At 35.9% G+C, this 515,324-nt stretch overlaps 22 protein-coding genes across 35 annotated transcripts; 14 read left to right on the forward strand and 8 right to left on the reverse strand.

The window, feature by feature from the left end:
* The first annotated feature begins 93,364 nt into the window (after positions 1 to 93,364).
* LOC130668796 (hemicentin-2) lies at positions 93,365 to 221,084 on the forward strand. Of its 2 annotated transcripts, none has more exons than XM_057471264.1 (7): positions 93,365 to 94,605; positions 215,766 to 217,230; positions 217,329 to 218,557; positions 218,650 to 218,815; positions 220,087 to 220,271; positions 220,543 to 220,818; positions 220,924 to 221,084. In XM_057471264.1, the coding sequence occupies exons 1-7, from the start codon at positions 94,542 to 94,544 to the stop codon at positions 221,082 to 221,084; spliced, it is 3,546 nt and encodes a 1,181-aa protein (XP_057327247.1). In that variant the 5' UTR covers positions 93,365 to 94,541. The 2 variants fall into 2 exon arrangements, with proteins under 2 accessions (XP_057327247.1, XP_057327246.1); XM_057471263.1 differs by lacking the exon at positions 93,365 to 94,605 and adding an exon at positions 206,250 to 207,091.
* Positions 221,085 to 228,236: 7,152 nt separating this feature from the next.
* Positions 228,237 to 237,561, forward strand: LOC130668797 (protein diaphanous homolog 1-like). 2 transcript variants are annotated; one of them, XM_057471266.1, is made up of 7 exons: positions 228,237 to 229,625; positions 230,275 to 230,875; positions 231,474 to 231,623; positions 234,065 to 234,228; positions 234,307 to 235,699; positions 235,781 to 235,902; positions 235,968 to 237,560. In XM_057471266.1, exons 1-7 carry the CDS (start codon positions 229,197 to 229,199, stop codon positions 237,204 to 237,206), a joined length of 4,098 nt encoding a protein of 1,365 aa, XP_057327249.1. In that variant the 5' UTR covers positions 228,237 to 229,196; the 3' UTR covers positions 237,207 to 237,560. The 2 variants fall into 2 exon arrangements, with proteins under 2 accessions (XP_057327249.1, XP_057327250.1); XM_057471267.1 differs by lacking the exon at positions 231,474 to 231,623 and having other exon boundaries at positions 235,968 to 237,561.
* Positions 237,562 to 239,932: 2,371 nt separating this feature from the next.
* LOC130668805 (mediator of RNA polymerase II transcription subunit 4) lies at positions 239,933 to 241,586 on the forward strand. Its single transcript, XM_057471278.1, has 4 exons — positions 239,933 to 240,154; positions 240,221 to 240,627; positions 240,691 to 240,825; positions 241,300 to 241,586. Exons 1-4 carry the CDS (start codon positions 240,087 to 240,089, stop codon positions 241,479 to 241,481), a joined length of 792 nt encoding a protein of 263 aa, XP_057327261.1. The 5' UTR covers positions 239,933 to 240,086; the 3' UTR covers positions 241,482 to 241,586.
* Positions 241,587 to 241,626: 40 nt separating this feature from the next.
* Positions 241,627 to 243,701, reverse strand: LOC130668803 (SAC3 domain-containing protein 1). The gene is made up of 6 exons (XM_057471276.1): positions 243,098 to 243,701; positions 242,737 to 242,931; positions 242,502 to 242,663; positions 242,180 to 242,437; positions 241,973 to 242,113; positions 241,627 to 241,905 (listed from the first exon to the last, which is right to left on the reverse strand). Exons 1-6 carry the CDS (start codon positions 243,163 to 243,165, stop codon positions 241,656 to 241,658), a joined length of 1,074 nt encoding a protein of 357 aa, XP_057327259.1. The 5' UTR covers positions 243,166 to 243,701; the 3' UTR covers positions 241,627 to 241,655.
* Positions 243,702 to 243,998: 297 nt separating this feature from the next.
* Positions 243,999 to 249,039, forward strand: LOC130668798 (uncharacterized). Its single transcript, XM_057471268.1, has 5 exons — positions 243,999 to 244,186; positions 244,303 to 244,451; positions 244,519 to 244,635; positions 244,701 to 244,801; positions 244,870 to 249,039. The coding sequence occupies exons 1-5, from the start codon at positions 243,999 to 244,001 to the stop codon at positions 249,037 to 249,039; spliced, it is 4,725 nt and encodes a 1,574-aa protein (XP_057327251.1).
* A 244-nt stretch (positions 249,040 to 249,283) lies between these two features.
* Positions 249,284 to 250,514, reverse strand: LOC130668806 (ERI1 exoribonuclease 3). Its single transcript, XM_057471279.1, has 2 exons — positions 250,274 to 250,514; positions 249,284 to 250,202 (listed from the first exon to the last, which is right to left on the reverse strand). The coding sequence occupies exon 2, from the start codon at positions 250,017 to 250,019 to the stop codon at positions 249,309 to 249,311; it is 711 nt and encodes a 236-aa protein (XP_057327262.1). The 5' UTR covers positions 250,020 to 250,202; positions 250,274 to 250,514; the 3' UTR covers positions 249,284 to 249,308.
* A 199-nt stretch (positions 250,515 to 250,713) lies between these two features.
* LOC130668804 (replication factor C subunit 5) lies at positions 250,714 to 254,431 on the forward strand. Its single transcript, XM_057471277.1, has 8 exons — positions 250,714 to 250,975; positions 251,093 to 251,157; positions 252,032 to 252,159; positions 252,285 to 252,447; positions 253,252 to 253,411; positions 253,507 to 253,718; positions 253,839 to 253,916; positions 253,991 to 254,431. The coding sequence occupies exons 1-8, from the start codon at positions 250,944 to 250,946 to the stop codon at positions 254,134 to 254,136; spliced, it is 984 nt and encodes a 327-aa protein (XP_057327260.1). The 5' UTR covers positions 250,714 to 250,943; the 3' UTR covers positions 254,137 to 254,431.
* A 1,345-nt stretch (positions 254,432 to 255,776) lies between these two features.
* Positions 255,777 to 263,766, forward strand: LOC130668799 (uncharacterized). The gene is made up of 8 exons (XM_057471269.1): positions 255,777 to 256,034; positions 257,668 to 258,033; positions 258,247 to 258,383; positions 258,535 to 258,735; positions 259,515 to 259,858; positions 260,048 to 260,615; positions 260,703 to 262,351; positions 262,443 to 263,766. The coding sequence occupies exons 2-8, from the start codon at positions 257,679 to 257,681 to the stop codon at positions 262,873 to 262,875; spliced, it is 3,687 nt and encodes a 1,228-aa protein (XP_057327252.1). The 5' UTR covers positions 255,777 to 256,034; positions 257,668 to 257,678; the 3' UTR covers positions 262,876 to 263,766.
* Positions 263,767 to 265,606: 1,840 nt separating this feature from the next.
* LOC130668802 (uncharacterized) lies at positions 265,607 to 266,913 on the forward strand. Its single transcript, XM_057471275.1, has 4 exons — positions 265,607 to 265,856; positions 265,936 to 266,016; positions 266,079 to 266,360; positions 266,438 to 266,913. The coding sequence occupies exons 1-4, from the start codon at positions 265,607 to 265,609 to the stop codon at positions 266,911 to 266,913; spliced, it is 1,089 nt and encodes a 362-aa protein (XP_057327258.1).
* On the reverse strand, positions 266,887 to 272,275 carry LOC130668801 (protein singed wings 2). Of its 2 annotated transcripts, none has more exons than XM_057471272.1 (8): positions 271,739 to 272,275; positions 269,532 to 269,722; positions 269,186 to 269,348; positions 268,768 to 269,091; positions 268,469 to 268,675; positions 267,983 to 268,141; positions 267,791 to 267,901; positions 266,887 to 267,719 (listed from the first exon to the last, which is right to left on the reverse strand). In XM_057471272.1, exons 2-8 carry the CDS (start codon positions 269,684 to 269,686, stop codon positions 267,420 to 267,422), a joined length of 1,419 nt encoding a protein of 472 aa, XP_057327255.1. In that variant the 5' UTR covers positions 269,687 to 269,722; positions 271,739 to 272,275; the 3' UTR covers positions 266,887 to 267,419. The 2 variants fall into 2 exon arrangements, with proteins under 2 accessions (XP_057327255.1, XP_057327254.1); XM_057471271.1 differs by lacking the exon at positions 271,739 to 272,275 and adding an exon at positions 270,336 to 270,632.
* Positions 271,064 to 281,770, forward strand: LOC130668807 (MAL-like protein). The gene is made up of 4 exons (XM_057471280.1): positions 271,064 to 271,501; positions 280,010 to 280,177; positions 280,264 to 280,386; positions 280,483 to 281,770. Exons 1-4 carry the CDS (start codon positions 271,328 to 271,330, stop codon positions 280,564 to 280,566), a joined length of 549 nt encoding a protein of 182 aa, XP_057327263.1. The 5' UTR covers positions 271,064 to 271,327; the 3' UTR covers positions 280,567 to 281,770.
* On the forward strand, positions 275,852 to 280,003 carry LOC130668800 (dynein axonemal intermediate chain 3-like). Its single transcript, XM_057471270.1, has 2 exons — positions 275,852 to 276,297; positions 276,437 to 280,003. The coding sequence occupies exon 2, from the start codon at positions 276,655 to 276,657 to the stop codon at positions 279,706 to 279,708; it is 3,054 nt and encodes a 1,017-aa protein (XP_057327253.1). The 5' UTR covers positions 275,852 to 276,297; positions 276,437 to 276,654; the 3' UTR covers positions 279,709 to 280,003.
* Positions 281,771 to 282,949: 1,179 nt separating the features above from the next.
* Positions 282,950 to 286,594, forward strand: LOC130668809 (uncharacterized). The gene is made up of 5 exons (XM_057471283.1): positions 282,950 to 283,105; positions 283,907 to 284,042; positions 284,121 to 284,300; positions 284,420 to 284,539; positions 285,373 to 286,594. Exons 2-5 carry the CDS (start codon positions 283,929 to 283,931, stop codon positions 285,445 to 285,447), a joined length of 489 nt encoding a protein of 162 aa, XP_057327266.1. The 5' UTR covers positions 282,950 to 283,105; positions 283,907 to 283,928; the 3' UTR covers positions 285,448 to 286,594.
* Positions 286,595 to 286,749: 155 nt separating this feature from the next.
* LOC130668808 (protein singles bar) lies at positions 286,750 to 288,063 on the forward strand. Its single transcript, XM_057471281.1, has 4 exons — positions 286,750 to 287,270; positions 287,345 to 287,527; positions 287,616 to 287,756; positions 287,824 to 288,063. Exons 1-4 carry the CDS (start codon positions 287,121 to 287,123, stop codon positions 287,899 to 287,901), a joined length of 552 nt encoding a protein of 183 aa, XP_057327264.1. The 5' UTR covers positions 286,750 to 287,120; the 3' UTR covers positions 287,902 to 288,063.
* Positions 288,064 to 289,301: 1,238 nt separating this feature from the next.
* Positions 289,302 to 292,393, forward strand: LOC130668453 (uncharacterized). The gene is made up of 3 exons (XM_057470750.1): positions 289,302 to 289,612; positions 290,670 to 290,814; positions 291,594 to 292,393. The coding sequence occupies exons 1-3, from the start codon at positions 289,576 to 289,578 to the stop codon at positions 291,748 to 291,750; spliced, it is 339 nt and encodes a 112-aa protein (XP_057326733.1). The 5' UTR covers positions 289,302 to 289,575; the 3' UTR covers positions 291,751 to 292,393.
* Positions 292,394 to 292,582: 189 nt separating this feature from the next.
* On the reverse strand, positions 292,583 to 306,193 carry LOC130668450 (CAD protein). The gene is made up of 9 exons (XM_057470748.1): positions 306,007 to 306,193; positions 304,166 to 304,304; positions 300,343 to 304,093; positions 300,162 to 300,266; positions 295,854 to 296,102; positions 295,022 to 295,772; positions 294,835 to 294,950; positions 293,059 to 294,369; positions 292,583 to 292,978 (listed from the first exon to the last, which is right to left on the reverse strand). Exons 1-9 carry the CDS (start codon positions 306,128 to 306,130, stop codon positions 292,781 to 292,783), a joined length of 6,744 nt encoding a protein of 2,247 aa, XP_057326731.1. The 5' UTR covers positions 306,131 to 306,193; the 3' UTR covers positions 292,583 to 292,780.
* Positions 296,535 to 300,263, forward strand: LOC130668452 (uncharacterized). The gene is made up of 4 exons (XM_057470749.1): positions 296,535 to 297,150; positions 297,276 to 297,574; positions 297,696 to 299,338; positions 299,412 to 300,263. Exons 1-4 carry the CDS (start codon positions 296,912 to 296,914, stop codon positions 300,036 to 300,038), a joined length of 2,808 nt encoding a protein of 935 aa, XP_057326732.1. The 5' UTR covers positions 296,535 to 296,911; the 3' UTR covers positions 300,039 to 300,263.
* A 592-nt stretch (positions 306,194 to 306,785) lies between the features above and the next one.
* LOC130667855 (pyridoxine/pyridoxamine 5'-phosphate oxidase-like) lies at positions 306,786 to 308,131 on the reverse strand. Its single transcript, XM_057469726.1, has 6 exons — positions 307,973 to 308,131; positions 307,740 to 307,873; positions 307,581 to 307,680; positions 307,437 to 307,511; positions 307,143 to 307,345; positions 306,786 to 307,071 (listed from the first exon to the last, which is right to left on the reverse strand). The coding sequence occupies exons 1-6, from the start codon at positions 307,982 to 307,984 to the stop codon at positions 306,945 to 306,947; spliced, it is 651 nt and encodes a 216-aa protein (XP_057325709.1). The 5' UTR covers positions 307,985 to 308,131; the 3' UTR covers positions 306,786 to 306,944.
* Positions 308,132 to 308,936: 805 nt separating this feature from the next.
* Positions 308,937 to 318,079, reverse strand: LOC130668316 (atrial natriuretic peptide-converting enzyme). Its single transcript, XM_057470546.1, has 11 exons — positions 317,954 to 318,079; positions 316,361 to 317,211; positions 313,054 to 313,237; positions 311,720 to 311,933; positions 311,148 to 311,519; positions 310,852 to 311,084; positions 310,569 to 310,775; positions 310,136 to 310,495; positions 309,622 to 310,044; positions 309,439 to 309,557; positions 308,937 to 309,373 (listed from the first exon to the last, which is right to left on the reverse strand). Exons 2-11 carry the CDS (start codon positions 316,406 to 316,408, stop codon positions 309,200 to 309,202), a joined length of 2,334 nt encoding a protein of 777 aa, XP_057326529.1. The 5' UTR covers positions 316,409 to 317,211; positions 317,954 to 318,079; the 3' UTR covers positions 308,937 to 309,199.
* Positions 318,080 to 320,133: 2,054 nt separating this feature from the next.
* Positions 320,134 to 329,262, reverse strand: LOC130667649 (armadillo segment polarity protein). 4 transcript variants are annotated; one of them, XR_008989868.1, is made up of 11 exons: positions 328,979 to 329,261; positions 327,994 to 328,040; positions 327,669 to 327,899; positions 326,792 to 327,586; positions 326,447 to 326,715; positions 326,016 to 326,357; positions 325,789 to 325,953; positions 325,149 to 325,451; positions 324,369 to 324,465; positions 323,129 to 323,190; positions 320,430 to 320,568 (listed from the first exon to the last, which is right to left on the reverse strand). XR_008989868.1 is itself a non-coding variant. In XM_057469393.1 (10 exons), exons 2-10 carry the CDS (start codon positions 328,016 to 328,018, stop codon positions 320,384 to 320,386), a joined length of 2,412 nt encoding a protein of 803 aa, XP_057325376.1. In that variant the 5' UTR covers positions 328,019 to 328,040; positions 328,979 to 329,253; the 3' UTR covers positions 320,134 to 320,383. The 4 variants fall into 4 exon arrangements, 3 of the variants coding, with proteins under 3 accessions (XP_057325376.1, XP_057325377.1, XP_057325379.1); XM_057469393.1 differs by lacking the exon at positions 323,129 to 323,190 and having other exon boundaries at positions 320,134 to 320,568; positions 328,979 to 329,253; XM_057469394.1 differs by lacking the exons at positions 323,129 to 323,190; positions 328,979 to 329,261 and adding an exon at positions 328,103 to 328,255 and having other exon boundaries at positions 320,134 to 320,568.
* Positions 329,263 to 381,067: 51,805 nt separating this feature from the next.
* LOC130668347 (zinc finger protein 616-like) lies at positions 381,068 to 402,408 on the reverse strand. 4 transcript variants are annotated; one of them, XM_057470587.1, is made up of 9 exons: positions 402,124 to 402,396; positions 391,400 to 392,311; positions 390,766 to 391,107; positions 390,335 to 390,664; positions 389,645 to 390,237; positions 388,612 to 389,100; positions 382,882 to 383,079; positions 382,650 to 382,812; positions 381,068 to 381,475 (listed from the first exon to the last, which is right to left on the reverse strand). In XM_057470587.1, exons 2-9 carry the CDS (start codon positions 392,270 to 392,272, stop codon positions 381,245 to 381,247), a joined length of 3,219 nt encoding a protein of 1,072 aa, XP_057326570.1. In that variant the 5' UTR covers positions 392,273 to 392,311; positions 402,124 to 402,396; the 3' UTR covers positions 381,068 to 381,244. The 4 variants fall into 4 exon arrangements, with proteins under 4 accessions (XP_057326570.1, XP_057326571.1, XP_057326572.1 ...); XM_057470588.1 differs by having other exon boundaries at positions 390,766 to 391,104; positions 402,124 to 402,395; XM_057470589.1 differs by lacking the exon at positions 382,650 to 382,812 and having other exon boundaries at positions 381,338 to 381,475; positions 402,124 to 402,407.
* Positions 402,409 to 403,072: 664 nt separating this feature from the next.
* On the forward strand, positions 403,073 to 475,764 carry LOC130667651 (protein tiptop). 5 transcript variants are annotated; one of them, XM_057469400.1, is made up of 4 exons: positions 403,075 to 404,256; positions 446,791 to 446,920; positions 467,271 to 467,514; positions 468,851 to 475,764. In XM_057469400.1, the coding sequence occupies exons 2-4, from the start codon at positions 446,854 to 446,856 to the stop codon at positions 472,509 to 472,511; spliced, it is 3,972 nt and encodes a 1,323-aa protein (XP_057325383.1). In that variant the 5' UTR covers positions 403,075 to 404,256; positions 446,791 to 446,853; the 3' UTR covers positions 472,512 to 475,764. The 5 variants fall into 5 exon arrangements, with proteins under 5 accessions (XP_057325384.1, XP_057325383.1, XP_057325385.1 ...); XM_057469399.1 differs by lacking the exon at positions 403,075 to 404,256 and adding an exon at positions 430,718 to 431,449; XM_057469401.1 differs by lacking the exon at positions 446,791 to 446,920 and having other exon boundaries at positions 403,073 to 404,256.
* Positions 475,765 to 515,324: the final 39,560 nt, after the last annotated feature.

Below are 515,324 nucleotides of genomic sequence, written 5' to 3' on the forward strand. Positions count from 1 at the left end.
TGGTGGCAAAAGTTAGAAATTTAATAAGTTGACGGTAAATTGCCTCGCATTTTCTCAAGAAACCTGCATTCCAGTTGCGGCTCCATACTGACGTCAACTTTCTCAGAAAGTGGTGGTAACTTGAAGCCAAAAGTTGCAAATGCTACAGTTGTCGACAGCTTGTCGTCAAGTTGATCGCAAACTAATGAATACCAACTTTTGTACGAGAAACCCTGGTTATCAGGGTATAATTGAAGAATTTCAGAGTATTCTAGCTTACCTACGGTCTTTATTTTTGCCGTGAGACATCCTCCCTGACAACAAGACTTTATGGTCAGAAAGTTGGTGTCGATTAGTTACGATTAAGTTGATGACAAATAGGCGTCAACTTGGTGACAATCTACTTCCGCAATCTGTGGACAACTTTTTGAGAAACTTGTCGACAAGTTGCGGTCAACTTGGCTATCAAGGTTGAGCTCCTCCGGTTACTGGATCTGTAATAGGTAAAAATACAATTACCATCTGTAGGTACTACAATGTGCGGTGTTTTACTTTAAAACACCAGGTCGAGCTTCAATAGTTGTTTCAAAAATCGACCATCTTCATTATTAATTCCATTTTGTGTTAAAAAAACATAATCAGTCGAACTTTATGCACATACAATCGGGGACATTAATTTGAGTCGGTTTTAGTTGGTTTTTACGTTAGAATCTATTTAGAAATCGACTCAAATTAATGTCCCCGATTGTACATCTAAACAATTAATGAAAGCAGAACTATGTTTATTTGTTTTTGAATAATTTTGATCAAAGTTCTATATTTTGCTACTTCCTTGTTAGGAATTAACGAAGTGCATATGAAATTTGATCCTAAAGATTTCAGAAGCTATATCCATAGAATATTTTATTTTATAATGCTCTTATTTAATTGAAACTTCTGGTTCAAACTCTATTTTCGTGTTAAATAAACACCCGTTCTCAATTTTTCAAAATACGATACAATAATTTTAATATTTAATTTCCGAGCTATTTAAAGAAAACAATATGGAGGCTGATATCTCATGAATACCTGATGCATTCGAAATAACTGTTAAAAGGTGTCAGGTTTCTTATTAATTAAAATTCATCTAAGCGACATCGATTAGCGTCCGAATATTGAAAAAATTATTTCAGTTCTGCATTATGTATACGGCTGACCTGCAACTGGTCTATGCATACACAAACTGGTTCTTTGTCCATTCTGAATAAAATATCGGCAAATTAATTAAACTTGTATAGCTAAAATTTTTTTTTATTAACCTCCAGTTTATTCTACCAAGAACTCAAATAATTTTTTTAATTATTTCTCAAATTTAAAACAGTAGAGAATTTTCTATACCAATTGATTTTAAAATTTTTTATCGGTCAGATCTTCTATAATTTATATGTCCGATGTTATTATCAAGTACTAATTATTTATTACCTCACGAAAAAATATGAAATAAAATATGTGGACCTTATTATTTATATTATCAGTAGATAATAATTTTCAATAATAATGGGACAGTATAATTTCGGGTAAAAAGTGGGCACGTGGTTTGAAATTATATAACTGACGATTCTTACTACCTTGAAATACTACTAACAATATAGTAGTGTAGTGCATAGTTTACATAAGATTCACCAGTCGAGTATCTTTCAAGAGCAGATGGTGGTCGTGATTGCAGCTGCCCCATCACGAAAACACCTGCCGCTACTTTTTCCTTCACTATACATATACCGATACCGCGAATCACTGTTAAATTATCTCTCACCTTTTTTACCGCTTAAAACTGATGCCGATACATTTCAGTACTTTGCCAGATTATGTGCGCGAAGAAACAAAATCAACAAGCTTGTCATAAATCCAGATGTTTTTCTGCCTTCACAAACTTTGTTTATCAAACATTTTTTTTTAATCTATCATCTAGATGTCGGCTGATAAAACGCACACTGTAGGCCAAAAAACATCCATAGCCATTTAAATATATGTATATATTGTTTATATAAAAATCTTGATACGATATATTAAATAAGTATATATTTAAATGACAGTAAAACACAAATTTGTTACTTTGTTAGTGCAGCGAAACGTAAAAAAATCCAAAGTGATTGACGGGTGTCTCGCACGAATTGCTACCAAAACCGCAAGCCTCATTGACAGATGGTAGTTATAAATCGACATTTTACAATTGCATCAAATTAAATTAATTAACGAGCTATCGGATATCTCCAATGTTAATTTTTTAAAAATTAAATTCCGCTATTATCGTATACGGAAAAAAAATTAATTTTTTTAGGTCATGTATTAATTTCTAAACGAATTTTACTAGTCATAGGTTAATAAATTCAGGTCTAGACAATGTCAAATGTATGATGAGTATAACCCACTTTTGAGATTTATATATCTAATTGTTTAAATAATTAATAAAGAGCTAATGAGTAACGATTTTTTTGAATATGAAACAAAGAAAGTTATTTGATAATTTGATTTTAATTGTAAAAAATTGAATACAATGAATCGAAAATACTTGATAGTCTTTGCGTATTACGGTATAATGGTTAAAAAAAAGCTCTTGGGTTTATTGGTGAAGAAGGGAGGTAAAAAAATAGGTCGTAAAGAAAAGAAAATTAACGATAGACTATGACGTTGGGCTGGAGTATCGCGAAGTGAACAATGGACTTTGCGAATGAATAACGAAGAATTTAATGCCATAGCTTTAGGGCGTATTTAATCATTTAATCAGAAATCTAACGTCTACTTTTTTTAAAATTAAACCGTCAGCTTCTCACCTCGTCGAGAGTCTCTTATAAAGTTCTCGAGAGGATCGACTATTATTTAAAATTTAAACTTTAAATTCAACGATTATAATGATACTTATTCTTTTTTTTTCTTTACAAAAAAACATATATTATAAAGTCTTGTGCAATTAATAATAATCTTCTTAAGGAATAATATCTCAGGGTTTTATTAAAATAAATTTTTTTAAAGTCTATCATTTTTTTACTTCTGCTCTGCTTCCGTAGATTTGAAAATGAGAAACTTTAATTAAGATGTAAATTTTTAAAAATAATAAAAAACGTTACATTTTTTTAATGTACTGTTATTTATTTTTATTGAAATCTATATCGTTATTTACAACTTGAAATACTAGTATTATATGACTTTATAGTATATACTGAACATTACTTTCTATAATTTTTCGTTCGTTTACTTTTTTTTGTTCATTCGTTAAATATCGCTGTTGAGAAATCAAGTAGATATATTTTTTTTCATTATTTTCAATTCATTCACAATGAAGGTTGCATGCATGCTATGAAATTCAACAATGCTGGAATCAAATGCCTCGAAACGAACACGAGTCCCAAGGCAATTCGAGTGTACGTCAAATACTTCAAGTTGCAAATCGATTCTTTGCTCGCACATAATGAAAAACTACGATGAATTGTAAGCGTAATCTTGCTACGTTTATTTTGTTATCGACTAAATATCGAAAAAAAAATAAAAGTTACAATTAAAATTGAAATTCGTAGCACAAGAGTAGTATTTGATGATACGTTTTTTTTTTTTTAACCATGAAAGCAATTATTATTATTACACTGTCAAAAGAGCGGTGTTAAAAATGGACTCATTTTAACTCCGCCCGGTGTTAAATTAAAATTACACCGGTGTTAAAAATACCGGTGTTAAATCGGGGTAACCGGTGTAAAAGTGGAGTGAAATCAGTGTAAAAGCAGGGTAAACTGCGTCCGCTTGGAGTATTAACTTTAAATATTATAATAAACCAAAAAATGTCAGTTCTTTATGATAATCAATAAAAAATATCATTTATTAACAAGTATAGTAATCGAGTAAGTAAAAATATTCACAAAGTTAAATATTTTAACACCGGTAAAGAATATCTACACCGGCGGTGGCGTTATTTTAACACCGGTATGAAATATTCACACCGGCAGCGGTGTTATTTTAACACCGGTATAGAATATTTACACCGGCGGTGGCGTTATTTTTACACCGCTTTCGGTGTTGAAATTTAACACCGCCGATTTTAACACCTACACCGCTTGAACTTACGCCGGTGATTTTTTACAGTGTATGAACAAGCATTCGAAATGTTATAAATTTTTTGAATAATAAATTAATAATCAAATATCATTGAGGGAAAATGCTGATGCACAAAAGATCTTAATGATATGAGCAAGTAAGTTTTAAGATGAGCTCAAGTCTTGTGAGGTAGTAAATGATTTAGCGAGGCGGAAGTCAAGCATTAGCTAAACAACGGAAAAGGGCCACAGGTGATGCTGACTCGACTCAAGTGCTTCTTTCAACCTACTTCGTCTTACTATTTCTTCTTGTGCTTATCACTTAACTTTACACTGCGCGTCACCTATAATACAATCATACTTAATATGCACTACATTGGTTATTTAAAAGGTTTGGGTACAATGGGCATCTTAAAAATTTATTCCTTGTTTTCCGCGCAATTAGTTATCATTTATTTTCAATGACTTTACAATCACTTTTCAATCGTTTCAACTAAAAAATTTTTTTTTATTTTGTCAAATTTGTTGAGTGCCCGATTTTATCTGAGGTATTTTATATGACTACTGCAAAATTTATATCATGATGATTAAAAAAAAAGTGTTTGTTTTTACTAAATTTTTCAGGTGCTCTGTCGTTTCCCAAATATTTCGTCGTGTCTTAGTTTTTTTTATTTTGGAGTAATTATAGAAAGTTTTCTCATAAATTTATCATCAATTTGATACTCAAATCCGGAAATTTTTCGTTCTTATAAATTGTAGAGCTAAAATGTAATTATTTTCAGATGTAAATTTGGCGCCTTCAATTATTAAATTGGTGGTCGGTTCAATGTTCGTTTATTACTTAGCAATTATATTTTAGTGATAATCCTCGAAAAAGGGTCGAGATCTTCTCGCTTCGAAAGATCAAGTACAGGAAATATTAATGACTAGTAACCTGAAAATTGGGTTTTGATAAAATTATTATTAGATACAATTATTTATTCAAAATGTTGATTTGATTATTCATAGAATTCAAACGTGATAATTTAATTTTAACGTAGCAGTAAAAATTTTTAACTTTTAATTAAAAAATTTTCCAAATTTCATTCGCATTTCTCTTACTTAAAATTTTACTCAGCACTACTGAGAATTTAACACTGCTACAGTTAATTAATACTCAGTAGATTATCTAATAAAATTTTTAACGTTTTTTTTAAAATCATTTATTTTAGATAAATCATTTTTTCCGACAGCTATTGACGTTAATGAATATCTGATACCAATAAATGAATTTATCACTTAATTGATTAATAAAATTCAATACATCGATTAATTATAAAAGAGCAAAGATTTGTCGCGACACGTTCTTATGAATAATAAATATATAACATTTTATTAAAATCGAAGTTTATATTTAAATTTCTGATGACACAGATAAGAATGTCTGCAGAACAAAATATAATAAAAAGGTTTATTTACAAGAATAAGTCGTTGAATTCGAGTTCGAGGATAAGGATAAGGGCAAGGTAACGGTTTTCCAGTGCACAAGACCGTGTCGTAAACGGTCAAACGGATATGTACGTACCAAAAAGTCTTGTGACCGTTGGCAGGTGCTTCGACACATCCTTTTACTTAATTTTATATTTAACTTATTTACAGCAACGTCGCTATGTACTGTATGAACGTCGTAAGTTTATATCGTAGTGTGTTTAGAATATCGTGTAACCCCTTATTCACAGGAGCATGACGAAGGCAGTAGTACAGTGACTTCCTACTTCGCACAGGTGAATCACTGTGATCATACACTGTCATCACACTCTATAGAAAGGATTATCTTTCAAATTCTATGCCTTTGACGTTTTACGCTGCTATTATAACTCTGTGTAATTAATTCACTCTAATAGACCCACATACACGAAAGCTATTAGACTGATTACTTCAGGACGTCTATCATTAACGAAATCAACTGAGATTGTTTAAGGAAAATGTTATCAGAAATTGTCGGAAGTCACTCAGTGACCGTAGAGATGAGATTTTTTCATAAAATAATAGAATAAAGATAGTTTTCTTAAATATTTCCTCAAGTAAGTATATAAATATATGAATATAAATACTTTTCTGGATTCTGAAAGGGAAGTTTTTTTATTCTTTTTTTGTTGTAATGATAACAGATAGAAAAAAAAATTTTGACAAAAGCTGGAGAATAGAAAAAGAAGAGTTGCGACTTTGAAACCCTTTTTATGAACAACAGAGACACGGCACACGCACTCTGCACAAATAACCGCACAAAGGCTACTTTTCTACCGTGGACATAGCATATATATATATTTATGTGTGTAGAAACCCGTGTTAGTATTAATGGAAGGGCTTAGTTTATATAAAAGAGAACTTTACTCTTTTACATCAAAATTTATTTTTATATGAAAAGAATTTTTTATACCATAAATTCGCGGATGTCAATGACCTTTATTATGCAAACAAAACAGAATTTTATGTCTTATATGTACATATATATCTACTTTTCAATACGACGGTAAGAAAGATTGATTGCAATTTTTTATAAAATAATTTTCTTTAAATTCTGATTTTAATATATAATTTAATTTTAATTTTTAATTCGAAAAAGTAATAACGGGCATCTTAATTTTTTCCCCACACAATAAATAAAAATAATCTCGCATTACTAATGCCTGAGAAAATTTATTTATTAGAGCGTCATTAAAAATAATAATAAAGATTAAAAAATAGAGTGTCGGGTAAATAGTATATGTATATATATATATATATATACACTATTATTTTTTTTTGAGGCGGTTCCTTTTCATCATATTTCATTTAAATAGCTCCGGTACAAGTTTATCGCTCTTAATGCCTTTTCTCAGAAAGTCTATTGTCGTCATTGGAAATTATAATATAAATCTCGTGGTGTAGGGCTGCTCTATGTCATACGCGGCAAATCTTTTCTCTAAGGCCCATTGCTTAGCAATTGCTCTAACTTATTATTTTTTTTCATTATATTTCTTTCTTTTCTGCTCCCGTATACATTCTGCTGTCCAATCCAATTCATTTAATTCGAAACGGAAAAGTGGGTATTATAGATGTATATACATAAGTATATAGATATTATATGAGAGAGCTTTGTTCAAAAGTCGAAAAGTGTGTTTTATAACCCTCGGGCCGATATCCGCAGTGCATTCCAACTTTAACGTTGAGAATCCTGACGTTCAGACTGAAATAGAAAATGGAATAGGAGAATTGAGAGTGGGATTGTTAAAGGAGAATAATGAGGTTGGTAGAAACGAGAATAGAAGGAAGAAAGTGGGCCATGAGTCTCGCGGTTTATTGAAATGTCGCTGTACTTTTTCAAAATCTCTATTCTTCCTTTTTATTATTATCTTTTTTCTTTTTTATTATCTTCTATTTTTCCTTCTCCTCCGACCTGCGCTTCTCCATCATCCTCTTCTGTCCTTTTTTCAATTACGTAATTTAACTTTTTTTAAATAACTTTTTTAATAAAATTTCATTGGAATTTTTTTTCGGTACCGGAGACGAGACTACTGAGAATGATTAATATATTTCAGTATTAAACATATTTCACATAATATGAATTGATAAAAAAGTTAATGAAGAACGGCTCGATGTAATTAATTTGCAGTACGAGTTGCTGGATATAATTCAGCAGCGTTTCAATGAAATAACGTTAAATTAAATGGTTTTCGGTGGTAATGTGCGTGTATGTGTGTACGTGTGAGGGTGTATACCATGGAATTTAATTCATCATTTACAATTCCATTGTGTAACTTTTACTGTTAAAGTTTTGTTAAGGAATTATTGTGTTATTATTATTTTATATTCATATTCTCCCAGTGGTTTGTAATATATTTTGTTTTAAATTATTTCATACAGCGTTACGCACATGAATTTCAGTTTTATTTGTAATAAATTAACTTATATATGAATACCTGAGAGCAAAGTTGGATTAATAATTTTATTTAAACAAACTAAATGCAGACCATTTGAATTTTATTTTCCCATAGGATTAAAAATAAATAATTTAGTTTGACCAAAAATCGGACGATATAAAACTGAAACGACGTGTACAAAAAGCTTATGAGTTATAAAGTAGAAAACAAACAGACATTAAGCCGTCATTGAGATGAAATGAAGCTTATTTGGAACCGTCCTCCCGTAAGGAATCGCATCCCTCGTCATAAGCAAGTATACTCCCCTAACTGACGTACTGATCAGTGATTTGGAAACCCTAATCCCTTTGTCTTGATAAGTGAAACAAAGTTATCTTACTATTGAGAAATAAATAAAACCTGATGTCGTTGGCAGTGATGAGAATTTAATTTCATTTTCTCAACTGCGACGAATTCGTCATTCGAAATTAAATCAAATAGTATATTACACTACAAGGGAAGAAAGTTGAAATTCCTGCCCTGTGTGATATGATGCCCGAGGCGAAGCCGAGGGCATCATGACACACAGGGCAGGGCTTTTAACTATCTTCCCGTGTGGTGTATACGATTTTTCTTTATACCTGGTCGAAAGTACGTTTATTAATTACATTTTTGAATACTATAAACAACACAACCACGTTCTGCCTTCAGCTGACAGGTCGGCCATGTTTTTTTTATTTGCTCCCTATTGACGCGCCTCTTTCGGACATACATAAAACTTTAATTTTTTTCCGTCTCCCTTTTTTTTTTGTTGCGTTTTTGATGCCTGCCCCGCGACATTTGAAAGCACGAGCGAAGCGAGTGCGTCTGGTCGGCGGGGGCAGGCATCAAAAACAAAACAAAAAAAAAGACATAATTATACTTATAAAAAATAAAAATAAAAAATAATTATTTTTTTTCGAAAGAAATAAATTTATGCCTATGAACAAGATTTTTTTCCTGCCAATAAATAATATATAAATGAATACATAATCTTTCAATAATTAACCTCGCCTCTGCATCAAAATCTTTTATCACCTCATCCTCGTCCATAGAGTCATCAGATGATACTTTTTCAGTCATTTTATTATTGCAAGTACACTGTTTACTTAAAATATCACAAACAACGAGACACGAAAACACTGACGTACATATAAATAAAGCAACGATCTATGATGTTATCGTCAAAAATTTTATTGATAAAGTGGTAGACGTTCAGTAGATGGCAGCAGCCGGCTGTTTCCGTAGGCACGAAAAAATTTTTTGCTCCCGGCGATGTAAGTGGGGCGCGTGTAACTCCACTAGGAGAGGGAAATGAGACTTTAGGCCTTAAAATTAGGGAGGGAAGTGCGTACTTTCGACTAAGGGATAAAGAAAAAATTATTTCTCACGATTGATCACTAATCGTTTCACTTTATTTAGTGATCAATTAAAAGAAATTTGTGATCCCTAAAAAGTCCATTTTCATTCTTTTATTGTATTTAGTTTAAATTTTTTTCGTTTTTGCCGGGAAAAAAACAATCCATAAGTTTTTCAGGGTACGGTTGAACGCTTGCAGCAGTGTCGCCAGCAGAAGTCACTGAATTGCTCGGGACTATTTGTGCATAGCATATATAGAAAGACTGGAGAAGTAAAATACGTAATACTCTCTATGTCTATGTATACATTTATATATACGTATGTGTGTGTTTGTCTATAGACGTATACGTAAAACAAAAAGTTGAAATAAAAATATTGAATGTCAAACGGGGTCAGGGGAAGAATATGCTTGCGTCACGTGTTCGTATTTGCTACAGTAGACTATTCACTCTTTTTCTCTTCTCACGTGTCCACTAATCCGATTATCTACGATTTATTTAGATTCATTATTGTCTGTTGGTTATTCATGAATTTAAATTAAAAACGACCAGCAAAAACCGAACAAATGGCGTAGATTAAAAACTACGCGATTTATTTTAATTTACGGTCCTCAAAAACTAGAACAAGTTTACGATTATCCACAAAAAATTTATACTCTTGCTTTAATAAAGTGTACTGGCCAATTAAACGTCTGCTCGCACACTATAAACAAACTACTGATGTCTATATATATATACGCCTGCCCACATTTTAGTAAACCTTGATAAATAGAGCAAGTTTGGTGCAACGTGTTGCTCCCCAGTGATGCTACCGGTTACGTTATACGTGGTGCCTAAGTGCCGGAAACTTTGGCCAAAATCCACCGACATTGGCCTGCGGGTATTCAACGACTATCGTCCAAGTCATTGGCTAGATGTAGTACCAAACATTGCTGTAATGCTGCTAGTGGTGCCGTTGCTTCTGTCTTGTTGTCGTTGTTGTTGTTGTTGTTGTTGTTGTTTTGTTGTGCTTCCATTGTTTGGATGATGCACAAAGTGCTGGAACCAGAACAAATGTAAATAAACTGTCCATATAATTCAGCAACTACTCACCAGATATTATTTACTTTTATTGTTTGATCATCAATGGCATTAATTATAAAATACTCGGTACAATAACTCGTAAAAAATATTTTTAATTAGTAAATGTACGAAATAAGTCCGAGGTCAAAAATACGTTATCGAAAGAGAGAAGTGAAAAAAAAATCAATTATCAATTTCGATTGCGAGTAATTCAATTTTTTTTTTTTTAATAAAGAAAAAATACTGCAGACTTTTATTTGTTGTAAGAGTCATTAACGTTCTGTTAGATAGAATATCCGGGAGTTTGAAATGCCGGTAGTCAGAAGGAACAAGCAATAAAGTGGCGTACAAAGGCCTCGAGTTTGAGAGCTGATGTATATGTAGAGTACACGAGTACATAGCGTGGGGTAGAGTAGAGAGTGCGGGTGAAAAGGAGGGAAAAAAGATGAATCGGAGCAACCCGCCTCTGGTATTTCCTTCACTCCCATTGTATATGTATCTATATCTATATGTATATATTGATAGGCAGTTGGTTGGTGTGTAAGGTTATTCTCGTGCGAAATTACGCACTGAGCTGAGCTGGTGTTGCAGAGCAGGAACAGGAGTATAAGCAGAAACAGGCTCTCCTCTCAGTACAGAGCTTCATTGTGCTCCCTTGAGAGATGAAACGCCGGTAGTATAACAACGTTTCTAACTCAATTGCGAGTGCGATCTTTTGAACCCTTGCTGTCTTGGTCTTTTTCTGCGCAATGCTTTTCTGTATGTTCTATCGCTCTCATTTGCCAGGCTGCTATACTCCGACAAATCGGGGTGCAATTGTACGAGGGGTTTTATCGCGTTGCGTGTCTACTAGTGAAGTTAAAACGTTGAAACTTGGCGATTGACGTTGAGCTATTTGAATTATTATTTAACCGTTAAGATCGAGGGCTTTGTAGATTTATAAATATAGACATAGATATATTGATGTAGATGTAGATGGAATTCCTGACAAGATTTAACAACTCAAGAGTCATTTCTCGATTGAAATATGTTTCATAAAAGCGGGTGATAAAATGGATTTAAATTTATCAACTTTTTTTATAGTCGATTAAATTCAATTATGAGGAAAATAATAATTGGAATAAAATATTACTGAGGATTTATGCTCGAGTTTAACGAATGAATGTGACAATATCCTCTTGCTATGAGTGATGATGCGTCTTAATGGATATATAGAGCACTTATTTGAAGATATCAATTACGAAAAATAATAATAGACATTGAGATAAAAAATTACTTTTTTTATGAAAAATGATTTTTTGCTTTCATAAAAAGTATTCAATAGAAAAATAATAATTAAAATAACTTTTTAATATTTATTAGATATGACCGAGGGTTAGTTGACAGTTGGAATATTTTTTGTTCTAATTCTTTGTATATTTATATTTATTATCTTCACCTGCGACTCGCCACTTAACGCCAGGTTATAACCATCGGAGCGTATTATCGTTCAAAATTCACCTGTCGTTTTTTAAAACGCCTCCGTGTAATCCCTGCAAACACGCCAATGTGTGTAAACTACACCCTGCGTTTTAGAACCTCTAATTTAAAGTTTTTTTCTTAGATAAATGGTTTTACTTTTATTTTTTTTTATTTTTTTGTGTTTATTTGAATTTAGTCTTTTTCTGTACACGCTGGAGTATATGGAGTATAAAGTGCACCGATAGTGCAGCTGCGAATAACGGGATCGTGGATACAGAATCTGGATTTGGTGCGGAAGCTTGGTTAACCAACGTCCGGTGGTCTTTTCAATCAATATGCACACGTGCCTACGCATCGTGATATTCCGGCGTGTGTGTAAGAGAATGAGAATGAAATAAAATAAAGATGAAACTGAAACAATATATGCGACTGTTTGACCGCGTGAATAAAAAAAGAGAAAAAAAAAAATACAATACAATACAACTGAACAAGTGGACAGAATTTCACTACTAGTGTGTTATTCATGACTAGAAACATCTCCTCGGGATTGCTCATCCCTACGGTCCATTGCCTAGGGCAGCTATTTCTTGTGTACGAGAGTTGAATGTATTGATATCGTGTTTCAATCGATAGCTTTTATATTAATTGACTTTTTTTTTATTTATAATTGCATCAAAATTGTATCCTTCATTATTTTAATTATTTGTTGGTTTTTTTATCAAATGAAATTTTTATTCAGACAATGAAATTTAATTGCGGAAATAGATATTTTACTGTTGATTATTATTATGAATAGAATATTTATTATGAGTATTTTTCTTTAGATGATTTTTTTTTTCATTATATCAAAGCTATTGAATAATTTTATTTCCAATCAGAACATTTTCAAATGCTCTGAAATTATTTCTGTTTTTATTTCTTTCAAAATTATTTTTTGATTTTTTTTTTTTTAACTCTGTCTCAGCTAATATTGAAAATTGTTCTTCATTTTATTTTGAACATTCCACGTTACCCAAAAATGAAAAAAATTTTTTTAACGGCAATTAAAATTATTTTTGAACTATAAATGAAAAGTAAAAACTTGAGGATCAAAGGCGACTTTTTTCTGTATGATTTCAATTAAAATAATTTTTCCACAAGAAAAATCTAGCAAATAAATTTTCAATTACATTAAACATTAATGAAAAACTGAATATTTACATCGTAAACACTGAATGGAGACTTTTTAAATTAAAATATCGTAATGTCCAAGTATTTATCATACCGTAAAACTAAATATAATAGACTTTCGAAAATATATATCTATATAGATGTATAAATGAAATTATTCTTCAGAGAGTTTAATTTTTTTCTACATTAAAACATTAAAACTCTTCTTAAAAGTAATTATGCACCCAGATTCCCTGGAGAATATTCGTGAGTTCTTTGCACTGCAATAATGCATAATGCAAAGATGATGCGCACATGTGTGTCTCAAAAGTAAATACATGTAACAGGGACTGTAAAGTCGTTACCTTTGCACATGCACGAGAAATACAGAGTTTATACACACAGTGGGCAACACGTAATGAAGCCCATGGTTGTGAGTAGGACCGAGGATGTTCACTAGAGCTCCACTAGCGAACCACCAAGTTTCTTGCGGTCATGGACGTGCCTGAGGTATGTTGCAGTTGTCATCCCTCTTACTCTTCAACTCTTACTTGTAACATACCGTCTTGTAGTCTCTAGGTCTCATATCCTCCATCCTCTGTCTTATTCACAGACCTCTCTTTGTCCGTTCCATCGTGACCTCAGTTTTGCCAGCGGGCTGTTGACGTAGCAAAACATATCCTAGTGTTGCCTAGTCCTTCTTACAAAACACATTACGCCAAGTATAAATACGACCGCTGTGTTCATATATATATCTATATATGTACTTATTGTGTACACACATATACGCGACATCCAACCAGAGAAAGATAGCAAAGGCATTGCAGAATTTAATGAAAAAACTCGTTGCGATGTTTGCGTTTGACCGCGGTTGAAAGGTCATGACTCGGTGATCACTACTAGTGGTAATGCTGGACGGTAGTACGGTAGTCTGTGGGAGAAAATCTTTTCCTGCGTAAAAAATTTAATAGCAAAAAAAAATAAATATAAAATGAATGATTTTTTTAGTAGGTTTCATTTTTTTTTTAACTAGGACGTAACATGCGATTCTTTTGAAATATATATTTGGTGAAATATGTAAAAATAATTTATATTTTTCAGGTAGATGGTTAAACAAAGGATACTTTAAACAATTCGTGTATTAAAGCATTGTAAAAAATTTTTATAGCTATGTTTTATGTGTTCACTATTGTGACAAAGTACTCTCGTTACTTTTTCTTTCACTTTATGAACTTTTTTTGCTTTTTACTTTGTTCTTCCATTGAAAGTGGTTGGACACATTGGTACGTTGGTCGGAGGAAAAGAAGAAGAAGAACAAGCAGGAGGAAAGGAGACAGGAAAGGGGGGGAGAGTAATACAGTATGGTCTCTATCCAGCGTTATCTATGTTCTGGAAAAAAAAAGTAAGAGTCTGGGAAAAAAAATCTCATGAGAGATGAAAGGAGAGGAACGAAGTGCACGCGAAACTCATTAGATCCATTGCTACTCATACGTAAGTTCGTTGAACTTTGGTCCATAGACTCCTGAGGCGACGCATCCGCTTTTCTGCTGCCGCTTGTTTCTTCGTCATTGTCCTGTGCTGTTCCTCTGGAAAGAATGTCTACATACATGTGTTATGTGTTTGTGTTATAACACATTAGTTTGTGTCTCCACCTATCTGCCGCCTCCACACTGAGTCTACTCCCTTGCTCCTTTTTTTTGCCTGTTTTTCAAATATCACAAGGGATAATAATACAGTAAATGTGCGCGCGTCTTTTCGTCGCTTCAGTCTTCTAATGAAAGCACTTTGAAGTTAATGACAAATTCGTATCATTATAAGCATATACTTTTTTAATGACAAACATTTTTCTTGTGATGGCTAATTTTTTAGTTTGCGGAATTCTCGGCTGGTTTCCCAAGAAATTTTATTTATTTTCTTGCCCACTCTTTACTTAATTAAAGTTAATGCAAAAAGTATTATGTGCAAAAGTTCGTTAAATAAAAACCTTTCTCTAATGAGCATTTGCCAGCAATTTTGTGTAATTTGGAAAATGATTGTTTTTAATTCCACGGATATATTATTAGAAACGACAAAGCTTTTTAAACGCGTGCTTATGCTACACTATTAAATACTACTGTTACACCTGGTGCATTTTCTAGTAAATCCTTTCTATATATATGTATATACATATATATACCCTCTCTTTTTTAAGAAATAGGTTCTTAAAGTGGAGTATAGCTGAGTGGAGCTACGGTAATGTCAGTTTTCCGGACTAGCAAAAAAAAAAACAAGTGGTTCCTTATACTCTTACTTTGTAGGAGGTAAGAGTGTCGAAACCTTTTATAAAGCAACACATATATTGCTTTGTTGCAAGGTGTTAGCAAAGCTTCTAAGTGGATATGAAAATCTCAAGTTTTTCATTTTAAAAAATTCATTTTTTTCTCTTAATAATTTTACCGGAAAATTTTTTATCATCCATAATTTTAAAAAAGTATATTTTATAATTCACTGATGTTGATCTGGTAAATTCAAACAAATTAAACTACTGGTTTTTTCAATTGAATAGGCAATAGTTTTATTTAACTGAGCGAAAAACAAATTTTGACTTGGACTTTGTTGTTTAATTCGATAAAAAATCAATGGATTTTTTTTCCCTCAACCGATTTATATATATATATATATATAACACACCGGTATTACTATATTTCGAAGTCGCTTCGTATCCCACGTATTCGATATTCATACTCGCTTCACATATTATCGCATGAACAGGATTATGTAGTCTGCTCACGTTCCCATGACCCCGAGCGAGATTAGCTGTGGACATACCTCCGAGGTATATCCGAAACTGGCTCGCAAAATTAGTAATATCATCTCAGTACGACACTTCATACCGCCATCACCAACACTGCTTCCACTTCCATTACCGCAGTGCACGAGATCACATTTAATCGAATAATTATTTGTCGCCTTAATTTTTTACCCTATCAGAAAATCTCATCCCCTTTTTCTCGTCTCTCTAATTAAATATAACCCGTCTTATTATAATAACAACAGCAAAAAATAAGTAAAGTACTCTGATAATACTTGAATAATAATTAAAATTAATCAACTCTATCACGAGGAGTTATTATAAATAATTAACCGGTCGAGTCTGCGAGTTTAATTCCACAGAGAGAAATCAATGAGATTCATCCGTACAGTCTGAAGTGCTACACGTCGTCTAGTCTACTCTTGACGTTAAGTGGCTCTTGGTTTCGCAAGGTGAATCGTTGAATATTAATTGGATAAAAGCAAGATGTGTCGCGGTGAATAGTATTTCATTGTACACACAAATATAGATATATATATATTGAATCGAATAATTTAAAAAGTTGGTATTCCTTTATTTATCGTCCCCCACATATACCAACAGTATAGATATCTACATAAAACGCAAACTCTTGTTAACGTTTCATTTTTATTCATTGGTCCTGCAGCAAAGTGAAAAATGTTAGTATACGTAACCGCAGGGATTACCGGTAGCTGAGAGTAACTGGCTATAAATATCCATACGAAGCTGGAATATCAATTGGGTTGAGACTAGATCCCATCGGAAAAGCCCGGGAGTCACGGCGGGCCGCGTGAGGAGGCAATAAATGGCAGCTAGGGAACAGCCACTGAACTACTCCATGCTCCACACTACCCTTTCGGCTTCTCTCTCTCTCTCTTTCTCTTCTTTGCTACTACACTGGAGCCAACTCTGGCTGTATCAAAGGCAATGGCTGGTACATGTATACAGCGCCAGTGAAAAGAAAAAGAAGCCCAGCGAAATAATAAAGATAGTAACAGTAACTTTTGCGTCATGTATATATCTTTTAACTGGCAAATCCTCCGGAAATCCATAGAAGCGATACGACATTATGTGTGGCCAACTGCGGGTCTATATCACGGAGCTTCCAAGTCTGTTCATCCAGGTCGAAGCACCAGATCCGGCCGTGCGTTTGCGGCCCAGTAGATCCCCAGTGTCCAGTTTGTGGCTCTTTCGTTCATCTCAATATACGTGTCGTCATACCAACGCTATCCTGGCGACAATCCAAAAAATCTCGAGTCTAGTCCGTGTCGGTGAAAATGTTAAGCTTCCAACGTCGACTACTGACTCTGCAGCACTTGGTGGATCTTCAACTCTTGCTGGTAACGTCTGATGCTCAGTGTGTGTCACAAGACAATCCAAAAAAGACAATCCGAGCTACGTCCACTGGGAAACGCCGGGTACACCGACAAGTCTGCCGGCGGATTAGTTAGCCATGAGTGACTCTATCAGTGATGCAGAGCCATATGCGGACCGTCGCCTTTAGGCTTCGTTGAATTTCGTGTTCATAACTTTTCAAGTCACTGACTATTTTATTTTCATCGGCCTGTTTTCATAGCCAGCAGATGAAAAAAGAATCACGCAGAGAATATTACGCACGAACAAGCAATATTCGCCGCATTTGAGCTGCTTACGGTCAATTGCCGATGAGATTGCTTCTTCTCCAGCTTTATTTACTATTTTCTTCAGCTACCTCGTTCACATATATATATATTATTTGTATTTTTATTTGGTTTTCTCTACTTGTAACATTTTTCCGGGCACATACCGCATGTGTATTTCTTTTTGCCGCAAAGCCCGAAGCAGTGCTTTTCTTTCTCTCGTCGTCGTGGTCGTCGTTGGACCGAGAGTCTAGCTGGCCAGTATGTCCAAGGGGATTGCGACCCCCTGGACACAACATGCCGGATGAAATGAGATTATAGGTTGAAACACGGTCCTTTTATCGGAACCCAACGACCCTCTGTAAGTCTCTAACGTTCGGTACGAATCATCGATAATGAGCTTTCGACGCCCGCTTTCTTTTTCCACTCGCTTTTCCCGGTTACTTTTTGATACAGTGATGGCTCTGAACAAGGGGACTACCCGGCCGCCTTACATCTCACTCCTACATTATTCGATCCCCTCGGCATCGATACTGTTGGAAGCCGCGTGAAAGATGCGTCAAAGCGGTTCCGAGTCGTTAGCAGATAACGCAGACACTAGGCCTCTTGTCGGCGATCCATCAAATTGGGATCACACATCCGATACGGGCTGTCGTCGATTCTTCTTCCGTCTGTCAATAGCAACCAACACATGGGAATAAATTACACGAGCCATACATTTGGCATCAAAAATAGCTTTGTTATCAAACTCAAACCCTACCTACATACTTATATTCAAATATTTTCGTATTGTGTACGACTTTGGCTTTCGGAAAAATAATATTTGTATGTGAGAAGCCTTAAACTAGTCATATGCTACTCGTTCTAACCGGGTATAGCACAATAGAGCTGTATGATGTCGTAGGAAAACAGAAAATCGGCTAGTGGCCGGGGATGCCAGCTGGTGGTTGTCTTTATTTAATAGTAGTTGTATGTAATAGCGGAACTGTGAAGCATGTAGAGGTGAGGCAAACTTTTCTATCGGACTTTGCGGCTTGGCATTGTCTCGGTACACTATCGAAATACTCGTTTGCATAGAAAACTCCCTATCCCTCTATACTTATATTTGTGTACATGTATATAACCATAGCCCATACCACATCACCGGATAACGCGGAGGATATAGAGAGAAAGCTTCCACCCACATTCTCAATCCTCTTCTCCTCCCATTCTCATCCCCATTCTCACCGCACTATATATATGTATGTATTTGTGTGTGTGTATATATATAGTTGTATCATTCGTTTAATAACCATCGCTAATCCCGCTTTGTTTTCCATGATTGTGGTTTCACTCCGCTCCGTTATCATCACCGTAAAGGTTCTTAATCCTCTCTGCAGACAATGTGTCCTTGGTAATTGTTTTTCAAGCCGCTTCAGTGTACTGCGATTTGCCTTTCATAATGAAAAAAAGTTTTATAAAAACAAAAAAAAAATAAACCGACGAGAATTCATACGATATTAAAACTGAAAAAAAATATTTCTATATTTAATTAGAGAAGATTTTTATTTTTTTCATTGTTGTTCTTGCTGCTGTTGGTAGTCGTGTTGTTATATGTTTATAAAGACAAAAAATATCGAGTTAATGAGGTTCAAGAGAAAGATACACATGAGATGGCAAAGAGAATCCATTGCACCGTAGTATCCCCGTCACCGCAGACAGCCGAACGGGTTGCAGCTGCTCAAGCTTTGGCTCTGGCTCTAGCTCGGGTTCTGATGCTGCTGCGGTTGAGGATAGGATGGATTCACGCGAACAAGACCTCTTGACTATTTCTAGTTGATGTGTGCCCAGACCACTGTTGCGCGTTCCTCTTGACATGAGCAAGTCGAATTCATGGCATGCTTGGATTTTTTCGGGCTAATTTAAATTATAACGAACCACTTTTGACAATGAGCTCATTTTGCTGATGCTTTATCAACTTAAATAGTACACATGTGGTTATTTTGTTCTGCTTAAGCTACTGCTTAACAAAAAAAGTATCCGTTAGATTTTTTTTCGTCTCATTCGTGCATCTGCAGATAAATTAAAAAAACTATTAGAGTTACAATTTTAAAAAAACTGTAATTAATAAAACCGTTTAGACTTTTTAACCTTCACATCATTAAAAACAAATTATAAAAAATTTTATGAGAATCTGTCAATCATAAGCTTTTATTTGATACCCATGTCTATGATTTTAGTTGAAAAAATTTTTTACTCAAAATACTTCCTGTTATAAATTAGAAAAATTTTCTTCTCATAAAAGTTGGGATTCCCAAAGGCTTTAAAAAAATTTATTATACTTCAATAATTTTTATTACAAACGAGAGACACATATTCGAATGATCTCATAAGTGTTTTATTGCATACCTACTAAAAATAATAAATATAGTAATTTTATTTTTACCAAAGAGAGATGGAGTGAAACTCTAGCGAAAGTTATTACTTTGCATGTTTTCTAATTATAGTAGGATGTAAAATATTTACTTGATCTAAAATTACAATACTTGAGATAGTTATTAAATAATAATGAAATTCATATATTGGTTTAATATTTGTCAAAGTGTAATAACACTTAATTTTACATAAATGATGTATGTAAAACGGTAGAAAGATCTGATGTTGCATCGTAGTGTGGTGGTGGTTACGCGACACTGTAGTGCCACAAAGTGCCTCAGAATTTACGGCATTTCTACTGCAGTACGTATTCATAGCTGTAGTATAGTTGCGTGTGTGTATGTGTGTGAGAAGGTAATCGCGCGTGAGGTGGAAAAGCTATATCTGAAGCACGAACGAAAAGCCTACCCTTGAATATTACGCTATTTTGCTTTTAATAGCGTATAATCCTTATAATCATTTTTATCGCTGCTGCAGTAATAAAAATTAATCACTATCGTTATAGAGAACAGTTTTACGTTATACATATGTCTACTTAGATATACTTAAATATACCTATTAAATATTTAACTTTTTGCTAACTTTCATTATCGATTTAATAAAAATAATGCGTTTGTGTGAATCCGTCCGAGGCGATAGTCTGTGACAGTCCTTATTTTTCATCTGATTCACCAGCAGGAAACTCATCGCGGTGAAACGTATGTCCGCATTGTTTCCCGGGTATTCATAGCTCCGTTGACTCTGTACACGACTAAGGCACTTGGGATTTATGACTCGTGTTTTTATTTATTTTCGACTCGAACGGTCTACATTTTTTAGAAATGAAGACGTGTATTATTCACTCTACTGTACTCTGATGTGCCCTCTTGGGTTTTAGATGTACGTACAATAGATCAAAAAGACGTTGAGGCTTTGAATTTTTTTCTGATCTGGCATTAAAACAAAAATTTTTGGTTACTTTATTATTAAACTATAATTGACAGGCTACTTTTTAAGATAGTGAATTTACTAAAATAAAAACAAGTAGAGCTTTTTCTTTTATTACTCTCCCATAAAAAAAATTGTATACTTTTAATAGTGAGAGCTAAAGTTCTTAACCTTTTTCATTTTTATGTATTTATTTTTATTCATCAAAAGGCCTTTTCTGTGCTTTTAGGACTTACGAATCACTTTTCTCTCAAGAGGCAAGTTTAAACTACAGCACGGATAGACTCAATGGCGCCTGAAATGTAACCCTCCTAGGAATGCAATCGTTTCTACCCTTTTTCCCTTTAGCGCAACTTCTTTCCATTAAGATTAGAAGGTTAATGGCGCCGCGACGGCTACTGCATACCCACAAGAACTCGACGAACAAGAAAGAGACTGAAAAAAAACGTATATTTAAGTATAAGAAAAGGAAGATCGAAAAAGAATTAAAGATGAGAGCAGCCAGGGTAAGTCTCTTTTAAACTTTTTCACTGACAAAGTCACCGGCTTTGTGATACTACCATTAACCTGTCATTTTAATGGCCCCAAGTTTATTAATTCCCAGTAAAAAAATTATCGACCATCAGTTCAACAACCCTGTAGCACAAAATTATTGTCTGCAAAACAATTACTAGTGTTTCCGTTACCACTGCATGTTCAATTTTCTGTAGGTATTTTTTATTCCATTTTTTTATTCCATCTAGTTTTGTTTTTTTTATTTTTTTATTATCAATGCGCACACATTTAAATGTCCATTGTGGCTACCAGCCCCATCACGTGATTTTACCAGGGGAAAGAGTTGAAAAATAGTTTATACGAGAAGAAAAATCGATAGCCAATCTCTCGCTGGATTCAATGACTCCCGTAACCGCAACCGCTGCCAATTTTCGGTCGTGTCCTATCGAATAGGATAGCAGAGTGCTATGTATGTATGTATATGTCTGCATGCAACTGCATTCTCGATATGTTGAAAAGTCTCTTGCCACTCTGTGAGCTCGTTGAACGGTCGTTAAGGGCCATGTCACTCACACACGGTCATCTAAATACGTATAAACCATTTATAGCAAATAGTAGTCAGTATTTACTTGATACAATTTTCCTAATCAAGTGTAAACATAATTCAGTGTTTGCATGTACTTGCATCTGAAGTTATCATAATGGACAATTTCAATTTTGCTGTCGTGTTTCTATACGGGCTGCTGTTTTGTGACGTTAAAATTGAATAAGTTTGTGTTATTGTAAATTACATGGTCATAATATTATCCGCTGTGTTTAATGCGATTGGATGTAATTCAGTGATTTAATCCACTCTATTTAATAATTAAATACCATCGAGTGTGTAGAATCTGCGGAACTGGACTTCACAGTCGGGATTTGATAGTTTAATAATTTCGTTCTCCTCATTAGATCACACAATATTTTATTCAGTAATACGAACAGTACCGAAGTAATCAGCTTAACTATTGTATGATAATCTGCGCTTATGCATTCATTTATCATTCTGATTTAACATTCATTTTTAGTACCATTTACCAAATTTTTAGTCCATTTATATTTTTATAACAGAATGTTCATCTTTGAAAATCAATCATATATAGAATTTGATTTAATTAAATTAAATTAAATACACAAAACAGAAAATATTGAATTAATCGCATATATGTAGGGAATGGTTGGGCAAAACGGGACTGGATGAACAAAATGGACCACCCCATAAATTTGGTAAAGAATTATTTCGTTTCAAAATTGTTTTTCATCATCATTTACGGCTCTTATCATAATTTTTTACAGTTTTAAGTCTCCTCATATATTTTTTCTTGACATAAGTAAACGATTTAAATACAGTCATTTTTTTAAGATAAAAGAAAAAATGTTTTTAATTTTTTTGGGAGTCGCGCGATTTGCGCGCCGGAGAAATTTTTTTTTCTATGGCGATTAAAAATTTGATTAAATTATTACACATGGAAGTCAAAAAAAGAAAATTCACTGTATTTAAATATACAAATATCCATTATTTCTTTCGTATAGTCCCATTTGGCCCGCTCTTACCCTATATTAGAAAATGAATGAGAAACTTGAGATATGTTTTTTTATTATGAATTCTGGAGGCATTAATTTTCTTGAGTCAAATAGAAATCTATTTTCGAAAAGTAAAAAAAAAAAAATTTAAATAACACGTTCAATTTACTGGACTGTCAGTTTCATGAAACGACGTTTATTTTTTTTTTTGTAATACAGCTATTCAGCTATACTTTAAAGTTCAATAAAAATTGTAAAAAAAATTAAATGTAAAAGAAGGATAAAGAAAAAAGGTTAAAAAACGAAAAGTTAGAAAAATACTAGGGATAAAAAATAGTAATCTCAAAAAATCACGATCGGTATTGCGATGAAATAGGTCACATTTTTTCATCAGGGCAGTAACACACCCACGTCTCTCAGCGTCAATGTTGATGTCTGCTTCGCTTTTATCACACATGCAATTCGCGCTTCAAAATTGTTCGTCTATCAGCACTTCATTTTTCTCGACAACTCGTTCACATTTTATATTGCTCTTTTATTTTAATTTTTTTTTTTTTATATATTTTTTTTTTATTAACTCTATCACGCTACACTGTACTCTAAATTGTTTGTTTATGAATGTCAATAACATTTAATTAATAATTTCGTTTCGTCAAACAAAATTTTTGAAATTGGTACTTTTGTAGTGCAAATTTCGTTTTATTTATTATTATTCTTTATCTACATCATCAGCGTAATAATTGAGTTATCGTAACACTGAAACTCAAAAATTGATTTTTTTGATACAGTTAGTCAGTAGTTTTTAATGAAATTGCAGTAGAATATTCAAATTTTCTGAAATCATTTAAAAAGAATCAAAATTCGTAAAAATCTGAAACTTCTCTTTTAAGATTTAATTTTTTAGAAAAATTTGATTAGGCTTTTTGATGAAGTTTCAGATACTCGTATATATATATATATATATAATACAAATTCCAGTTCACTTTCGGATAATTTAACATAAGAAAAAAGCTAGTACGCACAAATTATTAAAAATCCGAAACTCATAAAAATGAAATCCTTTAGTCGTCTCATATCTTAAAAATCATAGAATCATTTATTAAATAAAATGGATAATCGTCAGTTTGAATGACCTTAATCAAGCTGTGAAATAACAATACGGAGGTTATATTGTCGATGTATTATGTGTAATAAAAAAGGAAAAAAAAAAGAAATAGAAGCTAACGAGCGATTCGAGATTGGCAATTCCATGGTATGTGAAATGTCTCAAGTACATAACCAGTGTAAAAGCAGTAAATGAGGTCGTAGCTAGGTTGCTCGAATGGATATAACCGGGCGCTCCTGGACGCGTTAGAGTAGACGTGTGTAACAAGTTCTCTCTGGAATCCTCTGGCTTCAAGTCCTTTTCTTAATGTCTCAGAAGTAAGGATGTTACGGTATAGTAGGGAAGTGTGTGAGGGTTGCACATCTTATGGCACTAGAGCTACTAGAAGATAACGTGTGGCTGGAAACGAGTGCACGGACCTTGGGCGAGCTCTCTCATGAGTTGAGTCGTTTCGTATCACAACGTTATTACGAGACGCTACGTCAACGATATATGTATATAATACCTGTACTGTATATCAGATGGGGTTACATTTTACTCAGTACGGGTGTTCATTGTGAAAATACGTATATGAATCACGCGCCCGGTGTGACCAAGTAGACTAGAGCAGAGCAAACCAGAGATGAGAGTTCGCTACAGAGCACATTGGCCTGGGGATTACGAACCTCCTCGTACTTTTCCACCTGCCATCTACCCACACATACACACACACACACACACACACAGTTGCCTATTATATTCTCTGTGCTCATACTGTATGTTTATGTCATCATACACTTTGAAATACTTCGAAAATGTGGTTTGTACACAAACAAGTAATGCTATACACATTTTCCGAGAATATTTCACATTATGATGCATGCGCACAGGATTAAAATTATGGCTGACTGACATCGTGGAAAATTTCCTAAAGGTAAACGTTAAACTTTTAGTTTATTACCAGATTTTCGTATTTATTTTCAATGAAATAATAGAAAATAATAATAATTATTATAATTATTATCATTTTTTTTATCATAAGCTCGAATAACGCAAATATTTTTTGTAATTTTTTAAAATAAAAATTATCGCGTTGTTTGAAATTTTCCAAGCATGAATAAAATTTTTTTTTTATTGTATTTATTTAATTTTTTCCTGTTTAATTATAGTTTGTTAAAGTTTTCTCTGTTTGAATTCATACAAGTAAATTGTCAGTGTAAATTCCACCGTGAGTTTATGAATTTTTTTGCCCCACAAGCGAAAACTGTAACGTTACAGCGTAGTAAATATGGAGTAGCGAAAGTACTATAAAAGACAAAGAGAAACCGAGTCGATAAAAACATATATATCTAAACTGAAATAACAACGAGCTCGTTTTTATCTGACGAAATGAGTGAGGGACATCAGTGCATTGTTTGAAAAGGATTGAGGTGAATTTAAACTTTGACTCATACTCTATGCCAGAGTTCTAACGCTCTGTAACTGAAACAAAAATGATGAAAATTATTGAAATACGGACATATAATTTTTTTCATCTGTTTCTGATACGTTGAATTAAAAACTGCTCGAAACTTTGAAATACTGAAATCACAGATTGAAATATAAACCGCAGTGATCAATTCGGGTGTGTTTTAAAATATAAAAAAATATATAAACCAAGAATTCCAATCTACAGTATCTAAATAATTACGGCATAAAAAGGAAGTAAAAAATTTTTCATTGCTCGTCGAATTAAAAACGTGATATAATTAAATTTAAATACTAATTATAACTGAACGTACAGGATATTTTACGCGATAAGCCATTTTAACAATTAAAAACATCGACACAGCAGTAATCTAGCAAGGGAGTAGAGAATATAACTGCGATTTCATCATTCTTGCAATTATATATATCCGTCCGTTTCGTGTATACCCATCACTGAGTTTAGTTGGTAGAATCACTCGCGGAAATTAATTAGTGATAAGATTAATTAGCTTTACTACAGACTACTGAGAGTAGTGCAGTCCAGTCTTGATATAGATATCAAACATTTATATAGATATATGAATTTAGCGTATGGTTCTAACTGAATGTCAGTGATTCTATTGGCTTAGAGTTGAGTGTTATGCCTAGGATTAAATCTCTTTAGTGATTGACTATATACCGTTTACCTGATTAAGTAATCACACAATCTGCATCTCTCTATATATATAAGCAAGTATATGTACTGTATTGATGAAAGTCTGTTTGTAATATCCAATCAAATGTAATGTCAATTTAACATATGAGTGGGCGTATAAACAAATATTACCCATTGAACATTGGAGCTTAGAGTTATGAGTTTTATGGTTAATCAGGAGTAATCAATATTTTTTGTCCAATGAACTTTTGATACTGATAAATTTTTCGTATAAATATTGACGTACTTGTACGATAATATATAGTAGGTTCTTTGACAATATTTTTGCAACAATTTTACATGAGGTTTATTATTTTTAATAATTTTTCGTTTACTTTGAGCGGTTCAGTACTCAGTGGATATCAAAAAGTTATCGAATAAATTACAACTCAAATAAAATCATTGGGGCGTATGGTTTTTATATTTATTTGGGCATCAAACGAAAACAATTTTTTCATTATATATGTAATTTGCTTAAAAGAGAGTAGTTTTATTTCAGTTTGCATGAGTTTATTTAATAAAAATGAAAATATTTATGTTCATTTTTCAAAAATAAAGTTTTAAAATTAATATGCCCTTTTCAAAGCTCTTCAAAGACGCACTCTGATGGCCACTGGAAAACAGTTATTTGTGGCAGGAGTACCTCTGTAAGCAGCTTACTGACGAATCCTTCTCTTACGACAAGAGAATCTCTAAATAGACACGATTCAATACGATTTGTGGTCCTCCGTGGTACTCAAAGTATCACGGGCATTCATCGAGACCAACGGCATCAAATCTGTAAATCTCACGAGAAAACTGAACAGCATTATACGCATATAGATTGAGGGTACATGATATTGCCATTACTTGTTAATGAGGATGTACTAGCAGTAATTTCCAATATGGCGTTCTCACTACAGCTCGTGAACTGTATGAAAGGGAGATCATTTCAGCCGTAAACTCTGCAGGGGTAGTTGAAGAATTTATAGTATACACCGTTAGTACAGGTCACCGACTCTTCATTAGCTTGTTCGATTTATTATATTAAACAAATACGACCCTCAGGTATACACTCCAGGTAATATATATGTATACATATATTAGTCTACTTTGCTGTAAACAATATTGAATATATTGACATATATAACATTAACGGACGAAATTCAAATTTCATGGCAAATGTTTACTCACTGTTTTAAATTTGATACTTCAGTTTCAAAATAACAACTCTGAAGTTACGTTTTTTGAATGAAGAGCTAATTTTTTTTGTACCCGGAAATTATACTTATAGATTTTCTTTATTTTGCAGAATATGCAATTAATATAAGAGAACATTTTTTACATAAGAGAGACCTAGACAAAAGTACTTATGAGTTTTGAAAAAAAAAATTATTCTTAAATAATTATTAATAAGTATCAATACTTTTCGGAATTTTTTCTATCAAATTATATTTAAAATTATATTCCTCACCTCAACTCAATGAAAAAAAATTTTTTAGCGTCTCGTTTTCTTCAATTTCCATCCCAAAATAATCCCGAAATAAAAATAAAAATATTAACTTTAAAAATAAAATAAAACGTTGTATTTATAAAAGGTGTTTAAATATAGTCATTGAATGAAATAGCATTTTTTCTATCTCTGTAGAAGCGATCAATTGCTGGAAAATGATAAAAAAAATATAAATTATCTATATAGATGTGTATTAACAACTCGCTAAGTAGGTCAACATCTTTCCAGCTTATGTATATATTAACACAAGCGTGTCTCTTTTTGAAAAATTGCGAGAAATTAGTGATATGATCTTTACAACCCACACAACATGACACGAAGTGAATGATTAGATTTGCACTAACGAATTGTTCTCGGTGCGTTTAGAAAATTTAAAGGCTTTTTCTCGTGATTTTTTAGATAAAAGATCGTCATTGCTGATCGCGATCACCAACACCCATATAGCTCTCCAAGCTATACCGCAGTAATAAGTTTGACGTGTAAAAAAATGACTATAAAGTAACACGCACATTTACATATGCTTTTTCCTATACTCGATACTAATGAACATTAATGGTTTCTTGATTACTCTGGACTATTTTTTATTTATTCAAACAGCTATAGATTTTCTTTATTTTTTTCATCAATTTCATTCTCTCGGTCGAGATTTTAACAAGCCGATAAACTCGTGCAATAGATTTTCTCATATATATTGTGTATAAATACAAATACAGTAGATGTATGTATAGAACCTGTACTTCGGAGCTTTGCTATAAGCTTTGTGTTTATAGAGGAGTGACTGCTTCAGGGTGTTTACTTCTTGTCTATCTTTATTTTCTTGCTGTCTTTTGTATTTAGTAAATACTTGAAGTAAATTACATTGTTGACACATTGTCCCTGCGTTTTCTCGTTTACTCCTTTTACTTTTTTTATACTTTATTGAGTTTCTAACTCTACTTTAATTAAAACTGACACTTGCCAATGATAGATGTTAACTTGTATAATAGATCCCAACCACATTATTTCTGTACTCGTACAAATTTAACTAAAGTTGTAATTTTACTGATATGATGAATATTTTATCACCAAACGGTTCAACACCAACTTCCGCTCTATTTTGACGAAAATCCTCGATCGCTAAAATTTGTGACAGTCACTATCGTATGACTTTTATACTCGAAGAAATTTCAATTAATATTGCAGAGTGATCTAGGTTTTCCAACCAGTTTTTATTAATAGACAGTCGTCAAGAGTTCACTTCCGCTCAATTCGGTTATACTTGTACTGATTCGTAATTATGTTAGATTTGGATTTTATCATTTTATAAATTCAAGAGATAGAAATATTGAATCATTATTATTATTATTATTATTATTATTATTATTATTATTATTATTATTATTATTATTATTATTTATCTCTTATTAGATTATTATCTATCATTAGTATATAATAATAATAATAAAAATCTTTCAATAAGTAGACAATTATATGTTTGGACGATTGCCACTTCAAGTATTCAATCTCTACTTATAACTCAATAAATCTAATAATGTAATAATATACATAACTAATAGCTCATTAACTGAGTTCAGGATCTTGTTGAAGAATTGAGTCCCCATAATAAGTAGTAGAGAAGAAAAAACATAGAAAACCTTCAATCATAATATTTTTTATTTATTGAACTAAAAAATAAAAGTCCGTTACGATGAAAAATTTATCTCTGCAAATTAAGAAAATCCAGTCGGATAAAATGAAGTAATATATCTTTTATTTAACTTTATTTTTTTTATCGCCTTTTTTCCCTCATTTTCTCTACTACAGCAGTTGTTACTCCAATGGGACTACTGCCCTCTCAACTTACAATACCAAGCAATTGAAGGCGCTTTCCTCTCTCCACAAGAAGATCGGTGGATTAGCCGATGATATCGGGTTTCTCGGTGTCTATACAGCACCATTTACCATCTAGCAAAATTTGCCTCAAACTTCTTCCTTCATTTTCACATGGAGGTGTAAGATCCCTCTATTTACGTTCCTCGGGGATGTCGGGTAATATTCTTATCGCTTTCTCAAGATATTCTTTCGCTTTACGTTTTTTTTTTCATTCTCATTCCTCCACGTTGACCTTGATATAAAAATTTATACCCTATCATCCAATATCAGGATTACTGTTATAAAAAATTTTCGGTGCAACCTAAAGTATGATAGAACTGCTGATTCGTGATCGCGATCACCAAAAAAATTACTAGGAGAATTTTAATTGATATTAAAAATTAAACAGATACTCTAACTAATTAATGGCGGAAATTCTTCTCGCTTTCGATAAGCGCCGAAAAAAAAAATATAGACGAATGAAAATTAAAAAAACATCTCCCTTATAATGAGTTTATATGGACTAACGAACAAACTTTTTTATTACTCTTATAAAACATTTATTTTTATAAATCTTTTTATATACGAAGAGTAGCACGACTCGTTATATCTTTACCAAGTTTCTTATTTGTCCGTGCGGAAGAGCATCACTGCTGACTACTGACTTTTTTCCTATTCCTACTTCTTGTATATATATAGTCCACCATAAACTCAAACAAAAACAACTCCGTATTTAAAAAGTTGCGTCTTTTTTATTTACTTTTATGTACATATTTTTATTTTGAACTTCATACTTTATTAAATTACTTGTATATTAAATATTACTTTTCTTCTTGGTCATAATTCAATTTTATAAAATTAATTAATGGAGAATACATTTATTGAAACTTCAATATTTTCGCGGGAACTTAATTTTAAAAAAATCAACGAGTATTTAAATCTGAATGGTCCAATGCTGACGTGATATAAAATTTATCAAATAAAGGATTGACTTTAATCGGGAATTAAAACTTATTGAATACGCCGAGTACTGAGTCATACAGCTGATTTTTTCATAAAAACTTCCAATAGAGGTTTTGCTCGGCTATTAACCAAAATAAACTCTGGTTAATCAGATTTATTCCATATCCGGTTTGTAAATTTAAACTAGAACTCTCCAAAGAGGTTTATCATGATAATTAAATATTAATTAACATAAATAAATATTTCATCACAATGGAGTCGAAATGAAAAAGTAAATTATTGAAAATTCGATAAATATTTTATAAATACCCATTTCTATGTAAAATAACGAAATTACCAATGGGTATTTATCTCTTCGAATCGGTGAATTAAATCAAATACGATACCAATTCCATCTCAAATGAGGAGAATAATTTTTCTGCCACAAATTTAATTACTTAATCCATTGATTTTTCAAGTGTGCAAATAAATTACCTCACAAATTATTCGCGTGTAAAATTAAATGAATATAAAAAAAAAAAATTGTAAATTTCAACATGGCAAAAGTTATCAAATTTTGAATACTGACGAATTGGTTCCATGCGTTTTGAGCACCTGACAAAATATTCCCGACAAAATATCTCTGGACAAAATATCCCCAGTTTTGTGTCAGTTTTTTTGGCTTTTTTCACTATTTTTGCTTTCTTTTCATGGGGATATTTTGTCCGGAGATATTTTGTCGGGGATATTTTGTCAGGTGCTCAAAACGCCTGATACCTGACGAATTGCCTGATATTAAAATACAGTAGAACCTCTACAACTCGAACTCCAAGGGAGAGGCAAAAAATTCGAGTTATAGGGTTTTCGAGTTATAGATGATTTCGAGTTAGCCAGCAGGAGCTGTCGAAATTGATGTGTATTGCAGTGAATCTCAACTAAGTCTAAAGTTATGATAATTTTACAATCGCCAACAGAAAACCTGACGTCAGCTATAAATTCCATTACCATTTCGTAGAACTGGTAATCCTAATAAAATAATTGCATACGGTAATAATTTTAAATTCGAGATAAAGAAGTCCAAGTGTGTGTATTCGAGTTATGGAGGGTTAAAAATGTACAGAAATAGCTTGTAGGGACTCACTAATTATTTCGACTTACAGAGGGTAAAAATTTCGAGCAACGGAGGTTTTAGGGCTTGGAGAGGGATGAAACATTTCTTCGAGTTTAGGAGGTTTTCGACTTATCGAGGTTCAACTTACAGAGTTTCTACTGTACTTTAAAGTTTCATAAAAAAATTAAAAGTTCTAAATTATTGAACTTTTAAAATTATCCGGGTCGAGCCTTATTAACAAAATTGTAATTAATTAGTGACAGTAGACTTTTAATCGACATTTTATTGTTATTATTATTTTTGTCGGAAGCCATACGATCGAAATGACACCGAACCCCTTCCTTCCGCGTAGGCAGAGCGTGTAGTTGAGTTACAATATACGAACGTAAACGATAATTACAACGAATCGGCTGGTGATAATGCGAAATTATGTGTAAGCCGAGTTAAAACACGAGCAAAGTCCTGGACATCAGGGTGATTTGTGGTCCACAAGGCACGCCTGCACGCCGGGTTGTCGCAATAATTTATCGGTATAAAATACCGTCCCGCGAGTAGACGCGGATTCTGCTGCTGTTGCTACTGCTCGTTCCACTTGTTGGAGAGACCGACGCGCCGAGCAATATCCTCCGTCGCGTGTTCGCTCCACGGCATAAAAAACTCTATTCCGACACCGACATCTACGTAAAGTAAATCGATCAATCAGAAATAAAAGTTTATTAGGTATTTATTTTGGATTATTAACTGGGACCGCGAGTGAGCAATAAATCAATAATAATAAGCTTTTTAGCTGAGGCTACATATTATGCAGAAACTGACAAAGATACGGCGTGGGGGAAGAGCGGTTTCGTCAAATGCAATTTCAGATGTAAGCAGGGGGTGAGCGGGGATAGTTAGTACAGAAGATAGTCGAAGGCTCTAACTCATTGATATGGAAACGAGCGAGCAAGAAATTACAACGGGGACACGGTCACGGATAGCTGCAAGACCTGTCTGAATAATGGATTCACCCCGACTCTTCGAATAACAATGATCTTTCCATGTGACCCAATTGTGTCTTTGAAAATAAATCGATAGACCGCAGCAGCACTAACGGCAGTAGTAGTAGTAGTAGGAGTCGTAGTAGTAGTAGTAGAAGAAGCAATCCTACGTCTTGTGTCTTCTCTCACCTTCCTTGGAGAACCACCACACCAACCCGTAGGGTATCGGTAATTTTCTTTGAATAGTCTCTTGAGCTTTCCGGTTTCTCTATCTCTTTTTCACTCGACAAGAGAAACCAAGATCTCCATTAATCACTCAGCCCGATAACAACTGATGCAACAATTTTGCCTCCATTTAAAATTAGCCTCCAATGTTCGTCTTGTCATCATTACGATTGTTGTTATTTGGATCTCTTATGGATTCTGGTCACGTAAAAAAAAAAAAAAATTAATGTAATGGGTGAATTAGCTGAAGAGTGCAGTGTGCCGACGAACTGCTCATGTGTCTCGTTAGCCCACGTGCCTGATTGCCGATCAAATTACTTTATTAATCGGGAGTGCGGACATCCGAACAGCCGCTTATTTAGATCATTAGTTGGAACACGATATTCCGGACGAACGTCGACTTTATTCACGAGTGGTGAATTCATTGGAGTGTAAGCACCAACTGCTGTTGAGTAGTCGGGTGGTGATGTACAAGCAAGAACGAGAGTGTCAAGGGTGTCGGAGGCGGGGGGATGAATTTCCTGTCGCCGGATGAATTTCCGGGCGACGACATCGTTCTCCTCGTTGTTGTGTCGTTGTCGTCTTGGCTTATTATTTCAAAGAGATAAAACTCCCTAGTGAATCACACTGTTCTCTTTTAATTAAAAACATGATTATCACGTTAAAATAAACTTACCTATATTTTTTCAAGATTAAACTTTTCAATTTTAATATTTTTTTAAAATCACACGAATTTTTATCTTCATTTTTTTTTGTTAATTACATTTTGTCATTCATACGCCACTATATAATTAGTTTATATATGCATTAATGTGTAATTATATACACTCCCACATATATATATATATATTTTTATAAAGTGGTGTTAGTATTTAGTGTGAATTTGGGAGTGAGGTAGTATATTTATACAGAGAAAATTTCCCCTTCTGGCCATTAGTGCCACAGCCGAAACAAGAAAATATATCACACTTATCCGCAAATTATCACTTGCTATTATGAGCAGCGTGGGGGTACCTCTGCTAAGCGGGGAAGTTGGACTGGATGGGATATATAGTATGCTTGTAAATATGCCGTTACGTTCATTTCATATAATTATCAGAACAGCTCGCGGATAATAAACAGCCATCGGGCTATTGCATACAGATATACATCCACATCCATACGTAGCTCTGCTGGCAGAGGGTGGAGCGGTGGCGAAGTAATATAATAGTACAGTAGTGTTATATAGACTAGCGTGTAGGTGTAGAGGCTCGTAAGTTATATTACCAAACGATAACGGCATATTAACGGTACGCAGCAATATAACGGACGGAGAGACTGAGAGATTTAATGAGAGAGCGAGCGAGAGAATGATGTGGGTGCGTGTGGGCCAACAGAGACCCCGGGGGTTTTGTCGGTACTGCTCCAATACGAGTGTCAGAGTAGAGGGTGCCGTGTGTCTGCAGCAGCGGTAGTAGTTTTACCCTCCACGAATCTCAGAGGCGTTTGGCATTTTTGTTTTTCTTTGTTCCTCCATGTACGCCAGGATTCAGAGCCCAGAGCCCAGAGCCTAGAGCCCAGAGAGCTTTGCACGAGTTACTTAATTTATATATAGATATATGTATGTTTATACTTTTCCCCTCATTTATATCCCTCGGAAGTAGCACCAAATATATTTCTCTTTATTTTCGAGTCTACTCCATGAAGTACGGCCTGTCTCACTTGAAAGTAATAAGATTCTTATAATAAATTTTTTCCTCAAGTGTTTAAATATATGAGATTGTTTTGTGGTAAAAATAAAAAAATACATGTATATCAGACACTACTTTATATTTCAATGTCAGTAATAACATATTTCTAGATATGTGTATATATTTTAAGAACAGGAGGAAAACCATGAACCGCAAAACGAGATTTTAGTAATACAATATGTAATCGTCGGTGTGTGGATCCGAGGATTCTGGAGATATTGTCAACGTTTGTGTATGTAGGTATCTACAAGTATGTATGTACGTATGCACAAGTTTGTTTACGGAGCTTGAGCTTACGTGATTTCACGACAATACGAAACATTAATGGGATAGTCCACCATCCGTTCCAAGCAGTTCTTAATGAGATCTGTTGAGATCTTGTGGAAATACAAACCTCGTGTGGTTTTGACGTTATTATTTATTGCACATTATGCGGCTCCGCAGATTTTAAATGTTTAATAAACTACTTTACGATAGTCACGGTTTAGTTTTAGTAAAGTATACAAAAGAATTCGAGTACTCAGAAACTTACAAGTGATTTCTGATATGACAGTTTTGCTGGGAGGCATGTCTCGATTTTTGAATATATGTATATATATATGGAGATATATATATATTTTTTTTAGATTGAATATTGTTGCAAACGTTCAATTAAAATTTCGTGTTTTGATTAATTAATTTTTTTTCTGTGGATGTAAAATATAAAGGCTTGAATAATATTTTTTTTCATTTTATTTTTAATATTATTTCTATGCAGTCAATCAAAATATTATGCTTTTGTTTAATTGGTTTGTTATTATTATTGTAGTCAGAATTGGCTCATGCACTTCGAATGATTCCTCTGTAACAAATCACACTTAAATTTTCACGAGAAACTTCAATTTTCAAGATTGATATCGAATGTGAAAATTCAATCAAATGACTGAAACCAGTATTGTGTTCAAAGTTGTCGATACTTTTTTTTGTTCATTTGATAACTTCACTGCTAATTAACTTCAAATTTAAAGTTTTCAGTAATAAAATCCAAGAATAACTTTTATTCACGTCTGATATCGGTCTCGATTAAACTTTCATTGACGAGTAGGAAGTAACCAAAGAAATTTATGGTTTCAACATTTGATATTCTATATACAGCTAGAAGAGTTTCTGAAAATACTCTCAGTTTATCTGGAAAATATCAATTACAATAAACTCATGAAAATTTATTTTTAATTTTTGTTTCATTTTTCGATTTTCGCTGTCTAGTATTTCAGCGTGTCTCATTTTACCCATGAAATACATATTTGAATTGTGCACAGTAACAAATAAAAATTACATATATGAACATAAAAAAAAAACAATTTTAAATAAATCGAAAGAAATAACGATTTGCTTTAATCGGGAATTTATTTTTAATCGTTTTCCTATCTCTGAATATCTGAATACCTCGAAATCTGTAATCGCTTTTGGTATTACTGTTTTTCCATTATACTTATAAATTTATTTACGTTATCTTTATATCTTCTTTCCAATCAGCTTTGGTATTCATTTAAAATTATTTATAATTCAATCTCTTTCAATTTAATATTTGAATCTCATGTAAACATTTTTATTTATATCACTTATATTTCACGAATGTCAGACTGCAAGTCTCGGTTTGTTAATTTAAATAAATTTTTCACGATACTCTGAAATAAAAAAAAATAGTATCCACTTTTATGAAAACTGCTGATTAATTTATAAAATTTCTATAGTATAAAGTTATCATTTTGTTTAAACTTTTTAAAAATTCAGTAGTAAATTTATCCGATACTGTATGACAGACATAAATTTATAGTTACTTGCGAGAGCTCAATCTCACGGTGAAATAACAATGCAAAACTGACTGGCCCTCAGGGGAAGAACTGGCTCATCGATCAAGGGGTAAATCAGCTTTTGCTATTCCGAGTGTACTCTGGTCGAGAAAACAGGAGCAGTTTATACAGACAGTGAAGCAGCAGTGAGCTACTGGACTTGAACGATATCGAAATTAAGCAGGGGAACACCCCTTTTAAAAGCAATAGCAGCTCGTTTACTTCCACCAGCAGAGTCACTACGTGGATACTGTTACTTTAATTGCCGAGCCACCGCAGTTACTAATGCCTTTTATGCTAATGATAAAAGATTTATAGCCAAAAAACAGAAAAGCCAAAGAATAAAATTAAAAAAAAATGACTTTTAAAGAGTAGTTTACCTCGATTAACGTTATCAACTCTTTTTAATGTCAAACCAGGCTTTCTCTTCGTCCTCTTTGAACTTTAAATCTCACTGGTAAATCTATTAAGCTCTATATATCTTTTCTTCACTCTCCAAAGTCATGAATAAATTTACATTAACCTTACTACTCCCATTCTCAATCATGTCTTTTAAATATTAATACACTATTTCAAATTAACTTCCTTTGGAATTTTATCTATTTATTTATTTATCACTTACAGAAACTTTTAAAACGAAATCCAAGAATAATCTCATTTTGTATTACGTAACTATTTCAATCGCTTTGCGAGCTTTCTATTCAATCTATTTTTCAAAGTGTCTGTAATAGGACACGGATTTCGATGTCATATTTTTAATGCAAAGTTAATATCTTTTTAAATACTTTATAAATTTTACGGGAATCAGCACAGAAATAGAATCAATTATTTAAAATTTATATTGAGAACGATTTTGAATAAAAAACAAATTCTATGTTTCATATCATATAAAAATATGAAACCCAGATTACTGTAAAATTTCTTATCATGAACTTTTTAACTAAAAAATTTCATGACGTGTCTGTATTTTTAGCGGGAATTATTTATGGAGATTTTAGTTTTCATTTTGAAAAGTATTAATGTGTTGGTCAATTCAAAAATTAGAAGGTTGTAAAAAAGTCAATTCAAAAGTATCACCTCACATTCAATGTCGTTTAATTTGATTAAAAATATTTAACGCTCTTCTTAAATAATTAATCTAAAATAGTAGTTTATCTATCGAGTGCGATCGTGTTTAAAACGCGAGTGTGAAGATTGGTGCCCAAGCCGAAGGCGAGTTTTTGTGGCAGATATTTGAAATTTACTACATTTAGTGCCTATAAATGGCAGGTTATAAATCCGCGTTTATTTATTTGGTCAGATTGTTTTGAGTATTTGTTGAAAATTAGAGAGAAGTTGGTAAGTGGACGAATTAAAATGATGATAAATTTTGTCACAAGATGGCTCGTTAAGTTACTTCGATATTTTTTGGTCGTTTGCTATCGCACATGTAACCAAAAAATGTTTTTTGATCCGACGATGACGTCACTATTATAACGATTAGGTATCTTTTTTACCAGCTGTGTCTTATCTAATATTTTTAGCTGCCGGCTATAGGCGCTAAATGTCGTAGATTTCAAGTGTCTGCCACAAAAAATACATTAGTAATGTATTTAATTAATATTTAAAAATATATATAATTAAAAGATAAAACAAAGTATTTCATTGTTGTTTTCAATAGCTATTGTATTACTGCACGTATCCAACACACGTTCGATCCGTGCTAATGGGTATTGGTAATTCCAATAGCATTCTCCGTGCAAAAGGTCTTTCGATAAAATTCCTATTTCCTCGAATAGCAGCAAACAGAAAATACTTCAAAGTTTAATTCAAACTTGTTTGTTGTATACACTGTGCACTATTTATACTATTGCAAATATTCATTTTATTTTTTTGTTTCTTCATCGTCTATTTAGTTATACGAAGAATTGAATTGGAAATCATCCTTTGATCTTTTTTATAAATTTATAAATAATTAATCAACAAAAGTTTTATTAATCAATTCGCCTTTTTTGCATTTTTTTATCGAGTAAATTGTTTTATATCCAACTAGAATTTGACCTGTATATATATGCTTCCAAAGTAATTAAACATCCGATACCTAAATTTCAAAAGTTAATTAAACATTGAACTCTTCTATGTTTGTTTGTTTATATTTATATACTTCCATATAAATAGACTTGAAGATCATAGTGGATAAAGTGTATGGTAAACAGTGTATGAAATCTAAATATTTATTCAGTCGTTGTGCACATGACGTTGAATTCCTGCAGAGCCGAGAAAATGTCTCCATATATGTGATATATTTTACGCGTGATTTAAAAATAAAATAATAAAAATATAGTTTTCTAGCGTCTACACTTCAGATACAACTATTCGAATAGGATTTACATAACTTTGAATTTTACATCTCTTATCTTAGCTATTATTTTTTTATTCTCACATTTTCTCGCGTAGATACTCAACAGGATCAACGGAAAATCGAAGTATGCCCTTTTGTCGGTTCATTTTACTCGATCTTCGGGTTGCTCATACCTCTAGTTCTTTAGCTTCTTATTCTCAATCTCAGGATACTTTTCACGATGGACCGCTTGGACAGACAGTACGTTGGATTACCAGAGATTTGCGAAAGCCAGACGACTGTTACGATCCACAATATACTGCTCACTGTAGGAAAGTCTCGACAAAAGCCACTAAGGGGATAGGAACGAGTCTATAGAGATATAAAACACAAGCTTTTATCAATGGCATTCCAATATTTGAATACTTTGAATTTCATATCCATTCGTAATACTCCAGTTTGAAATAAATGCCTAAAGAGAAAACATTATTGCTCTAAAAATTACTGAAACTTAATTTAAAGTGGCAAAAAAAAATAAACAAACATTTAAAAATCATCCCATCTTGCCCCAGTCTTTTAGATTCTTTTATTTTTAGCCCGTTAGTTGGAGCAATGACCTCATGCCCATTTTCCAGACACGCCGCGAGATATTTACACTGGACCATTCATTACATCGAGACTATATCTTATGCGGCTTCCAGCAAGTTTACTTGCCCGTCTTATTCACTACTAATTCAAAACTACATATTTAATTCTCAGTAAACACCGTGTTACCCAGAGTAACAAGCAACACAAAGAGCCCAGCGCCACAAGGGAGATCCAGAAAGAGAATGTTGGGTTCTGGAACTAAGAAAACGAGTGTGTGCATATGTGTTGTGTTGGTTGCTCGTGATGAAGTGAAAAGACGAAAAATGAGACACTTTGTTCCCGCATAAAATGAATCTCTTTCTTACTGCGAATCCACGTGATATCAGACCAGACAAAATGAAAGCGTATAAAAAATAGTCTGATATATTTTCCGTGATAGTTTCCATGTTTGTTCCCGAGTCTTCGCCTTAAGTTGGTTAATTTATTTTTACTTTTCGGGATCTGTTTGGTCTTGACAGTGTATTACGTATTCAAAGTTTGTTTTGCGAGAGAGAGTAAACGCTGCATTTTCTTATTTAAACTTTCATTATCTTGACTATAACGACTGACAGAATTCTTAAGTGATTGATGAATGCTCATTAGTTTGTTGTTGCTTGTACCCGTTTACTTCTGATACACCCGTTATCTATACATATGCCCATACACACATATATCCATGTATATATATATATTATTTTGGATATTTACAGTTTAAGAGAAGTTAAACTACGTCAGTATTATACCAGTACTTTGCCGTACAACTAAGACGCTCTTTACTCTTATGCGGTCTAAGAACAATAGCTGAGATGTTTGCTTACGCCCGAGCTTACTTTGACTGACAAACTTCCGTATGTTGATTATAGATCAAACTGACACATGATATCAATATTAGTCATTCAAATTAATCCCTTTGGTATATATAATCTTCAGTGAATTAGCATTAAATAATTGCACGAAATCCAAAGATTATTTTACAATTTAACAGTCTGTTTAATTAAAAACATTTTAGTATCGATTTAATATTTTCACCTGCATGTACCCGCCTCGAAAAATAAATCAGTGATACTCGTTAATAAGAGCAAGTATAGTGGAAATGTTTGGCTTCAGTGTATAGAGCAGAGTAGCATCGGTTTTTACGGTTCGTCGCGATTCAAAGAGATTTTTCAATGTATACATATGACGTTTGCACGCATTGTACACCCAGTCTGATATGCGGAATGTTTACTAACTTTACTCGTTTTTTTATTTTTTTTAATCTCTGCTGGTGCACAAAAACCCACAAAATGACGCCGAGTATCCGATACTACGAGTATTGCGCCACTAAAGCTAACGGTACGCTTTAAAACAGTATACAATATTTATATACATATACATTTATATGTTTATTAAAAGTTATACACTAGATTCTACAGAAATATTTTTTAATAGAAAATATTCAAATAGACGGTAATCTATTGTCATTAAATTTTGTAACTCACCAACGCAACTCCTGCCTTCTATTGGGTACAGTATTTGTGGGCAATAATCTCTGACGGTCTATGATATCACAGGGAATCATCAACTAATAGACCAACAGTAAGTCAACGTAGTACTCAGATTTTGTTAATTTATTAATTGATTAATTAGTTAATTAATTAATGGAGCCTTCAACATTGTCTGATGGACGTACTTTGAGGGATCGTAATCATGAGATAGTTTCTATGACATCGCAAGTCACAAGTCCGTCAAACAAAACGCAACTTCAATGCTACTGACACTCAGTGTTTACAAGACTGCTGAGTGCTGATTCAAATTGACGTCAGTAAGCAGCTTGAATAGAGAGCTGGCATTACACACAATCTGAGCAGCTATTATTGGTATAATGTAGATATAGCGAAGCAATGAGGGTAAGATGCACATCAGTATACAGGAGTGGAGCAGACGAATAGACAAATAGACGAACAGCAGTAGGTTAGGCGCATGGAAACAGTTCAAGAGATTAGTCGGACATTATAAATGGTCAGGTCACGTCGATTCCCCTGAATCTTCCGAGGATTAGAAAGGATTACTAGTTGGATTAGACGTTCGATCCCGGCGATTCTCTGTACCGATCAAGATTTAACGGTTGTCCAGTGTGTCTTCTCCGTTTCCCTAGTGAATTGTTTCTCGCAAGAACCAGCCGTTATACTGCCGGTACTGGTGCTATATACTCCGAACCATAGTTCGACTTTCTATGTGCGTCAGCTTTTTATCTCGATCACCTAGTTCTTTTTTGTCAACCTCAAACTCTGTTTTCCCTCTTTGGTTCAAAGCTTTTTTTGTTTTACATGTACGATCCCTTTTCGTGTTTTTTCTGATGCCTTCTCATCTGTTCTCTTCATTAGCTAGTCTTTTGTAACTGCCACGTCCATTATCCTCTTTAAGTTAAGCTTTTTTCCCTCCTTTCTATTTTATTCACGTTTTTTTTATTTTCATTTACTTTCTTTTTCATTTTTTGTTCTCTCTGCAAATTAAATTTATCGCGATTCTGTTCAGATAATAAAAATTTAAGTCACTGTAAATAAATAAATTAACGATTGCATTTATCTTCAGCTCAAATTGCCAAGTCCATTAATCAATTCTCACGGCATAACGTCAACACAGTACGACAATATCACCAAAAGATCATACCCACTCCTCTGTATTAAATTTCGCCCGATATTGGAATCTCGCATGCCGTGAAATAGAGCCGTTGTTTTTTTTTTCTTTTTTATTTTACCATCAATTGACCCGCAGTTTGCGTGAGAAGCTTTCGTTTGCGCATGGATTTTTCAAATGTATTTTTCGAGCATCAATAACGAACGTCAATGAATAAACCAAATGTGTAACGTTCTCTGGTATTAAGTACATGTATACGATAATTTTATTCCTCAACGAGAAATAATATCATCAAGACGAATCTCCATGTCGTGTTTGATAGTCGTCTAGGTAAATAAAATTTTTCTTGCTTGTATTTCTCTATTTTTTTTTTTATTTATTTTAAGGGAGCTAAAAAAAGTAAAGTATTTATTTACTCGTCAGCAGCGAAGTACGATCCCCTGAATAGGGGTAATCATCAAGGCCTGGGGGGAAATTTTTCCTCACCCCCTATGCAACTAATCCCAAACCCATCTGTACATATATATATATATATATTTTTAGAAAGAAGATAGAGACTAGAATATGTAGTATAGATAACCGTCTGGTATGTAGTACTAGGGCGGAAAATTTACGGTACGTAAAAACGTATAATGTGCAGACGAAGACTCTACTCCCTTGTATTTTATTTTTAGTTTTTTTTTCTAGTCGTATCTTTAGTCAGATAATGATGTCTGCGGGTCGTTAATGATGAATAATTTTTGTCGGTACTATTTTTACTATAAAAATATATATTCCCTTTTTTATGTTTCACTATTTCCATTTTCATTACTATTTTTAGCAAAGTACTTTATCGCGTAGATTGTTGATGTGTCATTCAAATTGAGACTATTTTTTTTATATATATTAGGTTTAAACATAAAACTCTTGTGTCATGGGTTCTATATAATCTGAGGAGATCTTATTTTTTGATATCCCGGGCGTCTTTATACGACATTTTTATGTCAATGGCTTACGGTCCTTTTTACTGGTATGGAATTATTACTAGCTTGTTAAATGTAAAAAAGACACTGAAATAATGTTATTATTACTATTACTTTTTAAGACGACGGATTATATGTTTTTGATAGATGATTTTATGAATTTTTATATTATTTCGCGTCCTCAAAGAAACGTCTCTTTATGCTAATTCTTTTTAGGAACAATAATACTTGATGTGCTGACGTGTCATACAAAAAATGACGCCAAGATTTTTTCACTCGGTCGCATTGCCCTCGGACGCTGACGACAGCTAACGACGGGTCATTAATTATTTATGTTGTCTTTCCTTCTTCAAAGTGAAACGAGTAAAAAGGGAATTTATTTAATTATCCTTTTATTAAGTATTAATGATTTTTCTCGAGAGCTTCAGTACAAGTAGAAGTACTTAATAAATTTATGTATCCAATATATATAGAGTAGATGGGGTAAAACAGACAGCTAAAAAAATTCATAACAATTTTTTTTTTCGAAATTTTATGCATTTTTTTTTTCTCGGATATATATCATATATTTTTTACGACACACTTCTTTTTTAATGGCATACGTTATTATAATTTTAGTTGGGATAATATAATTTTTATTTATCATAAAAGTCATAATAAGAATGACAAAATATTAAAAATTAAATTCTAACTCATTTTTCATGTTTCTATAATTATAAAACTTGTACAATTCTACAGTAAAAATAATTATATTAATTATTTTTTTAAAAATTACATAAACATTAATTTGTAGACAACTTTAAACAGAAAAAAAATTTATTAAAAGTAAAATTTGTTTGAATTAAAGTTTATCTCTTGAATAAAATTAAAACTTTTTTCTCAGCCACTTTTTTAGATATTTAAAATTTAATTTCACCTCTTACTTTACTTTAAATAGTTTATCGTCAAGTAAAAAAACAAAATAACTTATTCACAGTAAATGATTATAAATTATAAATGTGTCAAAAAAAAAAAAAAAATAAACTGCTAAAATAATTAATAAAAATAGTTTCGATGCTTGAAACATGTTTGAGATGGCCCTAAAATTCTTGGTAGTGAGTGACGATGGAAATTCAAAACTTGCGCACACTCGGGTCCTCAGACATCAGTAAAACACATCGACTGTTAATCGATAGTTTACTAAACAACTCGGATAATGTTATCGAGAAGTTGCATGTACGTGAGGGTGGAAAGACAAGACGATGAGGGTCAAATGGGTCGCGTGTCCACGCCATGTAATTCGCTCATGACTTTCTTACTGGTTAGAAGGTAAACTTCCGTTCCGAGTTCCTCGGGTTTCCCATTGGTAAGAGAAAAGAAAATGAAAGTGGGGTTGATTGCGTACAACTCGTTGACTTTGCTAACATTACTTTATTATCAATCTATCTTATCTTACCTCTCACCCAGCCCGTCATTCTCTCTTTCTTTTTCTCTCTTTTTCTCATCCCCTAATGTCTTGATATTTTAGTGCGCGTAAAATAAGACATACAATGATCTCTTGACATCTTTGTACATTTACACGTACATCGTGTGTTATCCTTAGTATCAACAAAATGACTTTTGTTACATCATATATACGGTAGTTAATACATTTTTTCGTGTTCGTACTTTTATTTATAAATCACGACTCATTTATCTTTTTTTATTTGTCATTAAATAATAGAGTTGAAAAAAAAATCACTACTACCCGGAAAATATCTTAAATCATAACAGTAAAGTGATACCTCAATTGTAAAAAAAACTAGTTTTGTTGTTTGTACACGGAAAAAAATGAACTATATAAATTGAGAACGACAAGCAATATAATGATGAAGTGATCAGTAAATACTGTCATTCTAAATAGTAATTTTTTTTCATTTTTGATTAAAACGTGAATAATTACAGGATAAGTATGAAAATTTATTGTCTATGTATGAAAAATTACTATTTGAACTTTAAAAATCTTAACTGATACTTAGAAAATTGACGACACGTATTATAAAATTTATTATTTGGAATGTTCAAATTCCCCATATTGACACCCGGGTTCTTGGTTATAATTTCAAACACTAATTTTTAAAGTTTATTTTTTTCCGTGTAGTTAATTATTTTATGTGTATTTAATTTAGAGAATTTTTAGTCTGTTGCTTCGTAATTAATTTTCAGATATTTTCTAAATAAAATCATTAATTGATTGAAAGCTAATATTTATTCACTTGAGGCAGATGTTGAGATGGCAGCTTGCGAGGGTTAGAATTGTAAACGGAATGAAATAATACATTTTAATAAATTAGACTTTATTTTCTTCTGAAATTAGACTTAGTCGAAATTTGTATATTCTAATTTTCTCCCTAAGTGCGTAATTTCCTATTTATTGAGTCTTACATCGATATCATCGATTTCGTTACAACCCATACAGTTCTAAAACACTACTTAGATATTTTGATGTTCATTTTCAATATATTTCATTATTCACATCAATGCCGTTCATTTATAATTTTACTTATTGCAATAAATGAATAATTATAAAATTTATTTTTTTGCCATCATCGCATAGTCATAAATATTTAAGCGTTTAAACATCAATTTGTAATGAATTATACATTGAAAGTTTAAATGTGTTTAACAATCTGTAAAATTGAAAATTTTCATAATAACGATTTATAAATTTAAATTAAACATTTTATTGTTACACGCGTGTTTCAATTTTGGTTTCGCCAGAACATTTTATACTCTCGACAGCTGACCACTCAGTTTAAACTCTCATATAATACGTAAAATTACATTATATCGTTAATCAGTGAAATAAAAAAAAATAATAATAAAAATTTTTGATAATTATCCATAATATCTATATCTATATTCAGAACTAATTTTATTCCGTTTTCGAATATCGCGATAAAATGTATAGCCAATTACCATCACATTCATTTTTATCATATTTTAAACTTCATATACTATTTATTTAATACATATGTACATAATTTTATACATTCTATTGTTATTGAAAAACATGCTCCCGCGCTATTTAAATATTGTACTCATGTATTTCTCTCAACTCATTTAATTTTACAAATATTGTCGAGTTTCATTTAGGGGAAAAATATAAAAATGCCTCAGGGATATCACACACAACAATTATATAATACAATGTATATCACACATATATATATATATACGTATAGATATGCAATATTTTGAAACAGCAAACCCCTTTTCAATCTACTGTTCCATAACGATCATCATTATCATTCTCATCTTCATCATCACCGTCACCATCACCATTACTATCACCGCGATAATCATCAGACCAAAAGAGAGCATAACAAGCTTTATTATTTCAAGCAACGCCCCCAGGGTGTGGCGGTTCCTCGTTTAAATAATTGGCAAGTCTATATAAGATTGTATCTTCGGACGTAATTACAACAAGTCCCGCAGACTTAACTGTATATATCCACATCAACATACACATATTTATATTCTGAAACGGGTGCAATCGGATATACCTCGTACTCTATAACGTTAAATCCTTCGGGCAATAATATAAGAAGAGAAACAAGGTCGGTGGGGAAATATGGTCTGGCAGCAATAGCCTAGGGTGCTCTTGTCGACGACGCCTCAATACTATTTACCAAAGTATATGCACTCTTGTATAAAAAATAAAAAATAAAGCAAGACCCAGTTGAAGAAGTGGGTGGTATAGGGGGAGGGTGCGATCGTGAATAAAGAGCAGAGGGTAACAGAGGAGTGTAATGTTACACACAGAACAGTGAGCCGAAAGCTTTATGCCAGTGAATCGGGAACACGCAAACTTGGGGTGGCGATTTTCGCATAATGTTTTGCCGTGAATAGTGTACTGACGCCTGGAGGCAACGTCAGGAGAAATTCTCCACCCTGCTGACATTCGGCGGCTTTAGAACCCTCAAATGATGAGGGGACTATGGACTTGTTATTCACTACAACAGACTCGTTAAAATCCCGTGTACACAAGTACACAAACTCTATACCTTGATGATAATATTAAACGATCTTATATGCCATCGTCTATTGCTAATCCGTCTATTAAACTTTTCACTACACTTTAAATCTTCTTTATATTTTATTTATCTACTTAGTATGCATTTCAATTCTACTTGCTTTCTTAAAACTCCATTCATTATTTATTTAAATTTTTTTTCGCTGAAAATAATTTAGTAATTTTTTATTCATAAAAAAAATTCTATCAGAATATTATAAATTATGAAATTAAAACATGACTTACAATTCTACATAATTAATATTTTTAATTAAACCTTTGTTAAGTTAATTAAATATGAAACGCTTGTAGGTAATTTTGATTACAATTAATTATTTAAAATTGTCCATCAATCAATTATTACGTAAAGCTGATTAATTTCTGATGAAATTTATCTGGTTCGGGAAAAAACTTGACGTTAATAATTAAAAATCACTCACTCAGTAGCATAATAATAAAATTAAATTACACGGATAAATGATATATTTTTGTGATAGTAAATTATTAATATAAAGAGTAAGTTATCCCTTTATCAGTATAAAATATGATGATTTAGTATGAATGACTTTATGGTCATGAATTGGTCCAGGGAATCATGAGAAGTGAGGGTGTAGAGGGATTAAATTCCAACGGGGGTTAAATCTTATATTATATACTGAGCTCCTGGTGGTGGCCTAATATCCGCGAGTTAGTTAATCTTCCGGTTGAGGCGTGGACTGGCGTATAAATTATTAAGTGAAGCTTCCCAGAGAATCCGGGAATGAGAAGTGACAGATAAATCCTTCGTAACTCGATATCAAATTATTAAATCAGCTGACAAGATATATATATTTTTAATTGTTATTTCAAATTTAATTTTACTGTCTAATTTATTTGTCATTCGCAATTATTCTCTTTAGTATGTGATATTATAAATTATAATATTATGACTACTTATTGTCAAGATGAGTTTGTGTGAAGTGCCCCCGAGAAATGGAAAATTAAAATTTTTTCTCCGTCGTCTGTCGCTCTTCAATGCTTTAGCATTTATCAGACAGATTAGAATAATACTCTTGTCAATGTCTAAGAGCTAACGTCAAACTAAAATATATATCTTGTCAAATTAAAATTTTTTAATTAAAAATACAGAGGAGGCGAAATAAAAATGCTAAAAAAAATTCAATTTAATTTTCCTGATTATACTAAATCATTTAATCCTTCTTTGGATTCAAAAAGGTATCAGACAAATTTTTAAATTCCATGGGTATCCTTAAAAAAATGGAAATTAATCCGTTCATATTTTTAATTAAAACTATTAAAATCAACTGTACACTAAAAATTTAAAGAATAAATGTTGAATAAAATTCGCGGGTAAAGTTATTGAAAAAAAAAATTCTCCAGATATTTAATTAATAACTTTTCTACCACTTTTCAATTCAATGAATTAAATATTGATTTTTCTGTGGCAAAATTTCTCAATGTCGAAACTTTTGAACAATAAAATTCACAATAAAAATATCAGAAAGACGTAATAAATTACGAATAAAAATTAAATTATAAAAGTTCCTCGCATCTATCAGAGCATTTAATTTATTTATTTAATGCAAATAAACTTTAAAAGTAAACCGGTTACTGTTAAATAAATAACTCGATACATCCATCCATCAATCCATTAAATGAATAAAAATTTATCTTGTGGCATTTAGTCTCCAGAACACTTTTCAATCACTCAAGCACTTAATCAATAATTTTAAAAAAATTTAATAAAAAAATCACAAGCCCAACAAAACTTTTATGTTTCTCATAAATTAAACAAGGGTTTAAAGAGAAAAAAAATGTTAAGTAATCTAGCAAATAAATCGCAAGTGCACAAGTACGATAACCAAAAAAAAATCTATAAGCTATATCTATCCCCAACACAATATTATCGATATTTTATTCGTATTTACAGTAGGTCTATTCCTGTATATATTTATATGTGTGTATCATTATTATTATTATTATTATTTTTTTTTTCTAACCCTCGGTTATAGCAGCACGATCTGCAGTTCCTTCTCAGGACTTACGAGACTGTCGCGTACATTCATTCATACATAATGTACATGAATGTGCACACGCGGATACGAGTAACTCAAGTCTGCAGTGGAGATGATGCGAGTTGTGCTGGGTGTCTAGGGTGTAACACACACCAAACACGATTCACTGGCTTTTGTGGGGTTACTTTGATAGATGTCTATACTTTTTTTCTTCCTTCCTTCCTTTTGCTTTCTGCTCCTTAAACTTTCACGACACTAAAAAACTTTCGTGTCACTACGCAATGAAATTTTTATTTATCTACTTTACGGTACGTCTTCACGGTTCACATGTCAACAGATAACTTTTTATAAATCATTATTCTAAATAAGATTAAAATAATGTCATAAATAAATGCTGCATTAATTAAATTAAATGAGGGGAGTAAAATTCTTTAAATTAGTAAACATCACGAGACTGAGACAAGAGCAAAAGGAAAAAATCGAGTGCCGCGTGTCCATTATGTTGCTTATACACACGATAATCCAAAGCGAGCGAACGTTCTTCATATTTGTTTACACCGAGCCGAGGGTTCCATAATGACTAGATAGAGGGTCAGTGGGCCGTACAGATAGATCCGCTCAAACAGACTCAAAAGTCCCTTTATATTACTTGCATTATCGTTACTACTGGCGTATGTGGTAAACGCACTTGCAATAATCCCCAGCCAATTCATATCAACGTTTGCTTGCTTTGCTACTCTACTCGATATTTGTACCCTATTCTTCTGCGCATTGCGGCTTTGAGTATGCAGGGTAAATGTTTACTATTCAAAGTAAATATATATTGCCAAATTTTTTTTTTACTTTCGTTTATTTTTTTACAGTCAGAAATATTTTTTTTAAACATAACATAAATCAAAATATTGAGATTGTTTTGGTTTTGCCTTGACATTCAGTTTATTCAACTGATTGGGTGGTCACGTTATTTTATTTGGAAAATATTTTTTCACAACTACCGTTAACGTAAAATTTAAAAAAATAATGACAATTTTACATAAAAAAACAGCATTTTTTTAAGTGTGGGTAAATTTTTTCAATCTATCAATTGAAAGGATGGTAAAAATTGTTCTTTTCGAAACCCACATCTGGTAATTTTAAATATCTAGTGTAAAATATGTACCGACGTACATAAAATCCATTGTCTTGTTTGGATCTCGTCAAGCACATTTGCATGAGTAAGATTTCATGGAACTCGTGTGCATGCAAATTTCGATGGTCCTATAGTGTATTTGGTATATAGCATAGTAACAAAATACATACTGTTGATGCGAATACACACGACTGGCTCTGTGTTCTCTTCTACTTCAACTTCAACTGCTTCCGTAGCGTCTGCAGCCCTCAAGGCAAGAAGATCGAGAGCCCTCGTCTGCCTGCCGTCAGGATTTTTTTTCATCACGTCATCGCATTGACATCTGAAAGAAAAATATTATCATTTTTCCGTCAATTTACAATCAGCTATCATGTTATCAATATCCTGTTATCAACCACTCGAGATTCTTCTATCGATACTACATCATCATCATTATAATTATTTTATTCTAAAGCTCCATTATTTCGTTATCTTATACATTGCTCTATTAAATTTGAAACCCGGGAAATCTCTTCAGATTCTCATGGCAGTTCAATAAACCAAAGAGTCTACGTCATTATTTTTCTCTCTTCCGAGTCAAGTTTTCAATGAAATTGTCATTTAATTGCACTGTTTTTTATTGTTTACTTTAATTAATTTTATTTATTTTTTATCCACAATAAATATAAAAAATAAATTACAGCGAATTTAATGATGATTGCTTGAGATATAGTGAAGATAGAGAAGGACATGGTGTGTGCAGTGAAGTAGATATAGAGAGAGAGAGAGAGAGAGTGGAAGATGGTTTTCTCAGAAGTATAAAACGTTGATGGTATGATCAAGGTACGAAATGGTGTGGGAGAATGAGGAATAAGGCGAGTGTGTCGGTATGAGACGAGGATTGAGGAGTGTAAAGGAGCGGAGGGAAAGGTGAATAAGAAGGTAAGGCGAGTCCCGGGAAATTCTCGTGTGGAAGAATCAACGGAAGTGCTATTCGACGCGGTAGCAACCGATGCGGCGTACATCCGACGTGCACCATTTTGCCTATTACCCACGGCACATAAAGTCTAAGATACTACTTTTGTTGCTGCTCCTTCTCCTGTTTCTGCTCCTACTGCCACTATTACTACTACGACTACTACTACTACTACTATTATTCTTGCAGCTACTACTACTTGTACTTTTCCTGATGCTGGTACTGATGCTGATGATAGTATAGGTGTAAGAATCAACGAGCCAAAGCGAGTAATGAAAAAGTTAAAACCAAAACTTGAGTTTAACCAATTCGCAATGAAATCACGATTATTGTCAATTATTTTATTTTTTTATTTATTCCATCTTTGCAATTACTATTTTTTTTATTTTTACGTCTTTAATTGGGGGTAAAAAATTAAATGCAAGCAGTACATGGTGTGCTGAAGATAGAAATATTATGTTGATTTATGTTATGATGATGATTATCGTTTATTTTTTATGGTCAATAAAATATACATATATATCTACTGGATGGAATACGAAATTGATATAGAATGGGGTGAATAAATTAAATTAATGATATAATTGTTTGGTAGTAATTACTCTGGCAATAAAATGCAGGAAAATATTACCCGAGTTTGAAATAAAATTAATAGGGTATTTGATAGTTTGGAAATAATATTTCTGGGTGTTTAAGAGGAAATCCATATGTTTATGGGTAATACGTAAGACGACAAATATAATGGTATAGTATATGATAGGATGAGAGGGGAGGGAATGGGATAGGATAGGATAGGATAGTAGAAAAGTTGAGAGCGAAATTATGAGCAATAACATAGCCATCCGAGTTATTTCTTTTCCGGATTTTCTTCTACATCGTTCCCGCGAGTGCGGTAAATCGAGAATCTCTACCACCGGAAAGCTCGTACATTTTTCCACTGTTTTCACAGACTCAGCAGAACCACCCGAGTAGCTAGTATATGCATCCTCTTCATTATATAAATATACCTTTGTACGCGATAAAAAGTTTTAAATTACAATCTCGTTATAATTTCAATTATCTCATTTATTATTGTGTACTGAGCTATAAAAAAATACGTGACAGCGATTGCGCTCAATTTGTTGGAAATCATAATTATTTTAATAAAATTTACATTTTTTGTTTCACGGTCCGTTATCGACGTTGTCATTCAATCTGTGAAATTCGTATAATTTGATAAGTAACCCAGAATCCTTTTTAAAAATAATTTTAATGTAAATTTCATATTTCCTGTTCGAGGAAACATCTCAATGATTCAGAAAGCGCTTAATTAAATTTTTGTTAAGTTTATTATTCAAAATGAATTGTCAGGAATTTTAAATTATCCTTCTAGTTAAATAATTAATTTGAACACGATGGAACTCTTTTCTAGATTAAATGATTATCAATAAGTCAGCTTGCCCTAATTTTGTTTTAAGTTCTTTAAGTAAATTTTTTATCTGAACATTTTAAGTAAATTTTAGAATGCAATGAAAATTTCAGCTTTATTGAATATTAAAATATGTAGTATCCAATCGATTTATCGAGTTAAAAAACTAAGTACTCCGGAGCAAAAGGATATTTAAAAAAAAAAAATAATATATTCATGATACTCTAACTCGCAAGTGGAAAAAGGCCGCATAAAATACCTGAATATTTTTTTTTCTAATATTCATTTTCATTTTTTCGGAGCTGCGAGAAATAAAATTCTTATGCCTCGTAATCAAAACCATTATTTAATTAATGAATTACTAAAATTGTTGTTTAGTTTTTCGCAGTCTGATCACCAAAAACTCCAATATAAATATTAACAAAATTTTGTTCTTTCACTTTCTCTTGTCTTAGTTTCATACATTCAATTGCTGTTTTGACGCACACTTACATGTACGAATTACTCATCGGCTCGTGGATAATTTGCATTATTCTCCCGTTGGCGGTGTCGGTGGCGTCACACTATACAACACAACCACTACCACTACTATGATCACTAGTAGTAAAGGTAGTAGTAGTAGTAGTAGTAGTAGTAGTAATAGCGTAGGGAAGGACCTCTCGCGCGCGATTTCATTTGCCTACCCCATTAACTCACTCCCTCGATTTTCCACGTTGCCTTGGGCGTCATAATAATGGCACTCGGCGTTGTCGCGGCCCACTGCCTACGTGACTCGTAATAATTCACGGAGCGACACTCGTCGACATTCCCAATATCATTGTGGTTACTGTTATCACTGTAATGGTATAACCAACTTGATACACACACTGTCGTGTACCTCTTTATAATGCATGTTGTTCAATGGATACGCTCATATAAATATATATATAGATACAACTATCATCACCATAAACCTTGAGAAACTTACAGCTACATTGTCATCTCCTTCGGCAACAACCCAAGGGTCACAGTCACCACAGTCATAGTCATAGTCATAGTCATAGTCGTTGTCATTGTCGTATGTCATATTATTGTACGAGCCTGCAAGCTCAATTGCCATTTTCAACGAATTCTCAAACGTAATTTAACCGGACAAAACAAGACTGCTCTCTGGTATGCCACAGTAAGCAACAGAGCATCATCTCTACGGAGAGTCACGTCATGTCCCCGGCGAATCACTGTAACTTTCAAATAGTAATAGCAATTCTACACTTCTCTATTCGCACAATTCTCATTTTCTGCTTTTCAAACATACTGTGTATGTCAATTTAAATCCCCAAGATAATACGTGACTTTCTCAGCATATATTAAAACTCCAGATACTTTTTTATTTAAAAAAAAAATTTTTTCATGCGCTAAATATTTCTTTACTTTTTTTTTCACTATTCTATTTAACAACAAAACATTAAGCTTGATGATATATAAGAGAGTGGGACACGACAGAGTATCAAGGGGAGTAATTAATTTTTTTTTTCTGGATCAAGACCGAGTATCATGGAAAAATTTTTTGATATCTTGAATTCTCTGTGCCCTGTTTGATCTCAAATACTCGTAGTGAACTCAAAATTGCACCAAATTTCGAAAGTACTCCATAGTTTACTACCCAGTCATAATTATTGATTTTAATTAGTCTTTATCGAACTATGACTTTGAATAATTACCAAATTATTAATGAATTTGAAACTAGTTTAATTTAATTTATTAAAACCCACAGTTCATAGTCGAGAAAACTTTCTACAATATATAACTGAAATGCTTTAAAATTTATATTATTAATATTAATAGATTTTATGTCATGGAAAATCGTTGCCCGAAATGGAAGTTGAATATTCATTTTCAATAAATAAACCAATTAATTTAAAATACAAAAGATTGCTTGGGTAAACGATTGCACTTTATAAAAAAAATTTATTGTGCTTTAATAATGATTTCACATTCAATCGTTTGAATTATTTTCACATTAATATAATTAAAATTATAATAATGAAATGGATTTCCTTTTAAAATATGTAGTAAAGTCAAATCAACTTTCATATATAATTAAATTCCATTTGAAAATTTTCAATTTATATAAAATGAACTATTCAGAGAACTATATTTAAAATTAATTTGTTTTTATTTTACACTGAGTATGGGGAAATGAAGCACAGAAAACTCCCCGGGGCACGATTAATCCACTCAAAAATTTGGCAAAAACCAAAAAACTATAATCGATAATATGGCATCTTTACAGCATTTATCACTAAAGGGGGGGGGGGGCTGTCTCGGTGTTCTCTATATAAATATATTTAAATGATGTCGTGTATTTTGCGGTGAAATTTATTGCTGGAAGTTGTTTTATTTTCAGCAGTACTCGTGCGATTTTATTTTGTTCAAAAATATACCGAGCCGGAAGCGTAAGTGGTGATAGTATACCAAACTAGTGTGTGCACAGTAAATAAATAAGTGGTGGGTAAACGAGGAACAATTTTCTGGGTACTGGGCAATCTATGGTAATTGTTGGCGGACATATTTGTGTGTACTTTGTTAGATAGAATCTATACCATGAAAGTGTTTGTTTCTTTAAAGTGAAATTGCCTTAGGGTTGTTTTGTTCTTTCACCACCGAAAGGTGCTGAGTATCCTGACTCGATCGTCTTCTTACACTTGCTCGAAGCACCGTTCGAAAGTTGTATAAGTAACGATAACTTCGTTTCCTACAATTGCTACCTATTTCAATTTAGTTTTTTTTTTATCGACACAATGGTATTTTTATTTTGCTGTTTCTTCTATTTTTTTTCTGGTGTATTGAATTATCTATTTACAAAATTTTAATTATTTAATTATATGATCCTTGAGGAGAAACTGATATTTTTATTGTTTTCAACCAGGAATTTTTTTGTTGATTTTCTTGGATTAAAAATTTTGGATCCAGGTGACAGTTAAAATTTCTTTTCTCCTGTAATGTACTATTTTACTTCTCACTACCAGTGTGTTAATAATATATCAAAACAAACAGGAATTCTTCAACGGTATGCAAAAATACCTCTTTAAGCTTTTAGTACATCGATCAATATCTATCTAAATAGGCATATTTTTTTCGTTGATTCAAAAAAGAATCGCAAAAACAATGAAACCCTCGTGTCTTTGAACGACATCGTGCCTTCTTTTCAGCAACTCTTATAGCACGGAATCATGATGAAAGATTGATGAGATCACCTGATATCGCGAATCTAATAAATCATGTCTTTTTGTGTGTTATCTATATACTTTACAGCTTACATTCGACTGTTACTCAAAGTAATAAAAGTCTGAAAAACATCCAAGTGGCTTTTTGTTCCTCTGTAAAAAGGACTACACAATCATTTCTTTATTTTACATTATACAAAAAAATCTATATGTATATCTTTATAATGAAAAAAAAATTTTAAATCTATAGAAAGAATATTCAACAACATTGTCTTGTTTCTCACAGTAATGGATCTAAAAATATAACAGAATTATAAAATACATTTGTTTTATGATATATGTCTATAGTATATTTACAAAATTATTCAAATATAATTTTCTCTACTATTTAATTTGTTTAAAAAATATCAATCAATACATTGCTTCTTTCTCTCTCTCTCTATATATGTACACACATATATATATGACGATTATTTTTATTACAAGCAAAAGTCTCTTGAATTTTCATTTTAAAATATAAATTTAAACTTCAATTTTTATAAAATATTGTATCAGTAGTATCTAAAATAAGCTTCTGTACCTAGTATATGTATATATTTATATATTGAAGATACATATATATGATATATACTTTTACTCTCGCGCAGGTTACCTCATCACAAACCAATCTCGAGTATATCGTCGAGGGTGTTAAACCCACTGACCTGATTACCACGTCGCTTGATCTTCAACATTTAATCGTAGCTTCTATTAGGCGCTCGCAAATATGGGCTCGGGTGTATATCAATATACATATACATCTATCCCATTTTAATCAAATAACTGTCGATGTTTATGCATTAGTTTAATTACGACCTTCATATTAGATTACAGCGTTCAATAATCATTTTTAAATTAAATTCAATTTACATTTAGGCCCTCTATTTATAATTAATTATTGGCATTAATATTAAATACCATCATACCCAAATTTAATAACTGTTCAGCCACATGTCACTTACACTCAAGTCAAATAGAACTATTAATTAAATTAACGACCGTCATAATGAAAATTTTTTTTTACATTTATCAAATCAAAAATTTTTGTTTCTCCAACTCGTTAATAATGACTCAAAAAAATAAAATAATTCAAAATTTAAATGTTATTGCAAGCAATAGAAACAAAGCATAAATAAATAAATGAAAAGTTATTTTGGTTAATAAAAGTTTGAGTACTTTTACTGTATGTTCCATAAAGTATGTACGAGTAAATAAAAAATGTTAATTAAAATTATGATACAACTCTGTGACTGAAAATTTCAAGAGCTGAGTATATTTTTTAGTTACCGTGGCAATTAATTTTATATATGCAAACGATATATGTCATTTGTTAAAATATATACTGTCGCATTAGAAGAGTATATGTAAAATTAAGCTGAACATATATACACATATATATATGCTGGTATTTCGTAGTAAACGTGTGTATTATTTACGTTAGTTATGCCTCGTACTCAAGAGACGCATTTGCACTCAAGTCCATTATTACTTTTGTCCATGGATTATTCTGACAGCTTAACACTCGCCAGTTAAGTAAATCCTGTCCCGCGAGTATTCTCTTCTCTTCTCTTCTCTTCTGTATATGTGTATATATATTATCATTACATACATATACACTTATTATATATATATGCATAGGAAGACTTGAGAGATTCTCCTGTCTCAACGTCCGTGCTGCTGAATGAGCTGGTGCTTCTACGTACTCTTCTTGCAGTCTGCAGTAGTACAACCAGCACCAGCGCCAGCATTAGTAGCAACACAATACCAACATGTCTACTCAAAACTGACAAAGGACCGTAAGCTAATTATTCAGCCTGTCGTAAAATTTTATCAGCAAAACAACTTTTGGTTCTCTCTAAAAATGAATTAGTGAAATTCTCGCGAATCAGTGGATAGTCACTATTTCTACAGCTATAAGTATACCACTAATTCAACCAGTGGTATACTTATAGCTGGTTCCCAGTGAATATTCACTAATTTGAAGTGAATTTCACTGATTCATTTTTAGAGAGTTCATTTATGATTTTTAGTTGCCTTCATAATTATACTCCGTCCATTAGTTGATTTCTCAATTAGAAAAAGAGAGTCTTTGGTATTTTTTTATTTATTTACTGTCCCAGTTTAAATAAGTAATGAGACTGGACATAAAAAAAGGTAATGTATGCTGTGAAAAATCTTACGAAACAATTCTCACGGAGATTTTAAGTAGAACTAGAGCACACAGGCTTACAGTATACCCAAGTGGATAGTTTTGTTGTGCTCTTGGGATTATGCTTTCTATCCCACAAGGTTCACAGATGTTTACTAAAGGGTATTGGCTCTTCTATATTCCCTTGCAAATATATAGATATATGTATATTTATTTATAGAGATATATGGATATGAGGGAAAAGCGATAAATGAATTAAGTAACCCTCTCGTTGATATTAGACAAACTATCGTTATTATTTGTGGATATCAAAGTTACGTTTGATCTGAATCAGATTGATTCAATGAAAATAAATAGGGGACATCAGGGCACGGGTTATTTGAGCGAGTAATTTTTTTATTGATTTTAATTACCGTGCGTAGTTAGTTTTTATGTTTTGAGAAAACTCATTATTATTTTTCAATAACTTCAGTATTACAATTTTTTTTCAAAGCATATCGAAGTTTTCAAAGCGTGACTGAGATTTTTTTTTTGCCCCGAAATTCATAGCAAATTCGAAATTAGTGAAGAATTCTTCATAAAATTTTTTAGTAACTGAAATTATTAAATGCCTTGTAGTCCTCCACGTACTTCGTATCGCTTTGACATTTTCGGTAAATGAAAAATTAATGAAAATTTTTCACCCAATCGCTTCTAAATTTATTGATGTTTCAATTAAAAATCGTAAAGGGTAAATTTGAATAAAAAAAATTTAATTAACAAGCTTTGAAAAAATATGTCATTTGTTGCAAAAATATAAAATTCCACTGATACATTTTTGTTTGAATTGATTGACATGCTGTTAATAAAAGTAAGCACCTATTGCTCATACTCAAAGTACTTGTGCTGTACTCAATTTCGATAGCCAGTGAAATATCATAAAATGTGATCATTGTTTATAGTTGACATTTAATAAAAATTGTTTGAGTACTCAGTGAATAAAACGAAGAGAAAAAAATAATATAAAATACACACTGTGATCAATGATATATATTTTCATTTCTGCTGGAATGAGAGTTCGCAATGAATATTGTACCAGAGGGAATCCGGAATGTTTGTGTATCTCACGTATGTTTGAGTGGGTTATACGCAAAACCACATTTTTGAAGGCAGCATTATACCATAACCTTGCATTTCGTGGGTGATATTTTTGATAAGCGAGCAAGCCATACATAATTTAGTAAACACTGGCAATTAATCAAGAGCGCAAATACTTCATGTTCAATATACATATATCATGTTTGTGTACTTACTGACTGATATTAATAACGACATGGATTTTCATTTGTATGAAAGAAAAAAAAATGTACGTATTCTATCGGATAATTGGGATAAATAATATGGTCAGAAACATACTCGATACTTTTTTCTGTTTCCTCTCGAAACGAGAGTGCAGTTAAACAGTTTGAAGAAAAAACGCAATTGAGTTTTGACCGCAGTAGCTTGGAAACATTGAGACAAAAGTAAAAAGTTGTACAGACTAAGAAAAATAAAAATATACTGTATGTTATATATATATATATATCGTCTACATTGGTGTCGTTATCGTTCTCACTATTATTTGCTTTTAACTTCCCCGTCTCTTATTTTACTCCGTCTTCTCTCTCGTTCTCAGTTTGTTTGAATGTACCAACAAAAAAATGAAATAAGGAACAAAAAGAAAAAAAAGTTAAAGAATAAGTAAAGAAAAAGCGGATCTGAAGAAACAGGAAGGCGGTGAAGAAAAGTGAGAAAAAATAGGGAAAATAAACAAAAGAAAAATGAAAGAAAATAACAAAAAAAAGATGAAAACACGGAGATAGAGGAACCAAGTTTTCCTTACAAGGTGGGAGACAATCTTTCGAGTTAATCAGAGACCACCAGCACGGCAACTACTGCAGAGTAGAGCGTCTTCACCAGTTTCAACAGAGTTTAAACCAGCGAACAAAGACGGGTCAATGTTTGAGGACCGAGTTTAACAGAAAACGAGAGTCGTCCGTAAATGAGATCTACACGCAAAGAATAATATAAAAACTAAAAAAGGATTTGAACTAAGAAAATTTTATATCCTTACAAAAGTAGATCACGTGCGAAAACTTGTGATTTATCAAAGAATAAAGATAAAATAAAAGTTCGCTCGTTTTTTTTACTATTTTCCATCGGCGTAATTACATTTCATAGCTTAATTTGATTGACTATTTAATCACTTAATGCAATTCCAATAGCCGCGTGGAAAAACGCTGGGTTCGCGGTTAAATTAAATTTTCATCGGAATCTTTTAATAAATTTAAACTTTACCCAAACTATTACCTCTGATAATAATTTTAATTAACCATAATGTCTGCAGTTTATTTTATTATAACTTTTTCATCACAGTCTTCAACTAATCCGCGAAACTCTGCCGTAAGCACGATTTACTTGCCCAGAAAAGGGCATTATAGATATAAAATAAACTCTTACATTAAAGGTTCGCCGCATAGAGTTTGGATCTTGTCTCGCTGACGGTATAAGAGTGGTCTTATACCGTAGTAGCAGCAGTAGCATTAACAATTTATTCCATTCAACTCACGTACCATTTTCCGCTCTCTACGTACGCAATGTCCCTTCATGGTAATTTACTTATCCTCCACCTAGTTCTCCTTCTCTTGATCATATAATAGTCATTACATTTACGTTAATGAGAGTATGATGATGACATTAGTTTATACATGTACACTAATGATCTGAGTCACTTTAAATTTATCGTCGTTGCCATTTACAAGATAAGAGGGGACGTAGGAGAAGAAAAAGGAGGCAAGAAATAAATAAATTTAAACACCGACTTTACGAGGTTAATTTTTTTTTTCATTAGTCATTTAAGCAAGTGTATCAACATGAATTTAGTGCACGTATATATATGTAGGTATATATATATGAGTTGAGTTGAGTTAGATTTAGGGGCCTGTGGGGTTGAAAATGTATAAGCAACCCCGGTTGTCGTCACAATTTCAATTGACCCCCTGCCAACACGCCAGATGCGACCGCGGCGCGTGCCGCGTCGAGATGAAAGATGAAACGAGTCTGACGAAATTCATTCTCCCCTAGGGTATAGAATGAATAAAAAATAAAAAAGTCAGTTGAAGGATAAAGGATGGAGGGCTTGTAGGTCCTTTATAAAATAAAATAAAAAAAATATCGGAGAAAGGGATGTTGTCCTGTTTATTTAGTTTCTTCTTTTATTTTATCACGAGCGTGGTCTATATAATGTAGTTTATTTTTATTGTCTGAGTAGCACAGGTTCACAGGGAACAGGTTCTCAGGGATGGCAAAAGGACCGCTCGCTTATTTCAATAGCATTGTCTTTTTTCGGGGGATGGATACAATGTATGCTCAATATATATTGTGGTGGATGTATTGACGAGAAAAGCCATAAAAAAGCCACTTGACTGTATGTACGTGCGCTCTAGATCCGAGTCATGTGTAGCTTTAAAAAGGTCACTTGTCTGTCTGAAATTGATTGGCCAATCAATGTCAATTTATTATACAATGTCTTTATTAAATGTAAGATGCTTCATTGTCAATTAATAATAATTAAACATTCATAGTTATTAAATTCATATTTAAATTGATATCCATTTTTTAGTGGCTCGACAGACATTTGCTATTTAAATTTTAATCTAATAATTAAATTTGAAATTTAACGATAAAAAGTTGGTAAAACATTTTTAAATCATGTCTAATTAATTAAATTTAAAATGAAGTAAGATCACAGGTACACGGTTAACATAATTAATGTCACTTAATTATTAATCGTTTATAATAATTTACGAACAAGACCACTGATTATGGCTCACTTTCATCAATCTTAATAATTAATTTAATGGAACACTAAAATAAAATTTCAAATATTCACGGGAATTAATTTTTAATGAGACAATAAATTTTAATTACTTATACATTTCATTATTTCCATTAATAATTATAGATATTTCTGAGTAACTTAAATCTTTTACTTTTCACTGATACTTAAAAAAAAGATCACAAATTTTCATTTAATTTCTTTTTATTTTCATTTAAAGTCAAAGATAAAAAAAAAATTCTCAAAAAATAATCTCCGGGCAAATTTAATTATTTAAAATTAATAAATTACAATCAGAAACAATTTTGAAAAAATAAAATTATTTTACCAAAATTTTTGAGTATCCCATTTTATCTCGCTCTCTCTCTCTGATATGAAATCCAATTAAAGGCCCAGAAAACTTTTACATACAAGTAAATACATATCAATTCAAATATAATATATATTGCGACAATCGGCTAGAGAATGAAGGAGTAGAGGATTAATTCTGTAGGTGCGAAAGCATTTGGATATTGCGTTAATGTCGGTGTAGGGTAACATGCTCTCCTTTATAGACTGTCATATATATCCATATATATATATATATAAATAGAGAGAGAGCTAAAGTACTCACTTGGCGTGTGAGCTCTCGATCGTTGCAACAGGAACAAGGGTAATGTGTAATGTGGATGCATAATGTATGTTTCATTATAGTAGTGTTTGATGTCGAGTTATTTTCTACCTGCAATCGGTTAGAGTAGATGAAAGCTCGCGTGATACTTGAAACCTCTTTCGCTCCCTCTTTCTCTTTCTCGTTCTCACGTATCGTATGACAATTTTTTGTCCATTGAACTTTTCATGTCGATCGGATCTCACTGAAAAAGCTGCGGGAATATGTTATTATTGTTATTATTATTATTATTATTGTTATTATTTGTTTAAAATTATACTTTTTGTCGGAACGGTTAAATAGAGATTTAATTGATTGTACGAAAAAAGTGAGCGATAAACCTGAACCAGTAGCTCGAGGATGTAAATAACGTGAATTTTTATATATTAGAAATTCATGGCGACGGTTATCTTTATAAGTTGCGAGTTTTATGTTCGTCAAGGCGTTTATGTGGGGGTGGGACTTTCACTACGGCTGTCACGAGGGCTGTGTGGTTGTGGCGGTGACGGTCGCAGCGAGAGGTATAATCGAGATTTAACTGAGCGTGTCTCGTGCTATTACCATATACGTGACAAGAAATAAGCCAACAATATAGACCTAAGACTCGCAATTAGTCCCGATTTATCAATGTCTAGTTTCACTGAGTTTATTGAATGTTGTACACTTATCATCACGCGAGCTTGAAATCACTGATCTTCAAATATTATTTTTACAAAACTTGTTGTTTCTCCGTTAATTTTTAATTAATTTTTTTTTATGCCAAGTATCCACGGAATGATAAAAAATGATTTACATTTTCAGGAAAGGTCAATTATTTTTTACTTTTAATTATTAAAAAGGTTTTTGTTAACTTTGCTAATCCCAATTACATCGAAGTTTTAAAAATTCAATACTCTTTTGCATTGTTCATTTTTAGGTACAAGAATTTATAAACTAGTTCAATAAAATTAAACTTTTTTTTTATTTTAATTGACTTCTACTATAAATACAAAAACTCATTTCTCATTTATTGTTAAATTAGGTCACATTGATGCTCAAACATTTCGATTTGGAAAATTAAATTACAACCGAACTCGGTATAAATTTATATCAAGCGACGTGAACTTTTCAAAATGAAGTTATACTTTTAAAAAAATAAAAAGTCGGTTGATCGTACTTTAAGTGAAATCATTCCATTGTATTGCTCTTAATACCATGAGCTATTTTTACATCTATCAATTAATTAACGACTTGAAGCTAAAAAAAATTTCCAGATAATACATGTTGGAAAAAACTGAGCGAAGTGATTTTGATTGAACATTTAAGTTTTTTATATCATTTCAAAGTGTAATTTAATGAATGGGTTATTTTTATGCTATTTGGAGGATCTGGAAACTATTCTTGTAAAATTAAATTTTTTTCCTTTGCATTTTTACTCTCTCAGCACGTTTTGAAATTTATTGATAAATATAAAATAGATATTCCTCAACGTCCCTATTTTGCCCGCGTTTCGTAAATAAAAAATTAGGAGTATAGATTTACGCAGGCGAGGGTTGAAGAAAATTGAGCACTGCAAGCAAAATTGGCTACCCAAAAATTTTTGTAGACAGAATTATTTTTGAATTTCCCAATCACCTTTCAAAAATTTCATATACTTGCTATTTAAGTCTCAAATTCAATTAAACAATTTTTTAACAATCCCATTTTACTCAAAATTGAACGAAAAACAAAATTTTTAATTTTTTTCCTTATATATTGCTTACATACACTAACAATAAGTAAATAAAATAAACCAAAGTAATCAACATAACTGTAACTTGTAAATTCAATGAAATATCTGCAAATATTCTCTTGGACGAACAATTTCTCGAGTAATTAACTCTACTCTCAAACAACAAATTTACTTCAACCATTCTATTCTCTTTGATAAAGACAGCGCTCGTGTCCATACACTCATATATATCCTCTCTTTCATATCCAAGAACTCTAGTGACAATAACTGCTCGCAACAAAATTAAATGCAAATAAATCTCTCTATAATTAAATACAAATAGTCATAATGTTCCCGAGTAATTCAAAAGTGAAAGTAAAAAAAATCACTTAAGTCAGCGTCGACAATAGTGACTCACGTGCTTTTTATTGCAAGACATTTGGACCATTAGCACACACGAGTAAGTCTGCGAAATTAGTCGATATATATTTTAAGTGGAGAAGTGTATTTTATTCAAGTGCTCACGCACGCGACTACCCCACGTACACTTTCGGGTGGGTTGAGTATCTCTCCCTTATATTCACTCTTATTCGACTCTCCTGACACTTAAGCCAAAGCTTACCGAAGCTCAGCCCCCATCAGTCTTCATCACTCAATAATACTACTGTGCCGCTACTATCAAGTATTAGGCACACTACACACTTTGCATTAGAGCATTCAATGTCCATTAGCGCCGGATCCGTTTCACCGACGTTCATCGTACGTTTATACACACACTTGAGCCGGTTGAATCTTTTTTCATGTGTATATTACCCTCCAGGAAAGCCGGTTAAAAAACATCTACAAAGATTCAGACCCAGACGGTTTAAAAAAATATTTATCTCCTCGTCTTTCTCGCAAAACAGCAATTTATTAAAAGATTATGCAGACAAACTGCACAAAGAACAATTAATCTTTGCAAGTGCACTTCACTCTTCGGCGATTAAAAAAATAAATTGCAAAAATTAATTTGGATTATTGAAATAGTATGGAGACGAAATGAAAAACAAGACGCGACATATTTTTTTATATTCGAGTTTAAATAATGTGGGTAATAAATATTGTGTTTTACACCCTCTTCGAATGTGAAAAATGTGTGTCGTGATGTCATACTTTTCCGTATGATCAACGGGGACGTCACTTTTTCATAGGGCGTCACATGAATCAAAACCAACGACGCGTCAATAGATTCACCCTCAAGTCGGCTCTTATTTACAAAAAGACATTTATATATTTTTAAATTTGCGCTACATATTCTTACACTTGTAGTTATTTATGCGTAAAGCCGCCATTTTCATGTTTACATTATAGTCGGCTAACCTTTTTATATTTTTTTTTATTTTTAGCTTACATATTTTTTATATTTATAAAGTGTTATTGTCCGAACAACGGGATTATTGATATCAGACATCTTTTTATTTTTATTTTACGTTTTTATAGCCGATGAATTTTTTTAAAAATCGCAGAATGTTAAATTGTAACGGGGAGTGAGGATCGTTGAACAAATATAAAAGTAACAAATTTACGCATGGGCACGAAGGTGATTTCATATCCATCAAAACGCTTTTAAATTTACCATTTTCAGTTACCTTTGATACAGAGGTTCTGGACATGTTATCTCCGTATCGCGTTATCTCTACAGGAATATTATATTTTGCAATAAAATTTTACCTTTTGTCTCACTAGATCTCTGTAAACGACGCGATACACGTATTTCCATGAGTACATTGACATCCATTTGGTCAATATATAAAAATATCCCATAGCAGGAAGGAAAATGCGGAGGAAAAAAATTTTCTATTGTTATATTTTCGACATAACAATTCAAACTTGACGAGCCGCATGTCCGTAATCGATTTCGGTGGATTTATAGCGGGAAATTTCGATTTTTACACGATCAATCGTTATGGTTAAAAAAAACGGTTTTACTGGAGTCTACACAGAAAAAAAAGTTGAGTCAAGAAAATATTTTGGAAGATAAACGTTTTCGGGAACCGAGTTAAGATTTTCTTGAGCCAAGAGAATTTGTCGGTTAAAAAAAATTCGTCTTGGTCGGAGAAGATTTCTACTTTATCTGAGAAAATTTAGGTTTCCAAAAAAATTTTCTTGAATCAAGAATATTTACCTTCAGTCGAGAGTTTTTTTTTCTGTGTTCATTTTAAAAAATCGCGAGTGAACTCGAAGTGATTACGGATTTTTTTAAGTCCATGTTCACTCCGACTCGGAGTTTTAATATCAAAATAAACTCACTTTTGGAGTAAATTTGACTACAAAGGGATTAAACAAATACACAGTAATCCGCTCGGCATTCACTTCGAATTCAATTCGCGTTCGCCCCGAAACTTTTTTACAGTGAATAGGTATTTTTTTTTTGACTTTTTCATTTCTATAAAAATATTTAATTACCTTGTTATTTTAGAAAATATGTATACGTAGATGTATGTATGCTTTTTTTCGTTATGATTACAATAAACCTCACGTATAATTGATTGGTTTCCCAAAGTACTTGCCGCAAAAAGCAATCAAGGGAAATATATTTATTTTACTGGTTAAAAATAACTATTTTATTGTTTCCTCCGATTATTTTATAACAATTTATTTAAAGACAATCCACGTCCATGTATCGTGTTGCTTAATTAGAGTATGGGATAAATTATTCTGTCGATACGAGTACAATAAAAACAATACCAAGGAGATCGATAATTATAGATTGCCAGTCAATCGATATTGTATCATTAAGAATTTAATTTATATTCGAGTAATCGCTGTATTCATCTTTTTTCTTCATTCCCTTTTTATTTCTCATCAACTTTTTTCTTGTTATTTATTTTTCTGATCTTTTTATTCCTTTCTGCACTCAATATTGCTCTATTAATTTTTAAAACACAATGACAAAACAATAAATAAATTTAATGATAAAAAACAATGCGCACAATTCCAATTAAAATTTTTATTTAACGATAGAAAAAAAATCACTTATTATTTAACACAGTAACTTTGACAATCAAATTCAAGTACCGACATGTATTTTAATTTTTTTTCTATCCAGCAAAGTTTGAATATTAAAATATTTTTTTTAGTTTTTGTCAAGACAAGATAACAATAGTATATTAAATCTATTGTTTTTAAGTACGAGCCAGGTTTGTTTGAAAGAATGAGTAGTTTTGCAGGACTGAATAAAATAGAGAGCAGGGAGATAATTAAATTTTTTCTCATTTCAAATCAAAGGTAAAATGTGATTTAATTTGAAAAACATGTGCTTGTAAAACCTCGCGCTGACGCACGAGTCTTTGTTCGTATGAAAGAGCAGTAAAATAAATGAAATGAAATAAAACTTAAGTATAATAATGAAAAAATTAAATCGAACAGATGTAATTGAATATTCAGGATCAGTGAGTTGTCGCTAGCAGGTTAATTGGAATCCAATCAGTGAGATTAATCGCTTAACATGAGTACTCATATATATGCATGCATATATATGGGCTTTGAAAGGGACACACATCTCATACTGTTTGGCTATTTAACGACCATCTCTATGTCTGTGTACGTATGGGTGTAAACCTCGTGCTAATATTTTATGTTTGGTCGTTTACTTCAATATCCTGCCGTTTGCAGATAATCAACTAATTATATCCTTACTCTACAATCTTTGAAGAGTTTTAATTTACTGGCTATCGAACGACGATAAAATCAAATTTAGAATGTAAAGTCATTTGAAAAATTTTAATTTCAATTTACATTTAAAAAAAACATATATATATAGGGGGAGGGAGGGCAAAAGGGGGTAGGGTAGGCAAAACGGGATACCCCCAAAATTTGATAAAAAAAAATTTTATATTTTAAATGGTTTTTAAACATCCCAAAATCACTTCTGTAAATATAATTAAGCGTTACTTTGAATTTTTTTTGATAAACTTTTTCGAAAATCAATTGTCAGTTAAAAAATAATAATGACGTTTGTTTTATGATAAAAACTATTAAAAATTTTTTTTCTTCTTTTGTATCCAATAAACATGTAAAATATAATTTTTCTTCATGTAAATTACTTACAAAAAAATTCAACTTAATCAAATTCGTTTAAAATCCAGAAATTTTTTTTTTACCTTTTTTAGGGGGTACCCCACTTTGCCCGCAGAAATGAAAATTTTTTTTTCAATGATAACTGAAAATTTCTTCTATTTACTTTGAATAATTAAAAAAAAAAGGTTTTGCGTATTTGAGTCCTCGAAAACTTGGTATTTTCTTAAGTACCCCCTTTTGCCTCCCCTCCCCTATATATGCTATAGAAATTGAATTATAGCAAGACCACTTTTCATGTTATATATTTGTAATTTTCAATAATTTTATATAGAGAATAATGAAAAATTTAGAGATCCCGAGAGCTTAAACTTGGATTTTCTCACGGGAAATTTGTGATATAAATTTTTTTTTTTATTCTCTTCACTATTTTTAAAAGTTTTAACTTTACTTTTATAGTCAGTGTTTATTATCGTCGACTTATTTCCATTTGTTAAAAATAAAATTTCAATCAGTCATGAATATTGAAAATACAACCTGTCTTTAAACTTTGAAACATCATTGGACTTTTAAATATTTAAGTATCCATTAGTGTATTTTAAAATATCTTATTAATAGAAAAATTCATGGTAAGCTTTAATGCATGTAGAATAAATTGCTAATTTTGCGACACACATTGTCTTTTAAATAAGTTCATAATATATTAAAATATGCTGATAATCGATGTTCTTATGAAATAATTTATTAAATTAAAGTACGAAATAATCCGACACAGTACGAAAAAGTTTTATGCATTGAAACAGCTTACGACGTTAGTTCAATAACTAGGTTATCTGGTTGAAGTGTGCGATGAATTTCAAAATTCGTGTGGGCAAAAACTAGTTTCTCTAACGTGATAGGACACATACCAAAAAAATTTTTTTTTGTTTTAGAATTCTGTCGAGGTTCAGAAAAAAACCTTTCAATCAAAACTTTTGAAAAATAATAAGAAAATAGATGGAAATTAATTTTGTACAGCAATGAAAATCTAGCAGAGTCAATTACTTGCGCAAGTGCCCCACCGCACTCGCGCATATCCGCCAGTTTAGTTTTTTTTTTTAACTGAATAGACACACATCCAGTTTCTACTGAATATCAACACATTAACTCATAGTAGCGACGATATTTACCATCAAAAACACCCCCCCACCCCCAACCCTCTTACCATGTACATATTTAATGATACGTATAAGCAAACTAAAATTGACAGTCGGATCCCCCGAGCTTGCGTACCAAAACCGCTTTCATCTAATGAGATAGCGATCTCATTGAGTTTCTTCTCTCGGCTGGGCCATTGCTGTACTATTAATTAAATTTACTCGAGGCAGGCCACAGGGGACTATACAACAGTTATGATTATAATTTAAATTGAATTTCGCGATCTCCGACGTGAATTGCGAGTCGTAACAGTAGGATGAGAAAATGCGAGAAGGTGAAAAGAGGAAACTCTTTGGGACGAGGACTATATTCTTTAAACTTGTCCCACCGTCTTATTCGTCTTCTATTCCTACTACTACTGCAGTGCCTATGGGACGCAAACTTACTATAGCTACGAACTAACTAACCAGCCAACCAACTTTTACACTCGGTGAAATCTCGCATAATCTTTAGTGGCGCAAGTAAAAATTTCTTCTTCTTCTTCTTCATCTTTATCTTCTTTTTTTCTTCTTCTTCTTATTCCATAAATCGGATAAAATCAGTCTTCCTGAAAGTAAGATGAGAATAATGAAACTCATTCACCATTTTATATATTAATATATATTAAATATAATATATATTCAATTAAAAGGATTAAACAAACGTTTTTGCGAGTGTAATGGCTGTACTTTTTATGTTACACACGGAAAAAAATAAACTTTCAAAATTAGTGTTTGAAATTATAACTCGGAACCCGGGTGTCAATATGAAGAATTTTAACATTCAAATAATAAATTTTATAATACGTGTCATCAGTTTTCTAAGTATCAGTCACGATTTTTAAAGTTCAAATAGTAATTTTTCTTGCATAGACAATAAATTTTCATATTTATCTTGTAATTATTAAGGTTTTAATAATAAACGAAAAAATTACTATTTAGAATGATAGTATTTACTAATCACTTTATCATTACGTTACTTGTCGTTCTCAATTTATATAGTTCATTTTTTTCCGTGTACACACTGAAAAATTCACAATAAATTTTACTATGGGTGCATAGTAACACCGGACTATAAGCCGGACTACAAGTGTCCCATAGTAAACGTATGCGCAGACTACACGATTGTGGCCTATGCGCATATGTTTACTATGGGACACTTGTAAATTTTGTACCAATTTTCTTATAGTCCGGTGTTACTATGCACCCATAGTAAAATTTGTTGGGAATTTTTCGAAGTGAATTTTACAAAATTTTGTGATTACAAAAATGACTATTATTAATTATTACTTTATATAAAACAATATATTTATTCTCATTTAACCACCAGATCAGGTCACTGGTTTTCTATTACATTTATATACGGCAATCTACTATTTTCGACAAATTTATTTATCATAATGACAGTACTGTCAATTAATGAGATTGACAAAAAAAAAACTTTGCAAAATTAAATTCAATTAGACTAGAGTACAGATCAAAAGATAAAATTAAATAAACCATATAAATAATGCAATGTATAAATGCATACATATGACAGCTTAAAACGTTATTTATACTGAAATGAATCATTATTTGACAAATATCATTGTTTGATAAATACACCGCTTGCAAATATATATATATCTGCATACATATAAATGACAACGAAACTTTATATTGTTTAAATGACCATACATGACAGCAGATTGTTTACTTTTTGTAAATCAAATTCCACTGAGTTCAAAAACTCACACCGATATATAAGTACACTATATTAAGCACAAACATAACCACAACTATAACAGCAGTACATTACAAAATGTCATTATAAGATTAAACAAAAAAAAAGTAAATTGAAGTCAAAAGCACTTAGGAATAAATTTAAAACATAAAACGATTTAGTTAAAGTCAATTAAAGAAGAACCGGAACGTGATTTTCTAGCTGGAATTTCTCTTACGCGAGTAACCTTTTAGTCTAATTCATTGCATAAAACGACAATTAAAAGTAGTACAAAAGCACTACGGCACTATGGCAGTTGGTTACATTTCGAGACTCAAGATTATGACATCCAGCATTTTCTTGCCAGACCGTTTACTCTTTCTCTGGATACTTTAAGGCCTTATATTATCCAAAGTAATAAAATTATTCAGTTATGATGAATATCGTCCGCGTTAATATTTTTTTCTTAACCATACTTAACAAGCTCATTTTCACAAATAAAAAATTCCCTGTTGAATTGAATACTGTTCCATAAAAGCTCATATATTTTTTGCATAACTTTAAGTTCCATTTTCTATGCCGCGGGAAATAATTCTGATTTTCATTTCAAAAACGCAGAAAGTTATGATCCGGTAAAATAAAATAAGAAAATATATATCCATAAAATATTTATATAAGGTAGCGAATTTCGAACTTTTATCTTCCATATTTATAACATTTCATCGCGTTAATCAATTAATTCAATCTAAAGTTATCAACAAGCCAATTTGACGTTATTTAATATTCAGACAGTTAAAAACTGATTCCATTTATAATAGAGACTCCGGATTCCGGAATTGAAATTTTAAATAAATCATTATTCTGCTTGAAATTATTCATAACTCCACATATATATTTATATTCGGGCGCCTTTATTTAAAACACCGAAACGGGTTGACGTTCAAAAAATTTTGCTAATAAAAGACCGAGATAAACTGCAAGAAATATCTGTGATGTGCTATAATAAAATTTCCAATTCTATCCTGCGTATCGTTATCCAGGTCAGCTGCTGGGCAATCAATTTAAAGTCACATCTGAAAATAAAAATATAAAAGTATAAAAAAGTGTGAAAGCTTTGTTGCGCTTCATTTATTATCAACGGAAAAGAAAGAATGTTAATTTTTTTTTCGTTGGACTGTAGATGAGAGCGAAAGATGCGAGCCCATCCGACCGAGTACAGCCAGTTTGCTTGCTACCTCTGGAGTGCACCAATGCGTGGACAATGAATTTTCCTTGCTCAGAACTAGAGTATCACTGCCTTACTACTTTTACTACCTATAAAGCATTCATGAATTATAAAATATTTTTAATATTGCTTTATATACATCATTCTGCCTGATTTTTTTATCACGTTTATTCTATTATTGTCTCCAACCTTTTCAGGATTGATAATAAATTTTTATCTTACTCTTACTTACTCTTTATATAAATGACATAAATTTTTTGACATTCACGTCGGTTTGAAAATAAATACCGTAGCGTCGAGCTAACAATTAATTAATTATTTTTAATTCTTAAGATGAAATTTGGAACACGTCAAGTGATAGCAGAATATCAATTTTCATAAACTATGCATCCAATTATATATCATTTTACTGTTTATTTTAATTAACTTGTGTCAATTCAAGTGCTAATTTAAATCAGTTCTCTTCCATTTATATTATTTTATTTTCTGATGATAACAATGCTAAAATTTATCCTTGACAAAGATGTATACGTACACTACTTTCTTATTCATTTCGATACTGTACCTCGCCCCAGGATTTACGGAATAACGATAACGAGAAAGAGAAAACTAAAATGTATTCGAAAGAGAGACAGAACAATACTGAGATACAGAAACTTCGTTAGTGAAAGATGCAAATCCGATCGTCGAGACCTAACTTGCAATTAGAGTTGTGCCAATTAAATTTTGGGGTAAAAACAATTAGTACGATCAAACTTTATGTTTAATTTAAATATTTTTTTTTTATATTCCATTGAAATTATGTCTGACTTTATAAATTTATTGTACGGTTGATTAATTAGGAAAAAAGTAAGGAAGAGTAAAAAGGCGTCACTCAAATTTCTTATGAATTAGATTCGCGAGGGGCAAAATGGGCCTATAGAAAAATTTTTCAATACTGGGCATTTAGGCGACACAAAAATCATGAGGCAATTTAGGCCGGCTGAATTTTCTTGCCATTAATTTTTGAATTATTTTTATCATGGAAAAAAGTATAAATTTAACCCTAAGAAGAAATTTAAAAAGTTTGAGTTTTTTAAGCGAGGCTCATTTTGCTTGATGACTATACTAAAAAAAATTAGGTAAAACAATTAAACTTTTTAAATTTTTTTAAGCGGGTCTATTTTGCCTCACATTAAATTTTTTTTATGACTCGATTATATCGATGCCGAATAATCATTTGTGGACTAGAAAAAAGTAGAGTCAGAGAAAAAACTCACACTATTTTCCTCATATGAAGTCCGTTTTATCTCCCTTCCACTAATTAAATTAAAATTAAAATTAAAATTATTACAACCATTATTTCAATCCGACGTACGGACGTTATTTTTTTTTCAAACGATATTTCATTTTATGTTAAAGATAATTTTTACGACCATCTGAAGTTTTTCAGAAGGTCACAAAATTTCATGAGACATTTAAACAAACGTCATTTCCGAACGCACAACTCAAATAATATACAGTTGCTTATAATTACATAATTAATAATCATGATAAGATTTGAAAATAACCGTCACTTAAATCAGTTCTTTTGTTGAATTTTATATAACAATATTATTATTGTTTCTTTGATTAATTTTCATTGTCGTTTACTCGGTATCATCTCTTATTCTCGGTGGTGTGTCTGACGAGTGCGTGTACAGGTCGTGTGACCGGACGTCTTCGTCACGGTTGGGCAATCTGGTGTTTAAAATGTATACCACAGCAGATACGACTGAGACAATACACGTTCATATATTGTAAATATTCCTCCATTTCACTTCATCCGACACGAAACTCTCTCTTTCTTTAATCGTTCCTCTTCCATGACTACGCTAATAACCTCTAGTTGCACTGCTTTAAATAATCCTCGGCTTACCTGCGCTCATGATATTGCCTATCAACTCAATCAACAACAAAATAAAAACAATAATAATAATAATAATAATAATAATAATAATAATAATAATAATAAATTTATTTCAACGTCTATTGACGTCGCTCTAACGTGTCGACAATTAAAAAAATAATCCACCAAAATTGGTGTAAAAAAAAATTTTTCACCGATTTAAAAAATATGAAAAAATAAAAATACAAAAAACTAGACAAATAAATTGGGCAAAAAAATAATTTCCAATGCTTTGATCAATTAAATAAAAAATATTCGAGTGTATTCTTCAAACTCAATCAATAATTTTTATTTTTATAATAAAATATATATGCATATATATATTTTTTTCGCCCTTTTGTAAACTCGCAAATTAATTGACTAAAGAAAATTTCAGATAAATCGTTTTTTAATTTAAAATAGTTGACGTATCGAATGTTCATTATTTGAAATTAATTAATTAATAATGTAATTACGTATCCTCATTACATGATGATGATAATAGCGGCAATTAGCAGGATATAGGTAACAAGGTACTTGAAACTATTTTCGATAAATCGGATGACTGTCATTGAGACGTATTATCCAAATAATCCTCTTTGATGTTGAGAGAGTGATATTGCAATTACGCGAAACTCAGTATTAGCAATCCAAACTAATTAGTATACAGAGTGATGTTCTAAGTAATAAGAGAATCGTTTGAAATTAACACGAAAGATCATTTGCTGTGGAGATTATTATACACCGAAATAACGTCATATTTCAAATTAAATTCACGAGTTGTTTATATTGCTGCGGATAAAGTTGCTTGCTTAATATCTGCACTATCATATATATTTAATAAATATATTATGATATCCATAAGTCATAATAATAAATATAAAGTTTAAATTTTATGCACATGCGGAACTCTATTAAATCTATTGAAGATATTAAGTGGACAGTAATGTATAGATCCTCCTTGGATGGCTATGAATTTTCGGTTAAATTTGGCTGTAGTACAAGAAACCCTGGGGAAAGGAAAGCTAATAGAGTAAGGGATTACATTGAGGAAAAGCATAAGAGAGGCGTAGCTTGAGTCACAAATTTTGATGGTACTTGGCTTGCTTATTAACTTTAAGTGCCTCTTCAATGCCAGACCCTCTATCTATATATGTATATATTTTCGCTACCGCTAAATCTATTCCAAGTTGCCTTATTGCAAATGATACCTCTACGCTTTTCGTAAAGAAGACTACATCCGACTACTTTTACCTTTGACTTTTTCAGTTGGTAATTAAAAAAAAATTCAATATTTTTTTAGTACGGTTCAGTAAAATGTGAAACGTAACACGTGGTGATTTGGTCTATGCTATGAACGTATAACGGATTTATTGAGTATAATAATAGGTGTGAAGAGCATATGCACATGGCTGTTTAGTACGTGGCTGTGCATTATCACGATTAATTTACAAGGGCAAGGCCAGTGGCAACGGTCGAGGCACACATGCTCTCATACCCCGAGAACCCTTAGCTGATCGATTAGTCTCTGCACAATCACAATAATGCGGCACAAATGTCATTTTTGTACAAAAGCTTTGGATTTTATTTTATTTTAGTTTCTTGGCTACAGGGAATTTATTCATTTTACTCGCAGACGTTATAAATAAAATAAATTATTAAATTCATGTGTGTACATATATAGATATGTATGTGGATAGATGATGAAAAATAAGAAAAATTTGAAATCGATTTGATATAAATGCAAATAGAAAGTGCAAAGCAATTTAACATCAAGATGAAATGTCATCGTCTGGATCCAATATTCGACATCTGACGTGTCATGACTATGTCCATGTATAAATTTATTTGCGATCAAATTGAGATTAACATCTTCGATCACTCACCGTGAGCATGTATATCTGCATATCTATATGTGTATAAACGTATATACGGCTTGATGCAGTTTGTCAGCAAATAGAACAGGAGCGAGATGTCGTCAGCATAATAGATCTTGGCTGGGTACCGATTGCGATGGAGATGGCCAGAGAATAAGCAACGGCAGCACCACCAGCAGAAACAGCTCCAGTGGTCAGACAATGGATCTTAATGTTGTGCTTCATGGTTCCAGGGTCTAAGGGTATAGATTTACTCCTTGTCAAATGCTTTATTCTCAGCTTACTTCTCTACTACAACTGCTATTCTCTCCCTCTATTACTTATTTCTGTTGACAAGCTTGTGATAGATTACGTAGTTTGCTCTGTACTAGTAAGATAAACATTTATCTTTACTCAAAATATTTATGTGCACTATAATTATGTCAATACAATTGCCGATTTTTTATATTCTTGACGATCATTTTTTCCCATCAATTCAAAAAATTTTTTTAATTAATTTCTAGTCATCAGATTTCAGGTGTCGGTAAAATAAAAACTTCCAATAAAAGTGCGCATATATTTGATGAAATTAAATTTGAAGAAATGATCACTTCATATATTTAATTAAATTAGTGTTTTTATTTAACTATGAGATTAGATTGAGTCATTGGCTGCCGAACTATCTTCTAATCTCCCATAAAAAAATACAAGTAAAGATGGAAAAATTTTTTATAGTTTTTCTTAGTACATAGAAAGCTGATGCAAAGTAATTTAAAGTTACTGAGAATTTTAATTTATCATGTCTGCAAGATAGCCAGACGACTATGAATCCTCAATGACAGACAACTCGGTCTAAGAACTCGACGTAGACGTAGACGCAGACGAGGACGAGGACGTTGAGTGGATAAAGGATGAGAAATGTCGTGGGCCCAATGCATTTTGTCTCTCCCTCCTTCATCGGCGTCTATACTGTTGATTGAGTATGCAGGCATCGTTGAAACTTTTCCAATCGGGTAGAAACTTTGTTCCGGTAATTAAAGCTGCATGAATACCCAACGGGCTCATCTATGCTTACCGCTCTCGGTGGTCGATGGCTTTTCGTTTAACTTTCGCCCGGGATTCTCTGATTTTTGATGATTTTCTAAAATGCAAATACTTGGACGCAGAAAGGCGACCGCTTCAGCCCATGTTCCATCGCTAATAAACTTTTCTCCCGCTAATTTATTCACTGCCACCCCTCTCACCGAACAACTTTGTTTTATTTTCCACGAGCAAATATCCCATGTGATTATTATTGTATTGCCTGTCGGAGTATATAGATAAAATAATAGTGAAATATACACCCACGTTAATTATCAACTACTTTCAATTCAAATATTTTCATTATAATTATCAGTATAGAGGATGTAAATATGTAAATATATATTAATTAGTCAAATTTGTCATTGGTTTATGCCGATTTCAATCGAGTACTGTAAAATGAAACCAGATTATTGTGCTCCATAACTTTATTATTGTTGTTTTGGTTTGATGGATTATATTGCCATTAAAATATTTATACAGGATGGACATTAATATTCTACTAAAATTTAAATGAATAAAACACAAGAAAAAAAGAAGCGCTTGAACAAATTTTTGCCGGGTGTATTTAAGTAGTGACTTGAAAATCATAATAAATTCAGCTAGATCTTTGTGAACGTGGAAATCATGAAGCGTTCAAGTTAAATATTTATTTCACGACCTATATTTAAAAATATTCGATTTTGTCATTAAAATCTCATGGACATTTAACTAAACGTTAATATTTGAATACTGTAATGCAATTAAATTTTGAAAAATGTCAAACAAAGTAGATACCAATAAATGTCAGTTCAATTGAATTAATAATAAGCCGCGAGAGCAAAGTTGAAAATAAATCATAATGTCAGATTTGACAATTGCTCTGGTATTTAAATTATATTGATAACTTTGAGTCCTTGTTCTCTCAATTAAAAATCATTTTTATATCATCTCATATATTTGTATAAAAAAATTTATTTTGACATTTTTAATTCTGAATTTTTCTATTTTTAATTTTTTAAAATTGATTTCTGATAGCAAATATTTTGATTACAAAGTTTGTAACCCGGTAAAGAAAAATTTATGAAATTATTTAGTGTCAGAAAGTTTATCGTAAATGTGAAGATCCAGGGCGGAAAGACTGTTTTTTATAAAACAATTATTTTTATTAATAGATCGAGAAATTGAGAGAACGAGAAAATTTGGAATGAACACGAAATAAACCAACGTTTGGTAAAATTTTAATTATAGTTTCCATTAGGATCTACGTGGTGAGTTTTGTAAATATGTGATGGCTGGGTTTTGGTTCCACGGCTAAATGATTCGTTAAATCGTAAACTGTTAAGTGCAACACACCTGACAATTTCATGAGAAAAATACTAACGAGAAAAGCTTCATTTTACCGATGCTCGTTAGCTTAATCGTATCGAACTCTCGGTCGCTATCCGCGGAATATTTAAATGGCCAAAATAATTAAAATTTTAATTTACAAATACTATTTAATATTCACAGAAGTTTTAGCATTCGACCTAGTAAATTCTTTTGTAATATAAAATCAAAAATAAAATATCTCTTGATTGGTTTTGTGCTTTGACTCTCGGAATAAAATAAATTTATAGTTTATTCTATAAACGTTTTGTAAGATAAACGTGCAAGGAAACCGGTAAGCAAACTCTCGAGATCCGCTTAGAGGAAGTAGAAAAACACTCGATAGAATTTAAAAAAAAAAAGTTTAAAATAAAATCAAAAAGAGTCAAGAATATTCCGCCATTTAAAATTATTCCCATCACTTGACATAAAACCTGTTTCCTCGACAATTCTTCATTGCTGTATTTAATGTAATGAGTATTATGCATTTAACTTTTCTATGAAACTCAGTTTTTTTATTTTTCTCTATAATTATCACATAAACACTATGTTCTGTTCTTATTATTATTTCCATTAAATAACAGAGGTCAAACATAGAAATGACATTCTCAAGCTGTTTTAATTATATTTTTAATTCGACATGTCATACCTTCAATAATTTACAAATATCATGCTATTCGCGTCCTTTAACTCAGACGAATAATCCCATTTACTAAAATATCAAGATTCATATTTGGTTGGCTATAAATATCGAAAACTTCACTCCTTGTTCAATTTGTTATATTTTAATATTCAACATTTTGACAGAGAAGATGATATTCGTAATTCAGTGAAATATTTAATAATTTAAACTTACATAATGTCTAAAATTAATAATTTATTACTTTTCAAGAAGTAGAGCAAAATGGAATATCGAAAAATTTCGGTAAAAAATTTTTTTTATCTAAAAATGATTTCAACTTACGATTTATTATTTTTAAATAATTTGACAAACACGAAAATTATTTTTTCATAAATTTATTTTTCGAAATTTGTACTTCTTAATTGTACTGAATTTTTTTTTATTCTCCATTTGCTTGAAAATGAAAAAAAATTGAATTTATAGATGAATCGTTAATATTTTTTCCGAGCATTCCTATTGCGCCTGCTCTGCTCCCACTTTTTTGTTACAAAAATATTTACAAGAATTTTCTATCAGTCTTTAAAAAAGTTACAATAACTCGCGCTAATGCACTAGTGGGATCGATTTGTGTTTTTATATTTTTTTTTTTATTTTCCATACAGAAAGTTATGGTTATTATATATTTTTTGTTGCCGTAAAAGCTTTAAAATAATTGAGCACATGGAATTTAAAAACTGCTCACGTTGTCAGAGTGTTCATACGCGCGTGACGAAAAGCTTTACACCCGTACAACGCGGCTTGACCAGTACCGTTTACGCGAATAGCTGTACGTGTATCATGCATTTATGACATTTCGAGGATCCAAGTCTCAAAAAAAAAAAAAACTTACCTTAGTCTTTTTATCGTTTAGTCGTAAAATATTGCCATTTAATAAATTAATAAATTTAAAAATTTAAAACCGAGGCATAATAAAAATATAAAATAAAATAAAAAGTTTATAGTAAGTAAAAATATACTTGAATAAATTATAAAGAAGCGATGTATTATCAATTGCAAAGTTATCATTTGAACATTGGCATGATCGAGTAATATCCCCGACCGGAAACCCGCCGTCACCATATACATTTCTTGTACAACAAACATATGATCAGTCGTCCGCTTAAAAATAAAACTGCGATTCCAGTTTCACAGGAAGGGAAACGTGTTTTTTTAAACCATTAGCGTAGATTCAGCATCAATCACACATCGCATAATTTACTTACTATTAAATTAAACATTAGTTCAGAGGAAAAATAGTAGAATAAATTACTGGACAAAGTAAAAGAAGGAAATAAAATGAACCAGAGTATTTCCAATTATCGTTGAGGCGGCAACAACAATTGTCATCCCATCAAGCGAGCAGTCTTTGTGTCGGAGCCAAAAAGGAAGGAACATTCTCTGTAACAGACAGGACACGGAGAATTATACGGGGCTGAATAACATGTAAATTCAAGGCTCCTTAGTTCCAGAGAGCAGAGAGAACTGTTTCAAAGACAACACGGCTTCAAAGACGTCGTCTGGTAGGGACAAAGTAAAGGGGTTTTCGTAGCTAAGCTCGCCAGAAGATCCAAAGCTAGCCTCTACGATAGTAAGAACGTACGTCTAAGGTCTCGCTAATTCGTGACTTGTATTCACAGAGTTGATTATTGTGGTTGGAGACTAGAACAGCCAGAGAGTAGAATTATTGTGATCTGGATGTTCAAAGTATCAAAGACTACTCAGTGTGATGGAAAGATGTACATATATATTAGGGTGTGTCATTTTAAAGCTATAAATTTTTTTTTCCTGCTATACCAGAAAATCTGATAGTATATAGAAAATAAAAAATTATGCCGCTGGGCTAAAGAGTTTAAGTCCAATAGCAGCTTAGCTCATCGAAAAATTCAATTTCCCATTTAAATAACGCGGTAAATTTTTTTTTTTCAACTTTAAGTGTTTCTAACTCGTGAAAAAATCAATAGATCGAATTGACTAATACATATTTTTGTAGGAAATTGAACGCTCTACAAAAAAAGGCTCTCGTATCATTTTCCGATCAATCCATCTGTTCTAAAGTTATTAGAGCTCGAAGTCAAATTATAGTAAATTTCGAGACCTTTTTACTTTTCCGGCAAAACTATGAGACTTATCAAAAAATGTTATGGGGTCTTTTTTGTTGACAATTTAATTCTCTACAAATTATTATTAGTAAATTTTTTTCAAATTCCGCAATGTTTTCTAGTTATTTTCATTGGAATGTCGAGCTCTTGAAATCGATTAGAACACTACTTTTTTAAGAGCTTGAAATTAAAATGAAAATAACAGATTTTCTGGTATAGCAATAAAAAAAACATAGTCTTAAAATGACACACCCTAATATATATAACAAATTTTATTACTTTAATAACTAAATGAATATTTATAAATAATAGAAACCCAACTCATTATCCTGGAGATAAATTAAATTTTTGAGGTTTGATAAAATATTGGGTGCGTCGTAATGACGATAACTCAATAATCTGTAGAATAAGACATGGAATAAAATCAAAGTAGAGGTACCAAGTCATGTAGAGAAATCAATCGTCACAAAGAACATAGTTAAGCTTATAAATCAGGAAATCGAGTCGTAGTTGTGTGTCGCGCGGAATGAGGGTGCCTGGAAGTCGGTCCTGTTGTTCAGCGGTCAATAATTAAATTCCACGGACGTCTCGTATCTTATCGGGCGAGTATGCCGGGCATTGCACTTCGCAGCGAGCATGTGATGTGGTATAGCCAAAAGGAGGTGAGAATTTAATGGAGAGGGATGAGAGAATGCCACGTGTATGTGTCTGGATTACACTAAATTCTGTGCCACGTAGCACTCGGCGTTAGCAATTTTACGAATTAACGAGTAAATAAAGTTCGCGATTTATTTTACTTCTACTGACATTTTATAAATTGTTGTAATTTGAATATATATATATTAGGGTGCTCCGTTTGAAACGAAGATTTTTTTTTTTTCGTTCCCCATCAAAAATCTTGTTCTACATGTAAAAATAAAAATTCAGTGAAATTTTGAGCTCTTAATAACAATTTTAAGAACTTGAACAACGTCGTTGAAGTTTTCCCATGCTAAAAGCATGTAAATTTTGATTCTTTTCTTTTTATCGAATAAAACTCAGCCCCATATTCACGTATCTTATCGGTTCAAAGTTTTCTTGGAAGAGAACTGTATGCTCTTTGAAAAAGCCTGTATGTGATTAGCAGTACCTTCAACTACAGCCCTCGTGGCAGCCTTGAAAGTCTTATTTCCTACGATATTAGTGGTTTTTTGTTGTTAACTTGGAAACGGTTGACTTTTGGGAAAAAAAGTACATGACATTTTTTGTAGGAAATTCAGTCTTCTACAAAAAAGTTCTCATAAGTCAAATCTCTAAAATCAATATTTAAAAAGATATATGAACTTTAACTAAGTAAAATTCGAAATTTTAGCTAAATGTCAATGTTCAATACTATACAATATATTCAGTTATTAACTTATGGTAAGTATCAATTAATATATATTTATATAAAATATAAAATGCCCGTAATTATTCATCGAAACTGTTCTTAAGTACCAACCTCATTTGCAATTCTTTTGAAAAATTGAATGATTAAATTAGTAAATTAGGTCTTTGGGACCTAACAGATGGATTATGTTCAAAAAAACATGGTTTATGTAATGGTTTTGAATTATAAAACCGTTAATCTTGACATTTAGCTAAAATTTCGAATTTTACTTAGTTAAAGTTCATATATCTTTTTAAATATTGATTTTAGAGATTTGACTTATGAAAACTTTTTTGTAGAAGACTAAATTTCCTACAAAAATTTTCATGTACTTTTTTTCCCAAAAGTCAACCGTTTCCAAGTTAATAACAAAAAACCACTAATTTCGTAGGAAATACGAATTTCAAGGCTTCCACGAGGGCTGTAGTTGAAGGTACTGCTAATCACATACAGGCTTTTTCAAAGAGCATACAGTTCTCTTCCAAGAAAACTTTGAACCGATAAGATACGTGAATATGGGGCTGAGTTTTATTCGATAAAAAGAAAAGAATCAAAATTTACATGCTTTTAGCATGGGAAAACTTCAACGACGTTGTTCCAGTTCTTAAAATTCTTATTAAGAGCTCAAAATTTCACTGAATTTTTATTTTTACATGTAGAACAAGATTTTTGATGGGGAACGAAAAAAAAAAAATCTTCGTTTCAAACGGAGCACCCTAATATATATGCATGTATCCTCTATATAAATATAAATATATGTGGTACTATTGTTTACTTTTTTTTCTTTTTGCATTTGTGAGAGTGCGTTTAATAAACCTGGCAGCTATTGTATTAACTGTCGTATTAATTAAATAGAATGTCATTTGCTATAATTATTCAAATGAAGCTTGCAACAAATAATGACATTTAATATTATTCAATTGATTTTATAATTTAAATTGGATCTCATTATAATTATACTTTTTACTATAATAGAAAATTAATGATAGTGTTAATTACATACTTAATACATAATTTAAAAAATTTTAATTTAAATTATATTTTATTTATAATTTTTACCACTAAAAATTTTTAAGATCCCCCACAATTTACGCAGTGATCGTAACTGCTTCCAAGTGAATGTTATTTTCACTTTAATAACACCTGATTATTGGATTTAACATAAATTCCAAATTACTTTTTATTAATTCAAATTATTGCACAATTTATTACACATGTACGAAATTGTGTAACGCAGCTGCGAGTGTAGTATTTCATATATATAACGTGTTATAAATTAATATAGATGGCTACATCATCAATATCGCGGCTTCTCTCACCTAATGTATGCATAACGCATAAGTGATTACTCCTTTGATAATTATCGCGCAATGTATATCCTTTGGCAGCTCAATTGTACGCTAATTGATTAGAAAAAAAATTTATTTTAGTTTTCTATGACTGAAATAATTGCGAAGCCGTTCGTTATAAATTGAGTCTATTAATAATAAATAAGTAAAAAAAATTTATAATGATAATAATAACAATAATAATGCGTTTAAACAAACAAATAATAATAATAATAATGATAATAATATTTTTATAATAATAATAAAAGGACAACAGGTGAATAGTTAAGTTTGCGTGTCGGTAAGTTGGTAAAAATTAAACCCAATTTAGCAGATGCAGCTGCTGCACCTCCAGCCTCCTCGGTATTAAGATAATATTCTCTCGTGCGGTGAGATATATGTCCTTTTCGAACATAAAAAGAAAAAATATATATATAAGTATATGTATATTCGTGCTGCCCAAAAGACAACACCTGCTTTTCTTGTGGCCTTTGTTAGACCTTTTATTTGTATCCTCTTGTATTTTAATATCATCGAAGAGGCTGCGTGCACATGATACATTCTTCTTGTGATATTTATCCAAAGGCAGACTTTCTCTTTCAATAGATTTTTATTTTTTGCTTTTCATTTTTTAAACTGATATTTTTTGCCCTGATAATAATAATAGGAATTTTTAATCACAAAAAAATTAAATAAAGTCGTAAGAATAAAATTGGCTCTATAAAATTTTCAACGATCCTGAATCTTGAAAACATGAAATGAAACTACTGATAAAGATCGATTTATCATAACCTCTATCTTCGTATATATGATAGAAAATTTTTCTCTTCTTTAATTTAAACCTCTCAGCAGCATTTCTTATTTTTATTCTTCTCTGCTCTTTTTTTTTCTATACATTTACTAGTTTTACCCGGGGGACTTCTTTCTGCTGTATATTCATCTCAAAAGAGAGATCAGACATTGCATCAGAGTAACGAGTTTGCCGATCACATTCTATCCATCGACGATAGTGCACCAGTTCAACATCATTGACTTATACTCTGTCGCTTCAAGCTACATTTTCTTGCTGCGCCTTCACTTTTCTCGCTTTTCCTCCGCTTTGTTATCTATATACATTTTCCCTCATTTTTATTCTTTATTTCAATTTTTCCGTAGTCTCTTATATCTCCATAAAATCCAGCGAGACTTATCCTGCGTGAATACATCCCTCCTGGTACTCCTATCCCATCTCAGTAATAAAAAACTTGATAATGTAACAAATAGATGTAACCTACATATTCTTTGCTCTCGTCACAATTTTTTTCCAAGCGATGACGATAATAACAAACAAGAAAAAAAATAATAATACTGTTTCAATTTAAAAATAATCTAAATAAATTTACTGCTGGTTTTCCAATCGACCGTAAAAAAGTCGTCTAGCAATTGACCTACAAATGAACATATCTCAGTTATTTCCATGTCTTAGTTATTTTATTTTTCTATCAATAAAACAATACGACACCGTACAAGGGTATAGGCTGCGTCCCCAAGGAATAAAACTGTACACAGAAAACTTTTGAACCCTCAAGCACGTAAGAAATAAGCAAAAGTTGGCGAGGGTTAAATGGGATTTGAAATTTTTTTCGGCCACCGAACATTCATAAGACACTGAGAGATGGACGTTTTCGTGAGTGTACAAGCTATTCGCCGTTTAAACAAGCTGCGGCCACGTGTCTTTCAATAAACTCCGAGGGTCGAAAGCTCTCTCAGACTCGGGTATCCCGGCAACCCTTGGTTACTTATATTCTTACAAAGAACTCCACAGCAACGACCTGAAGGAGACATCAATATATTGCTGGTGTTATCCAAGACTGCCAGGATTCTCTGCAACTCCGTCTAACCCCTGAGCAGTGACTCCTATTTCTCCGTCAGATACTTTACAACTACAGAACCTCAAACGTATCACAATATTTTTTTATCATCCCATTCAAAGTCTTACATTTATTTGAATTACGAATTTTCCCTCCCAAGATTTTTCGAGTGCCGAACTGGGCTAATTTTTTTTTATCCACTATTTGAATAAAAATTTTCAAAAATAAGCAGCTAAATACATCAAGTCAGAAGTTTGTATTTATTTTGATGGACAAAATGAATTAGTCAGATCCACAGTCGGCAAAATGTATATCTTTTGTTGATTATATATACCGCTTGGAATTTCCCTGCAACGTGGAATGCAAATTTTGAAAATTAGGACTACTTGGCAATTCAACTGGGCAACGGTCAACAATTGAACGTCGTCGTAGTCGTACTCGTTGGCGGTGTCGTAGTCGTTGTCGTGGTTGGTATACATCAGAACAGAAGGTAACTGCAGAGCAGATGAGAACAGAGATCCGTGAGCAGAGAAACAAGATGTGTGTCCGTGTGTGTGCCGGAGAGTGCGGATTTATGTTTGCGAAGGAATAAGAGAGAGTAGAACGAAGGCATATACATTCGCTTGGTACTCCCACTTTGTGAAATTGGACAGTGATGTGATGAAGGTGAAACCACGAGAAAATACCTGGCCGTCGAAACTCGATCCCAAGTTCTCGGCTGGATATCATTAGAGAGTGACCACCACGGCAGGCTAAGAGTTGTGTGCGGCTGGAACGATTGCCGGGACGAGATAGGGTCCACCGCGGCCAGCTGTGTAATGAACCCAACGAAATAAAATAAAAATCTAAATATAAGGAGTAGAGTGGAATCTCAATAGATGCGAGCGAGATACCGAAGGAATAGCAACGCTGCAGGAAAAGCTTCGGGTGCGGTTTTGCGGATCGGGATTTGAATTTCTTCGGGGACTATAAGCAGCATAGAAACTCGATAATTCTCCTTTTTTATTCTACTCTTTCTCCTTCGTGTCTCTCTTTTTCTTATTTTTTTATCCTTATTCTCGTTTCTTCCCCTCACTGTCACGATAAATCGAGCGACGCTGATATCGCTCAGCGATATTTTCCATCGGCTTTTTATCCCGTCTCGTTTCTTGTTCCTCCGGGACGGATCATTATCCGGCGTTTTACTCGCGTCTTATCCTCTCTATTCTACTCGCTCGATATCCGACAATCCCGTTGGCTTCTTCCAATCATTGTAAAATTTACCAACAATCATCTCTTTTTCTTTGAACCATAATTCTAAAAAAAAATCAATTAAAGTTATCTTCAATCTCTGATTAAACAAAACGTCAGTTATTTCTTAATTCCTCTATTTGCAGCTTCATATTTTATGGAGAGTCAATTAGCCAATTTTCTCAAACCCAAATATAAAATAAATCATCACAAGAAACTTTCAACGGCAATTATAAGATGGACAATTTTGATGAAGTGTTATGAATTTCGAATGATCAATTTATTTAAATCACTATATTTTTGTAACCGCGCGGAAATAGTATAAACATTAAATTATGTATAGCCATTAAAATTCTATCCGCTGACATTGTTTATTTTCAGAGGACGAAACCCAATTTTACCGTTTGTCCATCTACATTATAATCCTTTACGTTTCCACCGTTTATAAATAAATATAATCGTATCCAATACTCTCATTCTATTTTCATTCGTCAATACAATTAAAGATTCAATTAAGCTCTTGAAGCGGACGGTGCTATTAATTTAAATACATCATATATATTTTCAGCTCTGTAACAATAAAAATTTTACGGTTGCGCTTACGAAAATAATCTTTGGTCCTTAAAAAGCCATGAGCAATTAATAATTTTATTTTTACTAGATTATAAAGACTAGGGTGATCCAAAAAATAACAAATTTTTTTTTTTTTCTCGCAAACAGGTTCAAAAGTTTCATTTAGATAAAAAAAGACGCCTGTGAAAATTAGAGCTCTTAAGATTAACATTAAGAGGTTTCTCATCGCACTTTTCTATTTTCCATAAGAATAACATGGAAAAATTTTTTTTTACATCTTCTGATTTTTATAAGTAGCTAACGATGCGTCATAGGAATAATTGGCAGGCACATTTTTGTAGGGAATTGAATGCTCTACAAAAAAAGATTCTTATCATTTTTCGAGGAATCTATTTGTTCAAAAGTTATTTGAGGTTGAAGTCGAATTCATATTAAATTTTGAGATTTTCTTACTTTTCCGGCGAAACTATCAGACCTATTACAAAATATTATTGGACCTTTTTTGTAGACAATTTTATTTCCTAGAATTTATTTTGAATAAAGTTTTTTCGAATTCCGCATTGTTTTCTAGTTAATTTTATTTTAATGTCAAGCTCTTAAAATTTTAATTCTTTTTTTTTCTTCTTATATTTTACTTCTTATATTTAGTGAATCTATAGCGATTTCTAAAAATTTTTAGTAAAAAAAAAAACCCTGAGTTCTTCGTATTGCTCTGAAACTTGAGTTTAACGTAAATTTTATAAAAATGGCGATGAAAACATTTTTTGTCACCAAATTTTACGGGCATCCTGTCGTGACTAGGTCTCCCCTACTTGAAACTATTTATTGAAATTCTGTCCCTACAAAAACAAAATTTATACCGGAGTAAAAAACAAAGACTACGCAAAAGAAACTTTGCGCATAACTTTAAAATTAAAAAATACTTTGAACTCAATAGAGAAGAAAAATAAATTTAACGTCATATTCAAATAAAAAATTTTTTTATATACTTTACAATCCCCTGATCTGCAGCCCTACTGGCTCCCTAACGCACATTACTCTGATAATCTTAAGCTCTGAGAAAGACCGTTATAAAAAATTTTACGTTGTTCATTCAACCGTAGGGCTATTTGCCGCACTCGAAACTACGGCTGGGGTCGCGGCGTCGATCTGCGAGAAATTTCATAACCGTCACAAAAGCTGTCCTATCGTCCTTGCTCGCACATGGGGGACCGAATAACAAAAGGATGAAAGCATCGAGCTTATCAGGTGCAACATAAACACCCTGGGCACTGCGCAGCCCCACGTATGTTTTGCTAAAGAAAAAATTAACAACAAAAGTTCACCATATGCATACCTACAGTGCATAAAATTTTACATTTTTTTTTATAAAAAAAATTTATATCCACTATCTATGTATGCAATACCTTTGCGTGAATATCATAGTGGCCTGAATAGTATCAACCCCCGCGACAGAATAGTTGTATTGGGCTCATTTAAACACAATAGCTGAGCATTGTGTCATTGCAATACAATGGGGGCCCGATGGACAATTTCCAGCTCGATGAAAATAAAAGTGTACTGAAATTTACAGTTAAACTGTCAACACACATGTACACACTGCATCTGTCTCGTAAATGTACGAATAAAATAAAAATAACAAAAAAAAAAAAAAAAATGGGTGAGTGAAATAAAAAAAATAATGAAAAATAGTACTCTGTATTTAAAAGTATGTTCATCATCACCCGAGAATTAGTATATAAATATGGGATATGCAGTCCAGTCTAGTGGTACGGTTTTACTACTGGGATCTGTGGATCCAAAGAGGGACAGAGATAGAGACAGAAACGGAGATGGAGAGAGAGTTAACAGTGACAATTGCCAGCAGCGAGCATGGCAGTATGTGAACATTTACATAACATCCAGACACCTAGGATGGCAGTAGTGCATTGCTGTGCACTGGTACTCCATGCCCATATATAACGCATCCACTTGACGTTATGCTATCTTGTTTCAATGTACACACTTGAACCAGAGTAGCCCACTTAAAACCAGCCACTTTGAACCTATCAACGTAGAACAATTGCACAGAATCATGCGTTTAAAAAAATAAAAAAAATCACTGATGTGAGGACAGGAGAAAATATAAGAGGAAAATGGTTAAATAAAATCGCTAGAATTAACAATTTGCTAAATAAAAGACTGTTTTAATACCACGTATAAATTAGACTAGAGAGAATATATATCAAATTTATACGGAAAAGTCAGTTTATGCATGATCGAGAGTGACGTGCAGAGGAAATGCTATAAATTTAATGTAAATTCGAACCGGTTGATTTGCAAACACAATGCCGCCGTTGAATTCAATGCTCTGTATGGTCTAGTGGCGGTGTGGGCGTACGCCGATGCTTGACTTGCCCCTTATTCCCGTCGTCATCCTAGTCAGTTCTCGTTCCCGTTCCCGTTCTTCTTCGGGTAGTTGTAGTGGTGGTTGGATCCCTGGCGTCGTGTCTGGATGACGGTTGAACCCCTTCTCGACGCGTCGCATCTTTCCCTCGCACGAATGCCTTCCTTTGCAGATCCGACCTCAGTCTTCGCCCTTACCCTTGTGTCCTGACTCTTGTTCTCGACGTGTCATTTCAAAGAGTCTCCGACGTGACATTCGGAACGTGTCGAGAGCTACAAAGAGTCGACTCGGGGCTTTCCCTTTCTGCATCAAGCCGGAGGTTTTTCTCCTCGCGGCTCCAGCCTAAAGGGGTCGTTTATACACTCATGTACGTACATATATGTATATATTTGATGCAAACTATGATAGGCCGCCAACATCGAATAAAACAAGTCACGCAAGCTAGATTCAACACTACAGATTACTGTGAGAAAATAAAATTTATTACCGGCGCACAACAGTCAATTGATAGAAAACAACTCTTTACTGTTTGCTTTTCCCTCAGCTCATTGAATTTTAAAAAATATTATTCAAAATCATATCGCGATTAAACACCTGCAGTCATTAAAAAATACGGAGCTCTATCTATAATAAAATAAAAAATAATTCATAGTTAAAAATGAATTTCTAATTAGCAAATTATTAATTTAAAATAATTCTTATCGTCTCGTGTGCACTTTAATTGCATATCTCACGCATTCAAATCTCATGTACACATATGTAGTCATACATGAATATGTGCAACGCTCGGGTAAAGGAGCAAGAGCTCCAGTTGATGGTCGTCACGATGGAATGCGCGGTAATATTTCACGTCGTTCACTGCCACGTAACCGACGCCCGTCGGTAGGCATATTAATGGGCGTCGCGCGACGTAGAAACGCTGACACCCACTACGTTAAGAAACCCATTAGATACTGCCCGGCAGTCTAAGGTCGACCATTGTTTCCACGGGTGAAATATATCGTCCTCTCCGACTGTGAAGTCCATCGGCAAGTGCCATAGCGTGACCTGACCTCCGGCTACTCCACCTCAATTCCACTACACACTAGTGCATACACATACACAAATCCAGTTAACCACAAGTCCGACTATCGTCCTTGCAGTCGTAGTCATCCCAGTCGTCGGTGTTCCTCGTCTACGATTAGTCGATCAATCCTCAGCTGCATCGTCACTTTGGTATCGATCGTTCGAGTTACCAATCACTACTCACTGCTCACTCCTAGTTGCTCTCTACTAGTACAGATAAGTAGAGGACCAAGTTAAGCACGACAGAGCCAATTGAACAAGAGCTTCTGATCTTATACAATTGACTATTCTATAATAGCTACATCAGTACTTTGACATTCATATCAATCGTCTTGTGCGCCAAGTGATGCTAAATTGTCATCTTTTCGGTCAGTTAGATCACGATAACTTTATTAACAACTACCCATCAATTGACATCAAAATTTTCTTCCCAATTTTTAATAGAATCATTATTTGGACGATATCAAGTTAGCGGTTAATTTTTCGATGATCAATTGACGTCAATCGTCTGACAATTGATTGTCTCAAATCAGCACTTAGACGATAAAAGAATGAAAGTCTTTACACACTTTTTTACGCATACATTGTACGCATTAAAGTGGAAATCCATTACTATCATTATTATTATTATTATTACTATTATTATTATTATTGATCAATACATAGAGCAAGTACAGCAATAACTTGAAAACTTTTATATTTATCCTCAAGTTTATCTGTCAGGACTGACTACTTTTATGTATTGGATAATAGCAGAAGGTAAACAGAAAAAAAAATAGTTGCATAACTTTAAGAAACCATCGAAGCATCAATTTGTACCCTACCCTATGTGTGAATATACGGTGCGAATAAGTATTTATCCAATGTACAGACAATATAAGCAACAAAACACCTCGAGCGGTAGCAGTAGCAGTAGCTATAAGTACTACGAGAGTGTGTATAGCGTTAAAAAGAGGATCGATACACAACACCCCTCTCGTACATCGTATCCCCGGAGTATTAGAGGGCATTGAAATTCTCGTTGCACCGAGAAATAGTGGGTACTTGAAGCAATAAAGTACACGTTATACTTGGTTGCTTTCCTTTCGAGCTGGCTCTCAGTGCGCTCCTCTAAGGGGCCAATCAGCCTATAAAGAAATACTATATTTTCCTTTCCTACCTACACTGCACACTATCTACGAGCTCCCTACCCAACATTACTCTGTACTCAATGTATTTGGATACAGGTATTATCTGAAATTATTAGCCGCTAGAGCGACGATTAATCTCGATAGTGCAGAGTCATATATTTTTCTGCGTTTCACCGATTGATGGTTATGTGATGCCCATCACTAATTATTGACGTTTAATAAATCCGTCAAAATTATTTACGCGCGTATGTGTGTAGTAGGGGTGATTGAAAAATGTATCACAGGATGACCTACTCTGGTTATGTATGTGCGTTGATGTTACATGGTTTTAGATTACGGAACTTAAATGGCTTGTAGGTCAAGCACTACAAGTCACCCGTTTAATTAACCAATAACATTAACGCCTGCATGATAACATCTCAAATATCTATTAATTAATATATATTTATATTAATTAATTGGTAGATAGAAAATAAATTTGGTTACAACTTGATAGTAATTTTGTGTAGATTTTATTCAAAATTTTTGCATCACTCGGCGAGGCAGTAGACCAATCGCAAGAAGGCTCGAAGGGTCAAAGAGATGGATCAATTAGACGAGGGTAAAGTTTGAGGTTGAGGTTGAGGTTATTGAACAGTAACTCATCGTCCGGCTGAAAAGTTACATCGCGTAATTATTATTAAGAATTCTTGATAAATTAAAATTTCATACTTTTTCAAAATTTTATTAAAAAAAAAAATTTTTTGGGAATTTCAAATTTGTCTGGCTTCTGTTGGGTGTAAATTAAAATGAATTTAAAAAAATTTTAATCAAAAATAAACAATTGACATAGCGAATGATGAATTAAAACAGAAAACAACAATATATCATGGAAACTTAATCGGTTTAAATTGGACAAGCATCGTAATTAAATAACATCGCAACCACAGCTGGTTTACTAAACAACTCTGTTGTATTTTTTTTTTTTTAAATAAAAATAATAAATAACCCGAGTCAACAATGAGTCGGAGCATTGTTGATATAAATATCAACAAGACAAGTGTGTCAGAGTCTCAAGTGAGTAACCCACGTGGTGGTGATGCCACAATAAATAAACCCGCGAAACTCAACGAGTCTCGTTGTCGTTTATATACATACTACATATACACATTAAACTGAGACAGAGACTCAGAGCAGCTCGCGAATGACAAGGACCCAGAGAGCGGCGTTTTGCGCACGTTTAAAAGCCTGGCGAAAGCTACTACTCCTCGAGTAGCGTAAATGTTCCTTCGCATGCGCAACTTGCCGCTTTTGTGATATACATATATACAAGGACGGTTGTTGTCTCTCTCGTGATTGCGGTATCGAATTCGTTGCTCTGTTTTCCACAGTACGCGCTTGCTATCGTGTCTAAAAGCTCTCTTGTCTGGTGCTCTCACTTGACCGCCAACAATCAAGGTGGCAGCTTTAAACTTCCCCGTATTCATCATACAACCACAATAATAGTAAATACATGTATATGTATACCTACCAAAGCTCGAGCATAATGAGCTTTTGTCATTGCCAATGTCGTTGTTGTTACTTTTGTCCGAGGGATCCCATTTAGATGACAAATCTTGAGACACTTTTCTTCAGTCTTCTGTTTGTCTGTCGTTTTGTCTAAATGACTGTAAGGATTATTAGTAAATTGTGTTATTACAAGAACAATAATAGTTATCATTATTAATTTTTGAGTGATGAATTGAGCAAATGAGTGCTGTGTTGGATTTTTAAAATTATAAGTAAATAATAGTGTCCATTATTGAGAAAATGGAGAAATAATTTATCAGAAAATGGGAGAAAGAGAAAAAATAAAATGACACTGTGATTATTATTATTGCTGTTGGGTATTAAGATTTATAATAGTCCGTAATTTAATTACGTCCGCATGCGGCCATTGGCTCACTGAATAAGCGAAACTTTGTTTATAATTATTTAGCAGCATGTGTTTTTATAAACAGCGGGAATTAATTGCAACATAGACTTTACCAGTAACGGTAAATACAAGTTTATTACAAATTTATATAGTTATAAAGTAATTAGCTGCGGTTTATGTACTTGAATGGTTGATGTGTTTGTAAATGAATTTTATTTTGTTCTTTATTTTGTTTTTTCCAAGAGCTGAACTGGGGTAAATTGAAAATGTGGAAACTTTTGTCGGGTAAACTTTTATACGTGTGTTAAATTTATTGATACTCTTTAGTGACTTTTCGGATTCCGAGTTTTAATTATGTATATATTTTTTATTTTATTTCTGATGTGTTTTTAGTGTGCAGATGAAACATTAATGCGGATTTAAAGTGAAGTTTTGGTTTTTAAAAATATACGAGCTTTTACAGAGGATTATATTGTGATTTATTGATGAATTTTTATTGACAGAGCGAGTGGACAAATGAGTTTTGAAATAAAAATTTATGTCTGAATTTTTATTGGACGTTAAGGGATTTTAAAAGTTGCCATTAGTTGTTAACTAAACACCGCGAGTGATATATTTGTGTGCAAATAACTAGACCGTGTATTAAAAAAAAAAAAAAAAAAAATAAGCAAAGACGAAAATAAAATAAAGATGGCGATTACCCAGTGCACGTGGAGAATTTGGAGCTTTAGCTCGCTTCTAAGGATTGTCCTAGGTAAGCTTTTTTCCCTCTTTTTCCGACAGAGAAAAACGAATTTCATTTAATTTACAGTAACGCGAATATCAAACATTTTTTTCACTTTATTGTTTACTCGTAACGTTTATTTTGTTTACTTTTAAATACAAAATATTTTTGTTTACTTTTTTTTCATGCGTAACATTTAAAAATTTCAACTCTATTTGCACTTTTTATTATTCCTTTGCATACAAGTGCATTTATACCCACTAAAAAATATATCTATTTGCGAATATTATAAATTCAGAGGATAATTTTACGCTTGGCGTCATATCTATCATGATAACAATATCAAAGGTAATTATTATTAATATTTATATTTATATGAAATATTTTTAAATCTGTGTATAATAAATTTCATGTTATGAGTAAATTCATCCGGCTTTATAAACATTCATATATATTCAATCAAATATACGCACTAAATAAATTCGCGATTTAAATAACTATTGCGGATGTACATTTTATAATTTATATATGCATAGAAATACAATATTTCATGTATTATAAATTAAATCTCGTATAATTAATATCAGGAAATTAAACATTGAAATCAATACTAATGAATTCGATGATGAGAAAAATACATTATCGGAAATATAAGTAATAATTATTATTCTTGATATTATTGACAAGCTCAAATTACTCAGATATTTATTATATATGTATGATTAAAAATTCAATTATTTATTTACTTAATTTTTACACCCATACAAAAAGTACATACACGCAAATATATGCTGGCAAAATAGCATATATGACAATACTAAAGATATATGCCGCATATGCCTTATTTTGCCAGGATATATATTTTTTCGAGCCATAAATTAACTAAAATTTTGATCACCCTGCCCAATATTTTCTTTCAATTCGATTATTATTCTTTTATTGTACATAAGATTTATTTTCATTAACGATAGTTATTTTTGAAACCATAAATATTAACAGGAATTTATTTTTCAAATACTTTGAATCCTATGTCAAAACTTTGATAAACTTCCAGGTATGAAAAGTAACTAAAGAGCTAAAAACAAATTTTCTACTGAATTTTTTGAAATTTTCGCATTAGAATTTGACTCGATATTTCTACTAATAAAATCGAATATATTTTCTTAGCTTATGAGAAATTCACAATGAAAACCATCCGCAAAATTGAAAAAATATTTGACCAGTAAAAGAAAAAAAATGACAATTGCTGTTGAAAAAAAAAAAATTGTGCTGGGATATAAATATATTAAAGTCTATATAAATATTACAATATGTCTTTCATCTGCTAAAGTTTAGTGTGGAACTCAACAGGTTAAGTACACGGTATTGTTCGACTAATTGAATTTACTTAGCTCGTTTCTGCTCTCTTAAACCACTCGAGTAACCTCAACTATATGATGGCATTGTCGATTACATATGGATTACTACCACCATGCACACACGAAAATTATCAACCACTGAGATAAGATTTCACTTGAGCCTTCTCTCAGTGAGTGATTAATTCATTCATAGCTAAATTACTCATGTGTTATGTATCACCATCCATAAGTAATGACAATTATTGACGTATGACTTGTGACATCACAAATAATTAAACTCTCTAAGTACACGGATCATTAAAATTAATTTAAAATTTACTCATTTGAATTTATAGGGCATTCTCAAAATAGTCTGAAAAAAAAATAATAATCTTGCGGTGAATGAGCATCGCAAAAATTTTTAATTTATTTATTTATTTTTTTTTTTCCAAGCATTTTTTAAAAAATTAATTAAATAACTTTGATAATTAATTTTTTGCCGGAAAAACAGGAATCCATTCCGCTCTTGTTCTAATTGTGCTTAATTATTTTTTGTATACGCGGTAATTTAATTAAACTTTTTTATAAACAAATAGAGGCTATGACATAAAATTTAAAAACTGACGGGAAACTGACCTTCGTAATTACCACGGAATTTCAGTCCATAAACTAATTTTTACATAAATAACTTTTTTGAAACAAGTCCATTAAAAGTTTTCAACAACTCTTCACATTACGGTCATTATTATGAGTTTAACTCAAAGTGTACTGAGAACAATTTACTTTTTACTATAAAAAAAAAGTTAAAATTATAAAAATATATAGAGAAGTGTAAGGATCTCGAGAAGAGTTAGTTAGTATGGTAGAGTAGTCGGTCAAAGGACTTACACACCGAGCTATTATATTTTCAAAGTGCTTCTGAAAATGAGCCCGCATCTCTTGAATTATATTAATTCATGAAATATATTTTATACTATATTATATGAACTTAGTTGCAGCTTACATATTGTTAAAGAAGCTTGTATTTGTAGAATTAATTTCCATCTTAAATCTTGATAAAGATGGATCCAAGTTTTTGAGCACATTGTTAATAAGTAACTAAGTATTTATATTGTATTCCATTTTCAATAGCTTACCGTACTTTAAATAAGTTAAATAGCAATTTACTTAAGTAACTTAATAGGTAATTTTATTAAAAATATTACTTCCTTTCTGAATACAATTTTTTTAAAATCAGATGTAAAATCTTATGAAAGATATAAAGTCACTGACAAAATTCATTAATGAGATAAATAATTGCAGCTAAAGATCTAAAAAAGAAAATTTCTATAATAAGAGAAGCTGGCACATTTTTTTTTTCTTAAATTTTTTGACGCTTTTGATCTCCGATGGTATTCAAAATTTTTTTTCAGACTCAAATTTCATATGTCAATTACTATGCCTTTGAAATTAGTTACAAATGTCAAGAAAAGTTATTTTTCAAGGAATTCGAAATTTCGCTTAAAAGAAAAAATTTTTATACAGAAAATTTTAACTTTTCCAAATATTCAATGAAAAAAAAAAAAAACCTACCAACGGTTAACATAAAAAGATGTCTTTCGTAAACGAAATTCTATTTTCTTTATAGAATATTTCGTAAATACCAACATATCAAAGTAATGTCTTTACAAACTTTAAATCCAATAACGTAACCTTGCAGGTTACGACAGAATCTCGTTATAAATTCTCAGTCATTGTATGCAACATAAAAAAATATGTTAATTTTATTCTACACGGCATTATTTTTAATTTTCAAACTATAAATCGTAATTCACTTAGCCCCAAAAACACTAACCAGATAAATTTAAAAAAATACTCCACTGATATTAAATAATTTAAAAAAATGAAAACAATGTACACAAAGAAAAAATTTTTTTAACCAACTGATGATATCATATTCTATTATTTCTATTTTCATCGAGCGTAGCATCTACACGCGATGTGAAATATTACTTCAACTGTTTTATTTTATTTAATTTTTTTTCTATTTCTTCTTTTGTATTTTTTGTTTCTCTTTGAATGTCACATTTATCCATCTGTCATCAAAAACGATTATCAGTTTCGATAACACAATCGTCATCGCAACAACAAGTTAACATTGTTTTTAACTCATAAAAAGTATTTCTTATATAACTTATAAGTTATCAACATACACAAAAGACTTAATCAAAGTTTAAGGCAACAGATTACGCTCGAAATCGGCGCTTAACACGTTCAAAGTTATTATCGGCTCGAGCAACAAGTACAGATGTTTTAATAAAACAAAATTAATAAGTTAGTCAAGTTTTATTATAAGCTTAAATTTACAGACACAATAGACTACTTAGTTTACTAATTGCCATGACCGGCGAACTTTCAAAAAGCTTTAGTTTAGAGCCCGGAAATACGCGATGGTGCGAAGCGAAATGCAGTGACTACGATAAAACAAAAAGTTTTTAAAAACCGCCGACCGGTCTCGAGGGTATTAAAGCAATTTAAGAGATCATACTCCTCTGTACCGAGTGAGAGAAAAAATTAGCTGATAGAAAGAGGAAGCGAAAAAATGCTTGCACCCATACGTAGTTGGAAAACAGAAAAAAAACGATAATAAAATAACGAAACAAAATTATACTCACAAAAGGATTAAATTATTTTTATGCATTATTTTTTTTTCGCCTAAGAACATCAAAGTAATGAAATTTATTTATCTTCCCTTTGAATTAGTGCGTTAAAGGATTTATTAAAATAAAAACCACCGAGTGTAAAAGAGAGGTTAATTATAAAGATTTTGTTGCATTTAATAAAAATTTTTATTTTAAATCGTAAGCGTATTAACTGAGGCTTACATTAAATGCTCTGTCTCGTGCACAAATTTCGGTTGCCTTGAAAACAGAAATTCCTCTTATCTATTAATTAATTCAAGATTCCGATCAATAATTTGTGTAAATGTAACTTAATAATCTGCTCCTATCATAAATTACACGAGTGAATTATTCATAGCACGTAGTGCGTCATAAATCGTTCTCGATGCCAGTAATTCTATCAGTTTCAATGATGGGGTCGGGAAATATGTATTTCGATAAAGTACTCAAAGATTAACGCCATTGTTTGTCATCCGAACTCATGAATATGTGAAATCGTTTATTTTAAAACCAAAAAAGTTTTAAAATTCATTTTTTTTAGCTCTTTTTTTTTCGTTATTCAAAGTATCGGAAAATCGATTGACAAAATGTTAAGCACATTAGAAAGTGGTTAAAAGTTTGCAATTATTTTGTGGGAGATTAGGTTCAGTGCATTCTGTCGGTTAAAATTCCCATACTTAGTCTCAGGAGAGACACTCGGGATCGAACAGAAAGCAGTGAAAACTTAAAAATTCCCTTAAGGGATGTACTTGCAGTGGCAGCATGACGATAAGCCTGCGGCATACAAACCCGCTAAGGACGATTGGAATAAGTCCAAACGGTTATTGGTCTCACAAGATTTCGGGTCGATATTAAAGCAATAGTGACGGTAATAAAATATTAGTTACTATCGCGAGTAAGAGTTAATATTAATATTATTATTATTATCATTCAATAACATTTTATCGTAATGGAAAAATAATTGAGAGCGCGAGTTAAAGAGTAAATTGAGGATTAAAATTTTTTTATTGGAAAAACGTCAGTCAAGCACTTGGATTTTTTTGACTTTATAAAAATTGATGCTCGATTGTAAAAAATTGAATACCGATTCAACGTTTAAATTTTAATATTTCATTTTAAATTACTATCCAGTTTCCGATACTTTGAGGCGGGAAAATAATTTTTTATGAATGATAACTATTTTATTGACGTGGCAAAGTTGTATAAATTTTTGATTTAATAACTACTTTTTTTTGTCATGTAGAAAAAGGTCGAGCAAAATGGAGTATCCAATTTTTTGCTTTTTTATTACCCATAAAAAAAAATTAAGCGTATTAATAATGAAGAAGATGCATTTCAGCCTGATTTCGTTTTAAGTATTTTATCCCAACTTCACTAATTTATCTAAATTAAATGCATAATTTTCTGGGGAACAAACTGGTAGTTTATGGTCTTCCAGAGTATCATTATTAAAGTAATTAAAATAGTAACTATCGGGCATAAAAGGAGAATTACTTTACAGCATTTAATCATTGGTATTACGCGGTTGTCTCAGTAAGTTTTGTGGGTACATCTGAAATCGAAATAGTTGCGCAGTTGGGTCGTTTCCGTTTCCGAAATGCGAGTTGACTTCCTTGTAAGACAAGTACTATACTACCAGGGTTAAGGAGAAAGCCTGGGAGGAGAGAAAGGAAGAGAGGATCGCTCGTGAAAGAGGAAGAGGAATTGGCGGCATGCCCGAATAATTCGTAGATGCGAACTTTCAACGAGATTAATGAACGTGGCATCGATTGGTGTGATTGCTCTTTCTAGCATCCCAGTTTCTCTGTTCTCAAGTAGATTTCCATTGAAAATTGTTAACTCCTCCAACAATTGATTGGCTATATTTACCTAATACTGCAATAACAATCTTATTGTTTCACTTGTTGAACAAAATCGTTATAAGAATCATCACTTTCTCACAAATAAAACTACGATATTAAATTCTTAATTGCCAATTAATCTCACAGTTATCTGAAATGATAAAAATAAATAAATTCATTAGTGCGTTTGTTGGCGTGTAGTTTAATTCAAATTTTGGTACATTAATTTTCTCATGAGTTTTCGCTGTGTAATCACCACAACAGATTATGCGCAGCCATATGCATTGTTGAGCTGCCGCGTATTTAAGAAGCAGCCGAGCGAGCCAATTGGGTCGCGATAAATCCATACGACTTATTTATTTTTAACCCAAAATAAATAAAAAAAGCTCAGTGTAAGAAATTGAAGGCCGCACGCCAATTAAGGCCAAGGTTTATAATTTAATTTGAAAAGCTTCTTAGGGTTTTCAAGTTTTTCTATTGGTTTCTCACATTCATTCTCATTAACGAATCGAAAAAAAGGCAATCCGATTATCTATGACTCATTAACCAAAACAAATGGCATCAAAATGTAATTGAAATCTATCCAATCATTAATGTACGCTGATTTAATACCACCAATTAAGAGACAATTATTATGGATGAAGAAGTTCGAATATGAGGTTTGGAAAATAAAATAATAATAAAGATAAATATGAACACGAAAGTTAGTTTACTTGAACTTAAATTTATCAAAAGTTCTGTTGGCATTAAACTCAACAACAGATTTTCAATGCACCGTTTCTTGACAATACTTTTTTCTACGCTTGGTACCCGTGTAATGCTGAGTATAAATATATATATATTTATATATGTATACATATACATATGTGTATACGTAGTCACCGAGTTGGAAAAGAAATCCACGAAAATCCGTAAAATGGTATTTCAAGCCGTCCCAAATGCAACTCAACTTCACTTGTCCCTGCATTTGTCGACATCGCGGAATGTCAAGTGTCGACTTTTCCGACCCTCTTGAATTCCAGATAATGTTCACTTCCCACAAGGATGAAGATATTATACCATCTTATTTTTATCCTTTTTTCCTCGGTCTTTGGTATTTTAATAAAAATTTTGCCAGCTCTTTAACACAATTTTATCATAAATAAAGTTCTTATATATAAATTAATAAAATATCACACAACTCCTTTACAAAAAAATTTAGGGAAGATCAAGCAAAATAGGATACCAAAAATTTTTTATCTTTAATATTTCGGTCTCCCCTACAGTCACAAAATCCCTCGATGAATTTTCAAAAGTTTGTTCAAATTTTTTTCTATTTTTTTTTAATAGAATCTTGTTTTTGAACATTCAAAAATTTTGTCCCCGTCTCCTGCACTTGAATTAAATCAGACATGTAACGAGATTTAGTGTAATAAATGTTGTAATTAAATAAATTAATTTAATTTGATAAATTACTGTACGTTGATAGATTTGATATGTCAAGAAGATATTTGTCAGTCCAATAAATTAAATTACTCATAGTATATCTATATATATATGAAGGTGTATGAGTAGTTATATCGTAACCACGTGGTTATATATATTGTAAACTTGAATAATATTTCTGTAGTATTGCACAGATATGCAGTAGTTTAGCATTTTGACAACTGACCGTTATGCCTTTGAAACACGAGGTTGCATGTCGCTTGTACATTAATTTAACCAAATGTATAACACACTCTGATGCCTACACATGTTATTAAAAGTGTGAAATCAATAATAATTGTACTAAAGATTAATCTCTCGTAATATTAAAAAGTATAAATGTTGATGTAATTTAATGTTAATTTAAATATTCATTGAATATAAAATGATAATTAAATATCCACCGGCCATTAAACAATTTAATGGGACGTGGAAAATAAAACCGCTTGAAGCTGCTGTAAAATAAAAAGGCTGAAAATACCTGACACTCGAGAGTGAAATGTATGAAAAAAAAAAAAAAAAAGTCGTGTCTTATAAAATATAAAATAACGAATACGGATGGAGATGCGACACATTGTGTGCTTTTTGTTAATGTTAATATTATATGGGGAGACGAATTCAGTAGTAGGTGGGCGCGAATAGACGTATAGAAGAACTGACAACGTGTTGCATTGAGACACAAAAGGAAGACAAATGTAGAGAAGGCAAAACGACATTGTCGGAGAGCCGAGAAACCGCTTTTATCACGTTTTCCACTATTCGAGAATTTACTTCTGTCACACGTGCGCCAAATTGAACCAATTAAAGTTAAAAAGAAGGAAAGAAAGAATTTAACGAAGATAAAACGAAAAAAATGCTAATGGAAGTGGTGAAGTTTAAATGTGTCAAATTGTTAAATTCATTTTGTTAAATCTTTTTTCGATAGTAAATCCTAAGTGCTCATGGAAAGTTGACAATTATTATATTTTTTAATCAATGATTAGAATAAATTTATTAGTTTAATTTTCACGCAGGAAAAAGTAGGGCGAAATTTTTCATTTAAAATACGGAAAATTTATTACTTTTCACTTTTATTTAAAGAAAATATAACAAGTGTCTCAACTATCGTTAAAAATATTTTTTTCAATTTTGGGCAAAATGGGTCAGCCTCAAAAAATCTATAAATAATTTTTTTTTTTGTATTTCCAACAAAAAAATAGGAAAATTCACCGAAACAGTTCTAGAACATCTCGAAAAATCCTTGAAAAAAATTTCTATAGCAATAAATTGTTGTTAGTTATTAAAAATAATTAAAAAGAAAATTCCTTCAGTGTTTCCATTTTTGAATGAAATTTATTTTTTAATAAATACTCTTCGTTAATTCTCTTAATATCCAAGCGGAAGATTTAAAGTACTAAGATTAAGCTGCTGGTCGTTAAAAAATCCAAGTTAACTTTTTAGTGGTTTTGTTTTATTAAAAAAATAATAATATAAATAAAAGAAGCTGATGAATAAGTTGAGTCTATAGAATGAAGTGTTATGAGTTACGAGCTTTATTTATTAACGTTAACGATGAGCATCATAAAGTTTATTCCTTAGACATTGCAGATAAAAGCTTCCCGGTGCGTGAGTGCACTGAAATCGCTTGACTTGCAACGAAACTGCATTTTAAGTCGTGTCACGTTTTTGACATTTGAATCGACACCTCTATATATTTTCACATATACATATACCTGTACTTAATTCCTGAACTACGTGTTTATTAATCCCGCCCTTAGTTGGTTCCGAAAAAAATTTCTGCTTCCTGGTTTCCATCGCTGACTTCTACCCGATGAAAACTTTCATAAAGCGTTAATTGAAATTCTCTATCGGTCAACTGCAATACGAATTCCGGCAAAATTTATTGTGATATTTTTTGAAAATACAAAATGCAAGTATATGACATTTATCTGTTGTGTCCAATAAATTCTAAATAGAATAGAATATCCGGTATAATTTTATTCTTGTTGAAAAACTAGACGTACACAGTTGTCAAGTTTTAAAAGTAGAATAGAGTATAAAAATAAATATGCAGTAACTGAGTAGTGCACGGCGAAGCTTTTGAAAATGTTGAATAGTTCATATTTCAAAATATCACCATCTGCATATAACTTTAAGAAAAAAAATATAAATATATGTGAGTGTATGTGTATATATGTGTGTGCATAAAGCCATAAGTAGTATATCCCTTTTTAGACTTTTACACATGTAGGTCAGAATTTATGTGAAATTCGCCACCCTACTGCTGGTAAATATCCACGTTGAAACCGCACGCCATTACGTGTTCCGTGTTCTCCAGCTCAAGCTTCCTGGTTAATGCATTTTAGACGGCTGCTTCTATGTATACTCGCGCTTGTACGAATTTATGAACTTTCTTCGGCCTCTTTTGCACTCACCGTTTTACTCTATACACAGATACATGTATATATATATGTATATTTTTATATATCCGTTGTAACAAAAGGTCGTGGTACTTTTCTCAAAGTATAAAGAAAAAATATAAATATATATATAAAAGAAAAAAAGATACTTTTAACCACTTAACACTGCGCATATTATACTGTTCGGAATTATGTAAAAAAAAAAAAAAAATGTTTTAGTATTGGGTAAAACTTGGCAATCTGTAAATTAACTTTGTACATTTTTTGTAACTTTAATTAATTTCTAGAAAGTCGACTTGAATTAAATTAAAAAAAAGGACGACTGTAATAAAATAAATAAAACACTTTCATACGGTCAACGAATTTTCATTAATTTAATTATAGCCGCTGTAAATAATGTTTGTTCTTTATTTATCTAAAAATAACTACTTGCATTATCAAAAATGAATATTTATTCAGAGTAATGAAAAAATTTCTTACAAACAATACAAGTTTGCTATTATTAAAAAATAATAAAAGTTCAACAATTACATAAAGTGGGGGTAAAAAAAAATAAATAGGAATTATATGGAGGCGTATATTAAGCAGGATATTGCGAAAAGTATGATACAATAAAATTCATTGTGACGCTCATTATTTTTATTTTTATTTTTAAAACTGCATAAGCTCTCGGCAATTTACGAGATGATATTTCGCTTTAAAAAAAGACGCTCGTGCTTGCTAGCTATTGCATACAATTTGTATAGTTGTGAAAAAAGCTCAACGCGTTTAGCGCTAAAGTGGCTCGCGACTTTTTCCTGCTTTTTTTTTTGCATCTTTTACACAGTGTAAATACACAAGTTGTAAATACCCTTGGAAAAAATTTCGTTTAAAAAATTATTCAAAAAGGTTAATAACCGAGAACTTCTCAATTGGAGGCAATTCTGAACTTTGAGTTGATTATTTTCGAAACTTTGGAATATTTAAGAGTAGAAAAAAATTTTAGACTGAAAAACTTAAAACAAATTTTGAAAGTTTTTGGTTCATTTGTGAAAGAAGAAATTTTCGGAAGGGCATATACAAATATGAGAACTAAAGGTCATATTTATATATGGAAATTATCTTCATGAATGGTTGTACGTATGTAAGTTAAAAGGTTTCAAAACGAATCAAATTTATGTCCGTTAACTGTAACGCATTCACAATTTACTCATATATATTAAATAACTATTTAATTTAACAGAATGAAAATACTTTTCAGAGCAATATCCATTATAAATTTATTTTATTCAGCTCGTTCATATAAATTTAACATTATTAAATTTTCTATTTACACTTAAACTTATATTAAATTTTATGCGACGCATTTGTCATAAAACAGCAGAGTTAAACTTGATAAACGAGAAAAAAATGTTATTTTTATATGATTAGAAAATTTATAGTTTAAAATTACCCAGGTATGTTAAATTGATGGAATCAAACTTTGGTATTAACAACTAGACCCGACAAACAGCTTTTGCGTGTTTGACATACCGAGAAGTTTTAATTTGGAAGAACTCAAAGCAGGACTCGATTTTGTGGTTTCAGAAGTTATTAGTCAAATAAATTTTAATATCCATGACTTCAAAAGCTGTAGAAATGCGTTCAAATTTATTAACAGTTTCTATAGCACAATTTCAGATATTCAAACCATTGAAATCGTTTAATTTTCAACGTATTTGCTTCGATTCATTAACATCAAATGAAAAAAATATAAAATTTTATTTTATAGTTGAGTTTAATTGCAGATAATTTTTAGTTTAAGAGTTAACTTTTATTCGCAAAATTTTAGTACTCATGCTTGCTTTAGTCTATAACTTACTGGCTACCATACTGTATATGTGAATTTCCTCGTAAGAAAGCTCACAATTAAACGGAGTTATTTTGGAATTAATGTTAGAAATAATTTATGAAGAGAAATAACAATAAAGTAAATAAAAAATTAAATATTTTCACAACTGAATTCACTCAAAAACTACAGGTTCATAAATTTCAACAATTTTGCGTACCTCAAAAATATATGAAGGGATTAAAAAATATTTGTTGTAAAAATCGGGAGATATGGTTTGAAATAGGGACAATACAATATATTTCATGGATCTGATATAAAAATATATAACTATAAATAGTGATTTAATTAAAAATAATTTCAAAAAATTTAATTTACGAAACAGACATTAGTTTCGGACAAATTGGCGCAGTAACAAATTTTAAGAGGGACATTCATGCATTTGAGTGTTTCTAATAACGCCTGTATGTATTCGTATATGTATGTGTATATATATGCTTTGTGTTACGTCCTATGTAACGTCGGTTGTGTGCGAACGTCAATCTCACATTGCATCACAGGATTTATAGAGAACAATGCATTACGTAAATTGTGAACAATACAAACGATAGAGACCTGTAGTTAAACCAGGGATATTCTATCGTTCCAGATGTCACATGAATCGCCAACGAAATTACGGCTAGAGGCACACCGGTAGCGATATATAGAATAATAGTATGTTACTGCAGCGATTCAGTAGAGCTAGAATGAGAAACGGACTTTAAATCACCGGTTTCGGATCCGACCTTTGGTTTTAAAATGTAAGTTTATCGGCGCCTCACAATTCTTCTTCACTCAGTTCAAACTACACACTATCTATCATTTCCAGTGCAATCTTATATTTTTACAGTATTCCGAATCTTATATTTCCATGGTACTCAAATTTTTTAAATTATTATTAAACGTAATCTAACACTGTAAAAAGAGTGGTGTTAAAAATGGACTCATTTTAACTCCGCCCGGTGTTAAAATAAAATTACACCGGTGTAGGAGGAGTAATTCACCGGTGTTAAAAATACCGAAGTTAAATCAGGATAACCGGTGTAAAAGCGGAGTAAAATCGGTGTAATCGGTGTAAAATCGGTGTAATGGGTGTAAAAATGGAGTAATATCGGTGTAAAAGCGGGATTACCGGTGTAAAAGCTGGGTAACAGTGAGTACAAATATTCACAAAGTAAAATATTTTAACACCGGTAAAAAATATCTACACCAGCTGCGGCGTTTTTTTAACACCGGTCTAGAATATTTACACCGGCAGCGGTGTTATTTTAACACCGGAGAATTTTTTTTAACACCGGTACAGAATATTTACACTGGCTGCGGCGTTATTTTCACACCGCTTTCGGTGTTGAAATTTAACACCTCCAATTTTAACACCTACACCGCTTGAACTTACCCCGGTAATTTTCTACAATGAATCACTGAAATCGTTAATTGAAATCCAAGATAAAAAATTTAGCAAAACGATTGAATTTGAATTTAAAAATAATCAATATCATATATATCGACCTAAGTATTATGTAAAATAATACCGAGTTTACAATTACCAATTACTTGCAGATGCCAATTAAGAAAAACTAATTAGATTGAAAATGTAACACATCCAATTCGTTGGATAATCCCGTGAGCGTACTGCAAAATTTAATCTCCCTATTATCATATTATCTCGAGGTAACTAATCGTTTAGTAGTCCAATATATATTCTATATAGTTACGTCGATATCTTCGATTTTGAAATAATAAATGTTCATAGACGCACATAGACATCACTATTCTACTGCTATCACTACTCTACATAGATTGTATAAATAATTAATCAAAATAATTTATATTTCGTATTCCGCATTTATCATTTTAGAAACAATTCCATATATGTGCACATACTTTGGGATTTAAACATTAAATAAATTTATTTTTATCACAACAATTAACATTTACTGCACATTAACATCATCGGAAACAATCCGCATAACTTATTAATGGATAATGACCCGAAATTTTGAGATTGTTCGTTGAGTTGTTGGGGTCGTTAGCAACATACATTCCGTTGGAGCTGAGTTTGCAAAACATAAACCTCAATATGTCGAAACTTTGAAGCATACATTTAATAGTAATTCCTATAGCCAGCATATAGCTGCGTCATAAGTTTATTTTTGGTTGATATCAGCAAGTAAAATACTTTTGTGTGATGTATAATTACATAATACACATATTTATATTTATACTTGAATAAATAAATATAATGATCATCAGCAGCAGTAAATAGTTAAGTTAGCGATGTACTTTACACTATTTATGATAAAACAAATAGATAATAATTATGTCAGTACAAGGATAAAATGGTAAAATTTGATTTATATCTAAATGGTGTATCACGCCACTTTATGCCTCAGTTGCTGGTTACTTGTACACACGAATAACTCTGTAAATGGAACGTAGTGTCGAGGGTAATAGGGTGTACGTTGAATAAATACGTGTACACTTTATACCCCGCATACACATGTATATATATTTGTATACATGCACAGTGGAGTATGTAAGTCACTCTCACATTACCCGACGATACATCATCTATAACGCTAAGGCGTTTGTCGGTTTCAGTCGCTAAGAAAAATGGCAAGCTCGCACGGAAAAAGAGGATTAGCTCAAGGGGATCATCACTGTGTGAATACACGAGACGTATAATTTTTATTGAACTCAAAATTTACAGAGGATCAATACTAAGTGTGCATGGAAAATAAAGGAAACATTAAACAGGGGAAGGGGGGCAAAAGGGGGTAGGGTAGGCAAAACGGGGTACCCCCAAAATTTTATTAAAAAAAAATTTTATATTTTAAATGGTTTTTAAACATTTCAAAATCACTTTTGTAAATATAATTGAGCATTATTTTGAATATTTTTTGTTAAACTTTTTCAAAAATCAATTGTCAGTTGAAAAATATTAATGACGTTTGTTTTATGATAAAAACTATTCAAAATTCGTTTTCTTCTTTTGTATCCGATAATCATGTAAAATATAATTTTTTTTCATGTAAATTACTTGCAAAAAAATTTAACTTAATCAAATTCATTTAGAATTCCGAATTTTTTTTTTACCTTTTTTAAGGGTACCCGATTTTGCCCGAAAAAATGAAAAAAATTTTTTTTTAACGGTAACTGAAATTTTTTTCTATTTACTTTGAATTTCATTAAAACAAAAAGAATTCAGTGTATTTGAGTCCTCGAAAACTTGGTATTTCCTTAAGTACCCCTTTTTGCCCCTCCCTCCCCTACTAAAAAGAATGCCAATGGATGTCAGTCAAGTTGATGGATAAATTGACGTTTATAAATAATTTATCCGCCAGGTGGTAACTTATTTTCGAGAATAATTAATGCGACAGAGTGATTTATTATCGGGAGATAATAAATGTTAAATATAATTTTTTTAATGGGTAAAAAATTTAAATTTAGTGTGTCAATGTATGATTAAAGTATCAGTTTAAATATACTTGGCTTATCCTCGAACGAAACTCGTATGAATCCATTTTCATGTCCCGCCAGGAAATAGCCAAAGTTAGTTTTCGGCTCATTGATTGTAAGAAAGTACTACTGGCGCCGATCAGACATGGCTTGGATTCATTTAATGTAGACGTATATATATACATATACATATTATTTTATACAACTACAATAGACATAGTAGACTGTAAATAAATATATGTGAATGTCTATGAATAAAGTTTTACGAAATTCTTTATTATACATATTGTTAAAGTTGAATTTTTATGTATAAATATTTACCAACTGTCATATAATAGTAAATAGTTTGCCGTGCTTAAGCGACAAACAATTTCTCTTGCCTTCTTCAACTTTTTATTGTTAGATTTACTGATTTTTTTTTATTGTTTTAATTTCACTTTATAATGGGTTAAAACTTTTTTATTTTTTAAGTAATCAATATCATTAGCCTAGTTGTTTTAAAAAAACGCAGTAAAGTACGAGGTCGGTTGATTTATCGATAAGAAACAACGCGGCCTCAAACTCTAGCATGAGACTCTACTCGTTATTTTAAAGAATCAAGAATCCAGAATGCTGGCTCTCGATGTATTGTTTTCACACTCGAAATAATATCCAAAGTTATCCGAGAGTCCGCAGTAAAGGAGACAAAGCTTCGAAAAATGAAACAGACTGAATTTTATTTCTTTTTATAATTATGAATAATAATGATACTAAAATTATTTTCTGTTTTCGCTCTGAATTTAAATGGAAAAAAGCGACAAAAGCAGAAAAATAATTTTAAATAAATTTAAATATTATTTGAATTACTAAAAAAAATTAATCAAATTACTCATCAATAAATTAGCGTTGATGAGTCTTTTAAAAAGATAAATGATTAAAAGTTATTTTTATGTAATTAAAAATTCAATCTCTTTTCCATTAAAATTAAAACCTCTCAGTCGGCGCAGATAATTTTACATTTAATTTGCATATTCATAAGCCACTATTAGCCGAGAGTTTTTCAGCGAACATTTTACTTATTTTTTAACGTCAGTGTATGCTACTTTGCGAAGGATTCACGTTAAGCCATCAACCCTCATTTTAATAAGTCAATTCTGTTGTACTCAGCTCTAATTATTTAACATCCTGCCCATTTTTTCGACACATTATGAATTATTTTTTAAAATCTATCCATTAGACCTGTCAGCCGTTTTATAAATTTTTTCCTTTAAATTTTAACTGAAAGAAAAATAAATAGTATCAACAAAAGACAACCAACGAACTTCTATAAAACATTATATAAATTTTTATATATTTTCCCGCCTTACACAAATATATATGTGCTTTGTTTTCAGTGCAATTGCTTTTACATCAACTTATACATAGATATATATATATATTCCATACACTTTCCAAGTTTTTCTCAGAATAACATCAACTTTTTTTATCTCGTGTAATATAATAAATTTCTCTTTTGCGTTATACTGCAGTTACATTTCTGTTTCTTGTTCTCTATCAACAAAGACAAAAATAAAATAGAAATATTAAATAAACACACACATATATATATATATATATATATATATATATATATATATATATATATATAATATAATAAAATAATGCAAGTTGCAAGTAATATTATAAAAAAGTGATATCTTGTAGCTGAAAATGATACGAAGGAAGAAACTAAAGTGTCTTTTACTACGAACGTGAAACACAGCTCCCATTGGGGGGAGTGTTTATTTGAACAAAGAAATATTCAAATTCGTACCGACAATTCCAATTGGCAATGGCCCAAATCTTAGCGTTGAGTGATTTTTACTATAGATGTATATAAATATTTTTTTTGTATGGTATTTTTTCTCAATGTCACGTGAGATAACGAGACGATAGTGGCGCATCTGGCAAGCTAGCTTATATAGCTCATATAAAGGGTATATACTTGAGTTAGAGCAGTTCGATCGTTTTCAGAGAGTGAATATAGCTGATCGTTAAACTAGTAAGATGTCATGTGCACGAATAAAGAACCTACTAGTAGAAATATCAGTAAGAGAAAAATAGGGATTGCCAGCGTGAATGGCTCCAATGGATGCCAATATGATTGCCCTACTGTCGTTGCTTTTTTTCCCGCCTGGCATTTTCATTCTACTAACACATATTATATATACCTAGTTTTATGACATATATCCACACATTTTTCCTCTGCTGCTGCAGCGGAATGGAAAATTGTATCTATCAATATCTACAGAGTTCTTACAGGTTTTTATTTTATTGTGCATCAATAATATACACCGGGATTATCTTTGTAAATTTATTTGTTTGCTCCAGAAATATATCTATGCTTTATTAGTTGTAATAATTTTTCAATAAGCTAGATATATATTCATACGTGACACAAAAAACATATTAACATGATAAAACTTATATTTTTTCTATTAACAACGTGAAAGTATTTTTCATTGTTTCTTATCACCGCTATGTGCCCGGCCTTCCTCTGTATAAATTATCATTTTTTTCCTCGTATATATTCGAGTTAAAATTAGCGATTGATATTGAAAACATGTGATTTGCACGAAGCGCTGATAATAATTGTATGTAAAGAATAAGGCATTTGTGTATAATGACAATGAGATCATTCTATAGAAATCGAGCAAGTACGTGATTAATCTTTCATATATTATTTTTAGAAATATTCCTGATAAATAATGCATCAGTGGTTAATTTCACGGGCTATTGGACGGACATTTAATTGATCAATTTATAAAATTTACTGCTGGGGGTATGCAGCCATTAAAAGTATATCTAAAAAACACTAAAACGTTCTTTATATCGAGAAAAAAAAAGTAATTGAGTGGTTTTTTTTTTACAATAGACGTTAAAGTCACTGTTGCATTAATCCATGTAGTCATAGCTATAGCCATGTAGCTTTTCCTTTAGAAATATATATATATCTAAATTAATCACTTATACTTCGTTGCGGGATCAGCGTAATTCGATATATATTTATATACAATGTGGATTTTGTTATATCGATCGAACATATCAGCCCACACTGGCGACTTTTCTGCCACACGGTCAATATACTGACTGGGACGTGTACCAGGACATATTTCCCGAAGTTGACCGCGTGTATAGTCACTCACTGGTGACTGTGTGTGCTCGTCCTGAAATTGGAAAACAGTAAAAGTTCTATAGTAAAATAGAATTTAGAGTCGTTACGTACGTTTTTTACTATCGCTTCTTTTTATCTTCATTTTTTACCACAAGAAAATTACGAGCTATCGTATCATTGAATTTTATTGACTGAAAAAAATAAATTACCTACGGAATGGACCCATCTATTTACGAATTTATAAAATTCAAAAACATAAATTTAATAAAACTTTATGCATTAAAAATTCATTTATTGAGGACATTCAAATTTATTTAATATCGCGGTTATATTTATTCAAAAAGTCTTTCAAATTTAATAACGTCACTGATAGTAAGTTCTTTCGTTTTGGGAGGAATCGATACGTTTGAATATTCTTTGGTAAATATTTGCATGCTAAATTCCGTCTTTAATGTAAACCAAGACGGAATGCATTTACAAAGATAAAGAAAAGAGTTTAAATAAAAAACCGGGCGAAACTAAAACGAGGGTAGAAAAATAATGTCCAAGTATGAAATTAAAAGAGGACGGAAGAAACGCATGGGTCTAAAGGTGGTCGATAGTTTCTTATCTGGCCACTGGAATCATCAGCCCGATCATAAATACGTAAGTACTTGTACGTAATGCGGAATGTTTGCACGCGAGCTTGCTTGAATTGAATCCATACACACACACACACACACTTGTTAATATTTTTATAAAAATATTTGTGCAGCATACGCATGTTTCGTGTGCTGTACGCCAACGAAAACACAAAGTTCATTTATTCGCATGGCTCGCCGACATAAATCATGTTTATAAGTTCAAACGCCCCCACGCCGTTTACTTTTCTCTGGACACAGTAAAATCACGGTAATTTAACTGAGTGAAATTGAGTGTTATTCATTCATAGCTCTATAATGTTCAAAATATATAACATTTAGTTATTTATCAGCCAGAGATCGCAAATTATTTTAAAACTTTTAAATTAATTTTTATCACCAAATATTTATCAATGGGGAATAAAATTTTTTCTTATGAAAAAATAATGATAAGAAGGGGAGGGTGGGGCAGAGCGGCCCCCTAAGCCAATTATTACTTTTTGTGGCTTTCAACCATAAGATCACTTTACTTTTGTCCTATTTCGAACAAATTTATGGACATTTTGCCAAAATTCTGAAAAAAATTTTTTTTTTTGTGGGGCAGAGCAGCCCCCCTCCAAAAAATGATAAAAAAATTTTTTTTTTCGTTTTTTAAATTGTTTTCATCATTAAGGTTGTATTTCTTTCTCTTGACAACTATTTTTGGTTTTATATTACTTGAAAAAAATTTTTTAACGTGTAATAAATCGTTCACTCTCGATTAACTTAATTACTAATTGTTATTTAATAAAAAAAAAAACAATTCTATAGTTTTACTTCATTTAAAAAATTTATGAACTAAAAAAAAAAATTTTTTTTCTATAAATTTTTAGTGACCAACTTTGCCTCTTACATAAAGGAACGGCCGAAAAATATGAAAAAATAATTTTTTCGGAAGTTTCGGCTGGTCCATTTTGCCCCAGATTTTTTGCGTAAGGCTAGAAATGTGGAATTATAATAATTTTTTTTTAATTTGACGATAAAAATATGAAAAAATCACTTTTTCAAAATTTTGGGCTTGTTCATTTTGCCCCAAATGTCATGCGTAGGGGTAAAAATGCGCGAACATATCGGATTTATAGTAATTAGTCGGAAAAAAAAAAATTTTTTTTTTATCAAAATTTCAGGGGGACCGCTCTGCCCCAGGGGGGGCGTTCTGCCCCACTTTCCCCTAATTTAAAAAAATTCACTGATTGGAAGGTAAATAAAAATATATTGAAAAAAGGAAACAAAAATTTATTAAACTCAGTACAAGTACGATTTGTTTTTATTTTTATTTATTTTCAATTTTGTAAAATATTAGGGTTTCTTCGGTAAATTGTCTGATGGTTAAATGAAATCGAAGCCACATTTCATCCATTGGTACGCTCGGTTAGATGAAAAAGGTTGATAGATATTTTCCAGGTTTGTAAAAGTATATTTAATACTGCGTCCAATCAATTCTGATGTGCGTGGATTGCCGAGACAGGTAGTATAGATATTCCAACAGACGTGCGGCGAGGGGTAAAAAATAACGGCGGGGTAGTTTCGGGTAAAAAGTTTACTCGGGTTTGCGTAGTGGTGCTCGCGTCGACCGCGGAGTTGAGTTTAAATTTTCTATACTAGACTTGGGGATGCATTTACAGATTAAAAGTTGTAAAAAGCATTCCGTCCGATATTACTGGCTCATATAATGTTGCGGCCTATCCCTCTATTTCCTCCTCATTCATTTCCATATTCTGCACGCGAGGATATTCATATACATAAGCACAACTTTTTTTATTTATTTTCCATACACATACCTCTGAACAATATAGATAGATAAATTATTAAAATGTATCTAGTGACGCAAATAAAATTTTTCGGTTATTTTATTTTCGTAAACTCAAATGAATATTATTAATATTGCTTGGGTTATTTTGTTTTTTTTAGTATTTAATATTTTTATGTTTAAACAATTCGCTGATTCACAAATAATTTAATTCAATTGTTCCGTCAGCGAGTTATAAACATTTCTGCACGAATAACGGAGTGGAACTGTCGCAGCAATAAATCGCCTGTAAAATTGACCCGTAAATCATCGTAGCGTTTTACCAAATGATGAGCATCGACACACACGATACGTCCGTAGTATTAGACACTATAACATTATTGTGTATATCTGTATACAATCAATGAGTACTTCACAAGTTTTCAATCTATGTACATATATATGTATATATATATATGCTCCAGCACTCAATCAAATGAGTGATTTCGTCGAGTATACTTCCGTTCTGCACACATCATCAACGCCGACACGCGAATGTTCCATTCGATGTCTGATACTCAACGACTTCCAACGACTCAGGTCTACTTTAACTATTACATATATCGATTTCATATTATATTACCCACACGGAAAAAAATTAATCGTGAATGCAACATGATGCAGTCATGTTGCATTCACATGATGAAATCATGTTGCATTCACATGATTTGTCATGTTGCATTCACATGATAGTCATGTTGCGGTAACATGAGAAAATCATGTGGCATTCACATGATTTGTCATGTTGCATTCACATGATAATCATGTTGCGGTAACATGAGAAAATCATGTGGCATTCACATGATTTGTCATGTTGCATTCACATGATAATCATGTTGCGGTAACATGAGAAAAATCATGTTGCATTCACATGATTTGTCATGTTGCATTCACATGATAATCATGTTGCGGTAACATGAGAAGATCATGTGAATGCAACATGATATTCTCATGTTACAGCAACATGATTATCATGTGAATGCAACATGACAAATCATGTGAATGCAACATGATTTTTCTCATGTTACCGCAACATGATTATCATGTGAATGCAACATGACAAATCATGTGAATGCCACATGATTTTCTCATGTTACCGCAACATGATTATCATGTGAATGCAACATGACAAATCATGTGAATGCCACATGATTTTCTCATGTTACCGCAACATGACTATCATGTGAATGCAACATGACAAATCATGTGAATGCAACATGATTTCATCATGTGAATGCAACATGACTGCATCATGTTGCATTCACGATTAATTTTTTTCCGTGCATATATGTGTGTACCTAACTTTATAACTGTCAATCTAATAAGTACCGATACTCAGCTTTGTATGTATTCATTTATAGTTATAAAACCGTTATCACAGAATGTAAATTCCCATAGCACATTTACCACTTTTACGTTGATACCCAAGGTCACATCACTGATAAAAAAACATTTTTTTTATTCTTTTATTTTATTTTTAATGCCAAATCTTTTTAGCTTATCTATTGTACGAGCAATTCCCTTGAATGCGCATGTCCAACGACACGAGATTGGGGCATGAAAACGGATGGCACCAGTTCACCGAGCTGACTTTTTTTTCGTTTTCGATTTTTTTATTTTTATTATTATTTTTTATTCGTTATCTCTTTGTTTTAAATTATCGTCATTTTCAGTCGGCGGCGATTCAATTGCATGGAAAAATTCGCTTACATCACACATACGTGTATCACTAGTAAAAAAAAAAAAAGAAAAAAGAGTACACAAAAAATAATAAAAAAAAAATAAACTCTGTTATAGAATATTGAGTTGAGTAAATCTGATAGTTATTATACGTCGTAAATATTTTTCAGATTTTATTTCCAATATCAAGTTAAAATATATGGTGATGGAAATTCCTTTTTTTTCGTTTATATATATATTTATATGGACGGGTGCAATCAGAGTGCGGAAGAGTGAAATTTACGTATATGCAATTCGCGATAAATCTGTTAAAATATTGTAAGTGTGAAGTGCCGGAATATGGATGAAATTTAAGATAAGGAGGAAATAGTCTATAGATTAGATACATATAGTGGGTTCCTTGTCAATGTGGAGTGAAATCCTTTTAACTTGTCACGGCCAAAAGACTTTTTATTCACATCTCCTGTTATATGGCACTGCGTCATATATTTTGTACGTTCCCTGGTGACGATACTGAGCTCAAGGTAAGAAAGACAAAGGTACAAGGTGTTGAGTGAAGAGTATAGAGTGAAAAATATTGAGTAAAAGTGTAGTGTTACTACACAGTAGCATGGCTGCTGATGGCCTCTATTCTCCAGAACGTTGCTTTTCTTGAATCCTCTCTACTATTTGTCCACCCTTAGCACCCGCCGCATTTTCTCTCGACACGTCGATAACACCTTCCTCTCTGTACTCTTTATTTATATTTTTTTTCTGTCGCCATTACCGGTACAAAACCATGAACTTACGGGGCCAATAAATAAATAACGCTGCCCAGCGTATGGCAACGCTCTGTAAACTATCTGTGCAGTCACAGGCCATATGTTTCTTTGCTTTACTCCCTTTTCTGTTTTCTCACGTCTCTACGCTTCCGCGACAGGCTAACTGACGCCAATGCAGTCACATTTTTATTTTTCGACACCGCACATGAAAATCTTGTGCCAACTCCAATTTCGAGACACGAGACTTCGTTTCCGGTTTCTTCGGATTACTGCAGTATCCAGTGGCCAATATTACTTTACATCTTATCAAGTAAATCGAGGCAAAATGCGAATTTGCTATGAAAACTCCCACAGAAAATCCAGAAAAAAATGATTTGAAAATTTTTTTCACTCGCGCTTATTTTTGAAATAAATTATACTAAAAGTTATTTCCATTTATAAAGTTGTTCACACACTATATGGAATGTCTATTCGAAAAAACGACTCGACGAAACTGATCTCAACAGATTTCCAAGAAAAATGATAAAATTTTGTTATATATGGTTACCGATAAATCTGCAGATATTGCTTGAATTCCACATTGAGAATAATTGATGTCCAATTCGTGTGCCAAGTTCTGTAAGAGTATACGTACGGTAAAAATATATATGTATCCATAAAGAGACTTTGTCACGATGGCGACCCGCGTCCCGTAGATAAGAAAGTAAAGAATAGAAATAGAAATAGAAATAGAAGTAAAATAATACTTTGGTAGTGGATGAAATCACCCTTAAAATCGTTTAAATTGCCACTCGCTCATCTCTGTCGTCATCCAACTCGTTCTCATCCGTTTTCCGTTATTTCGATTAATTCAAACCGTTTGTCGGGACGGTTAAATTTTCGATTGGAAATCCGTGACATTTTATATATATGTACATGTCTGAATCATTGAAATATATATATTTATATTTTATCCACTCCAAGACTGCGGGTTCCAATGAAATATTAATTCACCAGTGTTTTATTACCGCGAAATTCAAACTATAAATACTTGGAATAAAATATTTCATCAATTTTTATTGCGTCTGCGTGTTTTTTCTGTTTTTTATCACTACTTGTACCTGGAAAATTTATTTAAATATTTTTTTTTATTGAATTTTCGCTTCTTCTTCTTTCCCATCACTCGACTCAATTCCCGAAGCGGTCTTCCTCACTTGTTATTACTTTTCGTAGCTCTTTTCCGTGTGTACGTCGTCTCTCACGTGCGCCGGGGTGGTTTTTCACGTTAAATCTGGCACACCAGATCTACGATGTACGTTCCAAGTGATTTAAGTAGTCCAAGTAGTCGATGGGATGCCGCGATGCATGCTCTATAAGGCCTAAGTCTACTGCACTCCGCTACTTTAACTCTACTCCGAAGAGTGAGCGAGCGCAGAAATATTTCCTGGCTGATGGCCAACTTGCGGCTATAGGCCCAAGACAAAAGAGACGTTGAAACTCACAATTTCACTCAGCTGTACTCTTTTTTTTTATTTCCTTCCATCTTCTTGTTCGCTATACATTTACATGAATTTATCAATATTGAAAAAGTATTTAAAATTATTAACGGCACTTTTATTTATGTCACGTCAATAACTAAATATTGATATATTTTATGCTGATATAAATTACTTTCTAGTGTTGTTTATTATCGTCATTATTGACAAGCTTATCGACAAACTTGTTTACTCGGTTATTTTTATTAGAAAAAAATTACCGAGTAAATACTTCGATATTTAAATTATACGTCAATAGACATGAATTTCGTATTATTTCAATTGGACAAAAAAAAAATGCTCTGAAATATTTGTTTTCATAATTATTTAAGTAAATAAATTTGGGGTAGGATTGAACCATCAACAAATAAGTTAATGAAAAAAAAAAGACTTTATTTTCTCAATTAAAACCAAAAATATTTTGCTGTTTATTAAACCTGAATTATGAAAATTAATTAAAACCCAAATGTACAGCATATGGAGTTATAATTTTCGATAGTATAATCATCACGTAATTTAATTAAAATTCCAATGGAAACATAACACTGTTGTGTTTATTTTTTCCACATTTTACCGAATTTAAACTTCATCGTCAATTAACTTCTCAGCAATTAAATGAGCGCGTATTTACAATTTTGCGAATATCTACATTCCGAAAAATTAATTCTACTAAAATACCAGCACACTAAATAATCCATAGAATCCGACAAATTAAGTAAACAAACGCATAGACAATTCGCGAGCGGTCAAAAATTTTGACATCGGAATGTTCACTAAAATTTGAGGAATTTTTGTTATATTTTAAGTTTCATTGCAATAATATCAAAAGTCTTGCAGATTTTCAGTTTCTCTCTCGGCACCGGATTGCGAGTCATAACGAAGTGAGCGAAAAACAACCAGAGAAAGAGGAGAATAGAGGAGGAAAAAGTTATAGAGAACGTCGCCGATCACGCAATCCGGCAATCATACGAGGCTGGATAACATGCACCCGTACTCTTATCGTCCAGCGCAAAGTGAAATTATTTCACGTGAACCGCGCTGCTGATAGAAAGGGTCATTGTTGCTCCGTTTCATTCTGTTACTTTTTTTTCCTCTTTATTTATTCAATTTTTTTTTTTTTTTTTAATAGAGTGAAAAGCTTTCGACGAGCGCGTGACGCTCACATAGTTTGCTTTATATATAATGTCCGGAGCTCCTTTTCATCTGTACTTGTTTCTTTTTATTTTATTTTTAATTCACACACGTATATATTTATACATATATTTAAACCATCTCCTCTTTCGAGCACGTCCACTATAAAGCTGGACAATTTAAAAATTTAACTTGCATTAATTTTAACAGTCTCAGCTCTTTCTATCTAGCTGAATCAGCGGTCTAAATTAAAAGACTTTTAAATCCATACATATACGTATATATATACGATTACAGCTGAGAAAATTAAATACATATATATTTTCTATTTTATCGCACAAATAGAAAAAATTTGACCGTACTCTTTTTTTTTTAATTTCAAGTCTCGATTGACCTCTTTCCCTTCAATCAATCATTTTTTTGAAATGTCAGTTTGATCATTCGCCTTCTTTTAAATTTGATCCAACCAAAAAATAAAAAAATTACATTTAACATAATATAATTTTTTTTAATTTTTAATCTTCATAAGTCTAAATTTATGTAGATGTGAGATAACTGTATACCTCATCAGAGGTAATTTTTTTTTATCAAGTTCAGGAATCTCTGTAAGAATCAAAATTAAAAACTTTGACAATTTCATAATTAGTCGCTTTTAGGTTTGATCTCCAGATCTGAATAATAAAAAAAAAGTTATCTGTAAGACAGAATGCAGAATTTCTTTTCCGGTTTACTTTGTTAATATTCATGAATTTATAAATTAAATCCGATAGTAATTAAATTGATTGGAAATTTATGGTGATTAAAGTATTGACCAAGTAAACATTGAGATTATCGGAATTAAATTGAGAGCTTGATCGCTGATTTGATGACATCTTTAATTGTACTGAGATTACCCCGAACTAACTTAACTGCGTCGCGTATTTTACATTTAACCCGTTAATTTTAGTGCCGTAATCTACACACCCGGGAAATAGTTGTAAATTTAAATTAGCCAGTCTAATCTCACACGTATCTATTTAGAAGCATTTAATAAATTAATAACAACAATTTCATCCTGGGTCACTATTAATATAATTAAAAAATACTATTACCATAATAACGCAACAATAATAATTTAATCTATCATATGCTATCTATAACATAATTAACCGCGTTATTAAATACTACTTACGTTAAACAAAAAAAAAAAGTGATAACGTAAGAAAATTTTTAATAAATTTTCTATTACACACATTATCAGAATTAATTATCATGATAAATAGGCATAATATATTTACATACTGAAAAAAAAAGTAAATGAAAATTGGCCTGACACTGTTTGATAAGATCAGGCGATTCCAGTGTCAGATAAAGATAGATCGTGTCGGCATTTCTTAACGAGGGTGCGCTTTTCAGTCATTAGCCGATAGCTATCGACTTAACCATTGTGGTTATACAGCGACGGACGTCGGAAGTAAGAGAGAACCTTCTCGTGCTAACGATTTAAGTTTTAAGTTGTAGAGGTGGTAAGAGAGCGAGGGTGTGGGATGAGTGCCGTTTTATCCCTTGAGCGAAAAGCCACCCTCTTATTTCTCTCTCACCACTCTGTCGTCCAAATGCTCTGGGCTCTTGGCTCTGGTAAATGACCTTACTCTTATCCCTTTATATATATGTATATATGAACCGGATGCGCGCATGCCTACAGCTAATTACACGGATATAATTATTAATAAGAGTCGCCGTGACTTTCGTGTTATCGAGCGAGTAATAATTTTCGCATTTTCATAAGTGGACTTATAGCTAAAAAGAGGGAAGGGGGTCGTGTGCCACGAGACTGCTACTGATAAGACTCGTTCGTTTCCACTTAAAAGTGCATATAGATTTACTTACTGATTTAACACACACGTTTTAAAATGTACTGGTAAAAAGTGTATACTTAAAAATAATCACTGCATATTAAATATTTCCCTGAAATAAAATAAAAAAAAAAAGTTTTTATTATTAAAATATTTGAGTTGTACTATGTCTAAATATAACTTACTATTTACGATCCCAAAGATGGATTAAAAGGAAAAAAATGTGTTGAGAGTATGAATTTTTAAGTGACACTTTGGTCTAATTTTAAGAGAAAAGTTAACTCTTCTGGAATATAGATAAAGACTGCGCTCGTAGTATTTTTTATTTTCAGATGTTATGTAAGAGAGTAAAAGAGTAAAATAAAAAAAGATAACTAAAAAAAAAAAAAGAGCGTGAGACGGAGATTTGACGTCGATTAAATATAGCAAAATCAATAGAGAGCAGGCCAGCTTCCTTGTCAGTGAGGCTTCTCGACTTGTCTTGGTTATTTTTATATATATATGTGCCGATAAGAAGAACCAGGCCAATGGAAATTATTGACGGAGGTCGTCTGAAAACTCTATTATTACCGGTTTTATACAATATGCCCGTCAACGTCGTTTACTAAATAAATAACACGACGTTTTCTTATTATTTATCAAATTGGTTATTGAGTCATGAACACTAAAATTCTGTCAATGATGACGTAACAAGTCTTAATATTTCAATAACCGAAGTTGAGAAAAAAAGTTTGCACAAAAAATTCTTTAGGATGGGGGTTGGAAATTTTTTTTCTCCGTAGTTCGAAATTATCTTTGATAACCTACGGTTATTTCCCAGGAATTTAAAATATGTGGGAGTGATTTCGACAAATTTCGTTTCTTTTAATTTTTTTCAAACTTAAATCTTACATCCAGATCACTAGTTAAGAAGAAAAGAACAAAAATATGTAAAAAAAGCATTTTTCTGAAGAACCGATTTCGCAAAAATAAAAAAAAAATTCTGTATATGACCATTAAGAATTTGAGTCATTTTCTTTAAATATAAGAAAAAAGACAGAATTCACTGAAAGATTCATTTTTCTCTAACGTCTTAATTTCCATCGACATTCCCCAGAATATTATAATTTAATTAATTGATAACTTAATTGTTACAGACATCCTAATATAAGTTTATAAATTCGATTTCCAATAAAATAATCAGGATATCCAATATTGGAATGTGGGTTAATAAAATCTATTGAATTAGAAGAAAAATCCTGATTGAAAAAAAAATTCTGGTAAACAGTTTTTTGTTCTATTAAACGATTTCCAGAACGAAAATGAGGTAAAAAAAAATATTTCATAGAAAAAATAACCTGGAAATATAGCGTACAAGTGCAGTGAAAATTTATCGGACATAGCGGTCGCCAAACTCGTACAGGAAGAACTGAAAATGATTTTCCAATAAGCAAGTCTACGCGTTCCATTTTGTGCATCGAATCTCTCGTATTTTATAAATATTATTACTATAATCATTATAAAACTTGAGATCATTTAGTTTCAACCCTTTTCTCATCTTTAAAACATCTTGAGCTTTTTATTTAGAAATAACTTGGCAGCTATAGATTTAGTACCAAAGAATATGAAGTTTGAGTCCAGTCTCTCTCTCACTCTTGGTAAAGAAGTCACGGTGAGAAATAGTAGGTTCTTTCTGGACATTTTACCAAGTCCGCGAACAACGACGAATGAGGCTTCTCGAACTTGAGTATGAGGGAGGCGGATCGGGAAAACTTAAATATTTATTGGAATTTAAAAGTTCTTGCCTTCGTGTATTTAAGAGTCCGTCCAAGTAATAAAAGATAAAAAGAAAAAGTTTTTAAAAATTTATCTGCATATATATATATATATATATATATATATATATATATATATATATATATATATTTATGCCGAGTTAAATATAAATATTACTGTCGACAAACTATTAACTTTAAACTTTTATCAATTTAAATATTTAATAATGTTTTTATAAACATTAAATTTTAAATTGTTTAATATTAAATACAGAGGAAAGAGGGCGCAACTCACCCTTTAAGTAATTAATCCTGATTAGTGTGATTTTTTCCACTACTTATATTTTTCTTTCCCGAGTTGAATAATTTTTCCACATCAATATAACCCAGTTCTTAAAGAAAACGGATAACTTCACAATGTGGAGTAAAATGGGCTGTCTAAAAAATTTTAACATCGTGTTTATTAAAAATGTGAATCAATTTCCTATAATAAATAAAACTAATGCATAATTGATTGTCAATTCATCTAACGATAATTTCCATTAAATTTCCAGTGGCCCACTTACCCCGTGATATTTATTTAATTTCATATTCATAAATTTTTTAATAAAAATTCTACGACTCATGCTGTTGGTTCTAAATTTTTTCTTATGAAAAATTTCAGCTTTCCATGTTGCTCCCTTTTCTTTTTTTAATTTTATCTAAAAAAAATCACTGTAATCTTTATTTAATAGTCAATAGAAAAATTAACGAGCTATAAGCCGTAAAAATAATTTCACAAGATACTGATATAAGTAAACTAAAGTTATTGGTCATAAAAATAAAAAGGTATGATAAAACTAATTTTAATTTTAATTGTCTATTATTACGATAATGGTTTGTTTCGAATGAATTGTCAGTAGCGCTATAAATTATATAGTCGATAATAATAAACATCCTTTTGCTTTCTGTGTCACGTTTCCGTCAATCATGACCAGTCAACAAGTAAATAAATGTCTACATATATTTACACATATGTATGTAGGTATATTTATATATATATCTATATATATATATATATATATATATGAGTATATTATAGAGTTAGATTCATAGCTGACACCTCGAGGACAACTTTGCAGTACATTTCCGTTCACCACAAACTCTGATATTCGATAAGAGGTGAAAGTTATATGTAGACAACTATATCACCGTAAACAACATTAACTTTATAATAATATGACCAGAAGTTTTTAATTACATTAAAATTAAATAAGTTGACGGGGTAAAGTTGTTTGAACTTTCAACAGTTCGTTATATAGATTTTTTTATTGCAGCTCGAAAATAGTCAAATAGAAAAAAAATTTATTCTCATCATAAATTAAGTGCACTCTATTTTCCGAGCGAAATTTTAATTAAGTTCTTTGTTTATAAAAATGAAATACAGCTCAAAGCACTTTTCAATGACACTTTAAACATTATTACTACTCCTAGTCGTACTTATTTTTGTATGTAACTCAATTACATGTATGTTGACATCAATCTATTTTCTTTGTGACTTTGTGATAAAATAAAGTCAAGTTTTGATCAAATTAAACATCAAAGTTAAATACTTGTTACTAAATTGTAAGCGGGAAATTTAAAATAATTAGTCGTTATTACAATTGCTAAGTACAAAGGTGAGATACAACTATAGGTACAACAGTAGGAAGTTATATTACAAAGACGTATATCAATTGGTCTCGAGTATTCAACCAGTTGTTAATTCTGAACTTTCGCAAGACTGCCAATTAAAGTTTCTCGTGGACAGTAATTCCGGACAACGTTTGCAATTGTGAATAGTACATTGGTCCCGGGGGAAATAAGCGTCAATGCTGCACATTTGCAATGCTAGGTAGAATGAGGACTACGACTTTTTTCACTCCCTTCTGACATCTATTCCCTCATCTCTAATGCACACTCATCCTCGTTATTTCTTAGTGATAAACGTCAATTTTATTTTGAATCCTGATTTTCTTTCTAACAATTATCTTTTTCTTTTATTATGACATTCAAATTCTTCAGTAGAAAAAAACGAAAAATTCATAAATTATTCATGGCCAAAAAATTTCAGAATTTTTTAATTATTTTACATTTTCTTAATGTATCTTTAATAGTTCCAATTTTATCGCTCGGTCATACTGATAATAATCATACAAATCTTCGTTAGCTCATTAGTTCACTAGTTTGGTTCACAATCATCACTTGAGTTAAACTTTTTGGAAACAGTGATAAAGAAAAAATTCTGTAATTAAAAATAAATCAGTGTTCATAATTTCCTTTCTCTCATTTCCATTAAAAGTTAAATTTTTTTTTAGTCTGTAGAAATCCCAGATTTTATGGAAAACACATTTTCTGCGATTTATTTCAAATATTTTTTTTTGAATCACATGTCCGGTATCAAACGGAAGCTTATGATCTATAGATTGTTGTAATATTTGTTTTTTATCAACTAATACAAACAAATAGTGACAAGTGATGAGACCTTTAAAGTAACTCCAAAAGAGTATAATGCAACGAGAGAATTATCTGCTTCCCTCTAACACCCGAACGTGTATATCGACACGAATACCGAAGCTTTTTTTGCACACTCGAGTTAAGAGATTCAATTAAATGCTCGACAGAAGAAATAAAAGAAAAAAATAAGTATCACTGTGAACAAAAGAAAAGTGAAAAAAAAAATATATAATTTCGAATGCCTTTCTAAATTAATTTAGCATTCGCTTTCAATAAACGCGAATCGTTAATAAAAGGAATATAAAATACGCCCGGTATTGGAAAATTGTATTAATAAAGACTTTGGAATTTTTATTTCTTATTGATAATGACTGGCTGGAAAAAAAAATCATTTCAATACTGGATCCTAGAAAACGTTTTTTAAATTAATATTTAAAGTCAATAATTTAATTATAACTTGATATCGTTTTTCGATTTGCACTTAATATGCGAATTTTATTTTTATGCTTCCATATAAATAGTTTGTTTATTCCGGACTTGACAATGGGTATTTGTAGGATTAAAATTCCTACCGATTTAACTTTATTCCAGTCGGAATATATATATATATATATCTGAATGAATGAAAGCACCGAGAGGAAAAACAGAGAAAAAAAAAATTTTATGTGAATCAATCGAATTGTTAAACTAATCGAATTTTAAAATTATCCTTGGCACAAATTTTAAATTTATATTTACATTTTCCATTTATCTTTATTGCATATTTTAGAATAGTTGCTCTTCCAAATTCATTATTTCAACATGCAATATATACAATCGATGTTGCATTATGTCGGACAGTTACTATCGGCATATTTTTTTTAAATTTATTGTCTATACTGTAATAAAAATCGATAAATAAAATCATAAAATAAAACATCTTTCATCAAATATACAAAGGCTAAAAATTGTGTCAGAAGCTTAATAGTAAAAATTAATTGCTATCCTTCAGTGTCAACTTTTTTTTCCGATATTCAATCATTCAACTTGCCGCTCGCCAGTTTAATATTTATCTCTTGCATGAAAGAAAAAAAACTAAATACAGAATAAATAAATAAATAAATAAATAAACAAAAAAAAAATATAAATCCAATGATCTCGACAAGCCACCGGTACTTGGGCAGTGAGCCAAAAAATTTTTTATTTTTGTCAAACTTTCGCCAATCTGTGGATATAACTGAGAGAAATCTGTAAAACCTCCAGCATTTATCGGGAAAAAAGTATTAAAAAAACAATGTCAAAGGTTTCTAGTTTCCAATTTTATTTTTTTATTTTATTGGCAAATTTGAAATATTAATTTACACAACATGACTATTTGTAATTTTGAACATCGTAGTCTTGATTCATAGTTTGAATTGATCAAATTTAGATTTTTCAAATTTAATAATCATTGGCAATAATTTGAAATACTTACAAGTAATACCAAAAATTAATCATATAAATTTGATGTACGTCACCAGCAATTTGATTCTAAATGTAAATTTGTGTGGAAAACGTAAAACTCAAAAAATAATTCAGATCAAATGCATGCACTAAGACAGACCATTTGCGTAAAATGATATTTAAAAAAATTTTAATTTTCGTTTCAATTTTTCACGAATTTCTGGTGAAAAATAACATCACACATTACGTTTAATCAACACACAAGGGTGTTGAGTACACAGTAAAAATAGCGGTGTTAAAATAGACTCAATTTCAACACCAGTGCGGGGTGAAAATCGACCCGCGCCGTCTGACCAGCGTTGTTACGCGGTATTACCATATTATACTCAGTAAATTGTGTCTTTTTAATCGATCCGAGCAATATCGAGTTTGCAAATTACAATTTTTTTCTAAGTTGTAATATCCTAACCAATTAAAATTATTTTAAACTCCGATTAACACGAAAAAAATAAGTAACACAGTCATTAATGTAATTAAATTTTTTAAAAATCCAACTCTAAATTTTGCATACACTGTGAAAAATCAGGAGTGAGTTTGAAGTGATTACAGATTTTATTTAAATTCACATTCACTCCGATCCGGAGGTTTAATATCGATATAAACTCCACTTCAGAGTAAATTTCCCTCCGAGGGGATTGAATAAACAAACTGTCATCCGCTCCGCATTCACTCCGGATTTAATCCGCGTTCACTCCGCAAATTTTTGACGAGTTTTTATTTTTCAATGTAATTAAAATAAAAATTTTATCACAGACCGTTTTTATCATAATAAAAATTTTTTTTTGTGTATACTGTAGATAAAAGTTAGAGAAAAATGGAAATTTTTCTGAAATATATCTATAGTAAGCGCTTAGACAAAGTAATTTTACAATATTAAAGTCGGTTAATAATAAAGATGAGAGTAAAATCCGTGCAAGTGTAAATAGATTTAAAAGCTGTCACACTGCGAACAATTTAGAGAGAACAAAATTATACGCTCGTGACAGACGGATTTTCATGTAATTCAATAAAACGTGAATTCATATAATACCATGGTTGTATAATTACCACCATTTACCTGTCCATTAGCGTTAAAATGTACTTTTCATAAATAATTTAATACATTTATCTTTTAAATATTTAATCGTTAATTAAGTACTCGTTCAGTGAACTCTCAGCGGATCTTTTATGTAAAAATTAAGCATTTCTTTATTGAATTACTTCTTTGCTAAATTATTACTCTTAATGCTTTCATCTTTGTGCTGGAAAAACATTTTAATATCCGCAGTTGAATTTAAAAAAAATAAAGTCCTGATTTGCGAACTCTTAGAAAAATTTAAATAAATGATGTGATAAAAAATGTCCTCAATAATTGAACTCTAAGGAGATTATAAAAAGTACGCAAATAAAGTATGTAATATTCAAATTCGGAAATGCAAATATTTTTAATAACAGCTTTTGAACAAAGGGTTTGAGTGAAAGTAGAAAAATAAATTTGAGTACAACTTAGAGGTTTAGATAGAGTCGGCGATTCACTTAATCGGACTAACGTCACTAGAGTAAAGTAAAGCTCACATCGATTTATAGAAGGGGAGAATAACCCCTTGCTGAAGCGAAACCCAGAAAGAGAGGGTGAGTGAGCGAAGATGTGAGCAAGAGAAAGAACGAAGTAGAAATGAAGAAAGGTAAGTTCTTTACCTGTCTGTAGGTTCTATAAATGTCGCTTGACGTAGGTCGAGAGAGCTACAATTTCGTGAACAACCCTCAGAGCGTTTCCACATTGATAACAAGACAGTTACGATATACATTTATGAATTTATATATTTATACAGACATACAGCGGTGGAAAAAGTAAAAGCTTTTAATATTAACTCGAAGCTTCACGACGTAATGCTAAATTCAATTAACCGTTTCACGATGACATCGTTGGATAAATTTTAAAATATCTAGCTGAATATATATAAGCTGCATAAAATATGTACAGGTGATGCAGAGATCCTGAAAAAAATTCATTGGGTCGTTAAAAAATGAAGTTTAGTAAAACAAACAGAAAGTGAGTTGTTAACGATACTCCTTGCTTTAAAATTTAATTTATTTGTGACATTTTTATAGAAATATGTCAGAATTTAACATTTTATTCTATTAAATGACACGTTAACGAGACATAAAATCAATGAAATCTAATGAAAACTATTAATGTTTCTATCAGTTTGATGTTTTTTCACTTTTTTCTCAAATAAGTTGAATCAATGAATTTTTATTTTTGCCGTAGACATACATTTTTTTTTATTTCTTACTTAGCGTCGGTATATCTTTGATTCCAGAATATAATCGAGCATACCTTTTGCTTCGACATCAACACATTTATTTTTTTCAGCATTCGGATGGGTATGAAAAGGACATTCTACATGAGGAAACGATTTTTCTACGTAATAATATTGATCTAGGCTGATAAAACTGTATGTAGAAAAATTTTCGAGAATTGTTGACAAAATAGTTTTGTAATTTAAGTTCTTTACATAAATGAATTTAACGGAAGCTTTGCGTAGAATTTCGTTAAGCCTTCTATTGATACGTGATGGCTCATAAAAACCGTCTGTCCATTTGATGCCGTAATTATTGTAGAAAAATTCATTATAATTATCTATAGTATCCTCTAAATGAGTTATGTAATGCGGTGGTTTTGTTACATAAGATTCGTGAAAAGCAATAGATCCTTCGACGTCTATTCCATAAACACTCAGTTCTTTTATTACGAATCTGTTATTGTCGCTATTGTAGTAGCCATTGAAATTGATAACGGCTTGCATATTATGACGCAATGTCACATTCATTAATTTTCCTTGTAGTAACCAGTTGACCATAATCAAAGCATTGTCGCCGGCACAATAATTTTGTCTCGGATTATCATGATAAGGGCAATCGGTCTGTTTCAATGGAAGAACGTCGAAACCCATTTCTGCTAAAGATTTGATATTATTGTAGTGCTGACCGACGAAGTCTGTGAATAGCTCGGCCTGAATTTTGTCCCTCACGTAAATTTTTTGGTTGACGTCCAGCGTACCGATGATTTTGTTACGCAGAATATTTATATCACAAAACCGTTCGTCTTCAGGTGGGATTCCGTACTCGACGTAATATTCCTCGTAATCTTGATTGTCTTCCGCGGTTAAATTTTCCGGGGTTTTCGTGACGATAAGACAATCGCGGATAACTTCCCATGTAGAAACATAGTACATGCAAAATTCTTTAATCACATACTCGTTATTATTAAGATATGTACTGAAATCAATGACTACTTTCATTTTTGAAGCAATATTTAGTGAATTTTATTTATCTAATATAAGCAGATAAATTTTATTTATTTTTGCAATGCTTAAGTTCTGTAATTAACCCAAACATTAATTCTTTTTCACAACAAAAATTAAAATACCTTTTTGTACATGATTTTCATTGAAAATAGGGGGGAGAGGCAAAAGGGGGTACTTAAGGAAATGCCAAGTTTTCGAGGACTCAAATACGCTAAATCTTTTTTTTTTTAATGATATTCAAAGTAAATAGAAGAAATTTTCAGTTACCGTTGAAAAAAAAAAATTTTCATTTCTGCGGGCAAAGTGAGGTACCCTCTAAAACAGGTAAAAAAAAAAAAATTTCTGGATTTTACACGAATTTGATTAAGTTGAATTTTTTTTTGAAGTAATTTACATGAAGAAAAATTATATTTTACATGTTTATTGGATACGAAAGAAGAAAAAAAAAATTTTAATAGTTTTTATCATAAAACAAACGTCATTAATATTTTTCAACTGACAGTTGATTTTTGAAAAAGTTTACCAAAAAAAATTCAAAGTAACGCTTAATTATATTTACAGAAGTGATTTTGGAATGTTTAAAAACCATTTAAAATATAAAATTTTTTTTTATTAAATTTTGGGGGTACCCCGTTTTGCCTACCCTACCCCCTTTTGCCCCCCCTTCTTCTATATAGGATAGAAAAATACACTACCGCGAATTATTTTCTCTAATTTCGAGAATCGGGGACAAATTATTGAGCTTTTAAAAAATAATCGACGAAATTATAAAAAAGTTATTCAATTTAAATTTAATTTGCTATATAAATATTTAAAATAGCTTTTAAAATATATAAAAATCAATAGCTATATACATATAATATATATATACAGAGGTGAACAGACAAATGTGGGCTCGAACGAGTTTTCACCACAGTAACGTATGCAAATGTACATCACAAATATATCCGACAGACCATTGGCTAGTCACATGATGAGAGAAATGATATAAAATGCAAATGAGCATCGAATTATCAACGGTACTTTTTTTCTTTTTATATATATATATAAATATTTATTACTATTTTTATTGAATATTTAATAATGTCAACAAATAAATTCGAAAAACTTGAAATCAAAGTTGAAACATAAAGTTTATAAATTCATTATAAACGTGTTTATTTCTATACTGTCGAAATTATCATCTAGACTGCATTAATACTAAAGTTATTATTTTTCCTCGTTATTTTATTGTTCGTTTTGTTTTTAGTTTCATTTCAATGAAACGGGTTCATGTATTTAAATCGGAGTAAAATAATGTTCGAATAGTTTTAGCGAGTTAACGTTATAACAGCAAGAATGTTTAATGAGAAAATAATAACTCGCAGCTTGAGTTATTTGAAAATTCATATGATTCAATTTTAGTAAAAATAACATTGTTATGTATGATGCTATTAAGTATACAAAAACAACAATGTGTTTTCGAGAAATTTATACCTCTTAAAAACACTCTTGGAAACAATCGTACATTCTACAGGGGAATCTTTGAAAAATAATTGAATAATTAAAACTTTTTCTTTTAAATAAAAAAATTTTACGATTTAAACTCTCAATATTTCTACACCAAGAAAAAAAATACTTTTATTAAGAACATTTACTTGATACAAGAACGTATATTCTTGATAATTTTCAAGAATATATCATTTTGTCTCAAGAATTCGTAGAATTGAAAGAAATAATTTTTATTTAATTCAAGTAAAACTATTCTTTTGTTTACTCATAATATAATTTCAAATTCATATAATGACAAGAATAAATTTGAGGCTCTTTTCTCAAGAAATTGATAATTAATAATAATAAAATAAATATTTTGAACGGATTTTTTGAACCAAGAAATTGTTGTTTGGAAAATAGTATTTTTTTTTCTCGGTGTACCGAAGTAATTATTAATTTTTGTTGGACGTTCACTGTCATATTGAACTAAAAACATGTGTAATTTCGATACTTTAAATATTTTATGAAAATTACTCAATGATAAAAAAAAGTTATTTGGAATAATATTTGAAAAATTTGTTATGAACATTGATTCCAAATTATCTCTTTAATCATGAGCGAAAAATAAATTTCTGTACTAATTGAAAAATTTTTATTTATTAGACAAATAACTGAAAAAATTTTTCAATCGAATGAAATTTTTTTTATCGAAAAAGTTTATATTTTACAATGTATAATATATATTTATCGATGAAAGAACTTTGGATAGATATTATAACAAGTATTTCTCTCAAGGGCAGACTTGTTAATTAGTGCCGACTCTTTTCGATTCTGATTAAACGAACTCGTTGACTTGTAAAAATTAATTCCACTCGGGAACGTTTAATCACAATTCAGAGACTAAACTTCCGACGTATAATCCTTGGGGAGTATCTGATGTGAAAACCAAAAATAATAAAAGAATTTCTTGGAGAATGAGCGTTAAAAAGTTTGAATATTTTTTATTTTCTCTTTAATTATTGTTTGCTTTTACGAAATACTTAAACCGCAAATCCGTGTAATACAATAACGAGTACCATCAATGCATCACAAATGAGTCTTCGTAACAATAAACTTGTTCAAGTGAAAAACTCTTATTCACTTGTTATCTAAATAAGATTTCTTATTGCAGCTTTCTGTAAATTATCTTCCTCAATTAAATGTACCTTGAAAGTAACTGTAATAGTTATGACAAAAATAGTTATAGTTATAATTAAATAAGTTAATGAATCATCAGTGAGTGTATAACCTCGAGAGATAATTCTGAAATCTCGGTAATTATAACCGAATAGTCTATTCTGTCAGTAGCATTAACCAAAAACTTTCAAAAGTGTCATCTCAAATTATTATTCTCCAACACAACTCGCACATTTTATCAAGTATATCTTTATCAAAACTTTAACAATTCATCAACTTTTGCTATTATATATGTATATATTAACCATACTTCAAAATTACCTCATCTTCTTCTTTAGAATATTCCTGGCTGTTATTTACAGTCCTCAAATTTCGTGGATAAAAATAATAAAAAGTATAATAATAAGCTTTTGTTGGCACAATTGAAAAGTTTAATTTCCCTGGAAAAACTTTCTCACCACCTTATATCTGATCTTAAAACTTTTTTTTATACATTTCAAATAGAAACAAAGCTCGGAGATCTAAAACTCAAACAAAGAAAAAAGCCTTATGATAACAAATGCATTTTTTTTCACGAAAAACAAAAAAATTCAATTACAAATTCAATTATACACGGTAATTACACTCTTTAAACATGCTCAATACTCATTTCTGTTATCATTGTTGTTCTTGAATTTAATTTCATCGCCGGTTTAGTATCATACTTTTGAAAATTTTTACTGAAATAACGCGGAATAAATTTTATAAGAATTATTCTACTTTCAAAACTCATTACAAACTAAAAAAAATATTATTTACGAGTTCATATTATACTTTAATACCAAACTTTTGAAATTAGAACTATTTCTGCAATAACCAAATTTTTATTGTTTCAAATTATTGTGACGGTAATAAAAAGTTATTCTGAATTTTTGTTTTACTCTCAACGATTTCTAAAGTCGATTGTTGTAATTTTTATCCCATTAATAAGTTTCTACTATAAGTAAAATTTATAATATATATATCGATATACATTTCAAATCATAAACGACAGGAATATTTGGAAAATTATGTACGGAAAATTTAAAAAAATGTAACGTCACAAAAATACCCAGAACATAACAATAAAGAAGAGAAATTGGAACGAAACAAAACCTTTTGACGCGCCATTGAAAATTTTTTTTCAATTTTGGAAAAATAGGGTACTTGCAAAAAACTTTGTCCATACACGTTTTTGGAAAACTCTATTTGTAGTGATGAAATGGATTGAAGAAAATCGTTTTGTTTATTTAAAGTGCGTACAAACAGTGTCTAAAGGAATATGCACAATGTCTTTGGCGTTTGCACGTATAGCTGAATAGTATGTGACGTACATTGACAATCCAATGGCTCATAACCACGGATAATGGTGAAAGGTATTCAGAATGGCTGTATTTCACGGTAAATGCCTCTTCGTTTTGTGCTGTCGATGTTAATGCATCGTAAACGTGCACGCATGTGTACTGAAAATACTCATGCAGGATGAGCGAACATCCTCATTATTGAATCCCTTTCTAGAATACTTATCACATGCGTAACAGGATAATGCACAAGATTAATTCAAATGATTGCCTGTAGCTTTCTATGAATTTCGACGCTCACACAGAATATGAATAAAATGAATTTTTTTTCGGAAGTGCATAGCAGTAAATTTAACTCAGCAAAAATGGGTTTTCACAGTTTCATCATAGAGGCATAAAAGTATTTTTTTCACAAGATAATTCGTTAAAAGTAAATCATTTTTATGCTTACTAGGAAGTGTAATAAAAGTAACGGAAAATAAAAATAATGATTTTGTGAAAAAATAAAATAAAATTGAGCGTGAGAAGTGTAACGGTTGTGTAATATTTTCGATTGGTGAATATTGTGTTCTGGTGAGCTCAAGTCGTTGTTGTGTGAGGAACAGAAAATTGGGTCGTTAAATTTTCACGGCAATCCTGTGGCGTTTTGCAAATTTACGACACGACGCGGTGGATGAAACCTTCCGATCCAAGATAGTCCCACGCGGTGATGTGATTTGCGGGTGAGGGAATCGGTTACCCACACGTGGAACGGTTCACCTCTTACAGAGCGAATAGTTTTGCTGTCTGGACCAACCGATACCCTCGGGAATCAGATAATTCGATAATCTCTCGAACGAGTCCGTAAGTACAACTTTTGTTTGCTTTATTTTTCGTTCATGCACATAAAAAGATCTGATGTAAGCCACCCAGCTAATCAATCGAAACTGAATTTTCGTAATTCAATTGGATAGTCAGCAGTTTAATCGGAAAATGAACTCATCTTGAGATTTTTTATTTACCATTTATTTATGAAGCTTCCATTCAAATTCAATCATTAAAATTTAACGTTCGCTCTGATTTATATTCACAAAGCAAAGCAATCTTTATTCTTTTTCTCAACATTAAACTCGAAAACGAGCGGCAGACTTGGTCACTTAGCTCCAATAAAGTGCTGAGAACAGAACAGCATCACACTTTTAACTACTGCGACTTATTTTTGCTGCTCTCGTATTATTTTAGCTCTGAAATACACAAAGTAAGAATGCTTTCAGGACTTTTCTCACAGCAAACAGAAACTAAAAAGACCAACTTAACTTAACCGTAAAAACATGAGAAAGTCATCTTTACTTTAATCTCTATCATAGCAATAGCCTTTTCGTTTACCCTTAACCCTTTCGATCTGCACTCACTTGTTCGAGTCTCCTCTTGTCCACGTGTCAGCCTGTAATCGGGTTTTGTCAACGAAATGTACTTCCCCGAGGGAAAGAAAGGGGTTTTCTATCGACGAGTAGACTTTTAGAAGGAAAATAAAATAGGCGGAGAGAGAGAGCCAGTGGACGAGCAAGCTGGCGAACGATGATGTTGAGTAAATGTATAAAGAAAGAGAGCAAAGGGCCGAAGGGGTTGAAAGGAGGATCAAGATAGCGTATAAAATCGAAGAAAACGAACGAATGAACAAGCACTTTACGGCTATCTGGCACGATAGAGCGAAAGGGACAGAGAAGTCTCATCTCCAGTTCTGCAGTTTAACGTCGGCGGTATAGCTCCGGAAACCGGTCACGAGCTTGTCGATTTTATTCTATCCCCTGCAGGAGATCTGGCCTCGTATGTTACCCAACAAGTGAACCCAAGTATACTATTCTATCCCTTGCTGCTTCTCATCGTCCCTGGCGTCGCTCGCTTAAATTACGAGGTCAAGAAAGTGCTTATACACCGGCCATTCCGAGTTACTTTTTTCGTGTCATCATTTAGCTACCGACAGCCCCCAAGATAATGACATAATCTGACACACGCACTCACACACGTTAACTAATACCCATGCGACTATGTTGCATCACCATTGCTGTTATATTGAGTTATCAAATGTCAACTGCATAAATTACATTTCTCTTTAAATATCAACAGCGAGTTCACAAGTTTACATGGATTACGTTATACAAACTAGATATATTATCACCAAAAAGCCTTTGGTCTATTTTCTCACTACTGAATTTAACTTGACGTTACTCTCAGATGTCTAGTTTTGATGCTTTATGTTTATGCTCATTCCCATATGCTGTGGTGTAAACTAGTTATATATATATATATATTATATGCACGTGGATTCAAACTCTGTATTGAGTCAAAAGTTAACCATGCATGTATATACATATACACAAATATATAAAGAGGTAAGCCAACGGATGGTACAAAGTGTTGGACGCTGAAAATTAGAATTGCGATATAATTTTAACTTCCAGAGAGCGTTGCTGTGTTTGCTAAATATAACTTTTTCCATTACATTAGAGAAACTGATTAGACTTTCTCAGTATGGACATTCGCGCACCGAGTTTTGTAAAATATTTTACTGTTATTGCAACTCGGTATATTTATGGATAAACCGACGTCCAAACATCATATAAACTAATATTTCATATTTTGTGGTCCAGTATTTAAAATTTAAATAGTTATTCTAACTTGGCATGACTTTTTAATTAATAGCTGCATCTTTTACGTGAAAAAATATACTCGCCCTTTTAGTGAAATATAAAAAAAAGCTTTTCGCTGTGTGTTATTTTTCGAAGACCACTTGCTCTATGCAAACGTTTTGACATAATAAAAGAGAGGGATTACATCAAGTGAAAGCTCAGCAAATTTACCGTTTAAACTTGTATCGATTCAGTTGAGACCCCGGAGGATAAATAAAATAAAAAATATTCTGTCGAGATGTATAAAATAAAATAAAAAAGTTTTTGCGGTTTCACTATGCAGAATAAGTTTTCTTTTTAAATCATCTTTCCTTAGAAAACGGCACTCGTAGAGTTGACTAAAGACGTCGGGGACGGCTGAAGGTTCAACCGGTCTATCGATTTCCCGTTTAATACAACCTCGGAGTCCGCAGTAGTACAACTGTACAGCAAAGCGACTGGCATCGGGCGCGCATCGTTTCACGTATCAGCAAACTCACAAGTGAGTTCAAAGTACACCAATTTGGATAACTCTTCGACCCTTTTCTCGTGTGGGAAAACGTTTCTCTCAAGATTGTCCGATTATTTTACGCTCCATTTGTTACGGCAAACTTTGAAAATTATTTTGGTGATTTTCTCTCGAGTTTAACTTTCTGTCGACAAAATAAAATCCCTAAATTCGTTACTTACACTACACTATTTCATCTACCCACGAAAACAAATATCAATAAAAATATGATATATATATATACCGAAATTCATATATTTATTTATTTACTTAGTTGAAGAACGATGTAAACATGTACTTGTACAGTATCTTTATGAAGGCTTGTCGCCCGACGCAACGATAATTTCTAGGCCTGCCCTGGACTACCTTCCGCGAACAATAAACACGTACTTGGCGTAACGCATTACAGCATTCTGCGCACCGAGCTTTAGATTACAGCATCAGGAAGAAGCCAAACAGTGAAGCGGGCGAAGAAAAAAATAAAAAACGAGCACGAAAATAAAGCAGAACTGAAACTCGGAAATTCAACGACTGCGGTATCGTCCGCGGTAAATCTTGGACTTATTTCCCGTTGAACTAAAAGTACACAATATTTATGTATATGTGTAAATATATTACATAAAGCTTAGTGTACTAATAATTTCAAAGATTCTACCAATTAAAATGAAACACTATGACGATAAATTCGCTACATTAACTTTATTAGTATATTAAAAAGAGAATAAAAATAAAAACGACAAGCTAAAAATAAACTACAGAGTAAAAGAGTGTAATTAAAAGGCACACATTTATGATATACTAACTTGACCCGGACAATTTTGTTGTTGCCTCCAACAATCGGGTCACCTGCTCGAGAACTCGACGCCGGTTTTTTTTATCCCCTCAAGATGCCGTAATCATCCCGGCATTTTACTCGAGGAGGTAAAGAGAGTGTAGCTGTGCCGAGTTGTGTGGAGCTATGAGAGGATAAAAGTACTGGTGATTTGCGCCGAGTTTTATGAGCCCTCGAGCTCGATGAAATGATCTCTTGTTTCTTTGCTCAGCTCCCAGCCAGCTTCAGCATACAATGTTTTACTTTTAAACTTTTTTCCATACACATTTTTTCCTCCTCGATTTCATTTCATTTTGCGCAAACCACTTCCGAGTTACGACGACGAGTCGCTGATCACTCGTGTCTGTAAAGTGGTCAGGAGTTTATAGCCCAAGTGGACATTAAATAAGACAACACGTGCGGAATGGATGATGATCGGTAACTGGGTAATGCACTTATCCGTAGCCGTAAATAAAACGAAAGCCAAATAAAACGCAACATGAATTTATGGACTCGATAATCAATAACTTATAAGGTATTAAAGTTTACGTAAATACGTGTATGCAAAAATATATGTATATATAATATAAATACATATAGATATTTATTTATGCTCCTCAGACAAAGAAAACTTTGAAGCTGGCGTCAGATAGGAAGCTTTACAAGGCGCCAGGTTGTTACGTTAATTAAGGTTTTGGTTAACGATCAAGTTTAACCAAAGAAATTGTCTCGAATAATTTATGACAGGAAAATATGTAAGCATATTTTGTCGTTCACCAGCGGTATGTGGCTTCTAAAGTATTAGTAGAATACAGTATAGTGCTCCGGCAAACGCTCCAACAAGGTATCACATCATGAACAATGTACCAAAAGCTTATATAACGGATTCTATGCTAATTAATTAAACGATGTGCTCGTTGGCATAATTAACCAAGTACTTTCCTCGAGTTTTCGAGTATGAAAACTCTGGCCGCGGTTCCCCAGAAACCACACAGGCTCTAAGCCGATGAACTGAATTACTCTGCCAGATATGAAATTATGAAACCATGTTGAAATAAAAGAAACATCCCGTCTAGTGAGTTAACATTTTTTTCTGCCGAAAATCTAGCGGTGAATCGATATGTTGATTAGTAAACTCGGTTTTAATTTCAGCGGTAAATAGATTAAATTTAGCGGGTAAAAATCGGGAGAGCAGTTGAGTAATTTAAAGTTATTTCCGAGGTTCGAGCGAATCAGCACTACACGCTAACTACAATAATTATAATTGTAGATTATTATTATTGTTATTATTATATATATATATATATATATACATATGTATCTTTACATTATCTACCGTTTAAACAGTAAGTACAATTTAGCATTTAGGAATTTCGTAGAATACGAGCTACCGAATTATATTGGGCGACCGCACATCGTCATTTGCGGAATTTAGATTTGCTTGTGAAATTTAATTGCCAGCAGCCAGAAGGCGACGGTCATCACTGTACAACTCGGGTAGAGAAAACAGAAATTGCTAAATTACTCATAGTACCGCTGGAAACTCTGACGAGATAGACGACTGATAAATTATACAGCATAATTATTAATTCCATTCAATCATATTTAATTAAATGCTAATGATTTTCATACATTACTATCTAATAAATATATATTAGGGTGTTTCAGAAAAAACAAATTTTTTTTTGGTATTCAAAAATTAAAAGTATACCTGAAATTAAAAATTTTCAGCTTACAGACCACTCAACGGATTGTTATGCGCAATGAAACTTTGTGTAGAAAATTGAACGCTCTACAAAAAAAGTCTCTTATCATTTTTTGATAATTCCCACTGTTCAAAAGTTATTTAAGTTTCAAGTCAAATTTATAGTAAATTTTGAAATCTTTTCACTTTCTGGCAAAACTATTAGTCTTATTACAAAATGTCACGGGAACTTTTTTGTAGGTAATTTTATTCCTTACAAATTATTACGAATAAAATTTTTCGAAATTCCGCATTGTTTTCAATTTATTTTCATTTCAATGTCAAGCTCTTAAAATTAATCAGAAATCTATTTTTTTAAGAGCTTGACATTGAAATGGAAATAACTTGAAAACAACGCAGAATTTCGAAAAACTTTATTTGTAATAATTTGTAAGAAATAAAATTATCTACAAAAAAGTTCCCGTGATATTTTTTGATAAGACTGATAGTTTCGCCGGAAAAGTAAAAAAATCTCAAAATTTACTATAAATTTGACTTGAAGCTTAAATAACTTTTGAACAGTGGGATTTATCGTGTTATTTAAATGGAAAATAGAAAAATGGATTGAGGCAAACCTTAATATCATTATTAAGAGCTCGGAATGGTACCAAAATTTTTATTTTTAGTTATACTTTTTGAAACACCCTAATATTTATCAAAACTAAATTTCATATTTTGTTGATAATTTTTTTTCACTTAAAGTTATACTTCAACTGAGTTATTGTTATGACACCGTTAGTCGGAATATGACTCGACAATGATTTTGTATTCTTGTTTTCCTCAACAATGCGTCGTCGGGTGCAAATACATCAAAGGAAGAAGCCTTTGTTCACCCGGGAGTGAAGCACAGATCATAAGTAAAATTATAAAAGCCATCTGAGAAATTCAAAGTTCTTTTGACTTACATTTACAGCATATGTTTGCATGCGAATAGAGTCGTTGAGCATAACACGTCTTACGTCTTTTGAAGATCCAAAGATGTATACATACATCAGTCGTAAAGATTGTTTACAACATCTCGTCAATAATCCAAGTAAAGCTTGCTCTCGGAAATTTCTGATTGAGATCAAGTGGGAGATCGAGTAGTGACGTCTAGACAGCTAAAATATACAAGAATCGAATAAAAGCGAATCATGACGGTGCACTGGAGACGAAGAACAAGAACCGACGCAATTGCGAGATCAAACGAACTAAACTGAGTCGTCTGATTCGGTTGACAATAAACTTCGGCATCAACAAAAGCTAAAGTTACTTAGAATTTCGATGAGTTATATTTCCGTCTACTATTTATCCTCCCTTTTTTATCCGCTGGTTCTTATCAGATTTTTGATATTTTTTATGGCAATACACAGGTTCCCATCTCTCCACTTATCTTATATCCGTGGAATACAAAATTTACATTTCACCCGGCGTATTTTATTTCTTTCTCTGGAGACTTGCCATCGACTATTTTTTCCCCATTCTTTTCTTTTCTATTTCTCATATTATCTATATATATATAGTTATAGTTATATGGGTAGGTAGCCTCAATAGCTTGAGGATGCAGTAGCAACAGAAGCAAACCTTCCTATCTATATGTATACATATGTATAGCTATAGAAGAGAAGTATCGAACAAATCCCTAGAGGCAAAATAGTCCCCCGGGAATTTTACTAAACTCGTTCATCAGAGAGTTAACTTGGCTCGGAACATATACATACATACAAACACCTTTTCTTTTCTTGGATTTATCTAAGTTGATTTTGTTGGGTTTATCCTGGAGAAGGTAATAAATAAAAGTACTTCAATGGCATATCAACAAACTCTTAAATTAAAACGTACGTCACGTATGTGTTGAATGCACAATCTCCTTCAAAGTGAGTATACATCAACATCACAGAGAAACTATTATATCCAGCAGAGTAGTTCCAGTATTTGTACCGTCAAGTTTTTGTGTTAAAAATATCAGACTTCTTTGAGTGATTTTTTAGGAATAAAATTTAATTAAAAAATATATATAGAAGTTTATTTTTATCCTCGTTTTTAAATTTCTCTCTTCCGAGTGGTTGGATTAATATCCGACAATGAAATTTAAATTAAACAAAAAAGCGTTTATTGAAATTTTAAAAATAACTAAATTAAAATAACGTGACTTATATTTCCGTATCAGTATTCAGTGACTGAATAAATTTTCTATGAAAAATAAAATGGATATTTTTTTAAATTTGTCGAGTATAAAATAAAATAATTATTTAATCATAATGTAGATTATGAAAAAAAGACAATTAAAAATCATGAAAGACAATTAGTTTAAAATAAAAAATAAAAAAAAAAAAATTTGTCCGAGGATCTAGTGGATATAGATGAGAGAGAGAAAAGTAGTAAAGGGAAACTAGCAGCGAGCTTCGTCATGACACCCGTGAGAGCTAGCCTTAATTTTAGAATACACTAGGTGGATATGTTCGGGCAAGCGTTAAAAATATTTTAATATTATGCAAATGTGATTAAACGCATTTCACTGGGTTTAGCCAGCAGTTCTATATATTTTTTTGCTTCATTACTTTTTGAATAATTTTTATTATTTTTTTTTTTACATTTTTTATACTTTTCTCTGCCGCCACTTATCGCTTAGCTTTTTTGTCTCTCTCGCGGTCGCTTATACACTTTCCCGTGAATATTATTTCCATAATACAAAGGCTTAATGCATATATAAATTGACCAATGGACATCCGCTGATCACTAATGACACCCGCGAACTGAGAAAACCTTTTTACTCCCATTTATACATATTTATTATTTAAACAAACATAAGCGCTGTTGAATAATAATTGTAGTGTTATTACTACTGCACGCTAGGTGTTACTTCGACACTCGATAGGATCCAATACGTAATAAATTGATAGATAGAGAGCTGACGGGTGGATGTGCTGATCAGAACATTGAAAGTCCATTAGACTCAATTCCGGTACGAAAGACGGGTAAATATAATCGATTTCTAAATTCACATTCGAGATATTTTTTTTAAAAACCTAAAAATACGTCCAATAAAAAAGACTTTATCTTTTTTATTATTAAAACGGCTTGTGAAATATTCTTTTTCTCTTTCCGAGTTACCGTCTTGTCTATTTTATAGGCAAACTTTTTATTGATAAATACAATATAAAGTATATAAATTCTTCGTAGATAGATGCAAGACGTAAAATATTCGATATGGAATCTTTAATACCAAAGTTATGCATTCAATACTTTGAATTTTTTCTCAAACAATAAAATATTACAAGCTTTATTTCTTAAATACTTTCTTTGCTGTGAAATATTTTTACTTTTATAAGCTTTATTTAACAATATCGTCAAATACTTACGTCACATTTTTACAATTTTATTGAAAAAAAATAATATTTGAGGTAAAAAAAATGAGCCCTTGACAACAAACAATAATTTTTTTACCATCAATATATGTCACATATATTCCAACTTATTAATTGATCAAAAATTTCCAAACTTCGTAATCTTCTGAGGAAAATTTAAAGGGCCCATATTACTCTCTAAACATGAATTAGTGAAAATAAGTGAATATTCACTAACTCCAAGTGCAAACCAAACCACTAATTTCAAAAATTGGTTCGGTTGGCACTCAGAATTAGTGAATATTCACTTATTTCATTTATTCATGTTTAGAGAGTAGGGGAGGGTGGGGCAGAACGGCCCCCCTGAAATTTTGATCAAAAAAAATTTTTTTTTTTTTCGCCTAATTACTATAAATCCGATATGTTTGCGCATTTTTAGCCCTACGCATGACATTTGGGGCAAAATGGACAAGCCCATAGTTTTGAAAAAGTTATTTTTTCATATTTTTATCGTCAAATGAAAAAAAAATTATTATAATTCCACATTTCTAGCCCTACGCATAATACCTGGGGCAAAATAGACCAGCCGAAACTTCCGAAAAAATTATTTTTTCATATTTTTCGGCCGTTTCTCTATGTAAGAGGCAAATTTGGTCACTAAAAATATATAAAAAAAAATTTTTTTTCAGAATTTTGGCAAAATGTTCATAAATTTGTTCGAAATAGGACAAAAGTGAAGTGATCTTATGGTTGAAAGCCACAAAAAGTAATAATTGGCTTAGGGGGGCCGCTCTGCCCCACCCTCCCCTATCCCTTATTCACAATTTCATTATGGCAATTTTGAATTAATCAATTTATGTTTGAATCTGTTACAGGTAAGAAAAAAAACTGAGTAGAGGATATGGAGGAGCATAAAATGTAAGAGGACAAAATTATGTTCATAATAATTTGATAGGATACGATAATTATAGATCATTATTTTGGTAAAATGATTGTAATAGTTGCAAATGGAGATTATTGTCGAGTCTTTGTGGAGTAGGATCGAGTGATGCAGACAACGCTGATTGATACCAGGTTAAACCGCACTCTAATAGGTATCGGTTGGCGGTTCATTAGAGCTCACGCGAGATATTAGAATAGCGAACATAGCACAGGTTTATCTTGAATTCGGATTGTGTGGGATGATGAACATATACATGGATCCACGTGTCGCATAACAACGGTGAGGTAAAATATATGCACTCAGTGACCCTAGGGCAACTAAATCTATACTCTATGTGTATATATCTATATTTGGGCAGCCTCTATTATACATACTGTAGTTTGATTCGGAGTAGAGCTGATTTACAAATCAAAATTATGCTCATAGCAATCTCAAGTTTGGGGATTTAATGCATCACCTCCAGGCATGTTTAATAGCTGCTGTATTCAAAACTAAAACTTCCATACAAATCTAATCATAATCAATCGCATTAAATATTAATTCATAGCGTAGAATAAAACTTCGAAATTAGGGCAAATGGATTCCCCATAAGCTGTTGAACTTTGACCCATTTTTTAAAAATTTTATCATTAATACATTAACTTCCACAAAAGCTAAATTTCAAACAATTTCAGTTGTTCACAAAGTATTCGGTTGCATAAAAATTTCGTATTTAAATATGTTCAGAATGAAAAACAAAAAGTTTTAATAAAAATTGAAAAAAGATTAATAATATAATACTGGATAAAGTATAGACAATGATGAATTTTCCACGTTCCTAGCGAGTATAAACTTTTTCATGGTATCGAAACTATTGACAAACAATTCACGAGAATTCAGAGAGACTCGGATTTGGCAAGCGGGTAAATGTTACAAAGCGAGTTATACAGAACTCCGTGAGAGTAAAAAGGGGACGTGGATCGTGATATATATTTCTGTGTAGATCATGTTTGAGTGTGGGAGTTAATGTGTGTGTGTGTGAGCGTTATTTATAGTAGTACGTGTAGATGAAGAGTTTGGGGTGCTGACTGTCCTGCAATTCCCGAGAGATGTATGCCGTTGCGTGCTCCATCGATCACGCGAAAGTACGTTTCTCTCATATATGACTCAAACGTACGGACGAACGGAGTACTGCTGGCTCCCAGGACATTTAGCGATGGGAGAGACAGTTCACGGTGATTTGAAAATAACCATCAGCTGAATGGAATAGAAACATTGGGTGGTATATGTACGACACGTCGGATCACAGATACATGTCAGTAAATGAATGAGGAAACTCAATGTCTCTTTAAAGCACGTGCTATGATTATTGTCCTTCACTTCTGTTCTGTTCTTGGTGTTTCAATCTCCTAGCTCTCTATACACTCGAATCTATACACATCTGTCAGATGCTATCCAGCGGAATAGAAATTTCCGAGTAATCGGTGCGTACGCCATTGAACACGCCAGTTGATATAACATCTGATGATGATGAATTAATCCATACAAATTATTTGAATACGCATTTATGATAGATTATGTGCGGTATATATGTTTATTATTAATGTCGACATATTTATTCGTCCAACCCATATTCCCATTAGTTTATCACCCATTACCTCACCCATTACCCCACCAGTCTACTTGGTCGCATTAATATATTCATTACGCAAATTCTACATAAAAGAAAATCTGTTAACTGTCGATGTTGCGGCGAAATTCAAGCAAAATCAAATGACCAAAATTTTGGTTAAAATACTTTTCTTTTTCGAAATGGTTTCAAATTTATTACTGTTACAAATTGATTTAAATGAATTCGAAATTTTCTGAACTTATTTTTGCAATTTTTTTTTTTTTAACGGCTTTTATAATAAAATAAAAAATAAATTTTTAAGGCAATTGAAAAATTATGTCATTTATTGAACAAATAAACGGATAGTAAAAGATTTTGCGTACTCAGGCTAAAAAACAATGAATTTTTTTTAGCATTCCCATTTTGCTCGGCCCTTCCTACTAAATTTTTATTTTAAAACTTTAGTAACTTTGCTGTTATAAAAAATCAGTATTAAAATTCGGAAATATTTTATTTTACTAATGTGTATTTTATTGCTAAAAATGAAAATAAAAGTCTCTATGACCAATATAAATTTTTATTGTCTCGCCATTTTTAGTCATCGAGAAAATGAATTAAAGTAAAAATACAGCAGTACAGTCCACAATTTCATGGAGTTTTTTTAGTTTTATTGTAAAGTGAAAAATGGCGAAAGAAAAGAGTGAATATTACGCTGAATATTATAACGAAAATCCAACTATAGATACGTACATAAAGTAGTTATTTATTGAGTGTACTAAGGCGCGATATTATACCGCGATATCCGTGACATTTACGCAAAGTTGCCTCGATAAAAGTAACTGTAAAAGTCAGGTGTTATAGTCAGGTTTTACCTGGTTAAATTTATGTTAATAGACTTTAAACGAGACCCTTTGAGGAAGATGTTGTACGTTAACAGTTCGGCTTTGCGAAAAATGTACCAAAAGGAGGTTCTACAGCGCAACATCACCGTTACCGTAAATGAAAAAAAAGATGAATACTAAGAAGAAAAAAAAATGATATAAAATAAAACTTTTCTCTTCATATTTTATATCATTTTTTTTATTCATCTCCACAACTTTTTCGGTCTCTACAGCATTACCCTCAGATCTTATTATTCAAGAGAAATAAGAACCCGCAGAATCCCTCGGCCAATATCCGGATTTAAAAACTCTTGAAACATTTTCTCTTTATTTTATTTTATTACTATATTTTATTTCATTTATTTACCTTTCTTTTTTTATACTATTTTATTTACACTCTATACAGGCCGGATGTTCACGAACATGCTACCAAAAAATATATAAAAGTTATCATATAGACGCAAGTATAAAGCGTTATAATATCGAGAAAATATAATATTTTAAATGAAAAACATAAAGTTGCTCGTCAACAGACGTGTAGTTCTTATTCATACATTATATATTATTATCTTTGTCTTTAGAGGAAACTTTTATTCGTACGTCTGACACCTAACGCGTACGTGCCAGACTACATAAATGTATATACGTACGTATATATAAATACACGAATAAAAACAGCGTTTAATTAAAATGATAAATTTATTCTTCATATGAATATACATAAATATGCGCGCATAATTACCTGTACAAAAATCTCTAGCAATAAATTAAAACCGTCGGTGAATTTTTGACGGGGAGAGGAATAAAATAATTAAAAAGAAGATGAAAGATTAAATGAGAGCGGTTATTTTAAAACGCAATGCATATGAAAAAGGTTTCGGGGTAGAGATCTGATAGGGGCCTTAGTGTAGATATAAATTGTCGGTTAGTGTGTGGACTCTCATCAGGGGGTTAGTTTCCTCCGGCAGTGGCTAGAGAAATCAAATATCCAAGCGATAACGCTTCGCAACCAGACAAATTAAACTCGTATATTTACCAACGCGATTCCACCTTCATCTGTCAACCGGCCTTTCCGTTTGTGTAATTGCCTCAACTACCCATCCGAACACTTGGATATCAACAGTTAAATATACACATCCATATATATGTATTCATATAGACAGAGCTTTAAATTACGAAGGTGAAATCGAAATCGACTGCGGCATCAATTCAAACACATACATAAATTTTTTTTTTATTTTTACACACTGGATAGACGATTTATTTCATAAAAGGGGTTTAATTTAAGAGAGCCACTAGACAGCAGGCACATGATTACTCTCTGGAAGGCGTAAAAAAAAAAATGAAAAAAATTCTAGAGCTTTCCGTTTTACGCGATCGGTCGGGTGAGATTAGATAACGTCGTTGAGAACTTTTCCGCATCATAAAAAAAAACTCGAGGGTGTAAAGAGAAAGAGAAAGTAATCATGAAGGACTATCAAAGTCACACCACAAATCAAACGTCTACTCTAATCTAAGTTACCAGAACCTATCAATTTCAATTATCCTAAAATGTAACCTGATATATCCAACATCACGATGACTCGGCATTTTTCCTACTCGGTTATACTCTGATAGTTAAGTAGATAGTAATACAACGCTTGATATAATAGCATTCATTACACTGGATGCATTAACGTTTATAAAGGTTGCGTAAATTTTTATGACTGCACTGTAAAAAGAGTGGTGTTAAAAATGGACTCATTTTAACTCCGCCCGGTGTTGAAATAAAATTACACCGGTGTAGGAGGAGTAATTTACCGGTGTTAAATCGAGGTAACCGGTGTAAAAGCGGGGTAACCGGTGTAAAAGCGGAGTAATACCGGTGTAAAACAGGGTAAACTGCGTCCGCTTGGAGTATTAACTTTAAAGATTATAAAACACAAAAAATGTCAGTTCTTTATGAAAATTAATAAAGAATATAATTTATTAACAAGTATAGTGATCGAGTAAGTAAAAATATTCACAAAGTAAAATATTTTAACACCGGTCTAAAATATTTACACCGGCAGCGGTGTTATTTTAACGCCGGAGAATTTTTTTTAACACCGGTACAGAATATTTACACCGGCGGCGGCGTTATTTTCACACCGCTTTCGGTGTTGAAATTTAACACCGCCGATTTTAACACCTACACCGCTTGGACTTACCCCGGTGATTTTTAACAGTGTGGATTGAGATAAATTATTATTAAATAATTCAGTGTTTTGTGTTTAGAATTCAGAAGGTTGTTATCTAGCCCTCAGACTACATCCGGATCCTTATTTTTCTGGGATCGTTAAAAAAATCTTACAGTCGCAGAGATATTTTAGTCTACAAATAATGGTGGACGTGTCTGTTTCACTGAGTTTGCTTTGGTTGGGTGGAGCCGAGAACTAGGATATGTGAGTAAAAAAAATCTAGAATCGTAGGGCTGTTGAAAAGGGTGAATAAGGACACTCGTCGAAATGTATCTTGGGAATAGAAAGCCTCGAAAAGGGCTAGACACACAAGCTGAGAATCTTAAAGGCACTCGGGCTGACCACTCGAGAGAGCCTCTCTCGAGGAGCTTCTCCAGAACACATACAACAGATGCAGGATGTCTGTACTCCCTTGGAGTCTACACAAACAAAGTAAACTAAAAAAATATATATATAAAAAAGCTTCGGATTTTTCAATCCAAGACCTTTCGATGTACTATGCAAACACGCTAGAGTTTTTTATTTTTTATTATTTAGAGCGTTTCTGTGACTAATGGCTTATTTTTTGGCCTCTTAAACTTTTTTTTGCATATTACACAGCATAAATTTGTGCTGCTTTAAATTTAATAAATTTATTACTCTAGTAAAATATTAAATAAAAGATTGAAGGAAAGAAAAAATAAAAAATTTACAGAAAAAGATTTTACTTGACTTTGCATAAGAAAAATTCAAAAACAAAAAGATCAAGCACGTGGATGACTCTTACATTTGTTTTCGGATGCTATCTCAGTAGTTTTTATCATACAACGCATATATATGTATATATAAATGAAAACATATACATACATGTGAACTCAAGAAGCCGGATAGCTATTTTCTCGAGTGAAAAATTCTCAAAGTACGTTCTCGAGAATTATGATTAATGTGCGTCACACTAGATTTTATTTATTTATTTATTTATTTACATTTTCATTTCCTTATTTATTATTCGTACTGAGATTTTTTTTTCTTTCTCTATACTACATTTATTATAAATAAAAAAATCTAAACGGTAAACTCGAATCGTTTTCGTACTTGAATAAGAATAAAAGTGCCATTCATTTCTTGAGGATAAAAAGATAAACGGAAAGGAGCCTGGATTGATCGTGGCCATCCAACCGAGATGAGACGAATCACGAGACATTCTGTGCTGTAGTATTGTACTAGTGGCTGTAAGACTGGTATTAGTAGTAATGGCTAGAGGTTGGAATAGTAGTAGTAGTAGTAGTAGTAGGAGTAGTAGTAGTAGTAGTAGTAGAAGTACATCTCTCCTGTGCTTTACGTTCTGCGAGCGTTCAAAGAGAAGACCTCTGGCTCGAGAAATTGAATTCCTGGTTTAATTGAGAGTATCCACAGTGCTGTGGTGCGCGAGGAATGAGCCAAGATGTTGAGGAAAGCACCAAGATGACTAAACCCACAGAGAAGTGCTAGCTAGCACTGGTGGTTGTTATAAACGGATAATAAAATAATATTTCGATAGTGGGTTTGCTCTCAACTTATATCAAAATAAATGTAAACCATTTTCCTGGTTTTTTATTTGATCCTCGATCCACGACTGAGACAGCCTAAAAATGATTATCTGATAATTCCGAGGAATGACGAGGTTGACTGCCCCGCGGCTCAATCTCCGGGCAAATTGAATTTTTGTTTCGGAGATCAAAGGCCGCAATATATTCGCTTACAAGGCCTAGGCAACCAACTTAAATATTACTATATGTACGCAAGTCAAGCGAAGAATCGAGGAAAAGTCGTGGATAGATCGGAAGTCGAGCGGTCGCGTCTTCAGACGTTTGTACTCATCCTGTCGTCATGGGAAGAGATAAGAGGAAAAGAGGAAAGAGAATGAATAAGGATCAAGATAGGTAAGTAAAGACGTGGTTGAATAAAGAGTAAGAACTCGAGATGAAAACGAGGACGGACGCTAGAGGGGGTTAGACGTCTAGACAACCCGTCGGCCCTTCAAAGTCGCTCTACTCGCTTTTACACTGGATACAAGACTAGCAAATTTTAATATCCCTTTTCATCGACTGGGTGATCCGTCACCTGACGCTAAATATACATATATATATGCTTTTTCAGTACGTAAAATTGTCTATCTCATCTATTTCTTTCTACTAGATCTCCCCAAGGAGTAGCGTGGCTCTTTGCTATTTTCTGAAACCGAGAAACGCTAAAGTGTATTAGAGATGAAAGGGTAGAGAGCAGTGAGTAGTGAGACAAAGAAATTTTACAAAAGCTATATATATTATTAAGTATAAAAAGAAGGTTGCACAATCATTCAAGACAATACTAAGAGAGTGGAGAGTGAAAAAAGACGTTAGCGACGTAAACTCGATTGCGCTCTTGCGTGAAACCATAATGAGGAGGGTAAATCTCTTTATTATTATTTTTTTGCACTATTATATTGTTTTTTCTACACACTGCTTTATAGTGTACCTGTTCTGTACTCTGTGATATATTAAATAAAACGCACAGTAGAAGAATAAGTAGAGACCGATGAGAACGCGAAACGTAATAAAGTGGAGCGTGAATATCGTCTCATGCTCTCAGCCTTTTGTTCTTCTTCTTCATCTTGTTCATCTTATTTTTTCTCCTCCGTCTTATACGACACCCACATATATTTATATATATATATAGATAGGCGTTTTGCATACAACTCACAAAACTCTCAGCATATCACATCTGAAAATGCGGTCTGGTCTGGGAATAAAACGACAGCTTACTCGCTTTCTCTTATCCGTTCTTTCGGTTGGTACTTTTGCAAAGACTCTGGAGACGCTCTTCACATCTCTCACCAGCACAACTCCGTCTTTTATCCGTCTCCGCCTCCGCCTCTGCGTCCAGTTCATGCTCTCACTCCTTTCATGCCACTCTTCACTTTATTTTCTCTCTCAATTTCTCATTCTCCTTCTTATCCTCATCCACCTACACCCACTAACTCACTCGCTCGCTCTCAGTATCCGGCTTTATAACCCACCCATACATACCGCGGTACAAGGATGCTAGAGAGCTAGCGGCGTCGACGTCGACGTCGACGTCTCGTGAATACCGTCTGCTGGTGGGTGCATTGTGGCCGCACCTGCGTGTACCATGACAAAGAGAACGAACGTGAGACTTGAAATGGAAGACACGAAATAATAAATTGAGGCGCGAGTGCATCTACAAAGACTTTTTAAATTTATTTGAGTCGTTGCATCCCTTTTTACTTTTTTTTCTTCTTCCGAGTTGTATATAAATATAATCCATTAAAAACTTAAAAAGATTTCTGTCATTATTATTATTGTTGTTGTTTCAAAGTTTATTTTTTTCCGGATGGATATACATAATAATAATAATAATAATAATAATAATAATAATAATAATAATAATAATAATAATAATAATGATAATAATAATAATAATAATAATAATAATAATAATAATAATAATAATAATAATAATAATAATAATAATAATAATAATAATAATAATATTGACGGAGGGATGATGGGAGACTGCGGTTTGGTGTTTTCTAGGAACCGGTTCAAGTGTCCAAAGCGAAAAGGAAATAGCCAATTTGCAAAAGTGCATCGTGCTCATCCAAGCTCTTAGACTTGAGGCGGGCTCGACTAGAGAAAGATGAAACCAAAGAAGATAAAATATTAAAAATATCCGTAGCAAACCCACGCCTTAGATGGACCGAACCTTTAATTAAACAATCCTTTCAGAGCATCCAGACGTTAAATACTAAGCAGTAAGGTGTGCACGTTCTGCTTAACTTAAAATATTAAACCGCATTCTTTATGGGAACTTGCTATAAATATATTTATGCGCTTACTTTAGAGCCGAGTTTAGAATACATATTTTTATTTAATGAAATATGGAAAAATAACTCGGCTGTCTGATGTACGAGGCCAGGTTAAAGATGAAAATTTAATGAAATTATACGTACGATCGATTTCGAAGCCCCGGGTCAGCACCGTGTTGACTACCGAGAAAAATATAATACGTAACAGCGTTAACATTTGAATATTACGGTCAGCCCCATTTTCCCTGTGCATATAAATATACAAATCGCTTTACAAATTTATACCCGAGCCAATGCTTTTACATCGCAACAAATAGAGAAAGCAAAAATCCGATTAATCGCCCAAAGCTCCCAGTAATTATCAACAAAGTTTTTTTATTAAAAATAAAACAGGAAGCAGATTAATGTTCCGAAGCCTCCTGAAGCTGACGCATGTTACCCAGTTGATTCCATTTAATAACAAGTATATCCTTTGGCGAGCGTGGCAGCAGTTCGATTAAAACTTTTTTCTTGCTTGCGGAGGTTTTTTGTTGTCATTATTACAAAGAACGGACTCGTGTGGATCACAATCTGTCAGTTCTCTTTACCCCGCTGTCCTGCAGGATCGGTTACAGCACCGGCTATGGCTATGGCTATGACTACAGCTACATCTACTGCCATAGCCATACATGGATACCGGAGTTCAAAAGCTCTCCGTCCACAAAAATATATCCAGATATGAGACAAATATAAATATGAAATTTTTTCGAGGTAAAAAATAGTCTCGTGTCACAAACAGACACCCGTAAATTTTTTCATAGAAGTCGAAATGAAATTTTCCGTACTGATATTTATTTTAATAAAACGTTGTGATCTATATGTATGTCTGCATATATATGTGTGGGTATGTGTATGTGTATGGATGATATTACAAGAGGGTTGGAGTTCGGGTTGGGCTTAGCCAGTTTGCTTATTAAATTGAAATAAAGAAAACAAATAGCGATGTAAAAACAGAGTAGAGTATAGAGTAGAGTTGAATATAAAGGAGCAGTGTGTGCTTGGTGGCAGTACACACTTGGAAGGCGCCATTAACCCAACGGGCTGTTCTCACGGGCCGTTAATATGGTTCGCGAATAATGTTTATGCCAGGCGATGCTGTTTAAAACCTCACGGAAGGAAAGGAAAATGGCGAGTTGTAAGAGGAGCTAAATGCAAGGGGAGCACACACTCTTCTATACACATAGACAGTGTACATATATATATATATATAAAGGGGTAAAATTCGTACTAGCCACTGCGGTATATTATATCCGCGAGTCTCCCGGAATTCCTCCGTCGAATCTGGCGCAGGCAGACGCACTAAATCCTCTCGCTATATATATATACGTATATCTCTTTTGCGTTTCTCTTTTTCTCTCTTGGTCCTTGCTCACTTTTATCTTTTATATTCTTATACACGGTTAAACTTTGCCAAGAATTGAATAATAAACGCACAGCCGTGAAAATTTTATGGTTTTATTTTAATTATCATCATAATGGAAAATTTATATTTGTATATATAAATGTAAATATGAAAATGTATAATTTAATTTAATTATTAGAGTGTGCACTTTGTTTAAATATATATATATGATCAAAATTTATAAACTCATATTCGCATGTTTATTAATCCGATTAGTGCACTCGCGCACACTAAATATATTTTAAAAATTATTAAGCTTGTAATGGACGATGGTGATTAATTAATTAGTTAATTAATTAATTAATAATTTAATGCTTAGTAGATAAATTTGTAAAATAAATATCAAACAATCAACATGATAGTATACGTTCAGAAATAATATTTGATATATCATCAAAGCTCACGTGTCGTTAATGTCGATCAACATATTGAACAATTTCTGCAGCAACAATTATTATTGTCATTATTAAAAGCGATTTTTTGCTCGCGGATCTAAATTCACGTGATGTCTGGTTTACGGATGTCTGCATGCAGAAGCACAGAATTAATGCTGCTTAATTTAAAACACACAGAGTTGTAAAAACGTGGAAAAAAATTTCTATATATATATTTTGCGCATCCGTTCTCAAACAACGAGCTACAAGTTATGAGAAAGTTAATATCGTAGTCGCTATATTTGAAATAGCGAAAAGAGAAATAAGCTGAGCGCGATATAATAATACGAGGGTTGAGTAAATTCTGACCGTTCTGTCGAGCTCATTCGCCGCCAGGGACCATGTGTATTCTCGTCCCAGCCGGATAGCAAAAAAAAATCAACACATTGCCGAGCAGATATCTAGTATTTTTACACATCATATATATGCATATGTGCATAAATGTATATAGATGTACTTGTACATGTGTGTCGATTAAACTATTTCCGAGGAGGTTAAAAAATAATAATAGTATATTTATTTAAATGGATACTTATTCTGACATACAAATGGAATAGGATGGAACGTAATGTTCATCAATGACCTGGTGACTCTGGCTGACACTCGAGCAGAGTATGAGACTTTATACTGTAACGCCACGTTTTCAATTAAAAGCATAATTACAAATTCGATGGTATGACCACAGGAATAATGCGTGCAGCACGTGCATGCGTGCTTATCTGGCCAATTAGAGAGCCGATATTTATGTCTCCCTGGTATTAAAAGCCGTGTCGCGTTTTATACTCTATCTATAGTCTGTACTGCTATATATTTGTTATATATATGTATATACATGAACGAATGGGTCTACGTGTAGAAATATACAGACAAATGCATTTACAGACTGTGACAATCAATTCGGCATGAAACTAAAAAATTTAAAAACACATTTTGTTATTTATTAAAACTATACATTATCATGATTGCGCAATTTATTTAAACACAGGAATTAAATTAATTTTATTAAAATCAAAAATTAATTCATTCCGTTGTGGTTTAATTAGATTTAAATTTATAGCGTAAAATATATATTATAATCATATTTTACCTAGAGTATGTGATTATAATATAATTTAATATAATATATGAAATAGCTGTCTTATTATATCAAAGACAAAAATTTTATACTGAGATGAATCACGGGTAAGAAATAATTACAGAAAATTTGTTGGCGAATATCTGAATCACATAACCAACCACTTCAACTTAATTGACGTCATTTACTGTAATTAAAACATTATTCCACTTAAGTACGCGTCATATATAGAAGGCGACATAAAATACTTTGAACATTTAATTTATTTTAAAATATGTGGACAGGAAATTAAGAAATAAACCGGCAGAAGCACCTGGAAAATTAAAAAAAAAAACATTAAGACATTAATGAATTCTCTTACTTTGTCCCTTCTTATTCCATTATTCTCAAAAAAAAAAAAAATTATATGTGTACATTTATATATACATATATATATTTATATATAAATGTATTTTTATTCATGGCGTTTAAAAAGCAATACAATGGACCACGCGCCTAGCAGAACGACCCAAGTTTTATCCTCTTGACATGCGTCTCAGCTGGCATATCGAAGAAATGAAATGAGGATCCGATGTCAATGATGAAAGTAAGATAAAAAAAAAATATGTATATAATATCGTAAAGAAAAAACGAGGGCACGAGCAAAAAAGATTCGGGTCCAATGTATGTACATTCAATTGGGGTCCGCCGACATCTGCGTACCGCGTGCCCAACCCGAAAACCAATAGCCTCGACCCATACATTTTATTTAATATATACACATACATACATATATCTATATATAATAAAATATGGCGCGCGCCGGAAGTTAAAACGGCGTCGGTTAGAGGTTTTCTTTGTTCAGCTACACGACGTGCCATAAGACGTCGCTCTAAGATTACAAATTTTCTGGCTTCTTCACAACTCTTGTACGCAGAACACATCAGGACTCGGCTCCAACACCAGTACCAGTACCATTACCATTACCAGTGCCAACACAGTAGCACTCATGTCACTGTTTAGTTATTATATTGTGAGTATTTATTGAAAGAAACGGTCGGCACGTACGCGAGTCTCACACCAGTTCCTTTCGAATGCTAATGCCTTTCTTTTATTTTATAAATATTTTTTCACTGCTCAAAATAACTTAAGCCAGCTAAATATTCATCCCACGATAGATAACATTTTTTAAAAATCCAATACACGTACACTAATAATAATATTCAAACTACACAGCGCGAACGATTTCAGCGCGTAAATATATTTGTATGTTAAATACAAATGTTAAGAGCACAAGCTCAGTTTGACATACTTGAATAGAAAGTTTTTAAGAGCTCGGAAAATTCACTGTATAATTACAATGAGTAACTACTCGACTAGGATGTAACTTGATGTTAGCTGAAAATAATAACAATAATAGTAATAATAATAATAATAATAATAATAATAATAATAATAATGTTAAAGCAGATCTTGAGACTACGAGTGTAATTATGAATCGTACATTGCTCCCTGCATCCTTTACTTTCTTGTACGTTTATATACAAGTGAGAATTTAACGTGTGTTGTATAGTCTGTATAACTCTCACACACGGTAGATTTCTTGTACGTGTGTGTACCTGGATGACCCGCCACCGATCAACGGTTCAAACCGGTTTCTCCTGTCGTTTAGCGTATGCTTCTTCGATGTACAAGCTGGGATCTATAGTTGATGGTACTAAACTTTTATAACCTTTTAAATCCTGCCGAGTTATTTACAAATATTCTCATTTGAAATTTTTGGTGGAGTGACAAGTAAATTTTTTGGCACAAAAAAAGTGGAAACCTCGGGATCATTGGGCGAATTTTGCTATTCCTTTGGAAAATCGAGCAAAAAAAAAATTTTTTCATGGGTTTTTTTGACTGAAAAATAATAAAGATGTACGAAGACACATTTATTATAAATTGTTTGTTGATAAATTTCATAAACAGAGTTAGTGATGCCACAGATGGTGAGGGAAGCGAATATCTGGGAGCAAAGGTTTCAATAATGTAATATAACTCAGGTGGATGGAGTATAAAGCAACCAACCCATAAGTATAATCTTATAGCTCTTGCACGGTAGTATAAGACACGATCTTCTCCTATAACCATCTTCGGAGGCTTTCAGATCGTCTAGTAGCTCTGCGATTACCTTGAGCTCTTCCAGTACCTGGAGAAGGGCAGAAGCCTAGGGCACCGGGTCATCGCTCCCAGATTACACTGAGTTAACGTAATCCCATTGGCCGAGCTAAAGGATTTCTCCACACTCTTAGCTCCGTGCCACGAGTTAGTTCCTACAAATCCTGATTATCTAAACACTCGAAATCCAAGATGGAATCAAACGGCTGTTTATTTCACTCCATCCCGTCTATGAAGCTTATTGTCATTCATTTTTAATAATACCACCTTCTTTACCATAAATTAAATTAACTACCAGCTCATAATCTCATTATATTTATCTCGCTATATATATTCTCTATCCGATGAATTATTCAGGTATACTTTCGATGTCATATTTTCGAACACACTTAATATTTAAATTAAATTTTGATGAGAAAAAATATTGTATATAAATATCTAATATAATATATCAAATATATACCTATAATAAACAATTTATTTTCAACAATACATCGTACGCTAAGCTTTACTTTTTTTTTAACTTTTGTAATTAAAAACAATTATACTTCATCGTACAGTACAAACGTGTGTTGTATTTAGTCTCATATGCCCACGTCAATCGAGCTTTACTCTTATTCAGCAATTCATAGTCTTTCTTTTAGTCTACACTCTTTGAATACTCCTATAGACTTTTTAATACCGCACACGTACATGAACATAAAGACACACATACATATATATATTAATGTGTGTATGAGGCTTTAGTATACTCATGAAAGCGAACCTATTATAACGAAACTATTAGATGCACCTCGAAGCCGCGGGCAATTTCTAAAAACCTATTAACAAGCTGCCCACCTATCAAGCGCATACGTCCCGCCGAGGAATATAAACTCACTACACTGCCCCTTTTTCGACGTTATATTCCACCCCCTCGAGTCCTGGGGGATCGACGCTTCTAGCTATACTTCTATCCATACTTCTCTTTTTACTTTCTCTCTATGAACATGCACGTACTCACCCCTTCACACTTCGTACCTAATACCCGAAAGCCTCCATAGGATATCGAGTGTACAGTGTCTGCATAACGAGTATACAGCCCACAGTCCACAGCGCTCTCATTCACTCCATTATTATCCATAAATTCGAGAGTTCGAGTCTCCCGGCCTCGAAGATTTAATATACTGTCCTCCCGCGAGAGAAACTAATTACCGCGGTGCTTTTAAATCCGCGCGCCACCACGTACTCTGTCTAGGGTCCACTGATTCTCTCGCTGTTGGCGCTGCCGACGACACGTTTGCTGTATATCCACAGTCAAGTGGAAAACGAATCACAATTATTTTATATATGTGTATGTATATTTATACATATATATGTACACGAACATCAGTAACCGTAGGTGGTAGTTTTTATTGAAAGGTTCAAAGCTCTTTGAAACGAGTAAATGACCTTCATCTACTCGTTGCTTATTTTCTGTGTAAAACTTCACTTTATTATTATTATATATATATATATTTTTTTTATCATAGTGATGTAAAAAAAAATATTCAGCTGTTAAGCTCAGACTTATAAAAGAAAAAAAACGAAGCTGGGTAAAAAAAATAATTAAAATCCGGATTTTCTACTGGCTGGAGCTTAATAAACGCGATTCGTCTGATGGAATAACATACATCACTAATAGCAGGACCTAGAATACAAAGCGCACAATAATTTTCTCGTTCATAAAATTCTCATTGTCTTGGCACTGGTGCAGTGTTTATAGGAAAAGACAACTGCAATGATGACACTACTCGTCGTCGAGGTAAAAGCGAAAATAAAATGATAAAAAGATGAAGAAAAATATAAGCGTCTATCTCGTGGAATAATAGGTTGGTGTGTGCGAGGAGTTGTTACAGTGGTACTTATACTTATACCGAGACCAGAAACAGAGACAGAAACAGAGACCGAGACAGAGAAAGAAACTTTTTAAACGGCGAATGTGAGTTGGAATATTGAAGTTATAATTTCCCGTATTACCTAGTGAAATCGGTTGAAACGATTCTCTGACTGCTTTGCTACACTACGGCATCAGTATATGTGTCTATTATACATCCGTACATACGTGCTCGTGCCAGTGCCAGAGAGAGAAGAGAGAATAGAGTGGCACCTCTAACCAGCACTCGAGAAAATCACCGCCTGTAACTTTAATTTCTCGATTATCCTGCATTGCCCTGTTAGAAGGTTATTGCACACGGATATAACCAGATATAGCACAAATACACACTACAGGCGTGTAGGTGAGCTCTGCAACTATGTGAAGGTAGAACACAAAAGTATCATCATCCTCCTCTCATTTTCTTTGTGATTGCGTTCACTTTTCTCTTTCCTGTATCATCTGCACATATATATACATATACATATGTCTAGAGAAGTATATAGTCTATGCATTCAGAATTTGATGGCGAAATTCTCGTACAAGAAATCGACGGCAATAATTGTTTGCTCTTTCATAGATATCGACATTGAATTCTGTTCATCTTGTTCTCGGCTGGTCATTCTCTTTAAGCTCTTATCGGCGTGTCTTAATGCAATGGAATTGTTTGGAGTGGGTAAGAACATTGAAAGGTTTCAGACTACAGTATCGCAGTAGCCAGTCTGATGCAGATTAGATTGCCTTCGAGGAAGAAAATTAAACCAGCGATTCCGATTATTGGCTCATTGCACACCAACGAGCTCGACGGTTTCTCAATTAAATGTCTGATCTCGAGATAATCTACAAAAACAATCGGTGCATTAGATTGTATTGTTTTAAAGCGGGATTTTTTATTTTCTCGGAGAAATAGAGTTCAAGTTTTAAAGATTTCATGTACTACGGAGCTTACATTTTATTTTCCAGATGTAGATGTTGATATATTTATAGAAGTAGATACAAATGTCTGGTGATATTTTGCATAACATCTGGTTTTCAGACAAGCCGCACGTATATAGATGTATCGGATGGAATGAAAAGTTTTAAAAGTTGTTTGATACATGACAATCTTTTCAGTTCACGATGTAATACTTTGACAAAAAATTTTTTTCAATTTCAAATTTATGAAATTTTCATGCAATAAAATGCAGCAAGAACTTTTTGGACGTGAACTTCACACTTTTCGAGTTTATATTTTTTAAATGAGTTTCAACTTTTAAAGTCGTTCGGGTTTCCGATAAATACTGGGGTTTAAAGTAATATTTTATCGGTCACAAAAAGTGATTTATTTAAAAAACAATTAATCTCATTTCCGCAAAACATTATTATACTCAGTTACATAATAATAGTGAGCGATACGATCTCGTGATAAAAATAAAGAATAAAAATAAAAATAAAAAAAATAAAATAAATAAATGGCTCGAAGTAATCTATACGTCAGATCTTAAATGTAAACCCTTGAGATTGTAATCAGGAAAAAACTCGACATCAGCATTTTGTTACCAAATATTTTCCCAGATTCCGAGGGCAGATTTCCGCAACTTGCACGGTACTATAATGTAAGCAAAATAAAAGCGATATTGAGAATGAAAAAAAAAGGGCTGGAATAATAATAATAAAGCCGATGGAGGAAAGGGTAAGAATCAAGATACAGAATACGGACTGGTGAGGTTAGCAAGCTTGTTCGGCAGTAGTGCACACCGTGCCACAATCTCACAACAAATCCTCAGCTGAGCTCGTTTCCGGAAATGTCGACATTGCCGTCGACGTATTAGCGGATTATACGAAACCCTCCAATGGCAAGATTCGCGAGTCGCAAGGTTTCCTACACAGTCAAGTGCCAGCGGAATCGGGATAAGCCAGAACGAGAAATGATGCTAGAATAACATCATAATGTCGAATCCATTTTCAATATACACACCCTCACCCTCACCCACACCGACGTCTGCATGTACATACACATGTTATCCGGGCACAATTGTCGTAGCTCAACATGCGCAATATTGGCACGAGTTAATCTTTAGCTCACTGAACAACGAGTACGTTGTAGAGACCTTACAATACTTTTACAGAAGACCTACAAGATGACAGCTGGTGGTACACTGCTGATGTGTCTTTGATAGTCTATATAATATAATACGCACTCAATTCACCACACAATTTTTGTCAGCTCCAGTGCACTCCAAGAGCCACCAGTACAAGTAAACCAGGGCTGAGTAGATAGATCCAGACTTAAGCCCTCTGCCTCTGCCTCTGCCTTGCCATCAGCATCAGCATCGGCCTCTGTGGAGCAGATAAAGACTCGACATAAGTGCTCTTTTATATCTTATACGTACCATAATAAAAATACCACCAGAGCTTATCAAGGAGCAGATATAAAATTAATTTACCAAGTAAAATTCGTTTTTTTATTATTTTTTGTGTCAACTGAAGCACACTGGTCTGCACACATTGCCGCAACTAATGTGTGCATGGATGTATTTTTGGTTGGTTGGTTTGTTGATGTGTTGGTGCGTTGGTGTGCACTCGTATATCCATTTCGTCAAGGCGTTCGTTCCAGTTAGCGACGCTCTCAGGCTCTCGTGTACACACATCACCCCGCATCGAAATTCAATACTTGAAGAGCAGAGGATGACAAGTTGTGTTATGTCGTGGACGAAAATAAGAGTACGGGCTGCTACACATAATAGCAAGAGAGATGCTTGGATGGGGTGTGTGCATGTGTGTGAAGAAGGACGTAAATAATGTCTGAGAGTGCAGTGTCGAGTTTACACTACCTCGTTATTATAATCATTGTGTGTAACAATGATACATTAATGCAAGACAACGCACTAATGCATCAGTATTCTCATGATTCTGCTGTACTGATGATACCGAGGTGATGATGGGAATTAAACATTCTCATTATAATTATTGTAAATAATGTACAAGCAATAGAGCCGTTAAATAAGTCGATGATTAACTGAAGAATATACCAGATATTGCCGCATTTAATTACGAGTCGAGACAAACGAGTGGCACACCAAGTGTTTGCTAACAATTTAATTGATTTACGTGAGCGGCGGCCATGATGTTGATCATGATAACGGGAATGATGACAAGGATGAGGATGATCTTGACATAAAAATATAATAACATAATTAGGTTACTGGTTATACAAGTATGAAACTTTGCTGTACGCTCGGGTCTATAATTAAATTAGTATATTGAAGCTGCGCCGAGTATCCACTCGATTCATCGAGAGAAAACTTGATTATTGGCAATCAATTTGAAGAAACATGGAGCTATGATTCGGCTGTTGAAACGTGGGTTATTAAAAAAATGAAAAAAAAAAAAACTTCGAGCAAGTTAACACAGAATTTTTTCACACCGAGAGTGCCAGAGCGTTTTGAATTGTAAAAAAAATTGTTGGAGATAAAAGTTTGAATCGAATAGATAACGAACTGGTATTTTACTTTTTTAATTTGATGATCATAATTTTTAACTATTGGATAAAAATCAGGCCCTTGGTCCTTGGGAGTTCACACGTGTTCGTAGAGTTCGTTTAACTGTGTGCGGAACTGAACGACACTGGGGGTCGGGGGGAGGCCAATAAATTTGACGACGGTTTGAAAGAAAAATACGCTGGCTTATTTTTGGTTCTCGACTTTATATCACTTCTTATTCTTATTCTGGTCCTTCTTCTTCATACATAACACCGATACGAGCTGCGTATATATGTTGTAAGTCTCCACTATATATACTGTATTTTTTAAGACGTAAAGAATGCGTGAGTAATGCCGCCTTGGAGAAAACCAAACGGGACTCATATGGGTCGTGTTATGAACTCGAGAATGCGTGAAAGACGTGACTTTTCTGTTTAATTTTTAACTGCGTCAACTGTATGGCAGTTTAGTGTAGCAATCACCGAAATTCGAAACTTTTATATGTTTCACGCCATATACTTTATTTATTAATGCGTGGTAAGCTAAAGAGTTTAACAGAGTGTTTATTCAACGTTTTTTGTTCCAACGTGTGTTTAATTATTTCGAATTTTATTTTTAATTGGCCTTCTGAGAAACTTTTGATATTTATTATTCGGTAAGGCTGAAAAAATTAGTGACGGGTTTAGAAAAAAATAGAGTCCGAAAGTCAAGGAGAAACTGAGTTTGACGGGTTTACGAAATACGAAAAAAAATGTTAAATAAAAGGAAAAGAAAAAGTATTATTTTATGATGCCAAATGTCGGCTGGTGTGTTTGAATTTCATGAAATGCTCGGCATCATGTCAAGACGACGGTTTATGTATAGAATATATATGGGCTGTATATATAAATATAGATGTATGTATGTATGTATGTCAGATGAAAAAGTAAAAAAAGAGAGAAAGAGGCAAAGACGCGTGAAAAGGAGAAGGTATCAACCGAGAAATAATTCACCGATTCTCGGGCTTCAAACGTACTTATGTTTCCTTAAACCTGGAGGAAGTGAGTGAGAAAGAGAAAGAGAGAGCTGAAGATTCGAAGGTAAAAATTCTTTCAGTCGATTTTCCTTCAACCTTAAATAAAGTATTAAATGAAAAAAGTAAAATGTCATATCTTGACTTAATAATGATGAGGAATAAAATATGAAGCTGGAAGAAATTTTTCTGGAGGTAAAAATGGTTGGAAAAAAATTGAAATATTTATTGGATATAAATGTAGATAAATATATTTCATGAGCAAACTGTTTAATTTCGAGTTTCATTTCGGATGGTCTACTCCAATTTTATTGAATTAATAATTCAAATAATTAATAAACTTAATTATGAGAAAAGTAAATATTTAAACTGTAATTTATAGACGATAATATTGAACAAAAAGAGGTGAATCAATAGTTGGGCCGTCGTAAGTTGAGTTCTCATTAAAAGAAAAAAAGAATAAATAAAACGGAGAAAATCTTCTTCAGCTGTTTCTGTTAAGAATGAAAAGTATTTGCAAGACAAAGAATTCAAGTTTATCTTTCATTAAAGACAAGTATGCGGTGATTTTAAGACTTTTCCGTTTTCTTTTTCTATTATTAAAAATACCTTCTTTTCTGTTCATTATTACTTTTCTTTTGTAGATATTTTAATCTAAACTGTCATATATAGGTCCGATTTTTTTCGAATAAATTATTCTTCAGCATGTCAATAATATATATTTGTAGAAATTATCGGTGACAGTTTTTCGTTGATTTAAATTAACCGGATGCGAAAGCTAAATTAAATTACGCCGATCACTTGAGACATTTGTTCCTTACAAGGCTATTTATTCCCAAGTAATTTGACTGTTATTCGGATGATCGAGTATCTAATACGGAAAATGAATGAATAATATTGTCTTGGACACAATGAGGTTGGAGCTCGGAAAATAAAATCGTCGTCTTATGCTTGCCACTTCCTAGCAGAGCCAGCAAAGGAACCGAGTTATAGGGAGGATTACGAGATTGCCGCGAGGGGATTACGTAGATGGCTCTTGGGACGTCCAATCTCCAGGATAAACACTTTCCGACGTTCCTACCGTCGTTTTCGTGGCACAACGCGATTCTTTCTCACCCCACTTTTATTCCTCGTCTCATCTTCTTTTCCCTCTTCCTTCTCATTTCATTTTCCATCCCCAGTGTACCCATTTCGGGCCGCCTGTCAAAGTATTTGCAAAAACTTATTGTCGCTCTCTATATATAAACTGCCTGAGGGTCATATTAAAAAATTCATTACCGGAAAATGTGTGACTAAATGAGATTTCCAGTGAAAGAAGAAATTCTTATATAAAATAGCTTACGTTTTTTTACCTTTACTTTTTATCCGTTCCTACCCTCTTTCAATTTATTGACATCGATCTGTCATTTCAGTTTCTTTCTTAAAACTCATTCTTTTCTTCTCTCTTATATCAATTTTGTATTTTTATTTTTAATTCAACCTCAATCCCTTGATGTTCCCAGAGGGAAAGTCAGAGGAGGAGAGACTTTTGAAATTCTCCGGACGTTGCTAGAACGAGCGGACACATCGGGTCAAATCGTCCGGTCCACTCGTCAGAATTAAATCTTCCAGGCTATCGAATGGAAATCTAAAATGCCAGACTTCTTTCCATCTTCTTTTTATCCTTTCCCACTCCACCTTCTCTCCGCCCTTCACCTCGTCCTCTATATTCTAAACCTCTGCCTCTTTTCCTGCTCATGCTTCTTTTTTGAGTTTCCGTTTTATTTTATCATTTTTTTCATTCACTTCCTTTTTCCTGCATCGTCTAAACGTTTTACCCGTCGACGAATCTCATCGTCCTCCAAGACGACAGCCACGCTCTGCTCAGCTCGTCTCCATCTTTCTTCCGAGTGTTCTCCCGAGGAATATTCAACTCCCTCCGGCCGCAACCCGCTGCGATAAGCGAAAACCAGTTTCCCAAGGTGCAATCGCGTCACCCGTCACTTAACCGTGTGTCTTGACAATAATAAAACTATGTATAATAAAAACCCACTGTCAAACCTTCTTCTGCCATCCCACGACAAGTGGTGTCACTGTTATTTCCCAAAACTTTTTTTACCCTGTTCTCACACTCACACTCAAGCATCTATTCCCCGTCTCATCATTGCATCGACAGCCTCAAACTTTTACTGTCGTCATTTATTCGCTAATGGGGACACAACGATAAGCCATCACATCAAGTACGCGTTAATCCGTTTATAAGATACTTTAATGACAGCGAAGATGAAGTAAAGCCTAGAAGGGATTTAGCTGTTAAATGTATATCTACATCATTTCCTCGTTACTTTTACTGCAAGTGATAAATTTAACGCCATTACTCAGTGTCTTAAATATTAAAAATCCAAAATAATAAATCTAGCCGTCAAAAAGTATTTCTAAACAATAATAATATTATGACAAAATAATTCAAAGTTACAACTGAAATTAAAACCAAACTTAGTTATATATTTTTCACCCCCTTTACAACTTTCTTGATAAATATCATTTTTCTTGTCTGCTATTATTTTTTTTCACGCTTATAATCCAACCTCATAAAACGTTTTGCCAAGACGTTTAACGCTTCCCGAGAGTGCAAGTTTTAGTTTGCCTTTTCCACTATTTTTTATTTTGTTTTCATTTTTTTTTCTTTTACTTTTTTATTACAAGCCCTGTATAGCGGATTCTTGCTGTGAAAACGAAACGAACCGTTGCAAGAGTGTGTGCATCATCCAGTGCAGTGCTTTCACAACTACTGGTACATACTTTGTTTACATGCACACCCGCCCACATGCACCCACAGAGAGCCATAAACTTGTAGTGGGATCCGAGGAAACTTTTGGTCTCGCTCGGGCTAGACGAAAGCCAGTCAAGACTTAGGATCTTTCTCTTACGCCGATATAATATAATTCCTCGGTAACGTAGATTCGCTTTGCAAGCTTTTTGCGCGGTCGAATTCATTACAAACTTTTTCCCAGCGTGAAAATACTAAACCAGCTACGAGATGATGAAGAAGAAAGAGAACGAGTCTTAGGAGAAGAGCACGAAGAATAAGGAGAAGATGAAACTGGAAAGGAAGAAAAAACAAAGATACACTCTGCATACATCTGCTAACTCAAGGCGTGTGCAGGGAAATTTAAATTCAATGTTGAAATTGCAATTTCTTGGGCGAACGGTTGGGGATAAACAAGTTGCGTGTATTACACATTTATAAGATAGTAAGAGAAGACAATAAATAAACTAGCCTTATATACTTATAACTTGCAGAACCAGTAGAGTGTGAAACGTTTACGTACACTAACCGAGATACACTCTGTCTATAAATAACGAAATTAACTAATATTATTATAGTATACAGTCTCCATTTAAATGTTTTTCAGCGATACGCGCGTAACGATAACCAGATACCACACAGACCTCACAAAAAATATAAATAAATCACTTGAGTAAATTTTATAAAACAACATCTTTAGAACAGCCAGCAGTTTATCGAATTCAGCGTTCAATAAAAAGTAATCCACTTTATTGTTAAGAAAATTAATTCAATAAAACTCGGGATCACGGAAAACAATCGACTTATATGTAACACAAATGTTGAATAAAATCCACGTGAAAGTTTATATTCAGCGCACATGTCGAGCTCTTTATCTAGACTTATTTTCTCGATCTCTATATCAAATAAGAAACCTGGATTTTATGTGATGCAAACAACTCGGCATTATGATTGAACACAAGATAAGAAAAAAAATAAAGGGGAAGTAAGAGAAGAGTATGCTTTACTTTTGAAGAAACCAGAACTTTTTGTTTGCACAACTAACCTGACACCATAACTTTTCGCTCGTGCATAAATTTTACCAGCGCATCAGCAGAGACGTCAAGGATGAAGAAAATGCGCTATCCTCGGATAAACTCGGAAAAGCCTTTCCTCCACTTGCTCGTCGATGTGGATTCTTCGATGCACTAACTTTGTACTCAAAGACACTCTTTGACAACGTCATTAGTGGAATTAGAATAAGCTGGAAACTATTGCACTTAAATGTGTACGCATCACATACATGTAGGCATAAATATATTCATATATATATGTATATATACTTGGATAGAAAACTTATAAGCATTAGTTCATTAACAAATATACAATGCTTCTGTTGTACTCGCCAGTTTCTCTTCAAGACTCAATACATATTTGGATAATTAGTTTCGTCATATATATTCATAACCACCATAGAAAACTTATGTATGTACATATTTTTAAATTCAGCGTTTACTTAAGAAAAAAAAATAATGTATTAACATAAGTTATTTACTTTTCTAAGAAGAGGACAGTATTCATTCTTGACAATGAAATTTCTTTACCAAGCCATCGGAATCTTACGAAACCGTTTCCGTCACCACTTTTTTGTCCCATTCCTCCGACACAAACACAGTGTGTGTGAGTTTGTAGCTGTTACACTATAAGTGGCTAAAACTAACTACTAAGTGTACGGATTATTCTCGAATCTTGGCTTCGTGAACCATACTGAGATGAATAAAAGTGAAACGCCCAAAGAAAAACTCAGAAACTCTCAAGCCTGATCGGAAAAAGGCGACTGTATACATTACTTGTATATCGACCACTTATTATACGACATAATATACCTACCTGCTTGCTATACGTGAGAAAATGCTTCGAAATTACAGAGTAACCTGTCACGGTTGCTTATTGATGTCCGTCCCTCGGTTATTTTTTTTTCTTTTATTTTCCGTAGCTTCTTCATCAAAGGAAAGTGGGATTCTTTTTCTTTGTTCTGCCGAGTTCTGGGAACTTGAATTTTTTAGTGCGCGTAAATATCAATAAATCGACAACGACAATCGGCTTAAAACGGGAAGCCAGAATATAAAGTCCAACACTAAAAAATCCGATCTAAGCAGTAAAAGTTTTACGGTGATTTAATTTTTAATACGAAGACGAACAAGAAGGCAAAGACGAAAACGATTGACGAGGAAACCCTGTTAGGAAAAGTTAAACGTGAGATGTTGAAAGTTCTCAAGTAGAGGAGATCGTAACGATTGCTCAAGTCCTTACGCTGCGTAAAGAAATGACAATGTCACCCAAGGCTTGAGCAAATCGAACAACCTCCTTTAAATTTTCTTTCGCTCTTTTTATTTTTCCCACTCACTCTGCTCGACACAACGTCGCTTTATACATACATGCATATATATATACGTACGTAGATAGATAGATAGGAATATATATAGGAATGGGAAGTGACGGAGACTCCTTGACAGCGCAATCTTCGATAAGTAAATCCCATTCCCTGAGGGCAACGACGATGCTGGAAAAACGAAGACGAAAAATGGCCGTTTTCCGTGTAAGAGTAAAACCGTAAGTCGGCAACGGCCGAGTCAGCGCGTGCCATCGGGAAAAAGAATCGTCTTTTCTTCTTCATCCTTATACTTATAGTGAAGTCTTCGTCTTAGTCGTCGTAGTCCTCGTCGTCGTCAATAGAAAGTAGAACAACTTCGTACGTGACTGGAGAGATTTTCACCAACGATTGTCGTCATTGTTGTTATGTGTGATGATCCAAAAAACGCCAGCTAAATCGAAGTCTGTAACTCCCAGTGTCTTTTAGTGATTTTCTTACATTTCTCGATACCCATACACAGAAGTGGTGAAATAAAATTTATAAGACGTTGTAAAAATAACTGACATGGAAAAATGGTGAGTAAGTTTATAGCAATATCAATTATTGCTGACGACTTGCAGTAACAATTGCAAGGATCCCAGGTATGAGTCAGTCCCGACGTGCTTGGTAATAATTAACAAATAGTTTTCCACGTATTCTAAACGTGCCCAAACGGCCTTCAATATCATAATTATAATTTATAATTTATACACTACGGTGTATAAATAAATATTTTATTACACTACCTGTCGAGCAGAGTATTCACTGAGCATTCTCTTGTCCAAGGTCAGCGTGAAAAATTAAAAACCGCTTGGTCTCATGGAGGACAATATTTTTCAATAAGGGCTGAAATATTCGTGAGAGCAGCCATTCTTCCCAACACACCCTGATGTATGGGAAACTATTTGGGAAACTATTCAGTACAGCTTATATATATGTATGTATTCTATTCCTGCATAGAGGCACCGCCGACGTGGGAGTGACCGAGAGAATCTCTCATGTCGAATTACTTTCGCTCACCCGAAAATACGATTTCAGGTCTCTAGACTCAGCGTCTATGCACAGTCTGTAATGCCCTATCCCAGAGTGTACTGCTATACTCGCTGTACACAAATAACTGGTGTGTGTATAATAGTATTGTATATATTTATATATACGTGTATATGAAGTAGGTACCTAGTCATCCGATGTGCGGCACTATACGAATGAGTTTACTTTACCATGAGACCCGAAACGCCAGAGGGGTGTCCCCATTCATCGAAGACTCGTGAAAAGAGGTCGACTGAGTTTTTCATTTGATGGGAATAGAAAAAAAAACGGAAATAATAAAAATAGTATAGTATGAGTAGATTGAATGCGCATCAAAGCCCACCTTGAATTACGTACAAGACTCGAAACTCATCACGACTTACTCCCATGGAAAATCCACTTTACCCAAAAAGATTTATTTTATTCATGTGTGTGTGTGTGGGTGTAAATGGATGAGTGGGTGTGTAGGCTAGTTTCGCAGTTTCTCGTCTCGTTTGTGTAATTGAAAAAAAAAAAAAAAAAAAATGTCACACACCAACGATGCCACTTAGGATTCAGTGAATTTCGCACAGAATTAATAGTCACGATTTATTCTTGGAGGCCATTTAAAAATAGTGAATGCAGCTGGAGTTGAATGCATCGACGTAGAGCAGGAATGACACTAACTGTTAAGTTTTATGTTTATATAAAAAGAAAAAAATCTATATAATAAAACAAGTCGGTGTTTTATTTGCAGCTGCCCTAATGGACAAAATATTTCACGTAAATGTGACACTCTGTTGTGTGTACATCGTAGATCAATTTATAAAACGAGGGAATAAAAAGAATAAGAAATCTTTAAAAGTATTCTTTAATCACGGCGTACAATCATTATTTATTTAACTTAACACCTTGATTAGTTGTCTGGGCCAGAGTCAGGTCTTTTTAGCTTTCTATATCTTGAGATAAAAGCCTTAGAGCAATTCGATCTGTGAGTCTGGAGGTAGTCAGCGACCATTAAAAATACGTTTTCTCTAGTGTGGTCTAGTGGATACAAGTCCAGTAGTTGAGTAAGATTTTTAGTGTAGAGAAAATAAATATATATATTTTTAAAAGAAAAAGAAATAAGATACGCTCGACAGACGCCACGCCGTCATCCGGGATCCATTCTCGGACACTCGATAAATTAAACTCCATCCCAATAAAACCTACTAGAGTCCAGCTATTCCAGCGGCCATTACGTCGCTGTCGACTTCCTAAAAGAAAACTCACGTTAATGGCCTCTAACCTACAGAAACATCGGTCGAAGCTAAATGAAAAAATAAAAAAAAAACAACAAGTTGAGACAAAACAAAATAATCAAAGACCGTCAATACTACGTACAGTTATCTTTATGCCCCGAGCCACAATTCTTCGGAAAAACACTAATTCACTCATTCTTTCATGAATTCCTACAAAATTAACTCACTACAACTCCGTACAATTTCAATTTTATTTTATCGCCTCATTTATACCCGAAAGATTAATAAAAAAAGAAACTTTTAACTTTCACTCCGGAAATATTTTAACGATACTGTCAATGACTCACTAAGTCTTATTCTATCTATATCAATCTTTCTTATACTATTACTATTACCGTAACATATATTATACCTTTTATAAAGTTTCATAAATTTTTATCAACTGATACATGCCTAACAAATATCAATCTATTCTTAGAAATAATTCCCGGACAATGATATATCATAAAAAATCATTCATTATTCATTATTCTTATACATATTCTATACCTTCTATCAAAGTACAAGCATTGCTGTGAGGTCTTGACGCCTACACATATTATAATACCTTCCAGTGATGATCACAAATATATATATATATATAATCTGTCATGTGTTACTACGTTTACTACGGTACAAGTAGGTTACGCCTCCACCTCTGGCTTAATCTCTACCTCTACCTCTACCTCTTACTAAACACACTTTAAACTCATATCGTCGTATAGCAGAGATACGTGTTGGCTTTACATTTAAAGCTACATGTTACCTCTACAAAAGGAGTGGATCCAAGAGTACATACAAATACACACTGTAGTAATGTTGTTTATACAGATAGTGCACACATGTATGTGTACTTGTACGACGTAATGGATGTGCGTACGCGTCTCAAATGAAAACTTGAGGATGCAGACAGCAGTCCGATGTATGAAGTTACGTCTTTTCTAAAGACTCGTTCACAACCAACAAATTTATTTATTTTGTACTCCGGAATATCTTTATTTAGCATCACTGCAGAGCATGAATTTTGTTATTATTTGTTTATTTATTTATTTACTGAGATTATGTCGTATCCGCGGTACTCGGAAGTAGTTACTGTTGAGAGAGTCGGTAACTAATTAATATATTTAGTATACTTGAGACGGTTGTTCGGAATGATCGTTGGTATTTAAGAGGAAATGCCCACAAATTCAGCCAGCTTTGAGCAGCATTGTTTATTATTCCCTATTCTATAGCAATCCGGAGCAAAACGACTTATCGTCAGTCGGATTACCATGAAGCTTTGCTGTACAAACTCGTAGAATCTATCAAGACTCTGAGACTTTGTGAAAGGAGCTTAAGACTTTAGTTTACCACCAGGACAAGTGTGTTAGTTTATAAGTATGTATTTATGCTCGAGCGAGTGTGAGTCTGTGTACTTGAGAGTGCGGGAAGATGGAGTATGTTTGTAAGAAGAGAGAGCGAGAAGGTGAGCAGGCAATACCTTTACTTAGCGCGAGCACACAAGTTAACTGAGAGGTGAGAAAGAGCGAGTAGTGTGTGCATGTATAGTGGAGTGATATGTGGATGTGTTGGGTCTTAGCGCTGTGTTATGTTGTGGAATGAGGGGGAGGGGGCGAGGGGAAGGGATTGAGGTGAGGTAAAAGAAGGTAAGGTGAGTTGAGGTATAACGGCATGGTAGGAGCGCCATAACCGGCTGGACTGGACTGGAAACCAATGGCGTGGAGAAGAACATAAGGATGACTGTGGCCTCGATCAAACGGCCCCTTGCGGCCCCCTGCTTGCTCCGTCGTCGTTGTCGGAGTACTTGTACATAGCCAACGTTCAAGTTCTCTCTGTACCGCTGATGCGACAAGAAAAGCCATTGCCCTCGTGATGTCCAAAAAAAAATGAGCTGAAGATAAAACACGATTTTAGAGAAGATGGATTTATCTTCCAGAGTTTTTTGAGAGTCTTTTAGAGGTTTTATTTTAACTATCAAGTATGAGCTTACATTTAATGTCTGACATTATTGGCTGGGACTGGAGGCAGCATTTGAATGTTTCGGATTAAGTTTAAAAGCTATTAAGCTGTTTTTTATGGTATCGCAATTAAATTGGAGTTTGAAAATGGATAATGCGGTTTTGTTGCTGATTTGATTTGAAATAGTATACGAGGAATGAAAATTATCAGAGTCTTAAATGGTATAAAATTTAATAGTGAAAGGCTTAGTCACTAAAAGTGGCTGCTACTACGCCAATGGCTCAAGTGGGACCGGTGTGACGGGTCCGCAGATGTGAGGCCCTCGATGCAAACACTATACCAGCAGACCGGCGTATCCTGGATAACATGTGGTCTCGGGTTGCTCGGCTGATTGCTCGGTAGCTCGAAATTCCTCGTTATTACTGTTTCAGGCATTATAAAAATATAAATAATCGATCGAAGAGAGTAAAATGAATGTGGAGTAAAAACTCGGATTATTTTTAAGTCCATGATAAATCAATGACCGCTTTGATTGCCGTCACGTCCCAAAATAAAAAGATCGAATATCGAGAGACGAAAGACAGAATTATTTTAAAAAATTGAATAAGAAAATGGTCGTTATTGGTACAAGAGTTAAGATTTATAGGGCAAAAGAGAATGTGATAAAGAAGACAGATTGGGTTTCCGTGGAGGCAAAAATCGATATTATATATGCTGAGAATCCTGTGGAATAAGAGATGAAATGAGGGATTTAAAAATAAAAAAATTTCTAGCGTACATCGGGAGGAGACTGACACTTGAAAAAACTTTTAAATGCTTTTCTCATTTATATAGATATATATATGCATACAAGTATTGGCAGCCATACATTGCAATTGAGTGACGTGAAACTTGTTTCGCGTCTTTCTGCCATTATTGTAAGCGTGTGCATCAATATATATGTGTGTATATATATATATCTACATGTTATATGTGTGGTGCTGTGTGTCAGTGACAGAGAAGGGTGGGCGTGGGCGGTTTAAGAATGCGAGCGCAACCAAGGCAAAAACGTGTAGAAGATAAATAGAGACAGCCGACAAGATTTAAAGTGAAGAAAAAAGATAAAATACAAGGGGAAAAAGACAAGCAAAAAAACCCAATTCTACACCACAGAGAGAGTAGAATCAGTTTTTGGGATTTGATGGTACGGTATACGAAATATATATATATATACTTTACTACTCTGCTGTTAGTTGTTGTTTTAGTTATTTTTTATTTAGCGTTCTTTCATTTACCTCGAGCTCGGGCCGAAAGTTGGTTCGGTTTAATTTACGAGACTTGAATTTACGGAAGAGGAGGACCGCAGCACAGCAAGAAAACGAGCCGTGTCAATACGAAGAACAAGGAGGGAATCAAGTCAAGTCAGGTCTGACCCTAATACTAAAGCCGTCGAGGCTTGAGGGGACTCACACTATATGGGCACACCTATATATATTTATGTATTACATATAATACTGAAGAAGGAAACACGTGTACATAAGAAAGAGTCAAGAGTTATGTGCCGAGGAGAAAATGAGAACGCACTTGCGACGCAGACAGATGAAACGCGTTGAATTGAGGTAGAACAGAGCGGCGATAAATACTCGAGGGGAGGCGAAAAGAGGCTAGCTGTTTCCTCTTGAACGACCAACAAGGACTAATCGAGCTGGGGCAACAAAAAAAACAACAATCTTGGGGCTGCTTGTGTGCGGCAACTTGTCTCGAGAAAAATAAAACCAGAAAAATAAGCCACGGGCATGGAGCTGTGAATTTTCCACTCTTCAAATTGCTCTTGCAATTAAAAGTGCATTTGAGCTTTAGATCCCCGGATTTTTTTTTTTTTTTTTATTAAATCTTCTTATCTTTTCGTCGACGGATCAAGTGAATTACGTAATTAAATGCAGATACTGCCAAGAGCAGTCCATCTACTTTTGAAACTATCGAGAACTCAGTAAGTTTTGTTCGAACAAAATTTTCGTACCTCTTATAATAAGAATTCAAGTTTTTTTTACTCCCAGTGCATTTTTAAGCCGCATTTTACGGCTAAGCGAAATATTTACTCGTTTAAAAAAAAATTCCTTTTTTTTAGTCGTCACAAAAAAAAATACATGTACGTATTAAATATAAAAAAGCCAAACACGCACTTTTGTCCATGTATACCTGGATTAAATATTAAATACCGCGGTTTAAAAGTGGTACGGCAGGTTTGCTGAGCGATCAAGCGGATGCATGAGTAGATTTAATGCTTGATGTATTTTCTCAACACAAGTTTTCTTATTCGATTTTACCGGAGAGTTTTTCTTCAAACCTGATGTCTTGACTTTGCTCTATTTCTTCTTTTCAGTGCGCGAGGCGTGTAATATTTCAACTTAATTTCTTTATAATTTCTTTTTTACCCAACACGCGGCTATAAAATACCCATTGTCACAAAAATGAGAAAGGAATTTCAAACGTGAATAAATGTTCAGTCTATGGATTAATTTAAACAAGAAAAAAATTACTCATAATAATAACAATGAAACAAATAGTGAGAGATAGTTGGCAGTGAGTGAGGAAAGTGGGTGGTCGTAAAGTTTCGATAGATAAGAATGAAAAGGAGTAATGAGTGGAGAAAGTTATCGAGAGCTTTGAAGAAGCTTTGATGACTGCTAAAGAGTTCTGATTGAACATCGAGAGTAGGAAGGAAGAAGGTAACGAGAGTAGACCAGAAATCGTTACAAGTTTGAATACCCTTTTCAGACGGGATCGCGAAGCAGTTCTTAAGACCAGAACAACGAGCTAGACATCAAGAGACCCATAAAAGGACCTGAAGAATAAGAAAACTAAGAATCACGTGAACATCATTGACGTTGTCGTGCTGGGATTGTCCTGCAGCCTGCAGCCAGTCTTCCAAAAGTTTCTCTTCGACCAGCAACTAACGACTGAGTCCTTAGCACTGACAAGTCACCCACCTTTTTATGCTCTTCTTTGTCTTTTTTCTACCCGCGGCACTCATTAAGACGGACAAAGCTTTGCTCTCCTACTCATTTTTTTCACTCGATGGCAAAGAGAGTGCTTGAAGATGAGTCCACGGGTCCAGTCAAGTAATTCTTGTTTAAAAGAAAAACACGTACAAGAAGAGAAAGAGGAAGAGGAAGAGGAAGAGGCTGAGGAAGAATCTAAAAAAATAATGTCGAGAGACTGAGAAAACAAGAAAATAAAAAAAATAATAAGTCAATAGAAATGACTTTGTCGTTTTTACAGTTCGACGAAAAATCTCTCCTTTGACACTCCCAGCAGTTAACAAAAAAAGAGTAGAAGGAGAAAATAAAAATAAGTGTAGATTTTTCCCGCTGGCAATAAAGAAGTGTAAATACAAGGTCAGCTAATTCTCGTCGCCAAATTACTTGCTTAAATTGGTGATACTTGTGCGACCGGTTAAATGCTCTTTTTTTTCTCATACACCAGCAACCGACCCTAACTACTCTCTTTTTCACCTTGAACATCGTCGCACAGATAACAATCTCAAACTCGGTGTAAAAAAAAGTGTCGAACCAACGCCGTCTGGCAACACTAGAATTACCAATAATCGTCCCGATCTTTTTTTTTCGCTCCACTCCTACTCCAACTCCTTTTTCTCCATCTCTCGCTAATGCTACTTGTGCTCTTTTTCACAACGTCAGGGCTTTTCATTTGTCAATAAGAGCGAGCAAAAAAAGGAACAAGAAGATCCCCGCAAAAAAACAATTTCCACAAAAGTTAATTCTATTATCAAATTCCTGCGGCACATAAAAAAAAAGTAAAAAGAAAGAGAATTGAAGGAGAGAAAATTTGACAATTAAGCTTAAAACTGAACCACACGGTTTGTGAATTAGCAATCGTTTACAGCGTTCTTGAGTTTTTTTTAAACTTTTCCAGCCATCAGCCTTCACTTTACGACACACTCTAAACCACTTTCTTAGCTCTCTTATTTTTAAAAACTTTTTTCTTTTTCTCTTTTCTCCGTTTTACAACATCTACACTTGGCTATATACTTTTATGACATATAAAGGTCAACAAGTTTACCGTGGTATCAAATTCAATAGACTTGTATTCACTCCAACAATAGTATTATCTGAAAATAAAATAGATAATTCAACTCGTCTTGCTCTTACTCTTGCTCTGGATAAGAATATTTATCAAATCATGACCGTAAAAATAAATTCAAGTACGGCAATACGGCGGTAAAAAAATGAATAAAATAAAGTGTAGAGTGTAGATAAAAAATAAAATTGGTTTGCTGGCGGAAAAAAGCAAAGAAAAGGTGAAAAGGTGTTGATGAATATAACAATGTCATGTATGCTCCTATCACATACAGCTATAAAGCATATCAGAGAGTATATAGCGCACGAAATATGTCGGGAATGTATATCGTATATGTGTAATATGCTGACACATACTGTGGATGTTTAAATTTATATAGTTCTCTCTTTCTCCGGAGTCGCTCTGCTCACGTATTCGCGACAAGGGGTGAAAGGTGGCAGTTGAACGAGCGAGCGAGAGCGCGGGGGTAAAGAGAGTGAGCCGGAACCAGAACTAGGGTGAAGGTGGAGGTGAAGGGGGTGCTGGCAGTGCCAGTGGAAGAGGGTGACGCATAGATGAGAGGCAGAGAGAGTGCGCCGGAAATCCATGCAACAGGTGGCGCCGACGGGCTTTGGTACAGTTTGGTTTGCGGTTTTCAGAGACGGGAGAAAGAGAGTAAATGCACCAGTACAGGGAATGTTTAAGGTGCAACAAAGCCAGAGAAGTTGCTTTTCTTTACATTCGTTCCTTGGTCCGATTCACTCAGTGTCCGATTTACGGAACTAAAATAACGCCGAGTTAAGCCCGAGGTTGATTTCTCTAATTTGAAGCTGTTTAATTTTACAATCAACGCGTGTTTCTTTTGTTGGCACAAATTAACCGTTTACTCCTTTGTGTCTCGCACTTACACAACGCTCGCTTATTTATTTATATTCATATTTATATTTATAATCTTCGTATATAATATAATGATAATAAGAGGCGAATGGGGCCGGAGAATAAATATATATATAAGTTATTATTCAAATGGCACTTAAAGTTTGTGAATTTCAAACGGTTAATTATGTTAATGCCAGTTAATAAGCATTTTATAAACATTATTATTACATATATACACAATATAATAATGAGACTTTGTATTCAGCGGACCGATCTGCCAGAGAGAGATTTTTTTGTTGTTTAAAGTTAGATAGCTGATATAAATTCTCAGCGGATAAAATAGAAGAAAGATGTTGAGGATAATCCCGAGTCTAACTTTTTAAATTTTTTCAACAAGAATAAAGATTACGAGTGAGCGAGTGGACTGGGAATGGAGAGTAAGAGAGAAAAAGAGGAGCATGCGCTAGGCGACATTTTATAATATTGCACTAACCCTTGAGATTTGTCATATTTTTTTTATGTTTATTTCGTGTCTCAAGAGTCTAGCTCGCTTTCTATTCGCTTCCGACTCGCGATACACGCTCGTCCTTTTCCTTCAGGATTTAATAAGAAGAGAAAGATACGATTATAAAGAAAACTCGGCTCGTTTACCGTCAAGACGATCGTTAGAATTTAAAACGCATTTCAAAGGCCCCAGAGTTTTAAGCCTCGATCGAACTCAATGAGAATAATTCACACGCTTCCTTTTTCCCATTCGCCATTACCGTTTTCCTTTTCTCTCACCCTATTTTTTATTATTTCCCACTCACGATCTCCTTAAATCGACTCGTTTCAGGGAGATATACTTAGTCTTTGAGAGATTATCCAGTCCCTCGAGAATTTTCCGCGGATATAAAAGAGACGATGAGATTCTGAACGACAGACTCAGCTCCTCTTGGCTAAACTTTTCTTTTTACTTGCGGGTTTCTTGTGCTGTGCCGGAACTACAATCAAAGATTACGAATGAAAAATTCTAACCACGGGAATAGATAAGTATCCGAGCGTAGTCTAGTCTTTATTCTTTATTTCTGATTCCTTATTCTCTATCCTGGATCCTCTAATGACCGAGTGAGGAGAATCCGAGAAAATAGATGTTGTAAGAGTCGAGCAAGTGTGTATAGACGAGTTGGAAGCGCGATCGTGCAAATAATAAAAAAAATATAAGGAGAAGATAAATAAGATTGTAAAGCGACTTAGCTGATGTAGTTGCTCGTAAATCTTTTTATCCATCAGGTCAATGACTGACCTTTATCTCCCATCTGTAATACACTTTTTTATTTTTATTTAACATCTTATAAGACTCTAATACTATCAAAACAACTTAATTGCGATCGGAATAAACGATGCCCTCAATTAATTACTATTTAAAATGGTTAACAATTAAAATAAATGATAATTTTATTGTCTGCGGCGTGCATTTGTGTGCATAAATATAATAAAGCGGTTGTCTTTTTATAAAACCTGAATAAAATTGTTGTTACCGGTCTCATTACTCATTACATACTTCTCTTTTTTATAGTAGGCGGTGTTTATATTGCTGCGAGTAAGCTCCTCACGGCTACACAATTTCACCGAAAGGCCTCATACTCATCATCACGATTACCCGAGCCATTTAAAAGAGTGTATAGTCATACTCTGTCCGTATGTTTGTATGATTGTATGTTTGTATGTGTGCATAAATGTACATGAGTGTAATGTACTACCTGATTTAACTCGTCTTGCAGTACCGTGCGAAATACAGAGGAAATGGCGCTCTTGTGGAAAAAATAAGAATAATAAAGACGACGAAGAACAAGTATAAAGAAACAGAAAACAATGAGGGAGAGCGTGGGACAGTAAGCAGTGCGTGTGTTCCATCGTGAAAAATTTCCAACACGGGGAATAATCATACGCGATTGTACCTTCAGCGAGTGTCAAAGATCTAGACGCATGGGTTTTTTGTTCTCTTTGTCTTACTGAAGAAAAAAGTATAATAATAATGATGATAAAATATATTTAATATATATATAGAAAGAAGAGAAAGAGAGAGAATTAATTTAAAATTGCTTTTGTTAAAAAAAAAGAACTCGGTGGTATAAAAAGTTTATGATCAGAGGACAATTTAAAATTTTTTACGAAAATTGCTTACCGTCAAGTTTAAGGAGATGTAGAACGCCGATAAAAAAGTAACAATGATGATATAAAAGAGAATAAAATATAAGGCTGTAAAAATCTAAAGTTTGAGTGTAGATAATACGGACATGTCTATTTTACGCAGATTCTCTTCATTCTGAATGAAAAGCGCGAAGAAATAAAAATATATCATGTATGCATAAATATATATGTATATCATGGGATGCGAGAATACACAAAGAATAAGAACATTTTATCAAGTTAAAGCCGGAAAAGGGGAACTAGTATCTCAGTCTTATCTCCTTTCAGAATGTCTTTGATTTTACACTCAGCTCTACTGTGTGCTGAGAGTTAAGAAGACATCATCAGACTTATTTCCCGTCTTCTATTCTATCTCAATTGCCCGGCAATTTGCTCTATTTTACTGCTATCCTCTATACTCTTTTTTCAGCTTCTGCATTTATTTGAATACAAATTTCAGCTGTTTGCGTTTCACTGCCAATCACTCTTCTACGTCAGTCTTAAAATATTCACGACACATATTGCTCAAGACTTTTTGTTGTAACAATAACTTATTATTATTATTATTATGAGTTATCTTTTAACGATAATTTGATTCCGTGGTATTTGTAAACATGAATGTATAATATAATTTATTAGTAGTCAATTGTTGCAACTACATGACTCAGCTTTAATCGACTGCTGTTCAAACACAGATGATTTCATTATGATTACTATAATAACAATAATAATAATAATAATTATTATTATTATTATTTATACAACAAATTCTAGCGACAATTATGTGCCACATCCACTGACAATCGAAGTCTGCAAGGAAAACCTCTTCTATATTTGATGACACATTTCCATCTAGTGAATAAAATATTCCCTTATCAATAGCATCCAGCACATCAGCTAATGCATTAACCAAATAAAAGTCCAATTGTAAATAAATTAACCCCTAGTATGAATAATTTATATAATAATTAAACGGACAAATAAATAATTTATACGGATTGATCGATAGAAAACCGACAAAACGCTCGGAAAGAAATTTTAATATTTAATGCCCATTGAATTTAATTCCGATACTGACGTTAAGTATCGAATAAAGCACTTATTGATTAATGGAATGAATAAAAACAACGTAAATTGTCTTGGTGGGTAAGTTGATTGGATATATTATTAATTGGCAATAAGAATAAAACGATGAATATTAATTAGTTTATTGAACAGTAGAATAAAACTCAAAGGCAGGCTGTTGGCTTGAGTCTCGGTCATCGTCGTATGACCGGTCGTGCTAAATTTAGCATGATTCCCTCTTCCCCGCGGCAGACTCTGAAGAGGGAATATATAGTTAGGTATATAATATAAGAGTACGCGCGAGAATCGTTGAACCCACGATGAGAAGAGTGGTATGCACCCTTTGGCCACGTCCCAACGAGAATTCTATCCTATACTAAAGCTTATAAATATATATAGATATTAGAGTGTCTCAAAAAATCGACTTTTTTTTTTTTTCTTGAAGAACATTGAAAAATCGACAGAGTATCTCTAGACAAAGACCCTGTTAAAATATGAGACCTTAATATTAATATTTAAAAAAGTAGTGTTCTGATCGATTTTAAGAGCTTGGCATTAAAATGGAAACAACTAGAAAACAATGCAGAATTTGAAAAAAATTTATCAATGATAATTTGTAGGAAATAAAATTGTCTACAAAAAAGATCTCATGACATTTTATGATAAGTCCGATAGTTTCGCCGGAAAAGTAAAAAGATCTCGAAATTTACTCTAACTTGACTTCGAGCTCCAATAACTTTTGAACAGATGGATTTATCAAAAAATGATAAGAGACTTTTTTTGTAGAGCGTTCAATTCCCTACAAAAATATATCCTGAACTTATCAGTTCAATAAGCCATTGCCGAGGTATAAAATTCCAAAATTAAAATTTTTTTTTTCCCATGTTATTTAAATGGAAAATAGAAAATCGTGAATCGCCACCTTTAAATATTAATATTAAGGTCTCATATTTTAACAGGGTCTTTGTCTAGAGATACTCTGTCGATTTTTCAATGTTCTTCAAGAAAAAAAAAAAAAGTCGATTTTTTGAGACACTCTAATAGATATATATATAAATATATACATAAGTGGTAAAGGCACATGGACTATACGATAACCTCTGTTGACGTATTCCCCGGTTCTAGACCAAGCAGGAGCTTGAAGATCCAACACAAACGTCTTCTCTTTTTCCCTCTGGTTCCCGACATACATCGCTCTCGATTTAATCCCCCGAGCTAATGTGTGCCGTTATCAGCCACGTGATATTAGTTTTATAGTTTCAAAGCGTTTAAGAGATTCTCTTTCACTCGTGTACGTTTTTATATTTTTTGAGTCGCCGTTGGTATGACGAAATTTTTATCATCAAGAGGCTGCATGAAACCGCTTAATGAAAGAACTCGTTGTTTAGTTCCCCACATATTAATCTTTATCGTGCTATATTTTATTTTATTTCCATTCTTACACTACTTGATTATACTATTTATAATGTTTTTATCAACGCACACTGACAGTTATGAATAATTTCAGTTTTTTTATTTTATTTTCTGTTATTAGTGTGCGAGCGTTTTATTTCTTCGTTTGCTTTCTCGATTATTTTTTAACCCTGGTTGATGGTTACCCGAGTCAAAAAACAAATTCTAGTTTAGTCCTCAAAAACCTCTTTCATTTGCCGCCCAAACAGTAACTGTACTTTAGTGCTCAAAATCCTCAATGAGAACTATGAGGTGTAAATGCGAATAATTTATCGATTTTAAATTATAACTAAGACCTCAAAATCTTCAACAATTGAAAGTTATACTTCGGATTTTGAAAAATTTTCGATAGAGAAAGGGACGAGAGAGAATACGTCGAATGAGACTTTTGAGGTTCAAATGCGGATAAAATTATTCCTGTATGTTTTGAGTATTTTGAGGCTCTAATCCAGATTATGTTATTCCAGTTTAGTCCTAAAAGTGGTAAAATTGGTCGTAATCACTACTTTGAGGACTAAATTGGGATAACTTTCTATACTGTTGTCAATGTTCAAATTCTAAACTGATGCTCAAAAGCCTCATTGAGAACTTTGAGACTTAAATCCGAATTGTTTTTTGACTCGGGTATTAAAAATATGTGGAGGTATATATATTTATATGGATTTATAGAACGTAGAGAAAGTCAAGGTATGAAAAGAAATCAAGGATTGCGGATGAAAAATTGGCTTAAATGATTCAGTAGATGAAAGGATTTCGGGTTATATAACCGTATAATGGGCGGTTGGTTCTAATCCCGCGATAATTGAAGGACCATGATATACGCGTGTGAGTGAATGGCCATTAGCGGAGGCTTCAGGTTTTGGTTGATGATAACGATGCCTCGTCATTGCCTAACGATCCTAACGAGATGCCGGGTTTTCATATTACGAATATTTCCTACCATCTATATTTCACGCCCTACATAAACCATAACATACTTATATATATATAGACACTGACATTGGTAAATTATTTTTTAAAACCTTCACACGCGCGAAATAATTGATTTATTTATTTTTTTCCACAAAAAGTTTTAATTCATTAAGTCAAAATATTTTTTTGTATTTCTTGTAATAATTAATGTATAATTTATAGACAGTAAATTAATTTATATTGAGGTCCATAAAAATTCAGCAGCTTAAATTTCTTGAAAAATTATTTTCAACTTCTAAAAGTTTTAATCTATGTATGACTTTAAATTTTATGTTTATTAAATAAAATCTCTAGCACTTTAAAAAAGTTTTTCCTTTTTACTTGTAGTACTTTAGTGAACTTTAATTTTATTAAAACCGTTTAAAAAAATTATTTCATGATTTTTGGACAAAGTGAAGTTATTTTTAAAATTGAGAAAATTGTTATTCAAAAATACTTTTAATAGGGGATAATTTTGTTAATTTTCTAGCAAAAAATAAATTAAATTTTAATGGAAGGCGATGATCAAATAATGAGTTTAGCTTAATGATTTTCTGAGTAGCGACAAATTAACGTATTGTTAATTAATAAAACAAAATTTTTGCTGAGAAAGCCGTGGGATGTATGACGAAACTTTAGCTGTGTGAGCATAAATAAATGAGGATAAATCTCACGAGAGAATTATTGTAGTACAATTAGCAGAAATAATTCGACATTGTTAACCTCGTCACAAAGTTTCCACGAATATCTGCATTTAATTTAATAAAATTTCCCAAGAGATGAAAGCTCTAATTGGGCTACATCTGAAGAAAAAATTAACATGATCGCATTACAGGACACAATTTTCCATCTAAGCAGGTGGAAAAAATAAAATCTAAATACATTAAAATATCACAACTGAACCAAGTAGGTCAGTAAGAAATTGTAAAAGCTAACGAGTACGATTTGTTGATTTAACCCGAGCAATTTCGTGTATTATTTCAACCGTATTTAAGATCGTTTCCAATTAGTTGGGCGCCACATTTTCTCATCCGCACGGTAGCACTAGTGCAGCGCAATATAATAGTACACATAGATACACCAAGATGAGGTACACAAACCTACTCGTTAACCTTATCTTAGTTTCGCATTCAGCCGGATTGTCGGAGTAACTTCGCCTTGAGATAACCAGGAGCAAAAGAGAACCACGGGACAAACAATCCTTGGCCAATCTCTTTCGTTTGTTTCGCTTCTTTCATTATTTATTTTTATTTTTTATCCAACTATTTTCAGTTATTTCTAGTCGGTAGTTTCATTGTCCAACCGATTTACTCGGCTTCCTTCCTTCCTTCCTTGCTCAGTCCAGTGGGATCGCGAAAAAACTCCATATAATGTTTCTTGGCTTTCGCGACAAATTATTCCCGCCTGGCATATAATAAATGTCCAGAGAGTTTTATTTATTTTCCCGGCTATTTGTACCAAAAACTTTGGTATTAATATTTTTCCCTTAGCTTCCTGGATGATAATGCAATGATAATAATAATTATTATTATAATTATTGTTGTTATAATTACGACAATAATTATGATAATAAAAAATAAAATAACGGGTATTTAAAAAAATTAATTTTTTAATTACATTTACATAAAGGCCCGTAATGTATGCAGATCATTTTGAATGCTTTTGTTAAGTTTTCGGCAAAATAATTTAATTTGCTGGTATAGTTTGTATGTATGTATTATTATTTAGATATATGTACATTGTGCGACTTTGAAAGGGAGGAGATACAGGATTATAATGAAAGACAAAGGAAAGAGTCACGGGAAATTTCAATTCAATGGAATTGTCATGCAAGAGATCACACTTCCGTTCTGATGATTCTGATATTTGATTTACGGTATTGAATTTAAGGGAATATTCAGATTATTCCACTTACATAAACTTGTAGACTATATTCTCGGTAGTAAGGGACATAAGTATGTATGTAAATTTAACATAAATCAAAACAATATCCCTGAGGATAACAAATTTATTGAAAATTTATATTTTTCTTAGATTATTTTTATTTTCGATATCTTGTTATTTTATTTTTATTCTAGCTTCTGCTATTACTTTGATACTTTATATCGGGTCTATTGTCATCTAGATCAAACTCTAAGTACTGCTGAAATGATGAAGACATTTCTACAAAGAGCCAATATACCTTACAATAAAATATCAATTGTGTACGGGAGTAGATTTCATTTTCAACGTCGAGAGTTGGAATCGAATGGAATAAAAATAAAACTCCTGTGTATCTAATATCTCTATATCTATATATAAAAAACAATAATAATAATAAGACGTTATCACAGTGAGCACAAAAGTGAAGACTTATTTATAAACACTGTGTTCGTATTCCATATTTACTTTCCGCAAGTTTTTAACATAATATTTATTACTTTACAAACAGTAAGACGCTTTTTGTAATACAAAAAAAAAAAAAAAAAAACACGCAAAGTACAAGTAAATAAAATTTCAAAGACAATGGAACAAACAAAATAAAATACAAAGGAGTCAATATCTGAGGTTGACCTTGGCAAAGACTACTATTTAAATGACAAAAAAAAATGTAGTCACGATTGACGTAAATCGTTAAGTACCGAGTAAGTCGTGATCGGAGTGAAGAATATAAAAAAGCTTGAGGAATAATTTTCACCTCTTCTGACACGAGAGTCAGACTTACACGGGGACAAAAGAGGTCACGAACCGGCATCACGACATTCTAAAACACGTCTTATCGAGTGGGGGCCTGGTTGTAGTTGGGCCAGACAATGGCGTCAGGGGCCAGCCGGTTCTTGACACGCGGCGTATACCGCGAGGCTGCCAACCAAACGAGCAAGTATACAACCAACGCAAAGCCAACCAGGCAAACAACCAAGTTGAGTTGAGTGGAGTGGAGTGAAGTAAAAGCCGTGAGCTAAGAGCAGAGCTGAGCGATCAAACCGGACCCCGTAAAAGTACTCAGAGGTCCATATGCAGCGTTGCCAAGTCCCCGCGACTCTCTCGCTTAGGATACCTCCGCTTCGACTTGAGTTCGCTTTCCAGGTAGTATAGCCTACACAGTTCACCACACGATGTTACAGAGCCTGTAGAATAAACTACAGTGTATGTAGACGTAATTCCTCAGCTTCCTCCGTCTCCTCTGCTCAGGTATTCCCGGTTGCACAGACGGGGACCAGCGTTGCCGCTCATCTTATTTGCCTCGATGAGATAGGGACCATCTGCCTCTGAGGCCCTCGGGGCTTTGAATCTTTGATGGCTCGCGTGACTCGGCAGCTATGCCTGCTGAGAGCTATCCTCTCTTTTTATCTCCATCTCTTATGTTACTTCGCTGCAGTATAGTCAGCTAGATGCAATATGCACAACAAATCGCATGTAGTCAAAGAAATAAAGGCATCAGCGAGTGCAACAACTTTGTGGCCAAGAAAATGAAATTCTAGTCTTACGTCCAGAGTAAAAGGATAAACCAAGAGAGACTTTAGTCTCCGAGGGACGGAAAGAAAATTGCCATCTAACTCGCCATCATGCGAAATCGCTGGTGTACTGAGTCCGACCACCAAGAAACAACCAGGCGTAGATATAAGTGTGTTCAAGTAACATATGTCGAGACATGAGAGAAAATCGGCGTATCGAGGGAGTTGGAAAAAAACAAATATCCTGTATTACCAGAGCAATATAAACCCTTTTTTATTTTCTATATAAATAAATTACTTAATTATAGAGCAAATGTTTCAAAGAATAATAGCTTGGAAAAAATGTGAAGCTGTTTTGAAGAGAGAATCGTTTTTCATTTAATTATAAAGACAAGCTTTGATAATTAATTAAAATATTTAGTAAAATATGTAATTAAAACAGTAGGTTATTTTCTAAGAGTTTAATCTGTTGTATCTTTTGTCACCTAAATAAGCAAATAATGAACAGCACGAGCGAAATTAATTACTTCTCAGTTCTTAACTGTAATTTACAGTACATAATTTTCAACGAGTTTCCTTGCCTTTGATAATGGATGTGTTTGTTGTGTATTTTATAATGGGGAGTGTTTGTAACATTTGTAATAGCTGTTTTCTCAATATTTGCGAACAAAGAGAATTAACGATTGAAAACTTTTAAAATATATAACACTGGAGATATTGTCTGACTATTTATTATTGTTGTTATTTTATATTTTTTACTTTTTCTGCATAAACCGCGCGGTACTAAGGCAAAAGAGTCGGAGAATACCGGCATTGAAAATTTTTACAGAGAGAAAAATGGATGGTGGACACCCGAGGGAGAACTGTGAAACAAAAAATCCGAGAAAAAAATAATTCACGAGAAGATAGAATAAAAGAAAAGATACTACCACCAGCACTACTTTTACTGCGGCTATACTGTGTGGAGATCTGCGTTGAAAGGAAAAAACAATGAACAAAAAAATAGTTTTTATCATCCCAACACTTGTGTGTGCGGTATCTTTAATAAAAGAAACGCTGAGTTTATGCAAAAACTCTTTTACTACCAAAGTGACGTATGCCGATAGTTTTTTTTAAGCCGGTCTTACCATCGCTAAGAGCTGGAATTATCCTTAATACGGCTTTTTTATTAATATAATTAAAAGTATATACATTTCGAGATTAACAAATGTATGTTAGGATTATTAATTTCGGTCTAAGAATACTATCTAAGTTTAAATGGAGACACATATATCTCATTGGATATGTAAATACATTTTAACTACATATATTTTTATGTACAGTTGTAAGAATCGTCTCGGAAAAATATCTAAGCGATTTCCGGGGCTTATGGTAATTTTTTCGAGGGTGTGAACACCCTGTCACTTGCGAGAGCGAGATCGTGATTGAACGAAGACAGAAAAAAGAGAGCGAGAACAAGACAATACGAGCGAATTGGGTGGCGAGATATTATTCTCGCCGCGGGCCAACCAACTAACGTGGCAACAAAGTCGAAACAAGAAAACGGGTTTAGGATATAGAGGCATCTTCTCTCAACTCTCTTATTTTTTGTTTATTTCCATCGTTTTTTATAGTTTTTTTTAGCTTCTTACTGACGTACCCTTGTGTGGAGCTCAGACTGATTTTTTATCCGCAAAAGCGGTCTCGAGGATAATTTAGGCCTTGGAAGATTGCGAGGTCCTCGGGCTTACGGCTGGCGCCTTCAACAGTAATGATGCCAGTCTATTTTTTTTATCTATCCTGTTCTCGGAGCAGCGGCTGAAAAATGTGCCGAAAAAAAAAATTAAGCAATTTCACATGTGTGTAAACACCTTTTGTTATTAATGACTTATAAAACTCATAAATCTTAACAATCTAAACTATCGAATCAATGGCTATGAATTTATTTTTCACGCAAACGAAATTATTTTTATAAAAAAAAAAATGCAATATTTATGACCGCATATGTAAAACATTCTGTACTATTAAACGTTAACCCACTTTGAAGCGGTCATGCTATTTTTGGAAATATGTAAAATCAAAAGTGAACTGAAAATCGCTCGAGGTGATTTCAAATAATTAATTGGTTCCCTTTGTTCACCAAAACGAAATCTAATTAACAGAGAATATCTAATTGATTGAAACCCCTGTTTAGTTAATTGAAACCCTTTACAATTTTTAAAATAAATTTCCAAAAATAAAAAGTACAAATTTGATTTTCTAATTTTATGAATTTTTTAAAAAATCGTACACATTTATTTCCTAATTAACATCGGCCTGAAAACGGTTAAAGTAATTTAAACGAACAATGCCGTCGTATACTTGAATTTATATTGATTTTAAGTTAATAAACTAATTATTATAAGCCCGTATTATAACTCGCAATCAATAACCAACAATATACAAAAATAAAATATGATAAATTCAAAGCACCCAGATTCAATAAATACCGTGATACAATCAACGAATTATTTCAATGTGAAATCATAAACTAAACGTACGTTCCACCAGACCACCATTAACGAAATAGTTCGATCTGCAATAATATATTCTCGAAACTGATGTTAATTATTTCCCCAATAATGCAACACGTCAATCGCGATTTGTTTTCATTTAATTAAGCAGATTTTCCAGGCATCCCAATAATTTAATGCTTCGCGGTCACAGACAGATCACACAATTACGCGATAAGTATTTCGGCTATCGGCACTAAACCCTTCTCACAAAATTTGACTACTACTTAATTGAAATAGTTTATTCACTCAATTCAATCACTGTAAATTCGTAGGAAAATCAGCTCATATATTAATTCACATATACTCATTGTCATCATTCCACAAGCCCTTTGGCATTGATCCTGTAGACGTCAATTGCAGGCCCTTTGTGTTTGCGCTAACGGCGTAGCACAGAGGCGAGATCTATATATATTGCCAGTCACAAACGAGACCGAAATATCTATACATATGTAGACATGCGTTAACAACGTTGGGATATTAAAGTGATTCTAATAGCTTTGTTGATTTAATTAATCACTGGTCATTCACCGAAATTTCATTTATTAATTGAATACATTTATAGAAGATCATTTGATATATTTATTGTTTATCAAAAGTTTTGGGTTGTTTCAATCCAAGTTGTGGAATTTTGTAACTCAAATTTTGAATTTGGTTTGTCAATTATCGTGTACTTTCACTCTATTAACTCTTATCTTATGCTGATAGTAATAATAACAATAATAATCATGATAATTATTTTATAACAATATATTATAATATATCCTAAAATAGAGAATATAGTTAGTAAATTCCGCAGTGCCTGTTCGACGTTGATACGTTAATTAAACTCATTTAATTGTTATTACACAAAGCACAAAATGCTTTGTTATGAAATGGAAATTCAATTTTAATCAGCCTTTATGAACTTACAGTAGATTATAATTACACATGATCAAATATATATATCAAGTGGAAAAGTAATTATGATTTGGAGATAACGATAGAAAATACTTTAGATAAAAATGTAACGCAAATGGAATTACTGTAAGATAAGATAGCGTGTTGTATAACAAAATGGATCTCGAGTCTATACAAAATGTATAAGAAAAAAGTTATACGGCGGTTGGATTTTGTAAAGGAGGCGAACGAGAGAAGACAGGAATCGATAGTCGATACCTCTTATGCGATACTTGAAATACTCTCGAGTGCTGCCGCAAAAAGTTTTTCGACGACCAAGACGTCGCTGATGCTTCTGCTATTCCGGTATATCTATATAATTTTCAGAGAATAAAGTTCAGAAGTAGTCGAAGGCTCGTCGGAAAAATAATCAGTGGACCGCGAAGCTTTTGGCCTAGCTTTGCTTGGAGAATTCAACTTTTTCCGATCCTTATAAAAGAGGAAGAAGAAGAACTAGTACAGTTAAAGTATGGAAGAAAGAAAAAGTATGGGAACGAGCCGCAGTGATAAAAGAAGATGAAGAAGAAGAAGAAGCGGAAGGAGAAGAACATCTAGCTTCAGAAGTAGAAGTAGACGGGGCGGCAAAAGTATATAAGTATAAGACGGACAGAACGACGATGGGTAAAGGGATCTGTCGTAACTCAGGACGAGTCTTTCCAATTAGCTAAGGAAGCTGCTAATCGTAGAAAATAGAGACCTAAGGACGAGAGACGCGACTTGCGGAAAAGTCTATATATATAGATATATATAAGTTGGTTTTACTTGAAGAATAACTTTTTGGATAGAGTAGCATAAAGTTTGTCGCCGCACTCAGTCTTCGTGTAAAGAGTAAACGATTTCTTCGTTAATAGATAAGGCCAAACAACAACTACTGCTACTTTAGTACTTGGATTACGTACAAGACAGTTTATGTACTTATGTAGTTCATTCACGACACCAGCGATAGAAACTCTAGTCTCAAGATGTAAACTTGTCGAGAGCTGACCGTCTAATGAAATGTAAAAGCTTTTTTATCATTGATGCAATATAAGTACTATCTTAGTGCACGCTCTTTTGTTCGCCAAATAGCTGTTTGCCCATTCAACTGTTTCCACGACATTTGTGTGCGTTAAACGATTATCTGCGTGCGACAAGTAAATTTGAGTGCGACAAGTTTACTTGTCGCACTCAAATTTACTTGCCGTATGCAGATTATCGTATAACCCACAAAAATGTCGCGGCAACAGTTGAATCAGCAAAAAGCTACTTGGAGAATAAAACAGCGTGCACTAAGATAGTACTTATATTGCATTAATGATAAAAAAAACTGTGTTCAATTCGTGCGGTGTTGTCGATTACCCACTTGAGCGAATGAGCGCACTCACTTCGTTCGTGCGCTCAACTTCGCTCTCGTGGGCAATCGACAACTTACCGCACTAGTTGTACAATATACTATTTTACTATCAGCCATATTATAAATTAAACCAAAGAAGCTTGCGAGCTTCTGTGTGCGCCTATCTACGTATCTATTTAAATTATTTACAGAGACTTGTTTCATAATTTAAATGACAATCTCGTTTAATCTGCGAATTATAATTTACCATGGTAGTTGTGTACTGAATTTACATTTTATTCGGTACGCGCTAATGAACCTATTTCTGTCTTATGGTTTAATATTTTATATTTTTTTTTTTTAGTTACGTATTATTTAAAACCATTTGGCTCGAGTCTTTATAATGAAAATTTAATACTCTAATGGAGTTTATAAATTTATGATTTCATAAATATTATTTTATCACTCGAAAGATAAAAAATTTATCATTTTAAACAAATGCACGGATTTTCATCAATTTTGTTTCAGTGTTTATGAATTTAAATTACGATGAACAAAAAAAATATTTTCAAAAATCATTTATAGAAAAAAATGTTGATAATCTTTAACTAGATTACGCGGCATGTTTATTGGATTTGATAGGACGACAGCGACTCTGATAACAATAATAAATTGACTGGCTCATCCGGAAATCTGATTTATGATGATATATATTTATTTTACCGTTTTACTACAGCCATATAAAAGTGAGAAAAGGAGGTATTAGATCGACAAATGTAAGCCACTTTTTTCTACTATATTATTTTATTTATGACCCACATCTAATCAATTAGAATAAGTGGACTAAACTGATTACAACTTAACATAAATCTATTCATATATAAGGGAGAGCCGAGAAAAATGGGGCGTTCAGAATTTTTTTTTTCAAAATTTTTTTAAATCGTAATTTATTATCTTTAAGTAATTTGAAGAACCCGGAAATGATTTTTTTAAAATTGTTATAGAAAATTTTTTTTTCGACGCTTTTACTCAAATTGCAATGCACTTACTCAAATTTACTCACACACTGAGCAAAAATACAAACATTACAAAATAAATATCCTCGGCTTAAGAAATTATTTGAATTCTTTTTTAAAATAATTCAAATTCAAAATAAAAATAACTTTTTTCAAATATGAAAACTTCCAATTATTTCCAAAATTTTACCCGAAAAAAAAAATTTTAACTGTCATTATTTCTCCACCTAATGTTTTCCATCGAAAATAAATGCGACAAGTGAAATATCTCCAGTCCAGTAAATTTCATCCTTAGCATTTCCATTTACCCCTCTCCCCCATAGTTCCATAAAACTGGCTCATATCAGTTGACACACGGGTTCTTATCAAATAATAAAGTACACTCGAGATTAAATAAAAGCCAATACTTGTAGCATTATATTTATTTAATGAAAAATCGATAGCCTACATGATGTTAATTTGAGAAACCAATATCACGACACTTTGATACACACATCCTCGTTAATATCTGTAGAGCATTTAACTATATCAATATATAACTAAGTTTATATATATACATATATGTATATTGATCGACACCTAACATCGTATGCACAGTACATTCCCTTACAATCAAAGCTACTACAATACATCCAAGTTTATGCGTAACCGTACATATCAATATACACATACATAATATATATGCATCAATGTATATATAATATGTATAGATATATACACGAACAAGTACTCGATATGGGTTATCGTAGTTACGCTAAGTTGATACATCTATCCGAATATCATCTCCATATCGCAGCACTATATGCCAGAGTATGGTATCGGTCTAGTGTGAGTGCAAGTGTACAGAGAGCGTACAGTAGGTGTAATATAAGGGAAGGATGTAGTTAGGTATGTACTTATAGGTGTAGGTGTACACGAGGGTTATAACGGCAAGTCAGAAGGTCTCAATTCGATGAGCTCAATGTAATTGTGTATTGATGATACACTGATGGATATTACATTTATACAAGCAAGGTAACACACAATAATGTTATCGCAGTCCTTCGTGTCATTCCACAACGATGACATCCTCTACCCTCTATTCCGATACTGTTTTACTTTAATGAGCTTCCTAACCGTGACGCATCGACACTTATCTCTTCTTATATCCACTTAACGTCAGGCACTGCCGTTACAAGTAAACTTTTCAGTGACTGTGTATATATATTTTTTAGGTGATTGGTTGGTTATTATTAGTTGTTACTTTTTACTCGTTAGCTATTACTTAGTTATTATGAATGCTGATGGACTGAGTGTCTATTAAAAAGTACTTAGCATACTATGCGGGATGAAATCACTTTATGGAATTTTTCGAGCCGAGGTTTTTTAGTTTATTAATTATAATGAGCTATGACGTTTCATGCCCCGTAATGGGAATTGTGATTTAGTGGGTGACGTAAACTCATAAGTTTAAATTTATAAATATTTTAGCTTTGACGTTTTTAGGTGATTGAATTTCATGAGTTATTAGGTTATTTAAGTTATTAATTTAATTTTTTATGGAATATAATTATTTGGGTGTTTTATATTTGAAGAGAATTCCTCTGATATTTATGTTTGATTTGACAATCTGTTGTATGAAAAGTATTTGAAAATTTTTTAAAAATAAATTAGTTGGCGCGAATATTTTATGTCATATTTTAATGGAACTCTTTTGATGTTGACTTCAATTAATTCTTGATAAAAAAAATTATTAATTAGTAAGTACTTACGTACTTTAGATAATTAAAAATATTTGTAGTTAATTAACTAAATTATAATTTATGTTTCAATGGGACTTCTTTGATAATTAATGATTTACTTTGAATACTACATCTTATAAAATTAATTTTTTATCTTAGTTACGCTCGAGTCATGTATACTTCAATCAAAAACAATTTTTTTTTTCATTTTTAAAAAAAATTTTGATCAACAATTAGAACGATTTTGAAAAAAAAAAAAAAAAAGAAAAGTTTTTACTGAAATTTTTAGCTGTCCCAATTGCACGTCCATCTTCAACGTCTGTCTGATTTGTTTTATGTTTAATAAAAACATGTCCGAAAGCCATTGTTAAATTAAGAATAACTTGACAATGAAGCTGATGAATTAATTGAAACGTTGCACATATATATTGGTAATGGTAATGCCATGTTGCTGTCAATTGTTGTGAGGAAGTTTTGAGCATCAGAACACGACCCCTCGATAATGGATTTATCCGTTAACGTGAGTGAAAATCCACGCGAGATAAATGATCAGAGAAATGATCGCAACGTTGTGAAGTTTCACATAGACGATAGTAGAATTGTGTGCCCACATGCAGCCTGCAGAGATCTGCACAGAGAGAAACCGGTACAAAGGGACTGTGAATGACGACACTGACACGTTGAAATGGTTTCGGGAACACACAAGACCACGGTACGGAATTACCGATTGTCAATTCATATATATCTCTATATCAGTCTGTCGATCGTGTTCGTCTTTTTTATTTCCTATCCTGATACCGATGACGATATTCCATTTGCATCTCGCTTTTCCACACCGATTCCTCTCTTTTCTCATCGCGGTTGGAAACTACAGCTAACCACGCCGCTCTATATCCTCCACTCCAGCCCCCTCGGCCCCCGATATATAATACTGTATACCCGGTAAAGCATCAGAGACCAACGAGAAAATGCTTTGCATCCTAAAACTGAATTCACGTTTCCCGAGTGGCAGGCTATTTTTATTCTAGGTCGCACCCTTTTGCGGTTATACGCCGGGGGTCAGACTGAGCAAATACATACACAGAGCATATGATTCGCTGCTACTCCGGCTTCCTTTTCTCATTTCAATTTTTATCTTTTTATTATTATCATTATTATTGTTATTATTATTATTATATTCCCATTTCAATGATCAGAGGGAACATAAAGCCCACTAGAATATATTATAACCTTCTAACTTTTTTTTCCATTGACTTACAAGAGAAAAATAACAGAAATTTTTTTTCATAGAAAAGTTAAAACAGTCAAATATTTACTTCGGATGACCTAAAAAGACAAAAAGCTTTTCTTTATTAACAATAACAATAACAAACAATATTTTCAAAAGCTTTCAGAATCTCTGTTTGAAATAATTCAACTCAAAATGTAATCTTTCGTCTGCTTTATTTCAATTTTCAGAACCAATACCCTTTACATTTCACTCTTATAAATATATATGTCTATATATTTATAAAAAGCGCGCTTTCTGGAACACTTGACCTCAAGCAGCAAAGTAAAGTTTATTTTAGCATCCTCTAGGTGCCGCAAAGACCAAAGAATTACGCTGGCAAACCATTTCAAGGAAATTTGTTGCGATTCCTCGTCTAAATATCCTGCGACTAAAAATTTTTCCATATTTTAATTAACGCCAGAACTTACATGTAATTAACTAAAGTAGCCTTTGAAATATCATCTAAATGATGAAACGACGATTCTTTTTAGATACGAAAAATCTAAATGTAGAAAAAAAAATAATTCGCTCAAGGACGAAACGTACGTTATATTGAAATATATATAGTACCCGCAAGGTTTGCTTCCGAGTTGGGGATTTTATTAAAATTCTTGGTTGAACTCCATCCGGGCTCCGACGTTTCTAATTAACCAGGTACATTTGAGTTAATTCATTGACTGCGTGAACTTTTTTTAAATATTTTTTTCATCTCTACATCCTTGGATCTCTTTATTGCACTTTTCTCTCCAAGCGTTTCATGCAATCTCCAACCAGCAAGGTAATCATGATTAACAGAAAAATTAACAAGAACACACTCCAATCAAAACAAAGATTAATTAATCCAGCCAACAAACGCTCGTAAATTAAATTTTTTTAATACCAAACAGTAAAAATAAAAAATACACTGAGAGAAAAAATAACTTCTCATAGTTTTTTATGCCAAATTTTATGACTTGATTCAAAATCATTTTTTTAATCGAAGAAATCTGAGTCCAGCTCGAGATTTGCTAATCTTATCTATTTTTGGAGTATCGTAAATAAATTTCGATTTTTTCTCTCAAGAAAATTATTATTCACAAAAGTTTATTTTTTTTCAGTGTATGCATATATTAGCGATAAAATCACACGGGTAAAATAAATTAATGAATAATCACGCGATAATTCATTTAAGTACAGTCAGGCATTTAATTAATTAATCGAGCACCCACTGGACGACAATTAAGTCTTGTGGTAATATAACCCCCGTTAGCTTAAACACACACTCCGGACACTAAATTTTCTATACATACTCCATATGATATATATATATATATACCGAGCTAAACTGGTATCTTACTTTCAAACTCACACATATGCCTCTTACCGGCAGCAGGAGTTAGAAACGCGCATGGCCTCTCATTAACGGGCACCGAAAATTATGCGAGAGATTTCTACGTCGCGAGAGTTGAGTCTGCTCAGCTCTCGTGGGCGTCGCACGTTATAATATTGCCGTGGCACGAATGCACCTCAGCTTACGATATCCGGGCACGCATGCACCGAATATTAAGGATACTTTACGACGCTAATGCCTACTATGATTATTCCCTCTACGAGAACTGCAATTGTTCAAACTACAGTTCATGAAGAATATCATAACATTACTTTTAAACTTTAAAGCCTCCTTCAAAACAGTTATTTTAACCTCGTAAATTAATTAACCCGACATTCTGCTACTCTATTGTTTATGAATAATATGAGAGCCAAGTAGTAGAGGCAACTCGTGCCACTAGGTTTCATTTAATATTTTTTAAAAATACTGATAAAAAAATTTAAATTATTTTATTATATCTTTTATGAAGCATAATACTGTTGAAAAAAGAACAAAGTCAGAGTATTCGCACGCCCGGAGTCGTTTGGTATCCCGGTGTAATGCCGCTTAGCATCACAATCCGTGCAAATTGGTCTGCTCAATTTGAGCGAATTGCTGAGCGACTCTATGCCATACACCCCCTTTCCTATTTCATATACATTAATATACATACCTAGCTTTATATTCTCTCCTCTCGCGTCGTCTCGTTTACGCTCGTTTTCAATTCTCCAGCCGAACTCTCAGCCCTACGGGTTAATTTACTTACCCCCGCACTCGTGTACACCGACAGCAGTGTGTGTGTATATAAATATGGAAATTCCGGGGGTTGCTGGTGCTACTGCAGTTGAAAGAGAACTTCCAAGAGCGAGAGAGAGAGTGTGTGGGTGGGAGACAAAACTATAGCACATGTACATAAGTATACACATGAATTACTTGTATATAATTTTGTGCAGCACTGAAATTTTTGTGCACAGGTTTTCTATGGCATACATTTTATTCAACTCTTTATTCCGTTGAAACGTGTCGTCATGCGTTACCCGTGCAATAAACTTTTCAAAGTAATACATACAGATATGCAGATGCACAGCAGCCGGAAAGTCGTGAAAATAATGCGGAAAATTGAAAACACAAGTGAAGTTTCTTTCGCATTTAGCTCTCGACTCACTCGGCTCCAACTTGAGCCACTGCTGGTGTTGGTGTTCCTGGATATTCAACAGATGTACGTCATAAATCCATGTGGACTTGAGTGTTACACTGCAGTAGTCAGCGTGCAGAAACAAAAAATTTTAAATCTTTATAAAAGTAAACGTGTCTCTTGATAAAACAATTCATGGATTTATGTAACGTGAATGCAAACGCGGATTCTGTTGGTGTAGTGGCTGTTGGTACTGGTGGCAGAGGATATAATCTTGACTGACATTCCTCGGAATTAATTGAGGATATTTCAGTAGAATTTCCATGTTCGTAATTTCCGAGCAAAGTGAATGTATGTCCATGACAAATCAAAGTGAACGCTCGACGTGGTATCGTGATACCACATCAGTACACACCAGCAGGCATCAAGTAACGAGGCGCGTAATTACAATCCAGGATTGTGTCTCAATGAAAGCAAAATGTACGTCTATATATATATGTCTACATATACGTTTATATATATAGGTATATACAGCTCCGAAACCAGGACAAATGCTCATCCGAGGAGCGTCAATGATTCAGATGCGTCAATATGTATGCTCTTTATCCAAAGTCCCCCACCACAGATACCAGTCAGAGGGTGCGTGCGGTGGCTATCATCAGATTAAGTACATCAAATTCTCTGTGTACGTAAACCGCTAATTAGTATTATCTTACCACGTGATTTATCCTTGTCTCTGCTTGATACTATACTGCTCAGCGTACGAGTAAATATATGCAATAGTATAACAAAAAACAAATCAGTCGAAATTAGGTCTTTCTAAATTCTTTTATTATAAAGTATTGAGCAAAAATTGGTTATTTTTTTCGTATAGATTCATATAATATGCTCTCTAGTTATCAATCTTTTGATGGATTTTTGTTACGTGCAGCGAAATTATTTTTGCGATAGAAGAAAAAAAAGTTGTATCTATATTTATTTAATTGGCAACACGAACGTGGGTTTAAATTTCGATTTGTTAATAAATTCTACTAGGAGTCAAAAAATTAATGCCGTTCATTATTGAGAACCAGATCACGTGACCAGAGAATCAAGTAATGAAATATTGAATTGACTTGGGAAAACTAAAATGTTAAAAGATTTTTTTGTGTATGGCTTAATTATAGCCTACATGAAATTCAATCGGGTTTGTATCGAAATTCAACGAATGTGTTTTAAATAACAAAATAAAAGTAATGGAGATTATTGTAAAATTTTTATCAATCATAAAATGAATGGAAAATAATTGGTGAGTGGTTTCAGTAATCAACTAGATCAAATTGTAATTAAAACATTCAAAATTCACGGAATTCATGATTACTTATCAACTTACAAAAATCATGTTGAAAATTAAACTCGCATCAAAAAAAAATTAACAAACGTTCGCGTGTATCAATAGCACATTTGAAATATTTATTTACATAATTATAACATTCGTTCGGGCTAAAAATATATGAAAGTGAATATTTAAAATTTTTAATCTGTATAAAATGATCAAAAACTGATTATCCAAATAGCAGTAATTAATCAAGTAGATTAAGTTGCAATTAAAACATTAAAAATAAACAAATTTAATTATCGAATAACACAAAAGATAAATATATCTGATGGAAAACAATAATTCCATTGAAATTTGTGCGATAATTCGAGGTATTGCAGTAAATTTAATCGTAACATTCAATATCCAAAATTATGCAAAATTCCAATGACCTCTCTGCGGATACTTTTTGGTATTTTGATATAAATATCGCACATTATTTAATGCACATACGCATCTATATGTATCTATGTGTAATGGTTACACACTGTACACTTTTCAGGTACTTAACTGTGTACTCTTCAGCTGTACGAGCTAAATCCTCTCGCCACCCAGTGGCATTCGGTCAGAATAATAATAAGTGCGCGCGTGCACGTAAGCACTGAGTACAGGTAGATCCGTTACACTATAGTGTACAGTTGCTAGTAGTAGGTGTATATATTCAGTGTATTTTATATATATATATATAGATAGATATAGATATAAAGTGGACTTTACTCTCTACTCTCCACTCTCGTAATGCGGTTTAGTTCGCTGACCCAAACAACTAATTTCCGCGAGCCACGTGACACGGTTGTCAACAAGTGCATTTAATAGTACTGTACTAAAAATCACGCCCCAAGAATTATCCAGCTTTTTGCCGAGTCATGCAGTAGCATTTATAAAACACAACTGAATTGTTGATACTATCTGAAACGCTCCGGCGTGATCCACACGCTGGCCTTTTTTATTTTAATCCATTTAGTTCCTTTTAAAAGGGAACGTTATTAATGAGAGTTTTTAAAAAGTATGCCGTGGCAGAGCCATCAAAGAAAAATAAACGGAGAATAAAGAGGCCAAAAAAGTTATTTTTAAATTAATTTTTTAATTTCTGAGCATAGTCTATAATAATAATGTAATATAAGATTGTACGATGAGGCAACTGGGCTGGAAATGGGCGTCATCGTTGAACGAATCGCCGATCATTAATCACCACCCGAGAAGCTCTTGTTATTAATCTCGCTCGTGGTCGTGCTGGCGGTGGTGGATGCTAATAGCAGTGGTGGCCAAGAAACTAATAACGTGTAGCCGCTTAAATTCCAACGCACATTCTTGCTGATGCCTTTTTTATTGCTCTTATTCCCTGCTGTTAATTAGCACACCTATTTTAGACAATAATAATAATGATAATAATAACAGCGGACGTCTTTGTTATGTAGCGCATAAGACGGATTATTTTATTCCGAGTTATATTAAGAAGTAACTGGGGGGGGGGGACTGGGAGGGGACGCGAATGAAACTTGGTATCGTCGCATACCGGAAAGTTTTGTGTTCACCGACTGGGAGGATTTTCCGGGCTCACAAGCTTGAGAGAGTGTTATAACGTGACTACTAAAAGATAGTTTCTCGCCCGGTCTAACTCTCTCACGATCTTGTCATGCGCATCTTTCGCATAATCCGTCAACGCGACGACCGAGCATGTTAAATTTAATTACTTCACTAATCGCTTATAAAGATATATATGTATATAAATTTATAACGCTGATGAACACAGTGATTGTACTCAAAAGCGTAAGATATTTTTGCTGAGCATCTTGTAATGTTGACAGTATCTTAACTATCTCGTTTACATCGTCTGCATTTAATTTACGCAGGTACACAACACAATTTTGTTCTCTGCTCTACTCAACTTTCAAATAATAATGCGCTGATGCTTTGCTTGTTGAGGGGTTTCGGGATTCGTCGGCAAAGTGAAATTAAAAAATTTAATTATTTTTTTTAAAATTAAATTGGAAAAAAATTGCCCTTACCCTCTAGCTCTTAAAGTCGACGATGAGTATTTTAAATATGTAATTATGCCGAGTACATTAGAGAGATAGGAACTAAAAAACGCTTTGTATAGTAATTTTAGTTTGATGGGCGTAACCGGTGCCCATCAAAAAGTATATCCCGTGAAAACTAATCTACACATTTGTCTACATATGAATGCATGTGGTGGCTTTCTTAATCTTTTGGAAGAAAGGGTTTTACTACCGAAGCATCGGGCAAATCATCAGCAGCTGGCGTTTAGTTTCCTATAGATTGCTCATATAATACATATATTATATATATATTGAGGGATTTAAAAATAGTGGATAGACGTCAAAAATGAAACTCGAGACTGCCTCAAGAGGAAAGCGTCGGTGGACGCCAAAAAACGGCAGATGGTGCAGCATTAAAGGTGCGTCTGATCCAGGTATACTCGGGCCAGCGGATCGGAAGCGAGCGTGATCGGCAATAGAGCTACGAGAATTAAAAAAGTAAAAAGTAATGAAAAGGTAGAGGAGAATAAGGAGAAGAAGACCGAGCTGAAGATGGAGATGGAGGAGAAAAATAACAAGACAACGGCTCGCACCTGCTCTCGTGCTGCGAGCCCTTGAAGGCACGGCGAGCTGGAAACATTTTTTAAAAATGCCAAAGCCCTCAGTATTTTTTCACCGTCTCATCATGGTTAAAATCCAGAAGACCGGAATATTCTCAAGTCAACTGGCTCTAGAGCCATCGCTGGCCAGCCGAGCAGAGCCTTCGCTCGACGGGTTGAGTGTACATATAAAACTATACTCGAACCGGCTCTGCGTGTATAGTGGCAGGACACACAGCCTTTAATACTACAAGCCAGAAAGAAAATTGCTTCGGATCGCGCGGAAGGCCATCAAGCCCTCAATCATACGGTTTTTTACTTTTTGTTCTCGAGCTTGCTATCGACCTCCAATGCACACCATATGTCGATTTAACTGCCACAAAATTATTTCTCTTCAACCCTGTTTCTATATATATATATTTATATACATACATATTTTATTTATACACACGTGCATCTACATGTATATATGTATATACAGACATAGAAATACCCACGTGTGCCGCTGGTTATATATATATATATTATAGTCCAACGAACGGATATATTTCTATCTAAAGGTGTTTGTCGATAGCATCAGAGAAGTACACGTAATATTTGTTCAAGAGAAAAAGTTTTTCTCTTTGACAGCAACAACAACAAGGAGGAGGAAGCCGCGATATACATAACACAGAAGCGTGGTCTCTGTGTGCCTAAAATAGATACTAGTGTCTCTTTTTCCCTTGAACTAGGGGTATAGCATCGACTCGGTTTTAAAAGCCCGTACCGGCGCAGGCAGTGTATGCTAATGCATTATTTACATGCGATCCGAGGCTCGGACTGGCCACGAGGGGACGGCAGGTGCTGCTCCGCAAAACCCACCAGAGAATTATGAGCCCTCACGCTGCTGATGTCTCTCCCGGTCCACGACATTCATTTTTTTTCAACGCCGGTATTTTTTAAACTCTTTTAATCGCTACAATAATCGCACATTCAGATAATCCGCTTGACTGTACATGAAAATTTTTTCCAGCCATATTTAATCTCGAAAAAATATAAATAAATAAATATTCAATATCAGGGAATCCGTGTACGAGCTTTAATAGCCTAATAAATATTTAAAAAATCTACGTATATTCATAACAATAATCGCAATAGTAATAATAATAACAGTAACAGTAATAATAATAATAGTAATAATAATAGAAAGAATGAAACAGATTGAAAAAGTGAATCTCATTTCATAAAGCATCATCTCGCTTTTGCACAGAGCGCAGCCACGCATAGATTGTTAATTAGTTGTGTAGTTCGCAGGCTTCTGATGATAGTAGAAGCATCAAAGCATCAGAACCAAGGGGAGCAGACTAATTTCTCCATCGGTTTGCTCTGTTGCACCTGCTGATCTGACGTACGTGTATATTTTATACATCCATAGACCGCGGCGAATAAACAGCGAATGTACATTCCCAATCCAACACTTTTCAAGCTTCGGGTCTTATTAAAACGTCAAAAGCATTCATTTTATTCCCAGCTATTGATCGTGTCTTTTAAATATCGACATGCCTATTTGTATGCACACACACTTAATGAACAAGAATAAAAATATGGAAACATGTACGTTATAATCATACTGAAATGATAAATTTTATTCAAGAGTATACGCGCATAACAAATGTATACATGTATATGTATGTATGTACCTGGCAGCAGTGGCTCATTGGCATAAGCCAGCAGGTACGGATAAGGATCTACGGACGTGAGTGCCTTTTCGACTTGAAAAACAGCCCGAGGATCCCTAGAAAAGACAAGACACTAGTCTAGTGTAACATAATAAATGTAGATTGTAGATCTCTCAACGAATAAAAATGCAGATAGACTGGAAAAACATGAGGCTCTGCAGCAACACGCTGCTGGTTGCTCCAATGCGGGAAAATATAAAATAGTTTTAGGGAGTAGTTTGTACGTATTTAACAAGAGGGAAAAATGTAAGCAGGGGACACAAAAATAGTCGGGACCCTGCGGGCGTCCGGCAGGCCTCGAAAGATGAAAACCACCTGCCGTAAGGGGTCCAACACAACGGCCTAAGAACCGGATGGGAGAAGGGCACACAAAAACGGTCGTTTCTCTCCCCTCAAAATCCTCAGGGCTCACCTTTCCAGTTTATGTTTATATAGTAAGTTGTGTTGGCATTTGTGATGGTATGGGATTCGGAGCTATAGCTGCACACACAACTACAACCGCATCCTCGTTCTTCCTTCATCGTTAGTCGTTGGTTGTCGACGTCGCTGTCGTTGCCGCTCTCTCGTCTCTCTTGCTCTCACTCAATTCCACTATGTCCATATCCCCCCTACACTCTTCCTATTTCATAGTATTAGTACCAAACCAGTTGAGGAAACGAACGTCTCTTAATCCCCTCCAAGGTTCAACTTGAGGCAAGGTACGCATCCCTCTCTACCAAACCTTACCAATATATATATAAATATATAAATATATATATATACATATATATAGTATAGTGCACGTTACGCGAAGAACGGGAGAGAGTGGAGTAAAAAATAGGGAAGCGATGCGGTGGGGGGTTGCACTGCTGCTTACGCGTCCCGACGCTCAGTTGCCGTGCGACCGTTGAAAGGCGCGCATGTTAAACATTCTCGCATGTACTTTTGCTCAGTACATCTATCCAAGTCACATCTTTCGCGCCAACAGTCCACCAATTTTATTGTTATTATTTATTTATTTTTTTTAATTTCCCAGTGCACGCAACTGAGGATCGCTAATTAGTAATCAAAATACTATTACTTTTAAGTGCAATTATTTTACTCACCACAAGTGAAAGTGTTTTGAAAAGAATATATATATATTTTTTTTTAACATTCCACTGGGATATTTTTAAATTTATTTAACAAATAAATTTGTGTGCAGTGTGATTTGTGTATCATTTTTGGAGCTTGTGCCAATTTTTAAATTAATGGATAACAATATTGTGCTATGTTACTTATGATTTGTAATTATATTCGAGCGAGAAAGTAGTGTGATTGATATATTTATTTGCTGATGATATTTGCGGCCGAGTGATTTTTTTAAGTGATCGGAGCAAGTGATTGAGCAGACAAATAATGAGGTACGATATCGTACGGTGAAAAATTTTTTTTTTGAGTGTTTGAGTTTATATATTTTTTTACAAAATATATGCATGCGAGAGAAACTAAATCTTATACATATATATTTTGTGCGGTGAGCTTAAAAGCGCGTGTTTGCCGCGCGTGCTCTAGTTACCCTCGTGGGCTGATAACATTTTTGCCACCTGTGCCAAGTGGATTACTAATACTGACGTGGATGAGATATTACCGCGGTCATTTACGTCAATATGGATACAAGGCAGCTGTCTAGAATCATGCAATTACTCTGGATAAACATAACAATCTTGCTCTTGTGTAACGGTGAGTAGTCGATAGCTAATTTTGGAGTATTTTTAAAATTTTTAAATTTTACCGCCAGTTTTATGAAAGGGGGAAACTGACGAATGAAAGAGTTTTTTAAAATGTTAATGTTAATATTGAAGACTGAAGAGTAGAGCGAGAACGGAATTCAGCTGGATATGGTACGAGAAGTGGAGTACGCATTGTTCGTTCCGATACGGCTGAATTATCCGAAAGAATGTTATCTTTTTTTTTTAAATTTATGTACTGTATGTAATATCGGGACTTACAAACATCGAATAGTAATTGCGTGCGTTATTTGTTTAAACAACTGTCGTTTTGTTGGCACAAAACGGGTGATAAATTAAACAATAACATTCTATTTAATGTTAAAAGTTTATTTTAACGTAAGTTTGTGTGATAAAGTTTTTAAAGTTACACAAAATACTATTTTGTAAACTTTTATATATTGAATTATTTATATTGATTCTCATATATTTTTATAAATAATGGCTTTTTTATTTAATAAAACTTGTTTAAAATGGAGAAAAACACCTGAATTTAATATTTATGGAATATTTGTATTTACATATTTTAATTAAAAATAATAATTACAATACATATATATTTATATACAGGTTTTAAATATATGCAGATTGAATCGATGACGAGATTTTATTTTAAGCAAATTAATAAATCACTTATTTAAATAATTTAATTAAATGAATATATATGTATAATATATATTGATAATGCTCCGAAAAAATTAAGCGTAAAAATGGCCGGAGTAAAAAAAATTGAGTTTTAATTTTTGGTTATTGAAAAACTATATTTTATTTTTGGCCCATGTAAATTTACACAAGTAATTTCAATTGGAAAATTGAATGATGAAAATTTTAGTTTCCAATAATGAAAAGTTACTTTACGAAAAATTCCGCGTAACTTAATTTAATTAATTATTTTAATCAAACAAATTTTAATAAAATTAAAACATTTAGCATTCGGTAACAAACTATAAAAAAAAAACAATTGCCCACAATATTTACATATATTTTAATAAGTTAATTATTCCCTGTAGTGTAACTTTATAAAGTATATATATATATATATGTAGTTAAACAAGACGGCTGTCCTCGAATCCCATTTATCCATCGATCAGCCCCGACGGAAGTTAAAGTAGTAGTATTAGTTTAATAAAGTATAAAGGTGAAGTAATATAATATATAAAAACGATCGCGATCGACGAAACATGACGCGTGTATCAGAAAGTTAAGTCAGGCAAGACGGAGTAAAATAAAGTCCTACATAGCGAAACTAAGTAAAGTATACAATAGCATAGCAGCAAGAAAGCAATAAGCCGCAGCAATACTAGCGGTAGCCAGTTATGTTGGTGTTAGCAGAGTTCGATCGAGCATTAAATCAAGGCCGTGAAAGTAGCCCGAGTGGCAACGCAGAAACAGAGTACACGTTTCAAAGGTATTGTGGCGTACGTGCGATCGGCATTGCTCACGTTCGGCCTGGGGATACGGCAAACTGCACCGGACGTGTGTTACGAGAGAGTGATCCGGAATTGCAGTCAGCTATAGGTGAGAGGGTAGATTGAGCCAATTCTAAACCCTCTGTTAGAAGCAGAACTACCGCTGGCACCAATACCCCGTACCAGCAGGAGCAATACCAGTTTTGTAGCAGAACCAGAACCAGAACCAGAACCAGCAGCAATGGTACCGGTGGAAATTGCCCCGAAGTGCAAACCAAGTGGTTTTCAACGCTCAACTAATTCCATCGGGACAAACTCAATGACTATTTAAATGCCCTAATGGCCAATTGCAAGTCACAGAACTCTCACTCGCGGCCATCGATGTTAATTATTTAATTCCAGATTTTGTCCTTTCGAACAGGGGATTTTAATTCAGTTGCCGTGGACAAGTTTCACTCGACCCAACTCTTTGAAGGAGGCTTTTATCGCCATTTCATGACAACAAAGAAAATATCCATACAAACTATAGACTATGGATACTTAAACAATAATAATATGACTCTTGTCTTGTCTCTTGTGTCTTTTGTGAACCACGAGTGCTATTATTGGCGGTAGTGATGGTGATGGTACGCTGTACTTGCGTACCAACATTTAGGTGCGTTGTCTACAAAGGTCCCCCGTTATTAGTGACGTTACCAAAATTATTTGATGCTACAGCAAACTACAAAGCTTCTAACCACACCTGAATTTAACCTCCGCATATTTCCACTCAGCCATCTTCAATACTTTGTCATCCTCACATACTCCTACCCTATATATATATATATATATATATATATGTGTATGTATATACGTAATTTTAAACACCAACAATTTAAATTATGCAATTGTCCGTAACAAAATCTATTTATATTGATTTGCCAGAACGGGAATAAATTTTATACATTTTAAACAATAACCCGCCCGCAGATATTCGCGTATGATAAATTTTATATCAAATGTTAAATATTAAATATCAAATGCGCGTGACTCGGAATAGTAATACGTGGCAAATAATTTTATCACCAACGATCGATCGAAAATTCCATTTTCGATAGTTTCAAAATGTTAAAAAAAAAGTAACTTAAATCATATATAATTTATATATGTATACCAAGCGTCATAAATATATACGTGTCACACTATATAAATCATAATGAAAAGTTTATTCGTATAAATGTTTATGACGGTTAAATTTATACCAACAATTTGAGTATTAATTTTTTTCCCCCCATAGTAAACATTATATAAATTACCTAAAACCAAAATACATACATATAGATGTATTTTATTTATAAATAATATCTCAAAAAATAAAATATATCATAGCGGTATAATTTTTTATAAAAATAATAATTTCAAAAAAAAAATTTGATTTATTTATGACATCATTTATGTATGTATCATTAAGCGGATTTATATTCGTTAAATCTCCAGCTCTAATGTCTGTTATTATTCATAAAAAAGTATCTATCATCATTATTAATTTACCCATCCTATCACTACTATTATTATCATCATTATTATTACTAGCACAAAAAAGCACTTTATTGATGACTATCGCCATGGAAATATAAAATTTCAAAATCATTACAATCCTTGACTTGTGATACGTCAGTTCGTTTAATTTCTCTCCCCAGCCGGTTTTTCGGGATATCAATTATCCCTCTTTTCTACTTATGACCACAAAGTGATGACACGGAAAATAACAACCAACATGGTTGTCGGGTTATATACTGGATCCATTTAAAGCATTTGAGTATACACTGCAGTCGCAATAACTTAACCGCACTCGCTGGAGATTCTACCAATGTAAATGTCTATATTTATATATCTGCATCCAATAAATACCCACATTATCCTTGCACATATATATATTTATAAGTATATGTATACAACTCTATTTAATTATTTTACGCAATAATTAATATAATTAATTTCAATGGGTATTCCAATGAGCATGTCATTTTAATAATGACCTACCGATCAAATTAAATATTTATTGATTATTTATGATATAATACAAATTAACATTAAATTTATTACTACCGAACAAATAGATTTTACACTCTGGTAGTTCTCTATTCAATTGATAATCAACATTTACATAAGCTTTCTCAAATACATATATATAGATATACATTTCATTGATTAGATAGCAGATGATGGCATTCTGCATTGTGGAGTTAAGTGACAACAGCAAACGGAGTGCAACATATTTACCGAGCAATAAAAGAAACACTGCTTACACCTTTTCGTGTTACGTAATTTTTATCGCCGTACGGTTATAAAAAAAATTACTGCAATAAAGGCCTGTCATCCTTGATGAATTCTCGTTTATGTATTTCTAAAGCTAAGCAGTGAAGCACCGTCACGCTTGGCCTCCATCTATCTCCGTCTTAGCTATTTTTCTTTTCTACGTACTATTTTAAAAAAATATTAATTCACTTAATTACCGGTTGTGTAATGCATTTCCACAGCAAAAGAAAACACCGGATAAATATCGACGCATTGGTTTTTATTATTTCTTCACAACAGACGATAAATTGAGTAAATGTGTGATCAATCTGTCGAGTAAAAAATCCGAGAATAAGTCACTGCAGTGAGCAATGAGTATTTTTCTCAGTCACGTATCGAGTGAGTGGGTTGTCGAACGAAAAATGTGAGTTTCCCGTGTGCTGGTTGCTGGCCAGTATTGAGGATACTCGGGTGTCCCATCCAGCTGAGCTTACTGAGCTAAAAGGTCCCGATGGGAAGCGTCCTCTAGCGAGAGGTTGCACTACGTGAAACTTATTTTTTTATTTTTCTTGCTTTTATTTTACTTCAACTTCTTCGTCTTCTTCTTCTTCTTCTTCTTCTTCTTCTTTTTCTTTTACTCCCACTCCTATTTCTTCTTTGGCATACTTGCCCGATTACTCGTCTCACGAGGAAAGAATGTAAAAAAATCTAAAGAAGACGAATAAGACCAAGAAATACAAGTAGAGTTGAGTTTCTCGAATAGTAGTACAGAGCAGTAAGTAAGAAAAAACAACGCTCGCGATGGAAAGCATCACATAGGTCGGAAAAACAAATGAAAATAGTACTTATAAGAAACGTGTGACTATTTTTTACAAAGACTTTTATTCTACTTGAACTATAAACTTACACATGTATATATGTATACATGTATAACCACAAAGTAGTAGCATTTACGATCGTAAAGTCGTATAGAGTTACAGGAAAAGGTCTTTCGCCACCGATCGTATTCAGCTGCAGTAGCAAACTAGTGTCGTGGCAACTCCGCAAGTTACATGTAAAACCGTCCTTTCAATTGTTACGACACTTGTTCGTATACATATACACTCTTAAATCTTTAATGTACAAACTCTCTATACACAAAGAGTTAATTTGCTTTAGCAGTCGACAGAAACGTGTTAAATTGCTCCATAGAAAGCGATTGAGTTAGAAATTTTTTTAGTGCACATTAAAGACCGCGAACTAACGCCTATAGTAAAAAGGGCTTAAACAAAACCAGACATTTAGGTGCCAAAAGTGTAAGTCGCCATCACCAAGTTTATGTAGCTCAACTGCCAAATGCATATATTTCAGGACATAAATTAATTTAACACGGTGTAAATCTGGGAGTAGTAAGCACCGAGTGATGACGCCATATATCCGCAGTTATAAGTGTGGTTGGAAAAAGGGGTTGAAATGTAAAATGACTATAATGTCTAGCTCTCCTACTTCCTTTCACCGACTTCTTCGTCGCTCGACGTAGGCCATGTATTTTTTATGTATTATGTGTAAGTCTTTGTATATTTATATAAATGTATGAGTATATAAATAAAAAATACCGGCATAGTTTAATCGATAAAGACTTATTTAGGTCCATTAGGTTGTAAAAAAGTCGATAAGACGACAAGAGAGAGAGAAAGAGTGGAGTAGACTACTGCGACAACGACAAGCAAAATGAAATCCCCAGTACGCCACCGCTTACGGATTGAAACAACTCGCGGGAGGACGAGTGTGCTCGACCTGGTGCTTGGCACGCTACGACAATTCAACGACCAGCTCGCGACCTCAACAAGAATCTTACACACATACACGCACACATGTACATATATTTTAAATAAGCATAAAGTCGGTTCTTCTGGTTGCTGCATACCCTTCTACTGGGCACTCCACCCAGTCCTACTCCTATTCCTATTAATACCAATGTGGACACGAATTGTATACGCAGATGGCATACGCTAGGGTCTGCAATTGTGGACGTGCCAACTGACGGTCACGACTTGTAGACACAGGCTTATATTTTCCTTATTTCGAGTTTTTTCAACTTATTTCTTTCTTTCTTTCTTTATTTAGTTTTTTTTGTTCTTCGTCCTCGTAAGTCGTTAGTAAGACACGCAGGCTGTATTCTAATGAGGATTTTTTTATTCTTCCCGCAGTGTGTACTTTTTATTCGTACACAGGGTGTTTTGTATGTAGAGTCTACTTGCCATTCTGAAGAATCAAGAGACATCCTGAAAGTAATACACGAGGAATTGTAAAGCATTATTTTATTTCTCGGTATCCACTTCTCTGTAATCGCTGCGTACCGACACGTAGTAGATGATGAAATGTAGCCCCGAGGTAAATTGTTCGTCGAAGTTGGCCAATAATCCTCTTCCTATTATAACGTTGTCATTGCCTCCAGCAAATGTATTTATGAACTCTCAGGAATCTCGATATTCGTCGTGCAGCCATTTTATTATTTTTTTTAGGCTATTTTAAGAACAAACTTCTGCTTTATTAAAATGTTATTAATTTTTTAGTATGTTGCATCTATATTTTTAAATAATAACATTTTTGTCGATATTATTGAATTTTTCTGCTGATATAATGAAATATTTTCATAATTAAATTTTACGAAAAATATTTAATAAATAAATTTATTATAAAATTGATTAAAAAAAAAAAAAACTTAAAACGGATGCAATTAAAATAAATTACAAGTCGGCACAGTGATGTGAACAATGGTCCCGAGCGGATTCTCATTGATCTTCAATTGGGATTGTTCGTTCGACAATAAACGGGAAGGAAAGTAAAGATAGTGGTGATGCGATGACATCTATTATATTACTTACACCGTCACATAGAAATTACTGTATCCATGAAAAGATGTAGTAAACCCGGTCCTCCATTTATATATTATACGTGATCATTGATCACGTTAGTTACTCAAAATAGCTCTTATACCTTTGTTATTATACGACACAGCGATATCCCATGTTGCGCCACATTTATAGACCGACTATAGAGTATGGAACTGTTAAGCTGTAACAGTTGATGCTGCAGCCTCCGTATGTGTTTTCCACGAATCAACGGTCACTCGATGGCATCTCCAGCCGATGGCCTCTATATCTACGCATCCCAATGTACCCGCACACATTCACAGTAAACCGTCGTTTAAATCCAGCAATGTAAACGTACAATTCACCGTGAGCCGAGACATAACCCGAGGTAACGGTACTTCCGTGTTAAGAGCCCTCTCGTAAAATTCAACGTAAATTTACGTCTTCACTTTGAGAATACCAGCCAGTTATATGATAATAACAGTACCGTGATCCGAATACGCTTGACAACTCGCGTTTTATCATCATATTATAACCTACCAAGATATATATATATACTATAGATGTAGGTATGTCTGGGGTTGTATGTCATCTATATACAGATAGACATGAAAATAATCCACGTGGGATTTGATGTATCATAGATCGTATTACCTAATACGCGATGTAACGACGAATGTCATATCAAGCGTTCATGTCTGACGTCTCTCCTATAAATACTATTAACATCCGTCTGTTTTATATCCCAGTATGTATATACTCGACTTGATAATGCTCGATGAATAATATATTAGCTATCAGGAATTAAAGAGAGAAAATAAATATAATAAGTATCATAATCCAACTCATCATCAAAGAAACTTTGGTAGAAATTTATGCTCGCGATAAAAACATCCGGTTGCTCTTTGGCCTGGCATTCTCTGCTCACTGGTTATTCTCTTCTCAGTTCTTACATTAGGTATATATAGATATATAGATAAAATGTTGACGACGGCGAAGAAAAGGGGATGATAACGTCCAAGTGCTCTATAAAGAATACTACTACACATTCTGGTTGTCGATTTTTACCAGAGACTCGAGAAGATATCACGCTTATATTCTCGATATTGTTTGAGCCAATAGTAGAGAGCATGACTTTCTCGTATAGATGTATATAGATATATAGGTCCTCTTGTTTAACTTTTTTTTTTTTCATTTCCTTATTCCTTTTGTCTTTATTTTCCTCGTCTGCTGTAACGACGTCACTTGTTCAGCCAAGCGTCTTTTCCTTCCCGCGGTATTGGACGAGTTTCCTGTGTGCGAATTTCTCGTTTGAAGACAACCTCTTCTCTTACTATCTGTTAGTGCCATCCTCTCGAATCGTTTATGAGATCCTCGGTTTTGTTGATTATAATTCAATTTCTAGCAGACGACAAGAGACCGAGTACGACAACTACGACAACTTGCTGAGATAGATGTGTATTTATATGTACAGATATAGATGAAGGTTTAACTAGAGGGATGGGATGGAATGAGGATTTAAAGATAAAGAAAAATAAAATAAAATGAGGATGTGCAGAATTGTCAAAAGCCAAGATTATTGTTATTGCCAATTTGAATTTATTTCCCAATAATTTGCAGGAGAAATCACAGACAATAAAGAACAGACTTCATCATTTACCGTTTGCTGTTTACTTCAAAATGACCCTATAAAAGAGTCAATTTGAATCCTCGTTCACAAATAGCTATATACTGTTTACAAATACTGATGCGCGCTTCAACAACCTCCCCTTTATAATATTTTCGTATAATTTTCATCATAACATTGTTAGTAGATTTTATCACCGCAATCCCCAAACGCTGGGTTTTATTATGAATGATGATCATGTATATCTATATATAGATATTTATAATGAACGATACGATTAAATGTCAATGAAGTGAAAACATTAAACACACTAAGCTATATACTGTCATGCTGTCGCAAAATAAACTCCGCATAATTATTATATTACATTACTTTAATTAATATATGTAAATATGCATATATATATATGAACGTGGATATACAAATAAATAAATGGCTTGTTATTATTTCGTGTTACAGCTCTATCACAAGTGCAAGCAGCCGAAGAAAGCCAAGTTGACACGCAAGAGGGCTCAACCGTGCTGCTCAGATGCCGATTTCAGAACGTCAAAGAAAATGCCACGAGCTTCTGGTTAACTCACACTAACAATGTGCACGACAATGCGGCAATCGATGACAAGCCCCTGTCGCCAAATTATAGCGTCTACATGAACCTCAAAGAGGGACGTTATGACTTGGAAATTCGCAATGTATCGTATGAACGCAATAATGGTAAATATGAGTGTCGTATTAAGATGAGCGGCAGTGGGGAGAATTTGTATCACAAAAATGTGACACTCACGGTACTGAGGGCACCAGGACCGCCAACAATCTCGCCAACTTCGACCCCAGCCACCGAGGGCAAGCCTCTTCAGTTACACTGTAACACTAACGGAGGCAGTCCTGAACCTGAGGTAAAATGGTATCGTGACAACAGTGTACGACTTCTTCACACTGGTCGCACACTTGAGATTGTACCGACGAAAAATGACAACGGTGCTATTTTTCGTTGTGTCGTACGTAATCGGGCTATGCCTGACGGCGAAACACTGAATGCGTCAGTGAGATTAGACGTCGATTACTTTCCTCGTGTGACAGTTGGTCCGGAAAATCCTCTAAAGGTCGAGGTAAACGGCAGAGCTGTTTTAAAATGTAACGTCGATTCAAAACCAGCAGTCGGTATGGTTCGTTGGATGAGAGACGGAAGTTTTATTGCGACCAGCTTTGAACACGTGATACCACGAGTAGCGATTCAAGATGCCGGAAAGTATACTTGCGAAGCGGACAACAATATTGGAAAAAGTGGTGAAGCATCGCTGACCCTTGATGTGCTGTATCCACCGACAGTTAAGATAGAAGGTGATACAACGCGTATTGCAGAGGTTGAAGACACAATAACAGTACACTGTCATGTATCCGCAAATCCACTGGCATCGATTGTCGAGTGGACTCGTGAAGGACGACAGGAATTCCGTGAATCTGGACCTCTATTGCGGCTGAATCGCGTCACCGCTGATCACGCTGGGAATTATACTTGTCAAGCGATCAATATCATACATCCTACCGGTGGTGAGAGCAAGAATTACTCAGCACAGGCACGGGTTAACATTCGCATACGTCACAAACCAGGACCGGCTAGAGTAACTCCAGACTCGCCGGTTGCGGTCGAAAATACGCGAGTTATACTCACATGTATGGCTAGCCCCGCTGGTTATCCAGAACCTCAGTACAAATGGTGGAAGGAGGGAGATGATCAGGGTCTACAGCTGCCTATTGAGACAACTGGACCGCAGTTTATCATACCTTCAGTCCATCTAGGTCATGACGGGACATACAAATGTCATGCACTCAATGAAATTGGTACAGGCGAAGCTGCTTCCATCAAACTTACTGTCACTCAGCCACCCAAAATTCTCACCAAGTTACAGCCCCACGTCACAAGAAAGTGAGTAATACTGTTTCCTAAATTATTGTCACCATTTACTACAGTTAGAAAAAAAAAAGAAAATAAAAAAAACTAATTTAACTAAATTTTTTTTACAGAGTCGGGGAATCATCTTTCTCAGTGGTGTGTGTCGCTCAAGGTAAACCAATGCCCTCAGTTCGTTGGTTGAAAGACGAAGAGGATCTCACTGCGGATGTGGGTCTATACAAAGTAGAAACACGGCATTCAAAAGGTCACGGCAATGTTATAACGGTTAATTCAACTCTGAGTTTCCTCGGACACGCGCGTCCTCAAACTGACAAAATAATTGCAAGCGATCGTGGCAAGTACACATGTGTATTCAGCAATGACGTTAAAAGAGTCGAGTCCCAGATGATGTTAAAGGTCGAACACGCGCCAATAGCTTTGCACAAGCACAATAAAGTTGCCTACAATTTGCGGGAAACCGCCGAAGTAATGTGCAAAGTACAGGCTTGGCCGAAACCCGAGTTCCAATGGAAATATGGATCTAACTCGGCGCCCCTTCAGGGCTCGTCCAGTGACGGACATTACGAGATAGGGACAATACTCGAAAATGACGATATTTATACCTCGGTACTGAAGATAACGGGTATCAAGGAAACAGATTACAATAACTACAGCTGTCATGCGATAAATGCCCAGGGTGTTACTACCTCCGTAATTACGCTACAACCCAAAGGTGCACCAGAGAAACCAACAGATCTCACGGCTTTGGAGATCGGGCCAACTTATGTGGCATTACAGTGGGAAATTGGTTTTGACGGCGGTCTTGAGATCACTAAATACTTCGTGTCTTATCGGCGCATACCCAGCGAGGATGAAACAATTGCACCAGACTGCGCATCCCCACGTAGTCCAGCGGGCCAATGGCTGGAGCGCGATTGTCGGCGTGCTAATCCCTGCAATATTACAGACCTTGAGCAACATCAGAGGTACACGTTCAAAGTAAAAGCGTACAATACTAAAAATCATTCCGACTATTCAGACGAAAAAACGTTTGTCACAACGGTTGCTAAAATCCCCGCACCAAATCGCGTTACATTCGATCCGGAGAGCAGTAATCTTGTAATAAATGTCGGCCCCACTTGTCTCGCTGTGGTAGCGTCTATTGAACGCTTGGACAGTGGACCGAACGACCTCTGGAAAACAGTAGACGAGTGGCTGCTCGAAGTTCTAGGCAGTTCGGCCACTACCAAAGATGGAATACTCAATGACCCAGATATGTCCAATACGGGATCACGTCTCAGAGTAAGACTCTGTCTGCAATCTGACAAACAAAAATGCGGCGATTGGACTGAAGCTGAAGGTAAGAATAATATTTCCTTTAGCATCGCAAAAATATCAATTTTATTCAATTTAATTCAATGCAACATTATTTTTTCATTTTCTCTCCAATAGTTGGACCGTCTTTAGTTCAAGCAAATGCAATAGCAACGCCAACATTGATCGCGATAGTAGTCAGTGGCGCAGTGTTCCTTCTTTTTGCAGCTCTGTTACTTTTATTCTTCCGATGCAAAAGAAAGCACACGGCGAAAGCCAAAGACTACGAAATGGATTCCAACGCGTAAGTCATTTTTATTATTACTATTCCTATAACTGTTATTACCACCATACATTTCGATTTATATGCATCCACATCAGAGAAAAATTACACTTGGGTTAATATATTCACAGCATCAACCGCGATACCGCATTACTTTAGAGTTTATTTATATTTTTTTAGTATTTACCCGTGATTTTTTTTGCTCACGGTCTGAACCTCTACTCCACGTACTTTGTTGGCTCTCTGAGCTATCGTGACACCGTAGAGCATGAAATGAAAGTCCCTCCGTGGATCCGATAAAGAAGCGAGCGATACAAAACAGAAAGAAGGACGGAGTAGAGACATAAAACAATAAGTCCAAGTCGCTCTTCCCAAGGGTCGTCCCTTGACTCATCGTATTTCCGAACAAAAACCTTACGCTCACCTAGACTCGCTCGTTGTCATGCTCGTCCAAGTAATCTTCTCGGCCAGTGAACGGTAATAGCACTCTAGCTCTTGCTACACAGACTACAAAATCCACACCAGCGTAATGCTGAAACTAGATCGTTCTGCAAAGACAGCCTGTGATAATATTCATATTCCGTATTCTATCATCCGTGACAACGACTCTTGATCATTATTATGCATAAAATTCTAACTAGCTACAAAAGAAACATCGCAAAAGCGAGTAATAATAGCGAGAAATATTCTTCATCGGATTTCTTGCAGATACACGCGCTATCGTACTGATAAGAAAATAATAAAGTTATTCATATCGGTACTCATTACCGAGTAGACAATAATCCGGCTTTGTAAGTGCATTGTATACCTCAAGGAAATTCAAAACCGCAATCCAATTTACGTGTGTATATGAAAAATAGTAATAAAAGAACGTGGAAAAGCTAAGAACACTTTGCTATAGACTCTTTTATTCAGCATCCGCTTGGCCGATTTTCTTCCGGGATCTCATTAGTGAATTTAAAGTCAGATACTACTGCGTTACCTCGTGTAATTTATTCAAGCTTACATAGAATATATACGCGCCCGAACCCTTGCCCAGGCTTTTCTCGCATCTCCTACTCTCCGCTATTATACAACCCGCCTATACCACTCTACGATTTTCGCCGGCACAACTAACATCAACTTGTTATTTCTGGCTTCTCGCAACTTGTTATATATGCCAGTCATCCTAGTTAACTAACTCGATAGTCTAGTGTGTAGTAACAGTTATAGTTATAGTTTCAAGTACCCCTACTAGTAGTAGTAATAATAATACAGTGAGGTGACAAACGAATTTAACGTTTATGATTCAGGGTACGACCAAGTTTGGTCACTGGAAATGGACAGCAGACCCAAGCCCCGCCACCCTACTATGCCGAGAACAAGGCACTCGAGCATAGTCTAGATCGAGCTCTCGCCATGGAGGACTCTAAAACACCTGCTTACGCTCAACCGGCTTATAATTGGCGTCAGCCCAATCACATCAATGGCGAAAACGGTAAGTGTCGAAATGTCAATTGAAACTACACAGACAGACACATCGGCTATTAGTTCAATGTCTGCACTTTTGGCAATACAAGAATGTGCTACTCTACTTTGTAATATATATATATATATATATATATATATATATATATATCTATATAGACAGAGTAGTTCAATTAGTGATATTGCTCAAGTGATGTTGAATGGGCTACTGCAGAGTAGCACAACACGTCGAGACTATTGCAGTAACATTTATCACACGATTCTGTACTCTTGTTTGCCAGGTGTCAACATGGGCTACTTGGACAACAGCTATTCCAATTCAAATAACGGTGGCTCCGTAAACTCCCAGGACTCTATTTGGCAGATGAAGTCAGCCGCGGCCAATGGCGCTAATCCCCCTTACGATCTTGGCGGATACGCTGCTACAGAGTCTGACTACCCGGCCCACCCACACTATCTTCCTCAGCGTGAGGATTACCGCGAAAACCACAACCTAAGCAGACAACAATTCTGCGCCGAGCCCTATCCCAATGTGGTCAAGTCCCAGAAGCATGTCGGTAAGTCACCGTCATTATTTTCATTTAATCTTCTGGACAGATAGTAGATTTGTCTTTTTAAAAGACCTTTAAATAATATATTTTTTGTTTTATTTTTTACTGTAGATTCGCCGTATGACGTGTCTGGATTGCCTTATCAAGAGGCGTACGACGAGGACGCAAAGCCGCCCCAACAGGTGAGCCTCTCTTACGACGAGAGTCTCGAGTCCGGATACTCAACTCCCAACGGCCGACGGCCGAGAATAATAAGGGAGATAATTGTCTGAGATCAGCCTACTGGCTCGCGAGCCAGTAAATCGCGAACCACTTGGCTCTAGCAGCAGGCCCCCCACCACCATCATCACATGGAAATAGTAATCGAGAATCCCACAGACACAAATCCCCCAATGACACCCAGCAATAATATTAATCCCGGTAACTTCGGAACTCTACCGGGACCAGCTCATCGCTCATCAGCATATCGTGTTCACGGTATTGACGGAATGCCACCGCCGCCAACCGACTACTACGGCACTCTTCCATTGCGCACGACGCGCTCACAACGTGGTCAAATAATTGGAGTTCCTCCACCGCCGACAGACTTTGAAATAACTCAAGTCCGTCGTGTTGATAAGTCTGGTCTTTTAGAAATAGTAGAACCAGATCCAACGCGATGTCGATCACGGCATCTCACTGGTGCGGAAAATCCTCTAGGTCATCCAGCAGTGGGTGTAATTGGAGGGGGCGGAGGAGGAACACTGACTCGACGTATCGATCGCTCGGGTTTGCTTGAGGCTGTTCCAGAAGTGCCTGATCAACTGCTACTGCAACCTCCAAAGAGCCCCGAGTTAAATGCCACAAAAACTACTGATGATCCCTCATCCTTGTCCTCGGCGTCGGCCTCTCAAAGCAGATCGATAGTAGAGCGACTCCTTACGGGCGCGGAGATCGATCATCAGAAGGATCAGCTTCATCGACCGAATCAGAGTCTCAGTCCACGTACTACCGGCTCTATTAAATCTTCTGTCGGGCCATTGAGTCAAGTTGATGAAAGCCGCGCATCGACCCCGTCCAGTATTCATGGTACTCAGTCATCCAACAGTCCGTACGCTCGTCGCCATCAGATAAATCCAAATCCAATCCTCGATATTCCTTCCTCTGCTGTGAGTAGTGCCGGTGTCTGCAGTAGCAGTACTAGTATCAGCACCAGCAACAGTAATAACGAAATTGATCCACGTTCTCACGGTCAATTCACAAACGTATCATCTTCAACAAAATTTTTATCAAACACTCTTGATCCACGAGCCGGAAGACAGACCTACGTCGACCTCACGGGCGCCAGTTACACGAGGGCTTGTGCGAACTCACCCATCGTCGTTTCCTCCCGCGCAACTGACCCTCCATCAAATGCATTAAATATAAAAGAGGATTGCAAAGAAAAAAAACACCCGCCCGACTGCCTCGGAAGACTGAGCCCTAAATCAAGAGGTGATAAGTCCCCGCTCAAGGTTTCATCAATTCCTGATGTTATTGAGGCTCACGGATCACGGGTCTCTGGTACGTCTGCCAGCAGCGGCACTGCCGGTAATGCAATCGGAGGTAAAGCCGGATCTTTATCAAAAGAAACACCTGAAGGCGAACGAGCTGAAGCAGAAGGTTGCGAACACACTGCCATTGAAAGCCTTGAAGAAACACGAGTATCTTTTAAAGCTTCAAACAAACTCTTACAACACAACGACAACATCCAGACTCTTAGGGTGATCATCCTCTCGGAACAATTGTGAGAACACGATAACACTTATCCTCATCGAGGAAAGTGTAATCTTATATAATAAATATTTAAAAGTATACAACAATGTTACTCACAGTTATTATGTGATGGTGATGGTTATAAATAATGAAATTAATTTTAAAAACAAATAGACTTTTTAACTTGTTGAAGCAATATATAAACAAATAATTTTGTTTAAAGATAACGTACAAGTTTTAAATTAAGTACGCGATATTTTTTTTATATTCAAAAATCGAGTACTTTGTACAGAGATACGATTAGTTTGATAATTGTAATTTTAATTGTAATTAAAGTATGTAAATGTACATAGATATATATTAATTAAGCGAATGAATCTTGTGAGCGTATGGAAGTGACGTTGATAAAGGCTAACAACGCCAAAAGAGGCCATATTTAAAAATTATAGACATGTATTACAAATGTATGAGTGCGTGTATAATTTAATATTAATAATAATACTAAATAATTTTTAAAAAATGCGGCGTTAAATGAAATTCAGCCGACTGACATGCGAGATACTTAATGTATTTTTTAAACCAACTAAATTTTTATTCGCTAAAAAATTTTAGATCGATAGCTATACATATAAATGAAAATTATATAAATTTGACACAAGAGTCGAGTGTCTATCGAACAAGTGGAGTTGACTTAAACTGACAAGTGCATTATCTTATTATTATTATTTTATAAAATATAAATAAATATCAAGAGCAAGACGGTCGAGTGTTTGTAATTAAAGTTTAAGAGGGATTTAAAGTCCAACATAATTAAGTTATCGGGTATAGCCTTTGCAGCCTTGATTAATAAAGTTGATCGCCGATGCTGAATACTCGTGGCCCCGGATAAACTTTTCCAAGTACGCTCAGAAATACGTAGTATAAAAAATACCTCAGTGTTAGTTTAGAAGAAAGAGATTGAGCGAGAAAAAGTACCCCGGAGATTATTAACAGGGGTTCGTACTTCTGTCTCTATTACACTCAAGTCCACGAACGGTACTTTGTTGCATTGTGCAGTAAATGGAAACTTTGGCCGAGTTTTTCTCTTAAACAACCAAATATTGTCAAACAATTAAAGCGCACTTCGCTAGATCAGACAGTAGCGCATCAATGCGCGGTCTGTATTTTGTATTTAGAGACTTTGTTTCTGAAAAAAACTCAGCCGAAAATATCTAATGACCCCTGTTAGATAGTGAAGAGTTTTGGTGACCGGTCACCAGCTTTACTTGCGGACCCGGAATTCTCGTTCCTCGTGTTGGAACGGACAATGCAACCGTACGTACAAAAGTTAAGTGTCCATGCATAGTATATATCGTAGGGAAAAAGTGGCGGAAAAGCTGGGACCGTGACACGAATACCAAGTATCTGCGACACCGAGACATTTTGTCGCGCGAAACAATTTATACGTGAGACAACGTAGCAGTTTAAATTTCATTGGATAGATCGTCAGCTCTGAAATCGACAGCTCTTACGCTCGTCCGCGCTTGCTCTACATTTTATTCATTTTTTCGGTATAAAGTAAATGAAAAAAAAATTTTAAAAAAAATAGACTTTTTGCGGGTGACATTTTTTATTGGATTTCAATAGCTTGTCAAGTAAATAGCTATTTATTTACTTTTAACTGTTTTTAATGAATAACTTTAAATGCAGGATTACTCTTTTAGTTTCATTATTATTTTTATGATTATTATTATTACTACTGTTGTTTTGTTTTCCTTTAAATTTATTCCATTTCCAATTAGCGCAACTCAATTTAGTCAATTCCACTTGACAATTGACGCCATCAACCAATTGAATTATTGATGTATTTTATACTTTTATATCGTGAGCGAGTAAAATAAAAAATATAAAAAAAAAATACACACACACACACTGTGACAGATGAATGATTGTGATTTCGTATCGTGTAATTATTTTAAAAGTTATATTTATGTGACGTGATTATAAAATTAAAATGAATATAACTAAGAACAACTAAATTCCGAAAATAAAAAAAATATATAAATAAAAGGATATAGATATAATAAAAAAATACAAATATATATATATATATTATATAAACAAATGTGTATATGAAGATATCGTGTTTGAAATTACCGCGCGTAAAAAATGATACTTATAAAATAATAAGTAAATAAATAAAGTCTTCTGCGAATCTCACATACTCGTTCCATAATTTTTATTATTGTAAATCGGAACAAAAGTTTATAGTGTAAATATAGCCATAATTTATCAGTAAGGTACTTAAATAATAAATAAATAGAAATCAATGTGTTCTATGACTAAATAAATATTTAAACTCGGAACGCGTTGTTTTTTCTTTGACGAATAAATATTTAAAAAAAAAAAAATAAATAAATAATAATAACTGCGACATTATTCAGTCTCGGTTGAGTTAAATGTGTACGTGTTTATATTTTATAGATTAAATCTACGGCAACTATTTTAAAATTGTAAAAACAAAGTAATAGATCTGACGGCACAGCGATTAGTTTATTTTTGTATTTTTATTTTTTTTATTGATAAAAATAAATATTTAAATTATATCGATATTTAATATTAAAAATAATATTACTAATTAATGAATTTATTTATTTAAAGAATTAAGAAAAGTGTTGATTTATTTTAGCTTGGGCAGTTTTTATTTTTTTATAAATAAACTCGATCTGCACTTTTTGATCTCATTCGCTGTTAGCACGAATTTTTGAATCTCATTATGAGTGGGATTAACTAGTGATTATAGGGCCATTCACGCACATAAATTTGTTGTTAAAACGAAAAAAAAATATATATATATGTATGTATATGTATATTATAATAAATAGAATTTATATAACAAGACATAAAAATGTGAATCTCTAGTAATTAATTAAAATTAATTATCATTATTTATATAAAATAATGGATTATTAATTGATGAAATTTAATGCACGTACACAGTGGCGAATTTATAAATTATTATTATTATTATTATTATTGTATCCTTTAATGCTTACGGGAAAATAAACTAAAATATTACCGGCTGTATCCTGACTGCGCTCGTTGAACACTTGATATAAATAATACGAATACTGAATATGACGAAAGCAGAATTTAATTTTTGAAAAATTATAATAGTAATAATAATATTATTACTGTGCATTTAATTTCAGTCTCAATAGACGATTTTAAATTTAAAAAATTATAATTATAAAAAATGTGTCGACAAATTTTGACGTTTCTCATTTTATTTATTCAATTACTAATTCCGTATATATATTTAATATTCAAAATATTAATACTTATCACTGAATTGTAGTAAAAAATTTTACATATTAAATATATGATATAAAATATCGGATAAATTGAATGAGTTGGCGAAAGAAAATTGTCGTACACCTGCGACCAATTAGTTTTCAAGAAATAACTATATATGGTATAATAATAATAATAATAATGATAAAAATGAGAAGAGAGAATGAGAAGAAAAAAGAACGAATGCGAATGCGCTTAGCAGAAACATAGAATGTGAAAGAGAGAAATAGAAACGAAAGCTGAAATATTTTTGCATAATGAAACCTTAGATGACGGCGAAGTAAAGGAAGAAAAATGAATATAAAAAAAAAAAAAAAATTAAAAGAAGGGAATATATAATACTTATGTAACGGGTGATTAAATTTAACGAGCGTTGGCGGGATCGTCTACTTTTCCCACCCACTTGCCTCATCCAACCGACCTTGTAAAAAACTAAATTCAGTTAAAAATAAAGAAGCAGCTAAAAAAAAATTGTATATAGAGAAAAAATGGAGGAGCGGTGTAATAGTATAGGATAAGAGAACTCATACTAGTATTTATCTACATTATAATTAAGCAAGATAGAGAAAGGAAGTAAGAATGAAGAAGCGGAAGAATAAGTTGGAAGTGAAATAAATAACAGACAAAAATACGGGATCTCTTTCACGGCGATAGTAACGAGAGTAAAAGCAAAACTGATGACACATTGTTATTAAGACTCTTAATTATTTTTAATTAATACAACTATTACTATTATTATTTTTTTAATTATTATTTTATTACGCATATGTCTAATAAATGTTCAACATTTGAACTTAGAACCCACGTGATTAGGGCGTCACAGTACCGTTGTTTGTAACTTGTATGTATATAAACACTTCCCACCCTCATAAAATTATAAATATAAATATAAATATATATATTATACATATATATTAATTGCCTACTACTAGTTATATAAAAAATAATTAAATAAAGATAAAAAATAAATAAACATTTATTATTAATTATTGATTATTATTTGTACAAATTTTATGTTGCAATATAAAATGAACAAAAAAACAAAAATAAATAATAAAACGAGAGTTTTTTAATTATCGTCTCATTAGCTTCCTCTCCTGTTTTTTTTTTTATTTATGTATTTTTAATCTACGCTACATTTCTTAATAATTATAAAAGTCTACGTTGAATTTTTATGAAATCCAGGCTATCGATTCTGTTGTCATAAAAATATCAAGACTAACTAGAGAATATATGAGAGAGGCCTATCGTGGATGGATTGAGTACGAAAGTTTCATGACCGAATAAAAAAAACTTGTGACTAATTACGAATCAGGAGGCAGTATGACGCCCAGACACACCGGATGCACTGGAATAGACAATAGCTTCATCGAGGAGAACTGAGGACGCGAGGTCGCCAACCGTTCCCACACTAGTATATATATATACATATATATATATACCACCCAGTGTAGTAATTATGCCGAGTTTATTTTTAAATGCTATGTTACTCTTAATAAATTCGAGAAATCTCCCGACCACTTGCTCATGGGAATTATTTTCCCATAAAATAAAATAATTATTTCAAAAACCATAAGTACAAACACATGAAAAAAATATTTCCCTCAAGTGCCTTTAAACATCCTCTTGAAACTGACATCCGGTTGCCGATTCATTTTAAACGGAAAAAACTAAACGGAAATGCTGGGGAACGTCATGATGAAATTCCTCTCATTTTATGTTATTTTGTTTCCAAATAATATTCTGTATAACTTTTAATGGATGCACACAAATTATTTGAATTTTGTGGTTTACTTAAACCGGAACTTATAAGAGTTTAAATACAAATTGATGAGTTGAAAGCAACTGAATATCATTTCCTCGACATTTATGTGCCCACAGTAATTATCATTACGAACCTATACAAATATTATTCAAATATTCACAGCATTCATCAAATATTTAAATATCTATTCAAATATCATATAGTCAGGGGATTTTTATTTTATTTTTTGAGTTCCATCTGAAAGCGCCATCTGGTGATGGACTTCCTGAAGAAAGTACATTTACTCGCATGGTAATTGCCGGCTTTTCTTTTCTATCTGACGTTGATCACTCGACTCTAGAGTCATAATGAAAACCAAAGTTCAAATTTTGAAAATAAATTCAACTGAGATTTAGAAAAATCAAAATTTAAAAGAAAAACTTGATTTATTTATCTACTTATCATTGCAGTAAAATCGATAATTGAACTCTGGTAAACTTGCAAGCACCTAGAGACCCTTTAGAGAAAATTCCCGAGCTTGCGCTCTCAATTTCACAATAATCTGCGAATACCGCAATACTTTCAATGTATTAGTAGTTCACTTGCTATCGATATGGTGCATCGGTTTTAAAATTATTTATAGCAACAAAGACTTTGATTTATGATAAATAATAAACAATAATTACAATAATAATGAAAATAATAATTGATATAATTTTTTAATAAAACTGTGAGCGTGTTTTATAAATTAATAATGATTCAAAAAATAATTTAGCCACGTGGTAAAATGAATACAACAAAATGTGTCACTCACATGAATGGAGTAAATTGTTCCCACGTGGATGTCAGACGCGCAAATTTATACAATTATATATTTAGAGAATCCTTAATAAGGAAGTGAGATCACAAGAAACAACAATACAATACAATTAAAGTTAAATCATTATTCACTTTCATTTCAAATTATTTATAAAATATTCAATTCAAGTTTTCAAATAAACCACATTCATTTTTATTAATTTTTCTATTGTGCCCACAAATATATACTAAGTAATTTATATCAATTAAAATAATAATAATTATTATTGTTAACTAATAAATTATTTACAAATTTTCCTTTACTTAATTAGCGAGCCTGTGATTTTTTTTTAATTGCGGAAATTTATTTCGCGGCTTTTAGTCACGTGTCATTCCAGAGCGTAATTTTGAAAACAAACCGCATAGCAATGAAAAGTTATTAGACCTTGTATTTATTTCAACTAATTCTAGGGATTATTTTAAACTGTATATTAATTTTTGACTCACTCGACTATAACACAGACGACAAACAAAAGTTTTATACGATAAAGTACAGGGATTTATTTTAAACGGATCGAAATGTAAATATTTGAAAAATTCCTCGGTATGCCTGCTTATATCTCAAATATAGCCGTGTAAAAAATAGAAGCTCATATATTATGCGACATGACTTATGCCTGTTATTATTATTTTCTTCAAAATGTATGTCAGCGGAATTTAAAGTGAATTAATATAATAAAGTGGACGTATATGCGTTTGAAATATCGATTAAGAGATGAGTGTGGATGAGAATGAGGGCGCAGTCGCGACGGCGTCGCGACCCTTACGGAGAAGTATCGGAGACATCGCCCGTATTTGGATCCACTCTTTGAGGACCAAAACTAATTTATCTCGCGATGAGAGTGCTGATGATTGGCCTGCCGATCGGAGCGGTAGGTCCTTATTGTCGCGAATTCGCGGCGACATTGGGCATTACGTTGTCGAGGGCCTGAGTAAAAGTAATTCGAAAGCAATCGATGCTTCCGGGGAATCAACAGCTGATTCTAGTGACAGATCTGATATCATAATGGGCAATCATCAGAGTGACGGTAAGAAACGTCAAAAAAAACACAATGTGGGAGCTGATACAAATGTCCAAGTTAATTTTGAAAAAGTTCACACCCCAGGGAAAAGGCCGGCACCACAACCGCCTAAAATTCGACAGGTTTGTTTTTTTAAAGAATTTAAAAAAAATTAAAACAAAAAAAACGCGATCATTTTTTTTTTTAATGTTCATCAAACATGAATTTTATTTTCGTAAAAATATTAAATTTTTTTGACACGCAATTGAAGAAATGGCGCAGTCAGTACTGTACTGTAAGTTATTTAAATAAAATAAATTTTTTTACTGCCTCTTTTTATTACAATAGTAATGAAAATTTATTTAAACGTCAAATTTGAGTAAACTAATTCGTAAAAAAAAAAATAAATATTAAATATTAAATAAAATGATTTAAAAAAATAATCCGTTGATGAATAATCAAATTTGTACAACTAATACGATATCAGAGTTATCATTCATTTAATAAATCAATTGAGTAATATCATCTGTATGATATTATCACTACAAATGACATAATCACTTACTCCAACACGGATATAGACTTACATCGTGGATTATAATTGTTCAACAAACGCGTGATATTATCACCGAGACGTATATATATTTATATAAATAACACTAAAATTCTGTCAATGATATCACGGTAGATAAGATGTCTAATCTCTAATTTATTTTTACGTCAAAGGCAAGAACATGAAAATATAAAAAATAATAATAACAATAATAATAAACGATGATTCTCAATAAACAGGCGGCTCCGGCAGTCCCAACGATACGGCCGGATGACATCAAAGTTACAGTGGAATCTCCAAAACGAGCGGAAGTACCGGTTGAAAAACTTCAAGAGGTAGAGGTAAAATTTGAAGAGGAGGAGGTTACTACGTCCTGTCCGCTCCCACCTGTAGACCCGCGGAGCTTCGATGAGGCTCCCGCACCCGCAGTATCCTCGAGTTCTTTCTCTGGTTCCGTGGACGCACCAGGTGCTCCCGCGGCAGCACAAATACCCTCGCAACTATTGACGATCGACCCTCAGCTTCTCGTGACCGATTCGTGGCGACGTGCAAACGCAAATGTGCTGAAGTTATCTGACATTCCGACACCACCCAGTCAAGCATCCTCCAGTGACAGTATTTTTACTGATCCCGAGGAGAACGGTATGGTGGCTGATACTAGTGCACCTCATCAGACAATTAGCTCTCTGACAACCAAAAAATCACGGCAACATCAACTTCAAAACAACAACAACAACAACAATAGTTTATCGACCTACAACCGAAAGAAAAATTTTTCCGTAACCGGACACCGGAAAATCGAAGGCAACTCAAATTCAAATTCACCGAATAATCGACTTGGTAAGTAGAGACATTTATTTATATTTATAAGAGAGAAAGAGGATAAAATTCATGATCTTTCGATTGCATTGCTCAGATGTAGCTTTACTTTGTGAATCGAACAATGGCGAATTAAATAGTCTAACCGGATAATGCAGATCTTGAGACCGGTTTTGCTCTGTTAGATATACATAACTAACATTGTGTATTGTCCTGAAGGCTATCGAAGGGATTATCGAGCTGATCTTGTTATTGTTACCATTTCCAACAAACTATTGGACTACAATATCGCCACAACACGACACAAAACTCAACACTACTAACTCTCTATAATCTTAAGATATTTATTTATATTTTATTCGAAACTTTCATTTAAATCGTCTGCATTCAAACACGACTAGTCGTTTTCTATTTTCATTGTTTTTGTAAATAAGGCATTTAGTACTTTACTGTCATTGTTTTTACTTTTATCAATCCTGAGGCTTTTCAACCTCACGCGAAATTTTAGAATTTATTATACTTTCAATTAAATTATGAATTACAAATCATAAATTATAAATCATGATTTGGTATAAACACAGAGATGATACAAATTTATCAACACCGAGTGTTGTTTCAGTCTCACCATCGCTTAACGGATCTTATCGCAGACACAGTACTAATGAACAATTACCTAATCCGAGTGTCGCTTTAAGAAGAGTATCAAGTTTTACATCCGCCAATACTTTATCACGTCGATCAGCATTTCCGCTCGCCGAAAAATTCACCGGTAAGAAAATAATAATATTTATTATATCATACGAAAGTGTAAATAAAATTATGCAGAGTCATTACTCGCAGTAAAAAAAATTATTTATCATTTATGATAAATGGCGACAAATTCTTTGGACTTTGTCATCAATTATTTTTTCAATGCACCGTTCAATTCACGTGACCGTCAGCTGAAGCCTACATCTTTATTATTTATTTCATAAAAAAAAAAATTTTATATGTATAAATAAATAATTTAATCCGCTGACGGATTACCAACTAGATTGCAAACATACACTGGGTATTAGATCCACTTTACGTATACATACATATATACATATATATGTATATTTACTCTATACATTTTCTAGTACACGTACAAAACAAGTGTCATCAAAGTTGCTCATTTTATTTATCACTTATCGCTTATGAAAAAAAAATAAAATGACTATTTTACTTTTAAATCAGCATACAAACAATTTTATTACATATTTTGTCACGCTCTATTTATCACCCTTTATCATTTTTTTTTATTTTAATTAATAATATACAGATGCATTGTATCGGAAATTATTTCCGCATACAAGGAAATGAGTAATTACTTAAAAAAAAAAAAAAAAAAAAATCTAGTGCCTGTTATTAAGTAAGCGCACGGTGTGTGATTATAAAAATAAATATTTAACGATCGGTTTATTGTATTTCAATGACAGTACGGTGTCTTAATCAAGGCAGAGTTTTCTTAGTATCGCTGATTATTCTCAAGTCTTACGGCATAAGTAAGCAAGAGGCTGCAGCACAACGACCCATACCGGGACTTAATGTTGTCTCATTTACATAAAAGCTGATCTCTAAATCACGCGGCACCTAACAACTGACAGAACACGACTCTCATGGGCTCGCTATCGCACGCGGTACTAATTTTTATTTCATTTATTTTTACTCCCTGTTCCAAGATCATAAAAGACCCGATCTGTTTATTCTCTTATCAATTGTATGTAATGCATTCACGCCCATTTAGATTATTGTCATACGAACTTCCACGACATCACGACACTTTTTTTATCCATTTTATTTTTTTTAAAACATAAACTGCACTTGTAAAAAAAAACTCAGTGTAAATTTATTAGGCGGCAATTTTATAATTTAAATTAAATTTAAATTTAAAAATATTTAAATGAGAAAAATAAAATATACGGTAATTTATTTTTATGGGAAAAAATGCAAAGTCGAATAAACAATTTAAATGCAAGCAGTTCTGGTGTCATTTGTGTGTAATATTATAGCGAACATTAAGCGATAAGACTTATCTTAATTTTTTGTTTGAATACACCAGCGTAGTGTAGATGAGAAAATATATGTATATATTTTGTTTAAAGATATATAAATGTATATAAACCTAAAATTATGCCCGCGAGATGATATAGCAGAGGATGAAACTGGTATTTTACGCAAAACAGATACCCAAATATCGTGCTGTGTGGAGATTCTTCTTCATTATCTCAAGAGTCAGCTCATAAAAATACCGAGTCAACAGTTTTTTTCGTTGGATCACTTCTCTTTATTATTCAGAACCAAGTAAACGTTACTCGGTGTAACACGCTCGGTAAATTCTTTCAGTAATATTTTAATACTTCCTATCGCTGCTTTATGATCGTGGATTACTACACTTAGCCTTGGCTATAATAACATCGATATGGACTTGACTTGAGACCGAAATCCGTTAGATTGACTGAAGATATTTTTTATTTTTTTTGGTGATAAATTTGTCGACACTCGTCGGGTTTAACTGGTATCCGAACCTCGAGTACGGTCTTTTAAGTAGGGATTTGTCGTTAATTTCTGATTAATAAGTTTTCGGTCGAATCGAGCCCTGTGCGGTCTCATTGACGTCTGTGCTGCGGAACTACTCAAATTGAGACAAAGTTTAATTGAGTTTAAATGTTCTGTCACGTTGGGACCGAGTGACATTTTTTAAAATTAATCATGTGTTAATTTTTTGTCAATTAAAATTTTTCGAGGAAATTATTTTTTTTTTAATTATTTTCTACTAATTATGGAACTGACAGAGTCACAAAATTATAATTCGTTACTGATACCCAAGAGTGAGTAAAAAATTTATTGGCCAATAGTCGAGTTTTTGATAAACTAAATTTGCAATTAGAATTTTATTTCGACACGATCATTAAATAAATTTTAATTATTCCCAATGTATTCATTAATTAATGTGTCGCAATAAATTATGTTAATAATTGAGAAATTTTATCTATTTGTATTTTAAAAATCAAATAGAATGGCGAAATAAATTTGAATATTCAAGATTAAATTTTAAGTTATTTTTTTTTTTTAACGGAAAAATATTTCTGTCTTGATACTTTGGACGAATTACGTCAATATTTTTTGACCGTTCTAAATATAGAGGAAGTTTAAACTTTAATTGGTGAATTTTTTACCTGGTTCTAGGTCAACATCTAATAAACTTGCTTACGTCTGAAATTCCTGAACATTTACGGAAACAACTTTCAGATGGGGATCTTAATAAATTCACTGCTGCGCTTTACTCTCAACTACAGGCGATAGGAATAATCAAACCACTTGGAGATAAGTCGATAAATAAAACTTTTTCGGTGAATATTTAATTGATTTTTAGTTTTTTAAAAAATCCAAGGTGATAAATTAAAATTTTTTTTGTTTAATTTTTTTAGGCGGATCAAGTTTACTATTGGGATTCGCTGATACCAGCGAAATTACCAACAGAGAACCGTAACAATGAGACAAAATATTCGGCTGAGTTTGTTAAAGGCCTCGAAGATGAGATTACGAGCTTACGTACGGAGGTCGAGAGACTTAAAATACTGGTTGAAAAATTGGAAAGACAGAATAGAGATAAATCAGAGAATCTCGCGGTTATGAGATCAAAAGCCAGCTCACCTATGCCGAGAGATGACAATAATTTAGAATTAAACAGAAGCTGTGTGTCGTCTGAGAGCGGAAGATTCACTGGTAGTTCAATAGACTTATCACCGATTTCTCATCAATTATCGGATAGGGTCCAGGATGACTCTTTGGTGCTACCGTCCGGTTTGTCCACTATTTGTGAAGCTGACAGAATAAACGATGAAACCGAGTACAAAACGCTGTTACCATATAGAAAATTATCTAATGCCGAAAAAAAAATTACGGATCAAGTTAATCCGGAGTCGGATCCTACGGTGGATGTCACAGATGACATTAACAGTTGCCAAAATATAGTAGATAGTGTTAAACAATCCGAGTCACTGGAAATTAAAAATAATACTCGCAGGAAATTGGATTTTGTCCAAGATGATACTGGGCTACATGAGAGTTTACAGGGCACTAAAGATTTATCAATCATAAAGTCTGATGGGAGTGACTCCCAATCAATTTCACAGGAAATTAAAGACTTAAAAGTAGATGATAGTATTTCAAAACCACCACCTCCACCACCTTTACCTACACAAGAAATAGTTACTGATGATAATGAACAGTCTGCAATTCCTAAACCCCCGCCACCTCCACCAATACCTAGCTTTGAAAGTCCTCATTTACCGATTCCAGTACCAAGTGAACCTTCACCACCACCCATGCCAGTTTTGAGTGGTCCACCTCCACCACCACCACCTTCAATGCCAGAACTGAGTGGACCTCCACCACCACCACCACCTCCAATGCCAGAACTTAGTGGACCTCCACCACCACCACCACCTCCAATGCCAGGACTGAGTGGACCTCCACCGCCACCTCCAATGCCAGGACTGGGTGGACCTCCACCACCACCCATACCAGGATTTAGTGGTCCACCTCCCCCTCCACCACCTCCAATGTCTGGTTTAACTGGACCACCACCACCACCACCCATGCCAGGACTAGGTGGACCCCCACCACCTCCAATGCCAGGATTAAGTGGCCCACCACCTCCTCCACCACCTCCAATGTTTGGAGCTGGTCCACCTCCGCCGCCACCAATACCAGGAAGTGGTTCAACAGGACCTCCACCACCTCCCCTGCCATTTTCCGGTAGTCCAGCAGCACTACCTACTCCACCTGTCGGAGGCTGGAATCCTCCCGCTCGAGCAAGTAAGCACTTTTATCTAAACTACCGCCAGGTATAATTTAATAATTTAGTGCAGTATCAAAATGAAAATTTTTAATTTCTAGGTATGCGAAAAGAGCCTCTAGCGCCAGAAGTACCAATGAAACCTCTCTATTGGACAAGAATAATCATCCCAGCTGATCAACAACCTGTTATTCCCGCTACCTCTCCAGATGCGCCTCCACAAGTACTATTTTTTTTCTACATTTATTTAGATTATATTTGCAATGACTAATAAAATAAAATCAACAGGTCCCATTGTGGATAGAAATCGAAAAACAAGAAGAAAATTTAAATATGAAAGAGTTCGTAGATCTCTTTTCGCGCCAAGTGATTGAACGTAAGCCAACAATAAAAAAAGAAGAGTCCGACAAACCGTCGAAAATTCAACCAGCAAAAATACTCGACTCTAAGCGTTCCAAGACTGTCGGTATCCTCGAAAAAAGTTTACGTGTTGATTTCAGCGAAGTTGAAAACGCCGTATACAATCTCGACACCAGTATCGTCAGTCTAGAAGCACTCAGACAGATTTATGAAATAATGCCAACGGCCAAAGAAATGGAGGACATCACCGCCCACGAAAAAGAGCATCCAGAAATACCGCTGGATCGTCCGGAGAAGTTTATAAAACAGTTGTCAACTATTAAAAATTTCAATGAACGCATCGCCTGCTTGATGTTTCAGTCCGAATTCCACGACGCTATTTCATCAGTGTCAACAAAATTAACAAACTTGCGTTCAACTTGTGACTATCTACGCAACTCGCAGTCCCTAAAAAGAGTAATGGCACTAATTTTAACCCTGGGCAATTATATGAACGGTGGTAACCGCATGCGAGGGCAAGCCGACGGTTTCGGTCTTGAAATTCTCAGCAAACTAAAAGACGTCAAATCAAAAGTACCTGGGGTTACACTCCTACATTATCTTGTACGCGTCAGACTAGAACAAGAGGGCAACTATAATTTTGACGAAATGTTAGCGCTACCGATTCCCGAACCCGCAGATATTGAAGCCGCCTCGACAATTAATTTCGAGGACATAATCAAAGAATTGGATCGGTTGGAAAAAGAATTACAGAGGTGCGAAAAAAATTGCAAAGTTGTAACAGAGTCGTCGCCTGAAAATTCAACGACTGCATTCACTGAAAAAATGGATACATTTTTAACCCGAGCTAGAAACGAACTTGTCAGTGAAAAAGAGAATTTGCAGGAAGCGCGGGCTAGATTTAAAGCCGTTATGCTTTTTTATCAGTATATTCCTAAAGGCACTAGTGTAGACACTGCCGACCCGAAGGACTTCTTTGGGCTGTGGATCAGTTTCTGCAAGGACTTCAAAGACATCTGGAAGAAGGAGCAGCAGAGATTGAAGAAGGAGCGCATGAAGACGATAAGGAAAAAATTAGAAGACAAACGGAAAGTTGAAACGGACAAAGTTGTCCCGGGTGGTCTGAAAGACCGACTTCTGAAACTGATGGACAAAAATAAGAGGTAGTTTGTACCAAAAGAAAATACGAAATGATGAACACCTTGACTACTATTATATATAATGCACAAAAATCTATCGCGTTAAAAAATTTGTTACTATATTTTATTTGATGTTATGGATGATCTAACTGATGATCACATCCAAGTATAAATAAATCTGTAATTATAAATTTAATTATGCTTCCTTGAGCAGTAGCTGTACTTTTTTTGTTTATTAAAATAATTATAGTATGAATTGTTAATTAATTGAAGTAACATTTGTTATATTTATTACGCGCACGAATTATTTAATTATTGTTATATTTTTAAATAAACTATAAGTTTAGTACTCGTTGAACGAAGTAGAACTTTAATAAATAAATTTTGTATTTAAAAAAAATTTATCCTCATTTTTGTTTTATTCTTTTATTGGTAAATAAAACTTCTTCCTTATAAATTTTTTTTTAATTGAACAACTACGCGGAAAAATTATTCTCCTTTAAAATGCTATGGTTTCATAGTGAATTTTTTTTAATTATGAATTTTTATTAAGCTTTTAAATTATTGATTTTGTTTTTTTTTTTCTCACTGTCACTTCAATTTTTTAAAAAAATTATTTGACGTTGGCTAACTTCAGTGTCATCACCAGGACAACAAGATGAACTCTTATTATTGGACGATTCGCAAAAGAATTTTTTTTTTTAAATCCAATTCAAACGCATATAGCAATAGCTAAAGCCAGAACATTTTCGAATGCTCCCAAAGTAATTAATTTATTAATTATTATTATTACTTGCGCGGTAAATTTAAATATTTGAAAAATAAATTACTAAAAATTGGAGACAAATTAAAATTCGTACGTTAAAATAAAATGGCGGCAGAATATGATAGAAAAATATTTAAAATATTTAAAAAAAAAACACGCAAGTGTTTGAACAAACCTTGGCGGAGAAATAATATGCAGAAGGGTGTCCTAATACACTTGGAGATTTAAATTAAATTGCTCCAAGTGTATTGCAGCTAAATAACGTCACTTAACTGCTATTTCCCCACCAGACGATGCCAGATGAGGTTGCTCAGGAACTTGGAAGTTGTCAGCATCAGCATCAGCCATCAGCAACACTTTAGTACAGCACTGAACACTTGACACTTTACATTAGCACTCAACACTTGACTACACCACAGATACTTTGCACACTTTAAATTAATAAAAGATAAATTTTACAATCACTGCACAATTTTGCACGATTTAATTAATACTGTATTTCAATTCAAACTTAAAGAAGGATCTGGACTACTACTGGCGTCGATGATACTGACTGCTGCTATCGAACCGTCAGTTGATACGGAGCAATCGATTTTGCGATTCATCGAGCGCCCCCACTCTAGCAAAAATTTGAACGTCGAATACAGTGACGCGCAGTAGCGCCAACGGCGCGAAATTTCACAATTGGAATTTAATCATTTTATTAAAAATTATTTGTGTCAATAATTTTTGAATAAAAAATTAAAAAACTCACATTTTGCTGGTTTTCGATTACTTCATTGAACTTAGACTTAAAAACGTAGTTGATACAATCAAGTAACTAACAATAAATTACACTGATATTAATTATTAACACAAACTTAACACTGACATCACTTACGAAATAAAACACTACACTCACGAACCGCGATTTTTTGTTTAAAAAAAAAAGAACACAAGTATATTTTTAAAAATGATACAGTAGCCGACGTCTTATAACTGTTGGGTTTTTTTAAAAACAATAAATTAAAAAAAAAAATATTTTAAAAAATTGCATCTATAGCATTTTAAATTTTCTATACGTGCATATTTTTAGTTTATATTTTTTTTATAATTTATCATTTTTAAAAAAATCTGAAAATTATTGATCGTCTGCTAACTTCAGGATGATTTTTAAAAATGCCGGCAAAAAATGACTTGAACAAAAAAAAAAAAATTTTTCACTTCACTTGATAAAAAAAACTTTTCACTGACACAAAAATATTCACTGATTAGTCTTCAATACTTTGTCCATATAAATAATAACTAATAAAATTTACTTTCACTGATTTTAAATTAACAAAACAAATGACAACGAACACCGATAGCTTAACAATGGAAACACAGGCACGATTTATTTAAGTTAATTGTTTTACTACTTACATTTTACACACTGATTTAATTATTATCACAAACTGTTCAATTACCATCAAATAATATTTAACAACATTTGTTTTAATAAATATAATTGCAAAAATATATTATTTATTTATTTAATCACGAGCTAGACGAGACCGGCGTCACTACTATGGCGGCAATACGGAGTTGCACCCGAAGCACTTGCGCAGTTGTGGGAGCGGTTGGAAGGGAAAGCCTGCGCAGTAGAAATAAAATTAAAACGCGCGTGCGCAGAGGCATTCTACAGATGAGTATGAATGTAGCTGACAATTTTCAATTTTTTAAATTTCGAAATAAATGAATTAAATAAAAATAAAAATCAAATAAACTTTAAAAAATGTGCGTTTGTAGAATTTCAAAATGTGCACTTTTTTTATTTTTATAATTTTAATTGTTTGATTTGTTTATTTGTAATTTTAAATTTGTACATGTCTGCTACATTCACACTCATCATTTCTGCAGAAGGCGCTACAGGTACTTGTGTTCAGTCAAACAATTAGTAGTTTTTGTATATAATTCAACTAGACAAACAACTCGCTTCGGGTTGTTCCGGCCAGTTCCGACTCTTATCAAATAAAATCTGTACACCACATCCATAACTTATATATTTATCTGTTTATACTTCATACATACAATTCCTACAAGTAGTCTCGGCTGTGTAAATTATGTACTTCTATTAATTATTGTATTTATAAATAAAGTAATTTAATATTAAACCAATTAATTATGGCGACAAACAAAAGCACTCGTCAGATTTTGCTATCGCTGATTGATGACATGGAATTAATTGCAAAGTAAGTCATTATTTATTGTTGCTAATTTATATAAATAATAAAAAAATATCTTTGATAAATTTATAGAGAAATGATTGAGAACACGATAGCTCAGAAGCATCTCAAGTTGTCAGCAACAGAATACGGACAACTGGTGCAATTGCTGGTTGTTAAAAACAATGAGTTGAAATCAATGCTAAAGCAGGCCTCCGAACAAGAAAAAATAAACATAAAGATGGAAGCGTTGAAGGCAGAGGTTGACAAACAGGACCAGGACATTCAGCAGCTCCAGCGGCAACTGAAAGAAGCCGAGCAGATTTTGGCGACTGCTATTTATCAAGCAAAGCAGAAACTCGAGTCAATTGCGCAGGCCAATAAGAAACCAGTGCCTTCGGAGGAGTTGATCAAGTTTGCTCATAGAATCAGTGCCTCGAATGCGATTTGCGCTCCTTTGACTTGGCAGCAGGGGGATCCTAGAAGACCATATCCAACTGGTAATTATCTTCAGTCTTCTCAGAGTATCAATTCACTGTTAATTTATTTTTTATAATCTACAGACATTGAAATGAGACTAGGATACTTGGGACGTTTAAGTGATTTACCGCTTAATGGTTCGATACTTGGACCTCATTCAGGAATCCCGGCTGATTTACACCGAGCTGGTGGTGGCAGCGGTACCGGAGGTCATCCAGGTCATTATTTTTATTTTATCTATAATTTTATGAAATGATCCTAAAGTTAGCAGACAATTAACAATTTTCGGATTTTTTTTTCCAACACTAATTTAAAAAAAAAAAAAAAAAAGGGCACATGTAGAAAATTTAGAAAATTACCGAAGCAATTTTTGGAAGTTTATCGTTTTTGAAAAATTCAAAAATTATTAGACGTCGGTTAATTTCAGTATCATTTTTATGATCCTGAAGTTAGAAGACAATTAACAATTTTCGGATTTTTTTTTCAACAATTTAATTTAAAAAAAAAAAAAAAACTAAAAATATGCACATGTAGAAAATTAAAAAAGGTATAGGTGCAATTTTTAGAAATATTCTTTCTTTATAATTCATCGTTTCTAAAAAAATCCAAAAATTATCAGACGTCGGCTAACTTGAGTATCATTATAATTTTCCCTAGTCCAGCTAATCTTACAAATGTATATATAAAAACAGAACCACCAGCATCCATAGCAAACCAATTTGCATGGCACCCATCTGGAGAATTAGTGAACATCAGCATGGGTGGAGTCGGTGGACAAGGAAGTGTGGCCATCAATACTCACAAACAGGAGACTGAAGACGTCGAAGTGATGTCAACTGATTCATCTAGCAGCTCTTCCAGCGATTCACAATAAAATTTACGCATCAGTAATCCTCATTATCACCGTCGTCTCATTACTCAATTATTTTTCTTAAACGCTATTTTCTGTACATAGCTTTTTTTTTCTTAATAATAAAAATCATCGTAAAAGTTTTTGATATAAAAATATCTAATATTATTTATTTTAATAATTAACCTACAGTATATTTTAAAAAAATATGTACGGTAAAAGTTTATCAAGCTGAGTATCACTGAATGTCTTCTCTGGATTCGTCAATGAATCAGTATTCAATCTATGTTTAAAATGAAGATTATTTTCAACAAAGTCTACACCCAGTAACTTGCAATCTGCTGATACTTTTTTCATATCATTGTAAAGTAAAATTTCTTTTAATTTATCACCAGGAAACGTCAAGATTTTGCTTTGGTATCCCGCGCTCATTATTTCCAGAGCGTCCCTAAATTATAAACAAACAAATAAATAAATATGAGGATACGCAATTGATAATATCAATGACTAATTACCTCCTGATGGATCTGATGTTGTTTAAAACGGCCATAGCAAGTAGAGAAGGCAGCTGAGAGACTTTACGACACACTCGTACATAATTTTTCAAGTACCACCCAAGAGATATTTCCAGTGCTTGTTGAACAACCGGTGAGTTCCTATAATTTCCGCTTGATTTATAAAAATGAAACCAGTTATTTTGTTAATTATCATTAATATGAAACCTGTATGTGCTGGGGAGAGACAGTCCGCGTGATAGAGCCGATGGGTCGCCCAGGTAGAGCAGGAGGTACACAGCTTCAATGGTGCATCGGTTGGTGAATTGTTCACTTTTTTCAAATTCCGTCGGTTTCTTTTCCTCGTGAACATCAGCGCTGGCATAATTGACTTCGTCATACAGGACGAGTAGTTGTTTGATGCATTCCAGTAAATGCTGATCATTGAATTTGGGGACGTAATCCTTCAAAGGTCTCTCCCGCATTCTAAAAACAGAATATTTAATGCAATAAATAAATTCAATAAATAAATGATTAAATTTTTTTTTACCTTTCAGCAGCATAAATATGAAACTTCACTATTGGTTCCAAAATTTTAATACTCGTTATTGCATCTAGTCTCTGTATGATCATGTCTTGTCTGATTGCCCGGATCCTGTCGAATGTAAATTCGTAAATTAAGCTCCAGTCTACGTCTTTTCGGAGTGAAACTCTGGAAAAAATTTATTATGTTTAATTGACATGGATCTTTTTTTGTCATAAATTATTTTAGTAAATAAATTTACTTGTTAAGTAAATATCTGACAGTGAGCATGAGTACTGGTCCTGGTCTCAACTCACTGGGGTCATCCGCGAACGACTTCCCTGCGCTGGATCTTTGGAAACATTTTATTGTTTTGGCGGGATCAGCTTTTTTGTGTTTTTGATTTTTAGTTTTTTCATCGATCTCTAAAATACTTAACAAACCTTCTCGTTCTCTTCTGAAAATATTATTTTATCATAACTGATTAAAACTGATTTAAATTTTTATCGGAAAATAAATTTATAATTTTTCGATTAAATCCGATTTGAATTTTCCAATCGAATTCAATCCAAGTTTTTAATTAAGGAAATTATATTGTTGTGATAAATTTTTTTTAAACTTACAGACATCGTTCTTTTTCTGAACACATTGAAAAACACGTGCCGATTATTTTCTTCGATTCAAAACTCATTTTTTATCACTTATATTATTTTAAAAATAAATAAAATATATTTTATTGCAAATTACGAGATATTAATTCTATTTATTGCAGTTTTAAAAAATTTTACATCTAGATTGAGGTTATGTAAACGTTACATATTTATTTGAGATCATATGGTTTGTAAAATATATGACAGTATTTTTAAAAGTACATTTTACTTCATAATTATCATAATTATTACCAGATAAAATTAAACAATTATTTTATTATTTCATTCAAAAAGTAAATATTTGACAGCTGTCACATGACAGAATTAGAATTCAGCTAAGCGGCAAATTTAAATTTTAAAGATTACCAATTAAAATTTCCAGGAATAATTTAAGTCTCTTATCAATTTCAAATAAAATTTATTATCAGGGATATTAATATCAGTCCAATAAAACAAATTATTAATGAGAAGTCGGCGCGCGATTTAAATAAAAAATTTTTATCCTAACAGTTTTCAAGTTTGAATTTTCTTTATTTTCGGTACAAAATGAACTTTTTTTTACAATTATCATTATTTATCCAGCGGAATGTCCAGTAATTTTTTCAAGGTCACAATTTAAAATATTTCAAGACCTGGTTCTCACGACTGTCGTGCGCTCTGGAGTTTGTAACCAACACTAGGTCCCGAATGATTTTTTTTTGAAGGCGTGTGGGAAGCGTTGTATGTCAGAAAAAAATGTAACGAAAAAAAAAAAAGGAAACAAGACAACAGTCATATGAATTTTAATTGCGTCTGTACAAAAAACGCGCGAGAATACTCGTATCAATGATTACACGTGTTATGGGTGTGTGCTGTAATACAAAGAACAAAAACAATGCAAGTTAATAGTGAAAGTGTAAACAATAGTTGTTGCAATGGTGGGAAGGTTCATGTTGATTCTAAATCAACAAGAGATTTGTCCAATCAACACCAACAACAATTTCCTCTTGATAACTTTGCTGATGTTACTTTGTTGTCTGCTTTACGCCCGCCACAAGCTTCTTCAACTGTTGAAAGAAAAGTGTGAGTTTCATATTTTATTTAAATAGACATACTTATTTATTTATTTTTTTTTTAATTAACTATTTTATTTTAAAGGTTAGCTTGTATTTATTTATTAATTTTAATTCATTGAACAGAAGCAGATCAGTTCCTAGACCATACGTGCCTGCAAATTCACCAATAAACGACCACAGTAATTTTTGGAGTGAAGGACAATCTGGGGATCATTCGTTGACAGGAAGCGCGGGACGCAGTTCGTTGGGGCTCATAAACGATATTTCAAATCGTAAGTATTTTTAAATAATTAAATATCACTTTTATTTTATTTTATTTAATATTTTACTGCTGGACAGTCATGAAGGACCAGTCTAAAATGAACAATGCAACGATAAATATCGAGACTGAAAGAGAACTCGCTAGACAATTGTTATTGAGGTGCAGCCAGCGTGATAATAATCCTGCACTATTTGGTAAATTAATAAAATTTATAATACAGCTGGTATAAATATTTAAAAATTTATATTAAATTAAACAGATACGAACAAAGAGAACGATGTCAACATACAGAATTTATCAGCAACAGAGGAAGGAAAGGCCTCGCTACCCCAGCAGGCGTCGAAATTAAATTTTACCAGCGTGAGTTATTTTAAAATATAATGAAATATTTAATTACTGTTGTGCTGAAGGTTAATAATTTATTTTAGGTAAGCTTTGAGCCAGCGGAATTTACCGGGCGGTCATCAATAATCAATGACGGCGGTACGTCAGCATTGACGTCTGTTCTGTCCAGTTTCAAAGGCAATAATTCCAACAGCTATGGGTTTAGTTTCAATAGCACCGCCGCCGAGTTGATGGAGAAATTCGGCAATGATGATTTTTTATCTGGCTCACAGTTCAATAATAAACTCGCGAATGATGAATTGTCCTGGCGACAAAATTTTGATCCAATACCGCCTTCAGCCACTGCCGGTATTCCCGCCTCTACGAATACCAGCAGCAATAACAAGAACAATAATAATAATTATAACAGAAAAGAACATCTAGACTTGACGTGTTTTTCCGGGATAATCGGCGAATTAGATTTATCGATCGCGTCTTGTGCAACGGCCGCAGCTGAGGGTCGCAGAGTTTCAGTCGGCGAATATTTCAAAAGAAAATGCGACCCCCTGGGTCAGTTGTCCAACAGTACAATCACCAGCACCGATAGGCCTAATTTCGGGCTGTCCAATATAAGAAGTCCCGAGCGTGTCGCGGGTTACAAATCACCAGTTAATAATAGCGAGCAAACCAACACTTTGAACGGTTCCGCGGAAAGTGGACACTTTGAACCGTCTGAAAGCTTCGGAAATAATTCAACGATAAATAGTTGCGACGAAACGCAATTTTCAAAGACAACGGTGGCCGATGACTTGATGAGTCTGAGTAAAATAGCTCAGGTGCTGCAGTCCGATGAGATGGGCGGCAGCCCCCGACGACTTATCGATCAACTTTTAATGCTCAAGAAGAAACAAAAGTCTGATAGCCTTTTAATGCTGAGTTCAAACACCATTACACATGGAGGAGACACTTACACGGTACTGCCACCGAGGGCTTCATTGCCTGTTATGGACTACACTTGTTCCAGAACTTTAGTAGCTGATGTACCGGATAATGATGGAGGAAAAAAATCAGATGGATTAGCGCTTGATAATAATGGTGTTAATGATGTAATTAAAAAAGACTTTGGGTCTTTTAATGATAAAAGTAATTCTAATAATGACAGCGAGGCTGCTAGAGCATTATTTAAAAGTACAAAAGACGTTGTTGACGGTTCGATAAATAATAAAAATAGCAAAGGAATTAAAATAATTAAAACGTCAATATTGTCACCAGCACAATCGCCATTGTCGAAATTTAAAATTATAAATAATAGTAGTAGTAGTAATAATAATAATAATAATAATAATAATTCACTGCATAATAATATTAAAAAAAATAATAGCAATGATGAATTGTCGGTTGAAAATATTCGTCAACGTCAGTATCAGTATCAGCAGCAAAATAAAACGGTTATAAAACAAGAACCGGATCAGACAAATTATGAAAAACGTTATAATGAAAAAATAAGCATTGGTAAAAATACTCGTGATTTATATAAATGTTTGATTGGCGCACCGCGAGATGCAGACATTGAGATTAAAAATGAAAGCGATAGATGGTTGATATGCACATGTAAATTACATCAAATCCAGGGTAATAATAATAATAATGTCGAAATAAAAGTGCCATCAGAGCAGATTTTAATTGAACCAAATGAAACTAAAACAGCTAAAGTACTGGTTAATTTTTTAAAACTCAGTGATCCGGTAATAGCCTCACTTAATATTCAAGTAATGGACATGTCGACACGTGAAATATTTACGAAACAACATATGATGTGTTTCATTCCAACAGTAAATGATGAATTTATAAATAAAGACATACCGTGCAGTTCGACGTCAATAACAACAGCAGCAGCAGCAACTACAGGAACAAACGGTGATTGCCGTCGAGAGATAGAATTAATTGATGCACTGCCAGTTGTATTAAAAAGCGATAAAAATAAATATATACGCATTAAAAATGTAAAAAATAAACCGGTTAATTTGTCGGTGGCTGTTGAACCACTCGATAAATCGCCTCAGGATAATTTTAACATTGAGCCAAAAAATTTGACACTGGAAATTAATGAAATGGCCAGTGTGTTAATTAAATATCACAGTACGCGGACGAAATTAAATGACAGACAAGCGGTTATTAAAATAAAAACAGACGATGATAGTTATTCATATTCAGCAGTATTAGTAGTAGTAGAAAAGGACAAAGACAAAGACAAAGAAAAAAATAAAAATCAAGGGGGAAAAGGAGAAGGAGAAAAAGAAGGAGAGGAAGAAAATAATAAAGTTGGAGTTGATAATGAAAATAACGATTACTGTCAACGGTGTAATACTCCACAGCGTATGATGTTTACTGGTGCGTCTGGTAGTGCCGGTACTTGGGCTGGTTCTGTTGAACACGGCGCCGGCGGCGATATTGTAAATGATGCTGGTTTATCTCCTAGCAACAATATATTGTCACCGGCATCAACAGCGAGCACAGGGACGACAATAGCGCCGAGAATAAATTTATCTGGTAGAAATTCACCTCGCAGTACAACATCTACAACAACAACATCAAACACTGGCGGTTCAAGACCACCTACAGCCGTTACAGATGACGTTATAATTCCAATAAAGTCAACACATTCAACTTTAGTCTGGACTACAGTTAAAGTTGGTAAATACGAGAATCGTGAGTTTACAATACGTAATATCGGTAATTGTAAAATAAAACTACAGGGAGTAATTACTGACAAAGATAATTGTTATAAATTTTTGAAAGATCGAGACTCGAGTACGAATATCACCGTCACGTTGCAGCGCATGGAGAGCAAGACATTTACGGTGATATTTAATCCGTCTAGCGTCGGTCCGGCGGCTGGAAAAATAACCTTTTCTTATTATGATAAGAAGCAACAGCAGCAGCACCACCATCATCAACATAATAATGACAACAACAACAAAGAGTCTCGAGCTTCGAGGATAATTCCACTTTACGGTTACGGCGGTTACGCAAAAGTTTGTGTTGGTCAAGCCCTTAAAATAATAGGCGATCAAATGTGGCTGCCTCTCGGTAAATTGAACTCAAACGGTACCCTAAACACCAGAATAAAACTAGAAAATACGGGCGATTTGTCAGCTTACGCTAAAATATCGTTGGTACCGAAAGCCGTTTATCCATCAGTTGAATCAAATTGGCACATCGAACCCACGGAATTGATACTCGCGCCCAAAGAGGTGCAATGGATAACACTCGGATTTCGACCTCGTCGAGAGGACATGGCGTTATTACGCGGGGCAACGTCCTACGGGGTGAGAGGGGCCTGCGGTAATTCCAGCGGCAATGTTACAGATATAGCGACTCTGACAATAATGCACGGAGATGAACCCACAAGGTGGAGAGTACGCCGACTCTATAAAAAATTAATAGAAACTGAGCAGGTTAAAAAATCTAAAGATAGCAAAGATATTTTTATGGATATGCTACACGAAATTAGCAAAGTTATAACCGGGGAAAAATCAATAAATAACTTGAATACCATACGCGACTCTGTACAAGATATAGGTATTTTGTGTCGACAACTTTTGCGACACGCAATAACGCTAACAATGGAGTGGGATTCCGACGACACGATGTCGATATATCAGGACGCTGATTATGATTATTACTACGATGATGACTCCAATGAATCAAAATTATTCCAATCACTTTACAGCGCCAGCGAGATAAACAACTGCACGGCAATTACTGTTACCAATGAAAATAGTTATTATTTGCCGTCTGAAACTACTCGGTATTTGCCCGACGCAAATTATATTATCAGCGCAAACAACAATCAGCGATCATCGGCATCAGCGTCCGACCCAACCTCGGGCGTAACCATCGACGTGGAAGAAGACAACAAACAATTCACCGTATCTCCATTATCTGTAACTTTAAGTCCGCCAATTTTGAAACACGCGACTGTCATAATAACAAACATGACAGGAAAAAACCAGCCGTACAAAACAAAACTCCTGTCTCACAACGAGTGGATCAGTGTTGTGCCCAGCGAGGGCATGATCCCTGCAAAAAGAGGGATACTCGTTACAGTAAAATCAAGTAATAACACCGCCGTTGACAAAAATATCGAGGCCGTTTTACGAATTTATACAGCTAATGAGAAACGTGATCTCAAGATAAAAATCTTAACTGCCACCGGTGTTTCTTCCACCGAACCAGCTCCCGCTAAAGGAAGACCAGGATCCGGATCTTAAATAACGTTAAGCATCTTATGCATTTACGCGCGCGTACTTTAAAACTAATTTATATTACTTATATTTAACATTACTCTTTTTTTATCTTTCATTTTTTATTTCTCTTCATTTAGTGTAATGTTGTACTTATAAAGTAGGAAAAAAACGAGGCAATTTTTATACGTGAATTTGTTTTTTTTTATACTAACTCATACAATGTTATGATATAATTATAATATAAGATATATGTATGTATACAAATAAATATATATGTATATTTCTAGTAAAGTTTAATCTATAATTGTTTTCGCTCGGGATGTGTAATCAAATTTAACGGGATATTTATTGCCGATGGTTTCAATAATTCTTTTCATGTTGAGGGAATCGTGTATGCCCGAGTGAAGTCTACCTTGCATCGGCAAATCTAATTGGTTTAGCATGTCTCTCAGGCTTTTTGGGTAATACTGCGTTGCCATGTGAAAAATTTTCTTCAAGTCGATCCACTGATTGAAATAGTGAGGCACCGGCAAGTCGTCAAGATTACACTGATTAGGCAGCATCACTTTCAGATCCCAGTCGCCGCAAGTTACAAATGTACTTTCGCAGTTATTATTATTATTATAATTATTGTCGTCTATATCCTTGATAAAATTATTTGTTGCGAGCCATGTAGAAAATTTATCCAGTACAACTGGGAAATACTCTTCATTCTCAATTGTTTCTTGCATAATTCCCGTTAATTCTGTACAGAACGGACTTATAATTGGATTTACTCTCGGTTTTACATATTCATGAAAGATACTCTCTATTTCCCAATTTTTAGTGCTAACCGCAACGCAAGGAAACTCGATTATCTCCTGGTTTTTTATCTGCACATGTTTTTCGCAAGTCGCTTCAAAATCCAATACCAGTAAATATTTGAATTTTTGTACGACATCATCCGGTGTTTTGCGTCCAAACGATACCGGCCCTACGACTTTTTTCATAAAACGCAGCGCCATAATTTAAATCTTCCCTTTTTTTATTATTATTTTCTCTTCTCTTCTGCTGATGTGCACCAGCTCAAGCTAAATGCGCAAGCTTTCATCAGCATCCACCTTCACACACTTTTTTGCTTAAATAACTCACGCCTGGGATTACGTCGTCAATATTTAATTTTTTTATCTTTTTTTGTACCGTGTGCTCTAAAACCAATAATAAAAAAAATGTTTTAAAAATAATAACAGAGGAAAAGAGAGTAAGTATAAAAAAGTACCCTGGTGCAAAAGCAAAGTCTCTCCCGTCTCTCCCGTCTCGTGTCTCGCTCGTGTTTACCCACTAGTTTTCTCGTGCATTACAAAGTATCAACACGAGTGCACACACACGTTTGCGACATATAGATATTGAGAGTAGAGGCTACGAGCTACAATACAACAGTGACATGCCTCAGCCTGTCACATGGCCATTCAACGTCAGAGTCACGTGTCTCTGAATAAACGGCGTAGTGATTGGTGACCTGGTACTTTTCGCTATAATCACTGTCTGTATTTCACGTATCACGTAACCAGTCACTGTTTCCTCGGTGACAGTCCATGTGACAGTACTCTATACTCTATACTTATTATTATTTTATTTTATTTAGTATTTGTGTCGTCACGCGGCGTCACCCGTCGGCAGACTGACAAATGCGCGCGAACGAAAAATAATATTATAACCTCTGTCCATCTGTCCTCCAGCTCAAGTTGGCTTTATAAACCGTAATAATAAACCCGGTGCAACGTGCTAGTGCTGGACAACAAGACCCGCATACACAAGTGATTCATTTATCGCGGGTTTTTTATTTTCGCGCGCGAAAAGTAAATTAAAGGGGTAAAAAGACTCAAGGGGTTGGAGCTCAGAGCCGAGGCAGTTAAATATTTTTTGTTTATGTCCCAGAGCAGGCGGCAATGGTAGCTGATAAATCTGGAAATTTACCGTGGTAAGTTGGACTGGTATGATTAAATATTAAATGAGAAAATGGTTATGGCAATGTAAATATTAACAGTGTATGTACTTGGGTTTATTTGTATGTTTAACGTTTCCGTGGGTATTAAAGGGTCGAAAAGTACCGGCCATCAACATTAGATGACCTCATTTCACACGAGGACATTATTAAAACTAGTGAGTATTCATTTTAATTAAATACTATTTTTAACTCTGGAAATTATTTTAAAAATACTTAATAACCGGAGAGAATTTTTATTTTATTTACTTTTTACTGAGAAAAAATTTTATTTTTTATTTAATTAATTTATTTATTGTAAATTTAATTATAAAAATTTGATAATACTGAAGTTACCATGATCCTGACGTTAGCAAACATTTAAAAATTTTTGAATTTTCGTTTTTCAATAAATCAACTGCAAAAAAATAATATAAAAATATGCACATGTAGAAAATTTAAAAAACTATAGGTGCAATTTTTTCAAATATTTTTTTTTAAATTTTTTATCGTCTAAAAAAAAATCAAAAAATTATTTTATGTCTGCTATGTTCAGTATCATAAGTTAGCCGACGTCTAATAATTTTTGGATTTTTTTTAAAATAATAAATTATAAAAAAAAAAATATATGAAAAAATTGCACCTGTAGTTTTTTAATTTTTCTACATATGCATATTTTTAGTTTTTGTTTTTTTTTAATTAAATTGTTGGAAAAAAAATCCTAAAATTATCAATTGTCTGCTAACTTCATGATCACAAAAATTTGTAGTATGGAATTTAATAATGATCCTGAAGTTAGCAGGCGATAAAAAATTTTGTAGAAAATTTAAATAACTACAAGTGCAATTTTTTAAAAATATTTTTTTTATAATTTATCGGTTTTAAAAAAATCCGAACGTCGGCTAACTCCAGTATCATAATTTAATAAAATCTTAGATGCATAAAAAATTTAATTTAAAATTTAAATAAATAAATTTTTTAGAGCAAGAATATAATTTGAATATTAAATTAATTTTTTCTGGTACTTTTGAATAATTATTTATTTATTTTTAGTTAACAAATTTATAAATGAAAATCAACTGCCGCATTTATTATTTTATGGCCCTCCTGGTACTGGAAAAACGAGTACAATCCTGGCTTGTGCCAAAAAATTATATACGCCAGCACAATTCAACTCGATGGTGTGTACCCGTGACCATACTTTATAAACTATTCAAGCTTTTTAAGTATCATTAATAAATCAATCATACTGCGGGTATTAGGGGATTAATATTTTGCGGATTACTATTATTGTTGTTGTTGTTAGGTGCTGGAGCTGAACGCGTCGGACGACAGGGGTATTGGTAGTGTTAGAGGTCAGATACTTAGTTTCGCAAGTACCGGAACAATGTATAGATCTGGATTTAAATTAATAATACTGGATGAAGCTGATGCCATGACAAACGACGCCCAAAATGCCCTCAGAAGAAGTATGTCGGGTTTTAATTTATGACGTGTGCTGAGCGCCGGAATACTAAAGTTGCATTCTTCAGCAGTGTCATACATATATATCAGGCTGTGCCAAATAAAATCGATGGTTTTTTTCGGCTCCAAGAAAATTGGGCCCAAGTACAAAGCGCGCGCTCGTTTGAATAAAATTTTCCATTTAAAAATACGGGAAAATATTTTTTTAACTGAAATTTTATGACTAAGGGGATCAATAAATTGAAACGACCATAAGATATTTTTGTAGAGAATTAAATGCGCTACAAAAAAGGTCTCTTATAATTTTTTGAAAAATCCAACCGTTTAAAAGTTATTTGAGCTTGAATTCGAATTTACGAAAATTTTTTTTTTTTCCCCAAATTATTAATTTGTAAAACCTGCGATTTTTGAACGGATTAAAAAATGATTAAATAACATACTTTGATTGTCAAATAATGATCTACAAAAAAAGTCTTATGACATTTCGCGATACGGCTGATAGTTTGCTGGCAAAGTAAAAAAAACTAAAAATTTACCATAAATTTGAATTTGAACGCAAATAACTTTTGAACGGTTAGATTTATCAAAAAATCATAAGAGACCTTTTTTGTAGAGCGTTCAATTCTCTACAAAAATATGTTACGGCGGTTTCGGTTCATTGATCCGTTAACGTGTTATAAAATTCCAAAGTTAAAAAAAATTTTTTCCCATGTCATTTAAAAGGGAATTTTATTTTACCGTGAAAAAAATGTCGATTTTATTTGGCACAGTCTGATGTATACATATTTATATGTTTTGTTTCGTTACAGTAATGGAAAAATATACCGAGAACGTGAGATTCTGTATAATTTGTAATTATCTCAATAAAATCATACCTGCGCTGCAGTCCAGATGCACAAAGTTCCGGTTCGGTTCCCTGAAATCCGAACAGATTCTCCCTCGACTTGAGCACGTCGTTGCAGAAGAAAAGTAATTGCATTAAGACGTTATTTTACAAAGACCATCGGAGCTCGCGCGGGTTTTCCGAATTTTGACAAATTAAAAGTTTGTTTTATATTTTTTAGAATAAATATAACTGAAGATGGTAAACGTGCTCTCATGGATTTAAGTGGCGGGGATATGAGAAAAGTCCTTAATGTTCTTCAAAGTACGTGGCTGGCATTCGGATCAGTTTCTGAAACAAATGTTTATTCCTGTGTTGGTCATCCTCTGCCAATTGATATAAAAAATATATTAAATTGGTTACTGAACGAGCAATACTTTTCAGCTTACTCGAGTATCCTTTTTTTATACCTTTCTATTTTTATTTTAAAGTAAAACAAATAAAGTGTACCTGGTTATTTTTATTCAACTCACCCTTTGATTTAAATCGATTCCTTAATTATTCGCTAATCAGAGATCAACGATTTGAAAATAAAAAAAGGTCTGGCTCTACAGGACATTCTGACTCAGTTGCACCTACTAGTGAACAAAAGTATTAATCAATTAATTAATTAAATGCTTTCTGTGATAATGACAATTATTGATACGATTATGATTTTGTTTCAGTTGAATTTCCGGATGATTTAATGATGGATCTAATTATCAAACTGGCGCAAATTGAAAAGCAAACTGCAGCTGGATGTAGCGAAGCAGTTCAACTAAATGCTCTAGTTTCAGCCTTTCAAAATGTTCGCGATATTGAAAAGGTGTGAGGAGCGCGGTGTCGTAGAGTGCCATGACAAGTATTAAGTACACAGCGATGCTCGGAATATAAAAAATTCACTATAAAACAATCGTCTCGTCGAGCTGAATTTAGAAATGTCTCTTAATTTATTTAATTTTTTTTTCCTGACTTATTTTTTTTACGTTACTTTACGCTGCATCTTTTATGCTTGCCAGCGAAAAACAAAACTAGTGAAATATTATTTTTCGCGGACATCATTATCCAAGTGTATCCTATTAAATTTAACGAGAATCAACACTGAGATGTGTCAGCAAGCTTTTAAATTTTTTTCATTATTTTTTTAACCTTCCTATGAATTTTGTATTATACATTTTATATATCTATCTGCTACTTTTTCTTTTTAAAACCGTTTTCGGTTGGATTCTTGGTGTGTACGTACAAGCACTATCAGCAACAGCAGCAGCAGCAGCATCAGCGGTAACAGTTGTAACAACATGTGTTTTTGATTTTTGTAGTCAACTCACTGTACTATTTAAATTTTATATTCACAACACAGAGGCAATTAGACGTAGTGGTGGTAGATAGAGAACGAGTATCTGCTGTGTAATACAACCAGTAATATAAATAGTAGCGGCGGTGGCGTCGGCTGTGGCGGCAGAAGGATCGGACTGCAGTGCTTGCAGTCTGAGTTGAATCTATCATATAATTAACATAAATTAGGAACCAAAATCTACGTGTGCCGTAGCCGGTGGTACGGGCGTAAAGCAAAGATAAAGATTACGGGCAAGTAAAGTAAAGTGAAGTGAAGGATAGCAGTAAGTACGGGTGCAAGGGGACGAGGGGTGCGCGCGCGAATGAAAGAGACAGATTGTAGTGTGGAGAATTTCGGGCTGAGCGTTGCGAGTACCAGCGAGGAAAGATGGGAACCGCCGGGACGCCGTTGCCGTTGCCGCTGCCGCCGTCACGGGATTGCTGGGGTGGCTCGGCCCTCCGTCGCTAGCTCGCCGCGAGTACTCAGGTCCCGCATGGTGTGTAATACTGCCGCCGGCGACTGGGGGGGCCGGGTTTTGGCCGGGTCGTTTGCGCGGCTGCTGCGCAGCTACATCCTACCACTGCGGATCTCTGTGTGGGTGTGTATGTCCTACAACCTACAACACAACTCCACTGATGTGAACCTACCCTACGACTGGAGCTCAACACCGAGTATGTGTGCATGTGTGTATCTGTGCCGAGTTGAGAGAAAGAGTGAACCAGCGGAAGAGAAAGAGGGAGAGAGAGAGATGAACCGGCGAGCAAGAGGGGCAAGGAACCACATTGAGCTATATCATTGGGGCTGTGTAGCCCCGTCGTTTTCACCACTACCAGGTCGTTCATTCCTCTCTTGCTTCCCTGCAGCTGCTGCTCCGTGAATGCGCTACCCCCGTGAGCCACTACCTGACCGCGAGCTTGCAGAGTACTCCGCCGCCGCGGACGTCGACAGAAGGTCCCCGTTATTCGATTCGCGCGGCTCGAGTGAGACCAGTCAGCATTATCGTGCGGGATATTGAACTCAGATGACGAGTTAATGCTGCTATTGCTATTGCTCTATCACTGTGCGTGTCAATCATCATCAACGGCATCACACTCACGTTTATTTTCAACCCGCGATACTGTCACCGTTATTTCTATCATTTTTGATAAATAAAATTTTTAAATGCTCATTTTTTTGTGGAAAAATTATTTAATAATAACTGTGTGAGGTTGTTTGTATTTTTAATAATTATCGGCTAAAATATCATTTTTTAAAAATAAAACCTTTGAAAAATAAATTTTCATCTGAATAAAATATTATTTTTTTTTTTTAATGCCCGTCACATTTTATTAACTTTAAAAATATCAAGAACGAGTGTCATACATAAAGAATTTATCCGGCTGGCTATTGGACATGTGAGTATGATAAAAAAAAAATATATATATATATATATCCATTTATATGAATAATACATTGTACTACAATAGTAATAATGGTAGTAAAAATAGTAGTAAGCGTGATGGACACATGTTGTCTTTTAATTGTCTCCATCTCTGTGTCCTTTGCTCGTGCAATATAATGCTTGATGAATAGAGTGGTGGGGGTCGGGCCGGGGTCTGGGGACCGAGGGTGAGAATGTAAAAAATGAAAAAAAAAAAAAGTTGTAATGATAAAAGAGGAGAAATGCGCTCGCGCGCGACCAAGACTGATAGATAGGGTTGCGTATCTGCTCAACCGCGTTCTTGATCTTGATGACCGCGCAGTTACATTCATACAAACATACACACACGGTACTCTACGTCTGACCATTTGAATGTGATGTAGATTGCATGTACCTGCACATACATGGCATGGACTTCTCGGCCCTATCATTCCCACTATATAAATTATTTCAGCTGCATGAAAACAATAATTTAATGCCAGATAGCTGCTAGTAAATAATTAACAGAATTTATATAGTAATTAATTAACTTTCAGCGTTGATGGACAACCCAATTAAATTTTGTTTTCAATTATCCTTATGTCATGTGTGCAAATACCGCACAGCTCGAGCACACATGCAGCAACGGGACGTGTGTGTGTGTGCCGAGCGAGCGAGTAAGTGTCTGAAGCAAATCTCTGATGCATTGGAGGTAAAAAGGGTCGCGCGCTTGCGCAGTCCCCGCTTTTTAAATCAAATCAGCGGAAAGAACAAGCTACATTATGCGTGAAAACCCTTGATTTTGTTATTATTATTTTTCCTTTCTTCATTTATATCATCTCCATGTATATATGCATGAGTATGAATATGTATATATGTCTATATTATATATTGTACTCTCCTTGATTTCTTTCAATGGAGTTATATAATTTATGCAACCATACAATAACACAAATACACAATGGGCATTGAGAGGGACAATTGATATATAAATTTGTCATCTATGGAGAGAATTTCGTATTGAATATGAATTATATTATAGCTCTGCGGAAGGGATCTCACTTCGCGGTCAACGACGCGTGTACGCTGCGGCATGTGCCTGGTTAAATATATGAATGAGTCCAAAAATAATTAAGTAGCAGTGGAAAAAAAAAAAAAAAAAAAAAAATGATTTCGTCTATCGGCGAAACTTTGATTCATTTTACCGAATGGCAGAAAGCATAATTTAGTTACTGTATTTTATATATAAAAGAAATAAATAAATTTAATTGATATTTTGTTGGGCATATAGACCGTACTCGTCGTTATTTGATTTATTATTATTAATTTAAATGAATTAAAATGATTATTATAAATGAATAATTAAACAGCGTTGAAACAAAACCCGAGTAATTAAATTTTTAATGAGAATTTTATTTTAATTTTATATATAATGAAGCTTTTCGATAAATATCTCCGATATGAAACTGGATTTTAATATTTTTCAGTATTCAATTGCAATAAAAGTTATTATTTATGTTTAATTAATTTAATTTAATGCTTTGTGTCGACGGGGCTTCGAATTATTTTAGATAAAATAATAAAAATAATAATGAGAGTACAGGTATTGGTAAAAATATGAATTTCAGGGTGAAGGGGTATGTTGGTTATTCGGCGTTTGCTGATCGCGGCTGTACTCACAGCTTCGATTGGTCATTATCCAGCAGCCGCAACAACCGGGAACAAGATTGGCGGTATGTGGTGGTGGTGGCGACCACCGTGGTTTATTAGTTACCTTGGATTTGCTTTGATTTTCCATTCAACACCTGGGGTTGCTAGTTATCACATTGCCGTTACCACCAGCAGTAGCTCATCCCATAAAGCAGACATCGCCACCGCGGGATGCCGTTTGTCGGAATTTAGATGTGATAATAGTCACTGCATTGCCCAGGACAAGTTTTGCGACGGCGAGGACGACTGCTCTGACAAATCCGACGAACCCAAATACTGTTCCCGTAATTATCATCATAATTATAATTACTGTTACTCTTGGCTATAATTATCCTGCCGGGTATTTATACCCGGGCCATTAGAGATGGATATCTATTTATTTCTATTAATACAATAGTGTGTAGGATGTTAATGGAGGGTAATCTCAGATAGTAATTTAAGTAAATAGTTAATTGAGCGGATGATTCGCCGGAAATAAACAGAATTTAATTTAACAGCTTGCAATAGAACTCTTTACGGCGATGTGGGACGAACTTACGAAGTGGAAGTTCGACGTCCTCGAGAGGATCGATTACCTTTCATTTGTCACATCAATTTTACGGCTGCCGGTGGCGATTTTGGTGACCTAGTTCAGGTAATAATACTGCTCATAATGTTACTGTAAAAAGCGCAATCCACAATAATAATAACAACGATCCGCAGAAAAAGAATTGAAGAATTCAACTGCTACTATTATTATTATTTCTACTATTATTCATTTAGCATTTAAAAAATAATATTTATAGCTGACATTTGATACATTTACCGTCGGACGTTTCCTATCATTTACGAATCAAGGATGCCCCGATGGTTTCATGATGATTCGCGAAGAAGGAAGACCAGCAACAGGCGGACAATGGTGTGGGAGTGCATGGGGTTACACCGTTTATTATAGCGAAACAGCTTCCATCAATCTAACGCTCTATCTCGGCCGATTATCTGAACAGGTACGTCGAGAGTATGCGCGCAAAAAATAATACATATATAAGTACATTTATTCCAGGCTACACACATATATACATATACATATATAGATATATATATAACTCACTTACTCACTCTTAACTCAACTCTCTGGAGTGGTGTGTGTAGGCGGTAAAAACACCAATAAAGAAAATCGATTCAATTCAACTCATGTCTAAAGTTGCGCGTCTGACTATTGCTGCTGTTACACTACTGTATGCGCGACGCGTACCCATGTAAATATGTTTCAGATCCTAGATAGCTGCCGTGTACATGATAACTCTTTTCTCAAAAAGGAAAACTTGCCCGTCGGATTTAGAGACTAGATTATAATAATAATAATAATAATAATAACGGCGCCACTATTATTATTATTACTCTACTGAATAAATTAAATACTTTTATCTCACTAATTACGATGTTCGGTCCGTATTAGAGCTTCCTTATCTTTATAATGCTTTATTGATACTTGATTTCTTTATTCTTGTTGCATTAACTCAGTATAAATATATATATATATATATGTATAGCAGTATTTTACTTAAAATATATGCGGCAAAACTGTAAGCGCGGTGTGAAACGGATGCGATAAATTCCCTTGACAAGTTCTCAAAGTAAATATTTTTAATCCCTCGTTCAGACCCGTGAGAAAATTTTCATCAAAGATAAATATTAAAAATGACAATAGTGAAAGGAGAAAAAAAAAGGAGAGAAAGAAAATAATGATAAATAAAATTAGTGTTATTATTTTAATTGACTACAGGGAATTGGATACAATTTCGACTTCAAATTGTCGTATAAATTTCTTAAAAGAAGCGAAGCGCACCTGCGATATGGAAATAACACGATGTCTACGTGGCGAGGTGATTTGGTAAATGGAACTTACTGCGACAGAGTTTTAACACGTTGCGATACCCGTGCATGTCGACTGCAGTCGCCAAATTATCCAGGTGTTTATCCACGCAACGTCACTTGCTACTATAGAATCGAACATAAGCGTGCGCCGCCTGGACACAGGGCTCTGCTCGCTGTTAATCAACGAAACAGCCATAAAATCCACATAAAAGACCAGGTCGTTAAGTACGACAGGAGCCAGCGTATACTGAGGTAAATACAAACATACGAGAGTGATAATGCCGGAGTACGGTCCCAAGGACCCGAGCGCATATTTTTCGGTGTGAATCTAATCCAGTTTGCCTGTAGCATGTCCGTCAAATGAATAAAGTTATGTAATTTAATCTAATATAATACTTGGACATACATATGTGTATACATAAGTAATTTATCTATTTGTAGGGTTTGGGATCAGTGTAATGTTGTCCAGGATTATCTTACTGTTTATGACGGCGGCTCAACGACAGACAGAGTACTAGTTCGTCTTTGTGGCGGTGACACAGTACCAGATATTGTCAGTAGTCGCAACACAATGCTTCTTGAATTTCATACATCACCCTATGACAATCCCTTTCATCCAGTTCCCTTATCCTTTCTACCGGGTTTTGAACTCGAGGTTCACGTTCTATTTGTCGACGATAAATCTCGCAGCTTTGTTAAAGAAAACTCGAATTGTGATTTTTATATAACGAGTTATGAGAATCCATTGGGAACACTTGAGAATCCAAAACATTCCCTACCGCCCAATACAACCTGTCGCTATCATTTTCATGGTAAGCCCAATGAAATAGTATGGATATCTTTTATCAAGTACTATTCTGCGAGCACCGATCCCCCGCCCGCCGCAAGCATCGATTCACTCAATAATGACGACGATACCAATAATAATAACAACGACGAGTGTCACGCCAAGCTCATTATGTGGGACGGAGACCAGACCAAGCAGGATAAGCAGCAGTCTTATAAAAAGGTATGTATCCATTACAATGTCGCTTTCACTGGTTCCATAACTTTTAATTAAAGGTATAATGCATTGTGTGCATCATGTGTGTTGTAGAAAATACGGTTGATGGGACAATTTTGCAAGGACGAGATACCAGTATTATGTGACCACAGTCTTTTAAGAAATAGTAGTCGTCATACCCGTCCTTGTAGTCTTGCCGAGAGTTATGTTTCAACCGGGAGAGATTTAACTCTAGAGCATATTCTACGTCAGGGCAGTGCTCTTTATCCAATAAGCTTCGTCTTACGCTATGAATTCGTCCACAATTCAATGTCTTGCCATTTGGTTTTTACTTCCTCCTCTACATCTACATCTTCGTCTTCTTCTTCCGCCGGTGGATCCACCCGACATGATGAATCGGTGGTTAAGAAATCAACCGGAATATCGGGTAAATTTTCATCTCCAAAGAGCGTCTTTCTTTACGGTCGCGGAGGAGCACAAAATCTTAGCTGCGTATATCGATTTGAGGCGGAGCTAGATCAGAAAGTCGAGATATCTATTTCAAGAGCTTCCTTTGGCGATAAAGTATGCATGTCGTACGTGGATCCTCTGGTGAATAGATGGACATGCGATCGGCGTACATCAGAGGTTAAATTAAGTGGATACGCTGAGCTTGTTGTCTCGGAATATCCTTGGCCTGGTGTACAGCTTGTTCGTGATTGTTTCTGTTCAAATATTACCGGCAACACTGACAATGACAGTGCCAACAATAACAACAGAGTCTCACTTACCTCGCTAACGTCAAATATTGTTGAGCTCAGGTTTACAATAACACGTATGAATGTTACTCAAGATTACAATGATTTTTTTTTCGAAGGAGAATATCGTTTTGTTTCAAACAATGTCCCAGTTGAGGACAATGATGACAGTGATGATAGCAGCAGAAACCACGACAACGACCACGACGACGACATCATCAACAACGGCAACAACAACAACAATGACAATGTGGAACAGAAGCTACAGAAAAGACAGCAACAGCAATCACGTCGTCGATGCCCATCGCGATTAGAGGACCGAAGACTTCGTGGTACTAGTGGAGAAATATCACTGAAAAGTCCTCTATTGTCTGTCAGAAATTACGACGGAAGCGATTCTGGCGACGGTACTGCTGATGTTGCGGCAGTTGAAGAAATTCTCAAAAACACCGAAGATCTTACGGCGACGGCTACTGCAACCCAGCAGTGTATTAATGAGCCCTGGTTAATTGAGCCAGAAGATCCGCGGATTAATTATATATATTTACGTACTACGGGTTTTGCAATAAATGCTGATAATATTGCTGATTGTACTACGCTCAATAGGATAATTGTTTACTCAGCAATAAACTCCAAAGAGAGAAGTGTTATTTGTCCAGAAACAACCAGGAGTAATCGCGATGGCAATAATAATAATAGTGATAATGATAAAGTTCATTCTAAAACTGTCGAGTTTTTTAGCGGCGGATGGAATCGTACGTCCTCGACAATTACCGCTGACGGAATCTCCACATTTGTTCCTACCTCGGCACTAGCCCAGCAACACGCGAGAAGTTTTGTCGTTGAATTTATCCAGAAAGAACCGGGCACTTATTCCGTAATGTGGATTGCCATTTCAAAGAGTGCTCGGGCTGCCACGGAGACTCATTATTTCAGTCCCGATGGTGACAACAATGCTGCCAATATTTACTCGGTGGTCCCTCCGATTGAAGACTGTCCGTACAGGTACAAATTTACAATTTATTACTACTTTATACGACAATTAATTATTAAAACAAACTACTAATTATCATTGTTTGCTGATTACTGCTTACAGATGCCCGGAGATAAAGGCCTGCATAAGTTCGGTCTTATGGTGCGACGGAATAAAACACTGCCCGTCAGGTTTCGACGAGGAAGAGATAAATTGTTCATACAGATTCGGGGTTACTCTGCTCTACGTCGCCGTGGGGGCAGGAATACTGGGAGTATTTCTTGTCATTCTTCTGGCAACCGGTTGCCTCAAATACTGCGTATACCGGCACAAAATGAGGACAAAGAAGAAGAAGAAAAAGAAGAAAAACAGTTTGAATTCGCTAAATGTCAACAACATCCACGTTAATCACATGCATCACCATCATAATAACGGATTAACGAGTAGCAGTCAATTGCAAAGCGGCGGCGGCGGTACCGGAGGCCAATACAATATCACTAGTCATCCACAGGATTTATACAGCAATGATAATTACGGTAAAGATAGCATCTGTTGACAATACGCCATAGCTAATGTCGAAACAACCGTATAAATTATTATTATTATTAATTATCATCAATAACTCATCATATTATTCCATGATAGTTCTAAACACAAAGCAATGATCATTCAATTATTTATTTTAAATTTTAAATCTGTCGATAGGCGATAGCGCATTATTATTATTAACTATATAAATATAAATATATATATATAATATACATAAAAGTGGAATAGAAAAAATTTTATTGAATAATAGTTATTTTTTCTTATCGAGATAATTAAATAAATATAATAATATTTGCAATACATAAGCCGGCTATTGAGTGGAATATATCGAGGCAACTAATTGCGACACCAGCGCATTTGGTTCGTTAACGTACATACCAATTTATTAAGCTTTTGTACATTATACATATAAATTCTTAAATCCGTATGACGGAAAAAAGAATTTAAAAAAAAAACTAAATAAAATATGTGCCAAAATAATATTTTACAGATTGTCGTCACGAGCCTTTCGGGCATAACGACTGCAGAATAATATATTGTATACCGTACTAACTTGATTTATTAAATATTCGCGTGTAAGATTAATGTTTTAATGAAAATAGATTGTCATTATATCAATGGATTATAAGAAGAAACAAATGGAGGTTAAATATAAATAATATAAAAGCTGAATAAAATTTTAATAAACAAGTAATATTATATTAATACGATTAATATATAAGATTTAGATGCTATATTTGGTTGTGAGTGAACTAGTTTAAGTCTGTGAGTGTAGAAGAATTAATAAGAGTTAAAGAAAAAAATTTAAATGGTATCACGCTCAACTGTAAATTATTATTACGAATAATTATTTGATATATAACCAACGGAGGGTTAATTAAGAATAGCGATTTATTAATATAATATAAATTTAAATGTGAATCGAATACTTAATAAAAGCAATCAAGACTGCGCGCGTGCGACAAGCTAATAAAATTAATATATTTATTTGGGAACTGCCCTAGGACCAAACAAACTCTTAACTCGTTCAAAAATTACGATTTTTTATCCTTCATTTTTAAACCTTTACATTCAAGTCATTCGTTTACGAGGTCCAATTTTACTTTGCGTTTATTGTGTAGCCACGATTTAGTGCAATAGACCCATCGACTAATTATTCAAAAGGAGTAAAAGTTCGAGTAACTGTATGGACGAATATATATATATATATATACACATATAAATTTGGGAATTACAAATAATTCGATGCGCGCGCAACTTCAAATGATGCGCCGTCGTAGTAGCAATCGACTTTTGATTTATTTCGCTGGCAGCTCAACACAAATACGTAATAAATGCACACTAACACTAGTGTCCATACCCACACGCTCGATAATATATATATATACATATATTTGTTGTATGGTTGTATGTATGCATGTATATAATTGAAATGCGAACACAAGATCCCGCGCATGCTGTGATAGAATTAAGCGCGTGTCAACAATCTGAGTATGTATTTGTATATATGTATATATATTTATATATATAGATATACAGATATATATACTAAAGAGAAGAGAACTTGATTTATTGCATCGCGTTAATGGTATTTACCATTACCATTTCCATTACTACATTTATAGTAACCAGTCGTTGCCGCGCCGCTACTGTTAGTAGATATGATGAATGTACGTGACAATTGCACTGCAAGTAAAAAAAAGTAAAATTTAAAATCGGCTTGATATAAATTAGATTTGAAGGTATTTTTTTTAGCAGATTGCAGAGAAAACATTCATGTTATTTTTCATTTTTTAAAAATCGATCCACTCGATTTAAATATTTGTAGTTGCAGTAACGAACTCCCTATATACGAGTATCTGCGTGTTATTACTCTCTCCAATTTATTTTACTACACTACAATCTACGGACTATATTTTTAAATATAATAAATATTAATAATTAATATAGACGACTATTGTATTATTGATAATATATTTGCTAATGTATAGAGTGATATATATTATAAATTATATCTCGATTGTTAATATCTATTATTTAAGTATTTATTTATTTACTGTGACATCTGTACGGCTGTTTATTTTTTACGGCTGTTAATTTTTATACCATCGTAGTTGTGTGAAATATAGTATTTTAATATTAATAATAATCGTAATGATTAATGACCCTTGTGGTTTTAAATAATAAGTAAATAAAAAATATCATGATAATGATAAGGAATAATTAATAAACGCACCGTGATAGGCAATTATATATATATACATATATAAATATATATGTAACACATGCATGTACCTATAGCACAATGAGTTTGTATTTTGTAGATGAATTGCGCGCGCGATTATTTCAGGACATTTTTAAATAAATAGTTTTAATGATAATGATAATAAAGAGTAAGATAAAAAAAAAATAATAAATAAAACAGTGAATATTTGAGTCAGCGTGTGGCCTTGATTCAACGATCATTTTTAATATAAATTAATAAAAAATTATTTATAACAACACAATACTTATGTGATGTACTGTAATATCCGTGTTTATAGTTTTAATAAAATATTACAGCGTTAAAAAATATTGAAATTTTTATTTTTATTACTATTGTTACTGTTTCCTTTTTTTATCATCATAACTTATATACATTTTAAGTGTAACGGGGGAGGGATGGTTATTATTAGATGTGCTTTTGTTTTATGCATGTGTCTCATAATGTGCGCGTGTGTCCAAGGGTTACGTACGATATGTCCAATAATAATGAAGATAATGACAGTGATTTTAAAACACCACCCTCGAGAGTACCCCAGCTGACGGGGCTTTCAGATGATGATCATCATGACGCTGATGAAAGCGGGCTTGGGGTTCCCGCCTGGGATGTTTTGTCTAAAAGGTTTCCCAACACTGCTCATGTTTTATGCGAATTAAATGAGGTTATCAATCATTCCCGAATTACTCTCTCGGAGTTTAGAAGAACTGTTTCTTCTTTTAAAATGGGTAAATAAAATAAAATAAAATAAAATTATATTACAAGTCTTATCTGACGTTTATTTTTTAACAGTAAATTATTTTGCAGATAAAAATGATAATTCTCGGGTAGGGGAGTGTAAAAAACTAAGTAATTGTAAATTATTCACACGAGATGCCAGTGTTTCAAGTAATATTTATATTTTTTTGTCTTATGGTTTATTTGAATACGAGTTTTTATGTTTATTGTAGCCATTGAAACGCAAACTCCAGCAGAAGATATTGAGCGGGATGGTTTAAAAATGAGTGATTGTAAAAAATTAATGAAAGACGCTAGTGTTTATAGTAATATTGATTACGTGCCGGAAGGTTTATCAATGGGTTCTATAGAGAACGATGACGATGATGAGGATAAAGACTGCGGTAAAAAGAAACCACTGTTTTCTTCGTTCTCGTCTCTTTTTTTTAACTCCTGCTCGTACGATCTAAGATATTCAAGGGAAAATACTTTTTCAGCTTCGATAAACGCAGTTGGTATATTAAAATTGTTTAATCAGGTTGAGTAGGTTTTTTTGTTACGATTCAATTAAAACTTTGAAATTTCCATTCAGGAGATGAAAGTAAAGTTACCGAGTCAATGTATCGAACTGAAAAAGCTCATCCGCTTGTTAAGGATTCGGAATTAAAGTCCGCTAATAAAAGTACTCCGTTCGCGAAACACACGGAAGCAATTAAAAGTCGCGAGTCGAGCGGTAGTTCGGATCAAGACTACAAGGGAGCAGAAATATTGACTCCGACAATAACGACCAAGGACGCGGTATTCAGATCGGTCGAGCCAAGAATATCAACGCCAGTGAATGATAAATTGATAACGGCCATTAGGGAGCCTACTTCACCCCAACCAGAAAGTATCCAGTCACGTGAGACTTGTAGGCTGTCTACTCGAATAGATGAACCACAACAAAATTATGTACTAAATAATCCATCCATCCGACGTCGAGCTTCGCGAGCCTCTTCAATTCCCATCAGTCAAAATGCCAAAAGTATTTTTATTATAAATATTTTATTAGTTCACTCACTCAAGTAATTTATACATCTATACATATCACTATCGATTTTTCTTTCCTTCAGTATCGCCGAAAAAAAAATCACGTATCCCCAGAAAATCGCCTTCCAAAGATATATCATAATAAGTATATCCTATAAATTCATTTAAAACTCAATACTTTTTAAATCTACACACAATTTACTAGATACATTTTTCGGATGATGTCCGGCAGTTTTCAAATAGAACTTAATTTTCTACTTGAAGCTCCACTGGATACTGAAGACTGAAAAAAGTTTAAGAAGTCTTTTCATCCCTCCTCCGGCTTGCTAATTCGTGATTACCAATCAGTTGGTATTAATAATTAAGCTCGAAACCTTTGGAAGAAACTTGATAGTAGAAGTTAATGAGGAGCCTGGTATAAAAGGACGCTTTGAACCTTTTGGTCTTTAGTTAGCGAACTTACAGAGCGTGTTTGTTGAACGAGTTTAAAATTTTTAAAATCATCCGAAAAAATTTTTTTAAAATAAATAATAATTTATAAATAATCATGGAATTTTAGTAACGATCCAGGGCAGCTTTCCTGTCTTTTTGAAGGCCCAGTAGTCGTAAGCAAGTTTTCCGATAATGAAAACAATTATAAGTGCTAAGATGACATTCAAGATGTCGAGTGGGTAGAATGACAACCAACTTTCTTCATCATAAATTATACATATTTCCGTTCTAGTTAAATCCTTAATAGGTTTATTTAAAATTTTATTATGTTCGCTGCTGTATAAAGATGACGTTGAGTTGCATCTAACATCATTTATATCTTTGAATATGTTTGTATATTTAATTAAAAGATCCTGAAAATAATTTATCTTATTAGCTGACAATTTAATTTAATTGGCAGTTGATAATTTATTTATAAATTTACTTGGAACCCGGGGGTGAAGAAGCAGTCACACGTCCAAGGATTGTCGCCCAGAAAAACACTGACGGCAGTTACGCTGTTGTGCAGAGCGTTTTCTAGAGCGTAAGTCGGTAACTAAAATATAATTATTATTGCGGTCAATTAATAATCAATTTATCCACTAAAATTTACTTTACGTAATATCGTTATTTTTACGTCTGTTAATTTGTTCCCTCGAAGACTGAACAATCGAAAGTGCTCGAGCCAATAAGAACCGTCTAATTGAGCAATTGATCCAATTAAATTATCGTCTAAATAAAGATCGAGAACTTGTCTATAAACGGGATTCTCCACAAGAGGACTAAGATCGCTGATCTAAAGACAGAGAAACATTTAATTGCACTCGTGAGATAAAAAAGGGGAAATAAATTACCTGGGGTGAAATGAGCCTCCGAATTTTTTTATTAAATTTTATCAAAATAGACTTGAATAATTTGAGTATAATTTTTTTATAGCTCATTTTGCCCCAGATTTGAATTTTTTAAAACTCCATAACAGATTTAAAGTTCACTATCGATATTTTACAGTGATATTTATATTCAAAATATATAAATAATTAAGAGAAGACCACAAATGGAAATTTTATTCACGGAACTTGTGGTGACCATCGTTCCCTTATTCATAAAACTAATAATAAAATACCTTATTGCCAGTAAGATAAAGTTTCGTCGTATTTTCTGGTATAAATTTAGGCATCTCAGTAAGACCCAGAAAGCTACAATTGACGGTAATAAATGCCATGAGTTGTGATCTCTGATGGAAATTTTGCTCCCTTCGGTTAAAATGCCCTCCAATTACGTACACCAATTCGCACTCACAGGGAGTTTGTTGACATTCTTGTTTCAGAGTCTGCCTTGAATAAATTAAACCCAACTTTTATTATTTTTATTACAACCATAAAAAGCTCAAAATTTTAATACAAAAGTATTGCGCCTTCTTACCGTTATTATGCTAATCACTGCGATAAGAGAGCGACTTGCATAGGGCTCAGTGCAGTCCAATTTATCTCTATCAACAATTCTTTTTATCAGAGAAGAATAATTTTCATCATTTATTATCCAAACCATATTTTCGTCGCATTTCCAAGGATTACCAGCTAAATAAACAGAATAATCGAGTGCCTGTGTCAACGGCGACGACGACAGCACTTTCGGATTAATCACTGTCAATGAATTATTCCTCAAGTCTACACTACGTAACGCCGGTAAATTTTTAAAGCAGTCGTCTGGCAGATAACGGAGTTTTGTTCCGCTGATATGAATTCTCTGGAAATTCAAAATTGCAATTAAACTTTTTTTTTTTTTTCTATTAAATTTAGTCGAATTATCGGGTAATAAATGATATAATTATATAGATTACTTCAAGTTTAGTAGCTTCTGCAGGGAATGCATTAGTGATTTTGGTCAAATTACCATCGACTATAATCAGCTCACTAACATTGTAGAATTTACTTAATATTCGATTTGCGTTGAATAATAATTGTGATGTGTTACAAATCGTTAATAACCAGACGTCATTTGCGCTGCCGAAATAATTGATAATTAAAGCGTGTGCGCACAAATCAATTAATACTAATTATATTACTGTGTCGGCTATGATGATACTGATTTTGATTTTGATTTTGATTCTGATTCTGATGTTGATGCTAATGATTATGATAATAATGAACATGTGCGGGTACATATATATACATATATATATTTACTTTACTCCCAGTTCATTAAAATAGTAATTATCGTAACGATTATTGCCCCAGCAGTATAACTGATGAGTGTTGTTCTGTATAAGACAATTTGAGGCTGCATTGTGTCTCTCCGCAATTGTCGGGTTGCATGCATTCATTTTATCGCTCAATGCCATTGTCGAGCTAATAAATATCAAAAGTAAGTAGCACACCTGGAAAAAAATATTTACGTCAGATTCTGAGATAACGTTTTTTTCGAGTTTTGTTTTAAGACTGAATAAAACGTTTTTAATAAATGGTGATTGTCTATATAGAAGACAGTGATATCACTCGAGAGTTGAGACAATTGTCGGAGTATTTGTAAGAGAAGTTAACATGACGCTTAGTTACACTCGCTATCTCGACTTCTAATGCTCGAGTTTGCAAATAAATTATTTAGTGTATTATTCAGTCGTGAATTGCACCGAGAGTGTAATATAAATATATATCACGTCTTATTTAAATACGCAGGCGCATATTGTTCTTATATTCACACAGCAGGTTTATATATTAATAATTAGGTACACAAGTACGTAATATCACGTGTCTGTTCGTAAGGTATTATGTCTATAAGTATCTCGAAAACAGATGTTATTTCGATATTAATCTCAAATATATATTTTATTCTATTCAAATTTATGTGCGAGGGGAATATACTCGACTTATTTGTTATAATGAGATTTGAGTATAACGAGACACGCGAAGTAAAAATATTATTTTAATCAAACCCACGATTAAATAAATTATTTTTAGGAATTTGTGACTCGGGATTTATATATAACTTACATATTTGTCGCTGTAGTCCACAGCTGGCTGAGTTGATTTTCTGATTGTACGCATGTTTTAATTTTATATTTTTATATTATTGAACTTGAAGAGAGGAAAAATAATTTTTGCACCTCACAGTTGCATTTTCTTACGGCAGACTGCATATTATTTGATTCAAAAGTTAAATCGAGATTTACTCATATGATAATTTTTACTCTGCATTTTCTTTGGTTGATAATACATCGGCATTTTACTCGTCGATAAAAATATTAAAAAATGAAATTTGAACAAAAAATTTTTCAAAATTTTTTTATACTCCCCGAGTAATTTTGATTAAAATTTTCAAATTTGCTAAAGTGAAATTAAAATTTTTTAATAAAAAAAAAAAAAAAAAAAATTGTAAGTATTTTTGATATCAGCTTGTACTCAAATTTAATATAAAAAAAAAGTAATAAATTTTTAGCCGAGCAATTCAATCTCCAGTAAGTAAGTATTCCATCGCGTGCAAATCTTAGCAGGAATCTTTTTAAAAAACCAAATAAATAAATAAATATGAAAAAGTATATGAGTGACGTAGGGAGTTTGTTTTATAATAAAATAGTAAAGAGAAGGTGAATAGATGTTAAGTTATACGAATGGTGTATCGTGTGTGTTAATAAAATAGAGGAGAGATGTAATGCAACTATGAGTGGTGAGGATTGGAGAGGTAGTAAGAATAAGGTGGTGGGAGAATATAGCGGTTCCGCGATGATGTAGGTAATAGTCAGTGGTGAGGCCGCCTCGCGGGCCGTCGACAGTGTTGAATTAACAGGTGTCTCGTTCTCTATCAACAAGTTATCAAAGCTTTATCGGTGTTACTCAACTCTTATCCGCTCCCCTAATTTTATACGTATTTTTACTCTCCCACTTGTCTCATCTCGTTTCGTATAAATACATATCACATATATTTAAAGTAAAGTATATACTGTATATTGTTCGTTTTATATTTTTTGTTTAACGTGACAAATAACATGATGTCGGAAACGGTGGTGACTGTCCAAGATGGTTCTACCAACAATGCGAACAATCCTCGTCAGGGACCGACTGTCAAAACGGAGCCTGGACAGCCGAGTCTCATCGCTGGAATCACGATAAATTTACCTTACTTCAAGACTATTCCTGGAATTTTAAAGCTTGTGCAGTTGGTAAATACATTACAATACAATACAATACAGTACAATAATATTAACTATATACATTTTGTAAATTGTCTCAGCTATTGTCTTCAGATAACATCCTCGGCCTCACCAATTATTTCATACCCACTTGCATTCATTATTATTATTATTGTTATTGTTATTATGGATACTTGTATTCAAGTGTCGTATTTTAAAAGTTAATTAAAATAATCTCTGTACTTCACAAAGCCATTGATTACTTACAAGTAAATCTCGATGAGTCTAAGATTTATTTTATTGATTGGGTATCACTTTTATTACCTTGAATCAACTGTACGAGCAAGCGGCAGGTGGATTACATAACAATACACCTGAATGTTATCATGTGTGTGCGTATCTGTGGTGATTTTTATATGGGATTATAATTGTTGATATATGAGGCAATTATGCTGCGCTTGTAAATAAATTTCACTATTTATAGTAACTTTTTAATTTGAAATTTAAAATTTAATTTAACGGGAATTAGTAACCTTGAGTATTTTATGAGAGTTTTAATTTCGTGGCAGCTAGATTATTTATTACACGTTTTGTTAAACTGCTCTGAATGTTGGCTCGTAGATCGACGTACTGTTTTTAGCTGGAGCTCGAATTTGTCGGGAAACATTGGGATTTACCGGCTGGCACAACTATTATATACACAATACTAAATAATAATGTCATATTTATTTATTCTCAATCTTTATAATACTTATTTATATTTTTTACTCCTGTCATAGAATTACATTAATCTTATACATATATATACAAATATATGATCGTATTATAAAAAAATCCCAGCTTATATTTAGCTGAAAAAAAGGCTGCTTCATGCTCTTGTACTTTACTCGGCTCCAAGTTATCAATTAAATTTAATTTATCTATCCGTCCATTTTTTTTTCTTCTCTCTTTTTTTTTTGTCAGGTAATATTATTCGTAATTTAAATTAAATCACGTGACACTAAGTATTCTTAAAGCGTTTTAAATAAGTCAACACTGCAGTGCTCATTCTATGTGACGTAGTCGTGACTCTAAGCGGTCGTTGCATTTCTTTGGGTTCCGTATTTTCTCGCGGGCAATGTCCTCTTGTAAAAATAAAAAAAAAATATTTATATAATAAATCAAGTATTTTTTAACTGTCGCTTGAAGTTCGATACCGCCGCGAGTAATTTATTGGACGGTACTAATTTATTAGTTTATTGGGAATAATTAAAATGGTAAATAAATTTAATTAACAAAGTGCATCGAGATGTAAATCTATAGATGTCCATACGGAATGATCGGTGTATGATGACCATACGTGGCGTCCCAGATATTTAACCGAGCGAGTAGAGCCATCCTACATCCATATAGAAACTCGGTGTGTCGCGCGCGGTGGAACCCAACGGTATTGAAACGATTCATTAAGAATTCAACGTATCCTTGAGTAGTCGACTGTCTTTGCCATTGGGTGTTTCTGACACGTATGTAAGATTGTAAGGCCTGTCTATAAGCTACCGAAATAATACCCGATACTGTCTAATTTTAATTCCCACTTTTTTCCCGTATTAATTTTATAAAACAATTTAACGCCTAGATAACGGGAGTTTATTTGTAGAAATAATTGTACACGTGTAAGATCTTCATATTTCTAGAGGAAAAAAATAATTTAGCTAATTGTAAGACAGTAAAATTTAAAACCGATTATGTCGTCAATCTCCGTGGCCCCTTCCGCGTAATTTCGGTCACGGCAACGTGGGTGCAATCCGCCTCGCTCGCTGTACAAGCTAATTGACGGAATTAAACGTGGGAAATGCATACGCACACGATACCCGACAATCCTTCTGTACCTACTCTATTATATGCCATGTACACTCTGCTATGTACACACGTTACGATGTACTTTAGTTCCATTATCGCTTATACTGTAAACCGTTAAATTATTTCAAACCCGCCTCAAGTGTTATCAAGTAGTTTTATCAACAAAATAATTCAAATAAATTACTTCACATGACTTAATGACTAACAGGTTTTTTTTTTTTTTTTTTTTTTTATCAATTATTAACTGAGAATTACTTATTTTAAAAATTTACTGCGCGGCTAAATGTTACCTCGTGTCGATTATAAATTAAACAATTACTATTATACCACTGTGTCATATTAATTGTCGTATTTAATAATTGTTTATGAGACAAACATCAGCTCGCATCGCGTTTCGAGATAATGACAATTGTAATCACACCCACGCGAATGTGAGCGGCTCACTTGCGTAATTTAAAATACACGTATTTGTATATATAGATAGACATATAAATATAATATAATAGACTTAAAGTGTAGTGTAGATTGTGTCATTTGAGGGTTTGCGTGCGGCAGATGGTAGTGGTGGCCGGCATGCTCAAGTAGTATATAACGGCTAATAATAATTGTGCATAGAGTCAGTAGAGGTTCTATTGCAAGGACGAACCGCGCCTCAATACTTACACCGGACTCAAGTATACACGATACACAATATTTAATATTGTAATAAGCATAATATATCATAGTTATGTATACACATACGTATACATATGATACACAAACACCAGTGGAAGATAACCAGAGTGAGGAGAACAGTGGGTATTTTAAATTATCATCGGTTGTGTTCAGCCACGAGAGCACCGTCATCATCATTGGGTACTAAATTTTCTTTAGCGAATCGAGAGTTCCGTGAGATATATATATATATATATTTAAACAAATATAATGGAGGATGGGTAAAACATGAGAGCACAGAGTTGCCTTTGCCTTGGACTTTTCTGGTGCTTCACGAGGCCACTTGTCAGCATGAAATTCAATTGAATTAGATCCTAAATCCATAACTACTTTAATTATTAATATTACCATGCCATCATGCTCATCCATTACGTGTGTAATGTACACTTATAGATTTTATTAAATAATAAAACGCAGTTTCATATATTTGTAGTTTTTTTTCTTACAGTAGATATACATTTACGTACACACTTATTACAACTATCAAGCTCTTTCCGGAGACGGTGCGTTTACACTTGGAACTCGTTTCCTGGCAGCTATCCAATGTAAACCTAAGCCGATTGGCTGCCAATAGATTCATCGTTTCCTCTCTCTCTATACTTTGCTCGAGTGCAATCGAGCATCCGTTCCAATTTCTGCGCGGTTTCTTACAAACAAGCTAAGAAAATTAAATGAAAATGATACAACAAAAATCTATATAAATATAAACATACATACATATACATGCGGCAACATTTATCTATGAACTATGAGCAGCGTGTGTCGTCAACTGATAGATTAACAATACATTCCAATGGGGAATAGTTTTGAGTGCGTCAGTGAAATGGCAAGAAGCACCGACCATTCCAAGCCGCACCCTACGGCCTCCTCGTTGTCTCTTGTCTCAGCAATCCTACTCTAATAGTACATACATATTATTATTGTTATTATTACCAAGTATATACATATATATATATATATGTATGGAATATGGTATCGAAGTCCATGAACGGTCAGCAATTGACTTCCCGACTACTACACTCGTCCCTACTCGCGGTTCTCAATTCTCAATTCTCAATCGCAATAGTAGTCGAACAGCTATAGTAGGTAGACAGTTACCGAGCCGTGACTGCATTTGGGTCATCGGCGAGTTATGTACGTGTCCGTTGAACCGTGCTCTCTGACGATTCATGTCGTTTTATTACTCGTATACATGGAGATACCAGTTTCTCACTACTACTGTACTCTACTCTGATGATGCTATTCAAGGCTTTATATTTATATTTTTTACAACAAATAACTTGATGAAATAATGCACATACATATCTATGTTCATATGTATTTTTACTTTTATTTTATTTGGTGCGTGATGTCACCCGTTGATTTGATAAGATGTTTACAAAATTGTCACTCCATGTATGCGATATTCCGCTGGCTGTTATGTAGCAAGAGACTTTTTATTTCAGCTCCGAAGTTTAATTTTTAAGACATAACAGAGCGAATGCGCTGCTGACAAGTGGGTCACTCGTATTAGTGTTATTGAGGATTATTTGCATGTGTTTAATACCAAAGAGTATGAAATACGCACACTCGTTTATTGACGAACTGAGTTGACCTCAGTTGACTTGCATCGCTGGAAAGCAATCTCAGGGGTCTCGAAAGTAGTTAAACCCGAGGCGGTGCGGTTGCCTCGTAAGCAAATTAAATAAACAGCAAGAACAAGAGACGTATGTAGAAACTCGGGTGTGTATTATGAGTTATATATCTGTAACTAACTCTACTGCGCGCTACAATAAGCCTTGTGTCGACGTCTCGTTTGACTTGGAATCTATTTTGGTCAGTGATTCATTTAACTCAAAACGATTCGCGTCATTCACACAATCACATTACTCAACAATCGGCATAAAAAGATATCTTAACAGTTTAAACGCGCGCATTTAGATATTTTTCTCGACACACACACTTTCTTATCAGCAATACTTTCACGAAATATTTTATTTATTCTTCCTTCTCTTATAATTATATTTAACTTTCCATCATACCGTTGTTTAGTTTTTAAATATTTTAAAATTGCGTGACTTTTTTTTTATTTATTGTTGGCGTGCGTGGCCACTTCTCAAAGGTCAGACAGGATCGATTGGAATGTTTTAATACCAAGGAAAGTCGTCGTCGTGTTGTAAATTCCATAAGCTTTATTAGCCTTTAATCGATTGTATATATACATATATATATATATATATATGTACTTTAATTTTACAAGTTGTTTTTACTTTGAGCTCCAGTGAAAGTAAAATGTGAGCATTCCTTTTTAAAATTAATACGATACATTTATAACGTAATCATTGATACACATCAACAGTAAATATATATATCAATCCAATGTAATATATATACATTTATATATTAATAAAAATATTGTGTATGATTTAATAGGAGCTAGTGTTGCGTGAAAGCCAAACATCATCGACCCATAAAGTCCTTTTAGAAATATTCAAACGGTTACCTGGGTAGGGAGGCGAGGAAGTTTGATCGATGCTGAGGTAGTATTTGAGACTAGAGTAACCGGTTTATTCGAGGGCCAAGTATCGTAAGAGCCGTAGTAGAGTGACGATGTTACGCGGAATTAAAAACTGATATAAACATAAAGGAAAATGTCGGAAGTTGGTTCAGCAGAGCGGCCTTTGAGCTGGTTACCAGACGAAAATATCTACAACGACGAGAACGTTGAGAGAATTGAACTGCCCTACGAGAGTCAACGTGAACTTGGGTGTAAGGTTGGCGAAGACGTATTTCTGGAATATCCATGGGCGTATGTGACGCGGGAGGAAGTGATGAGGCAAGCATGCCAAAGCGGTTCGAGTTTTGAGTGCTGCAAAGACAAAATAGGAGATTATAAGTCGGAATGGATTTTGGTTGGCTACGCCTCCAGCGAGCTGACCTCGACTAGCTTTGTCATTTGTTTGACTGAAGAAATACGAGACTCGATTGTCAAGAGAAACCGACAAGTAACGAGGAAAATTCTGGAGAAAGTTTTTTTTATGATTACTAAAACCAGTAAAAGTTTTGAGGCCTTTCGGGCTGAAGAAGAATCGGGGAAAGACACCGACAGTTCAAGGCCCTTTTTTGAGGTCGAGCTATACTTTAATTCGAATATCCGGAGACGACGGCATAATTTAGCTGATAGAAATAGCGGAGATGTAAGAGATGGCGCTATTGATCTACTGCCAGAAGACTCGAGAAAATACAATAATATATTTATGAAACAAATTTCGAAAGCTGTAAACACCAATCTCAAGGCCTGTGACAAAAGCGTTCAGTCTTACTTGGGTTATCCGAAAAACAAGTGGACTCAGTGTGACGACATTACAGACGTAGTAGAACCTGTCGGTGAGGATAATAAAGATGAAACTGCACGGAGTAAAACTGAGAAGCAAACAACGACTGAGGAAAGTAGCCCAGCTGGACTCCCGGAGGTGATAACTGAACAGGAGAGAGAGATAAACCGGGAAATTTCAGAGTCGTTGATGCAGGAGCCGTTACTAGAAATTACATTCCCAGAACATCTGCAAGACGCGATTGATTGTGTTGGCTACAATTCCAAGATCAATATTATTTCCGACGACATAGAAAATCTGACAACGAGAATCGCTGAAAACGACAGTTTTAATGATGCTGAAAACTACTTGGATAAAGAGTCTTGTTCTTTGATTAATCTCGACATTACCAAGGGCAAAGTCATTTCAGATGTTTCTTGGCACCCGAATCTTCTTGGATTAGTTGCCATTTCGTATGTAACTAATCCCCGGTGTGACTTTGCGGAAATTTCGGATCAACCTGCCGAGCTTAATAAATCAAATGACAGTGGCTACGGTGGAAGTATAAGCACTAGTGCTGGTTCAAGTACTTGTGCACTTGTCTGGTCGCTCGATGAACCACTTAAACCCAAATTAATTCTTGATGATCCTCGTGAGATTAACGTTATTTCTTTTTGTCCCTCTCGGCACAGCACCGTCGTCGGAGGGGCCGAAAATGGCCAATTGATTTTCTGGGATCTTTATAATTCATTAGAGAAACCCAAAGATGCGGATTCTGATTATGAGATTCCGGTAATTGTTTCTTCCGCCTCCTCGGACCCATCCAAGTCTCATTTGCAGGCAGTACGTGCCATTCGATGGCTTCCAACCGACTGTAAAATAACGGATAATGGGATGCTCGAAAAAGTACCGGGAAACAATTGCTTGCAGTTGATGACGAGCTCTGAAGATGGCACAGTTGCTATTTGGGATCTCCTTTGGCAGCCGAGCTTGCCGCAGACTGCCAAAAACCTGAAAAGTATTGTTAAGGCCGCAATGTCACTGACCGATGATCTTGAACGACTTGACGGAATCTTTTATCCGCACTACCGGCTCCATGTTCAGCTACCGAAGGAATCCTTCAACTTGACCGTACTCGATTTCAGTGTTCCACCACCAGAGGCCTACCAGTCGGAAGAAACGTCAAGGAAATTGTGGTTCGGTACTGCTCAAGGTGAAGTGCTTCACTGCACCTGGCACGGTCAAGAATTTGAGGTCACCGGTGAAGAGAATTGTGACCTCTTGAGCAGCGTTTGTATTCACGATGGGCCAGTCATCAGGATCATACGTTCTAAGCATTTAGAAGAGGTTTTGCTGAGCATTGGAGGCCGTATTTTTGCCATTTGGCATGACAATTACATAAAACATCCCGTGTTGTGGAGAAAAGGTGACTGTCGTTACACTGCATGCTGCTGGAGTCACACACCTGGAGTTTTCATTGTAGCGAGGCATGACGGTGACCTTGAAACTTGGGATATATACCGGAAGACTAAGCAACCGGTTCACATAGAGACTATTTCTGGAAAGTTAATAACGGGACTCTTTGAGACGCAAGATCTACTGCTGCATCAACATCAACATCAACATCAGAACCAGCAGCAAAAAGAAAAAACAAATTCAAAGTTTATTGGTATTTGTGACTACAACGGGACATTTCGACTCATGGGTGAGCCAGTAGAAAACGAGTCAAATTATCAGGAACGAATTGAGTGGTTTCGAAAATTCGTCTATCGAGAAGTAGAGCGTAAGAAAGAGTTTCACGGTTGGCAGGAGGATTATTTGGCTAATGACAAAAAAGCACTTGACAGAAAAACTGCCCGAGCTGCTCAAGAGGCCAAGCGACGTCACGAGGAGGCGCGGGATAAATTTTTAAAGGAACAGGAAGAACTGGCGAGAATAAAAGCCGAGAGGAAGGCAAAAAAAATTCAAAAATCCAAAGAGACGATTCTCCGAACGGGAAATCTCGAAGTAATGAAAAATACGCTGTTAAAAAAAAAGGGATTTGACCCTCGAGAGCTTGATAAAGTTAGACATCCACTTGTTCAGCAAGAGGAACAAAAAAACACGAGAATGAATAAAGCGCGAGAGAAAGTCGCTGATAAAGACACTTACTTTAAACACGCGTTGGCTGTTGAGTTTCCGGAGAGTATAAAGCGTTCGTCAAGTGGGCTCGAGGCTCAAACAGCCACGCCCGTGTCGACAAACAAAGTGATTGATGAGCTCATAAATGAGCATCTAAGTAATTATTTAGAAATTAGTTCCACGGCAGAAAAACGTCTCGAGAAGAGTCCTCGTGTCCCGAAGTTCGACTGGAACTCAATGATGCTCGCGGGCCTGCTTAGAAAAAATTAAAATAATTAAATTAATTACCGAGACAATGAGTTGTCTAATTTACATTTAAACTCCAATGCGCAATACCAGCAGGAAATAAATGTACAAAGCCTGCAGAGCCCACGCTTAATTAATATTCATTCCCGAAATTTCTTCAACTTGCCTCCCACTTGCCCGCCCACAAACAAATTCCCTCTATTTCCTACTCTATTTTATAGTTGCGTAATAGATATTAATATACATGTTTGTTAGGCCTTATGCATTAACGAGTAATATGATATATGTTGCAAATACTGACGATATACATTGTAATATATTTCAGGGTCTTGGGATTATTTGCATGGCATGCGCGTCTCCGGCGTATATTCCTGCGACGAGTTGGTTCTTATTTGTTGCAACGACATCCTTCTTAGCCACCCTCTTGTGGATCTTCGTTTACCTCCTCTCAATACGGGAGGCTCTAAAAATACGTATCCACTGGATCTTAACGGTAAATTTATCAATTAAAATATTTTCCGATCGCTAGAGTCATGACCGCAACCCAAATACGTAATGAAATTTTTGTTATTTGTCCAGGAGTTGCTGAACACAGGAATAATATCTGTTCTCTACGTCATTGCTTTTATAGTCCAATTAGCTGTGTGGAGTTCTTACAGCAATAACCATTACGGCATCAAGTCATCGAATATTGCCGCTGGGGTAAATATCAGAAGCAATTAACGCACTTATTAATTTACTTGTTGTTATTTACGACACCAAGTTTCGATCAATAATTTATTGTATGGTTTCCCTCAGGTGTTTGGAATTTTCAATACCATAGCTTACGCTGCGGGAACGTACTTCCTCTATGTCGAACACAAGAGCAATAACTCACAGTGAGGATAAAGTACCTGTTTAATTTTAAATCGTATCAGCATAAAATAATATTACGCAGGATATTTACCTGATGTTTAAATAAAAGCCATCAGCTGCTACCAGGTCTTAATGCTCCACATCAACACGTGCAAAGTCCATTTTTAAATAAATAAATAAATATAATATACATATATTTATAAATCTACGTAAATAATATTACATATTAATAATAATAATGAACAAAAAAATATGAAAATTAAAAAGCTTAAAGATAACTATCGGTTAATTAACTCATACTTCCTCACACTAGATTTTATTGAAACAATTAAATCAAAATCTTAATTTTTTTATCGCTCTTATTTTCTCGTTTATATATATTGTATATTTATAATGATTTGTAAAACAAAAACTGTCATAGGATTTATGAGTGCGACTGATAAAGTACAAAGGGTTAAATATTTTTACCAACAATTGCTGGTTATTAGAGCAATAAATAATTATTATTTAATTAAAGAGTTTTGAATTTATACGAAACTCGCCAGCAGTTTATCGAATCAGTCACAAATCTTGTACGGCAAAAAATTTCTTTATAAAAAGCTTACGTAGTTAGTTATATATTTTTCTCTCACTTCATTTATTCTTTTCTATACTTAATCATCAACTCATATGACGATTTTTATCTTATTTTTATTTACAATTAGTCACACTAATTACTACAATATACGTACGATAATATAATATATACATATATAATATACACTGTAAAAAATCGCGAGTGAATTGGAATTTTATTTGAATTCGAATTCAATCCGTCGGAGTTTCGGAGTTTTGTAAAAAATTATTCTGGATACAGAGTCAATATGGAACTTGTCTCTTCAGCGGAGTGATTTTGGAGGGATTTTTATTTTATTTAAATCCACATTCACTCCGATTCCGAGTTTTACTCCGAGGGAATTAAATAAATACGCAGTCATCTGCTCCGAATTTACTCCGGATTTAATCTGCTTTCACTCCGCAAATTTTTTACAGTAAATAATTACACCTGTATTCTAAATTAAATTTATCAAGTCTCATGTACATAAGACTACATATATATATATTCTTATATAAATCAATATTTCTATACGTCTATATAATTTGATGATCGATAAATTCGGACCAACACGAAAGCTTTGCCAACAAATTTGTATTTTGTAATAAAATTATACAGAATTTTGAAAAAAAAAAATATATTAGTCTCAGTAAATAAATAGATTGAAATAAAATGTGACTAACAAGTGCCTTATTGAACAATTTACAGAACAAGATTTAGTGAAAGTAGATTTTAAAATAAATGTTTTAATTAAAAAAATTTTCTACTCATTTAATTCGAAAAATTACATAAATGCGTCAATCAAACCGTCAAGTGTTTTAAGTTTTAATAATTACAGACATCGAAATATATATAACAGCTATTTATTTATATAAATCACTTTCATACATTTTAATTATGTCTGAAAAAAAGTAAAAACAAAAGGAAACATCGAGTGTTGCATTTAGATAATTATTGTAATTTAAAATTTAAATAATTATAATTATAAAAATGTTGTAAAATTATATATTCACATATTTATCGTTAATTATTAGAAGAAATTTAAATTTTGTTCACTCATTAAATTTTATTTATTTGTAAGTTATGGATGATTAATAAAAAATATAGTGTGAAATTTTTATCATATTATTTTACTCGTTAATACGGAGTCTATTTTTCATTTAAATTTATTTTGTCACTGAGTTTCGGAATTTTGGAAGTTGAAAAAAATCACTGCTCCGACAATCGAAAGTTTTTATCAGAGTGATTTTGGAGTAAATGTGAAATTTATTTGAATACTTATCCTCTATAATTACGAAATTTCATGATCCTGAAGTTAGCAGACAATTAGTAATTTTCGATTTTTTTTTTTAACAAATCAATTAAAAAAAAAAAACTAAAAATATGCACATGTAGAAAATTTTAAAAACTACAGGTTCAATTTTTTCAAATATTTTTTTTTTTTTTAATTTATTGCTTAAAAAAAATTCAAAATTTATTAGACGTCGGCTAACTTCAGTATCCCGAAATTTCAAATAAACTCAATTTTCTATGCAAAAATATAAACAAAATTTTTATAAAACAATTAATAATTTTTACTCCTCGAATTCCACTTTGCGGATTCAACCCATGGAGTAAATTTTGCTCTGGGGATTTCTAAAATTAAATCTAATGCGCTCTGCACTTAATCTGCTAATTTTTTTTAGAGTATAAAATTAATATATAGACATTTTTATAAAACGAGGATAAGAGAAATGAGGATTCTATTTATGCGGCTTAAGTGAAGCTCAGTAATTTTATCATCAGTACGATAATAATACATAATTCTTAAATTCACATTTAGCCTCTTATGATAACATTGTATGTCATATATGTTCATGGCGCGTATGATATCATTGATGACGTAATTGCGCGGAATGGGTTAGTAGTCATAACTCTGTCGTGCGCGCCTCCAGTTGATCGTAGGCAGTCGGCGGTATCAGTCAATTAAAGGTCAGTTGGATATTTTTTTAATCAAATTCATTTAAATTAAATTAAATTCAATTAAATATTAAGTCCGTAATTACCCATATCAATTTCTCGTCTCAGAAAAAATCCAAAAAAATTCAAAATTCGACGCTCAGAATTTTAAGTATCAATCGATGACTTCTTTGACCATAATGTAAACAGTGTCAATTATTGAGTGACAGGTGGATACACGTGCTCGATATCGATTTAAATATTTACCTCTACTTAAAAAGGCTTTCAAAAATTATTTTTTAAATTATCTACCCGCTGAATTTTTTAAATTTATGGCCAAAGTTTTTTTTTACTAGAGCGTGGGTAGAGGTAATGAACAAATGTCTCAATTTGGTGATAATTAGTAGACAGATTGTATTAATTAGCATTCAAATAAAATCGGCATTGATATTGATCCAGTGTTTGGTCAGAGATTCAAGGGCGTGGTGGTTGTTTGTGTATTGTCGGACCGTACGAACGTTGAAAATGATAAGCAGTATGATTCAAAGCTTGGCACGCTATATCTATAAATAATTTTTTATTAAGTCACTCCTATTTTTGTTTGTGAGAAACACGAACCGGTAATTTGTATTCGAAGTGGGTCGACCCACGAAAACATAGCCTTGTCCTACTTTCCCGCTCCCATTTCTTGAATATATAGTTAATATAAACAACAGTGAAGTAAATAAAGACAGCAAGTCAGCAAGTACTGATTCGCTGGACAGATTCATCTTCATTGTAAATTTTGCCAGAAGTTTTCAGACAGCAAATGTTTATTTTATTTGTTGCTTTTAGAAAGTGAAAGGAGTTTGCTATCATGTCGCATACAGTAACAGTGAGAACCGCTACGGTGACCACCAGTACCTCGAGTATTATTATCAACACTGGGTATTTGAAAACTTATCGAGGGATTTTGAAGTTCTTGGAACTGGTATGTCATTTTTAATTACAAAAGAGTGCTGATAAATTGATAAAGATTATCAATAAAATTTGTTCACTTTTATTTTAGGTACTGGGTGCAGTATGTGTGGGAATAATGGGACATCATTTTGATCGGGGGTATCCTTACACTGTTCCAAATCAATTTTTCATGCTTATGACGACAACTTTTATGATAGCGACCTTTTTATTATTACTGAGTTGTCTGGTTTCCATTGCCACGGAATCTATTATCTCTAAGACAATTTATGTGAGTTATTTTAATATAAATATAAGAATAATTATATGCAATAAGATGATATTGGTATATAATTTATTTGTAAATGTCATTGGGTGTATTTAAATTTAATATGAATTATACAATTTCAGGAAGTCATTTATCATTCAATTGCATTTGCATTACTACTTGCCGCCTCTTTAAATCTCATGGTGAGAGTGACTGACCGCTATAGTAGAACTTCAGAATATGATTTATTGTTAGGCGCATCGGTAAATTTATTATATATTTATTTATTTTATTGATACACTGTAAAAAATTTAGAGTGAAAATGAATTTTTTTTTAATCTGAATTCACTTCGTCACACAGAATTCTAGAGTTCTCAAAAAATTCACTCCACATATGGAGTAAATGTAAATTTTTTTTTCAACGGAGTAATTTCGACATTCGACGTGATGTAGACTTTATTTAAATTCGAATTCGCTCCGTCATTGACGTTCCGGAGTTCAAAAAAATTTATTCCGTACACAGAAAAAAAAAAAAATTCTTGACTGATTCAATAAAATTTTTTTGGAGACCTAAATTTTCTCAGATAAAGTAGAAATCTCCGACCAAGACGAATTTTTTTTAACCAAGACGAATTCTCTTGGCTCAAAAAAATCTTGACTTGGTTCCCGAAAACGTTTGTCTTCAAAAATATTTTCTTGACTCAAAATAACTTTTTTTTCTGTGTACGGAGTAAATATAGATTTTTTTTTCAACGGAATAATTTTGGCATGATGTGAATTTTATCTCAATTTGAATTCACTTCGTCGCACAGAATTCTAGAGTTTTCAAAAAATTCACTCCACATACAGAGTAAATAGAAACTTTTTTTTCAACGGAGTAATTTCGGCTTGATGTGAATTTTATTTCAATCCACGTCCACTCTGATCTACAGTTTAAATTTTGAAATAAACTCCACTTCAGAGTGAATTCACTTCGAGGGCACGAAATAAAAAAAAAAACATTCACTCCGAAATAAATTCGCGTTTACTCAGCAAATTTTTTACAGTGTAGTTAAAAAAAATTATCATATTTATTTATGTCTATTTATTTTTACAGATTTGTGGACTGGTAAACTGTGCCTTGTATTTCTTCAGCACCGTCCTCGCTCTAAGAATGTACAGAGGCTTGTAAAGTACAAAATAACCCGAGACAAAAAATAATTTTAAAGTACTTAAAAATTAATGGAAATATTTTTTATATAAATATTACACACACCGGTCATTTTATACTGACTTCACAAATAACAAAGTCTGAATATACAAAACAAAGTACGCTTACCAAATTTTTATAGTCTTCTGAAAAGTGGAAAATATTTTTTTTCCAAAGGTTTTATTTATAAACGAATATACAGAGCAGATTATTTTTTAATAATCGATTTTAAATTATTATTTTCGAGATTTTTGAATTGTAATTTTACTTGATGTACAATTGTTAAGATTTTATTAAACTGATTATTTCTAACTATATTACACACCTAGGGCAGTAAAGTAAGAAATGTCTTAGATCACATGTAATTGTTGTCACAAACATGTGATCTGAGACATTTCTTACTTTACTTCCCTTGTTGTGTAATATACTATTTCCCCTCGACGGAGGCGGAAAGCGGCAACTTCGTTTTGCACAGTGGGACAAAAATTGACGATTTTCACCCTGAGGCGAGAAAAAGTAATTACTTGTATGTTACTTTTAAACATATTTTTATTATATAAATATTTTAATGACTTTAAAATCATTAATTAATTTTAAAAAGGAGACGGGCCCATCAGATTAGAGTATCAAAAAAATATTTACTTTTGAAGCCAACCCTGGAACTCGTAAAAAAAAAATACTATCGAACTTTTTTTTCAAATTTACACTAGACTATTAATATTTACTAATTATCGTAAAATTTTTTTTAGACTTTCCCATTTTGTCAAAAAAATAAAATTTAATAACTTTTTAAAAATATGAGCAAATAAAAAATTCCGCACACCCAGGCCCTCTCCATACATATATATAAGTAACGATCGTATTGAAATATTCTAATATTATAATATCTGTATAATTTATTAATTTTTATTAATTAAAGTTAATATTTGAATACATTTTTCTGTTAATAATTATTTAATAAGTGCCAGAATTTAAATAAATGTATTAAATATTTAACAATAAATAAAAAACAATTTGCTGAGAAATTGTACGAAAGATATATTTATCAAAGATAAAATATATATGTTGGCTAAATATAACTGCAACTCGTAATGTCTGTATGCTTTAATAAAAAAATTTAATATTAAAAGTGCAAATATTTTTTCCTCCAATTATTTATTTAACAAAATATTTTAAAAAGATTTTATTATTTGCCGTCGATTAATTGATAAGTATTCAAATGTATGCATGACAAACGTCATGTTAAAAGTGTATCGTGTTTTTTATTATTTTTCAAGAGGTTCAAGCATTCTTTGGTGGCGCGTGCCGAAAATAACTCGACTCCGCGGATGTTGTGTCGAGTCAACGCAGGGGGTAAAACGACACGCGTTCATTGTAAGCTACGCGTGAGGACCCTTCTTCAGTTTCCTCCGAAAACTTGATCATCATAGACCTCGAAGAACTAGATCCCGTTTACTAGACACTTAGTTCTCAGTGCCGCGAAAATTGGCAATTTAAAAATTAGTAACAATAGTAATTAATAGAAAAAGTTATTAAAGTGCGTGAGAGCAAGTTGATAAAAATAAACCAGCCGGTTAACGAACTGGTAAGTGGATGTAAATTAGTCAGTAATTCAGACAGTCATCTCTCATCTCGCGTCAACAAAACAAAGCACGATGGTCAAGACCGGCAGACCGATTATACGGATGGCCCCGACCGAGACCCATTCATCTGGTGGAATTCAGTGTTGCTGGTGCAGATGTTGCACCTGTATACACATTGAGTTCATGAAAACTTTGCCGGGAGCTGTCAAAGTCGCTGAAACAGTAATTTATTTTCATATATTAAACTCAATTCAATAAACTTTAGTCTGCATGCAAATAATATTTTTTTTCTTCAGATAATGAGTGGATTGATCCAGAGTTTGCTGATAAATTACGGACTTCGATACAGCGCAAATATTGGATCGGCATTCGAAAGCGCTTTAACTACATCGTCCGCGTGTTTTTTCACTTCCGCTCTACTGCTCGGCTGCTACGTTATTTCAGAAAAGTCTTATAATCTCATCCGGGCCTCACTTTTTGTACGTATTTAAATTTACCACCGTTGATTTTCTCAGTACCGAGCGGTTTATGGATTTAAAAATAATTTAAAACTATAATTTAAAACAGGAAATGATGTTCAACGCATTTGCTTGTTTTTTCTACTTGAGTTCCGCTTCATACCTCGCATTCTCCACGAAAATGTTTCTGGGGGTTCAATATTATATTACACCGGGATTTGACGTTTATCCGGCGATGACTGCTGCCTACGTAAGTCTATTTTTGTATCATTTTTTTATAATAAATTCTAAGTAAGTTTAGTTATTTTACTTTTCAGATGATGAGTGGAGTCGTCGGTGTAATTCACGGGGCAGACGCGTATTTTTCATTTCGTCATTACAGAGGGAGTAGATAATTGCCAGTAATTTTATTAGGATCCAAGCAGAAAAGTGAATTATCAAATACCAAAATATTTGTTTATATATTTATATTTTTTTTTTATCCAGTGTAAATTTTCCGTATTTTTTATAGCAAATTTTTATATAAATACAAAGACAGAAATATTCAGCTGTTTGTTTATTTAAAAAAAAATTACGATTATAAAAAAATATTCAAGCCTCAACAGACTTGCATTGAACAAAAGTAGTATATTATACACCTAGGGAGAAAAGTAGGACATTCCGACCCGGGAGTTGATTGCCTACCCGAGCCATAAGCGAATTTTTCTCCAGAGCTGTACCTAAAAGTTTAAATTCTTACCCTTGTTCTTTATGTTTATGAGAAAACAAATTATAAAAATTAGCGCATGCGCCATTCTTCTCACAAAAAGAGGCAAAAATTTAAGCTTTCAGGTACAGATCTGAGTAGGCAATTAACTCCCAGGTTGGAATGTCCTACTTTCCTCCCTTGATGTGTGATACACTATTTCAATAACTATTCATGTAACTGGTAAACAGTAACCACAAATCTGGAGGGGGAGTGCACGTGAAAGTTTTTCGTTTCAGAAGTCTTGGGTCAGATGTTTTGAGTTTCGTCGATTTTTCTTAGTTAATAGTCATTATTGTTAAAAATATTAGATGATAAAAGCGTTATTTAATTAGTGTTTATGGAAGATAATGAGTTGTTTCGAAACTCTGGTACCGTACGCGCACATTAGACACAAACATAGCAATTGAATGATTAAATTACGCCGTGAACATACAAACGATTCATTCTCATCTCTGATTAAACGTTTCTGATGGTTTGTCTGCTAGTGTATATAGACATTAAAATTATCTTGCGCCGGAAATTGATTCTAATAAACCACCGCATACTCAATAATAATAGTCTATTTTAGAATCGTTGACTGGGAAATAAATTGTCGCAGGTGAATTAGTGTCTGGTCAAAATTAAATAATAATCCCAACGATTGCTAAGCGAATTTAAAATAAACCAAATTACTCTTTCACCCTTCGGTTTGTTCAGGCGAATATAAAAAAAAATAATTTATCATTCGTAAATACAAAATTTCCATTTATTGCGACTTGACAAAAATTTTTATGCCAACAATTAGACTTGTACCTGCAGTTTACGTTTTTCGAACTAAAGTCTATGATTATCCTCGACAACCAGCGTAAAATTGAATGTTACTTTTGGAGTCGATTTATTCCTCAACAAGGTCTTGGACACTCTGGTAATTTTTTAAAGAATACCAGCAAATGAATTGTAATGATTTATAAATTGTTAAATTAAATAAGCGATCAAACGTCAGAGTATAAAACCCTACTCCGTGCTGCGTTTCTCTCGATTTTCACTACCACTTGCATTCTTATGCTGCCAGTAGCATCGGCTCATGCTGTCATACCGTATGGCCTCAACTTACACTCAATAGAGCTACAAATGAACGTAGTAAAGCATGTGCCCGGCAGTTTACTCCAGGATTTCGAACCGGTTGCTTCACTTGAGCTCCGATACTCGTTTCACTCTCGTTCCGGCCAACACCTACCTGATTAAATTACCCCAACAGGTTTACTTATAATTACTACTTACAAATGTGATTTATCGAAACCTGTCATTCGATTACCGATTTTACATTTACATCAGCAACAAAATGGACCACCTGAATCATACCACCGTTCCAACAATACGTAAGTACTTTTTTTTTTTTAATTAATTATTTATCAATACTCAGATTATTTTCGAACTCAAACTACGTGTGAAATTAATTTTTTTCTACTTACATCACAAATCAAAAGCAATGTCAAGTTCGTAAATGATAACCAGCTCACGATTTCAAAGTAATTACTGTTTGAAAACATATATAAAATTTATCTATTGTAATTTTACAGCGGCCTTGAGTTAAATAATTGTGTTGCCAATCCATGATTTATTATTTACCTCGAGAAATTTTTTCTCTTGCAATTATTTTCCTTGTAACTCAGTTGCGATTGCCGTCAATGGCAACGCGCATTTCTAACGAGTATAATAATTTCCATAAAAGTGATTAGATTATTATGCGCGGATGTTAAATAATAGTAAAAGCAATACATAATCATATATCGCAACATATTTTAAAAAATAACGAATAGCTGATAGTCAAAAACGTCACAATACGCCTCCTTTTCTCACCATCTCACCGATTTCACAGTAATAATAAAAAAAAAAAAGAGAAAAAAAGTATGAAGCATTTAAATTTAAATCAGGCGAGTGATTTAAATAATTAATGATGATTGCTCAGCCGTCCCTTGGCATCATACGAAATGTACTCAGCTCCTGAGATTTCCGGTCCCGCCGGCCCCATGTGTCCCATACGTATTCGTATCATATCAGTATTAGTATAATACGTGCAGCTATTCACTGAGAGCCTCTATGATGTCTACAGCTTTCTTACCAAAAGCATCCAGAGCCTGACGCATTGACGTCACCACATCCTGGGTGATTTCCCGTCTAATATTTCCTTCGACCGCATGCCTACCGCAGCACTTGGCGCTTTTCTTTAAAATGTTTTCATGTTTTTTCGTTGTTATTTTCTCTTGTATCGGCGTCACAATGCCTGGACACTCAATTGTCCTCGTAATGTACCACTATCACGGTATTATTTTACCGCCAGTACAATGCGGGTATCAAATTATAACAAAAGAATTTATACAACAAATTAAATTCTAATCATAATGATAAATGTTGTTATTTTTTATGATAATACAGATGAAAAGTCTAGGATGACGACAACGGCAACACTCACAGCAGAAAAAGAAGACACGATTTTTACTCTTATCCTCGTGGTAATCGGGGTGATAGTCGCGATAATTATTCTGTTTTCTATGGGCGTATTTTTGGATTGCAGGCATCAGTGAGTAGAAAATTAATATTTTTTAATATCACTGTTAAAAGAGCGGTGTTAAAATACCGGTGTAAAAGCGGGGTAAACTGCGTCCGCTCAGAGTATCAGCTTTGGAAAGCTCGTAAAACGCAAAAAATATCTAGACACACACACACACCCAAACTCACGAGCGCACACACTCACACATATGCACACATTCCCAAAGTTAAATATTTTAACACCGGAAAATTTATTTTAACACCGGTAAAGAATATTTACCCTGGTGGCGGCGTTATTTTAACACCGCTTTCGGGGTTAAAATTTCCCTGATTAAACAACTGAATTCGACCGAATTAAAAATTTTAATTCTGTTATATTCTGTCGAATTCTGCAAAACAGAATTCGACTGAATTGAAAATTTTAATTTGAATTAAACAGAATAAAACCGATTTAAAAATTTCAAATCCGTTTTAATTCAGTTCAATTCGGATTCAGAACCAGAAATCGGAGAATTATTTTCGAATTAATCAGAATTAAACCGAATAGAATTATTTAAATTCGTTTTAATTTTGACAAATTCTGTTTTTCCTGCCGAATTATACAGAATTCATTTTTAAGTTAGGTACCGAATTAACAGAATTTATCTGAATTAAATAGAATTAAAAATTTAATTCTGTTTAATTCGATCGAATTCAGTTGTTTAATCAGGGTTAACACCGCCAATTTTAACACCTACACCGCTTGGACTTACCCCGGTGATTTTTTACAGTGCACCGATAAATAAATAAATTTGTTGATTTACTTTTCAGAAAACATAATGCGAATAATAACAAACCGTTGCGCATGAAAGCCCCAACGCTGGCGCGCAAAAAGAAGCGGATGGACGATGAAAAATCTCTGGCCTCGGATATGTATCCCAGCGGATTGACGGATTACGGAGCGGGAGCCTTAGACGTTGTAGTTTAAATAAGAAAAAATATATGTATATATTTAAATGAATATTGTTAATTAATATATGAGGTATTATATTGGATATTTTTTTCCATTGCGGAATATGCTAAGTCGGCATTGTTATCTTAGCAGAGAATTAAAATGTTGACGTCAGAGAAAAAAAAGTGAGCTATTGGAATTTACAGTGAATCGATGAGTAAATTTGTGGATGCAAATAACCCGCGATAAAACAATTAACGGATTTCGGATACATTATCATGACTGTGATATAAATTATAATTTTTTTTTACGTCAGTTTGCTCAACTGTCAGAATAATAATTATTAATTATACAAACAATAACAAAGCTATTGTCTACAGGTTTAAATCGCTTGTAGATCGTAAGCGTTATTTCAAGATAATCTTGTTCTTAAATAATATTTATAGCAACGTGTGCCATATATATATTCACACAGATTATATCTTAATAATTATTTAGCTAACAGAACTAATAAACTTACGGCTACACTCGGTAAATAATTACACAAATAATTATCTTTATTTAACTTTTTTTTTCGTTTGTAAAACAAACATTTATTTGTTGTTTTTGTAGTATAAAAAAATCAGGAAAAATATCAATACCAAAGTTATTAATTTTTATGCCCGCATTTACAATATTCGTACTAATACATTGTACTTTACATTTATAATATGCATAATGTATGCTAATTAATTATATATTTATGATAAAAAATATTTTTTTTATTTTTAATATGGAAGTCCTGCGTTCCAAAGTCATTATTATTTTTAAATCCAATAACGATTGTATAAAAAACTTATATCGAATGTAGGAAGTGTTGATTATTATTATTTTTTTCTTATTTGTAAACGTGACTATAAAAAATATGAACACCGACGACTGGTCGGTGAAAAAAAAATTTCCGTAAATAAACTTGATCGTGGAATGCGATTATAGATTTCGTTGAAGGTCATCAGTGGATTCGGAAATACAAGGTCGTGATGGTGAGCAAATTTACCAGAGGATGTTAGTACTTTTAAGGAAAAGATTAACATCGTCCGAGAACCATCGCCAGGAGTGCCATGCGCACATAAACTCCGCACTCAGCTTGACGGAAGTAAGCAGCCCGCGGATCGGTATCGAACTCTGGGCTTATTTCAAAGTTACGAGGGAGAGGATGCATGACGACCATCTTCCTCTTGGCTCGGGTCATCAGCTGCGGAGTTACGACAAAGTGCCCGCAAACCTGTAATAATATTTATTAAATTTATTAATGTGTTTTAATTTATTGCTGTTTGTTGACACAACAAATCTTGTTTTAGTTACCTGATTATACTCGTCCTGGGAGACAAAGCGTTCGCGCTGGATCCGCGTCATGTAGAGGACGTCGGTATCAGCGAGAACCTCTTCAAGGCTGGCGAATTTCTCCTGAGGAATTCCGCGCTGGGCGACGTAGCTCACAACGTGCTCGGGCATTCCGAGCCCTGGTGGACTCACGTACCTCAGATTAACATTGTAGAGCGTGAGTAATCGGGCGAGGGAATGGACAGTCCTTCCATGCTTCAAATCCCCGACCATGGTGATGGTCAGACCATTGACAGTACCGATTTCTTCACGAATAGTGAATATGTCAAGCAGCGCTTGCGTGGGATGTTCACCTACACCGTCTCCGGCATTTATCATGGGCTTGCGACAATGCTGAGCTGCGCGTGCGACAGCTCGGGGTTCGGGATGTCGTAGGACAACGGCATCCGCATAACCAGCCATTACGGCAACCGAGTCCTCGAGACTTTCTCCTTTTTTTACGGAGGACGTAGAACCGTCCATGTGAATTACGCGACCGCCAAGACGCTGCATCGCAGCAGAAAAACTGCACGAAGTTCGTGTGCTCGCTTCGTAGAATATTGATGCCAGGACTTTGCCGCGTAAAATGTGATCCAGCAATCGCTCTTTCATCACAGCAATGCGTAGAGTTTGGGCGGCATTGAATATGTCATTGAGTTGTTCTTTAGAAAACATATCGGCGGTCAGAATGTGTTGCCCGGCTAGTCCGTGACTGGTTTGTAAATGGACTGGTGGAGGTATCACTTGATTGAAAATAGTTCGCTGATCTTTTGAGGCTGTCGCGAGTAGCGGCGACACACATCGCTGGGTAATTTTAGCGGAATCTCGTGCCTCAACTTCGGGAGCGAAGTGAACGTTTCCTTTTGCTGATTGGAATAAATAAGCGAAATCATTGGTCTCGTCGCCGGGTATTTCTTGGACTCCGTTATGTTTTTCGTAGTTTGGTGACAGGAGACGGTCGAGTGCTGAGTTCGGTCGGCTCGTTACGTCGATCATCGGTGCCTGGAGGTACGTCTGGCTCTTGGCGGCTCTCTGGACTTCTCGTATGTCCTGTCCGAATCCTGGATTAACTAGAATCTGTCCCTCGACGTAGGCGACTTCTCCTCTCAATACAACTCTGTGGACACGTCCCCGTAACTTCATTCCAGCGAATGGCGTCCATTTGGATTTGGTGAACGGCATCGCGGTCGGGACGGTCCATTCTTCGTCGAGATCAACTTCTACATAAGTGTTTGGTTGGTCGGGAATGTTAAATATTTTTTTAGGATTACGGTAAAATTTGTCGATGAGATCCTGCAATTAAAAAAACAAATATTTTTTTAAATTTTTATGAGTAACAATAAAAATATTCAGACGAAAAAATGGACGGTTTAATGAAACTACTTTATATTTTATCGGGTAATCATTGTTAAGTGGAGTGATCGCTTATCTCGGTGACTTATCGCTGAACAACGTTCAACTTTTTTTTACAATAAATGATAAAATACCCCACAAAGTCTTTTCTAATCTTTAGTATGGTTTTTTTTTATTTTTCATTTTATTTTATTTTTTTTCTACTTTATGTAAGTATAGGAATTTACAGCGAACACCACGACCATCGTCGCGTTCAATGTCGAAGATTACCATTGGAGATTACTGATGATCTTTCAACAAAATTCAAGATCACGTTTTATTGATAAAGAATCGCGGGAGGGATTTACAATCTGTTCGTTTATCATTTAAAAATTAAGAAACATTTTTATTTTTTTTTTAAATTACCTCCATTGTGAGTCTTCCCTCATAGACGGCGTTTAGAAGGAGAGGTAAAATAGTCTCAAGACCTGGGTAGCCTGGCGGAGGTTTCTCGCTTTGTTTTTCTTCAACAGTATGCGGAGCTACGATAAAAATTTAATCAAATTATTTTTTAAATCTCATATATAATAAAATAAAATCAATAAATAATTACCATGATCTGTTGCGAAGCAATCGATTATGTCCATGTTGTCCCAAAGAGCTTGTTGGTCCTCAGGATTTCCCAGAACAGGTCTGACCTGTCCTTTGGCATGTCCGATACGCTCCAAGTCACTCGAAGACAGGAATAAATGATGCGGACAAACTTCACAAGTAACAGCGAGGCCCTTTTCTTTTGCCGCGCGAATTATTTGAATCTCCTCTTTCCGAGCGACGTGACAAACGTGAACAGGTCGATTGTGCAGACTAGCAAGAAGCAGGACCGCCGCAGTGGTCTGTCCTTCTGCGTGAACACACAGCGGGTACTTTTTCGGCCAGCTGTCAAAGTGTTTCACCCAAACGCTCAAATCAGTGAGTCGCAAAGTGGTGAATGTTTCATTCAAATACATTTTCAATCCCGCTGCGAGCGGCGCTATTTCAGGACTCAGAGTGTAGTTTTCCGAAGAGGCACCCAAGAATAAAGCGTAGTCACAGCGTGCACCCAGAGTCGCCCGTTCCTTAGCAACAGCGAATGACTGATGGTCAACCACTGCGGGGTTTGTGTTGGGCATCGCAAAAATTATCGTGATGCCGCCTGCCAAAGCTGCTGCTGTGCACGAAGCGAAGTCTTCTTTTTCCGTAGCACCTGGGTCACGTACATGCACATGGACATCAATGAATCCCGGTAATTTAATCATTCTTCTTGATGATAAGCAGTCAGTGTGAGTCTTCATACGGGGCGCTTCGCCTTTCAAGATGCTGATTGCCTAAATAAAATTTATTTATCAGCAAATTAATGACTAATGACTAATGACTAATGACATAATTAATAAATAAATAAAACTCACGTCGACCAAAAGTTTCGCACACTTGACATCAGTTACCAAAGGTACTGAGTAATCGACAGCGAGTCTTCGCGTGCGGTACCCGTGAGTCATGAAATTAGAGACCCGACGTGCGCCTCCATTACGCATCGGCAAATTAATAACCAGATCAAAGTGTTTTTTGGAAAGAAAATCGGCAAGATGACGCAATTCGCTGGGACTTGAGTCTTCATTGACATCAATATTCTCGAAAGTCCATTGCACCGGTTCAACCTGTAATTAAAAACATTACATATACATAGATATTAACCACTGTCTCAGTATGTTTAATAATAAATAACATAAATAGTTGTGAGATTATATTTATTGTATAATAATCTGATAAGTGAGATTAGATTTGGCAAGAATTTGACTCATTACTTTGAGTAAATATTTAAAAATATATAATAAAATACGGCAGGTCGCTTTGTTCCATTATTTATAACCACTGTAAAGTTATTTATATTTTTCACCGCTCAGATGGTTCACTTGCATCATTTTACCGTCAGGTATTGAGTAACATTTTTTTTATTTGATTCAGAATCTCGGTTATCGTGGAAATTAAATGATAACTGAGGTGTCAGTAATCGTACTCACATCGAAAAATAAAACAATTCATAAATTAATAAATATATATATACATATATTTATTTTATTAATATTCTTTTAAATGAGTAATCCTCTGATTTCTGAGAATTTTTAACTCTATTAAATTATTATCAATTATCGATACAAGACGTCCAATTAAAAAGCCCGAGTATGTGTTCGATAACGTGGATAGATATTTATCGCAAGGTAAGCCGGTGAATCTACTGTGTGGTGCTCAGTCTCTAGTCGAGCTGGTGATCGCAGTTCGTTAACACGAGTGTATATCAACATGAAGAACAACTTCCAGTTAATCGGATAATCGTTAACTTACTTCATAAAACCCACAATTATTTTTACTCTGTTGTTTGTTAATTTATTTGTTAGTGTGCCGTAAAAAATATACCAAAATTGCGGCTTCAAAGGCAAAAGAGCTCAAGGGCCCATCCAAATTAGGAATGGGAAACTCAAAATCACGATGCAAAAATATATTTGGAAGCAGCAAAAGCGACGACGACGACCACACGTCAGTCAGCTCCCTCGAGTCGAGAGACCCCCCGTTTTCGACGGACATCAACGGCGGCTGGACGGCGGACCACGAACTGGAGCTCCTTCGTCGGACTATCGAACAAGATCCGGAGATTTTCATCCTCAACAATCTCATGATGTCTATCCAGTTCTTCGAGAATTATGACGAGTGAGTATTTTAATTTAAAATAATATTCAATAGAAATTTTTTTCTGTATAGAATTTATTTGATAGATCAGGTGATAATCAGTGAGATCGATCTTTATATCAGTCACGAATTTTTTTCTTTGTCAGAGAAATAGCGAGCATAAGACAGACACTTGTTTCGTCACTCGAGCAGGAATTCAACGCCTGCTTACCGACACAGAAGCATGTTCTCGTACCGGATGTACTTCAAGAGCGCCTCGCGCGTAAAGTCGATTTCACTTATGTCGGGCCGTCGATGATACCTTCCGTGGAGTCTCTCCAGCCGATTCGTGTCTTTGTTGTTCACGACAACATCGAAGTCTCGGAGCAGAGTTTCGCTTCGCCTTATTGCAGCGTAAATGAAACGGTCACTTACAGCATGCAGTTGAAGCCCAGCAAACATAAAGGTAATTGTAGGAAGTAATAAGCTTGTATAGATAAACATTTCAAACTGATAAGAGCAATAAAAAACGTATTTATTTATTGGCTATTATTATTTGTCTTATTTGTAATCGATGTTTATTGCAGGATATGCGTTGCTGCAGCGACTAGAAGTAAATCCCTCAAGGAGGAAGACCCAGCGGGCGAGTGTAAATGTGATATATAGTGACGGTGATAGTTATTACAATGGTAGTAAAACTAGTCCAGATAACAACAGCTTGTCAGCAGATCGCGATAAGAAATCTAACGGAAGCGGAAGTTCAAATTTAACGGCATCGTCTTCTAATTTAAATTACCAAGATAGCGCGTATGATGAGAGGGATAATTTCAATTTTAATACCGGTAAATTCAAAAAGGAACAAATTAGGAAACAAATCAATGACAGAGTGGACGCGAAGACCAGACAGAGCAGAGATAAATTATTTAATGGAGCTACGAGTTCTGCTGAAAGCAGCAGTTCGGGTTACAAGTCCAGCAACTATGCCATTGACAGCGACAGCGACGGAAGTTACGCGATTTCGACTGTCGGTGATGTTAAAGTTGACTCAGAGACCGAGAGACCGGCATTTAGTCCGGAAATTCCTCGCGAGTGTTTTGAAATTTACGACCCGCGGAATACGCGAGTACAAAAAAATCTTAACAGTAAAGACAGAAAAATAAGAGGAATCATTCATAGTCGCAAGTACGATATTTGGTATTTAAATAGCGGAAAATTTATGGAACATTTTTATGAATTATTTACTAATGGGTTGTCTGACTTGATGGGATTTGATGCGGATGAGGATGAAGATGGACCTTTGGGAGCAGTAATTTATCGGGATAAAATCGAACCACTGGAGTCGCTGATCGGTACCAAAGATGACCAGTTCGCTATTATACCTTGCATCTGGCTGCCCTGGCCGGAAATTGCTGACGAGTGGCTCGACCGACCGCGCACCACGTGGCCCGACTACGACGTCATTGAAAGAGTAAAAGAAATTGGATGCTACATTATTCCTGAGGGCTACGCCGAAGAAAATGGAAACAACAGCTTGAAGAATCTCGAGTGGGAACTGACCTTTCCAGCAGCGGAACGTTACTTAGAAACATGTATGAGTTATTCACAAGTTCGGGTCTACTTTATGGCTCTGGTGCTCAAGAAGACATTCATCCGTCCTGTAGACTCATTTGTTGGGCTCACGGCCAATCACATCAGACATCATATGTTCTGGATGATTGAGGAACTCGATACACCTTCCAAGTGGATGGAAAACCGCATGGGCGAATGCTTGATGACCTTCTTGGGGACCCTCTACCACTCAATCAGCCAAGACGAACCCGTAATGCAGGACTACTTTATAAAAGAAAAAAACATATTTCCGGCAAAAAAATATCTTCTACGAACGCAGAAACAGTTGAAAAGAATTATTGAGAATCCGGTGATGTATTTTATTCACGCGATGCAAAATATTAAACACAGCAGGAGTTTTTTTCCAAAATTAGACTACGCGACGTTGCTGAGAATACTCACTGATGATATTTTGATGCTGATAAATCCGCATCTGAGTGGAAGTCGAACGATCAAGTCTCAGTCAAAGAGTATCGAGTCTTTGGAAAAAATTTATGAACCTACTGGAGGATTTTGGGACAGCGCCAAACATGAGAAAGAAAAACGTCGGGTCAGGAAAATGGTTACCAGTAAAAACCTTGTCGACACAAAGACTTCTTACGATCAAATTTTGGAAATTCCGGTGAGTAAAAAATTTAAATCCACTTGTTAATTAAATTAGTCAATTAATTTCTTGAAAATTAAAATTTTAACAGGTAAAGTGTGCGGAAATGGAACCACAGAGACTGTGCTTGCTGCTGGACTTATTTATCAGACACTTTATTAGAATAGCGGAGTGTTGTCACAAGTATCGATCACTGACACAGAAAACGATGTACATCGAACACTCGGAGAGACTCTGCATGATTTTATCAAAGTACGACAGCTACAAAGACGACGCAAAAGCTTACTTAGACAGACTTCACGCGCTGAAACGTCGCGTCGCCAGCACGAAACCCCAAAGTGATCCACCCGCGACTCCGATTCGCAATTCCGATCGGTCTATTTTCTCGGCCTCGCTCAACGACCGCTTCCAACATCCAGTAGAATCTCAAGCATCAGCGCCATTACCCTCGATCGGTGAGTCTGTAGACTACACACGAGATAATTTTAAAGCTAAAAGTAGTAATGAGGGTCCCCGTGAACTTGATTCCCCTCCGGCCCGCAAGCACGTCACCATGGCAGTAGTTCACGAGGTTGAGTCATCCTCGAGCTCGTCTACTGAAACAATCGAGCTTCAGCAGATGGGGAATTCAAATAAAAATAGTGAGAAAAATAATAAGCCGCGATCTGTTTCGCTGGATGACGACAAGAGCTCGCAAGAAGAAACGACCTACATTTGATTTAAATAAATTTAACTTACGTTTATGTTAAAAGTAATGACAGCTACTACTTACTGTATAAATAACTTTTATAATTATATATATATATATTAAATAAAATATTTAATTTATTTATTAACTTACGTCAACTCCATGCTCAGTGTAAAAGTCTGCTGTTCCCATACTAGCGTATAATTTGTATCCCATTTTATGTAAGCTGCGAATCGATGGCAGTAATTCCATTTTGTGCTAAAAAATAAATTAAATATAAGTAAAATAATAATTTAAAAGTTAATTTTATTTGATTTGATTTGATAATAAATACCTTGAAGCTGCCGATTGACAACAGAATTCCCTTCTCCGGGATATGAAACCCAGTGCTCATCATTCCCTTCAAATATGCTTCGTATCTGTTGTCACCGAAGCAAGCAACTTCACCAGTGGAAGCCATCTCAACACCCAGAGTAACATCTGCTCCGGCGAGACGTGAAAACGAAAATTGCGGCACTTTGATACCGACCTTACCGCAGCCAGCGAGCACATCGACGGGATCGACTGTTTCGCCGACGATTAAACGCGTGGCTGTGGCTACGAAGTCGTGGTCCAGAGTTTTTGAAACAAATGGAAATGATCTGGAGACGCGGACATTGCACTCAATAACTTTGAGCTCATTGTCTTTAGCTATCAGCTGCATGTTGAACGGTCCAGTGACCTCGAGAGACCCGGCGATGGCTCGAGAAATGATTTTAATCTTCGCCAAAGTCTCGGGATTTATATCCTGCGGTGGAGTCACCAGTGTGGCATCTCCTGAGTGGACGCCAGCGTTCTCCACGTGCTCTGACACGGCCATGCACAGAATTACTCCTTCATAAGCAACCGCGTCGACGTCTATTTCTTTAGCTTCGAGAATAAACTTAGAAATAACGACCGGATGTTCTTTGCTGACGTCGCTCGCATTTTTTAAGTACGACTTGAGGTCTTGGTGTGAATGAGCGACGTTCATGGCCGCCCCACTTAGCACGTACGAGGGTCTAACGAGACAAGGATAGCCGACTTCTTCGCAGAACTCGATTGCTGACTGGAGATTCGTCAGTTCCTTCCATCGAGGTTGGGAAATTCCGATTCTGTCGAGCATTCGAGAGAATTTGAAACGATTTTCTGCTCCGTCAACAGACTCTGGTGATGTCCCGAGGATTCGCGCTTGCTGACGATGCAAGTCCATGGCAATATTGTTGGGCAGTTGTCCTCCCATTGACAAGATAATTCCTTCAGGATTCTCGTGGTCGTAAATGTCCATGACAACTTCAAATGATATTTCTTCAAAGTAAAGCCGGTCGGACATATCGTAGTCGGTACTGACTGTCTCTGGATTGTAATTTACCATTATTGTTTTACGGCCCAGCTTCCGGAGCTCCTTGAGACAGCTTACGGCGCACCAGTCAAACTCTACGGAGCTTCCAATACGATAGACACCTGAACCGATGACCATAGTGTAGCCTGCTGGGAAGTCTACGTCGTGAGTGGATCCATTGTACGTCAAGTAGAGATAATTTGTCGTCGCGGGCCACTCAGCAGCAACGGTGTCGATCTGCTTCACAAACGGGCGAATATTACTCTCCTTTCTTTGCTTACGTATCACCAACTCTGAGCTCTTAATAGCGGCAGCTATCTGCTTGTCAGAGAATCCAATTTGTTTAGCTCCCAGCAAGACCGCATGAGAGAGTATGCCCTGGCCCAGACCTTCGAGCAGTTCATAGTACGAGATAATGTTTTTCATTTTCTGTAGGAACCACCGGTCGATTTTTGTCAACTCATACAGTCGATCTATTGAGTATCCAGCTTTTATTGATGCAGCCAATACAAACATTCTCTTGTCAGTTGGTTTCTCCAACTCATCATCATTGAGCGGTTTTATGTAAGGATCAAATCCGGTGACATTTTCATCGACCATACGAAGAGCTTTTTGAAATGCCTCTTCAAACTTGCGACCAATTGCCATCACTTCGCCCACACTCTTCATCGAGCTTCCGATTTTAGTGCTGACTCTCTGGAATTTGCTCAAGTCCCATCGCGGAATTTTGACAACGCAGTAGTCCAAACTGGGCTCAAAGCAAGCGGTGGTTTTGCTGGTGACTGAATTATTTATCTTGGGCAGGGGAATTCCGAGTGATAATTTGGCTGCCACGTAAGCAAGTGGATAACCAGTTGCTTTGCTAGCAAGAGCCGAGCTTCTAGACAACCTGGCGTTTACTTCAATGATGTAGTATTCTTCAGACAAAGGATTGAGCGCATACTGAATATTGCATTCACCAACAATTCCAAAGTGTCTGATAACCTTTATGGCAGCTGTACGCAGCATATTGTACTCTCGGTTAGACAGAGTTTGACTCGGCGCCACGACGATTGATTCTCCCGTATGAATACCCAGAGGATCGACGTTCTCCATGTTGCAAACGGTGATGCAGTTATCGTAGGCATCTCTGACGACCTCGTACTCCACTTCCTTCCAGCCTTTCAGCGACTTGTCAATTATCAGCTGGCTCGAGTGAGCGAGTGCCTGCTGGGCTAGAATTCTCAGTTCTTCTTTATTGTTTGCGAAACCAGAACCGAGACCGCCGAGTGAAAATGCCGCGCGTGCCATCACTGGGTAACCCAACTTCTCAGCAGCCTCCATAGCTTCTTGGATGGAATAGACAGCAGCACTCGGCGCGACTCGTTCCTTGATATCATTTACTTTTTCGCTAAATATTTTACGATCCTCCGTGTCAATAATTGATTGAATTGGCGTACCAAGAATTTTTACACCGTACTTACTAAATACTCCTGATTTTTCGAGTTCGACACCACAGTTCAGTGCCGTCTGACCGCCGAAAGTCAGCAAAACGCCGTCAGGTCTCTCGGATCTTATGACTTGCTCAACATAAAGAGGAATAATCGGCAGGAAATAAACTTTGTCAGCCATTCCCTTGGACGTCTGTACAGTTGCGATGTTTGGATTGATGAGAACTGTTTGGATTGATTCTTCACGAAGTGCCTTGATGGCCTGGGACCCAGAGTAATCGAACTCTCCAGCTTGACCGATACTAAGACCACCAGATCCTAGAATCAATACTTTCTTTGGTCTAGTGTGAGCTTCTTCGCTGTCAGGCCTGTACACCAGTTTCTCTGTCAATTTATCTTTCATGTTATACTCCGCTGTGGTATTTTTCATCTGGAATCTTGTGGCATCTAGGAACACGTCGAACAAGCATTCAAGATCTTGCGGTCCAGCTGTATGTTCAGGATGAAATTGTACTGAAAAATACGGCAGACTTGTATGGACAATTCCCTCATTGCTGTTGTCATTTGCGTTGGTGAAAAGCGGCTCCCAGCCTGCGGGCAGTTGGTTAGCGTCAATAGCGAACCCGTGATTCTGCGAAGTCATGTAGCAACGTCCAGTTGTTAGATGAAGTGCCGGCTGATTGTGACCGCGGTTACCGTAAGTCATTTTGTAACTTTTACAACCAGCAGCAAGTGACAATAACTGATGACCCATACAGATACCAAAAATAGGAATCTTTTTTGTTGCCATCACTCGACGAACGTTGTCGACTGTTACTTGGCACACTGATGGGTCACCGGGTCCGTTGCTTAAAAATAATCCATCATAACTGTCCTTCGTTAGATCATAATCCCATGGAACGACATCCACTCGAGCTCCGCGGTTCAAAAAACAACGAATTTGGTTGTACTTTAGTCCGCAGTCGACAACGCAGATTCTAGGGCTGCCTTGAGGGTTAAAAGTAACAGGTGATTTACGCGATACCTCGGCAACGAGATTCCTGTCATTCGGGTTCGGTATCAATGGAATTTCAGCGATGGTCGCTGGCGGCTGTCCATGAATTATTTTTCCTAAAATACTTCCTTTCTCACGGATAACTTTAGTCAGTGCTCGGGTATCTATTTCGCAGATTCCCGGTATTTTTTGCTCCACCATCCACTGGGACAGGGTTTTGGTCTGACGCCAGTGACTCGGCGTGTCGCATATTTCTCCGACAATGAGACCCGCTGCCCATATTTTGTCTGATTCGAACCAGCTGTAAATAATATTGTGTTACTGTTAACAATCCATTAAAATAAATTGATGACAATAAAATAAATAAACGTACTAAGGTAGTCCATGTTCATCTTTTTCGTCCCCTGGTACTCCGTAATTACCAATTAACGGATACGTCAATACTAATATTTGAGCGTGGTAAGATGGGTCTGTCAATGATTCTGGATATCCAACCATACCAGTTTGGAAAACTTAAAAAAAAAATTCATAGTTAATTTTTTCAATGGAATGAAAATTTTACCACGCTTTTATTAACTCGCTTTCATGTGTGTCTGTTCGGGTGTAATTTTGTAATTGATTTTTAAGTAACTTCCCGATGAGCTAGAGATTTGAAATTTGGAACATACACTGAGAAAAAATTTCTCTTTGAACAATTAAATTGGTTTTGTTGAATTCTATTAAACTAAAAATTATTTGGGACAACTAAATTTTATTACGTCAATATAATCTATTTTATCATTTTTAACAAATGATTTAATAGACTCTATTTGATTGACATTAATATTTCTCTCTCTAAGATAATAAAATCATATGGTAGAGTTAAGAAAATATTTATTTAATGGACAACTAAACTATTTTTTAGTGCCAACAAATCCAAATTTTAGAGCAAAATATCATTATATTAACTCTAATAAATATTAATTAGACACAAAAAAATATATTCATTTAGAATAAATATATATTTGAACCTAATGATTATTGATTTAAAAGTTATGGTGTTAGGCAGCAGCAGCTGGAGTAGTTCGGTGCTCGCCACTAGATCGCGCCGACCATATGTGGTGTCCCTGGTAAGATACTTATTTCGGAGTTTTTATATTCCGAGCTTGAAGCATTTATGGGACGAGTTATCCGTTGAAAATTTTTGATAGCAATATATGGGTATACTGTATTACACTATGACATTAATGTTTAATATTAATATTTTGCCTGAACAATTTCTGTCACAGTACGAAAAAAAGTACTTGTGAAGGAAATAAATTATTTTTCTAAATATGCATTTATTGAACTGTTGAATAAATATTCTGTCATTTCAAAATAATATTTAATTATTATCAATAACTCATTCTCTATAATGATCACTCATACATTTCATTATGACTACTTTATAAACACTACAGGTAATCAATTTGATTTTATGCTTGCTACTAAACGCATAATTATCTTTACTAAATATTTTATAGTTTCTAATCACTCGTTTTGTTAGTGGATTATAAAAAATTTAGTTAAAACAACCAAATATATGATTGGCAATGGGTAATCAAATCATTTTCTTGTCATAACTAAAATTTTGTTGTCAGGAGAAAATTTTTTTCTCAGTGCACGTTTTTCATTTTAAATCTTACAAGTATTTTCATAGTTATTAAAAAATTACAATCATAAATTTTCAGGACTATCTGTAAAAAGTTCGGAATCTGAATGTGGTTTTAAATCTTCATGTGGCTTAGAGAAATTATATTCTACTTTTAGTCCGTTTTAAAAACGTGGTACATTAAAAATTTTTTTTATTGCGATTTATTTTAAATTAAATTTCTGGTCAAAAAAATAATTTATTAATTAAATAAATTGTTATATATATAAATATAAGCTGACCGGCCGGTAGCCACGTGAATTTAATTCCCACATGTTAAATATTTTCATCGGACTTGCGCACCGCCATGCGCACGCCGATGTAATTATCAGCTTATCAGTTTAAGAAAAATAAAATTAACAACAATTTTTAAAATAATTTTTTATGTCCGATATAATAAATTGTGCAATCAATCGTGATAATGATAATTAGAGGGAGAGAAAATGATATCTAACAGTAACGAATTTATTATCGGAAAATGGAGTCCGGAGAATGGAGTAGAGCGAGCACGTGCTCGGCTTTGTAGATTTAATTGTTATACTTACCAACTTCTCCATCCACAGGCACGTGGGCTCCAAAACTTCTGCCGGGAAAAATAGAGCCATTTTCCAGCAAAAGAAAACAGTTGTGTTCGCCTTGAATCGACATAACTTCCGACACTGATGGCATGTTATCACGTTTAATTACTTTTTCTAACTGATTACCACTGTTGACTACCGAGTGGTGTCTGAACTTATGGCGATACTTTAGAGCATGCTTTTCCAGCAGACCCGTATTTCGTGTTTGGAGAATCAACCGGCACCCCCCTCTACTTTTACTTTATTTATTCACATCTCCATTCGCTGCTGCCATCTATTTCCGCCTTAAATTGTTCTCTGTGATTGACTAAATAAAATGTGCGCTAACTTTTTTGAATCAGATTCCAGGTACAAATTTTTTTTTAAATCATTAATAAGGCTTCAATTTTTTTTTGGAGTTTCTTTTTTTAAAATAAATTTATTTAAAAATCCGACTTTGAAACATTAACAGTGTTACGTTCCCGTAATATTTGATCGATTAAATTAAATTAATTATTTTAAATAAATTAATTTTATTCGATGTAACGGAAATCGGTTACGATAAGAGAGTCACCGTGGCTTAAGGAAAGTCTAAACAGATGACGATGCATGAGACCCGGACCACGACGATTCTCTCCCAGGGAATCTGAGATGCAGCGTCAACATTTTGTCAACTCTGTTGGCTTTATTATATTTTTTAATGACTTTTTAAATAATTAAATTAAATTAAAGAATTTCCAAAACGCAACAACAGTAAACTGATAAATTTTTTTTTATTTTCAAACAATAATAAAATTTATTATAATAATAAACACAGTATTGATAAGTCAGCAGGAAAAAGGACATAGATATGTCTTTTTCCGGAAAAACTTATCATAAATTAAAAATAACAGGACGATGATGAATCAGAATAAAAACTGTTTGAATTAGGCGGCAATTCTTCTGTTAGTCCAAATCCCGTCGTCATTTTTAAAAAATTCAATTCGATCTGCGATGAAATTATCTTTTGACAAGTAAAAGTCGAACCAAGTAGGAACCAGCTTGTATCCAGCGCTGGAATAAATAAAAATAATTCAACATTTAATGTATTACAATAATTTATAAAACAATATTTATTGACTCACTAATGATCGGGCATGGATAAAATCTCGGGATCTAATTTAGCCTGACGCAGTAACTCATCATGACGTTTCTTCATCTCGTTCCAATCCACGGCGGCGTCTTGATGACACAAGTGAGCGCGAATTTTACAATAAAGCGGCTCTGCATCATAAACTTTGTTAACTTGGTCCCGCGGTAATAATTCTACTCTGCCTTCAACTCTCGCCTTGAGGAAAATACATTACAGATAAAGATTAAGATAAATAAACAACCGACGTTAAAAAGTTATTACTTGTTGTAAATAAAATAACTGTTACCTGCTTGGAAATTCGCTCATTTTTATCGCTCTCGTAGACCCAGTAAATGCACATCGCGGCCTTGCTGTTGTTGCTCTAGAAAAAAATGTTTTATTTATTACTTGTTTTCAACAGACATATATAGATATATATTTATATCATTACCAGTTCGAGAGATTTTTTTCCGCGGCTGTCGGTGAAAAATTCAAAGCCATCTCTGTTGTATTTTCTCAGCAACACATTTCTAGCTCTCGGAGTGTTTCCTCTGGAGAAATTAAAAATAAAAATAATTATTGCGCGGAAAAATTTATTTTATTTACGTACTCGGCAAGGGTTGCGAGACAAGTCACGTTCGTGGACCCTTTGCTGAATTTATTCGCCTCATTATGCCAGTCCGTGAATAGATCGAATGGATCATCGGATTTTAATTCGATAAATGCTAGATCCGATTTTTGGTCCTAAAAAAATTTGAATATTGAGTACAAAGATAACGAACTTTTGGTTTAAAACTTTAGGTCGACACTTTAATCGATATTCGAAGAGTTTATTGAACTCACGGAAACTGCCATGTATATTAAGTAGTGAGGAGACAAAAGTTTAGTTATGACTTGTAAGTTTGTTAAATATAGGAATCAATGGAAGTGCACTTGCGTATTGGAGCCTAAACAAAGCGAGAACGTTCACTGGATCAGCTCAATCGGTATTATATACTGACCCCCACTGCGGTTATATTTGTGATCGCAGCTCACTTCCAGTACTTAAATTACTTGTTCTTAATTTATAGCGAAATTATTTTGTTACGAAATAGGTGAAATTTGCTCCTTGGTATCAGATAACGTCCCAAAATTATCTTGGCATATTTAGCAGCTATTATTGATAACAGAAACTATTGATAAGAGATATTGAAATTTTATTCGTAATTCTAATAATTTTAAAAATTAAAAATTTTGATTCATTTTTTTTTTATTATTAAAATTTCTGTAACTCGTAAACTATTGAATTTAGCGACTTGACACAGAGGACTTTTTTTGAAGAAAATTAAATTTTCTATAAGATTGTCCTGAACAGTTTTGTCGTATGGTCAGTAGTTAACGTTCTGAAGAGGAAAGAAGATGAATTTATTGAGAAAATGACTTTCGCGGTTGACATAAGTAACGTTCTAGTAAATAATTGAAATAATTTATTATTGAAGATTAGATTTTCATATTTAAAAAATAAAAATAGAAAATTTTTTTGACATTTGCTGGTAATTAAAAGTCAATGAACTTATTTTTATATAAACACTAGATTATTTTAAAAATTTATGTAAATGCGAAGCGGACGACTGTTTATTTATTCAATTCTTCCGAAGTGAATTTTATTCCGAGGTTGGATTTATTTTACCACAGAAAATCTGTTAAAAAAAAACTCCTTATTTAGTCCGTATGCAGAGCGATTTTTTTTTAAACTGAAATAAAATCCGCAATCACTCAAAATTAACTCCCGATTTTTCGCAGTATAGTTTTAAATAATTAAAAAAAATTTACAAGTATTAACAATCTTTTTATTTTGTTGAGTGACATCTTGAAATATACATTTACTGTTTAAAAAATTACATGTTTAAATTAATTATACACAATAGTCGCTAATTTAAAATAATAGCTAATAAATAATAAAATATCTGGCATCTGGATAATGGAATAACATTATTTACATTTAGATCGTCAGTCAGACTTATTGCTAACTTAAATAGCAGATACTTGGTTTATTTTTTTAAAATTATATTTATATAAAGATTGTGTTAATCAAGCGATCGTGGATTTTATCCAGGCAATGTTCGACGAAACTTTGTCGTAGAGTCTGGGTCTCTCGATAGCAGACTTCGAGCAGCCGATTCGCCAACTGCTGACTCCGGCCAAAGCCCATCTCCGCTCATCTGGCAGCAGACAAATCATCGGAGCCCCAGCTAATTCTTCCTCCTGCGCGTAAAAATAAAAAGTTAATCAAATTCCCTTCGCGATGAAAATAAATTATGTCAACTTACATTGCAGTCATCTGTTGAGTAAACAGCGTCAGTACATATTCCATTAACAGAAGCAATGCTAATATTTTCGCATTTTTCCATCACGCTGTACTTTAACTGAACGCGTTGGAGTAAATCTCCTGGAAGAAGTAAAAAATAAAATTATTAATAAATATTCATCTATTTAAAGCAATAAAAACTTACGGTTTCTTGCCCATCCCAGTGTGTTGCAGTGAGAAGTATTGAGCTGCATAAATTCTTGACTCGAAGGCAGACAAATCGGTCTCACAAGATCTGAGTAAACGATCACCGGCTTGTCCAGTTTTAGAAGAACAATCGTGCTGCCTTCGACAGGTGACTTTACCATCCCGACAATCCGTCTCTCCTGCTGCCACGGCGACGTACTGGAGAGTCGTACAGTTCCCAGTCTCGCTGACCACTCGGCCTTCGGCTGCCCTTGGAAACAGGACGCGGTTGTCAGCAGCCAGTTGGTGGACACCAGCGTGGCGTCGCAAACGTGGGAATCTTCTTTGAAAAGAGCCACGTGCCAGGGCCAGTCTCCCGGCTCAGCCATTTTGTTTAGCACCTTGGTGCCGGTTTTTGTCTTCAGTGCCTGTATGCCGCACTCTTGAGTAAATGAACAAATAAAGACATCAATAAAAATTTACTTTAATATATTAAATAAATATACTGATTTATTTGAAGTATAATTGAGTACCTAGTTCAGCACAACGAACATACATAACTTGTTTACTTGGACAGGGCGCGCGTACAAAAGATATTTCAGATGCCAAAGGATCCTCCATGTGCACATACTGTACGTCTTGTTCGTCGTCAGTTCTCATTTCGACGGAACTCATTCCATTATAAGTCAAAAGAGTGCACAAAGAAGCTGCCGCTGTTTGAAGTACTGTATCCATTTCCGTCTGGGGTAGAGTCGCATTCAGATTTTCGATACAAAGTTTTCCAACAGTTCCTTTTTCGTTGAATATCACGTAGCCTTCGTGAGTGTACTTCGCCGACAGAGGTGTGTCTATTGGCTGATTTTTAACAGAACTTACGCTTTGAGCCAAAAATACTGATGGAAAATATCATAATAAATATTTATATGTAACATTTATACAAATAATCGCAATAAAGTGAATACTGACGGCAATCTTTCTCGTCTAATCCATTAGGACAGTCAGCTTTGCCGTCACATCTTTTAGAAGTTGGAATGCAGGTTCTGCCGATCCCGCAGTGCATGTGATTCTCTTGGCAGTAAGCGCAGTTTTTTTCATCAGATAAATCTGGACAGTCGACTATGCCATCGCAAATCCGCGGCGACAGAGCTTTGTTCTGCAAATCTCTCACGCATCCTTCAACAATAATCCCAGTTATTATTATTTTTATTAAAATTATATTTAATTTAAGTAACAGTAGGGGGATAAATACCTGGTTTGGGTTTACAACTTCCTTCGTCGGCATATTCCGGGAAATTCGAACAATCTAGAGCATTTTTAATTCTATCTGGCAAACGATTGCCGCAACCAGACCAAAATTCCCGGCAAAAACTACGGCAGGGAAGTTTAATCGTCGCCTCAGGCGTTCCTTCGATACACGCTGGCTGCAATACTTGACACACAAAATCGTAAGCCAGTCTGTAGCACTCGGCGTCAACAAGTTCTCTGTTAAATATTTGCAATTAATAACGAAAGTAATTAATCCATACTCAACTTACAACAAAATACCTGAAGGCTATTACGTCCTCTTCGACGTCAGAGAGAGATCGGTGCCCGAAAATGTTAGGGTAAGAAGTGATATTGTAGGGAAGATGCTTGCAGTAAGTCAGCTCCAGAGAACTGCAGCTTCTGGGCGGCGGGGCTGTTGTCGTTGTCGGGGGGGTCGTGACAGTTGTCGACATGGTTATCTGAGCATTGAGCGCCGCAAAACTCTCCTGGACCTCGAGACTCTTGGGGTCGATAGTCAAGTTCACCAAGTACTTGGCCGTCTCGGAGTTTATTTCCTTAGTCAGCACTTGGACGACATCAGCAACTTTTACCGTCTGATAACGCGGATCAAAGCGTAACTCGAAGTGTACAACGAGGTCACTGTTCTCCACTCTGTGGTAAATAATATCGAGATTAACCAGTTTATTAACAGCAAATTTATTTATTTTATTCCGTCGAATTAATAAATATACGATCGGAAATTTATACAATATCCCAGTAATTATTATTTCAGCTTTCAGATAAAGTAATCCGCATCGTGATATTAAATAAATATATGCGGAAGTGGATTTGTAGGTCGTGATACCACTTACCCATCTAGTGCAAGAACTTCAGAAGCAATGAAGGAAATTCTGAGATTGCTCCTGCGGAAAGCAAGATTCAGTCTATCACGATATTCCCTCGCACGGATACGGAAAGCTTCAGTCGACGGATCAGCCAACTCTATTGTGAAGGAGTCGCCGTCTGTCACGCGGAAAGACCCGAGGAACACTTGGTCCGAGGGAGGGTCTGACGTCAAGAGGTGATCTGCAACAAAATTAAGAATAAGCAACAACAATTTTTAGTAAAACTACTCAGCGACAACAATTGACACGAATTAGTTGGCATATTTTACGGGCGGTATGTATGGCAAGGCCGTGTTTCTCTGGAGTAAAGGTCGATCATTAGGCACGGATACAATATAGCAAATGGTCACGGGTGATCGTGGGCTGCCGGGGAGTCGGTAACTCGGACGTACCGTTAGTCCGATGATATCATCGAGGCTCTCTCTCCCTCGTGTATTGTGTGTACCACTGGATCATTGCTCTGCTCAGACACCGTGCCGAGTTTTAAATAAAAATAAGACAACATACAAACTCCTGCGATATATATTTATACACAAAAATAAAAGGATTTCATGACAATAAATATTTTTCATTATTGAATAAAAAAAAAAAATTTTCTTAGGACTAGAAAAAATTTCTTGCCTCAGGAAAATTTTTTCATGCCGCAAGAAAATTTTTTTTTTCAATTTATAATTCAAAAATTCATGATACTGAAGTTAGCCGACGTCTAATAATTTTTGTAACTTTTTCAAAATGATAAATTATAAAAAAAAAATATTTTTAGAAATTGTACTTAAAGTTTTTTTAATTTTCTACAAGTGCATATTTTTTTTTTTTTTTTGTAATTTCTTGGGGCGAGTAAAAATATTTAACGTCAAAAAATAATTTTTTTCTGTGCATAAATATACCGCTTATCAACTGGTTTATTTAAGCTTTAAATTATAGTTGTTAATGCGCGCTCTCAATCTATATATTTATATCTTTATAAATATGTATCCAATAGATATGAAAAGTAGATATAGCCATAGACATATATAGTTATGACTATAAAAGCGCTGTGGGCTTATTAGTAATTTATTTAAATAGAGATACATTAGTATGGATTTGCGGCCGGACGAACCGGTAATCGATTCGGGAATTTAAAGTCGGTAACTCGGTCACACCGTTAGCTACACGCGCTCGTAAGACCTCAATGGGCTCTGGCCGCATCAACATATCTCCTACGGGTCTTTTTCTCTCTCGTTATCTCATTCGTGTGGGTTTTATATACATATATAAAAGCCACATGTGTGATTATCATCAATGATCACGAATAAACTCACATCCTAGGTAGATAGAGACTCCGGAAAAGAGGAGGAAGAGCAAAAATGCCGCGAGTACGCAGCATCCACATCGGTACTGCCCGCCGAGTTTCCTCGTGAATCTGATGTCGCTGTCCGAGGACAAGATTGAAGACGGAGTTCCCGCTCTGCTGAACCTTCGCGTGCTCACCGTGCTCACGGAAATCTGAAACAACAATAAATAAATATAAATATTACAGTATCTGAGTTGTGTAAAATGCCACTGAGATTACTTTTCCCTCTCGTTTACCCCAGCTGGCGATTCACTGAGTGCACCCATATAAAGACTCAAAACCGTGACTGGAGTTTGCGAAAGGAAGATCGACAAATTGGTTATTAGAGTCGAGAAAGGTGGGTGTTGTCTCTGTAATAGTATATTGTTAACTGTTGGTTTATTCTCTGCCCATCTGGCCGAGCATCCCATCGTCAATAATTATCCGTTTATCCATTACGCGATTTTTAAATCATTTTGGCAATGCTGGTTTCTGTACGCCTCCTCGCTGGCGACTTTAATCACTCGGTGGTTTACTCGCGGGCGGTATTGCTCATCATAAATGATTGATTCTCATAAGGAAATTATTCAACAGACAATTAATGTCTGGTTTGATGACCCAGTAGTTTAAACGCCCGTGTAATAGCAGTTACTTTATGCGTAATCCCTGTTTTCGCACACCCATGATATTTTAATGCCTGTGTTACATGTTGAGCCTATAGACTTTGCTCCTACTCTTGTATTACTCCCACTCTAGAGTAAATATAAATATATATACATAGTATATATTTATAGTAGTAATCTAAGAGAGAGCAATGCAACTAAACAGCCCCACGCCCTACTCGTTCAAATGTTACGTGCGGCTCACGCTCCAAAGAACACTCGATTCGAGAATCGAGGATTGCACTTTTCGTGCAGCTATTAATAGGATTTTAACTGAATAAAGGAAATAAGAAGATAGCTACTAATAATAATAAAAAATTCTCTTGCTAAGCTAAAGGTTACTGTTTGCGGAAAAAATGTTTTGAGAAAATTCACATGAGCATCAATGAGTAAAATAAATTATTACAAGTAACCAAGTCTGCTATCTATTCGCAATGTACTAGATAAAGTGAGGGGATCAGAATAATTAAATAAATATAAAAGTTACGTAAAACTTTGGATAGAGACTTAAATGATACTGGCGAGCAGAGGTGAACTACTAAGACTTAGGGCACTGTTACGAAAGTTAAAAGTTACTTTGAACACGAATATCTCAGGTTTTTTTTTTATAGAGAACGAGTTCGTCGACCTCGTCTCGGCGGTGTTTTATTTAATTACAATCAATATATGATTATTTTTAAAATTAATGATAATTCAAATGAAATTCATTTCTCACAATGTAATTTTATGTAATTACACTTCCCCCTAACTGGGTGTTAGCATGTCTGAGAATAATAAGCAATAAATTAATAATCTAAGTCGTGTATAACTGAGAGGTTTAAATAAAATATATTTATCTGTAAAACAAAACGCCATTTCCGGACAATTTAGCAATCTCGTATTTAAATCTCAAGGAAATGTAAAAGTATTCTATATCTATGTATCTGTATTAAATTAGAAAGTACGATATTCAATGTCAGTGATGGAAAGGAATGTACTGAGAGCAGGGAGCTAAAGCAAATTAACTTTATATTTTCCAGTAGCATCTTCGTGATAATTAAAGATTAATGCACTTGAGCTATCAGCTTTAACTGCAGCCTGTTATTATTGAATTTAAACTTTCTACCTCAATTACTCATCGTTCCTCGTTCCTCGATTATCGCAGTAATAATCCGCGGGTTCGATGGATAGCTCTCGATCTGTTATGTGCAGCTCTCGAGCTATTATTCATCCGGGTGCTGCACGTGGAGATGCTATCAGCGACGAGTTTATTATTTTATTTAGATTCTCTGAAAGCCTCTGCACGGTGATGACACGCCGTCACGCGGAAGCGAAACCGTTGGCCTTGGAGTAAGTAATAGTTGAAGAAAGGAGCTTAAAAACTGGTAGGACAGCAGACATACTTACTGTCTATATCTAACCGTTTAAATGTCTAAGTGACAAGACACCAGCAAAATTACCGAGCGAGGTAACGGTATCACGAACCTGGTCAGAGTCAGATACTTATGCTTCTAGTAGCTTTACTTCTGCCTCTATCTTTTAAAAATATGTCTCTTTTTCAGTTGTGTTCTTGGGCATTGTGAACCCAACCCAACTCAAACTGGCCCAGCCTGCACTGAATCCGGCACACCGTCCTTTTATTATTCCTATCCAGCTAAACAAACTTACGGGTCTTGTTGGACTGTATTTTTGGTCGCTGTACGAGTGTGTGTGTGTGCGTGTGTGTAATATACAATACCTTATACGAGGCACGACTGTAAACTGAACGTGAGAGGTCAGCGGAGAACAAGGTCGACAGTACAGTCACAATATATAAGTTTACAAATACGAAGAATCATCGCGAGTTTAATTATTTTCTTTGGTATTCAGTCCTGGTGTCTCGTTTCTTTGTTAAAAATTTCTTTATTTATTTAAAACACAAAAGTTATTTAGGACATAAAAATAAATACGACTGAGTCAACCTCGCGAGGAAAAATAAATATTTAACATAAACAGGCAAGAAAATGATTATTGGACCGGTCGGACAAGAAACTGCTGCACTCGCTTAGGAGATTCAAAAATGCATAAGTCGACTCGCGCTTTCTTCTCAGCTAAAACCCGTCTCTTTTTATAATTATTTTTATTTACGCAATCAGTTGAACTTTAGCGGCTGGTGCAGCTCTGGAGCCGACAGACCTCAGCGAATATCAGACGAGGATCGCTGATCATCCACGACTAATAGTTTCTTTATTATCTCAGCCAATATTACTACTCTTTGTTTGTCTTAAAAAAAATAAATTCACATCGTGGTCTCATTGAAGGCTGGATAATAATGACTGAGATGATGAAAGGTTGCAGTGTATTATTTTTTTTCATCCGAGATAAAAATTTGTATAGACTCATGCTCGTGTGCATAAATAATACCGTACATTCACTTATGCGCACACTTTAAAGGTAAATGGAAGCCCCACTTTCACCAGCTCAGAACATAAGGCTATTAAAGGGTGACTTTATCTCTCCATTACTTTCGAGATGATTGGAGGTACTCTCATTCCTAACCAGAATTTCATGCTCCAATGCGTTATTAATAATTTATTTTTTTTTTTCTACTCCGATGTCTTTTCTACTGCGACCGCCGTAAGCCCAAGAATTTTATCACCAGAAAAAAAAAATTACCTTTGAATCCCATGAACTTTTTCTTTTGTGCTCCATCGAAACAGTCATTTTACTCCAGTAAAAAATATATTATATATATAACAATAATAATGACAACAAAATAACTTCACTTGTGCACTATTACACTTTTAATATCATAGATGTAATTAAACATTTTAGTTTAAATAAACAATTATTTTATCGTGTAATCGCTGTCATGTGTGCGCTGTGTGAAAAACCCGCAGTCTTACTGGGTACACATTTATAACAACAATAAGAATAGTTAGAGTTTCATTGTTTTAAATTATTTGTCACTTAATTAGCAATAAGACAATAGGAATCCGAAACGGTCTTAAACTTGGTAACCGTTATCCCACAAGTAAACACTCGTCCATTAAGAAATAAAAATAATTATTTATCTGATGAATAATTAATGACTGCAGGTGCTGTCTTAGGATCCCGTGGAAAAGTAAACCGCGTAAGTAACGAAATTTTGCTACCGCGCGTAATCCATTTGAATTTTACCCGCAATAATTGTCTGGCTGTCAGCGCACTGGTTATTCGAATTATTATTGTAAAGTAAGAGGTAAAGAAGCTCACAGAGCTCACGTAATATCACTCAAGTGGTTACAGGTAAGACTGCTCAGCACCCCGATCAGATGAGGACTCTGATTGCCCGGCGACTTGACGAAACGACGGGGAATTTCTCCCGCTAACACTTGAGCAGTGCCAGGTAAACGGGGATTGTCGCGGCCTCAGGAAACTTGTACGCGAGACGAGAGACTGGAGTAGCGGTGTTATTCTCCCGAGCACTCTGTTCATGTAGATACACTTTCACGTATTAGCAACAGCATCGACAACTGTTTCTGCTGCTAAATAAAATGTTAACTCGTGTTTTATTTTATCTATTACGAGAATACCGCGAATCAAATATTCATTTTACATTTTATTTTTATAAATTATTTTTATAGACAGAGATCTGGTGTATGAGTATAGAATTTTTAAATTACACAAGTAATGTAATGACAAAGTGATCAGTTAATTCTATCATTCTAAATAGCAATTTTTTTTATTTATAATTAAATATTAGAATTTATTTTCTATGCAAGAAAAATTATTATAAAATTTATTGTCCAAAATTTAAAAATTTCCTAGACACCCAGGTCCCGGGTTGTAATTTCAAACACTAATTTTTAAATTAAAGATCATACATATGATGTAAATAAATATGACAGGAACGTGGACTAACAAAATGTTTATTCTTTAGCACATTTATATTTTTGCAATACTTCGGTAAATTATTTGACCTCCGGGCATCTAGAAAACTAATTTTTAAAGTTTATTTTTTTGTGATTGTGTATGACCGCAAAATATTGAACCAGTTCACGGACGGACAGTTGGCGAAACTGATGCTTTATTAAACTTTTATTAGCAATGTATCAAGTGCTGGCTCTAGATTTCAACAGTAGGATTGAATATCTGGTGTTGAAGAGGACGCTATTGAATAACAACAACAACTAGATCGGAGTCTCATGTGGACTGGGCTATGCGAGCTATTGAGTTACAAATAAAGAGAATGTTTGAGACAACTTGGATTGATATAGATTAATTTACTGTTATTTTATCGTGTCGTCGACTAGTTAGTCTTGCACCTGCTGCTATCGCAATCGAACTCTTTGTAAACGCGGATAAAAAAAAAGTTTTATCCGTTGACCAAACGAGCGGAGTCTGGTAAGAGAATTAATGCCGAGCGTCCGCGGCGAGTTGCGGCATTGCACTGACTCGGGTCTCCTGACCCAACACCTTGCCGGTCCCACCAGTCCCAGCTGTCAAAGTCCCACCGGAAGATGTTTTTTGTCCCTGTCCAGAATAAAATTAAATACTCCTGTATTTTAGATTACAATGAGTAGAAAAAGTTTGAGACCAGTGAAAGCTCATGAGCTAAATCAGTAAGTGGCTCTTTGTACTCTTTACTCGCTTCTTAAATTCTCAAAGAATAAATTATATCAACTAGGGACTGAATTTTTACCTTAATTTAAAAATGATGGCAAATTTTTGATGTTACGGCGAAAATATCAGTCGTATAAAAAAATTTTTCAAATAAAAGTTGTTCAGAATTTAATTTTACAAAAAAAATGTCATTTATAATTTTTTCTTAGGACCAACAAGAAAGCTGTAATTTCAAAATTAAGATTTTCATAATTAACAAAAATTTGAATCATTCATTATGAATCTTAATTTGGAATTGCAGTGAAAATATTGGTCGTATAAAAAAATTTTTCAAATAAAAGTTGTTCAAAATTTAATTTTACAAAAAAAATGTCTCCTATAATTTTTTCTTAGGACCAATAAGAAAGCTGTAATTTCAAAATTAAGATTTTCATAATTAACAAAAATTTGAATCATTCATTATGAATCTTAATTTGGAATTGCAGTGAAAATATTGGTCGTATAAAAAAATTTTTCAAATAAAAGTTGTTCAAAATTTAATTTTACAAAAAAAATGTCTCCTATAATTTTTTCTTAGGACCAATAAGAAAGCTGTAATTTCAAAATTAAGATTTTCATAATTAACAAAAATTTGAATCATTCATTATGAATCTTAATTTGGAATTGCAGTGAAAATATTGGTCGTATAAAAAAATTTTTCTAATAAAAGTTGTTCAGAATTCAATTTTACAATAAAAATGTCTCTTTTAGATTTTTCTTAGGGCCAATGAGGAAGCTGTAATTTCAAAATTAAGATTTTCATAATAAACCAAAATTTGAATCATTCATTATGACTTAATTTGGAATTGCAGTGAAAATATTGGTCGTATAAAAAAATTTTTCAAATAAAAGTTGTTCAGAATTCAATTTTACAGAAAAAATGTCTCTTATAATTTTTTCTTAGGACCAATAAGAAAGCCGTAATTTCAAAATTAAGATTTTCATAATTAACAAAAATTTGAATCATTCATTATGACACTTAATTTTTGAATTACGGTAAAAATATTGGTCGTATAAAAAAATCATAAGCGACATATTTTATGGAAAATTAAATTTTCTACAACTTTTGTTTGAAAACTTTTTTAACAAGACCAATATTTTCGCCGTAATATCAAACATTTGAGCCATTAATTCCAAAATTGGCAAAAATCTTGTCTTTATATCACTTAATTAGGAATCGGATGTTAATTACAAGGCTGGATTTAAATAAATAACATAAACAAGTGTACGAATTACATGTTGCTTTTTTAAGTTTTAAGTCAATACATTTAATGGCACACGAGTTATTATAAACCAGCGGTGCGTTTTTCTTCTACATGATAAATCAAATGATAATAATAATAATAATAATTATATAATAATAAATGTATTTATTTAAATTTAAATTTATTTATTTATTAATTTATTTTATCATCATCACCATCATCATTTAAATTTTACTACCCTGTAAAATGGATTTGTTTTAAAATTTATATACCATAATTTCTAAAAGTGCTTGCGGTACTTTTATTATTATTTATATCATAATCAAATAGTACGGTAATAGTATGGGACAATTGTATAAATAGTTTATTCAGATTAATAGTACGTTGACGCGTCACTCTGTAATTTTACGGACACTCGAGTAGTTTTGTTCATATTTATTATTTTTTTCTTATATACTATGCGTAGATTTAAGTGTATATATTATTATTGACAAAATTAACAATCTGATTACGTCGATTTGTTATATAATAGGGTTCATTTTTTTTTTTTTATTTTTTTTTTTTCCAGTCATTCTTAACTGTAATAATATATAAAAAGAATATCGAAAAGAATTTGTTATTTAACCGTGATAAGGTTACATAAAAAACAAATTATGTAAAAAAAATAATAACTAACAAAATATAAAAAGGAAAATGAAAAATAATTCATTGCCTCGCACTGGACCCGGCAGCTATTTTTTTTTTCTTATCGTTAATATTAAAGTAATAATCATTTATTTGTTATTGTTGTTAATATTTATGTTAGTGTTAATATTATTAATTATAAATTCAATAAATTATCATGTCGGGCTTAGAGATCGGTGTCGTACCAAGCGGCAACTTGATTGTTGTCTTGCGGAGGCGTTGGCAGCTCGTCGATGTGATCGAAGCTCAGATCGCCGTCATGTCCGACGTCCATCGCGTCCATTGCGCCGTATGTTGATCCCCCTATTTCCAATCCTTGCATTGAGTCTATTGGAATCTGGTCATAACTTGCTGTTGGTTTTAACAGAAGAGATAATCAGTATCAGTATGAGAGCAAACATTTTAAATATCAAATTTCGTCCAGTCAAAACTCGGAAATAGGAGACAGTCTGGGAAGTTGGTGTAAATTTTATTGACGGTCTATGATATCACTCACTACAGCCCGCAGAATAAAAGTCATCGGGCCAGGGGTTGAGAAAAAATAAAAACAGATTTTTTGGAAATTTTTCATTAAAAAAAAAATTGTAAAAAACTTTCAAACAAAACTTGTAGAGAAAAAAAATTCATGAAAAAAAGTATAGGAAATTTTTTTTGTATCTATAAAAAATAACACGTAATAGATTTTTGAAATTCCGAAGCTTAAATTTAGTGAATTTTCACAAGAATGCGCCACTCAAGTAGAAGTAGAAAAAATGTGGACAGAGCTGGACTGCATGCACTCATACCCCAACTGTAGATACACATTTTTTTTTTCTACTTCAGTGGCGCATCCTTATGAAATTCCACTAAATTTTATCTTCAAAATTTAAAAAATCTATTACGTGTTATTTTCAAAAAATATATTTTTGGGGGTATTTTTATTTTTTTTTTCATCACTACTGGGAAAACTTTTTTTCTCACCACTAACAGGAAAAAAGTTACAGGCTACTCTTCATAGAAAAACATGGAAAGTGACATTCTCATTTATCCTAATTTATCCTAATATGAGTCCAGATTCGAAAATAGTATATTACACTACAAGGGAAGAAAGTTGAAATTCCTGCCCTGTGTGATATGATGCCCGAGGCGAAGCCGAGGGCATCATGACACACAGGGCAGGGCTTTTAACTATCTTCCCGTGTGGTGTATACGATTTTTCTTTATACCTGGTCGAAAGTACGTTTATTAATTACATTTTTGAATACTATAAACAACACAACCACGTTCTGCCTTCAGCTGACAGGTCGGCCATGTTTTTTTTATTTGCTCCCTATTGACGCGCCTCTTTCGGACATACATAAAACTTTAATTTTTTTCCGTCTCCCTTTTTTTTTTGTTGCGTTTTTGATGCCTGCCCCGCGACATTTGAAAGCACGAGCGAAGCGAGTGCGTCTGGTCGGCGGGGGCAGGCATCAAAAACAAAACAAAAAAAAAGACATAATTATACTTATAAAAAATAAAAATAAAAAATAATTATTTTTTTTCGAAAGAAATAAATTTATGCCTATGAACAAGATTTTTTTCCTGCCAATAAATAATATATAAATGAATACATAATCTTTCAATAATTAACCTCGCCTCTGCATCAAAATCTTTTATCACCTCATCCTCGTCCATAGAGTCATCAGATGATACTTTTTCAGTCATTTTATTATTGCAAGTACACTGTTTACTTAAAATATCACAAACAACGAGACACGAAAACACTGACGTACATGTAAATAAAGCAACGATCTATGATGTTATCGTCAAAAATTTTATTGATAAAGTGGTAGACGTTCAGTAGATGGCAGCAGCCGGCTGTTTCCGTAGGCACGAAAAAATTTTTTGCTCCCGGCGATGTAAGTGGGGCGCGTGTAACTCCACTAGGAGAGGGAAATGAGACTTTAGGCCTTAAAATTAGGGAGGGAAGTGCGTACTTTCGACTAAGGGATAAAGAAAATAAATTTTTCTCTGGACTTTTCGGGGTTTCTCCTACTAGGGGGCATCGTAAGGAACAAAAAACGTTTATATTGTGTTGGGTTTTTTCCAACAGGAGCAAAGTTATGGGCTACTCTTCATAGAAAGACATGGAAAGTGATCCTCATTAATCTTCATTTTTATTCTGCGGGCTGTTTATGGCCGACATCATGGACCTTCAATAAAATTTGTACCAACTTCCGAAAAAATCTAGATCCTATTTCGTAGTTTCGACTGGACTAAATTTCCATTATTATGTTTACGGACGACACTAGCGTCTGCTGCAAATATTTATCTCGGATGTTTAATCAGTGCTATAAAACTCAAACATCAAACTCTTGTTTATTATTTACTATTATTACTGTGACTGTTATAATTATTGTTATGTTATAAGAATGTATAAACTGCAGGTACAGTATCGCTACAGGCGATTGTAGCTCAAGATAAGCCGAAGAAATGGACCGTTTAGAAGATAAAGAATAAAGAGAGGAATTTTATTGATTTTTCAGCCTCAACAAACATCTAAAGAGGGAAAAGATTAAAGCCAGTGCAAAATACAAGCTCACGTAGGAGTTTGTGAATTGCTCATGCTTTCATACTCGAGTCTTTTTTTTCTAGCATTACCTTTGAGTTTTTTATGAGGATAAAGTACTTTGTCCTTTTCGTCTCGAATAAATAAACAAAAATTTAATAATTTTCTTTGCTTCAATTATTAAAACAGGGTCTGGCCACACGCATGCATTAGCGCAGTTACGAACTAGGATAGCAGAAGAAATTTAAAGAAAGCAGACGACACACATGCAAGATTTATGATAACAATAAAAAAAAGTGCAAGCAAATTAAAGTGTTGGTTGGTGTTAAATACAAAAGCTAGATCAGGCAATCAAACTACTTTATTTGGTTGAACTTTCACCTATGAGTTACTGCGTTATTGTGATGGTAGTCGATAACTTAAAATTAAATCCATAGATTATGCTGCTGCCAACAGAGATTATGTTAAATGTATCCAGTAAATAAAACAGGACAGGCATTGTTAGTTATCATTGTCATTTTTTATTTTTTTTACTAGAAAGATATAGGAATAGTTATATTTGTTTATCAGTACTCTTGAAAAATGAGTAGTGAAATTCTGACTGATTCAGATAGTGGGTAATTTTGTTAGTAATTGACTGGTATTTATTTTTAAAATTAATGATAAAATTAAGGGCATTCTTCTGAAGCTGCTCCCATTTATTTCAAAATTAGTAACGCTGTCTAGTGTTGGAATTCTGGAGTTTGTTAAAAATTGTTTTGTATACAGAGTAAATAGAGAAGTTGTTTTTTTAGTAGAGTGATTTGAATTTTATTTCAATCCGCATTCACTGAACCAGAATGTCTGTAGTAAAATAAATTCCCTTTGGAGTGAATTTCACTCCGAGGATTAAATAAACAGACAGTCATCCGCTCCGTATTCAATTCGCGTTTACTCTGTATGTAATGTATGTTGAACTCGGACAAAAAATTAAATTTTGAATAATTGTTTGTACAAAGATTATTTTCAGACATAGAAAATCAGATACTCATCTCTACTCGAGCAACTGGGATCGTTATTTCAATGACTTACTTGGAATTTTAAATTCAATAATTATTTGTAAATAAAATTCGAGTTAAAGAGAGGGTAGAAGTAGCATTTGTGACCACTGCTCCATTTTTGGACATTAGATACTTTACTTTAATTACTGTCAAAGTATGAAATAAAATTCTTATTTTAATAGTGTGATAAAAAAGTATCTCTTTATATGTTAGAAAAATTATCTACGTCATTACAAATTATTTTATTTTAATTTTCAGTGTCCAAAACTGGTACTAAAGTGGCCAAAAACGGTACCTCTACCTGTAGACGGCTGTATTATTTTACGTGGCTCCAATAGTACTTAAAAAAGGCGGTAAATTAAAAGTTTTTAAATTTTATTCACGTGTGTGGAAGCAGCTTTGGGAGAATGCCCGAATTAATTAAATTACTAACATACTTATAGCTGTAAAAAATGTAATGATTCAGTGATAAGTCACTATCGAATTTTTCTAGAGTACAATTATCAATAAAACAAGTAAATATTGCCCTGTAATTAATTATGAGTTTTATTTATTACGGAGCAATTGAATAGAGGACTTACCTTGGGGTTGATAAGCGCGACCGCCATGACTGCTGTGCACACTAGGGGGTCCCTGTCCATACATACCATCATAGCCTTGTTCAGGCCCGAGCATGTCCTGAAGATTAGGTACCAAGGATCAACAACAATGTCTTATAGTATGTGGGGTATCTACTGATCAGTTTTATATGCGCAAGATAATAAACAAACATGGAGTAACATACATATGCAAACCGGGCTATTGTGGTGCTAGCAGTAGTTGGGATATTAATTTATCTATTTTATGTTACGACATTTCTGACGGCTTGTTTATGAATCTAAAATATATATTTTTATACTGGCAATGTGAGGGTGAGATCGTTTCAGACAAGTGCCAAAACAAACAAATATAAATACTGATACTGATACTATTTTCTTTTTCTTTTTTTTTTAATTATTTTTAGACGAACGAGTGGATCTATCAGTGCTGTCAATCGGATGTCTATATAATAGATATTAAATAATAAATAATTTTATTAATTTTTTTATACCTTTTGATAAAATTAATGTACTAGTGATCTAACGACTAAAGAATAAATTTAAATAATTATTAATAATTTGCTAAAAACTACTGACATTTAACTACTGCAGTGGCATTTAAAATAAAAATAATAAAAGAGTACGAAAAATTAAAAGCTTGCGCTTGAGCGATTCGTAAAAAAAATATTTAATAACATTCCTACTAAAAACTGTCCAATAATAATTTAAGTAACTTTTAAATAAAACGTGACACTAAAATAAATAAAATTAAAAATATTATACCTGTAAGTCTGGGCCCATTATACCAAAGTCAGGATTATTCCACATATTCGTATCTTCGCGGAGTGAATTTGTGAGCTCCATTGAAATACGTTTCTTGTAATCTTGGGGTTTGTCCTCACTCATACGGAATAAAACAGCCGCGGCGTAAGTCGCGACAGCTTCATTTCTCGAGTGTAGTAATTCAGTCAGTGGCGCTGTGGCACCCTCTTGTTCAATCATCTCGGCACCCTCTTTGTCCGCCGCCAGCTCACAAAGCACTCCCGCGGCAACTCGTTGAATATTTTCAATCTCATTGAACAGTAACTGTTTGGGGAATAATAAATAATTCATTAATTAGTTTATCCATGGATCCGCGCTGTAAAAAAATTTCGGAGTGAATACAGAGCAGATAACTGTCTATTTATTGAAATTTACTCCGGAGGAGTTGAATTTAATATTAAAACTTCAAATGAAAGTGAATGCGGATTTAAATAAAATCAAAACTACTCCGCTAAAAAAAAAAACTCTATTTACTCCGTATGCAGAATAATTTTTAAAAAATCCCCGAGCTCCGAGTGAATTCAGTTTTAAATAAAAAAAAATTCACTCCTGATTTTTACAGCACATCAAGTAAATAAATATATTTAAAAATATTAGTTACCTGTACGAAGATAGGAATGACATTTTGAGATCTAATGATTGCTCTATTGTGAGATTCTCTTGCGAGAATATGAAGTGTACCAACAATTCCTTCAACGATTTCTTCCATACGAACACCATCTGCGTAAACTTGTTGGCTTCCCATGCCAGCGACGGATGCTCGTTGCTGTAAATTTATATTTTATTCATAAATATTTATTTATTATTATTTATTATTATTGAACTTACTCTCTCAGTGTCTTGGAATGCGCGCATCAGATGCCTAACGAGATGATGAATAGCACCGTGTTCACGCAAAGGTACGTGATTAGCTTGGCAGAGAGTCAGATTGCGAATCAACCCAATAACAGCCTTAACCAAAGGCCAGCGTGAGGGTGGATGAAGTAATTTAACTATCACCTGTATACCGTAATTTACGCGCACGGAATTCTGTGCCATTTCAGCTTCAACATGTCGGGATGTCAAGTGACGCAGAGCGCAAACTGCTGGCTCTGTTATTTCTTCCCGGTCTCCAGCATTGACGATTGTGCGGATAAGAGCCTCGACACCTCCCACTTGACATACTGTGATCTATTAAATTAAAAATTCAAATTAAATTACTACATTTTACTCAATTGCTAAATTAAATAGTCGCTGATAGCAAAATAATTTTTATTTACTTTGTTGCGTTGGTTATTGCAGGTGAGATTTGAGAGGATACCAGCAGCACAGGTGACAACATTGACGTCTGTGGACGCGAGAACTTGTACGAGACTCTGCAAAAGTCCTTCCAAGCCGTCAATTTTTGTTCCGGCGTCCGAAAGATTCCGTAGGGTCCAGAGACAATTTTGAACAAGTCTCTGACTTGGGTTTCCCAAGTGCATTGCGAGGGCTTGCATGCCTCCAGCTTCAACAATCGCTGGCTTATTACTTGAGCACACTGACAATACTGCAATTAAAAAAAAAAAAAAGAAATTATTAACGTCAACTATGTAATTATTATTGAGTTTAAATAAATTCTGTACCTTTTAAAACACGTGAAGTAGTCCACAAAAGCTTTTCGTAGTCATAAGTGCGCATGATACGCACCAGTTCAATGGGTCCTTGTGAAGCGAGAATAATTAATTTACTTTCTTGATTACCGTAAGCGAGAATTTGAAGACAATCGGTGACGATTGCCAGGAATTTAACGTTGTTGCGCTGGAGTAACGCGACCATTTTTTGTAGACCACCAGCAAGACGCACTGCCATTTTTGAGCCATCCTGGTGGAGAAGGAGGTTGTGTAGAGTAGTGATGGCGTAGAATAAGACAGACTCGACACCGGAGCTGAGCAGCTTGACGAGTGCTGGTATTCCGCCGCTCTTGAAGATTGCGAGGAGACCTTGTCTGTGGTGAGACAAGTTGTGTAGAGTACCGACGGCTGCTTTTGTTGATTCCAGGTCGTCGCTGTTGGAGATAGCGCGGACTAAAGCGGCTACCATCTGAGAGCTGTTCATGATGGCGTGTCGGGCCGCCTCTTTCTTTGATAGCTGATGGACCATCATGGCTGCATGAGACACAATCACTTGATCTTCATCGTTAAGTAGCTTTATCAGCTCGGGAATGGCTCGAGTTGCCAAGTCCGCGTCGTCTTGATAGTTTATCAAATTGACAACCGCGTGCTTCAGCATCTGGCTCGGCTCGGCCAGGCGCTGGACTGCCGTGGGCTGTGCAGGATCAAACTGAGTCGAGGGTATTTCAATACCCTCTTCAAGTGTCTCGGGGAACATCGCTGCTCGTACACGCTGCGAACGTGTGTGGCTCAGTTGTGAATTCATTTCTAGTTTAAATGAAACAAATATTAATCATCAGCCGAAAATTTTTTCTTCAAGCTCCGTTAGTAAATATTCAAATTTAAATACCATCAACTTGGTCTTGGGTGAAACCCTGTGGGTACCCTTGGTCCAAGTCGAACATCAGTTGATCTCCCTCCATTTCATCGTCATCCTTGCCGGACAGCGAGGGTGCCTGTGTAGCAGCTCCAGAATGGATACCGGAGTCACCCATGTAAGAGTTTTGCTGCCACATGAGCGTCTGCTCTTTGGCTGAACCCATTGGTAAGTCACCTGGTCCTTGGTAGTTACCATGGGACACTAAAAATATAAACCAATCAATAAATATTATTATTATTGACAAGCTAAACATAAATGAAAGATTTTATTATAGACTATTAAAAAATAAACGTACCAGGTCGCATTTGATTGGAACTCATGGCTCCACTTGTCTACTCACTCCTAAAAAATAAAAAAGTGTAATAATATTTTTGGGTATTAAATAAAATAAACAAACTATTCACCCGTTATGTCAAAGGAGGTAAATTTAATGGGAAATAAAATTAGCAAGTATGATGTTGAGGTCGTTAATTGGTCGTTAGTGTACACAATATTGTATAGATCACTACAAAGGGTCAGTCACCGCGTATATATGTATATGAAGATGCTGAAATAAAATCAACGATCGAAATACGAAACTAAAACTCTGAAACACTGGCAGCAGCACACAGTAAGAGCGTTAGTTAAACATTGGTGCGCATTTACTAAAACGTGTACAAAGTCGCGCATAAAGGACGCTCGAGATTTTCCAATATACGAGAGTACAACGACTATGACGCTGGTGAGTGCCGTCTAGTAAGGGGGTGGTTGACGAAGACCGAGCGCCAGTAGATTTAGCTTTGGCTTTCGCTTTAGATCTTATTCTTCCTCTCTCTCTCTTTCTCTTTTTCTATCAAAGAGCCCTGTGTAACTCAAGTGCAACAAAGGATTGCAGAATCCAATGCATCACCATTTTCATGACAACTCCTGCGCCCGCGTCGACGTCCAAGCCAAGGGCCTGGGGGGTGCCGCAATTTCTACCATAGACTACTACAGTTGTACGCGTCCACGTAATGATGAAAGGAACGCGGCAACAAAGTCAGAGAAGTTTATTGAGAGAGATCGAGACAGAAGTAACAGGAAAGGACTGAGAGCGAGATGGAGTCGCGAAAGAGGAAGAGAGAGACAGCTGGGGGTATGACTGCATGCTGACAGAGAAAGCTGGTGTACTGAGAAGGGAGAAAAAGAGGGAGAGAGAGAGAGCATGAACGAACACACTTTGACACACCCTAGGTAAACACACGATATATTATTGTTTATTAAAAATATTGATGGTATTTAAATAATTTATGAATACTCACCGGTGTCAGGATAAATATCACTGGACTAATTTGATTGTTCTCGGTTGGTTATCACGTATGAATCACTCGATAACAATCGATTACTCACACGTAACACCAGCTTCCTCGGTATCTTACGGAGATCTGTCAACTAAAGATGGCGGAGCTCAGAACGTTGCTGGTTGCTGGACGCTTGCTCGAGTCTCAGTCTACGCCAGCGCTGGTGGCTTATTCGGTAACTGCTGTTTGACAAGAGAGTACTGGGAGTTGTAGGTGGAGGCGCACTTGCTGGACAGTGATACTCATGCACTAGTGATGTTCCTCGAGTGCAGGTCCGGGTGACTCAACTTGACGATGGAACTTTTAAAATTAAACGTAGGATCTGAAAGCCGATTGTTGAATAATGAGGGGCTGAGGAGAGGGGCGCAGCTCATTCTACTTTACCTGCTACTTTTGCTTGTATGGATGGTAATGCCTTTTGTACCTGTAGGGAAATTCTATTGTTGAAATTTTGGAGCCTATGGGTGATTGATTTTTATTGCTGTGGTTTTAGGCCATTAGCACTAAACATTTTGTAAAAGAGAATTTTTAAAAATTACAGGGAAATTTGAACGAGTATGAATGTAACGTGACCTTGAAGTTATCAGACAATTAAAAATTTTTGAATTTTTTTAAAATCAATTAAAGACAGACAATTAAACTAAAAATATGCACATGTAGAAAATTTAAAAAACTACAGGTGCAATTTTCTGAAATGTTTTTATTTTTATTGTTTATCGTTTTTTAAAAAATCCAAAAACTATTGAACGTCTGCTAAATTGATTGTCATAATGTAACAGGCATTAGACAAATTTAAAATTATAAATAAATAGAGGAAAAAAATTAAAAAAATAATATTTGTGAAAAATGCACTAATTAATTTCAAAATTTTCTAAATGCGCATTTTTTTTTAAATTTAATTTTATTGACTATTTACTATATTTACTATTAATTGACAAATTTAAAATTTTAAATTTGTCTGATATCTGCTACATTCACACTCAGAAATTTAAGGACTGAAAAATTAAAATATCTGCCCTCAAAAAGAACCAGTAGTTGTATAAATATATATAAAATATGTATAAATACCAGTGTTGTATAAATATGAAATAAATAAACGAAAATCATCATAATAATTCTGTAATTACTTAATAATGTATGAGTTTAAATGAAGTAGACATAAGAAAAATTTAAAATTAATAATAAATAGAGTAAATAATTAATAAAATAAAATTTTTAAAAAATGCGCATTTAAAAAATTAGTAAGTGCATTTTTTATAAATATTATTTTTTTAATTATTTACTCTACTTATTTATAATTTTTAATTTGTTTTATGTATGCTACATTCACACTCGTTAATAATGTACTAGCTAAATAAAAATATGTTTGAATTTACTCACTCTTCCCGCCATTTTTATTCTCAGCTGCGAGTACTTGTACATCACCGACGTCCAACTAAATAAATTAAAAATATAAACACTCACAAAAAAATTGAAATTATGCAAGTAATTGATCGTCAATTCACAAAAATGATTTTAAAATAATATTTTTAGTTAAACTAGATCATTTAAATATTTATTTGTGTATTTAAATTCCGACAACCAATTTCTCGAACTACGTCGGCACTGAATTTAATTTATTATTAAGATCACGTTCACTGACACACATAACTTAATATATTTAGATATTTATCATTAAACAAAAAATAATTTAAAAGAATGTATATGTTCATAACTATGCGACACAGTAATTAAATAAATTATTTTACCGAGTTTAGATGACAACAACAATGAGAGCAGCCATCGCCCGGGAGACTGACTGACTTCAGCGCACGCGCATGTCTATTTTGTCTACTGCGCAGGTCATACCAACCGTTTCTCGAACTGCGCAAGCTTCTGCGTCAAACTTCACTGTACCGCTATTGTTTTAACTCGGAAATTATCTGAATCGTGATTAAATAAATAAATTCAGTGGTTTTTTGTTCAAATAAATTAAAACTCGTGTCTTTAAATATTCTCGACTACCTAACGAACGTTTCGGAATAATAATTTTATCGGTACTTAGCATATAAATAACAAAAAATAATAAATAATTAAATCATCCCATGTTCTTTATTGTTCAGTTGCCGGCGTTCGTCGTCATTCGATTGTTAATTTAAATTCCATGATACTGAAGTTAGCCAACGTCTAATAATTTTTTAATTCTTTTAAAAAACGATAAATTAAAAAAAAATATATGGAAAAAAATTGCACATAGTTTTTGTAATTATCTACATGTGTATATTTTTAGTTTTTTTTTTTTTTATATTTTAATTGTTAAAAAAAAAATCGAAACATTATTGATTGTCGGTTAACTTCAAGATCATTAAAATCTACGTAAATAATTTTTATTAATTAATATTAGTATACCAAAGTGTTTAAATAGTATATTACATACCTAGGCCAGTAAAATAAGAAAAGTCTCAGAGCACATGTAATTGTTGGCCGAGGCGAAGCCGAGGCTGACAAACATGTGGTCTGAGGCTTTCTTTTTTACTGGCCAAGGTGCGTATACTATTTTTCTGCTCGACGAAGCCGGAAAGTCGCAACTTCGTTTGGGGCAGCGGCCCGAAAGTTGCCACTTTCCGGCCGGAGGGCAGAAAAAGTATTAGTGAGTGTTTGTGTATAAATGTGAATTTTTTTATCGACTGATTGGAGTGGAAGTGTTTTTATCATCACGTTTTATGGCGCCATTGTGAAAAAATTAAAAAATAGAATTTAGTTTTTTTTTAATTAAAAATTTTGGTGATTAATACCAGTGTTTGTGTGAATAATTTTAAGTGGTGTATTTTAATATGAATAGTTATTGAATTATTCGAATTTCGGTTCCGGATTGAGCAAAATTAATTCATCACAAGTCTTCAAAATGTAAGTTTTTATTGTTTATTTTTTTTTTCAAATAATTATTTATTTATTGTTTATGCTGTAGCAATAATTTATTGCTTACAATTATTTATTTAATTTATTGATTATAATTATTAATTCTTATTTGCAAAAAAAAAGTTTTAAACAAAATTTTTCGCGGCAGAAATATTTTATTTTTAAACAACATCTTGAATAAGAGTTGTGAATAAATTTGGAAAATCCAAAAGTGCGCGACTCATAATGCTCATTTATTATGAAATAATAAAATAATCATAAAAAAATGGCGGGAAGCACGAATAAATTTAAAATATATAAAATTTTCTTTCCTTAAATATTTGTTTTTTTTTTTTTTAAATTATATTAGTATTTTTTATATAATTATGGAAGAACCTACTCAAAATATCTCGATTAATAACAAAAGCAAAAAAAATATATGTAAATAAAAAAAAATTGAACTGAAACAATTCAGGCTTACCAATTAGCAAAAAAAAAAAAAACAGCTACACTAGGATGGTAATTCGCAAGCGCCCCTGGTGGGATAAATGTACGTATAATGTATAGGTATAGATATATCGGCATCCATGTTAATTTTACATCGATATACATAGATATAGTTATACAGCCTTTTTATCCTTTTATTAATTGTTATTAAACGACACTCAATTACCTAGCCAGTAGCAATAGGGGATCTACAAATCTTTCGAAGAATTAAAAAAAAAAAAATTCGATTCAATTACTGCATTTTTTCGTAAGTTATTGTGTCTACGGGTTTCATACTTGACGGACAGGAAATTTTTTTAGACTATTTTGATGTTTTTTCCTTTTTTATTGAACTAAATAAATTTTTGAAAAGTATGAAACTAATATCCATTAAATTATCTTCAAAATAGTATGCAACATATCTCAATTCCGTAAACTAACAAGGGTATAATAATTGAAATAGTTGCCGAAGTGAGGCGAATTAAATTTTTCGATCATAAAGCACATCTCAGATGCTTCGCATCATGAGTCGTGCAATAGCTAATTTTCGAAAAAAAATCAGAATCAAAAGATGGAGTGAAACGGCAAGACCTGAATTATTTCTATCTTCCGGGGCATTTTGATTGATTCTGACGAATCTAGCGACTGCTCAGCTAAACAACTTTCACGATCGTGTTCCTCGGGAAATTTCCGATGGGAAACTAGTGTCAAATAGCTAATTTTCGGAAAAAATCAGAATCAAAAGACGAAGTGAAACTGCAAGACCTGAATTACTTCTATTTTCCGGGGCATTTTGATTATTTCTGACGAATCTAGCGACTGCTCAGCTAAAGTACTTTCACGATCGTGTTCCTCGGGAAATTTCCGATGGGAAACTGGTGACAAATAGCTAATTTTCGAAAAAAATCAGAATCAAAAGATGAAGTGAAACGGCAAGACCTGAATTATTTCTATTTTCCGGGGCATTTTGATTGATTTTAACGAATCTAGCGACTGCTCAGCTAAACAACTTTCACGATCGTGTTCCGCGGGAAATTTCCGATGGGAAACTGGTGTCAAATAGCTAATTTTCGAAAAAAATCAGAATCAAAAGACGAAGTGAAACGGGAAGACCTGAATTATTTCTCTCTTCCGGGGCATTTTGATTGATTCTAACGAATCTATGGACTGTTCAGCTAAACCACTTTCACGATCGTGTTCCCCGGGAAATTTCCGATGGGAAACTAGTGTCAATTAGCTAATTTTCGAAAAAAATCAGAATCAAAAGATGAAGTGAAACGGCAAGACCTGAATTATTTCTATTTTCCGGGGCATTTTGATTGATTCTGAAGAATCTAGCGACTGTTCAGCTAAACTACTTTCACCATCGTGTTCCTCGGGAAATTTCCGATGGGAATCTAGTGTCAAATAGTTAATTTTCGGAAAAAATCAGAATCAAAAGACGAAGTGAAACTGCAAGACCTGAATTATTTTTCTCTTCCGGGGCATTTTGATTGATTCTAACGAATCTAGGGACTGTTCAGCTAAACTACTTTCACCATCGTGTTCCTCGGGAAATTTCCGATGGGAATCTAGTGTCAAATAGTTAATTTTCGAAAAAAATCAGAATCAAAAGACGAAGTGAAACGGCAAGACCTGAATTATTTCTATTTTCCGGGGCATTTTGATTGATTCTGACGAATCTAGCGACTGCTCAGCTAAACAACTTTCACGATCGTGTTCCTCGGGAAATTTCCGATGGGAAACTGGTGTCAAATAGCTAATTTTCGAAAAAAATCAGAATCAAAAGACGAAGTGAAACGGCAAGACCTGAATTATTTCTATTTTCCGGGGCATTTTGATTGATTTTAACGAATCTAGGGACTGTTCAGCTAAACTACTTTCACCATCGTGTTCCTCGGGAAATTTCCGATGGGAATCTAGTGTCAAATAGTTAATTTTCGAAAAAAATCAGAATCAAAAGACGAAGTGAAACGGCAAGACCTGAATTATTTCTCTCTTCCGGGGCATTTTAATTGATTCTAACGAATCTAGGGACTGTTCAGCTAAACTACTTTCACCATCGTGTTCCTCGGGAAATTTCCGATGGGAAACTGGTGTCAAATAGCTAATTTTCGAAAAAAATCAGAATCAAAAGACGAAGTGAAACGGCAAGACCTGAATTATTTCTATTTTCCGGGGCATTTTTATTGATTCTGACGAATCTAGCGACTGCTCAGCTAAAGTACTTTCACGATCGTGTTCCTCGGGAAATTTCCGATGGGAAACTGGTGTCAAATAGCTAATTTTCGAAAAAAATCAGAATCAAAAGACGAAGTGAAACGGGAAGACCTGAATTATTTCTCTCTTCCGGGGCATTTTGATTGATTCTAACGAATCTAGGGACTGTTCAGCTAAACTACTTTCACCATCGTGTTCCTCGGGAAATTTCCGATGGGAATCTAGTGTCAAATAGTTAATTTTCGAAAAAAATCAGAATCAAAAGACGAAGTGAAACGGCAAGACCTGAATTATTTCTCTCTTCCGGGGCATTTTAATTGATTCTAACGAATCTAGGGACTGTTCAGCTAAACTACTTTCACCATCGTGTTCCTCGGGAAATTTCCGATGGGAAACTGGTGTCAAATAGCTAATTTTCGAAAAAAATCAGAATCAAAAGACGAAGTGAAACGGCAAGACCTGAATTATTTCTATTTTCCGGGGCATTTTTAATGATTCTGACGAATCTAGCGACTGCTCAGCTAAAGTACTTTCACGATCGTGTTCCTCGGGAAATTTCCGATGGGAAACTGGTGTCAAATAGCTAATTTTCGAAAAAAATCAGAATCAAAAGACGAAGTGAAACTGCAAGACCTGAATTACTTCTATTTTCCGGGGCATTTTGATTATTTCTGACGAATCTAGCGACTGCTCAGCTAAAGTACTTTCACGATCGTGTTCCTCGGGAAATTTCCGATGGGAATCTAGTGTCAAATAGTTAATTTTCGAAAAAAATCAGAATCAAAAGACGAAGTGAAACTGCAAGACCTGAATTATTTTTCTCTTCCGGGGCATTTTGATTGATTCTGACGAATCTAGCGACTGTTCAGCTAAACTACTTTTACCATCGTGTTCCTCGGGAAATTTCCGATGGGAATCTAGTGTCAAATAGTTAATTTTCGAAAAAAATCAGAATCAAAAGACGAAGTGAAACTGCAAGACCTGAATTATTTTTCTCTTCCGGGGCATTTTGATTGATTCTAACGAATCTAGGGACTGTTCAGCTAAACTACTTTCACCATCGTGTTCCTCGGGAAATTTCCGATGGGAATCTAGTGTCAAATAGTTAATTTTCGAAAAAAATCAGAATCAAAAGACGAAGTGAAACGGCAAGACCTGAATTATTTCTATTTTCCGGGGCATTTTGATTGATTCTGACGAATCTAGCGACTGCTCAGCTAAACAACTTTCACGATCGTGTTCCTCGGGAAATTTCCGATGGGAAACTGGTGTCAAATAGCTAATTTTCGAAAAAAATCAGAATCAAAAGACGAAGTGAAACGGCAAGACCTGAATTATTTCTCTCTTCCGGGGCATTTTGATTGATTCTAACGAATCTAGGGACTGTTCAGCTAAACTACTTTCACCATCGTGTTCTTCGGGAAATTTCCGATGGGAAACTGGTGTCAAATAGCTAATTTTCGAAAAAAATCAGAATCAAAAGACGAAGTGAAACGGCAAGACCTGAATTATTTCTATTTTCCGGGGCATTTTTAATGATTCTGACGAATCTAGCGACTGCTCAGCTAAAGTACTTTCACGATCGTGTTCCTCGGGAAATTTCCGATGGGAAACTGGTGTCAAATAGCTAATTTTCGAAAAAAATCAGAATCAAAAGACGAAGTGAAACGGCAAGACCTGAATTATTTCTCTCTTCCGGGGCATTTTGATTGATTCTAACGAATCTAGGGACTGTTCAGCTAAACTACTTTCACCATCGTGTTCCTCGGGAAATTTCCGATGGGAAACTGGTGTCAAATAGCTAATTTTCGAAAAAAATCAGAATCAAAAGACGAAGTGAAACGGCAAGACCTGAATTATTTCTCTCTTCCGGGGCATTTTGATTGATTCTAACGAATCTAGGGACTGTTCAGCTAAACTACTTTCACGATCGTGTTCCTCGGGAAATTTCCGATGGGAAACTGGTGTCAAATAGCTAATTTTCGAAAAAAATCAGAATCAAAAGACGAAGTGAAACGGCAAGACCTGAATTATTTCTATTTTCCGGGGCATTTTGATTGATTTTAACGAATCTAGGGACTGTTCAGCTAAACTACTTTCACCATCGTGTTCCTCGGGAAATTTCCGATGGGAATCTAGTGTCAAATAGTTAATTTTCGAAAAAAATCAGAATCAAAAGACGAAGTGAAACGGCAAGACCTGAATTATTTCTCTCTTCCGGGGCATTTTAATTGATTCTAACGAATCTAGGGACTGTTCAGCTAAACTACTTTCACCATCGTGTTCCTCGGGAAATTTCCGATGGGAAACTGGTGTCAAATAGCTAATTTTCGAAAAAAATCAGAATCAAAAGACGAAGTGAAACGGCAAGACCTGAATTATTTCTATTTTCCGGGGCATTTTTAATGATTCTGACGAATCTAGCGACTGCTCAGCTAAAGTACTTTCACGATCGTGTTCCTCGGGAAATTTCCGATGGGAAACTGGTGTCAAATAGCTAATTTTCGAAAAAAATCAGAATCAAAAGACGAAGTGAAACGGCAAGACCTGAATTATTTCTCTCTTCCGGGGCATTTTGATTGATTCTAACGAATCTAGGGACTGTTCAGCTAAACTACTTTCACCATCGTGTTCTTCGGGAAATTTCCGATGGGAAACTGGTGTCAAATAGCTAATTTTCGAAAAAAATCAGAATCAAAAGACGAAGTGAAACGGCAAGACCTGAATTATTTCTATTTTCCGGGGCATTTTTAATGATTCTGACGAATCTAGCGACTGCTCAGCTAAAGTACTTTCACGATCGTGTTCCTCGGGAAATTTCCGATGGGAAACTGGTGTCAAATAGCTAATTTTCGAAAAAAATCAGAATCAAAAGACGAAGTGAAACGGCAAGACCTGAATTATTTCTCTCTTCCGGGGCATTTTGATTGATTCTAACGAATCTAGGGACTGTTCAGCTAAACTACTTTCACCATCGTGTTCCTCGGGAAATTTCCGATGGGAAACTGGTGTCAAATAGCTAATTTTCGAAAAAAATCAGAATCAAAAGACGAAGTGAAACGGCAAGACCTGAATTATTTCTCTCTTCCGGGGCATTTTGATTGATTCTAACGAATCTAGGGACTGTTCAGCTAAACTACTTTCACCATCGTGTTCCTCGGGAAATTTCCGATGGGAATCTAGTGTCAAATAGCTAATTTTCGAAAAAAATCAGAATCAAAAGATGAAGTGAAACGGCAAGACCTGAATTATTTCTATTTTCCGGGGCATTTTGATTGATTTTAACGAATCTAGCGACTGCTCAGCTAAACAACTTTCACGATTGTGTTCCTCGGGAAATTTCCGATGGGAAACTAGTGTCAAATAGCTAATTTTCGAAAAAAATCAGAATCAAAAGATGAAGTGAAACGGCAAGACCTGAATTATTTCTATTTTCCGGGGCATTTTGATTGATTTTAACGAATCTAGCGACTGCTCAGCTAAACAACTTTCACGATCGTGTTCCTCGGGAAATTTCCGATGGGAAACTAGTGTCAAATAGCTAATTTTCGGAAAAAATCAGAATCAAAAGACGAAGTGAAACTGCAAGACCTGAATTACTTCTATTTTCCGGGGCATTTTGATTATTTCTGACGAATCTAGCGACTGCTCAGCTAAAGTACTTTCACGATCGTGTTTCTCGGGAAATTTCCGATGGGAAACTAGTGTCAAATAGCTAATTTTCGAAAAAAATCAGAATCGAAAGACGAAGTGAAACGGCAAGACCTGAATTATTTCTCTCTTCCGGGGCATTTTGATTGATTCTAACGAATCTAGGGACTGTTCAGCTAAACAACTTTCACGATCGTGTTCCTCGGGAAATTTCCGATGGGAAACTGGTGTCAAATAGCTAATTTTCGAAAAAAATCAGAATCAAAAGACGAAGTGAAACGGCAAGACCTGAATTATTTCTATTTTCCGGGGCATTTTGATTGATTCTGACGAATCTAGCGACTGCTCAGCTAAACCACTTTCACGATCGTGTTCCCCGGGAAATTTCCGATGGGAAACTAGTGTCAAATAGCTAATTTTCGAAAAAAATCAGAATCAAAAGATGAAGTGAAACGGCAAGACCTGAATTATTTCTATTTTCCGGGGCATTTTGATTGATTTTAACGAATCTAGCGACTGCTCAGCTAAACAACTTTCACGATCGTGTTCCTCGGGAAATTTCCGATGGGAAACTGGTGTCAAATAGCTAATTTTCGAAAAAAATCAGAATCAAAAGACGAAGTGAAACGGCAAGACCTGAATTATTTCTCTCTTCCGGGGCATTTTGATTGATTCTAACGAATCTAGGGACTGTTCAGCTAAACTACTTTCACGATCGTGTTCCTCGGGACATTTCCGATGGGAAACTGGTGTCAAATAGCTAATTTTCGAAAAAAATCAGAATCAAAAGACGAAGTGAAACGGCAAGACCTGAATTATTTCTATTTTCCGGGGCATTTTGATTGATTTTAACGAATCTAGGGACTGTTCAGCTAAACTACTTTCACCATCGTGTTCCTCGGGAAATTTCCGATGGGAATCTAGTGTCAAATAGTTAATTTTCGAAAAAAATCAGAATCAAAAGACGAAGTGAAACGGCAAGACCTGAATTATTTCTCTCTTCCGGGGCATTTTAATTGATTCTAACGAATCTAGGGACTGTTCAGCTAAACTACTTTCACCATCGTGTTCCTCGGGAAATTTCCGATGGGAAACTGGTGTCAAATAGCTAATTTTCGAAAAAAATCAGAATCAAAAGACGAAGTGAAACGGCAAGACCTGAATTATTTCTATTTTCCGGGGCATTTTTAATGATTCTGACGAATCTAGCGACTGCTCAGCTAAAGTACTTTCACGATCGTGTTCCTCGGGAAATTTCCGATGGGAAACTGGTGTCAAATAGCTAATTTTCGAAAAAAATCAGAATCAAAAGACGAAGTGAAACGGCAAGACCTGAATTATTTCTCTCTTCCGGGGCATTTTGATTGATTCTAACGAATCTAGGGACTGTTCAGCTAAACTACTTTCACCATCGTGTTCTTCGGGAAATTTCCGATAGGAAACTGGTGTCAAATAGCTAATTTTCGAAAAAAATCAGAATCAAAAGACGAAGTGAAACGGCAAGACCTGAATTATTTCTATTTTCCGGGGCATTTTTAATGATTCTGACGAATCTAGCGACTGCTCAGCTAAAGTACTTTCACGATCGTGTTCCTCGGGAAATTTCCGATGGGAAACTGGTGTCAAATAGCTAATTTTCGAAAAAAATCAGAATCAAAAGACGAAGTGAAACGGCAAGACCTGAATTATTTCTCTCTTCCGGGGCATTTTGATTGATTCTAACGAATCTAGGGACTGTTCAGCTAAACTACTTTCACCATCGTGTTCCTCGGGAAATTTCCGATGGGAAACTGGTGTCAAATAGCTAATTTTCGAAAAAAATCAGAATCAAAAGACGAAGTGAAACGGCAAGACCTGAATTATTTCTCTCTTCCGGGGCATTTTGATTGATTCTAACGAATCTAGGGACTGTTCAGCTAAACTACTTTCACCATCGTGTTCCTCGGGAAATTTCCGATGGGAAACTGGTGTCAAATAGCTAATTTTCGAAAAAAATCAGAATCAAAAGACGAAGTGAAACGGCAAGACCTGAATTATTTCTATTTTCCGGGGCATTTTGATTGATTCTGACGAATCTAGCGACTGCTCAGCTAAAGTACTTTCACGATCGTGTTCCTCGGGAAATTTCCGATGGGAAACTAGTGTCAAATAGCTAATTTTCGGAAAAAATCAGAATCAAAAGACGAAGTGAAACGGGAAGACCTGAATTACTTCTTTTTTCCGGGGCATTTTGATTGATTCTGACGAATCTAGCGACTGCTCAGCTAAAGTACTTTCACGATCGTGTTCCTCGGGAAATTTCCGATGGGAAACTAGTGTCAAATAGCTAATTTTCGGAAAAAATCAGAATCAAAAGACGAAGAGAAACGGCAAGACCTGAATTATTTTTATTTTCCGGGGTATTTTGATTGATTCTGACGAATCTAGCGACTGCTCAGCTAAAGTACTTTCACGATCGTGTTCCTCGGGAAATTTCCGATGGGAAACTAGTGTCAAATAGCTAATTTTCGGAAAAAATCAGAATCAAAAGACGAAGTGAAACGGGAAGACCTGAATTACTTCTTTTTTCCGGGGCATTTTGATTGATTCTGACGAATCTAGCGACTGCTCAGCTAAACAACTTTCACGATCGTGTTCCTCGGGAAATTTCCGATGGGAAACTAGTGTCAAATAGCTAATTTTCGGAAAAAATCAGAATCAAAAGACGAAGTGAAACTGCAAGACCTGAATTACTTCTATTTTCCGGGGCATTTTGATTATTTCTGACGAATCTAGCGACTGCTCAGCTAAAGTACTTTCACGATCGTGTTCCTCGGGAAATTTCCGATGGGAAACTGGTGTCAAATAGCTAATTTTCGAAAAAAATCAGAATCAAAAGACGAAGTGAAACTGCAAGACCTGAATTACTTCTATTTTCCGGGGCATTTTGATTATTTCTGACGAATCTAGCGACTGCTCAGCTAAAGTACTTTCACGATCGTGTTCCTCGGGAAATTTCCGATGGGAATCTAGTGTCAAATAGTTAATTTTCGAAAAAAATCAGAATCAAAAGACGAAGTGAAACTGCAAGACCTGAATTATTTTTCTCTTCCGGGGCATTTTGATTGATTCTGACGAATCTAGCGACTGTTCAGCTAAACTACTTTCACCATCGTGTTCCTCGGGAAATTTCCGATGGGAATCTAGTGTCAAATAGTTAATTTTCGAAAAAAATCAGAATCAAAAGACGAAGTGAAACTGCAAGACCTGAATTATTTTTCTCTTCCGGGGCATTTTGATTGATTCTAACGAATCTAGGGACTGTTCAGCTAAACTACTTTCACCATCGTGTTCCTCGGGAAATTTCCGATGGGAATCTAGTGTCAAATAGTTAATTTTCGAAAAAAATCAGAATCAAAAGACGAAGTGAAACGGCAAGACCTGAATTATTTCTATTTTCCGGGGCATTTTGATTGATTCTGACGAATCTAGCGACTGCTCAGCTAAACAACTTTCACGATCGTGTTCCTCGGGAAATTTCCGATGGGAAACTGGTGTCAAATAGCTAATTTTCGAAAAAAATCAGAATCAAAAGACGAAGTGAAACGGCAAGACCTGAATTATTTCTCTCTTCCGGGGCATTTTGATTGATTCTAACGAATCTAGGGACTGTTCAGCTAAACTACTTTCACCATCGTGTTCTTCGGGAAATTTCCGATGGGAAACTGGTGTCAAATAGCTAATTTTCGAAAAAAATCAGAATCAAAAGACGAAGTGAAACGGCAAGACCTGAATTATTTCTATTTTCCGGGGCATTTTTAATGATTCTGACGAATCTAGCGACTGCTCAGCTAAAGTACTTTCACGATCGTGTTCCTCGGGAAATTTCCGATGGGAAACTGGTGTCAAATAGCTAATTTTCGAAAAAAATCAGAATCAAAAGACGAAGTGAAACGGCAAGACCTGAATTATTTCTCTCTTCCGGGGCATTTTGATTGATTCTAACGAATCTAGGGACTGTTCAGCTAAACTACTTTCACCATCGTGTTCCTCGGGAAATTTCCGATGGGAAACTGGTGTCAAATAGCTAATTTTCGAAAAAAATCAGAATCAAAAGACGAAGTGAAACGGCAAGACCTGAATTATTTCTCTCTTCCGGGGCATTTTGATTGATTCTAACGAATCTAGGGACTGTTCAGCTAAACTACTTTCACGATCGTGTTCCTCGGGAAATTTCCGATGGGAAACTGGTGTCAAATAGCTAATTTTCGAAAAAAATCAGAATCAAAAGACGAAGTGAAACGGCAAGACCTGAATTATTTCTCTCTTCCGGGGCATTTTGATTGATTCTAACGAATCTAGGGACTGTTCAGCTAAACTACTTTCACCATCGTGTTCCTCGGGAAATTTCCGATGGGAAACTGGTGTCAAATAGCTAATTTTCGAAAAAAATCAGAATCAAAAGACGAAGTGAAACGGCAAGACCTGAATTATTTCTCTCTTCCGGGGCATTTTGATTGATTCTAACGAATCTAGGGACTGTTCAGCTAAACTACTTTCACGATCGTGTTCCTCGGGAAATTTCCGATGGGAAACTGGTGTCAAATAGCTAATTTTCGAAAAAAATCAGAATCAAAAGACGAAGTGAAACGGCAAGACCTGAATTATTTCTATTTTCCGGGGCATTTTGATTGATTTTAACGAATCTAGGGACTGTTCAGCTAAACTACTTTCACCATCGTGTTCCTCGGGAAATTTCCGATGGGAATCTAGTGTCAAATAGTTAATTTTCGAAAAAAATCAGAATCAAAAGACGAAGTGAAACGGCAAGACCTGAATTATTTCTCTCTTCGGGGCATTTTAATTGATTCTAACGAATCTAGGGACTGTTTAGCTAAACTACTTTCACCATCGTGTTCCTCGGGAAATTTCCGATGGGAAACTGGTGTCAAATAGCTAATTTTCGAAAAAAATCAGAATCAAAAGACGAAGTGAAACGGCAAGACCTGAATTATTTCTATTTTCCGGGGCATTTTTAATGATTCTGACGAATCGAGCGACTGCTCAGCTAAAGTACTTTCACGATCGTGTTCCTCGGGAAATTTCCGATGGGAAACTGGTGTCAAATAGCTAATTTTCGAAAAAAATCAGAATCAAAAGACGAAGTGAAACGGCAAGACCTGAATTATTTCTCTCTTCCGGGGCATTTTGATTGATTCTAACGAATCTAGGGACTGTTCAGCTAAACTACTTTCACCATCGTGTTCTTCGGGAAATTTCCGATGGGAAACTGGTGTCAAATAGCTAATTTTCGAAAAAAATCAGAATCAAAAGACGAAGTGAAACGGCAAGACCTGAATTATTTCTATTTTCCGGGGCATTTTTAATGATTCTGACGAATCTAGCGACTGCTCAGCTAAAGTACTTTCACGATCGTGTTCCTCGGGAAATTTCCGATGGGAAACTGGTGTCAAATAGCTAATTTTCGAAAAAAATCAGAATCAAAAGACGAAGTGAAACGGCAAGACCTGAATTATTTCTCTCTTCCGGGGCATTTTGATTGATTCTAACGAATCTAGGGACTGTTCAGCTAAACTACTTTCACCATCGTGTTCCTCGGGAAATTTCCGATGGGAATCTAGTGTCAAATAGCTAATTTTCGAAAATAATCAGAATCAAAAGATGAAGTGAAACGGCAAGACCTGAATTATTTCTATTTTCCGGGGCATTTTGATTGATTTTAACGAATCTAGCGACTGCTCAGCTAAACAACTTTCACGATTGTGTTCCTCGGGAAATTTCCGATGGGAAACTAGTGTCAAATAGCTAATTTTCGAAAAAAATCAGAATCAAAAGATGAAGTGAAACGGCAAGACCTGAATTATTTCTATTTTCCGGGGCATTTTGATTGATTTTAACGAATCTAGCGACTGCTCAGCTAAACAACTTTCACGATCGTGTTCCTCGGGAAATTTCCGATGGGAAACTAGTGTCAAATAGCTAATTTTCGGAAAAAATCAGAATCAAAAGACGAAGTGAAACTGCAAGACCTGAATTACTTCTATTTTCCGGGGCATTTTGATTATTTCTGACGAATCTAGCGACTGCTCAGCTAAAGTACTTTCACGATCGTGTTTCTCGGGAAATTTCCGATGGGAAACTAGTGTCAAATAGCTAATTTTCGAAAAAAATCAGAATCGAAAGACGAAGTGAAACGGCAAGACCTGAATTATTTCTCTCTTCCGGGGCATTTTGATTGATTCTAACGAATCTAGGGACTGTTCAGCTAAACAACTTTCACGATCGTGTTCCTCGGGAAATTTCCGATGGGAAACTGGTGTCAAATAGCTAATTTTCGAAAAAAATCAGAATCAAAAGACGAAGTGAAACGGCAAGACCTGAATTATTTCTATTTTCCGGGGCATTTTGATTGATTCTGACGAATCTAGCGACTGCTCAGCTAAACCACTTTCACGATCGTGTTCCCCGGGAAATTTCCGATGGGAAACTAGTGTCAAATAGCTAATTTTCGAAAAAAATCAGAATCAAAAGATGAAGTGAAACGGCAAGACCTGAATTATTTCTATTTTCCGGGGCATTTTGATTGATTTTAACGAATCTAGCGACTGCTCAGCTAAACAACTTTCACGATCGTGTTCCTCGGGAAATTTCCGATGGGAAACTGGTGTCAAATAGCTAATTTTCGAAAAAAATCAGAATCAAAAGACGAAGTGAAACGGCAAGACCTGAATTATTTCTCTCTTCCGGGGCATTTTGATTGATTCTAACGAATCTAGGGACTGTTCAGCTAAACTACTTTCACCATCGTGTTCCTCGGGAAATTTCCGATGGGAAACTGGTGTCAAATAGCTAATTTTCGAAAAAAATCAGAATCAAAAGACGAAGTGAAACGGCAAGACCTGAATTATTTCTATTTTCCGGGGCATTTTGATTGATTCTGACGAATCTAGCGACTGCTCAGCTAAAGTACTTTCACGATCGTGTTCCTCGGGAAATTTCCGATGGGAAACTAGTGTCAAATAGTTAATTTTCGGAAAAAATCAGAATCAAAAGACGAAGTGAAACGGCAAGACCTGAATTATTTCTATTTTCCGGGGCATTTTGATTGATTCTGACGAATCTAGCGACTGCTCAGCTAAACAACTTTCACGATCGTGTTCCTCGGGAAATTTCCGATGGGAAACTAGTGTCAAATAGCTAATTTTCGGAAAAAATCAGAATCAAAAGACGAAGTGAAACTGCAAGACCTGAATTACTTCTATTTTCCGGGGCATTTTGATTATTTCTGACGAATCTAGCGACTGCTCAGCTAAAGTACTTTCACGATCGTGTTCCTCGGGAAATTTCCGATGGGAAACTAGTGTCAAATAGCTAATTTTCGGAAAAAATCAGAATCAAAAGACGAAGAGAAACGGCAAGACCTGAATTATTTTTATTTTCCGGGGTATTTTGATTGATTCTGACGAATCTAGCGACTGCTCAGCTAAAGTACTTTCACGATCGTGTTCCTCGGGAAATTTCCGATGGGAAACTAGTGTCAAATAGCTAATTTTCGGAAAAAATCAGAATCAAAAGACGAAGTGAAACGGGAAGACCTGAATTACTTCTTTTTTCCGGGGCATTTTGATTGATTCTGACGAATCTAGCGACTGCTCAGCTAAACAACTTTCACGATCGTGTTCCTCGGGAAATTTCCGATGGGAAACTAGTGTCAAATAGCTAATTTTCGGAAAAAATCAGAATCAAAAGACGAAGTGAAACTGCAAGACCTGAATTACTTCTATTTTCCGGGGCATTTTGATTATTTCTGACGAATCTAGCGACTGCTCAGCTAAAGTACTTTCACGATCGTGTTCCTCGGGAAATTTCCGATGGGAAACTGGTGTCAAATAGCTAATTTTCGAAAAAAATCAGAATCAAAAGACGAAGTGAAACTGCAAGACCTGAATTACTTCTATTTTCCGGGGCATTTTGATTATTTCTGACGAATCTAGCGACTGCTCAGCTAAAGTACTTTCACGATCGTGTTCCTCGGGAAATTTCCGATGGGAATCTAGTGTCAAATAGTTAATTTTCGAAAAAAATCAGAATCAAAAGACGAAGTGAAACTGCAAGACCTGAATTATTTTTCTCTTCCGGGGCATTTTGATTGATTCTGACGAATCTAGCGACTGTTCAGCTAAACTACTTTCACCATCGTGTTCCTCGGGAAATTTCCGATGGGAATCTAGTGTCAAATAGTTAATTTTCGAAAAAAATCAGAATCAAAAGACGAAGTGAAACTGCAAGACCTGAATTATTTTTCTCTTCCGGGGCATTTTGATTGATTCTAACGAATCTAGGGACTGTTCAGCTAAACTACTTTCACCATCGTGTTCCTCGGGAAATTTCCGATGGGAATCTAGTGTCAAATAGTTAATTTTCGAAAAAAATCAGAATCAAAAGACGAAGTGAAACGGCAAGACCTGAATTATTTCTATTTTCCGGGGCATTTTGATTGATTCTGACGAATCTAGCGACTGCTCAGCTAAACAACTTTCACGATCGTGTTCCTCGGGAAATTTCCGATGGGAAACTGGTGTCAAATAGCTAATTTTCGAAAAAAATCAGAATCAAAAGACGAAGTGAAACGGCAAGACCTGAATTATTTCTCTCTTCCGGGGCATTTTGATTGATTCTAACGAATCTAGGGACTGTTCAGCTAAACTACTTTCACCATCGTGTTCTTCGGGAAATTTCCGATGGGAAACTGGTGTCAAATAGCTAATTTTCGAAAAAAATCAGAATCAAAAGACGAAGTGAAACGGCAAGACCTGAATTATTTCTATTTTCCGGGGCATTTTTAATGATTCTGACGAATCTAGCGACTGCTCAGCTAAAGTACTTTCACGATCGTGTTCCTCGGGAAATTTCCGATGGGAAACTGGTGTCAAATAGCTAATTTTCGAAAAAAATCAGAATCAAAAGACGAAGTGAAACGGCAAGACCTGAATTATTTCTCTCTTCCGGGGCATTTTGATTGATTCTAACGAATCTAGGGACTGTTCAGCTAAACTACTTTCACCATCGTGTTCCTCGGGAAATTTCCGATGGGAAACTGGTGTCAAATAGCTAATTTTCGAAAAAAATCAGAATCAAAAGACGAAGTGAAACGGCAAGACCTGAATTATTTCTCTCTTCCGGGGCATTTTGATTGATTCTAACGAATCTAGGGACTGTTCAGCTAAACTACTTTCACGATCGTGTTCCTCGGGAAATTTCCGATGGGAAACTGGTGTCAAATAGCTAATTTTCGAAAAAAATCAGAATCAAAAGACGAAGTGAAACGGCAAGACCTGAATTATTTCTATTTTCCGGGGCATTTTGATTGATTTTAACGAATTTAGGGACTGTTCAGCTAAACTACTTTCACCATCGTGTTCCTCGGGAAATTTCCGATGGGAATCTAGTGTCAAATAGTTAATTTTCGAAAAAAATCAGAATCAAAAGACGAAGTGAAACGGCAAGACCTGAATTATTTCTCTCTTCGGGGCATTTTAATTGATTCTAACGAATCTAGGGACTGTTCAGCTAAACTACTTTCACCATCGTGTTCCTCGGGAAATTTCCGATGGGAAACTGGTGTCAAATAGCTAATTTTCGAAAAAAATCAGAATCAAAAGACGAAGTGAAACGGCAAGACCTGAATTATTTCTATTTTCCGGGGCATTTTTAATGATTCTGACGAATCTAGCGACTGCTCAGCTAAAGTACTTTCACGATCGTGTTCCTCGGGAAATTTCCGATGGGAAACTGGTGTCAAATAGCTAATTTTCGAAAAAAATCAGAATCAAAAGACGAAGTGAAACGGCAAGACCTGAATTATTTCTCTCTTCCGGGGCATTTTGATTGATTCTAACGAATCTAGGGACTGTACAGCTAAACTACTTTCACCATCGTGTTCCTCGGGAAATTTCCGATGGGAAACTGGTGTCAAATAGCTAATTTTCGAAAAAAATCAGAATCAAAAGACGAAGTGAAACGGCAAGACCTGAATTATTTCTCTCTTCCGGGGCATTTTGATTGATTCTAACGAATCTAGGGACTGTTCAGCTAAACTACTTTCACCATCGTGTTCCTCGGGAAATTTCCGATGGGAATCTAGTGTCAAATAGCTAATTTTCGAAAAAAATCAGAATCAAAAGATGAAGTGAAACGGCAAGACCTGAATTATTTCTATTTTCCGGGGCATTTTGATTGATTTTAACGAATCTAGCGACTGCTCAGCTAAACAACTTTCACGATTGTGTTCCTCGGGAAATTTCCGATGGGAAACTAGTGTCAAATAGCTAATTTTCGAAAAAAATCAGAATCAAAAGATGAAGTGAAACGGCAAGACCTGAATTATTTCTATTTTCCGGGGCATTTTGATTGATTTTAACGAATCTAGCGACTGCTCAGCTAAACAACTTTCACGATCGTGTTCCTCGGGAAATTTCCGATGGGAAACTAGTGTCAAATAGCTAATTTTCGGAAAAAATCAGAATCAACAGACGAAGTGAAACTGCAAGACCTGAATTACTTCTATTTTCCGGGGCATTTTGATTATTTCTGACGAATCTAGCGACTGCTCAGCTAAAGTACTTTCACGATCGTGTTTCTCGGGAAATTTCCGATGGGAAACTAGTGTCAAATAGCTAATTTTCGAAAAAAATCAGAATCGAAAGACGAAGTGAAACGGCAAGACCTGAATTATTTCTCTCTTCCGGGGCATTTTGATTGATTCTAACGAATCTAGGGACTGTTCAGCTAAACAACTTTCACGATCGTGTTCCTCGGGAAATTTCCGATGGGAAACTGGTGTCAAATAGCTAATTTTCGAAAAAAATCAGAATCAAAAGACGAAGTGAAACGGCAAGACCTGAATTATTTCTATTTTCCGGGGCATTTTGATTGATTCTGACGAATCTAGCGACTGCTCAGCTAAACCACTTTCACGATCGTGTTCCCCGGGAAATTTCCGATGGGAAACTAGTGTCAAATAGCTAATTTTCGAAAAAAATCAGAATCAAAAGATGAAGTGAAACGGCAAGACCTGAATTATTTCTATTTTCCGGGGCATTTTGATTGATTTTAACGAATCTAGCGACTGCTCAGCTAAACAACTTTCACGATCGTGTTCCTCGGGAAATTTCCGATGGGAAACTGGTGTCAAATAGCTAATTTTCGAAAAAAATCAGAATCAAAAGACGAAGTGAAACGGCAAGACCTGAATTATTTCTCTCTTCCGGGGCATTTTGATTGATTCTAACGAATCTAGGGACTGTTCAGCTAAACTACTTTCACGATCGTGTTCCTCGGGAAATTTCCGATGGGAAACTGGTGTCAAATAGCTAATTTTCGAAAAAAATCAGAATCAAAAGACGAAGTGAAACGGCAAGACCTGAATTATTTCTATTTTCCGGGGCATTTTGATTGATTTTAACGAATCTAGGGACTGTTCAGCTAAACTACTTTCACCATCGTGTTCCTCGGGAAATTTTCGATGGGAATCTAGTGTCAAATAGTTAATTTTCGAAAAAAATCAGAATCAAAAGACGAAGTGAAACGGCAAGACCTGAATTATTTCTCTCTTCCGGGGCATTTTAATTGATTCTAACGAATCTAGGGACTGTTCAGCTAAACTACTTTCACCATCGTGTTCCTCGGGAAATTTCCGATAGGAAACTGGTGTCAAATAGCTAATTTTCGAAAAAAATCAGAATCAAAAGACGAAGTGAAACGGCAAGACCTGAATTATTTCTATTTTCCGGGGCATTTTTAATGATTCTGACGAATCTAGCGACTGCTCAGCTAAAGTACTTTCACGATCGTGTTCCTCGGGAAATTTCCGATGGGAAACTGGTGTCAAATAGCTAATTTTCGAAAAAAATCAGAATCAAAAGACGAAGTGAAACGGCAAGACCTGAATTATTTCTCTCTTCCGGGGCATTTTGATTGATTCTAACGAATCTAGGGACTGTTCAGCTAAACTACTTTCACCATCGTGTTCTTCGGGAAATTTCCGATGGGAAACTGGTGTCAAATAGCTAATTTTCGAAAAAAATCAGAATCAAAAGACGAAGTGAAACGGCAAGACCTGAATTATTTCTATTTTCCGGGGCATTTTTAATGATTCTGACGAATCTAGCGACTGCTCAGCTAAAGTACTTTCACGATCGTGTTCCTCGGGAAATTTCCGATGGGAAACTGGTGTCAAATAGCTAATTTTCGAAAAAAATCAGAATCAAAAGACGAAGTGAAACGGCAAGACCTGAATTATTTCTCTCTTCCGGGGCATTTTGATTGATTCTAACGAATCTAGGGACTGTTCAGCTAAACTACTTTCACCATCGTGTTCCTCGGAAAATTTCCGATGGGAAACTGGTGTCAAATAGCTAATTTTCGAAAAAAATCAGAATCAAAAGACGAAGTGAAACGGCAAGACCTGAATTATTTCTCTCTTCCGGGGCATTTTGATTGATTCTAACGAATCTAGGGACTGTTCAGCTAAACTACTTTCACCATCGTGTTCCTCGGGAAATTTCCGATGGGAATCTAGTGTCAAATAGCTAATTTTCGAAAAAAATCAGAATCAAAAGATGAAGTGAAACGGCAAGACCTGAATTATTTCTATTTTCCGGGGCATTTTGATTGATTTTAACGAATCTAGCGACTGCTCAGCTAAACAACTTTCACGATTGTGTTCCTCGGGAAATTTCCGATGGGAAACTAGTGTCAAATAGCTAATTTTCGAAAAAAATCAGAATCAAAAGATGAAGTGAAACGGCAAGACCTGAATTATTTCTATTTTCCGGGGCATTTTGATTGATTTTAACGAATCTAGCGACTGCTCAGCTAAACAACTTTCACGATCGTGTTCCTCGGGAAATTTCCGATGGGAAACTAGTGTCAAATAGCTAATTTTCGGAAAAAATCAGAATCAAAAGACGAAGTGAAACTGCAAGACCTGAATTACTTCTATTTTCCGGGGCATTTTGATTATTTCTGACGAATCTAGCGACTGCTCAGCTAAAGTACTTTCACGATCGTGTTTCTCGGGAAATTTCCGATGGGAAACTAGTGTCAAATAGCTAATTTTCGAAAAAAATCAGAATCGAAAGACGAAGTGAAACGGCAAGACCTGAATTATTTCTCTCTTCCGGGGCATTTTGATTGATTCTAACGAATCTAGGGACTGTTCAGCTAAACAACTTTCACGATCGTGTTCCTCGGGAAATTTCCGATGGGAAACTGGTGTCAAATAGCTAATTTTCGAAAAAAATCAGAATCAAAAGACGAAGTGAAACGGCAAGACCTGAATTATTTCTATTTTCCGGGGCATTTTGATTGATTCTGACGAATCTAGCGACTGCTCAGCTAAACCACTTTCACGATCGTGTTCCCCGGGAAATTTCCGATGGGAAACTAGTGTCAAATAGCTAATTTTCGAAAAAAATCAGAATCAAAAGATGAAGTGAAACGGCAAGACCTGAATTATTTCTATTTTCCGGGGCATTTTGATTGATTTTAACGAATCTAGCGACTGCTCAGCTAAACAACTTTCACGATCGTGTTCCTCGGGAAATTTCCGATGGGAAACTGGTGTCAAATAGCTAATTTTCGAAAAAAATCAGAATCAAAAGACGAAGTGAAACGGCAAGACCTGAATTATTTCTCTCTTCCGGGGCATTTTGATTGATTCTAACGAATCTAGGGACTGTTCAGCTAAACTACTTTCACCATCGTGTTCCTCGGGAAATTTCCGATGGGAAACTGGTGTCAAATAGCTAATTTTCGAAAAAAATCAGAATCAAAAGACGAAGTGAAACGGCAAGACCTGAATTATTTCTATTTTCCGGGGCATTTTGATTGATTCTGACGAATCTAGCGACTGCTCAGCTAAAGTACTTTCACGATCGTGTTCCTCGGGAAATTTCCGATGGGAAACTAGTGTCAAATAGTTAATTTTCGGAAAAAATCAGAATCAAAAGACGAAGTGAAACGGCAAGACCTGAATTATTTCTATTTTCCGGGGCATTTTGATTGATTCTGACGAATCTAGCGACTGCTCAGCTAAACAACTTTCACGATCGTGTTCCTCGGGAAATTTCCGATGGGAAACTAGTGTCAAATAGCTAATTTTCGGAAAAAATCAGAATCAAAAGACGAAGTGAAACTGCAAGACCTGAATTACTTCTATTTTCCGGGGCATTTTGATTATTTCTGACGAATCTAGCGACTGCTCAGCTAAAGTACTTTCACGATCGTGTTCCTCGGGAAATTTCCGATGGGAAACTAGTGTCAAATAGCTAATTTTCGGAAAAAATCAGAATCAAAAGACGAAGAGAAACGGCAAGACCTGAATTATTTTTATTTTCCGGGGTATTTTGATTGATTCTGACGAATCTAGCGACTGCTCAGCTAAAGTACTTTCACGATCGTGTTCCTCGGGAAATTTCCGATGGGAAACTAGTGTCAAATAGCTAATTTTCGGAAAAAATCAGAATCAAAAGACGAAGTGAAACGGGAAGACCTGAATTACTTCTTTTTTCCGGGGCATTTTGATTGATTCTGACGAATCTAGCGACTGCTCAGCTAAACAACTTTCACGATCGTGTTCCTCGGGAAATTTCCGATGGGAAACTAGTGTCAAATAGCTAATTTTCGGAAAAAATCAGAATCAAAAGACGAAGTGAAACTGCAAGACCTGAATTACTTCTATTTTCCGGGGCATTTTGATTATTTCTGACGAATCTAGCGACTGCTCAGCTAAAGTACTTTCACGATCGTGTTCCTCGGGAAATTTCCGATGGGAAACTGGTGTCAAATAGCTAATTTTCGGAAAAAATCAGAATCAAAAGACGAAGAGAAACGCCAAGACCTGAATTATTTTTATTTTCCGGGGTATTTTGATTGATTCTGACGAATCTAGCGACTGCTCAGCTAAAGTACTTTCACGATCGTGTTCCTCGGGAAATTTCCGATGGGAAACTAGTGTCAAATAGCTAATTTTCGGAAAAAATCAGAATCAAAAGACGAAGTGAAACGGGAAGACCTGAATTACTTCTTTTTTCCGGGGCATTTTGATTATTTCTGACGAATCTAGCGACTGCTCAGCTAAAGTACTTTCACGATCGTCTTCCTCGGGAAATTTCCGATGGGAAACTAGTGTCAAATAGCTAATTTTCGAAAAAAATCAGAATCAAAAGACGAAGTGAAACGGGAAGACCTGAATTACTTCTATTTTCCGGGGCATTTTGATTATTTCTGACGAATCTAGCGACTGCTCAGCTAAAGTACTTTCACGATCGTGTTCCTCGGGAAATTTCCGATGGGAAACTGGTGTCAAATAGCTAATTTTCGAAAAAAATCAGAATCGAAAGACGAAGTGAAACGGCAAGACCTGAATTATTTCTCTCTTCCGGGGCATTTTGATTGATTCTAACGAATCTAGGGACTGTTCAGCTAAACTACTTTCACCATCGTGTTCCTCGGGAAATTTCCGATGGGAAACTAGTGTCAAATAGCTAATTTTCGGAAAAAATCAGAATCAAAAGACGAAGTGAAACTGCAAGACCTGAATTACTTCTATTTTCCGGGGCATTTTGATTATTTCTGACGAATCTAGCGACTGCTCAGCTAAAGTACTTTCACGATCGTGTTCCTCGGGAAATTTCCGATGGGAAACTAGTGTCAAATAGCTAATTTTCGAAAAAAATCAGAATCGAAAGACGAAGTGAAACGGCAAGACCTGAATTATTTCTCTCTTCCGGAGCATTTTGATTGATTCTAACGAATCTAGGGACTGTTCAGCTAAACTTCTTTCACCATCGTGTTCCTCGGGAAATTTCCGATGGGAATCTAGTGTCAAATAGTTAATTTTCGAAAAAAATCAGAATCAAAAGACGAAGTGAAACGGCAAGACCTGAATTATTTCTATTTTCCGGGGCATTTTGATTGATTCTGACGAATCTAGCGACTGCTCAGCTAAACCACTTTCACGATCGTGTTCCCCGGGAAATTTCCGATGGGAAACTGGTGTCAAATAGCTAATTTTCGGAAAAAATCAGAATCAAAAGACGAAGTGAAACTGCAAGACCTGAATTACTTCTATTTTCCGGGGCATTTTGATTATTTCTGACGAATCTAGCGACTGCTCAGCTAAAGTACTTTCACGATCGTGTTCCTCGGGAAATTTCCGATGGGAAACTGGTGTCAAATAGCTAATTTTCGGAAAAAATCAGAATCAAAAGACGAAGAGAAACGGCAAGACCTGAATTATTTTTATTTTCCGGGGTATTTTGATTGATTCTGACGAATCTAGCGACTGCTCAGCTAAAGTACTTTCACGATCGTGTTCCTCGGGAAATTTCCGATGGGAAACTAGTGTCAAATAGCTAATTTTCGGAAAAAATCAGAATCAAAAGACGAAGTGAAACTGCAAAACCTGAATTACTTCTATTTTCCGGGGCATTTTGATTATTTCTGACGAATCTAGCGACTGCTCAGCTAAAGTACTTTCACGATCGTGTTCCTCGGGAAATTTCCGATGGGAAACTAGTGTCAAATAGCTAATTTTCGAAAAAAATCAGAATCAAAAGACGAAGTGAAACGGGAAGACCTGAATTACTTCTTTTTTCCGGGGCATTTTGATTATTTCTGACGAATCTAGCGACTGCTCAGCTAAAGTACTTTCACGATCGTCTTCCTCGGGAAATTTCCGATGGGAAACTAGTGTCAAATAGCTAATTTTCGAAAAAAATCAGAATCAAAAGACGAAGTGAAACGGGAAGACCTGAATTACTTCTATTTTCCGGGGCATTTTGATTATTTCTGACGAATCTAGCGACTGCTCAGCTTAAGTACTTTCACGATCGTGTTCCTCGGGAAATTTCCGATGGGAAACTAGTGTCAAATAGCTAATTTTCGAAAAAAATCAGAATCAAAAGACGAAGTGAAACTGCAAGACCTGAATTACTTCTTTTTTCCGGGGCATTTTGATTATTTCTGACGAATCTAGCGACTGCTCAGCTAAAGTACTTTCACGATCGTGTTCCTCGGGAAATTTCCGATGGGAAACTAGTGTCAAATAGCTAATTTTCGAAAAAAATCAGAATCAAAAGACGAAGTGAAACTGCAAGACCTGAATTACTTCTATTTTCCGGGGCATTTTGATTATTTCTGACGAATCTAGCGACTGCTCAGCTAAAGTACTTTCACGATCGTGTTCCTCGGGAAATTTCCGATGGGAAACTAGTGTCAAATAGCTAATTTTCGGAAAAAATCAGAATCAAAAGACGAAGTGAAACTGCAAGACCTGAATTACTTCTATTTTCCGGGGTATTTTGATTGATTCTGACGAATCTAGGGACTGCTCAGCTAAAGTACTTTCACGATCGTGTTCCTCGGGAAATTTCCGATGGGAAACTAGTGTCAAATAGCTAATTTTCGGAAAAAATCAGAATCAAAAGACGAAGTGAAACTGCAAGACCTGAATTACTTCTATTTTCCGGGGTATTTTGATTGATTCTGACGAATCTAGGGACTGCTCAGCTAAAGTACTTTTACGATCGTGTTCTTCGGGAAATTTCCGATGGGAAACTAGTGTCAAATAGCTAATTTTCGGAAAAAATCAGAATCAAAAGACGAAGTGAAACGGCAAGACCTGAATTATTTTTATTTTCCGGGGTATTTTGATTGATTCTGACGAATCTAGCGACTGCTCAGCTAAAGTACTTTCACGATCGTGTTCCTCGGGAAATTTCCGATGGGAAACTGGTGTCAAATAGCTAATTTTCGAAAAAAATCAGAATCAAAAGACAAAGTGAAACGGCAAGACCTGAATTATTTTTATTTTCCGGGGTATTTTGATTGATTCTGACGAATCTAGCGACTGCTCAGCTAAAGTACTTTCACGATCGTGTTCCTCGGGAAATTTCCGATGGGAAACTGGTGTCAAATAGCTAATTTTCGAAAAAAATCAGAATCAAAAGACGAAGTGAAACGGCAAGACCTGAATTATTTCTCTCTTCCGGGGCATTTTGATTGATTCTAACGAATCTAGGGACTGTTCAGCTAAACTACTTTCACCATCGTGTTCCTCGGAAAATTTCCGATGGGAAACTGGTGTCAAATAGCTAATTTTCGAAAAAAATCAGAATCAAAAGACGAAGTGAAACGGCAAGACCTGAATTATTTCTCTCTTCCGGGGCATTTTGATTGATTCTAACGAATCTAGGGACTGTTCAGCTAAACTACTTTCACCATCGTGTTCCTCGGGAAATTTCCGATGGGAATCTAGTGTCAAATAGCTAATTTTCGAAAAAAATCAGAATCAAAAGATGAAGTGAAACGGCAAGACCTGAATTATTTCTATTTTCCGGGGCATTTTGATTGATTTTAACGAATCTAGCGACTGCTCAGCTAAACAACTTTCACGATTGTGTTCCTCGGGAAATTTCCGATGGGAAACTAGTGTCAAATAGCTAATTTTCGAAAAAAATCAGAATCAAAAGATGAAGTGAAACGGCAAGACCTGAATTATTTCTATTTTCCGGGGCATTTTGATTGATTTTAACGAATCTAGCGACTGCTCAGCTAAACAACTTTCACGATCGTGTTCCTCGGGAAATTTCCGATGGGAAACTAGTGTCAAATAGCTAATTTTCGGAAAAAATCAGAATCAAAAGACGAAGTGAAACTGCAAGACCTGAATTACTTCTATTTTCCGGGGCATTTTGATTATTTCTGACGAATCTAGCGACTGCTCAGCTAAAGTACTTTCACGATCGTGTTTCTCGGGAAATTTCCGATGGGAAACTAGTGTCAAATAGCTAATTTTCGAAAAAAATCAGAATCGAAAGACGAAGTGAAACGGCAAGACCTGAATTATTTCTCTCTTCCGGGGCATTTTGATTGATTCTAACGAATCTAGGGACTGTTCAGCTAAACAACTTTCACGATCGTGTTCCTCGGGAAATTTCCGATGGGAAACTGGTGTCAAATAGCTAATTTTCGAAAAAAATCAGAATCAAAAGACGAAGTGAAACGGCAAGACCTGAATTATTTCTATTTTCCGGGGCATTTTGATTGATTCTGACGAATCTAGCGACTGCTCAGCTAAACCACTTTCACGATCGTGTTCCCCGGGAAATTTCCGATGGGAAACTAGTGTCAAATAGCTAATTTTCGAAAAAAATCAGAATCAAAAGATGAAGTGAAACGGCAAGACCTGAATTATTTCTATTTTCCGGGGCATTTTGATTGATTTTAACGAATCTAGCGACTGCTCAGCTAAACAACTTTCACGATCGTGTTCCTCGGGAAATTTCCGATGGGAAACTGGTGTCAAATAGCTAATTTTCGAAAAAAATCAGAATCAAAAGACGAAGTGAAACGGCAAGACCTGAATTATTTCTCTCTTCCGGGGCATTTTGATTGATTCTAACGAATCTAGGGACTGTTCAGCTAAACTACTTTCACCATCGTGTTCCTCGGGAAATTTCCGATGGGAAACTGGTGTCAAATAGCTAATTTTCGAAAAAAATCAGAATCAAAAGACGAAGTGAAACGGCAAGACCTGAATTATTTCTATTTTCCGGGGCATTTTGATTGATTCTGACGAATCTAGCGACTGCTCAGCTAAAGTTCTTTCACGATCGTGTTCCTCGGGAAATTTCCGATGGGAAACTAGTGTCAAATAGTTAATTTTCGGAAAAAATCAGAATCAAAAGACGAAGTGAAACGGCAAGACCTGAATTATTTCTATTTTCCGGGGCATTTTGATTGATTCTGACGAATCTAGCGACTGCTCAGCTAAACAACTTTCACGATCGTGTTCCTCGGGAAATTTCCGATGGGAAACTAGTGTCAAATAGCTAATTTTCGGAAAAAATCAGAATCAAAAGACGAAGTGAAACTGCAAGACCTGAATTACTTCTATTTTCCGGGGCATTTTGATTATTTCTGACGAATCTAGCGACTGCTCAGCTAAAGTACTTTCACGATCGTGTTCCTCGGGAAATTTCCGATGGGAAACTAGTGTCAAATAGCTAATTTTCGGAAAAAATCAGAATCAAAAGACGAAGAGAAACGGCAAGACCTGAATTATTTTTATTTTCCGGGGTATTTTGATTGATTCTGACGAATCTAGCGACTGCTCAGCTAAAGTACTTTCACGATCGTGTTCCTCGGGAAATTTCCGATGGGAAACTAGTGTCAAATAGCTAATTTTCGGAAAAAATCAGAATCAAAAGACGAAGTGAAACGGGAAGACCTGAATTACTTCTTTTTTCCGGGGCATTTTGATTGATTCTGACGAATCTAGCGACTGCTCAGCTAAACAACTTTCACGATCGTGTTCCTCGGGAAATTTCCGATGGGAAACTAGTGTCAAATAGCTAATTTTCGGAAAAAATCAGAATCAAAAGACGAAGTGAAACTGCAAGACCTGAATTACTTCTATTTTCCGGGGCATTTTGATTATTTCTGACGAATCTAGCGACTGCTCAGCTAAAGTACTTTCACGATCGTGTTCCTCGGGAAATTTCCGATGGGAAACTGGTGTCAAATAGCTAATTTTCGGAAAAAATCAGAATCAAAAGACGAAGAGAAACGGCAAGACCTGAATTATTTTTATTTTCCGGGGTATTTTGATTGATTCTGACGAATCTAGCGACTGCTCAGCTAAAGTACTTTCACGATCGTGTTCCTCGGGAAATTTCCGATGGGAAACTAGTGTCAAATAGCTAATTTTCGGAAAAAATCAGAATCAAAAGACGAAGTGAAACGGGAAGACCTGAATTACTTCTTTTTTCCGGGGCATTTTGATTATTTCTGACGAATCTAGCGACTGCTCAGCTAAAGTACTTTCACGATCGTCTTCCTCGGGAAATTTCCGATGGGAAACTAGTGTCAAATAGCTAATTTTCGAAAAAAATCAGAATCAAAAGACGAAGTGAAACGGGAAGACCTGAATTACTTCTATTTTCCGGGGCATTTTGATTATTTCTGACGAATCTAGCGACTGCTCAGCTAAAGTACTTTCACGATCGTGTTCCTCGGGAAATTTCCGATGGGAAACTGGTGTCAAATAGCTAATTTTCGAAAAAAATCAGAATCGAAAGACGAAGTGAAACGGCAAGACCTGAATTATTTCTCTCTTCCGGGGCATTTTGATTGATTCTAACGAATCTAGGGACTGTTCAGCTAAACTACTTTCACCATCGTGTTCCTCGGGAAATTTCCGATGGGAAACTAGTGTCAAATAGCTAATTTTCGGAAAAAATCAGAATCAAAAGACGAAGTGAAACTGCAAGACCTGAATTACTTCTATTTTCCGGGGCATTTTGATTATTTCTGACGAATCTAGCGACTGCTCAGCTAAAGTACTTTCACGATCGTGTTCCTCGGGAAATTTCCGATGGGAAACTGGTGTCAAATAGCTAATTTTCGAAAAAAATCAGAATCGAAAGACGAAGTGAAACGGCAAGACCTGAATTATTTCTCTCTTCCGGGGCATTTTGATTGATTCTGACGAATCTAGCGACTGCTCAGCTAAACCACTTTCACGATCGTGTTCCCCGGGAAATTTCCGATGGGAAACTGGTGTCAAATAGCTAATTTTCGGAAAAAATCAGAATCAAAAGACGAAGTGAAACTGCAAGACCTGAATTACTTCTATTTTCCGGGGCATTTTGATTATTTCTGACGAATCTAGCGACTGCTCAGCTAAAGTACTTTCACGATCGTGTTCCTCGGGAAATTTCCGATGGGAATCTAGTGTCAAATAGTTAATTTTCGAAAAAAATCAGAATCGAAAGACGAAGTGAAACGGCAAGACCTGAATTATTTCTCTCTTCCGGGGCATTTTGATTGATTCTAACGAATCTAGGGACTGTTCAGCTAAACTACTTTCACCATCGTGTTCCTCGGGAAATTTCCGATGGGAAACTAGTGTCAAATAGCTAATTTTCGGAAAAAATCAGAATCAAAAGACGAAGTGAAACTGCAAGACCTGAATTACTTCTATTTTCCGGGGCATTTTGATTATTTCTGACGAATCTAGCGACTGCTCAGCTAAAGTACTTTCACGATCGTGTTCCTCGGGAAATTTCCGATGGGAATCTAGTGTCAAATAGTTAATTTTCGAAAAAAATCAGAATCAAAAGACGAAGTGAAACGGCAAGACCTGAATTATTTCTATTTTCCGGGGCATTTTGATTGATTCTGACGAATCTAGCGACTGCTCAGCTAAACCACTTTCACGATCGTGTTCCCCGGGAAATTTCCGATGGGAAACTGGTGTCAAATAGCTAATTTTCGGAAAAAATCAGAATCAAAAGACGAAGTGAAACTGCAAGACCTGAATTACTTCTATTTTCCGGGGCATTTTGATTATTTCTGACGAATCTAGCGACTGCTCAGCTAAAGTACTTTCACGATCGTGTTCCTCGGGAAATTTCCGATGGGAAACTGGTGTCAAATAGCTAATTTTCGGAAAAAATCAGAATCAAAAGACGAAGAGAAACGGCAAGACCTGAATTATTTTTATTTTCCGGGGTATTTTGATTGATTCTGACGAATCTAGCGACTGCTCAGCTAAAGTACTTTCACGATCGTGTTCCTCGGGAAATTTCCGATGGGAAACTAGTGTCAAATAGCTAATTTTCGGAAAAAATCAGAATCAAAAGACGAAGTGAAACTGCAAAACCTGAATTACTTCTATTTTCCGGGGCATTTTGATTATTTCTGACGAATCTAGCGACTGCTCAGCTAAAGTACTTTCACGATCGTGTTCCTCGGGAAATTTCCGATGGGAAACTAGTGTCAAATAGCTAATTTTCGAAAAAAATCAGAATCAAAAGACGAAGTGAAACGGGAAGACCTGAATTACTTCTTTTTTCCGGGGCATTTTGATTATTTCTGACGAATCTAGTGACTGCTCAGCTAAAGTACTTTCACGATCGTCTTCCTCGGGAAATTTCCGATGGGAAACTAGTGTCAAATAGCTAATTTTCGAAAAAAATCAGAATCAAAAGACGAAGTGAAACGGGAAGACCTGAATTACTTCTATTTTCCGGGGCATTTTGATTATTTCTGACGAATCTAGCGACTGCTCAGCTTAAGTACTTTTACGATCGTGTTCCTCGGGAAATTTCCGATGGGAAACTAGTGTCAAATAGCTAATTTTCGAAAAAAATCAGAATCAAAAGACGAAGTGAAACTGCAAGACCTGAATTACTTCTTTTTTCCGGGGCATTTTGATTATTTCTGACGAATCTAGCGACTGCTCAGCTAAAGTACTTTCACGATCGTGTTCCTCGGGAAATTTCCGATGGGAAACTAGTGTCAAATAGCTAATTTTCGAAAAAAATCAGAATCAAAAGACGAAGTGAAACTGCAAGACCTGAATTACTTCTATTTTCCGGGGCATTTTGATTATTTCTGACGAATCTAGCGACTGCTCAGCTAAAGTACTTTCACGATCGTGTTCCTCGGGAAATTTCCGATGGGAAACTAGTGTCAAATAGCTAATTTTCGGAAAAAATCAGAATCAAAAGACGAAGTGAAACTGCAAGACCTGAATTACTTCTATTTTCCGGGGTATTTTGATTGATTCTGACGAATCTAGGGACTGCTCAGCTAAAGTACTTTCACGATCGTGTTCCTCGGGAAATTTCCGATGGGAAACTAGTGTCAAATAGCTAATTTTCGGAAAAAATCAGAATCAAAAGACGAAGTGAAACTGCAAGACCTGAATTACTTCTATTTTCCGGGGTATTTTGATTGATTCTGACGAATCTAGGGACTGCTCAGCTAAAGTACTTTTACGATCGTGTTCTTCGGGAAATTTCCGATGGGAAACTAGTGTCAAATAGCTAATTTTCGGAAAAAATCAGAATCAAAAGACGAAGTGAAACGGCAAGACCTGAATTATTTTTATTTTCCGGGGTATTTTGATTGATTCTGACGAATCTAGCGACTGCTCAGCTAAAGTACTTTCACGATCGTGTTCCTCGGGAAATTTCCGATGGGAAACTGGTGTCAAATAGCTAATTTTCGAAAAAAATCAGAATCAAAAGACAAAGTGAAACGGCAAGACCTGAATTATTTTTATTTTCCGGGGTATTTTGATTGATTCTGACGAATCTAGCGACTGCTCAGCTAAAGTACTTTCACGATCGTGTTCCTCGGGAAATTTCCGATGGGAAACTAGTGTCAAATAGCTAATTTTCGAAAAAAATCAGAATCAAAAGACGAAGTGAAACGGGAAGACCTGAATTACTTCTTTTTTCCGGGGCATTTTGATTGATTCTGACGAATCTAGCGACTGCTCAGCTAAAGTACTTTCACGATCGTGTTCCTCGGGAAATTTCCGATGAGAAACTAGTGTCAAATAGCTAATTTTCGAAAAAAATCAGAATCAAAAGACGAAGTGAAACGGGAAGACCTGAATTACTTCTTTTTTCCGGGGCATTTTGATTATTTCTGACGAATCTAGCGACTGCTCAGCTAAAGTACTTTCACGATCGTGTTCCTCGGGAAATTTCCGATGGGAAACTAGTGTCAAATAGCTAATTTTCGGAAAAAATCAGAATCAAAAGACGAAGTGAAACTGCAAGACCTGAATTACTTCTATTTTCCGGGGTATTTTGATTGATTCTGACGAATCTAGCGACTGCTCAGCTAAAGTACTTTCACGATCGTGTTCCTCGGGAAATTTCCGATGGGAAACTAGTGTCACATAGCTAATTTTCGGAAAAAATCAGAATCAAAAGACGAAGTGAAACGGGAAGACCTGAATTATTTCTATCTTTCGGGGCTTTTTGATTAATTCTGATGAATCTAGGGACTGCTCAGCTAAAGTACTTTTACGATCGTGTTCTTCGGGAAATTTCCGATGGGAAACTAGTGTCAAATAGCTAATTTTCGAAAAAAATCAGAATCGAAAGACGAAGTGAAACGGCAAGACCTGAATTATTTCTCTCTTCCGGGGCATTTTGATTGATTCTGACGAATCTAGCGACTGCTCAGCTAAACCACTTTCACGATCGTGTTCCCCGGGAAATTTCCGATGGGAAACTGGTGTCAAATAGCTAATTTTCGGAAAAAATCAGAATCAAAAGACGAAGTGAAACGGCAAGACCTGAATTATTTTTATTTTCCGGGGTATTTTGATTGATTCTGACGAATCTAGCGACTGCTCAGCTAAAGTACTTTCACGATCGTGTTCCTCGGGAAATTTCCGATGGGAAACTGGTGTCAAATAGCTAATTTTCGAAAAAAATCAGAATCAAAAGACGAAGTGAAACGGGAAGACCTGAATTACTTCTTTTTTCCGGGGTATTTTGATTGATTCTGACGAATCTAGCGACTGCTCAGCTAAAGTACTTTCACGATCGTGTTCCTCGGGAAATTTCCGATGGGAAACTAGTGTCAAATAGCTAATTTTCGGAAAAAATCAGAATCAAAAGACGAAGTGAAACGGGAAGACCTGAATTACTTCTATTTTCCGGGGTATTTTGATTGATTCTGACGAATCTAGCGACTGCTCAGCTCAACCACTTTCACGATCGTGTTCCCCGGGAAATTTCCGATGGGAAACTGGTGTCAAATAGCTAATTTTCGGAAAAAATCAGAATCAAAAGACGAAGTGAAACGGCAAGACCTGAATTATTTTTATTTTCCGGGGTATTTTGATTGATTCTGACGAATCTAGCGACTGCTCAGTTAAAGTACTTTCACGATCGTGTTCCTCGGGAAATTTCCGATGGGAAACTGGTGTCAAATAGCTAATTTTCGAAAAAAATCAGAATCAAAAGACGAAGTGAAACGGCAAGACCTGAATTATTTTTATTTTCCGGGGTATTTCGATTGATTCTGACGAATCTAGCGACTGCTCAGCTAAAGTACTTTCACGATCGTGTTCCTCGGGAAATTTCCGATGGGTAACTGGTGTCAAATAGCTAATTTTCGAAAAAAATCAGAATCAAAAGACGAAGTGAAACGGGAAGACCTGAATTACTTCTTTTTTCCGGGGTATTTTGATTGATTCTGACGAATCTAGCGACTGCTCAGCTAAAGTACTTTCACGATCGTGTTCCTCGGGAAATTTCCGATGGGAAACTAGTGTCAAATAGCTAATTTTCGAAAAAAATCAGAATCAAAAGACGAAGTGAAACGGGAAGACCTGAATTACTTCTATTTTCCGGGGCATTTTGATTATTTCTGACGAATCTAGCGACTGCTCAGCTAAAGTACTTTCACGATCGTGTTCCTCGGGAAATTTCCGATGGGAAACTGGTGTCAAATAGCTAATTTTCGAAAAAAATCAGAATCAAAAGACGAAGTGAAACGGCAAGACCTGAATTATTTTTATTTTCCGGGGTATTTTGATTGATTCTGACGAATCTAGCGACTGCTCAGCTAAAGTACTTTCACGATCGTGTTCCTCGGGAAATTTCCGATGGGAAACTAGTGTCAAATAGCTAATTTTCGAAAAAAATCAGAATCAAAAGACGAAGTGAAACGGGAAGACCTGAATTACTTCTATTTTCCGGGGCATTTTGATTATTTCTGACGAATCTAGCGACTGCTCAGCTAAAGTACTTTCACGATCGTGTTCCTCGGGAAATTTCCGATGGGAAACTAGTGTCAAATAGCTAATTTTCGAAAAAAATCAGAATCAAAAGACGAAGTGAAACGGGAAGACCTTAATTATTTCTATCTTTCGGGGCTTTTTGATTAATTCTGATGAATCTAGGGACTGCTCAGCTAAAGTACTTTTACGATCGTGTTCTTCGGGAAATTTCCGATGGGAAACTAGTGTCAAATAGCTAATTTTCGAAAAAAATCAGAATCAAAAGACGAAGTGAAACGGGAAGACCTGAATTACTTCTATTTTCCGGGGCATTTTGATTATTTCTGACGAATCTAGCGACTGCTCAGCTAACGTACTTTCACGATCGTGTTCCTCGGGAAATTTCCGATGGGAAACTAGTGTCAAATAGCTAATTTTCGGAAAAAATCAGAATCAACAGACGAAGTGAAACTGCAAGACCTGAATTACTTCTATTTTCCGGGGCATTTTGATTATTTCTGACGAATCTAGCGACTGCTCAGCTAAAGTACTTTCACGATCGTGTTCCTTGGGAAATTTCCGATGGGAAACTAGTGTCAAATAGCTAATTTTCGAAAAAAATCAGAATCAAAAGACGAAGTGAAACGGGAAGACCTGAATTACTTCTATTTTCCGGGGCATTTTGATTATTTCTGACGAATCTAGCGACTGCTCAGCTAACGTACTTTCACGATCGTGTTCCTCGGGAAATTTCCGATGGGAAACTAGTGTCAAATAGCTAATTTTCGGAAAAAATCAGAATCAACAGACGAAGTGAAACTGCAAGACCTGAATTACTTCTATTTTCCGGGGCATTTTGATTATTTCTGACGAATCTAGCGACTGCTCAGCTAAAGTACTTTCACGATCGTGTTCCTTGGGAAATTTCCGATGGGAAACTAGTGTCAAATAGCTAATTTTCGAAAAAAATCAGAATCAAAAGACGAAGTGAAACGGGAAGACCTGAATTACTTCTTTTTTCCGGGGCATTTTGATTATTTCTGACGAATCTAGCGACTGCTCAGCTAAAGTACTTTCACGATCGTGTTCCTCGGGAAATTTCCGATGGGAAACTAGTGTCAAATAGCTAATTTTCGAAAAAAATCAGAATCAAAAGACGAAGTGAAACGGGAAGACCTGAATTACTTCTATTTTCCGGGGCATTTTGATTATTTCTGACGAATCTAGCGACTGCTCAGCTAAAGTACTTTCACGATCGTGTTCCTCGGGAAATTTCCGATGGGAAACTAGTGTCAAATAGCTAATTTTCGAAAAAAATCAGAATCAAAAGACGAAGTGAAACGGGAAGACCTGAATTACTTCTATTTTCCGGGGCATTTTGATTATTTCTGACGAATCTAGCGACTGCTCAGCTAAAGTACTTTCACGATCGTGTTCCTCGGGAAATTTCCGATGGGAAACTAGTGTCAAATAGCTAATTTTCGAAAAAAATCAGAATCAAAAGACGAAGTGAAACGGGAAGACCTGAATTACTTCTATTTTCCGGGGCATTTTGATTATTTCTGACGAATCTAGCGACTGCTCAGCTAAAGTACTTTCACGATCGTGTTCCTCGGGAAATTTCCGATGGGAATCTAGTGTCAAATAGTTAATTTTCGAAAAAAATCAGAATCAAAAGACGAAGTGAAACCGCAAGACCTGAATTATTTCTATCTTCCGGGGCATTTTGATTGATTCTGACGAATCTAGGGACTGCTCAGCTAAACAACTTTCATGATCGTGTTCCTCGGGAAATTACCGATGGGAAACTAGTGTCAAAAATTTGGAAAATCCAAAAATGCGCGACTCATAATGCTCATTTATTATGAAATAATAAAATAATCATAAAAAAATGGCGGGAAGCACGAATAAATTTAAAATATATAAAATTTTCTTTCCTTAAATATTTGTTTTTTTTTTTTTTTATATTATATTAGTATTTTTTATATAATTATGAAAGAACCTACTCAAAATATCTCGATTAATAACAAAAGCAAAAAAAATAAATGTAAATAAAAAAAAATTGAACTGAAACAATTCAGGCTTACCAATTAGCAAAAAAAAAAAAAACAGCTACACTAGGATGGTAATTCGCAAGCGCCCCTGGTGGGATAAATGTACGTATAATGTATAGGTATAGATATATCGGCATCCATGTTAATTTTACATCGTTATATATAGATATAGTTATACAGCCTTTTTATCCTTTCATTAATTGTTATTAAACGACACTCAATTACCTAGCCAGTAGCAATAGGGGATCTACAAATCTTTCAAAGAATTAAAAAAAAAAAATTCGATTCAATTACTGCATTTTTTCGTAAGTTATTGTGTCTATGGGTTTCATACTTGACGGACAGGAAATTTTTTTAGACTATTTTGATGTTTTTTCCTTTTTTATTGAACTAAATAAATTTTTGAAAAGTATGGAACTAATCTCCATTAAATTATCTTCAAAATAGTATGCAACATATCTCAATTCCGTAAACTAACAAGGGTATAATAATTGAAATAGTTGCCGAAGTGAGGCGAATTAAATTTTTCGATCATAAAGCACATCTCAGATGCTTCGCATCATGAGTCGTGCAAAATGGCTATCATTTAAAAAAAAGAAAAAATATCGTACGATCCACTTTAAGTTTGATTTTTTATGATCCTAAAGTCAGTAGACAATTAACAATTATTGAATTTGTTCTTCAGCAAATCAATTGCAAAAAAAAAAAGTTAATTTATAGTGTCGACAATTAAAAATATTTTACTATCGATTGACTCTGTATGTAAACTTGTCGCACTCAAATTTACTTGCCGTATGCAGATTATCATATAACTCACAAAAATGTCGCGGTAACAGTTGAATGGGCAAACAGCTACTTGGGGAACAAAACAGCAAGCACTAAAATAGTACTCATATCGCATTACTAATAAAAAAAAGGATGTTCAATTCTTGCCGCACTAGTTGTACCGCACTAGTTGTACAATATACTATTTTGTCATTCATGCGATAGAAGCGCTGTCTTAGCGCTCGCTTTTTAGTTCGCCAAATAGTTGTTTGCCCATTCAACTGTTTCCACCACATTTGTGTGCGTTATACGATTATCTGCGTGCGACAAGTAAATTTGAGTGCGACAAGTAAACTTGTTCCATTTAAATATAGTGGAAACCTAAACATGCAAATATGCAAATAACCTTCTCAATAAGACAATTTATAGATATATTGGGAAAAATATAGATAGCCCGAACTGGGAATCGAACCCAGACCAATTCAGTATCGCGCTGAGTGCTCTACCAGTCCAACACCTCGAGATGCTCTCTACATACCCCTCGACATGGCTCTGTCAAGAGTCTAGAACTCGAATATTTTTTTTCCTCCGGTATTTTCTGTTACTTTCGATTGAAATAGCCTCAGAAATCATGTCGAATAACATCCAGAAGGAAATGTAGACCCAGCTCTCGGTGTGCTAAAAAAAAAATAGAATTATCGCCAGTTAAATTCTCTGGAAATCCCAGAGACATCCCATAGAAATTTTTTTACGATGTTAAATTGTAATTTTTGCAGTTATTTTTAATCTTCAAAGTCTTTGTTAAAATTACGATGTTCAATATTAAAAAATATAACCCACATAATAAATTTTGAAATAAGACATTTAAAAATTGACATTAATAAAAGTCTAGTCCGAGATTACGATGTTAACATCGTTAATTTTGGTAGAATTTTCTTTCCGTGTAGCTTCCTAGGTCCTCAAAACGTCGACATCTGATAAAATTTCGATTTTCGCAAATCGGGGTGAAAACAATAACTTCCCGAATTTTTCGAAAATCGTTGATTTTCTTAGCGGGAAGTTAAAAAAAATTTTTTTATAACGAGGCATAGAAAGGAGTGGTTTTTAATGTGTTTTAGGGTGCGGAATATCGCGTAACTTCTTTTTAATTTTTATGTCCGTGTCCAGTTCACGTAATACTTCAAAATCCTTCATCGCGTCACACATTTTTTATGTTTGTTCGTTATATTTTTCTCACTATTATAATTCTCCTTCAAGTAAAGTTGCCGTGCGCGTGGGTGAACACGATAATATATATTATTTCTAGTCAACTATGCGAAAATCATCGATGAACTTATATATCCTTTTAGTTTTATTATTTTCTCATCCTCGGTCTCGACTCGACTCCTCTTTTCCACTCCGCTCTGCTCAACTCAGCTCACACAGCATCATATAATTATATGCCTGTTAACGAATGAATTATAGCCTCAGCTTGGAGACACTCTGTGATTTATGGATATTCTTTTATTTGAGGGAGTAGAGTCACTGCAGAGTGCGACACCCCGATAAGTGTCGACGATAATATGCTAATAATGATTTGTGGTGACGGTAACTTCCGCGTTAATCCACCTAAACGCAGCTGAAACTCGATTCTCCAACTAAATTATTTCCCACTACACATTTTATACATTCCGTCTTCCTTTATTTATTTATTTCGAGCTGATTGGAACTTTTTCCAGACTAGAACTCACACATGAATTCACAGATCTGGGTTATAGTCCAACCTTAACATCATCCATCAGTGGTTTAATTGTCATACAAAAGACATCAACAAGCTCGTGAATCATTTTGAAACACTGGCATCCGCAGTAACCGTCGATAACATTTTATATCAAATCCATATATATTTTTGGAATATATATTTATAATATAATAAATGCCTGGTGATCTGCGTCTTCCCCTCCCCCACCTACGCAGTGTATTGCTGACACAAGCGTTTATGTCTACATAAATTCTCATTTGAGCCTCGATAATAAAGTAACCAAGAGCTGGGGGACGGACACGGTTGCCCGGTTCGGCGAGCACAAGTCGATGCATAGATCACCAGAGGAACGCGTTTCGCTAAGGACTTGCTGTTTGTTGGGAGCCAGCGAATGAGAAAGAAAGAAAGGAAGACGGCACTGTGCCAGCCACTACACGTATATATTTATATATATATGCATGATAATATGCTGGAGTATATGGTAGTGTACTGGATCAAGCAAGAGTTCTATGCTCGGTATGCTGGACTCCTTAGTACTGTATTTTTACACGCACGAGCACACGCGTGTGCCACATGCAGATCTGTATGCACATGCAGTCGCACTATATCCTTGTGTCGATACCATACGTGTGGCTCGCACTGAAGCGTCACCGCAGAAAGCTGAGAAAGAAAAAAGAGAGAGAGAGAGAGCGGCATGCTTAATTATATGCATTCTCAGAATCAGCTTGGATCTCTCTACCTCTAATCCCAGTGGAACAGAGAGTATGTGGATTTTGCAGCAACGCTACTCCACTCGTGTTGCGTCCGGTCAGAAGAACTGGAGAAGAAGGGGTAAAAGAGGAGTTGAAGGCGACCCCCTTATTTACGACCCCCCTTGGCATAATGCGAAAGGTAGTTTAGAGGTATCGAACTCCTTCTTTCTCGCTTTCCTCGCCTTTTCGTGTGTATGCTGTGCTGTGTGCGTATATTAGAGTGCTGTCGTTGTTTTTGTTCTAGTCACTGTATATATTTCTTTCTTTATATACATTTATTTATTACACCTTTTTTTCTTCTGTCTTTATCATCGCTACCTCTCTTTTTCACCAGCGTCCACTCGAATTATTAATTCTGTCGACGAATTGATATATATATTTACGGCTAGCTGTTTTCGTTTAGAGAGGAAACGACTCTGCTCAACAAAAAGATAGAAAGAGAGAGAAAGACAGATATCTACTCCGACATGCTGTTTATTTATGATGCACGAAGAAGATGTCCTCGTGCACACTACTTGACTAATACTCGCCCGGCCAAAAATTATAATAATAAATATCCTATTTTTTATTTATTTCTTTCGCAATACGCCAATATATAACAAAATAATGAATATATTATTTTGTTTGTGTGTTTGCATTTAAATTGCAAAAGTTTAGTTATCGGGTTGCTCGTCATGTACCACAAATAAACACCAACTTATGATAATTGTCAGCGTACTTGAAAGTACACACTGCGTGCGAAAATAATGACACGGTTTATATTTTTTTTCGCGGCACACCTGTGACGATGCCTCTATATATATGTATATATATATACATATGTATGCATAAGAGACGGTTGTAAGATGTGTCACGTGTGGGAGTAGAGACTCCGACAGCCCGTATCGGAATTGCCACGAGGATAGGTTATTGGAGGTCCTCTTCAAATGGCATCGAACAAGACTGGTGTGTATATGTCTATAGTTATTTAGCGAGGGTGTTGTCGCAAACCGCCCGAGAATTGATAAGAGTACGCGGTATGTATGCCAACTTGCCAGCAAAAGTCCACGGCGTATGTGTTATTCCAGGGTTTTCTGGCTCTTGGACTCGACAGCTGAGAGATAGTGGTGGACGTGGCCATCACTGATGAGTGGGCAACCCACACCGTGCTGGCAACACTACGTGAGACAGCGACAAACAAGACGACATCAGGACCGTCTACTCGGTCTCGGTTTCGGTATCAGGACTGTAAATCCGGGATTTTATTCCCCCGGTATCGAGGTTTATAGTGTGTCCTCACTGTACACACGATCACTGCACGGTGTGTGTGTGTGAGTCTATATGTGGAGGTGAATTATGTCCAAGTGTCGAGTCGCAAGACGTTTGCATATCTCCGAGCAAGGTTCTCTTGTGTGCCTTGATCCTTCCCAAGTTGGACCCGGGAGAGAACAGGGCCGCTGCTGTTCATCTAGAGAGCTGTTCCGCTACGAGAGGGAGGACTCTTTGCTATTCTCAGTCTGTCACCCCAAAGACTAGCAACCTGTCCATTCTTATTCCATGGACTATGCTGATACATATACAGTACAACTTATATGGCGTCTGCGTAAAAGTCGTAGCCATATATACGTTGTGTGGAAATAAGCCGTCTTATCTCGGCCGTTTCGTTGGGTTATTAACCGACTGTCCGGCCAATTAAATTTATCGGGAAGCACCAGCGGACTATTATATCCAGCATACGCGGTTTTACCCATCGCGACTGCATCAGCCTGTTTATGCTCCAGACTCAGCATTCTGATGGCCTTGCTCGGGACAGAATGACAGCTGGCATCTTATTATATTATGAGTTGCGATCGAGAATTATACCCGTCGATTATCTCTCGCGACCATTTAACCAACGGCCATAATAATAACATATGTAAATATTATTATAAATATCAACGAGCTGTCAGCGGGATTTAAAAGTAAAATAATAATTCCCGATATAATATTTAATCAAGTGACTCGGCTCTTTCTCGACTTCAAGTGGATGTTGAATGAGTTTTTAAAAATTTACTTTTATGTTTATACTTGTTGTTGTTTCCATTAAATGCATCGTTCGAGCCGATGTTTGCTATAGAGAGCATTAAAATCACAGAACGAGTGCGTGACTTGAGACAGTGCGCGGAAATTCGCAGCAGCCCTTTGATCGGGTATGTACCCAAGTAATCGGATAGCCGCTCAACAACCTCCGAGGAGGAATGCCGGAAACCAAAAAAACTAATGCCGACAGAAAACACTCAAGTAGAATACATTATTACTCAATGTTTTATTTTAAAAATTTTCATACACTGAAATTATTTTGTGCGTTCGTATTTTACTTGAATTGCCAGATTGATAAGACCTTATGGGACCGGAAGTACCTAAGATATCGATAGCAGTTTAAAATTAAATGATAAAAAATACATGTATGCATACATATTTATATATGTATATAAATTTATTACACTGATATTTACTGCGTTACATCGGCGTCCACTCGGCTGGACTGCTAAAGAATTTAATACAGTGAATTTTAAATAAAACTTGATGAACGAATAATTATCGAGTTAATGTTAATCCCCGCGATAAGATAGGACATGTATGTTTATATGTACATGTATGAAAGCATAAACGCACTTAAGGATGTAGAATTCACGACAGACATCAATTGCCTCAATAAATAAAGCGGATTCGATTCAATTTTCATAAATAAGAGGGCATTCAAATGAGTAGAATGATGACGATACGAGTCGGAGATGTGGCGGCGGCTGAAGCTGAGGCCGAGGCGGTGGCGGTGGAGGCGGGGATCGGAGTTGTACTGCGATTGCAGATGAATAAGGAGAGAGACGTGTGAGAGGAGGAAGTGGATGTAGATGTGGACGTGGACGTGGACGTGGCAAAGGCAAAAGGTAGATTTCTCAAAGTCGTTTCTTCTGATATCTGCTCTTTGGTGTGTGTGAATGATGAGTATGTATTCACTCTCAATATCTCTCGGTTTTTATCATTATTATTATACGTCTGTATCTCAAGTTTGTTGAGTTGTGTTGTGTGACTGTTGTCTGTGGCAAGTTTTGGGTGCAGGCTGGCCAGCAAGTGATCTAAGCGATGCGACAGCGGGGAGTAAGCTGGATATATTACCGCCCGAGAGCGCGCTGTTTTCAACCAATTATTTCTACTTGTGGTTGCACGACGGCCCGGGCTGGGTCGGGGGCGGCACGTCGTACGAGAAAGAGGCGAGTTAATGCCATAAATACATCAGCGTTATGGATGCCAGCAATTATATGAGACTCGGACGAGTGGAGATGGAGCGGCTTCGCAAATATATAGATATATAAATAATAATAAATATATATACATATATGTATATATGTTGTATGGACTGGATTGACTACACAAATACACGGACTCGTATACACTGAATGCGATATGATTTAGCTCGAGACAAACCTTTGCCTCTTCTGAATCACCGCAGCTCGATTCTCACGTGTCAGATTGTCCAATTACTCGTATATTCACCTGTAATATATAATATATACATAGATATATATGCATATAGAAATGTGAATCTCTTGAGTCTTGAATTTAAAGGAATGATGGTAATGCATAGATCGACTAAAAATAAAATGGCATAGCAATAATGTAAGAAGTATATAATAAGCATCAGCGAATATCTCTGGAGAGTCGAGACAAGTGAATATTGTATACGGTGTCGCCGAGTATCTGTGTGGTTGTTGATATAAAAAAATAAAAAAATAAAAAGTAAAAATATTAAACTGGCTGTGTGGCTATTAGGCCCATCACTGGGATACTAAATGACATCGCGAGAGAGTGCTTAGTCCGGTTAAGGAGGACATAAAGTTGCGTGTACGAAAATGAATGTTTGCCGGAATTTATTATTGCCGGGTCCGAGTCGTAATTCAAAGATGCCTGGCGTTATCTTCATCAGGGGCTGCATCGGCTGAGTTGAGGCTCACCACGCCGCGACGATTCAAGTACACACGCCTTCGCTGTCGCGATATGCTTCATACTCTCTGTTGCTATTAGTTACCATATCAGCTAAAATTTTTATTTTTATTTTTGCTATACTCGTATGCTCTGTGGAAAATATATATTTTATAAAAATAACATTTTTAAATCCATCTAAATCATTGTCAAAGATTTTTTACACATTGAAAATTTTTTTTTTATTCCGAGGAACCAACGGACGGCATCACTCTCTTATCTAAAGTGATGTATGGAGAAAATTTTCCACTGGATGATAGAAAACCCGGTATATCACAACGTACATTTGTGAAAAGTTGATACCATCGGAGAGAGATGGCAGCACGAGTTGCGATCGCGAGTCGGGAGCAAACACCCGCGCATAAAACCAAACGTTCAAAGTATAAAGCTGTAGTGCTTGTGCTCCATTATGAATTCCATGGGTATCTCGAGTTGTCGACAAGCTGTAAAGCAGTCTCTAACAGAGTATACTTTTCATATTTGTCTGTCAGATTTTCCATTGCCGGTGGTGGCGATACTCCGGTGAAATCCGGTTGCTTCTGAGCGAAAAAAAAATAAATAAATAAAAATACATTGAGGAAAAAATAAAGGGGGAAGGAAAAAAGAGGATAAGGCGAATGACAAGAGGAGCAAGAAGAAGGTGCGCGATGAGCAGGAGCGCACGAACAATGGAGACCGGGGTTCCATATCGAAGTATGTAACCTCGCGGGAGGAGTAGTTGGTCGTGGTTTCTGCTGCTGCATATCGTGCACGCAACTATATAATACACTATTATATCCATGCATACATGCAGGCAGGCAGGGAAAGAACGAATAAGGCATAGGTATATAAGCAAAGAAGAGAAGGAATGAGTGTGCTGGCAAGCAGCGACCGAGGCAACGGTGAGACAGCAGGTGCTTTGTCACCACACGAATAAATCCGGCCAGTCGAGCGCTCATTCTCTCCTTCTACACTCTTCTTCTTCCTCCTTCACCTCCGCTGGCCGCGAGTCAGAGTCCTATCCTGCTCACCTCGCCGCGTACTCGTCTACGCCCATGCCTTTTGTACCGATGACGTCATTGAAATATGGTTGGCTTTTTCATCCGGGCAGCAGGACGAAAGGAAGGGCCGGGGTCGTGAAGGTGCCGGTGAAGAGAGCCACCAGTAGTTGTAGTAGTAGTCGTATATATAAGGGAAGAAGAACGAGTGTGGGGCATATGAGGGTGGCTGGCAATGGTGGCACAAACCAGGACGGAGCCAGACAAGAGAACGTTTTTGTTTCCTAGTGACATTTATTTGGGCACGGGGACGTGGGTTTGCTTTGCATAAGTCAGGTGTACCGGTGTGTGCGAGCTCGAGAGCCATCGTAATATAAATCCTCCGGCAACCAGTATAGAAGACTACTGCCCAGTGGTTATATAGCCGACCTACCTCCCCTTATTCTCTTCGCTGCTGCTGCTGCTGTTACTGCTACTCACATCGCGATCTTTCTTCCAGCTCCGTATCGCGATCCACCGGCGCACTATGGTCCACCCTGTTCTGCATATAATGCGCACACCAAAGAGAACCAAAACGTCTCTCGGCGGAGAATACTTGAAATATAGTGGCCAGCAGTAAGCAGTAAGCTCTGAAGATGTAGCGCGTGCCTTTTGCCCTGGTATCAACCAACACCCATCGTCACTGGTGATCTCTGGGCAAAAAGCTCTATGAGAAAATAAAAATTAAACATTCGTGTGTTATTCATTGATCTTATTTACCTCGAGTGTTATCTGCACAAGTTATTTAACTTACAACAACGACAACAACACACGGGATATGAAAGAGCCTACTCTACTGTATGGCTCTTTGCAAATTGCTCGCAACAATTGACCACAGAGTAATACCAGTCTCAGTGTATACAACACAGGGTTCGTTCGATGCAGATCTGTATCCCCAGGATGGTAGTTGCCATCGGCGGAAAGAGCCCGCGTTTCTCTCCGTAATCCGATAGTATCCATAGCACGAGTGGAATCGAAACACGTTTAATTAGATTGAACCCACGACCGTGGCCTCTTGAATGACCTCCCTTCGGGCCACAGGACCAGCCGCCTCTTTCACTCTATATCTCCGCATTTTCCCATTTACAACCTAAATTATCGCGACATTTTACATTTATCTGTAATATCCCGAGATGCTGATGTTATTCTATACATCGCTTAATTCCCATCATAGTCCATCATACTGAATTCCCACAGTATTTCTTTTTGTTTCTCTCAATTAAATAGCTTTATGGCTGAAGTAAAGTGAGTAAGATGGTAAATTTATTATCGAGTACTAGAGAATATGCTATACATTATAGGGAGAGTTAAAATAATGTGTAAGGTATGAGGTTGGCTGGTAAACGACAAAGGCTCCCGGTAAAGTATTCCTGGGGTTCGACGATGATATCGAAAGTTTATACATCGTCGACATAATAGCCCATTACCCACGGCACATTATAATGAGTAGCCTGATTATACCCGGTCTTGTTAAATCGTGGAGAACACTGGGTTTTTGCCTAGCTGACCGTGGACCGGTGAGCGGAGTTACGTCGCGGTCGAGTGTCGTAGTCGTAGTCGTAGTCCAAGTCGTAGTCGTTGTCGTCGTCGATGAGGCGAGCATCTTCTTAAAAAGTTTAACTACGGCGGTGAGGAGGATCCCAGAGCCGGTGAGGGCGAGAAACAAACATGTGGTAGCAGGTTGACGAAGAGAGAGGAATATTTTAAGACTCGCGGTAGCAGAGTCGACCTAAGCCCGATGAGTTGAGCATCCAAGTTCATGTGGATATACGTATATATATTTGTACAAGGAAAGAGGCAAGAGGCGAACGCACGCAGGGGCTAGAGATCGTATCGGAGGCGAGCGAGTTTACGTATAAATGTTGCACGAGCACAAGAGACAAGAGCAAGAGGCGGAGGCTGAGGGAGAGGTCGAGCTGCCTCCTCTGCTCGCGGTATCGCACTTGGAATCGTCCCCTGAATTCACGACGCATACATTATCGTGCCCGCGTAGCTTCAATCAGCGAGCACAAGACTCCCGATCGCGTCCTGGCTCGAGTATCTTCGGCATCTTATTCTTTGGCTCCACCTCGTCTTCTTCCTTCTGCAAAACCTACCTCTTTTTAAATTCTCCAGCGTTTCTGCTCGCGAGTTCTCCAGAATATACTTAAGAACATATACTTGGGTTTTATATTTTTGACTGCTAAACCAAAGCCCGGGAAATGAAATTTTTCGGTGTAATTATTATTTTATAGCTACTGGATGTAGGGGAGGGTGGGGCAGAGCGGCCCCCCTGAAATTTTGATCAAAAAAAAATTTTTTTTTTTTTCGTCTGATTACTATAAATCCGATATATTTGCGCATTTTTATCCCTACGCATGACACCTGGGGCAAATTGGACAAGCCAAAAATTTTGAAAAAGTGATTTTTTCATATTTTTATTGTCAAATTAAAAAAAAATTATTATAATTCCACATTTCTAGCCCTACGCATAACACCTGGGGCAAAATGGACCAGCCGAAACTTCCGAAAAAATTATTTTTTCATATTTTTCGGCAGTTTCTCTATGTAAGAGGCAAATTTGGTCACAAAAATTTATAAAAATAAAATTTTTTTTTTAGTTGATAAATTTTTGAAATAAAGTAAAACTATAGCATTGTTTTTTTTTTTTTTATTAAATAACAATTAGTAATTGAGGTAATCGTGGGTGAACGATTTATTAAAAAATTACCTTAAAAAATTTTTTTCGAGTAATATAAAACCAAAAATAGTTGTCAAGAGAAAGAAATACATTCTTAATGATGAAAACAATTTAAAAAAAAAAAAAAACGAAAAAAAAAATTTTTTATCATTTTTTGGAGGGAGCCGCTCTGCCCCACAAAAAAAAAATTTTTTTTTTCAGAATTTTGGCAAAATGTCCATAAATTTGTTCGAAATAGGACAAAAGTAAAGTGATCTTATGGTTGAAAGCCACCAAAAGTAATAATTGGCTTAGGGGGGCCGCTCTGCCCCACCCTCCCCTACTTGGCACATGTAAATTATTGTAATCGTGGAAACTCGAATTAAGGTAATAACGCGTACCGCGATCGGTGCCGTCAGCATCTGAGTCAAAGAATCAAATGGAGAGAGTATATATAAACGGTCCAGGACGAAAGGACGTGATACACACGCAACGATATCTCCTAAATCACTCGGTTTGAAAGCGAGTAGAGCCTCGGCGAAGGATAGCAGCGAGTAAAAAAATGACCAACTAAACGTAAACGATGGATTTATAAGGGGATGCGGGAGGCCTGGCGTTTTGGAGATTCCACACTCGTTTGCCAAGGTAAGAGAGACGCTCTTTCACGACTTAACAACGTTTTTGTATCATCAATCAATCCACACGAGAAGTAGTTTTTTTTACGCCTTTACATTGTCAACAAAATATTTTTTTTTTTTTTACTTTATTTTATTGTCCTCATCGCGTACAAGTTTATTAGGTGACGTGAGCGGAGTAGTATTATACATATATATATAAATGTTGAATACCTAAGCGTCCATCTGTGTTCTTTATCGTCCACTCGGAATGTTTGATAAAATTTGATTTGTTTCAATCGTAAATACAATCCAGGATGCAATATTCTTCGCGTTAAAATTGTCGTATAGCGTGAAAGACAATCGTGACGGCATTTATGCATGCATGTAAATTCTTAAATACATATTCATATATTTCTACCTCTATATATTCGTATGTGTGTTTAAAAGCTACTGCAATAATCGCGACGTTTTTGTTGTGAATAAAAATAGATATTAATTACAGAATTCCAAGTGTTGGGCTCAGTGAGTCTGATGGAAAAAGGAATATTCATATATATAAATATACATGTAAGATAAAAGCTGAAGAAAGGAGTAAGACGATAGTAAGTGATAATCGATGATAATAATGCCAGGAGCAAGACGACTCGAGGAGAGAAACGGGTAATCGAGTCCCTCGAAAAACTACACCTTTAATATAAATAGTGTAGTTTGCGTATATTTTATATATACATATATATTAAGTATATGGTGGTATTAGTGTCCCTTAATTCGAAGTGAAGGAAAGAGCTCGGATAACTAACGCCGAGTTTAAGAAACGGTGTACTGAGTACACGGGTTGCGTGTATATCGTCCGGCCGGCCGAATAGAGGGGCGCGAGCAAATAAGGATGCGCGGGAGGAGAGGAGGTGGGGCGGGACGAAGTGGGAGGCGGAGGTGCAGTTAAGTGTATTTATATATTTGCATTCCGGCCAAGTGCACGCCGACAAGACAGGAGGCATCGAATGTTTAATTCAAGATACACACTCGTTGGAGAGTCTTGTACACACCTATAGTGAGCCTGGAAGAGTAACAAGGAGGCTGTGAGCGTAGGGTAGCAATTGATGAGACAGGGTGGCGCGTTTGTTGAGCTAATTACTGTAAGGCGAGGCGCTTACGCGCGCCGGTACATACAAACGGCATTAAAGGTGGTGCCCATCAATCCCCACAGCCCCGACGTACCCGCGTTCTTCTATTTCTCACAACAATTTACGCTCTTTATTTAACTCTTACTTACTCCACTTCTTATTATTTAATTATATATTTCATTTTATTTTATGTGTGTTTTTTTTTAGAAATAATTAGACTGGTAAAATTAGCGATAGTTGTATTTTTGGGCTGACGTGAGACATTAATGCATACAAACTAACCGCGACATATCAACCCTCGCGGTTAATTCTCACCCTCTGTCTTGGTGGTTAGTATTTACGATACCGCAGCGAAGGAGACCGCGTAGCTTGGTCGTGTCTAGGGCCTCAGTCTTCGGGGACAAATTTCCAGGTGTAATTGGCGGAATGAAATCCGTAGAATTTACCCGTCGACGAATAACCGCGAGATAGAGTAGAGTAGAAGCAGAAATAGAAGACGTCGTGGATGAGGACTAACTATACGCCAAAAGCTTTAAGTAATGAAGTGGGGTGACGACGACCTCATTATATCTTTATTAGCCAACATGTTACCTTACGCGAGTCTCTTGAGTTTAAACAAATTAATATCCGTTTGATTAATAATTAATTTTAAAATGAGAAATAATAATTAATTAATTAAATTAATGTGTCGGCGTAAATTCCATGACGAGTCTTTGTCGAATCATGTGTAAGATCCAAGGAGTTGGACATGTCGGCTTGGCTGCGGTCACCACGGCGACGTACACCCGATAAACGAGACAAAGAGAGACAGAGAGAGTAGTGTCCATCCAAGACCGCATGCTCGTAAATATTCGGGCGCTAAATAACATCACCCAGACCTCGGCAAAATTAACAGAGAGTAGAGATCGCGGCGCTGAGTAGAGGGAGAGACAAAGAAAAGAGAAACAGAGACGGGTCACAACTACTACTACTACAAGACTACTCAACTCTCGTAATGAAGGACATCCTCGTTAATTAGTCGATAAATTATCCTTCACACTCGACATTCGACACACTCTGTAGTCCCCGATCATCGGTTTGTCCTTATAATTTTTTTTATGCCGCTTTGGGTACCGATACGGCTCAAGTCAAGACTCAAGACAACTGCCAGGCGCGGCGATGCTTACGACACCTACATCTGAAAGTCAGGTAGGTCTGGTAGGTCTGCCAGGTCTGGGTCTGGTGGATATGGATGTGGATGTGGATGTGGATACACAGAACGGCCTATATGCCGACATCGTTATGGATCCATCCGACCTTTGCCGACCACTCAGCGACCTCAGCTCGTGACTACTGTCATAAACTCTTGGGTATCTTGTTTACAGTTTATACAACATTACAGCTGAACGTAAATCGTGTGACATTAATGCCATTTTCATTTTCAATATATCAGAGCCCACATCATCAATACAACATTCAAATTATATATAATAAAATAACTGTCGACATAAATCTGAAGAGTATTTCATTAATACATAAATAAATAAATACAAATACAAATATAAATGTTTTAAATGACGAGGACTGAGAGAGAGAGGAAGATAATCATCAATATATATGTATATATAATTTAATATTGTGGAATTTAAAAAGCCAGAGGATTTATAACGATGGTATTTTTTGAGTTATTCAAGTTGTTTCGGATGTCCATCACTGGCAAACATTCCAGCAACGTAACTGTTGGCTTCTCCGGGTGTAGGAAATTCTTCAGAGTGTTCGGCGACTAAATGAGCCCGCAGTTCTTTTGAAAAATTTGTCCCATAAATATTACATCCCTTGATTTTGCATTTTTCACACTCGTAAATTGCTTTCCCGGGATGTAGTCGAGTCGACAGGACGTGTTTCCTCAAATTTTCCTGCAAAAAAAATACAGAGAGACTTTTAGACGACTGTGAGAAATTTAAATATAAAGAGAGATTATTTTTATCAGCGGTAATTAAAATTTTTTCTTAATTAGAGCGCACACACTGAGGGCGCGGGTAAAAAAGTTGAGTATAAAAGCATATCTGACTTATTGAGACACGAGCGAGTGTATTTTATCTGGGGAGAGAAAGAGAGGGCCGTGGCTCAGATGCGTGTAGATAGGACAAAAAGCGTGTAACCATCCGTGGTAAATCATAACAACGCCGTAGGAAGGAAGAAGGAAGGAAGGAAGGAAACAAGAAAGGTGGCGCGTGTAAACTCGTCGACGCAGCAACCGCGTTGTTGTGTTGGAGGTACTGGTGCTGGTGCTGGTGATGGTGCTGGTGGTGGCGGTGGGTACCTAGTGCGCGGTACGGGGAGTTGGGAGTTGGAAGCTTGTCTCGTTAAATCGCCCCCGCACTCACCATCACGTTTCGTCCTGATTAAACTAAATACTGAATAAACAACAATTCCATCTTACAATACAAGAATAATAAAACTATTTGTAAATATTATTATTTATTTAATATAAATAATAATTTATCGTTAGCTTGTCGGATTTAATACTCAGAGGATGATTTACAGAGTAGGCCATCAGTTGACCACTCGGTGAGAGTCACTGGAATGAGTTTATGTCGCTATCAAAAATATACACGAGAACCTCTCTTGTATATCTGAGAGAGACGGGACACGTTTCCCTGCTGTATACTTTTTTATAAATAAATATAAATATATATATGTATGTATATAAATATAAGTATAAGCTGGTTCAAAAGGACATTAGCATACCGGGCGCGCTATGACTCTGAGGAGGACATGCGTGTGTGGGCATTCAGTGAGCACAATTAACTCGTTATCTTATCGTGGCGGCGGCTTGGTCCAAACATTAAGGTGTACCTTGCTTAATTTACGCCACCAAGTTGTCTGATGGCGGCCAGCAGCCAGCGGCCAGAGGCGCTCGAGGGAGCAAGGACGAGGTGTGCAAGGAGCCAGCGTGAAATCACGTCGACGGGATCCAATGGTGAGAAGAATTAAAAATAACCCAATTGGAGGCTGTGTAAAAATATTATACGAAGGACTGCAAAGCGAACCCGGGCTTATTTTATTATTTTACATCTAATTACGTACGATATTATTGCTCGCGTATGGACAGTGCGGGCACTTGTAGGGTTTGGCTCCTGTGTGCAGCCGCAGGTGACGCTTCAGATGCGATTTCAGTCGCGTTACAAAGCTGCAACCTTTGTGCGGACATGACAGCTGAGGTTCTAGGTCTCTGTGTCGGGTGTGATGGCTGGAAAAAAATTTTTTTATTGTTAATTATTTATTTATTTAATTAATTAATTATTTAAAAATTTTTTACCGGCGAAGCTGGGCCTTGGTCTTGGCCGAGTACGGGCACTCGTTGCACTGGAACTTGCGCTCGGTGGACTCGGGATTGTGGACCAGAGCTCGGTGAGCTCTGAGCTCAGTCTCCGTTCTGAGGACGGTCGGGCAGCCAGGAAACTCGCAGTTGTACTCTTTGCCGACGTGCCGAAGCATGTGTTGTCTTAAATTATTTCTGTAAATGGAATATATCACGGGCATTATGGACATTAAAAATAATATTGAGGATTTAAATTTTAATTAATGAATAAAGTTTGAATTTAAAAATTTTTTATGATATTGGATGATGCGGTCACTTGAAATAAATTAAACTCCATCATCGGTGTCATGTATATACAGTCTAATGGCAGCTTAATTTAAAAAATTTAATCTCCGCGATAAAATCACGTCTTTCTCCAAGAACCAGAAATAAATCTATAAATCAATAGCGACCGTTCTTTTACTAAATAACTCGTGATTCTTGATGACTTTTCTTTGTATAAAAAAGAAAAAAAAAAATGATTAAATTTATTTGGTTTTTTTCGGTCATAAATTTAGTAGATTCTATATTTCAACATCCGAGCCGACACGATATAGAATTATCAAGTATACTGTGATATAAAAATAATATTTATAAATGTCGAGTGAGTGCCTGAGAGTGCTGGTGAATGATTGAGCAACCTCGAGTCATTCATTGGGGATCGGCCAATCGGTGCAATTAAAATCAAGTAGCCCAGGATAACATCGGGAGGATTATCATCAACAGTTGGTGAATTTCGGAGGGTGGGCATGTAATACATTTGAGGCCTTTTCGGTCTTTCGGGGCTGGATCCTATGAGAAATACATTTATATATTTTTATATATATACATATATATATCCAAGTACGCGGGCGATAGAGGCGAGAGACGAGAGAGTGAAATGGGCATGTAGTGTACGAGTAGGCTGAAGGGAAGGATGGGAGCGAGCGAACGCGGGCATTAATTAAAAAGGTTGCGCATTAAAATGATTTGTTTTAATTGGCTGAACGCGGTGAGGTATTTATGGCCGGTCGGTTGGTCCTTGGGTTGTCGGTTGGTTCGTTCTCCGATATAGTCCGCTCTACAGCGACGCAATTCCTCTCCTCCTTCTTCTTCTTCATCTTCTTGGTCTTGGTCTTGGTCTTCTTTATCTTGTTCATTTCCCGTATTTATTTTTATAATAATTTATTTATTTGTTTTTTTTTTTTTCCAATTCATCTCCGAGTGAGTTGATTCCACGGTTCTCGGCCGTTACTCCTTTGATTGGCTCTTAATAGCTGCTAGCGTCTACTCTCCCATCAGAGATTCGTCGTGTCATTGAATCTCGAGGATTTATTGGAATGTCGTAGGTAGAATATGAGATTTGAGAAAGTCCGTATCAATCTGCTGGTGGCGGACAAGCCAGAGAGCGGTTATTTTTTATCGACAGCAAGGAGAATCGTTCGATGAACTGGTGGTTAGTGTGCCCCGAGCCCGAGGCGAAGGTCAAGGCCACTAAGGAGTGTCACGTTGGATATATCGGCAATGCTGGCTCTTCTCGTCCTGATTATTTATATTCTAAAGTAATGAGAATGTTAATTCCTAGACTGACGTATTATAATCGAGGCTCCGATGATATGGCACTAGTGAGTCTGGCCCGAGTGGGTGGATGAGTCTTTGAGGACTTGAGTCTTTCTCAAAGGTGGGATCGCTCGGATGATCGAGCATCACCGCGATGTGCTGGTGTGCTGTGATGCTCTCGGGCATCGGTGAGGATCGAGGATGATGGCGAAGGAGGCGAAGGAGGCGGCGATGCTGGAACGAAAGAGGCAGGACCAGACTGAACCGAAGGTGATGCATGGCCGACGTTTTCTTCTCTGCAAGAACGCGGTGCAACCCTGGATGTGGATGCCAACCAGCAAGAGAGTCCAGAGTAGAGGGAGACCGAGAGTAGATTAACAGACAGCTGAATAAAGAAGAACGAGAATAAGAAATATCCGTTTGCTGGGCAGCTCTCGGTCGGGTTCAGCCGGCCCCCTGGAGCAAACGCTGTCATAACTCAATCCCACCTTCGTCCAGCAACAACTCTCTGAACAGTCTTCTCTCGGTCTGTCTGTCCGTCTCGATAAATACTCCCTGCACCTGTGTGTTGTTATTCTCTCCTCCACAGCATCATCCTTCCCTCTCATTTATTTAATCTTTATTTTTCTCTTACCAACCAGTCTCCACACTGGCTAATCCCTATATCCCATACATTTGTTATATATGCCTCTTGATAATACACACTGATCATATCCATGCTCAGTTATGTTGTGCTAAATATTAAATATACCTATATATCGCAAAAGACAAACTTTATCACCTTCGTCACAGCGTGTTCTCCATACATTTGTTTCGTCATTATCTAAATTAAAATAAATTATTTATTATATCCATTCGCATCCTCGGTAATCCTGGTGCCGATCCAACATGTCTTGCCGCCACCGATGATTCATCAGCACGACAACTTTAACTCTATTCTCAGAGACTGACACGATAATTATATATATCGACTCACGTGACACACTATTTGACCAGGTCGCGTGCAACCTCGGCCATATCATCAACGCGATACGTGACCAAGTCTGCGGGAGTGCGAATTAACCCAGGCCAATCAGAGTCGCTTGCTGGTTCCCCATCCTCTTGTACACTATATATATATATATATAGATAGATAGGGATAGAGATAGAATAGATCCATGTATGTGTACAACGACAGAGACATATGTATATACATATTGTACGTGTCTATATATATATATATTAAGAGTGGCACATCAAGAAGATTAGAGTGGGAGGAGGGGGAGAGACTCAAGCGAGTCTAGAGGGTAGTTAACGGCTTGTAGTTGAGGTTTCAAATAAACAACAATATTATAACGTGGGCTCAATTGCTTGAGAGGGCTCCCATGATAACCTTCGCATAAATTGGGGCTTTCTGTAACAACTTGGCTGGCCCTGGTGGTCCGCCCGGTCTATTGCCCTAGGATCATTTGCGATAAACATGTCACCGGTATATATTTTCGTCTATTCTCTGGTATCAACCCGGAGTTTGTTTTGTTTATAGACATCTCGGGCATGCCATAGCTCTTATCTTTTCCTCTTTTTCTCCCTTTATTTAATGCCCCGTGTCTCTGTGTCATCTCAGGCATCCGTATAAATTTAAAAAAGAATGTAACGAACGTAAAAATTTAGTAAAGCACCTACGAGTGCAGACAGTCGCGGTTTGGCTGCGTTTCAGAAGCCTGCTCGAATCGAGAGGACGGAAAGGATCTGCTTCGTCGTTGTCGCCACCGTGGTTGGTTTTTGGACAACGCCGTGGGGTGGAAACGAGACGAGCAGAGACTGAAATTCGGGAGGAAGCAAGAGAATGGACTTTCGAATGCCCAGCAACTGCTATATCTCTACGCGTTCTCGACCGCAGCTCTGTTTTATTTTATGAATAGCAATATTTCACGCGACAACTGGACTCGCGGGGCGCCCACCACTAAACTGTCTACGTCTACGTGCTTACCGCGTGCCATACCACACATATCCATATACATGTACACATATGCAGACATTAATATATTTTTATATATATATACAACGACAATTGACTACTGGGATAAGGGTGGCGTGACCATGATCCTCGTTCAAATACCACTGCTATGAGCCTGAGATAGATATTTATTTATATATATATGTATATACACATATATGCAGGGTTATGCGAAACTCAACCCATCACGGACTCAGTACACCCTCGTATTGTTTTCTCCGACTATGGAGATCTGACGGTCTATATATTTGATCGAAAATTTGAGGGCGACTATTTCTGATGCCGATGGCTGGGCAAGAAAAAAATAAAAAGGCTAAAGTATGTGTAGGATAGTCATTTAAAAAAAAAATTATTGGTATGTGTCAGTCAACGGCATAAATGCTTTGAATGATATTTGGTGGTAACGCCTATCTTATCGAGAGTATGCCAGTATCTGAGTGTATTTACTCTCGGCATGTAGCGGGAGCAGTGAGCAGGAGGCGGACGTGCGGAGCGCCATTACTGCGACGAAAGATAAAAGATACGTGAGCACCACGACGCGGTCCATATATGTAAAATACCTGAGGGAACGCATGTATGGGATGTGGAGAGCAAGAGGAAGAAACACCGAAGGAGGTGGAGGTGGAGGTGGATACGGAGGAGGAGGAGAAGCACAGAGGTGACTGTAGACTTTAGAGGTGCAGGGGGAGGCGAGGACCCAGTAGCTCGCGCGTATGTAACATACTATCTTGAATATGCGCATACATCCCGACTCTGGCCTCGTATTCTCAGAATTGGGGGACGCGATCGGGTGCGCGGGAGCTGACCATCGCGTAATTACCTTCTTTCTCTCTTATACGAACTACACACTCTCTGCTCAGGTACTCTCTGCGCGCCCCCGCGAGCATATATGTGCATATATATGCAAGTGTATATGCAGTTGCTCTTATTCTTATTTTTCCATTCTTACTGGTCGTCGTTTTATTTAAAGTTGCTCCACTCGCTTTGCCTTGTCTCCAGAAGCTAACGAATGAGCCTGCCAGCTCGTCCAGGTAAACACTCTTCGAGGAAAAATTTTTAAAATAAACTCAAACTAAACGAACAAGTAAATACTCGACTAAAATCGCGCTTATTATAATACCTTGTGTAGGGAAATAACTTGGCATCATCGCTATCGGAGGGTAATACGGTTATAGTGGTCAGTTTAATTGTGGAGTAGAAACACACAGCCGCAAATACGAAGCAGGACGTGCTTTAGGTCTGAGCAAGTGGTAAACAATAGCGGGAGAGTGGAGAGTTTGAGCAGGAAGAGGGATCTGAAGCCAGCGAGGCAAGAGGTGTTAACATTTGGTTTATAGCAGTGTTGCAACACAGTACTATACGCGATGCCGATGCTTTAATACTTATGTCAGCAGCAACTCGGAGACGTTAAACACTAGACCTAGTGCACATTACCGTGTCTTGTATATATGAGAGAGTATAGACTAGACGTACTTACATGAACGCAGTCGTAATGCTTGCCTCTTAAATACTAGAATATGACTTGGAGGTTTACAAGCCGCCATGAGCCAGCCCAGCACACACACACACACACACACACACACATACAAATACTTATTCTTATTCTCTTTCTCGTTCTACGGCTGCTTTGTGTGTTATATATACATATATATGTACATACCACGCCGTAGCATAACGTTTGTTACTTTTATTCCTTTCCACTTTTGCCTCCCCCTTGGCCTCCTCTATTTACTATTTGCAATTCTGTTGCTCGACCGCATCACGTTGACTTCTCAGCCTTATTCAAGTTATTCTCTGTCCTCATATCCAGCTACTCTTACACTATGCGGTCTTTTATTTTATAGTTATGCAGTGAAGATACTTTTACTACTACAACGAGTTTCACGGTTAGTCCGCCAGCACTATACAACATTTATTGTTCTTTACTTTTTCCCTAAACGCTCGTTTATTTATTTATAAATGCTTCTCTTCAACACCACCAGTTAATATACCTTTTATAATACTAGCCTCGGGTATTAACTGTAAGATATGCTTGGGAAAATCCTAACGATCGTGATGAAAACAATATTTTTTATGGTAACACATTAAACTATATATACACGTACATGTATCTTTTTTTTAATCGCCATAAATAAATAAATAGAAATACTAACTTGGTATAGAACCCGGTGTTGCAATGCAAGCAGATGAAATTCCTTTGACGCTGGGTTGTCTCGGTGGTTGCGTTGGACTCCGAGAGCGAATGGGACTCGGTTGTGTGGAGAGTGAGAGCCGATTTTCGGGAAAAAGACTCCGTGCACTTGGAGCACCGATAGGGTTTCTCTCTGGTGTGTCGGAAAATGTGATAGCGCAGAGAGAATTTCGGAAATATTTTTTGGCAGACTGGACACCGGTAAGTCTGGGGAGATTTACTAGACCCGGGTTTTTCAGAGTAAACTTGGACGGTGCCCGCGTGAAGAGCCTGATGAAATATTAACTCTGCCTCGGAGTTTGTTCTGAAAGGACACTGCAAACATTTACGTCCTCCATCTACGCACCGTGATTCATTATCTAATATTTCTGTTATTTTTCCGCACGCTCCCTCTTTCGTGTGCTTCGTTACATCTTGGGGTAAAGCGAAAATCTCTCCGCACCTCAAACATCTGAAAAAATTTTATTATTTATTAATAAATGAAAATTATGATCCTGAAGTTAGCAGACAATTAAAAATTTTCGAATTTTTTTTCAATTAAATAAAAAAATTTAAAAAATACACATGTAGAAAATTTAAAAAACTATAGGTGCAATTTTTTTAAATATTTTTTTTTTTAAATGTATCGTTTTTAAAAAAATCTGAAAATTATTAGACGTCGGCTTATTTCAGTATCATTAAAAATTTCCGATAAAATGTCAGTGTCAATGAATTTATTTTATTTTTTACTCCCCTCGCTTACTACCCCCACGACTTTAAAATTATTTTTAAGGAGCCGATTAAGAATAAATTATGTAATTAGGGTCTTAAATTACGCAACTATGTTCTGATGAATTGAAAATTCATTACCGTTTCCACCCTCAACTTCCGATAACGCGGGCGTTTATCGAAAATTTAATTTACGCTTAATAATTATCAGTATTAAATATAAAATATTTATTTATTGACACGGACAATTAAATTATAAATTTTAAAAAAGTAATTGAAGACAGTACTTGTGACAAGAGTCGGGATGGATTTGAAGTAAATGTCGCTTATAGTCAGTCAAGTTATTGAATTTGTCTCCGCATTGACCGCAGTCCTTGGATGGCAAAACTCCTTGTGACGTAAACTTGTGCTCCTTGACAGTCTGTTTGTGACTTGGTGTTCTACGGTGTAAAATAGCGTCTCGAGCAGTCTCGAAGTTGATCGAGCAGAAGGAACAGAAGTACGGCGCAATCAAGGGTATTTCCGCCTTGGGTAAGTCTGAGGACTTATGGGAAGCCAGTTGATGACGTTGCAAAGCTACCTGGGATCTCAGAACTTGGGGACACAGGGCGCAACGTACACGCTGTTGATAGTCATCTGTTGCCGTCGAGCTCTCAGGATGTCCAGTTTCCTTAGCGTGCTGCTGGAGCTGGATGTTGTAGCGAAATCGACGATTGCAAGTTTCACACGATAAAATAAGTTGCCGGCGTATAACAATCGGGACTGAGCCATTGATCATAGAAACTGTCTCACGGTGTTCTATACTCAACAGATGTTGTTCCATATCTGCTCCACCGTTGCACCAGAAATTGCAGCAAACACACGTGTAGTTTTTTTCATCCTAACTCGTATAAATAAATATAGATATAACATGAAATTTATTTAATAGTTTAATACTATATATAGTTGTAGAGAGAGAGAGAACAATAAATACTCACATCATTTGGCATATTTGCATGGGTAGAGCGCCAGTGACGCAAGAAAGTTTCCTCGGTGTTGCAATAAAACCGACAGCTCGTACACCGAAATGGGCATTGGCGAACCACGTTCCCCATGTTCTCCAGGATAAACCGTTGCGCCTTAGGACTGCAGGGGTATAATCCTGCGACACGACAGTGGTAGTGGGAGAGCAGGTGTTTACCCAGTTGAAGTCGACGCACACGGGCGTGACACATTTCGCACCGCAGAATTTCTTTTTCTCTATTCCGAGTTTTTTTACCAGACTTATTATCATCAACTACTGCCTTCTTGTTCTCTGTGCTGCGTTTCTGTAAATTTATTCAAATTACGAGACAAAGAATAAGAAAAATAATAAAATTAAAAGAATAAAAAAATATAATTATTGATTTAAAAGTATTGGAAAAAGTACTTGTGCGATAACTTTCTGACGTTTGGTGCGAGATTTGCTGCGTAAGAGTGGTCCAACAGATCGTGGCAATTTAACGTCGCCTTCAATTTCTTGAATGCTACGTCGAGCGTGCAAGTCCGAGCGCAAGTGTCTGCTGTAAACCAATTTAGAGGCGAGTTTCCGACCACAAGGACTGCACCAATAACCCGATCGTAGTTCCGACGGCGTAACCGAAGCCCCCGGGATCCATTTCCCGCGAGTGTGACCAGGCGGTGGTTGTCTGCTGTTCCTTGTCATCACACTCTCCTTGTCTTCCTCTTCCTTTTCGTCCATCTCTGCTGGTTCGTCCTCCTCCGTTTTCTGCTAACGATATATACCATCACATGTATAGATATAGATATAAGTACAGATATATAGCTACAAGAGAATCAATGAGACACCCGGCGTCCACGACGTATCCAAGGACGACAATTAGTCGAGTTAGCCTAACGGCCGAGCGTCACGCGATCCTTTAATTACTGAGACAAGCACGAGCGTGTGCTCCACCACAGACCTTAAGATTAAAACCGAACAAGGACCAACTGTTCGTCTCCAATCTGAATCCTTGCTAATCGTCAACCCACAATTATCCTTAAAAAATATTTAAAACTCTTACCTCACTGGGTTTCCATTTTCCTCCAGTGTGCGGCTGCGGCACTGGACTGTCCCGATGGTCCGGCTCATCTTGATCAACTTCATCCTCATTTTCGGGCGCAATATGCTCGAGCAATTGGCCGGGCTTCCATTTTCCCCCGGTGTGAGGCTGCGGTGGGTATTCTCTGTCATCTGGGTCGTCTGTTTCCGAATAAGAATCCTCATGGGCAACATCCTCGGCTGGACTTTCATCTGAATCGTCATCGGAATGTCGCTGCTGACGATTATAGTCTGAGTCACTGTCGACACTTTGATCAACGGAATCTTTGATTGTATCAGAATCTTCATCGAGGTCGTCATCTAACCAACGATCACTCTCGTCGTTGCGTTTATTTTTATCTGTCTCATCGGCGGGTTTGGGCAGCGTTGGTGTCAGCTTTGAAGTGGTCGATTTGTCGGTAAAAGGTACCAAATCGGGAAATCCAACGAGCGAAGGAATGCCGATGTGATCAGTGGGATCATCTAAATCCGTAACAACTGGTGACAGAGCAATCAGTTTCTCTTTAACACTCGGCTCGTCAATTTCATGGTACCGTTTTGTCCTTTTACGCTTTCCTCCTAATCTCTCTGATTTTTTTTCCGGCTCCAAGGCTCTGCTTCCACTTGTCTTTGTTTTAGCGCTGCTCTGTAGCTCCAGAGAGCTAAAAAACGCGTCAGCATTTAGTATTTCCGGATAGCAGACCGCCGCCGGGGGTGGCTCAGGGGTCAACGTTTTTCTTTCAGATTGTCGGCAACCAGTTTGTCGATGCTGGACATAATTGTCCAGTCCGGTGATTGTCACGTGACACTTAATGCAGTAGTGTGTGTCGTCCTCGTCCTCATAGCCAGTCTCCATTGATAATTTTTTTGCTCCCTTTATATCATCAGCTCATATCTGAAAAATAATAATAATTATTTTTGACAGATCAATTAAAGTCCCCGGCAAAAGAATCTGAGAGACAGTAGTCTAATAGTTTTGATATCTTCAATAAATTTTTATGCATAAATGACACTAGGGTCGATACTCAATGCTCGATATTATATAAAACTTTGCAGCAATGCCATTCATAATATTGACTAGTTACTTTTTATTTTTTACATCAGCGAGACAGACACTCGAGATTAAGTTAGCAAATAATATAACATCAGAAAAAAAGAGAAAGATCTATATATAGGGAGATAGGGTATGAGTACGTGAGCAAGTGGATGAATGCATCAAGGATACAAAAGGCAAAGACAATCGCATTAGAGAGTGTCATTGGTGGGTCGGTCGGCAAGTAACAGGCAAATTGAACTCAATATTCGCGGAATAGAATAGCATAGCAGGGAAACAAGTTGACGGTTGGGGCATGAAAGCAGGGGGCAAGAGGTGTACGAGTTGAGGAGAAGATCGGTCGATGCCGCTGGCCGTTATTCGGACGACGACACTTCGCCTCCCAGTTTTCAGGTCCCTACCCTCGACCCCTCGCCCGCTTGCGCCATTCTCTTCTTCTCTTCATCGGGTTCTGCGTCGTCCTCGGCACCCCTTGCTCCTCGTCGCTGTTATACTCCCTCATCACCCTCGTCACCCTTATCGCGTTTCTCTCTTCAAACTCATCGCAAGACGAGTCCTCGAGTCACTGACTCCACCAAGTCGAGTTGAGTCGAGCCGAGCCGAGTAGTCGATTAAAACCAAAACCTTAACTTATTCTACCCGGTTTATTTCCACTCGTCAAAAATTAATTCTCAATTACACTGTTTGCGCCCTTACCGACTCCCACTTGGCTCATCCATTCTTAAAAAGTTTTTATTTATTGAGACTAATAATATTCGCAAGACAATTCACCAGCCCAGATGATGATTAATTAAATTAATTTTATTCTCATTGATGTAATCCTGAGATAATGTGAAATGTGAAGCTCTAGTGATCGAGCTACGAGACAATTTCGTACGATCAATCTTCTTAATCTGCTGTCTTAATCCGCTTTTATTATTACTAAAAACGGAAAAAAGGTAAAATAACAGTTGACATGGATCTGAAGCTCTTGTTTTACGGAGAGGAAACTAAAAAAGTATAAAATGATTTTTAGCCGAGAGAATGATCGGATTTTTTTTTTTCCCGGGGGTGGTTGGAGGCGACTTTGTGCTCCCGACGTGAGCCGGCCGGGAGGCGAATAGAAACTTGTTGAATGTCCGGGTCCACGCAAATTTCTGGGCTCTATTTTTTTTCCTCTCAATCCTCCATGCGATTAATGCTCAGTCAAGATGTCTTTGTCAAAAAATATCGATTAAGCGGTCGCTTGGATGATCGAGCGACTGTAGACTTAACGCTCTAGATAGATGTGGCCGGATTAGACCGACTGTAATTACGTACAAAAGAATGTTGGCAAAAAAGAGGGCAATTGAGAAGACCTCGGAGTGCGATGACGACAGTCAGTTAGTCATCGATGAGATTATTCGAAAAAATAATAATTAAATGTAATGGAAAGGTCAAAGTATTTTTATTAATCCATGAAAGATAATGATGGAATGTCCTCATCACGGGTATAATGAAAATGATAATGAGTATATTGGATTCGATTAGAGCTGGCAGTTTGGGCGAAGCTCTATTCTGTAATATTCGTGTCCCTTTCAGACTTTTCCATCAATTCCTTCTCAGCCAGCCGACTATCACATCAAACACATACACATACACACATTCACACTTTAATAGATCGAAGAAACACGCACGTAGAGACATAAAGTCAACAAGAGCCAGCAGAGGGTGTAGTGGCAAACAAAAGAAAAGGAATCTTTTGGGAGTCGTCAAGCGAAATTGAACGATTTCGATTGGACAAACCTCTGATCATTTTACACAAAATCTCTAGCAGTCTCTGGCTCTTTAAAGCTTTCAGGTGAATTGACCAGAGCAGAGCCATGAAAATAGCAGGATCGTACTGATTTTAAAGACAAGATTCTCCGAAGTAACCTTGTCAGCACCTTTAGTAGGAAGGGGGAGCCCAGCGGTCGACCAGCCCTTTTCATTTTCATTTAAAATGCTCTTACCCTCTTGCTCTCATATCGATACTTTGAAACTCAATACCAATATGCCGTCTATATTATTTTCGTCCCATTACATAAACACTGATATAATATTTAAGTACAAATCTAGACGGGCAGAATAATATTATCGAGTCACGGACGTACATACAGTGACTCTTAATGGTGTAGGCGGAATATAAGTAAAGAGGATCAGAGAACAAAAGAAATAGATACGGGCAGTAGTCACACATGCTAGTAGATACAACGGGGGTGCTGCTGCTGCTGCTGGTACTGCTACTGCTTATATTTTGCCAGTGGCCTGGGAGCTAGTCCACTAGTAGCCATAAGGTCCGGGGAATATTGAGTCGGTCCGTTAATGTTTATAACGACGTTAGACAGCCAGTATAGAGAGAGAAAGAGAGACGGCAGTGGACATACTGGAACATACTACACACGTACACTAGGAGGATTCTCTGGTGGGCAAGTGTGTCGTCTAGTGAAGAGCAGAGGGACAGCTAGCAGCAGAAACGAAGAATAGGACGGCGTGTATATAAGAGGCTGTGTGTCTATCCAAGCGTCGTCCACATTCTGCACACAAAGACACGAGAGCAGTAGTAGCAGCAGCAGCAGCAGCAGTACATAGTAGGAATAGTAGAGAGAGAGAGAAAGAAAGAAAATGTGTAGGGCATATCAGAAGTAGAGAGGACGACAGGGACTACTGACATAAGCTTGTGTGTATGTAGAGCACGTACTCGTGGTTCGGTGGAGGAGGTGAAATCGCCGGGGGGAAAGTATAAGGGGGTGGATGATGGTGGGTGTAGTAGTGGCTGGAGTAGAGAGCGGCGGTTGCATCTAGCAAGAGGGTGAGCGAGCCTCTGTCTAATCGATGCCGCGGTGGTGCGCGCTCGCCCCGCTGGCTATTACGCACCTTAATGTCCTTACTCCCGTACCCTCCGGCTCCCTTTGGCATCCACGGCTCTACTTGAATCCCACCAACAGAACCCCATTCGCACCAACGTCTCGCCGCACCTCGTCTACTTGGTTCGCGAACGAACGTTTCGTTTGAGAGCCAGAGACGATACGACCAAGCGGCCATGACACGTGTCAATCTACCGCAGACGCCCGATCGATACCTACGGACTGAGTTCTTTCTCTCTTCCTCTCTCTTTTCTTTCCTTCTCCTTTTATCTACTTTCTCCAGCAACCAAACGATTGCCTCGGTCTCTTACTATACTACATGTATTCCTTTACTTGTCTTTACTTATAAAACAAAACTACTACCAGCTCGCCGCTGGGTCATATCTGCCGACTCTTTATGGCCCGCGGCCTAGGCTGTGGCGTGACAAAATCTCATCTAGTCACTGGTGTACTTTCTTGCCGAGCTCAAATGTCTACTCTCCAGGCTTTGAAGTGAATTAACTTTTTACACCTTCTTCTTTTTGCTTGCTCCATTTTTTTATATTTTTTTTCGGTCTCTCAAGTGCTTGAAAGACAAGTGTATGTAGTTCAGTTGAAATAATAAAACTCCGCCGCTAACCATAAACCGGGTAAGGATTTGCTACGTGATGGAATTTCGGGTTTACAAAAATTAACTTTTATTTTTTAAAATAAATGTAGTGCCACTAGCACTAGTACCAGCACTGGCACTACCGCCTCCAGTGGGAATCGTTGGAACGATGTCGCACGTTGGTTTATCGCCAAGTGCTCTCGACAATTCTTCTCTATTTCTACTTGTGATGTAAAACATTTGTAAATTACTCGGTTTTTGATACAAACCAGATATACCTCCTACACTCTGTATACTTAATATTTAACACTAAATATTAAATCTACTCAAGCCTTGTCTAGCATTAAACATTTACATAGATTTGAATTTGTGTCAAAAAAAAAATATAAAAAAATTATAAACATAAATATAAAGCTACATATCTGTTTTGTATGTATAAGATTGCGGTAAAGACCGATGGATGATGAAAGCACTACTACTTAATGTAAGTTCGTCTCTGAAACTCGAACCCAACAGAAGCAGCGAGTTGTCGAGTGGCAAAAGTACTCCTCGAGTGGCCACGCAAAAGTTTCATGAAAGCGGTAGGGAAAAAAAATATGAGGAAAAAACGCTCGAGTTTTATTCCGTCTTATTCGTACCCTTCTGTATCCGAGGGAAAACGATCTCTCGATAGGGTAATAAAACTTTTATTCCTCTAACGAGTACGTTTAGTTTATTTATATCCGGTCATCAATGGAATTTTCTTATTCCCGATGACCTGAAATGCCTACTCATCCCAAGATTATGTATATGTGTCCCATAAATATGGAAAAAATATGTATTTACATCCATACTTTTTAAATATATACGTGTGGATATATATAATAACAAATCTATTGAAGCATATGGTGTATGGTGATGCGGATACACGTGAATGATTTATCGTAAAAAACGATCGATTTATGAGCTATAAGATGGCGACTTTAGGGACCACCAGAGCCGCAATGACCCTCCTACCAATTTAAAATGTTCATTTTCCAAGTATCAGCCAGAGCTCGTCTATCTACTTGAGTAGAGTATCTCTACCCGAGAGATACGACTCGAATTTTATTTTAGTTTATGTATTTTTTTGACTCCGAACTCCGACATACCTGGGAGTCAAATGCGACTGTTTTTTTTTCTTTTCCTTCAAGTACTGTCACATGGCGATCGTGTCCTTGGAGCATGTGTATCGTACTTGGCTGTGGAGTATCTAGAGTTTCGAGTCTAGAATCTGTAAACCGAGATTATTCTGAAAGTGTGTCGTATCGGTAAGAGACACGAAAAAAAACTTAAGACTATTGTGAGAATAGTGTATCTGTCGTGTTCTGGTCATGCCGGAAATAGTCAGGGTCAATCTCGACAATAGAAACTGTCACTATCAATCTTACGCGTATTCTCCAACGGTAAAAAATTGTGTAAAAAAAAAAAACTACGTAATAATGTATACGATGCGCGTTGTCTGAAAGCTATAAATTTTCGCTGTAAATTCTTTCAATCGGAATAATCTTAGGATGGTATTTAAATTATATCAATCTTAGTTTTTATGATCTTCAGTAAGTTGTTTATGAGGCTTCATTATTATTTTTTTATACATCTGATATTTATATACGGAGGTTTACTTTTTTTTAATGAGTCTTGTTATGACTAATAATAGTTATAAAAACTTCTTGTTTTTTAATTGGAGATAATACAAAGTTCATAAAATTTCGGCCATAAAAATTTCATTTTGATTATTTTGTATTTTTATTTTTAAAAAAATTTTCAACGTTCTTGGTGTAAAAATTCTCGATTTCACATTTTTTAAAAGATGACTAAAGTTACCCGACGTCTAATCATTTTTGAACATTTTCTAAAACCGATAAATTAAAAAAAAAAAAATATTTCAAAAATTGCACCGATAATTTTTTCAATTTTCTACATCTGCATATTTTTTTTTTTAATTAATTTGCTAAAAAAAAATCTGAAAATTGTTAATTGTCTGCAAACTTGTGATACTGAAGTTAGTCGGCGTCTGATAATTTTTTGACTTTCTTTCGAAACAATAAATTGCCAAAAAAATTTTTTTGAAAAAATTGCACTTATAGATTTTTGAATTTTCCACATGTGCATATTTTTTTTTTTTTTTTTTTTTCGTAATTGGCTTATTGAAAAACAAGAATTTAAAATTTTTTGATTATTTGTTAACTTCAGGATCATTCTAATCTACACGGAAAAAAATGAACTATATAATTTGAGAATGACAAGTAATATAATGATAAAGTGATCAGTAAAAATTGTCATTCTAAATAGTAATTTTTTCATTTATGATTAAAACGTGAATAATAACAGGATAAGTAGGAAAATTTGTTGTCTATGCAAGAAAAATTACTACACGGAGAGAAGTTTTTGATAAAATTTACCCTGCAATTTAGAATAAACCTGGACTAAAAACAAAACAAATGCGAAAAGAATAGAAACTGATTCCTTTGGTTTTATTTTTTACTCTTTTTTATCTAAAAATTACTCAAAATTGGGTTTTTCTACCCGATAATTGAACACTATTTAGAAGCGAAAGAGTAATTATTCATCGAGGCCCAGTTTTATTCACAATTGACGAGTAAAATTTATTAGATAATTCTTTCCGTGTATTTGAACTTTAAAAGTCGTAACCGATACTTAGAAAATTGACGACACGTATTATAAAATTTACTATTTAAATGTTAAAATTCCCCATATTGACTACCGGGTTCCAGGTTATAATTTCAAATAGTAATTTTTAAAGTTTTTTTTTTCGTGTAGAATCATTTGAAAAAATGAATTTTTTTTATATTTTTTGTCGGCTAATGTTGCAGTACAAATTTTCTGAACTAGGCAGCGTTAATTTCCGATTTTTAATTTATTTCTGTAAAGATAAGTTGAACTAAACTCTTTTATTTTCGTTCAAACCTTGAAAAATCAAGAATTTTTTTTTCGCAAACTTTTACAGGAAATTTTATCCTAAACAAGAATATTTATAAATTATCTCCGTTGAAATATTTTTTGTAGGGTTAAAAAAAATTAATTTATGGCTGCTTTTTCCTCTTTTGTAAAATTAAAAAAAAATGGAGTTTTTTTCTGAGGACGTCAATGTCCACATTAAAGAAATGGTTGAAAAAATGAAGGTTCAGTATCTCGAAAGTTTCCGCTCACAGTATAATGGAAAATGGCGGCTCCCATTCTATTTTCAGAAAAAATTATTTTAGTCTTCCATTTAAATATCAAATCAATTCATTTAATTTAAAATAAATAACGACATTAATTTTTATAGTTTACAAAAAGAAAGTATGAATTATTACTTTAAAATTAAAAAAAAATTCAAAGTGCCCGGTTTGAATTTATATAGATATAAAAAAAAGTTTGATGAAAATAAATGACTTGTAATTACCAGTAAAATAAATAATTATTTTTTTGATAAGTATATAATTACGAATATTTTATTCGTTTTTAAATATTTAAGAAAGATAAATTTTAATCTGAAAATAATAAACGCTTTAAGATGCCCCAAGAACAGGTCTCTGATGGCCACCGAAAAAACCGACGCGTGTGTATGTTAGTCCAAAAAATAGCAATGAAAAATTACCTAATTAACGGAGCTATAAATTAACGTACCTCAGCTGCTAATCTCGCTGAATATTACCTTCACTGTCAACAATCAACTGCCCAAATATTTTATTTGGATTTCTTTATTAAAAAATTACCATTTCAAGCTGACAAATTCTCCGAAATCAAAACAATCATCTCTACCATTTTTAACATATTTATATAAAAAATTTCAATACAACCGTCTCAGTACTAAATAAATTAAGTTTATCTCTAAATACCTCGAGATATTTTAAACTTTTTAAAAATTATGATACGTATTCCCAAAAAAAAAAAATATGTATATACATAATTTAAAATATCTCATCAGCGTCTTGGAGAAGTCACAAATTTTCTTAAAGATTCTCAATGAGAGAACAACAAAAAAACTATAAATCTCAATAATAAAAATTAAACGCCCACAGTACCGAAATCTTGACTATTATTATGGCAACTCGACGTGGATGTGGATGAGAAAAGGCGGTTTTGCTACGAGAATTCAAATGTTATCGCCGAAAAATTGAGATACGTTCGATCGCTTGCTCACATCATCGCCCACGTTACTGAAATATTTATCGATTTAAATAAATATATACTCGACTTTTGAACCTCAGTGATGGCATCTGTATCAAGTCCAAGACGGATCCAAAGTCAAACTCCACCGGGGGTCCACCTGCGATTATTCTTTCAGCATTCAAGGTATCGAACGTCACGGGCTATTTTAAACAAATCGGTCTCGCACGCCGACGGGACCTGTTGGTATTATGCAGCATCCGTTTATACGTTCTCCGAGCATTCTAATCATGTTTCCGTAGCATGGCGGCTGGTATTTTTTGTCCCTTAGAACCAAAATATTTGACAGAATGTCCTTTAGACTGAAAAAATATAAAACACACACTTTCCCTTCCTTTCAATCTCCATCCCAAGATCTATCATATCTGGACATCAGTCTCCTTCATGTCCAATTCCGTTGTTGTTATTATTATTTTTACTTTTATACACCTAGTCTACTTAGTTTTGTATCCGAAGAATGGGAAGAAGATGAGCCGAGAGAAAGTTACGAGGACCTCCCGGTGTTTTTGCGTAACGAAATGACCTCGAAAAATTCATATCTTTTAAAACTCGTAACTTTGAGTAATTTCTTGGAAGTAACGCTTTACATGAGCGTGAAAACAAACCTTAAGATCTAATTGTGTCTAGTTAGATGTAAGGAAAATGAAAAAAAAACTATGCACTGCGTATGAAAAAGTTTAAGGGAAATATAATAATAAAATATTTGAGATAGAAAATTTTAGCCCGACAAGTATGTCCATAAAGCGATATTTGTGATCGATATAAGAATCTCATGAACTCGGATAAGTGAGTGCGGCCAAGTCTGTTGGTTTAGGTGGTGGTGGTATAGTAGCCTAAGAAATGCCCTCATAAATGTCGCGCCACGAATGTTGCCATCTTACAAAGTTGTTGGAAGCGGCGCGACCTCACCGTCATACCCGTAAACCAGCTCAATGAAAGACGGTTAAACTATACTGGTAGTAACCAGAGTGTATAGCATATATACCAACATCTCCAATAAGAAAACCTATCTCCCAGCCAAAAACACAAACATTATCATCCGAAAGTTCTTCAACCTCCCGTCTAATCCTTGCTCGCATATAAAAGTTAAACATATACTACAATAACAATAATATAATTCTTGCTGAAAGAGAAACAACTACTGAAAATTTTCATTTCAACATTTTTTTTATTTTACTGTTCGCTCTATTTATTATTTCATCTTTTTATCTCGGATATAATAATTGTCATATATATGTGTGTGTAGTCGGGAGTGAGGGTAAAAAATAATTTTTGTTTAAGGGAAAGAAGAAGAATTAAATGGATCCATAAAGAGTGGAAAGAGTGGACACAACAACACAGCGAAAAAAAGGAGGGGAATCGTAGTCCGGGGAACACTCGATCGGGACTAGTAAATCGGCGTCCGTGCACTTTTAATTGACAGGAATGTTTAGCGGGGTAATGAACGCCGGATAAGCTCGTGCAGGATACGAGCCGAGTGAGATGAGATGAGAGTGCGGGGGAGAACGGAGAGGAACCGATGTATATATAGATATATATGCTGGCGTGTGCGTTGTTACAGCGTTGTTGGATGCAGAAGCTACGTTGAGGTGAGTGTGGCATTCACTGAGAATCGGTGACTAGATAGAGACGGCTACAGAGAGCATAAACATCTCGCGTATGGGGCTGAGTCGACCGTGCGCGCGATCCAAATTGTGGGCGTGCTGCCTTTCTCAGGCACATACGTCCTCAAAATATCACAGAGGGGGTATTCTATGACGCTATAGATCACTCTGACTCCACCCTCGAGGGCCGGCGGGAGGCGGAGTTTCATTTCCGCGGTCGCCCTAGTGCGCCGCGTCGCGGTCGGCAAACGAATCTCCTCAAGCAGTTAACCCGCCAAATGTCTACACAATATTATTATTACTCCGACTATTTTTTATCGCTCTACCCTCCTTTTAAACTATTTATTGTTATAAGACTATTAATTATTACATTTTTTTAACCACCGCAATTATTCAAGTACTTACATTTTTTTTTCCGTGATTATTTGGGGCAGGATATTTGGAGGTTAGAATATAAATATTTAGTTTTTGGAAATTTTTCACCAGCCACTTTGTATGTTTAATTGTCTAGATATTTATCAGGATCAGTTTAGTTGATTTTTAGTATTAAAAAAACCAACATGCTCGTGACAAAAACACTTGAATGCAAAAACACCCGAGAAACTCACGATAGACTTTTCATGCGACCGTAGTTTAAGTGTCCGCCGTTGAGGAGCAGCACTGGGGGGAGGTGGAGTGTGGTGGTGAGGTAACCGAGGCCGCCTTTCTGCCCTGCTCTCAACTGATGACACTACAGGATCCCGCCCATTATTTTGTACTCCAAAGAGTGTGTTCCAAGTGTGAATCTTCAGCTGGCCTCGCTCTATTATGTGGGCTCGACCAGAATTTTTGTCAGGCCCAACAGCAATGACAGTAACTCAGGGATCATCAAAAGGGCTCGCCACTGATTGGAGTAAATGATGTGCGAAAAAAAATTTCAATGATTTTACAGAGCAAGTGCATTTGTCAGAAAACAATAAATCATTTTTTTTTTTTTTAATTTTAAATTTAAATATTTATTTGTTTTTCGCGGGTTTCACACGTTAGTTTATTATGTCGGAGTCGAGATATCGATAAAATTTGATTGCGGGTGGAAAATATTTTGATAATGCCAACATACAAAAGTTGTTTGTCTATCTGGTGGTTTGTATAAATATATATATAGATGGATATAAAGAAAGTAAGCTGAGAAGTGAGTTGATGTGTCGTCTTCTTGTTGTCTTGTTCTATAACTTAGGATTTTCCTCATAGAGTAGTAGGGTAGAGTAAAGCTGGGTAGCTGAAGAGTTGGCGCGTGAGAGTTGTGACTAAGAAAATATAAAGCTCATGCGATATGCGATGAGGAGGAAGGAGGGCGGATCAGTCCGCGAAGCGCGAGAGGGAGGGCCGTGGGGAGAGCGAGGACCTCCCCCACCACGCGGCGTTTCACCGCGACGGGAATCCGCAGTCAGTCAGCGCTGGACCGCCGCCCGCTCGATTTCTACATTTTCGCACACTTGCTTACACGTATGCATATTTTTTTAAAAACTCGCGCCCTTAAACTTAACAAATACTCAGTATTTTAGTATTCGTAAGTCGTATTGTTGTTTTCTGTGCCGCTGGGACTGTTGACCGCTAAAAAATTCGCGTTTATTTTGTTTCAAAAACTCACTAACGCGGAATTGTTGAAACCAACTGCAGTCACATTTAAACTTTGCCCCTCTGCAGAAAAATATTTTCATTGTCAGTCGGTAGTTTGAGTGATTTTAAGTGATCTCCCACTCCGTTATTATTTGACAAGAATGTCAAGTAATTGTTTATTTTCGCGGGGTTTTATTTGAAATAAATATGGCGGGAGGTTTAAATTCAATGGGGGTGGATGTGTAATAAAAGCGGGTGGTGCTAAATGTGGATAGATCTTAATTTATGACTGTGATGACGATATTGTAGGGAGTTTGACATTAATTGACATCAATGATGATAATGTATATAATGCATCGTAATGCAATAATGCACACACGTTTGTTTGATCTCTTTTTGTTAAAAGATAATACATATGTCAGTGTTGTATTTAATATAATCCTCAGTTGATGATGAGGAAATCGATGAACGGAAAAGTTGAGAGAGTCTAAAGTGTGACAACTGATGTTTTAAAACGCGAAGAGTTTGAGTGCATAAAGCTGATAAAGTGTGTATGTATATTTATAAAATATATGTATATATATATTTACAAAAGTTTATTTCTCGTCAGTATATAAATAATTGGTGACACGAGAGCTATTTAAAACTAGTGAAAGAGTGATTGGTCCAAGTGAAAAATAAATAAAAGCCGAACGTGAATATTTTTATTAGTAATAATAATAATGTTGAATCTATATAAAATATAAATATCTCTGGATTGGGTTTTTAAAGTTTGTGACAACGCCACTGGCTATCGGCATATTGGAGCGTTTGGAACGGAGTCGAGGCTGACGGGTGCCGTTGACGAGTATATTGCTGAGAGATCTTGAAAGAAACTCCAAAATAGTCGCCACGGACAGATGCCTCGAAGAAAACAACACGCGCCGCAACGCATGAAATGTAAGTGTTTATTATTATAATTAATATTTTAATTGTTTCATTTATTCAAATAATTTATTGACGAGAGTTTTAAATTATAAGATAAAAAGTAACGAGTATGGGATGCGCGAAATTGATGTTGGAGTAAATGTTGATTGGATGTGGCGCGCAGCACGTTGCTTCTCCCACGTGGGAGGCCATGAGGCGCAAAACAATCTCGTTTGTAACAACTCATACACCAGCACATACTTTATTACTTTGTCTGAGTATTCGTTATTATCCTACACTATGATGTACTTCACTGTGCATATATGTAATGTATACATATACATATACACACATATTTATATTTATATTTATATTATCTCTCTGTCTGACACTGACTCTGGTATTCGTTAAAGCCAACAGTTGACTTTTTATTTTAAATACCCGTTAATTTTTCTATCCAATGAAAATTTACTCGGCGTTAAATCTCGTTACGGCAGCGCAAAGAGCGTGTGCGCGTAAATCTGTCGAGGTGGATTTAAAAAAAAAGCGAACGGTAAATAAGTTTGTTTAAATCGCGGAATAATATCGTGTGAAAAAAAAATAAAAAATTTAAATGAAATAAAAAAAAACGACAAGGCTGGAATTAATCGCGTTCGCGCTGGTATATATTTATTATTATCATAAAAGTGCCAGTAAATCATTTTATATATCTAGTAATTATTTTCTTTTGTACAACTGCGCTCGCATATGTGTAATAACTCGAGTGCGGTTATAAGCGAATTAATTCATTGACCCCGGGGATAATTATGTCTATCGATAGAAAAATTTAAAATGCACTACGGGCTCAGGACGACTAGAGCTGAGGGGAATCAAAAGCAAAAGTGTATGAGCTTAAGATAATTTATTGTCACTGTTCCCGTTGTTTATGAGGCCTTTAAAATTCGCGAGTTAATGTTTCTTAGGGCGCTAACTAAATGCTAGAGTTTGCTGCAGTTTAGTATCGCGAAGTTTGTTGCCGAGTTGTGGTTATCCCTACTATAGCAATGTACCGATACCCGTGTACACCAGCCAGCGAATCACTCGTCGGATCGCCGTGCACATAAATCGAACTCTTGACAGCCGACTCAACCGAGACGCGGTTTGAATTCTTTGATATTATATCGGCTTGCGAAACATGAGGACACATAGCGTACAAAACCACACATCATACTGGACTCTGTACTGTCACTGTCACTGTCACTCTCACTCTAACTCTTACTTTGACACCTCTCACTCCTGAATAATTAATAATGAATGTTAGATTTTTATGAAACAGCATTTGTCGTATTAATTAATAGAGATGAAGCTATCGGGGAAAGTTGTCAGTATAAATTTAAAATTAATCGGTCACTGAGCGGATTAATAATTTCTCCGTTTAATTTATCGCGTCCGGTTAAAGAGTGAAAGGTGCTGTTACACAAATAAATAAATAATGCGTACGCTATGACGAGTTTAACTGTCCAGCAAATAAAATATATACATATATGAAATGAAATGTAATATAAAATAATAAGCGATTACGATTGTATATATATTTTATGTATGATGGAATAGAGATCCAAGCGCGAAGGAGTATAACTTGCAAATATTATTATATGAAAATATATATATGTATGTAACGCTTCCTCTTCTCTTTCCGTGTATGTATATGTGACGTGGATATCAAGACATATGTGGGCGTAGCAAAGAAATATACTGGCTGCGATAAATTTCAGTGAGCACGCATTCCCTTTTGATTCTCCAGCGATTAATCTTTAGCGAGTCTTGTAGGGTGAAGACGTCGAATATATATTTATTTTTAACCTCAATGTCGGACACGATATATAAATAAAAATTTTTCATAACAGCGTGTATGGCATCAATTACTGAGTATGTTGTGTATATGTATATATATAAATATATATAAAGGCCATTAATTCAGAGTAAAGTGTAAATAAATGCCAAAGTGATTGTTAAGTAACTGATGATGTTAAAGTCGTGGGTTATTCCGCGAAATCTGGGACAATTCTCGGTCGCGTTTTCATTGATGGGAATGAACGCGTCGTCACTAAGCGCGGCAACGGCTTACTCGTGACTCACTCTCTAGAGATAACTAAGCGGCATGCCACCAGAATTAAGAGTAGAGTAGAGTATTATATAGAGACGGTTTATTTCTGGACGGGCGAATGAAAGGAGCATCGCGATGCATTAACGACGTTATACGGCGAATCTCACCGACACTGAAAATGAGTGATATGTCGAGAGAATCTTATGATTTATTCAAATGGCCACGTTGTCGTCAGACACTCCTAACTATATTTAGAGTCCCTGTCGCTCTTGTTAGCGCCGAGTTTCCTTTCATTGATTTTTTTCTCCATTCCTTTCTTTTTTTCTTTTTTTTTACATTAAATACCGTTACACTCATAAAATCCAGTGAAAAAAATTTCTCTTCTCTTCTCTTGTTTTTTTCTCTCATTTTTTTGGGTTTAAATTTTAAGGATACACGGTTTGTTCCTTTGGAGGAGAAAAAATGCACGTTATCCGAGTGGCGAGTCTCGTACAACACTGATTTTTCCTCAGTCGGTTGACAGATTTATGACCTAGTCCTTGAGATTCCAGAAAAACCCGAGGGCTGGATCCCGTGGCTCATTGTTCGGGGTGAAAGTTTGCGCAATGGGCTCCCATGTAATGTCACCCGATGAAGGAATAGTGTAAAAGGGTCTATACCTAACACAATTCTACGGAATCGGTTTTATTATCGTATCGGCACACTACCACTACCACTACTATACTACTACTGCTGTTATTGTTGTTGTATACTAGTGTAGTAGGAGCTCAATAAGAGTCACTGCTGTAGTGTGGACGGCGATTATGCCAATTTCACTTAAAGTCTCTCGGTCTGCTATTGAAGTCACCCGCGTTTAAACCCAACACACACACACACACACACACACACACACACACACACACACACACACACACACACACACACACACGGAGCCATTAATGTATTTTAGATAAAGATATTAGAAAACGAAATGCGTCTGCGCGGCGGTATACAAATCCGTAAATCTCATGTATAAACTTTAAATGACGCAGCAAATTTCCATCTTCCGCAGTGAAAATAAATTATCGTAACATAAACATCGGTGTTTATTATGCTGCAGAGTTTTGTGACATAAAAAGCAAATGAGTTTAAATTAATTATTGGATTAAATTATTTTACAACTGCATCAGCATCAGCAGCAGCGGCAGCATCAATATATCATTATATCAATGTATTTATTAAATATGTATGCATACATTAAATTAATAATTATAATGTATATAGATATTTATGCCAGTACTTGAAAAAATTTTTCATTGGTTCAAACGTCGCCATCTTTTTTTCCACTTATCATCGCATACTTATACAGATTACGTTAAAAAAAGGAAAATGTCACGTTGAAAGATCTATACAGCATATGTATATAAATATGTGTGTGTATATATATATATGTGTGTATGGTTAACCAAACGTTATAGACATTGGTCGAGCCACCGCGGGAGACCAACGTCCTCGAGTCCCAGGCAGCGTCGCGGCGCTAATAAATTAGCCTTAAGAAAAAGATGGCCGGATGACGAATGCCCGATGCCTGGTGTCTAAAGCCAGCAGAGTCGTGGAAACGTAGCGGGAGAGCGAGGAGGCGAGGAGCCGTAGAGCTGAGAGTGCAAGAGAGATCCAACCGGAGATCAAGACCGAGACGAGTGAGTGAGAGATAAAGAGGCTGCTGTGTCGCAATAATAAGAGCCTCTGTATATTTGTGTATATGTATTATATTATATATGAACGACTCCAGCCAAACACTTTGTATATATAATATACTGTACACGTATACATATATATGTGATGCCAGTACACATCAAAGAGCTCAGCTTCATCTAACCGACAGTGGAGACATCATGTGATACGGCCCTAGTAATTAATCGTCCTCACCGTCTATATATATTTTTTTTTAAATATATATTTATCCGTATTCATATATTATTAATAATAATGATGCATTAACAATTCATAGAAGGCCTTTAGTTGTCGTATTTTAATTTATAGCGAGCCAGTGGTTTTTCAGTAAACAGCTGACGTTTAAAACTTTATTATAAAATTTTAAATAAAAAATAAAAATAAAAAGAGTCGGTCAGGTGAAAGTGGTTTTCAGAATTGGAGAATATTTCGTTTGACGTCAATCATTCAATACAATGTTGATATATTCCATTGGTGTGAGCGTGTCACCAATAAATACAAGCTTATAAATATACATGTATATAAATTTACAGTGCGCGTAGAGTAAATTTACTACTCGGTCCACCGGAGGAGAGGGAGATAAAGAGTAGCATTGCTGACATAAACATAAACACTGACCAATGGACAAAACGCGACTCGGAGAGAGATCTCCATTACGATGGAAATTCCATTATCCCTTGGAAGAAGAGTCCCTCGACGCGGCTCGACACAAGCAATCGAACACAAGCATCCTCTCGTCGTGTAGTCGCTTATGCTCTCCTTCACTTATATTGTATATATATATATATATATATATATATATATATATACCACACACCGCCAGAAGCTCTACTAGTAGACTTACTCTATATAGATATGATAATAATAATAATAATAATAATAATACACACTCTCTGCCGGCACCACACTCGAGGGAACCTCTGTCTCTTGCCCAAGTCAAACCCACTTATCCAAACCAGTAGCGCCCGATTATCCTAACACAATAAAAAAGGCATGAATATCAAACGCTCTCTAACATTATCCTGATGTAACTAAAAACACAAACTTTAGAGAGAATATAAGCTCTGTTATAACGTATCTTTGGTGTGACAAGTTCGAAGTGTGGGTGACGTGCCGCGCAACATAACAAGGATAACACAAATATAAACTACATGTATCTATCTAAACGTATTTACGGAAGACGTGCGCGGGACTATTGGGTTATGCATGTACGAGGAGCCGAAGGGTGGTAGATGTGAAGGGGAGAAAGAGGTACAAGAGAAGATGAGCAAGCAGAAGAAGAGAAGAAGAAGAGAAAATTGCAAGCTCGATCTGACTGACGTCCCTCTTGGCCGTTGTAGAGGAATACACAGGGAGCAGCGCCGCGACGTTGTTGGGCGCGGTACGATGGGGCTTCGTCCGTCTCGTCTCGTCTCGACTCGTCTCGCGTGACGGCCTCGTCAGCCGTCAGCCAAGCTTCGCCGTCCGGATCGATACGCTTGCCACTCTCTTTGCGTCCTCGTCGTAGCGCCACCCGTGAAAACCAATGCACCCATACTCCTCTTTTCTCTGCTTCTCTACTTCTCCTTCTGTTTCTTCCTCTGCTTCTTCTTCTACTACTTCTTCTTGTGTTTCTGCTTCTTCTCCTGTGGCACACAACCCCTCGCTACTACTGCCCTCCATCTCCATCCAACTCGTACAGAGTCTAGTTGAGTTGAGTTGAGCCACCGGCCGGGTCAGAAGACGTCTGCTGCCCGGGCGAGCGACAGCTATCCCCACCTCACCCCATCCTCCCTCTTATTTTGCTCTCATCCTCTTCCTCCTGGCCTTAGTCGCCTTTCCATCGGCGAGCTTGCGCCCCCACAGCTTCACTCTTGGCCGGCTCAACTATACACTCCTCTACTGTACTCCTTTATATATACATATACACTGATAAATATATATGTATATATACATATCCTAGCTCCTACACAACGACAGAATGAACGACGTCTCCCGCCGCCTCCACGACTCTATTCTACCGCGACGTCCCGCGAGATGGACAGCTTTGCTATCAAAATGTACGTGTCGGTGAAACGCCGGCGCCCCGAGCCATCTTATGTCAATGTGTGTGGATACTATCCAGCGCACTCGTACATCCACCCACCCACACATAAAATAAAACATTCTCTATCATTGTTGGCAATACTACTACTACTACTACTACTACTACTTCTACGATATTAATACGCGTTAGTGACTACTACCACGACTATCACTGCTTAGCTCTTGCGATGTCTCGATCCGATCGAAACTTTATCCTTCATCACATTTTTTATTTGTCACTTTGTTCTTGCTTCATTCGTGGCAACCTAAAAATATATATAGATATATATATACAACAATAGCTGCTGCAGTGACATCAGTATCCTTATTCCGTGTATTCATGACATACATGTTTATTTTCGTGACTTAATAATAACAAGACAAATAAAAAAAAAATAAATGACAAGAATCATTAATTTACTTTATCATGTTTTGGTAATAATAGTTACATGTACTTTTAATCGGATGACAGTAATAATGAGAATCCTTGTCAACAGTGTTTCTCGTGGTAGTAATAGTTGTTGAGATTGCAAAGTGACCCATTGACGGAGGTAGAGAGACAACCAATCGATACTCTCGGCAAGTTTACACTCGCGACCCAACTGGTTGATGCCTCCACACCAGCACGTCGAGCTCTTGCTTCTTCTTCTTCTTGGTCTTTGTCTTCGTCTTGTTGTCTTCCTCGTTCAGTTGACGATGAGTGAAGGGTGAGCGGCTTGTCGGGGAGCGAAAGAGACCGACAGAAAATAATAAACAAAGAGAGCGAGACAGCGATCGAGGGGGAAACACGATGAAAAGTTACAAACGGAAGCAAAAGAGAGATGAACACATCGTATCGTCCGTTTCGTCAACCTGTCGAACTGAAGGAGCTCTTATCCACATGGCATGTCGAGCAAAAAATATTAGTTTTACTCAAGAGAAAGAGTCACCAGAGATACCGTATACCCGAGAGAGAGGGACAATAATTTCAAGAGTTATTTCTACCCTGCACTCTTTCTTCTTTTTCTCTCCGCTTTCTGCCGGAAGAATAAACGAGAGCTATGTGTGGAATATATCTATATATATTTCTATATATATATATACAGTAGAACAAGTAAAGAAGGTTAGGCACAGTTGACCAACGTATTGGAATGACGGGTTGACTGACGGGGGTGGCTCGAATCGCAAACGGATACGTTGACGGGCGGACATGTCTGAACCCATGTAACGATTACGTTCCGCGGACAACGCCAATCAATCAGCTCATTACTAACGTCAATCAGACACACCATCGTCCTCTAGCTGATGGTGTCATTGACGACGCCGCCACTGTCACATCGACACTCACTCGTTCTAGCCGTCTTCCGATTACGTCTCGCCAATTTGTTTCCCCATCTAATTTTTTTTAAATTCTTTTTTTTCATATATTCATATATATAAAGCAGAGTACTATACAAGTTATGTATGGTTTTAGTTATTATTTTTTATTGTCTCAGTAAATAATCTTTACGATAAGCTTGTATTTTAGCAATAATTTCTTTTATCTCCGATCCACACTAACCCGAATGAAATTATAGCTGACGTCTCTGATCGTTGGGCTGTGTATATTGCCCACCAATACTTAGTTACAATTTATGCATCAGTGTGTATACATGTATAACGAACGAACGAACAAACTAACGTATGTTGGTTGGATAAGTCGAGGCGATCCCTGGATACTGACGCCATCATAGATGGGAGCCTATCCAAGGGGTGATTTCTAATTTATGACGTTGGGGCGATGTGATGAACAGACGTCATAAAGCATGTCGCGCCCCGCGTCTGCAGCAACCTACTCCGCCTCTGTTCCACGTCCGCCCCTGTTATCGCTTCCACCCACCCGACCACCCGACCACCCGCTTCCTCTTCTCCGACCACTCGCCTTCACTCTACTCCTTTATACACTTACACTTACTCACACATACTCACCAACACAATCTGATGCTTCAGCTCTCAGTGTTTTCACCGGCACCCTCTCTTCTTGACCTTCGTGATTCCTGGTGCTGGCCTCTCAAATTCACTTCCAACCTTTTTTTATTTTCCTTTACCGACAGCTTTTTTCTCCTTTTCACTTCATCTACATACATACATATCTAATACACACTCTCGCACTTTATTTTTATTTTTCCTTACTTTTTATTTACACTTAATTAATTCTAAACATTTTCTTTTATTCTATTTTTTAATTAATTTAAATTCTCAAGTTAAAATTAGAAAATAATATTTTATTATTGTATGTAGGGCAGAAATTAGGTATTCATGTTATGCAAAAAAAAATAAAAACGATAATTAAATTATATATAATTTTATTATTAGAGTTCATTGTCCGACGAAATTGATTTACATTTTCATTCAGAATATTTTATGAACGACGATAATAATTAAATAAAGAGGTCAAACGTTGATTCGTATCTCAGCATAAACATTAACGTCACACTTAAGTCAAAAAATTCGAAATTTTATTTTTAATGTTGAAAAAATTAATAATTTTTTTTTTAAAACTTAAAATAAATACTCGATGACTCATTATTAAATGAACTTGGTCATTGGCAATAAAAGTAAATGGGAAAGATGTTTAAGATCCAGATGATGAGGAATAGGATCCAGGGACTCAAGTAGACGAACCGTTGAAAGAATAACAGAGTCCGCGGTGCCGAGACCTTTGTGAAAAATCGTGTTATAACCCTAATTTAATTTTATGACCGGCATTACTGGAGATTGTGTTGTTCTATATATACATCCCGTGCCTCGGCCCATAATGCTCGTATATGCCCGAGCATAATAATGGAGATAGAGAGAGACCGAGGGGTGCGCGAGACTAGGAGGTGGGGGCTAATAATCAGTTGTAACGCGAACCGTCGTAAACCGCAAAACAACGAGACTCGATGAGTTGAGAAGGACCAAGGGGAGCTGAGCTGCCGGGGAGAAGGGGGAGGGAGAGGGGGGCGAAGCCTGCCGACGAACAAGAGACCAGGTAGGAAGTATGTATATATTTAGCAGACCAGGAAGCTAATTATGGATTTAGTGTCATTATATATCTGCCGGCCAGGATGTGTATCATAAATATATATCTATCTATCTATATATCGGCTGTTCATTGGATGGCATTGATCTGCTGGATGCCGCAGTGGCCAAAAGGAATAATATGACTACCGCCGATGTTCAAAAAATAAATCGTACAATTACGAGAACAAAAAAAAGTTAAGGGAAATAAAAAATAAATCAGCGATAAACTTTATTCGCGTTAACATTTTGATACTTGTTTAACTTGGCGGTGTATCGGAATTTGCGGAACAAAATTACTATAATACGACAGGATCATCAGATCGACGGGGTTGGCTGCATATTCCGTTATATTATTATCGATCGGCGTAGAGCGATATTAAAGTGGTTCTCTATGTTTATGTCGGCTCTTCCGAAAAACCATGAAATTACCTATAATTGCTGTGAGCGGGCATACAACGTGTGCTGGTGTTTCTCTTATATATATATAAAGACATACTCCAATGGCGAGGCCCTAGCGCTCGGCTATAATCACTAAAAGTTTTTGTCCCGTGATGATTGGCGCCGCATTATACGCGTCGCGATCTTTTTCGCAGTCTTCTCTTTGTTTTACTGCTAAATGAAACGGCGAATCTGCTGGCCGGCACCAACTCTGAGTATTCGCAGAACAAGACCCGAGAGTAAGGCGGATAAAAAAATTATTGCACTCGTCAACGGTAACCTTGATTCTTTTTTTTCGGAGCTTAAAAAAATAAATTTTTAATCGGAGGCAAAAGTGTACGTACTGAGCTGAGATTATATATGTATATTTTTATTTTTCATGTATTAGTATTAGTATTAATATATATATATAATAGAGGAGTAAAGAGCGAGACGGTTGAACAGCCGAACTATAGTGGGTATGGCGCAGGAGTTGGGCTTTGGCTGCTGGCCGCCGTAAAAACGTCAATTAAAGTGTTTTATTTGATCCTTCGTTAGAACGTTGAAATGGAATTTTGATTTATAGCTACTGTGGCCCACGGCGGGTGTGTTTTCTCAGTGAATATGTGCTCGCTGTTAGTGAGTGAGTGAGTGAACGAATCACCCGTACGTGTATCTCGGCACACATCGACATTTAATCCATGCGCACACGCACACACACACAGAGCTCTGTACGTCGATGCGCGAGCGCGTAAATAAAATAAATAGGGGAGCTATAATTAGTCGGTGAGACGTTGAGCCGTGAGTTTGTGAGCACGTCGATTGCTAGACTTGCCGCTTGATGCTAGAGAGTCGTGCTCTCGATAAACAAAAGTCACTTGACAGCTATCGCATGCCTGATACGAATACTAACTACTAACTACTGTTACTTAAATACATATCTTTTAAAGCTACACTAACATTAGTTGGAGAAGCTGACATGTGTAGACGAGCTGAGGAGTTTTAATGAATTGAGCGAGTTAGCAAGAAGTAAACCCATCGGTTGCTAAGGCAATAACAACAGCTGAGTAAAAGAGTAATACTAAAGTAAATTTAAAAGTATAACAGCCGTCTCTGGTCATCCAAATGTTATTGTTTATTATTGTGAGCCAACGACACCCTGATTTATCATCGCTCTCCACGGCCATGCGTGAAATAGTAACATAATCCGGTTGATTTGTGGCCACGTATTGTTCGCGCGTGGACTCGGCTAAAGAGTATCGCACTCTGTGTACTAGTTGTTGTTGTTGTTGTTGTTTTTGTATAGTTGTAGTGTACCAACAACACTCTATTTATTTTCGAGCCGTTATCGCGCGACAATTCTGCTCACTTATCGACTCGCGAACTCGCGATTGGATTATATAATACACACATGACACACACACACACCCATCAGCTCTTTTTATTTATATATTTATATTTATTAATTTATTACGGGCGATGTTTGTTTATATTTAGATTGAATTAGCGGATGATTGGTTGGGTAAATATAACAAGTATCGGGCAGTGTGATGATTAATAAAGAGCGCGGCGCTGAGCCCTCAGCTCTTGACCGGCAATAACTACACACTGGTGTCAGTATTATGGCGCGAAACACCGGGCGGTCCCTACTGTTTGACGAGAGCCATTCATCCTCATCCACCTACTATACGTTTATGCCCGAGACCGAGACGTACAGCACTCACGCACGTGTTGTTCGTTCATCTCGGTGGGCCCATCTGTCATCCGTCAAAACTCTGAGCCATAATACATCTCGAATCTCCAGCGAGCTGGCTACAGTAGAGAGGCTACTTAAACTTACACGTATTTCTACTGCACAACTACCACCAATCTTCCCATCACACATACACACATACACACATCACGACGTCGATCCTCTTAATCATCGTAACTTTTCAACTTTATTACAACTTTCCTCAAGCTTCCACTCCCATAGACACACTCATTTTTTATACCCATAACACTATATCTCTCTTCAAATATATATCTATATATCCATAAATATATTTCAGAGCTCTTGTGATGTGTGTATACATATATAGATACATATATAGGTTGATGATTGATCAATTCCTTGACCCTCGTGATGATGAGCTGCCAACGCTTCGCGCATTAGCTTGACAGATAACTCTGTCTAATCAGAGCTCATAAATTACTAAATTAATATTCTACTCCGGAGCTTGTTGGGTCATTCATCAGACGTCAACTAAAGCGATACAGATAACAACGATGACCCTCCTTGCTAGTTTTAGACTACAGCTAAACAGACAACTCTGCGATTGTAATATATAGTACAAGTAATAAAATAATAATAATAATGATGATGATGATGAATAGTAAATAATATCGTACGACAATGGACTTCTGTTCCTGAAAGTATATGTACATTAAATATATATATGATGCACCCACGTCATTTTCCGTGTCCAGTGATGGGCCATGAGCGTCTGAGAGTCACGAGGAGACTATAAAAAAATGGCCAGCATCAGTTGGAACTGCATTCAAGTGACAAGATCAATGATGAAGAAAGTCCCGAGACCACCCACTGTGTATTTGCATTTGTGCATCACAAGCTAACGGTGCAGCTGTCAACACTCGTAGGTTTGCACCACTGAGGACATGCTTGCTCGTCAGGTTATTTTATTTCATTATTAACATACGAGACATCCATATATGTATATGTATACACTATATGTGTACATATTTACTTTCTGTTCACCTATACAAGCAACCTCGTATACAACTTTTATGGACATAGAGTAGATCAAGAACCGCTTACGAATTACGCGACAAGTAGCCAACTACTATATGCAAACCGGCTTGTTGTCTCGTTTTCTATTCAACACGACTGCTAATTAGTGAGATGACATTGAACTTTCATGATCGTACTGTCTGCTGTCTTGGGAATTTTATTATTTTTATTTTTATTTACATAAATCTTTGATTTTTTTATCACTCCGATTATAAAAATCAGGAGCTTTAATTTTTTGAAATTTTTTTTCGTAAAGTCATTCCACAGTATTTGCACAGAAAAAACAGATATCTTGAGTCAAGAAAATATTTTTGAAGACAAACGTTTTCGGGAACCAATTCAAGATTTTCTTGAGCCAAGAGAATTCGTCTTGGTTGGAGAAGATTTCTACTTTATCTGAGAAAATTTAGGTCTCCAAAAAAATTTTCTTGAATCAAGAATATTTACCTTCAGTCGAGAATTTTTTTTTTGTGTGTGGATATCTTTGAATATTTAAATTACTTATGAATAGACTGACTTATGAATAGTCATATTTTTTTTTTTAAATTTAAAAATGAAATTTGTATTATTTTTATCAAATTAAAAAATTAATTTATTATTTGGATAAGAAGTGCCTCTAAAAATCAGCCGCTCATCCGGTCTATTTAACTAGACTATAAATGATGCTCAGTCCTGGCATCGGACTGCAGGATTTTATGACACGTCTAATAACGATAATTGGTTCTCAGCACACACTCGTATGATGCACGAGCTCTGTACGGGCTGTTATAGACCCAGACCCAGACCTAGACCCATACCAGAGCCAGAGGTACTCAGAGTAGCTCACGTGATTGAGACAGATTTGTCACGCGGGATCTCATACATTATCGTAGTGTCGTTGGACGCCTTAACAAAATATATAGACTGCGGAATATATTTACCTATATGCGAGTTATAGTATTACCAGTCCAGTTATAAATACTCATATGAGTTCACGTGAATTATGGGCCCATGTAAATGCACGTAATAGGCAAACAGTCGTTTGAGAATTTATTATTAATTACCGCGGGAGAATTAGCGAAAGACCAGTGCAGGAGGAGCAGCCAAGAGGGGGAGTACAGAACGATGCTATGGAAACAATAATTATAACGAACGCGTCGTATCGCATTATCGGAGCTCTTTCGAAAAGCCAATTCGAGCTGAACAGGCTTTCGTATCCCTCGACACCTTCTCTTGCCTCCTGTCTCGTTTTTCACCTCAACCTCCGCATATATGGACTCGGTTTTTTTTTATTTCAACTGATCCTGCTGCTGCTGCTGCTTCTTCTTCATCTTCTACTGTCTTTTAAATCGATTATGTTTTCGAGTCCACACACAGTACTAAGCGCCTGGTTTCCACCTTTATTTACGTGCCACGTCACGTTTTATTACGCTATGATATTTGCTAATTGGGTAAGATTAAAAAAATACAGTGGCTAATAACCGGCGGTTCATTTGTATCTGTATACACCCGAGTTTAGTATATATCTATATATATATTTAGTAGTCGAGTGTCTCGTGGGAGCTACGAATAATCATATCCAGACTCCGGGCGGCTCTCTGCCGTGTAGGTACACATAATATTTCATCGTTTTGTGTCTTTTAACTTTGACGTACACTATCTTTATGTCTCATCTTTACTCTCTGGCTCAACGAGCTATCCCACCGGTAGATATCTTTAAATTTTTTTATTTTATTTAAAATTTATTTATGATTTACCTCAACTTTTTTCATTATTTTTATTCAGATAAATTATAAAGTGAGACAATAAAAATGTAAAAACAATTTTTCATGAAAATATTTTTTTTTAATGGGAATAAAAATGAAAATCGTTGACGAAGTAGTGGTCGGCTGCTTGACAAATTGACACATGGCGGCTGGCTACCGAAATTTGCGACAAACCAGGTAGAGTTTTAAAAGTGCTCCCATGCTTGTAGTCAATCTGTAAAAATGTATCAGTTGAAGAGGGAAACAGTAGCGTAGTAAAAAAAAATTTCAACTGACATAAAATAATAATTTTATTGCCGCCATAAAATTCAAAATATTTAAAAACATTTTTATTGGGCAACAAAGTTTGGTAGTTTAGTGGTGGGATCGTTAAAAAAGATTTACAAAAGTGTTAATTTAATAATCAACTTGAGAGCGAGATTGTGTGTGAGGACCTCGGGTACCCTCAGCTACTACGGCTTTGTGAGAAAATATATATGTACATATAAATATATATACCGGTGTAATCTGAAACGGTACAAGAACTCTCGTATTCGGAAGGCGTTTGTCCCTTGCACCCTCAATGAAAGTTGATCATCCGAAAAGTGAAGAATTCGTCCGTCAATTTTGTCGGCCTCAAACACTAGTCTTCTGAGTAGTAGACCAGCTCGGTAATTTTTCGACAACCATTTTAATGTTTATCTTCGTCTATATAATATGTTAACTCGTGCGTAATCTTTCTGGTTGAATTAACGTTAAACTATCTGTCCATATCAATACATATAGATGTATAATATTTATTTATTATTATTATAGAGAACACAATAATCGATTAATAGTGAATTCAACTACACACGATTAATTATTACGATAAGAGTAATCGGTGTTTATTGCCGGCAATTTATTCTCTAAAACAATGATCTGCTGTTTTAAAATTCCTGTTCTTTGTTGTAGACTTTATTTATTTAAAAAAAAATATCGAATCAAATATTCAAATCGATTATTGAGCAGAACTTTTAAGCGGGCAGTGGGCATAATTTACTGTTATTTATTAGTTATACTCGGGGGAGAGTAGATATGTCGGTGAAATCTGTCGTGTGTATACTGAAGGTGTATCACGCACGCATAAAAAACCTTGACTGGTTGTAGTATATTTACGAGCTGTAGATCACGAGTTGGAAGAGGAGTCCAGTATCGAACAAGAATAAGAATAAGAATAAGAATAAGAATAAAAGTTAAAGGAGGAGGAGGAGAAGGAGGAGTAGAAGAATGAACAAAGTTTAAAATGGAGAAGAACGAAAGAATAAAGGAGTAGACGATCCATCGAAATCCATCGCACTCTACGTGGCTCGACGGAAATCAGGAATGTTCGATAATCATCGATAAATCATTCCCCCGTGGTGGCTGATGTTGCGGCGGTGGTGGTGATCGTGCTGGTGCTGGAGCTGGTGCTGCTGCTGCTGGAAGAATGGTGGTGAGTCTTTGCATACCATCACGAGGGGCCAAGTTAGCAGAGCCAGTACATATACATATATATTCATCTTGTTGGCTCTCCTCACCTGTATATATGCTGTTGGTCGCCGTTGTCGAGTACCTGCGCGCGGGTCAACCTTTATGGCGGGTATAACTCGCTTGATTTCTCCCAAGATTATCTTGTTATTTATTGGAAAGTTGGATACGCGGTGTCTTGAGCCTAAAAAGGGACTCGGACTTTCCTTTATTTATATCATCACCAGCAGCAGAAGAACCATCATCAGCACCAGCCCCAGCACCAGCATCAGCAGCACAAGAACACCAACAACTCAGACGACAAACTTGAGTCCATTATTTTTTACGCGGCCTCCACGTGATATGATATACCGAGACTCGTTATTTAATTTGACTCTAATGGACGTTATTGTCGAGACTATCAGGGCATTTTGAAAATTAACCACCACCGCCACCACCACCTAAGCTGCCAGCCAACGAATAATATTACAGAGCCGCGGCACTGGCCGAAGGATGAGGCAGCCAACCAGCCAGCCAGCAGAGAAGCTGGACTACTTGCCAAGGTTAATTCTAATAAAGTAAATAAACGTAAAGTTATAAATGCTGTTGTTGGCGTACAAGACTCGTGGATTTCTTGCTCGCAGATGAACCGCCAGTGGGGTGAGAGGTTAATGCTATGTGCGCCGGGATTCTGAGGGTAGAAGACTCCCAAGAAGACGCCGCTGCTGAAAAAAACTATGGCTGTATATACATATATAGTGTACAGTGTATTATGTGAAACGGGGAGCGAGATGAGTGGACGTAGCTAGAAAAGAAGAAACGGGTTAGGTCGTTGTCGTTGTCGCGAAATGCTTGGCAATGCTATGCCACCTTCATCACCACCAGCAATCCTATATATATATATATATATATATATAAATATACAGTACTTTTCCACCTTACTGGTGTGTAGTTGTGCAGCAGCACAACTTGATAATAATAAACAGAAAAAAAAGTAAAAGACGTTATTTTAAAAGGGAAATGCAGCGCCGCATTTTTATGTCTTCACCAGAACTTTTCATCTCTCGCGGCCCGCGTAAAGGGCCACGAGCTGGCTCTCTGAACTCTGAGTAGTAGAGTAAAGTAGTAGAGTAGTGAAGTAGTGAGTGTGTACAGACAAAGAGTATAAAAATGTATTTGTATAGTGGGTGCGAGAAAAGAAGGGGCTGAAGCAGTAGAGACGATGGCGATGGCGGTGCCGGTGGTGGAAGGGGCTAAACGTGAAATGAAACGGCAGACTGCCGCTGATGAAATTCATAATTTAGATCCAATGCGTTCTCTGTACCTCGTTTAGAAATACACTGCTATTTATAGTCGAAATTTTCTTCGGAACGATCTCGCCGCCATAAGGAAACGCGGGGGTCCCCACTCGGCCCCGCCGACTCCATTCCCCATCGCCACCCTCATCCGCGTTCCGTTTCCACCGAGACTTAAAAGAGTTCCGAATAAAAGAGGACGGGGATCTTCGTTACAATCTCATTCACTTTTTGATTCTATATACCCACTGCTACGGCTTCTGCTCTCTATCTGTATCTGTAGGCTTGAAATTTCATAGGACATTTCCCGGCACAGGCTGCATCTTATCTTATACATATACATATCTATATAAATATATATGCCGAGGTAGATGAGCCGAGAAATGCCTGCGGGGTTAATTCAATCCGCAAAAATATTCCTCGACTGCTGTTGTACTGGTGGTTCTTTTATCCAACACTGCAGAGTACGAAAAAAAAAAAATGAAAAAATTTTAGTTACATGTCAATACGGTGGTCATTAAATGCACAGCGCGAGTAAGAGTAAGAGCAAGAGCTACTTGATGTCTCGGTGTGTAGTAGTGGTAGATTTAATAGAGGGCAAGATATGTATATATTAATAATGACGATCGTGTGGCACGCATCTTGAAGAACTCTCCGTGGGCCCTTGTGATGTTTACCGTCGGCTGTCGCGTTTTATAAGGCAGTTATTTTATTCCTAATAGCTTGTAATATTATACGAATAAGAGTCACGTCCACTTGAATTGGAATATAGGCTTTAACGCTCGCTGAGCACGATATTCACCGGTGGTCAGATGTTACTGCCCGTGTCTCGTCTTATTTTCTGAGTGTGTACACTCAATCACAACTGTGTCTTTTATTAATCAATATTAAATACACTGCTCACGTACAAATAATTTTCGAGGGGGAGATAGAGGGAGAGAGAGAAAGAAAAATTTACTAAAATGTCATTGGACGTTGTCACGGAAACAAATTCAAATAAATTTTTTTATATTTTTATATATAGATATTTAGGTAATGAATGATCGATTGAGGCCACTTAACGCTTATATCCACTCCGGTAAATCACCATAAAATAGTTTGAGAACTGTTGGTCCATAAAAATTGCACATTCACATCGTGCACCGGACCGTCAATTTATTCGAAATAGATGAGTCTGTATATATATATACCTTTTAAACAACCTCCAATCGATAGAGCGGCATGTGTCCACTAGTACCTACCTCTAAAACACACACAAACACACACTCGCACACTACATGCTACTCGGATTCCAATTCGAGTGCCCAGGCAACATCGTATTGACTGTAATTCCGTTCAATGTTGCGCGTGACGGATGGATCAGTGTCAATTGGCCATTGCGGTGGTTCAAATAAAAAACGCCCGAAATAAAAAGCAAAAAAATAAAAACATATATAAATGAACGACGGAAACACACGAGCTAACGATATCTTCGGTACTGAACCATGTATTTTCATTGCTCTAAATCTCTGGGTGTTTGTTGACGGGCTAAATAAATGGAGACATGATAATATCCGCGAATCTAGGTCGACGTATATCTGTACGATACTACTGAATTACCAGTTCTCTCTCTCCCTCGGTGAGTGATGGCGGCTAAATATTATTATTGAGACCTTGCAGTGTAAATAAAAAATAATTAGCTGCTGTAATCCAAACATCGGGCTTATTTAATTTATTTACAAATAGGATCGAGTTAATGGCCGGCGATAATTTTAGGACTGACAGTGTACTGCCGAGAGTAGTGCACTCAATGAAAATTAACTGACAGACATATGGCGATGATGAGGAGTATAAGGTGGATCGTGAGTTGATACAACGCGTCGAACCACCGAATAAATTAACATGCTAACATGCTGCGCCGGCAGCAGACCGTGTGTGTGTTCGTGTGTGCACGTGTGTGTGTCTACATAACCGTATGGTTAAGCGCGATTAACCTTCTCCCTCGGAGCGAGCACGAGAGAGATACACACACATAAATATATATACATATATACATATATGTATATGTATATGTATATGTATATAAGCTGTTGCAGAGCAGCGCGTTGATACACAGGGTAGACCGCGAATTACCCTTTCGTCGAGCGAGCTATCAATTTTGGCCCGCGCGCGGACACCGATACGCTGCTATTACGCCCAGTTCTCCCATACCTGGTTTATATTGTGCACTCCAGCGGCATGATAATCACTCAATTAAGATCGCGAGTGACATTTTTCTTTCACAATAGCAAGGAAAAAAAATCGGGCAGGGATGTCTGATGATTGTATGACCTGCGGGAGCGAATCAGGTGAAACGAGAACACATACAGATATATATAATAAACATGTAGATACAGATATAATAGATGTAGATATAGATGGATATGTGTAAAGTGGGTGAGGAAGAAGTGAAAGGGTTGCGTGGAAGATCGGCTCGAAGATAGGAGTCCTCATAATGAAAAGCATTCATTGGTTCGCGAAGCCGACAGTGAAGCTGAGTGACGTGGCTGCAGACAGCTGCCCAAACCTGATCGTTCGTCCCCCCACCCACCAGCCCCCTTCTTCATCACGGTAACTCTCTCTCTCTCTCCTCTTTACTCCTCACTCGGCTCTCTCACGTGATTTCTTTTATGATATCGTATAACCAGCAAAACCTGCAGCAAACACGAGATTTATTTTCTCCCTCCTTTTTCTCTGACGTTACCAGCCGATTTTGTTTAATGCCAAAACGCGAGCAAAGGTGATGCACATTCTTTTCATCGTCTGACAAACCTGTCTGTCTGAATATCAGCAGTTTAAATATTTATTGTGAATAAATAAATAAATTACTGCCTCTATACATTGTAATAATAAATATAATAATAATAATTAATTTAATTAAATTATAATATTTATTGTGGATATTAAAAAATAATTTTTCAGTAATTAACCAGACACCAATCACGACAGGTTGTTGGTGGCGTACATACACACATACATGCACACATCAGATTTAATGCACGCGACTAAACCAAATGAATATATAGAGCACACTCTCACTTTCAACATCGTTTATATTATATGCTCTTGTTGTAAAACGCTTTACGGCGTTTTTAAACGTAACATGTACACGTATATCGTTACATCATTCCGCCACACACACACACACGCATCCACATTCACACACACTTTATTCCCCGACATAATGTACTTTTTTTTACCTCACAACTCTTGTGGGGAAGCGGTGGTGGTTCATTTGACAACGTTTTTTATTTTTAATTTTTTTGTTATCCCCCTCGGTATTCACTGCGGATTCATTATTATTCTCCATTGGTCTACGCGGCGATTAATCCCAAATTCACACGTAAAAAAAAGACCAAGTGATTAAATAGGATAATTACTTTGGCCGAGGGAGGCTTAATAAAATACAACACTGGCCAAGTGTGTAAGTAAATATGTGTATATAGATACAGATATATATATATATTTCTGCATATATGTGGATGTAAAGTGTGAATGCAGCTGCAGAACCGGTAGTGAACTGGTCGCACTGGTGCGTGGGTGATCCAGAGTGACGACGATTTTCGCCTTCTCTTCTTTAAATGTTCAACACTCTGGTTGATGTTTCATTTCGTCTTCTTTTATTGCTGTTATTATTATTCAAACTTTTGTTTAAAAATAAAGTGTATATAAGTAAAGCTAAAATATTATTTTCTTGTCGTGCCGCATATCAAGTCTTGCACTGGATGATATGAGTCAGTACTTGATTTCGCTGCACACTGTTTTGACGGTTCACGTCAGATCTTTGCACCTTGGATACATTTATGACGCAAGTGTTGGTTATATACCCTCTTTACCACTGGCTTCCTCCAAACTTATTTATTTACTTTTTTTTTTGTTCTTGTTCTTGTTCTTTATCCTCCTCTTAACTTGTTCAGTCTCCATTCACTCCACTCTGTACTCTGGGTTTTCTCATTCTCCGTGTCCATGAGAATAATATAAGAAACGCTGACAGACTTACGCCCAAGTGTCTTGTATACTCAGTTACAAGTTCTGGTAAATTCACGTCAAAGCCCTCCTCGGTATCTACTCAGACTCGCCATAAATATCGACGGTGACGTTTTAGAGAGAAATAAATAAAATGAAATAACTTAAAAAGAAAGAAATAAATAAAGTAAAAAAACGGGGCTTGAAACCCATAGACTACTCTTGTCTTATGGTCGGACAGCCTCAAGGCAACGACTACCAGACACGAAGCCATTGGATCTTTCCTGTTCCTTCTTTTTTTATCCCGAGCCTCTCTTTCTATCATTCGATTCAGTTAATTGCGAAATACGCATCAGAGACCATCAATGAGGGATATCTATTTATTATATATATTGGTTTCAGTTACCACACCACCGCCCAGTCCGACAAATATATGTCTTGTATATATTCTTATTAATTTTCTGGTATTTTTAATAAAAATAAATACTAAAATGACCATTTCCATGGGAATTAAATTTAAATTACAAAGAAAAAATCTTGAGTAGATGCATACTCATATATATTTGAGTGAGATGATGTCGACAAGTGCTTGCCTATCACCACCACGATCCCGTTTCATCGGGTCTCGGCTTTGCTCGGGCCAACAGAGAGTAATACACTCACATATAAATCCATTTGTATGTGTATTGAAATAACAAGAGAGCTGTATTCGCGACTTGCTGGTCTTATTCTGCGGGCTTAGCAGTAATATAGCAGGAACAGCAGCAGCAGCAGCCCAGCAAGTGGAGAGTATAGCGAGTGGAGAGCAGAGTAAGAGTGTAGAGCTCGGAGCGGGAGTGATTTATGCTAAATGTCGGTGATGCCGGCGAACCGGGGGCCCGTATACGCTCCCAGCGGCCATCTTGGGGCCCCCCTCGGTCCTCTCGCTGGCTCCTTGGATCAGATTGACGTACCGCCGTTGATCGCCGAGCGATTCTGTGCCCCCTCTACTGCACCAGCTGATGATGGAATATATAAACCTCTTGCATTCGCCACTCGCACCCTTTCTCATCGCTATAAACAACTACTCCAATATAAATATACACACATTCACTCCAGAGTTACTCTGGAATTTTAAAATATTGCTTGTCAAGCTCCTTGTAGGTGTTACTGCTCCAAGGTTTTACTTTATTTGCCTTTTTTTTTTTACATTTTTTCATTTTTTTTTTTCGTTTATCCTCATCTCGGTATTTTTTGTCGGACACATTATTTTTTGCCGGTCCCACATCCGGGGAGTCGGCCGGATTCCTGTCGGTCACCGGTCGCAGATTTACGACAGGATCGTCGAGGGAGCTTAGGACATCAGAAAAGATAAATAAATATAGGCGTCAGAATAATATAAGGAGAGAGTAGGGGGAGCAGGACCAAGACCACGAGGAGGAGGTTTCCTCGTACTGGTGTGCAACAATCAAGTCACGCCATTTGTCACAAGGGCGCTTCCTACTCTTAATAACCTTCTATTCGAATCGTATAGCGCACATAGTCGTGTTCTTGCAACACGCTCCGACCTTTGCCTCCAGACTTTGCTTATTATTGTACACTATACATTCACAACAACAATAATAATAAAAGTATATATCTACGGTATATTTATATGGCCAGGGAGCTCGTGATCTCTCATCGTCTTTATTCCAGCTCTCTTGCTCCTCATAGTCGTCATTACATTACAATAATATATATCTATATGTATGAGCTCTAGAGCGCCGAGTTCCGAAGAATAAGAAACGATTGCGCCAGAGACTGCTGAAAAGTCTGTACAATGCGCCACCAGATCTTTAGGACAATTGTCATACAAATTGTCGTTTATTCAGCAAATAAAATGTCTCTTTATATATATATATAGATATATATAAAGTGATGTTAAAGGTAGATTCCACGAGCCAACAGATGAGAGCAAGAGGACCAGCGAGCGAGAGAGAGAAAAATAATGGGATGAAATTCGCGTCGATTTACACAGTCTAGTGGTAGATAAGAGGACACTCTTCTGCTCGTTGTCGCGTGGGCGAGCCCGAGATACGTCCGAGTTATGATGAGTACACGTGCATAAAATTCACATGAAAGATAAGATTGCAACGACCCGGCTCTATCATCCGATTTACGATTATCCCTCTTATATTCTGCCAGAGGAGAGAAAAGAGGAGCGAGAGGTGGGAGGAAGCTTGAGAAATGATAAATTATGATTGAGACGTTGTAACACCGGGCTTTTTATCTGCTGACATGTGGAACACGTAAACCTCTATCGATCTGTGTTTGATAAAATACGCTGCCGATCACGATATCGCACACTGTGAATCAGTATACTTGCATATATATATATATGTATAAATATATCTTTCAGAAACGTCTTCGGCTTATTATTATACTCGTCAAACTTTTCATCTGCTCCGCCCGCGGATCGTCATCCTGATCATGATCATGATCATCAAGATGATGATAATTTTCATCCGATCCGCGGCATTGTTTACATCTTTTGTTGGGCGTACGCACCGAAAAATACATTATATTATATTATACTGATGTATACATAGATTCGGTGGTTAACTCGCAGACAATGGATCTCATAGAGGAAAGTCATGACGGTGCGGCCCCAGAGAAGACACACCAGCAAACTACATGGTTAATAATAAATACGTGTTTATATATATATATAGATCTGATGTATGTGTCTGTTTATAAATAAAGGAAAAAGGAAAGGGATTTCGATTTGATCAATTGTATTGAGGCACCGTGACGCGGCTGTCTTCAAACGACAGCATCAGTTTACTACAGCGACTAACACAAGCATCATATCCCGGCATTCTATTGCTCGCGTTTCGAGTACTCAGTCCTTTGTCTCTTTTCCCACCCTCTGAAGAGGAAACAGCTTTCAAACTACTCGTCGACAAATCCTAAAAGAAATTGGTTTATGCTCTGTGTTATTTTCACTTTTTTACCTTTTTTTAATTTGTTTCATTCTATTCGCGCACGACGCGTTTAAAACGATAATAATAATAATAATAGTGGATTTACTATCGTGTAGATTGTGGCAGCCACTGGCATTGGCATTGGCACATTCGCAGATACTTAATCGAGTGTGTCGTATAAGTTATCTGATTAAAATTAACGAGACAAGTTCTTCTTGACCACCACCGGAAGCCAACGATTTTCTCCCGTACCTAATACCTTTTATTCTCTATATTTTGCATATCAACACACAACTCAGTAGTCGCTACACTATACTAGTAGCCAAGAGTATGCTGAGGCTTAACTCTGAATTACAAAGAGGACTCTTACAGACTTAAGTATTATAAACACAAGTGTGTGGGATGCAAATTATTTTACATATTTTTTATTTTATATTTCATAAATACATATATTATCATCTTTATCTGATACTAACATATGAATAAACCCAGCGAATTTATACTACTGATGTATGAAGAATAATTTGATAAAAAGTTTTATTGAAAAGCCGGACAGGCGACCTGTAATTAAGCCACTACTGTCCTAGTGCCTGGACTATTTTTCAGAGCGAGCTCCTTGTTGCTACACGGACTTCTTTATTGGATATATCACATTATTATATAGCTGGAAGGAAATTTGAGGGGTCGCAGGGGGTTTCGCCGACGGCGAACAGAGCGAACGGACAGCTCGCTTATTTATGGCGACCATACTTGAGATATATGAACTGGTTCCCGTCGAAAGTTCGGGATGCGTCTTTCCACTTGGAAATGTGCCGCAGAGAATACGGACAAGAGCTAGGTGTCCTCTGGTATATGGCGCTTGCTTATATATATACATACATATCATACATACATAGCAGATGAGACTAGAGAGGGAAAGATTGGAGGGTAGGAGTCATCTACTCTGTAATGTCAGATGAGCTTCATTTATTTCATCCATCTTTAACTTACAACGATTTTTATGCACTTTATTATTTCCATGTTAACCTCAGGCGTGCCCTTGAGCTCCCCCGCCCTCCATTGCGATATATGTACACCCAGTGATCTTTCATATATTTTCTCGATACGAGCTCCGGTGGCACGCCGGTTCAGCTCCACCTAGAGATTGATATAAACAAGCTTATAAATAACGAATCTATATACAACACAACTTGCTCTATAAATTATCAGACGTGTTATATATATATACATATATCAGTATAGATATAGATTGTAGATGTATTATTTAATGTCTAGAGTTTTTCGCCTTGATCCTCGGAATTCGCGGTGTCTCTCGATTCCCACGTCCTCTTGCTGTTATGTTATAAACCAACAAACAACATCATTTGCTCTTTCTCTTCTCTTTCTCACTTGTCACTATTTTATTATTTAGTTTATATATTTTGTTTCATCCTCTCCTCTTGTGTTGGTATCATCCAAACTTTTATACGGCTAATTTATATTTATCCGTCTTTCCCTTTACGACATTCGAGGAGAGAACAACGGCGTCACGATGAGTGTAGGGTGTGTGCTGTGTGCTCTGAGCTCTGTGTTACGGGAAGAGGAGAGGAGGAGGGGCAAAATAGTCTTCTCTATGGGTTTAGAGCTTTAGCGTCGAGAAAAAGAGAGTGAGAGTGAGAATGAGAGTGAGAACGATATAGAGAGTAGTAGATAAATAGATGGATGGGCAATATTATAACTCACTGGCTGTCATCCTGTACGGCCGAGTCAGGCTGCTAATCAGACCTTTCTCGCTCTCACCCCTCGCCGACCCTTCACGAAAAATGGATTTATTGCCGTCCGCCTCGACTTCGGCACGCTATCAAGCTCCCTGATCCGTGGAACGTAACCATCGTCGTTGCTCTACACTCTCTCTCACTTCCCCTCACTTAATATCAACCTTTATACATATATATAAATATACACACATATATATACCGTATAACTTACCGCTGTAACCGACAAGGAGAAGAGATCGCGGCCCTTCGTTATGTACATATTCTTTTCCTCTCCCTTCTATATAAATATATATATATATACGTACAACACCGAGAGCTCTATCCTAAATATTTTATCTCGAAAATACGAGCACAGTAGGTAACGAATGTAATGTCAGAACAAAATAATAAGAATAAATTATTTATTATATAAAGGAGATATACGTTACAGCCAAACGACGATAATGAATGGCAGTGGATAAAAAAAATAAATAAATTAAAATAAAAATAAAAATAAAATATAATAAAATTGATCAACTCGGACGCGTAAAATAGACTTGACAAAATATATATTTATACAAGACGGCGTTTTGTTTTCAATCCGCATTCTCTTGCCCGTGACATGACACGTAAATATAAACAAGAGAGGAAAGATTGCACCTGCGTCTTGATCATCCACGTCGACCGGCGAGTCCGAGACGCGCACGCACCAGCGCGGGCTTATTTAAAGTCTCGCGGGTTCGCGTATTATTATTACAGTAACGGCGCCGTAAGTAAAAAAACGACAACAAGAACAAAAAAATAAATAAATAAATAAATAAATAATAAATGAAATAATGACAAAGAAACACAACAAAGGGAGAGTGTAAACGGAAGACAGACGGATGCACGTCGAGTCGATTGGGATTGACGAGGGGGTAAGTGAGAGGGTTGAGAGAATAAAAGTACGCGGTGCGCGAAGAGTGAGCCGATAAATGGACTGTAGTAGAGAGTGTAGGTAGAGTAGGTGTGCAGTAGGGGAAAAGACGAAAGAGAAGAGAAGTGCAGAGAAGAGTAAGGGCGACGTGATGTGAGGAGGATGAGAAGCTGCGGCGACGCTCTCAGAGGAGCAAGAGGACGAGGATCGAGTAAGCAGAGAAAGAAAGAGTCGTTTGAACTGTCAAGGTGGGATGGGGGCGTGGGTGGAATGAGGACGCTCTGGTGGGGGACCCAGCGGCGCCCCTCCCCGGAGTGGGGATAGGTCAGGGCCGCGGGAGGAGAAGTGACCAAGTGGTGGGGAGCTTCACTCGTCGAGCCGTCAGTTCGCCACGTGCTGCCGTTGTGTCAGGGTGTCTTTTTGTGTACTCCCAGTACAACCGCCAACACTATTTCTGCTCCGTTTAAAACAATACCATTGTTGTTCTTTTCATCACCAGGATTGTTTAGTGTCATTGTTTGTTTACTTTTTACGTGCCCACTAAAATTAAACATTGCCGCAATTAATAGCACTTGGGATACAGTAAATATATCGTGATGTTTTGAACTAAAGTTCGGTGGCGGCAGTTTAATGGCGGTCAAAGTGAATTAAACAGTTTTGGCTACGCATAAAACAATCACCAGTATCGTCTTAACTATTAAGTTAAATTAAATTAAATTAGAGTAGATTAGATGAGTTGATGGTGTGTGAAGTGAGGCGGCAGTTCAGCAGGTGACGAGTAACGAGGAAAAACGAGTTGTTATTGTTAATCGTTTGACTGCTGGTGAATCAGTTGGTCGACTACGGGCCACAGGATTTCACGTGCTGTGTTTATATTCGATAGCAGTAGTATAAATCCCGCCGCTACTGGCGGTACTTGTGGAATGTGGTGATGGTTTTATTAAGGAAAGATCTCGTGCAATGTTTGTTGGCATGGGGTTGACGTGACGAAATTCAGCGTCTCCGGCGCGACTGACGTATTCGTCCGACTGGAGCCACTACTCGCGGTGAGTTTAAAAAATACATACATGTCTATCTATCTATATATTTATGAGTACATTTATGCTCCATTATATTTATTACATCATCTGTAATTTTTTCTAAACACTCGCGCACTGGGGACGCATCTCATTGAGTTCTTGCAAGTAATTAATTATCGTCTGTTGTCTTTGGGTTTTATAATTTTTAAATCGGCCGGTATGAGTTACGTAATCTCTGTGGAGGTGTGCACAGCAGGTGGCCGATTCATGATGGAAAATGCACGTGAATGTGAGGTAGTCGAGCTGGAGCGCGAGTGGGGCAGCAGCAGAATGAAAAGAAACAAAAATAAAGGAATGAAAAGAAAAAAAAATAACAAACTAAACGTGGAAAAAGAGGAAAATTGGAGAGAGAAAAATCGTGTGCATTTAACACGTTCAAAGAGTCGTAGTAAATTGAGTAAACTTGTTCCTCATTCATCTCGTGCTTCGTGTGTTATATACATTACTATTTTATTCTCTCTACTCTGTACTATACTACTATATACACAACTCCGAGTCCAGCTCCAAATGCTCGGTTTAAATGTCATATATATACATATATTTTTTTTATCGTTTGCATTTGCGTATTGTCAAATAAAGTGTGTACAATATGTACACATGGATATCTGTAAATTTCGGTTATTTTTAACGCTCCCTAAAACTCAATTACAATCGAATCGGTGGCTCTAATAGAGTAGTCGTGATTGCCCGCGGTCGCCGACAGTTAACGAGACTAAATTACGCTCTACACATTTCAATACTCGCTGATGAAAAATTCATTACAGGCTTTGCGGTTAAATAAAAAATACATTGTAATATAAATTTTATTGTCCAAGTAACTGCTAATTACTCATCGCGCCGTTCAGTAGCCAGGAAAAAAAAGTGAGAGCAGGTCAGTGGATCGGCTGCATTTATCTATGGGCGATAGCGCGATACGTAATCCACTAACTTGATGTTACTCAACAAAAAAAAACATATTCGTAAATATCTAATAAAAAAAAGAAAATAATTTTTTGAAAGCGGTACAACATTTTTAACTTGATAATTACCAATAATGGCTCTAATTTATACTTAATAAAGTATTGTAGATTACAGATAATATTTATTGTAAGCAATTGAGGGAACATATACCGCGAGCGATAAAAAAATAAAACGGTAGCGCGATGAGTCAAAATAGAGGAAAAAAAAAAATAAAAAAAAGTGGCTTTTACACACTTAATCACACAGGTATTTACACGGACATTTAATTGTAGCTCACGGATATGTGTGAACGTATGTCACTCTCCAGTTCTCGGCTTTGTTGCCGTATCTACACTACCACTAGCATCAGCACACAGAGTTGGTACATAGACAGCACACATTTAGTTGTTGGACGGTCGCGGCAACTCCCTCGCACATCTATACAGCCCGCGTACACATAAGTGCGATAGTAAATACCCGCGTCCACACACTACACCTGCAGACGCACGTGTGCGGATATATATACATACAGCAGTCCCAGCTTGTGCTTATGCCGCGCGTTATCCAAATGTCACGCTCGCACCGGCGATCCGTGCCATGCGTTCCACAATCGATCATTTCTCTTTCGCCTGTCGCGTATATTCTCCCTCACTCTTCACCTCTCTCGGATAATCGCGGTCTCGTATCGATAACGCGTTTGTTTTTTTTTTTTTTATATTTTTTTTCTTTGTACACTTGACTAAAATATCGACACTCGTCGACGAGTGTGTAAACCCATTGAGATATAAATAAAAATATATTTAACGCGGTTACTGTAATTTATGTGGAAGCCTTAAAAAATGAATTCAAGTACAATAATAATAATAATGACAAGATTTAAATGAGAGTTAGCTGGCGTAAGCAAATACACGCTGGTTCGCTCGTTTATTCCGTTATAAGTTTTACGGTATTTTTATTATAATGAATCGCGTTAGTAAGTTATAATTTTCAAAGTAAAGGTTGCTGGGTTATTCGTGTGCGTTAGATAGTCAGTCTCACGGGCACAGCGCACATACACACACACACGGTGCGTCATGACGTGTAATGCATTTCGAGTGGGTGATTGATTAATGACTTTGGTACGTAGGCCAACGTTAGCTCGGAGTGTACTGCCGATTAGAGTAATTATTTTCTTGAGATCCACTGAGAGTTATAAGCGACAGATACGCGACATTTAGCATTTGTTGGTTCATTCGTTAGCCGTAAACTATAAATAACTATATATATTTAATATCTCCAGTCTATTACGGTGTTTAGTTGTGTGTAGTGGTTACAGATATATATATATATTCTGCAGATTAAACGCGTAGGTAATGGTAATAGTAATGGCAATGTAACGTAAGTTGTACACCTGTCTTTGGTTTGTTTCACGTTTTATGAATAATGACGTACACAGACTCTTTGAGCTTGTGAATATTTATGTCGGGTGAGTTGTGTCGTTGTTCTCTGGTGTATTAACGGCTACTTTCACTCGGATACACTACTCTCGATAGTACAGCTCTGCTCGGGTATAAATTGTAATAACAAACACGGTGGAAAACAATGAAGAGGAAAAAAGTAAATAAATGCCTGGGAAATGACAAAGCCCGCATCTTGGAACTCGTTTGCTAGATGGAGGATAGCGAGAGAGCAGCCGGAGCACAAGAAAATGTTTGTTGACATGTGAGCGGGTGTGTGTGGGTGTGTGCACCGTCAATACTTTTGGTGGTATCCAATCGCTTGGTCCTTTATGGTAGAAATCAAAGAGGCCCTCAAGCGTTCGTTAGTGGCCGGGTGCCTACAGGCCGTGGAGATGATGGGTAATGCGAATGCAAAAGAGTCGACGATTGTGTCGGGAGCACGTATACTCGTTGGCTCACTCGCTTACGCGTCCTGTGCTATCATCCCTCGACTCTGCTTGCGATTCAGTAGTCGGCTATTGAAGTCCTCGATGACGGCTCCCGTCTGTCAGCAGATCAAAGCTGAAGTAAGCTCTCTTTGTGATGCTTTGCCGTGCTGGTATTTAATTATGTATGAGATCGATATTCGTGCCTCCTGGCCTTCGAATCATTCTCCTCTTTCTCCAACAACATCTATATCTATATGCTGCTACATATTGTATGTTTGAGTCGCGAACAAATTTTCTGCCCGCGAGCACGTCACTCGCGACTAGTTTAATGAGACTCGATATACTAATTGCCCTAGTGCTTTTTTAAATATATACATTTCTATATATAGTCAGATGAAACGAAAGTGCATTTGACATATATCTATATATGTATACATAGATTTTTTTATAGTAAATGATAATTAAATTTATGAAATTAATGTCGCGCTACTGCTTGGATATGAAAGACGTGGCGTTAAAACGAGTGTGACGGCTGAAAAATTGATGAAAAATATCATCTGGAATTTGTGTAAGCGGTGGGCGCTTTTGTAGAACAAAAAAACTATTAGTAGATATATCGGTGTGGGGCTAATTTGGTGTGCCCGAGGCCACTAAAATACATGTTATATGGAGGTTTTTTTTCTTCCATCCCCTCTCACCGTAACTACACATGCACTGCTCATATCTACATATGTGTGTGTGTGTGTGTGCGGCAATTCACCAATTTATTTCGCTCGATTTCCATTTGACGCATCGCTAGAACGCGTGCAGGCCGCTTTCGACAGATGAACAGGAAAAGTAATTGTGCGCTTTTGATTATCAATTAATGTATTTTATTATTTTTTTATTTAAATTTTCATACCTACCGCGCTATATATTTTATATTTTAATTTTAATATCAAATTTTATGAGACTAATATTTAAATTAATCCATTGAATCTTTTTGGCTTTTATTATTTTATTTAACACTTGAAAAACCATAAATCAAAATAAAATCATTTATTGTTATTATTATTATTATCATATAGTTTAAAACCGGCGGACAATTATTTACTTACCCGATAAATTATCCCTTAATAAAATAAAATACATAATATTGAAAGATTAATTGACGATAGAAGTAATTGGAAAAAATAGGATTGGGGTGAATGAATGATATTTAAAATGAAAACAAAAATATAAAAAGTATGTAGAAATGTAGATGACGCGTGCACGGGCGATAAAGAATCAGTGAGTCACAAGCGGTTTATCGATGCGAATACGGATAATAAACGTAAATCCCGCGCGTAACTGGAGGTCGCGAAACGCCAAACCCGCCACGTGCACACCAGAGACGGATCTCTACACCAATACATTATACATGATATTATATTATATTTATACCTACATATACAAGAGAATACAGTGACTGTGAACCACTCGGCAGCCATGCACCCAAAACCTCGACCTGGACCCGGGGCTCCAGGATAAGGGGTAGCATTCGAAACCGCTTTTTGATCATTAGCATGGAAAATTGTATTTTCAAAATCAATTAATATACACCGAGTAATAATACAGTGGTTAATGATTGTGCATATATGCCACATCCGGAGTACACTATTTTCCCATCCTATCGCGGGCTGGATACCACATACCCTCCGGCAAAAATAACTTTAGCCCTGAGGCACCAGAGAGAAACCGCTGCGCGCTCAGTTTCATGCCATCTGCAAAGTACGTTTGACATTTTTTTTTTCTACGTTTATTCCATTCAGTTATCATTATAAATTTGTTCATTATTGTTATTGTCATCGTCAATATAACGAGAGCCAAACGCTGTAGGATCCATTGCTCTCATCTGCATCAATGATAATTTGTCCTAATATTTATCTCGTGCTTTTGGAATTCAACGCGACAAGTGTATCTCCTCTATATGTTCATATATATATAAATAGATATATGTGTGTGTGTGTGAATGTATACAACAACTAAACAGACAAAGAGTGCGAAAAAAAGAGTCGATTAATTTCGCAGGCTCGTTATTATTCCAAACGGACGATCACAGCAGCGGCAGTGGCAGCAGCAACAGAGGCCTCGACGCGTCGAGGCGCCACATCGATCATCGCCGTGACAATTTGACTGTCGTTGTTCCCCCCTCCCCTCTATCGCAGCTCCTTTCGCGCTCACTCCCACTCACGGGCTCACACTCTGGCCTGTCAATGTGCTGCTCATGTACATGTACACAAATATCTACTTCCATCCACCCATCTATCTATCTATCTATCTATCTATCTATTATACATATACATGTCTATTTATCTATCTGTATCTAGTATTTACATAGTACAGCAGAGGTGGATCATCGTTTATTCGGTGGGTATGTGCGTGCATTACCCCTGAGGCGTGAGATATTCCAATGAGCAGGAAATATGATCGTGTATAAACACACTCGTATATTATTTGTTTAATAAAAATGAAGAAATAATATACATATACATATATGTATGTATGGATATATATATATATATATATACATATTTACAACAAGTGTGCGATGATAAAAATCAAGTAAACGCAGTAACACGGTGTATAGCGTGAAATGTTATAATTTGGCATCAAGAATATTTAAATGTATATATATGGATATAGATATATGTATATAAAAGGTCTGGGGTATTATATATCGTGCAGAATAATTATTATTCAGTATTCAGCAGAGGTTATTAGATATTATGATGGAGTATTTGCAGATATCGTTAATTAATTTTTAACATCGGGTAATAAATTTTAAAGTGAGTCTGTAAAGTACATGTCTGGGCATTGGCATTGCTATAGATATATGTATGTATGTGTGGGTATGTATATAAATATATATATATATATGTGTTAATAGTGTCCAAATCGGGTTACAGACTAGCTCAACACAGTATTGATTTATTTTATTACAAAGCACTGATGATGATAGTCGACCCGAATTGTAAGTTGACGCACTTAACTCTCGAGACTCATCAGCTTAAATCGTGTGAATCCGCGCGACACAAGGTCTCAACGTTGCTATTTTTAAATTCGACGCAACCGTCTTGTCCGCTGCTATACGACAATAAATAAAATGATCCATCTATCGTCAAGACATTAGTTTTATTCCCACCTCTCTATCACAGCAACAACTATTGCTTATTTTCTGTGAGTTAACGTCTATCACGTGAGTTAATAATAATTATATCCATGATGAATTCACGTCCCATGTTTTTGATTGATGGCTCTGTTTTTCGAACTCACAAGTGACATGACCCGAATTAAATAGTAATCTCGACGTTATCAACATCAGCTGTACGTTATATTTATATTTATATTTATGCTCATATTTTATTTTATAGAGAAATAATTGTCGAGCTATTGCGTCATCGTTATAATGCATAACATGCCGCATTAATGCGCCAGAGCACATACATCACTCTCGGGTCTCTGGCTGCGTTACCATATAAACATATATACATTTATACATATATATATATATATATATATATATACATAGTTACAGTGCAAATTCAGTATCTAAGGTGATGAGAAACCAGGAGGTCTCCAATCTAGTCCGGGTCCGAGTTTACGCCAACGCCTGTAACGGAGCATCCGCGGTTTGAATCCACGCTGGCACGACCAAGTCCACGTGCAACATTTCCACACGTGCAGTAGCTTGAGTGTGTGCACATATGTGTGTAAATGACGATGCTCTTGGACATTAGCGTATGAATTACGATGACGTGACCAGTTGGAGCAAACTGGATTATTCGAGATCTCGATGTTTCTTTGACGATTTATTTATTTTATTTGAATTACTTGTGGGTGGGGGTATAGATCTTATGTGCTGGTGATTGAGTCTATTAGGTGGTCGTTGTGTAGAATAAGATGCGCGGAGTAGTTCCGAGTTGATTGATCGGTTACTTGGGTGTTTGCTCTGGTTCGTCGGCCGTCCGTGCTGGCTCAATTCGAATTGTCACGTTCATCGATTATTCTTGACGTCGCTGATTGATGGCGGTTGGGTTGAGTCGATCGATTGACGTTTTAAGATCGGGAGATGAAGACCCAGACCAAGACCAAGACCAAGACCAAGAGAGTTAAATATATGTTAATGATATTGATGGCAGTTACTTGCGTGATACACGGAATAATAATTTTTTTCCTTCTGCTATTGATGCAATAAAATAAATAATAATTACATACGAATAACCGTATTTAAAATTTTGATACAAAGACTATAGATACGTAAATAATGAAAGGGTAAAAATAAATATTGACTTGGACATAATAATCGTGTGATCGCAAAAGTCGATTTCCCAGTCTTTGACAACGATCGTCCTTCTGCCAATTTATGATTACTGCAGTTAATACACGCAGCCTAGTATTCCATATATATATCAACTCACACACTCCCAGTAAGTCTTTATGCGGTCACGGAAGGCCTATTCGTCATAATTTCAAAGTTATCGCTTAGTATTTACTGACTAGTAGACTTCATATACCGGCAATGCGAGTGGCGATCGCAATACGCCACCCGTTCTGTATTTATACATATATATAAAACCACATGTGATGGAAAACGCATAAATATGTTTCCAATTAACGCGCTTCCGCGTACCATCGGCGATTAGATACGACCTTATAATTTATATACGCCTATAGAATCTATGATATGTATCATATAGTCTCGGTTATATATGTTAATGTTTTAATATAAATAATCCAGGTTTCCACGGTTTGTTATATCGAGTAAAGCGAGCAGAGTCAATAAGGAGCTCTAGCTCTAGCTCTTGCTCTAGCTTGTGGTGTATATCTACAGCAGCAGACGGAATCCCAAAAGAAAGTGTGTCGTATAGATTGCTACTCGTATAAATGATGGCAAGGTCGATGCTCGCTCGTGCATTAAGTCGCGGTCTTTATCGCGGTGAAAAATTACGGGCATTGACTTGCTCGCCGATCGATAACACTTGGATACGATTAATAAATATTTAAATATCATTTAAAGAGATTTTTAATCGGTACCGAGTATGGATAGAGGCTGATATTTTCACAGCCTAACCCGGCAAATGCTTTTAATTATTCTTTATCTAAATTTACAAATTAATATTAAGTGTCTGATAATTTGCTGAGCTGCCCTCGATCTCGAGACACCGATCCTCGGATAAATTTTTCTCTTTGTCCGCTAAAGTGTAGGATATCTGTGTCTATAAAAAGATTTCTCGCTGGTACTGCGTACGTGGTCTTATGTAATACATAGTATATATATATATATATATGTACACATGGTTCTAAAAGTATGTATGTATATGTATCTGTGGCTATATAGGCTCGCATGAATGGAGCGCGAGGTATTGCCCCCTTCCCTTGCGTTCGATCTCTCACACACTCAGCGATCGTAGCTGTAGCTACTTCATATCCATGACCTATCTCAAATACATATTACAATCTTTTAAATTTATATATCTTACTTGCTAAGTAATTCAATAAATTTTTTAAATGCACATACAACATTTATTATTATTATTATTTTTTTTTTTATTAAAATGATTAAGCGATTGAGGCCATTTAATAGATATAATTTTAAAATCAGTGTGCACTGACTTGTAAATATTCTACACCTGTTGTAAATAATGTCTGCGGAATAAGTCAGTAAGCAACAAAGATACTGTGAGAATATAAAGGAGAAGCAAATGAAAAATAATAAAAGGATAAAGGAAAAAAGGCAAATGGTGAAAAAAAGGTCTAAGGAGCTCAGGTACGAGTATCTCTTATGTCCGGCTTGGGGGATCGAGTTCCCGAATGTCTTCTCAAATGCCCAAAGTGAAATTCAAAACTCCTAAGCCTCAGGATAGTCGACTTTTCCGCTTCTATTGCTCTTGATGTCCGACGACTATATATAAATCGGTTTAGCTTATTATAACAGCAATCTAACTATGAGGCGGATGATGATGATGATGACGAGCGTGATGTATCAGATATATTGCTCCGCATCGTCTAAATCAAACTATAAAGCAAATGAGAAAAATGATTGACCGTGTGTCCAACAAACGGGAAGATGATTGACAGATGAGTCGAGTCATTCACAAGCATTTTATTTTTTTTTATTTTTATTTTTTATATATTATATATATTAATGTACGTTCGTCTCAGTCACATCATCATGGACTGGAGGATGATTGGCTGGCGAAGGGTATTTGTTTCGTGACGCAGCAACACCCGTCATAAGGACTAGACGGTTCGCGACGAGTCACGACTGCGACTATAAGGCCAATGGGCTCAATAAGATGATGAGTGTATTCTGTATTGCGATCTACAACTTGGGTGTGTATTTACACACATAGACATATAAATAATAATAATACCTGGTGGCTGCGAGTGCCACGTCATTGTGATCGCTTTGGTCGGCCGCAATGAACGAGTAGAGACCGGACAAAACACCAGAGCTACTATACCCTGGGCGCCGTATGCTTCGGGAATAATAATAAATAATAAATGCAGTGTATAGTAAGGCAAAGTAACGCGAGAGATTGATGGCCGGGCCATGACTGACGTTCCATCCATCACTTTCACCTCTCCTGAGTGACCGAATGTAACTGCAGCAAATCTACCGGCGGCGAAACCAATACACCTTACCAGAAGCTCTTTCATTCTTTTTCATCATCATCTTCCCACTACCGTCTCATTAAATCCTGCGCCGACTAACGTCCATCTCCAGCTAATAATAATGTCCACTTTATTATTATTTTTATTCTCATCGCTGGCTCACATGTCGCATTAAATAAATAAATAACCGCGAGCTGGGTATGTTCACTATACGTATTACAATTATTACGAGGATAGTGAGGGAAAGAATGCAGCGGACCTACCGCGATTCATACTCTCAGACCACATAGACCGCTGATGACCCGGCAATGACGTTGCTTGGTTCTTTCGGCTCCGAGATAGCTATTAAAACGGAGCGGGCCCAGGGACGGGGGGGAGTCAGTCCAGAATTATTGTTGCCGGGTGATCCAGAGCCGATAACATCTGGCTTATTGGCTGGATATATATATATATGTGGTTTGTGAAGGATAATTGTGTCTTATTGATACTCGTCTTTACCGTAAGATCTTGTTCGTTCTTCCGGTGAGGACGTTAACGATACAAATCTATATATCTATATATATTTGTATGTATCGGTGTATGTCGAGCTATCGGGGATATTTATGTAGCGGTAATATCGATTTCAAGATTCTTGGCGGGTCTCTTACTCCAAGCAGATTGTTACGATACGTAGAGAGTTTGCTGTCGGTGGTAGTGTGGAATTGGTGTCCCTGTTGTCGTATGGTGAGTGGCCAAGACGGATCAATCGGAAGGTTGGTATAAGTTTCCGGCGTTGTGGTCCGGCAAGAGTAGCCAGGGGCAACGGGGACTGGGCTCTACTAGGGCTTACACAAGTGAGTTGAGCTGTCGCGGTCAGTTTCGGATTGCGCGGCTATGTCAGTGACAGCTGGGCTACTCGAGAACCGCGTATTGAACTCACGTTCAGTCACGCTCCTTTATACCTACTTAGCTCTAACTCAATTCTTGGTTGGTTGCTTCCCACTTTAACCCTTCATGGCCCCGCGTCACCGAGCTTTCTCGTCGACGTTATTCCTCTGGCTCTCCATCCTCAGCCCGAACCTCTATAAGTGCTTATGGATACCACGTGGACTGAAATCTCAGCCTCGGCTGGCGTAAACACCGAATAATAATTCTTTTGTAATGGAGCTAGGACATACCGACAGCTTTTACAACCAAATCCAATCTATATAATAATAATAATAATAATAATAGCAGACTCGACCGAAGCATCTACGGTCTTATCCCCCAGCTATCTACGATTATTAGGATGTCCATGCGATTATTAGCTCTATAATATGAGAAAGGGTAAAAACATATTACGAGCTGTTTGTTCATTGGACGCCGAGACTTGTACTTTTTTTACTCAACCGTCTTCTTAAAGGCTAAGCCATGAATTAGATTACTATCTCGGCTATCAAACTCTCAGTAAACTCTATAAAATTGATCTGCTGAATTTAATGCGATAGCGATTCAGTGTTTTTATGTGAAAAAAAAATTAGCAAATAAGAAAAAAAAATAAGTATATATATATTTTAGCTTTAGCTACTTGCCTCAACTCAGCTCTTCTTTAATTAGTGACTGATGCTCCCGGCAATGTAGCTCGTTTCTCAAGCCTATACTGCGCTAAATGGCCGAGCAATATACTTTAACGAAGCCCGAGCAGAGAATAAAACCAAGAGCCGGCTTTCTTGGAGATCTCCAAGGGTCTACTTTTCCGAAAACTTTCAGAATAGCATCCTATGTATATTTATATATGTGTGTGCATGCCGTGAAGCAGTTTCACTTGGCAATTACTTGAAACGTTTGGGCTATCGACGGTAGTGTACATTAACGGGTCTACGCCCTTGCATTGTTCTCTTCTTCTGGGAGGAGGGCTGAGTAAAATCAGTATGGTTTCTGCGTGGATGGCTCGGGTAAACGGGCGAAGGGGCTGCGAGTTTCCTCCACACAGAGGCAAAATAACGAGGACGAGAGCTGGGAAGAACGTAGACTGGGCTGATATTACATGGGAGCAAGGGGCAAGTGGGAAGCGAATGTATGAGGGAAAATAAGAGCTGACGGCCGCCGAGGGACGCTTCAGCAACGCAACGAGCACCTTATCTTGGCTACACCTTCGCCTGTTACGGGAAACATACAGAGATATCTGCCGTTAGTATCCCTCATGGTGTACAGCAGAGCCCGTGGCTAAATAAACTCACGACTGCTCGGGTAACTGTCCGAGTATAGAGAAAAGTACCAGACCAGTATTACTGCTGCTACTGCTGGTGTGGAGGTAGACAAGGGAGGAGGTAAAGTATGAGGAGGCTGAGGCCACAGACCATCCGAATGTAATTACCCTCCAGATATCCCACCTGCCATTTTCTCTCCTGCTAGAAAATTCTCTCATCTCTCATCTGTATGAATAACTTGTCAAGTTTTTAGCTGAATGTGAGTCTACATCTTGTTACTGCTGCAGTTAAAGTATAACTGCGAGATATATTAAAGGTGAAAAAAAATTAAAACGTTAAAATGAACAGAAAGTTATATACGTTACATATTATAATGTAAGAATAAAAAAAAATGTATATATATATATGTATGTAAAAAGAACGTAAGAGAGTTTTTAAAATCTATAGAATGGGTATGAAAGAAAATTTAGTGGTGAGGATTTATAATCGTCGAGTGTCGTGCCTGAGTCTTGTCTTACGGTTTTATAAATGTCCCTGAGCAATAAAGACGCACGATGGATTAGCCGTGTGACTCGGCATACCGAGGCAAGGCAGATCTATTCTGGTGTGATTTCAAGCCGGACACGCGCGTCCAATGAATCAATCGAGTAATGCTATTTACTCACTTAACATTTTTTACTCATTTTATATATTTATCTAACAACCGAAATCCCCAAAATCTCATCGTTAATTATACTAATACTTATTGTCAAAAAAAAATGTCATACTTTTTTAAGGGTCCATATTTATAACTCAATACATTTTTTTTTATTTTTCTTCTTTATGCCCTATAACTTTTTTCTGGCGACGGTATTTTCAAGTTGAGGAAAATTCAAGTGGGTTTGTGAGAGTTACATCAATGCTGTCTTTTTTCCGGTAGTCTGGGAGCCCACGTACACGTCATAAATAGTGTCCTCTCGTCCCACCTTCTCGTATCGTACATACACTCTCTTCTCTACTCCACTCTGCACTACAACAACTCGTCTTTAAACCGCCAACTATTGCTGCTGCCGGTTTCACTCGTATCGTCCTCAACATTTTCCAATATTCCCACCAACTGCACTGATTCCATCTGCGTCCCTCAACTCCATAACCCTCTTTGGTCGCCTCACCTCCCTCGCAAGTAAAGTACCACACACACACCACACACGCACCGGCATCCTCGATTACTTTTTACACACCCCGTCCTCCACCCTCTACCCTCCACCTATTTGGCCCTTTATTGAGACGTATGTACTCCGCCTCAACCATTTTGCGTCACATTTTCCGCCATCGACGTGTACTTTGCCGAAAAAAAATATGGATAAAAAATGATAAAGCTCAGATAACAGACTTCAGCACACCTCGTGTGTGTGTGTGTGGATATTAAAGCATATCAACATAAGCATGCGCACAGCAGCCAGCTATAGCGTGGGATTGTTGTGCGTCGACCTTTACCCGCCAACCTTATACACAGTTGTCTCGCTCGCTCTTGCAGCGTCGACGTCGCCAACCCTGACCTGATTTATGGGATTCTGGAAGCGTCTAGTCACCCGACGCGCGTGGTGTAGTTGCAAGGGTGCGCATTTGCCGCTCTCCCCCACCCCCTAAACTCTCGCTTATACCTCTATGCATACCCAGTGTATTCTGTATATATATGTATATATGTATATAACCCGGAATCTCTCGGGCCGTGGTGATGATGGTGGTGGTGGTGGTGCGTACTTGCAGACAGCTGGCTAATGTTTCACTGAGTAAACGCACGACACGAGTTTGCTGAGCAATAAAACCTAAATGTAAATTATTATATTCATTCACATCTTTAATCAATCAATCCTCAGGATGAGAGACATACGGCTAAAAGACTAATTTATTATCTTACGTGTGGGTACTTTTTTTTGACATAATATAAAACACTCTCTCTTCCTCTTCCTTCTCTCCATTTCGTAGAAAAACTTGTGCCATCACCAATGCTCTGTCAGAGTAAATTTTTTCCTTCATCCGGAAAAATCGGTGTTACACAAAAGCCGAGTGATTTGTGTCGTTGTCCATTCTTTTGAGCTCTTACTACCATTCTCCAATGTGTTTTCTGTGCTGGTATATGTCTGTATATATATATATGGCACACACTCTTTGTCCCATCACGAAAAGTTGAGTCTGCTGTTCTCTCTTTCACCCATGAATTGTGGCCGAGGTACACGTAACTCACACACACACACATGGAGACAATATCCTAGGTGCCTGGCGTCTCTCTCACGCTCTTGTAGATATGCTCGGGTAATATACGAGCCCTGCATCTGTTCCCCGAGTGACGCAACGTCCCGCCATAGATCACACCCAGGCTTTTAGAGAGTGAAGGCTGTTAAGGAGAGAGCGTGCGAGGGTGCTCGTAACTGCACTGAGTAGACGATAGATAAGAGGGAGTGAGACGAACGAGAGAAAAGAGAAACGCCGGGAGCGGGGACGTTTGCCCGTCAGGGTGACGTACGGTTACTGTTAAACTCGCTGGCGTCGCTCCGAGTATAAAGAACAAGAAGAGCAAGAATAAAAATAAAGAAGGAAGAAAAAGACGACAACGACGACGAAGAAGTAGTGCCAGCCAGAGCAAGCCAGAGCAAGCCAGAGCAAGCCAGAGTACACCTCTCGCGTATGAGAGGGTGGAAGGCCAAGCACTACTTGAGGCTCGAGGGATTCCTCCTCCTCCTTCTTTTTCTTCTTCTTCTTCTTCTTCTACAGCTTCCTCTTCTTCTTCTCCAACTCGTGAGTGCTACAAGATCTAGTAGACTCTGTCAGTACGACGAATAGCCGCGACTCATCGCAACATCAGTGAAATATATATATAGCGCGAGTATAGTGTACTGGTATTACTTTACTCGATGCAACTCTAGATGAACCATCACTGCAACCGACTCTTCGGCACCATCAGCAACAGCAGCAGCAGCAGCAGCAGAACCTTTAGTTTGAGTGCATGAGAGCAGAAGAAACGTATATGCCAGAGGTGAAGTATTTATGATGCCAAAGGCTTTTACTTCCTGTTGGAGGCTCTGATGTCGGTGATAGCCGGGACAGGAAATAAGGACTAGGGAGCATGAGTTAATGCCAGCTCCAGGCATTTATGTTTTTTAAATTCTTAGCCATAACAGAGTTGTACGGCGTATGTAAATTATCGTCAATTGTTGTACGGTAAATTGTGAGATGATGAGGCTGATATGGGCTTATAAACGAAAATGCTTTTGCAAAAAGGTTTTTCTTCTCGAAAATAACACTAGCGTTTTATCGGGGCACCCTTATACCCATTAACGTCCCGGGCGATCCCCCTACTTCTCGCGTCCCCGCGGAGTCTTCGGCACCCCAGCGAGTGACGTAGGGCGCGAATTAAAACGCCTCATAAATATCTGAAACAAAGGCGAGCGTTTTCGAGGGTGCTTTGCTTCTACGACGACGGTCCTCGTAAAGATATATACGGTAAACCATCGTATCTAGAGTCGTTGCCTCAGTCCTTGTTGTTCTCATCCCCTCGAGAGTCACGAGGGTGCATGTGTCCCTTTATATTTATAGACATCTTCATAAATACATCACGTATAAATTTTATAGACCAATTGTTTTTTTTCTTTTTTTTTTTTTAATATTTTTTTATGAGTGCTTATATTAAAGTATGTGTATTTTTATATGAATTTCAGGTAAGTAGTGGTCTCCAATCGTTTGAAAAGCAAGCGGCCGACTCGCCGCGCCGGACGGAAGATATGCGCAGCAAGCAGCAACCGAGGCCTTCCTTCCGGTGGCCGCAACAACGCGGTGATAACGTTACCGGTAAATATCAACATATATACATCTATATAAATAAATATATATCCTCTGTCCTCGTCATATAACGTCAACGTCTGCACGAATGTTATTTACCCGTAAATTTTCCAGCTAAAAGTTTATTTTGCACGTGCGAGCGCGTCTAGTTCGTGTCAGTTGGAAATGTCGCTCCTATTTGACTTATTCAGATACATATATATATGTATATATATTTGTATATGACTGAATTTATTATTATTATTCTTTATATTTTTTTTATTCATTCAAGTGACACGTCAGACGTTTTGTGTATATGCTTTATCGTGTGATATGCTAAGAGTCGCAGTTGCATGGACGCGCATGAAAACAAGAACGTTCACTCGCGTGAGTTAACTCTCGGTTGATGCAATTTTTGTTAACTCGATCGATTTGTCTGCCATGAGGAAGCCATAAATAAATACCGTCAATGGTTTCATTTATTTCATGCTCACATACTCGCACTTGTATCAACATCAACACTCACGCCCTATATTTGTAATTATTCATTTCTTACTCCATGCTTCAGTTGCATGGAGTAGCAAGTTAATAAAACACTGCGTTACAGCACACCGGAAATTTGTAATCGGGTGATATGACGGCTCGAAAGTTTGAATTCGTGGTTTCCCTTTCTGTATACAGTTTAACAATAAACAAAAACGCGGGAACTGATTGTGAGAGAGCGAGTGAACGAGTTTGACGGTGTAAATGTACGCGGTTCTCAGGTCGCGTCACACAGCAGCAGGTGCAACAGCTGTCATAAAATTCCAAGACTTACTCAGTATTATTATTAGTCGAGAGAGAGGTGGATAAGAGAGTTCCGGGGAACCAGGCAGGACTATTTATAGTAAAATTGTCGAGCTGTAAGCTCAAAAGGAATTGTATGTTACACTAAACATTGTGCTCTGAGTCCGAGTTGGTTGATTGAGTTAAAAAGGTTCAGTTATTGCGGGTCGTCGTCTTGGAAGTATGTATTTTACTGAGGGGAATGACTCGACGGCACAGTTGTGATTGTACTGGTTCAGCTATCACGTGGGAAGTGATTGTGCCGGTGTGTGTGTGTGTGTGTGACAACAGAGTCGTCAAAGAGACAAGTAGGTCCTGCCTGGACCGTAAGCTCGAGCCCCTCCGGTAAAACCGGTGCGCTTGCTGACATGACAAGTGAAATTTGTACTCGTGTGTGCCGGCTCGTCGTCTTCGTCAGCTTCAGCATCAGCCTCCACTATCGCTCACTAACATACTGGGGATATTGGCGCACGCGTCTAAATGAACCTTTCCTCCGGCAGCTGCTTTGATTTCAAAGGGGATCACCAGAGTTGTTGTAGCGGTCATAGGAATATTAATTTAAATATCTGTCAATACGAAAATTCAACGGGAAAAAGAGAGATTCTGGTGATGGCCGCTGAGTGCCGGGAGCAAACTTATTTCTACCAGCAATCCTCTTTCTACATATCTATATATATATACTCTAGACTGTCTTTCTCGCTTTTTTTTTACTGCTACCCTTCTCATGTCCCGATAGCCAGGACTGATTCTCTGGCAACTTCTGTCTGATCTCCACTGCTATAGCACACAGGTACTTTTTATATATATATATATATATTAGCTACTCATCGGCCGTCTTCTCCCCTTTGTAGTCGTATAATCGGTCTCGTGTCCGGTGCTTCCTCCATCTTTTGTGCGGCAATTCCTCTTTTTCCGTAACCGACTGGCCGCGATGCAACGATATCTCTCTGAAATTGGATGGACGGCCTAGACGAACGAGGGTTGGATATGAAAGACTCGGATATGTCGTACCCATACACCGTTGTCGACATTTTAAATGAAAAAGTCTACAATTTAATTTTTTTCCGCCTTTATGTTGAATATTATTATCGGTTATCTATTTAACATTGTCATTTATTGGACGCTGCTATTTTTTTGATATTAAATGCTGAGGAAAAAATCTATAAACGTGTGTGCATTCTGTTGAGACAGCTTGAGATCAAGGTCTCTCGGGTTGTTTAGTCGAAGTTAAGATAAAATGAAGAGCGAATCCGCATTAACTAACGTCGAGAGCACCTTTCAAAAACACATGGGGGTTTACGTACTACTATGTGCCATCGTTAGCGTCTCGGAGAGCACTTTGCGTGCGTCATTTAAGACCAACTTAATGCCGTCATAAAACCCGCCAATGGGCTGCTCTCATACTCTTCTCATGCTCTTACCTATAAATCTTACCGCCTGATCAGCTCAAAAATTTATTTCACAGCCTCATTTTATTTTACTTTTTTTTTTAATTTTAATCGCAAAATAAACTTGAATATTTACTTAATTGGCTTTTTAAAAAAATTTATCAACGTACAGGGGAGACGGGGCACGACGGGCCCCCAGAGCCGCTAATTATTTTTTGTGGCTCTGGAGCATCGGGAAAAAGTTGTACTGATCTCGAACAACTTAATTATATTTTTTAAAAAAATTTCTTCAGGGGTACGACGGTCTCCCCTTCGAAAAAATGACAAAATAAAATTTAATTCTTCGCTTTATTGGGTTATTATTATTTTTTAAAAATATTTTCAAAGTACTGTCGATGTAAATATTTAAAAAATCGATGATACTGAGGGAATTTATTTTGTTAATTTACAAAGTGATGAAGGAGTGATTTAATGACGCGGTTATTTTTTCGTAGCTCTAACCCATTTCTCCCAGCACTACCACCGGCAGATACTTTTTAGCCCTGTCCCCCCTGGCATGCCAGAGAATACCAGTATAGAAACGACATTCTCAGCTTTTCACGTTTTATGGTGGCCATAAAACCGAGGCATGAATTTTTATCGTTATTACACCGACGACGATCGCAACAATTGCTATCTTTGTCAAGAACACTTTTCACTCACATACACGTCATATCCTATATATACTCCCGTAAATTTTCACGGTAATAATAAAGAAAAAAAAATTTTATGCTTCACAAATAATTCTCAATTCTATAGAATGTGAATAACATACGTCATTTAGTTTTTAAAAATTTTTTTTTATTAATATGTCAATGATGATTAGCAGAAAAAAATCCTCAACGAGGACGTGGTTTCAGGCAGTTTTCATTTTTTCCAATTTTAAATATTGTGAAACATAAAAAAATACCGCGGCAGGTTTTCATCAGCTGAGTAGGACTCGTTACTTATTTTCACGTGAGACAAAAAATTTTACATGCTGGTACAGCGAACAGTGACGTTGGTTAGCTGCGACAAGTGCGAAACGCAGCGAAGTTGTTTGGGCCAGAAACTAAAACGGCAAGAAATATACCACAAGTATATATAAGTATATATATAGTTGTAATGAACAAGCCCCGGGGTGACACATCTCGTCCCTTTCTCACAACAAACCTCCGTTTTTCGCTCGATCCAACCACCAGAGCTCTACCCGTAGCACATTTTAATCCACCCGGGCGACGTCACTCTGCCCCACGACGAATAATTAGTCCGAAATTCGTTGCGAGCGTCGAGCCAACGAATTGCCGGAAACGCAACAAAAGAACGAGATATTAGTTGTCTCTTATTGCCGCTGGTTTTGTTTCTTGTTTCGTGTCCTCCTCTCCCTCTTCCTCGTCCTTCACTCCCACTTCTCGCTCCTTTTTAACATTTTATTATTTTTCATGAATCGTAAACGCCGTGCTCTCACCAAGCCCATAAAAAACGTTACTTTACAAACTGTATATATTTATTATCGAGTAATAAAAAGGAATTTTTTATTTTTAATCTACTCGATCCGTTTTAAATGTCACAATAATACTCCACACTCGCACACACAACAGTGTCGTCCTGCATAAATGTCCTGTTACCCTGTTGTCAGACTTTTAATCCGGTTGTGCTTGATTGCACCTAAAAATTTCGTGTCCTCCGTAATATAAACACATGTATCCACATATGCACATGCATTTGTATATATTTATATATAAATGTGAACCGAGACAAGTGGAGAGAAAATAAAAGTGACACTGAGGATTAATATAATACTCAGTTTATAAAATAATGAAGATGATAATAAAACGGTCACACTTGCCCGCTGGACTGATGGGCGAATCATATCACGAATTCTCGTAATTGCATATCCCATCCTCCGACTGATGCCTCTCAACTGTCACTACTTTTTGTTCCCTATTACTTTTTATTTAGCTTTATTATTTTGTTGCTCGTCTCTCCCCTCTCTCCCCCATTCCTTTCCATACTTTTCATTATTTTTTAAATTTTATTTTTATTCTATCCGTCACACTGAAAATCGGGAGGGCAGAGTGTCGAGAAACCGTGGAGCAGATAGCGAACAAGACGGAGTAGAAGAAGAGGAAGGAGTATAAGTATAAGTATAAGTATCGGACAGGAGAGAAGGAGGTTGAGTGAACTGTCTGTCCTGTCCATCACGTTGCCAGCGTCAGATTATCGTTCTGACACTTTCCGAGTTATTCCGGCCCGGCCGTACGCTCGTTTCAGACCCGCTCGTCTTCTATATCTATCTACTACTATACTACTATTATACATATACACAACAGCGGATCACGTGCTGGAAGAGAAGACGAGACAACGAATAGCCTGTCGGTGAATAAGAGCTGTATATAGTCACAGCTTCCATCCTCATCTATACCTACTTAAGCAAGACGTGTGCGCGACGTGTGTCCAGCCAACTTGTCTGCTGGATGTCGATCAAATTTCAAATATCAAGGCCTCCAAAAGTACTTTGCTGATTTTAGACAAAGCTCATCCGTCTGACCTTCGCGTTTTACTCCTTCCTATTCACTATTATTTTATTTTTTTACTAAAAAATATCACGTATTACATTTTCGCGTTAATTTACTCATCGGCGCATCACCCAGAATTAAATTTATTGCCGTCTATTTGCGCAATTAAATATTTAAAATTTAAAATGAGCATCGAGCGTCACGAGCTGAGATTAAATTGTCTATTGATTAACCGGTTTTAATATTCGTAATTTATATAATACAATATAATATAATGATTGAATTTTATTAAATATTTTACCATGGGCCAAACGATCCAGCACACGGACAAAAATAAAATACCCTCCGAATATATAAATCAATGCCGAGTCAATAAACCGTATGAGTATTTTTAAAATTATTTCATTTAATTAAATATTCATTTTATTTTATTTTACTAAAATTTTTTTATTTATTTATTTATTAATATGAACATTGCAAGTACATCGTGACCACGTTGAGTAACTATCAATTGAATGAGCGGAGGATACGCGTGTGACCCCGGCCATTCGCGTCATCCAATTAATAATTCAATCAGCGTACACCCGATTGGATTACCTTTTGGGTGTAAAAACGTAACAGCAGCATATATATATACATATATTTATATACACATACACAAGTACCGGGAAAGAGGCCGCGGGGAGGTAAAAATATATAAAGCGAGGGCATTATTACGAGAGCACTGGTAATTTGCAATTATTTGTATTTTCCATCGGTATTTCACGGTTGCAAAATAGAATGATGGGTGCCGTTGGTTCGTCATTTATTCGCGCTTCACTTTACCGAGTGCCCTGGACTGAGTTAATTATCGTTCGTGCCTTGCCGGTTATTGCTAATGAACTTTCGCCCTTGTTAACTCTGGACATCCTCTCTCAATATTCACACACAATATCCATTCCCCGGATTAAATGCTACTTTATCTGCGCCCCGACTCTGCCCATGTGTTATTAATAATAAATTATAAAAGTGCTTAACCCACAGCCTCGTAAGAACTTATAAATTTATAAACTAATCAGTCGCTGGGGGACTGGACACCTGATTGAATCTTTGTAACGCGTACGGTAATTACCGGTGATATATAATCTCTTATGCAACATGCGATCGCACGGGTGTATTATTGATAAATAACACGAAAGTGATAAATTTATTAGACTACTTGCTGATTATAATCGAGTTGATTTTTTTTTTAATGCGGATAATTGATTAACTCCGGCCGCGGCTCGATAAATTCAATGAAAATGCATGAGTTTTTTTTATATCATTTTGTTGCCGTGTGTATTACATTATTATTGTTGTGGCAAATGGGATTTTAATTGTGTTAAAAAGTTCTCAGAGGTTCACGTGCCAGCATTATTTAATTTTTTTTTCCATGCTTTTTGTTGCAGGTAAGCATTGTCGATGGTATTGAGTCTACGCCTTAATGCGCAGTGAGTCGAATGAGAAATCGTCACATTTATGATTTATCTTTATTTACAACCGCGTATTTTATTTATGGTTTATTATATAGGCTTTATAAATGACACGAGACACGACTCGTCATTATTATATGGGAGTAAAATGTGTATATAAATGTAAAAAAAGGTTCCAGTCGCAATAATACGGTACGGAGCGAATGAAAATGCAAACATTACTGCCCCACTCTGGTGCGAGTACAGAGGGTTGATAGAGAAAGAGAGAGAGAGAGTAGATTTAGTTTGTCTGCTGGCAAAGTTATGAAATGAAAATCTAATTACGCGTGAACGTTTTACCCAATATATTTTTAAAGAGAGTAAAAGTGAGAGTGAGAATGGGGAGAGGGCGGAGGGAGTGACTCGTTAAAATCACGATTGTCGTGAAAAAAAATAATTAATTTCGCGTCATTGTCGGCAATAAAACGAAACAAAAGTTTTTTTCATGGGTCAAATCAACGCTATGTTTCCTGATGATTAATTTAATAGCTTGCCAATGAGTGTGTACTTGTTGTATTAATTTAAATTTAAATTTAATAATAATACGGAAGGAAAAAAAACATGCGCGGAAAGTAATAATATAGCGGAGTAACATGATTAACTAATTACAAATTGAGTAATGGTAATGAAAGTAGCGGCCGAGAGGGAGGGAGGGAAGGAGAAAGAGATGGAGAAAGAGTTAATTAATTGTTGGGAATCCAGTGTAATTTTTAATGTGTCTCTGGTTTGTCAGGGAAAAGGAAGAGATGAATGCCATTGGCATACCGAGAGGACACACGAGACACACAGTGCGTTGGACATGGGTATGTTAATGTCTGGCGTTGTAGGTGTAGGACGACATCTCGGCTGATGAAGTTGACCCGTGTGCGACGTGTAATAAGGGTCGCGGAGAGACGACGCCAGACTCTGGACGTACGAACGACGGGCCGAAGAGGAAAAGGAGAAGGAAGCCTCGGCTGAGAGGAACAGAAAGAGAAAGAGAGTGAGAGAGAGAGAGACGAGAGAGATGAGGAAACAAGAGCCAGAGTGAAGCTGTCGAGAGTGGGTTGAGGCTGGAAGCGAACGTGACACGGGCGTCTTGTGACCCGCAGCCCCTTGCTTCTGCGTTCCGTCCGAGCTTCGACTGCACACTCACCCCGGCACATGCCTCGACGCCGAGTAGAGCACCGTCCACCACTGGCCTGCCCGGCTCCCATTGTTGTTATTATTAAAGGGGTTCGCGGGGGTGCCACGGGTAAGAGGGACGATGACGGAAAGGAAGGCGGCGTCTGCAGGTGACAGATGAAACAACCTCCTCTCTGGCCCCGAGCCCTCTTCTCCTATCTTACTCACTCTTACTCACCCTTATAATATACACATCTATACACTCACTCGGTTGTGCCCCACCCTGCTGCCACTGCTACTGCTGGCACTGCTGCTGTTTTGTACTTTCTAGACCCTTCCAATTCTCGTCAAACGTGTGCGGGATTCCTTTTCTCATGTCCGCCAATACAAACTTTGTCAACGTGTCTTTACATCATCCAATTGTCTTCCTTTTTAAACTTCCCAACAAAAACAACAACAACATCAACAACGACAGTAATAATAATAATATTCGTGAACCTGCAATTTATTGAGAGGAAGTGAGGGTTATTTAAATATTTTTAGGAAAAAATGTATATTATATAAGAAAAGAAATATGTAGTCAGTGGACAGGCTGACAAGTGACAGCAGTGAGAATGAGGGAGGGTTACTTTTATCTACTGGCGCTTCAGTAGCATTTAAACGTCCGAACGGAGTAGAGTGGACGATCCGAAAAACGCGAAGAATGTCTCATCCCCGGTTTAGGTGTTGTATATGTATATATATAGATATATAGTACCGAGTATATGTACCGAGCTCGGGGTAGTTGCTGGAGAGACGTGACAGCTCAACATTCAAGTCTGGAACGGGCGTTGCTGGGGCAGAGAGAGGATAGACACGAGCAAGACGACGAATTCTCGAGGTTGAGTGTCTCAATGTAAATAACTCTACGTCACTATTTGCTTGTACACTCGCACACTGGCACACAGACTAGGATGTGTAGCTGTGAGACTAGAAGGATTTGCGTACGCAAAAGAGTCCATGTAGAAACCAATAAAGCTAACGGAAGGACACGGGCGATATCCAAGTGACACTAAGTCGCCGCAGTTACTACCAGCGCACATACGTCACCCGAAGTGAATGGATGGGAAAGAGCAGAGTAGAGCTAGGCCGAGTAACATTCAGCTGAGATATAATAGTGGTGGCAGTGAGTTTGTTGGGGGCGAGTTCAAGACAAAATCTGTCCTGGTTCACTGAATATGCAATGAGCCAGTTTCGTCCGCTCGCTCCACGCCTTTTTCCAATTCTTCCTTTTATAAATCCACTAAGACCGAAGATCGACAGAAACTAATAGCATGGATATGTTGACTCGAAAACATTTCAAAAGACAACATAACAGATATTACTTGTCGGTCTGTTCGTCTCCTAATCGCTGAATTTTATCAATTGTTAAGTCGGTTTTTTATTTTTTTACTCCCCGAGTCGAAATATTACACGTAAATTGAACGTTTTGGACATTAAAAACTCAATTGGACAGCTTTTAACTTATTCAAAACGTAGATTGGAGTATCATAAATCGAAAAAGTAACTAAAACCTATTTAGACTTACAATAAGAAAACATAAGCATACCAAAAAATTTTTTTATCCATTTTGTACTCCGGATTATAATCACGCCAATTCCCTAAAATTTTGTCGTCCGCCGTTCTGGCTCTTCAATAAAAAAGTTCGTATTTTGAAAAAAAAATTTTTTCAGTTTCATACTTCTATCTTTGACACTATTATATCTTTTCATATATATTACGATATCAAGGTTATGAAAATTGTGGTTACAAATATTGAAATAAATTAATTAAGGTTATCATTAAACTAAAATCATAACTCATGAAATTACCAATTTTTTACGAACCAAAATACAAAAAAATCTTTCAATTTACTTTCCAAACGTTAAGAACGTTCAACTTACGTCTAATATTTCGACTCGGGTCCATTTGCCGAAAAGTGTCTTGTTCGTTGCGGCACTTCTGGTTCACTAGGACCCTGATTAATATTCTCTGGAAGGTCATTTCGTTGTATAAATTATCGATAGATTGATAGATGAATAAAATGTATAAGTAGAAGAAGAAGAAGAAGAAGAAGAAATAGTTGTAGTAGTACTCGTACAAATCCGTAAAGTTTTCAATCACAAACGTCAACTTGTCCACGCTTGTTCGTCTGATCATGGACGCCCTGGTAGACGTGTCTTGGTATCCGCTCACGGCATTGATCTGTCCGTCGGTAGTCTTGATATCGTGCCGACGTAGAGGGGACCCTCTCCTTCAATTCAACCGTACCCACAGCGAGCAGCAGTCCGATGAACACGATGAACACGGTGAGGTAACTTGGTCGGGGTTGAAGACGAAAGGGGAAGCTCGTTCGTGTCACTTCAGGAGACGGCTCGTCACCCTGCGTCCGGGACTCATTAAACCGTCCTCCCGTCCTCTTCTTCTTCTTGCCCGAGTTGAACTACTGGAAATCTCCTTGCCACTGCTACTCTACTCAGCTTCTCGAGTGCTCTCTCGTCACCGTCATCAACCTCCTCATCGTCGCTTCACGTTTCAATCTCCTTGCCCCTACTCTGCAGTCTACGGTTTCCGACTACCGACTGCTGATTACCAAATATCAAACTTCTGTTCTCTACTGCTATGTCTTACCACTAAGTAATCTACATACCGCCGTCATAAACTTGCTCAACCTAATGCTGACCAACATTTTTTTCTTTCCTTCCTCACTATATTTTTTTACTGCTAAGTATTTTTAAAACAAACAAACAAACACTAGCTCGAAACGTGTTTTTGATTATCTAGCTTATCGCGCCAGACTGTTGACTCTATCATGAGTAATAATTCAAGCTTCCTATAAGTTATATCTGAATGTCAAACAGGGTCAAAAAAAAATAAAAAAAGAGAACCAGTTAATCTAATACTTATGAAATCAATTTTATAATAAATAATAAACTGAGAGCGGTCTTAAATTGGTATCCATATATCCGATAAGTTGTTCTAATTTAAAGTAATATTTTAATTTTATATATGCTCCAGACGGGGCTATGATATATAAATCTGTCTCTAAAGTTGGACAGCTTCAATTTTCAGTCATCATCAATTTAGTACAGATATTTAAGAGTTGAGCTGAGCGGAGCAGTAGTTTAACTGGGGAAAATTGTCTTTATATTTTTTGACACTGGTGATTGATTTCATTTTTTATTAATCGCAGGTCAGTTATTCTCGAACAGACCTGACACATATTCCGCTCGCTATTGTTTCAATTATTTTATTTTTATCGTATACTAATTGTTCTTTTCATTAGCCGACGTTTTATCGTCATCAATTATTAATAGATAATTATTTTTCGTCGTATTTTTTGTTAATGTTCATAATAAATTTTTATGTTTTGACATAAAATATTATGTTTCGTTATTATTTCTCAATTATTATTTTTGAGAAAACGTTTTTAATATACCGTAGAAATATAACCCAGTTGGTGGATTAATTTCGCCGGACCATAATCTCGAAAATTCAGATGCATGCTCACGAGAAACCGACACCAAAAATAATAAAAAAAATTAATAAACGTAAAAACAAAAAAAAATTTAATGATAGCCTTGGGCATTGTGCGGTCAGTTGGGTCGAAATGTTTTTTCTCCAAACGACTGTCGCTCATCGCGGATTAGACGCCACGAGAAATAAAAATAGTAATAAAAAAAAATGATTGAATGACGGGATCGCGCCAAGATGATGATGACGACGTCTCGGGTAGGCATTAAGACTCGATTACAATTCCCCTCAGAGTCTTTAAACGTCCTGTATGATGATCAATAATTATTGACTACAAGACTGACTCTGCGGTTCTGTAGTAATTTCGCGTAGACCAAAAATCCGAGGGTCGCACTGATCGAGGGGTTGTTGCGTCGACCCCATCTCGATTAAATAAACCTATCTATTTATATCTATCTATATATATATATATCTATGGAGATATACATGAACATGGAGAGAGAGAGAGAAAGAGGGGAGTCTGTACTTTGGGCGGGGAAGTAAGGTAAGGTTGGTCGGCTGACCCGGTTGACAATCGATTGACGGCTGTCGCTAAGACCTCCGCGCCTCGACTCCCTCCTCAGTGCTGCTGGTAGTTTTTCCCCTCTCGGTCGTCTCCTCCGAGACCGACGGCACCCGCCCTTGCTCCGACTCAACGCAAACCCGTTCTTTCTTTCTTCTCTTGACAGCTTCAACAATTTTTCTTCCAATTATCCTGTCGCAGGTATCAGCCAAAGACACGCTGTGCCATTAGCTTCTGTTTTAAATCCACCATTTCGATAAATAGCACACATACCTAATATAGATCCATTGATCAAATGAGCATATTTATATATTTTAACATTTCGTCTTTATTTAAATTGATCTGACCAGAACAGAGAGCATTAGACTTATTGATCAGACTTGGCGGGTCATTGGAGCGTCAAGCAAATCCTCTGATGCGCTGGCCTGGATATTATTTGCCGAGGACAGTGACAAACGCCCGTCAATGTCACTTACACTCGGCATCATCCTCGGTCCCTACGGTAGTTTCTCCTTCCATTCGTCCCCTCCTGTACTAAGGTTTCTGGCCATTTCCTACGACTACTCTGTACAATACATATATCTATATATATCTACACGACAAGACTGACAGAGAACGCGAATCTGAGACGTGACGAGCATATCTGGCTCTCATGGATTCGGCTCGTCATTCTCTTGTCTCTTCACCCCCTCATGCTTCACAGTCCTCGTCTCAATACTTATATATATATAAATATACATCTATACCTTGTCTCTGTCTGGTGCAGTCATACCCAGCGAATATAAGGAAGTATAAAGCAAGCAGGTGAAACTTGGTAGATGCTCTGTGGATGAAATGTGAGACGATCCTTTATCATGTCTATAACATTGTGTGGGTATGTTTATACAGTAGAATATCATCGTCAATAAAGTATCATTTAAATATATATATATATATGTATAAATATATCTTGACAATTGGCGCAAGACAGCGATGTAGCCTATCTACATACATGCACCGCGATGCCTTGTTATGTATCATATATATCTATATCTATATATATAATGATGAGCAAGTCGTGGCTCAGTAAGTGTACACAGATAGAGCGAGAGAGAGAAGAAGAGAGATAGATTGGAGTACAGTATATAATAATGCCGTGAAGCAGTGGAAGCCCAGTCTGCGACGTAGGTAGTCATTATGTGGAGGGAGGTGACGTCACTGACGGTGACGGATGGCTACGCGTCAGGCAAGTATAAACCCCATGGTACCCAATAAATTATTGCAACTATAAATTACTTCTCTCTGCTCACGATGTATATATATATATATATGTGTATGTATATGTATATAATGTTATACGGCTACTGAGTCTCTGCGGGTGTGTAGCGGACGCTTGTACATGGGGGTATAGTATACAGTTGTATAGGGAATGGTGGGTTGCGTTGTCGTTATGGTGTATTTCACGAGGACACCGGGTGATCGTGGCGACGGTACACATTAGAAAAGGACAAGGTGCGCAAACAAAGGTGCTTAGATTCTACTAGTTAACTGTAGTAGTGTAGTGTGGATTACGGTGCGATGAAACTCACGACACGACCCTATTCTTGACGCGATACGAGTTTAGTTAACATTTCGGATACCCTCCGAGTTATATGTTGGGTTATTTGTTTAAGTTTAACTATTCAGAGCTGATGGATTACTAAAGTCGGGCATAAATACTATTAATATATGATAAAAGAGCGGTTTATTTAAATATATATTATTTATTGTTTAATTAAAAAAAATTTTATTGGACGATTTGTCAGTTTAATAGATAAAAAAAATTTTATTGTTGCATTGGGACCGGCAATCTTCCTGATTCTAGCCGCGATAAATCTGCACATATCTATCGGCAATTTCATCTCGCGAAGAACGATGGGAACCACTGGAAGAACATAATCCCGATACGTAATAAATATCGCATACGAGCCGATCGGGCCCGGGGAGAGCTGGGCTGAGTAGTGTAGGGCTTGGTATTGGTGCGTCTGTCTCTCTGGTCCTCTGCTGCGTCTCGCACGGCATGATGCTTCAGTATTATATATTGTGTATATATATTGGCCGAAGGCAGTGGTGGCACATACGCTTGTAGACGAAAGACCGAGGGAGAGAGAGAGAGGGGAAATCTAAGGGGAGGATATTATGGGCGATCGAGTGAGTTATACGGCTTGCCGCATGTGTGTCGCATAAATCTGTAGGTACGTCAGTCTCAGCCCCCTCCCCCCTTTAGGTACAATTCCGATGTGAAGACTCGCTCGGAGCTATCGACTTACTATACACGACGGCGGAGTGACGAGAAACATGCTGATGGATTGTCAGGTTGTGACTAAAATTCTAGACAGCCAGCCACAATCCACATTCTCAGCAATTGCACTTTGCATTGTGCATATCACGGTCTTTTATATCTGTATAAATAATATATATATATATACATGTATGTGTGCATGTACATCCATATAGAAGTTGGGAATATTCTTGAAGACGTAAGATTTAGTTGTAGGAGACATTGAATGCGGGAGAAAGAGAGACAGACAGGAAGGGGAATAGTTGAGTGTTAAATTGGGCACACCTGTCTCTCTGTAGATCAAGTCTCTGTCAGTTGAGAGTGATGTGTGTTCTCGTGCATCCCCCGATGAGTAGCACAGTTACTGTGACGCGTGATTCAACTTATGTATCTAACTTGCTTATGCTGAGACTTAACTCTAGCTCTGTTTATTTACGTTGACACAGTATTTATTAGAACAGATCGGTGTGTCAGCCCTCACTCTCTAAAGTTATCTGGTCTGGTGTGGTCTGCCAGTAGCTTATTTTTGTCTGGGTTTACTATCTATGTAACTATTTAACGGCTGGTAAAAAAATGAAATGTGTGAGCAAGACATCGGGCCACTGGAATGTGATTTGGTGACGTATTTACTCAGCAGCCACTTGTGTTATCGATTTTGCCAATAGCTAAATGCCATCGGGAATATTTAAACGTCATGGGAATGAGAGAGGACGAGACTGCGGCACTGATGTGTGATCAGTGGATCAAGTTTCTCGAATGTGCAGCCAGCAGATGAGTGAATAGAAGTGTGGAGAGGAGAACTAGCGTGTAAACGATAACCAACCGGATGATGATCCGCGGCAACGTACCAGCTGCTTCGTATTTGCAGTCCTTTTATAAATAGAGGCTTGTCTTTCTCTGTTCATCTCAGTCATTATTGCCGTTAGCGAGACTCTTTACTCTTTTCTCTCGACGTTAAATTATCTATCTCGTGGTTGGTGACTATGCCGTTGTAGTAGAGAAGGCTGAAGTAGTAGTGATGGTTCGTTCCCTCCCTCTCGTTCGTCGGAGTGTCGCGACGTGAGAGACGTTACTTCGCTGACAATTATTGTTGTCACGGCACCGACTCCGGCAGTCGGTAGCACGACTGACACGTGGAAAGACAGCGTGACGGAAAGTGCAAGAAACCGGGAGAGAAGTGTTGGATGCTGCTGCGAATGAGGGAGAGAAAGAGAGAGATGACGTGGCTGTACGCGAGTAAGAGTGACGGACATCGTGATGAAGGCGTTCTCTACTGTCACACAGCTTTCTCTTCGTCCCTTATATTACTCCAGTCTCGCGTAACATCCCACGGGCTTCTTCTTCTTCTTCTTCTTCTTTGGCGTCCGGTTCTTGTCTACATGACACCTGCTACTTGCAACCAATAGTCATACTTGTGTCTATCTTGTCACCCCGATCGAGGCCAGACGCGCGTTTAATCGTCACTCCATAGACACACAAATGTATTTGTTTAATACCCTCTTATTGTGGACTCTATGTATGTATTTGATACAACGTCCGCACATTAATTGTCGGGAACGTCATCTCTGATCCTGGAGCTGGTCCCGCTACCGGCTTATCGTTGGTGGCGAAACGAGTTCGCAGATTTCACCTTACTAAGGAGCATACATCGATCATCAGTGTCTCGTACCGTTGAGCTGTCCAGCAGGCATTTAGACGAACCAACGTACGGTTCATCCATCATCCAGTCACCGGATTTGCTTCTCTTGGCGTATTATCGCTCGCTCCACTCCTACCTTCGTGTCTATATGTGTGCTGGTTGTTGGTATATTAATACAGCCCCGCGATTATTCAGTTGATGATGATGATGATGATGGCAAATGCAGGAGCCAGTTGAGCTATTAGCCGTCCAACGACTTCTGTGGACGTCTCAAACGTATGTCTGACGGTGATTTATCTTTAAAAATGTCCATGCCACACAATATTGTAATATATCGTATCGATATATTTTATGTATTATTTATTGTCACTTTTTAAAATCCCTACAGAGTGACTTAATTATAATAAAAAAAATATTAATAAACTTTAAAAATACTTATACCGTCTATGTGTATCTATATATATAGACATATTTATTATTGTCATTGGAATGGACAAGCTGTATTATAAAAGATCCAGCACGTCGTTCTTCACAGCCGACACTCAGACTGCACTTTCACGCTCTCTTTCCATCGTTCTTTGTCTCCGGACTGAGTTCCTGTCCATCACTCACCGTCACTTTGACCCGTTTGCCGCTTCGTCATCCCCCACTTTTACCACGAGAGGGGGAATCAACTAAAGAGGAGTAAAGAAAATAAAGGACGAGGAAGAAATAATATGTACACCTCAACTCACGTTCTCCGTCTAGTGAACCTCCACGACAGCTGCGTCATTCCGATGCACCAACACTTTTCGCCAACTTGTTCGTGCGTGCCACCTTCCATTCCTCTATAGCTATATATATACATATATACACATATATATGTGTGATGTGTTCCCGCACCTCGAGCTTCGAATAAAGCTCAAAATCTTTAACAAATGATCCGACGTGCTACTGCTGCTGTTACTGCTGCTGTTTCTGGTGGTGTTCAAAAGAGCAACTTACTTTCTGTGTTATTTATTACTGTCACCGTCGAGTTGACACTCGGATTCGTGGATCGGTTTGGTAAAACGATGTATACGTTAAAACTCGCAAATAGTCGACAAATTTAAACGGCTGTGAAACGTCACTGATTTCTTATCCCAATATAAGAAAGTTCGTCGTGTGTATTTATATATATATATACATATGTATGTGTATGTATACACGCTGACGTCTCTTTATTCTTTCATGTGCTGGAGTAAAGAAAAAGCAATCGGGCATATGTTGGATTCTCAAAAGACCGGTGCTTTCAAAAGCTGTCGATCGTGTGAGATTGAAAATTGTGTCCAAGTTGTTTAAAATTTTACCCAATGTTTTCATAAAAAATAAAACAATATATCACATTGTCTTTTATTAAAGACTTGGCATAAATATTTACTTGTCTTGTTACGTTTCAATAAAACATCAGTATTTCAAAAATAAAAAATATTTTTAAATTTATAAAATAAAATTTTCACGTCTCTTTAATGCGGATAAATAATGCTCTGAGCCGTTGAATGGAAAGGAAATACGACAGAGAGTAACTTTATATAGAACATTTAAGGCAAGATACACGTCCGACTGATGGAGTGAGTGTTGACTTGGGATAACGGCCTCTCCATCGGTCAATCAGCCAGGTAGACTAGTTTATACTGACCGTATAGGTTACCGCTGAGTCTTGGGTTCACTTTACTCCTACAATTGGATCTATGTCTATATATATTCACACAAACATCCACGCGCGGGCGTACAATGAGTAGATGGAATTTAAATACCCATATCTGCACGCCTACACGGTGCTGATGATGATGATGATGATGACTCTAGGATGATCCCGACGTACATTTATCGACATCTAAAATCGTTTATCCTCAGAGCTTAACGTTCTGACAGTCAGTCTGAAAGAGACAAGACGATGGGGCGAGACGGAGAAGAAGCTGAAGGGATTCACCCGTCAGTCAGTCAGTCGGTGGCAGGCCACGGGAGAATCACAATGCATCGGCCTTCGCCCCGTCTTTCTCGTCCTTCTGCTGAGCGTTCTGTCCGTGTAGCTGTCTGTCTGCCCGCCTGTCCATCTCCCACCGTTTCTTCTTCCTCATCTCATCCTCGCTGCTGTCCGCCACTGCCTATATAACAACCAGTGTCTGTCCGTCATTCCTTCTGATCTGTGCTTGCTCTTTCCTCTTCTCTACGTTCCTTGCATCTGAAATTCATTCCCTCCCTCCCTCACTGATACTGTTGCTGCTGCTTCATCTCGGTCTTATTCACAGACTCGCGTCCTTCTCATCTGACTGACTTGTTATTAGATAGCCTTTTGGTGGAGCTGAGCCGGAGGTTATTCTGACTGCAACCAAGTACCAGTAGCAGTAAAAGCAAAAGCAAAAGCAAAAGCAGTGTATGCTGCTTCCGTGCGAGTTTTACAAGCATGTACTTATGTAAGGGGATATCTCTCGCTTATCTGGATATATCCGCGGGTCGTGCGCATGTTTGTCGTGAGCTAAGCTAACCGAAGGGAATCGTTACACGTATAACCTGAAAGAAGTGGCCTACAGATAAGACTAATTATTGTTGTGCATTGGTCCCCTCCTGGAGCGAGAAAAGGACTCGTAACTACCAGGACCAGGACCAGAGTAACTACGCGATCAACTCTCGGCTGTTTATATTATATGCAGATACATAACCAAGTAAATACACAGGGAAGAATGAAAGATAAAGGGAGAAAAAGGTAGATAGGTATATATATACTAATATATATCGCCTTGGCCTTTAGTGAAGCCAGCAGTAAGCAGCTAGTTGGTGAGCAGCTCACCGAGTTGAGAGCAGTCCTAGTGGCAGCAGCAGCGGATGATATCTTGCAGGAGCGATCTTCTCGAGTGTCAGAGCTCGGCCGCCCGGTCGGATACACCACGGGTTCTTGTTCTCCCGGTATCTTTTAGCTGGAGAGGAACCGAGAGCACCGTGTGCCTTGTTAGCGGCTGCCAATAGCTCCACGACGTCGTCCTTACTCGGGTCGTGCTGAGTATTTTGCATCCCTGCTCAACAACTGAACCCTACCGGTCTCGCTCCCACTACTCAGTGCTGATCATCAGCTTGCTCTGTGAGTCTTGCTGACCTTGGACGACACGAGGACACAAAATCTTTCACCGTTTCATTTCCATTTATATATATTACAGGTATAGCCAGAGTAGATAGATAAATGTATTCATGTATCGTGCGCTCGATCCGTGGAATTGTGTAGTAGTAGTTGATCGAACACGAAAAAGAAATAATAAAAAATAAATAACGAGAGACGTGGTGATTGGCTTTCCGAGAAATGTTGCCACCCGATGTACGGTGTGGCTTCTAAATCACCTGGTGTCATCCTGGCGACTCTCAGTGCGTCTTCCAGTCACTCGATCGAGAGTGTTGGGACTGAACGGTCGTCGTGGCTCTCGTCGCACGCGTTTAGACGCTTTTCGTGGGAACCAAATAGAGAACAACCTAAAAAAAACAATCAAAACAAAAAATATACAAGTAAATGTCGAAGAATTAAACTAAGCTGGGCCAGTAGTCTATATGTATATATATATTGGCAACCAAGGGACTGTATCAGAATAAACGGGCGGGGCCGTGTCCGCCGGTGGTCCGCCCTGGGCCCTCATTCCGTCCAACTCTTGCGCGAGCTCTCTTGTATCGAATCCTCTTTTTCTTCTTGTTCTTGTTCTTGCTCTTGAATCCTCTCCTCGGTGCAATCCTCAACTCTGTATACTCTCGGTCCATCTCCATAGTCCGATGTCCTTTCCGTATTCCCTTCTTCGTCCTCGGTAACTCGGTCGTCGTGTCCTTCTCGTCTCCTTCTTTCAGTGGGCTCTCCAGGTCTTTCGAGGATCTCTCTCAAGCCCAAGCAGAGACAATGGACAATGGGGACATAAATCTGCGTAATTAGTTGCCGATGCTCGGACGGATCAATGTGCGATCTCCTTTCTCTCCCTCTTCGAGTTGGGCCGCGAACAAACGGTCGTTTGGTTGGCCAGTTGGCAAGGTAGGAAGGAGGATGCTGCCACCATCGTTCCCGCCCGGCTCCTCATCTCGGTCTTGATTCCCTCAGACTCTTAAACTTGTACACCCTCTGATCCTCTACTATCGTAGAAACCACAACGACACTCCCTTTCTTATTTTCTCATTCTTCTTCAGCTCCTTCGACTTTTTCCTCTTGTTCCTCTTGTTCTCCAACAAGGATACGTATTATCAAAGATGGCGGTGGTTGCGCGTGTTGTTGGTTTTATCCTCGTTGTCTCACCGTGTCCGGGTTCAGCTCATTTTATTTTTGCTCTTGTCCCCACGATCCTGCTTCTGCTTCGCCATCAGAGGCTTATTTGCATCTAGCACCTGTCCAATGTCTCACCTCCGTCTTGCACGGCGTTCGATCCCAATGCTCACTCGTAAATCACTGCATAGACTCCAACACTCGGCTCTCTGTAGACTTTATTTTGGTTTCATCTTTTCACGCTACTGCATTTAATTTAAAAATTTTTATACTAAACATTTTTATTTACAAAACAATAAAACGAAAAAGATAGTAATCGTAATGAGAAGCTTTGTCAATTATCGGGCGTACAGGCCGGGTGATGAGAAATGAAGAGATGAAATGGAAATGATTTGATTAAAACTCATAATAGCCATTGCGGAAGAAGTTGCACCGTACAACAATGGGATACTGTCGTGGACTCTGCTGCTCTGATGACGCATCTCAGAGAGTACTCTTTACTCTAGGATGCCAGAAAGGCTGATAAATGAACCGATAGCGTCATTGTTGCTCGGCATCTGCACCTTTATATCATCCTGCGTTTACTGCTCGACCAGGTGCTGCTACACTGCTTTAGTCTCTCTACATTTCTCTTATACTTCTGATGTCTTGAATTTCCTCTACTAGATCTACTCGTTTATTATTTATTACACATACAAGTATATGTGTCTTGAAGAAAGACACTGACATATTTATAAATATCTTTACAGAATGAGTTTATTGTCAGATGATTTATTTGGGCTTTTTTTTAAATTTCAGGGGAAGACGGTATCGAAGGTTCGGGACCTGGAACAGAGCTCCAGGCTGAAGAAGGAGACTGCGTGGACGAGGATGGTCCGATCAGTCCGACCGACAGAAATTGTCCAGCAACAGCAGCCAAAGAGGATGATGAAGCTGACGCAACTGACGACGAGGATTCAGCAGCTAGTCCATCAACGCCCCCGCCATCAGTTTCATCGAGGCTAAACCCCATTGCCCTTCGAGATACTGGACCTCCCGACAGGTAAATTTATCATTTATCTTCATATACAATAAAATAATATAAATAAACATTGATATCTTTGAAATAATGATAAAGCGAACCGCGAAAATCAAACAAGTTAAAAGTTTATCTTAATATACACCTGCCAGTACAAACACATAAATAAATGCATATACATACGACAAAAACAAACAAGTAATAAAAAACAAGCTGAAGGATCCTTTGAAGATTCGCCCGAGTGTGTAGTCATAGAGCAGACGGTTGTCATCATCGCCGTCGTCTTGGTCTTAGTCTGAGTCTGGCACTCACTCGTCGTCGGCTGGCCATTGTAAATTTGTTGAATCCTACACAACAAATCTCCGGTGGGTTTGTACTCGTTTACACGGGGATAAACGAGCCCGATATAACAACTCAGAGAGCAGTTGCCGCGGCGTAGTGCGGCGCGGTGTAGTGTCACTCAGCTAATAGAGATAGGCGCGTGTTCACTACTCCCCGATATCTGTTCTGTCGGCGGCACTGAATATTCTCCCCACCTCTTGGACACCCTCGCCGTCCTGGACTCCCCACCTCACCTTAGAACCCCAAAAACTTCCCCTGCATGCGTACCGGTGGTTCCCTTTCATCTCGTTGCACGCGCATTCAACATTTAGTCAGGGGAGTCAGTTACCAACGCGCCGTCGACAGGTTTAGAGCCACTAGTACTATGCTTGTACTGTAATATAACATAACATACCATACCGTAGCATAGCAGTATTCATATATACATATACATAAATATATACATGTACAACACGTGCCCCCTTACGTCAAGTGATTTGCTTCACATGTTTCCGTATTCCACCACCCACTATTCTGCAACACTCGACGGGTTTCTCACGGTAATATAACAGGTATACATACATATATATATAATACATTATTATTTATCACTATTTTATATTTCATTAAATACACGATGACTAGTAATTATTGGTTGTACTTGATGTTGTGTGTCGCGTGTTTTCAGAGACGAATGATTATGAAATATTCATGTGCACACACACTCACTCAATATCAACGTTAGTGTGCCATCGGTGTGTGTGTGCATGTGTGTCATACGTCATATAGAAGTATAATATTGCCAATAGCTCGATTATGCGTAGTTAAACTCCTGGCAATAGCGATTAATCAAAGCTTGGTGCATGTGGTCGGTTGCTTTGTCGACTACTTCAAGGTAGTACAGTTGGCACAATAAAATATCTCAGCTCTTGCCGGACATTGAACCATATAAAACTTTTACGATTACTTTCTTGTCTATTTATCTGAACCGACAATAAGATAAAAAATATCTAAAGAAACTTTAAACTTTTTGTTTCAGGGAGCCAATGAGTCCACGCTGCCCCTCAAGAGACTCAAGGGAATCATCTGGACCGGCAGCCGGAAGTCCCCCTCCTCAAGCGAACCGCAGCAGTGCTAGCCCACTGAGTCCAAGCAGCATAGTACCTCTGGCAGGTCACCCTCTGCTGCCACCTCATTCCGCGGCCGTGATGGCGGCTTATATCCAGCAAACTCACCAGAGACTACTGCTGGGACACTCGCCACTTTCGGCGAGAGGCTCCGTGTCGCCGCTGGTCACCTCGTCGTGTTCACCTCCCGCAGCGACCCCCGGTCTGCTCGTCTCACCCACCAGCCTTGGTGAGGTATCGCCCACAGCGACTCCTCTTCCCGCTGTCCTCGACTTCAGCACGCGAAAAATTTCATCCGCGGAAGAAGACGAAGACGAGCATATTTTAAATTTGAGCAAACCTCCCACACCCTCGTCCTCAAGTGAAACTAACAATGGGCCACTTGATCTCTCAGTGTCGAGTCGAAAACGGCCGAGCCATGAAGAGGACTCTCCACCACCTCCACCCAGAAAGTCATCGAGACTTGGTACGATAGCACCATCAGCTCATCAAGAATCCCCCTCGGCGACTGGTCAGTTCGGGCGGCCTCCCGTGGTTTCGCCTTGGACATCGCCCGTCGTGGCTTCTCACTTTCCGTACTTTGCTGCTGCAGTTGCAGCGGCTACTAGTCAGCAACAGCTTTCTCCCAAAAGCACGCCGGGTATTGTAGACCACCACCAGCTGTGGAATGGCAAGATGAAGCCACCAGCGGCACTCGACAAACCCTATCAGCCAAGTGAGGCCACTAAGGCACTGGAAAAAATGAGCGAACTGAGTAAACTCGGCGGAGATGAGCTCTACAGGCCGTCCAGTGGCGTTGGTTCTGGTGCAAGTTCTACTGGTAGTAATCCAAGTGGTGCGTCAGGAAGTCGTCACAGCGCTTGGCAATCCCACTGGCTTAATAAGGGCGCAGATCAAGCTAAAGACGTACTGAAGTGCGTTTGGTGCAAGCAGAGTTTTCCGACTCTCGCGGCGATGACAACGCACATGAAAGAAGCGAAACACTGTGGTGTCAATATGCCTGTTCCTCCACCTACATCTGGAATGCACTCTCACTCATCGAACATGTCGTCAATGCCCACATCCCAGCATCAACAGCAACAGCAACAACACCAGTCCTTAAATAGCTCTGCGAGTAGCAGCAATAACAGTCACACGACACCTAGCAGTAAGCAGAGTCCCTCTGAATTAAATCTACTGATCAAAGAGACAATGCCTCTGCCGAGAAAACTCGTCCGCGGTCAAGATGTCTGGCTTGGTAAGGGTGCAGAGCAAACAAGGCAGATCCTCAAGTGTATGTGGTGCGGTCAGAGCTTCAGATCTTTAGCAGAAATGACTTCACACATGCAGCAGACTCAGCATTACACGAACATCATCTCTCAGGAGCAAATAATCTCGTGGAAATCATCGGATGACGGCAAAGGAGGCAGTGGAGGTCCTGGCGCAGGAATGGGTGGTGCTGGTGGAGGTGGACCTGGTGGTGGTATGCCACCAGGAAGTGGTGCCGGTCAGCACGGAAGCAATTCTGGAGGTCCCGGTGGTGTTGGTGGTGCTACCAGCAGCCACGTGAGCGCAGTCTTGACTTGCAAAGTCTGTGATCAGGCATTTAGTTCACTAAAAGAACTCAGCAACCATATGGTTAAAAATTCCCACTACAAAGAACACATCATGCGGTCCATAACTGAGAGCGGCGGGCGTCGAAGACAAACGCGTGAAAAGAGAAAAAAATCATTGCCAGTTAGAAAACTGCTTGAATTGGAGCGAGCGCAGAATGAGTTTAAAAATGGTGATACGACAGCTGGATTGGCGCACAGTCTGGTTAAACACGCTGGCCGTATAACTTGTGAAAAGTGCGGAGATAAAATAGAAACAACTGTTTTTGTTGAGCACATTCGTCAGTGCATCGGTGCAGGCACCGTAGGAATAAATCAGCGTAATTTTTTGAAGTCTGCGTTGATGTCTAATAACATGTCCCAAGTATTACCCTCGAGTGAGAGCGGCAGAAAGAGTGTCAATGAAGACGCATCTTCGGTCTCATCAAGGCATCATCGATCTCCTTCCTCAGCTAGTGACACCACCACACCGGGTAAAGATACTCCGACTCCAAGTGCCAATGAATCAACGAGTACCACCTCCTCGCCATCAGTACTTAATGCCATTGAAAAGTTGATTGAAAAGAGTTTTGACTCGCGAGGTCGTCATGGCACAGCGGGTCATCATCATAATCAACCGGGCGCGCCAATAGGTTCCAGTATTCTCAAACGTCTTGGTATTGATGAAAGTGTAGACTACACAAAGCCACTGGTCGATCCACAGACGATGAATTTATTACGGAGCTATCAGCAGCAGCATTACAATTCTGCGGCAATCGCTGCGAGACGAGAGAGAAGTGGAAGTGAATCTAGTTCGATATCAGAGCGAGGAAGTACACGAACTGACACGATGACTCCAGAAAGACGCTTGGATCTTTCTGTTAATCATGACAGACTTTCCTCAGCCTCGTCTCATCGTCATCGCTCGTCGCCTGACAAGCAGACGCCAACTCCAAGTCGGCACTCGGTACCCGAAGAGTCCGGTGATGAAGAATCGGTGGTGGTAAAAAAAGAACCCAGAGATGAGGACGCCGAGCCGGCTGGTAATGAAGATGAGCCACCGAGAGATGTGGTCGTCAAGAAAGAAGTTGAAGATTCGCGTGACGAAGAAGAACCGACGACTCCGTATAATTGTCACGGGCAAAATAATGCCGAAGCGACAGCAGACGAGCCCAGAGAGTCGGCTTCTCCGCAATTAAATCCACCAACACCCCGATCGACTGGTACTGGAGAGCAGTCACATCAAGTCGCTCGTAGTCCTTGTAGAAATAGCACGAGCAGCCCGGCGAGCAGCGATCGTTCAGTGACGCCTCGGGGAACACCAGACACCAAAACATCTAGTAGTCTCGGTGCTCTGTCTTCCATGTTTGACAGTCTCTCGGGTGGTGGTGGGACTGGCGGTAACTCTGACAACCAAGGGCGTAAAACCAGCAGTCATCCTCTCGCAGCTCTTCAAAAACTCTGTGACAAAACAGAAACACGTGGTCCTGGAGTAGCCGGTGGCTCGAGATCTTCACACGGTGGCGGTTCGAGTCAGCAGCACGCGAGTGGAAGCAGCAGCAGCACGGCGACTACCAGTCACGGAAGTGGACCAACGCCCGGTGCCATATTGGCGTTCAGTTGGGCCTGCAATGACGCCGTTGTCACGGCTGACTCCATTATGAAATGTGCATTCTGCGATACGCCCTTCATATCCAAGGGCGCGTACAGGCATCACTTGTCTAAAATGCACTTCGTCAAGGACGGGATGATCCCCGATCCTCTGACGATCGGACGATCAGCAGCCGCAGCCGCAGCAGCTCTCGCAGGAACTCAGTCAGCATCCGGAGGTCCAAGTCATAGCGCTTCATCTCCGCCGACCCCGCAGCGGAAATCTCCGCCTGTCCCTCAAGCAAACGGTAGTCCGTCTCAACCCGCGGCCTCTCCCCTCGAGGAGAGCCCGCACTCAAAGTTTCTCAAGTATACGGAACTGGCCAAACAATTGTCCAGCAAATACGTATAGTCCGAGCCCCGTAAGTAGCGGTGCCATTTGTACATAAATGTATCTATAGTCTCAACAAACGACTGCAAGCAAACGACGTAGTCGAATTTTAAAATAAATTAGACAGTATGTCCTCCCTATCCTGTTTTAAATATTTTCGCGCGTTATACGACTCATCTTAAGACTGACTCGAGATACGTCACGTTGGATCGTTGCATTGTTGTCACAACGAGACTATCAATGTTTAATAATTTATAAAAAAAAAAAAAAAAATATCTAAAGATAAATAAATAAATAAATAAATAATAATTTGGCTTAAAAAGAGTCTCTCTTCGGATGCTGCGTAACTCGCGTCGAGTCTTGTCATTCCTTGTCGAGTACGTAAACTTAGCATGCGTACGACTTTGTAGATTATATATATACATACATATATATATTTTTTTTTTCCCCTAAAAATAATATCGGGAAAAAGACTGGCTAGGGTGGCTTTTTAGTGCGCTCATCTTTTCTTTCGTTATTCTTTTCCATCATCATCATTTTTATCATAAAAAAAAATTAATTTCTTCCGTCCTCGCGTCGCGTACTCTGATCACATCACAAAACTTGAAAATTAGACAAATAGTGAAGCAATATTTAGGTTACAGTTATTATTTCTTTTTTTTTTTTTAATTTGTATATCCGTTGCATAAGTCGAGGATGGAATAAAAAAAAAATAATCGTGTTAAGACTGCGGAATCTAACGAATAATGACAACAGATGCGACTGATACAGTTAGTTTTATATTTAATTATCATTATCATTATCATTATTAAAATTATTGTTATCATAATTAAAATAATAATAAATATAATTACAATGTATACTTAAACTTGACAATGCTGACGATTACGGTGACGGTAAAGGACTTGAGACTCTCAGGATCTGTATAATCATATAGTGCGTGTGCGTGTTCGACAAGTTTTAAGTGCGTTAATTAATTGTGATGCCACCATATCTTGCGGTACTGCTGAGCCACACACACAGACACACACACACTTACACTTAATCACAGATACACGCGATACCCGACACGAGATCGCGGCTCAGCGGCCAAGTTTGTGATGTTTATAATAAAATTTAAAAAAAGAAAAAAAAAATACTTAAGCAATTAAAGCTCGGAGTCGAGTGAAGTCAAAATAAAATGTCAAAAAGTAATTATATTAAATAAATGAAAAATATATAATAAAGAGAAAAAATTTCGAATAGAAAAGCTTATCACCAGTCGTAAAGTCGACCGTCATGTATACCACCTTTAGATTAAGGACACTAGGTTATTAGATATATATAGAGAAGTACTAGATCTAGCACGCCTTTGTATAACAAAAACTCTCACGAGAGACTTGAAAAACAAAAAAAAAAAAAATTGTACGAGTTACGATTGCGTTTATTAAAAGTAGGTTTTAATAAAATTAATAGAACTTAAAATTTATTGCACAGAACAAAAGGATTTCTTGGCGCAAGAAAAATTTTGAATTATGAAATGGAAAAAAAAATTTTATGATTAGAAAAAAATTTCTGGCCTAAGAAATTTTTCCTCGTCTAAAAAAATTTTTATTTGGCACAAAAAAATTTTTATTTTCAATTCGTGATGCCAAAAATTTCTTAAGGCAAGTAAAAATTTTCAGTATGAAATGGAAAAATAAAATTTTCTGATGACTTGGAAAAAATTCTCAGCGTAAGAAATTTTTCTTCGTCTAAAAAAATTTTCATTTGTCACAAGAAAATTTTTTTTTTCAATTCGTGATGCCAAAAACTTCTTAGGGCAAGTAAAAATTTCCAGTATGAAATAAAAACTAAAATTTTCTTAGGACAAAAAAAAAATTCTTGGCTCAATAAATTTTTCCTCGTCAAAAAAAATTATTGTTTTCAATTCGTGATGGCAAAAATTTTTTAGGCCAATTAAAAATTTTTTTTGCTTCAAGAAATAATTTATTTCTGTGCAGGAATTGAATTATGAGAAAAGATGAGTGCACTGCGGTGCAATACGCTGAGGTTTATTGTCGCGATAGAATGCCGTTTATTACGGCTCATTCGCCGATATATTATATATTATTATTATATATATTATTAGGAACTATGAATTTTTTTTAAGAATACGCGATACTCAAAAATCGTGTGTTGAGAGACCATTGTAAATTTTATTTGTTTAAAAAAAAAATCTATATTTATTATTATTGCGCCAATTGAGCCGACTCGTGTCATTACATGTAAAATATGTCATTATTATCATTCGTATTACCGATCATGTGTATATTGAACTTAAAAAAGGTAACAATTATATATTATTATTATTATTATTATTATAATTGATGAATATAATACATATAAATAAATAAATGATTATAAAAGTAAATAATAATAATATTAATTATGGTACATAATTATGCCGAACAGTGATATTGGGTGAGAAAAGGGCGCGTTTAGTGTCTGAGTGAATGTTTACGATATAAATTGAGCAGCAATTATGTAGAAACTTTAAGTTTTAATAAATTTATGAATGCGTCGAGTGACAAATGGTTTTAAAATAATAATATTAATAATAATAATGATAACTTTTGTCGAATAAAACTGGAAGCTGGACATAATAATTATATTGTACGGTAAAAAAAACCGAGTACTTCGGTCAAAGATATAGAGAAAAATAATATTAAATAAATAAAACACTTGTATACGTATTCCTTGTAAACTGTAATAATTCTTCCATCGCGGACTTTTAAAGTATTTATCAACATAATAATATTAATTATTATTATTGTAATTATATACGACTGCTGTGAGTGAGAGCGAGTGCGAGAGAGAGAAAATAAATAACGTATGAGTGTGTGATGACCGAAAAACAACACGAAAATTTTTTTTCCTTCGTGATATAACACTGAGACAGTGAGTGAGCTATTCTATATTCTGTACGAGGTAAGATGGCACAGATCCAGTGGAAAATATACCAGTGAAAATAAATAAATTAAAAAAAAAACACAAGTATACAAAATTTTGAGGACATGCGCTCTCAGTTTTCGATTTAAAATTATTTGAATAAGTAAATAAATAAAATAATTTCTGAAAATTTAAAAAAATTCTTTACTCGTACGATGAAAACTCCACCTACAAAGATATGCATTATGTATACGCGAAAAAAAAACTCTTGAAACCATTTTACCAGAATTGTCATTATTTAATTATTTCGGTTGTATTTTAAAATGCAATTAAAGCTCAAATAAATATATATGTTATAAACTTATATTATGAGAATATGTTTATTTTAAAAATGTATACAATAATCCGAAATCCACATCCTCATTCCCGCAGCAGTTGACTTGGGAGCTTCTTATTCAGCGCATCCACGTGTTGCATCGCCGCCCAGGTTGTTTTTTTATTTTTCATCGCTTCCTTCTTCTTCTTCTTCTTCTTCTTCTTCAGATTTACCATATGAAAAAAATCTTCTGGGTTGACCAAAAAAATATATATTTAATAAATACAAATGTGAAATATATATACAGCTGACCAGAAAAATCGCTGAATTTATAACACTGAATATCGGCCCACGTTTTGCATGACTTTGGAAAAATATATACATATATATGTATACTTAAACAATTTAGTAGCCGAGCTCCGGATTACAAGAGTCACGCCCACGCAAATTTCTTTTTTACTATTTTTTTATTTTTTTTTACGAATACCACACAGGATTATCGTGAATTCAGTCATGTCATCCAGCCTTGTATATATTTATTTATATATATAGTTAAGTATTTATCTTCATAGTTGTTAATTACGTATAGAAAGCAAAAGCAGCCATGGAGATACATAGGATTGGAAGCGCATATATTTATAAGAGCAGCTAATAGGGTCTACACTCCACCCTACGGGTGACTCTCAAACTCCTGGAAACTGTTATCGTCGAATCTCAGCAGGTTCGTATAATATACGAAAGGTATCCAATACAAGACGAGGGATTTCTGTTGGGTTCTCGTGAAATCGGTTGATCGAATTTTTGCTGTTGCTCGGTGAACTGAACGGAAAGCGCGAGCTTGCGCATCGCTGACACAACCCGTTCATTGTCTGTTGTCGATTTAAAAAAGTAAACATTAAATAAAGTAAAAAAATATAGATTGCGATGGATGAGAGTGTGTGTGTGTGTGTGTGTGTGTGTGTGTGTGTGTGTGAGCATCTGCGGAATAAGGTGGTGGCGGTAGCTGGAGATTACACGGACGTCGCGGTAGGCAGACGGGGCACCGGCAAATCACAGCGAAGGTCAAGCTGGACACGGACGTGAATAAGCCAGTGGTATTGGTTGTGTGGTATATATTTATATATGTATATATTGGTATACACAAGTGTGTTGTAGGCATCAGGACGAGCAGAAGAGGTGTGGAGCGTGGATATCACAGGTAAGGCTGCTGGTGCAAGTAACGAGTCGATGAGAAGGAGAAGAAAGAGGTGTACCAGTCGAGGAGTCGAGGAGTCGAGGACCCAGCAAACCGGTCGTATCTCGTCCCTTCATAAGAGATACGCCGCATGCCGCAGATACGCGAATACTTTTATTTAAACCGTAATGCGCTAATGAATTGATACTAAGAGCTACGTGCTCAGTCTGCACAACCTTTTCTCCCTCGCTTGCTTGCTTACTTACTTACTTACTTTATTCTTCGACATCCTTCCTATCCCCTTCGTCCCTCATAGTTACCTCTGTACTGCTGCTGCTGTTGTTGCTCATCGTGAATTCCTTGCTAAAGGAGTAAACTTACGAGGCTGCAGTGCACGATGATATTAAAACCGGTGGCGGTGGGACAGCATCTCGTCCTCGTCTCGGACATTGTACCGTCTACTCATGGGTATCGTCGCCCATTAAGGGACAATACTTTTAGAAAAAGGCGATACGCCCCTCGAGTTGTCGCGTTTTACTCAAAAGGAAATGGAATAGAAGGTTTCCACAGGATTTATCGACCGCTGTCTACTTTTATTCACTCGTGTATATTTTTTTCGCGGTAATGCAGACGCAGAGTATTAAAATAATAAGCTTGTAAAGGAGCACAGAGTAGGAGTAATAAAAATTACTGAGGTGTCAGTAAATATATTGTGTTATACCGCGTGTAAAAGTATGCACCAGTTGATCAAAGACACCCTAGGTGCACTTGGTGTTTTCGAGGCCAAGAGCATCACTGGTGCGGTTGGTGTACAAAGTGCACAGCGGAGCGAGTGAAATAGTTACCGAGGAAAAGAGAGTAAGCATAGCGGAGAGCTTGGGATTGCCTGGCGGGCTGGTAATGAATTCGTCTAATGGGTCGTAAAGAATGCGATCTTATGGTGCAGAGAGAATAAAATAAAACAGCTACCGGTTCACCCAAGACCCTTAAACTAACCAGAGCCTCTACAGCTCCTCCGGCACTATTGCAGAGCGAAAAAAGTAAAAACAAAAAAAAGTAAAAAATAAAAAGAGCGAGACGGCAATGAGCCGTTTCATTCGATATTCAAACTCGTTGACTCACCCACCAGCGGTCTGCACTACGGCGTTTAATTGTTTGGGAGCCACTGGGCTTTTAACGGTGTCCCCGCATGTGAAATCAGTAATTCTTGGTTGATCGGTCCCTCGATGAACCCAACCGGCACAAATCTCTCGCGGCTCTATACCAACACCCCAGTATATTTCTTTCTCAATGCCAATAGTTCCTCCTACTCGTCCAATACTTTTTTATTCTCCTCTAGCCGAGCTATTCCGTCGCTTATACTTCTTTCTCTCGGGTCTTTTGTTTTCTGACGCTCGCTATCTGCTCTCTGGTCTCTACACAAACTCCCGCACTGAATCCACGTTTGCAGTTCGTCTTGGACACGTCCAAACGTTTCTCAGTTCTTTATGTTCACCAACCAAGAGCTATGGGATCCCCAGTTACTCCTATCTATATACCAACGGTGTCTCTTTATCGCCCTTTCATTCCTTCCCCTCATCCGCTTTTACACTTCACGTTCCACGATCTATATATCTATCTACCTATCTATATATACATATACATATATACACTATAGAGAGTGGAGTAGAGAGTTGAGAGTGGAGTAGAGTATGGCCTGATGCCCTCATCCACCCTATACTACACCACTATCCGATCTCCAGTTGGTACTCTCACTACTCCGATTCCGTGAGTATACAGACGACGACCCTCGTGTAGTATGGGGACCTCGGGCGACTTGGAAGCATTAGAGAGTCACCAAAAACTCCCGAGATCCTCAGATAGCAAAGATTTGTGGCGGTCGTGTCTGCTGTCGATAACCGCCTGCTGCTTCTACTTCTGCTTCTGGTACTTCTGCTTTTACTCAGCTACTTCTACTTCTGGCTATCCGTGAGATCGTTCCTTACTTGGGTTGATGCCTTGAGTTGTTGATGACATCCAGCTTAATCTCCTCTCGCGAGCTAACAATCTTACGGCGACGATGGAATCCTCAGTTTTATCGATCACGACTTACATGCTCTAGCTTTCAGACCAACAAAATAAAAATAAAAAAAAATGAGGTGGATAGAGTTGTAAAGTTCGGTCGTTAGATTTTAATAATTTGAGTTACCGGCTATTTTTATCGGCCTTACCTGTAATTATCTGTACATAATATAACACCGGTGTCACTGGATACACTGGGGCTTACGTCAAACGATGAAGACGTTGACTGTCTGAAGGCTTAACACGCGTGGGAGAGCCAGCTGCGGTTATAACGTTGTATTCTTGTTCAAAGTGTCTACACTGAGTAATACACACTCATGTGTAGTATATATATATATATATATATATATATATATATAATGTACACAAACATTAGTTTCTGGTCAGTGGGAGTTCACACTGCGTACTCGGCATATATACATGTATATGTATATATATACAGCCTATAAATATATAAGTTATGCCATGTAATATCCACGTTTATGAGTATAAACTTGAATATATAATAATTTTCTTGATTTAATAATTGCTTTTAAGAAACTGATAATTTTCGTTAATGACCAGGAGACAAAAGTCGTAGATTTAAATAAACATTTAATTAGACATTACGGAGACAATAAACCTTTTATTTTATTTAATCTTTTATAAATACATTTATAGTTTTACAAGCAGTAAATTAAGTAAAATATTAGTTAAATTAATGGTAACAAAATTATAAAAGCTGTCAGACGTTAGAACGTGTTATGCTCTAAGCGTTAAGATTTACATGTCTACTTGTGATTTTATGAGTCTAACAAAGTGGCACTCTGGCACACACCAGCAAGCAAGGCTACCAGCACAAACACGAGGAAAATAACACCAGAACCAGCAGCTCAAGACGCACGTACTTATAAACACGTCATTTTATACACATCGTTTTACTAAGCTCATGATTCAAAACTTTACAATGCTCCTATATCTTTGAGAGCACGTACATGCCTTCATATATAGATATACAGATATAGATATAGAGATGAAAATTATTCAGAATGTAGGTATTATATGCCGGATCACAAATTAAAGATTTCGTCCCGCGATTTGCGCCGCCTCTCCCTCGGGCTGTTTGCTCACTCTGCCATTTATTGTATCAATGGTAACAAACTCGGATAAGAGAATGAAGGAGAACAAGGGGAAAAGGAAGAGGTATACAGGTATATATATATGGATATTATAGGAGAGTAGACTCTTGAAGATCTGTAGCAACAAATAAAGCGACGGTGGCAGGAAGGTAATCTGTGGATTATCTTGTCGAGTAAGTTGGAAAGAAAATCTCTGGTAAATATGAGATCTTGTTACTACACTGGGTGTTTAGTTGGGTTGAAAAGCCAACGAGTGGCGGTGAGCTTTGTACTACTCGTCTTTCATTTGCAAGGGCCACTGCTAAAGCGACACGACCTTATTACCGCTGATGACGCTGTTTGTTGTGTAAGATAAGCCTTTAATGTTGCTATATTTAATACACTGTTTTAATGCTCCTTGCTCACTCTTTTTATTAGTAGGCTAGCCATTTAGTTTATTATTATTTCATTTTTTATTTTTTCTTGCGTAAAAGGTAATTTGTTTTTTACGGCTGGTTTTTGTGAGAGAATTAACAAAGAGACTCATTGTGCGTCACCCAGCGCTATCGAGGACGCCCAGACTAGCATGAGTCGCGGTATGCAGGTGTCAGACACTGATGTTTTATTATCGTTGCCGTTGGCTCCGGAAGTCGTTCGAAGATAGACTTTAGCACTCACGGAATTCGCTATGAGAATCAAGACTTAGCTCGCGCGACATTATAACGAATATTTGCTTACTTTTTATTTTTTTTTTTACTTTTCGCGGTGAAAATTAAAAATTTTGACTCAGGGTCAACCGTTTCTCAATTTTTTTCTATTTTCTTTTGAAGTGTCGCACCGCTAATCAGTAATTTAGAATCTCTGATAGTATTTTTAGTCTATTAAATATATCTCCAGACACCTGACACAGTTATTACATATTTTTTATTCAGATTTATCAGTTTTTTTTTCATTATTTTTAAATTCATATATTTTTTAATACTGCAGAAAAGTCTTTAGTTAATTATTTAGTAAAACTGTCTTTTAGTAAGACACGTTCAATTATTTATTTTGTATCAGACAATCGTCAAATATAAACGGGTGACATTTTTTTTTCTTAAATTTATGAGTAGATTAATATACTTGTTTAATTTTAATGAAAACATTTTTTTAATAAATTTTTTAGTTTTTTTAAATTCACATCCAAACAAAAAATAGTCAGAAATTCTTACACTGAAAAAAAGGATTTTTTGGCACAAGAAAAATTTTTCGTTATAAAGACAAAAATTTTCTTACGACTAGAAAAAATTTTTTACGCTGCACACAAAAAAAAAATTCTCGACTGAAGGTAAATATTCTTGATTCAAGAAAATTTTTTTGGAGACCTAAATTTTCTCAGATAAAGTAGAAATCTTCTCCAACCAAGACGAATTCTCTTGGCTCAAGAAAATCTTGACTTGGTTCCCGAAAACGTTTGTCTTCAAAAATATTTTCTTGACTCAAGATATCTGTTTTTTCTGTGTGAGAAATCCTTTCTTTCTGCGCATAAACAGTCGACTGTTTGGTCAGCCCTATAAATTTTTTTAACAGAAAATTCAAATTTGTTTTTTGGTTTTTTCAATCCAAGTGAAAAGTAAAAGCTATACCGTAATTAAGAAAAAATAGTTCAAATTTTAAGAAAATTAACTATTCCTCTCGTCTCTCCTTTAAATAATTAATTTTCTAATACCCTAATATACTAAGACTTGAGCAAAAATTACACTGATGTTATCAGCATAACTTACTTGAACTTTTCGTCAAACTTCCATCCTCCCTAGACCTCAAATTATAAATTCATAACTTCACCAAAAAAAATTAAACCCCCTCTTCAATATTCGCGACCCGTAATACCCCCTCTACCTAATACTCAATTGAATAAGATCAATAAAATTTTTTTCCACATCAAAATTAACTTTCAACATCAAAATCGACTATTAAAATTCCTCGGGTGACCACCGGAAAAGTTTGCGCTTCCTCAGGGTTCAAACAGGCAGTATGTCACCCACTGGTGTGAAGTGCAACCACATCGGGAATTTCGGTTTTCAATTTACATTTTACCCAAAGATAAAACTTTTAAGTGTCGTCTCAACCAATAAAAATTAATTGAATTTATTAAATTAATATAAAACCTCAGGCATCATATATTCATCTTTATCTTTTAATCTTAATGTTTTATTGAAGCTGGGGATATTGATTAAGCCAATTATAAATATGAGGACCCATAAATATGAACAAGTTAAAGTCTAAGACGAAAAATAAATAATAAATAATTATTTTAAAATAAAGTTTACTGAATAATGTATAGATGGTTGTCTATCAACCCGGTTAATTAACTTGTTAGCAGAGTGATGAAGATAATATTGAAGGGCATAAAAGTGTCGACTAAATGATCGTTGACGACAAGCGTGTAGACACCTACGGGCGTCATCACCGGCGACAAGGACGACAAGAATAAACGCTCGACGTCTTGCTGTCGTGTATAACTATATAACTATTTTTCAGTTTCTTATAAATATTCATTTAGCCCGAGCATTGCGTTCTACAAGCACCAGAGTAGGAGCGCAACCCGCGGCATATCTACTAACGCGCGCTCTGCAGGCGGTAAGTCATCGAGTTATAAGACCGCTAACGAGCGAGTCCTCAACTAGACTCTTATCTTCCGTATATATTTATATAGCAAGCGAGACAAAAAAATCTAAATTTAAGTTGGGAATTGAGAGCGAGTCCTCATAGTTCTTTATGGCTACTGCTGGTGCTGCTGCAGAGTTTCTGTTGTTAAGTTCTGGAGTGAGAATGATCTCTGAGAGGAACCACTTTGAGTACCTTGAGCATCAGCGGTGGGCGAATTTGTTTAATTACAAGTTAGGCCGGCGATACATTAGCAATGTAAATACTCAGCTCGTTGGGCTCACAGCGGCGTATCACACGGCAAGAGAATCAGAATCTGAATAAGAGTGAGTGTGAGGGTGAGTAAGAGGGTGGGTGTGAGTAAGAGTAAGAGTAAGAGTGTCTGTATGTGCCTTTATCTCAGTTGCACTCAAGGCGAAAGAGTGCGCGTGAAGGAGAACCGAATTAGGAATTATACGGGCAACTCCTAGAGGGCGTTCGTCTGGTAGACTACCGAGTGCTGCCAGGGACGCGACGTGATTTAACGTTTCTGTTTCGACTCTAGAACTCACTCTCTCCCAAGTTAACCTCCTTCTTCGCGACCTCTTCCTCTTCCTTTTCCTCCTCCTGCTCTTTCTCCTCCTCCATCAGCATCACCGTCACCACCTCCTCCGCCTCCCATTCGTCCTGGAGTCGCAATGCCGAAGCTTTACAGAGTCTATATCGTCGTCGGAGCACACTAGCTAGCAACCTGGCGTTATTATAACTATGATTTATGACGTTTATATCGTCTTTGCGATATAAATTCAAAGTTTCACGAGTACAGAGCATAGAGACCGACATTCGTTTGGGACGACGCTACTGGCAACTCACGTTACTTTTATGTACGTCGTCTATTCTCTTTACGTGTACTCTGTACTTATAATATAATGTATAGTACTTACTTCGTACTGCATACTACTGGCTGCTGTGCTGGCTGCTAGACTAGTCTTCTGGTGTATCGACACAATGGACTTGTCGATAGGACATTAAATACGCGCTGGAAGCATAATCCCGAGAGGCGATTAATGCAATCGTTAAATTATGTTGCTCAAGATCTTAAAACTGCGCATTGCTGGTGGATTATGATCAAGTAGGGTTTTATTTACTGGGGGAAAAAAGTTAAGAGCAGCGTATCCGAAGGTTCCGGATCTTGTTGAAGACTTCTGGTGCATTGAGAGAGGTCGGAGCTGGAAGACCGATACGGGAACGGTATTGGAGCAGGGCCAGTTCGGAAAGAAGTACTTTGGTTGGTGATTTGTGTGTGGACATAACGTGCTTCTGCGTTTCTCTCGGCATTATATATAGTATTGTGAATGGAAACTCTTATTGTCGTTGAGAGTCGTACGTAGTGCACGAGGGAACAAAGACCGAGCATTATATTCTTGAATTATCATCCATGATCGCTGACAATATTTGCTGCTGTCTTATTTGGCATTTGTTTCTTCAGTTTAGCTTCAGCTTACTGCCATTACTGATCTTACGCGAACCACGACCGCTTGTTTATGAATCCTCGGAAAAAAAAATTTATTCAAATGTTAAAAAATTTTTAGGCAACGAAAAATAAGAAAAGAGTGAAAAAAATATTTCATTGAATTTATGAAGGCATCGGAGTCGTTGAAAAAATTTTGTTATTACTTGGCAGCATCTATAATACCTCAGTGTTGTATCTAATTACATTATTTACAGGGACAACGTAATAACTTGTAAAGTTTAGTTTCTTGTGCAACGACGACACGCACGCGATCAGATTTTCTATCAGTGAGCAGAGGCAGAGAACACCGCAAGTAACCCCAAAGAAATATATTACTCTCGAGTTAACTGTCCTTTTTATTTCAATTTTTTTTTTTACTTCTTCAAGCATTTTAACGTCAATTGTCCACGTAAGTTGTCGGTGACCTCACACGGGAGCGTGACTGTTCGATAATGAACCACTTTTAATTATTAAATATTTTTCAATTCAATTAAGTGAAAATATATTTTGTTGAAAATTAGGCTGCATTGAAATTTTGCTGTCCGCAAGAAAATAAATTTTCTATTTTATATTTTTAAATTTGCCGCTAAATCGTGTCTCAGTCTTGGGGAGAAATTTGAGCGGGAAAATTTTTTTTTGAATGTTTTGTTGTCCGGAAATATCTCAAAATACTGTCGTGAATTTTTTCAGAGCTCAAAATTTTTGTGTCTGTCATATTCTCAAAATTAAAAATTTTCAGGACGGAAATTCAAAACCATCTTAATGTTCTATAAAATATAAACACGAATAAATATATGCGTATGATAAATGTGAGATGTTTGAGCTGTTATGTAGTTTGGTAGTCGCTAATTATGCAAAAAAGCTTTTCCTGGTGTTTAGAGCTGGCGTAACTCTGCTGCAGCTGGTACATAAGAAGATGAACACACGTCTTTCTCTGGTTCCCTTTTCCGGTGAGTGTAGTGTAGCTGTCTGGGTTAATTTATCGCCGTGAGACATGACACCCAAGTAGCATTAATATTTCGGGCATGTGATGATGCGCATTGGCGAGCGCCCAACGGTCATACACTCCTATATCCTGACACCCTCTTCTCACGCGGTGATCAGCTACCGTGGCATATTACCTACCACGCAATCATCCGTGAGTCGACTGCCGATGCCCGATATCTATATAATATTTAATACTCACGCCAGAAAAAAACCATATATATATTAGGGTGATCCAAAAAATAACAAATTTTTTTTTTTTCTTCCAAACAGGTTCAAAAGTTTCATTTAGATAAAAAAAGACGCCTGTGAAAATTAGAGCTCTTAATATTAACATTAAGAGGTTCCTCATCGCACTTTTCTATTTCCCATAAGAATAACATGGGAAAAATTTTTTTTACGTCTTCTGATTTTTATAAGTAGCTAACGATGCGTCATAGGAATAAATGGCAGGCATATTTTTGTAGGGAATTGAATGCTCTACAAAAAAAGATTCTTATCATTTTTTGAGGAATCTATTTGTTCAAAAGTTATTTGAGGTTGAAGTCGAATTCATATTAAATTTTGAGATTTTCTACTTTTCCGGCGAAACTATCAGACTTATTACAAAATATCACCAGACCTTTTTTGTAGACAATTTTATTCCCTAAAAGTTATTTCTAATAAAGTTTTTTCGAATTCCGCATTGTTTTCTAGTTATTTTTATTTTAATGTCATGCTCATAAAAAATAGTCTTCTGATCGATTTTAAGAGCTTGACATTAAAATAAAAATAACTAGAAAGCAATGCGGAATTCGAAAAAACTTTATTTGAAATAACTTTTAGGGAATAAAATTGTCTACAAAAAAGGTCTGATGATATTTTGTAATAAGTCTGATAGTTTCGCCGGAAAAGTAGAAAATCTCAAAATTTAATATGAATTCGACTTCAACCTCAAATAACTTTTGAACAAATAGATTCCTCAAAAAATGATAAGAATCTTTTTTTGTAGAGCATTCAATTCCCTACAAAAATATGCCTGCCATTTATTCCTATGACGCATCGTTAGCTACTTATAAAAATCAGAAGACGTAAAAAAAATTTTTCCCATGTTATTCTTATGGGAAATAGAAAAGTGCGATGAGGAACCTCTTAATGTTAATATTAAGAGCTCTAATTTTCACAGGCGTCTTTTTTTATCTAAATGAAACTTTTGAACCTGTTTGAAAGAAAAAAAAAAAAATTTGTTATTTTTTGGATCACCCTAATATATATATATACAAATATTCTAGTTGGAGATACAGTTAAAAACTAAACTAAACTTAACAGCTGAATCAAACGAAAAAATAAAAGAAAAGGGTGTGTGTGGTGAGACGTGTTATTCGTTCAGATCCCCACAGTGTGACTGCCATTTTCCCCGAGATTAACACCTATAACTCATTCTCGGGACGTCAAGGGTCGAGCGTCACTCTCTCGTATATAGCTATGCTATAATTGCCGACATAAATCAATGGACCGATGAGATCATAAACCCGAGGCGATACTCACTATAGATTATACATACGTACATACATGTATAATATATACATATATATATACGACGTACTTGAATTTGCGTTGTCCCCTAAAATATTAAATGACGTTTCTCCCAGCTTGACGACTGTTATTTTCTCTACACATATATATGTACATAAATATATATATTATATATATATAACTCATACTATCGGGCTTAGTAATCGCACGTGTTTCATCAAAGTTAACTGGTTATTCTTAACGATAAATAATACTTTGTTAACAAAAGATAATCTAGTTTGAAGTTTAACAACAGCAGCGTCAGCGTCAGTACCATTATTATCATTATTGTTATGGGATCATAAGATTACGGGTGACGATGTAAAAAATGTTTAAAGTTTGATGGGGTCAAAGAGGTTGATGACTGCACGCGTCACTTGTCTGTCTTGCGGAGATAAGATCTTACGGTTGGTACGTCGGCGTTCAGCAAATCCCGAGTAGTAGGATGAGGTTGAGGCTGAGACTGAGGTTGAGGATGAGGATGAGCTTGAGGATGAGGATGCGCGAATGGGCGGAGGGAACCGTTGCTATCTTCGCCCCAGCCCCGGGGAATTCAATAACTATAGATCATCTCGATCCATCCGTGAGTTAACGTTGCCCAGCGCTTTTGCTTTTACGAGCATGCCGATATCGAAACGTTACTTTCCCATCCACCTTATACTGCATGCCATCAGTCTAAGCGGATCGATCGGCTGCTCTCCACTCTCTCAGCCCGAATTATTCGGAGTAACTTGACACCAGACCGTGTAAACTATAAATGTACATTGGGATGATCTAATTTCTTGACGCTCTTCTGTCGTCGATTTAAATATTTCATTTGAGCACTTGGTGACTAGTTTAATAAATTGACATCTGCATTATTAATTGCGGACCAAAAATAATGGAGAAACTGTCGACATCACTAGTTAATATTTAATGATCTGTGGAAATATGTGTATTCATATCTTTATTGAAAAGTTGGCATGTTCGTACCTGATCTAGTTTGAAAATTTTTAATTTAAATATTTATAACGAATTTTAAAAAATTTTAAATTAATTATTTATCCAAAAATAACAGAGTAAAATATTAATTTGCGTTGATGGAGGAGAGCTTAGAGTGGTTCTGCAGAACATTACGAGGTTAAATGCCGTGAGGAGTGTATATTGTTGTAGCATATAATGGTCGTGGTAGTAAAGCAAATATATACGGAGGTCGACGGGAGGAATTAAGGTAAAGGAAAAATGCATTATTAGAGGCACACGGTTGTACTCGGTTGGACTCTCTCCCGTGTGGGTCTGCACTCAGAGTCAAAATATTGAGACGGCGTTTATTTACCGGAGAGATATATGATATGACGAGGACAATATAATGCATTGTATTCAAATACGGAAGCCCGTGGAGTCGTGACCGGGAGCGTAGAGTCCCGCGCGGTGCTCTCGACTTTACTGCTGGCTATACTCCCTTATATAAGTGCACACTCACTCACACACACGACTACACCCACACATGGAGCGAGTCTACCTCGCAGACGGTCTCTCCCTCTTGTAAGCTCATATACACATATATACATATACCTTCGGCACCTTACTTCCATCGCGTATCTCGCGGTAACTCGCTGGCTACTCGATCCACCCATACAATATAAATAATATCCCGAGTAAAGGATGCGAGTACGGTGTGCCCGAGCAAAGCAATCCTCTCGCAGCCGGCCCCTGGATTAGACAGAGCCCCTCTGTAGTGTATGTCCAAGTATGCAGCCAAGTATTTATATACGTGTATAAGATCGCATGACGGGAGAAGGACCGCGCGTACGTTACCGGCTATCTCCGGTCCATATCAAATGTGACCAAGAGTCCTTCTTCAACGGCATTCCTCTGCTCTACTCGTCGTTGCTTATTTTATTTCCCTTTTTTATTTTACTTTTTTTATTTATTCTCTTTACTTTTCTGCATAATGTATCCCGGATTATTGCCTCGTTCTGGACGAAAATTTATTAAATCCACAACTGGATGCCTACTAGAATTAACTCCCATAAGCAATAGGTGTGTATGCGCAGGTATGATAGAAAATAAAATAACGCCAAGGTATGTGGGTAAAAATATTACGATGAAGAAGCGCGCTGCTGGTGAGTGGATGAGCCGGGAGCTGGAGGGTGGTGATGGCTGGTGTTGGGAAGAATGAAAGACATTTCGATGGCTCAAGCTGCTTCAACTAACAAACTCGGTATCTTTCTGTAGCTTTGAAATAACGTCGAACTGGCTGGGGTGGATCTTGCTCGCGTATTGTGTAAGAGAGAGTGAAAGAGGGAGAGAGAGAGAAAGAGATTGAATGAGAAAGCCAGAAAATTCAGGACAAAGTTTCGTCATTGCGAAGTGACACGAGTGGTCTTTATAGCAAGCCCGTCGCAGTGACTGCTTCGCTTTATTTGTGTGTAGGTGTGTGGGTGTGTGAGTGTGTATTGACAAAAGTGTCGGTCGGACGGGTTTACCCCTGCCCGCGTCTAGCAGTTTTGTCGCGCCATTCGCAGATATTACCGACAAGAGAATAAGGGCGAGTCGGCGAAGCGGACGAGGGTGTGTTGAGGAGAGGGGGTGAGGTGATTGCGACGAAATCATTGGGAGTAGAGACGAGGTGCCGCAGTTGGCAACTCATAAGGTATAACGCTTGTGTCTTGTTGTTGGTGTATTGCAAGAAGTAGAAGAAGTAGACGACAATGACAACGACTAAGATGACTAAGGCGAGATATAATCGAAGAAGGGAGTTTTTGAAAATATATATGTACATCTACCTATATATGAATGCAGAGAATCAAGAGTCTTGAAATCCTGTCGAGGAAGATATTTCGCGTGCATCTTAGGCGACACACAGGATCAATTTGTCGATGAAACGAGGAGCGTTACTGTAAAGGAACGAGGGAAAATTGAGCGGCTGCGACTCTTTCAGAGCTCAGAACCTTGTTCATGGAATGGGGCAGATTGCTGTAGGAGTAGAGGAGGAATCAAAGAACGAGAACGAGGTGAAAAGCTCACTCCAACCCGATACGAGATCCTGTCTGTATAAATTTCTTTTTAAGAGCACACAGTAATCTATTGGAAGTAGAGGTCACTACTCTTGGATCGGACTGATCACGCTGAGAATTGGAGCCATTGGAGAAGGCGAGGCTGCTCGAAAGGTACGGTGGCGTATCCTAGAAAGATATGGGGGTAGAAAGGACTTAGAACTGTTTACGAGTTTAACTGGGCTAAAGTATACGAGGTGCGATGCCGATACTACGTGACCGTTGCTACATCACGCTCAAAATCTGGGGAAAAATATTTATATAAATATAAATGTATCGGATAAAACAGGCTAGACGTGCGGGGGACGAGAGGACGGGATTATTAGTATTGGCAGCATAAGACTCGACGAGAGACACACCAGCGTAAACATGTTTTGCATCGAGGAGAAAGAGCGCCTGTGAATAAAAGAGGTAAATCGAGGAAATACAAGTACAGGAACAACTCAGCCTCCTATTTTTATATTGACATAATACATGACGTATATTTAATGTTTAAAAGCATTTACAATCCACAGAGCTACAATAACAAGAGTTATTATTTATTTTCTCCTTTATTTATAATTCAAGTACCTCGATAAATTATTTTATTAAATATATTATACAGCTGTCGTGTTCGTTTGTTTAATAATTAATATAAATAAAAATTAATTTCTCGAGGTTTTAAAAAGTCAACTGTCTTTGTGTATGCATCCTTTTATTTAACCAGTATCATGACTGGGAAATTTCTCCAAGTGTAATGCACCAGAGCGGGAGCTAAGTGTGTGGGAGCGAGAGAGTCCTCGCCTCCAGGGAGTCGTGGCTCTCTGGGAGAGGTGCTTGGATCCACTGTTTCACCCTCGTCGTATATAATACACCTAGGCTACGTGCCTACTGCTCCTGCTGGGAGTGCTCGTGAAAGGTGAGCGAGGGAGAGAGGAAGAGAGAGAGTCAGCTCCAGTTCCAGCAAAACCAACAACAAAAGTACAACCAGCAGCAGCAGCAGCAGCAGTAGCAGCATGCGGGTGATATTCCAGGATGATGCCCATTTGCCTCAACTGATATTCAGCTGAGAGTATCGACGAATAAACTCCAGCTGTTGCGAGATTGGACAATTCTGCAGAGGAGAGACGTCTTTCATATAAGAGAACCCGAAAAAAAATAAAAACAAAAATAAAGTAAATTATTTTGATGAAAATATACATCAGTATTTAAATTGTCTTGGAGTATTTCTGTGGCGATGCCGGGGGTGTAAAAGTTTTGATGTCGAATTTAGGAGATTTACCGAGCGGTGACATTTAAAGCCCGCTCAAGTTTATTGATGTGTCTGACGACACTGCTTTGAGATCTCTGACGTCCATTTGGTGTAGACTCTGTATAATAGTGAACTCCAGTGATGATAAAGCAAATAGATAATACCGAAAGTTTAATTAAAAGTCGACGTCTGAATGACACATTTGATTACCCGAGAATTTAATTAATCGCCCGTAGTCCCCTTACTCCGGGGAAAAGATGCGGAATCAAGCGAGTACTTGTGCCAGCGGCGCGTCGATAAGTCGCGAATCACTGGGAAATCGTTTTTGATTTCCTAAGCTTTTATTTTTATTTACTCTTTATATATTTTCACACTTTTATCCTCCGCACGCTCGCTGAATACTCTTCCGCCGATTGATCCTCTAACGAGAGATTAATTAGCTGACGGTAAATAACCCGAGTGTAACTAAACTCTCGTTTCTGCATTCCTCCACTACTATTCCCGTAGATAATTATATTTTTATTTACAACTGTACACGGTGAATATTATATTTATGGTAATTTTTATTTCTTTGTGCTCGTGTGTACATATTTATTATTTCAATCGCGCTGTGATCGTTTAGTTTATAAATTATGATAATTGTGATTCAAATGGGAGAGTGTAACGTCAAGCAATAACTCGCGCCGACTGAGAGAGACGGAGAGCCCAGTGTATATTTAATATTTATTATTTATTATTTTTATTTTTATTTTAAATAATTTCAATAAATTAAACGATAAACTAATAAACATAAATGTCTCTGAGGTAATAAATAAAATATAAAAATAACCTGAGTAATTAAAGATTAATCGGAGTTAAGTATTTATATAGATAGAGAGATAGATAGATAAATAGGCGGGGGAGAGAGGGAGAGGGAGAAGGAGAAAGAGAGAAGGAGAGTTGAGTAAGATGATGTAGAATGAAGCCGGTATAAAATGGTTTGCTGCAGCGGAGTAGCGGCAATTCAATTCGTTCAGACGATTCACCGTGTAGTGGCAAGAGTGTAGAAACTTATCGGTGGGTTTGCGTGCTGCATGCACAACGAAATAATAACGCGTTCAGTTAAATCTATTAGATGAATCTTGGCGCAAGAGTTTTAACGATCGAACAAATCTTCAAGACCAATCGCAATCTATTATTAAGACGTGATATTTTTCCCATTTTTTTTATTTCTATTTTATTTTAAATAAAATAAAGTAAAACTTTAAAAGAGATTTAAATGTTTTTATTTTTCTCGGACGATGTTATTATCCGGAGAATTGTTTGTATTATCAATTATATGTATGGGGGTAAGATTAAAATGAAATAGGCGTTAAAGAAGTTTTTAAATGGAGATGGGAAAAAAGAGCAGAAGAAACGGAGCACAGACGAGTCACCTGGACTAATCATGTAAAATAATTACGTTTTGTTTTGGCGGCCTCCGCGGTCGGGGACTGATGGCCACTGGGATCGTCACGCGAGGATCTGGAGCTCCCCTTCGTGTACGTGAGGTCGAAAGAAGAAGAAGAGGACAGTATCCAGATGCTGGGTAGGAGAGTATATTAACTCTATGAGATGAGAGATGAGAGATGAGAATGAGCACGAGGAGTATTATGTTGTGTTATGTGTGGTAGTGAGACTGAAACCGAGGTGGTAAGAAGAATATGAACAAGAACATGATGAAAAATAAGGAGAGAGACTGAGAGGGAGAACGAAGAAAGGAGTTGCCGTTGCTGCGGCGAGCCACACAAGGAGAACCCGAGGTGGAGCTCCATCAACGCTCGTCACGCTGGCTCAAAATACCAGAGCTCGCAATATTCATGATATGACGTACCGAGGGCATCCTCGAGAAATACATCTCACACTTTATTTATATTTACTTACTCTTTATTATTTTCCTTCTTTCTTTATTATTATTAGACTCGAGAATTTTCAATATAGTTTTTGTAACGCCGTAGGTTTTTATCTGTATTTTTTTTTTTTTTTTTTGGGTTAAATGAGTATCGTAAATACATAAATATATTTCAGAGCACAATCAACACTGAGAGCTGTTTGAACAAAGTAGAGCAGTGTGGTATCGACGTGAGAGGAACGGCAGAGTCTCAGCATATCCGTCTTATCTCACCCAAGGGGCTCGAGCAATCGTAAATATCATGACTCACTATAGTCGACTGGCTGAGATATTTTGGCGGGAGAGTTATGGCTCGCGCTATACTAACCAATCCCTCGCGTATGATCCGGCGAACGAGAACACAGCACAGAGAGTAAAGAGTAGAGAGCAGAGTGCAGAGTAGAATAGAGTCGAGTTGAGCTGAATAAGTGAGCAATACTCTCGGTTGTTATGTGTCTGTTTCTCTTGGCTCCACAACTACAACGTCTACAACTAACAACACTACATATTATACAGAGCAGTGTGTACAGACACGTAGACACAATAGACGAAAGGGGAGCATGCGAATATAAATCCTTTTATTATTATATGGAGAAGGAGAAGAAGAAGAAGAAGGAGGAGAGAATGAAGGACGGGACGGCGACCAGGTTTGAGGGTTCGAGGGGATGTTGTGTTCGGTATAGCATAACTTCAGGTATATCCAGTGCCAGTAAATTATACGCAAAGTGTACGCGAGTAGGGCACCTCCCCTCGGTCGCTCTCCCTCTTCAGGCAGAGAAGGAGCCGCCGCTGCGCCTGCCTCACGTACATCATTATGATTGATCGCTTCACCTTACTTTGTAATTAAAACTAGTTGCCATTGTGCCAGTGCCTGGGCTACACTCTCCACTCCACTCTATACTCCGCGAGCAGCAAAGCAACTGGGTTCGCTGATCTACGTTACGTCCACATTTACATACGGTACGCACACCCAACACCCAACACCCAGCACCCAGCAACTCCTGCAGAGGAATAACATTTTAGTAAAAGACAGAGACACCACTAACCACTGTTTCAAACAGTAGCTGGACGTGTGCGTACGCTGATACCGAGGGAGTATATCCGCGAATGAGCAACTTTGTTGGGAGCACAGCAAACCGCACGATTCTGCAGAGACCTCTCTGTTTCTCTCCCTCTCGTGGCACGACATACTGCTGGTATCATCGCGTGTAGTAAAGTCATGCAGATTGCTGGCACTATCAAAAGTCCAGCATTTTATCTCACACACTGTTACTCTGCACGTACTTGTGCTTTTTTAGGTAGATTTTTTTAAAAATCTAGGTATTGTATTTGTCCTCATGGTCGATTTTTCAAGGAATTTTGTCACAACCTACCATAATTAGTTGAGTAGAGTTCGAAAATACCATTCGTTGAAAAATTTATATATGTATGTATATATATATATATATATATATATATATGTAATAGAACCAAGTTTTGAGAACACGATTGCGCCTAGAATCCTTATCGGATCCTAATGAAATTTTTTACACTTATTCTACGGGCGATTACCACGGTTAAGTTCGAAGATGGGCTAAATCGTTCGATTAGTTTAGAAGATATGGCTGTTTCAAATTCCCACGATTTTTCAAAAAAAAAAATTTTATCCACTTTCAAGTTCATATAACTTTAAAACTAAAACTCATAGATAATTTCCGTAAAAAGTATTTGAAAGCTTGTCTAATAAGCTTTAATTTGTGACCTTAAACTTGATGTTTGGACCATTTCTTCAAATAATTTGATAGCCTTGAAAATTTTAATGGAATCAAAAAATGTTGAAAATATGGTTTTCATTCAACATCATTTATGCATTTCCCATTATAATCAAATTTCGTCAGTTGTATTTTATTGTGCACAAAATAACCTGTAAATTTCACAGCTATTTTATATTTTAAAAGTATTTCTTTTATTACTTATGATGTATCAAATGTACCTCTACGACGTATGATTATAACTGGTCTTGTCATTACGATAGCACTTACAGTTCTTATCGGATCTTAATGAAATTTTCCACACTTATTCTATAGGCGATTATCTTGATCAAGTTCAAAGATGGGCTGAATCGTTCGAATATTTGTGAAGTGATGGCTGTTTGAAATTTCCACGAATTTTCGAAAAAATCAGTTTTTATTCACTGTTGAAGTTCATATAACATTAAAACTAAAACTGATAGACAATTCCAGTAAAAAGTATTTGAAAGCTTGTCTAATAAGCTTTAATTAAAGACCTTAAACTTGATGTTTGGACCATTTCTTCAAATAATTTGATAGCCTTGAAAATTTTAATGGAATCAAAAAATGTTGAAAATATGGTTTTCATTCAACATCATTTATGCATTTCCCATTATAATCAAATTTCGTCAGTTGTATTTTATTGTGCACAAAATAACCTGTAAATTTCACAGCTATTTTATATTTTAAAAGTATTTCTTTTATTACTTATGATGTATCAAATGTACCTCTACGACGTATGATTATAACTGGTCTTGTCATTACGATAGCACTTACAGTTCTTATCGGATCTTAATGAAATTTTCCACACTTATTCTATAGGCGATTATCTTGATCAAGTTCAAAGATGGGCTGAATCGTTCGAATATTTGTGAAGTGATGGCTGTTTGAAATTTCCACGAATTTTCGAAAAAATCAGTTTTTATTCACTGTTGAAGTTCATATAACATTAAAACTAAAACTGATAGACAATTCCAGTAAAAAGTATTTGAAAGCTTGTCTAATAAGCTTTAATTAAAGACCTTAAACTTGATGTTTGGACCATTTCTTCAAATAATTTGATAGCCTTGAAAATTTTAATGGAATCAAAAAATGTTGAAAATATGGTTTTCATTCAACATCATTTATGCATTTCCCATTATAATCAAATTTCGTCAGTTGTATTTTATTGTGCACAAAATAACCTGTAAATTTCACAGCTATTTTATATTTTAAAAGTATTTCTTTTATTACTTATGATGTATCAAATGTACCTCTACGACGTATGATTATAACTGGTCTTGTCATTACGATAGCACTTACAGTTCTTATCGGATCTTAATGAAATTTTCCACACTTATTCTATAGGCGATTATCTTGATCAAGTTCAAAGATGGGCTGAATCGTTCGAATATTTGTGAAGTGATGGCTGTTTGAAATTTCCACGAATTTTCGAAAAAATCAGTTTTTATTCACTGTTGAAGTTCATATAACATTAAAACTAAAACTGATAGACAATTCCAGTAAAAAGTATTTGAAAGCTTGTCTAATAAGCTTTAATTTGTGACCTTAAACTTGATGTTTGGACCATTTCTTCAAATAATTTGATAGCCTTGAAAATTTTAATGGAATCAAAAAATGTTGAAAATATGGTTTTCATTCAACATCATTTATGCATTTCCCATTATAATCAAATTTCGTCAGTTGTATTTTATTGTGCACAAAATAACCTGTAAATTTCACAGCTATTTTATATTTTAAAAGTATTTCTTTTATTACTTATGATGTATCAAATGTACCTCTACGACGTATGATTATAACTGGTCTTGTCATTACGATAGCACTTACAGTTCTTATCGGATCTTAATGAAATTTTCCACACTTATTCTATAGGCGATTATCTTGATCAAGTTCAAAGATGGGCTGAATCGTTCGAATATTTGTGAAGTGATGGCTGTTTGAAATTTCCACGAATTTTCGAAAAAATCAGTTTTTATTCACTGTTGAAGTTCATATAACATTAAAACTAAAACTGATAGACAATTCCAGTAAAAAGTATTTGAAAGCTTGTCTAATAAGCTTTAATTTGTGACCTTAAACTTGATGTTTGGACCATTTCTTCAAATAATTTGATAGCCTTGAAAATTTTAATGGAATCAAAAAATGTTGAAAATATGGTTTTCATTCAACATCATTTATGCATTTCCCATTATAATCAAATTTCGTCAGTTGTATTTTATTGTGCACAAAATAACCTGTAAATTTCACAGCTATTTTATATTTTAAAAGTATTTCTTTTATTACTTATGATGTATCAAATGTACCTCTACGACGTATGATTATAACTGGTCTTGTCATTACGATAGCACTTACAGTTCTTATCGGATCTTAATGAAATTTTCCACACTTATTCTATAGGCGATTATCTTGATCAAGTTCAAAGATGGGCTGAATCGTTCGAATATTTGTGAAGTGATGGCTGTTTGAAATTTCCACGAATTTTCGAAAAAATCAGTTTTTATTCACTGTTGAAGTTCATATAACATTAAAACTAAAACTGATAGACAATTCCAGTAAAAAGTATTTGAAAGCTTGTCTAATAAGCTTTAATTAAAGACCTTAAACTTAATGTTTTGACCATTTCTTCCAATAATTTGATAGCCTTAAAAATTTGAATGGAATCAAAAAATGTTGAAAATATGGTTTTCATTTCACATAACTTATGCATTTCCCATTATAATACAACTTTGTCAGTTGTATTATAATGTGAAGAAAATAACCTGTAAATTTCACTGCTATTTTATGTTTTAAAAGTATTTTTTTTATTATTTATGCTGTTTCAATCGTACCTGTACGTCCTATAATTATAACTGATCTTGCCATCGTAATAGTAATTACAATTATGATCTCATACTAATTAAAATTTCTATACTTTGTTTACGTGAAGGTTAGTTTAGTACATTACCTATATAATGTTTTGTCAAATCAACTTTCTGAAGTTCTCTATCGAAAATAGTCGTTGTCTTTTTTTACTCTCACTCTTAGAAAACGAGCCTAATTTCATATCATGACTATATACTAACATGTATCACAAGATATGTATGTATGAAACTTTTTATATAGATTAATTGGAAAATCTACCTTCCATTTCGGCTGCCGAATGGCCTTTTTTTTCTACTTTTTTTTGTCATTGAACCAGCTCATGAGTAACGTCTCTTTCCGGCACTCGGTGTAAGCCCCGTAGTGGAGAGAATACGGCAGCTCTCGTCACCCCTTAGCTTGTCCTCGTCCTCGTCCTCGGAATCTTTAGCGCACCCCTGTCTCTGTAGCAGCGAGAGAGCGAGCCATGTGTCATAGTTATCTATGCTTTTTGCTCGGAGACTGATTTAGAGCCGTCTAAGGACCGTGCCCTACGAAAATTAAATAATTGCTAATTTATGGCGCGGATCGTCGCTCGATGGAGCCCCGGGCGACGGCGTTACTCTCTCCTCTAGCTACTCTATAGTTCTATACGAAGGAATATAACGTCTCTCGTCGTTGAACGTTGAAACAGCACACGGCCCGGGTGTGTACCGAGATAACGCGTTCTTGTGCAGCTATACTCGTACACCAAGGCTGCGCCCTGCTACCCCGCGTAACATCCCCGACGAGACTGTGCCAGAGTTGTACACACACGTATACAGCAGCAGTGGCAGCAGTGGCACAGAGAGTAGTGAGTGTGGATGGCACCAACCTTTTTGCCGACTTACCCGTTCTGAGCCATATTTATAGGCCACTTTGACTTTCTCGTCTATTCCTTTGTATCTACTTTCCAATTCCATCCAATCTCTCGGATTATTCTATCTCGTAGACAACATATAGATATATACTTACTTACAGTAAGTAGTAAAGACAGTCGTGTATATCTGTATCTACGTTGCAAAAACTCACTCTGGCAATTGTGATGAAATGGCATGCGAAAATTAAGTCCGTGACGTCTTGATTACCAAGTTTTACTTGCTGCAGTCTACCATTTACATATACATGTGTTGTGTATATACATCTATATCTATATATATGAATAGATAAATACAGGTTTTTTGTAATTAATGAAGCACGATTAGGTACGCTACAAAACGTTTAATAATGTTGCTGGATGACAATGATACATGACGAATATTTAGATATTATTAGTTGTCTTGAACGCTGTACTGCTGTCAAGAACAAGTAGATCAGGTTACATAGGAGAACCCGCAGCAGAGATCTCTGATAAACATCTATTATATATGCCTTTGCCTAGCATATATGTAGACTGAGAGCAACAAAGCATCCCAGTGGTCGTCATTATAACTACACTCGTCAGGCAGCAGGAAAAATTAACCAGTCGTGAGTAGATTGGAACTGGGACTGGGGATAAGGCGCGAAGAGCAGAAAGGCCAGGATCCGAGGACAGATGAGAGAGAGAGAGAGAGGGTAATTGAAATCGATCATCTCTTCGGAATTTCGAAATAAATCCTGTCAAATGCTAATACGATGTACCGCAATGTTAAAGTATTAAATCTGCACATTACATACCGAGCCAACGCAAGTCACGCCAAGAGACGTATGACCGAGTAGCTGTGTATGAGTGCATGGATGTATATTTATAACCGATCTTTTGCCGAGAGCGGATATGCGTTAGTGCCTATACGGTATGCAAATTAATGGTGACGCGGTTTAATTCGGCAATAAATAGGGGTCACCCTTGCGGCGGCCATCAGACCATCACTCACAGCTTCCTTTTTGTCCTTTACCTGGGAAAGCTTCAGATTTATTTGACGTGTTTCGACAATATTTATAGATCCGGTTCGGCTGACCGTGTATGTACGACTTTGCTGGGACTTAACTAAACTTATTCTTCTTCTTTTTCTTCTTCAGCAGTTGCCTCAACCTCAGTCTCAGCCTCTTCTTATCCTCTTCACTTTCTGCACTTCGCACTACACTTCTTGTTCACTCGCGGTGACATAACCAGTAACTTTGATATTAAATAAGTGACGGTGACGTTTTTTTTTTTTTTCCTGCGTATACAACCGTCACGGTATTAATCCAACACACTGCTCTGCACGCATGTCTTCCATTTGGTAATTTAACAGACAGCACTTGTGTCATTAGTCATTGTGATTTGTTTGCTTTTTAATTTTATTTAATATCGTTATTATGAGTGAGCATTAGGGCGATAGTTAGTCTCGTTGTAGGTTTCTAGTCTCATACCACCATCGAGGCTCTTCTGAATATAGAAAGCATGGAGAAAAAAAGGAAATAAATAAAGTAAGCGACGAAATTTATCGTCAAAAAGAAAAGAGGGCTACGAATATAAATCTTGGACATTATAATGGGATCTGTCTATTATTAAAGAATGAGTGATTTAAAGGAGGGGTGGAGCTCGAAGGCTGTATTGTAGAGGGCTCTTGGGGTGGGTGGGGAGGATCTCGTGAATTTGATCGGCAATTCGGACGGCCGTACTCAGTAACCTTGTACAAGTTGTGAGCGCATCGCCAGAAAGTTTTATGCTGTGTATGTGCAACTGACTGCGCGCGCAAAACTTGTCTATATTCTTATTCTCTTATTTTTTATTTTTTCTTCTTCGTCTTCTTCTTCTTCTTCTACTTCAGAGACTTCTTGCTATTCTTCTTATACTTGGTCTATATACTCTCCAGCGAGACTTCATTATCGGGGGACTCGCGAACCGCGAATAGCTGGCAGAAGACGTACGAGTACGAGGATTGATGTGCGATAAAGTCGGCGCGAAGGCACCTCCGACGATCCCAGCATCGATGTGCTTCAATCGGCTCGATTATATCTCGCCGAGCTCATAATTCAGTCCAACGGTGTCCGCTCTCGATTTATGACTGTAATATCGAATAAATCAACCTCGGTGAAAGTAACCTCCAGCATACTCGGAATATATATATACATTTATATATTATTTTTTTTCTACATGTATAAGTGTATGCACGACTCACAGACAATATGCCATTTCTAGTTATTATAAGTTGCTTCTCTTGATTCTTCATCCGACCCGAGCTCCAACCAGTCGCTGTGTTGTAGCGTTTCAATATAGCGAAACAATAAAAATAAATAAAACTTTCTAATCTTTTATACCCTACCATATATATTTATCACATCAGATACCTTGTAGATATATTGTATATTATATATTGCTTATGGATAAGCAAGAGAACACATTAACGTGTATCATCGGAGTATGGGAAGCAGTGGTCGTTGTTCTTTTACTCTGGAAACAGTGACGCAATGTCATTCTGCGGGTTATTTTTTTAAGATTTTATGGGAATCCTGCTTTTGAATTGCCTGGGTAGCGGTATTTATGGACCCTGCTTTTAAAGTTGCCTGGTGATGGTTGCCGCCGACAATTAGTAGACCCAGAGAGGCCGCAATCCACCTACTAGGACTACGATTCGTCAGGGCCCGTTTTGCCGTCATCTAAATCATAAACTTTTCCTTTGCCCGCTCTCGGAGTCTAACAGTTACGGTTAACATTAATCGTCATCATCAATGTCATCATCAGCATCATCGTCATTAGCCTCGGCATCATAGCCGTCACCGTTGGATGTCGGTGTGCGGTTCTTGATGATAGAATTTCTTGAGGATAAAATTCTGATTGTAATAAATTGTCCGGCAAATAAAAAGCATTTGTTGAGATATTATAAAAGGAAGAAAATAAAGATGCGGAAGTAGTCGTTGGTAAAGTTTTCATCTGGAGTACTAGAGGATATGGACAGCCACGTAAGGACGATTGGTCTTGAGAGCAGAGGGTTGTTGTAAAGAATCAGTATTAGTAGTAGTAGTAAAAGTCGTGGTGATAGTAGTGGTAGTGGAAATAGAAGTACAAGTAGAAGTAGTTCTCTCTTCACCCTGTCCATTTCACCCAAGTGTCGGTTGGTCTTTCGCTCGATAATATTTACGACTGACCGACTCATTGCTGAGGCGAGTTGAGCGAGCGGTCGCCACAAATCACGATGAGAAAGCCGGCCTTTCTCTGCTCTGGGAAACGCCTGGCATTTTTCTCTGCCGGGGATAACTTTGACTTATTGGTGACAGCAGGAGAGAGGAGTGCCAGTGTAGAAGGGACCTGGGTCATACCAGACTCGCAGTGTGTACCACCGTACATCCTACTCCTATACAGAGAAAGAGAGAGAAGGATAAAGAAATGGGAGATGATGTAACCTAGTGTGAGCAGCAATAGGAGTGATAAAGACAAGAGCCAAAGAAAAAAATATTACAGAGAGACGCGTGCAGGACGGACGCGGTATTATAGCTCGAGAGATGGAGAAAGAGTAGTACATATAGCATAGCTGTGTAGCGGAGTTGTGTGCGGTGTAGGGTGGCAGGAACATCAGTGTACAGAGCGCGGGTCCGAAGGGGAAGCAGTTACGTCTGAATGTCAGCTGCTGCCAATAAATAACACCGGTACGGTGACGTACAACTCGCAACGAGTCATCTATCGTGCGGCGAGCAAATCAACCGTGATTTTTCACGCGTCACACTCTCATATTTTTTTTATTTTATTTATTTCTTTTTGTCATTCACGTGTGTGAATAGTTTAACGTCGATTCGACATCGATATTGTCCTTAATTAAACATATTTTCGATGGCAAATTAATCTAAACGTCTGACTGATGACAATCCATTATAAGTAATCTCCATTGCTGTTACTATTGCTGGTACATGTGCTACGGCATATGTGTGAGTTCAATAATAACAAGTACTTGCGTATGCAGTGTGTGGACTCTACTGTTCAGTACCCAGGTTTGGGAAACGGTAAATTCTGTTGGCGCATAAATCATCGCAGTATCTTATGCTACACTCGACTGGCCACCGAGTAGAGCAGACCAGAGAAATGTAGAACGGCGTGGACCTATCGATAGTCGCGGTGGATAATGAATAAAAAGTTTGGGAGGTGACCTCTTAGGGGCACTGCCAGTGGGACACGATTGCTTGCTCCAAAGAGCGAGTACTGCTGGTATATTTATCTGGGTAGTAGGTATATGTCGTTGAGCATATAAATCAGAGTGATATCCTGTGGTGCGGCATCGCGAGCTCATCACGCCAGAGTTCTTGTCGCGCCTTAATAACGCTTGGCGTCTCACCAGTACCACTACTCGCCTCCGCTACAAATCCTGATTATACTCTGCAAGTGACGTTATACTATCCCGGTGGTGAGGGGGTGCCATGCCGGGTTCAAGTCTGGTTTTTGTTTCCGTTCTTGTGTCTCACTCTGCTTCTTCTCCTTCTTCTTTATCTTCTTCCTCTAGCTCTGGAGTAGAGAGTATAAGTATATATCTCCGCCTGCCACCCGTAACGTTAAATGTCTTCTATATTTGTTGAGGTGTTGGCTGAGAAAAAGAGCAGAAGATGATAGTACTAGCAGAAGCAACAGCAGCACCAGTAGTCTAAGTCGGCAAATCATATCCCCATTTTGTCTCACTCTAAGATCGCGTAGTTCGTCCCAGCTCTCGACGAGTCTTTATACCGTCGGCGGACCAACTGACAGCGCCTGGACCTAAATCAATTTTCAATTATAACGCCTGTGGCTGTGCGAAGTAGGCAAAGAAGATAAGGGATGAATGAATGAAAGAGAGAGAGAAAGAGAGGGTTGATGGTATACTGGTGCTGGTCCTGTCGAGCCCTCCACCTCCACCCATTTGCTGGCTAAGATAGAAAAGGAAATAGACATCATCACAGTACACAGCAGCAGCACCAGCAGTAGCACCAGTAGTAGCAGTAGAGTTATATAGACATGCACAGGAGTGGAGTAGAGGGTTTCGACGGTGTGTTGTAGGCGAAAAGAGAATTGCGAGAGAGTAAGAATAAGTGGGGCTCGCGGGGGCAAAGGAGAAGGTGGAGAGACGAAGGGAGGCATAAAGCACCCCCCGTCTCGGCTCGGTGGCTACGTACGTATTATTATACTTCGCTACAGTCATATTTATAAATCAGCGATATAGCACAACGAATAGTAGACGGAGAGGGATGGAAGGAATTTATAGCTTCGTTCTCTTTCCTCTACTACTATACTACTACTACTACTACTACTACTACTACTACTACTACTACTACTACCACTACAATAACTACTACTGGTGGCAGCATCCCCTTCTTCTTCTTCGGCCCCTACGTGTGCCCACCCCGTTACCGATACCCCGACGCTGGCATCTCCGTCTGCTCGACTTGGTCGCTCCTCGTTTCACTCACGCTCGGTGAATAGTGCCACCTTGCCCGTACGGCAACGTCACGGTCTCACTTGCACCCCAAGAGCAAAGAAGAGTAGCTGGTAGTGTGTGTACGGGAGCGCCCGCGCAAGGGCATACAAACTGCCAAGCCCGTACGTATGAGCTTAGGTCGACATTTTCCCTCCTCTCTTTGGCAATAAATCTGCGAGTCTTTTGAGTCTGGGAGAGTCCAGGATAGAACCAAGAGGATGAAGCAGGGGGGCTGTTCCAACGGCAAGCTTGAGCTTGGTCCTCGGCTGCCATCAGAGTTCTCTCTCTCTCACGCTCACTTACGCTCTTTCTATGTAGTACCGTCCTGTGCCCTTTGGATTCACTGGCTCTCTCACTCTTGCTCTTTCGCGTCACGGGAATGTATATAATTAGCGGCATTGTGCTTCCTTGGACAGATTTACGGGTCGTATCGCTACCGCGGCTGCATGCATAAGCGCGTTAAATAAGTATTTATCCGACCCGGGGGATGACTGCGAGAGCGACCACACCGAGAGCTATACCGCGTGATGGATTCCATGCTACAACGTCCGACTCTCGAATTCGTATTAAACGCAAAACACGTTTCTCCCTTGTCTTTGTGCGTTGCTGTTATTCTCTGTACTGGTGGATAACTGTTATATATAACTGTTGTATATATATATTGCCAGAGCATGTTAAGTTTTATCTCGTTCCCTCTACACGTTTTATTGCTCTCGGTTGAGTGAATTTAAAGACTTTTACACTGTGTAGTATAGTAGAGCGGTAATATATATACATGCTGCTGCCACTGCTATTGCTTCCAGTACCAACGTCAGTTGGTCTGTTGTAATACATGACCAAATTGAAATGCAGTGGATTGTGGATGAGAGAGGATATATCGGAGGCAAGTTGACGAGTTGGATGTGGTGACGGCAGCTTACGAGTAGTCGAGAGAAGGATATATCTATCGGCACCTCATCGAACCATTCATCACTCGGGGTGCAGTGGCTTTGCTGATGCTGTGCTGTTTGAGTACGACCACAGCCAGCACATAATCCCCGAGCAGATACTGGTAACAAGGTGTGTGAATATAATGTGCGCTGTCTGAACTCGCGTGGCGTTCACTCTCGCATGTCCAAGTTCCCGGAGACGCGGGTGTCCTGCAGACTTTCAAAGGGTTGACGGATGATCGCCACGGGACGAAAAGACGCCTTATTCGCCGGATCCATCATATTTTCTCACCGAGATACTCTGTGGACCTTTACTCTTATACACCTGCATCAAGTACAGTCAGCAATTCTCAAGAGGTTCTTGCTTTTTATTTATTTATTTTTTTTTTCTCGAGTGTTGTCCGTTATATCTTGTGTGCGGTACTTTATTTTCCCTCATTCTTAAGCTTGCAATGATTTCTGTAGACTTGGATGCTCTCCAATTTCACGTAGGCTCAGTTTATCGCATATGCTGTGGGTATATCGAGTGAGGGAGAAACCTTGGACCTCACATATACAAATTCATATATATATATATATATAAATGTGAATATAGGTAGTTGCAATAAGTGCCGTGTGTTGTAGTAAGTTTTGCAAATGCCTTTTCTTGCAATTTCTTATCTAGAGAAAATACACAGAGTAGCACAAGAAACCATAACGTACAAATATATATGAAACCTTCTACTACTGTGTATATAAAGTTAATGAAATTCTTGTCCAAAAATTTTCCGGTAGACGTGGCGAGTTATGCAATCGTATGAACATCCGGGCCAGAAAAATTGCCATTGGTATATATTACGAGGGTAGTGGTATATAGTACAGTAGTTGGAGCCATTGGAACCCGTTCGGACTCATCGAGACACCAAGATCGACGTCATAATTTCAAGAGAAAAGTTCCGGAAAAGACGGGGAGATTGTTGAGGCACGGGGAGTCTCCTTAAGAATGAGAATAACCGTCTCGGGCTGACGGTGAGCCAGACGGAGACAGAGTTTTGCCTTACGAGAATGAGCACCCATGGGGGGACTGAAGAGACGAGGAAGGACAGATACATCGTGAGATAACGTTAGCTATCGAGAAGCAAGAGCACCGCGTATTTCCATCCCCCTCAGTCCCCTCCTTCACCGGCACCACCACCACCAGCAGCAGTAGTAGCTGAAGCAGTAGCAGTAAGACGAAGCTATACGACAACTGCTTCTTGTTCTTCTGCTTCTGCTTCTCTACCACGACGTCGGTAGGTCGAGGTTCCATCAGTTTGTCTCATTTCCGGGATCCAATCTCTCGGCTCGCTGGTGGCTCGACGACCCGGCCCCAAGCAGACTGCAACCCCCGTAGACGACCCGGCACGCTTCCACCCGACGCTACTAAACTACTATTCTCTTCTGACGTAGTCTTCTCACTGGCTCACCAGTCCGTAGTCATAGACAACCACTGGGAGAATGACAAGAACGACTGGGACCATTCGCAAAACCCCTTTTCCTTTATGTGAATTCCCGACGACTAACTCAAGCCTAAGCCGACGAAACAGATTTAACTTTATCTGGTAGTACAGCGGGAAGCGATACTCTACTCGCGTTACTCCAGGATCAGCACAAGTGTATCGCCAGTGAGTTTATGCGAGAACGAGTATATTTTAGAGACAACGCGCTGGTGGCACACTCAGTAGTGTGATTTTCCGATGATACTACTCAGAACTGTATAGTGTAGTGTGCCACGAGAGCTTTACTCGGGTTATTCTGCTGGCAGAGTGTTGGGTATAGAGTAAAGTAAAGTCGTAGGATTCTCTTGAGAGGGAGTGAGTCAGGCGCGAGTGAGCAAACTTTGTCCATTTTCATCCCTCGAGGACTCGTCTACCGGCGCTGAATCTACGACCCCAGTGGGTTCCTTCCCGATCGTCGCGATGACGACAATGCGACGCTGGTGTGAGCTCAAAAAGAGCGAACCAACAAAAAGAACAAGACAAAGTTGAGAATAAAGATGCGGATAAGAAGGGAGAAAATATTGAGATTGAGATACAGGGAAGAGGAAAAGAAGGAGAAAGGCGACAAGGACCTCGGGGATTTAATGAGCAGTAGTCCAGTGTGTTGGTTTATGTGTTGAATAAATCGTAGTAATTTACGTGGACGAGCAGTTGAGCTTTTTCACAGTATTTTCTCTAGTGGTTTTTCAGCTCCCTGTCGAGCGATGTAGGTACGATTGCCAACAAGCTGGCTCAATGGCTCGGCCACCGCGCCGAGAGACCCGTATAAATCGATGAATTACGAGACAACGCATTAGTGCAGTCCGCACGATGCTAATCAGCGAAATTTCCGTGCGATAAATAAACGAATGCAGGGAAACCAACACTATCTGATACGAGCAGAATAGCGTAATGTCGATGGGACGCTAACGCAAATCGGCTTGCCGTGTAAATTAACGGGTTTTCGTGCTACACAAAATCTAGTTAGACGAAAAAATTATCATCGTTTCAAACATATATACGTATATATATGAATGTGGGTAATGAATATGAGTAAATGATCCTGTGGGTATTGAAGAAGGGTGTAAAAATATATATAAATAAATATATATATATGCATACATGGGTGTTGTTTAATTACAATAATAAATTAATGTGTATATAAATTTTAATAATCATTGTTGTAATCGATTATTTATCGCCTGTGCGGTTATAACAATAATAATTATGATAATAAAGTACGATAGTATATTTGATTGTGGTGCAGTCAATCAGCAATCATCGATCAGTTAAATAACATATTTTATCTCGGTATATGTATCTCGGATGATGATACTTTGATTCGTCTTTAAACTCGTCTCAATAACCGAGCGATGACGTGCGCATTTGATGAAAAAGAAACGCTGTGTGACACATGGATTAAAGAGCCGAGGATTGCCGGCCGATTAGTTTTATGATGGGCCCCTTGATCTTGCCGCAAGTAATTCTATAACAATTGTCATTTCATCATCATCATCAGACGATTGATATGAACCCCGTCAGAAATAAAACCTGACTTGGGTCTTCAGGACTCGAGCTCGATTTAAACAAAAACAGTGCAAATTAATCTCCATTGATGCTCGACCAACTGTGAAAATGAATTTTTTCAGTCTTATTTTAACTAAATACTGCGATTTCACTGGCTGCAGTGATGCATTAACGTTCGGTTAATATCCGTACATAGCAGTCTGTTTCAAATTTAAGAAAATGCCACAAAAAAGTCGGTGGCATCTCGGCATCGCTGGAAGTCGAGCACAAAAAATATAAAAAAGTTGAATTCACAGCAGATTCAGCTCTGCGGTATATTTTTAAATATTTTCTGCAGATAACTCTTCAAGAGAGATCGGAAAAAAAATTTACAGTCCGCAAAATAGCTTCAAGTCTAGGGCACGGGCTTTTTCAGGCTCAATGTTGAGTTGTGGTTTTTTGACCCGAGATCGGTAATAAAATAATAAAAATAACTGACGTCTTACTAACGGATGTGTGAGAGAGTGGATATTGTAATACGAAAGAAAATATTATTGTAACACTTGTATAGTAGTTGGGATAAAAAATGGATCCAATCGATCTTTTATAGGGCTCTTATACACTTCCTTAGATAGAGATAATAAAGTTGCACAGCAGCCGTTTTTCCCCTTTATATTGAATATTAAAAACACACTCACGTCCGTTACGAATTTTTCTCGCGTCAAAAATATAATATACGATCAAATTCAAACGGGTTCGCGGTAAAAGCATTGTACAGTCTAAAACGAACAAAACTCAGTTACGAAACAGAGAAGAAAAAGTTTTAAAAAATAGTAAATAGATAAAAAATATACAGGAAAAAATGAGGGAAAACAAAAAGTAGACCAGACGAAATAACGAGGCTGTGTACGTATTTTTAAAAAACTGCAGCAGTGTAGTGTGTGTGTGGATGTGGATCTCGCGTTTTTTTCCACCGTCAACTAATAGACTACTACTCCGGCTTGCTCAACTCGGCGCGTGTACCCGCTACTACACTACTCTACTCTACTCTGGTCTACTCTGGTCTACTCATTCTCTCGTTGTTCGGTACTCTACCACCCGTATGGCTAGCTCTCGCCGTTCCCGGTGTTCCCGGCTTCGGTGGATTCCCCTCGCAGCTTCTGCTCGCGGACAAATAAAAGTTTACCGCGACCCGACGACACCTGTTGAACTGTTGGCCAGCAGTCGTTAGCTTCGAAAAACTCTAGTGTAAAAATAAATAAAAAATAAAAAAATCAGCAATTAGCGTATGAAGCCTGTCGATCAACCGCGTTCGACTGGAAAAGATTTATTAGTTTTGTGTGTTCGTACACCAAGTGCCGTTTTATGTGTCGGAGGTTGGGGATGACACACTGGGGTGAATTTTGAAAGCCACTCGTCGTTGATATACCCAATTCTACGGCTCTGTACTCAGTGTAGTTTGGCAACAGATGCCAATTCACCGCAACATAATCGTTCATTTGTATCAAACATTTCACTTTTGTCTATATTTCGAGTCGATTATTGCTTTACAAATCAATTCTATAATTATGCACACACAGTTTACTGCACTCGCAGGTCGGAAACTCGGCTGACCCATCATTTGGATTCGCTGAGCAAAAAATCTATTTTAAAATAATTTTTTTAATTCGCCGTTATCTTGCAGCGGTTGACGTTTATAGGATGTGAGTAGCGGAGGCTAAATAATCCTGGCATGTGGCATATTATAGTGAAAATAGACTAGGTATCGCGATTGGATATATGTGTAGGAGGCTTTTCATTTGGGACGTCGTGTCGCAAACGCGTCACAAAATTTGTCAACCACACAGAACATCAGCCGGACGATCGATGACTGGACGTCGCATCAGCAGGGATACTACTACTACTACTACTACTACTACTACTACTACTATTATTGGTACTAGTAGTGGCAGCAGCAGGCTGATTATGCATTCGAGCGAGCTTGCTCACGCAGAGAGAGAATCGCGTTCAGTTGCTGCAACAGCACCACCAGCAGTCAATAGCGATTGACGCGTGATACGACTGACTGACGGGTAGACGTGACCCAAAGGATTGACGAATGACCCTCACACGCTGTTGTAATCCACCCGAGAGATACGTCATGCTCACGTCAAGTACATATTACTGAATCGACATGAGCTGCAGGGCTGGATTTATAGCTCTGATGTTGAATTGTGAATTTAAAAATTTAATTGCCGATTATTGTACAGTATGATTGTAATGGTAATGCTGATGGTAATGCTGATGGTGATGGTGAGTATGATGATGATGGAGGTAAATTATGACGCACATTTAATGACGAAAGCGGGAACGGACAAAAAATATAAATCGTTGGCAAAGCTCGGAAAAGCGTACTCTCGTATTTCCTCTTGAGCTCGAATGGGCGAATCACTTTGTGAAATTTATCGTTGCCGTTAAGTCGGGCCGCCGCGATCCGTCATGCGCGATGCGCGATGCTTGTATATATATATATAGATATAGATATATGTATACCAGCAGCAGTGGCAGTTAGAGTAGCAGTAGCAGAAGCAGAGAGCCTGCACCTTCTGAAGCTCTCATCTACCGACGCTCTCGTTCCCGTCGAGCTCTTACTTTGCCGACGGTTTTCATTCACTCCGGCAACTTCGCCAAGAGCCAAGCACACCAAATGAAAATTTATAGTTTGAATTCGAGAACAGATAGATAGCAAGCAAAAGAAACAGTAGCAGTAACAGTAACAGCAGTAGTAGTAGAAGTAGTACTACTGCCGTACCCAGCTTTTGGTCCAATGGGCGTCCGACTCTTGTCGGAATCATCTCCTCGTATTTCAACCTTCTAACGTGGACTAAATCTTGTCGTACGAATTATTTGTCCGCCCGTTTGAATAGATTGTGCAAAACCCGTCGTTCCTCGTACTTTGAAATTGTGGGCGTGTCGTTGGTGTGATCGTCTAGAAGACGACGAGGATCGACGTGTTACATATATACTCACACACACACACTCACACACAGAAAGATAAAATTTAACCCACACTACATCTCCACTTTTACCACCCGAGGATCCTTTTCCGACGCGCGGAAGGGGAGTATGTTTATTGCTGGAAGCTATCTCTTCTAGCGAGGGTGGCTGCCGCGTCACACAAAGTCATTTTCATAATTCGGCCGTTCGTATTCTCCGCGGCCTCGCGGCCCGAATCGAACAACAGCAGAGGCCGCGAGCACAACTCCCGAGTAGGACGAGTAGAACGAGTTGTTTGTCTCTTATTCTCCACCACTGATTCTCAAACTCAGGCTTCTCTCTCTCACCTAAACTTGTCTTCCTCTCCTTCTTCGTCTTCTTCACGTGTCTCGGCTGGTTCAACTGAGAAAATCCCTTTTTCCCCAAGCAACAAACTCCCGCTTACTTTGTCAAAATAAAAAATAAGGAAACAAAAATAAATAAATAAATGAAACAAAGATAAAAAAAAATAAAATAAAAATGCCAGCGAGATCAGGTTGTCTGGTGATGTTTAGTGCGAGAGAGTGCATTTATTGGCAACACACAGCCATAAAGATTTATTTAATTGATAGCTGTTTTATCTCGCCAGAAAAATATTTATATAATTCTATAAATAAATATACACATAATGTTATGTGTAAGTACACGCAACTTAATGTATAAATAATGTTAAGCGATCAATTGTCACAGGACACGAGGAATTATGGAATTTTTATTTTTTTAATGTCATGGAGAAAGCGCGTCGTGGAACTGCGACAGCAAACCGCGATTATCCGTTCGCGGGCGAAGGCAAGACGAACGCTAGGTGCTTAACAGGTGAGACAGGTGAGATACGACGTTGTCGTAAGCAATGACTCCACCAAACATATATCTACGACGTCTCGAAGTAACGAGAAAACCACATCATATACTTACTCTCAGTACTCCTCTCAACTAAAGTACATATATACAGACATACATAATAGCCAGAGGAGGATAATATATATCTGAAGAGTAATGATATTTGTCAAGAGTTCGTCTCACGTAAATAAGTAGCGTATCACCGACAGCAATGACCGACAAGTGTGCACGTGTACATACACAATACACGTGAAAATATATACACATATACATATGAGCTGGCATAAAATGAATAAAGAGCAGAGGCGGTACAAGAGCGACGAGCGGGGTTGCTGCTGCTGGCTCTCTCCCTACTGTACGCTGCTATATTAACCCTAATGACTTGCAAGGATATAAAGCACATCCCGCGCATACACTAACTCGTTATTATTGCCGCATAAATAACGCGATAATCCTGCAGTGGCGAAGGCAAAAGCGGCAGTAGTACGCGAAACGCTCAAGGGGAATCGTGGCTTCCGTTTGTCTCCCTCTCATCACACCAAAGACTCTCGGTACTTTTATATACTATATATATATATGTATTAAATATAAATCATTAAAAGTTTTTAGTTATAATTCAATCACAAGTCCCGACGAAATAAACCAGAAAGTGTTTCCAACTTGACATCTGTCACAGCTTAAGCTTTGCTTGGGTTTAAACAAAAATAAAAAGAAAATATTTTCCGGAAAAAAAAAAAAGTTAAAATAAAATCTAAAAAGTACTTTAGCTTCTATGTTTCGCAGAGGCACGAAACGACGACACTTTCGCGATTCCACCGAGTTGTTTCTCTCGGGGGGTTGCTGGCGGCAAGGAGACGAAGGACGAAAGCATGAGGGGTTACTTGAGCGAGATGAGAATACGGAGGTGAACGAAAGAGAGAGGAGGAGAAGGAGGTTCAGTTGGTGGCTGCTCAGGCTTGGCAGGGCGCGCGTCAATAAGCGTCCATCAGGCGTAATGGCAGTGAGCGCCACCTCGGATGCATTTAGATGGCTGTTTAGCCCGCGGGCTTGTCTCCGTGTGGCCTCAGAGTCCCCGTCTTCCTCCTCGGATCCTCCAACTACCGGCAACACCTATACAATATCCCGGTGTGTCTGTACCGACCCCATACTTGCTGATGGTTACGTTGTGTTACGACAAACGCCCCCGCTACTTTTATACTTCCATCTTCTATACTCTTATACTTGCTCTTGTTCTTCTTCAGCTCCAGCTTCTACTGCTCCTGCTTCTGCTCCTGTTTTTACTTTTACTCCAACTTTGCCTTATTCGCACTCCAACTGTCTCTTTTACATTCGTCGTGACGACGCGCACCAGACAGGCTTTATTCTTTGTATTTTAGCCAGACCGATGAGCAGCCCGCCCTCACTTCAAGAGTAATTAGACTGTCCGTTTCCGTTTTACCGGCCTTTAATTAATTTGTATAAATTCACTCAGCAGCACTTGCTTCACTGTATCTCTCTCTTCCATCTCAATGCCCACACTTTTATTATTGTTATTATTATTTCATCATCACCATTATTTATTTTATTTTTATATCATACAGTTGTAGATATAGGGCTCGAATGAATAAAAATAAAATACTGTAAATTTAAACGTAAGGCGTGACGCAAATGACAAGTGATGGTAAATTTTTATCAAAAGTTTATGCACAGAAGGGTACAAAGAAATTGAAATGTGATCGGTTGGTGCGGACGATAAAATAAAATAAAAAAAAAAAATTAAATGAAATAAGAAGCAGTTTTATTGATATGCGAGTGTACAGCAGAAGTGGACATTCGCTTGGATTAAGGACATTATTAACAGGGGGCGCAAAGTATAAGTGTAGCTGGACATACTCTTCCTTGGGAGAAGAGAATGCCGGGCGATAAATATGTGCGGACGAGTGGACGCGTTTTAATAAAATGAGGATTTTATGGTAAGATCGTTGGATCGAACCGAGAAATCCCTTGTGGGCTGTGCTGTTGCTGGATATATATATACATCTTGTTTATATCTTTACAGTAATAGAGGCAAGTGTATTTGTGTATTCTTGTAGATATATATGTGAATATATATCTCTGAGTGAGTATGGTTGTAGGGAAGCATTTGGATGAAACCGACATCGGGTGTCCGGAGAACCGATCGAGCAACACACCTAATGGTAATGATCCGTTGGAAAGCTAATGGTATTTACATTGACTAGGAATCAATGGTAGTGCTGGTGCTGGAGCTGGTACTGGTACTGGTGCTAGTGCTGATGGGGAAACAGGGTGGAATACGAAAACACAATTATAAATCACGTTGGACGAAGCTCCGAGAACTTAACGCAGAACGAATAAGAATAAGAGCCAACAGAGAATAAAGAAAGACAGATAATAAACACAAGCTAAAAGATCTCGCTCGCGGTACGGGGAGAAGGCTCTCCGAGGAGATAAGGTCCGGGCTAATGAATGCTGACGTGCCCCGATCCTCGCTCTGCTCTCTTTCTCTTTTATCTCCACTCACCCTCTCTTACTCTTTAGTTTAATATCCATTTATATATATTTGTGTGCGTATTTGTTTCAGAGTGTGACTGCTCGAGGCATAAAACAGTATTGTATATATTTGTAGACATGCAAACACGTATTTGAGTCGGCACACAAACACACACTCACACGAACTTGCCGGTGGATACACGAAGAGAAGCGCCGAGTGAGTTTAGTCGGTGTAGTCCGAAGTAAATGTTGGCCGTAATGTATGTCGTTGACGCGGCCGCCCTGCTCGATGCCATCGCTAACACTAAACAACCCGATGGACCGCGATATCCTGCCACCGACACGTCACCACGACCAATCATCATTTTTTTTTTTTTTTTTTTTATCAAACATTTTTGTTTCTTTTTGTTCGTTCACTTTTATAGGACTCTTTGCGTCATGGAAAAGTTTGCATTCTTGTACACACGTACAGAGATATATTGAGGGCTCTGTAAGCATGTGTGTGTGTGTGTGTGTGTGTATGTATGTTGTCTAAAGGATAATAAAGTATGAAATGCAGCGAAATATTATTATAGAAGACGAGCTGCAGAGTATATGGCACCGGGTCCCTTCGATCGGTAGCTATTGCACCCGTAGGGTACAACAAAGTTCTTGTAACAGTAGTAGTAGTGGGATGATGCTGGTAGGGGGATGATTTAGTCGTGGCAATCTTAATGGAGCTATAAATACTAGCTTTTCGATAGTAGAGAGAGCAGAGCATCCTTCCCCTTGATTTCGTGCACAAACTTTTACTACACACATCTATTACTACACCCAACTATTACACCCACACACACACACACACACACATGATACTTACATATGGATTTTTTTCCTCGTAGACTGTAGCAGTCTACAGAAAAATACAGCACACAACTTATGAGATGTATGGCAGAGTGTCTTGTGTACATCAACGCTTTCTTTATTTACACAAACTATTTAACCAGTAGTGATACGGAAACCACTTCAGCCATATGTCAGATAATGAATACAACTTTAACGAAAAATTAAATACTTTATGTACACATGTATATACAGTGGCTGAAAAAAGTGGGTGTATATTTAATGAATAGAATAATCTGTAAGCAATAGCGAGAATTATTACACCGCGGACGATATGATC

Source organism: Microplitis mediator, chromosome 5, assembly GCF_029852145.1.
Source record: "Microplitis mediator isolate UGA2020A chromosome 5, iyMicMedi2.1, whole genome shotgun sequence".
Classification (NCBI taxonomy): Eukaryota; Metazoa; Arthropoda; class Insecta; order Hymenoptera; family Braconidae; genus Microplitis; species Microplitis mediator.

Coding starts and splice junctions, on each gene's coding strand:
- LOC130668796 (XM_057471263.1), top strand. CDS start 207,019: ATGGATACAAGGCAGCTGTCTAGAATCATGCAATTACTCTGGATAAAC. Junction 220,272..220,542: donor TCACATCAATGGCGAAAACG/GTAAGTGTCGAA, acceptor CTTGTTTGCCAG/GTGTCAACATGGGCTACTTG. Junction 220,819..220,923: donor CAAGTCCCAGAAGCATGTCG/GTAAGTCACCGT, acceptor TTTTTACTGTAG/ATTCGCCGTATGACGTGTCT.
- LOC130668797 (XM_057471266.1), top strand. CDS start 229,197: ATGAGTGTGGATGAGAATGAGGGCGCAGTCGCGACGGCGTCGCGACCC. Junction 229,626..230,274: donor AACCGCCTAAAATTCGACAG/GTTTGTTTTTTT, acceptor CTCAATAAACAG/GCGGCTCCGGCAGTCCCAAC. Junction 234,229..234,306: donor CGATAAATAAAACTTTTTCG/GTGAATATTTAA, acceptor TAATTTTTTTAG/GCGGATCAAGTTTACTATTG.
- LOC130668805 (XM_057471278.1), top strand. CDS start 240,087: ATGGCGACAAACAAAAGCACTCGTCAGATTTTGCTATCGCTGATTGAT. Junction 240,628..240,690: donor TAGAAGACCATATCCAACTG/GTAATTATCTTC, acceptor TATAATCTACAG/ACATTGAAATGAGACTAGGA. Junction 240,826..241,299: donor CGGTACCGGAGGTCATCCAG/GTCATTATTTTT, acceptor ATATAAAAACAG/AACCACCAGCATCCATAGCA.
- LOC130668803 (XM_057471276.1), bottom strand. CDS start 243,165: ATGAGTTTTGAATCGAAGAAAATAATCGGCACGTGTTTTTCAATGTGT. Junction 242,932..243,097: donor TCAGAAAAAGAACGATGTCT/GTAAGTTTAAAA, acceptor TAATATTTTCAG/AAGAGAACGAGAAGGTTTGT. Junction 242,438..242,501: donor CATATTTATGCTGCTGAAAG/GTAAAAAAAAAT, acceptor TTCTGTTTTTAG/AATGCGGGAGAGACCTTTGA.
- LOC130668798 (XM_057471268.1), top strand. CDS start 243,999: ATGCAAGTTAATAGTGAAAGTGTAAACAATAGTTGTTGCAATGGTGGG. Junction 244,187..244,302: donor TCAACTGTTGAAAGAAAAGT/GTGAGTTTCATA, acceptor TTCATTGAACAG/AAGCAGATCAGTTCCTAGAC. Junction 244,802..244,869: donor CGAAATTAAATTTTACCAGC/GTGAGTTATTTT, acceptor AATTTATTTTAG/GTAAGCTTTGAGCCAGCGGA.
- LOC130668806 (XM_057471279.1), bottom strand. CDS start 250,019: ATGGCGCTGCGTTTTATGAAAAAAGTCGTAGGGCCGGTATCGTTTGGA.
- LOC130668804 (XM_057471277.1), top strand. CDS start 250,944: ATGGTAGCTGATAAATCTGGAAATTTACCGTG. Junction 252,448..253,251: donor CCAAAATGCCCTCAGAAGAA/GTATGTCGGGTT, acceptor GTTTCGTTACAG/TAATGGAAAAATATACCGAG. Junction 253,719..253,838: donor ATACTTTTCAGCTTACTCGA/GTATCCTTTTTT, acceptor TTCGCTAATCAG/AGATCAACGATTTGAAAATA.
- LOC130668799 (XM_057471269.1), top strand. CDS start 257,679: ATGTTGGTTATTCGGCGTTTGCTGATCGCGGCTGTACTCACAGCTTCG. Junction 258,034..258,246: donor CGAACCCAAATACTGTTCCC/GTAATTATCATC, acceptor TTAATTTAACAG/CTTGCAATAGAACTCTTTAC. Junction 262,352..262,442: donor ATTGAAGACTGTCCGTACAG/GTACAAATTTAC, acceptor TACTGCTTACAG/ATGCCCGGAGATAAAGGCCT.
- LOC130668802 (XM_057471275.1), top strand. CDS start 265,607: ATGTCCAATAATAATGAAGATAATGACAGTGATTTTAAAACACCACCC. Junction 265,857..265,935: donor TGTTTCTTCTTTTAAAATGG/GTAAATAAAATA, acceptor ATTATTTTGCAG/ATAAAAATGATAATTCTCGG. Junction 266,017..266,078: donor ACGAGATGCCAGTGTTTCAA/GTAATATTTATA, acceptor TGTTTATTGTAG/CCATTGAAACGCAAACTCCA.
- LOC130668801 (XM_057471271.1), bottom strand. CDS start 270,389: ATGCGTACAATCAGAAAATCAACTCAGCCAGCTGTGGACTACAGCGAC. Junction 268,676..268,767: donor CAGTGATTAGCATAATAACG/GTAAGAAGGCGC, acceptor TATTCAAGGCAG/ACTCTGAAACAAGAATGTCA. Junction 268,142..268,468: donor TTTATCTTACTGGCAATAAG/GTATTTTATTAT, acceptor CTCTGTCTTTAG/ATCAGCGATCTTAGTCCTCT.
- LOC130668807 (XM_057471280.1), top strand. CDS start 271,328: ATGATGTCGGAAACGGTGGTGACTGTCCAAGATGGTTCTACCAACAAT. Junction 271,502..280,009: donor TTTTAAAGCTTGTGCAGTTG/GTAAATACATTA, acceptor AATATATTTCAG/GGTCTTGGGATTATTTGCAT. Junction 280,178..280,263: donor GTATCCACTGGATCTTAACG/GTAAATTTATCA, acceptor TTATTTGTCCAG/GAGTTGCTGAACACAGGAAT.
- LOC130668800 (XM_057471270.1), top strand. CDS start 276,655: ATGTCGGAAGTTGGTTCAGCAGAGCGGCCTTTGAGCTGGTTACCAGAC.
- LOC130668809 (XM_057471283.1), top strand. CDS start 283,929: ATGTCGCATACAGTAACAGTGAGAACCGCTACGGTGACCACCAGTACC. Junction 284,043..284,120: donor TTTTGAAGTTCTTGGAACTG/GTATGTCATTTT, acceptor CTTTTATTTTAG/GTACTGGGTGCAGTATGTGT. Junction 284,540..285,372: donor ATTTATTGTTAGGCGCATCG/GTAAATTTATTA, acceptor TTATTTTTACAG/ATTTGTGGACTGGTAAACTG.
- LOC130668808 (XM_057471281.1), top strand. CDS start 287,121: ATGGTCAAGACCGGCAGACCGATTATACGGATGGCCCCGACCGAGACC. Junction 287,271..287,344: donor CTGTCAAAGTCGCTGAAACA/GTAATTTATTTT, acceptor TTTTTTCTTCAG/ATAATGAGTGGATTGATCCA. Junction 287,528..287,615: donor TCATCCGGGCCTCACTTTTT/GTACGTATTTAA, acceptor AATTTAAAACAG/GAAATGATGTTCAACGCATT.
- LOC130668453 (XM_057470750.1), top strand. CDS start 289,576: ATGGACCACCTGAATCATACCACCGTTCCAACAATAC. Junction 289,613..290,669: donor TACCACCGTTCCAACAATAC/GTAAGTACTTTT, acceptor ATGATAATACAG/ATGAAAAGTCTAGGATGACG. Junction 290,815..291,593: donor TTTTTGGATTGCAGGCATCA/GTGAGTAGAAAA, acceptor TTTACTTTTCAG/AAAACATAATGCGAATAATA.
- LOC130668452 (XM_057470749.1), top strand. CDS start 296,912: ATGGGAAACTCAAAATCACGATGCAAAAATATATTTGGAAGCAGCAAA. Junction 297,151..297,275: donor TTCTTCGAGAATTATGACGA/GTGAGTATTTTA, acceptor TTTCTTTGTCAG/AGAAATAGCGAGCATAAGAC. Junction 299,339..299,411: donor ATCAAATTTTGGAAATTCCG/GTGAGTAAAAAA, acceptor AAATTTTAACAG/GTAAAGTGTGCGGAAATGGA.
- LOC130668450 (XM_057470748.1), bottom strand. CDS start 306,130: ATGCCATCAGTGTCGGAAGTTATGTCGATTCAAGGCGAACACAACTGT. Junction 300,267..300,342: donor TGTCAATCGGCAGCTTCAAG/GTATTTATTATC, acceptor TTTATTTTTTAG/CACAAAATGGAATTACTGCC. Junction 295,773..295,853: donor GTGCGAAACTTTTGGTCGAC/GTGAGTTTTATT, acceptor AATTTTATTTAG/GCAATCAGCATCTTGAAAGG.
- LOC130667855 (XM_057469726.1), bottom strand. Junction 307,681..307,739: donor TGTCTCGCAACCCTTGCCGA/GTACGTAAATAA, acceptor TAATTTCTCCAG/AGGAAACACTCCGAGAGCTA. Junction 307,346..307,436: donor ATGAGCGAATTTCCAAGCAG/GTAACAGTTATT, acceptor ATTTTCCTCAAG/GCGAGAGTTGAAGGCAGAGT.
- LOC130668316 (XM_057470546.1), bottom strand. CDS start 316,408: ATGACTGTTTCGATGGAGCACAAAAGAAAAAGTTCATGGGATTCAAAG. Junction 310,776..310,851: donor AAGTTGTAAACCCAAACCAG/GTATTTATCCCC, acceptor TTATTGTTGAAG/GATGCGTGAGAGATTTGCAG. Junction 310,045..310,135: donor TGTTCGTTGTGCTGAACTAG/GTACTCAATTAT, acceptor CATTTACTCAAG/AGTGCGGCATACAGGCACTG.
- LOC130667649 (XM_057469393.1), bottom strand. CDS start 328,018: ATGAGTTCCAATCAAATGCGACCTG. Junction 327,587..327,668: donor CACCCAAGACCAAGTTGATG/GTATTTAAATTT, acceptor CATTTAAACTAG/AAATGAATTCACAACTGAGC. Junction 325,452..325,788: donor TCATTCCTATCTTCGTACAG/GTAACTAATATT, acceptor TTCCCCAAACAG/TTACTGTTCAATGAGATTGA.
- LOC130668347 (XM_057470587.1), bottom strand. CDS start 392,272: ATGGAGACTGGCTATGAGGACGAGGACGACACACACTACTGCATTAAG. Junction 389,101..389,644: donor CATCCCGACTCTTGTCACAA/GTACTGTCTTCA, acceptor AAATTTTTTCAG/ATGTTTGAGGTGCGGAGAGA. Junction 383,080..388,611: donor AACACCGGGTTCTATACCAA/GTTAGTATTTCT, acceptor TTCCATTTACAG/AAATAATTTAAGACAACACA.
- LOC130667651 (XM_057469400.1), top strand. CDS start 446,854: ATGCGCAGCAAGCAGCAACCGAGGCCTTCCTTCCGGTGGCCGCAACAA. Junction 446,921..467,270: donor ACGCGGTGATAACGTTACCG/GTAAATATCAAC, acceptor TTTAAATTTCAG/GGGAAGACGGTATCGAAGGT. Junction 467,515..468,850: donor GATACTGGACCTCCCGACAG/GTAAATTTATCA, acceptor TTTTTGTTTCAG/GGAGCCAATGAGTCCACGCT.